Source organism: Furipterus horrens, unplaced genomic scaffold (assembly GCF_987537825.1).
Source record: "Furipterus horrens unplaced genomic scaffold, mFurHor1.1.pri manual_scaffold_7, whole genome shotgun sequence".
NCBI lineage: Eukaryota > Metazoa > Chordata > Mammalia > Chiroptera > Furipteridae > Furipterus > Furipterus horrens.
In genome coordinates, this window is record NW_028327177.1 from 110,299,805 (window position 1) to 110,876,520 (window position 576,716).

Genomic DNA, 576,716 nt, shown 5'->3' on the forward strand with positions numbered 1-576,716 from the left:
TAATATTTACTTTGTATCCAGCAACCTTGCTAAAAACTTTAATTCTAGCAATTCATCTTTAAGTTATTTGGGATTTTTTATGTTTGTGATCATATCATCTGCATGTAACAACAGTTTTGGTGACATATACTTTTTTGTTCTTACCTTACTATACGGGCTTCAATATAGTGCTGAGTAGAAGGGGTGATAGGAAGCAGCCCTTTCTTGTCCCCACTATCAAAAGGAAATCTTTTACTGTTTCACCATTCAATATGATGCTTGCTGCCATTGCTATACACAGAAATCTAAATTATCCTTTGGGGTGTGTGTGTGTATGTGTATTTTATCCTTTTATTTTTAATACTTTTATGTGTTTGAAGTGAATCTCTTATAAACAGCATATAACTATATATTTTTTATTTTAATGGACTAGTATTTTAGGTTTTAATAGTGGGTTAATTGTGATTACAAATATAGTTAGAAGTCTTTGGACCATCTTTTATATTTTTTACTTATCATATTTTTCTGTTTTTTTCCTTTTCTAATTTTTGGGGCATTGATTTTCTTTATTACCATTTCTTCTTCACTATTGATTTGGAAGTTTTATATTTCAGCTGTTGTTACTCTATTGTTTATTTTTTAAAATGTTTAAATATCTACTTTGTGAGTCAGTATCCAGTGAGGAAACAAAAACCACTTTGCTAGCTGCCATGGAAAACAGCACATCAGAGGAAGACAGAAAAGTCCCTCTTTTTACTCTGACCTTGCAGTCCCTCCAGTGCTCTCTGTTGGCAAGGTGTCCAGTCCCCTGGCAAAGGACAGGAGTTTGTGGTGTCTGCAGGGTCGAAGCTGGCCAAAGAAGGCTTGGGCGATTTGGAACTGTGAGGCGATAAACTAGTAACTGACACTTATTTATAATTTATTTTAAAAATATAAAACGATCTTTAGCTTTCTAAACAAGGACTTGAACACTTAAATTTTCCTCTGAACCAGCCTCATGTCCCTTTTTAGATGTTAATACTATCATTTTAAAAAAATATTTATTTTTAGAGAAGGGGAAGGGAGGAAGAAAAAGAAGGGGAGAAACATCGATGTGAGAGAAAAACATTGATCAGCTGCCTCTTGTTCGTGCTCCTGTTGGGGACTGAACCTGCAACCCAGGCACGTGCCCCAACTAGGAATCAAACCCATGACCTTTCACTTTGCAGGATGGCACAAGCTGAGGCATACCAGTCAGGGCTAGTTCTAGCATTTTAGTGCCATTGTTTATGAACCCAGTTTTTGCAAAAAATTTTGGTAGCTTGTGTGTGTGTGTGTGTATATATATATATATATATATACATATATATATTTTTTTTAATTTTAAATAATTTATTTGTTTATTTTATTTTTAGAGAGAGGGGAAAGGAGAAAGAGAGGGAGAGAAACATCACTGTGTGGTTGCCTCTCACTCGCGCTCCCAACTGGGGACCTGACGTGCAACCTAGTCATGTGCCCTGACTGGGAATCAAACCAGCGACACTTAGCTCGCAGGCCAATGCTCAGTCCACTGAGCCACAGCAGCCAGGGCTACTTGTGTATATTTTTTAAGTCATCAAGATTTACTTCGATTTACCAATATATTTTACAGATTTCTTAGCTCTTTACTGTTTTCCATACACCACTTCTGACTTAATGTTACATTTTTCTTCTTGCTGAAATACATCTACTGACCATTTTTGTTTGATCTCTCCATGTGCTTCATATTTTTAAAATTCTGCCTTTTATAATTTTTACTGGTGGGCTTCCTTTTAGTGGGAATTCTCTGCTGCAGTGGTCCCACACGTGCCCTAAATGGGAATGGCAACCCTAAAGGCCAGTGTCATGGTTGCCTGTTACAGGGCTTCACATGGTTCCAGGTTCTAAACCAATTTTCACATTAGTTTCAAGTTTTGGGGTTCCCACACCAAGTCAGTTGTATTTGACTTTAGATCCTGTACTCCTGTAGGGGAGATTAACTGATTGTTTTCACCCATTGCTGACAACCAATTCGTTATCTTTATTGGGCACCAAGGTGTTTTCTTGATGACACTAAACTTTCAGGTTCCTTGTTTCTCACATTGTGGCCTTGCCTCCTGTCTGGTGTGTGCTGAAAGTCTGGTTCCCTTCAACACTTAAACACCCCTTCAGCTCCTGTACATTGCTTTACCTTTCCTCTTTGGACCACGAGCAACCTTACCTGTGTTGCTTTTTAGTCAACCGTGTTTAAACTAAATGTTCATGCTACCCTGAACAGTGTGGCTCAGTTGGTTAGGCATCGTCCCGCAAAGTGAAAGGTCGCCAGTTGGATTCCTGGTCAGGGCACATGCCTGAGTTCCGGTTCAGTCCCCGGTTAGGGTGAGAGGCAACCAGCCAGTGTTTCTATTGCCTTGATGTTTCTCTTCCTCTCTTTCTCCTTCCCTTCCCCTATTTCTAATTAATCAATCAATAAATAAGTAAATAAATTATTTATATACACACATGGAAAAAAATCAAATAAATGTTCATGCTTTAACTAGGTTTTCTATGTGTTTGGAAGAGGAAAGACAGGTTTTCACATGTTTGCTTTGTCTGCTATCTTAATCAGCTGTTGCAGGGTTGCTGAATTTCAGGATGTGAAATAGGAAACATCCCTTTTAGTCCTTTTGTACTTTACCATTTTCGGGGCCCTTGAACATGACAATGCCTTGGTGAGGTAGATATGACAGGCATCAGTTGCCCCATTTTATTATGAGAATTTGTCATCCAAAATAGAAATCTCTGAAAAACAAATTTTATTACACATCCACCATGTATTCAGCATAATCTTGGATGATGAAGGTGAAAATCAGTTAAAAGTAGCTTATAGTTCAACTGGAGACAGTAAGCAGAAACATAAAATACCAAACATTACAAGTAGTTGCTTAGCATGTAGATACCTAATAAAGATGTTTTAAAAATTAAATAAGACAGGGAATTATTAAAGTGAAAAATGCACAGTATGGACAGTAATTCTATAGGTGGTGGGAAAAGGCCATTTTAGTGGAGATTGGCCTAATGGAGGAGGTGGATTTGAGGTAGGCCTTTAGGAGCTGAGTAGGATTTTAATAGGTAGGATGTAATATTTGGACTATTTTGGAATAGAGCACCTGCATATGAATAAAGTAGCAAAAAAAAACCCTGGAGACCAGATTATGTTAGGTTTAAAAGCCAAATTGAAGAATGGGCTTTAGTCTTTCAGAAAAGAGAAAATAATATCCACTCATCTATTGATAGTGCCCATCAGTAGATGAGTGGATAAAAAAGCTGTAGCACAATAGAATACGATGTGGCCTTAAACAAGAAGGAAATCTTCCTTTTGCAACAGCATGGATGGACCTGGAGATTATTATGCTAAGTGAAAGAAGCTGGTCAGAGAAAGGCAAATACCATATGAGCTCACTTAGATATGGAATCCAATGAACAAAATAGAAACAGAGACATGGATACATGGAACAGATTGATGGTTGTCAGAGGGGAGTAGGGAGAGGGGGACTGGGTGAAAGAAGGTGAAGGGATCAGCCAAAGAACATGTATGTATGGCCCATGGACATGGACAACAGTGTGGTGATGGCCAGAGGGAAGCAGGGGTGGAGGCTGAGTGGAGCTGGGCAAAGGGGATGGAGGAGGGATGGGAACTTACATAATAGTGTCATCAATAAAAATAAAGTAAAAAAGAAACAATAGGTCACTCGTAAGTGAGAGTAAGAGGGTAAAAGTTTAAGATGGTACTATTCTTCAGAAAAGCCGCAGCGAATACAGCGGTGGGGACAGGGAGCTGATGGCAAGCGGTTACTGCCTGAGTGGATAAGAGAGCATGTGACCTTGATATCAGCTCTAGGAACAAAAGAGAACAAGAATATTTGGTTTTACAAAGTTTGAAATGTGAAAGAGGCACTTGTTTAAATATACAAATTACGTGCTTTGCTTTTTACATGTTATTTATTAGGTGAACCAGCTTTCTCTTAGAAAAGTGGGGCCGAATTCCCCAACTGGTCTGAGAGGACAGGAAGCCTGTTTTGCCTTCTGGCACTGACTCTGCAGCAGCCCGCAGCGCTCTGCTAAGGGGGTGCAGGCGTATACCTACACTCCTGGGTCTAGAACTCTGCTTGCATTTTCCTATGGAAATAATGCCACATGCTGGAGTTTGGTCCCGGGCCATCCCACATGGGGTATTTAACTCAAGGTATTTCGGCATATCACTGTATCATTGTTGCTGTCAGAAAAACACATTTTAGTTCCAATTCAGATGCAGGAACAAATCCCCAGGCAGAAGAGTACCAGAGGTGACAGCCAAAGGGCTTAGGTTGGGTTAGCGCTTAGCAGTTTGGAGGTGGGTCACCTTTCAGTCCCATAAAAGAAGCCTTCTCCTTTGGTCAATCATTGCCCCAGGGACATCACTAGCTGCTCCAGGAACAGACCTTTCTCACCCACTATGTCTGAGACAGGACACTTAACACATACATTCAGGCAAGTCCTAAGTCAGATGGTCTATAATTACCTATCAAAAGTGAAAAATCACCACTGAGGTTCTGATCATTTATTAGCCACGAATGCCCCATTTCTTATGGGATTTGAACAATTAAATCCAATGAAGAGAGAATAGTTCTTGCTTTTACTAATACTCTGCAGTCATGCAGTTATATTTCACACACACAAAGAATGTATGTATATATAGATATTTTCAAATGGCTGTTCTGACTTAAATTACAAAATATACATATGTACACATTTTAATATAAAGGTGATAATGTTCAGCTCTTGCTGAGTTGCTCGGTTGGAGCATCATCCCATACACCAGAATGCTGAGAGTTTGATTCCTGGTCAGGACACATCTTGGTTGTGGGTCTGATGCCTTGTTGGGGCGCATATGGGAGGCAACCAGTTGGTGTTTCTTGCTCATATCAATGTCTCTCTCTCTCCCCTTCTTCCTCTCTCTCTCTCCTCCCCTCCCTTCTTCCTTTCCTTTCCCTCTCTCTTCCTCTCTAAAATCAATAAAAAGTATCCTCAGGTGAGGACTAAAAAATAAATAATAAATAAATAGAGGTGAATACTGTTGCTCATCATCTTCTGGGCTGTCCATCTAGAGTGAGTTCATACCTGTAAGACAATTGGGTTTGGACTTAAGTTTATTATTGACAGTGTGTTGTGGTGGTGTAAGGCCAGTCTAGCCAGCCTGGGCCTGTATGGGACCAGCAGAACCCATCCCTTTGTAAGCTGGCCAGCCAGGATTCAGGATGGAGCTGGCAGACATCCTCTAGGTAAGTGAGATCTGCAGACAGTAAAGGTGATAACCAGCCTCCCTCCTTGATAACCAAAAGGAGCTGAAATGCACTGAAAAGGGAAATACTTTGGAAAGAGAATATGGGCAACTAAGACAATGTCTTGACTAGCAGATTTCTGTGATAGAGTGAAAGGGCTCACTTACCATTGTGAGAAGCCCATAATCAGATCTTCTTTTGATAAATCAATCAGTACCTAAACAATCACAAATAATCAGTCCCCTTCCACACACAGAAAAAAATTGCATTAAATGGAAACATACTGGGATAAATGGAATTGATCATAAGAAGTGCCTCCTTGGCTTTCGTAGTTTTGAGCAGGGGTTCTTTTTCCTTTGGCTTTCAACATGGAACCTCTCCAGATGGACAGTACAGACCCTGACCTCAGTGTCCTGGAAAAAGGTCAACTGCTGTATATCTCAGGAATGTATTTATGAATGTTACAGAAGGAACAACTTGCATGTACTCATTAACTGATTATAATTTAAAGCAAGACACCATTATTGCCTCAACTGTAAAAATGGGGATATCACCTACTTCATAGACATGGGCTTTAAAAAGATGAGCATAAGGTGGTGTCTGTTAGAGAATCACTACTAAGTATTGTACAAATATTCTTCTTTTGTCTTTCTTTGGCATCTTGTTGAGGATTGTATTTCCTCTACTTCTAGTTTAAGTAAAATCCTATAACCACAAAAATATTGATGTAACGGGATCCAAGCTTCACAATACCATATATATCAGAACAATACTTAACACCATAGTAGATGTCCAACTTATGCAATGATGAATTTGTATATTCTCATGTTTGTTATATAGGGTTTATCATATTAATTTATACATCTACATTATTTAGTTTTAAGAATATTTTTGAAAACCTCCCAATCTGGCTGTACTCTCAAAGTCTGTTAAGTCTGTTTCAGTTACAGTCAAATGAGCCCATGAGAATTTCTCCAAGTGTGTGTTCCACTAATGAACTCCAGCTAGAGTACTAGGAGGAACAGCATACTAAGATTTGTTCTTGTACTTACTTTTCCTAGCTCCTTCCTTCTGTGTGAGCCAAGTGGCCTACTGTTTTTCACTGCGACATCTAGTGACCTCTTCTGTACTTCTTCCATGGGAACAAAAAATTCAAATCTTCAAGAAGCGAAAAGTCAGGAAATCAGATTTACATATTTTCATCATTTTTCTTTAAAATATAAAGTTTCATTCATTTTCCTATTTTTAAAACAGAAGCTATTGATGATTAAGAGTAGCATCTAGACAGTATTGGCTTATAGTAGATACTCAGTACATCATTATTATACATAATCACTGTCCTGTGTTATTCACACACCCAGGCAATGTCAAGAGCCCGTTTGCCTCTCTTAAGCGCCTTGGACTACTATGCTTTGTGGTTTGCTTCTTGTTTTCTCAGAGTCTACCTTGACTACCACTTTTTTTTTTAAACCCTCACCCAAGGATATGTTTAACTGATTTTAGAGAGAGAGTAAGGGGGCAAGAAGTGGGGGGAGAGAGAAAAACATAGATGTAAGAGAGAAACATTGATAAGTTGCCTCCCTGACCAGAAATCACACCCGCTACCTTTTGGTGTACAGGATGACACTCCAACCAGCTGACCCTCAGCCAGGGCTTGACTGCCACTCTTTCAGTTGTCTCTTCTCACTCTGATAAGTGCCTGCTCATAGGACTACCTCAAATGTTTCTAAGTTTTTCTGATGAGCTAAGGGCTAGGATGCTGAATAGTTATGTTTGCTGGAGTTGCATGGAAAATAGTGGCCTATTTCCACTTCTGCCTGTGGAGTAAGGCAGAGAAATCTTAGTGTACAAGCTCTGTCATGTACTCACAAGAGTATTCTGGACTCCATACTTCTAAGGTTTTTTAAAATATCTACTTACTGAGGTATAAGTGACATAACATATTAGTTTCAGGTGTACAACATAATGATTCAATATTTGTATATATTGAAAATGGTCACCGCAATAAGTCTAGTTAACATCATCACCACGCTTAGTTATAAAAATTATTTTCTTCTTATGATGAATGGTAAGATCCACTCTACTAGTTACATGCAAATATGTAATACAGTATTGTTAACTATAGTTGCTATGCTGTACATTGCAACCCCATGACTTACTCATATCTAGAAATTTGTACCTTTTGACTCTCTTCACCCATTTTTCCCACCCCCCACCTCAGGCAAACACCAGTCTGTTCTCTATACCCATGAGCTTAGTCTTTTTATTTTTGGCTTTTTTTTTTTTTTTTTTTACATTCCACATATCAGATCATATGGTAATTAAATGTTTCTGTCTCAATTATTTCACTTAGCATAATGCCCTTAAGGTTCATCCATGTTGTCACAGATGGCAGAATTTCCTTCTTTTTTTCCATGGCTAAATAACGTGCGACTCTGTGTGTGAGTGTGTGTGCACACCACATTCTATCCATTATCCAGCAATGGATAATTAGGTTGTTCACAATGAACAGTGGGGTGCATATATCTTTTTGAGTTAGTGTCTTTGTTTTCTTTGGGTAAGTAATCCAGAAGTAGAAATGCTTAATCATATAGTAGTTCTATTTTTAATTTTTTTTAAAGAACTTCCGTACTGTTTTCAGTAGTGGCTGCATCAATTTACATTCCCACCAGCTAATGCACAAGGGTTCCCAGGAGGTGATATCTCATGATTTTGATTTGCATTTCTCTGACTAGTGATGTTGAGCACCTTTTCATGACCTTTTCACCATTTGTATGACTTCTTTGGAAAAATGTCTATTCAGATCCTCTGCCCATTTTAATTGGATTGTTTGGTGTTTTGTTTTGTTTTTACTATTGAGTTGTATGAGTTCTTCATGTATTATGAATATTTACCTCATCAGAAATATGATTTTCAAATATTTTCTCCTGTTCCATAAAGTTGCCTTTTTATTTTGTTGATATTTTCCTTTGCTGTGCAGAAGCTTTTTAATTTGATATAGTCCCACTTTTTTATTTTTGCTTTTGTTCCATTACTTTTTGTATCATCACAAAATTATAACTGAGACCAATATCAAGAGCTCACCACCTATGTTTTTAAGCTTCCACCTATGTTTTCTCTTATGACTTTATGGTTTCAAATAATTCAAGTGTTTTATCCATTTTGAGTTATTTTTTATGTATGGTGTATGACAGTGGTCCAATTTTCCCAGCACTATTTACTGAAAAGCTGGTCCTTTCCTCATAGTATGTTCTTTGCTCCTTTGTTGTAAATTAATTGATCATACACTTGTGGGTTTATTTCTGGGTTCTATTCTGTTTCATTGCCAGTGCCATTCTGTTTTATTACGGTAGTTTTGTAATATAGTTTTAAATTGGGGAATGCAATGCCTCAGCTTTGTTCTTAAGATTGCTTTGGGTCTTTTATGGTTTCACACAAATTATAGGATTGTTAGTTTTAGTTATGTGAAATATACCATTGAAATTTTGATAGGGATATCTTTGAATCTGTAGATTGCTTTGGATAGTATGAATGTTTTAATAATATTAATTTTTTAAATTCATGAGCACAAACTATCCATTTATTTGTATTTTCCGTTTCTTTCATTAGTGTCTTGTAGTTTTCAATATACAGATCTTTCACATTTTTGGTTAAATTTATTCCTGGGCATTTTATTCTTTATAATGAAATTATAAATGTTTTACTTATATTTTCCTGTTAAGTCTCTATTTCATTTATTTCCACTCTGATCTTTGTTTTTTTCCTTCTGCTAACTTTGATCTTCTTTTTCTAGTTCCTTGAGGTATAAAATTAGGTTGAGATTTTTCTTGTTTATTGATTTAGAGATTTATTGCTATGAATTTCCCTCTTAGAATGGCTTTTGCAGCATCCCATAAGTTTTGGTCTGTTGTATTTTCATTTTAACTTCTCTCAAGATATTTTAATTTGTCTTTTGATTTCTTTGTTGACCCATTTGTTGTTCAATAGCAAGTTATTTAATCTCCACCTAAGAATTGATTTCTGAATTGCCAATATATGGAAGCAGCTCAAGTGTCCATTAGTAGATGAGTGGCTAAAACACCTATGGGACATTTACACAATCGGGTACTTACTCGACTATAAAAAAGAAAGTTTTACCCTTTGTGACAGTATGGCTGGACCTGGAGAATATTCTGTTAAATGAAATGACCCAGAGAATGACAAGTACATATGATTTCACTCATATGTGGAATCTAATGAACAAACTGAACTAATAAGCAAAACAGAGGCTCACAGAGAGCAGGATGACAGCTAAGGGTAGGGTATGGGGGAGGGATTGAGCAAAAAGGAAAAAGGACTCATGGACATGGAAAACAATGTAGTGATTGCAGGGGAGGGAGTATAACATGACTAGATGGTCATGGAAAAAATACAATAAAAGATAAAAACTTTAAAAAAATAATTGATTTCTGATTTCATGGTATTTGGTTGGAGAAGAGACTCAGTATGATTTATCTTTAATACTTGTTTTATGGTCTGACATGATCTGTCCTGAAGAATGTTCCAGTACACTTAAGAATGTATGTTTGGCTGCTTTTTGATGGAATGATTTGTATATATTTATTAAGCCTCATGTTTCCTTACTGACTTTCTGTCTCCATGATTTATCCATTGATGAAAATAGGATATTAAAGTTCCCTACTGTTATTGTATTGCTGTTTATTTCTTCCTTTTGGTCTATTAATATTTGCTTTATATATTTAGGTTCTCCTATATTGGGTTGACCCCTTTACTTCTTATTACAGTCTTTGTTTTAAAATTTATTTTGTCTGATATAAGTATAGCTACCCCAGCTTTCTTTGGTTTCTATTTGTGTGGAATATCTTTTTCCATCCCTTTGCCACTCTGTCTTTTGATTAAAGAATTTAGTTCATTTATATTTAATTATTGATACTTTGTTAATTTTTTCTGGCTGTCTTATAGTTCTTTGCTCCTTTCTTCACTTGCTGTGTTCCTTTGTGGTTTTATGATTAGCGGTATGCTTAGGTTCCCTTCTCTTTATTTTTTGTGTACTGACTAGGTTCTTGCTTTGTGGCCCCATTAGGCTTATGTATAACAACTTAAGTATGAATGCATTATAAAGCTCTATAGTTGTATTCTTTCACCCCACATTTTGGTTTGAATGCCATTTTTTTACATCTTGTGTATCCTTTAATTATTATAGTTATACTTACTTCTTTTGTCTCTTAACATTCCTAGTAGCTTTATGTGATTAATCCACTACCCTTATTATATGTTTACCTTTACTCATGAGATTTAAACTTATATTTATATATTTTCTTGAGATTTAAACTTATATATATTGTTACTAATCAGTGTCTTTTTTTTTTTCAGCTTAAAGAAGTCCCTTTACCATCTCTTGTAAGGCCAGTTTAGTGGTGATGACTTCCTTTAGCATTTGCTTATCTGGAAAACTTTTCTCTCCAATTCTGAACGCTGACTTTGCCAGGTAGCATATTCTTGGTTGGAAGTTTGTTGTTGTTGTTTTGTCCCCTTTCTGCACTTTCAATATATTGTGCCTCTTTCTTCTCAACTGCAAATTTTCTGCTGGAACTCACGGTGGTTCCATTGTATAAGTTTTTTTTTCCTTTTAAGATTCTCTCCTTTAACTTTTGACATTTTCATTATGCATGGTATGGGTTAGGTACTCACAAGAGGCCACTGGACTCCTTACTCCTATGCTTAGTTTTAGGATGGAGGTTGTCAGGGTCTGCCTTCCAGATAATCCGGACATATTTTGCTGATACAATTTTGAGAGCGAATACTAACAGATTAGGTTTATCACAAATGTCAAACCTCTCCTTCCTGTATTTCCACACAGCAATTTTGACATCTTTTTATAATTCTGTCAGAGATCTCTTTGATTGCAGTATCTTTCTTGTGTGGCTCTAGAATATAGGATGGTGCCTGGCATAAACTGTTCAATAAATATTGAACAAATAAATTCTCTCTTCCACACTTTCTTGATAATGATAAACAATGTGTAGCTTTTGAAGGAATATATTAGTTAACAGAGTTGGTCCAAAAGGGACCCAAGTATAGGTTTTTAAGACATAGTTATTTGAATGCACATCATAAAAAGGGATACTTCATGAAAAGGAAGACAAAAGGGGAGGTGGAAAAGAGGTGAACTTGCACAGGTAGATGAGGATAAAATACAATCAGAAGAAAAAGGACTATTGTAGGTATGGAGCTTTTCTTACATAAACCTAATGATAACCACAACTGTAAACCTTCTTTTGCTCCACCCTGTAAAAGGCATCCAAATTGTGAGTGAAGAAGTAAAACAGTCACTATTTGCAGATGACATGATTCTTTATATATAAGATAACCTTAGACTTCTGGCCAAGATGGAGGCCTAGACAGACACATTGCGTCTCCCTCCACAACTAAGAAGGAATACAACTACCTCAAAACTAGAGACAACCAGAAGTTCCAGAAAATCGAGCTGCATGGAAGTCCAACAAACAAAGATATAAAGAAGAAATACTCATCCAGACAGGTAGGAGGGGCGGAGCAGGGGCAGAAAAGACGTGCTGTGGTGGCAGCAGTGGCTGCGGCAGTGGCTGGCCAGCGGAAAGCGCAGTCATGCATTTTAAAAAGCAGGGAGGGACACAGGAGCGTTCCCAGCACCAGATCAGACTGCATAGCTCACAGTCCCAAGGCCATGGAAAATAAAACCTCATTGCTTCCGACTGTGCAAAGCAGTGGGGGTTGGGATGGAGGAAGAAACTGCCAGTCTCTCAGCAGAGTCCGCTTGTTTAAAGGGCCCCCACAGTCCTAGAACGTCCGCAGACCCACCCACTCTGGGAACGACAGCCAAGGCAACAGCTAGAGAGGGACCAGTCCCACATGGAAGTGGGAGAAGTGCCTGGAAAAGGGGCAAGTGCTGAGCAAGTGGCATTGTTCCCTCTCAGACCCCTCTCCCACATACAGTGCCACAACGTGGTGAATAGGTCGCCTGTACTGATGAATATCTAAAGCTCCGCCCCTTACCACATAACAGGTGTGACAGTTCTATCTGAGAGGCAAACACAGGAGCCTGTCAAGATGAGACAGAGAAATATGGCCCAAAAGAGGGAACAGATCAAGGTTCCAGTGGCAGAACTAAGTGACGAGGAAATAGCCAACCTAACAGACCCAGAGTTCAAAACACTGGTGATAAAGATGCTCAAGCCTTGACAGATATGCTTAAGTATGGCAAACACATAAGGGAAGAAGTGAAGGCTATGCTAAATTAATCGAAGGAAAATCCACTCAAAACCAGTGGTGAAGGGAAGGAAACTGGGTTCAAATCAATGATTTGGAACATAAGGAAGAAATAAACAGTCAAGCAGTACTGAATGAAGACACAAGAATTGAAAAGAAAATGAGAGGATTAGGAACCTCTGGGACAACTTTAAACATACCAACATCCAAATCAAAGGGGTGCCAGAAGGAGAAGGTAAGAGCAAGAAATTGAAAGCTTATGTGAAAAAATAATGAAAGAAAAGTTCCCAAATTTGGTAAAGGAAATAGACATACAAGTCCAGGAAGCACAGGGAGTCCCAAACAAGCTAGACCCAAAGAGGACCACACCAAGACACATCATCATTAAAATGCCAAAGGTCTAAGATAAAGAGAGAATCTTAAAAGAAGCAAGAGGAAAGTAGAGAGTTTCCTACAAAGGGGTGCCTATAAGACTATCAGCTGATTTCTCAAAAGAAACTTTGCAGGCAAGAAGGGACTGGCAACAAGTATTCAAGGTGATGAGAATCAAAGACTTACAACCAAGATTACTCTATCCAGCAAAGCTAACATTTAGAATGGAAGGGCAGATTAAGTGCTTCCCAGAGAAGGTAAAGCTAAAGGAGCTCATCATCACCAAGCCATTATTATATGAAATGTCAAAGGGACTTACTTAAGAAAAAGATTAAAACTATGAACTCTAAAATGACAACAAACAACTATCAACAACTGAATCTAAAAAATAAAAAAATCCAACTAAGCAAACCAGAATAGGAACAGAATCATAGGTATGGGGATCATTTGGAGGGTTAGCTGGGAGGGAGAAGTGGGAGGAAATGGGGAAATTGTGCAGGGATTAAGAAGTATAACTGGTTGGTACAAAATAGACAGGTAGAAGTTAACAATAATATAGAGAAAGGTGAAGCCAAAGGACTTATGCAACATCCCATGGACATGAACTAAGGGGGGTGGGATTGCTGGAGGGAAGGGGGGTACTGAGCAGAGGGGAGCGAAGGGGAAAAATTGGGACTTCTGTAACAACATAATCAATAAAATATACTTTAAAAAAATTAAAAAACAACAAAAAAGACCTGGAACGATAAAATACATAATAGAAAACATAGGCACTAAAGACCAAAGAGCTTGGAGCTTTGGGGGAAATTTTAGGTCCTTAGGTTCAAGGTATATTTATTAACTGCTGTTTTAAATCAGATTCAAAGAAAATATATTTGACCAGATTCAAATCCTTTTACTGCCTAACAGGATTCATTTAAAGAGAAACATTACAGAATCATGAACACTTTAGCCCCTATGAGCAAAGAAAAGTAGTTAGCTGTTTTGCTGAACTGCCCTGACAGTCCTTTTCTTCCACTAAAGTATACAGAAGCTTCATGAAGGCATAGACCATGTTGTCCTACTCCACTCTGGCCCTTCACTTGATCTGCCAGGCACACACCAGGTGCTTGGCAAGGGCTTGAATGGATGAGGCGCTCTAGGCAGGCCAGCTGGCCCACTTACGTCTCATCGAACAGGGGCTCCAGGGTCTTCCGTTTCACCGAGGTCTTCTTACGACTTGCCCACCTTCTTTCTGGCAACAAGTAGACACGAACATAAGGGTCAGCTCCACTGGTGGTACAAGGTGTCAGGTTTCTGAAGAAAAAAGGTCCTGGTTTTCAAACATTGAAAACACTCGGAGAAAGCGGTTTTAGTCATTCAGCTTTAGATGGCCTCGACAATAAAAGTGCCCAGTAGTCTAGATGACCAACAGAGCAAAGGTCTGTAGAATTTGGAGGACAAAACATCAGATGCGTGGTTTTGAAAACATGCGTTTTGTTAAGTTTGGAGCAGAGCCAAGCACTTTCCATCTAAAGGAAGTTGATTTCCACTTGAGGAAATGTACCGGCTCCCATGACCCCAACACAGTTCTGCAGAGCTTATGTCTGAGCAAAGCGCTTGGCCTTGGAGCCTATCAGTGCCATGGAGGACCTTGTCACACAGCATGACAGCCTTCAACCCTCACTCATTCTCATCGTACTACTTCTCTACCCCTGCCATTGCTCCAAGTGTCCCCACTCTGATTTTTGGTCACTGATGCTCCCAAAGGACCTTCCCTGACCCAGCATCCTTTTACCTGCAGCCGTTGACTAGCACGCTGAGGCAGCGCCGCAGACACACATAGCGCACAGTGAGCTGAATCTCGCCCAGCCTCCGCTGCCAGGAATCCCTGCCGCTGCAGAGAAAGGGCTTGTCACTTCTGTTACCCTTACAAGTGTTGGCCTCTCCCCCAACCCCTAAGACAGAGCATGTCCTGAGTTCAGAACATGTGGGTTAATTTTAAAATGCTTCAGTTGGAAGTCAGTTCCATCCAGCATTATCGTATAATTATCCTACTTTACCATAGGAAGAGCATGAAGCCTAGAGTGGGATCTGCCTTCATATCATGATATCTTGTGGGACCTTGGGTGAGTTATTTGACCTTTAGTAAGTTCTGTTTCATAAGGTTATTGTGAAGTGGAATTAAATCACAACACGCTAAGTGCATAGTAAACACTTAAGTGGCAGTCATTAATTATATAATGCCATATTCTAAACTTTCCAATTTACATCAGTATAACCCTTTAGAATTCAGGAAAGTTTTCTCCTGTAAGGAGACTTACCAGCCAAAGTCCAGGATCTCTTACAGTTGGTCTATAGCTTGAGCCACACCAGACTATTTGGTGCATGTGTGCTCACCCCTCCCCTGCCCCGTCCTGTGTTCTTTCTACCACACCCTGCTGCCTCTCATAAAGCCATTCTGTGAAAAAACAGAACTTGAACAGAAAATCGACTTCATATGTACTTTTCCATCCAGGGAGTTATTTTTCATGCAGGTGATTTTTAGAAAAGATTAAGCAGACAAGTGCATACTCAATGTTGAGGCTGATATCTGTCAGGTCAAAGCAGGAGTTGGCCAGGGAGCTGAGCGAGGACATGCTGGGAGCCAGCCTCGTGGGCGGCCATGCGAATGGGGAGGCAGGGCATTTCATGGGTCTGGGTGACTTGATGGGCCCTGGAGAGTGGGGGCCTGGGATAGTCAGGAAGATGGCGGGTTCACTCTTCTTCTCCCCCATGGGGTCACAGAAACCTTTGGCACTGTTCTTGCCTTTCGGCTCTGGGCCCCTCTCTCGGGCTGTGGGCTCGGTGGCAGCAGTGGTGGCACTGGTGGTTGTCATGGTGCTCTTGGAGGCTTCCTTGGTGTCAGAGGCGGGCGCTGGGGGGCGTGGCAAATCTGCAGGACCCTCTCCCTGAGGTGGGGCTTTGGGGCCGTGGTTGGTGGCCACCTTCTTAATGAACAGAGGGCCTTTCTTTAGGGCTTCAGGTCCTGTGTATGGGCTCCCCACCTCTCGTTCTTCCACACGCAGGAACTGCAAGCAGATGACACATTGTTTATGGGTGGGGCCCACCACTTCCATTTCCTCCTCTGTTCTCACCTTAACCTCTGGGAAGTGGGTCCTTCTCCCTTTCTTCTGGGAGGAAGAGTTTCCTCAGAACTCGCATTTCCTTCCTGACTACCAATCCAATGTAATTTTGCCCCTAGACTATAGTTTTCTTAACCTCTCTCTGCCCTGGGCCCCCTCTCACCAGTGCTTCTCTATCTTTTCCTTTCCTCCTACCTCACTAGCGGGTCTTCATGAGGATGCAGCCCCTGGTCCCTTCTCTCTATACTCATACTGGCCGCAGGAAGCCTGGCCCGCTCTCAGCACGTGCTTTCCTTCCATGCTGAGGACTCCCAGGTCTACACCTTCAGTCTTGCCCTCACCTCCACCTCCACGCATATCACCAGCTACCTTCTGGAAATGATCGTTTTCCAGCTGTCACCTTATTCACCACTGCTTTCCCTGAAATGTGTTTCCTATCCAGGCTCACCCTTGGGGTCCTAGCACCGAAGTTCCAAACCTCAGCCATTGCATTTCTCCTTTTTCCCCCTCATTCATTAATAATCAGGACCCCTCCCAGGGGCCTCCCTTGACTGCATGCAGTTTGGTGGTCAAAATATTCCGAAAAACATCTTGTTAGGAATGCCCCAATAAAATAAACATCCTTCTAAATGCACAGGCCAGTTCACAAGAAAGTACAATCCCTAGGGTTTAAAAAAAGGGATAAAACTAAAAAATAACGCTTAAGCTTCCTTAGGGTCATTTATCACCCTTGGAATCCAAGGAGTTTGGAGAAGAGGTCTTGATCAGTGCGAGGCTGGGAGCTGAGGTAGGTCCTGTGAAGGTGGAATCTCTTTATGGAAAGAGTCGTGCAGGATAAGCGTTCTACCCGCCAGCAAAGACTGGTGACCAGAGTGTCTGTCTCAGCCTGAACTCCGGTTGGGGGAAATGAAGTCTTTCCTGAGAATAGGGCACCTTATAGGTCTCTCTCATATGAATTTGAGTTGTCCCATATGAATTTACACTACTTGTGGAGTCTTGAAACCCCAAGTTAAAAATTAGCTTTAAAAACCGAGGTTTGTGGTGCCCCTGAAGTTCTTGGCTGCAGCAACAGCAGAGTCTCCTTGGACATGAACAACCTCAATCCAGGTTACAAAGGGACACTGACTACATGTTTGCAAGTCAAGTTGCCAAACACAGAAATGAGTCACCATGAAAAAGCATCAAGGGCAAAATTCAACTGCCAAGATCTTCAGATAATAGAATGAACAGACCTACATTATCTAAGTATTTTCAAATGCTCAAAGATGAAATAGAAACATGGAAAGATAATAAAATACAGTGCAAATACAAGGTATATGGAAAAAAACTAAATTAGAAATGAAAATAGCCTTTGAAATAAAGACCACGAACAAGTTAAACAGCAGATTAGGAGTAGCCGTAGTTAGTGGACTTGAAGCCAGAGCTGAGGAAATTAGAATGTAGCGCCAAGAGATAAAGAAATAGAAAATATAAAGATGAGGTCCCGTAGAGACATGGAGGAGATGATGAGAAGGTTCAGCATGGAAGAGGTTCTGGAAGGAAGGAGTAAAGAGTGGGAGAGGCACTATTTAAAGAGATAATGGATGACAATATTCCAAAACTAATTCCTAGCTTCTTCCCAACACAGAGCAGGTCCTCAGTGCTGGGGCAGTCTACCGCGCTCCAGAGCCAGAGCTCCAGCCCCTGCTTCCCCACGGGGCTGAGAGAAGAGCGTTACCCGAAGCACCAGTCTCATGGAGATGAGGCTGTCCAGGCCTGAGTGGTCCAGCTGAAAGCGCTGCTCGAGGGTCAGGTCTGCACAGGGGAGGATCCGGCACAGGGGCAGCTCCAGCACTCCCAGAGCGTACTCTTGGTCATCATCAAGCACCTGGGCAGTGGGCCAGTCACAAAACAAGAGAGTAACCAAGCCCCACCCTCACCACTGCCACTCTCTGGGCCCCAGCCAAGTCTAAATTCAGTTCAGCATGTCCTATACTTCTATTGGCCTCTGGTCCTGTTCTGAAAACTGGGAATGGGACCAGGCCTGGTCCCTGCCTTCAGTCAGGAAGAGGGAGACTCAGGGTAGAGGCAATTATGATCTATATATGGTAGGTCTGTCTAATGCCCAGGGCCATGGGGGCTTCAGGGACTGGTGAGCTGTGCTGCTCCATGATGAGGCATCCAGACAGGGCTGAGGACCCCCAAAGATCCCAGTTCTATCACTTGTTGCCATGAGGTCTTAGGCAAGTCATTGTTTAAGCCTCTGTTTGCTCATGTGTTTAATAAAGATATTTCTCTTCTACAGATTTTCTGTGAAGATTAAATATTTCTATTAAAAAAAGACATCATCATTGCCCTGGCTGGTGTGTCTCCGTTGGTTGGACCATCATCCCATGGACTGAAAGATTTCAGGTTCGTTTCACGATCGGGTCATATACCCAGGTTGTGGGTTTGATCCCCTGTCGGCACGTGAGAGAGGGCAGCCAGCAATCTGTCTCTCATATCTTCCTTCCTTCCTTCCTTCTTTCCTTCCTTCCTTCCTTCCTTCCTCCTTCCTTCCTTCCTTCCTTCCTTCCTTCCTTCCTTCCTTCCTTCCTTCCTTCCTATCCTATCTCTCTCGCTCTCTCTCTCTCCCTCCCACCACCCCCTTTAAAAGCAATGAAAAAAATGTCCCCGGTAAGGACTGAAACAAAGAAAATCATCATTAATGTCCTGAGATTTCAACACAGGCCACCCTGAGTGCTATGTAACAACCAGACTCTTACAGGGAGAGCCAGAGAACTTGAAGGTTTGTCCTTCCACAGCCTCTAACCCAATGACCTTGGGCACTAGCCTCATCAAGATGTGGGGGGTCCAGTATCCTCTCCCACACACAGGAGCTGACTTTACTGCCAGGAGAATCTGCTCAGGGTACACTTCGCGTTCCCACCCCTCCCAGCTTAGACACCTCTTAGCTCTGTTCCAAGAGCCCAACTTCAAGCAAACCTTGAGACGCAGCTGTTCAGATGCCACATTGTGCACAAAAAAGGAGAACGCCTGGCTCCACACAGGGTCCTTGCTGTGGGGACAGGTCTGGGGACAGAAGAGGGAGACAGCATTAAAGGGCCTGGTTGGCCAGAGCAGGAGACTGGCACCCTCTGCTCTCACTCTGCCCCCAGGTGGCCTCCCCTGTGTCTGCCCAGGGACCAGACCCGCAAACACCTCAGCTCGTGCATGGCACTAAGGTGGGGCAGCCAGACCCAAAAGCAAAGAGAGCTTTGCCAAGAAGTTTCACAGGGGCTGAAAATCATGCGAGCAGGAGCGCTCACTGGGAGGGGAGGACTTCTGCTGCTGGACGGGGAGTCCGGGTGGGGAGGAGGGAAAGACACAGGCTTAGAGCCATCCCTAAGCTTGAACCCTACTGCTTTCTAGCATGTGCCCTTCGGGAAGTCACTGATCTCTGACCCTCAGATTCTCGAACTAGAAACTATTTGTGAGGTTACTTTGAAGACTAAATAAAATAAAGTGCCTAGCATGGGTCCTGGCACCTACTTGGCATTCAGGGTAAACTAATTCTCGCCTTCCACTTCTCTCCCTGGAAGCGTTGGGGCCCCACTTCCTTACGGCAACACACCCAGCTGCCTTACCTTGCTCTTGTATGTCTTCTTGCCTACAGACAGCTTGACATAGGAAGAAGGGTCTCTGCTCACCTTATTCTGTGAGGGGGCAAATTCACAATAATGATGGTGGCACCATCAGTGTCAGCTCAAGACACCACGTGCTCCACGCCCACCTCCCAGCCATCGGGAGTATCTGGCCAGCCAGTTGCTCCCCTTTGAGAGGAGACTAGCTGGGTGCTCCCAGGACCCTGGGCCGCCATCACTGTGCTAGCACCTGCTCAGGGCTGACTGCAGGGCAAGGTTCAAGTAAAGACAGGTGGCCAGAGCTGGGTCTGGCCGGGCTTATGGAGACACCCACGGTGGATTCAAGTTCTGGCTCCTCCCTTAGGTGTGTGACCCAGGCACTCAGTTTCTGGGTCATAATTGTAAAACGGCAGTGAAAGTGGGCACAGTCATGATGGGACATGGTCACATGGAGGGGGGTTGAGCTGCCAAGCCCAGTGCGTGGCACACAGTAGACTCTCCGTGTCATCCCCAGGCTGTGTGCACAGACCAGAACACGAACTGTGGTTACTCTGGGGAAAAGGAGCCAGGACTCGTTCTCACTCAAGTTTTCAGCCACGCACACACTTACCTTGGCAAATCTGGAGAGTTTTTTGGCTCGATATTCACCATTCAGGTAGTCAAAAGGGTTTCTCTGCGGTACAAGAAGGGCAAGTGAACAACACATTGATGAGTTTCCATTTCAAGGGGGCATTAGAAAGGGATGGGCAAGAGGCAGGGTGTGTGTGACTCACCGGCAGGTTGCAGGCGCTCTCCAAAAAGACCATGAGGATGGCAGTGGAAGGGCCAGCATGATCCTGCAAGCAGACACAGACGCTCACTAGAAGCCCCCAGCACTGGGGGACAGACTGGTTTTAGGAAGAAGCCTGTTTGTGGCAGAAGGAAGCCAGCCAGCCCTCCAGACTGACCGACCATAAGATCCCTCACAACCTAGCTTTTTTGTTCAGGCTGAGACTCTACTGCAGCATGGCAGATTCAAGTCAGACACAAGGGTGGGTTTCTCCCTACAATCTGGGCTGACAGGCACTAACATGGAGCTTTTAAGGATCCCAGCTTCCCTGAAGGTAGCTGAGATGCTCAGAGGCCACCTCTTGAGAGAGATCAGGAGCTGCCCTCTGTGGACAGGGCTGAGGGACATGTCTCTCAAAGGTGGGTTGGCCTGAAGACCCAGCAAGATCTGGGGCTCAGCTCCCTCCCTCCCTCCACTCGCACAGCCCACACATGACCAGCCCGACTGCAGCGCCCCCTTTCTGCTAGGGAGCCCCACCCCCTCATACTCGCCTCAGTCAGAGCTTCCGGGTCCGCGATCAGTGAAAGCCACTCCAGCCGCAGGTGTAGACGCCCGCTGCTTGTGTCGTTCAAGACAAACCACTGCAGGAGACAGCAGGGAAAGAAGGCTCAGGGAAAGGCCAGTGACATGCTGCTGGCCCTCTGCAGGCGGCTGTTCCGGGACCCAGTGGGGCCCTAATCTCGGCTTTGGGGAAAGGGGAACCAGCTCAGGCAGGGTGGACTCTGGGCTTGGGGGGCGGGGAGGCATGGTTCCTGGACTGAAGTGCTGAACTTTGGGATGGGAAAACCCTCCTACCCAGCCCAGCGTGCCCTCCCCTGTCATGTAACCATCCCCTGCTGGAGGTCCTTGTTCTGTGGGCATTCCAAGGAAGCTTCGTCCAACCCAGGCCCTGGCAGGGGCCCCGGCCCCGTCTGTGTCTCGGCCAGCTCTCGCCCATGTGGCTCAGCATAGAAGGGGCCTATTTCATAGGTCTCGCTGGGCTGAAGCAACCTGCTAGCGCTGTCCATGGAGGGGGGTTGTAAGCACAACTCTACCTCATCCACCACTCTGTTCGCCATGACGTCCCCGAGGCAGATCTGCAGGCTGGGAGACCCAGGGAGAGAGAGGGTCAGCTCAGCTCCAAGGAGGCAAGCAGCAGACAGCGTGGAGGCCCACCCTGGAATCTATTTTCAAATATCTGAGTGGGGCCCTCAAGACAGAGATTGTATTCATGCCAAGAACCAGTGGGAGACCCCTTTCAGCTCATGCAGCCCCAGGAGGCAGGCGGCTGCCAGCCCAGAGGAGAATGAGCACATACCGCTGGACACACGGGCTCCGGATTCTCAGTGATGGTGCTACTGGCATTTGGGCGGAATGATCCTTCATTGTGCACAGCTGCGCATGCACTGCAGGCATCCAGCTTCCCTGGCTGGTGCCCTCTAAATGCCAGTGGCGCCACCTCCTGCAGTCATTGCAACAATCCCAAATGCCTCTCCATTTCCAAAACTGCCCCCGGTGCCTTCCACAGGATAAGAATAGTTGGCATGTGTGTGAAAGGAGGTAACCCCCATATTCACAGCCTGCCTCCCACCTACCCTGACTCAAGCCAGGGGGGAAATTAATTCTATTTAACTGTTAGAACTGTGCTTGAGCTCAAAACACACTTGAAATGAATTACAAAAAAAAATATCAATCACAGGCCACACTTTAAATCTGCAACATTACAAAAAATTGTAACTTTTTTTAAGATGGGGAAGGAGATAAGCAACATTAGCTTGTGAGCTATTTCTTAGGCTGTCAGAGTGTGCCCCTCTGGCCTTATTTTCTAAAATTCTGTGTTCATGAAAACAAGCTGCAGTATGCAAAGTTGTGTACAATTCTTTTTGCCTCCCCGTCCACCCTCTGAGACAAGCAATGTGAGCAGCCTGCTTCTTAGCTTCCACACCTTTTGTGCTCACACACATACACACACCAGGGTCCTCCGTGGAAAGATGAATCAAACTGCACAGGCCACTCCCAACTGCCTTCTCCCACTTCCTAATACATAACGGACGTCCTCCAGCTCAACACACGTGGATCCCTCTCTGTTTTAAAAGCCACAGAATATTCTCTAGCTTGGCAATGGCAAATTTATTCAAACATCCACCCAATGTCCTCTGAGGCAACATTCAAGTTGTTTCCAACTTTTAAAAAAATTCTCACTCAAGGATATATTTTATTGATTTTGAGAGAGAAAGGAAGGGGAGAAGAGAGAACCATCAGTGTGAGAGAACCATCAATTGGTTGCCTCCCGTACACACCCTGAATGGGGACCCAACCCAAGACCTTTTTGTGTATGGGACAATACACCAGCCAGCTGAGCCACCCAACTAGGGTTCTTTCCAGCTTTTTTGTGTTGCCACCTCAGACAGTTCTGCAATAAACGTTTCGGATATAATGCTGTTACAGGGTCTGGAAATGGGACTGCTGGACCAAAAGATACATAAATTTACAATTTGACAGGCAGCCCCCACCAAACCATACCAGTCCTCATGCAGCCGCGTTGCTGTGTTCTGCCCCAGAGTGAGCGGCCAGGGCTCCTTGACACTGGGAACCTGGCTGTCCATGCCAGCTCTGCCCCTGCCCACTGCTTCAAATGGGGACTCTGGGTACGTTATCAAGAGTACAGAAAGCAAAGCCTACCGTACACCAACCTTGGGGTCCCAAGCCCCAGCCCAGGGCTGGACACTCAGGAGACATCTAGGAGGGAGCTTTGGAAGGCCCAGCACCCCCATGCCCAGCTCAGCCCTCCTCACCTGCCCAGGAAGTCGTCCTTGTCAGGATCTTCATCATACAGGTCCACCTCCAGGTCCTGCCCAGGGACTTCGTACACTATGAACTAGAAGGAATGAGAGGCATGTTGACCTGCAGGCCACAACCACTGATGGAGCAGACCTCACACATGACCCAAGGGAGCCAATGCCAGTTCCTCCACTTGCCAACTTGGAGCTCTGGGCAGGTTCCTGCCCCTCTCAGTGCCTGGGAATGCCCTCTTGTGAGAAGGGAGGGATGCCCTCCCCTGCAGGGTGCAGACATTAGAGGCCACATGTGCAAGGCCATGGCAGGGTGGGTGCTCAGGGGACAGTGGCTGCTGTATGTTCTGCATGGGGCTTGTAGCATCCAGAGTGCTCACAGGCTGTGGGCCTACCCTTCATGTAGTAGGGGTTGTGGTTGAACTTAAGGAGGAACTTCAGGTTCCTGGTGTCTGGCTCTTGCTGAGAGGATCGGGGCAGAACTGCTTCTAGGTTTTCTCTTTCACTTTGATTTGAAAATTTCCAACAAAGCAGCCGACTCTGGTGGGAAAAGGACTTGGGAACTCATCTATAAGCTTCCCCTCCAGCGGGGCCACAGCAGCCCACCTTTGGGAACCTGGTGGATTTGGGAAGTGGGAATTACACAGAACATCCTGCCTGTACCCACTCCTGTCCAGTGTTGCCCCACTGGTATGTGAGGGCAAGGTCCCCCCATCTGTACCCAGCATGACCCAGAGTGGAGCCTGGAAGGCACTGAAGTAGCCAGTTGTGTCTGAGGAGACTCTCACCTCAAACACCTCATTCCAGGTAGGGTTCAGGTTCTTGTAGACGGTCTTGCTCCGGAAATGCTGCACGCCGATGCTCACCTTGGCATAGGGGTCTGACTTGCCTCGGATCCCTAGGAAGTGGTCCATCTGGGCCAACTTCTCTGCCTCCAGCAAGTGGATTCTGATCACCCCCTGGAAAATGCCCAGCCCAGGACTCACTACTGCTTCCTGGGCTGTACCAGCCCTCAGGCCCCACAAGATCAGAGCCAATGCCATCAGACATGACCCCAGCCCATCTCACCCTCTCCACAGTCTGGACGGGGAGACAGAAGCCAGAGACAGCAGTTCCCCTGGCCAAGGCACTCAGCAGTTGATAGCAGGGCCCAGGGCTCTGTCCACTGCATCTAGAAGGCCCACCCACACTCCTGGCCTTCCCAACCTGCCAAGTGAATGGCTAATTCAACTGCGGGCATTTCCTCCTGTGCCAACAACCATGCCAAACCCAGCTACCTGAGGTTTCCTCCTGTATTCAGCCCCTCTCTGTAACCTACATGGAGACTGACTTCCAGTGTCATCTCTCCCAGCACCCAGGTGTGTACGGGCCCTGTGGGCACTGCTTACTGCTGGCCGTGGGGCCCTCTGCTCACAGAGGCCCCAGCTCTGAGTCTCACCTGAGCTACACACACTCTGAGCTATGTCTTAGGCAGAACAGAGCCTACAATTGGGGAAAATGCAGTTTAGGGGCTGGTAGCCTTCCTGCCTAGAATTATTATATTATTATTTTTAAATATTAGTAAGTACATATGCATTTTCCCTTTGACCCAATAATCCCATTTCTAGCCCTAAAAGCTATAAAAAATATTTAAAAATGTACATGGCTGTTCATGACAGTATATTTGTCTGAGCAAAAGACCAGAGACAACTCAACTGTCTGCTAAGAGAGAGCCAGTGAGAGATCTGTGCAGCTGCCAGAACGAGGAAGGGCCCCGCGGACACGGTCATGGGCGAGCCTCAGGGCGCCTGGTGTGACATGAGCAAGGCGGGGAAACCGGAGTGTGCGGTGTCCACCAAAGCAAGGGGGAGCCTGAGTACAGCCAGATGTGCACACGCCACCACATGCACATACTGCTCATACTGGAAAACAAATAGTGAAAAACTGGAAGCATAAACCATCCCATACAGGGAGAAGGTGGAGATTAGGTGGAGGGGCAAGAGATAGAAGCAAACTCCTAAAATATAATTTATTTTATTCTATTGGATTTTGGAAGCATGCACATGTTTCTACGTGATTGTAAAATGAAGTTAAGGTAAAAATTAAACCCTAAAAGTAGAAAAGGGAATGATACAAATCAACGTAAATATTCATGGGAAGCTGGTGTCATTAGTGAGTTTAAATAGTAGCCACTTGACAATACATCCTGAGTGGGATATGCCCTAAGGACAATGTTTTCAGTAGTTACCACATGGGCGACGGTGTTGTACTGGTATTCTGAGACTGCCTAACCCGTGGTGTGGGATGGAGCCCAGGTGTCATTATGGGGAGGCCAAGGACATGTGTGTTCCCTCACTGGGCAGTGCCTCCTACCCTGCATGGCCTGAGTAGGCTGACAGTGAAATGGACACTTTTTCCTCTCCCTGACTCCCAGCCCTGAGGGCTCCAGCCCACAGCCAGGGTACCCTCTGTAGGAAGACCACATGACTGTCCTTGGCGGCCTCCCTAGCTGGACCCAGGATAGAGGCGGCAGTGGGGCTGGGCACCAAAGAAAGCCCCACGTTTTGGCTCTGCTGAACATTCTCCTTCCCAGTAGACGTAGACCCAAGGATGGAGCCAAGGAACTTCCTGTCCCTCAAGGAGGATGAGAGGCTCCTGGGGTTTCCCTGGGCAGGAGGTGACTGCCCACAGTCCCCAACCCAGACCACATGGGGTACCAGGATCTGGGAGGCAATGCCACCCTAGATGGGTGACTTTGAACAAGTCATTCCACCTTCCCGAGACTCAGTCTGTGCCCTATGAAAGGGAGATGCCATGCCCCGGCAGGGCAGAAATAAGGATTACCATGTGAAAATGCACGCTCCCTCCACACTCTGCCCTGTGCTCTGTAGCGGATGTGGGTACTCACACAGGGCAGAGGGAAGCGCAAACTGGTCACATCCAAGTCCTTCTTCACAGGCACAGTCACGCGGTTGGGCAGCACCAGGTGGGTGGCGATGAGGTCCTCCAGCAGGCTGTCTGACACGTCGCTGGGGACAGTGGGCATGACCAGCTGTGGAGGGGTGGCACTACCTCCCACCCCCAGGCCACCTGCCCCTCCTCCCACCCCCAGAGCTGGCACAGGAGCAGAGTGCCAGGGTAGGCCCAGCCGGGAAGAGCACAGCCCCGAGCCCAGGCTGTCTGAACGGGTCCTGTAGGGTGTTAGGTACTGACAGCCCCTGACCACTGCCACCTGCCATCCTGCTTTGTTCTCCCCTGAGGCTTCACATCATGGGAAGCTGCATGAGAAGCTCTGTGACCTTGGGTAACTTGCTAACCTCTCTGGACCTCAGTTTCCTCATCTCTAAACCAAGGAGCATTATACCTGCCTCCTAGCATATTTACGAGAATGAACTACATGTGTAACATGCTGAGAACAGTGCCTAGTGCACAGCAAATGCCAGGTGGGTGTTTGTTACCTTAGCCCCGACATCACATCCAAATTTTCTTAATCTACTGGTGACTCCATCTTTCCCATAGGGGGAGTAGGGACAGTTCCTAGAAAAGGACTGGTCACAGTAGGTGCTCAAAAAGAGTTTTTGGATAAAGATCTCTGTGACTGGATCCAGCGGGTTGAGATCAGTGGGAATATCCCCAGTGAGCAAGCCAAGGGTCCTGCCCGCAGGAGGGGGCAGCTGCCCAAGCCTGGCGAGCCAACAGGTGCGTGCCCTGGCTGGTCCAGCTGTCTCCCCTGCTGGGGGTGTGTGCACACAGGGCTGCAGCCCTTCTCTGCTGGGGGCCTGTGGCTCTGAGCACAGCACCGCCTCCCTGCCAGCCCCAGGAAGGTGGGATTTCCCAGACCAGCTCCTCCTCACTGGTGTCTGCTGTATAAGCCTCCTCCTCCCGCATCCCAGTCTGCGTTTGGATCACAGTTGGGGGTGGCCACATGGGCTTGTCACCACACACTTGGTGAGAAGGATGAGAGGAGGACATTCGTGTGTCCACACCCATTCTGCCACCACCACACACACCTAAGTGTTCTCCCAGGAACCCCAAGATAGAAGAACCAGACCCTACTTTTACTGAGGAACAGCTCAGAGAGGTGAAGTCGTTTGTTCAAAGTCATGCAGCTGCTAACCAACAGAGCCCAGAGCCTCATTAGCCCACACAGCTGTCCCCTCGAGGACATCTCATCTGACCAGAGCCCCTCTCCCCTGCTCACCTACAATATGTGTGGTGTGCACGTGCATGTATGTGTGTATGTGTTCCGGGCATAGTGCCTGCCCATGGAGACCAAACAACACTGTCAGCCCCCCACACCCACTCCCACACCCCAACACATCTCCCTCCAGAAGGGGGAGACCTCGGTGCCTACCCCTACTCCTCACACACGGAGCCAGGAAGGAGGGCAGCCACTGTGCTGCACCAGTCACTGCCTGACAGCCCCCGAGGACCCCACGCTGGGGCTCTGCCTGGTGGCTCTCACAGGCACTTACTTGATTCCTGGCGCGTCCAGCAGGTTGGTCAGGCCCGTCCAGTTGATCTGCAGGTGCTGCAGGGCAGAGGGAGGCTGTGAGGCCGCAAGGAGCCAGAAGCCCAGGACTGAGAACCCTCTGTCAGGTGCCTCACAGCCACCACATGGAGAACCCAGCCTGCTGGGGGGGGGCCCACCGCAGGGCTGTCAGGCAGGTGAGGGCACCACCCTGTCCTGCTCAGGCTCTGGCCCAGGATGGGCCAGGGCTGTCAGTCCTGCTGCTCTCCTGCCAGGGTGACTGCAGGAGTGGCCAGTGCATGTGGACCCTGTGGGACCCTGTGGGACCCTGGCAAGCCACCTCCCTGAGCTGTTTCTGCTCTTGAGGAGAGCAGAGTCGGGGCCCTCAGGCGGCCTCAGAGTGCACAGGACAGGTGTGTGGAGTGCCCTGGTCTTGGTGGGCTTGGCAGCCTCCATCCTTGGCTCAGGCCAGGGCCAGGGGTCCAGCAGGCCTGCTCGCACCCCCAGGGAGTGGCTTCTATGGGCCTCACCGGCTTTTGAAGAAAGAACACGGTCACGGCTCCCACGAATGGCTTGTCCAGCAGGAGGGGGTCCAGGATGATCCGCAGCGTGCCCTGCAACTGGATGGCACAGGGGCCCCTCAGCCTCCACCTTCCTGCACCTGCTGCTCTCAGCTGAGGCCACTGCTGTCTCCTTCATGCCTGTGCCAGCCCCAAATGCCAGCACTGCCTGCTGTCACAGCAGGGGCCACACCCAGAAACAGAAACCTGCCATTTCTTCGCCGGCTCCCCAGCACTGGCCCCCACTGCTGCCCCGTGGTGCTCTGGACTGAGGGGCGTGCAGCCTTGCCCACATTTCAGGCCAGCCCAGCCAGTGGGGGCCCAGGAGTGGGTCCCACTCAGCTCCTCTACTCCTGCTACAAGATATTTCCATCTTCTCGATCCATCTTAGTTTCTAAGCATGGGGTCTGCATCACCCCAGAAACAGTACTTCTCTCCTCCCTGGGTCACTGAAGTCTCTCTGGGGAACTTTACAAACAGAGACCAGCCTGGGGCTGTGAGGCTGAGCAGCAGGCTTTTGAGGCCCAGCAAGCACTTCCTGGCCATGCGACCCTGGCCTGCGGCCCCTCGATCATTACCAGCCTGTGTTTGGTGTCCTCACCCACTTCTGCAGCCTGCTCCAGCCTAAGCCTGCTCCTCCCTGCTCTGATCCCCTACCCCAGGGACAGGAATGAGGGGCAGCCCTGTCGGGCTCCACTCACCTGGATCCCATTCACACCAGCCTGTATCTTCTGCAGCTCCACACTGATCTCACAGTCCCCAATGTAGCTGAAAGTGGGGAGGGAGAAGGAGGGGGGGGAAGAGGGCAAGTCCACCACTCAGAGAGGTTGGGAAACTTGCCCACCACCACCCAGCCCAAGCACAGGTCTGGTCTCTCTCACAGCCTCAGCTTTTCTTGCTTATGTACAGACACCGATGTAGGCCCAGGCCTTGGGAGGCAGAGCCCCAGGTCCCTGGACCCAGGAGTCCCAAGCATATCCCCACCTCTGCCCATGATGATAGTGACTCTGGGCACCACTTTGTCCCAGACACCCCATGGATGCAAAGGAGGGGCTCTTGGTGAACACAGGGCCCACCCCTCTGCCACCACTATGCTCCTGCCCCCTCTCTGCCCAGGTCTCTTCCCCGAGCACAGAGCAGCCACACTGCTTACATCCACCTTCACCCAGGGTGTTGCCAGGGGTGGTGGAGGAGGAAAAGGTAACGTGCTCAGGAGCTTGAGTCCTGCTGGCAGCTCTTGCCAAGTGATGGGCACAGGGAGCCCAGAATGAGTGCGTTTGAGGCTACAGATCAGGAGACCCTGTGAAAGGACTAAAGTCGACTAAGAGGAGGGAGAAGGCAGCCATCAAATATCTGCAGGACACAGGCAGGGGAGCTGATGTCACAGAAATGCTGAGTGCTGCCTGAAAGGGTCAGGGGAAAACCTGGGGACTCCGGGAGCTGCCTGAACTGACTGGGAGGCTGGGTAGGTGGGCCAGATGACCTTGATAGGTCCCAAGGATTCATACAAGGATCTGTGGCAGTACCTTGGGGCCAGGATGCCCAATAGCCATCACCATTCCAACACATTTGAGAACAGCCCTCAAATGGGGAGGGTGTTCCCAGAGCTGACTCCTGTCTCCTAGTGTGCCCTCAGTGCCAGTGTCTGGGCTAAGGACAGGAAATATGAGACACTGGAAAGGAACGGCAACATTCTGGAACCTCAGGAGTTGATCCTTGTTCCTTTAAAACACAATTTAAATCTCACCACCTCCAGGAAGACTTCCTGGGTTCAATCTCCCTTCTTACCAACTCGAGCCTATTACAACCCTCATTTAAAAAAGGTGCTCTTGCCCAACCCACTGAACTAGTCACTCATGTGTCTTTGCATCCTTTAGTTTTCCTGAGGTGACATGGAGCCCAGTTCTCTGGCTGGCCTCTCCCTGCCTGTACTTGGAGCTCCCTGACCCCCACTACAAGTCCCGGCTTCTCCTTGTCATCCTTGCTCCCTCTTGCTACATCCTCTCTGAGGCAGCTGGTCTGAACCTCCAGGTGACTTGGCCCTGGCATCTAAGAAAGCTCTGCTACCTGGACCTTGGTACCCAGAGCCTGCCCAGTGCCTGGTCTGATGGGAGAAGCCAGGCCTGGGCTGAGGGGTCATATGGGGGTAGCTCCCCTGGGACCATCCATTCTCCTGACACTTCTCCATCCCAAGCAGGGAACTTGTGCTCCAGTCCAGGGCAGGTGAGGGGGGTGTGCTCTGAGGAGCTTCCACAATCCCAAATTAGAGTGCATATATGCTACTCCAGCTTCAAGCTGGCCATTCCCACAGAGTGTGCCCCTGGCCCCCACACCTGGCCCCATGGGCAAGAGGGCTCACCATATCTGCAGGTCCAGGACCACCTGTCTCCGGTTGTGCTTGTTAGTGTGTGCCTTGACACCGTTGATCCTGGGGCACTGGAAGAGATGCCAGGGGCCAGGTCAGCAAAGGTCGTGCAGCAGGATGGCTGCTGCCCACTCCCAGCTCTGGGTTTTGTCCACTACAACCCACATGACTCTGTGCTCCTGGGGTGAAACACAAACACAGAAATCCAACCCATAGCCCCTGTCTGCCTTTGTCACCCTGATACTTCCCTTCCTAGGATGTGTACCCTTATACTGCCCTTTCCTACTACCCACTCTGCACCAGGTGCCTGGGAGCAGGCAAGGAGCAAGGGGACCAAGCCTGCCCTCATGGGCTCACACTCCAGCAAAGGAGACAGTAGGGTGTGTGTGTGGGAAGCCTATGCTATCACATGGGCATCTAGGGACTTTGGGAGCAACTTCCAACCCAGCTTGGGGTGGGCAGAGGTTAGTGAAGGCCTCTTGGAGGAGGAATAGGCATTTAAACAGTTTGGGCAGATGAGTAGGACCTGGCCCCCTAAGGGTAAAGGAAGAGGGCAGAGCCCCTGGCTGGGCGATCTGACCCTAGGAATTCAAGTGCCCCACCCCAGGACCACAGTCCTCAGCTACTAGGGCTGAGGCTGAGTTCCTAGATCATTTTTCCCCCCTCTGCCCAGATGCCTCCTCCTGTCAGGTGGCATTGGAGTAGGGCCTGGTTACTATTTATCAAGAATAAAATAAATTTCATTTGAATTTGAGTGAGTGATACACATGCTGAAGTGGTTAGGGGTGAAACTCACTCATGTTTGGAATTTAGTTTGAAATGCGTTTAAAAAAAGATGACAAGAGGGACAGAGGCATGAAAATGTACTAAGGCAAATATAGAAAAGGTTACTTGTATGATTCAGATGATTCACTGCATACTTCTCTCAATCCTTTTTTAAAAATTTTAAAATAAAAAATTAAAGAAAAAGTTCAATCAACCATACTAGAGGAAAGATTCCATTATCTGTCTATTCTCCCCATAGAAAGTGATATTTACATATACATTGTCACATGAAAAGGTTATCAAAGAACACAGAGCCAAAAATGCAGGGAGAAAAGGTATTATAGGGACTTGCTGAGCAGTTAATTAAAATTATTATGTAGTTTTCCCAGAATTTTGGATATGTGTGATATATTAAATGTATTCAATGTATAAGTTGTTGTGATTCATTTTCATATTCTTATACTTATTTAATATTCATTTTTGTCCTAATTTTATATTTTACATTCTTTTTCTTTAAGAGGGTTGCCATAATCAAAAACCTTTAGGCCAACAGCACCTGCCCTACCCTGGCCTCCAAGGCCTTGATGTTAAAGACCCAGAAAAGCCAGTGGAAGTGTAGCGGGGGAGTGTAGCTGACTTCCCACAGCCTGGAGCCTGCTGCTCCCCTGGCAGGGGTCAGTTTGTGGGCACCTGTGACCGCTCAGCCAGCCCCAAGACCCCATCTGTGGAGACCAGTCCTGGGGAAGGCTGCCCACCTGGAGACCCTACCACAAAGTTTGAGTATCTGCTCTGGGGCTTGTGGGACAGTCCCAGCCCAGGGCCCACAGCCAGGTGAGGGGCTCAAGGCTGGAATTGGCCTCCATTGGAGCTCTTGGCCAGGTGCCTACGTAAGCACTCCTGTTCACACAGCCACGCAGAGCGGCCCTGAGGCCAAGCCTGTTAGTGATGCCTCACAACTACCCTTAGAGGTGAGTCCTTTCCTCTGATGGATGAGAAACTGGAAGCTCAGAGGGGTTATGTCACTGGGCCTAGGTCATCATTACACAGAGTGGAGTTGGCCACGGACACCGGAATTGGAGGGAGCCTGTAAACACTCATGGGAATGAAGGAAGGGGGTATGGTGAATGCAGCGAGTCCTGGCCAACCCCAGGAAGGTCACTGAGGAGTTCTTTGTGACCCCCACAATGGAGAGGAGTCAGGGTAAAGCCTAGGTGGGAGAGGAGACAGAATGGAAGAGCTTTGAATGCCAAGAGTCAGGTAATTTCTCCTGCAGGCCTGGGCTGTCTAGTCAGCCTGTAGGTCCCTGGCCAGGTCCTCCTGGGGTGATAAAAATCATCCCTCAGGACCAGCCACCTTGAGGTCTGCTTCTGCTGCCAGCAAGGGACCACTTTCCAGCAGTGCCACACCCCGTGGGCACCACCAGACTACCAGCCCGGGTGAGCAGGCTCTGCTACAAATCCAGCCGTGTACAGGCTGCCTGACTCTCAGTCTGCTGAATTCTTCAAATGCCAACTCAGATATCACCCCCTCTGAGAAGCCCTCCCTGGCTACCATAGCACTCACTCCACTCCACTTCTAAATTCAGGCATTCCTCCACCACCTTGCCTACACGGCCATGTTGTCACCCACCTGTAATGCATCTGCCTCCACAACAGGATAGTGACCTTACACTTCCTGAGGGCAGGGGCACAGCCATGCCCATCTCTGTCTATGGTGCCTCACACACGGCCATGCTCAATAAGTCACACATGACTAAAACCGGAAATGAACAAATGAACCTGCAGATGTTGGGAACAGCCAGTCCTGGTAGAATCTGAGTGACATGAACCAGAATGTCCAGGGCTCAGGCAAGTCTGATCCACACCCAACTTGGGGGGCTGGTGGTTTAGAGCTGGGCCTACGCCCTGGAGCTGGCAGACACCTGTGTATTCCAGAGCAGATCAGAGGCCAGCGCCTCCAGTTTACCAGGTGAGGGACATTGCAGTGGCTGTCTGCCTGGGCGTGCATTTTCAGATGACCAAAGTAAGACTCACATCAAGAAGGCACTGTGGGGCAAGAGGAGTGGGGCAGGAGGGTGGATCAGACGCAGTCTAGAATAGGGATATGATGCTAGGTATGTTAAATTGACTTCTTTTACCCTGGGTTGCCTATTATCTGCATAGAACTAGCCTGGGCTCGTGAGACTGACCACCAGAATCCATCCATTAGCAGAGAGGTACACATTGTTCTGGGGCCTGAGGGTCTGTTTTCCCACCTGAAGCATGAAGGAAGCAAGTGTGACTTGTGCATCTTGTATGTGGCTGGCTTCCACCCCACGTGGCATCTTTTCAAACTGTGGCTTATCACATTGTGTACCAGGGTATTTAAATGCCTTTTAGAAATGACAAGAATTCTCGCCACCCGTACGCAATGTGTTAAGAAACATGTAACTGTTTCCCACCCTCCTCTGTTCTGAGCACGGCTTCCTTAGGGTCTGCAGAGATCGTGGGGCTGGGACCTGACACCGAGGGTGTAGACAGAGGCCCAGGGCTGTGGGCCAGGCCTCCTGTGAAGCCCAGTGGGATCTTTTCAGAGAGCCGAGTGACCTAGGGCAGCGGTTGGAGACAGAGAAGACTGCCCAGCAGGCCCAGGATGCCTTGTGCGACAGCACTGACCTTCTGTCCAAAGTAGAGTTTGGTGAAGGTGAAGGTCCTCAGGTGGGCGCTCTTCTCCCGGATCTTGGGCTCGAGTTTCTCCCGGAACTTGTTTTCCATAATTATGCTCAGGTAGGGCCAGATCTGGGAGATGATCTGCAAGGTTGGGAAGAGACCGCTGATTGTCAGACCTGTGCCCCCCACCCCAGACCCACAGCTGTCTGAAGCCTTTAGGCCTCAGGGCATGGCCATCTTTGCTGTAGTCACAGCCCTTGCTAAAAACCTCACTTGAAATTTCACTTCAAAAATGTAACATTAAAATTTTATATTTAAAAAACCTATTCTAAATACTCATGTTTGCCTATGAGGGTCATGGGATCCTTATTCTTCACTGCCCCCCCCCTTCCCGTCTGCCCACCCATCTGTCTGTCCTTCACACACTGGATAACTATGGCAGTGGTTCTCACGCATATGCAGGCGACCGACCCCGAGACCTGGTGCTATGCTGTAGAGCACCGTGAAATAGTCATTCACTAAACCTAATGTCAAGGAGCCCTTCAGTTCTGTGCTAAAACATAAATTATCTGAATCTTCTTTGTGGGATAAATAAGTAGCAGCTCTCTAGAGGTTTAAGAAAAAAAAAAAATACCACAGAAGAGAAACTTAAATTGTTTCCTATGGATTTAGTTTTTTTTTCTAGCAATCAGAAAAGGCTGCCTTCTACAGCAGATTTCTACAACAGAATGTTTCATGGTGCTGGTCTGGGAACCAAGTGCAGGGCCTGGGGAGAGGCAGGTGACAGAGATGGTGACTAGAGAGGGGTGTGGCGGAGGGTGAGAGAGCTGATAGGCTCTGTTAGGAGCAAAGGCTTCTTCCTCTTCCTTCTCTCAGGCTTGGACCTCAGTTTAAAGATGTATCTCCCCCTTTCCAAACCTGTGATTGGAGGAGCCTGGAGGCACGAGGTTTGTCCCCATCTCTCTCAGGGGCCTCTCTAGGGCTGGTCCCCTCTTCCCATCCCACATCCCACTGCTTCATCACTTGCCAAGTGCCTCTTAAGTACTAAGCTCTTTGGGACGTATCTGGTGCCCTAGTGTGTGGCTCGTCTACACAGCTGCTTCCCACGTGGGAGCCTTATCCCACTGGTCTCTGTGTGTTGGTACAAGAAAGATACCACGCATGTGGGGCCTAGGAACTGCATTCACCACAAAAACATGTTCACTCCTCTTAAAGCAGCAAACTACCTCCTCCAAAGTTTATCTAGAGGCTGAGGAGAGTTTTTGATCCACTTGCAATGACATTTGGGGGTAACTTGAGAATAGCAACCTTAGATCAAAATCCATCAGGAAGTCCTTTTTATTTCTAACCTAAGTCATTCCTGCTCTGGGCTAAGCCCTATCCAGAACAGAGGCAAGGTTAGTGTTAGATAAAGTCAGGAGACTCAAGGTGGGCTGTGTGAGCCTTCACATTTAGGGACAGGTTTGGGCAGATCAGATAGGAACCAGATTCTGATTTCTCACTGTAGGGGATGGGGGTGGGGCAGACCTGGAGTCTCAGAGCCCAACCTGGGGGCGTCTGGCAGCAGAGCCCACAGGGAGTCCCTGGTGTGATCCAACAGCAGTCACACCTGTGATGTCAGCTGTCCCAGCACCCACCATGCGCCAGGTACTGTGGTACATTAATCACCTTATTAATCCTCACAACAACCCCATGGGCAGGGACTGTAATTATTCTCACTGCACAGAGGAGGGACCCAGCTCTGAGATGTCAGACAGCCTGCCCAAGGTCACCTGGCCAGTGCTGGCAGATCTGGGCTGGGAACCAGGCCAGTGCCAGAGGCAGTTCTGGAATCAGCCCCCTCGTCTTGCGAGGAGGCGCTCATATGGGCCTGGAGGCCACTGGAGGCTGCACTTTTCTCTCTAGTATTTTCTGACTTTTCTGCTGCACCCATGCATTAATTGCACAGTTAAAAAAGGTTTTTTCAAAGGAAGTCATGGACTGGTGTAGGAGGGTGGTAAGGGCTAAGGGGAGAGACTGGCAGAAGGCCACTCCACCCACATCCCTGCAGGTGACCCGGCAGCGGGCAGCAGGGCAGGCCCTGGCCTGGAGTGAGGCCATCCCCAGGGCCCTGCTGGCCTTACCTTGTTGGCCCACTCGACCCGCTCCACATCTGGGAAGTGGATCTAGGAAACAGAAGCCCAAGGGGAAGTTAGACTTGAGGCCTGCACGCCCCTGGGAACCAGACAGGCTGCCAGTGTGAGCCAGGCAGTGCTGCAGGGCAGGTCCCCATTCCTGCTGGCACTGAGCACCCATCTGACACCCAGCTAGCGACTCAGAGCCAGACCTGCCCTCAAGGATCACACCGCCCAGTGGGGAAGTTTGCAAATAACTGGACAGCACCCACACACGGCTGTAATGCTGGCACATCAGGGGACGCCAGCCCTGGCTTGGGGTGTCCTCATGGGTGGCTCTGGGGAGACTTCTCCCCCTCCCCCCAAACTGGGCCCACGGTCCAGAAGAGGGGCTGGGACCCTCTCATTCACTTGTGCAAATAAGGCCTGCCTTCCTGGTGGAAGCTAGGGACCCCTCCTTGAGCCTCGTCCAGGGTAACACTGAGCTTGCTTCTGGCAAATTCCATCCTCTTTATTCCTTTTAAGAACACAAGTAATACTCAGGAGAAAAATGAGAAAATGTAGCTAAGCAAAAGGGAAAATATTTTATCAGAGAATGCCCCCCAGTGGTAAAGGTGGTTAGCAGGTTGATGCATTTCCTTCCAGTCTTTTCCAGAAACAAGTATGTGTAGTTTTCAGAGAAATTGAGGTCACGGTGCTTTTCTTGAGGCATGCTTTTTGCTGGCTCCCAAGGTACCTGTTGTCAATTTGAAAAGCCAAAAAGGACATCATGTGGTTTACACTGGCTCCTGGGGAGTGGGGTTGCTAGGGGGACCCTGCTCAGGGTCCCGCCCAAGCCTCACCTCTCCACCAGCAGGCAGCCCCTCAGGCCAGGTCCCGCAGCGGAGCTTCCTCCAGGTCACAGCCAGCGCCCGCCGGGTGAGCCCTGCCACATGTCTGGGAGGGGAGCTCCCCAAGACAGAGTGAAAATCACGGGAGCCAACCTTTGCCTGACATGATTGGAGGGAGCTTAACACCTTCCCCACAAGAGTCTCCATCTCCAAGAGGATTTGCTGAGCTTTTAAACCACCATCCACGCCCCAGGGTTTCTGGGATGGACAGAGGGCAAAGAGTGTACGTGCGGCTGGCACAAAACATGAATCAGTAAGATGTCAGCAACGTCCATCACTGCCGCTGTGCCCCGAGTCTCTGCCCACGAGGCCAGCTCCAGATGGGCCCGGGGCCTCCCCAGGTGGGGAAAGGGCCTGCCCTTCCCTCCGGGGGATCAGCACTCACTGTCCTGGGACTGACGGGAGGTGTCCATGCAGCTCACACAGTCAGTGCACACCCAGCAAGCCCCAGGATGCCCTGAAGGCCCAACGCCAACACTGGCTGAGACTCCTTGCCCAGGGGGAGAGCCATTCCCAAAGGAGGGCTCGAGCAACCAAATTCTGTTGAAACACAGTTTATAACAGCTTGAGAGGTCAGAGGGTCAGGGGATCCCAGCGCTTCTGAGACTCCTCGGACAACACGCCATTCTCCCAGCCTTTGTTTCCCCAGCTCTGGGCAGTGGTCCATGCTAACATGGAGAAGCATCTTATATTCTGGGTGCTAAAGGAATACCTGGTTCCCAGAGGGAGAGCTGGCCCAGCCTCCAGGAACAGAGGGGATGAGGGAGAAGTGGGCAGGAGCTGGGGTCACACCCCCCAGCCCAGTGGGGGGAAAAGTGGCTGCTCACTACATGTTCCCTGCAGTCAGACACCAAGCTCGGACTCTGGAGAGTGGAGACTGGGACCCCCTCACTGCCCACTACCACATGGCCTAGTACTAAAGTATAAACTCCTGCATGTGGGCCCTTCAAGGGGCCCCAGCTCACACCATGGCCTCATTCCCTCGCATCTTCAGTACTGTCACCTTGACCTTTTCAGTTCCCATCCAAGGCCTGCACATAGCATTCTGTGTGTCTGAAACACACTTCCCTATTCCTCTTTGATTGCTCTACTGATCACCATATTAGACTCCACTTCTTCCAGGAAGCCTTTCCAGATTTCTCAAGTGGGGGACCTATTGTGTGTCTCTGTCAGAGCATTTCACAACCTTATTAGAGCGGCTTGGTCTTACTTCTTCCCTTCTGACTAGACTGGAAGCTCTAGTGGGCTGACTCAGCCTTGATCCCTATTAGGGCCTGTCCCTGGCATATGAATGTCTTAATAAATATTTGTGGAATGAATGAATGTATGAATGAATGAATGCCAGGTCCTTGTCCTCAAGGAGCTCCCTGGCCAGTGAAGGAAGGAGGCAATTCACAGATCATTCCACTGCAGGATCAGAAACAAGAGGGGCAGGCAGAAGGGGCCATCACAGTTCCACCCTTCCTTCCCCCGGGGAAACTCAAATGCATGCCCCTTCCCCCAGGCAGTTCTGCACCTCTGGGAGCTGAGAAGTTCTGACCTGCTCGACCTGGAAAGGGGACCCAGCTTTGCCGGTCCATCCCTGGCCACACTTGGGGGCTAGTCAGACAAAGATTCCTGAGCTGCTCACACCTACTGAATCAGAGTGCATCAGGGTGGGGCTTTCCACTTTATTTTGAGCAAGCTCCTGGCAAGATTCCAGAGTTCAGTCAGCGGTGATTGGGAGCTATCACTGACCAGCGCATCTCTTGCTTCAGTGACCCACACTCACCCTGACAGTGAGGACAACAACAGAATGCCCAGGGCCTGCACTAATTAACTTTGCAGGCTGTATGTGAGGCTTCTTGCTGAGATTCCTCCAGACAGTGGGCCTGAACTCCCAGACAGAGCAGCAATTCAAACCAAGAAACTAAGAGAGCATCAAGTCACCTGTTCTGCCTCAGGTCCTCTGGAGGCCCTGCCTGGGCCTCACTCTCAGCACCTACCATCTCTCCCCAGGGAGCCAATACAAGAGCAAGGCCACCTCCTCTATGTCCCTGAATGAAATCAAGAGACTGACACTTATGGAGCAACTTCTCATACCCAATGCTCTGTCTGACATGGACAAATCAGTCTATTTTCCCATTATCATTGGTCTTTCCCTACTCCAAATTCTCAAAGTTATTCTGTTTTTATCTATTGGCTTCATATTTTAGCAGTCAGATTTAGGTCTACAGTCTGTCTGGAATATTTAATAGTGGGTGAAATAGGCTTATAATTCCATTTCTCTTACACTATAAGGCAATTTTCTAAGATCACATACTACTCCTTCCCCCACCCCTGAAAAAAGATGTCGTCCACTTCTCTTCTCTAACTTGTGAGGCTACTTTTTTCATAAATCAGCTTCCGTGTGTTTTGAACTTGGCATTGAACTCTATGGTCTGCTCCTGAGCTGGTATCATTGTTTCAATCAGTCTGGCTTTGCAACATTACCTGGGGTAGGAAGTCCCCTCTTGTTGCTTTTCTTTTTCAGGGTGATTTTTAGAAAGAAGTAGGTATTTATACTTCCATGTGACTCTTAGACTCATCTTGTCAATCTTCAAAAAAAAAAAAAAAACCCTCCTGGAATTTTGATTGCTCTATTTTTAAAAAAATTATAGATTAATTTGTGGGAGAATTGACATCTTTACAATATTAAGTGTGCATCCATGAACAGAATATTTCCCTTTAGTCATTTTTATTATATTCACATGAGATTATAAACTGCTCTCTATTAAAGTTCTGTATGTTTTTGTTTGTTTGTTTGTTTGTTGTTGTTAGATTACTTTGTGAGTTTTGTGGTTATTAGAAATTTCATTTTCTGCGCAACGTGGTTGAAATCTGTTACTAGTGGTAATTAATCATTCATTGATTCTCAGAGGTTATTTACTTACACTTATAATCTCCAAATAATAACCATTTTAGTCCTTTGCTCCCTGCCCTTATCCTGTTGTTTATCTTGTTGGGCTTCATTAGCTGGGCAGCAGTGGCAACAGCAAGTGCCTCAATCTTGTCCCGGACGCAAAGGCAAGCTCCTCCATTAGACGTGATTTTTGCTGTAGATTTTTAGAGGACAACCTCTGTCAGACTGAGGAAGTTCTTTTTAACTCCTAAGTTTCCAGGACCTTTCATTACTAATGGGTACTGAACTCTATTTAGTATTTTCTCATATCTATTGAGATAATCATGTTACTTTTTTTCCTTCTGTTCACTAATGTGGTTGACTTAACTGATATTTCTTTCTCAAGCAGAACCATCTCAAGTTCCTGGGTTAAAACTCCCCTTTTGTAATATATTTGTAATATATGTAGTCAACCTGACACTTTTTTTTAAAGTATATTTTATTGATTATGTTGTTAAGTAGTTCCAATTATTTTCCCCTTTGTCCCCCTCTGCCCAGTACTCACCTTCCCTCCAGCAATCCCACCCCCTCAGTTTATGTCCATGGGTCGTGCATACAAGTTCTTTGGCTTCACCCTTTCCTATATTATTCTTAACTTCCCCTTGTCTATTTTGAACCAATCGATTATGCTTCTTAATCCCTGCACCATATCCCCATTTCTCCCCCTCCCCCCTCCCAGCTGATAACCCTCCAAATGATCCCCATACCTATGATTCTGTTCCTATTCTGGTTTGCTTAGTTGGATTTTGTTTATTTTTTAGATTCAATTGTTGATAGTTGTGAGTTTGTTGTCATGTTAGTGTTCATAGTTTTGATCTTCTTTTTCTTAAGTAAGTCTCTGACATTTCATATAGTAATGGCTTGGTGATGATGAACTCCTTTAGCTTTCCCTTGTCTGGAAAGCACTTCATCTGCCCTTCCATTCTAAATGATAGCCTTGCTGGATAGAGTAGTCCTGGTTGCAGGTTGCCTTTCATCATATTGAATACTGCTTGCCAGTCCCTTCCTGCCTGCAAAGTGTCCTCTGAGAAATCAGCTGATAGTCCTATAGGTACCCCCTGTAGGCAACTCTCCACCTCTCTCTTGCTGCCCCTAGGACTCTCTATCTTTCACCTTTGGCATCTCAGTCATGATGCATCCTGGTGTGGTCCCCTCTGAGTCCAGCTTGCCCGGGACCCTCCGTGCTTCCCGGACCTGTATGTCCATCTCCTTTGCAAAATTTGAGAAGTTTTTCTCACTTTTTTCAATTCTTGCTTCCTCATTCTGCACTGGTTGACTGTGTTTTTCTTCCTTATGTTCCAAATCATTGATTTGAACCCTGGTTTCCTTCCCTTCACCATTGACTTGGTGTGGATTTTCCTTCGTTTCACTTAGCATAGCCTTCATGTCTTCTCAATCTTGTCCCGGCCGCAAAGGCAAGCTCCTCCATTAGACATGATTTGTGCATTTGCCATACTCAAGCATATCTGTCAAGCCTGTGAGCATCTTTATCACCAGTGTTTTGAATTCTGCATCTGTTAGGTTGTCTATCTCCTCATCTGTTAGGTTGGCTATCTCCTCGTCACTTAGTTCACCCACTGGAACCTTGATCTGTTCCCCCTTTTGGGCCATACTTCTCTGTCTCCTCATTCTGACAGACTCCTCTGTTTGTTTGCCTCCGAGTCCCAGGCAGAGCTGTTGCTCCTGTTACGTTGTAAGGGGCGGAGCCTTAGGGATTTGTCAGTAGAGGGCAACCTGTTTCATCAGGTTGTGGTACTGTATGTGAGGGAGGGGTCCGAGAGGGAAAAACGCTGCCTGCCCAGCACTCGCCCCTTTTCCAGGCACCTCTCCCACTTCCACACTGGACTGGCACCCCTCTAACTGTTGCCCTGGCCGTCGTTCCCAGAGTGGGTGGGTCTGCGGATGTTCTAGGACCGCGGGGGCCCTTTAAAGAAGCAGACTCTGCTGAAAGACCAGCAGTTTCTGCCTCCACCCCAACCCCCACTGGTCTGCACAGTCGGAAGCAATGAGGCCTGTTTTTCCCCGGTGCTGGCACTGTGAGCTGCGAGGTCCGATGAGGAGCTGGGAATGCTCCCAGGTGTCCCTCCTGACTTTAAAACATGTGACTGCGCTTTCTGCCAGCCTGCTGTTGCCACCGCTGCTGCTGCCACCACACCTCGTCCTCTCTGCTCCGGCTCCGCCCCTCCTACCTGTCTGGATTAGTATTTCTTCTTTATATCTTTGTTTGCTGGCCTTTCATGCAGTTTGATTTTCTGAAACTTCTGGTTGTTTCTAGTTTTGAGGTAGTTGTATTCCTTCTTAGCTGTGGAGGGAGACACAGTGTGTCTGTCTACGCCTCCATCTTGGCTGGAAGTCCAACCTGATATTTCACTTAGGTTTTATATGCACATGATTCAAAGTGATACCTATGATTTTTGTTCTTATATAGTTCGTATCTGGTTTTGGTATAGAGATTTTACAATAAATTGTAAAATGGGTAAGACAGCGTTCCTAAGTCTCCTCTTTTCTGGAACAACTTGTAAATACAGAAACTGTCTGATCCTTGAAGTTTAGTACACCTTACAAATAAAACCATCTTAGCCTGAAGATTTTAGGGGTGGTAAATTACCATTTTTCTTTTTAGTGGTTAGTGGTGTATTCAAGGTCTCCTTATCTCTTATTGTGGTAATTTTGGCAGTTATATTATTCTAGAAGTGTATTTCATCTACATTTTCAAATTATTGATATATAGTGTTTATATTTTATTATTTTAAATCTGTTTTATCTGTATTTATTCCTTTTCACTGCATATTTTATTTTCATCTTTTCTATTTTTTCATAATCAAACTTTAACAAAAATTTTGCCTATTATATTAACATTTTCAGAAAACTTTTGTTGATGATAATTTTCTGTCCCCTTCTCCTTTATTTTATAATTTCTATTTTCATCCTTATCTTTATTATTTCCTTCCTTCTTATTTCTTTGATCTAAATCTGTACTTTTGCTTTGTGAAGTGTATGACTGACTACTGCTGTACACCTGAAACTAATACAAAATAATATTGAATATAAAATGTATAATTAAGATAACAAATCTGTTGTTTTATGTTCTTAGAGTTGAACTGTATGAATTTATGAGTTGACTAATGTTATAAATTCCCCTACAATTTTAACCTAGTATTTTCATTGTTATTCTACTACACTTCTTTTATAATTTCCACAACTTCCTCTTAAACAACGGTTTTTTTAATACTAATGTTTTCAAATATCTAGACATGTGAGATTTCTATAGCTACTTATTTATTATTCTTTTATAATTCCATGTCTTTGTGCTCTAAACAGTCCATAGGGTGATAATTCATTGGAAAGTATTAATAATGCCTTTGTGACTTTAGTACATGATTAATTTCTATGACTGTTCCATGTATGATCAAGTAATTAATCATGTCCTTTTAATATACTTTATCCTTGCTTACTCTTTGTCTTCTTGATTTTTCATTTTCAGAAAGGACTATATTAAAACTTTCAAGCTCAACTATTGATTTAACTCCTTTTCCATGCTGTTTGTCAATTGTTGGTTTATGTTTCAGGTTTATATTATGCAGTATATATAAGGCTATGATTATTATATATTCATTCTTATGGCTACTGTTAAGAGAATGTAACATCTTCCTTTGCCTTTATAATATATTTGAGTTTTATTTTATTTTGTCTAATATAAAAATTGCTACTCCAGATTTCTTTGTTTCAAAGTTGCCCGGTTGTATCATTTTCCAATTCTATTTTCAACCCTTTTGAGCTCCTGTTATCTCATGTCGTTTAATACTCCCCTTAATCCCTTACTAGATTATAAAAAATAATAAATGGAGCCAGAGCTGCCATCCCAGAGGAACAAGCTTGCACACCTTATACCTCAAACCTTCAGAATGTTAAAACAGGGCAAAATCATCTTTGGACTGGACCCAAAGCAACATTGTACCCAAAACAACTGTTTGCAAAGATAACAAGAAGGGAGATATTATCAGTACCAGACTAAAAATTAAAAATATTGTTTGGAATTAGCATCACCATGTTAGCTTATCTCCATCAATAGAAATGCCTTCCTTCTATTTTTTTAAAAAGATTTTTAATTTATTTTTTAGAGAGAGGGGAAGGGAAGGAGAAAGAAGGGGCAAGAAACACCTTTGTGCGAGAGAAACATCGATAGGTTGCCTTTCGCATATGCCCCCAACCGGGGACCTGGCCTACAACCCAAGTATGTGCCCTGACCAGTAATGCAATCCACGACCTTTCAGTTTGCAGACCAGTGCTCAACCCACTGAGCCATACCAGCCAGGGTGACCTCCTTCTATTGATACAATTGTTTCCCTTCCCTTTCTCATAAATACCTGTAGCCTTGTATCTCTCCCACGTTGATGTTAACCTATTCCTTGTGCATTTAAAACTTAATCTCTGTTAACCTCAGTTTTCTCATCCACAAGATGGGTTCAGCACTGCCAACTACAGAGGTCCCGGCTCAGTACCCTTCCTGGCTCAGAGTAAATGCTTCAGAAGTGGTGACTTTTTGGAAGTTGTACAGACCCTCTGACACTCTTACACTTTTGAGTTTAGGTACATGCCAAGAACAAAGTCACCTGGGCTGTGTATCTACTTCTCCCTGACCCAAACAAAGCCCAGCAAATACTCCATTGAGTCAGTGCCTGTAGCTCTGTCCTTTGCGAGACCACTGAGACAGGAGAATAGAAATGGGGAAAGGATGACACAGTGAAGGTGGCTGAGGCTACAGAGGAAGGGCCATAATTGACTGTTGTATCCCTGGCATCTGCTGACTGGCCGGGGAACCTGTGCCCCCAGATAAAGGAAGCCACACACAGGTGGGGCCCAATGCCTGTGAAGTGTCCATGGGAAAGTCTGCCCAAGGGGGTGGCTCCATAGTGAGGAGCAGCTAAGGGACACAATCAGAGCCTTTCTGGCTTGTGTCTTTCACTAGGCAAACAAGAAGAAGGGAGAAAAAGAAGAGAGTGGCTCACTGTCAGACTGAGTCCTAAAGTCACTGAGCTTTTGTTCCCACGCCCCGCGATGCTGGGAGTATCTGGGACCAGCTTGGGGGAAATACCCGCTCCACCTGGCAGTGCAAATGGCTGGACTCAGGCAGTGGTTTTCAAACTTTTCTGCACAAAAACACCACCTGGGGAGCTCATAAAAATATGGATTCTTGGTTAAGACCCTCAGGAGTTTTGATTCAGGAGGACTGGGGCAGGGACCTGGAAACTTGCATCTTTAACAAGCTCCCAGGTTGTTCTGATGGTGGTGGATGGGGGTGTGAAGGAACACAGGGCTCTAGACTGGAGGACCTGCTCAGGTCCTGGAAGAAGGTGGCCCCTGTGCCCCCTGGGGTTCCTGACTAGGGCTCTAAAGCCACAGCATGATTCTCCAGCTATCACTCCTGGGAGAACACCCAATCCTTATCAGCAACGTATGGACCTCAATACTTTTACAAAAGGAGTAACATTTGTACCACTAAAAGCAAGGGGGTGGCATGAAGAGCTGGCAGGCAGAAAGAAAAATACACATCATCATGATTCTGCTGGACTCTGGGCACTGCCCTTCCCCCTAAAAGCTGAGCCACTCCCTCTTCCTCCTTGTGTGCCTTCTGCAGCCAGGCAGCAGGAGTATGCTGCCCTGCTGGGCCTGAGTACTAGGGTCTGGTCCTGACTCACTTCCTTCAGTCTCAGGTTTCCCACTGACTGTTAATTCCTGTGCTGCCCAGATCTACAATCAAGAGAGATAATGGATGCAAATCCACTTCCAAACAGAGACAAATTCAGCACTTTTAACAAGGTTCCTCCCCACAAAAACATGAACGCTATCCTGACTGATATATTACAGGTGTGAGCATGTCCCCAAAGAAAGCCTGGAAACTGCAAAGTTAGCAGGTCAAGTCACCAGGATCTCAGCTGCCTGCTAGTCCCCTGGCAGTGTCCCTCGGGGAAGTTTAAGTAGGCAGGGCTCAGCCCAAGCCTCCCACACAAAGTAGGCGCATATTTTAATGACAGCATTTTTAGGCATTGTCATGGGAGTGGCAGAAATCAGCGCTTAGAGACGAGAAGTAGACTTTAAAACAAACTCAAGTCTAAGTCAGAGTTCCAGGCCAGCAAAGGTCACCAGCCAGGCCCCCATCAATTTTTAGGTGGTCATATGCTTTCTTTCTTTTATTTATTTAGGAAAAATGATTCCACAGTGGAGCCAGAGTGATGGTGACATTCCATTGGGGCAGAGGCCCAGGCAGGGCCTGCAGGTGGCCTGGGTGCGGGAGGCCTGGCAGGAGCTCTGGCCTCCCAGCCCTCTCAGGAGGCAGAAGGTGGAGGGCTTCACTTAAAGGGCCTGTCACCAGGTGAATTCTGCCTTTTCTCTCACAGGAACGGTAGCTCCTCCTGGCCACATACAGACACACAGAAACAGGTACAGAGACATACAGACAGACATACAAAGACACATGTACACATACACACACAACTAGAGAGACCTTCACAGAATCACACATACACACAAAGTCACACTCCCTCTTTCTGGGGAAAAAGAAAAAGCCTCCTGACTCTTCCCTGCTGCAAAGGACATTCCTACATACCCACCTGCTGACTCAGACTGATGTTGCCCTCCTCGGGCTCAGAGAAGAGGGCTGAGCCCTCATTTGGGGCATCCTGCAGGAATGTCCCACACAGGGAGGCCACACTGGCCCCCAGGCTGGCTTCTGTCTTCTTGACACAGGGGTTCTTCTTCCACTAGAAGCAATTTCACTCACTTTTCTCCTGATGAAGCTCAGCCTTCTGTTCTTGAGAGGTAATCATTCAACTATAAAAACTGCTTTTAAACTGCCTGCTCTCCTGTTCGAAATTACCCTGCAACAGTGCTTCAAGGGGCAAGTATTGCTTTGCCAACTTGAAATTCTCTTCAGCGCTGTTCTGGAATCTATACTCCCTAACAACACACCCAGCCTGCAAACTGGCCTAAGTCAGTTTGACCCAGAAGAAGGACAACTAAGCAGATAAAACCCCAACAGTGGTCATCAGAGATAAGAACACTGGTGTCAGGAGCTTCCTGTCACCTCTGCTGAGGCCTAAGGGCTTGGAGCTGTCCACAGTCATTTTTGTCAAGGAGGCCTGAGTGTAACAGTAAGTTGCCAGACAGTTCAATGATTCTGTTAGCTTTGGTAAAGCCTAGAAGTTAGCAGACTTATCCTCTTGTATATCAAACTAGTAAAAGACCAAAAAGGAATAATACACAGTGAAGTGGGAACAAGAGTCTTTAAACTGTTCATAAGCATTGACATATCAGTTTAATGAGTAGGAATCTATAGTAAGGAACTTGAGAAACATGGACTAAGATTTATATAGGGACATGGACTGGAGCATTTTTACTGAGAGCCTACTAAGTACTGGGCACTGAGCTAGGAGCTGAAGGTACAACAATGAACAAGAATGTGCTTTGCCTTAAAAGAGCATTCAGTCAGGAGGCCAAAGTCAGACATGAAAACCGGCAGGTGGGAATCAGCACGGGAAGAAGAGTGATAAGAGACGTGCTCAGGGTACTGTGGGGACCTAAGAGGAAGGGTCCTTGAGCAAGTGTCTGAACTTGGACTTGAAGGAAGAAGCAAGGCAACCAGACTGGCAGATCAGAAAGAGAACTTCCAGACAGATATAGAAAATGCCACCCACCCCAGCTAGCCATGTGAATAGGGCAACCTTGGAAATACCTGAAATAATCAGTGTTAGAGAAATGGCTAAGCAACTTATGGTATATCCACATTAAGGGTATCATAATCCTTAAACATGTTTTTGGGAAATATTTGTAATATGTTAAGAACATAAAAATAATATGAAAAAAGGGTACAAGTGTTTGAAAACTGCTTTCATATATACCTTCTATATAATGGAAGCACACCCAAACATAATCTCTCTCTGGATGGAGGGATTGTAAATGCTTATTCTAATATTTACTTTTAGGCCATTTCTAAATATTCTACAATGGGAATATTTGTACTTTTAAAACCAGAAAGACCATATTTTTAACCAGTTTATATCGTTACTTTATTTTTATTTATTTATTTATAGAGAGAGCGGAAGGGAGGGAGAAAGAGAGGGAGATAAACATCAATGTGTAGTTGCCTCTCACGTGCCCCCGACTGGGGACCTGGCCCACAACCCAGTCATGTGCCCTGACTGAGAATCGAACCAGCAGCCCTTTAGTTCACAGGCCAGCGCTCAATCCACTGAGCCACACCAGCCAGTGCTATAACTAGTTACTTTAAAAAGTATACACAATATGGGCAAAGGAATGGAGTGGGCAATTCTGAGGTCTTGAAATATCCTACATCCTAGAGAAGTTCCTTGGCTTTTTACTCTGAGTGTTTTGAGGACTTGTGACTCCTGGCACACTGGGAAGGGACTTCTGAGGCAGGAGTGTGAACCCTGCACCCCTACAGAGAGTGGGCTTGCAGGAGCAGGCCCAGATTCCCAGTGTGGTGGGAGGGAGTCAGTCTCAGACCCTTGGCTTGAGATGACAGGGTATGTAAAGAGAATGGGTCTTTGTCCCCTTAATAGTTCCCATGGGGAAGACATCATAACTTCTCTTCACTGTTTGCAGTATGGGAGGCGGAGGAGAGGGGAAATCACTTTCTCTAAGCACATGCAAACACTCTGGGGCCATAAGCTCCAGGTTTCCTGAGATTTAAAAACCCTTAGAACTCTGCCATAAGTGACACTGAACGGAGGGCAATGGGACAGGAAGGAGGAAGGAAAGGCTAGGCCCCACTCCTCGGCCCCACTATGTAGCTGCATTGTGGCCCCACAACCATCAGGAGCCAGCTCACACCTCCCAGTGGCTACCCCTAAGTCACTAGGGACATTTCCACAGAGGGGCTATTGTAGCTCTGGGCCAGGAGGCCAGAGGCCAATGGAAGCTGGAGATCAGCTCTCTACACCTTTCTGCACACTGGACAGGGGGCCATGACAGAGGAGAAGGACAGGGGCTGTCCCACCATTGGCTCTGCTCCTCATCCACCAGGTGACCTCTCACTTACTCTGGTCCTCGGGCACTTGGCTTGTAGAAAAGGTTGCCATGGGCACCACTGTCCCAGAACAGTTCAGCCCCTTATAAATTAAGCATCAGGCATTACTGTCCAGAATCTGCTCACTCCAGGATGAGATGATGAGCTCAAGTGGCCAAACCTGTGGCAAACTTTGGGCCCCGAATTCCCCAACCCCTACTGCAGCCAGGAACACCAAAGTGCCCCTTCCTCGGAGGAGGCTACCTGGGCCACTTCCAGTTGGGTTAGATGCCCTCCCCCCAGCTTTCTCAGAGCCTTGCGCTGCTGCCTTGTAGGACTACTGACCCTGGGTCAGAAAAGGCTGTTCTTGAGGCTCTGAATCCCATCTAGCCCACAGGTTCCTCAAGGGCAGGGGCCTTGTGTCACTCGTGCTGTGGGCCAGCCTGTGGAGCTGTGCCTGACACACTACGAGCCCTCAGTAGATGTTTGACAACTGAGTAAAGGATGCCTAAGATCCCTGTGCTGGGCCTGGCGGGAGGAAGGCCCACATTCTGTCCCTCTCTTGCCCAATCCTGGCCCAGGATGTGATAAGTCCATGAAGCATCACCAAGACATGGGGCAGAGACCCAGAAGCATGACCAAAACCTTCCATGCCTCTTACTTCCTGAGGACAGGCCTGACTCCAAGCCACATAAATGACCTCAGAGGGCTTCAGAGACTTCATAGGTAGTAAGTCCCCCAGTCCCAAGTGGCCCCAACCAGCCCTGATATTTAAAACCAGGTTCCATACACTAGTGCCAAGAACTGAGCTTTGTAATCTAATTTAAGAGTGCCCAGCCTAGCTCAGAGTTGCCATTGCATTTACTTCCCCTAATTAATAAAAGGATCAGTGCAGGGCAGACCATGAGAGCCTGGGTGCTAGAAGATGGGGGCTCCACCCATGGAAGGAATGACAGACTTTCAGGAGAGGAAAGCATTCAACCCTGGCTGGCTGCTTGAATGGCTGGCACAGAGGCTTCAAGGGACCGTCCCAGGGATGCTACTATGAGCCGTCGAAGGCTAACCACTCTGGGGGATGGTTCACCCTTCCACCATCATCACTCTGATGCACCCAATCAGGTTGGGGGGAAGGTAGGCAGAAAGGTTGGGCAAACAGGGTCCTGTGGGCAGGGGGCACCAGAGAAAAGCCAACTGGGGACTGATTAATCATGGTAGACTCTTAGAGCTAAAAAGACTCTATAGGACACCTCCTAAATCCTCAGCATTTCCAGAGAGAAGTCAGGGACCCAGAGAAGACAGGGGACCTTGGCAAGGTCCCCAATGAATTAGCATACACTCTAAGTCCAGACCTGCCACCACATCACATCAGCCTACTCCACCCCAGCAGATATACAAGGGTTCATTTGTCCCTAACAAAGCTGCCAACTGATTGCTATCAGCTGGCACAAGAGCCAGCCTGGCCAGACCTGAGACCGCAGACAGTCAAAATGGCAAGTTTTCCGACGGCTTTTTCCTCTCTCCACCTGGTCTCAGGCCCTCACCCCCCCCCCCCGCCCCCCAACTACCTCCCTTCTGACTTGGAGCCAGGCCAGGCTCTCATCAAACTGCCCTTCTCACACCAGTCCACCAGGGCAGAGGCAAAATAAATATCTGATAAACAAACCAATCAGCACCTGAGTGCTGGTCAAGGGCTTGATGAATAACCATCACAGCATGCAGCAGTGAAAGGCCTCTGCTGCTGCCCCAGTACAGGAGGGCGGCCTGCAGAGCTTTCACTGGGGCCCTGCCATGGGAGGTAGGGGGCGGAGAGGCAGCCAATGTTACCCCAGAAGGGTCTTGAGGAGCACAGAGGAGTGGTGCTGAGGATCAGAAGGGAAATGGTTCCTGGAACACACAGCTGGAATCTGAGAACCTACAGGACAGTCCCAGCCAGAGCCAGGGCAGGAGGGAGTCTCTGCACCCCTGCTCCACCGTCTATGGTCAGCCAGCTCCAGAGACACATTTGCTGCTTGGACACTAGGGAAGGAGTTTCATAGCAGGAAAAGGTAGAGTTAGGAAGCCTGGGAAATTGAGAATATGTACAGCAACAGCACACACTGAGTCCTCACTTGTGCCTGGCTCTGAACAAGCAGCTTTTCAGACACTTAGCTCACGGCTGCACAGGGGAAGAGCTTCCCAGGCCTGCAGCGAGACACGGGGTGAGCCGGGTTTCACCCAGCTCGGCAGCACCAAGGCTCTACTCCTGTCACTATGCTGTCCCCACCACAGTCCCCAGCCCTGGCAGGGAGGGCTGACTGAGGCAGCTCTTAATTCCTTCAAGCATAGACCTAAAAACTGTGCGAGGTCCACTCACATGTAAACACAGCAGGCACTTCTCTGTCCAGAGGAGAGCAGTGGAGGAACCCCACCTTCTCGCTCCGTGTGCCCCGGCCACATTCATAAGACAAGGGGGGGCCACAGGTTCTTCACTCATGACCCCTTTTAAGCTGAAAAAAATTCTTTTTTTGAGCTGTATGTTCTATGGAAAGGAACCAGGGGAGGAGCAGGAGGGCTGTCTGAAGTTTGACTAGAAGCAGCCTCCTTGTACAGGTGGGGATGATGAGACCCAACAGGGAAAAACAATGTCTAAGATCACCTGGAGGCAGCAGCCAGGAACAACATGTTGCAGAGTCTAAAAGGGTGGGAAGGCCTGCTTGATTGAGAATTGACCGCCAGGTCCTGGCAGAGGAGAGTGAGGCACCTCTGCCCAGCTGGGCCTGGCCTTGGCCTTGGCCTCTGTCCCTCACAGGGGCTTGGTGTAAATCAGAAGGAGGTGTGCTTTCCAAACAGCGCGTGGGCTGGATACCCACCGCCGCCCCCTGGGTGTCACTCTACAGGGGATGACTCGTGGTAGCCACACCCAAGGCCCTGGAGACCCGCAGCTTTTCCTCAATCCCCCAACTATAGGTTTGCCATGTTAATTTGTAGAAATATTTCCTGATATCAAAGGAAGTCATAAGCCATCGACCCCACTTCTATGCAAGAAAATCAGTTCTCAAAATAGGCAAGGCGGCAAGCTGAGAAGTGGGCATGTAAGGATGAAGACTACTGCACTCCGAAATTGTTGGCAAGGGCCACGCTGCCCCCACCGTACCCAGAGCCATGACTCTCTTTCTCCTCATAAACAGAAGGTGTTCCTCAGGAGGCAGAGACAGGATGGAGACTACTCAGACAGGTAGGTCCCAGATTTTCCACATCATCTCCCGCTTGTAAACCTTCATGAGGCAGGTCAGAAAGCCCACATTTACACTGAGGTTACATGCTCTTTACAGGTGTTCACACAGACAACCATTCTCCCCAGACCTGCCTCTTGTTCTGAATTCCTAATCCCAGTAATGGGCACCCAACTCCCCAAATCAGAAGGTGCTTGCAAGACCCTTGGATCCCTCCTTCACCCTATGCTAGAGGCCACCAAACACCTAGAGTCCCACTCCACATATCTTTAATCTGCTCCTCTTAGGGCCACTACCAGCCTGTTGGCTCAAATTAACTTTTCAACTGGTCTCTCTCCTCCAGCTTCACTCCTCCCTTTGTACTGCATTTACAGGACCTTTCCAAAACCTTCCACAGGCTCCTTGCAGTCTTCAGAATCAGGCCCAGCCTCCATCAAGCCTGCCCCTGTCCTGAACACTTCAGTGAGACCAGACCACACCACACTCCCTCATATACTGGGCACGCCACCTCCAAGCTGTGCCCAAGTCTGCTTCTGCTCAGGTGCCCAGCGCAGCACTGCTGCCTCAATCCAAAGGCTATCCAGGCCCTGGCCCACCAAACTAGCCAGCCATGCCAGCCAGGAGAGTCTGGAGAATGCAGACTGAGGCCAGGCCCTTGCGGGACTCTGCCCAGCAAGTAGGAGGCTGTGCTCTGGGGACAATATGATATAGAAACCAGGCATGGTGTCCTTCACTCCAGGCCTGTGCCCCTTGACTGGACCCTGTTCAGACTCCTGTCTGGCTTCCCTGAGACCTTGATGGCAGTTACATATTATGTATCTGCCCCCTGCCCCAGACTGCCCTGTAGGTAGGAGAGACATCATCACCGTCCTTTTTGTGTCCCAGCACCCAACTGGGTCAGGCCTGCAGTACGGCTGATGGGGTGAAAACCCAGGAGGTACCTTCTTGTATCCTGTCTTACTTACCAGGCTGAGCACCCTGTTGGCTAGGAACATGTAGTCCTGGGGTCACATCCCACAGTAAAAGCCAGAATGATTTCTATGGTGTTTGTATGCATAGGGATGGGGGAGGATGGGTAGATGTCATGCCCCTACTAGATCTGATTCTTGCCCCAATTTCAGAAACATTGTCTCCCTAATAAAAGAAGGGGCAGAAGGTAGGCTGTCGCTTGGTGAGGTCTCACAGGTCTACCCTCATGGTCTGAGGCCACCATGGGAGTCTCAACAAAGGTCTGACAGGTGACCTGGGTTCCCTCAACAGTGAGCAAGAAGCGTGGGTAGATCTAGGCCTGCTCTCTGGGCCCACACCTTCCAGGACCACAAAGCCCTGTAGAACAACCAGGATGACCAAAGTCTGAAAGAGACAGGTCCCAAACATTGACCCTATGGTTGCTACCCTAGCGAAGTTGTCACTGTGTCTTTGTATTGCACACCCTTAGCAGTAAAAGCCTTTGGCCCTCTCATCCCCAATATACATAAGCCAATTTACAAAGGTTTACAGTCAATACATATAGTAAATACTAGTGAGTGTTATGGGTTGAATTGTGTCTCCCAAAATTCAGATGTGGAGGTCCTAACCCCTAGTACCTTAGAATGTGGCTATATTGGAAATAGGGTCTTTATAGGGGCTATTAAGTTAAAATGAAGCCATAAGGATGGGCCCTAATCTAATCTAATGACCTTGTAAGAGGAAATTTGGACACAGATATGTACACAGGGAAGACTAAATGAAGACACAGGGAAGACTAAATGAAGACACGGGGAAGACAGCCATCTACAAGCCAGGAGAGAGGCCTCAGAAGAAAAAAACCTTCCCAACATCTTGATTTTGATAAATTTCTGTTTTTAAGTCATCTTGTCTGTGGTATTTTATGTCAACACCAGCAAATGAATGCTATAAGTCTTACAGGACTTTCTAATATTTTCTCCTCACTCCTCTTTGGATGCTACCGCCCTGGGCAGTGTGAGGAACCAATGGCCTGGCTAGTTAGCATACTGGCTCCAAGCCAGAGGACATGAGGGGTCTGGCGGCCACTGGCCACCTCCCACTGTGGGCCTGAGTCTATCTGGAAGAAATTAGAGAAGCCCCAAGACCCCAGCACCCAGAGAGGTTGGTTTGCCACAGACCAAGCCTTGCAAGTGTTTCCCAAACTCACCTTGTCATAAGTTTCACCAGGGTGCCTCAATGCCACCTGGCGATTATAAGGTGAGCACAGAACTTAATTTTGTTAAGTGGGTCAGGTGATTCTCAGTACCAAAAGGATTTGAGAAACCATAGTCCAGGCCATTCCAATTCAGGAAATAGGTGTGTAGCTGTAGAGGGAGTGTGAGGGTGTGTGTGTGTGCGCAGCTGGGCATGTCTGAGCATCCCTGCCAGGCAGGGGGTGAGAGAGAAGCCCGCGTGATCCAGCTCTGCAGGCCTCTCCCCTGCCCCTTCTCAGCGACACCCCGCACTCCCCTCCCTCTGTCCCGATCTCAATAAGGCAATTATTCTACAGTTGCTGTCCCTGTATTTGTCAATCAGTGTTGCGCCCCGCGTTCCTTCTGTGAATCAACAGGCGGGTGGGGGAAAAAAAGCCCTCTGCTTCCCTCCCAGTAACTCTGCAGTTCCAGACGCCCTTGTTTTTCTCCTGGGTGTGGCCCGCCCTCTACTTTTCTCCTAGATTCTGGGCGCCTAAATGAAACGCAAGTTCGCTCTCCCAGAGCAGCTGAACCGGAGATGAGGATGAGGCTGAGGGACAGCGAAGGGCACGGTCACCTCCCCCAGGGCATGCGAGCTGGGTGCAGTGGGGGACCAGGTGAGCAGGTCACCGGGCTCCCTCCCTCCCTCGGGTACACGCGACCCAGCTCTCCGTGGATCGAGATTCCTTCCGAACCTCCAAGGGCATCCACCCCACCTCCGACACCCGCCCGGCTCTGCCCGGCTCACCCAGGCTGGCAGGTGCTGGCCCAGCAGCTCGCGGCTGATGAACTGGCGTTCGTTTTCTAGGAATTCGAAGGCGGCCGTGAGGCGCCCAAGCTTCCCGCGGCGGTTCCTGCGCCACCACATCCACAGCAGGGCTCCGAGCAGCAGCCAGACTATGCTGAGCCCCAGGTAGCCGGCTAGGTAGACGGGCGCCAGGTAGAACAGTACGCGAGCCACGAAGGTGTAGAGCTCAGGCAGCAGCTGGCCGGACAGGCGTGGCTCGGGGCCCGGCGCGTGCTGCTTTCTGTGAGCAGCCGGGGCACCAGGCGCACCAGGGGCAGAGGGATTCTCCGCTTGCATCTCGTCGCCGCAGTCTTGCCCCTTCCAAAAGCTTCACTTGGGTTCAGGTCCGCATGCCCGGATGTCCGGGCACATCTGTCCTTCAAGGGTAAGGACCAGACCGCGCCGTCCTGGAGCTCTGAGCCCCTGGTTCCCTGCAGGACGCAATCGCGCGCTGGGCCTGGGAAAGCACAGCTGGCAGTGCCTCTCAGCTCCCAGCCCGCGACTGGGGATGTCTCCGCCCCCAGGAGCAAGTCCAGGCAGAAGGGGGAGGGGTCAGGCCACCAGACGGGCGTTTGCCGAAGTCTAAAAATGATATAGTTGTCACGGGCGCCCTCGGACCTCAACGTCCCGCGCAGGCGTCAGTGGAGGATGCAGTTGCAACACCCAATTAGAACCCGGGGTGGACCAGGTGCTGCCCCAGGCGGTATATGACTCACCCAGGCATGTGGACAAATGTTTTGTCATAGATAAACATCACCTAAAACCTGTTTCCTACACCCAGTCTACAATGTACACTATTGTAGACTCTTAGCTGGGCATTCGAGGGCCTCCCAGCCCTACGTGGACCTGATCCTGTTTCTGAGCCCTCCAAGTGGCCCCTAGAGCCCTGCATCCCCTTTTCTAATATCTATGGAGCTTAGACCTAGACCCCAGCCCAACCTGACTGAACTCAGGGATGCTCTTGGGCCCGGAACAGCCTCTGCCTCGCACTCCCCACCCTCTGTGCATGTGTTATTTTGGACCTTCATTCCTTGGATCTTCATCAGACCAGGATTTAGCCAGGGCCAGGCCATTCCTGTTCATCTCTGAGGCACCCAACACTGCAAGTGATGGGTGAATGACAACAGAAATGTTGAGCAAGCCCCAAGGTTGTGAAGCCCGGACTTTCTATCTAATCCTTTGTGAATGGTCAGAGCAGGTGGAGGTCTGAACCTCCAAGTTCAGAGACAGTGAGTCTCTAAGACAGCAAAGAATAAGTTTCTGTTGTTTAAAGCCACCCAGTTTGTGGTACTTGGTTTTGGCAGCCTTTGGAAACTAATACAGCCACCAACTAAGTGTCGGGCACTATTCTAGGCACAGGAGATTCAGGGTGAACCAAATAGGATTTCTGTTCTCACAGAGCTGACATTACTAGGGGGAGACAGACCACAAACAGTCTAAGAAAAAGAAAATAGCAGGTAAGGAAAAGTGCTATGAAGAAAATGCAGTAACTGATGTGAGAGTGACTGATGTGGTGTAGAGGGCTGTTTTAGCTAGCATGAGTTGGAAAGGGCTCTCTGAGAAGTCCCATTTCAGTTGAGACCTAAGTAAAAAAGAAGACTAAAAGTGCACCTGGAATTTCATCTTAAGAAAAAAAAACAAACACAACTTAATGTCCCATAAAAGCATCTCTCCTTTGGAATAGTATGATAAAAAACCTCTGCTATGTAGATGTCACTAACTTTACTCTTACATTTCCTTGTGGGTCAACAGTAATTTGCTTTGTGTCTGCCCTCTCCATCAGACTGGGAATTCCTCAAGGGCAGCAGCTCTATCTGATACATCTTATGTTCTCAGTGCCTGGCACAGAGTTTGACATGCAGGAGGAGGTGAGAGGGCACTGGTAAGAGCAGGGTCTTTGTAGTTAATTTGCTTGAGTTTAAATCTAGACCCAAGCACTTACTGACTCCAGGAAAGGTCCTTAGCTTCTCAGAAGTTCGATTTCCTCACCTGTAAAACAGAGATCAAAGTAATACTTCAATCATAGGGTAGTTATGAGGATTAAGTAAGACATTGTCTGTATAAAGTTGCATGGCCAGATGGGGAAGTTGTCAAGGAAGACTTTAGTTTTTTGTCTGTATTGTTTGAGTTTTTACAGAAAGAATGTATTTGTGCATTATCTGTATAACTAAAATTTTTTATTGTGATAAAATACACATGTTCCTTACTATCTTAGCCATTTTAAGTGTACATTTCAGTGGTATTAAATACATGCATATTGTTGTGCAACCATCATACCATCCATCTCTATTCATCTTGCAAAACTGTAACTCTTTACCCATTAAATACTAACTCCCCAAACCTCCCTCCCTCCTTCTCCCCACCATTCTACTTTCTGTCCCTATGAATCCAGCTGCTCTAGGGACCACCTATCAGTGGAATTGTACAGTATTTAATTTTTGTAACTGGTTTATTTCACTTAGCATGATGTCCTCAAGGTTTATCTGCATTGTAATATGTGTAAGACTTTCCTTCCTTTTCAGAGTTGAATAATATTCCATTGTACGTACAGACCACATTTTGCTTATGCATTTATCTATCAGTGGACCTTTTGACCATTGTGAATAATGTGGTTATAAACATCAATGTACAAATATCTTTTTGAGATCCTGCTTTCAGTTTTTGGAGTTATATACCCAGAAGTGGAATTTCTGGATCATATGGTAATTCAGCATCTAATTTTTTGAGGAACCTTCATACTGTTTTCCACAGCAGATGTTCCATTTTACATTCCCACCAATAGTGCACGAGGGTTCCCAATTCTCCACCAATGCTTGTTATTTTCTGGGTGTGGTTTTGATTTACATTTTTATGATGATTAGTGATGTTGAACATCTTTTCATATGCTTTTTGGCCATTTGTATATCATCATTTATTTATATTTATTTATTTATTTTTAGAGAGAGGGGAAGGAAGGGAGGGAGAGAAACATGGATGTGCAAGAGATACATCGATCAGTTGCCTCTCATGCACCCTCAACCGGGGTCCTGACCTGCAACCCAGGCCTGTGCCCTGACTGGGAATTGAAACAGCAACCTTTTGGTTTGCAGGCTGGTGCTCAATCCACTGAGCCACACCAGCCAGGGCATGTACATCATTATTTAAAAAACACAGAAAACACTTCTGGGTATATAATGTGCAATGTGGTGACCATATTAAAAATATACTGTATTTTACTGAAGTCTGCTAAGAGATTAGATCTTAAAAGTTCTAAAAACCTGCCCCTCCACACACTCCCTCCTAGATTATTTTCAGGTTCCTGTTTAATTTTTAAATAGTTGGGGATTTTTTAGTTTGTTGTTGATTTCTTATTTACATTGTGGTTAGAGAATCGTCGGCAGCCGTCCGTCTCGAGAGACGATGGTGTAGCTTCTTAAGAGTCTATCTGCACCGCCGAGAATGGCTGTGCAGCCCGACTCGGGAGTGACATGGTATCTGTCTCCTCCCGTGTTGAATCGACATCTTGCGATGACGCTGGAGTGTCCTCTCCAGTGAAGCTGAAGCTACAGAGCCTGGGCAGGGTGATATGGAGGGTCTGCTGTTGCCCATGCAGCAGACCCCCCCTCTCTTCGCAGCTGAAGGGTCCAAGGGAAAGACGGAGTCAATACAGCTTGGCTTCAGGTGTGCCGCAGGAGTTGCCGGTGTTGACTACAACGTCAAACCGCCTTAGGGACTCCGGCTCTGGATTTTCTGTCGGGGTTTACTCCCTTAGCCTTTCCCCTGAAGAGGTATGCCGCAAGGCAGCGGAGGTTTTTTGGAGTCAGAGTTTTCCTTCTCTGATGTGCCCTGACTGGAAGATCGAACCAGCGGCACTTAGCTCGCAGGCCGACGCTCAATCCACTGAGCCAAACCAGCCAGGGCTTGGTTAGAGAATATACTTCATATAATTTAAATGCTCTGAAATGTGTTGACTCTTGGTTCCATTTATGTTTGAAAAAACAGTATTCCGTAGTTGTTGAGTATAATATTTTATGTGTCATTTAGATAAAGAGGATTGATAATATTGTTCAGAGTTTCCACATCATTACAACTTTCTTTTGTCTAGCTATTATATAAGTTACTAAGAAGAAGGTTAAAATCTTTAGCTGTGATTGTTGATTTGTCTATTTCTTTTAGATTTGTCAAATATTGATTCATGTATTTGGAAACTAATACTAGGCTCAGACACATTTATAGTTATGTCTTCCTAATGAATTCACCATTTCATTATTATAAAATGCCACTGTTTATCTCTGATAGTTCTACTTGTCTTGAAGTCTATTTTGACAGAAATAAATATAATCACTCCAACTTTCTTGTGCTTACTGCTGGTATGATAGTATCTCTTTCCATCCTTTTACATTCAACTTATGTGTACTTATATTTAAAGTGTCTCATATGTATAAAGTTGGGTCATTTTTAAAAACTAGTCAGACAATCTCTGTCTTTAATTGTAATGTTTAGTCCTTTTGTATTTATGTTAATAAGTGGTATATTTGGGTTTAATCTGCTGTACTACTCTGTTCCACCTGGTGTTTCTTTTTTCTCCTTCTACCACTAAAAAAATTAAGCAAAGGAAGAACAGACAATTCTTCAAACATAACTGGGGGTTTTAACTTCTTCCTCAGAAATTGACAGACCCAGACATAAAATCAGTAAAGACTTAGAAAATCTGAACAACACTATCACACTCTGACTTAAATAATATTTGTAAGATACTGAACCACAAAATGGCCAACTATAGAGTTTTCGAGTGTACATGATACACCATATGCTAAGCCATAAAACTGAAATTATATAGAGTATATCCTCCAGCCACAATGGAACTAAGTCAGAGCTCTATAATAAGATAACTAGAAGAACCTGAAATATTTGGAAATTAAACAAAACACTTCTATCTATTGTATGGGTAAAGAAAAAAAAAACACAAGAAAAACTGAAAAATATTTTAATCTAATGACAAAATAAAACACAACGTTTTGTGAAATGCAGCTAAAGTAAGGCTAAAAGAAAAGTCTAGCTTTAAATGCTTATATTAGAAAAAAGAAAAATTTAAAGCCAATGATCTCTGTCTCTGCTGCAAGAAATTGATAAAAGAAGTGCAAATTAAAACTAAAGTAGAAAGAAGGAAGGAAATCATAAAAATAAGTGAAGTAGTTAATGAAATAGAACATAGACTACCAACTGCAAAATCAATAAAACCAAAAACTGATTCTTTGAAATATTAATAATATTGATAAGCTTTTAACTAAACTGACCAAGCAAAATAGAAAACAGACATAAAATGTTAATATCAAGAATGAAAGAGGGGCCCTAACTGGGTGGCTCAGTTGGTTGTGGCGTCGTCTCTACACCAAAAGGTTGTGGGTTTGATTCCTGGTCAGGGCACATATTTAAGTTGCAGGTTCAATTTCCAGTTGCTTGCTGGGCATGTACAGGAAGCAACAAATTGATATCTCCCTCAAATTTATGTTTCTCTCTCTCTCCCTGCCTCTCTCTCTAAAATCAATAAACATATCCTCAGATGAGGATAAAAAAAGATAAGGTTAAGAATGAAAGAAGGGATATCACTGTAGTTTCTACAGATATGTTTTAACAATAACGAGAATAGAACATTATAAACAATTTTATGCCAAAAAAAAATGGACAACCTAAATGAAATGAATATACCCCTTCGAAGATAAAAACTACCACAAGTGTCCCAAGAAGAAACAGAAAATTTGTATAGCCCTCTATTATTTTAAAAATTGGATTTTTAATTTTAAACTCCCCACACAGGAAACTCCAGGCCCACAAGGCTTCACTCACTGATACTATGAAACATTAAAAAAAAAAAAATTAGACTTCCAGCCAAGATGGAGGCCTAGACTGACATGCTCCATCTCCCTTCACAACTAAGAAGGAATACATCTACCGCAAAACCAGAAATAACCAGAAGTTCCAGAAAATAAAGCTACATGGAAGTCCAATGTATGAAGTTATAGAGAAGTGGTGCTCATCTGGATGGGTAGGAGGGGCGAAGCCGGGGCGGAGAGGTCAAGCTGTGCTGGCAGCGGCAGCTGCAGCGACGGCAGCTGCGGCAATGGCGGTGGGACGGAAGTAAGCACAGACACCCATATTTAAAAAGAGGTGAGAAATACCTGGGAAGCACCCCTGGCTGCAGACCAGACCTGTCACCTCGCGATTCCAACACTGGGGAAGGCAGACCCCCATTGCCTCAGACAGTGAAGGCTGGAGCAGGTGGGGATGGAGGAAGAAGCTCTTGGTCTCTCAATATAAAGTAAACAGCAAGAATTCATCTTGGACCCCAGCCCCCACACAAAATGTCACAGCATGGTGAGAAGGGCTGCCTGGTAGTGACGAGTGCATGGGGCTCCGCCCCCATAGCATAGGAGGTGTGACAGCCCCACCCAGGAAGCAAAGGTAAACACAAAACTGTCAGGATGGCAAAGATCATGATAGAGATCCCAGTGACACAGCTGACCAGACAGCAAATATCTGATTTAATGGATCAGCAGATAGGAAATCTTTCTGAGGCACAGTTCAGAGCTTTGATTATAAGAATGTTTACAAACCTGACAACAGATCTTAAACTTGATGGGGAAGGAATGAAGGCTAGTCCTGCTGAAATGAACAAAAACTCATATGAAACTAGTGGTGACGGAAAGAAAACCAGGGATCAAATCAACAAATTGGAACATAGGGAAGGAACAAACAGTCAACCAATGCAGAAAGAGGAAACAAAAAGTGAGAAAAATGGGGAGGAGCTCAGAAACCTATGGGACAGCTATAAACAGGCCAACATCTGAATCATAGGGTTGCCAAAAGGTGAAGAAGAAGAACAAGAAATTGAAAAATTAAGTGAAAAAATAATGAAGCAGAACTTCCCTAACTTGGGGGAGGAAATAGACTTACAGGTCCAGGAAGCACAGAGAGCTAAAAAAAAAACTGGACCCAGGGAGAACCACACCAAGACACATTATAATCAAAATGTCAACAATTAAGGATAAAGAGAGAACCTTAAAAGCAGCAAGAGAGAAGAAGAGAATTACATACAAAGGGGTCCCAATAAGATTATCAGCTGAGTTCTCAAAAGAAACTCTGCAAGCAAGAAGGGACTGGCAAGAAATATTCAGAGTAATAAAAAGCAAAAACCTACAACCACGATTACTCTATTCAGCAAAGCTGTCATTCAGAGTAGGAAGGCAGAGAAAGTGTTTCCAGGACAAAGTAAAACTGAAGGAGTTCATCAGATCCAAACCACTATTATATGAAATGTTAAAGCGATTTGTTTAGGAGAAAGAGGATCAAAACTATGAACATTAAAATGAAACTGTATCACAACCACCAACAACAGAAGCTAGGGAACCAAAACAAAGGCAAAATAAGTAGGCAATGAGAGTGGGAAAAGAATTATAGGTATGGGGAACATATTGGGGGGAGGTCAGCTGGGAGGGGGAAGGGGAGAAAAGGAGGGAGATGGTACAGGAATTAAGAAGCATAGTAGGAGGGAGTGGAGTAGATAGGAAGATGTTGAGAAGAACTATATGCACAACCAATGGGCATGGACTAAGGGGGGAGGGACAACTGGAGGGAAGGGGTCACTGGGTGGAGGGGAACAAAGGGAAAAGAAATTGGGACAAATGTAACAGCATAATCAATAAAGCATATTAAAAAATTCAAATCCATACAAATTTTTTTTTTAAAAATAGGGAAGTATGAACACTTCTCAATTCATTTTACAAAGCCAGGATTATCTTCATACCACAACCAGATTAATACAGGAAAAGTGAACTACATACCATTACTTCTCATGAACATAGATGCAAATTTAAGTAAAATTGAATAACCATGTGTTTACATATGAATATATGTCTAACCTTCTATCTGTAAATATGTATTGGGTTGGCCAAAAAGTAGGTTTAAGTTCTTCATAAAATAAAAGACATGTTTTCATTTTCACCAACAACTTTATTGATATGAATATTTTGAGTATGTCAGCTGTTTCCTGCTATTGGCCTCTCTAGTGGGTAGAGGCCAGGGGTGCTTCTAAACACCTTCCAGTGCATAAGACAGTCCCACAGCAATAAGAATTATTTGACCAGAGTGTCAATAGTACCAAGAAACTTCACAAACTACTTTTGACATGTTTGGTCAGTCACAGCATCTTCTACGTACACTGCACAAATCTTTTTTTGCATTTCAGTTGCACATTATCTTTCTTGAAATAATAAAGCATAACACACCAAAATATTGTGTATTTTCTTCCATCTTCAATATTAAAGTGCCTGCATAAAAATTTACCAGTTTTAATAAGTTTTTTTTTAATGCACACTGATATGACAGCTGTCACAATACAATCTAACAAAATTGTTTCAAGTGAAGTTAAAGACAAACAAATACTACTATAGCCATCATATGGAAAAAATGTAATGGATGTTTTGGCCACCCCAAGATGGGTGGCCAATATGGAATGCTGTTTACATAATAATAATGATGATTGTTTCTGATTGGTTAAAAACCTTTATGGTTACACTTTTTTTCATTTTTAAATTCTTTTTAACAAAACATATATTGTGAAGAATAATTATTCTTTTAAAAAACAGTTAAGCAAATATGCTCACTTAATAGATCTAGGTGATGGGAATATGAATGATTTTTGTTTTTCTTCATACTTTTCTGAATTTTTATTTTTTAATTTTTTTTTTTTAATTTTTAGAGAGAAGGGAAGGGAGGGAGAATGAGAGGGAGAGAAACATCAATGTGTGGTTGCTTCTTGCACATCCCCATCTGGGGACCTGGTCCACAACCCAGGCATGGGCCCTGACTGGGAATCGAACCAGCGACCCTTTGGTTTGCAGGCCAGCACTCAATCCATTGAGCTATTCCAGCCGGGGCACTTTTCTAAATGTTTAAAATACAAGTAGATACTAGTTGTTCATTTTGAGTAGACGGTCTAAAATTTTAGCTGATTTCTTTCTATTCTTGGTTTATCCAGTGTTTTCTATTGGGAATATGTACAAAATTTTATCAAATGTCTTCTGGCATCTACAGATATAACCACATAAATTTTAAATTATCAACTACTGAGCCATACTTGCATTCCTGATGGAACGAGTTTATTGCACACGTCTCTACTCAGTAAGGTGCACGCAGAGAGCCCACTCATGCCACCACCCTTCAAGCCCACTCTCTGGGAATGCTCTTCCTCTGGATGAACTCATGGACAGCTTTCAGCTTTTCCAATTGTTTTTGGTCGAAAACAGTCTCATTTTAGTAATTAAAAAGCCCTGTTTAGGCCTGGCTGGTGTGGCTCAGTGGATTGATTGCCTGCCTGTGAACTGAAAGGTTGCTGGTACGATTCCCAGTCAGGGCACATGCCTGGGTTGCAGATCCCCAGTTGGGGGCGTGTGAGAGGCAACTGATGGATGTTTCACAAATTGATGTTCTCTCCCTCTCTTTCTCCTCCCTTCCTTCTCTCTCTAAATAAATAAATAAAATCTTTTTTTTAAAGCCCTATCCAATGCAACCCCAACCTTTTATCTAATTGAAATGTTCCCTCTTCTTTAGCTCTGCCTCACACTGGAAAATCTGTGGTGGGGACAGGGTATTAGCTCTTTCCTAAGTGATTTTGGGAGCTGTGTTAGTCAGGGTTCTTCAGAGGAACAGAACCAATAGGATTTGTTTGTTTGTTTACTATAGGGTATTGGCTCACATGATTATGAGAAGTCCCACTGTCTGGGTCTGCAAGCTGGAGACCCAGGAGAGCTGATGGGGTCATTCAGTCTGAGGCCAAAGGCTTGAGAACCATGGGAGCCCATGGTGTAATTCCTAATCTGAGGACAGAAGACCAATATCCCAGCCCAAGCAGCCAGGCAGAGAGTGAATTCTCCCCTCCTCTGCCTTTTGGTTCTAGTGAGATCCTCAGTGGGTTGGCTGATGCCCACCCACATTGGAGAAGGTGACCCTCTTGACTGAGTCCACTGATTCAAGAGCTCATCTCATCCAGAAGCACCTTCACAGACACACTCAGAATAATGTTTAACCAAGTATCTGGGCACTCCATAGCCCAGTCAAACTGATGCATAAAGTTAACCGTCAAAGGGTCCCTTGGGGAGAGAACAGAGATGAGAAGCAGGAAGGTCCACGAGTTTGGTACATGGTCACCTGGTGTTGGACCCTTGGGGTGTGCTGCACTCATAGTTACTGAGGGGAGCTTGCTCCCCCAATGCTGTGCTCTCTCACCTAGAGAACCTTTGACTCAGGTAATGTCTCCTCAAGGTGGCAGTTTGCACTCTTCTCTCTAGTCCCGTCTGTTCTGCCTAGTGCGGGAGTCTCCACTAAATACCACTCCCTGTCATGGGGTCTGCCTCCAGCCCACAGGAAATATGAACACGCCGTTGCTGAAGGTGGGAAGGCAGGCCTCCCTTAAGGCAGTCCTCACTCCTAATCTGCTACCAGACAAGGGCAGCTCCAGCCGCAGCCTCTGACCTTGAGTCTTTGTTGGTTCCTGTGTCCCTCAGGTTTCAGGAGCCCCTTCTTTGACTTGAGGTAGAAGACCAGGTGTGTGTGTGTGTGCATGTGTGCATGTGTGTGTGTGGCGGGGGAGGTAGCGGGGAGTAGATGCTCATTAACAACACTTTCCAAACACTTCCTCGCTCATACTTCTCAGCCTCTCAAGGAAACCTCACAGCCTGGAGAGTTCTAGTGAGCTGACCAAGGTCAGGTAGACCCCTCAAGAAAGGGTGGTGTTCAACCACTCCACTCTTGCTCTTCGCCTGTGGAGCTTCTGCCAAAAGACAGACCACAGGAAGTGCTACTTTAATAGCCCTTACACTGAATAGTCCTCCTGATCCTGGCATAGCATTCTTTTTATACACTGCCAGATATATTAGTATATTTTTAATGTTTGTATGTATTTTCATGTGTAAAATTTCTCACTTACTTTTCCTACTTGCTCTATCAGACTGATACAAAGGTATTTCTTTCCTTATGAAATGACTTAGGGACTTTTTCTCTATAGTTTGAATAACAAGAGGGTTGTTTATTTTGGAAAGTTATGTAAAACTTGGCGGTAAACAATCTTGGCATTGTGCTTTATAAAGTGATATATCTTTAACAATTTTTCAAGTTATTCTATTACTACTGAACTGTTTGAGTTTTCTATCTCTTTCTGGGTCATCGTATTTGGCAATAAAAACTGTCTCATAAAATCATCCATTTTCTTTCTAGGTATTCACATTCATTGTCAGAAAGTAGCAGGGAATGTTCTCGTCTTAGTTTCCTAGGGCTGCTGTAACAAATTCCCACAAACTGAGTGGCTTAAAACATCAGAAATTTATTTTCTCACAGTTCTGGAGGCTAGAGGTCAGAGATCAAGGTGTTGGGAGGGTTAGTTCCTTTGGAAAGCTCTGAGGGAGAGTCCACTCCCTGCCTCTGTCCCAGCCACGTGTGGCCAACCGCAGTCCCTGGTATTCCTTGGCCTGCAGATGCAACACTCCAACCCCTGCCTCTGCCATCACGTGCCTTCCCTTCTGTGTATCTCCAACCTTGTCTCCTTTCTCTTATAAGGACACCAGACGTAACCATGTCTGCGAAGACCCTAATTCCAAATAAAGTCACATTCATAGGCTCTGGAGTTTAGGACTTGGGCATATCTTTTGCAGGGGCTACTATACAACACACTTCACTTCAGTTCATACAATCATAAGAATTGGGTTGAGGGATTCTGAGAATAACCATATAAGGTTAATTGTAATTAGATTAAAATTTATTTTCTGGCAGCTTCTAGTACCATTGAGAGGGCCTTGTTTACATGATGCCACCAGCTCCATTTTTATGGGAAATAAGTCTGTCTTTCCTCTCTCACCATGTGTGTTGGGGTGATTTGGATGGCAATGCTGAGTTCTATGAAATTCCTGTCAGAGGTGATCAGGAGGGAAAGGAACAAACAGTTCCTACTTTCTGCCAACCATTTATAATCTATTTGAGACTGTGAGCTTCCAGAAGAATGAGTCAGTACCTCTCACTCTTCCAGGAGCCATGCTGCCCCCATCCCAAGCCTGGTCCTTCCCAGGGCAGGGGCTCTCAGTAACACTGGAGAAGGGCACGCATACAGAACAGGGGTCTGCATCTCCTCCCCCTTCATGCTAACCTCCCCTTGCCTTAGAGAAGAAAAATAGAATAGCCATCAGAAACAAGATTGATCATGAAATCTGATCACGTGAAGTCAGCTGTCACAAGTCAGGGTTCTGTTTGCTAAGCAACTGTAATGAAAACAGTACACATATTCATCGAGATAAAAACTAAAACCATGACAGAGCTTTGAGCACCATACTATGGGAAAATACCTGTCACAACCATGCCAGGCGGCATACCACACAACTCGCCAGCCACACCATTGACAAAATACTTCAACCCCTTAGAAATGATGAACTGGACCTACCAGACCTCTGGAGAGAGGCATTTGGCAATGTCTGTGGCATGGGATCCTGCAGCCACAGATGAGGCAGGAAGGAGTGCAGGCCAGCCTGTCTCAAACTTCCCAGTGTCACAGAATCCCCCAGAGGGCTTGTGAACCACTGATTGCTGGCTCCCACCCCACAGTGTCTGACTCAATAGGCCTGGAGTGGAGAGAATTTGCATTTTCTACAAGTTCCCAGGTGATGCCCCACAGATGCCCTGGGACCTCACCTTGAGAACTACTGGCCCACAGCGCGGCTTTGGAATCTGCCCGTTAATAAGCTCCATCTGTGGTTGGGGTCCTCATACCTTCTGTAAAACGTTGGTTGCCGCGTGAACCAGCCAGGGTCAGGGACTTGGGGTTTCTCTCCTAAGGTGGTGGTAGTGGTGGGACAGAGAATACGTGTGGAGCCTTGTGAGAATTGCATCAAGAAGAGCCTGTCTGAAACTCCTTGGGGCCCCACTTTTCCTGTATTCACCTGGGAAGCTTGAAGCAGATGAAGCAACGCATCCCCAGAAGGCATTTGAAATCAGCCAGGAGGGATTAGAGTTTGGCTGCTATTGTGAAGTCAGAAGGAGCCGGCCTTGCCTGGGGTACGAAAGTTGCTACTCAGAGGGCTGCATCCGTTTCTGAGAAGGCCTGACCCTGTGGGAACCATTGGCAAACCCGTACTGTGAATTTGGCGACGTTCCAGACCCTGAGTCCCCAGCGTGTACATTTATCTGGGTACAAGCAGCCCTAGCGGGCAGGAAGTTCCAGAGGGTAGGGCTAAGAGCTGGGGCAGGCGGTAGACGGGTCTGACCTTTGATATTGGGTTGGGGACGGGGCTCTGTGAGAAGCTGGAACCGGACCCACTCGCGCTGCGCTGCTGCCACCTGGTGGACCAAAATAACACTAGTCCGGCTTCACCAGTCTGCTCCCAGCCTGCTGGGGGACCTCAAATGGGATAATTACCAGCTGGAGTTACTTCAATAATAGTGCTAAAAATAGCAACTCTGGGCTATTGAGAACTCTCTATGTGTATGACAGGGAGTAGTCTAAGCTCTTTGAATGCACCAACTTATTTAATCCTCGCAACAACACAGAGGTAAGGACTCATATGAGCCCTGTTACTCAGACGAGGGAGTTCTGGCACGTAATGTTGGAATAACTGCCAAAGCCACATCGTTTGTGAGGAAGTGTCCTCTTATCCCAGTCTGGGGTTGGCATGGAGCGCACACTTAGAGTCCTGGCTTTGCCGCTCAGGCCTGCAAGTCCTCAGGAGAGTTATTTAGCATCTCTGAAGCTCAGTTTCCTCACCTGAGAGGAGTTGAATGCATCCTCATCAGACACAGTAAGAACCTGGTCGAAAGCTCTCAGCACTTGCCGTGGCTGCCCTGCGGGCTAGGGGGCGCCATTTACAGAAATACCGTGTCAAGAGTGCCATCTGGGTTGGGCAGCCCTCGAAAAGTGTCATTCAGCTTTTCAGCTAACCAAAAAGAAGCATCTTTGTCAATTAATCCCATCTCCTTCCCTAACCTCGGATACCATGCCCCTCAGAAAAAATGTGGGTCACTTCTGAAAAACTTCCTCACAGAGAAGGAAGAAGAATTAACATTTTGGAGCTTCAGATCATGGAGCTCTGACCCTCATTGGCTGCAGGAACCAGCAGTGGCCAGAGAGCCTGGCTGGGTGACCCCCAGCGGGTGGGGAACCAACCCATCACTCCCTCATTACCACCCAGTGCAAACAAAGGTCCTATTCTTCTCTTGGCTCCTCTTACCTGGTCATGCTGACTAGGTTGGGGGGCAGTTCGTGACCTTGGCCAAGAAAATTCAGTGGGCTGTGGGAGGAGTTGTAGTTAGAGAAAACAGGATCTCATGGGCTCCAGAGGCCAAAGAGAAGTGTTTGTAGAAAGACTGAGGCTACGAGGCACTGATCCTGGCCTGGGAATAGAGGTAGCAGTCAGCTGAGCATGTCTTGTTCTGCACCCTATCCTCAGGAAACCTGTTAGGACAAGCTCTTGAACTTGGCACTGGGAAGAGTACTGCATGAGAGGATGAGCAGGGAGTTTTGGAGTAGCCTCACCCCCAGCTCAGAGCTCTGTACATCGCAGCACAAGCTTTTTGATGAGGACAGGTTGTGTTATTGAATAATGAGACAACTGCCTTAACAGAAAGCTAAAGCCTATTTCGCACCTAACTCCAGAATAAATTTCTAATGGATTAATGTTTAAATTAATAATAAAGTACCTACTATGTGCCAGTGATTGTTTCTAGAGCTTTCAATGAATTAGCACATTTAATCTTCACTACAATGGTATGAGGTGTGAACAACTCCATTGTATTATTTAACGGATAGGAGGTCATCCAGAAAGAAGTGCAAATAAAAAGGTATAAAAAAATATATATGAATGAGAAAAGACCCCATTAGCATTACACCAAAGACAAAGCCATAAAGGATAAAATGAGAGCTTTGAACATTTAAAATAAAAATGTCTATAGCGTAAAAATAAATTATAAATAAAATTAAAGGAGAAATTACCTCCTAGGGAATTTTTTTTTTGCAATAAATATAACATATAAGTGGTGAGTAAACTTAATAAATAAAAACTTATAAATAAGAAAAATGAAATCTCCAATAGAAGTTGAAGAGAGGGTGGCCCTGGCTGGGTACCTCAGTTGGTTGGAGCATTGTCTGGATATGCCAGGGTTGTGGGGTTCAATGCCCAGTCAGGGAACATACAAGAATCAACCAATGAATGCATAAATAAGTGGAACAACAAATCTCTCTCTCTCTCTCAAATCATAAATAAAAAATCTTAAAACAGAGCTTGAAGAGAAGGCATAAACAGGCCATCTATAAGGAATAAAAATTGGCAAATCATAAAAAGTCCAATCTTATTGGTGGTCACATAAATGAAAATAAAATAGAAGTTAATATCATTTTTTGTATTGTTATTTTTAAAGTATATTTTATTTTTTTATTTATTTTTTTTTTTTTTATTTTTAAAGTATATTTTATTATGCTGTTACAGTAGTCCCATTTTTCCCCCTTTGCTCCCCTCTGCCCAGTACCCCCCTTCCTCCCAGCAACCCCACCGCCCTTTAGTTCATGTCCCTGGGTCATACATATAAGTTCTTTGGCTTCACTCTTTCCTATATTATTCTTAAACAGCCCCCCCCCCATCTATTTTGTACCAACCAATTATGCTTCTTAATCCCTGCACCGTTTCCCCATTTCTCCCCCTTTCCTTTCCCAGCTGATAATCCACCCAATGATCCCCATAACTACGATTCTGTTCCTATCCTGGTTTGCTTAGTAGGACTCAGTTTTAATTTTTAGAGTCAGTTGTTGATAGTTGTGAGTTTGTTGTCATTTTAGTGTTCATGGTTTTGATCTTCTTTTTCTTAAGTAAGTCCCTTTGACATTTCATATAATAATGGCTTGGTGATGAACTCCTTTAGCTTTACCTTGTCTGGGAAGCATTTTATCTGCCCTTCCATCCTAAATGATAGCTGTGCTGGATAGAGTATTCTTGGTTGTACATCCTTGCTTTTTCATCACCTTAAATACTTCTTTCCAGTCCCTTCTCACCTGCAAAGTGTCTTTTGAGAAATCAGCTGATAGTCTTATAGGTATCCCTTTGTAGGTAACTCTGCTTTTCTCTTCTTTTAAGATTCTCCCTTTATCTTGAATCCTTGGCATTTTAATTATTATGTGTCTTGGGGTGGTCCTCTTTGGGTCTAGCTTGTTTGGGACTCTCTGTGCTTCCTGGACTTGTATGTCTCTTTCCTTCACCAAATTTGGGAATTTTTCTTTTATTATTTTTTCACATAAGCTTCAATTTCTTGCTCTCCCTCTTCTCCTTCTGGCACCCCTATGATTTGAATGTTGGCATGTTTAAAGTTGTCCCAGAGGTTCCTAAGCCTCGCCTCCATTTTTTCAATTCTTGTTTCTTCATTCAGTACTGGTTGACTGTTTATTTCTTCCTTATGTTCCAAATCATTGATCTGAAACCTGGCTTCCTTCCCTTCACCATTGGTTTTGTGTGAATTTTTCTTAGTTTCATTAAGCATAGCCTTTACTTCTTCCCTTATGCATTTGCTGTACTTAAGCATATTTGTCAAGCCTGTGAGCATCTTTATCACCAGTGTTTTGAACTCATCTGTTAGGTTGGCTATCTCCTCATTTGTCAGGTTGACTATCTCCTCGTCGCTTAGTTCTCCCACTGGAACCTTGATCCGTTCCCCCTTTTGGGCCATACTTCTCTGTCTCCTCATTCTGACAGGCTCCTGTGTTTGTTTGTCTCTGCATCCCAGGTAGAGTTGTCGCTCCTGTTACGTTTAAGTGGCGGAGCCTTAGGAATTTGTCAGTATAGGGAGACCTGTTTCATCACGTTGTGGCACTGTATGTGGGGGAGGGGTCTGAGAGGGAACACTTGCCCCTCTCAGCACTTGCCCCTTTTCCAGGCACTTCTCCCATTTCCGTATGGAACTGGCGCCTCTCTAGCTATTGCCCTGGTTGTTGTTCCCAGAGTGGGTGGGTCTGTGGATGTTCTAGTATCATGGGGGCCCTTTAAACAAATGGACTCTGCTTAGAGACCAGCAGTTTCTTCTTCCACCCCAACACCCACTGGTTTGAATAGTCAGAAGCAATGAGGCTTTATTGTCCACAGTACTGGACTGTGAGCTGCGCGGACTGGTCTGGTGCTGGGAGCACTCCCCAGGTGTCCCTTCTGACTTTTTAAAATGTGTGACTGTGCTTTCCACCGGCCTGCTGCTGCCGTGGCTGCTGCTGCCACCACACCGCATCCTCTCCACCCTGGCTGTGCCCCTCCTACCTGTCTGGTTGAGTATTTCTTCTTTATATCTTTGTTTGCTGGACTTCCATGCAGCTCGATTTTCTGGAACTTCTGGTTGTCTCTAGTTTTGAGGTAGTTGTATTCCTTTTTAGTTGTGGAGGGAGACTCAGTGTGTCTCTTTAGGCCTCCATCTTGGCTGGAAGTCGATGTCATTTTCTTCATGCTTCCACTAAACAAAGATTTCAAGAAAGATAATAACATCCAGGACTGATGGAAGTGTAGGAAATGTATCATTCTTATGCTGGTTCACACATCTTCTCTTAACGGCTGGGCAATATTCCATTTATGAGCTTATTATTTGTTTAATTAGCCTTGAGTATCGTTTACTTATGTCATTCCCAAGAGTTTGTCTTATGAATGCGAAGATAAGCTTTGTTCATCATTCTTTGCATTTTTGATGATTTCTGTAGGAGAGTGGAATTTTTAAGGTAGAGAATTTTAAGTCTCTCGATGCCTGCTGCCAATTTGCCTGCCATGCAGGTTGACTCTGTTTTGACTGACCAGAGGAGCGTGGTGAAAGCAAAGCTCAGAGTAGCCCTGGGATCCAGGAGAAGAGAGGGCAACAGGCAGAGTGAGTGGAATGTGGAGGCTGCTTTTCAGGTGAAGACCATTGGGGCATGGGGTGAGGCAGACAGGGGAGAGGCTGGAGGGCAGGAGCTGTGGCCAGAGGATGGGGGTGCAGGGCAGAGACAGTGACCTAAGGGACAGTGGCGATGGGGTGAGGCTGAGACTCCTTGCTGATACCCAGCCCAAGGCCTGCCTGACGAAGGAGGCAGAGGGGACCCTAGAGGACAGGTTGGCCTGGATTGGGATCATAGCACCCCACTGACTGAGGTTGAGTGCTTGGGCAAGTCACCCAGCTCCTCCAAGCCTTAAGTGAGGTGACCAATGCAAAGCACAGTGACTGGTACTTGCTAAGTGTTCAGTAGGTGGTGGCTGTAGTTACTAGTAGGCACTCCAAAGGCATTCAATGGTTTGATTTTGGGATTTTGGCTAACATTTAAATAGAGATTCTATGTGCCAGCCATTCTTCTGAAAGTATATATCAAATTCAAACCTAAATAGCCCAATAACCCTAAAAGTACAATTATTATCATCAACTCCAAATGAGGAAGTTGAGCCATAGAGAGCTCAGGCAACTCACCTAAGGTCATCAACAAGCAGCAAAGCAGTGCTAGACCTGGGTACTGTGCTCTCACCGCCACACCCGCACAGCCTGGGTGCACCAAAAACATCAGAATCTCAGCAATGCCAACCACAAAGACACCCAAAAAACATCTGGACTTATTTTTTGGGGGATGAGGGGGGTAGTTGTTATATTAACAAAGAACAGTTGCAGTGCCCTGCATCAAAGACTTCTCTAGGCTGCCTACAAGGGAGTAGGGTCAAGTGGGGTCCCTATCTGTGGGGTGCTCCCCTGGGCTGGAGACCAGAGGCCTCTGGACTGCACATGAGGCCTCTGGGGTCTCGTCTAGTCTGCTAAGTGCTGGGCTGGCCAGGCCTGGTCTTGCTGAGAAAGGGCTGGAAGAAGGCAGCAGGAGGGACAAAGCTTGAGACTGTGTGCCAGGGTGGAAGCCCAGTGCAGAAGCTCAGGCAGATGACAGTGAACTAGGTTCAAAATGCTGCTGCTGAGTCACCAGGGGAAGTTGATCAGCATTCAGCTCACTCAGAGGAAGGTGGGGATGTGGGAGACGCATGGAAAGATTGTCTTCAGACAAGTTGAAGTGAGAAGGGGTGGGGTGGCTAGCTGGGGGTGAACTTGTGTTCATCACGGGGGGTGGGAGGGTAAACCCAGGAACTAGATAGAACTGGGTGTGATTTCAGGCTCAGTCACTCCAGACTATCCCTGGACCTCAGGTTTCCTCTCTATAAAACAAGCACTATCTTGCCTACCCCATAGTGTGCCTGCCTGTGGGGATTGAATGAGGTAATATGTATTAATAGCATAGCACCTGGCTTACAGTTAGGACTCAACAAAATGTTCGCTGGTCACTAGTATTTGCTATGCATTTACTCTGTGAATGTGTAACATAGATTATAAGTCAGGGTTTATAAAGTATGGTACCAGACCAACCCCTTCACATTCCCAAGAAGTTGTGACAAGTACAAATTCTCAGGCTCTGTCCCAGACCTACTGAATCAGGAAAGCCCGTGTTTTAACTAACCTCCTGGATTATTATGATGATTGTTAAAGTTTGAGAACTACTGCCTAGTAGGGTTTAGTACTGTTGTAGAACAAGGTAAAAAAATTTATTCTTGCTACTAAGGTAACCAGCTACTGGTTTGCCCAAGACTGTCCTGGTGTTAGCACTGAAGGTCCCATGTCCCAGAAGAGCCCTCAGTCCTGAGCAAACTGGAAACTTTGGTCACTCTATTAACAACTGGAACTGTACTTCATTCAGCCAGGAAGGGATTATCGGATCACAGCAAAAGAAAGCAAACCAGCAAGGGTAAAAGAATCTGAGGGATGGGGGGCTGATGGTGGGGGAGGAGAGGGATTGGTAGAGAGTCTCATGTAGCATGGGGTGAAGGCCAATTGAGAGGCCCAGAGAGCAGAGGGACCGTCCCTGGCACCCCTCCACCAAATCCTCAACAAAGCTCAGGGATATAACCGAGAGGGGGCTTCCTTTGTGGAAACCGAGGAAGGAGCTGAACTTCAGAGTAGGGAGTCTGTGGAACAGAGACAGAAGCAGAAGTCACTGAGATCCTGACCCTTGGGTACTATACTATTTGAAGTCTGCAGCTGGCGTTGGGGCTGCCATAGGCCATGGGGTTGGGAGTGAAGAACAGTAGTGGGAGCCTATATAACTTAGGTTTTAAGTCATAGAGGCCCCGCTGATATCTGTAATTATTAGTTCATTTAATAAACACTGTGTTAACTTTGTACCACCAGGCTTCCATAAAAAATGGAAGGGATGTGAAGGAATGGGATATCATGATAGACTGTGACCAGAGGAATCTACAGTCAAGCGAGGCTCTGAAAGGACCTGCTGGGATGAAGAGAGAAGATGCCTATGCTACGTGTTTATTTACAAAGGTCTGGGAAACGGGCATCCTTTGTAACTTCAGACATGGACTCCTCCAGGCAGTTGTTCTATTAACCAATCATCACTGAGAAGCCATAGTATCCAAGGGACCAGAATAACATGGAACCCTCTTGTGGTCTCTGCCCTGGCTATACAGCCGAATCATCTGGGAGCCTTAATGAGTCTTCATACTTGGGCCTCAACCCAGGCCAATTGCTCCAGATTCTCTGGGGTGTGGCCTAGGCCTCAAGATTTTCCCCCAACCTCCTGAAGTGACTCTAAACCTAATAGACAGCATAGGTGGTGGTGAGTCCAAGGTGGTGACATTGGACTTGAGGTGGCTTTGCTACCTGCCTCACATCCCTCCTCTGTCTCCGTGTCCCAGCTGGGCTCCCACCCACGTAGTCTCTGGGCTGTCAAAGTATTCGAATTTCCTCCCCCTGTTTGCCAGTTCTGGACCAGGTGCCAGGGCCTGAGTGGCAGGTGGTGCTAACCATGGTGGGGGAGGTAGTGAATCATGCGTGGGTCACACACTTAGTCATTCGGGGGAACTGGGAGAAGGGAGGCCGCCACCCCCCACACTAAGGATGTTGTGGGGGTGCGTGCAGGGATATGTCAACCAAATGAAGAATTTTGTCAGAGCTTCTTAGAAGGGTAGATCGATCTTTGCTCCTTTTATTTCCTTTTGCCACTCTCAGCAGCCGTGAAACTACCAGAAGGGCCTGAAGTCAGAAAAGGAGGGTCAAGGGGCCAGTTCATTTTCCTGCTGGGTACTCCTGGTGGGTGGCACAGTGAGACTCTGGTAAAATATTATTGTGTCCCCAGAAGACTGCACATATATACATAATTCTGCATGATTGTGACAGGGGTTGGGTGTCAGCCAGTCCTCCTGTTGCCCCGCAGAGCCAAGGTTAATTACCCCTGTCCTGGGGTCCCTTGGGTCCAGATGCAGGAAGGAGAGGGGAAGGACCTGGGCAACTTTGTCCAGCCAGCCAGCTGCTGTCTTGCAGGTGAGAACAAAACAAGCTGCTATTTACCTGCATGTGATGGGGTTTTTCATTTTTACCTACATGTATTAATTCAGGGGTTCTCAAACCTTAGGGAGCATCAGAATCTCTTGGAGGGCTTGTTAAGTCTGCCTCAACTCAGAATTTGACTCAGTGGGTCTGAGATGGGGCCAGATCATTTGCATTTCCTACAAGTTCTAGATGACAGTGAAGCTGCTAGTCTGGAGACCAAACCTCCAATGACTGTACCTCTGCTCATTGGCTCAGGCTCAGGTCCTATGACTGACCACGAAGCTGGGTTTGAGTCAGAGTTGATGGTTTACCACATTGTTGCCAGGATGTACATTCTGCTGAAAGCACCCATCAGTCCTTGGATCTGTGTAAACACAGCCTTCTCTTTTCGTTTGTTTGTTTAATTTTCCACATTAGCATGATAATGAGCTATTTGGCACTACTGGAGCCCAGAAGGGTGAAAGTCCTGGGGAAGGAGTATCTCCAGCTTGCACAGAGTAGCTCACCTTCAGTGTCTGAAGAAGAGAGCCTTTAAGTGTTCTCCACTAGGATTGTCACAGTGCTCTTGTTCTCTACATTGAACATAGTTAACCACATTTTATAAAAAATGCTGGAATGTTTGAGAAGCAAACTGGGAGCCCACTTGCCTTCGCGTACAAACTTCCCGTAGTTAAGGGAACCACGTGCTGACTGCGGGAATACTTCTGAGCTCATTGCCTGACCAGGCAGAATCCTGCAGCTGTTGCAGATGGAAGAGCAAACTAATTGCCAAGATGGATGCCCATGAGGCTTCTCCAGGTTGCACATGATTGAAGTGGGCCCTGAAGTACAGTGAGTCCAAGGCTGGATTTCATTCTGATACTGAGTTGGTGTTCTAGGGCAGTGATACTCAAACTTCACTTGTACTTGAATCATCCGGGCTTCTTGTTAAAATGCAGATTCTGGCTGAGAAGTTCAGGACAGGGCCCAAGAGTCTGAACTTCCAACAAGCTCCTCAGAGATGCTGACACTGCGATGCTGACATTGGTGACGCCTGGGAACTTTAGTCCACTGCATATTCAGAAATGTGTGAAGGTGGAGGTGGAGTTTACTTTAAGTAGTTCTGGTATAGACCTGGGAACCTTAGAAAGTGAAACCTATAATATTCAAAAATAGTGGAATTAGTGGGCCCAGTATATCCCTGAAATTTTCCCCTGGTCAGTGAACAACCTCCTCACCTACAAGGTTTATGATGACTCTCCCCTTTGGCTCCCCCAAGTCAAGGAATTCCTCCCAGTGTATAGATCATAGTGGTTCATCAACCCTGTTACACCGTGAACCCCTGTGGCACAGTGACTGGGTTTTAATGTCCTCCATTGTCCTGCTTTGTGGCTCAGAGCTCAAAGTATTTATTGTCTGAATAAACATATCTGACTTCCCTTCTCTGTGGGTAATGAACACAGCCAATTACTAGATGTTTAGGGGCAGAGCCCACTCTGGTATGTCTTTAAAATGAGATGGAGGAGCCATTGGGGTGAAGACATCCTTTGACTTTCATTTTACCAAAGCTTCTCTGGTTGTTGCGTTGAGGATAGAGTGCAGGAGGCCAAGAGTGAAACAGGTGTGAATGCTGGTGGCTTGGGCTAGAATGTTAACAATGGAGGTGATGAGGAATGAATGGGTGCATCCTACATATATTTTGCAGGTAGAGTCAGCAGGATTTGCTGACAGATTGGGTTGAGGAGTGAGAGAAAGAGAGGAATTAAGGATGACACAGGCATTTGGCCTGAGCAACTAGAAGCACTGAGCTGCCATCAGTTGAAGTGGGGAAAGATATGGGTGAAGCAGGCATGAGCGGGTGAGGATCAGGAACTGCTTTGGATGTATTAACTTTGAGAAACTCTACTTGAGACGTCCAAGTGGAGATATCAAGTAAGCAGCTGGTTATGTGTGTGGAGTTTGGGAGTCTCAGGCTGGAGCTATGCCTTTGGGAGTCACCAGCATATAAGTCATTTAAGTCTCAAGATTGGATGAGACCACCAAGACTGAGTTTGGCAGAGAAGAGGGCCAAGGATTGAGTTCTGGGATGCTCCAAAGGAGGAACCAGCAAAGGAGATTACGGAAGGAGAAAAACCAGGAGATGGCAGCAGCCTAGAAGCCAGTGGAAGAAAGCTTAGCCAGGAAGAGGGAGTATAATCCACTGTGTCAATGCTGCAAGAAGATCAGATATGAGAAGAATGAGAACCAGCCACTGAATTTAGCACGATGGGTGAAAGCCTCTTTGGAGCAGTGTAAAGAGAAACAAATGAGAGGAATTCATGACTGTAAGTATAGGTTACTCCTTTAAAATAGCTTCCTGCATAAGACAGCAGAGAAGCACAGGGTAGTATCTGGCAAAGGAGGTGGGTCAAAGGGAGGTTTTGTTATTTATTTTAACATAGAAAAGATCCAGTGGAGAGAGAACTGCTGATAGAGAAGAGACTCAGCTTGGTCAAATATCTGCAAGGTTCAATCAATAAAAAAATGAAATCATATCATAGAAAAGACTGTAATCTTGTGACTGGGGGCAGGGGCAGTTTCCATGAAAAGCAACCTCAGGCAACCCAATAGGTGTCCTTTATGGCCCTGACTGGGTTGGTTAGAGTGTCATCCCAGTACACCAAGGTTGTAGGTGTGATCCCTGGTCAGAATACACACAAGAATCAACCAATGAATTCATAAATATTGGGTTGGTCAAAAAGTCTGTTATGTTTTTTCCAAACAATGGCTTGGGTAGTGCGTATTTGCCTATAACTTCATTCAAAACAATTTTGTTAGATTGCATTGTGATAGCTGTCATATAAGCATGACATGACAATTGGTGATTTTTTGTACAACCATTTTAATACTGAAGATGAAAGAAAATATGCAACATTTTGGTGTATTATGCTTTATTATTTCAAGAGAGGTAAAAACGCAACTGAAATGCAAAGATTTATGCAGTGTATGGAGAAGGTGCTGTGGCTGATCGAATGTGTCAAAAGCAGTTTGTGAAGTTTCTTGGTACTATTGACATTTTGGCCAAATAATTCTTTGCTGTGGGGCTCTCTTACGCACTGGAAGATGTTTAGCAGCACCCCTGTCCTCTACCCACTAGAAGCCAATAGCAGGAGATAGCTGATGCACTCAAAATATCTAAATCAATAAAGTTATTGGTGAAAATGAAAGTGTCTTTTATTTTACAGAAAAAAACGGACTTTTAGGCCAACCCAATGGAGCAGCAAATCAATGTCTCTCTCTCTCTCTCTCTCTGTCCACCCCCTCTCAAAATCAATGAGTAAAAAAATCTTTACATTAAAAAAACCCTAACAGCACCATTTCTGGGCTCCTTATCATGAGCTCACATGCTTAGCTGTAGCCCTCTGTCTACTCAGGAGGTGCACACCTTTGCCCCATTCACAGGCAGGGCAGCTCAACAGCAAAGCAGGGAACTTGCTCAAAGGCACAGGAAGGTCAGTGGCCAAGCTCGAATCCAGGGCTGTCAGACACCAGGAGGCCAGGTCCCCACACACTGTGCTCACCTGCCTTCCTCCTCTGATTCCTTGCCAGGAGAAACCTCTCATGGCCCCCGGCGGTCTCCTGACTTCAGGTTTGTCTTTAAGAGATGGGTGTTCTGAGCCGGACACTGTCAACTCACCATGTTGTCAGCAAAACTAGAGGGTTTGAATAAGAGGAAATAAAACATACAGGTGTTCCTCTTCTTTTCTTTATTAATGAGCTGAGATACACAAAGACTTAATAAAAAGTTACATAAAAGACTTAAGCATCACTGAGATCTTCAGGCATCAATCTCATTTCACGACAATGGCCACCTGTTAATATTGTGTAACAGAAGCTGGGCGCTCACAGGCGCTCCATTATTCAAGTATCTTTCCTCCTAAGTAAACCCAACATGGAATTTCTAATCCTATGGGCTGCTAATGGAGGAAGCCTGTCTATGGCTCTGGATTTCCTGTAACACATGAAGGGCCTCTGAGTTAGAGGAGCCGTGTGTTAGTGGGTCACATCTGGCAAAGTGAGACAGACCACCCTGGGCTACCAGGCACTCTCCACAGCAAGCACCACAGGAAGGCGGGGGCCAAGTCCTAGAAACACCATATAAACTTTCCCCTGTGTGGCAAAGTGCAGAGGAAGTCAGTGGCCATACCCCCAGGCCGTGGGGGTGGGGAGGATGGCTAGGGTTACCCGCTGGGGGGGTGGAGAGGGTAGAAGCCCTTGAAGGCAGAGGGGTTCAGAATTGTAGAAGGGAATCTGAGAGCACACAGTACAAAGGCAAGGGGTGAGGGGGTTTCAGGAAGGGTGTGCTCTAGGGATGTACTATTCAAGCAGTCTGGAAAAACAGTGGGAACACTGGGAGGTCATGGAATGTCATGAAAAACACAAGTCTCGCTGGGATCCTCAGTCATGGTGTAGCATGGGCGGCTGGTTCCCAGACTGACCCTGCCAGGTGACCATGGAGAAACTGTAAAGGGGATGCCCCAGGGCACGCCCCACTCTGGCCTAACTGGAGGACTTCTCTAAAACACATAGCACTATCTTTTAAAAGTGTTCTTTACCCATTTCATCTATGAGGAAAATGAGCTCATGAGAGATGAAGGCTGACCACTGGTTCAACAGCAAAGGCTGCAGAAGGCCACCCCTTAATCAGTTTCTCTGTAGGGCACTGCAGAGCTCAGCTTTGGGCTGAGTGCAGGATGATGTTGTGGAAGACGTCCTGGGGAGGGGCAGGTGCGCTGCCCCTGTTGGGCAGGGATGGAGTGGGAGACTAGAAGCAGTTGGAACCCTTTGCTGGTTACCTTCATTGCTAAGGGCTTCGTTCTACAACAGCTGATCTGCTTCCAAGACTCACCATGTAGTGTTGAGGGAGTTGCGGGCTCCACAGTGGGCAGGGGTGTGCTGGAGGCGGTCTGTGTCCCAGAGACACTTCCCAGCAGTGGACACTGCCCTGTGTGCAGGACTTCTTGTCCCACTCCTCCACTGCCTGGATGCAAAGCACCCCCATCCTAACTCCTGACCTCCTGCCTCGCCTCTTCCTTACCTCCAGTTTGCAACTGCCATCAAGCTGTGTACAGGCTGCTGGCTCAGAGGAGCATAAGGGTGGGAAAGAGCCGCGTCCTGTTCATGTTTAAAATGTCCCTTGATTAACATTATAGAATCTTGGGAAGCTGTGAGGTGCCTGATCTGGAATGTTTCTTGTTATCCTTCCTTTATGGGTCTGAAAAAGGGCCATTTAGACAAATAAAGAAGTTTGGTTTCCAGCAAAAGTCTCAGCTGTTTCATGCTGCAGCAGGATTGCTCTTTGGCTGGCCCCTCGGTGCTGGCGATCTCGCCGAGTTAGAAACTCGGCACACTTTCAAAACCGGAGAAGGATCCAGGTGTCCTGACGTCCAGCTGGGCACTAACTTTCCCCGTGGTTCTCTCCAAACAGTGGCCAGGCCACCGGCTAGGGATGTTCTAGCCTGCCTAGTGACCTGATTTGTAACATTTAGAAAGTTAGGTCACTAGCTGTACCACCGCCTCTTCTGACCTCTTCACAGGGGTGCACTGCTGTTCCTGCTGCCCCTCCATTCCCACCGTGGCCCCCAAATCTGGTCTTTGGCTCTCACCAGCACCACCTGAGAGGGAGGTGGAACATCATCAGGGAGTTGGGTGACTGTCCCCTCATAGAAACAGGTGTATGAGAGTGATGTCGCCCCCTCAACCTTCCTTTCCCCTCCGATCACATATTACAGTTAAGATCTGAGGGGCTAATAAAAGTATGTGCCAAAAAGGCAACCAAATGCTAAGTTTGCAAAGGCTTAAAAGGGGGCTGTTATTTACTGGGTTTAAGAAGTGGTTGTCAGTTGATTCATAGGGAAAATGGTTTCAGGTCTTGGTGCTGTTTCAGAAATAACAGTATTGGATCACTTTTGGGTAAGATCCAGCACGAACCAGAATTTCCTGGATGGCGTCCACATTAGCTTACTCTGACGTAGAGCAGCGTGCAGGCCTGTGTCACGGGGTCTGTGTCTGAGAGGCACCAGGCAGCGCGGGCGAGGTGAGCAAGCCCTATCACCGGCCGGGAAGAACAGAACTGAACCCACACTGACTGAAAAAGAAAGGAATGTATGGGCAGTTCTGCTTCCTTTAGTTTCTACATTTCCAGGATAACAAAACCCCCTTTAGAACTGACATGCTTGTGTGAGCCTCTCCCCTTGGCAAAAGAAAATTATTTCCTAACATATGCAGTAAAACCCTCCGGGTAAACACATCTGTCTTATCTCTCCAGTTTATAGGCCATGAGAAGGGTCTGCTTCTCCTGAGGCCTCCAGCTTCAGTCCCCATTAACCTCCAGTCTCTCCACCACTGTATTTTCATACCGAGTTGAGTTTTGGCACTGTTGAGGAAAACTCAGTTTAAAAACAAAACAAAACAAAACAACCACAATATTCCAGACATGTTGTCAGAGAGATCTTCTGAAGACTTGAAAATTCACCAGGCAGTGGGCACAGAACCCCTTGATACAATAATTATCACTAAAATAATTTAAAAATCTACAAAAGACACCCAAGCTCAGACACCATGGACCGACGACAGGGAGGAGCTGGATCATGGCTTGTTTTGCACTCTGTGCATGGTGGGTAAGCACCTGCACATCAAACCAGCACTACGGAGTTCAAAGAAACAACACAGCCACCAAGAGGTGGGGAGGAATGAGCTGAGTCAGCACCGGGGACTTGCTGCTGTGTCTGTGTAGCGGTGCTTCCTTGTCACTTGTGAGACACGGGAAAGACTGTGCCCTTTTGAGGAAGCTGGACCCCATCTCCTCCCTGCCCGCTCTCCCTTTCTCCCTTCCTCTGCCAAGTCCTTGGGTCAAGGGTCATGGTTAGAAATGGTTTTCAGTGAGGTTAGATGAGTCCCAAGGGCTGGCCAGTTCACGGTCACTGTGCCCAGGGCCTCGGGCCCATCACAATATCACACACTGAAGTTTGTGGGTGCCAGTGGCCCGGTCTCCCCGCCATTTGGTCTTCTTCTTCTTCTTCTGGCTTTTTTCTGGAATCTGTTGCCTTTTGAGACAGTAAAGGGCAGAAAACCAAAGTCAGAACGGGCTTTGCTTCTCCCTGACCCGTTCCTCCCTTGCCCCTGGGTCTGTGGTGTTTGGGGCACACTGAGGGCAGGAGGGAGGGTGCTGCGTTATGGTGGCCAACCTGCAGGACCCAGGGGAAGCTGCAGAGGAGGCTGAGCTGCTGCCTCAGGTGGAAGGCACTTCCCTTTATTGAGGGATCGCTTTCCTCACAGGTAGTGTGGTGGGCAAAGTTAGGTGGGAAGAAGGGAGGGGTGAAGAAATAAATGGAGGTACAAGAAACTTAAAATTAGGCCCAGAAATGCCCAACCTCGGCCTTGGATCAAGAAGCCTTGTGCCTCCAGCCATCCTAGTGCCCACCTTGCTGCAGACAGAGGCCCCGTTTCCAGGGGGGCGTATAGTGCTCACCTAATTACTCTAACCAGGTCATGGAAGGCTTTGTCCACGTTGAGTGGTGGGTCCTTGGCACTGGTTTCTATGTATGAAATCTGGAAGGCAAAGTTCACTTTTGGTAAAAGTGGCACTTGAGATCCATAAAAACTTGTTCCCTAAAAATGCAAATTCTCAGATGTCTTGAGGAACCGTATACTTTTAAAGGCCCCACAGAGCCTTGGCTCCAACAACCTCAAGCCCCCTTTGTGGCTTCTCACCAAGGCCGAAACATTTTCCTGACAGTTTTTTCAATTTTCTCTTGTTCTCTAGCCAGAGATATTTAATAGCTCCCTAAAAATAGAATTAAAATGGTTTTTTAAAATATACTTGAGGACTAAAGACTTTCATTTATCACACTAAAACACGTTCTGATTCTACGCATTTTTCTTTCTGAGGTCTATTTCTCTGTCCTGGGGGGACTTCTGCCCCTCTTCCCAGGCCTCTGGAGAGGACTCTGGTGGGAAAAGCTTAGGTGAGGCTGCGCCATGGCTGAACGCTGAACCCCAGCAACCCCTGGCCTGTCTGAACTTCCCACCCCAACAAGGCTGCCCAACCCAGCCCTTGTTTGGTCTGTATCCATGAGCTCCGAGCTCAGCTATGTTTACAGAAGGCTTGTGTCTGCATGTTAAATGCACAGTGATCAGTACTGGGCTGAAAAGCAGCAGCACATTGGGACATGTGGCTGAGGTGACCCTGCAGGACGGGTTGTGAGGCCCATGTCCACACCAAGCCTGGCACAGGGATGAGAACAAAGGCCCCATGAGGTCAGGGCACAGTCCTGAATGCTCATCCTCTCCTATAACAGCGACCCCACAGAGTCAGGAAGGGCTCACTCCCGTGAGTGAAGAGCGGGCGGGGATCACACAACATGCTCAGGCCTCCCCAGATGAGATGGAGGTTACCCAATTGAGACTGGACTGAAGAACTTTGGCATATTCCTAAATTTTTCCTCATTACAAAATTAAGGCATTTCATTATAACACATTTGAAAAAAAAAAAAAAGCACAGTAAATAGAATTAAAATGATCAGCACTTTAAACACATGGTGGGGGCAGCAAACTATTATTCTGGAGGAGTATTTGCAAACATATCATAGAAGATCTTTCCATCCATTATCACAGTGAGAAAGCAGATGCCCACCTGCTGCTGCGGCATCAAGCAGGAGGAGGCTCTTGCTGTAGCTGATCAGACACAAGAGCAGAGCACAAAGGGCATGGACCAGGCCTTTGAAACACTCCTTTGACAAATACTTGAGCCTCTGATAACCCTGAAAGCAAACTGCCCTCCCTCACAGGCTATCAGATGTAAGGACGTTCATTGCAATGTCTGAGAGCTCTTTGGCCTCCCAGGTAGGTCTCAACACCCCTGACCTCCCTTCATTCTTACCTTAACCCTCTGAGCTAAGCAAGTATCTTCATTCTGCAACTGGGAAAATTAGCTAAAAGTAGTGACATACTTGCCTAAGGTCACACTGTGGAGATTCAAGGTTTGAACCAGGTTCATGCTCCACTTCCCGCCTGGCCTCCCCTGGACAGGTGGGGATACTGAGGTCACCTTTGGAGCTTCTTCCAGGTGTGGCAGGTGTGCCAGTACACCTGGTACCAGAGTTCTATGTGGCCTCATGAGGCCAGGACGACACACTTCCCTGTGCACACCCAGAGGGGAAATGGGAAGGCACCTGCAGCTGGGGCTGGGGCCTACCTGCAGCCCTTTCCTGTCCTATAGTTCTGCCAGGTCAGTAAGTCCCAGGTTCCAGAGCCTCAGACCACTGCTACCTGGTCCACCGCCTCACTCAGAAGTACATGAATCGTAGTATCCCCAGGTCCCCAGACACCCTCCACCTTCTTTCTGGGGGTCCTGCTTCTACCACTAAAGAAATGCTGATGTGTGTTATCTGGGTTCTTTGAATTCTAGGATTTTGGTAGCAACAAGACTTAAACCAAGGGATACCCTACAGTAAACAGTAGTCACATTTGACTCCCCTGAAGGGCTAGGAAATGCCACCTTCCGGCACTGGGTGGGGCCACCTGCCTTGGTCAGTTGAAGAGGAACTGGCTCTATGAGCTCTGAAGTTAGGATGTTGTCGATAGTAGCTTGCAGAGTATCTGGTCAAATGATAGATGAGGCGGCAACATCGGTTTTAAGAGAAGCATTGGCTGAGACACTGGAGACCTGGGGTCGTGGGTGGGAGGCACCACTCACCAGAGTGAGGCCCCTGGAAGCCCCTAACCTCCCGTGTCTCATTCACTTTGACTTGCAGAATGGGGCTGGTGCTGCCCCCACCCACTCACCCAGGGCTGCTGGGAGGAACACAGAAGGGGGTTGTGAAAGGCCTTAGCAGACCCTCTTCAGGTCACTGTATGAAGTTCAAGACTAAGAGTGGAAATGGCCCCTTAGGTCTCCCTCTGCCCAGGATGTTGGGCCTGTGTCTAATGCTAAGTCAGTGCTCAGCTCCCAGGCCTCATCTAGAGACTTCTGAGCAGCACCCTGCCTGGCTGATCATCTCTTTTTCTGAGGCATGTTCCTTGCCTGGCTCCGTGACATCGAATTCTGGTCCTCAGACATCACCGAGCGCTCAGTCCCCTCTGCTGCTTCCTCCTCAGCTTCCCACATCATGACAGAGTGTCCCAGCCCCAGTTTTGGGCTCCCCCGCTGTGTGTAGCCACTCCCATGGGGCTCATGGCTTTAAATTCTTTCCCCATGCCGCTGACTTCCCTGATTTCCCTCCAGCCTGGTATAGCTGACTGCTGTCTTGGCATCTCCCCTGGGTTATTACGTGGCTACTCAAACTCAAGAGACCTTAAACCAAGCTCCTGGTCTCCCCACACACTGGCTCCCAGAGGCTCCCCCTGCCCAGTCACTGTAGCTCCAGTTTCCTGAAAGTGACTCACGCCCGAAGCCTTGGAGTCATCCTCGATTCCTTTCCTCTTTCACCCCCACACACCCAATCTATGAACAAATTCTGTCGGCTTTCTCAGAAATACATCCAGAAGGCAACCCCTTCTCCCCACCTGCACGAGCGCCGCCACACGGGCCCACGCCAGCCTGCACTCAGGTTCTAGCAGCCCCTAACTGGTCTCCCTGCTGCCACCCGTGCCCCCCCCCCCCGAGGCTACTCTCAACTCGGCCACCAGAGCGAAGCTGTTCAGCCATGAGTCAGACCACATCACTCCGCACTCCAAACCCTTCAGAGGTTTCCCCTTTCACGCTGAGTAAAAGTCCGTAAGGCCTTAAATTATCTCCCTGACCACGTGCCTGCTGCTCACCCCCTCCTGTTCCTGCTCCAGCTACACAGGCCTCCTGCTGTTCCTCAGTCTCCCCGCTGCAGTGTGGCTCTGCTGGAACATTCCTTCCCCCGATACCCTCAGGGCTTATTCCCTCTCCTCCTCTGAGTCCTCACTGGCACACACCCTTCCCAGCAAGGCCTTCCCTGAGCACCCTAATAGGTGGAGCACCCTCTCCGCCCCGCAGTCCCAACCCTCTTCCCTGATTTACTCTTTTCCCACAGCACATGTCACCTCTGACACACTCTACCTTGCTTTGTTTATTGTCTGTTACTGTCACTAGAAGGAAAGGAGTTGTGTTTCCCAGGGCCTAGGAGTGTGGAGTGAGTATGTGAATGAACTCAGAAGGCAGAGACAAGCAGAACGACCTCTCAGTGAGCCCCCTTCCTCTACTCACAGAGCTGGGCCTGCTGGGCAGAGCGCAGAGGCCACCTTGCAGCCTTCCTAGCATGATGGACTTCTGCATGACTGACCAGTGAAGCCAGGGGCACAGGCTGTGCCGATGTGGGGAGAGGTGGGAAGTCCAGGGACCGCACCCAGTACCGTCCAGATGGCAAAGGGGCATATAGTGAACTAAAGACAGAGTCAATGTGTGAGGTGGAAATAATTGAATCTACCTCAATGTGTGGTTGAGAGGAGTGCCCCACCCCCTCCTCCCAGCACAATGCCCGGCACAGAGCAGGGCTCAGCGAATGGCAGCTGATCCAAGGATTCTGAGCATTATCAGGCAGCGGGCTCAGAGGTGGGACAGACCCAATCCTCTGCACGGCCCAGAGATAAATCTGCTGTGTCAGGGGCCAGGAGGGGGCTTATATGTCACACTTTGCAGTCCACTGTGAAGGTACCTGTGCCACATATTAGTCTCTAATCAAGAGGGCGCTTCCTCTCTGGTCTGTTGTTTTGTTTCACAAAGTATCCCACAGCGCACGTGCCTGCTAAGCCTCTCTGTGGAACCTAGCCCACCATGTACGAGGCTTGAGTTCCATTCACACAGACAAGACTGTAGGAGTGAGGGGTATTGACTTTTATACATGCCCTGGCACCCCCCAATACACACACACACACACACACACACACACACACAAAACCTACATTGTGTTTGGTCGCCATTTCTTTTCCTTGCTCCCTGGTGATTTTCCTCAAATGCATCAAATCGACCTTGTTGGCCACAAGGATCATCGGGAATGACTCCCTGGGAAACAAAGAAACAGCAGTCAGTCAGTCTTCGCTGTCCCCACCCCTAGTGAGGGTGGTGCAGCCAAACCTCAGGAAGAACACAGCTCACAGCAGTGGCCTCCCCAGTGGCCTGGGGCTGACTTGAGTCCTTGTTTCAATTCTCCAGGTGGGGAAAAAGGGGCCTGAAGGCTACTGGCTGTCTTGGTTTAAAGGCTGAGGCCTGTTGCAAGGTGAGCAAGCGGTCCTCCAGGGAACCCCCTGGCTCAGAACTGTCCATGAGTGCACCGAGGGGCTGCTGAGCCAGGGGTTGGGCTCCCAGACCTGCTTCCTTCCATCTCTCGGTCCTCCTGATGCACCAACCACGCAGGGCTGCTGTGGGCATCAGTAATGATGTGCGAAGAACACCAGGGCCAGGGTGTGTTACTCAGTTGGCACTCAATGAATGGCAGCTGCAAAGTAAGGAAGGCTCTCAGGAAAGGAAGGGCAGGATCAGGAGGCATGTCTGCCTTGAAGATTCCCACTGACATATGTGGCCAAACTGCTGTCCAAAAGTTAATAAAATGCCAGTTTCACGGAAGCATCGTCGGCGCTGGCTATTTTTATTAAGAAAATTATAACTGGACAAGTGAAAATGGTACTTTATTATTTTTTCTTGCACTTCTTTGATTAGCTAGAAGGTTAAATATTTATGTGCATCTGAGTCATTTATATTTCTCTTTTGAGATTCCTACAGTCAGGGGCTTAACCCACATTTCTCTTTTAGAGTTTGTGTATATGTGTGTGAGTGTGAGAGTGTGTGTGTGTGGATGTGTGAAAGAGAGAGAATTGTAATCCCTTTATCTTGTAAAGTTATTAACATTTTGCCTTTGGAGTAGGTGTTAACTGAATTTTTGGAATTTACTGAGATTTGCTCCAAGTTTTCCCTTCTTACTTTCTTTACATTGTCTCTTTAAGGTACCATTAACCGAAGGAAAAAAAAAATAGAACAAAAAAACAAAACTAGTCAGGCTTAAAACAGACTCCAAATTGTTTACCAGCTCCATATAATGCTAAGGAAAAAAAATGAGCCTTTAACTGGGGCTCACTTTCAAGTGCGATTTAACCAATTATAATGTATACTGGAGAAAAAAAAATTCCCTTTGTAATAAAAAATGGGTTAACTTGGAGCTGAGAAACACAGATGTTACTCATGACTCCTTAATTCATTGGCGGGGACAGTTTGGGAGAGATGGGAGGGGCTGACCCCTGGAAGCCTTGGAAGCTGTTGATCCTGTAGAATGAACAAGGATAGGAGGATAGGAGTCGGAGGGACCAAGGTTGAATTCAGCTCTGCCCCTCCATGTCTCACCTTTCACCTGAAAACCTGAGAGAGAGAGAGAGAGGGACAGAAAGAGACAGACAGACAGACAGACAGAGCCTGCTCTGAGCCGAGAGCTGGGGAGCCTGGCCCAGCTGTGCTCACCTGTCCTTGACGCGCAGGATGAGCTGGTGGAAGCGGTCCACGTGCTCAAAGCTGGCCTTGTCTGTGACGGAGTAGACGATGAGGAAGCCATCCCCGGTGCGCATGTACTGTTCCCGCATGGCGCTGAACTCCTCCTGCCCAGCTGTGTCCAGAACTGGGGTAGGAGGGGGCCGGTCAGGGCTGTCACCAGCCACCCTGTAGCCCCCTGTGTCTTCTCGGTGGCTCAATCCAAACTGTCCCCAGGAAAGCCACACAAGTTCCCTGGGCTATGCCGTGAGGGTCCTGGTGGGGCCTCACATAACTCAGTGTGAGGCTCTGATTGACTTATTCATGGACCCACTGATCCCAACCCATGGTGCTCCTGGGCCTTAGTTCTCTTGTCTACAGAAGAGCCTCATAAAGTCTGTGATTAGCTCTGCCTCCAAGTCCCTCTGGTGAGTGCCCGGGGCTCGGATCCCTGCTGCAGCCCTTCCAAAGGGGTTCCTGGGGAAGTTCCCTGACTTTGAGCCTCCTTTCCTCCTCTGTGCCTCTACTTGGCAGCCCAAGGGAGGACAGCTTGCTTGTGGATATGCCCAGGGAGAGGCCATCTGGGTTAGGAGGCTCCTCAGCCCCTGTGTGGACAGATACCAGGATGACTAAAGGGAGGGAGCGGCGCCTGGAGAACCTGGGTCACTTACCTCCTAGGACGAGGATGTTACAGGGATGGTGGGAAGGGGGAGCTGGGGCTGGAAGCTGGAGTGGGGAGCTGGGAGAACCGTCTCAGCATAGGGTCTCCCCACCATCCATCCCCTCTCACTGCCCGAGCCCATGGACTCCTAGCCCTGCTCTCCTTCTGAGATAAAATGCTTCTTCGCCTGGCCTGTAACCACAGCCACAGCTGGGGTGGGGCTGCCTCTCAGAAATGCATGCCTGAGCTCTGCAGACTGAAGCCCCATGGGTAGGTGAAGTCGTCCTCCAAGCCCCTGCCCACTGCCAGCCTCTTCCCGTCTCCTGGCTCACTCTCCTCTCTGACCAGACCCGACTTTCCCTCTCCCTGGAGGCAGTGCAGTGGCTGGTTACAGATTGGGAGCCAGATTCTAGGCTGAGTCTGGCTCCTCACTCCGAGTGTGACCCTGGGCAAGCTCGCTCCTCTGTGTCTCTGTTCCTAACATGGGGATTGCCAGGGCTGCTCTGAGTTAATGAACTAAGGCCCTTAGAGCCATGCCTGGCACCAAGAAGCCTTGCAAGAGTGTCTGCTGGAAGCCTGTTATACCCGCCTGGGGCCCTCTCCCCATATCTGGGCCTGGGACTCCTTCCCCCAAACCCTCCTTCTCCCCACTCCCCTTGCCTGGGCAGCTGACTCTGACCCACAGCATTTTGCTGTCTGAGCCCCGATGACTCTCCCTGCCTCTGTACAGACCCTTCTTGGCACTGCTCTTGCTACCTGTTTAACTGGCCCCCGGCTAGATGGTCAGCATCCAGAGGCAGGGACCTGGTCTGTGTGAGTCACCTGTCTACCCAGATGGAGCCTGGCACAAACGGTACCTGAACAGTAGTTGAATGAATAAATGAATGTGAAGTCTAACCAATTTTGATCATCTATTTATTCATTCATTTAAGAAATGTTTGAGAGCCTACTATGCGTTGGGCAACGTTGTAGGTGCCATCAATATGGGGTAAATGAAGCAAAATCCTTGCTCCTAGCTCACTCTACTCTCTGACCAGACTGAACTTTCTCCCTCCCTGGAGGCAGTGGAACAGCTGGTTACAGATCATAATTACTTATGATCTAGCAGGGAGACAGATAAACAAATGAATAAATAATACAATTTCTAATGGAGATGAGTACATACTATAAAGAACACTATGGCTAGTTGGTGGTAACTGGCAGAAGTTGGTGTCATTTTGGATAGGGAAGCAGGGTATCTTGCAGGAGATGATATTTGAGCAGTGACTACATGATGACAGGGAGAGAGCCATGTGGCCTAGGGGCAGAGCATTCCAGGCAGAGGGAGCACAGGGAGGGGAGGTGAGCAAGGGTGGGCCTGATGGCCTGGGGGAGTGGAGGGAGCAGGACTGGGGGCCTGCTGCACCAGGGTAAGGCTTACTTCATTCCAAGCAAGACAGAGGTCACTGGAGACTCTGGGTTAAAGAGTCACATGATATGAAAGACATTTGAAAAGTTTACCCTGCATTCTGGACAAGCACAGACAAGGAGTGGAAGCAGAGGCACGGGTTAGGAGGAAGTTAGTGCGTAATCCAGCAAGATATGACGGAGGGCTGGACAGGGTGGTAGGGGTGGTGGGCTGGATACTGTGGGAAGTGACCCGATTCAGGTCCTTTTCTAAGACAGAGCCAACAGGAGCAGGCCTTTCCAGAGGGAGCTGTGGGATGTAGGGGGTGAGAGAGAACGTCACCGAGGACAACGGCTGTTTGGGCAGAAGTCAAATAAATGGAGCTGTCATACACTACGATGGGGAGGATGGGTGAAAACAGGGTTTGAGAGGCTCAGTTCTCAACACAGGCTTGTACTCCTCACATAATAAATGAGGGGAAGGGCTCCTGAACCTCAGGTCCTTCGAGCTCTGACACCCTGGAGTTATTTGGTCTGGTTGTAAAATGAAGGGGCTCAGAAAACAGTATCTATGGCTGAGGACCAGTAGGGGAGACTGAGGCAGTTTCCTCAATACTTCCCAGGGAAGGGGAGGGAAGACTGCATGTTTGCCTGGAGGGAGTGAAGCCTTTTTTCCTAAATAAATCCCACTCAGAACTGCAGTCAACAGAACAGAGAAAATGGCACAGATTTGGCTGAAGTGGGAATGGGAAGGCCTGCATTGAACAGCAGAAGATATTAAGGTGATATTATAATTGAATGTTCATATATTTTAAATGTGTATTATCTAAAACAAAATCTAGAGACCTAGGATATTTAAAAAAGCCTTGGTAGGGAGCTGAAAATCAAAATAGACCCTCTGGAAAGAAAAAGTAGTCATTTCAGATATCGACGGCCTTAAAAATTATATTACACATGCTTTCTAAAAGAATTATTGGAGGATATACTTCAGCAAAGTGAAAATGAATCCATAAAAAAGGATGAGTATTGTAAATAATGGTAAGCAAACAGCAAAATGTAAGAGTTAAGTTTAAATAAATAGTTACACAATTTGAAGAGAATGAATGACAATTTAGAAATAAAATCTATGATGATCCATAGGTGAGGATGAGGGCTGAGGAAAAGTAAGTTACTATGAAAGTTCTTGCCTCATTTGGGATTACATCCAAATGCTGTTAGAAAAATATAAGTATACACCCACACATTTGTGTGTATATATGTGTGTGCGTATCTGTTTGTATGTGTTTATATGTATATATATATATATATATATATAACCACTAGAATAGAAATAAAACTCAGAACTTTCTAATAATTAGAAAGAAAAACAGAACAAAGTAAATGGGACCAATTCAACAAAACACACAAAAGTTAAATAGACGTGAAATAAGATGGCAGAAATAAATCTAACTATAATTAATGACTATAAATGCAAATGAATTAAATTCACCTCTGAAAATAGATATTTTGTACCTGAACTCAGGTTTTTGTAGGGGTTGTGTTTTTGCTCGTTTTTTTTCTTTTAGGGTCCACATATAAGTGAGGATCATGGTATCTGTCTTTCTCTCTCTGACTTATTTCACTTAGCATAATGCCCTCAAGATCCAACCATGTAGTTGCAAATGACAAGGTTTCATTCTTTTTTTTTTTTTTTTTATGGATAAATAATATATATATGGAATAAACACTTAGGCTGTTTCCATGCCTTGACTATCGTAAATAAAGCTGCAATGAACATGGCATATATATTTTTTAATTAGTGTTTTCGTTTTCTTCAGATACATTCCCAGAGGTGGAATTTCTGGATATAGTATTTCTATTGTTAATTTCTCGAGGAGCCTCCATACTGTTTTCCATAGTGGCTGCACCAGTTTACATTCCCACCAAGAGTGAACAAGTTTCCCCCTTTCTCTATGTCCTTGCCAACATCTGTGATTTGTCTTTATGATAATAGCCATTCTAACAGATAGGAGGTGATATCTTGTTGTAGTTTTGATTTTAATTCTGAAAGTTAGTGATGTGGAGCACCTTTTCATGTACCTGTTGGCCTTCTGTATGTCTTCTTTGGGAAAATGTCTGTTCAGATCCCCTGCCCATTTTATAATTGGGGTCTTATTCTTTTTCTTTTGCTATTGAGTTGTATGAGTCCTTTATACATTTGCAAATACTTTCTCCCATTCAGTAGGTTACTGTTTCATTTTGTTGTTGGTTTCCATTGCTGTGCAGAAGCTTTTTAGTTTGATGTAGTCCCACATGTTTATGGCTTTTTTTGCCTTTGCTTTTGGTGTCAAATCCAAAATCATCTCCAAGACCAAAGTCAGGAGCTCACAGATACACAGAACAAATCGGTGGTTGACAGAGGCAGGGATGAAAGGAATGTGAAGAGGGGAGGGCAAAAAGGATAAAGGGGGTTAAAAGATACAAATTTCTAGTTATAAATTAAATAAACCATGGATATAATTTACAGCATGGTGACTACAGTAAAAAAAAAATACTGTATTGTACCTTCAAAAGTTGTTAAGAGGGTAGATCTTACAAGTTCTCATCATAAGAAAAATTTTTTTCTTAGTAAGTATAATGACAAATGTCAACTAGATTTATTGTGGTGGTCATTTTGCAATATATATACAAATATTGAATCATTATGTTGTACACCTGAAACTAATATAATGTTATATGCCAACTATGCCTCAAAAAAGAAGATAATTAATAAAAAATCCATTTGTCTACTACTACAAAGATACACATAAAACAAAATGGCACAGAAAGATTAAAAAAATGAAAGAACATGCCAGCCACATGTATCCATAAACAGAATTCAGAGCCAAAGCAATAAACAGGACAAACCAGGGTATTTATAATGGGAAAATCAGGAAGTGCCAAAATCACAAATCTAAGCATCTAAGAATGTTGCCTAAAATATATATTATTTTTAAAAACAGGAACTGACAAATTCCATAATCATTGTGGGAAAACTGAACGGGCTTCCCTTTGAGATAGACAGACAATTGGATAAGAAACAGAGAGAACAAACTTTACATTCAAATAGGAAATAAGCATTTTTAAATACACATGAAACTATACAAAAATTGGTTTTATGTTAGGCTATAAATAAAAATTTCAACAAATTCCAGAAAGCAGAAATCATATAAGCCATCTTTTGCCTATAATGCAATAAGATTAGAAATTAGCCCTGGTTGGTGTGGCTCAGTGAATTGAATGGCAGCCTGGGAACTGAAAGGTCGCTGGATTGATTCCCAGCCAGGGCACATGCCTGGGTTGCAGGCCAGGTCCCCAGTTGGGGGCGTGCGAGAGGTAACCAATCTATGTTTCTGCCTTGCATCGATGTTTCTCTTCCTTTCTCCCTTCTCTCCCTCTTTCTAAGAATAAATAAACAAAAATCTTAAAAAAAAAAACAAAGAAAACTAATCAGAATCATGTTGCTCTAATTGGAACCAATTCATCTGGCTAGCTACTTGCTGCTCAGAAGTTTCTTGTTTGTCAGGTGGAAAAAAAAATCTGTATGGTTATGTTTATGCTAGTAGCAGCTTTAGAAAAAGAAAGAAAGGCCCAGGATGGTGTGGCTCAGTGGACTGAGTGCTGGCCTGCAAGCCCAAAGGTCGCCAGTTTGATTCCCAGTCAGGGCACATGCCTGGTTGCGGGCCAGGTCCCCAGTTGGGGACATGAGAGAGGCAACCACACATCGATGTTTCTCTCCTTCTCTTTCTCCCTCCCTTCTCTTCTCTCTCTGAAAATAAATAAAATATTTAAAGAAAAAGAAACTAGCAGAAATATGAGTATAGAAGACTTCTATCAACTTGAAAAATTTAAAATCTATACCTCTCTTTATAACTCTCCAGTTAAAGGGGAAAGCAAATTAGAAATGAACAACAATAAACATTAACAAAACCTCTGGTGCGAAGCCAAAGTGATACTCAGAGGAAAAATATAGCTTTAAATGTACTTTTGAAAACAAGAAAGACTGAAAATTAGGTAAGCATTTAAATCAAGAGGCTAGAACAGGAAAAATAAATAAAACCTAAGAAATAAGAAATCATCACTAAAGTTAGAAATTAAGAAAGTGGGCAGACATATTAGGCGAAGATGGCAGCTGAGAGGCAGGAGACGCTGAGGGAGTTCGTGGCCGTGACAGGCACCAAGGAGGACTGGGCTCGCTTCTTCCTTGAGTCAGCCAGCTGGGACCTGCAGATCGCCCTAGAGAGCTTTTATGAGGGTGGAGGGGACGAAGACATTGTGACCATTTCACAGGCAACCCCCAGTTCAGTGTCCAGAGGCACAGCCCCTAGTAATCCAAGAGATGTTGAAGAACTTCAGCGAATTCCATTAAAGTTCAGTGAAGAAAATGATAGACAAATGTGAAAAAGAAAATGATTTAGAAGATGAAAATTATGTGGAGAAGATTCAGATACTGAGCAAGGTCTTTCTAGTGAAAATGAATTAGACATGAATGAAAAGTATGTTTTTAGAAAGGATAAAGAATCAAAATGGAGGAAAAATCCAATACGAAGACAAATTAGAAAACAGCCACAGGATATATTGGGTCAACTTCTGTTAGTTTGGCCAAATGCAAAAAATTGCCAAGACAGAACTTGAAACTTGGAACTACTTTATCACAAATGATATTTTAGATCTAATCTTACTATATACAAATAAATGCATCGATTCTATCTAGAGCCGGTTTTCATGAGAGAGAGATGCTAAATGAAGAGACAAAACTGAATTGGAAGCACTTTTAGGTGTCTTATATTTAGCTGGTTTATATCACAGTGATCAGCCAAATTTACAGGATTTATGAGCTACAGATGGCAGCAGGACTAAATTTTTTAGACTTAAAATATCTTTACAGAGATTTAGATTTTTTCATAATAGTATCAAGTTTGATGACAAACAGCCACATAGAACACCTGAAAGTGGACAGATTAGCAGCTGTGAGAGACATTTTCTCAGCATTTGTAGAAAATTGTAAATTATGTTACTCTATGGGACAGAATATTACAGTAGGCAAAATGTTACCTGGATTTAGAGGCAAATGTGGGTTTAGACAATATATTCTGTCCAAGCTCAGTAAATATGGTGTAAAAAATTTTGCTATTGTCGATTCAAAAGTACTTTACACAGCAAACCTTGAAACATATGCCGGTAAGCAGCCCAAAGGTCCTTACTTGATTAGTAATGAACCAGCAGATGTAATCAAGAGACTTGCAGGACCCATTTACTCATCAGGATGTAACATCACAGTAGATAACTGGTTCACTGATATAAATCTTATCTCCAACTTTAAAAATACGAAACTTTCATATGGAGGTACTGTTTGTAAGAATAAACCCCAACAACCTGCTGAATTTGTGTCTTCTAAAACCAAGCTTGAAAAATCAACTTATTTGCTTTTGGTGCAGATTGTACACTTGTATCTCATATACCCAAAAAGGGAAAAATGTAATTTTAGTTTCGACTATGCATTTTGATGATGCCATAAATTTTGATTCACTAAAACCTGGCAAAATATATTATAACCAAACAAAGTCAGGAATTGACACTGGACCAATGATATGTACATATAATGTGGCCAAGAATACCAGAAGATGGCCTGTGGTTATATCCTACACAATTTTGAATAGTGCAGGAATAAGTGCTCAGACTATTCATATGCTGAACAGCAATGTGAAAATAGGACACAATATTAGAAATCTCAAAACGCAGTTAATGTCAGAACAAATAAAAAGGCGTTCAGAAATCTCCACATGTATGCATAAGTCTTTACAACTGAAAATTCACAAATTTCAAACACAAATTAAAGGCAGTTCTAACAATGACAGATACAGCTCCTTTGACAAGTAGGAAAAAAAAGATTTGTTAGGTTCTATGCATCTAAAATGAATTGCTTATCAAAATATTTTTGCAAGTATTGTAAAAAGTATTTATGCCTCAAGCATAGCAATATTGTTTGTGATGACCATTACAAACATTTTGCAAGTCAACTATTGAAAAGTCTGATTAATGTTAAAGCCTTTTTTGTTGTTGTATTTTTTAGCATTGTCTATGTTTCTCTTATTTGAAAACTTTTTATTCTGTTTTTATGTATCTTTGTTTAATAATTTCAAGATTGTAACTGAAAATAAACAAGAAATCATGTATTCTATTATATAAATTTTTAAAAAATGGATTCTTTGAAGGGACCAATAAAAAAAAATCCTCTACCAATTCTTATCAAAGAAAAAAAGGACAGCATTTGGAATGAGAAAAGGCCAATGATTATTAGTATAGATAGTGGAGGGGGGCAAAGGGGAAAAAGTAGGACAACTGTAATAGCATAATCAATAAAATATATTAAAAATTAAAAATAAAAAGAATAAAAAAGACTAGATGTATCTAGCTATTAAGGTACTTAGAGGCCAGTTGGACTGAAGAAAAACAATAATATGAAACAGAAAACGATACATACTACAAGAGATCTGGGGAAGGGTGGGAGGATGGTCTCTTTAGCTTGGAAGGATAATGGAAGGTTTTAGCGAAGAGGAGACATTTAATCCTGCCCTTAAAGGAAGAACGAATCTGACATGAAGAGATGGGGCCAGGGGTAAGGTCTTCCAGGCAGAGAAACAGCATGAGCAAGGGCCTGGAGGCTGGAAAGGAGAGCAGAGAGGAGGCTGGGGTGCTGGGGTAAAAGGTTTGGGATGGGGAATGGGAATAGAAAGAGGAGACAGGAACAACAGAGGCTGGGGACCCTGGCTGCTAAACTAATACGTTGGAGCTCTGTGGGCACTGGGGAGCTACTGAAGGTTCATAGAAGGGAGAGATGTAGTTAGAGTTTGGCAGCCAAAGAGGGACGGTTCTGGAGGCAGGGAGGCCCTGGAGGCAGACAGGTGTGTGTGAGATGGAGAGAAAAGGGCAATTGGGGCACACCAAGGACACAGGACACAGGGAAGGGCTGTGGGGGCCAAGGGGAGGGAGAAGAGTTGAGGGCACCTTGGAAATTCCAAACCTTGGGCCCCAGGAGGGCAGTTTCAACCAGGGAGGAGGAGGTGGGGGCTGAGCTGGGCCCAGGCCGGGGTGAGGTCCCATCCCCTTGTCCCCTCCACACACATACACCTGTAAATGCCTGGCCACAGGCCCCTTGTCAGCAGCTCTGCCTCCAGGACATCCTGGGCAAGGCTGACAATAATGGGCAGCTATGCTTTTAAGAAATTATGATTTTGCCTATATCCCCCCTGCCTGCTTCATGAAGGTAGGATGACTCCCAAAAATATTAGTCACTGTGGGAGAAGAGGTGTTCTGCCTGCGCGTGGTGGGGGTGGGGGTGGGAGGATAGAGAGAGAAAGAGAGAGGGAGAGAGAGAGAGAGAGGCAGCCAGGCTGGGGAAGGAGGGAGACGAGAGTAACAGAGATTCTGGAGTCAGCACTGTGCACCTCTGTCTGGCCTGCCCCAGTCCTCCCACCTGTAGGCTGATGGGGCAGCAGTGTGGCTGAGGAAGATTTAAGTAGAAACCCTGGGGCTGCTCTTGGATCTTGTGGATTTCAGAAGCCAAACTCCACATGCTGCTGTGGATGGGGCTTCAGGCAGGCAGGTGGCCAGCAAGGAGGAGTCATCAGCGTGTGTCTCTGCCTCACTTCTCCATCCTTCTTCCTCTCCCCTCCTTTCCTCCTCCACTCCCCTCCTTCTCCAGGGCTTCTAGAGAGAGGCAAACCCCAGCACGGGGTCTAGGGTATCGGACATCGGCCTGCAGCCCAGGGTATGGTCTGAGCTCTTTGGCTAAAAGTAGGGGTCCACCCACTGTGTTCCTACTGACAGCAAGCACAGTGCCAGGGGCTTCGGACACATGTGCCCTCGGTCCTCCTCACAGCCTTGGAAAGAAGGTGTTACTGGACCCTAGTCCAGATGAGGAAACTGAGGCTCAAGGAGTTAAAGGGATCTGCTCAAGGCCAAACATTGGGAAGGGGGACATTCCTGTGTCTGCAAGGCCTAGCTGCCCCAGATGGTTCGGCCTTTTTTCTCCCTCCAAAGTGTGTGGGTGTGGCCCCCAGAACCACCCAGGTTGTGTCCTGATTCCAAGTCTGTGCCCAAGCCATGACCTCCAACTAGAGTGTACTCTCCCAACTGGCCTCGAGCCGGCCCCAGTGTGCCTTCCCTCCTGAGGGCCCAGCCTTCTTACTGTGTGTGCCATTGCATCTCCCAAGTCTGTGCCTCCCGGCCTGGCTCAGCTCCCTACCATGGGGTGGAGGCCCAAAGGGAGGGTTCCTCAAAGCTTCAGCACCCAATGAGAGCTCAAAAAGTACCTGCAGGACAAATAGACAAATCATAGGCATGCTACACCAAAAGCGGTTATTGTGTTCAAATAGCCCAGGCCAGCTCTAAGGGAAATCACTGAAAACTGGTATTTTAACTTCTATAATGTACTCTTCAGGGTGAAGTACAATAGAGATCATTTCTAGAGGCATAATGCCTCCAAGGACCATGCCTGCTGTCTATGACTCTAATGCACAGATCCTCCATGGGAGGCAGAGGGACGTGTCCCTTTTACAGAAGTCAGGTGGGGAAGCCTGTGTCCTTCCTAGGAAAAGACTTCAATGAAGTAATGCCACCTAGTTGAGCATCAAAAGTCCTGAGGCCTCTTTATCACTGTAACTTGCACTCCCCTTTCTGGGTAAGGGCGTGGGTAGAGTAGGCTGGGTGCCGTGGGGAAGGGCTGGCTGCATTGATCATGTGCTGTTCCCAGAAAAAGAGCTGCTTTCTTCTTCTCCAAAGTGCTGGCAGGGCAGAGAGAGCCAAGCCACTGGGGACTCTCGGAGGGTGGGAGCTAAAATCCAGTGGCTGGTGAGGCTGGCTCCCTGGTGCTATGGGAAGATTCCTTCTGGTAATGGCCACAATCTGCCAACACTGACTTCAGATGATATCAAGGGAGAAGCGCTGACTACCTGCCCCTGGGGACGCAGCTGGGGGTGAGGTGAGGGGGTCTTGGGATATGTTTTCGTTAGGCCCATGAATCCCGAGTTGGTGGACAAACTGCATGTGTGGGTGCACATTCTTTCAGGGGATGGACCATGGCTTTGGGGGATTCTTAGAGGAGCCTGGGACATCACCCCCACCCCCATGTCACTCTCAGGGAAGAGGAGAAAGAGGGGAAAGGTCAGCAGGGGTTCTCAGTTGTGTAACCAGGAGCTCAGGAACATGCAGGGACAGATGGCAGCCTGATTGGGGGTGGGGGGCGGCATAGAAAGGAACAGGGAGGCAAAGTGTTGACCTATAATCTCATTTCTACCACACGACCACTCTAAGAGACCAGCCAGCATCTTACAGGTGAGGAAACTGAGGCAGGGCAAGGTTAGTGACCAGACCAGGTTCCTACCGCTACAGCAGAAGAGGCACAATTTAAACCCAAGCCTGTCTGGGTCTGAGCTTTACTGAGCTCCTGGCAGCCGCCTGTCTTAAACTGGGGAGCCAGCATTGCGGCTGGAGCCGGCGACATCATCCAACACAAGGTGAGATCTCAAACCTACTGGGCTGGAGCACTCAGCCCAAACTGGTCACATGATATTCTGAAGTTAGGGCAAAGCCCAAAGTGAACTGCAGGAATATAGGACCTGACTGTCAGTAATGTAAGAGGAAAACCACCCGGGCTGTTGGGTGCTGACAAGCTTCTAATGACCCCAGGCTGTGCTGTGACTTTGAAGGGGGAGGGCACATGTTGCATTCCACCTTCCTCACTCAGCCCTGCTGAGCTGACTCTAGGTCACTGCCTAATGGTGGCTCCCTCAGCTCCCAGGTTGCCTAGTGGGGCTAAGGTGAGCACAGAGGAAGATTAAGATCCTTGACTGTGGGGTCAGAGGAAACAGGACTCTAATCAGCCGTGTGACCTTGGACACGTTACTTCCCCACTCTGAGTCTTACTGCCCTCACCTGCAGCCCCAATCAAAGGACTGCTAGACAGGCACTGGGGCCCTTGGGGACACAAGACAGCAGTAGTGGCAGCAATTTTCCAATGGTATGGAAGTATTTCACCATTTTATTGACTGGTACAGTAGTACTGGTGCATATTGGCTAAAGAGCAGCTGTGCTCACCTGCAAAGTGGTACACTTCAATGTGGTGGAACTGTTACAAGGATGACAGAAAATAGTATTTGCAAAGCCCTTAGCACTGGGTCTGGCCTTCAAGAATAGTCTGACCACTGCTAACTGCTGACATTGCCGTGAGGGCAGAAGGAACAACAGTGGAAGACAGCCTGGGAGGCAGATATGGCCTCAATGTAAGGAAGGGCGTCCTACCAGCAAGCACTGCCCCAGGCACCTTTGAGATCAGTGAGCTCCAAATTCCTGGAAGCATTCAAGCAGTGACGGCTGATGGAACCAGAGTAAAAGGTCAGGCAGGGACCTGCAGGACTGGACGTCATGACCTCAGGCCAGCAGAAAAGAGGAAAATTCCTCTCACATCACTGTGAGCAGGAAAGGGGAGGATACACCCCACTCCTGCCTGGAGCCATGGAGAAGTGTCTACTCTGCAGTTGACTTGCAGGCTGCTGAGCATAGAAGCCCACCATGTAAAACCCTCCTCAGAAAAAACTCTCAATGAATGTTCCTTTTCCTCTCACTGTCCTTCCAACGTCCTCCCCTCCCTCTCCCCAGAAAGAATGTGGATTCTAGTGTTCGGGGAAGGCCAGGTCCAGGCTCCTCCGGGAAGACAACAGCACTTGTGTCTGAGGTTTGGGCAGAAGCCAGAGTGGAAACATCCCAGCTTCTGAGGGTGCAGGAGAAGAGCCAGGGTTTTTGCTCTTTGCAAAGACTGAGCCCCTGCTGTGGATATTGGGGACAGAGTGGCTGCAGAGCTGGGCCCAAAAGAGCCCCTAGGTGAGATGGGTGTCTGGAGTCTCTAGGCCCCCTGCTGTTTTCTGTGGATGGAAGAAAGCTGAAAGGTTCCAGAGGCTGGCTGGGCAGAGGGTGGAATTGGGGGGGGGGGGTATATGAATGTGAAGGCCCAGAAACACCTGCCCTTATTATAAGTGGGCAGGAGATTTGACCATCAACCTACCCTGCAAGCCCGAGACTTGGGCCAGCTTAGGAGGTAGCACGACAGGATGGGGGGTGTGCTTGGCAGAGTCAAGAGCCCCCAGGCTCGGCTCTGTCTCTAGTTAGGTCTGACCCTGGGCAAGTCCCTTCTCCACATGCACCACAGTTTCCTCAGTGGCAAGTGAGGGGGCTGACACCACAGAACTCAGGCACCTCCCAGCCCCAACCTAACAGAAAAAGTAGTCACACAGGACTCCAAGACAAAATAATTGAAAGCAGGCACTGTGACAGGTATTTGTACATCCATCTTTAGAGCAGCATTATTCACAATAGCCAAAAGGTGGAAACAACCCAAGTGTCCATTGCTGGATAAATGGATAAACAAAATGTGGCATATACGTACAATGAAATATTATTCAGTCTTAAAATGGAAGTAAGTTCTGGCACATATTAAAACATGGATGAACCTTCATGACATTGTGCTAAGTGAAATAAGCCAGTCACACATACATAAACCCCTCCAGGACTCTGCTAAGGCTCAGGTCTTTCTGATTTCATGAAGCCTGAGAACTGGGGTACAGCCAAAAGCTAGGGTAAAGGAGGGTCCAAAGTCAGCGCCCAGGAGAGAGGGCCAGAGAACTGGGAGATGGAGGAGCTAATGCAATTCCACAGCCGAGGTGGGGAGTTGACGGTGAGAAGATGTTCCCCAAGTTGGGCCCTTAATAGTAAGAGGTGAGACAAAGGTCCCAGACCCCTGTGGGAAAGAACTCAGAGCGGATTTGCTCTGAGGTCTGGGTGTCTCACAGGTGCTGGAGAGCCTGGCTGCTGGCCCCTGAAGTCAGCCATCTCCTATCTCTTGGATTCAGGGAGGACTAGGACAATGAGTCCCCTTGAAAGAAAACAAGAAACAGGTTTGTAATTCTCACAGGGAAGGCTTCCTGATCAAGCTCATGAGTCTCTGATCTGAGATACAGATCAGGACTGGAGCCCCTGGGCAAGGAGGAAGAAGGGCAGGTGAATCTGTCTATTGGTCCTGACAATGCAGGCCACACCCCAGCTCCTCTACCCTATTTCAACTCCCATTCCCAACGGCACAGGGATCAGCTGTGTGAGGTGGGAGACCGCCTGTATAGGAGGCAAAGGGGAGTTCAAACCATTGCTGGTCCTTTGAATCTCTGTGCTTTATTTTCTCCATCTACAAATGGAGATAACACCAGAAGCTACCAAACAGTGTTGTGCGGACTGAAAGAGAGCATATGGGAAGTGCTTAACTCTGACCTTCCACACAGTACTTGCCCAATAAATATCACTATTGTCATCATAATTATCATCCTCCCATCATCATCATCATCATCACCGCTATCATTAGCATTATCCTGCTACCATGTTTTTGCTCTTTCTAAGTTTGAAAGAAGAGAAACCCCAGAGTTCAGAGCACTTGGAAGGTGTCCCAGGCTTAGCCTCCCCACAGCCCCCTCCATGGTGTGGCCTCCAGGGAAATAAGACCACAGGGCTCTGGATGCCCATGGAAAGTCCTGTCCATCCCAGGGCTGCAAGCCACCAGAAGAGCTTAGACCCAGAAGGGGTCAGAGTTACACTCAGGCCTAACCAACCAGCTTTTGATTCAAGTTCCCAAAATATGGGGCATCCTTTTAAATGCTGGACTAATTAATACTTAGCTGCAATGTTTTAAGCCTCCCTTTTCTTAATAGAACAGTTAGTAGAGTGGAGCAGTGTGCTAACCTAAGAGTGGGAATCTCATCTCTCCTGAGGCAGGCCTGGGTGGCCAGTGCCCTAAGTCAGGCCTGACACTGGCGGTAGGAGTAGCAGTGTGGCACCTAAGGGGAGGCCAGGAGCTTCAGAACACAGGCTTTCCAAATTCATGCTTATACAGTGGTGTCTGGCCATGCTTTCCTCCCCCTTCCCCCGATGCTACTGCTAGAAATGTTATCACAAAACCTTGCCCAAAACCACCCTTGAGGAAAAATTTTCCCCTCGAAGTAAATCTAACACCATAAGTTAACTTTTTAAAAAGTTTTAAAAGTTTATGTAGGTGTAGAGAGAAATAATACTTATTGATCTTCAACTATATACTGTGCGTGGTGTTACTCTCTTACATCCATCATGCAATTTTTTTCAGGATGTTTTCTGTAGAAATAGCCTAACATTATGGACAGAAAATGGTCCCTTTAGGAAATCCTAAAGATAATATATTCCACCAATATGCTTGCAATGTATGTTCATATACAGAAAGTTAAGTCCTATAATCAAGAAACCTGTTTACATTCCTCTAATTCAGTCTATCCCAAGGTACAAGGTCTGTCCAGAAGGTCTCCAGCCACGTAATATGAAAAATAGAGACATTTATTAAAGAAGATTTAAGAACCACTGTACATAGTTCAATGACACCTCAGTCCCCTTCAAAGTGGGCACCTTGGGACTTCACACAGCTCTCCCAATCACCATCAGTTGCCCTGTCATATCTTCCTGAATCTCACTGACGGTCTGAAATCCCTTCCTTTTCAAAGGTGATTTTAGTTTTGGGAAAAGAAGTCTCAGGGCACCAAATCTGGGCTGTAGAGGGGCTGAGCCACCTGGGTGATTTGCTGTTTTACCAAAAACCTCAGCTCAAGATACGATGCATGAGTGGGCGCATTGTCATGATGAAGCTGCCAGTCATCAGTTGCCCATAACTGTCACCTTTTGAATTATTTGAATGACATTAGTCATTTTGAATGCGATGACCAAACAGTATACATGCTCACTCAATAGCATCTTCCACCCCCACTGACTGGTACAGTGAAGTTGTCATTGTTCACGCATGCACATTCCAGTCCACTCTCCTTGGCTGCCAGGTTATCTCAATGTCATACAAACCATTCTTGTTATATGAACAATGGCTGGACTTTTTCCAGACAGACCTCACATATATTCGAATTGGGTAATGTATGAGATAATTGTAGAAAGTTCATAAATGTAAGTTTTTAAATTTTTAAAAAAATTTTAATTGACATGAGAGAGAGAGAGAAGGAGAGAGAGAGAGAAACATCGATTTGTTGTTGCACTTATTTATGCATTCATTGGTTGCTTCTTGTATGTGCCCTGGCCAGGGATTGAGCCTATATCCTTGGTGTACTGGGATGATGCTCTAACTAACTGAGCTACCTGGCCAGAGCTGTAAGTTTTTAATTTTAATAAATATATATATTTATATGAATATGTGTTAGAAATAGTACAGCTAGCACATCAAACCTGTGACTGCACATATATTGTTCAGGATTCGTTCATTCATTCATTTCACATTTATTGAGGACTTACCATGAGCCAAGCAGTATTCTAGATGCTGAAGATATAGCAGTAAATAAAATGAAGTGCCTGCTCTCATAAATTTATACTTTAGCGGGGAATGATAAAAACTGAAGCAAACAAATAAACATATTAAACAAATATATGTTCAACAGTGAAAGGTAGAACAAGGAAAAAGAGTCAGGCAGAGGCACAGAAATGACAGGGGTAGGGTGGGTACTGGTGTCGATCATTTGCTCAGGGAAGACCTCTTAGATAAAGTGACATTTGAGTGGACACATGAATGAAGTAAAAATGTATTTCTATAGCAAGAATGTTCTAGGCAGAAGGAATACCAAGTGCAAAGTCCCTGAGGTGGTAACATGTGTGATACCATCAGGTACCTGACAGAATTGTACAAAGTTCCAGGGCTGCAGACAGGCCCATGAAGGATGGTGCTTTGTAAAATTAAGATATAATTCAAACAGCATAATATTCATCCTTTAAAAATGTTTTTCATTTTAAAATTCAATGGTTTTTAGTATATACACAAAGCTGTATGTTTTTTAAAGTGATGGTCTGGTTCTGGCTAAGATGGAGTAACAAAGATCAGATTTACCTTCTCACCTTAAACAACCAAAAAAAAAAAAAACCCAACAACAACAAAAAACAGGCAACAATATATTTAAAAAATGGTTTTCAAGACACTGAACACAAGGCAACAAAGGATGGTGACCTCTAAGAGAGGAGATATAAAAGAGGTGAGGGTACCTATAAATGCCCACCTCACTGCCTGGAGAGAATTTCCAGGCCATGGTGCAGGGAGGGAAAACCCAGAGTCAAAGAACGTCATTTTACAATAATAAAAGGGTCAGTTCATCAGTATCAGTCTCACACAGTTATGCACTGAATAATAGAATGTCCAAATACTGCAGCAAAAACTGATTAGAAAAAGTTGGCAAATTTACAATAGTACTCTGAAACTCAACACCTCTCTCTCTCAATAACTGACAGTACTACTAGACAGAAGATCAATAAGGATAGAGAAGATTTTGACAACACTATCAACTAACTTGATCTAATTGACATTGATCAAATACTTCATCCAATAACAGTAGAAAACATGTTGTTTTCGTGTGCATGTAAAACATTTACCAAGACAGACCATATCCTGGGCCATAAAACAAGCCTCAATGAGTTTTAAAGAATTCAAATAATATGCTGCACATTCTCTGATACAATGAAATAAAAATAGAAACAAATGACAGAAGGATCTCTGGAAATTTCCTAAATACTTGAGAACTAAATAATACATTTCTAAGTAACCAATGGGTCAAAGAAGAAATCAAAGGGGAAATTAGAAGGTATTTTGAACTGAATGAAAATAAAAACATAACTTATTACATTTTGTGGGATGCAGTTAAATGAGCAGTTAGGGGAGATTTATAGCACCAAATGAATACCTAGGAAAAAAACGAATGCTCAAATCAATGACATCAGTTTCCATTTTAAGAAGATAGGAAAAGAGAGCAAATTAAATCCAAAGTAGGCAGACAAAAAGGAATTAATAAAGATGAGAGTGGAAATCAGTGGAGCCAAATGGGGAAAAATCAATGGACTCAAAAAGTGGTTCTTTGAGAAAATCAATGATATTGATAAATCTCCAGTCAACAGATTCAGGACAAAAAGAAGAGACGCTATTTACCGATATCAGGAATGAGAGTGGTAGCATCACTACAGATTCTACAGATATTAAAAGGACTGTAAGAGAATATTATGGCCCTGGCTGCAATTAGTTGGAGCATCATCCCATACTAAAAAGGCTGTGGGTTTGATCCCTGGTCAGGGCACATACCTAAGTTGTGGGTTCAAATCCTGATTGGGGCATGTACAGGAGGCAACCGATCAATGTTTCTCTCTCACACTGATATTTCTCATTCTCTCTCTTTCTCTCTTTCTCCCTTTCTCTTGCTATCTCTCTTTCCCCCTTTCTCCCTTTCTCTCTCTCTCTCTCTCTTTCCCCCTCCCTCCCTCCCTTTCTCTAAAATCAATAACAATACCCTCGGGCAAGGACTTTAAAAAAGAGAGTATTATGAACAACTTTATGCCAATAAATTTGGTAACTTTGATGAACTAAACAAAATTTTGAGATACAAACTACAAAAGCTCATTGTAAAAAAAAAAAAAAAAAAAAAAAAGGATTACCTGAATAGTCCTGTATATATTAAAGAACTTGAACTTGTAGTTTAAAATCTTCCTAAAAAGAAAACCTTAGGCCAGATGTCCTCTTAGGTAAATTCTACCAAACATTTAAGAAAGAAATAATACCAATTTTGTCTAGCCTCATCCAGAAAATTGAATGGCGCATGCTTCCCCATTCAATAAAGCCACCGTTATTCAACATTACAAGAAAACTACAAACCAACATCTATAAAGAACATAGATGCAAAAATTCTAAACAAAATTTTAGCAAATCAAAGCCAAGAATGTATAAAAATACAATTCTTTATGATCAAGTAAAGTTTATCCCAGGGATGCAATGTTAATTTGACACACTAACAAACTAAAAAAGAAAAATCACATGATTATCTTAGTAGACACAGAAAAAGCATTTGACAAAATCCAACATCCAGGCCTGATAAAAACTCAGCAAACTAGGAATAAAAAGAAACTTTCTCAACGTGATAAAGGGCATCTATTTAAAAAACCTACAGCTAACATACTTAATGCAGACAGTGAAAGCTTTCCTCTAAGATCAAGAACAAGACTATTCTGTCTTACACAGTGAAATGAGGCAAGAAAAAACAGAAATAAGCCATCCAGACTGTAGAGAAGTAAAACTATCTTTACTCATAGACACGATCATCTCTGCAGAAAATGCTATGGAATCTACAAAAAAGCTAGAATAAGTGAGTTTAGCAAGGTTGCAAGTTATAAGATTAATATACAAAATTCTAGTGTTTCTAAATATTAGCAACAAAAAATTCAAAACTGAAATAAAAACAATATCATTTATAATAAAGATGTAGGTATAAATCTGACAAAATATATAAAAGACGTATGTACTCAAAACTATAAAACTATTGGTGAGAGAATTAAAGAAGACTTAAATAAATGGAGACAGATAATGTGCTCATAGGCAGGGAGCTCAATATTGTTAAGATGTCAATTCTCCCAAATTGATCTATAGATTAAATACAATCCCAATCAAAATCTAGAATTTTAGAATTTAACTGATTCTAAAATTCATATGGAAATGCAAAGGACCTAGGCTAGCCAAAACAACTTTGAAAAAGAACAAAGTTGGAGATTTAACAGTATCTGATTTCAAGACTCATTATAAATCTACAGTTTTCAAGACAGTATGATATTGGTGTTAATACAGACATATAGATCAAACAAATGGAATAATGGACAAACAATTTTCATCACAGGTACAAAGTCAGGAAAGGACAATCTTTTCAACAAATAGTGCTGGAACAATTGCATATTCATATACAAAAAAAAAAAAACTTTGTTCCATACTTCATACCATATAAAATATTAACTTGGGGTAGATGATAAGCCTAAAACCATTAAGCTTCTAGAAGAAAATATAGGAGAAAACCTTTGTGATATTGGTTTAGGTGATGAGTTTTTAAATACAACACCTAAAGCAAGATCCATAAAAGAACAAACTGATAAAGGGGACTTAATGAAAAATTTAAAATCTGGTCTTTGACAGGCACTGCTAAGAGAATGAAAAACAAGCCACAGACTGGGAGAAAATATTTGCAGATCACATATCTGACAGAAGACGTGTAACCCAGTGGTTTTCAAAGCTTCTCTCCTAGAATGACATCCTATGATTTATCGCTTTTTATTTAAGAGAGAGACTCAGAGTAAAGAGTAATAATCAGGAAGAATCTAGAGTAGGGGCCCTCTAACTTCAGCATTACCTGGAGGGCTTGTTAAGACACAGATTGCTGGGCCTCACACTCAGAACTTCTGAATCAGTAGGACTTGAGGGTTTTCATTACCAATAAGTTTCCTGAATGCTGATGCTGCTCGCCTCGCTACCACACTTTGACAACTGCTAATCTAGACCAATTTAGCCTAAACTAGAGACAATGTCAGATGCAAAAAAATTTTCCCCCACCAAGGGGCAATTACCAAATAAACTATGCTTATTAAAAAATTTATTCCCCCTCCTCTTATTTTTTATTAGCCAGAGACATCTGTGACTGTTAATCAGAGCTTCTGATCAGCAATAGCAAACATGACATCACTGAGTTGGTATGATTCTAGCCCTGCCTCTTTGTTAAATACACATTTTGGTTTTCACAAAGCTGTTCAGAATTCACTCTGGAAACCACACATGGCCATGTACCAACTGTCTCATAATATCAATTGTTTCCTAATGGCAACTTGCAGAAAACCACCATGCCCCATTGAAGCCTGTCAACCTTCCCTGACCCTGTACATAGAATGCCTCAGCCCCCTGCAGGGCTGCCAGCCAGGTCTCACCGTCCAAGATGGCCCATTGATTGTCAATCTCTGTGTGTTTCAGGTAGGAGTCTTCGATGGTGGGGTCATAGTCAGGCACAAAGATCTTCTGGAAAAACTGGATGGTGAGGGCGCTTTTGCCCACACCCCCATCCCCTACCACCACCAGCTTGTACGTGGGGAGGTTGTCACTGGGGACGGCGCTGGTTGCCATGTTCCTGGTGGATCAGACCTGGGAAAGCAAGACATGTGGAATGAGGCAGGGACCTTATCGTCTCTGACCTATGGAAAAATATATTCATGAGTTTTCTTGCCTTTCTATATAGTAATAACCACTCCCAATTACAGAAAGTTCTGAAAATAAAAAACTGCAAAAGAAAATTAAAATGTCACTCCTGATCCCACCACCCAGAGACAATCACTGTTAAAATTATTTATTCAATCATTTGCTAAATACCAACTTTGTGCCAGGCCTGGTCTTGAGGACATAGTGCTACTAGATGCCACGTGATCTTTAATAAGTACAACCAAAAGCCATGTCAAAACAGCTTTCCTGCCAGTAAACTTCGCCGTATGCCTATACAGGTAAACACGAGGGTGTTAGTCTGAGAAGGGATAGCATGGAGGTTCACTTTTCACATCAACTTCTGATCCACTGGACTGCGGGGCTAAGAAGGATTTGAAGTTGTCTTTGCTTAAATGGAAAGAGGGCCCCAATAGCATAGCACGCCCTTCCAAATCTCAGAATTCTGTGATCCTGGCTCCTGTCCCTCCATCTTCTTGACTTTTATTACACACAAAGTCATGCTAGAATCTCATGGCATCTGGTCAACCCTGTTCTAGTAGGGGAGGAGGAAGGGGAGGAGCTGGGCTCAGTTCTGTTTTAATGCTGCAGAGCCAGCTAAGACAATGGTTCTCGGCCTGGGGCAATTCTCTCCTTCCCTGGGGTATTAGCAATGCCTGGAGATATTTTTGGTTGTCAAAACCAAGTAGGTGTTACTGGCATCTAGTCCGCAGAGGCCAGGAATGCTGCTAAACATCCTATAAGGCACAGGGCAGCCCCCCACCACAAAGAATTGTCCATCCTAAAATGTCAATAGTGCCAACGCTGAAAAAACTTGAGTTAAGGTGACTAGGAGGGAGCTGGAAATATGGGACCAGCATGCTAAGAATAATGGGGCTTTAACAGATAAGGAATGATTGTGAAGAGGCAACAGAAGGAAGGAATGACCTTCGGAAATAGTGTCACAAAGTGACAAAGAGAGGCAGGCAGGGAGCATGGAAGGAGCACATTCAGAAAAACAGGAGGCAAATCAAGACCTGTTCTAGTCTCCAGGAGGAGGGGGTGACAGCACCAAATGTTAAACACTGGTGGGGGTGAGGGGAGAGTCTCCTAAAGAACAATCTGAGGGTTGCTGCTGGGGACCTACACTGCTAACTGGGGCCCTGCCAGGGAGACGCAATACCACCTCCTGGGTAGCATGAGAACTGACCCCGAGCCAAGGATGTGAAAGCTTGATCCTACCCCAGTGTATGTGCAAGTTGGAGGGGGAAAGACACGGTGTATGTGTGACCAGGAAACTTAAGGACTCACAGCAGAGTATAAGGAGGTAGCTGCCTGGGGGACACACTGGACTGGGTGTCCCACGTGCATTACTGTGGTCTGGGAATGACACTGGCCTCTCTGAGCCATGGTTTCCTTACCTGGTAGATTAAAGTGCTAGCTTTTTATGGTTATTTTCAGCTCCAAAAGAGTCCTCAAGTCTAGATTTCACCCAAAAGGGCGTTAGACACAAATATGGATTATGTGGCCATCATGATTTGCATGGGGCTCCAGGCAAGAGTCATTGCATAATCTTTTGCAGTTACTGAAGCTTGATGTTGACATTTAGGATTTCCCTGCAGTGTGGGGAAGTAAGGGTGCAAATCTGTCCACACCAGGCTGAGACTACACTTGCACAAATATATCAAAATTTCAAATGGACATACCCCTCTCTTGCAGCTATACCAACATGTGAAAATTTATTCTAAGGAGAGAGGCAGACAAGTGTAAAAGATGTTAAGAATCAGGAAAAAATATGACTATAACTTAAATGCTGGGAGGAGTAACTTTAAGAAAATGTTATGCACACAATGGAACACTATGTAAGTTCAGCACAGGAAATGGTCAATAATATTCTAATAACTATGTATGGTGTCAGATGGGTATGAGGTTTATCGGGATAATCACTTAGTAAGTTATATAATGTCTAATCATGGGGGTGTACCCCTGAAACTAACATACTACTGTATGGCAACTGTAATTGAAAAATAAAAAATGATTAAAAAAAGATGATTCGCTTACCTAGAGAAAGTTTGTATTATGTATTAAAAAAGAGCCTATAAAACATCAAGTATATATGATTACATGTCCATGAAGCTATCCATCTGTGAACCTACATATCTAGATGTGGATCCAGGCAGAGAGAGGATTGGCAGGTGACTGTCTCTAATGCAGGTTTCAGGGCACTTTCTCAATATTTCTATTTTCTATAAGAAAATATATTTGTATACCAAAAAAGCTTAACAATATTAAAATGTTCCTACCAAATCAAATGTTCAGGTCACCTTTAAAATGTGTGATTCCCCCTCTTTAAAGTGGGGATTTCAGCTCTTTTTGTGCAGGATACAGGGCCCAGGGCCCAGCTGCAGCTCCAGCATCTGGTTCCTATGGCTCCCTACAAAGGTGGGACAAGCTGAGGCTTCAGTGCACTGAGTTCCCCCATGACAGAGATGGTAGGGCAAGGGGCCACTGAGGAGTTGGAGGGAGGCAGATGTGGAGAAAGGTAGGAGAGAGCCAGCCCCACCTTTCCTTTGCCTCTCAGGGCAGGAGAGAGTGGTGTCATCTCCTCACTGGCCCTCGTTAACTGCTCTCTGGCTTGGGGTGAATGGTGACACTGGCCCAGGGCAAAGCGCGTCCCTGTGAAAGAGGTTGTTTTTAAAGCTCCCTTCCACTCTCCGCTAGCAGCGACATGAACAAAAAACACTAAATGGGTGGGAAGGTATTGGGAAGGAAAACTGTTTCTCTTGATTTTTCTTCTCAAAATAAAACAAGATAAGAAATACACGAGTAAACACAGTAGAGGACATGAACTGAACCTTTGAGTCAGCACTCACCACCCACAACAGAATCACCTGGGACTTGCTAAAAACTGTCCTCTGCTTGTCATGCAAGGCAGCCAGCAGAAAAGGGTCAGGTGACCCCCCCACCCCCACCCCCCAGTGGCCAGCACTAGGGGGTTGAGTTCCCGAGAGACCACGCATGGGGAGCCAATTCAGACTCAATGGAACAGGGCTGGAATGCACAGTTAACACCAAAATTGGACTGGATCCCTTGTGGTGAAAATCTCTTTAGTGTTGTCTACAGCTGATGGGTCAAGTCTGGGCTCCTTCACTAGACACTCAAGGCTGTCACCAGCTGCCAACAGTGACCTCTCCAGTAGCTGGTACCTGTGCTGCAGTCTCTCACACTCTACTCTCTCCCCCAACCAACTCTGTGTTCTTCCAGTGTGCCCTATGGTCACACTCAGTCCTCTGCACACCCCTGAGGCCCCAGAAAGAGCAAACACCTCTTCACAGGTCAGGCCTGAGGCCTGGAACCACACTCGCCTGAGAGACACTGCCTCTATCCTGGTATCGTGACCCACAGCGGCTGGTGCAGAGGCCACCGTCGCACCTAAAGTCTCCTACAAATTTATTTTGCACAAAAGGGCAGGGACTGTATATGGCCCCTGTCTGTAGCACAAAGCCTGGCGTAGCACCAACATGGAGCAGATGCTCACTGAAGGAACTGGAAGCTTAACCCTGGCGTTTCTGAACAACCGTCAGACCACCTGTGGCCACAGCACTGGCTTCACCATGCACAGGATTAAGAAGCAACTCTCCCAGTCAGGGGTTGGGACTGTCTCCCTTCCTCTACCAAGTTGAACCAATCACACCAATAAGACCTTTCAGGAACCAATCGGGAGCTCAAGAAGAATGTAATGGATTGCCAGGGCAGGAGGAGTACAGAAAACCCCCCAATTCATAAGGCTCTTGGCTGGATCTTCTCCTGATGGACATATTCTTCCAGTCCTCAACCTCCCCCCAAATAATCCCTGACTAAATAATGTTTTTGTAAATGGGGAGGGCAGTCAAAACGCCAAAGGGCATGCGCTACACTCCTACAAAATAGATTGGTCTCATGTGGTGAAGGGTAAGATTTTTTTTTTAAGTCACCACAGGCTATACCGAAAATCACCACAGAATAAAAAGTTCGTTGGTAGTTAAGGAGCAAAATGCTTATATTTACTGCCTATTCAACTAGAAGGCACCTAGGACATCCCTCTAGAATGTTGGTTCTTGACTTCCAGTCACGATGGCAGCATAGGTAAATGTGGTATTCAAATTCTCCCACAACCACATAAAATTACTACTAAACTACAGAAAAAAAACCATCATTCATAACCACCTGATATCTAGCTGCATGGACTTCCTACAACTAGTTATTTAAAGAAGAAGCCATAGGGAGACTGGTAAGAGGGGTGGAGATACGGAGTGGGCTGGGCCCACACCCATGAGAGGCAGATAAAAATCTGGAGGGGCGTCTCAGCTGCAAATGTCCCCCTTGAGGAGCAAGGAGTCCAATTTCCACACCAAGCCCCCCAGCCCAGGACTCTATGGCCAGGAAGAGAAGTCTCCATAATTTCTGGCTGTAGAAACCAGCGGGATTTGTGGATGAGTGAGATAGAGGACTTCTGGAGTCCCAGACATTCCCTTAAAGGGCCTATACAAGGACTTACTCAGACTCACTCCCTCTGAGTTCCAGCACTGGGGCAGCAGTTTGAAAGGAAACAGGGACATATGGGGAGGAACTGAATTGTCTGGCATCAAGGTGAGAGCTGGGAGGGCAGCTGTCTGCCAGAGAGAAGTGCTGGCAAAAGCCATTGTTCCTTTTCTGAGCTCTCCCTGACCCCACCAACTGAGCCAACAATAGGGAATCAACAGTAGCGTAAATGGAGCCAAGAATCAAATTGATGCTTTGGAATATAAGGAAGAAAAGAACACCCAATCAGAACAACAAGAAGAAAAAAGAATCCAAAAAAACGAGGATAGTGTAAGGAGCTCTGGGAGAACTTCAAGCATACCAATATTCACAACATGGGGATGCTGGAAGGAGATAAGGGAGAGCAAGAAATTGAAAACCTGTTTGAAAAAATAATGAGAGAAATACTACTCAGCCATAAAAAAGAAAAAAATTTTACTCTTTGGGACAGTATGGATGAACCTGGAGAACATTATGCTAAGTGAAATATGCCAGTCAGAGAAAGACACATACCATATGATTTCACTCATATGTGGAATCTAATGAACAAACTGAACTAAAAAGGAAAATGGGGACAGACTCATAGATGGAGAGCAGGGTGACAGCTGAGGAGGGAGGAGGTTAGGGTGTGAAGGAATAAAGCAAAAAGGAAAAAGAACCCATGGACATGGACACAGTGTGGTGATTTCTGGGAGAGGGGTAGAAGGGGACTAAATGGTAATGGAAAAAAAATACAATAAAGAATAAATTGAAAAAAAAAAAAAAAAGGGATATGACCAACAAAAAAAAGAAAACTTCCCTGACCTGGTAAATGAAACAAACATTAAGCCCAGGAACACAGAGAATCCCAAACAAGATAAACACAAAGAGGCCCACACCAAGACACACCATAATTAAAATTCAAAAGTTTAAAGGCAAAAAGAGAATCGTAAAGGCAGCAAAAGAAAAGCAGTTAGTTACCTACAAGGGCACTCCCATAAAACTTTCAGCTGATTTCTCAACAGAAACTTTGCAGGTCAGAAGGGAGTGGCAAGAAATATTCAAAGTAAGACACTACACCGGCAAATATATTACAGCTCACTTTACTGCAATACTCACTTTATTGTGGTGGTCTGGCACTGAAGCTGCAGTATCTCTGAGGTCTGTCTGTAGCAGCATGTTCTCATTTATCTTCCTAATTATTAAAATGCTAATAATAGATATCATAGACTTTTTATTATAAATTTAGCATAGACAGGGTAATTAATTTATCTGTCACTATCACATATTTTTGTTTGAAAATAGTTTTGAAAAAATTGTAGTGTCATTGAACATATTGATTTTCACTTGTTCACTGTCAGAAATGCTTACAATGATATACCTAGGAAAGAGAATTGAGGGGAATTTAGATAAATCTGTATAAATTGAATTTATTAAAATAATTTGCTGATGCTTTGGCTGGTTGGTTAGGCATCATCCCACAAACTGAAAGGTCACCGGTTCAATTCCCGTTCAGGGCACATGCCTGGGTTGTGGGCTTGGTCCCCATTCGGGGTGAGTGCAGAAGGCAACGGGTCAATGTTTCTCTCTCACATCAGTGCTTCTCTCCCTCTCTTTCTCCCTCTCTTCCCCTCTATAAAATCAAAAATAAAAATAAATGAAAAAAATAATTTGCTAATGGCAAATTGTGAACCAGGTGACAGTTTAAAGTAAGATTTATATACAAAGTAAGATTTAAATTATATTTGTATCACCTGAAGCATATATTTGCCTCAAATAACTTGAATGTTTATAAACTCAATACATTTTCTGGTGCTGCTCCATTTGTCAGAATTTTTCCCACAGAAGAACATATTAAATACTATATTTTTAGTTGATTTTTATTACTAAACCACTACCTAAGAAATAAAAAAAATTCAATAAAATATAGAATGCTGGTTCTTCACCATTTGGGGGTTTTGGATGGCCCCTTTGAGGTGGGAGGGTGATATAAGTTGGATCTAAGGTTCTCCTTCAAATTTCCCCACTGATTTTCTGTGCTTGATTCTCTCCACTGACCAACTGAATGATCTTGGGCATGTTCCCATTCACAACCTCGTTTCCTTATTTGTAAGATAAGATTGGTTAGAGAATCATATTTTGCAGAATTGCCCTAAGCATAAAATTAAAATGTATGAAATGTGCCCAGCTGAGAGAAGGAGCTTAAATCTTTGTTCTCTAGCCTCATTGTGTGTGTGTGTGTGTGTGTGTGTGTGTGTGTAAGAGAGAGAGGGAGAGAGAGAAGAGAGGCTTTTCCATGGTTCCTCTGCTCTGAGGCCCCCGCTTCCCAGTCTGCTGCCCCTCCCCCACTAGAAAGCACCCCTACACACACCATCTCACAGCTCCATTGCAGTCAGATTAAATAGGCCTGTGTGGGAACATCACCCGTTGTTTCCATGGGAAATGGCTCTGAGGTTCCAGGCAGCCCCCTCCACTCAGAAACCAACTTTTAGAACAGCCACCACTTGGCAGATGGGTGCTGGCTCCCATGGCAACCACCTCTTGAGAGTCCCTCCCAGCCCACAGGCAACTCAAACCCTTGCTTCCACTGGAAATGTCTTCCTAAAAGAGAGTATCACTGCCTCGACAATCCCGATAACGTGTATGCGAAAACTTTAAGCATCTTTAAGCTGAGAAATAAGCTTTCAAGGCTGCTGTCTGTCTTTTGCTCCTTTCTCTCCCCATGGTCAGCACCATCTTGCATAATTTGAAATTGTTTCCTGAATGACAGATTCACCTCCCCAAGCAGCTTGGAAGTTCTATGAAAATAAGAACCATGCCTCCTCCTTCCCTTGCCTCTCTCAGGACCAGGCAGGGTCCAGCACGTGGAAGGCTCAGGGTCTGTTTTGACTCCACACAGCCCTGAAGCAGCCTTCTTACCCACCCTTCGGCCGAGAAGCAGGGGGCGATGCCCGTTCTTCCAGTGGGCAGGTTCACACTCCTAGGAGGTGGGACTGGGACACTGATGACCCCAGAATAACTTTCTCACCCAGCAATTTCCAAGTGCGCTTGGAGGAGGGGATGGGGAGCAGTCTTGTACAAAGCCCCCTTGGTTCTTCGGGGGAGCAGACTTGGGGGGAGTAACAGCCTTCAATTCTGCCACTGGGAAGCTGGAGTTCACTGATACGGACCACTTGTGTGACCTAAAGCAAGTTTCTGAATTTCCAGAAGACTCAGTTCCCCATTTATAAAACAAGGAAAACAGGATGCTCAAGAATGTGTAAGGTCCCAGTTAAAACAAAACTGGAGGACTCCCCAGCAAGGGCATGTTTGCAGTGATACGCACAGCTGTTGGCCTCCCTCCAATCTGGCAGACACCAGTGATTTGGACCACTTACCTGCCCCATCCACAATCCTGAGAGTCCCTAGGGCTGCTGGGCGACCCGGTTCTGTATCAGATATAATGCCTAGGGGAGCAGTGGGCTCCCAGCAAATGGCAGTCCTCAGTGGTTTTATCACCAAATCCTCCCCCTTCTTCCCAGGTTCCCAGTTTCTAGGGCTTCTACAGAACTTACTTCCCAAAAGAATACCCCAAAACACTGCCCATTTTTCTAAGCGGGCATGTAAAAGGAATGGCTTCAGCTGTAGACATTGCCAAAGGGTCCATGGGCTTCCTGGCTTCTCCACGCATGTCATCTCCCCAGCCACCACCACTTCCTAAGGAGTGTCAGACTGTCCTGGCCAGAACACATGGTGCCGCCCAGGAGAGGCCACAGAGCAGTACCACCGCCACCATTTAGTGGATATCTGCTGTAGCTTGGTTGGACACCAAAGGTCATGCTTGGAACCATCACACCACACTGCCTTGAACTCTTTTTGGCAATTAATTTTGCAGCATCACAGGACTTTTCTGACTGTCATTGTGACTCACTAACCCATAGGGTTCATCGTTGTGGCTGCTTCCCTGGCCCTGACTCTAGAGCCACAGACTCTCAGGGCTGGGGCAGTGGCCAGCTCAGAGCCTCTCCCAAGGATGCTGCCACCTTCACTGAAGGTTTAGTTTTTATTGATTCTACTTCTCTATTTCTATATCAATTACTTTAAAGATTCTCCCAAACCCCATCAGTTGAACTACAAGTTATTTAGGTAAATAAGGCTGGAAGAGGGGACATATTCACTGTTAATGGAGGTCTTGGGAGAGTGAATGGACTTCTAGTCACATTACGCTGAATCAGCCCTGGGAAGCTAATCTCATCTCTCTGATATCTGGGTGTGCCCAGAGCAGGGGCATGAGGACACAGTGCGGGGGTGGGGGGGTGGGGGGGGTGACCCAATCCAAGTGGAGGAAATGGCTCTGAATTCCAAGAGCTGCCCTTCCCTTCTGTACAATTCCCAGAAATGGGCAGCTTCCCCAGGGCTGCTGATTTGCAGGCTGTGCCTAAATGGTGTGTGGCCCTGCCAGGGTCTAGGCCACTTAGTATCCCTTAGAATTCTACTCTCCTGTCCCCAAGACTTGGCTCCAGCCCTTTGCCTCACACCTCTGCTGATGCAAGCCCAGCACTGTATCTGCACCCCGCAGCCCTTTCAGGAAGCTACCAGTGCGTTCATCTCACTTCATTATTACGACAACCACCCATCCATCCATGTATGTTATTTTATGCTGTAAAGGACATTAAACATCACTGGCTCTAGATGGTGAGTCTGGGACATGGGTGCTGCCCCTCCCCCACTCCCAGAGCCATGGCAGACATCACTAATCAATCACAGTCCTCTTTCCTGCTCAGTCTTAGAACCCTTTTCATGCAGTACCCTTGGCAGCCATAACTGGGTGATTGATTGGTCCAGGGAGAAAACTTATTTGCCATCCCAGATTTAACCCACAACTCATCTGGGCCCCTTCAGAACATCCCACCTAGGGGCCATCCTGTTCCATGGGAAGAGCTCAGCCTCTAGGGGTAGACTGCCTGATTATCTCTGGAGATAACCTATAAGGTTTCCCTCTCCCCTCCCCAAGACTTAGCTCCAGCCCTCCTGCCTCTTTGCTGACACAAGCCCAGCATGTTACTGCACTACTCTGGAGATAACCAGGTCTTCTGTTGATTAATAGATTGTATTACCTAAGTCTTCTGTTAATACATTAGCCCTTGTTTTCTACCCCATCAAACCCAAACTCCCCTGCTGGGATCACACATCACTCCTGGACTGCTGGCAGAAGTGGTCAGACAGGGTCTGAAGATCCAGACAAAGCCAGTGCCTGAAGTCAGCCAGACGGGGGACACAATGCCCTTGGGCTTACTCACAACCTCCAAGTACCTTGTGCTTCCTTATATCACAACTGTTAACACTTAGCTCTTACTGCTAATGTGAAAGTGCCTCCTGGAGAGGGCTTGGAGCTTAGCCATCTATGACCCGGCACTGAGTCCCAGAGCAGGTGCGCAGAAACCATCTGGTGTAAGAATTATAATAGAGATCATGTTAAAAACAATACATACACTTCATTAATGTAAGCCATGTGCCTGATGCTGTTGGAAGATTTTACCAAATTCACTCATTTAATTCTCACAACCCTATGAGGTGAGACTTCGATTATCCCCATTTTACAGTTGAAGCAACTAAGACCCAAAGGAGTAAAATAACTTTTCGAAGGTCATCCAGGCAATGCCAGGATCTGGAACCATGTAGTGTGGCTCCAGAGCCCCGGGCCAGCCCGTCATGTGAGGCATCCTCGAGGCTGGCAGAGGCTGGGTTGGTGTGGAGTCAGTCCAGGGAGCAGACCCAGGAATTCCAGAGTGAGGTCAACAGTGATCCAGGGAGCTGGTGTCACAGTCAGAGAGGCCCCCAAGGACAGACTGCCGTCTCTGTGGGAGGAGCAGCTGAGGACATCAGTGCCCTAGAGGCACACAAGGCAAATACTAGTCACTAAAAGCAGACTCGTCCCTCTTTTCTACTGGGATAAAGGCCACAAACAGGATACAGGTATGGAACTGCCAGGTGGCCTCCTGCACTGAGGACCAGGGAGGAAGCTGCCTGCATTGTGGGAGCCCCAGATGGCCTTGACATACTCATTTTCTAGCACCTGCATTTGGGACCCTCTCCACTGTGCTAGTCCCTGCCCCAGCCCCCGCCTGTCTCTTTGTGGTCCTGCACAGAGGCTGTTCCCTCCCCAGCTTGGGGCTGGCCTCTCACCTGGAATCCCTTACTAAGGAGCTTAAGGTATGACTCAGACAGCCTGCAACCTTAGGCAAATTATCTGCCTCTGTACCTTGGTTGCCTCTTCTGTAAAAGTGGGGACAGTGGCAGCATTTGCCTTATGATGGTCGTGAAAAGCTACACATTGATTTGCTTGGCCCAGCATGTGGCCCACAATGAGTGCTCAATAAAGATTAGCGTCCTTCCAAGTCTATTCCAAGTCCCCCTTCCTCCAGGAAGCCCTCCCCCCTGTCCAGAGTCCTTCCTGAGTCCATACGTGCAAACTGGCAGGTTCCACAGGTGACAGCTCAACTCAGCCCATTGCCACACCCTCCCCTCTTGCCATCTGCAGGCTGCTCCCAGCTCCCCCATCCTGCCTTGGAGGGCAGCATCACGGCTCAGCCTGCCACTGTCCTCCCCACAGCAATGCCATAGGACACAAAGCCCCCAAATGCTTGCTGACTGAATGACGGATGAGACTTAAGCTTCTCAAAGACATTTCGCCAAGCATTCAGGAGATAACTGTTCACTGAATAGGCTCCGGAAGACATCAAAATACTCGTCGTCGGCAGCCGTCCGTCTCGAGAGACGATGGTGTAGCTTCTTAAGAGTCTATCTGCACTGCCAAGAATGGCTGTGCAGTCCGACTCGGGAGTGACATGGTATCTGTCTCCTCCCGTGTTGAATCGACATCTTGCGATGATGCTGAAGCTACAGAGCCTGGGCAGGGTAATATGGAGGGTCTGCTGTTGCCCATGCAGCAGACCCCCCCTCTCTTCGCAGCTGAAGGGTCCAAGGGAAAGACGGAGTCGATACAGCTTGGCTTCAGGTGCGCCGCAGGAGTTGCCGGTGTTGACTACAACGTCAAACCGCCTTAGGGACTCCAGCTCCGGATTTTCTGTCGGGGTTTACTCCCTTAGCCCTTCCCCTGAAGAGGTATGCCGCAAGGCAGCGGAGGTTTTTTGGAGTCAGAGTTTTCCTTCTCTGATGTACCCTGACTGGAAGATCGAACCAGCGACACTTAGCTCGCAGGCCGACGCTCAATCCACTGAGCTAAACCAGCCAGGGCAAATCATCAAAATACTGGGAACTCAGCATTAAATATGGCTTCTCTCTCTGATATTTAAATCCAGAAGTGCTCTCCATTGTAAAACCTAGCCCCTCTCTGGATGCCTCCTTGGAAAGAAAAAACAGGACACATGACACCAGAAAGGGCCCAGTTTTATTATCCAGAAAGAGTAAACCAGACAAGCCACCATATTTATAATATGCATGCTCAGACTGCAGAAGACTCGCACATCCTATAAATGCTCCCAGTGTGCCTGGTCCTGGGAGCTGGGGAGGCCAGGCTGAGTGAGTGCAGGCCCCTGGCTCATGGTGTGTGCGGTGTGAGATGGAACAGACAGACAGAGGGCTACAGCACACAGGGCTAAGTTATGTGGGAGCAGAAGAGGAGTGAGGAGCCTCTCACCCAGCCTGGAGGCATTGCAGAAGGCTTCCTGGTAGAGACAATGCCAAAATGGCATCTTGGAGGCCACACAGGTATTAGCTCATGTGAACAATAGAGAGGCGGTATGCTAGGTGAGGACCAGAAGCTGCTAAGATATAAAGCACGGACGTGTGAAAAACCCAGGGGCACCAGGTATAGCACGCTGGCGGTGGTAAGGGGAGTGGGAAGGAGGCTCCTCTCAGCTCCTAGACAACTAGGGATCTTTGTGGTTGCCTCCCTCGCAACCAAGTACAGTGCCTGGCACACCATGGCTGCTTCGTAGCACCAAATAATGCAGGAACCAGTGCCGGGCTGCAGGGCGAGGCAGGGGGAGCACAGGAGCCTCCGACCCTGCCCTCCACACAGGCCCAGAGGAGCACAACATCAGCCTGCTGGGCAGCTGCCTGATCCAAGAGCTCCGCAACCTTTCTGCTGACTATAGTGAGGTTACCCAGCGAGAAATGACCAGCAGAGACTGGGTAACTTGCACAGGACAAACTCTAAGTGTTCCAGAAGCTCGGAGGTGAGGGGAAGCAGATGGGAAAGGGCTACAGGGTCAGGCAGGAGCAGGAAGGTGACACAGATGGGGTGTGGCACAGCCACAAAGGCCTAAAGCCAGGAACACGTGTGGTGGCATTTAATGTCCCCATTTTGCCAACAGGGAGAGGGAGAGAAAGTCAGGCATTTGCCCAAGGGCACAGTTGGTAAAGGGCAAGCGAAGTTGAGATTTGGCACATAGACCTGGCAACTAAAACCTAAAACTCTGCCCCACTCACTACCCAGCTAGTTTGGGGCGCTGGTGGGTCTGAGAGGTTCTCAGAACCAAGGGTCCCACGAGGGCCCCAGTGTCTCAGGGTCCACAGAACCCTTCAGAACAACATGTCCCACTGGCAACGCTGAGTCACGTGGATGCTGCCACCTGGCCACTTGGCTCGTGGTCTCAGAGGTTCTGCCCCAGGCCCCTGAGATGTTCCCACACCCAACCACTGACAAGGAGTGTGGGAGTGGGCTCAGTCCAGGGGTGAGAGGCACGGCTCACCTCCTCCCCTCTGTTACAGCCTGGCTCACAGCTGCCTTGAGTGGCAGCTAGCGGCACAAAGGAGGAAGTAACTTTATGTTTAAATTCTAATTCTCAGTCCTGGGGGCCTATTAATATTTCCCTAGGGCTGGGCAGTCTCACCTGTAGTTAAGGAGAGCTTCTCAGTCTGAGACAGGAATCTGCATGCCCACCGGAAGGTCACGCTGGTGGTCACCCCACCAGCTTCAGGACGCTCTGGGATTCCCCAAAATGAGGGCACTCCCACTCCCTAAAGCCTGGCAGGCTGCTGTCCCACCCCCTCCAATTCGGATTCAGCTGCCCCCTTAGCCCCAACCCGGGGGGCTGGGGAGCTCCTTTGAGCCCCTGTGTCTTCACTGTACCTCTTTGGGCTGCTCAGGCCCAACCCGTCATACACTGGACTCAGTCAGCAGCGCCCACCGCCCCCTGGCCTCCAGGTCCCCTTTCCCGCCTTTTTGCCTGGCATTCTCTTCCTCTTTCTCCCTCAGCAGCTCGAGCATCCCTTTACGCAAATACATCTGAGGCCAAGACCTAGCAACTCCGTGGCACGTCCAGCTCAGAGGCAAGGCTCTGATCCCTGCCTGGGCCCCTCCCCCATCACTGCCCTCCCACCACACACTGCTCCTCCTGGAAAAGCCACCCACAGGGGCCTGGAGCTCTCCCCGCTGACAAGGCATGTGGGCACCCCTGCCCACCCGTGCAGCCTCTGTCCCTGCTTATTCCTCGGGCAGCATCCTTGAGGACCAGGGTGGCAGCTGGGTCGGGGCTCCAGCGCCTGCCAGGGCACCGTGAAGTCTGCCAGCAAATGTTCTCTGCCCGCACTGCATCTCCCCTGCCTGTGAAAACACTCCCTCTGTAAGGAGCAGCCTCCATGTTTTCCCCAGGAAGCTTCCCAAAGTGACCCCCCCTTCCTCCTGGGCCCTCTCCCACCTCTCCAGGCCTCTGCCCACAGAGCCACTTGTGTCTGCGGAGCACCACCGGGGAGCAGGTGGCAGCCAGAGTGCTCTGCAGCCATCATTCCATTTGACTCCTCACAGCCACCTCACCAGGAAGGCTTTGTTTAGCCCCTGTCAGTGGTGAGGGCCCCCGAGGTCACAGAGGTTCTGTGGCTTGTGCAAGGCCACACATCTCCATCTGCAAGTGACCACAAAGTTTCTGCCTCTTCTGGGAGCGTGCCCCTCTTCTTTCCCCTCAACTCTAGGAGCGGGAGTTGTTTTACTGTCATAGTTCCCCTGCTGGGCAGGGGAGAGAGGGACAGGGGGCTGGACCTCATCTTCTTTACCACAGGGTCCCCCTAGGGCCCTGGCACAGATTTCTGCACAGGGAGGGTCCATGTGGCTGCTGTCTGCATTTCCAAAACAAAGGGTTGACACTGGGAGCCGGGGAGAGTCTGGCTTGGGTGCAGGGTAGGGTGGAGGTGGTGTGGGTGCCATGCCCGTGGGCCACACAGAGGGCAGAGGAGTGAGGTGGTGGCCCTCCTAAGGGTCATGCCATGCGAGAAGTCCCACTAGACATACGTGGGCACCAACTCAGCAGGGGGAGTAGGTGACAATGACGGGCTCCCTTCCTGCTACCTGCGCTCCCAAACACTGAGCCCCGGGCAGCTCCTGGGGCCCAGCTTCCTGATCATCACTGCCTTCTGGGCTAGGGAACTCCCACCCCACCCCCAGAGTCTCCTGATGGCAGTAAGGCAAATCCTCTCACGCCACCTTTCTGCTGAGTGGGACTGTGTGGAGCTAACTGGAACACAACTCCATGGCTTATCCCTCAAGGCTGTCCAGCCCAGAGCTTCCTGTCTCATGGTTTCTACGGCCTCACACCAGCCACCTCTGGTAAACGGCCTGGGAGAAGGGCAGATGTAGCAACAGAGAACAGGGGGAAGGCCTGAATGCCAGAGGCAGGCATCCTTCAGCATCAGCAGCCCCTGCCTGCTGGGTGGATGCCTCTTGTCAGGAATGACTATGGCTAAACTCCAGCCCCCCAAGTCCTGGCTGACCACTTTCTCAACTGCTTTACCCCGCAGCAGCAGAAAGGGGGACTCAAATGAACATCCTGAACTCAAGTGTTGGCAGAGGCCAGGTCCATCAGTGAGAGGAGGGCAGGTATAGGCAATAGGGAAAGGTGGGGCCTGTGGCTAACAGGAGACCACTGCTACCCCTCCCCACCCCCAATCAGTTAACCACTGCAGCATGAGCACACCTGCAACAAGGTTGTCAGATAGTCTACATTTTGAAAGAGAAGCTAGAAATATGAATTTTTATGTGAGACTGATTTTTTAATGTTGGCTACCAATTAAAAAGTTTTACACACATTATATAAGCTAAACAAATCACTGCCCTGGGTGCCCCAGCCCACAAGAGCACCTGCCTCTCCCCTGGCTGCCTGGAGCATGCCTCAAGCATGCACACATTGAGTGGTGTGGCCATTCCAAGGCAGACCGCTCTCTGCACTGCCTTGGCCTGGCCTGGACTGGCTTTGGCCAAAAAGTGGTGTGAGATTAGAGGAAGTGGAAATGACACTGGGGACAAGCGGCAGGGTTACTCAGCACAAGGGAGACTTTCTGGTCCAGCAGTTGGCAGGGAACAGGCCCAGCCCTCCCCAGAGTGCCTCAAAACACGGAGAGGTAGGTGGAGGGCAGAAAGGCACATTCTGAAATGATTGTTTCTTTGATTTGTTTCCATCATTTACATTCAAATTGTTAAACACCATTAATGAAAAATGTGACAATTTTTATGTTTGACCCCAAAACGGGAGAAACAGGGTCTAGGCTCCTTCCTTAGGTTGGGACAGCTGATCTACTTTCCATTTTAAAAGAGTAATCAGACTTAGAGAATGAACAGGAGCAAAATAAGAGGGAAACTTCCTGAAAACGAGGTAGGCATGGCAATTAGCAGCCTGGGGCAGTGTGAAATTTTCCTCTGGGAAGACTGTGAAGCTGGCCTGGGAGGGAGGTGGGTCTGGCTGGCTGGCTTGGGAGGGTTGAACAGGGCTGAAGGTGGGAATGGGATGACTTCTCTGGGACCCTGCCAAACTCCAGATTTTAAGCCCATTCAGCTGGAAGGGCAGGAGGCCATTTTTCACATCTCTCTACCCAAGCTTTAAACAGCTGCTGCACTTCTCCTGCCCTCATAAGCGGCATGGCCAGGCTGGATGGCAAGCCCTGGATGGCAGAGAGGAGACAAACAGCAGAGCGGACAGGCCTGCTCCCTTCCCATGGGGTAGGACCCCTCCAAAAGTCACTACTGGTCGTGGGGCCAGCCTCCCATCCCTCTTTTTCCTACATACAGCACTTTAATAAAAGGTCATGAATCAAAGCAGTTGCCCCTCTGCTAGGTGTGAGACCTCAGGCACATTGCCCAACCAGTTTGTGCCTCAGTTTCCTCACCTGTTAGTGACAGCATCCACCTCATAGCATTGTTTTAAGGACAGAATGAGCTAATACATGCAAGTATTTAAAACAGTACCTGGCACATGAAGTGTTTGCTATTATTATCATCGGTATGTTGTAGGAACTCTTGCCAAAGACCCCATTTCACCAAACAGAAGGGTGCCTGGGGCTGCATGGAGTTCTCTTCTGGATCATCCCAAAATGCTCAGGAGAAGGGGAAGGGGGAAGGCAGGTGCTCCCTTTGAATCACCTCATACACAGCCTGCTCTGCAGAGAGATCCCCGCCGCTCAGCTGGACTGAAGTATTACTGCCGGGCCGCTCCAGGGTTCAACCAGGAAGCACATTGTATTTCTGATGACTGGAGGAATAATCACAACCCACAATCTGTGCTGGTTTGTTTCAGGGGTGCAGGTAAAGGGCAAAGCTGTGGAGCTACATCCCACCCTACAGCCCAACTGGTGGGGTCGGTCCACAGTGGGCAAAGCAGGGGGCAGAGCAAATGTTAGGAGCACGGAAATAGGTCCAAAAGGCCCAGTTTTGAATTCTGGTTATGTCATGTATTAGCTGTGTGACCTTGGAAAATTATAAACCTCTCTGTGTGTAACAGGGCGGGGTCATCCCCAGATTCCACACAGCCCATGGTTTGGGGGATGGGGAAGGAGATAATACAGCTTTTAAGGTAGTTTGCATATCTATGACAGGCTGGCAGCTAGGGTAGATGGTACTGTTTAAGATACTTCACATATCAATGACAAAGAGACAGCCAAGCCTTTCCTAAAGGGGAGAACCAGAGGAAAGGAGGCAGCCATAAGGAAGGAGGGCCATGCTGTTTGAAAGGATGTAGAAAGGCCCCGTCTGCCATGAGAAGAAGCACAGCGGAAAGAGCATGTTAGAGGAGTGTGATGGAGCAGCAGGCTGTAGCAGCCGTGTAAGGAGCAGCAAGCAGCTATGCAGTCCGTTGTCAGGACCCGGCCATGCGGCCTGGGCTCATAAGATAGCAGGCACGCTGCTGCTTTGATTGTGCCCGCTCCAGCTGACTCCGAAGCCACCAAGGACTCTGCCTTGCAGACCCGGACTCTTGGAACTCAGAACATATGGAGAGGACACTCTTAGGACTTGGGCCTTTCCTGGACTTCACCATGATCCAGGGGAACACAGCACATGCTTTCCTGAACTAATATATGGAGGCTGATGAAAATGTACCCCAGATCCTGAGGGAGAGAGCTGACAGATAAGGGATGGGGAACTTCTGGGCTTGGCTTTGGTTTACAGCCTTTTGGGGAGCAAGAGAAGTGCTGGGTCTCATGGGAGAAGTGCTCTCAGTCCCACCCCTCCACAGGTTGGAATATTGTAAATTAAGACCTGTTTATCTCAACACTAATTGTTGGGTCTTACACCAAGGTGCCAGGTGAACGAGCCCCCCCTTCCCTTGGGAACAAATGCAAAACTATTGTTGGTGAATGGTAACAGCAACTATCTGAAGGTAGAATCAAACTGAGCCCTGTGGCCAGGGTTGACAATTACAATGCCTGTTTATTAATTCCTGACCATGTGCTAAACACTTTACATGTATTTCCCTGACCATACTCACCAACCCCCACACCAGACTAGGTGAGATGACTGTTACACTCTTACAAAGCACCCAGCTGTCTTAACAGCACTTGTATGCTGGTACTCAATTGCTTAATTGTTTATGATGTAATGCGCCATTCCCACTAGACTGTCAGCTGCAGGAGGGCAGGGTTTGTCCCCTGTTTTATTCTCCACTGTATCTCTAATCTCCAGCACATGCCTGGAACAAAGAAGGTGCTCAATAAATAAATATTTGTTGACCTACATTAGCTCTAATAACCACAGCTACTCTGCAAAATGTCCTAACAGGAGAGGAAAAATGAACACTTGGGTTTGCTCTGGCCATTGGGAAAGAAGGCCCGACCTAAGAATTTGATCTGACCAGGATTGATGACAGTACTAATACCAGAGCTCCTGTTGGTCCTTCTGCAGGTAAATTAAAGGTGCAGGGCTGGGGTGTGTAACTCTTAGACAAGATCTTTAATCACTCTTTTCAGATGTGAAAGGGCAGGCCCACAGTCTAGTCTAGAATAGCTGTCATTGTTGTTCTGCAATCAAAAGTAATGGAAATTTGGAGTTTTCAGAAGTTCTGGGGAAAGTGTCCAGGAAAATTGGCCCCTGGAAAATGGCAGTAAATGAGGCCTGAGGAGACAGACGGCCAGGGAGAAATTCTCCAAGGGTGTGAGCAGACACGGAGAAGATGTCTGAAGAATTTTCACTTCTGCCCTGTTCTGAGAAACGGGTAACTCCTTTCTTATAAGCCTTTGGTGAAAGCCTGTTACACAGAACAGCCAATTGGCTTAGTGGGGCTGAGGAAATGAGGAAGCCAAGGACTATTGTACATGTGCGAAGTGTGGCAGCTGACCCTGCCAGAGGCCACACGGCCAGCGGGCACAGTCTCCACCCCGAAATCCCTAGAAATACTACAGATTTTGTCAATGTATTGCCCTGGCTGGTTTAGCTCAGTGGATTGAGCGTCGGCCTGCGAGCTAAGTGTCGCTGGTTCAATCTTCCAGTCAGGGTACATCAGAGAAGGAAAACTCTGACTCCAAAAAACCTCCGCTGCCTTGCGGCATACCTCTTCAGGGGAAAGGCTAAGGGAGTAAACCCCGACAGAAAATCCGGAGCCGGAGTCCCTAAGGCGGTTTGACGTTGTAGTCAACACCGGCAACTCCTGCGGCGCACCTGAACCCAAGCTGTATTGACTCCGTCTTTCCCTTGGATCCTTCAGCTGCGAAGAGAGGGGGGGTCTGCTGCATGGGCAACAGCAGACCCTCCATATTACCCTGCCCAGGCTCTGTAGCTTCAGCGTCATCGCAAGATGTCGATTCAACACGGGAGGAGACAGATACTACCATGTCACTCCCGAGTCGGACTGCACAGCCATTCTCGGCGGTGCAGATAGACTCTTAAGAAGCTACACCATCGTCTCTCGAGACGGACAGCTGCCGACGACGACGACGACTACAGATTTTGTCAATGTATAGGAAACAAGGACATAGTGACTCCCAAACCAGGAGAAAGTCATTAGTAACAAAGGGCAAATGTAATTAAAGGATCTCTGAGAAGTGAGCTGACAGCACTGGCATATTCACAAATCACAATAGGGGCATTTAGATGAACGCCTTAGATTGTAACTCTGGAGTATCCAGTCAGGGAGAAACAGGGAAGATGGAGAGGGGAGGGGAGAAGGGAGGGGAAGCTAATTGCGTTAGGGCGGGGAAGCTAATTGCTCTCACTTTAGGGTGGCAATTTTAGGGTGGAGAAGATAATCACTTTAGGGCGGTAATTTTAGGGTGGAGAAGATAATCACTTTAGGGTGGCAATTTTAGGGTGGAGAAGATAATCACTTTAGGGTGGCAATTTTAGGGTGGAGAAGATAATCACTTTAGGGTGGCAATTTTAGGATGGAGAAGATAATCACTTTAGGGTGGCAATTTCAGGGTGGGGAAGCCAAGACTATAAAACCAGTTTCCTTTGTCTACTTGGCGCGCACATTCTCCTGGCTGTGAGGGTGCACCCGGCTCTGCAGACCCGTGAGTAAAGGCCTTGCTTTACTGCACAAGTCCTGTGTCCCAGTTTTTATTGTGAGCGCTTATCACAAATGCATGGGTAATTTTTTAAAAAATGATATATTCAGAGAACCTCTACAGGGAGAAATCCTTTGGGAAGAATGAAGAAATATTGAGGGGAGCACCTCTCCAGTTCCACACACATGAGGTGAGGGCCTGACGTCATATAACCAAACTAGAGCAAAAAGAGGGACGGTGTGGCTGGGGCTCCAGCATTACTGCAGCATCATCCCCTATTATAAACATGACAAAGGAGGCTCACAAAAGTGGTGGACTCACCCAAGGTCACACTGACAACAGGGAGGGGGCAGAGGCTGCAGCCCATGCCTATGTCCCTGCCCACTCCCCCAAGGGTCTTCTGAGAAAGGGAGGGAGGGCTGAGAGTTCTCTGAGGCCCCTCTGGCTGCCAATGCTGCAGCCCTACCGGTGGATCCAGGCCCCTGCCAGAGACCCTCCCTGGGGCCCTCTCCTTCCACACACAGGCCCTCCCAACCTTCCACCCAGCTTTCCTACTCACTTGTACCAGCCCTAAATAGAAAAGTGTCCCTGTCAAATGCTTTATTAGAATGGTTATTTTGTTGAAACGCCAAATGACATGCTCCCCCTTTCCACCCCTCCAGCCGGACCCAGTTTCAGTCCAGAAGTAACACAAAGCCTTTGTTTCTTTATTTTGATTTCCTCAGTAAAATCTCAAACATGCAGGAAACACCCACCCAGTCCCAGAGAAGTGGACTCAGGCCACTGTCCACTTCAGGAGGGTGGGGCTTGGGGTCAGGGAGTCGGGGTAGGCAGGAAGGTTCTAATGCCAGCTGACCTTCACTCCAGGAGTGCCACCAGGGCACCTGGGGTCTGGCTTCCTTAGCAGAAAAAAAAGGACTTCGCTGTGAGAGGCACGAGGTCCTCCCAGCTCTGCTGCCCGAGGAGCTCAACCTGAGGAATGTGGGTGTGGAGGGATGGCCAAGAAGACAGATCTCATACAAGTTTTTTTTTTTTTTTCCATAGATGCCCCAAGGCTCTGGGACAGTGGCTCCACCCTTTTCCACCATCTCCAGTTCCAATAAAGCAGGCATTGAAAAAAGAACATGGCAGAGGCTATTTTGGGCTGCTGAATCTCCTTGTGAGAGAATGGTACTCGCCAGAAAGCTGGGTTTGCCTCTATCTCTTCCTTGGGACCTCATTTCCAGTGGAATGAAAATACAAAGGGGGAATTGGTGGGTTATCTAAAAGGAGGCATTTTCAAGAAGATATATTGAAAATCTAAAGGATAAAAAGAACAAGAAACCCTAAACTGAGTTAAAATTAATTTTGCTTTTGAAATGATTATGTAATGCTTTGGGGAGGCAAGAACCTGCGCCCAGAATCCCTCAAAAGGGTCAACTCCTACGGGGTCAGTGGGCCTCTCCAACCCGCCACACCTTCAGCAACCCCCACACAGCTTCCCTTTTCCTCTGGGTACTTGGTATATGAGGGGCAACCTAATACATAGTACGTCTAGTAGATTCTTTGAAAACCAGAGCTTTTCTTTAACAAATAAGCCTGTAGCCTCATTTTAAATAAAAAGATTTGGGAGGGGGTAGACTTTGGGGGAAGCACTCTTCTGTTTTATTGGCCTGTTTACTTCTATGTAAGAGCAACAGAACTTTAATTCCTCTAGTTCTGTAGTGTATTTTAATATCTGGTAGGACTAGTCCCTTCTTCTTACTTATAAAAAGTCTATAACTAAGGGAGTAAAACACTCAAATCTGATTTTGAGGTACTTCATTTTGGTCAACTTTAGGATGGATTTAGAGGGGGTAAAATCAGAAATAGAGAAACAGTTGCAATGTGAGCGCAGTAATCTAAGTGAGAGATGTTAAGGCTGGAGCCAAAGGAGATGGTTAGAAATAAAGGGAGGAATTTAAGAAAGAACCCAAATCATCAGGATTTGAGAAAAAATAAAGGTGGGTCTGTAAACATAACATGTACGTGTGTTTTTATGTAATCAAGTAGGAATTGGTTTTGTAATATGTTTAACTGCCTTCACTGGTACATTCTCTCTCTGCTCCCCTTATGGGAAGACAAACTCTAACAAAGAAGATTCTCCCAAGGTCTTCGGGTGCCCAGACCTCAATGGCTTTGCAGTGTCCCCATCAAAGTGAGGGAGAAGGACACTGGCTCAGGGACAGAAAACCTTTTAACTCATTCTCATCACTTAATAAAGAGAATTTCAGGGACACCTCAGGTCCCCAGTGTTCTTTACGAAACTAGTTCAAATCTTTGCCCCCAATGGTGTGTGACTCCCTGAAAATGGGATCTGCCTGAGTGTGGAAGGCTTTTCCAGACATGTCTGAATAATTTCTGCCCAGCTTTAAAAAGTGCTACTCTGCTAAGTGTTCCAACTCAAACCCAAGCTCCACACAAGCGGGATGGCATGGGGCTCCAGCTCATAGGCAGCCAGGGGGTGGAGAGGAGAAGGCTGTGAACAGCTGGGTGAGAAATGTCTCCTATTGTCGTGGGGAGCTTCCACCCTCCGCAGCTGCAGGGCTGCCTCTCCCTCCCGCCCCCTCCCAGGACCAGGAGCTAGGCATCTGGGCACCTTCCTTCTGGGCAAGCTGAGGAAAGAGAAAAATGGAAAGGTGACCTTAGGGGTTAGAAAGGTTCTATGTTGTACTGTAGTCTTCCTTCTTTAAAATAGTTCTATACTTTAGAACAGAAAGTGTATTTTGTTAAAGATCATTTAAGAAGAGCTACTCAACAAGGCATTGTCATCTAATTATAAAAAGGAAATCATGTTTATTCTTTCTCTTCTCCAAATATATACACCCATCCTTCAAACGACAGTTCAGTCTGGGCAGCTGTGACTTAATTACGCTCTGCAGCCTGGCCTGAGCCCACAAGGGTCAAGGCAGGTGTTTTCTGGGGGTGAATAAATTTTTTTGAGAAAGGCTAAGTCCAAAAATGCACATTCGTCCTGCTGCCTTGCGGTTTCTACCCAGTGTGGTCAGAGGCAACAAAAGGCTCGATCAACAACCTCGATGGACAGCCAGGCAGCATTTCCACAAGGCCACCACGGTTGAGGACAGGCCCACACTGAAGATGAGGGATATGTTTTAAGTCCTGCACTGTCATGAAAAGGATCAAGTGAGTAGTGGCTACATGGTGTTTGTTATATTATCCCTTATATTTTTCCATTCTTTTTTTTTTTTAATTCAAAAATATACCAAGTGCACAAATGACTTAGGGGTTTGTGGCTGACTATCATGCGGTTCTCTCTGCCTCTGCCAACCAGTCGTTTCTGTACCTCCGTGGCTTCTGCTGGCGGCACACGGACTGATCCGCCCCCTTTCCTCGTGAGGCCTGCGATCCCGTGCTGATTATGTAAGGTCAGGCCCCTATCGGACATGTCCCGTGAGCAGCAGGAGTGAAGAAACATGTCATTTTTGGTCTCCCAGGTCCAGGAGCAGTGCAGCGTGACAGAAGGAGCGTGTGCTTTGGAAGGCAGGCCTTGGTCAGACTCCTTCCCGGCTCTGCATCTCTGAATAGGACTGTGGGTGGCCTGCGTAAACTCCCTGAACCTCAGTTCCCTTATCTGTAAAGGGCTAACAGCAGAACTGTGAGGCTTAGAGATGGCAAATACAGTGTCCGGCCCACAATTTTTGGTGAAAGAAAGATGGGAGGGAGGGAGAGGCGAGCGGGCACACACAGAGGCTGTCCTTAAACCACGCCATGTGAGGAGCAAGTTGAAGCAAGCATGATTGTCAAAGGTTCATGTGGAACAGACCCAGTGGGACAGCGGAAGGGGAGAAAGGAAAGAACTCTGCAAGGATGGGAGCATCCCTCAATGGAGTGAACTGACTTGAGGGGCAACAAGCTCCCTGTCTCTAGAAGGATCCAGCTGAGGCCTCACAGGCTGCATGGGAGGGACTCCCCTGTTGAAAGTTTCCCAGCCTTTACTCGAGGGATCACTTAAAAATCTTTCTTTAGCCCTAGTTTGAGCTAAATACTCATTTAAAAAAAAAGATTTGATGTGATGCCTGCATTTTTAATAGTAAGTATAAACAAGTATATAACTAATAAAAGCTGTTTGTGTCCCACCTAAAATCATCACCCTCACCACTATGAGAAATATGCTCTACTGGGTCTACATAGGCTCCAGGGGCCCCCTCTGGGACTATGATTCTGTTATCTGAAGGTTGCTTGCATGCTGATAATGCTCTTCAGTTTTATAACCCTTTCTGCTTTCTCAAGCATGTTCTTATCTGTGTATTTCATATAATCCCCTTGACAACCCTGAGGGCTCAGTAGAGAAGTCACAGGTGGTGCCTGCGCCCCCACAGAATGGGATCCTCTCAAGGCCCTATAGATAGTCACAGAGAACCGGAACCAGAGCTCAGAGCTCCCCACTCTCCACGCCACCCTCCTTCGCTCTACATGCCACACAGCCAAATCCTTTCCTGGTGCTCTTCAAAATCTCATTAGCAATACAACCCAGATGCAAATTTAGATAGACAGATGCCAGGCTCTCTTGATGAGAATATGCCCCTCTGAGACCCAGAATGTCACCTCAGCAACCAGTAATGATCCACATTGTCATTTGGCCATTGGCCATCAACAAGCCCCTAGTGAAGCTACCAAGAATACTAAAGGGCAGTGCTGCTTTATGACCCCTACAAGGGAGGTGGCTGCAGGAAGCTGCCTTGGATCACGCTAACTGGTCAAAGTGCCAAGGGGCTCAGTGGTGGGGCTAGGCCAAGGAGGGCCATAGGGTGGAGTTTCTGAGAATAGGCAGGAAAATCTCATCCTAGGCAGCAGGAATGCTACCCAGAAGGCTGGAGATGGGCACCAAGAATACATGGCAGGCACCAAGGAGCACAACCTTGGTTTGAAGAACGAGGCGGCGGCAGCATTGCCTTCTTGGTCAGAGTTCCACAAGACAGACTTGCTGGCTGACTGCACAGACTTCAGCTCAGGCTGAGAACTGACAACCATCCCACTCTATTTGCACTCTTGACACTGTCTCTACCATGAAGGCCTGCTGGCCTGGTGGGAAGGCAGAGTAACACAGTAAGTCCTAGGTCAACAGTAGTGAAGCAACTGGGCTTAGACCAGGGGATCTAACTGGGATCCAGGACTTGTTTTCAGAGATCCCTGAATCCCGTGAATTGTATGTACAATTTTGTACACTCAGGTGATTTTTCTCTGGGCTTTTCACTGGCATATTCAAGAGGCTGCCTGTCTCATGCAAGAACTTGCTGGAAGTGACACTATTATCCCATCACTGTGTACACAGACCTCAAATGAGCTCAGAGCATCTTTGGAAGATCTAAACTCTGCTTAATCCACTATTACCTGGGTTTTGTTATTTGCAGCCAAAAGCATCCCCACTGACCCAATGCCATACATAGGGCCCAGTGGCATCACCAAGACTATGAGGGTTGGCAAGTCCCCCAGAAGCTACAAATAAAATTCCTCTCAAAACTGGAATTCTCTGCTCAGCCTCTAGAGAATGTGTACCTGCCAGATGCCCCAAGCCACAGGGAGCTCCCCCATCTCCCTCCTCTTTCTCATCACCAGACAAAGGTAACTGTACCTTATGGCCAGCCAGATGCCTGCCCTGGGTCTGGCAGGTACAGAGCTTTGGAACTCAATGTACACCCTCTGGACGCTTGAGAACATTCCAGCTTCGCCCAAGAACGTGTTCCCACTTAGTTCACATGAGTATGGTTTGTATAAATGACACAATGCTCATGAGCAGGTATGCTTTCAATCACTTGCAGGGAGGCAAACTCCATTTGGGGGCATTTCATGGGTAGAACAAGGATCACACCAGATGTGAAACATAAAATAGAGGTCATATTTCCCTGAGAACGCACTCAATCTCACAGGCTCGTCAACATGCGATTCTGACGGACTGATATTAGGGCCAGTCACTCTGGAAGCTAGTTCAAGTCATCAGAGCCCAGTGGTCTTCCCTGGTTCAAAGATCACTCAAGCTTAGGAACCAACCCCAGCGATAACTAACTTGTCACTTTATAAGCAGCTCAGATAACTAAAGGTGTGAAATACTTGTGGTTAGCGCTAACAATAAAAGTTATACCTGCCACAAAATGTCTTATGTAGATGAAAACATGAGTAGTGGAAAAATACAAACTGCTTTATGCAGAGACAAAGCTTGCAACTCTGGAAGACTGTCGCTTGTCTCACCAGGGCTCAGCAGAGGGCCTTGACGCCCCCTTCTCCATAAGGAAATGTTGAGGCCACAGTGGGGGGGGGGGGCAGTTTCCATCAGAGCACCAGGTTTACTCAACACCCACTTCTCCCCAGAAAGAGGCTGGCAGACCTTGCAGCCTTGAAAACCCCAGAGCATCAAAAGCCCCGAGCCGCCTGCCCTGGCAGAAGAAGGACAAAGGACACCATAAACCACAGACAGAGAAGCTAAGTGGCCGCTGGGCAATGAGAACAGACCCAAGGATGAAAACCACGACCTGAAACATTTTCAACCCCAGTCAGCAGGGACACGCGATTTACAGGAAATTAGGAGATTTACAAAACGTTAGCCAGCTCAAGTTTCTTCTCTCAGAAGAGGAACAGGAGAAACCCTAAGAACTGTCTCAGTGAAAGTGCTTTGTTCAGAGCAAAGCCCCTGGCACGTGTCAGTTATTAATACTTACTAACAGCTCACCACCCTACACTTAAACCCACCAGAGAATATGAACAGAGCAAAAGTACAACACAGGCTACACCTTGAGCCTTCAAGCCCAGAAGAGCCCAACCCTCTCAGGAGTGTCCTGAACAGCTGCATGGTCTAAAGCATGATCTCAAGAGAGGCTCTTGGGCCCGTTATGGATCCTTTTAGCCCCAGTTCACCACCTGCATATGGGGATAATAAAATCTTTCTGAAGGAGTCTTGTCAAATGATGATCAAGCACATCCATGTCTGGTCTGCGTGAGCCTTGTTGGCTGCTGTTATTTCAGTACAGCTGCAGGGTTTTCGAAGTCAGATCTCCTTATTACTCCTGCTGCCAGGGAGGTCACGCTTTTGGGGCCACAACTCTGGGCCTTGTCAGTCCCCTTCTCTGGTCAGGTCTAGGACAGACTTGAGTCCTAGAACCAGAGCTATTCTAGCCCAAGCAGGGGCCCACGACGGGAAGGGGGGCAAGCCCAGAGCTCTGTGATCAGGACCATGATGAAGTGGCCCTTGTCCACCTTTCCAGGATCGGCTTTGTCCCCAGACAGCACAGACCTCGGTCTCAGCCACAGAATCTAAAAGGGTGTTCGATGCTTCTACCAGGTATCACCTCCTCAAGGAGGCCTTCCCTGACCTTCCACATTGTCTGCTCCCAGAACGCCTGAGCTTCCCTGATCCGAGAACCCAGGACCCAGGACTCACGACGCTGGGCTGCAGCTTGGTTTGCACCCCTACCTTCTACAGCTGGCACTGTGCCCCACACACGTTGGGCGCTCCAGCCAGGTCTAGTCAATGAATGAGCTCGGCCCTCGTTGTGACCAGAGCCCCAAGTGCAGTGAAGAGTTGTTTTTGAAGAAGTCTGCTTTTTGTTATTCAGCTGAATTTGACAACTCCACCCGCGGATCCCCGAGCCTGTTAACGCCATTTTAAAAGGGGAGAAAGCGCCCCCGACCCAGCCGCGTTGCGCACTTCCCTGCGGGTTCTCGCCCGGGCAGACAAGGAACCCAAGGGCAGTTATCATAACAGAGGCATTTTGGGAGGTGGGCAGGCCCTCCCCACTGGAGTCTCACTCGTGGCCGATTTCTCAATTCACACCATTATTCGGGAGCCTACCAAGAGGGCCAAAGGCCACTCACCGCCAGTCCCAAAGCGCATTCAGCTAGGAGAGCTCGGCCCGGCCAGGGGCGGCCACACCTCCGCCCCGGAACAAAGCGCCAGCCCGGGCAGGGGGCTGTGCAGCCGGTGGGCGCCCTCCCTTCTTCTTCCCTCCTGTCCCAGGCCGCCCGGACCACTCACCGCACGCTCCAGCCCCAGCTGCGCTCTGGCCCTCAGGTTGCCTCCTCCATGCTCCAGCCGGACTGACCACTGAAGGCTCCAAGCCCGCCAGCCCGCCAGCCTCTCTGGCCCGTCCCCACCCTGGCGCCTCCTTAAAGCGACCGCGCAGCCCGCAGCGCCCGGAGCGCCTGCCGCGCAGCGCATTCCTTATATTGCAACAGCGCCTGCTAAAAATAGAGCTCTGCCGGGACGCCGGGGTAGCCTGGCCCCCGCTATCCTGCCGCCCCCGCCTGCACCCGCTGCCTGCGGAGTGCGCCGCAGAGTCGCCCGACCATGGAACGGGGTTGGCGCCGGTGCCTCCCTCGAGGCCCCGCACACTTACCAGGGTCCCAACCATGGCGCCGCGTGGAGCTGGCTTTAAGGTGGATGCAGAACGGGAATTTGTCCAGGTCCCTTTAAGAGCATCTTGCGCTCCAACCTTTAAATCTCCGCTTGGCTAGGCCAACTTCTGAGCCTCCCCAATCCTAAATGATTCCGGATCACCACCTTAACCCCGTTCCCTTAGAATCTCGGGGAGCGTGTCTTTCTAGATCCTGCCTCCAGGGTCGCTTTTCCAGGTCCTCTTGGTGCACCATTCCTGGGCCCAAAGTTCGTTCAGATGGATGCGACAGGGACAGACGACACTCACGCTCTCTTTCCTGTTTTCAGTTCCGCTAACTCCTCCACTGGTGTCATTTTCCCCTCTTTAAAAAATATACGATTCTCATACTATAAATTCCACCTTTTAAAGTATTCAGTTTAGTGGTTTGTAGTTTATTCGCCAAGTTATGCAACCCTCACCATCACAGTTTCCAGATCATTTTCATAATCCGTCCCCTCCCCCAAAATTGTACCCATTTACAGTCACTCCTCCTTCCCGCCTCCCCCAACCCCTGAAAACCACTAACCTCGTTCTGGATTTCCCTCTTCAGGACATTTCGTATAAATGGAATCATACAACACGTGGTCTTTTGTGACCAGCTTTTTACACTGCACAACGTTTTCAAGGTTTATGCATGTTGCAGCATATAGGAGCACTTCATTCCTTCTCACCACTGAATAATATTGCATTGTTCGGGTACACCACGTTTTGTTTACCCACTCATCAGCTGATGGACAGTCAGGTTACTTGTGCTTTGGGGGTTTTATGAATAAAGCTGCTATAAACAAGTCTTTGTAAGAACACATTTGCATTTCTCTTAGATATATATATAGGAGTAGAATTGTGGGTCATATGCTAACTATGTTTAACATTTTGAGGACTCCTCAAACTGTTTTCCAAGGCAGCTACACTGTTTGATATTCCTGTCAACCATGTATGAGAGTTTCAGCATCTCCATGTCCTCACCAACACTTCTTATTGTTTGTCATTTTTCATTATAGCCGTCCTCATGGGGGAGGGGTGGTGGTGGTGAAGTGATATCTCATTGTAGTTTTGATTACCAGAGTCATTTATGCGGATGTTCTTTTTGTGGGTGGACTTTGATGATGACTTGGAACCAGATTTCCACATGCAGGGAACCCTCACCATTTTGAGAGCTTCACCCTCTACCCTAGGCCTACAGGGACCTTACTTCCCTGAGTCTTCATGCCATGCTGGGGCTCCCAATTGGATGCAGGTTTCGATTGGCATCCAGGTAGCCCTGCAGCAATTTGGTGAGGGCTATGGTGCCCCTGCATCCCCACTTCCACCTGCTGTTCTGAAGGTACCATGGACCCCAAGAGTCCCTATATCAGGGGGGCATGGATTGGGTGCAGTCAAGATTATGTCACCTTGATGACATACTGATGGAGGAGGGGCTTGAGGCACAGATGTTCATCTTGACTGGCTAGGTCTTGCCCTGGAACCTGCCTCTTCCTCCCCCTTCCATTTACCACAGGCCTTGGGGGAGGGGGGCAGGGGTCTGCGTGTTTTGGTTTTCTGTCAGCCCCTCATGGGCTCTTCGGTGAAGAGATCTTCTCTCCTGGGCCTTGACTGGCACAGTGACCAGACTGTTGCCCTCGGCTTGAGCTGAGACATCTGCTCAAGAGTCAAAGATTTGCCTTTACAGCACTTTCATACCCAAATCTCTAATAATTTATCTCTTCAGAAATGGAATTGAAATAGTAATCACACACAGGTACCTGATATTCGTTAATGATGAGATTAAACCCTGCAGGCTGTGGCTGGGGTCTTACAACAGGGTGCCTGTCCCACTTGAGTTGTTTCCTCTGCTCTTCGAACCCTGAAATAAAACATGGCTCAGTTGCTGGCAAATAGGATTTTCAGAGAAGAGGGTCACTGAGCAGAAAAGTGAGACCTAGGTTTGATAGTTCGTTCACTCAGTAAACACTGCCAGAGCACTTACTGTGTACCAGGTGCTGTGGCAGAACCTACCTCTAAGCAAACTCAGAGTGCCATCAAGGCATAAGTGGTATGGAAAAGAAAGGCACTGGGGGTCCTGACCAGTGTGGCTCAGTGGGTTGGGAGTCATCCCACAAACCTAAAGATCGCTAGTTCGATTCCACATCAGAGCACATGTCCGGATTGCAGGTCAGGTCCCAGGATGGGGGCATGTGAGAGGATTGATGTTTCTTTCTCTTCCCCCCCCCCTAAAAATAAACTAATAAAAAAATTAAAAAGGCACAGAGTGGGGATGGCGCAGGAGCCCAGAGAAAGGGTACCTAAACCAATGTAGGAATGCAGGTATAGGAGAGTGAGAAGTGATGACTGAACCAGGGATTGAAAGACAAATAACAATCAGCTAAACCACTAGAGAGACAGAAAACCTTATATGCTGAGGCATGAGTGAGCTGAAGTCTGTCCAAAATCTCCAGCAGATCCGCATGGCTGAGCAGGTGTGTTTGGGGCATGCTAGAAGGCCAGACTCCTGGCCAAAAATCCCAGGCAAGACTCAGACCCAAATTTCAGCGCCTGAGGTCGAAGGCCTGACATAGGATGTTTGCTCCTGGAATGGGGCCAACATCAGAGCCTCTGAGCTGACCCAGAGTAGAACTTTCCTGCTCAACGATATGAGCAAATGTGTCTCATCCACTGTGAGGATCCTGTGCTTGCCTCCCTGTACTGAGTGCCATGCTTAAGAGCAGACCTAAGCTGGTGCCTGGGGGTTCAGTGGGCAAACCTAGAAGGCTGGGGCACTTCAGGGCCATGCTGAATTCCAGAATTCCCTGCCCCACTGTGGTCCTTGGGGGTAAATGCCACTCTGGGCTCCTGACCACTCATGGTGTGCCAGACATGGGCATAGTGATAGGTCTGCATGCCTCCCAATGACCTGTGCAGAAGGTCTTACCCACTCTGTTTCAGATGTAAGGGGACCCCAAGCCCAATCCCACCCAGCCAGTAGACTGAGGTCCAGTCTACTGTGTCTTTGGCCTTGATGGACAGGTCAGTGGCATATGTGTTTGGTGTTGGGAAAGCAGGGAGAAGGTGAAGAGGATACTAGCATTCATTCTGTCACAGTCTTTCCAGGACTGTGGCTGAAATTGGATCCTTTTGCTGACCTCGAAACACCAATTATGGGTTAGCAGAAGAGCCTCACCCTACCCCATGTCTGCTCATCCCCTTAGCTGACCTTTGTTCTGTGCCAAGTACAGGCCTTTCTTCCCTCGGTTTCCCATGATATGGCGCCAAGAACTGCATAGTCTCTTCTCAGGGTTTTCATGGCCTTTACTAATCCATGTTCAGTCAGTTTTCATCTTTAGCTCCCCTTGTGACCCCCTCCGTGCCCCACTCCCGCTCCATTTGGAGTTAGGCCTAGATTTCCTTCTTAGATGCTTATGGTTCCTGATGCTCATGGTTCATCCCTCACATGGGCTTCTCTTTCTCTCTAGAGACTAGAAGAATAGTTTACAATCAGTCTACTTCCCACCCATGGCCAAACTTTTCCAAAAAGTTGTCCATACTCAACTGATATACTTGGTTTTACCCTCATGGTTCTTCCTTTGTTTAAATTAAAGTCCAGTGACTTTTAAACATTTTGGGCTGCAACTCATAGGAAAGAAATAGGCTTACATTACAAACTCCAACATATACAGACACAGAAAAGTTTCATGAAACAATACTTAACTATGTGTGTGCACGCTGATCTATTCTATTCTGTTTCACTAAAAAATTGATTTCATGGGTTATGACCTACAGTCTGAAAAACATTCATTTGTATTTTGACAATCCAGAGTCTCAAGGTAGTGACATTATAGCAGAAATTTATTAAGGAAAAAAAGTCAACTCTAAGATTTTAAAATACATGCTAGGACAATAATTTGAAAAGAGAAAAGGGTTTGGATTTTCAAAAGCCCAGGAAATTTTCTCTTCTAGGCAGGATGTAGTAGGTTGTGGCAGACCAGTGCTTCTACTGCAATGAAATGAAATGAGGCTCTCCAGCTGTTCCCTTTTCCCTCCCCCAGGACATTAGCCAGTTTCAGGCTCTGGCTAATGATCCAACTTTGCCCAGAAGGCAGACCTCTTATGGAGGAAAGAGAAACCAGCAAAGCTTTTAGTGGCCACATGGTACTTGAATGACAAATTAGAACACAGGTGGCCTTAAAAATACAACCAATTTTCTTCACATGGCATCTGCTGAGTTCTGGGCCTGAGAATGCTTCTCATACGCAGAGTGAAAGCTTCTACAGGCCTATCATGCTTAAAAACAAAGGCTCCCCAAGAAGAAAGGGACTGCCTCAAACACAAGGCCAGCTCCTCCCTCATGATATTTGCCAGAGTTTAAATCTCCATGGGGACAGAGCCAGAAAAGCTGGAATGGGAACCTCTGAAGAGCAGAGATGAATCTCCACAGTCTTTCATGGCTGAAGATATGGAGACCTGAAAGTTCTCAGTCAAAATCCACACATAAGGAATAGGTATAAACCAGGGATAGATTGTCTAGCAAAAATTGAAACTCAGCCCCAACCCAGTTCAATTCTTCACTGGATTGAGATAATCATCCCTCACCCACATCTGCTTAATAGAAGAAAGAAGGAACACTTTGTTTGGCAAATTACATCATCTGAAGTTTCTATACCTCCTATATACAATGTCTGCATATTATATAAATTGAATAGGCCAGTGAAGAGGCACAAAAATATAGTTGATAAGCAAAAAAAAAAAAAAAAGGTAGATAGAAGCAGATCCACAAATCATTCAGATGTTTGAGTTAGTAGACAAGACTTTAAAATAACTGATGGTAGAGGAACTGGAACTCTCATACAATTGCTGGAAGAAGCATAAAATGGTACATCCACAGTGATTTGGACAAGAATATTTTAATGTACAGACTTACTGAGTATTAGAGGGGACTACCTACTAAGCAGAAAGATAACTAAAGAATTATAGTTAAAGCAGATAGAGAGGACATTCCCTAGGGCTAAGGCAAAGCACCCAAGGAAGGAACAAACCTGTGAGAGGTCCTGACACTCACCTTCTACCATCAGGCTAAGATCCATACCTTGTTGGAGCCAGTGTAACTGTGCCTCACTGGATGAGGAAGTTCACTGAAGTTCCATGCAGATGGAATTCACTGGAAAGCATTCCTCTTTGGTGCTGAGGGAAGCCTTCCATGGAAAGTCGCCACACTGTAGAAGTTGCTGGAAGACTTCCTGCAGGAGTGATGCATTGGAAAGTCGACTCCTGGGGGATTGGAGGAAGCTGCTCGTCAAGATGAGCTGAGTGTTTCTGTGTAGCCACAAGTGCAGGAACCATGTGCTGCAGGACCCTGCCAAGTGAGCACATCAGAACCAGGAAAAGAAGCTTTTCTCCTGCAGTGGCTGTCAAAGCTTAACATTATGCCAGATGAGAAAGGAGAAATTTTTGCAGGGTTCAGCTCCATTAACACAGGATGGGTAGTTAAGGTTGGGTGTGGAGCTGAGAGGCAATAAACTGGTAACTGGCACAACTGGCTTTGAAAAATTGTTTAGTAAAATCTACTAAAGCTAAATATATACCTACTTTCTGACTCAACATTTCTACTTCTTGGTACATACCTAAAAGAGATTAGTAAATATATTCACCAAAAAACATTTATAAGAATACTTATAGCAGCTTTAGTTATAATAGCTAAAAACTGGGGACAACCCAAATGTTTATTAGCTAAAAAATAAATTAATAAATTTTGGTTGATTTGTACAAAGAAATACTATACTGCAATAAATAATAATGAAGTACTGATACATAAACAGCACAAAGGCATCTCATAAACATTATATTAAGTGAAAGGAGACAGATGCAAAAGACAACATATATGAAGTCCAATAAAAAACTAATTGATAGTGTTAGAAGTCAGAATAGTGATTATCTCTTAGGCAGAGGGGAGTGATAACCAAGTGGGAAAGATGTGCCTGGAAATGTTGTTATCTTGATCTGGGTAGTGGTTATATGGATATATACAAATGTGAAAATTCATCAGCTCTACATTAATCATTAGCACACTTTAGACATTTCACTATATGTGTTATACTTAAAAATTCAAATTATTCCCACCTACATTAATATGTTGAATGCAATAAAGGAAAATATATAGATAAAATAGATGGAAAGAGAAAAAAATGTCACCAGATAATTGGAATCTACAAATAAAATAAATGAACATTCTAGAACTTAAAAAGTACCATAACTGAAATTATAAGCTCATTGGATAAGTGTAATAGCAGATTGGACATAGCTGAGCATAGGGTTAATAAGTTAGAAGACAAATTAAGAATATATTGAAACTAAATTATAGAAAAAAGATGAATATAAAAGGAGATAATAGTATAAACCGCATGTACATAATTCAAATGTTTATCACTGGAGTCCCAGAGGTAGAGGAGAGAGTGGGACAGAAACAATATTCTAAGAAATAATGGCAGAAAAATGTCCAAAACAGCTTAAAGACATATATGCATAGATTCAAGGAAGCTGATGGATTCCAAAACTACTACATGCAGTCATATCATATTAACCTGCTGAAAACTGGGTAAAGGCTCAGACATCTTTCTTCATTGAAAAAAAAGCCCTTTGATGAGCGTTTCCTGGAGCTGATAAGAAGCAGAGCTTGGCTGAGAGCCATCCTCTGCCACTTGAGCATGTGACTTGGCCTCTCCACAGGATACACCCTAAATGACATTCTGCAACTCGGAGCCTGAAAACCACATCCTGAGCATATCTTCTTGATAATTACCCAGCCCCAGCTTGCAAAACAGAGGGAGAGTCAATGTCATTTGTGGCTACATGTTTTCATGAGTCTTAGTATTTGAAATACTGTATTAACAAGTCAGAGAAAAAAATTGCCTGGATTTTGAGCCTAAAATGCCAGGTTTGCTCATTTCAATTTAGCCCAGTTTTTTGAAATCCAATAGTATCATCCTATTGACAATAAGACAGAAAACATTTTTTAAATTCCTGATGGTTCATATTTTAAAACATTATGTTTACAATAAAACAAATATGGACTGACATCTGGCCAAGATGGGGGCATAGGTAGACGTGCTGCATCTCCCTCCACAATCGAGAAGGAATACGACTACCTCAAAACTGGAGACAACCAGAAGTTTCAGGGAATTGAGCTGCATGGAAATTCAACAAACAAAGATATAAAGAAGAAATACTCATCCAGACAGGTAGGAGGGGTGAAGCCAGGGCAGAGAGGACTCAGTGTGGTGGCAGCAGTGGCAGCAGCAGCAGTGGCTGTGGCCAGCCAGCAGAAAATACAGTCACATGTTTTTAAAAAAGTGTGGAGGGACACCTGGGGAGCTCTCCCAGCACCAGACCAGACTGCACAGCTCATGGTTCCAGTGCTGGGGAAAATAAAGCCTCATTGCTTCTGACTGTGCAAACCAGTGGGGGTTGGGACAGCAGAGGAAACTGCAGGTTTCTCAGCAAAGTCTGTTTGTTTAGAGGGCCCTCCACGGTACTAGAATGACTGCAGACCCACCCACTCTGGGAACCATGGCCAGGGCAACATCTAGAGAGATGCCAGTCCCATACAGGAAGTGGGAGAAGTGCCTGGAAACTGGAAAAGGGGCGAGCACTAAGCAAGCAACATTGTTCTCTCTCGGACCCCTCCTACACACACAGTGCCACAACATGGTAAAACAGGTAGCCCCATACTGATGAATACCTAAAACTCCACCCCTTAAATGTAACAGGTGCAACAGCTCTACCTAAGACACAGAGGAAAACACAGGAGCCTGACAAGTTGAAGAGACAGAAAAGTGTGGCCCCAAAAGGGAAATAGATCAAGGTTCCAGTGGGAGAACTAAGCGATGAGGAGCTAGCCAACCTAACAGATGCAGAGTTCAAAACAGTGCTGATAAAGATGCTCACAGACTTTACAGATATGCCTGAGTATGGCAAATGCATAAGGGAAGACATGAAGGCTAAGCTAAGAGAAATGAAAGAAAATCCATGTGAAACCAGTGGTGGGGGGAAGGAAACCAGGGTTCAAATCAATGATTTGGAACATAAAAAAGAAATAAACAGTCAACCAGTACAGAATGAAGAAGTAAGAATTGAAAAAAATAAGGACAGGCTTAGGAACCTCTGGGACAACTTTAAACGTGACAACATCTGAATCATAGAAGTGCCAGAAGGAGAAGAGGAAGAGCAAGAAATTGAAAACTTATGTGAAAAAAAAATAACGAAGGAAAACTTTTTTAATTTGGTGAAGGAAATAGACATACAAGTCCAGGAAGCACAGAGAGTCCCAAACAAGCTAGACCCATAGAGGATCACACCAAGCAAGACACATCATAATTAAAATGTCAAAGGTTGGGTACAGGATCTGACACCACCAGGGGCAGATCCAGGAAGTGCAGATCATTCTAAGAAGCACCAACAAACGATAGGAGTCACAAAAATGGGGAGACAGAGAAACAACCCCCCATCGAAAGGAAAGGTAGAGTCCCCAGAAAGAGTGTTAAATGAAATAGAGGGGAGCAAACTATCAGATATGGAATTGAAAGCATGGATTATGGAGAAGCTCAATGAGCTCAGCGGAAACTACAAAGAACTCCAGAAAAACTACAGTGAACTCCAGAAGAACTATAAGGAACTTACTGAGAATTATACCAGCATCAAAAAGGACATGGAAGCTATCAATAAGAGCCAGGAGGAAATGAAGAATACGCTCTCTGAATTGAAGAACACAGTAGAAGGAATTAAAAACAGGCTAGAGGAAGCAGAAGATCGGATCAGCGAGCTGGAGGACAATGTAGACAAAAACTCACAGACAGTGCAACGAAACGAGAAAAGACTGAACAAGACTGAAGAGGCTCTAAGACAGCTGCAGGACAACATGAAACGTAATAATATCCGTATCATAGGAATTCCAGAAGGAGAAGAAGAAGAGCAAGAAATAGAAAACGTCTTTGAAAAACTAATGACAGAAAACTTCCCTAACATGAAGAGAGAAAGAATCATGCAAGTCCAGGAAGCACAGAGGGTCCCAATGAAGATGAACCCCAACAGGCCCACTTCAAGACACATCATAATTAAAATGCCAACATTCAAAGACAAAGAGAGAATCCTAAAAGCAGCAAGAGAGAAACAACTAATAACATACAAGGGAGCTCCAATAAGGCTATCATCAGATTTCTCAGCAGAAACACTACAAGCCAGAAGGGAATGGCAAAATATATTCCAAGCAATGAAAAACAAAGGTCTACAACCAAGAATACTCTACCCAGCAAGGCTCTCATTCAAAATGGAAGGTGAAATAAGGAGTTTCCAAGACAAAAGAAGGTTAAAAGAATACATCTCCACCAAACCAGTATTGCAAGAGATGCTAAAGGGTCTGCTTTAAGAAGATGAAGAAACAGAGAGAGACAGAGAGGAACACGAGGACAAAGGGGGAAAATGACAATGAATAAGTACTGAAAGAAAGAAGGAACTTCTACCATTTGCAACAACATGATTGGAACTAGAGAGAATTATGCTTAGCGAAATAAGCCAGGCAACAAAAGAAAATTACCTTATGCTATCACCTGTTACAGGAAACTAATGAACAACACAAACAAATGAGCAAAATTGAACCAGAGGTATGTAAACAAGGAATAAACTAACAGTAACAAAGGGGGAGATGGGAGGGAGAGAAGTGGTAAGAAAGGGAAGGGTCTAGTCAAAGAACATGTATAAATGCCCCATGGACATGGACAACTGGGTGGAGACTGAATGTGGAAGAAGGGGGGGCAGGGTGCAGGGAAGCAAGAGGGGGAAAAAAGTGAGACAACTGTAATGGAAAAACAAACAGAAAAATTTTTAGTGGGGGGGGAAAATAAAAATATAAAGAATAGAAATGCAAGTTCAGTGAATATTAGAAGGACAAGGATTTTCCTTCACACTGTATATATTTTCTCCCTATCTGATCCCTCCAGAATTTGGCATTCTAAAGAAGTAAGTAATGACCTAAGTTTCTTTGCATAAAACTAATAAGACCAGTTGTTAATAGAGGTTTTTTTTTTTTTTTTTTTTTTTTTAACTAAGACTTTGAATGGAATGTCATGCCTAAAGGAGACATGCTTGGGCTTTGGTTGTTACCAAAAAGCCCTGAGCAACTGGGACTGACTTTCAAAGGTAATAAAAGTCCATGAGATAAAAGGCCTGGTACCTTGGATGGATGAGCGGTCCATAGCAATCTTTCCAGGGAAGGAATGAAGGTTGTTTTCCTGAAAGATGGCTAGAAGGGACCTTAAGGCACAGTGGAAAACCAGGAGGACCTGGAAAAGACAGGTGTGTACAGGCAAGGCTGAATGCCAGGTATGTGGCTCAGCTTCTGTGCCCTGAAGGGCAGACTGAAGGTCACCCTAAATGTTCCTTGTGTAAGTTCCAGCAAAGCAGAACTAAAGATCATAAGTGATCGTTTGCTACTCTTGTTGTGTTTATGCAAATGAACAGGATAAATTAAAAATGAACTTAATGCAGTCCCTTTAATGACAAGGAGGGTAATCTTAGGGAGAAAAATCAAGATTCAAGGAAGATCACAATGCCCAGTGGTAGACTATAAAGTAGTGCAGCTAACCGTCTTTAAAGTTTCTTTTCATTTAAATTTTGTTTTCATTTGAAAGTTAAACTATGTCTGTGGCATTATCAAAGATGTTTAATTTACAGGCAAGAAGAATGTCAAATGCCTTGCAACTGGATGTCTTTCCGATAAGACAGTCCTACAGATTTAGAGACTTGTATGTGGGTTATGTTACATAAATTAACATGTGTTTTCTGTTTTCAAAGGGCATAAGCCTATGATCTCATTACCTGAGTGATCATCTGTATGTATAGGCCTAACTTAATCCTGTCTGCATTGCTGCCTCCTGAGACTCAATGGTTTGGCTGAACTAAGTGGCTGGGTTGGTGAAGAACGGGGTGGTCTGTGGGCTTCACTTTAAAACTGGTTTCTCTTTTCTATCCTAATGGCTTGGACAGAAAGAGCCCAGAGGCCTGAGAGAGGGGAAACCTAAAATATTTCCCTCAGTCCAAACTAAGTATAATGGGCAAAAGGGTTTTGGACAGGTGAGATGTACCTGGCATACCTTCCTCCAAAGAAGCCCTTCTTTTCCCTAATGTGGGACATTGAAAAATTAATACCTGTCTTTTGTCATCTAGTGGTTACGGATTGAATGCTGTCCTTTAACCCTGTTGCCCCCAGAATACAACAAGGATGCCAGCCTGTTAAACCAAGCATGCCGTTGTCCAGAGACAGCCAACCAACCTGGAGTCTGCACGATCCTTCCCCTTGTGGGAAGGCCACCCTCCCCTCCACACCCCCACTCTTATTAGGGATTTCTTGACCCAAGGGTAGGTAGGACGACGACCATGTCCAGCTTGAAGCAGCTAGAGGAGCTCGAGACCTTCGTCCATTGTCCTTTATAAGATTGTAAAGGGTCTTAAGTCTGAGAGGGAGGGATTGTTATTTTTTATTGTTAAAATATTTAACTAATTAATTAATTATTTTTAAAAAAAGAAGAAGAATATATGAAAGGGTGAGGCAGGAGAGCTTGTATGTACAACCCATGGGCATGGACTTGGGGAGGGGATTGTTGGTGAAGGGGGGTGCTGGGCGGAGGGGAGCAAAGGGGGAAAAATTGGAACTATTGTAACAATATAATCAATAAAATATACTTAAAAAAAAAAAGAAAGTGAGCAGTTATTTGGGTGAGAATGGAAAGAAAAGACAATATTGTAGGCAAAAGGGATAGCAGAATCTAAGTCAGGACTGAAATGAATGGTATGGTGTGTGTAGCTTTGCTGTTAACTCAGGTGAAAACATTTCTTCTTTGAAATTTTCTGTGATTACTTGATTTGATTTCATGCCACATCTCTTCTCTACCACAAATATCTTCTAAAATAATCTAAAAATAATTTTTGCTTCATAGACCTACTTTCCCAATAGACATTAAGTTCTTTGAGGACAACAGAGCATAAACTAAAAATTAGAAATTAATATACACTGATACATTGAGCTTCATTGCTCTGAATATTTAATTTCTTCCTCACTCCTGCTTTTTTGGTTTATGAAACATTTGAAGAATGACTCAAAAGTGATCAATAAATCTAGTACTAAGAATATAATAATCAGTGAGGAGAAACTGAGTATATGATATTTTTGACTTACTCAACTATCAAGATGCTGACATTCTGCAGGATTATTTAGAAAACTCCAAAATTACTATAAAATTATTATAATTCAGGCAAAACTTCTCTTCAATTTATCTTTTATTTGGTAAGCTTTAATAACTATTTTAACCAGGGAAATATAATTTCTTTGGAATGAAATAGAAGGCCAGAATGCTTTCAGTTCTCAACACTGATATAACTGCAATTTATTAAGAAAACATCAATAATTTATATGCTCCTACTAACAATTTCAGAACAAAGTAGTATATTCAAGAACATACTTTCACCTTGTTTTCCATTCACTTTTCCCTTAGAATTCATAGATAAAGCATAACATGTCTATTACACATAAGTAGGAATCACTGTACCTTTGGAACTTCTTGAAATAGGTGACAGCTAAAGACTACTCAGTTTCATTTTTTCAGATGCTCTACAGTGGTTGCTTGAGAAGCTCAATCCCTATGACCTTGCTGTGGCTGGTTTCCCTGTGCTTTGAGGGTCTCTGTGCCCTTTATGTGGGCAGAATCCAATGCACTCAAAATAGACATCTTTCTATCCTCCCTTATCTGCCAGATGCTCTCTTTCCACCAAACCATTTTATTCAGACCCTTGATTGTTGGTTCCAAAGGGAACAATGGAAGTTACACATTTAATCAGAAAGAGAATGATCTATGTCAAATGCATAGCTAGCTAAATACATTATGCCTCTTAGGTAACACATTTCTTTGGCCCACTTAAAATACAAAATCTTCTCAATAAGTGCCCTAAGGTATGATATTAATGGTGAAGAATTTCAACATAAGGGCAAAATAGCAGAATAACATAGAGTAGATGTTTGTAGGCATGTTTTTGGAGTCACTTTATTCATCTAAGAGAAATAACAGACTGTTTCCATGTGAAGATAGACCTCCCTTGAAGTCAAAATTAAGCAGCAGTAGAGTGAACATAAAAAGTATTAATTTAATAATTCATTCAATTAATTAAAGATTGATTTTGAAAAAAAAATTTGACTCATATTTTTTGTACAAATGTTTTTTTTAAATAGTTGCTCATTTCAACTATTATTGCAAAAATTCAAAAATAAATAAATAAATAAATAAAATGCCAAAGGTTAAAAATAAAGAGAGAATCTCAAAAACAGCAAGAAGAGAGTTACCTACAAAGGAATTCCCATAAGACTATCAGCTGATTTCTCAAAAGAAACTTTGAAGGCAAGAGGGTACTGGCAAGAAGTATTCAAAGTGATGAAAAGCAAGGACCTACAATCAAGATTACACTATCCAGCAAAGCTATCATTTAGAATGGAAGGGCAGGTAAAGTGCTTTCCAGACAAGGTAAAGCTAAAGGAGTTCATCATCACCAAGTCCTTAATATATGAAATGTTAAACGGACTTATTTAAGAAAAAGAAGATCAAAACTATGAATATTCAAATGACAACAAACCCACAACTATCAATAACAGAACCTAAAAAAAAAAAAAAAAAAAAACTAAACAAACAACAAAAACAGGAACAGTATCATAAGTATGGGAATCATTTGGAAGGTTATCAGCTGGGAGGGGGCAGGGGGAGAAATTGGGAAATGGTGCAGGGATTAAGAAGCATAATTGGCTGGTACAAAATAGCCTGGGGGGTGTTAAGAATAATATAGGAAAGGGTGAAGCCAAAAAACTTATATACATGACCCATGGATATGAACTAACGGGGTGCATTACCAGAGGGAAGGGGGAGTACTGGGTGGAGGGGATCAAAGGGAAAAGAAATTGGGACATCTGTAAAAGCATAATCAATAAAATATACTTAAAAATAAAACAAAACAAGAAAAAACAAATATGAATATGGCATATAGTATTCCAAACTGCACATAATCTTTGGGATAAATATTAGCAATCTTAGAGAATTCAGAAGACCATTTAGCATTAAGTCTTCAATCTTTGGGGCAGTCATTCAAAAAGCTTCAGGGGATTCATTGGAGGTGCAGAGTCTTTGATAATGAGGTCTTTGTGAGTTGACTGGGATCTAGATCTGCTTCAAAAGCTTCTTTTGTTGGACCAAATAGATGGGCAAGGAGTTGTGTTCTAATAGGAAGTTGTAAGGGAAATAGGACCTGCTCTCCAATCTCCCAGAGGAGCCTGAACAATAAAGGGGAAAGCTCATTACCTCTCTAGAGGTATCAGGAACTGTGAAGGTCTGAGGTTTCATCCTATTTGCAAGCTAACAAGTTATGTTCTCATAGTTTGATGGATACTGGCAGAAGGCATGAAACTCATTGGAGGTGAAAAATAGGTTATTACTCACAGCAACAGTAGTAGCCAGGGTATTAGCATTTTTGCATACGGTTCCTCAACCTCAGTTCCCATAGGACAATGAAAAGAGGGCCGAGTAGACCTGTACATGCAATGGGTTGTGTCATAGAAGAACCTCAAGCCTCAGAAAACCAAAGCTTTTATACCTGGAGTGAGTATGCTTTCTATAGAGGGAGATATTACCTCTGTCTTCCAAGGCTATAAGCAAACTTGCCCTGGGTTTTAGAAGCTACTACCTTTATCTTTCAAGGCTGTTCACTCTATAAATATTTCTGAAAAGATAGTTGGGAATAAAGGCAGTTAGCACCTCTGCTCACGAATGTGCAGAAACATGAGAGACTGATGGAGAAAGGTCTGCCAATGGGAGAACCTGAGATCAGATTACCCTACAATGTGCAGAATGTCTCCTTGCCATCTCTTCTCACCAGTCAATAAGCCTGAGTGGTGGGTGTGCAGGGCTTATTAGTCTCCACTCATGATGGAAACCTGATGCTGCATGATCAAAGCCTCTAGAAATTAGTTGGTACAACCTGTCCTACATGGACTCACAATACAAATCAGCAGTTCGATGGGTACTCTCAATGATTTCTGTGACATAAAGAAAATGCGACATAGTCCAATGCAAGCTGGTAGGCTCAGAGAGATAGGCTGCTCCAGTTTATGGCTCACTAGTTTATATTTGCAAAGTCAGCCTCACCACAAAAAATCTATTAGAATAATAGGTGAGTTTGGTGATATCTCAGAATACCAAGTCAATATATACAAATCAGTGTATGTATTGGCAGCACACAATTTAGTTGAAGTAAAAAACATACAAGCAATTTCATTAATATTAGCATTCATAAACAAAATACAGATGATTTGCAACAATTACAAAATGTTGCTGAAATGAAAGAATAAATAAATGGAAAGATATGTCGTATTTATGGATTGTAAGATTCAATCTTATTTAAATGTCATTAATCTCCTACGGATGCCATATTACTTATCTTGGCAGTGTGAGTGTGGGTGTTTGACATAAAACTGCTGACATTAGAAAAATCAACTAGAGATGGAAACAGGCAGGAACCATGACACCCCGCCCCCCCAAAGAAACACTGGTTGGAAAGACCCAGGGTCCCCAGCTGCAAATGCCCTGTGATGGCTCTGCCAGACAGGGGGTGAGGCCTCCTCAGGGCCAGAGTCTCCAGCTCCCTGGGCTTCAGCTGCTCAGCACTGGCAGGCAGGACACGGCAGACAGGACATCCAGAGGGGTTCAAACCTGGCCTGCTGCTCCTGAAAGGCACCTGAGTCCTCACCACTAGCTCTCCCCTCTGCCACCACCCTGCTGGCTCCCAGGTGGCCTCTCTGTTCTCTCCCTGAACTCGGCCCTGCTGGTGGGTTCAGGGCAGAGTCTACCCTTCCTTCACTCTAGAGCCAGAGGGCAGGCCCAAGGCTCCTTTACCCCCTCCCCTTCCCCCCCCCCCCCCCCGCCCCAGAACTGCCTGGTGGTCAGTGCTAACTGCATCTCCTGTTTTGAAAAGCCTACCTGAGCTTATCTTCTGCAGTAAGGGAATGGCCCAACTCATCCTTCCAGAACCATCCCACCCAAGCCTGATTTGCAAAACCAGGCTAAGATCCTGGGGGTCCCAACTGCTGAAGAAACCAGAACACAACTGTGTGAGAGACAGTGGGCACATCCCCTACTTGGATCATGCCCAGAGGCCTTGAGCACATCCCAGCACACACAATGATGGCATATGAACTTGAGTAGTGTTCTCCAGACTCCAAGACATCAGTTTCTTGCAAGAAATCTCAGCTGCTCAGGAAGGTGTGCCCCTCACCCAGGGCACAGGCTCCAGGGCCCAGAGTGGGAACCTACACTCCAGGGGCTCTGGGTGGAGCATGAAGAGGAAGCTGGGGAAGCAAGGGAAACAGGAGGGCAGGCTCCCACACGAGTGGCCCCTGAAGGCACCATGAGAGGTGAGCGACTGAATATATGTCAGAGACAAAAATAAAAACACACTAGAAGGGAGAGGTGAAAGCATTCTTTGTACATTCTTCCTAAAAAGTAAAATAAAGACTACTGAGAGCAAAAAAAAAAAGAAAAGAAAATGTTCCTGGTGTCCAATCTGGATCACGGAAAAGTTTCCCTTGAGTAAATCACCACCTTGTGGCAATGAGTGTGACTTGCAGGATAAAGAATAAGGTTTTGGACTTCTGTCCAAGATGGAGGTGTAGACAAAACACTCTGCATCTCCCTCCACAACTAAGAAGGAATACAACTACCTCAAAACTAGAAACAACCAGAAGTTCCAGAAAATCAAAGTGCATGGAAGTCCAACAAACAAAGATATAAGGAAGAAATACTCATCCAGACAGGTAGGAGGGGCGGAGCTGGGGCAGAAAGGACAGGTGTAGTGTTGGCAGCAGCGGCAACCGCAGCAGGCCAGCAGAAAGCGCAGTTACATGTTTTAAAAAGTCAGGCGGGACACCTGGGGAGCGTTCCCAGCTCCTCACCAGACTGCGCAGCTCACTGTCCCAGCACCAGGGAAAATTAAGCCTCATTGCTTCTGACTGTGCAAACCAGTGGGGGTTGGGGCAGAGGCAGAAACTGCCAGTCTCTCAGCAGAGTCCGCTTGTTTAAAGGGCCCCCATGGACCTGGAACATCCACAGACCCACCCACTCTGGGAACGACGGCCAGGGTAGCAGCTAGAGGGGCGCCAGTCTGGTGCAGAAGTGGGAGAAGTGCCTAGAAAAGGGGCGAGTGCTGGGCAAGCAGCATTGTTCCTTCTCAAACCCCTCCCCCGCATACAGCGCCACAACGTGGTGACACAGGTGGCGCATTACTGATGAATCCCTAAGGCTCCGCCCCTTACAATGTAACAGAAACAACAGCTCTCTCTGGGACACAGAAGCAAACAAACATAGGAGACTTCCAGCCAAGATGGAGGCCTAGACTCACACGCTCCCTCTTCCTCCACAACTAAGAAGGAATAAAACTACCACAAAACCAGAAATTCCAGAAAATAAATGGAAGTCCATCATATGAAGTTATAAAGAAGTGGTGCTCATCCGGACAGGTAGGAGGGGCAAAGCTAGAGAGGAGAGTTCAAGCTGTGCTGTCCGTGGCAGCAGCAGTGATGGAGGCGGGACAGCGGTAAGCACAGACACCCGTATTTAGGGGGAGGCGAGAAGCACCTGGGAAGCACCCTCAGCTGCAGACCAGACCCGTCAGCTTGTGATTCCAAAGTCGGGGAAGGCAGACCTCCATTGCCTTGGACTGTGAGGCCCAGAGGGGGTGGGGATGGAAGAGGAGGCTCCCGGTCTCTCAGCAGAGAGTGAACGGCAGGAATCCATCTTGGACCCCCACCCCTGCAGAAAACACCACAGCGTGGTGAGATGGGTCGCCCGGTTGTGACGAGTGCATGGGTTCCGCCCCCTATAGCGTAGGAGGTGTGACAGCCCTGCCCAGGAAGCAAAGGTAAACACAAAATGGTCAGGATGGCACAGATCATGATAGAGATCCCCGTGACGCAGCTGACCAGATAGCAAATATCTAATCTAACAAAGCAGCAGATAGGAAATCTTTCTGAGGCTCAGTTCAGAGCTTTGGTTATAAGAATGCTTACAGACCTGACAGCAAATCTTAAACAAGATGGGGAAGGAATGAAGGCTAGTCCTGCTAAAACGAACAAAAACACATATGAAACAAGTGATGAGGGAGAGAAAACCAGGGATCAAATCAACAAATTGGAACATAGGGAAGGAACAGTCAACCAGCGCAGAAAGAGGAAACGAAAAGTGAGGAAAATGAGGAGAGGCTCAGAAACTTATCGAACAGCTATAAGTGGGCCAACATCCAAATCATAGGGCTGCCAGAAGATGAAGAAGAACTAGAAATTGAAAATTTATGTGAAAAAATAATGAAGCAGAACTTCTGTAACTTGGGGAAGGCAATAGACTTACATGTCCAGGAAGCACAGAGAGTTAAAAAAAAACTGGACCCGGGAGAACCACACCAAGACACATTAGAATCAAAATGTCAAAAATTAAGGATAAAGAGAGACTGTTAAAAGCAGCAAGAGAGAAGAAGAGAATTACATACAAAGGGGTCCCAATTAGACTATCAGCTGATTTCTCAAAAGAAACTCTGCAGGCAAGAAGGCACTGGCAAGAAATATTCAAAGTAATGAAAAGCAAAAACCTGCAACCACAATTACTCTATCCAGCGAAGCTGTCATTCATAACAGAAGGGCAGAGAAAGTGCTTCCAGGACAAAGTAAAACTAAAGGAGTTCATCAGATCCAAACCACTGTTACATGAAATGTTAAAGGGACTTGTTTAGGAGAAGGAGGATCAAAACTATGAACATTGAAATGAAAACTGTATCACGACAACCAACAACAGAAGCTAGTGAATTAAAACAAAGGCAGACTAAGTAGGCAATGAGAGTGGGAAAAGAATTATAGGTGTGGGGAACATTTTGGGGGAAGGTCAAGGGGGAAGGGGAAGGGGAAAAGGGAGGGAAATGGTACAGGAATTAGGAAGCATAGTAGGAGGGAACGGTGTAGACAAGAAGATGTTGAGAAGAACTATATGCACAAGCAATGAGCATGGGTGGAGGACAACTGGAGGGAGGAGGGTCACTGGGTGGAGGGGAACAAAGGGAAAAGAAATTGGGACAACTTTAACAGCATAAACAATAAAGCATATTAAAAAAAAGAATAAGGTTTTGGTTTTCAAATCTTTTAGAGTCTAAAACACAGTAATAATCCTTAAAGTTAGAAGTTTTTGCATCAAACAAAGCAAAACTAACAACAAAAAAAGGAACTCCTTTAGGGAAGGCCTAATTAAAGCAGATGTTTTTGAAAAGACATCTGACTTTTGGGCAAAGCAATGAACTCACTGACCCATATCATAAAATATGTAAAAGATGGAAATTTCATTAAATCGAGTTGTAGAAAGTTGGGGTGATCCATCTGGGGAAAAACTGAAGAGGTGCTACATTATATAAACTGTACATACTGGAAGTAAAGAGGATACCCTGACTGGTGTGGCTCAGTTGGGTGGGCATCATCCTGCAAAGCGAAAGGTTGACTGTTTGATTCCCCGTCAGGGCACTTGTCTGGGCTGCTGGTTCGGTCCCTGGCTGGGGCACATATGAGAGGCAACAGATTGACATTTCTCTCTCACATAGATGTTTCTCTCCCTCTCTTTTTCCCTCCTTTCCCCATCTCTAAAAATAAATTACTAAAATATTTTTTTAAATGAAAGTAAAAAAGATTACTATTAATAATTGCAGAGGGCAACAGGTGCAAACTTGGGTTGTCCCAGGCAAAGTGGGGACATAGGGCTCCCCTAAATTTGTTTCTGTGGTATAGTCTGGCAAAGATGTGGCTACATTTTATAGTAGAGACTATGTGGTAAGAAATTAAACCCTTTCAAAAAGAATAAAAAGTTTCTATCTTTTAGTGTACTGGCAGGAGGAGTTTAGTATCGGGTTTAAATTTTATTTGGAGAAATGAGTTCAAAGAGAGATGTCATGCCATTCAAGAGCTTGAGTAACCACCACCATGTGGCAACAAACACCACTTGCATCTAGTGGACCCACTTGGCAATGCTGTGTCTTGTAGACATTATTATATGGATGTGCTGCAGTTCGATTATTCATTGACTTATTGAAGGACATTTTGATTACTTCCGATTTTTGGTGATTATGAATAAAACTCCTATAAATATTCACATGCAGGTTTCTGTGTACATGTAAGTTTTCAGATCAACTAGGTAAAGATGTAGGAGCATGGCCACTGGATCATATGGTAAGGCCAGATTTAGCTTTGTAAGAAACTGCCAAACTGTCTTCTGTTGTGGCTGTACCATTTTGCATTCTCACCAGCTATGCCATATCTTTACCAGCATTTAACATTGTCAGTTTGGGGGATATTAGACATTCTAATAGGTATGTAGAAGTATCTCATTATTGTTTTAATTTCTAATTCCCTAGTGACAAATGAGATTGAGCATCTTTTCCATTCGTTTACTTCTCATCTATATATCTTCTTTGGGGAAGTATCTGTTGAGATCTTTAGATCATTTTTAAATTGAGTTGTTTGTTTTCTTTTTGCTGAGTTTTGTATATTTTGGATAGAAGTCCTTTATCTGATGTGTTTTGCAAATATTGCTCCCAGTCTATGGCTTATCTTTTCATTCTTTTAAGCCTTTTGTAAAGCACAGTTTTTAATTTTAATAAAATCTAACTTATAATTTGTTTTATTTCATGGATCATGCTTTTGGTATTGTGTCTAAAAAGTCATTGCCAAACCCAAGGATTGCCTAGATTTTCTCCTATGTTTTTTCCTAGAACTTTTATACTCTGGCATATTACATTTATATCTATGATCCATTTTGAGTTAATTTTTGTGAAAGGTGTAAGGTCTGTGTCTAGATATTTTTATTTGTTTATTTTTGGTAAATCGATGTTCAATTATTCCAGCACCATTTTTTGAAAAGACTTTCCTTTCTTCATTGACTTTTCTCTGTCCCTTTGTCAAAGATGAGTTAACTATTTGTATAGGTCTATTTCTGGACTCTCTATTCTGTTCAGTTGATCTATGTATCTATTCTTTCACTCATATCATACTCTCTTGCTCATTGCAGCTTTATAGTAAGTCTTGAAGTCCACCAGTGTGAGTTTTCCAACTTTGTTATCGTTCTTCAGTATCATGTTGGTTATTCTGCATCTCTTACCATTTTATATGAACTCTAGAATCAGTTTGTTGATTTCCACAAAGTAGCTTGTTGAGATTTTGATTGAAATTGTGTTTAATCTATAATCCCAGTGGGAAGAATTAACATCTTAACAATATTGATTCTTCTTATCCACAAACTTGGAATCTTTCTCCATTTATTTAAATCTTTTGAGTTTCTTTCATCAACTGTTGTTGGTTTCTAGTTTAATTCTATTGTCTGAGAACATACTCTGTATTATTTTTATTCTTTTAAATTTGTTAAGATATGTTTTATGACCTAGAATGTGGTCTGACTTGGTAAATGCTCCATGTGACTTATGAAGAATCTGTAATCTGCTGTTGTTGGGTAAAGTATTTCTTAAATGTGAATTAAGTCAAGTTTCTTGATGTTGTTGCTCAGTTCAGCTATATCCTTGCTCATTATCTGCCTGCTGGATCTATTCATTACTAAAAAAAGTGGTGTGAAGTCTTCAATTATAATAGTGGATTTATCTGTTTTTCCTTGTAATTCTATCGGGTTTTGCCTCGTATGTATTTTGATGCTCTGTTAAGTGCATACACATTAAGTACTGTTATGTCTTCCTGGAAAACTGACCCCTTTAATATTATGTAATGCATTCTCTTCATCCCTGATACATTTTCTGCTTTGCCTAAATTAATGTAGCAATTCTAGTTTTATTTTTGATTAATGTTTGCATGGCTGAGCTTTCCCCACCCCTTCACTTTTCACTTATCTGTGTCTCTAGATCTAAAGTGAATTTCTTACGGACAACACACAGTTGGGACTAGTTTTTATTCACTGACAATCTCTATCTTTTAATTTGTGTAGACTCTTCATAGCATGTTGTAACTGTTTTCTATTTGTTTCACTTGACTTTCATAACTGATTTTGAATTTGTAATTTTGTATTTTCGGTCTTAAAAGGAACCCCTTAAAAACTGAAACCACACTGCCTGGCATACATTAAGTAGCTAAAAAAGATAGTGCACAGTAGCCCTGGTGGGTGAGGAGGAATGCAAGGATTCAGGGACGCAACTGTGTTAGACCTTTGTGCACTGCGTCTCCTCTTGGTGGGTCCAAATCCCCCAGCAACTGACAAACACTTCAGCCAATGAGAATGTTCCTTTAGTCCAATTCTGAGGGCAGGGGGTGGGACACCCATCTGCCATTCCACTGGGCCCAGAGTGGGCGTGGCTTACATGTACAAATGTTTATTACCTGGCTCACTTCACTTTGGGCTGTGTTACCATGACGACCGTGGCTGGGTCGCTGAAGACTGGGATGGAAACTCCCGCTGCACATTGAAGACTTCGTACCTGTCGAGAGATTGTTCGTAGTGGTTCAACTGCCCAGGAATACATTTAATAGTAGGAATAACAGTGTCCTGTGGCTTTTTTTCGCCTGAATTCTTCGGCTGGTGCCCCAACTCGGGCCTCTGCGCACGCTCCTCGGTGGGCTCTGCGGCTAGGATGGATTTCATAAATCTGCAGTAAACGCCCCCCCACTCCCGCAAGCCCCGTGAGCCCCGCGGGCTACAGGCTCCGCTTCCACTGTGGGGTGTTCATTTTGCATGGGTGCATTTATTTGCTGCCACTCATATTTACCTTAAAGGGTGCGGGGGGCGGGGCGGGGGTCTTTGTCTAAAGTAGGCTTGCTGATCCGACCACTGTTTGTTGTGAATCTGCGTAGGGGGCAGGCCCAAGCCAGCAGTAACAGAGCTTCTGTCTTTCAGAGCCATGGGCAGCAAGAAGAAGGAAATCGCCCTGCAGGTGAGCCTCAAGGGGCGCATGCTTCCAGCACTCGGTTGGGGTTTGAGGATGAGGAGGATGGTATGGAGCAGGAAGTGTAGTATGGAAGTGATATTCTGTTTGCTGGCAGTATCTGACACTTGTGTTCTCAAACGTGAATATAGAACTCGGACTCCAAGTGATGACATTTTTTTTGTGCACTTAAATGCAAACATAATATTCAGTTTAAGCTCTTTATGTTTATAGTGCTTATGCAGCCTTGAAACTCTTACATGAATTAGAAGTACAAAACCAAGAAAATGTTGATTAATATAATTCGATGTGATGTATTTTTTTGTTGAAATATAATTTCAACTTGCTGCAAGAATATGATATAGATTCTTTTGAGTTTGGGCATGCCTCTGTAACTGTGTGGTCTCTGGAGACCCAGTTCTCCCATGACTGATCTATTCAATCATTTGCTTAGTCAACAGTATGTTTTGATATTTTTGTGCTGTGCATTTGTCATATAAAGTGCTTCACTTCATTTGCCCCTAGGACAAGTGAATCCATAGCCAGAATCTACTCTTTTTTTCTGGTCCTGGACAGTAAATTGTGGGTGATTCTAAGATGATGGTAAAAACATGCAGGCACGGGCCATGGAATTAGGGGGCAGGGTGCTTTGTCATATGGAGATCATCTGGATGATCTGTAATATAGTTACATGTTAAAGCGAAGTTTAAAATGTCTCTAGTCAGCTCTGCCCATCAGGATAAAAGCTTAGGCTACAGGCACCCCCTGGAGAGTAGAGAGGCAGGGTATTGAGACATGTAACTTCACTTTCATTGTTCTCAGTGGTACCAGCACTTTGTGTGTGAACTTCAAAAGCCTAGTGATTTAAAAAAGGGAGAAAGCAGTGTCAGTCTAAGGATAGTACATGGGGTGGGGATGGGGGAGGGAAGAGCTTTAGACTGGAAGCCTAAAGACTTGATGTAGTTCTTGACTCTTAGCCAATTCTGGGACTTTGGATAAACCCCATAATTGCCTATCTGTAGAATGAGGATGTTGGGGGAATTATCCCTTAGGGCCTTCCAGCCTTAATGTTCTAATAGTCTAGAGTTATAAAGTTGCCATCTGTGTAGTATATTCTGTCTGGAAATAAATCCCAAGCCCCTGGTCCTAGGACTTACTGCTGCACAGACGATTTCCCCAACCTCTCTGTGCCTCTATATCCTTTATGTAAATGTGAAGGGGGGAATAATCTATAATTGCCGAGAGAGCTGTTGTGACAAAACTTTAGACACTTCCAGGCTGGTCTGAATACTGCCTGTTGTGGCTCTAAGATTTTTGCCTCATATGATTATCTCTTCATGTGTCTATGTCCCTATATCCCTTTGGGGCTAGTAACATTTTTTTAGCAATTTTTTTTTCACATGTTTCCCGGAGCTCTTGAGTTGAATGCAGTACTCAGAGTAAGTGCTCCATCTGCTGAGGAAGGGAGAGGGCTGTGTGCACTGAGGCATCTGCACAGGTGTTGCCTCTCCACCTGGTCATCACCTTGAAAGCAATGCTGTCGGGTCTGCCAACCCAGGAACCCTGTTCTCTCTCTGGGCAAGACTGTTTTGGGTTCCTCCTGTGGCTGAGATGGAAATGACAGCACACCCAGATACAGTGTAGTTGAAAGGTGCCACACATTCCCCGTTTATTCCCTACCAAATGTAAGGGCGGGTGGCTTAGAGGAGTCTGGATGTTCCCCATACTGTTCTGCTCCTGCTCTGCTCCTAGGAGGGAGATTCTGCAACTGTCTGAAGGGTCCTGGCTGCACTACTGTGTGGCTCACTCCCTCACAGAGGTGCTCCATAGAGAGTTGCCACTGACTGATAGCTGAACCTCTGGAAGTGCCTGTTAGGAGAGACAGGGTGGGGGCTCTTCAGAACCCTTCTATCACTTTCCTCAGGACTGCAGTTGTGGGCCCAGGATAAAACTTACTAATTACAAAGGGAAAGAGAATAATCTCACAGTGGAGGAGCCTGACAGGCCACCTTAACCAAGTGATCAAAGTGAACATCAGCATTAATGAGGCAGATGGAAATTGTATGTCACCTGAAAGGATGCTATGAGAGGAAAGCTCTTCTGCTTCTCTGAAACTCCAGCCAGTTTCAACCAATTTCACCCAGTTCTAACCAATCCTGACCAGCTCCAACCACTCCAACCAGCTCCAACTAATTCCAAGAAATCCTACCAGCTCCAATCAATTTCAACCAATCCAACTAATTTAACCAATTCTAACCAGCACCAACCAATCTAAAGATGCACAGCCTGACCGTAATTAGGAGGAAACACCAGACACACCCAAACTGAGGGACATTCTATGAAATAACCAGTATGCAGTCTTTAAAAGTGTCAAGGTCATGAAAATTAAAGAAAGACTAAAGAACGATTTATTCCAGACTAAAGGAGACTGAAGAGACCCAACAAATCTGGCACATCATTCTGATTAGAGCTTTTGCTCTCAGGGCTTGATTGGAGGATTGGTAATACTTGAATGGAGTCTAGGGATTAGATAGTAATAATACACATGTTTATTTTCTAATTTTTATGGTTGTATTGTGGTTATGTAGAATAATGTATTCAGGAATAATGGAATATTAGATTACTTTCAAATAATTCAAGAGAAAAGGTTTTTTATATTGTACTTGCAAATATTCTGTAAGTTTGAAATTGTTTCTAAATAAATATACAAACTGTATACTAATTATAAAGAAGGATAATATGTATTTCTCCTTGCATTTAATTATTGATGTAAACCAGAATACTTTGTAGATAAGAGAAACATGTGAAGAAATGGCAATACGTTCAACTGTCAATTATTTCTGATGTGGATGCTTGAATATAGTTTTAAAAAGATGTGCAGAATGTATCAATCCAACCAATTTCAAACAATCCAAGCTGCTCTAAATAATTCCAACCATCTGCTGAGAAAATTAAGGAAGATTTAATAAATGATGAGAAACACCACGTTCATGGACTGGAAGACTCAAGATTGTTAATATTTCAATTGTTTCCTAAATTGATCTGTAGAATCAATGCAATCTCAATTAAAATCTTTGCGGGAGTTTTCGCAGAAATTGCCAAGCTGGTTCTAAACTGTTTATGGAAAAACAAAGGACCTAGAATAGCCAATACAATCTTGAAAAAGAAAAAATATGGAGGCCTCACACTGCTTGATTTCAAGACTTATTGTAAAGCTACAGTAATCGGAATAGTATGGTATTGGCATAAGAACAGACAAATAGGTCAATGAAATAGGACTGATTCCAAAATAAACCCATACTTATGCAGTTAATTGGTTTTCAGTGAAGGTGCCAAAGCAATGTAGTTAGGAAATAAGTCTTCTCAACAAATTTTGCAGAAACAATTGTATGTTTACATGGAAAAAAGTTAACCACAATCCTTCCCTTGAGACATACACAGAAATTAATTTCAGATGGATCACAGACTTAAATGTGAAAGTTTACATTATAAAGCTTTTAAAAACAAATAGGAGAGCATCTTTGTGACTTTGAGGAAAGGTTTTATTTTTTCTTGAAGGCCAAAGAAAGCACTAACTATAAAACTAAAATTTCATAAATTAGACTTCAATATTAAAAATTTCTGTTCAACAAAAGACACTATTAAGGAAATGAATAGGCAAACCACAGACTTAAGAGAAAATATTTACAATGCTTATATCTGACAGAGAACTTTTACCTAAAATATATTAAGGAACCCTCTATAATAAAAAGGCCAATGATCCAACAAAGAAAATAAACAGACTGATGGGCACATCTCAAAGAAGATATACAAATGGCTGATCAGTACATTAAATAGTGTTCAACAACACTATTAGTCACCAGGAAGATGAAATTAAAGCCACAATGTGGCTAAAATTAAAAAGACTTACACCACCAAATTTTGCTGTGAATGTGGAACATCTGGAACTCAACCTTTGCTGGTGGAAGTTTACAATGGTCCAATCACTTAGGGAAAAGCACTAGAAGTTTCTTATTAAACTGAACATACATTTACCCCATGTTCCAGCAATTCCACTCCTAGGTATTTACTTACTAAAGAGAAAGAAAAAATGAACACAGTAAGATTTAACAAGAATGTTCAAAAGACTTTATTCATAATAGTTCAAACTGGAAGTAACCTAAATATCTATCAAGCAAATTATGATACAGCCATACAATGGAATATGCTCAGGAATAAAAATGAACAAACTACTTACACACAGCTACATCAGTGAATCCCCAAAATATGCTGATGAAAATAGCCAGCACAAAATAATATATGTGTATTATTTCACTTATATGAAGTTTTAGAGTAGTCAGAATGAATCTACTGTGACAGAAAGCCGATCAGTGTTTACCTGGGGTGCGGAGTTACTGGGAGGAGACATGAGGAGACATTCTGGGGTGATGGAAATGTTCTGTTTTGTGATAGGGGTGTGGTCACACATGTGTGTGCATTTGCCCAAGCTCATTGAACTATAACACTTTAGTTCTGTGTATTTCACTGTGCATAATTTATATCTCAATTAAATGTATAAGAAGACAAAGAAAAAAACAAATGAGTACCATTGTGCATAAATATAGATAAATGTCAAAACTTGAGTAAAAATACAGATTGCAAGGCATATCTACAGTATGCTATTTATTTACACTTACAGTCACAAACAGTGTTAAATATTGCTTTTGAACAAGTAACAAGTAAAAATTATTTTCTTAAAGATGCCTGAGATTTTCTTAGGATATTAGTCATTCCTGGAGGAGGACGCAAAAAGAGAGGTAAGGAAAAAGGAGATTGGGGAAAGAGGACAGCTTGAGTTGTATTTATAACTATTTCATTGACAGAAAGAGAGAAAATATGAATCTCAAGCAAATATACCAAAGCATATCCCCATCGGTGCCTTCAGTAATACAGTATTTGTTCCTCTTTGATGTTAGGTCAACATCAGCACCCAGGAGCTTTGGGAGGAAATGCTCAGTTCCAAAGGACTAACTGGTAATTTAAGATAATTGTTGAGATCCCTCCTTTTCAAAATTGCTAAATGACAGATTTACCATGAAGAGAAAACCTATAATGACCACCATTTTCCTATAACCTTGAGTTTCTTGAATAACAAGCCAGGTGATTTCTTTGTATATATATAGATCTGGCTTGGACATCTGTTGGTAAGTTCTGATCAGGAAGCTAGTCAGTACTGTTGGATAACAGGCTGCGTGGTAGAGTGCAGTAGAAGATAGGTTCTCTCACACTGAACCCTGGCACATGCCATGCCCTGGACCAAAGGGGACAATGGCATCCAAGTTCCACTTAGGTCTCTATCAGATTCACTTTCCAGGAAGACAATGTTGATTTTATAAAGTAAATAAAACTCTCCTTTACCCAAAGCAAGTCACTTTTAATTCACAGGGGAAAAGGTCAAAGCTGTGTTTATTATCAAAGTAGCTAAGGATTGTGTGCTGACTTCTTCCTTTTAGAATAGGTGGTTTCAGAACACTTCACATATTTATTGAGGACTACTCATTATGGTAAAGGGACCATGGTAAGTAAAATGATTTCCCACTCTACTTACTTCGTTATGTTTAGAATTCAGACCAGGGAGTTGCTAAGAAGGGGGGATTACTGTGTTCCCATGCTTGCTCATAACCTGATGGGATAATAAATCCCTATAACCATCAATATGCCTGCAAACAGACAGCCAGCTGAGGGAGGTAGAACATGCAGGTATAAATGTTGCCTGACATGGCAGACGCTGGCGCTCACTGAACCCGCCTGCTTCTTGCTTCTGTGCAGTTGTCGATGTCTATCAAGGCTGGTGTGGCCCCTGCAAACCTGTGGTGAGCCTCTTCCAGAAGATAAGGATCGAAGTTGGCCTGGACCTTCTGCACTTTGCATTGGTAAGATCCTCTCTTAGCAGAATGTTATACATCATTATAATAAGATTTAAAAACAGGAACAGGAAGGGTGAGCTCCCTTTTTCAGATCATTGGAAGGCATCAGCTGTGGATTTTTATGGTCAGGATGCTTCACAGTTTGGGGATGAAGACTGGTCCCTGCCCCCACCTCACCGACAGGCAGTCTGGGCTCAGGCAGTCTGGATGCCGCATGCAGGGACAGAAGACATACCGTTCCAACGTGCATGCTCCTGCTTGGCTCACAAACACTGTGAACTCTGAAGTTTTACTTTCAGAGTGCAGGGTTTCAAGATTTCTATTCTATGCTCCATAAAGGGGAACTTTTACTTGGATTCATGTATGGAAATGGGAGCAAATTCCAGAGAAGTGTGCAAGAGACACTCCATGGGTTTGAGGTTCATAGACTGAACACAGGAGAAAATACATCTTATGCCGATTTCTCAACAAGTTTGACTTCAAGGACTTTGCCCTCCTTCCCTCCCTGGAAAGTCAGTTTTGACACTTCTGCAGGGTATGTGGAGGAATTGCCTGGACCGAACTGTTATGTCCACACACAGGGTTTCTTGGGCACTGGAGGCAGCTGGAGGGCCTTCCACCTCTGAGGTTGCCAGTCATGGCAGCAGCAGGATTTAGACAGTGAGCTTCCTTGTGCTGGAGGGAAGGTTGGGTGGGAAGCAGGAGAAACCATTGTTTCCTGTCCTTTTGTTCCTCGGAAAACTATATTGTCAACAATTTTTGCCAATATGTTGACAGGACAGTTGTGATTCTGATGGAAAAGCAACTGGAGAAGCATGAAAGCAAGTCAGGGCTTCACGTGGGGAGTGCAGTTATGGTGTGTGTGATGTATGTGTGTGGTGCACGTGCATGTGATATGTGGTATGGTGGTGTGTGTGCAATGTGTGGTGTGTGTAGTATGTGGTGTGATATGTGTAATGTGTGTGAGGGCAATGTGTGGTATGGTGTGCGGTGTATGTATGTGATATGTGGTGTGGTATGTGTGTGTGTGATGTGGTGTGTGATGCCTGGTGTGTATATGTGATATGCCGTGTGTGAGCATGTAAGTGTGTGATATGTGGTATGGTTTGTGTGCATGTGTGTGTGAGATGCATGGTGTGAGCGTGGGGATTGTGCTGTGCGGTTCTCCCGCCATCATGGCCCTGTTCCTGCTGTGCCCAGGCTCCTGCTGACCACTGGTTTTGTTTAGGCGGAGGCAGACTCTCTTGACACCCTGGAAAAATACCGCGGGAAGTGTGAGCCAACCTTTCTGTTTTATGCGGTAAGTGCATTTTCAGAACCAGGACTATTTGATGGTTGTGTATTATTTGCGTTCAGATAAATGAGTCTTACTGGTATCAGTTCTCGCTGGGAGTTGCCAAGGGGCCACACCGATACGCCAAGTTTTCTCCTTGACTGTGTTCATTATTTTGGCTAAGGACAAAGTCCTTAAGTCATGGTAATGCAGGCCCCAAATGGCATGGTGGCCCGAGGGCATGGCCCACTGACCTGGCAGGGTGGGGCCCCTCTGAGCTGGGCAGCCTTCCTGACTGGTGGTAGAGGAAAAAGGACAGGCATCACTAAAATGCTCCTTCTGGCTCATGAACACTCTTGGCTGAGGTTTCACCCTCTGAGCACAGAGTGTCAAGTGTTCTGTCTTCTGTTCCATAGAGGGGATCTTACAGCAAACACAAATATTCCTTTACAGGGTAGACAAGCTCTGCATTCACCATATTTAATCATAAAATGTGAAGGTCAGTTACAGAAAGTCAGAAATGGAAAAGACTATCAGTATTTTGAAGATAATTTAGATGCCTTTTGGTGGGACATCCCTGCTCCATAGCCTTAGGGCCCATGGTCACACCTGGCTTCCTAGGTTTAGGTCACCTGCCAGGCCCTGAAGGCAACTGATTGATCTTCCTCCTGACTCACTCCAGCCCTGTCATTATACATCAGGGAAACTGAGGTCTATCTCCCCAGGTCTCCTGACAGCCAGGCCAGGGTTGTTTAATTTGGAAACCTTTGGGCCCCTGCTCAGCACTGCAAGTATTACAGACCGAGAGCTTCTGATCAAACATTATTTGAGCCTTGACTTTTAGTAGGGAAACTGAAGTTACATGATGAAACATGGTGGGGTGGGAGGGAGCAGTGGGAAGGAGCTGAGATGAACATGCCCCCCAGACAAACTGACGTCAGTGTGCCTCCACAGAAAAGGGATCATCAGTCACACAGTGATCTGCTTGCTTGAGCTCATAGTGATGAAAACAGCACTATAATCGGCTTTGTTGCAACCTGTGCCTAGCTGGCAGGCAACATTGCAGGCTCTCACCCTCTGGTGGTCCACTGGAGGGGGATGAAATGGAGGAGGACCCACTCTACATGAACTTCTTCCTCCCCAAATCACCTCTTCGAGAGCAATATGTTTAGAGACTGCTGAACAAGAGAAAGTGGAAACTCAGCTTCACCCCAAACATTGCCTCCAATGTGAAGTGTCCCCTGACCACCCAGATGGTGTTGGGAATCAAATCTTGCCCCAAATTCCAAGCGTCCTGTACATCCCCTATTAAAGCAATGATCTTATTTTATTATAATTGTTTCTTGGCATGATCATCTCTCTGCCTCCACTTGGCTCCCCGTTCACTGAGGGCACAACTGTGTCTTTTCATGTATAAGGTTCATATTCTTTGCCTCGGTCTCGGTGCTGGACAGAGAAAGTGCTTAATAGATATTCATTGAGTGAATGGGCCATATGCAGGCAACTCATATCCTATGTGGCCTTGTCCCTTCCTTAGCTACCTCCCCATTGCCCTGAAGGAAGTTTTGAAAGGAGGAGAATTGGGTAGAAGGCAGAGAAGTGGATGGAGACTGTGAGCCTGGGGTCCATGCCCTTGACCTTGGGCACACTCCTAAACAAAGCATGGGACACTGTCGCTAGCTCTTGAAAGAGATTAGTACCGGGGAATAGGGTTTCATGTGGTTTGAGCAGCACATTTGTCCTATTCCAGGGAGGACAACTGGTGGCTGTAGTTAGAGGAGCAAACGCCCCACTGCTGCAGAAAACCATCCTAGACCAGCTGGAGGCTGAAAAGAAGGTGTTGACTGAAGGCAGGGAACGGAAAGTGGTAAGGAGGCCACTTCGGCAAACAGCAAACTCATGGGTGTGCTCGAGGCCTCCCCTTCCCTGCTAAGTTTCCTGGAGCTGTCAGCTGGAAGCTTCATTAAATGCCCACCCAAGTCCTTGTCGAGAGTTCAGGGGAGAGCACCATGCCTGCTCTGATGTGTGCATTTTGAAGCCTTCTTTAAAAAGTCATCCCCTTCATCCATAATGCGTCAGCTTCTTTTATCCATTTCCCTTTCCTCCCCCACTTCAGCTTGTCACAGGGGTTTCTGGATCACTGACAATGAATTCAGAAATGAAAATAAAGTTATGAAACCGAGAAGTAGGTAGGTGGGGTCCAGCGTCAGGGGGAAATCTATCCTGGTGACCTGCTGTCCTCACCTCACATTCCTGGAAGTTTTACTTGTGATCCCTGAGGGCTCATGCCTTGAATTTAGACATTAACTCTGTCAGGACCATGAGAAACAGGGTGGTTATAACTTGTGGTTTCAATACATTATTTCCATGGTAGCATAGACTGAGTTTTTCATATAATCGGCTGCCTCTGAATAACAACACACCTTAGGTAGAGAGAGAGGTATTTCCTGGTGCTTTGAGCATCTGCCAAAGGAGCTTTAATGTTCACTGTTCACTGTTCAAGGTCTCGTATTCAATTCCAAATAGCAAAGCCCTGTTTTTTTTAGAATGGATTAGAATCAAATCATACTTTCCCCCCCAAAAAACTGGCAATTTTCCTCCAAGAAAGACAATAACAAATGCTGGTGCCTCCTCTAGGGAAAACGAGCTCCCTCTGCACCACTTCCCTGCACTGTGTAGCTAATCGCTTAATATTTACTTGCATTTCAATTCTTCCTTTGTCTTCTTGCCAACTCTGTATTTGTATTTGTGCTTGTGAAAACAGGCAGCGTCCAAACCTTAATATCAGCACAGATTTCCTTGTCTTCAAACACTCTCACCGCACCCCCACCCCCTAGAAAAGGATCTGGTAGTTTCCAGGACTAATAATCTTGACCCCCTCTTTTGGCTCTGTATTGTGAACTTTCATTTTTTTTAGTTTCTGCAGGAAGTTTTATGGTGATTTTAATTAGTGCTAACTACCTTTTGTTCATGACCAATTTGTGTTAGATTAAAGATGAAGCTCTTTCTGAGGAAGAGGAACATTTTTCCCACGGAAAGGACGATGGTGAAGACGAGGATGTGGGTGAGTGCAGAATCAGCGGGCAAAGGCAGAAAGGCAAAGCAGACTCAGATTTGATGTTCTTTAAAAAAACATGAGTATGTAGTCAGGTTATCAAGCAACCGGAACTCTGGGAAGATTAACCATAAAACATTTTATCTCCAGTCACCTGACTTCCAACATCATGTCAGATCTTCCTTCTGTCCTTTAATAGCATCTTGGGCACTATTCACAGCTTTCTGATCATGATTAAATATAACAAGTGTGACTTTCATGGCAATTACTCGGCATCAGGAAAAGCGTCATTTGATAAAATGGAGGCTAGTGACACTAATATCATAAATTAATGATGCTGGTGTTTCATTAGTCCTTATTTGAGCTGAAGAGCTCAAGTTCCTTTTCTTCACCTTTTTTTCTGAAGTGTCAGAAGGTCAGCTGACCTGAACACCTTCCCTCCCCCAGCCCTGTGCCGTCTCCCTCTTATTCCCCACATATCAGCTTGTGATTCCACACTGCTGGGCATGCAGTTCCTCCTGAGCCTCCACTATGGAGTGCGAAGAGAAGCCAGAAGTTAGCAAGGCTGGGGAAGAGGGAAAGTCAGTGAGGCTCCAGGGGAAACCAGAAGTAAGTTCAGGAACCGAGCTGGAAAGAGAAGGAAGATTTTCATCATTGCATGAAGTAGAAAGGCTGTTTATCGGTGTGTGGATAATGGAGACTGTTTGAGTTGCGTTCTAACGAGGAAAGAGGCCCAGATTAGGAGAGCAAGAAAGTTCAAGTGTGAAAAGAAAAATCATTGATTTGGCCTTTGTAGGAAATATTTGTTGCCTTCTTTTTGAATTATCTCCTGTTTCTGCTCCTCATTATTTCCTCTCAAATCAAGTCTCTCCACCTAGAAAACAACACAAAACCCTGCCCTTGCTCTTAGCCTTCCTCTCTGCCATGCTGAGCTTCCTGATCTCTGTCCACACTCCTTGGGCCATCCCACCCGCTGCTGCTGCTTCGACCTGCTGATCTGGCCTCTGAGCCCACTCCGCCCTGAACTGGTCCTCACCAGAGCACCATGGACCTTCTTTATGCCAAATCCAAGGGACAGTTTCCAGTCACGTTTTTTTTTTTTTTTTCAAAAGATTTTATTCATTTATTTTTAGAGAAAGGGGAAGGGAGGGAGAAAGAGAGGGTGAGGAACATCGATGTGTGAGAGAAACATCAAATGGTTGCCTCTCACGTTCCCCCAACCAGGGACTTGGCCAGCAACCCAGGCATGTGCCCTAAGAATTGAACCGGCAACCTTTTGGTTTGTGGGATGATGCCCAACCAACTGAGCTATGCCAGTCAGGGCCCAGTCTCATGTTCTACTGCATCTCTCTGTATACTTGGATGACATTCACCATGTCTTCCTTCTCAGAACCCTCTTCTCTCTTGGTTTCTGAGATTGTCATGAGTTCTCTTGTTTTATTCCTACGTCTCTGCCTCTCCTCAGCCTCCCTTTTATGCTGGCTTCTTTTCTTCTGCTTCTGTTTTAAGCTGGAGTTCTCCAGGCCCCTGCTCCAGCCACTTCTCTTCTCACCATATACCTCCAAGCTGATTTCACTCATTGGTCAATTTATAAGGACATTTATTGTAAGAGTCCCTTAAAGTCTGAGTGCTCATAGGCTGTAATAAATAGTACTCACAGAAAAATGAAGTTGTTGCTTAAAATAACTCATACCTTGTCAGTACACGTTTTTGAGATTTTCAGATATTGTCAAGTTTCATTGCAACACGACCGATGTAAAAGTTGAGAACAGAATAGATAAGGGGATACAGAGTCTGTGGAGAGTGGAGGTTGCTCACCAAGGCCAAGTTCATACGAACAGGAGTACAACAGGGATAGACTCACAGACTGACGTGGGCTCCCTCCAGCTTGTGTGTGCCTGAGCAGTGGACTGTGATTACGTGGCATCTCTCTCAGCACCACAGACGACAGGACCTGTGGACACTGACTAAAGGACAGCCACCCAGGAGACTGGTCAGAGAGCTATGATTGGTGTCTTGGCTCCAAACAACGAGCTGGCCAATATGGCCTTCTCTCAGGGGAATTTGAACTGAGACAGAGGAGACTGGAGTTGTAATTTGGTCAAATGTGCTGGCACTGAAAATTCACGTCGACTCAGGGCCTAGGGCAGCCATCATTGGCCACAGGCCAAAGAAGCTTTGGCACAGGAGCCAGTAGAGTGAGAGGAAAACAGTAGTAAGCAGTTAGAGGTCAAGAATCATGAGAGGGTGACAGGAAGGAACAGAGTAGCCAGGCCTGCCTTGCTTTGGCTCCAGCTCCCCTCTCCCCACCCTGCAGACCTAGTCTCTCAGCTTTTTCTGGGTTTCTGTTCCTGGGGAATTTTTGATCTCTTCGCCACCCCTCTGTGCTCACACCTACGTCCAGGTCTGCAGGGGCACATCCAGGAGGCCCAGCCAGGGAATCCCAGGAGCTGTGTGCAGAGGCTGTGTGGCCCCGGCAGATGGCCTCCTGAGAGCCTCAAAGATGGATACTGTGAGCCCAGCATCTGAAACACCATCCTTGTCTTATTACAGTTTCATTAGAGAAGACCTGCACCTTGGCAATCATTAAACCAGATGCAGTGGTCCACGGAAAGACTGATGAGATTATGATGAAGGTAAGGGAGACAACACTTACCCTGTAGACTGTCCTCATATCTTCTCTGGTGGAAAAACGGTGCTGGGGCATCATACACCAGTGTCCTTCCTAGCAGGAAAAGAAAGCTTTTAAGGAGCTTAAACCAAAATTTCATTTAATTAAATTAAAATTAAAAAATCTAACCTGGAAAGATGCTGAAGACAAAGGTTTCCACTGCTTTTATTTATTTTTTAAGGTTTTATTTATTTATTTTTAGAGGGGAAGGGAGGGAGAAAGAGAGCGAGAGAAGTATCAATGTGTGGTAGCCTCTCACACACCCGCAACTGGGGTCCTGGCCTGCAACCCAGGCACGTGCCCTTTCTGGGAATCAAACCAGTGACCTTTTGGTTTGCAGGCCAGTGCTCAGTCCACTGAACCACACCAGCCAGGACTTCGCTGCTTTTAATGTTGCCTTTTCCAATATCTTTTTTTCCTTTCAACACAGTTAAATGTGAATTTGAGCTTAATTTACCGTTTCAGAATTTGTGTATATATATCCTACAGATCCAGGAAGCTGGGTTTGACATTGTAACAAGTGAAGAGAAAACCATGACAGAGGCAGAAATGAGACTCTTCTACCAACACAGAGCTGGAGAGGTCAGCTCACCTGCTTCCACGTGTCCAATACACTCTCGTTCCTTCCTCTTTCGAGGATGTTTATAGGTTGGTATTAGTTTGGGAGAAGATAGAGTATTGAGAAGAACAAGAATATGAACAGCTGTGACCTGGCTCGCAGAATAATGATTATAGGCCATATCAGGTAAAGGTTCTTTGGTTTCAGGAAGAGATTTTGATTCTACCTTAAGTAATGAAATAAGGAATTTATTGAAATGATACTCCATGACTCCCAGAATTGAAGGAGGAGTTTAGCAAGGAGGTTGTGTAACAGAACCCCTGGGCTGCTCCAATTGAAACAGAACCCACAGGCTATTTAGTTAGGGGCCCGATTGCCCGCCGCCAGAATTATAACTCTCAATACCAGAGTTTGGTGAAAAGAAAAAGAATTGTTTATTTGCACATAGTTCTGCCTCCCCCTCCCAGACCTGGCCAGTCTTAGGAAAGTCAGAAACACCGTTTCCCTACTTCCTAGGCACAGTTCAGCTTTACCAGTAGCTGCCAATCACTCAATTCTGATTGGGAGGTCCTTTCTGTGCTGTGGTGCCCTCCAGCTTTCAATGCAGAACCACCTGGATTCTCAGCCTCCTTGTAAACTGCCTTCTTCCTGCAAACCCCGTGGTGAGAGCCTCCCTTAAAGCAGCCTGGAGACCCCCTCCTCCAAGCCACATGGAGGTAGCATGCCCGCTAAAATGTCTGCAGCTGCTTATATATCCCTGACTGCGTCCTCTGACGCAGTGGGTGTTGCAAGCAATTCTGACCATTCACAGAACCCTACGCAGGCTCTGTAGGCTCCTTTCATGCCATCCCACCGTCCAAGACCCCTCCCATCTTCCTGAGCCGTGGGAGTTTGTGCAACAAAATTTCCAGCCACTAGCCCCAGGCATGCAAGGCATCCTGAAAGCTGCTTCCTTTTCCCTATCTCCCAGCCGCAAACTCTGGGGTTTGTTTTTGGACACCCCTTTTTCTGTAACAGTTGTGGGGAGAAGAAAAATCAAGATAGTTGTAGGGGTCCCAGAAGTTAAACCTCATGGACAGTCACTTCAGGTGCGGCTGTCGGAGAACTCAGGTTCAGCCACTCTCTGTTTGTGTCTGCTTGACTTTGTGTCTGGTGGGCTTGGCTAGGTCATGGCCCCCTCTCAGGTGACGTGTATGCATATGGGAGGTGTGGGGGTGTGGGTAGACATCATAGTTGTCAGCCACACTAGGACCAGGTGATGGGTGAAGGGCTATTCCCCAAAGGAAAACCAGAGTGCTGATCCTTGAAGAAGGGGGAGGATTGCAAGTTCCTGCAAAATAAATAAATAAATAGTCTCAACTACACCCTGCCCCTTGGTTATTCAGCATCCACATGATTTTTATATATCTGGTCTTTTTTTAAAAAAATATGTTTTATTGATTATGATGTTACAGTTGTTCCAATTTCTTTTCCCTCTGCTCCCCTGCACCCAGTAGCCCCCCTCCCTCCAGTTGTTCCTACTGGGCTTAGTCCATGCCCATTGGTTGTGCATATAGTTCTTTTCAACGTCTTCCTGTCTACTCCACTCCCTCCTACTGTGCTTTTTAATTCCTGTACCATCTCCCTCCCTTTTCTCCCTTCCCCCTCCCAACTGACCTCCCCTCAATATATTCTCCATACCTACAGTTCTTTTTCCACTCTCATTGCCTACTTAGTTTGCTTTTGTTTCTATTCCCTAGCTTCTGTTGTTGGTTGTTGTGATGCAGTTTTCATTTTAATGTTTATAGTTTTGATCCTCCTTCTTCTAAACAAGTCCCTTTAACATCTCATATAACAGTGGTTTGGATCTGATGAACTCCTTCAGTTTTACTTTGTCCTGGAAGCTCTTTCTCTGCCCTTCTATTATGAACGACAGCTTCGCAGGATAGAGTAATGTGTCTGTAGGTTTTTGCTTTTCATTACTTTAAGTATTTCTTGCCAGTTTCTTCTTGCCTGCAGAGTCTCCTTTGAGAAATCAGCTGATAGTCTAATTGGGACCCCTTTATATGTAATCCTCTTCTTCTCTCTTGCTGCTTTTAACAGTCTCTCTTTATCCTTAATTGTTGACATTTTGATTATAATGTGTCTTGGTGTGGTTCTCCCTGGGTCCAGTTTTTCTGGAACTCTCTGTGCTTCCTGAACCTGTAAAGTCTATTTCCTTCCCCAAGTTACAGAAGTTTTGCTTCATTATTTTTTCACATAATTTTTCAATTTCTAGTTCTTCTTCATCGCCTTCTGGCAACCCTATAATTCGGATGTTTGTTCGCTTATAGCTGTCCCAGAGGTTTCTGAGCCTCTCCTCATATTCCTCTCTTTTTGTTTCCTCTTTCTGCACTGGTTGACTGTTTGTTCCTTCCCTGTGGTCTGATTTGTTGATTTGATCCCTGGCTTTCCTTTCCTTGCCACTTGTTTTGTATGTGTTTTCGTTCATTTCAGCAGGACTAGCCTTCATTCCTTCCCTGTCTTGTTCAACATCTTTTGTTACTTCTGTAAGGTGCCTTATGACTATAGCTCTGAACTGAACCTCAGAAAGATTATCTATTTGTTCATGGGATAATTCATGTTTTTGCTTTATGGTCAGCTGCGTGATTGGTATTTCAATCTTCGTTCCTGCCATCCTGACCGTTTCCATTTATCTTTCCTTCTTGGGCGGGGCTATCACACCCCTATGATATCGGGGGCAGAGCCTTGTGCACTTGTCACTACTGGGCGACCCTTCTCACCACACTGTGGCGCTTTGTGTGGGGGCAGAGGTCCAACATGGATTCCTGCTGTTACTCTCCGCTGAGAGACTGGTAGCCTCCTCCTCTGTCTCCATGCCCTCTGGGCCTCACAGTCTGAGGCAATGGGGGTCTGCCTTTCCCGGCGTTGGAATCGCGAGCTGACGGGTCTGGACTGCAGCCAGGGGTGCTCCCCTTGCGCTTCTCACCTCCCTTTAAATACGGGTGTCTGTGTTTATCGCAGTCCCACTGCTCGTCACTATGGCTGCCACCGCCAGCACAGCTTGATCTCTCTGTCCCGGCTTTGCCCCTCCTACCCGTCCAGACGAGCACCATTGGTTTATAACTTCATACATTGGACTTCAATGTAGCTTTATTTTCTGGAACTTCTCGTTATTTATGGTTTTGCGGTAATTGTAGTCCTTCTTAGTTGTGGAGGGAGACAGAGCATGTCAGTCTAAGCCTACATCTTGGCTGGAAGTCCCTGTGTGGTCTTTTTAATGCCCCTGCCTAATTTATTATAATCTCATGTTCAACCCCAAATGAGTCCACTCAAAGTCTCATCTTTCTGCCTTTAGCTTATATCTGGTTTCTCTGGGTGTGGTGAGGTGTCAAGAGCACTCTTCCCAGCCTCTCTCCACAGGCAAGCTGGCTGGTGGCAGGGCTACTCACTGACCCCTCCCCTATCCTGTGGGTGGTATGGGCCCTGCTGACCCTCTGCAGGCCCAGGATCCCTGCTCTGGGTCCCTGTTTCCCCTCCCTGTTTCCAGGAGGCATTTGAAAAGCTGGTACATCACATGTGCAGTGGACCGAGCCACCTCCTGATCCTCACCAGGACTGAGGGCACCGGGGATGTTGTCACCGCCTGGAGAACCCTCATGGGACCCTGTGACCCTGATGTGGCAAGGAGGGAGCAACCTGACAGGTGATATCACTAGCTGGGGTCCTTTCATTCATCTCAGAACCAGCATCCAAGGAAGCTGAGAGCCCTACTTGGTGCTCAGCCCAGAATCACGGGCAACACAGGGGACTCTCTGATGGCCACAAACTCCCTCTTTCTTATACATTTCGGGTCCCCTGACATTCTCACTCTCTGACCTGGTCCCCAGCCCATTACCAAGTCCCTCCTCTGGTCTGCCTCCTCACTGCCTCCTCTGCCCTGTTCCAAAGGCAGCTGCTGGATGCAGTCCTCACTGTTCTCTCTCTAGCCAGAGGGTCCCATAGTGTGGTCTTGGGAGCCCCTGCAACACTCACTCAGGAAATGCAGATTCCAGGACCCTGTCCAGGCCTGCCAAGTCAGACTCTGGGTGGGGCCTAGGAATATGCATTGGACTTAGCCACCTCCACCCCCACTCCCCACCCTGGGTGTCCTGAGCATAAGCACTCTGTTCTGTATGCTGTGCTAGGCTGCCTTGGGCTGTGCCTTTCCCCTGTGCATCTGCAGCCTGGCACCGCCAATGCCAAAGCCACCTTGTCTCCCCCTTAAAGCTGAGAGAGGGAGGCCCAGCCAACAGGAAAGAAATTAGCAGAGTAACCGAAGTTGTACTTTGTAGTTGAAGGGGCCAGGAACATTCATATATAAGGGAGCCTGGGCTAGTGAAAGGCAGTCTAGTGCTCAGATCCTAGGTTACCACACACTTAGGCCATCTCTTCTCTGAGCCTCAGTTCTCTCATCTATAAAATGGGGATGTGAGCATCTATCATGGGAGGCCATAGAGTGTCACGGCTAAGGACCAGATTTCAGAATCTCCTTCCTCTTCCTGTGTGACCTTGGGCCATGCTTTAGTCTCTGCCTCAACTTTCTCATCTGAAAAAAATTGGTACTGTGGTGGGACCTGCCTCAGATGTTGATGGAGGATTAAATGAGCATATGTATATGTAAGAAGCACTTAGGACAGTGCTTGACACACAGGAAGTCCTAGAATATTAGCATTAGCTGATGGGGTTACTGGGGGATTAACTATGCAAACCTATATGAAGCCTTAGCAGGGTGCCAGCCTGTGGTTGTAATATCAACAAAATGGCAGTTCCTGGCCTTACACCACGACTCACACCATTTTTAAACTGGGGCTCATAACAGCCTCCCTCCCAGGGCTGTGGTACAAATGAAACGAGAGCATGTATGTGAAGCACCCGGCACTGTGCCCAGAATGCCGCCGTGATGGGATAGATGTCAGCTACTATCGTCCTGGCTGTTGTTCTTGGCATTTCCAACAGAGAGAAAGCCATTCCACAGAAATGCAGGGTGCTGATTGGTAGCTGGTGACCATGTTGCCAGAGAGCAAAATATTTCTTTTCAAATGAAACAATTGTGTCTTGTACATTTTGCCAATGCCCCCAGTCTCCGCGCTCAGTATGGCACAGAAATGCCCTTCAATGCGGTCCATGGAAGCGGGGACGGAGAAGACGCCCGCCGAGAACTGGCTTTGCTTTTCCCCCGTTTTAGGTTCTCAGATCAAGTTCCAGAAGCCCCTCTGGGTAAGTCATCGAGGCAGGTTTGGTCTTTATTAAATCTTTAGTGAATATGGGGTGGGAGGGGGCTGATAATAATTATGTAATTACCGAGTCTTCAATCTAATAAGGTCCTGTTCAGAGAACAGGAGCCATTATATAACTTCAGTAGCAGTCCTGACCAGTTTTGTATTTTCAGAGTAACAGTGCTGTTTTTATCTCATTACATTTTTTTCCTGCTACATTCTTACTTTGAAGCCATATTTTCGTTGGAAAGTTCTTTGCATTTTCCTGTGGAAATCACTGGGAAAATTTAACTTACTGGGAGCCTTCATCAAAGCAAGTCAGAGGCCAGATACCACTCCCTCCTCCCCTCCCTCTGTGCTCTGCAGGCCCCATGCTGAGCCCTTGGTGGGGTCACTGAGCAGAGGGTCACACAGAAGGGCCTGCTGCCTGGAGCCTGGTGTCACCCTCTTATCCCTCAGCCCCCGCATTCTGGGAAAATCGTGCTGGGTCATTACCTCCCAATGTAGGTGAGAAACCTAGGGAGTCCAGAGTACATGTGACTTACCCCCTTCCACAAGTGGGAGAACCAGGCCTGGCCCTGCTCCTGCTGCAGAGGTCTGCATTTCTGGTTTGAGCCTGAGGTGAAGCGGAAGGGGCCAGAGGGTAAATATCCTGGGTGAAGCAAAGGATGTGAGGTGGGGGTTCTTGGGAGAAGGCTACATGTGGCTCTGAAATAGTAATCAGCTGTGTGTGGCAAATGTTTGGGTTTTAACCAATCTATTTACTTACATGTTTGATACGCTTATGGTTTTTCAAGATCTGAACACAGCCAAGGAAGACTAGGTGTTCTGAGGGCAAGGTAGGGCTGGACAGGTGCTGGTCCTCATATCAGCCTTGCCACTGCCAGTTGAGGAACCAGCTGGGAATGCAATGGATTTTAAGGAATTGAGAAATCATGGGAAGTACGAAGTCTACACATCCAAGTGCGTGCTGTGGTTCTTCAAAGCCATGCCCCTGCCGGGAGGAGCTCTCCCTTTGGTGGTGGTGGCACTGCCAGGGCTAGCTTTCCTCTGAGCACATGCTCTCAGAGAGCCCACGATGCATTTCCTTATGTACCCAGGGTTGCGAGACATGTTCATCCTTTTTGGAGGGGTGATTGGAAACACATAGGTCTAACCCAGATCCAAGACTAAGGAATGAGCAGTGAATTGGTTGGGGAATACTCATTGGGGCTATTGGGGAGTGTTGGGAGATCATGAGGCTGACTTTTGGGCCTCAGGTGATAATGAGCACAGGGGACAATTTCAGAAGGGTCTGAGCCCAGATCACATCTGGGGAGTAAGTGCACAGCCTCCTGTGGGCATGACTTTGAAGCAGCCTCACAGAGGTGCCTGTTTGATGTCTGATGCCTCTCAGTTGTCAGGAACAGTGAGTGCTTTCAACTTACCCAGCACTTTTTCTGCTAAGGGGCAGGGGTCAAGGACACTGCAGACAGATAGTCCTGGGTTTGGATCTTGGCTCCACTATTTATCAGCTGAATAGCCGCTAGAAAGTTATTTACGTTTTGGGGCCTCCGTTTCCTCATCTGTGACACGGAGATAATGACAGAGCTATTATAGCCCCTTAATATTATACCTCTGTGATAATAATCCTCCTCACAGGGCTGTTGTGAAGACAAAAAGAGACAAAAGATGTCAAATTAATAGACTGGTGCCTGATACATATTATGTGCTCAACAAACGTTACTCTTTCTCCTAATTCCTTAATTTCTAGTCCCTGACACATAAATCAGGACCTCTCTTTGCTGTCCCTTCGACCCTGACTTCTAAGTTTATTGTCTGTGTTGTAGTTAGACCCCCCTTTCCTGTTTCTTTGTGGATGTTGAGTCGGACAGAGGACAGGGACAGGGCTGTGTTTCAGAAACCCTACACAGCATCTGTCATCCCACAGAACACGAGGAAGAATGAGCAGTGGGCCCCGCCCAGGTGCTTCCCTTCCCTGAGGATGTGGGTTGAGATGGATGTGCTGCCTCCGGAGCATGTGACCCAGGGCGAGGCCAAAAAAATGAAATGTCAGTGCATTTGCATCTGCTGCGCACAAGGAAACCTCTGGATTGGATCTTACTCTTTTGAGCACCAAAACTTTTAGTTTAGCTATTTTTCATGAACAATAAAATATATAGTTTCCTGCCTTATTAAACAGTATACAGAACATATACTTTATTTTTTATTTTTGGCTATTTCTGGGATTTTACAAAATAAGTGGGTATCAGTTATTATATTCTGCTGTCATCTCAGGGGACACTGAGTTACACAGGACAGTGTTTCCCCAATAAATCTACTTCATGAATTAAGCAATTTTAGAGCTTAAATTGGTAACTATGAACTTGAAAACAGTGCAAAAGGATCGGATGTGACATTTCCAGGCATATCTACTTGGAGGCAGATAAAGATCGACACTAAATCCAAGCCACTCAGACAGTCCCATGATACTGCCAGATCTGCCCTCTGTGTCTTTAGAAGTCAAGGTGTGTTCATGAAGCAATGCTTGGGGTTAATTCGGAACCAAGGTTCATCTAATTTTGATACTCCCCCCATTCTTTTAGTTTCTGATTTTGGCTAAAGCCTAATTTTAAAAACCTGAGAGCTCCTCATGGACCCAGGTTGCCTCCAGCTTCCACCAAATTGCCTGGCTTTGCCTCTCCTCCATGGTTGTGTCCTTGAGGGATACAGGTTTTCAGTAAAAACTATTATTACCCCATGAACATTAACACGCACAGCCATCCCCTCTTACCAGTTTGCTCTTTGGCTTATTTGTAAATTCATAACCTTTCCTCTCTGACTGAGCAAAAGGCCTTGTTCTTTTCCATCACGAGGCAAACGCTAGTGATTTCTTTCTAATTTGCTGGCTTTCTCCAGAGAACGTCACTCCTTGAAGTTCTTTAAATGGGCATGAGCTCCCAGGAGACTGCCCTTCTCAGGTGCATGCCTCTTCCCACAGCCTGCAGCGTAAGGCACTCTGAGCTGGCGCTGGAGATACGGGGTGAGGCGGTGTGCAAGGAAGTGGAGACCAGAGCCTCCTTGTGATGGGAACCCACATGCCCATTATGTGCAGCTTCCCACCATGTGAAACAATGGAGCCCGCCCCCATCCCCCCACCAAGAATGCTAGGAAAGTTGAATCCACTGTTCCTGGCCCCTGGACTCCAGCCCACCATGAGACTATGCTCTCCCCTTTGTGAGAGGGCTCAAGAGGGGGACTCAATTGCTCTGTGCCCACCTCAGAGCTGGCACATGTGAGAATCACTAGAGCCCTACACCTGGTCTTCCACAACACGGGTGCTGTGTGGCTCTGCATGAGCTGCGTGGGGGCATACCCAGCTGACAGCTATCTCGTCTTCCCAGAAGCTGGGAAGCCAAGGATCATCCATCACTGGGAAGATGAGAAATGGAGGGACGAAAGCCTGTAAAAGCAGGGAGAGGAAGGGGAGGTGAGAGAACTGAGCCTGAGATAGGGGGATGCCGCGTGTTGGTACGTGTGTAAGGGTGGGAGGGAGAAAGTGGGGGTGGGGGGCACTGGGTGACAGGGCTGGAGTGGGAGTGTTGACACACCCTTCCTTCCTTTACATAGTAGGGCATCTTTCTCAGAATCTAGAAAGTTCATGACAGAAGGAACGGAGATGGAGGGGGCTGGGGGAGGGATTGCTTTAGAGTGGCTAAAACATCAGCCCAGTCTCTGAGGACGGAACTCCCTGGCAGAGACCCTGGGTCTGGCTTCCTGCAACAGAAGCCAGGGGCTGCAGGATGGCCACTACTTGGAGTGTTACAGCCTCTCAGCTCCTGGTGTGAGTGCCTGACAGGGTGGAGGGCAGGCCCCGCCCCATAGAGTCAAAAACAGGGAAGAGCTCTGGCCCTCCACTCAGCGAGAGGGCTGACTGCCTGGCAGACAAGGGGCTGCAGAGACAGAGGGGGAAAGAAAGGCAGGCAGCTCAAGTAGGCTACACATGGCCCTTGATAGGAGGTGGGGTGGGGGATGTCCCTCAGCTTCCTCTCAAGTGAGGTATGGACCACAACTTCCTTCATGCTGGGAACTGACATGTGTCTCCTTGCCCCACAACGAGGGAAAGTCAGTGCAAAAGGGCAGGGCTGGGGTCGCTCCCTGTCGGCTTTCCATCAGGATCTGGGATCAGTCCCCCTTTCCTCTCCTCCTTTCTCAGGCCTCAATTCCAAGTGTCCCGTGACAGGGAAATCCCCTCTCCTGCCAATCACCCTCAACATCCTCACCCCATGCTCTGGGGCAGGTGTCCTTGGCTTTCTCTCTATTTTTAGTGAGACCAAGCAGAGCCAGCAGGTACGTCTCTGTGTTTTAGAGATGGGGACAGAAGGCAGCATGGCTAGTGAAGTCCCTGCAGGTCCCTGAGAGAGGCAGCAGCTGTTCATGCAGGTGCAGTGGGCCAGTTGCCGAACTCGGGCCTGGGTCCAGGTGGCAGTGGAGGTGTGGCATACAGAGGGAGAGGAGAGGACAGAGGGGGCAGACACAACATTGGGGAGATTCTGGTGCCTGGTGGTCACCTGTAAAGGAGGGCAGGAAGAGAGGGGCCCCAGACCGCTGCGGAGGCCCCTGGAAACTGCAGTGACTCTCGGGCACCAGCCGTCCCGTCTGAAATGCAAAGTCATTTCCTGGTTTCTTATTCACCAAACATCACAGGTTGCAGAAGCCAGTACACATTACCTTCTAATATTTCCTAGTGTTCTAGACATCTGGAAAACAGACTCCTTTATAGAAGTTGCCATGATCTTTCTTGGCTTTTATTAGCATGTGTTAAAATCATATTATCCAAACACTACCAGAAGAACATGTATTGTTCTGCATAAAGTGCTCAAGGAAAAAAATGCAACTTATTAAATTGGACATTCTTTTCTAGTTCATAAATTCTGGGTTACAATCAGGGCACAAGAGGAGAAACAGAATGCAGTATTAGAGAGAGTGAGAAGCTTAGTTAAGAACTTGAGTAAAGACACAAGATCACACCCCATTCCTCCCACTTCCTTGCTGACTGAACACTGCACCTGTGTAGAGCAGCAAACAACTGTTTTAATAAATACATTTTCCTTCATTCAAATCGGAAAATTATAATAAAGCACTTTTTCTTTGATCATCTGTTATAGCCACAGGCAAGATTTATCCACAGAGTTTAAGTGTGAAAGTATTATTTCATTGGGCCTTTAGCTTTCTAATGCTATCTGGGTTCAAGATTGTCTCAGCAATTCATTATTGGTTTCTTTATATTAACCTGGTACTTTGAAATACCAACTGTATAGTGTTTTGTGTTTCAAATGCCAACCAAGGATGTTCTCACGTTTAGCACACTGATAGCTGCACAAAACCCAAGTGCCAGTTGTGATAGATTTTTAAATCAACAATGGTCTGAAAAAATAACAACTTGGAAATCTCTGTGTTTGAATCTTGGGTGGTCATGTTGAGAACAGAAAGAATTGCATTAAATACATTTAAAAACATTCATTTGCAACCAAACATATTTGAATCTTCCAAGGAAGGAACAGGCTGGTGACGGGGCGGCCGTGACACGAGCAACCTCATCAGGAGTGGCTGTGGGCTCGGGAACCGGTCAGGGCACACACTCACGGCAAGCTCCTGGGCTGCAGACCGTGCTTCCTGGCCACAATGCCTTTGACCTTCTTTTAATAAAGGGAAAAGAAGGCTGGTTCTACCTTTAAACAGTCAAGAGCAACCTCTGTTGAGTTCACCTTGAAGCTGACCCAGCAGCTGGGGCAGGCGCCAAGCTGAGGGGTGCAGAAGGGCTAAGCAGTACTCGCCGTGAAAAGAGCTCATCTCCAGTCCTCCTGAGGAGAGTCCCTGTCCTTCTTTCAAACTTCAGTGCTTTTGGCTTCTTGCAGGAAAAAAAATCTTAGCCACATCTCTCACTAAAATTTCTATATCATTTTACAAAAGGACACTCAACAGCAGTCCTGAGTGACTAGTATGGAATTTGCTGTGCATCGCTAAGAGAAAAACTGTTTTCTAAACTATCCTGCTTTTTGCTTCTTTCCACAGAAAGGTCTGTAGAACATTCTTTAGTTTCATAGTGATAATTATGCTGCTTCATGAAGCACAAGATGACCAGACTTTGTTTCCAGGAAGTGATAAGCTATTTTAGTTTGAGTATAAGGTTCTGTGACTGGTTCTACATCTTGCCAGATACTGCTACACCAAAGACAGGATTGAGGGCAGCTGGGAGGCTCTGGGTGCCCAGCTCCTGCCAGCGGCAGCCCACCAGTTATGGCTGGGCTTTCACTATCAGTAGTTATATTCCCCTTTGATGCTTCAAAAGATCTAAGGTGAGTCTGCCCCCTCACTCCACTCCACCCTGTCCGTCCGACTTGGAAGCCGAGAGCGCACTGAAGTGGACTGATATTGACGGCAGTTAGGATGCTAGCTTACTATTTTGCACAGCACCATATATCGTGCCTGTTATTCAGGCCAACTATAGCCAACCTTTTCTTTTTCTTTTTCTTTTTTGTTCTTTTATAAAGAAAATCTATGTAAATTGAGGTTCAGAAATGCATATATTTTTTACTTACAAATATTCATCTGACCAAAATTCAACATAACCTTTATGGAACACTTAACAATTGTTTTGTTTTTAAAATAACATTTCATTCAAACTGTATATAATTCAGTAAAGTTTTTTTTATACAGCAAGCAATGCTTAAACCCTGGAAAATCTGTAGAAAAGCGATTTTCACACAAAATAAGAAAAGAAAAATTTAAGGTATCCCCCCCACACGTCCATTCATCCTGACCCACATGCACACACGCATACACATACACACACATCTGTGTATGCACAGACACATTCATTCTTACTCACAAAGTGGCTGCAGCATAGGCAAAAAATTGTAGGTCCAAAGGAAAACGATTGATTGTTCTAATAAAGAGTCCAGGTAGCTCAGGAAAACAAAACTAAACAAAACACAATAGTCCTCTGAGGATATTACTACCTCAAAAATATGTTCTCAAGATGAATTTGAGATCTAAGCCTACCAAATTGCTTTTGCAAAACAGCTCCCTGCAGTCCAAGGTGACTTGTGCAAATAGAAGGAATCAAATGAGGCTAGTTCCTGTACTTCCTTTAACAAGGACGTGGGAGGCTCCCAGGTGCCCCTGGTGCTCTTGTCACGCCAGGTACTGCTGCAGTGCCGTCTTGGCCCTGAAATCACAAAGTTCCTTTAGACACCATCTCAGAAGTATAAACGAGGGAAAAAACTGGTGGGTCGAAGACAGTAGGGCGGGAAGTCTAAAACGTTAGGTTCCCCAAAGTGAACCGGGGTGAACCCAGCTGGACACCTACCCTACAGGGCAGAAATTAGCAGTCAGAAGACACTTCCCGCCCAGGCTGCCTACATTCCTCTTCCTGTGGGGGCTACTCTTGCTCCCACACCTGCTGCAGCCCAGTGACATTCTATAGTTTTCCTTTGTCACTGGCATACAGTTGTCACGGATCCAGGATTATGGTTAATTGCCATGCAGCTTTTATTTTGTGCTACAGGACACTTAGGATTTGTGAAACTAAAACTGACCCAGCAAGGTGTTTAGGTGCTGATTAGAAGGGGCATGGTAGGGGTCAAGAGCTCATGGGATGACGCTGTGTCATGGTTCCAATGCCTCAGAACTGGTTACAATCTCATCTCGTTCTTCTCCTGATGACACTGACCAATGTGGGGTGTGTGTTTATTAAGGTGACTATGAAAGAAGCTAACTAGTTGGAGAGGAACAGATATAATGTGGGCAGTGACTGGAGCTAGGACTGAGGAGGCCTCCTTTACTACTCCTGTTATGGACTTAGTGAAGTTTTCTAAAGACATGGCAATTGTGGGAATGAAGAAGTCAGGTTTTAGCAATGGTCTTTCTTGCCTTCTATGTTAACAAAGAAAAGGCTAGTATTTTCAGTTACTATTAGCTGTTGAAAGTACACCAAGTAGACTGGGCCTGCAGTAAACTGGACTCAAGTGCAGTTTCTATATTGCAAAGTAATAATACTATTTACAGTTTTAAAAGTGGTCTGCTAAGGGATATTCTTGCAATTACCTAAGGCTCTATAAAAGTAATAGTTACAATAGTCCAACCATTAGAATAGAGACTGTCTCTGAGTTATGAGTGAGCGGGGTTCTACAAGGAACTTTTCCTACAGAAACAAGTTTATGACTGATGTTATATGCTACCCCTGTATGACCATCCACCTCACCCCAAAACCTGATGCCCTTTGAGCCTGAGGTGGAGAGAGCTAGCAACAGTTCCTCACCTGTAAGTGTTTGAAAGCCAAAGGCTCACAAAGCCTGACGACAGAAGGAACCTAAGAGATGCCTGCTTTGGGTAGCAGACTTTACTGCCTGCTTCATTGGGTGCTTCTTCCTTTCCTTCGCTGATCTTCCTCATCTTCTACTAAATGTTCGAGGGCCCCAGAGCACAGTCCTTAGTCCTCCTCTCTTCTCCCCTCTCTCATTCCCCCTAGGTGACTTCATCAAGCTCCATGACTTTATATACCACCCAAATATATATGCACAGCCCCACTCTTCCAAGCCCCTTGTTTATCTAATAGGCATCCCAAGGTTGGCATGCCCAAACGAGAATTCTTGATTCTCCCTACCCCTACCTATTTCTCACATATTCTTTACCATCCTCGTAAATGACAACTCCCTGTGCAACTGTTCAGGCTAAAACTCTAGGCATTCTTCTTTCCTCTCTTTCTAACATCCTATATCAATCCCCGAGCAAAACCTGTTGGCTCTACCTTTAGATTAAATCCTGAATCTGACCACTTCTCAACATTCTACCACGACCACCCTCATCGCTTACATACATGACATTAGCCTTTAACTGTTCTCCCTTTTTCCATTCTTGCCCTATTATAGATGATTCTCTACACAGTCCGAGTGATCTTCTAAAAATTCAAATCATATGTCTCTTCTGCTCAAAACTCTCCAATGACTTCCTATTAAACCCTGAATAAAATCCAAAGTCCTTACTATTGGCTACAAGGCTCTTCACTTGCTCCCCACCACCTCCCTGAACCCACTTCTATCACTCTCCCTCTTGCTGCTTCTTCTCCAGCCCCAGTGGTCTTCCTGCTATGCCTTGAACATGCCAAGTTCATGACTGCCTCAGGGCCTTGAACTCATCACTGTCCCTCTGCCTGTTCTTCCTCTAAACATCTGCCTGGCAGACTCTCATTTCATCCAGGTCTTTGATCAAATGTCATGCCCTCAGAGAGGCTTTTACTGACTAATCTATATGAAAAGAAATTTTCTTACTCTCCAGTCCCTCAACTTGCTTTTTACTAATAGTACATCTCATTGCCTGCTATCATATTACACATTTCTTTGCTCATTGTCTATCTTCTGTACTAGAATGTAAGTTCCATGAGGGCAAGGACTTCATTAATTTTATTCTCCATTATATCACCGATCCCTAAAACAGTGCCTGGTAGAGGTTAGTATTAAAAGACAAGCAAATGTCTGCTGAATGAATAGGGAATTCAGAGGAGAGGGGACTGACATAGCAAATTAAGATGGAACCTGAAAGTATGATACTGGAAGAGGGCAGGTAGGGTGGGCACGGGGCTGAAGGAGGAACACAGCGGACGAGAAAGGCATAGCCAGACCATGAGGGGCTTCGGAGCCATGCTTAAGAGTAGAAGAATGAAAGAATTGATGTTCCTTGCTATTGTTATTGTAATGCACAGAAATGAGCTGAAAAGTGAAGGCTGTGTTATAAGGAAGTGTACCCAGCGAGGAAAAACATTTTGGCTACTTGGAGGTTAGAGGGAATCTCTGATTATGACTCTTGCCTCTTCTAGTAAAGGGTGAGTTCTTTGACAGAAGGGACTCCTTAGCTGTCACTGCCGTATCCCTAGCAGCCAGGCCAGGCTGGCACAAGGCAGCTGCACAGTGAGGTTTTGAGCCAGTGTTTTATTAATGAATTCCTTCCTTTCTGCTTTCCCAAAGGCCACATGCCTTTCTATTTGAATGATTAAGGGGATATAAAGGAGTAGCCTCTGGATCCTCTCCAGGAACCTACTAAGCTGTCCCAGGCTCATGTTAATTCAGAGTAAGATGAGGATCTTTATTAATTTGCTAATTATTAGTTTATCTCTTACTCAAATGGCACACAGTTGGTTCACAGAAAACTACAAAGGGAATCCAAGAATCTAAAAGATTTTAGGTTTGGCCATGTTAATTACTAAACAATTCAAATTCTTCATAAAAGAATCCAGTGTACCCCAAAGTAAGGCCCTTTTGATACTCACTTGTCACAAAGGTTTGAATCTGGTGACTGACTCAGTTTGTGTAGAATATCTACAATGCCCATGTCTCGTAATTTATCCTGGCGTTCTTGTGAACCTAAGAGATTAAAGCTAACAGGTTACAGGGCACATGACCCAGGCAGTTGCTCTCCTTGGTGTACAATCAACAATCTAGAGCCTAGCCAGTGCCCTTCACTCTCCAGCCTCCCACCCTCCTTGGCCTCCGCTCTCCCTGTGTAGCTGGAACCCCTCCTGCTTGGATACTCCAACAGCGTTCTAACTGGTCTCTGCCTCTCGACCTTCCCTCCTGCAGTCCATCCTGAGTTCTGCTCCTCAACTGATTTCTCTATGGACTGTCGGGGTCAGGTCAGATTCTCCAGCCTGGCACAAGGTCCTCTGTCGTCGGGCTTCAGCTTTCTCACTTCTTTCTGGGCACACCATGCCAGGCTCCTCCTAACCCAGACAGGTCATGCTCAACTCTTCCTTTTCCCTTCCGCCCTCCACTGACCTCCTAGCACTTCATGGTACCTCTTAGCATGGAGCAGTTCCAACTTCATACAGCTCTGGTCTATCTTCGAACGAGACTAGGACCTCCCGAGGGTGGCCTTGCTGCCCTGGCACCCTGACGATATTGGGGCTCTAGGGTCTGTACTTAGAATCCAGTGTCTCCTCCTCCTCCTTTGATCTGGATACAGCTGCTTAGCAGAATAATCCTCCTGGAGTCTTTCCTCCCCACTGAAGAGCTACAGTGACTCACTCATGCACTGACCTCTTCCAGACCCAGTGAATCAGAATCTCTAGGGTGGAGCCCAGAAATCTTCATTTTAAGAAGTTCCCCAAGTGATTTTTTGTGCAGCCAACCCAGCACTGAGACCCAGTGCCCTCCTGTCTGGGAAGTTTTAAAAAACATTTATACCCAGAACCCACTCCTACAGATTCTGATCTAATTGGTCTGGTGCAAAAATCCCCAGGAGATCCTAATAAACAGTCAAGGTGGAGAACCTCTGATCAACAGAAGCCTCCTGACAGAATGACTGCTTCTCAGTCACACTGGGTTTCACTTCTCACCAGTGCACCCTCTTCTCCACTCAGCTTATTTGCCTCTAGTCCTAATGTGTGTTCCTCTGCATTCAGTGAAAGGCCTATCCTCCCACGTACTCTCTCTCACCTCTCATCTTCTTCAAGTGCATCTCACTATCCTCCTTCTCAGCTCTCTCAAGGGCAGGGACTGTCACTTACTTCTACAGGGTTGACTCCAAGGCGATGTTGTTGGGTGCTTGGGACCTGGTGAGTGGTGCCTGTACCCAGGATCTCAGGGGCAGCTGCTGCCTTCCCTGAGCGGGACTTTCTTCCCATAATTTTCTTCAGAACAAATCTCACCAATCTCTTACCTTCCTCTTCATTCCATATGAGGTTCGATATACAAAACATAGCGGCAAGCTGCAGTTTGACATGCGAATGACCCTATTTGATGCAGAAAACAAAAATAAAAAAGGAGGTAATCTTTTTGGATAATTTTTTTGTGTGTGTGTGTAACATACTATAAATAATTTCAACAGCTTAAAAGTTTAAAGCAGGGGATTCAAACTCAAATGGCTGAATGGCCACAAAGTTAGCACTGATGGGTGAATGGATTAGACTAGAGATGATAGGAAATGGTGGAGAATCTGAAAAACTGGGGAGTGAAGCCTTGCCAAAACATTCACCTTCAAATTTTAGACACACTCTGGCTGGCCACACAGAACACCTCTAGGACCACAGGTGCCGTTTGTAATTTATCATTCAGCCCACATTGACATAAGGCAATTCTATGCTTGTGACTGAAGCTATGCTTTATTTCTATCAGGAAACTTTCAGCTTACTAGCAGCCAATAAATTAGATGGGTATGCATTTTGTATTTCCCTCTTCAGCTATTGATTATCTAATTAAAATTACTCTTATTTCTATAGGAACATCTCCAAGAACTTGACTAAGTCTCCTATTGTTAAGGAGCCTCCTATTTGTCTGAAACACAATTATATCATGTTTCTCTATGTACTGAAAGTACAACCATTTGGATCATTTACCATTTATGCTTTCTCCTAAATGAAAGAGGACCCAATGGTTAAACAATCTTTAAAGAAGGTTCTCCTACTGGTGTAAAAAAAAAAAAAAAAAAAAAAAAAAAAATTACCCAGTATATTTAAATAATATATGGATAGCTAAGGAATACCAGTGGTATATGCTCAACAGTTTCTTAAAAGCTAGGACAGACTTATCTGACCATGTAGGACTATATCTGAACTAAGTGGAGACAAAGAAATGGATGTGGCTTCCTCTGTCAGAATTCTATGGTTGGTTTAAAAAAAAAAAAAAGAAGAAGAAGAAGAAAGAATTCTATGATTGGTGATTCTTTTTTTCCTTTTACAAGCCAAGACTTTTTAAGGTGTCCAGCTTGGGCTCCATTAAGACAAACAAAACTTTTGCTCCTAGCCTCAGGCCATCAATGGATATTTGTTGAATAGATGAACTTGGATACAATACAGCAATAAGCATTTACTATCTATAAGTTCATCATTCCAATAAGTATCTTTTAAGAAACAAATTGCTGTGAATGAGAAAACTGGAAGACGGAGGAGTAGAAACCTAATTTGGGTGGAGTGCACCAGAGGTAGGGCTAGGGGTTGTGTGAGGAAGGGAGAGCTCCTGGAAAGATCTGCAGTAAGGAGGAGCTGTGTGGCTTGTGTGTACTGAGAAAGAAAAGTGGAGTAACACTGGTTCAGAGAAGTGGGCATGGTGAAACTGTGGGTGCCTGAAGGCCAGATAAGGACTCTGAATTTTATTCTGAGTTGATAGAAAGCCCGTGAAGGATTTAAGCAGTGAAGGGGCAAGATGTGATTTATGATTTCAGACGATTACTTGGGCTGAAGGGATTGGAGGGACAGTGCAGAGGTGTCCGGGAGGCCAGGAGAGTCAACCAGGCAGGAGACGCTGCAGCGTAGCCTAGGGCGAGGGCAGCGGTGATACAGAGTAATAAACAGACTGGCAAAGAAGCGCTGATAAATTAGATTAAGGAGGTGAAAAAGCTGGAAGAATCAAGATTGACTCCCAGGGTTGAGAAACAGGGTGGATGACAGGCACTAAATTGAGACAGAAAAGCCCAGGTGAGGAGAAATTTAGGTTTAGGGGAGATATTTAAAAATTCACTTTTACAAATCACCTTTAAGAGGCTTCAGACAGCCACATGGAGATGCTGAGTAGGCAGGAGGATACACAGGTCCACAGATCAGAAGAGGGGGCCTAGGCTGGAGGCATACATGTGGAAGTCACCAGCATAGAGATGGTACTAAAAACCACAGGAGGGTGTGGAATTCCCCTAAACCAGTAGTTCTCAACTCTGGCTGTAGCTAAGAACCACCTGAGGAACTTTAAAACCCCTGATGTCTAGGCTCTACCCTAGACCTAGTAAATCAGAATCTCGGGAGGAAGGGACAAGGCAGTGGTCTTCGAAAGCTCCCTAGGAGATTCCAGTGTGCAACCAAGCTGTGAAGCACTGACTCACAGAGAGCACATCCGGGAGAGAAGAAGGTCCAGGGCTAAGTAGGGAAGAAGACTGGTGTCATGGAAGCAAGAGGAAAGACTGTTCCTAGGAGAAGGGAACAGTCAGCTGTGTTGAAGTCAGCTGTAACTGAGGTAAGATGAGTAAGCTATATTTTGAATCGGGCATCGTGAAGGGCATTGGTGAAACTATAGGGATGGAGGCCATGAAGTGGGTTAGACAGTGAAGTTAGGGGTGAGAAAGAGGATAGCATGTGCACAAGACCCTTTTAAGAAGTCTGGCTCTGAATAGCAGCAGTGAAATAAGCATACCTTGATGGGTATGGGAAATCAAGAGAATCTTTTAAAAGATTAGAGATATTATGCGGATTTGATAGTGGAAAGATAAGGGTTGAAGCAGGAAGGTTGTCATATATATTTACTGAGCACTTACTAAGTGCCAGACATTGTATGAAGTAATAGACAGATTGTGCACAAAACTGATCCAGTCCTTGTCCTCGTGTTGCTTACACTCGGTAGGCACACAAATATGGATCACTATAATTGAGCTAAGTGCTCTGAAGGGAACAGAATGGAGTAACAAAGAATAACCCACACAGATAAGAGCCCACAAGAAGTGTCAGTAGAGCCGAAATCTGACAGGTAAGGAGTGGGGAGAAAAGTGTTCCAGGCAGAGGAGCCAAGATGTGCAAAGGTCTTGAGGCAGGAAAAAACATGGCCTTCATGAGACTGAAAAGGGTCCGTGTAGTGAAGGGAAGAAGGGAATGAGATGAGTTGGGGAAAGAGATGAATCAGGTCATGCAGGACTTCACAGGCCATCACAAGGGGGATGTAGATTTTATTCAAGGTTAACAGGGAGTCACTGAGGATTCTGGCTTCTTCTCTTAATAAAACAAAGAGTGATGAGGGATAGAAGAGGTGAGGTTTAAAGAATGGAAGGTCTAAGTCCTGACCGGTGTGGTCCAGTTGGTTGGGCGCCACCCCACAAAGTGAATGGTCACCTGTTTGATTCCTGGTCAGGGCACATGCCTGGGTTGTGGGTTCTGTCCCCGGTTGAAGCTCATACAAGAGGCAACTGATCGATATTTCTCTCCCTCTCTTTTTCCCTCCCTTCCCCTCTCTCTAAAAATAAATAAATAAAATCTTAAAAAACAAGAATGGAAGGTAAGAACCTATTCTTGTGGCAAATGTGGGTGCCCGCTTGCTGGAGAATCACAGGAAGATACTAGGATGTCAGCCTGCTCCTGTGCCATTCTCTACAGCTGTTAGCTCTTATATGGCAGGAAAAATAAAACACGGATTCACCCACGTCAGGGTTTTGCTAGGCAACATCAACAGAGTGAAAAGAGGATGAGTGTTTGTTATCCAAATTTTGGCGCTTGGCAGTTTCTGGTGATAAGATTGAGGGTATTGTCATGAGAGCTGGTGGCTAAAATGTTTGGAAGTAGGTGGCAAAGTGTGTTTGAAAGTAAACAGGTCAAAGAACAGATGCCAGAGGGCTAGAGAGTTCACCAACATAGGATAATAGCCTTGAGGGAAGACAGGGGCTGGGGAGGCTGTGAGAAAGCCAAATGGCCCAGTCTTCACTGAATAAGAGGGAGGCCATCAGATGACAAGGGTGGGGAGTGGGGTGGTGGGTGGTAATACTGCCAAACGGCACAAGCTTCAAGGACTTGCTGTTGCTTCTTTTTCTTCAGGATGGAAGAGAGTTGCTTGAATCTGTTAGAAGCCCCTGCCTTCTAATGTGCAGCTAGTGTAGAGCAGTGAAAGGAAACCAAGGCCTACCATGTAATACTTGATTTTCTGCAGGATGTCATCGTTGGTCATAATGAGTTCTTTTGCTGTTGTGCCATCTGCTATGTTGGCCAGGATGCACAGTGTCTGGAAAAGAACAAAGGCCAGTGATCAGGAAAACTCTGAAATCCCAACACTCAGCTCTCTCAAGAACTTGGGCAATTTCCCAGATTGGATTCTCATAGGTTCCACTCTGAACATCTTGATTTCTCACCCCCTGGCCTCACTGCCAACAAGAGTAACAATGCCTAAGGAACCCAAACACTTCAGTAGTTTATTTCTGGGCATAAGACAGCGCTGGGCAAACACAAGCATGTCTTCAAGTTCATGCCATCATGTAAATAAAAGGGAAAACATAATTTTATATTATTTTCTTGAAAACTCCATTTCTAAGAGAAGCTCTTGTTACTACCCCACAAGGTTTCTTTGAAGAGGTAATCTCTTTAGTGCAAGCTTCATAAGTGTTGCAAGTCCCCTCCCTCTCTCTCCAAATGCTACTTGCTCACAACCACATGGCCCTCTGGGTGAAGGCTGAAGAATCCTGCCCACTAGCCATGTGCAATTAGGACCTTGACTTTTTGGAAACCTATTAGAGGAATGAGCAGAAGGGAAACAAAATGTGGATTCAAGTTGGAGAAAATTATTTGAATGTAGACCCCCCCCCCCCCCCCCCCCCGCCCCACCTCTCATCGCCTCCTTTGAGGGATTCCTGACTGCCAGTGTTCCTGGACTCAGTGTCACTCCCTCCAAGCAGCATTCCCTGACTTGCAAGTGTGGTTACTTCATGCTTTCTTGGGTCTCTCTTTATCTCAGTCACACCACGGTAAAATGGTGAAATGTAACTGTGTGAAGGCTTCAAAGTCAGAGGGTGTGTCTTGTTCCTGTCTCGTCCTGATGCCCTGGGGCATGCATGCACATCACAGATGCTCAGTAAAGTTTGTCGAATTGCTAAGGCTGGCTCCGTACACTTACCAGTCCTTTCACCTTTACTTTAATCCCACCTCCCACTAGTCTGGCTGTGAGAATGTCAGCACAGCTAATGTGGACAGTGTCTTCTTCCAAGAGTGGGCGTAATGTAGAGACTGGAGGGACAATCACCACATTGGTACTAGAGGAAGAGTCTCTCAGAGGCACGTAAATCATAACAAAGAGACCTCAATATGCCCCATGGGAGAGAGATGACCTGGGGAATATGCTAGGTTTCCAAGTGATCTGGTACCTGTTGAGCCCTCAAAAAAAGGGGAACACATACCTGTTCTTTGACTTCAATGTTATGCTCCCCTTCCAGAATAAGAGTGACGGCTTGCATAATCTGCTTTCCATGAGTACTCATTATTTTATCTATATGCTGCAAAACAATGGGAAACCCACAATTATCACCTGGGGAACAAAGGAAAAACACCACAGGAAATAACAGAAGGCTTCTAAATACACAACTACTCCAAAGAGAACACCACAGCATATAGAGCTAGATGTCAAAGAACAGTGTGTATTACATTATGAAGCTGTATTTTGCCTTCAACATTCTTTTTTTTTTATGACTTGAAGATAAAGAGAGAACATACTTGGCTTGATAGAACATAGAATTAGAATCACATGGGATCCTCAAGCCCAAAAATATTCAAGAAAATAAAGCACATAAAAATGGGTGAGGGAGATGAGGGAAGCCAGAGACATGGACAGTATGGTATAGATATATTTGCTATCTGGGCATAAATGTACAAGTGATGTATAAATAATAATACATAATAAATAACATAAAATATTTTTATGGAAATTAGAAAATTAAGCTCATGGATATAGAGATAGTTTTGTGGTTGTCAGAGATGAGGGGGTGGGTGGGTGGGGTGAGAGAAATGGGTGAACTGGTTTTTTTCTTTTCCTTTTTAGTTTAAATAAATTGACTAAAAACAATACCAACAAGTGAGGCACAGAGAAGAGACCACTTATGTTTTTTCATCTACATGAAAGGCCACTGACAATGTTGCTCAGGGACCATTAGAGAACAACGAGAAGGACCTCAGAGCAAGGCTCATACTCTCCTGCTCTGCCATATATCCACTGTTCTCCGCACTGACATCTTCAGAGGTCAGTCCAGTACATGTGAGCTGGGATATGTGTATGGGGGGTGAAGGGGAGTGGATGTATGTTTAGGGAATGGCACAGAGATAACTGATTAGGCCCGTAAGAAAACCCTCCCTGGCCAGCAAACCAGGTTAAGAATAAATAATAAATTAAGACAGGCTCAAATGCAGCTAGGAGGAAGGAGAAGGAGACAGGACAGGCAGTGCAGGAATGAAGGGTCAGGTGGCTATGTGCTGAAGAAGTTCCCAGAACATTTATGAAGGTGACAGGTCTAGACATCAACCCCTTGTTTCTCTGGAAAGGAGCAGTTTTTCAATCTAACTTGGAGAGGAAAGGTAGGTAGGGGTAGCTAATCTGAAAACCTTGGTTATTTTACTTACAGGCCGAGTAGAGAGGAGATTTCTAAGAAGTCCCAATGTCTTCATCAGCACATTCAAGTCTGAATCTGATAATAACCGGAATAGCTGTTCAGTACTCAAGCTTCGTAAAATATCTGCTTTTATTTTTTGTTCAGCCTGAAATGCCATATTCTGAAAGGGTTAAAGAAATTTCAAGAATCATTTCTACATTTACTTTATATTTTAATAGTAACTGATTATTTTTCAAAGTGCTAATAGAATCTGCAAGAAATCCTTAAGTATAAGTCACATTATTTTTCTGATTCCTGTTAATTACCCATAATTCTATCTGTTAAGGAAAAGATAACTGTTACTTCTGTATATACTCCTTTATTAGGAATATGATTACTTCCTGACACAGGCATTTGAGTGTCTTAAGAGTTCTCAAATAAATACAAAGTCCATTAGTACTTTTGAAAATATCCTTATGGTTATCAAGTTGCCTTCTGTGTCCTTTAACAACAAAATGATTATTAACAAATACATATACTGTCCCATGCGTTTAGAGAATGAGTGAAAATTAATGGTTATTATAGATGAAAGTAAATAGTGGGTTTCTTGACTTCACTATTACGAAACTCCTGTTGTGTTCATAATACTATGCTGGGTATTGATACAGCTAGGCCATATCATACAGGAAGTTCTCCAGGGGGTAGGAGCTGTATGTATCCAAGCAACCCACCAGCAACCCCAGAAGGCCAGTAGCTATTTTCTCCCTTTTCTTCTTTCTGGACACATTATGGATTATCTTAGGTTCACCTGAAGTTATAATAGCATGTTTGAAGGAAGAAAATAGTGAATTCCAAATAAGTCATAAATCAACTTTGGGTACAAAAATCTCTTGTAAACTAGAGACTTATTATAATATATGGTTATTGACCTCCAGGAACTTATTTTTAATTAAGGAGTTATGACGTATGGAAAGATCAAGATACCCAATGATGCAAGGTGACATGGAAGAGTAAGAAGAGGACTGGGCCAGATGTCAAGAGACCCAGGTCAAAGATGATTCCAAGGCTTTATATTTTGTGGAGAGAGAACTCAGCATCTGGTAATATGGAAATTGATGAGAATAAGATAGTCAATGTAGATTTGAGGAATGGGATGATAAATTGGATTTTCAACACTGAAACTGTACATGTCAGGGAACCCTCAAATGTAGTCTCATAGGCTGTTAAAGTGACAGAACTGGGGAATAGGGGAGTTATGCCTGGCTATGTATATTTCAAAGTAGCCTCATCGATTAGTGGAAGTTTAAACCATGAGAGTGGATGAAGTCCAGGAAACTGAAGTGTAAAGGGAATTGGACACCAGGAATTCAAACTTCGGGGAATGTACCCTGAGAAGGTTGTTAAAAAGGAGGCTAGGTAGAAAGTGAGGCAGAAAAGAAATTAAGTTCTGGGAAGGAGTTTCAAAAAAGAGAAGTGCTAGAAGCTGGTGCAAAGTTAAGGAGAAAAATAAGCATGAAGCTATTGGATTCGGTACTTTCTTAGAAGATGATGTTTGCCATCCCAAAGTTCATGTGAAAAGACAGGAGATAGAGGCTGGAACATGGAGAAGAGCATGGGCCTGGGACAGGTCCAAACCCACTTCCATCCCTGATTAGCTCTGAGGCTTTGGACAAGTCACTTACCTCCCTATGTGGCAGTGTCCCAGCTGTAAGGTGGACACATACCAGTATAACTTAAAGAATTAGACATAAATACAAAACACCCACCTAGTATCTGGTACATGGTAATTACATTATAACTACTATAATTATGTTTTTTTAAAAAATCTATGTAGGATTACTCTATTTTCAATTTCAATGGATTTTACTTTAATAAATCTTAAGGATAAATGGTTCTTTGGCTTCATAGTTATAAATTTTTAAAATTTAATTATAAATCATTTACTAGAAACAGTTTAGAAATTAAGTATTTCTGCACCAATTCTGTTATCATGGACAAGTTATTTAATCACTCTGTGCCTTAGTTTACTCTTTGAAAAACAGAAATACTCCCTAGCTTATTTCACAAAGTTGCTATAAAAAGTAAAGAAGACACACACACAATAGTCATGGGGATGTAAAGTACAGCACAGACATATAGTCAATAATATTGTAGTAACTGTATGGGGCCAGGTGGGTACTTGAAATTTCGGTGGGAGGGGAATCACTACGTAAAGTATATGATTATCTAACCACTATTCTATATACCTGAAACTAATACAAAATAATATTAAATGTAAACTGTAAAAAAATAAACACTTAAAAAAAGCAAATAAACAAAGGGCTTTGTAAAGTAGGTAGCTTTATACAAATATCAGTATGTCCATGATGAGGAAAATTTGTTCTCCAAAATTAGCTAAGTCAAATTTAAACATCTGTCCACTCTTCTTAATAATAAATAGGAGGACAGAGCCACACAGTGGCCAAACAACTTGCTTATATTTGAATCTGAAAGCTGAATATGGAGTCTTCTAGGTCCTAGGTCATTAGAAAACTCGGCTAAAATAGCAAGAATAAAAATCCAGATGTCTCAAATAACACATCCTTTAGTTTTAACTTTGAAAATAGCTCTATTCTCTTTGTAAGTGATGACATACATAAAAGAGTGAAACATACCATAAGAGCCCAAATTCCATTCACTCGTAAAGCAGGATTTTCACTTTGGGTTAATCCACAAAGTAGCTCCACAGCTCCTGATTCTAAAATTGGCTGCCATTGGAAAGGGGGAGAAAAAGAACAGCTTTAATTCAAGTTTGTAAACTAAATGTGCATATACCCTGGCATTCTGTTTATGATTTTGTTCTGACTCTTACCCAATTCCAAGCAATTTTCACAGAGCAGGAAGTGAGGTGGCCATAAAAATCACCTTGACAAGGGCAAAGACAATTATTTTCTCAAATCTAAAAATACAAATAACCCCTGTCATTTCCTGTTTTTCTGGTGGTCCGAAAAGACTCAGGAGATATCCTAATAATCTGTACATTCTTCACATACTCCTTGTGATTCCACAATCTAGTTCCGTGCTCTCATTTCCACCATCTTCTGAGAGTCCATCACTCCTGCTTTGTGGAGGCAGGTATCCCACTGGGTCACGTGTGGGCTACAAGCTGCGACTATGAAGCAACAGGCTGATTTAGAATGGAACTTAACCCGTCTTCCTTCCAAACAGTCAATCTTATTCCAAACAGAATTCATACTTCAGAACTACTTTTAGGACTACTTCTCAATGATACAGGCAGGACAGTCTTATAGTCATACCATGTTCTACACCTAAAATAGCATGCTTCAGCCTGATTACTTAGTTCATGACACTTAGCTGAAAATGAGTTTTGTTAATTTTATAAAAGTTCAAATCCTAGAGGGCTGATTTACCCCCACCAAAAAATGCTTAAAAGGCCATCTGTCAAGTGGATTCTAGAAAGTGTCTTAAACAATTGAGACTTATACACCAAGAAACAGAGAAGTGCTTTACACGATGACATTTTCGAAGGATACAATACATTCTTCTACTTGTACAAGTTGTGGGTTTTTGGGTTTTTTTTTTTTTTTTTTTTACTTTTTATTTTCAACTAAGTTCAAACCTACAAAATAGCAAAATTAATACATGGAACTTATTATATTCTTTTCCCAGATTAACCAATTTCTAACATTTTGTCTTATCACTTTGCTTAATCATTAACTCTTTCATTCTATGAAGCCATATTTGCACTGTTCTTTTAAAAATATTTTATTGTTTATCCTATTACAGTTGTCCCACTTTTTTCTCCTTCACCCCTTCTCTCCCCAGCCCTCTCCCCACTCCCATAATCAGTCCCCTCACAGTTGTACATGTCCACGGGTCCTTCATATATGTTCTTTGACTAATCCCTTTCCCTTCTTTCAATCAGTCCCCACCTCCTTCTCCCCTCTTACAGCTGTCAGTATATTTGCATTTTTACCTTTTAGGAACCATTTGAGAGTAGAGTGTACACATCATGCCCCTTTACCCTTACTACTCAATGTGTATTTCCTAAGAACAAGAATATTCTCTTAGATAACCACAGAACAGTTACCAGATTCAGAGAGGTTAACATTGAAACAAGACTTTTATTGAATCTATCTATAGTCCATATTCCAATTTAGTCACCTGGCTCAATAATGCTTTATAGCACTTCCTTACCTTCCAGTTCAAAATCCAGCTTATTATTTATTTATTGAAATATAATTGACATAAAACATTATATTAGTTTCAGGAGTAAAACATTATTCAATATAAGTATGTATGACAAAGTGATCATCACAGTAAGTCTAGTTAAAACTCATCATCACACATAGCTACAATTTGTGATAAGAACTTTTAAGATCTACCAACTTTCAAATATATAATACAGTATTGCTAACTATAACCCAGCTTACTTTTAATATGAAAAACCACTTGTATTAATGATCCTGTGCCTAAGCTCATCTGCCTTACTTTATAACTAGACCCTAACTATTCTGAAGGTAGATCTGAGGCATCACCACAGCTCTGCAGGATGATTGATGGTGTCACACTGGCTGCAACCCGACTGTCATCAAACCAAGATGCCCACCAGCAGGGCAGAGAAGAACTGATGGAAGCTCTAGCATCTTATCTTGCCTTTGTCTCCTTCAGAATAACAATCAGTCTCTCCCCTTTTGTTCCAAGATTATTACTGCTTGTTGAATAACTGTCTCTGAACCTCCACCTGTTACTAATACCTTCCTAACTACCCGTCAGAGGTCTGTAGGTATTACAATGCAGAAAAGAAGTTCAATAAAAATGGGACTACTAGATGCACAATAAAGGACAGTGTCTAAACCTCAGCTCATGATTGGGCAGACCAAAGACACTTCAACATGATAAAATTAACTCTATAAGGTTTCCTCCTTCCTTTATTAAAGTTGATTTAAATTTTCCCTAGAAGAATAATACATGCTCAAATAATTTATAAAATGCATAAAACAAGGGAAAAAAATATCTCCACATTTAATCCCTCCCCAAACAACTACCATTAACACTACACAGGAAAAAGATTATTTTCTGATGCCAGCAGTTATCTCCCGCTTATAACCCTGATTTATAAAATTGAGTCTTCCTGTATTCTTAGTAAATGTAGTTTGAAAATAGTCTATTATTTTTGCAATTATTTCTTACATTTGCAGTTACAGGCAGTTCAGTTATTGTAAACTATAATATTTTTTTAAATAATCTGAATATGCCAGGCAGAATAAAAGGGATAACAGAAAATTATATTAACCACATTTAAAAATGATTTATTTTGCTGCCTGTCCCCCCTGCAGCATCAAACAATTAAGAAGAAGTTTTTAAAACCAATCTTCAAATTTCAATGTCAACTACTGTGAAAAGTATTTGACTAAGCTCTTGGTAGGACCAGGCGAAGTCTAGGAAGACTAACTAATCAATACTAACCTCTTTACTTGGAGAAAATTCAAGAAGAAGATTACATAGCATGGAAGATGCTACGACTAGGATTTCATCTGGTGCATTTTGTAAAACCTAGAGAATTAAAAAAAGGGATACTATTAATGGTTTGGAAATACAGAGGTGAGGTCATAAGAACAAATGAGGGAAAAAGCCCAATTTATCTTGGAACCTGATTTCCCATATTAGAGAGCTGGTTTGGAAGGATCCACTTGATACTATGTGAGCCTTTACCTAGAGCTATAATTATGACCAAGGCCCTCACGTCTATCTTGCTGCAGAAGCTACAGCTCCACTGCCGGGGTGGGGGTTGCTGCACAGAAAAGCACACAGACACAAGTCAGGGGGCGGGCACCCTATGTAAAAAGTCTGAAAACCACGTGACTGCTTTGGGGAAAGTTAGCTCATTCTATTTCAACAAATCAGGGCCATTATAAAACCACAAAATTGTCCTAGCGGCTAACACTTTTTGACGTGACCCCAGAAGGGCTTGTTTGACCAGGAGCATGGATGCATCAAGCTCCTGCACAGGGAGGCAATGTGGGGAACTGGTCCTTGAGACTGGAATCACACAGCCTGGTTCCAGCCCTTACTCCTCCACTTACGAGATGTGTGCACTTAAGTACATTCCTAACCTCTCTAAGCTTTCGAGTTGAGGAATTAAAGAAAGAAAAACCCTTCCTTGATAGAACTATTAGAATAAAAAGTGATAGAGTGAATAATAAAGGAAGCATGATGGCACAAAAGCTAAGAACACAGACCGCCCAAGTGCCAATTCAGTTCAACCACTGAATACGTATATAAATTCCTTGGCTGTCAAATGGGGATAATGATCCTACCTGCTTCATAAGGTTGTTATGAAAATTAATAAATGAAAAGATTTTAGAATAGTAACTGGCACATAGTGCTGGCTATATAAGTAAGGTTTTTAAAAGGTAATTTGTTGCCACAGTTTATGCTGTCATCAGGCACAGTATCAGGCATGTGGTCCGCATCAAGTAAACTAAATGCCACACTCTCACTGAACCCAGAAGATAACGAACGCAGCATGATGACAAACGTTAGTCACCGTTAGCTTTAATCAGAACCTGTTTATTCTAGATTTTAAAAGAGAAGGCTTCATAAACACTGCCACTTATATGCAACAGCCTTTGCATTTGGGATCAGATCTGGATAAGGCTTATGATCCCAAAAGGAGTCCTAGAAGCTCTAGCTATGCAAATTGGAAATGGAGAATCACACACAAAAAATTAGAGTTAAATACATTATCTGCTTTCTTCAGCTAAATCAAATCTGAAGTTCCGAAGTTAAGAATAAACAAGAATAACAAAATAGAAGCAGTTCTCCTAAGATACTGCGTTTTAACCTTTCTGTGACTTGTTAGCTAGTTGATAAAGATTAAATCTCTTATGTTATGCTGATCTCTGTGTCTGCCATAAGCCCCTCTAAAGACCCTGTTCACCCATCCCTTGCCTTTCCATGCCCTTCCCACATCTCTCTGGTGCACCCCGTCCCAGAAGCCTCGTTGGGGCCCTTCCAGTCAGAAGTCATTCTACACTCTTCTGAGCAACCACTGCCATTGTTTGTGGCCTCTCTTAGGACCCTTATTACTGTCCACACTGTTCAAATTCTATGTGTAGCCATGCCAATCCCTTTTTCTATAAACACATTTAAGCTTCTGAAGGAATAATCTATATATCTATGGCCTAATTTATCCTGGACTGTATCAACCAACTGGCACAGCACAAAATGGGTGCTCAATGAATGTTTGTAAAATAAGAGTAATAATCATTTTCCAAAATCACACTATTCAGCATCGCTGGTTTAAATAAGTGAGTGTGTACCAAGGTTTTAAAAAGTTGCTTTGCAAAAAAGAAAAATAAATAAAAAGCCGCTGCTTGATATGATTCACTTTTTAAAATATTTAGTTTTATAGATTAATTGTGCTTTTATCAAGTTTTATTTTCAAATGAGATAACACTGAATGATAACTCCAATAGAAGAGAGTCTATGAAATTCTTAAAAGCATTTCCTCAGTGTAGGATAAGATACAACATGTGAAATTCAGAAGTTGACACCTAACACCAACCAAATAGTTTCACCAAAATATTAACAAAAAAAAAAATCACAAATACAAATTTTAATTAAAATCAAATGCCTCCTCCCCTGTGGTTTGTTAACCAACAGTTAAAAACATGGAAAAGCAAAAGAGGAAAAATCAATAGACATTCAAACATTCTTTGAAGTAAGAGGAATGGAAATATCTAAAATTACTGATCTACTTCTGAGCTTTTAATACTATCTATACTTTAAATGTGCAACAAAGTAGTAGTTTGATAGTAATTATACACACATGTACCCAAGTGCACAAAACCCTTCCAGATTGCTCACCAAACCTTCCAGGTTGCTCACCAAACCTTTCCCAAGTAAAACTAGTTAGAAACCACATGTTACTGCACTTCTGATTCATACGATAGAGGGGTACTTAGCTGAGCAATCAGGGAAGAAATATTTAAGTTATTTTGGAAAACAGGAAACACTTAAAAAAATCTTGAATGGACAGAATCAATAAATCAAGATTAACCTGCTATGAGAAAGGTGCAATTTAAGGACAAGAAAGAGGGGCAACAGGAAAATCACTCAGCTGAAGACAGCACTGGTCTCTTCTCCGGGAGCTCCCATCCCAGCCCTCTACTACAGGCCTCCTTACACTTCCGGCACAAACCACGATGTAATGTTTCTGTTCATGCTGTTCCTCTCTCTTTCCATAGTCTTCCTGCCTGAGGCTGCCTCTGTCTATTTCTACCACATTGATGCTTCTAACTGTAACCTGGCGCTTTAAGCTGAAGGCAAGAGCTCCACAGTAAAAAATTTTGGTAGCCTTACTGTGCCCGGAGGCTTCCTTAGCAGGTACTAAAAAACAAAACAAAAAAATCAAAAACATAAACAAAAGTATATTTCGATTAAATGCAAGATGTCTGTTCACTTTAAGAAAAAAGGATGGAGCAGAGGTCAAGTTGATCTGTGGTGCTGTAATATATCAGGAATAATATTATTAGCAGCAACTTGATGCATATGCTAAGTTTCAATTCAGATTTAATTGACATGAATGACCCCCCTCTGCAACACCCTGCGCGCTTCAAGGAAAAACCTAAGACTAAAAGAAGTTATTTTCCAGTAGAGAAGCAGGAGGTAACAGTTGTGTTAAAAAATATCAAGGAAGTTCCAAAAGACTAAGAACAGATTATATCTATAAATGGCTGATTTCTCTCCTTTTATAACTAAAAATTACAAAGACGACTCTGGATATGTCCAAAGTGTAATACTCAATACACAGGGAGATCAGATAAGTAACTAATGTTTTATTTAATGAAAGAAGACCAGGCAGGTACTTCCCTGTCACACATGAGCTGCTGACCTCAGAAATACATTCTGCAGGTCTAAAGATGCTTCGAACATGAAATTTGAGGAGAAAACTATTCAAAATGGTGTACACAAAAATCACACATACTCCTAGAGCACGGAATGCTGTCAGCATTCTGTGGGAACTGTCAAAATCTGTGGGAATGGGGGTTACTTGCTGACCCTTTCTTTCCTTACCTTCATTAAGGGTTTCCACACGGCATGATCCTGGAAACTGGTTCGAAGCTGTTGCACAGATCTAGATAAACTGTGCAAACATCTACAAAGAATAATCAAAATTAGCTTCACAAGAAGCTGAAACTTATACTTTTCAAACACACTGCTTGGCATTTCACAATTACTAAGATACACTTCAAGTATATCCACAGACATGAATTCAACTACTTCAGAACACTTCTTGGGCTTTTTAGACTACCTTCTGTTTAAAATGTTACACACCGAATTCACCTGAGCAGAGTTTCAAGCAACACCTGGATTCTGTGCTTACTTGGTGAAGGTCCAGAAAGGAAACAGGTTAAACACATGGCAAGGGATTTTTATTCAGACCATTTAAAGCTCATACCTGACAGCAGCTAACCGCACCTTGACACTAGACTCAGACAAGCCAGTCACAATTCGGTCCATCATATTTTCAGTCTCAATGATCTGGAGAAAAAGGTTAATGCTGCATAAATAACAACACAAAGATGACAAACTTCACTGCTTGTAAATGCAAGTATGGTAACGTCATTAAAAGTTTAATGTTGTTTTGAGCAAGAGTTTTTACCTCTGGAACCATCACTTTGTGGTGAGGGCAGCCATCTCATTAGAAAGATGGGCTACCCCTAAGGACCTACCAGGCTGAATGGCAGGCGTAAGGGGCAGATTATGTTTGTTTATTTTAAAAAACACTTAAAACAATAACTACATGGCACGAATAGTGCAGAGGTGTTGCATAAACAGTCTTGAGAAAGAGTGAAAGCTATAACTGAACTACCACCGAACACATTCCTGTCAAGAGTGAGATTCTAGAAAAATCACTGTTGAAATGATGTCTGTGGATTTCTGACAGACTCACCCTCTGGCTAGGTTCTTACCAAGCGAATTGAACCTAAATTAAATATTTAGAAAAGTAATACTTGCCATTTTTCACTGTAGCACCAAGCCCTGCTGCAATCATGAAACTTTTTCAAAAATTTAAAAACAAGATAGGCTACAATTTTCGTTCATTAAGCAATGTGTAGATACAAAATAAATAGTGTGGTAAAGAACTTAAGTTTCACTTGTGTGGTCCTATGCAAAAACAAAATATTATTAAAAATGCTAATGCAATCGTAACACAAATATTAACAAGACTACTATATCCGTTGAGTACTTCTTTGTGCCAGGTGTGGTGTGAATATGTATGTTACATGATCTGATTTAACCTTTTGGTGAGCATGATTATGATTCTTCCCATCAGCATATTAAGAAACCGAGGACTTAGATAATATAGAGCTCGCCTGGAATCACAGAGCTAAGACTGGGACCCAGGCAGCTGACCCCAGAGTCCTCATGCTTAGCCATGCTTGTAATATGGCTCTGGTTGGACAAGCTGTCCTGTGCTCATCAGGTAGTTCCCAATATGGACAACATATTAATGGGAGTCATTGATCCCATGGGAAGATCATCTGGGGAGCTTTAAAAAAATCCCAGGCCAATTGAATCAGATTCTCTGGGATGGGGTCCAGGTATGTTTATTTTTAAAAAGCTCGGCAGGTAGAGTCCAGGGTGTGGTCCAGGTCGAGGATCACTGACCTAGACTAAAATGAAAGGAGTTAGAACGCTGACCTCAGAGGAAGAGGGGGTAGGACATCTCAGGAAGTTCAAACCAAATGGGAAGCGGAAAAAAAAGCTGAAATTGAGAGCGACGGGGAGAGGAACATCAACGACTAAGTACAGGGAACCACACTGCAGCTGTAGGGTAGTAATGGTAATTTTTATAGTGATTTGCAGGTTCCTGAAGTGGCCGAAGAAAACAGACTATATTGATCTACTTCTCACCCAAGACCAAAGGTAATCTCATCCTTACCTTTACGCACATCCACCCTTTGTCCTCATTATCACTTCTAGCCCTCAACTCCTCCCTTTCCCACAGCCTACTTTTCCTGACCCTCATATAGCTTTCTCCCTGACCTGGGTTTCTTGCTCGGATACTCCAGTAAATAGACAAGCACCTTTTCTCTGTCCTCCCACTACTCACTCCTGTTTCACAACCCAAACTGCAGACATTACAGTAGAAAAACCACCAAATCTGGCTGCCTGGTCTTAGTGTACACTACCCCACCTCGGCAGGACCCTTTCTCTGCTCCACCAGCCTTGCACTCCCCTGCAGGAGATTCTGACATTTCCTAGGATGTTTACTTCCTATCTCAAATTCTTCCTACCTCCCTCATGCCCTCAGTCCCCCTGTGTCCACCTCATTTTTGCAGGGACATAGTTTTCTGTGTCTGAGATGCAAGTTGCCTCAACTTTCTTCTCCTCATTAAAATGACTCCACACTTTTCTTCTTACTCTGCCCCACCCTACTGGGTCCTCTCCATTGGCCTGTGTCCCCTCTCACTTTCACCCTTATTTAAGACATAAATGTTCCAACTTTAACCTCTTTAAGTTACAGTCCTCTTTCCCCTGCCCTTCCTCAAATGGATGTGTTTCAAGGCTCCATTCATCTGTCACTCTATACATGTGACAATGTTGTGACTTCAACATCAGCTTGATATGGATAGTTCTCTGCATTTTAATCTGAAATTCGGCCCGAGTTCTTTCCTGACCTCTAGCTCCATGTTTCCAAATGCCTGTTAAACACAATCTGGATGTTTGATGCTAATTCACTGTGTCCCATGCTGAGTTTACCTTCTCTCTCTAAACCTGTACTTTTGCTACAGGTCTGTTTCTCTCTGCTAATAGTGTTATTATTCTGCCAGTCATCCAGGTACTAATATGAAGTTAATTCTGATTCCACCTCTTCCTGAATACCCAATCAAGTAACTTTGCACTATACCTTGTATTCATTCCATCACCATTCTCACCCCAATAAACTGGTTAGGACCTACTGCTATTTCCTTGGGGTAACAGTAACGTATTGTCCAAGTTATCTAATCTTCTGTGCCACAGCAACTGTCAAAGGCTGGCTGGCAGAGAGCTAAATTCAATCAAGCACTAGTCACTGTTCTTGAAACAATCAAGGCCCAATCAGGACCTTTAGCATGGAAAGGAAACTAACATCTGGGGCAAAAGTCTCAGACACTGGGTGGCCAGATACTGAAGCCTGAAAGCTCCTTCCTTGTGGCTTGAGAAATTATTTTTACTTAGGAATGAGAAGCGATAACTTGGGGGAAAACAACTGCCTGTACTGAGTATAATTATATTATCAAAGAATAAAATGGTGGTGGTGGTGGGGCCGGGGACACATGGTTACTCTCCAACTGGCTCTAGGGGCTTAGGACATAGGCAAGATTAGAAAGAAGCTTCTGGATAACATTTACTGGCCACATTCAACCAAAGATGTAAATCTGCTAAGGGACAGGGTAGGTGTAGCAATGATGTAGGCATATAAGATGTGCTCTATAATCTTGAGCAACTTACATTACCTCCCTGGGCCTTCAGTAAAATGAAAAGGATACAGCCAGGATTATTTTACCTCCAATTCTCTGCAATCAGTGGATAAATAAAAATGATAATCTGAGCCAAATTTTGTTTTTCAGAAACAACATGGAAAGAAAGGTATTAGAAGACATGAGGTAATACAGGTCTAGTTAGACAGGGGGTCAAAACCAGGGAGAGGGCAGGGAAGGGCAAACAGGGCACAGCTCCCACCTGCATGCCCATTTACTTATCCAGCTGATATATGAGCACCCACTGACTGCAAGGCATGGTTTCAACACCTGAAGATACAACGGTGAAGAGGAGGGAGACTGCGCTCCCACCGAACTTCCGGTATTGAATAAGCACGTGCCGTTACTCGTTCAGTGAGTGCTGTAGTGCTTCGTGCTATGTCAGCAAGAGCACTATAGGAGTGACAGGTGCCATGGGGCTTACGGCAGACAGAGTGAAATAAGTATCTAGAAAGGGTAAGTAGGAAAAACATCCATTCTCAAGAATAGGAGTTTTATTAGCAGTTGGTAAAAAGCCATTAATGGCCTTACCAAAGACTATTCCAGCTCAGGCCAGAGGAGAGTGGAGAACTATGTTAGTAATCAATCATAAAAACTTTAGAGCAGAGCTCTGTGCTTTGAAATTTTGGGGCGGTGTGGTGGCTGATACTTTGAGGATAAAGTATAGCTGTAAGGTGGCTGGTAACTCTTTCCTGAATTAGGCTGTGAAAGAGTAGGACTGTCTGGAAGTATGATTCCTTCAGGCACTAGGTAACCCTTCTTAGGTCACAAGTCTATCAAAATGTCTACAGCAGGAGGTCTGGATCTGTAACCGAACTTGGGGGGAGGGACTCCAGTAGCCCTGCTAGGGTTCCAGAAAGCACACTACTTGCGTGTCTAGTTCACTTCTCTACTGAGATATCAGTCGAGAATAAATATATGGAAAATCAGAATGTGAACCTAGGGTTTCGATCCAAAAAGATCTGAGAGGCCATGTGAATAAGCAACACGATCTAACAGTGGTTTTATATTCTTGAGGGCATTGAGACCATCTGAGCAGGGCTAAAAGGAGCATTGTGAGGAGTATACATTGACCAAAATGAGAATAAAAAAGGGAAAAGTTTGGAATTGAATCCAGAGAGAGATTTTTCAGGTCAGCCGAGAAGCAGGTGGCAGTGGCTGCTATCACAGCCCTTTGAATCACATGAAGGCGTAACAGAGCATCAGGTAAGTGTGTCAGATTTGAGGTTGGAAAACCAAGAGCAATATAACAGGGTCTCCATGGTACCTTTCAATGACCCCAGTACTGTGATAATGATAGAAAGTCAAGTTCTAGTGCCTGCGAAGGATCTTAGGTCTTTCTAGGATGTAAGAGCAATGCCAAAAGGAGCCAGAAGTTGTTCTGCCTCATTCATGATTCTTGTTGGAGACTTCTCAGCCACAGCTCAACATATATGCCCTGTGGTACAGCTTTCTGGATCTTGCTGTGTGTGTGTGTGTGTGTGTGTGTGTGTGTGTGTGTGTGTCTGTGTGTGAGAGAGAGAGACAGACAGACAGACAGACAGACATGGGCTGAACCCTCAGAGTGGAGGAGCCTATCTCTTTTTCTGCTTTTCTAGGGACCTGGCTATAAATTTCAGTATAGAATTAAATCACATTGAAAACAAAAGCTATATCCTAAACTGAGCAAGTTTTAAGTTAATGGACCAGATGTTTGTACCTCCCTGCAGGTGTCTTTAGTCTTCATGCCTACATGCTTTTGCTAAGCGTTTTGTCTCTGACATTGAAGCTTTTGCAGGGGTAGATGAGGATCTATTGGGACAGAATCAAAGACCCCTGTCATTGGGACAGGGGATCCCTATGGCCTGTGGGAGAGAAGTGAAGTCAGCTTGGAGGGTAATGGAGAAAATGCAAAACTTAGATAATCCTAAGGCAGAGTGATTCATTGCATACATGGGAATATTAGCAAGATGGCCTTGGCTCATAAGGGAATTCCCCAACACTCCATGAGCTCTAGTAGACCCACAACTTAGTTGTGACCAAATCAGGCACCATCTTTTCCTCAGAGCATATGAAGAATTAAGAGAATCAGAGGTGAGGTCTTTGAAAAACTAAACACAACTATTCTTCCAGCATGACCTGTGATCAAGTATTTTCCAGGTACCAGAACCACCAGCTTAGACTTTGAACCATGACCAAACCAGGTCAAGGAGAGGATGTGAAAACTGAAACCAGATTCCTGGTGGTGCCACCAAACTTCTCAGAAAATTCAAAGTGGGTGAACACGGTGAAGGGCACTGGACAGCAGAGCTGGCATTCTCCTAGCATCAATTATTTATGCTAACATATATAATGGCCAGGCAAATACAATTTATTCCAAATGGGCTTTTGCAAAATGTTCTTAGAAAGGGGATGACAATTAGGTAGAGGATAATAATTCAGAACTAGTCAGAAATAATGAAGACTTAGAATAAAGCTGTGTAAGTTAGAAGAGGCAGTCAAGTAAAGTTGAAGAGAATGAGGTATCAAATTCAGAAGGTCTAGTTAAAGTAAGAGGGACTAAGCAGTCAAGAAGGATGCAGCACAAAGAGGTCAGGAAGAAAGACCAGGTCTGGCAAGAACAAAGGATCTACAATAGAGACTAAACCTGGAGTGGGTGGGTAGCAATGCTTTAGTCTCATTACTGCCAATGTAGATGAGTCCCAGGGCACACTGAGTCTTCCCTTGGAGGGCTCATTTATTTAAGGTCCAGCTCTTCATCTTAACTTTTTTTTTTTTAAAGGAAATGAGCCCTATGAACATAGTTCTGATGTCAATGCAGTCAAGAAACTGGTTTTGGAAATAGAGTAGAGCTGAGGAAGAAGAGGAGAAATAACGAGATAGCATGACAGACATGAGAGCGAGATAAGCATGTACAACCAACTTATCTGGTGGACTGAGTAGAATCAGTAGAGGTCTGGGAAGGGTCCATTCCTAATAATGGAAAACCAAACCTTCCCTAGCTTTCAGGAAGCTTCTGCCACAGAATACTTAACTTAAGGACATGATGCTGTGCATATATGTCACAGAAATGAGTGAGAACCTAATATTTATAATTCCTGAATATAATCTACACCATTTCCCCTTTAGTAAAACGAACACAAACAAACAACAACAACAAAACCCCATCAGCACAGGGCCTTCCATGCATCAAGCAAGGGCTGCTGCAGAGCTTGCTCTTAAACAGGTTCAAATGAGAAACCAATTCTCTTACTGCATTCTTCTGCACGGTATTAATGGCAGCAGACATAACTATATGAAAGAACCAAACACACTTATGGCTGTTAATTTGCTTGAATAATGCTAAAATCTGAAGGAGTCTTAGAAATAAACTCATCCAACTTCTTTAGGTATTCAATGAAGCCTCTGAAGTTTAGAAAGATCAAGTCACCGGTGCAGGTTCTCATAAGCAAACTGGGGCAGAGCTGGGGCTGCACTGGATTTTCTTACTTTTAGTGTGAGGTCCTTCCTACTCACTATGCTGTAAGAATGAGATTTTTGCTTAGCCTTAATAACTAAACTGAGATCTGACTTTTAAAACTGGGAAAGTAGAGAAGAACTTAAAAATCCTAGGCCAATAAAGATAAGCTGCTATAAGAAGCCGAAAGAGGTTATCATTAATAAACTGAACCAACAAGAAAAAGAAAAAAGAAAAAAGATACTTATCACAGGACCTCTAAGAAAGAAAGTGACAAATCAATAATTCAGCCTGGGTTATGGGTACATATGCCAAAAGTCAGAGAGGATACAAGCCAACAATGAAAATATAAGCCAAGAAAAACACTGTGAAGAAACTAAGAGTACGTTCCACTCACTTTTCCATTTAAATCCTTGATGATATCCATTCGAAAATCAGGATCTAGCTTTAACAGATCCTACTAAATGGAACTAACATTCTACTACTCTCAGGTCACAAGCCAAATCTGTTCTAGGTGAGAACAGCAGACTTGCCCAACTATGGTTTCCTCTACATAATACCTTGGTCAATATTCCAATGTAAGATTTTTTTGACAGTTTCCTTATTTATTTTTTAAATAAAGCATAATTTTTACCAAAGGCTCTTTTTTCCTAAAAGATACAGAGCTTCTCTTGAAACAGATGACTGACTGACAGGTTATATTCTGGAGTTTAAGTAAACATTTTACAAAGTATTTCTTCCCCTTTGCTCACTCTTCTGTTGCTATCTATGTCCACATTTAAACAAAATTTCTCTAACTCCACAATCTTGGGAGGCAGGAGGTAGGAGAAATAGTGTATCTCTTCATAGCCAGAGAACTAAAAGACAAAATCTCCTAAGAGTTGATCTGCAGGGCTTCTTTGGTCCTTTCTCTTGAAGGCACTGAATTAAATTAACATGAGGTCTCTCCTGGGCCTGACTGAGCCTGGGAGCAGTGTTATTTTACTTTAGAGTGAAGAACGAAGAGGAGGGGGTTCTTATGGTGTGACCATTCTTAAATTTCTATGCTTTTCTTGCTTTTAAGCCTTGTTAGGTGGTAATTTGTAATTTCTACATCAGGACCTGTTCATTAATAGCTGGGAAACTTTTACTTAATGTTAACTGTGTAGAAGAAACACTTCAAGTTCTAAACTTTTCTACACTTTGGGAAAAAAAAAATGGGAGCTCTCTCTTGGCCTAACTGTTCCTTCCCCTAAAACCAAACATATAAACACACTGTGTCAGAAATACTCACAATGTCTAAAAATAGATCAATACTTCCTCTATTAAAAAAAAAAGATTTCTCTACATATAAAAGTTTAATTTTTAGAGTTCAATCATTAATTTAATGGCAGAACACAACCCTGTCACTGAATTATACTTTTATTTTTAGCATAGAAATAAAAACGTTATAAATTACCACTCAAACAATAGAACTAGAAACTTTCCCTCCATCTCTTACTGTTCTCCAGGGATCTGAATGATGCACCCTGCAAGAACTGTGCAACACAATGGCCCTGCTCAGTCTCTCTCCTCTACCATACAAGTTGTCTAGTTGAATTTTAACATCCAGACATACACAATTTACTCAATAAATACAAGCTACTGCATGCCAGATACTGTTTCTATGGAGCTTAACTTCTAGTTATGAACATTATATAGTTTGACAAGGAAAGGATAACTGTTAAAAGAAGTTCCAAGGATATAAAAATGCTGCCTCACGTCCAACCGATTGTTCTCTCCCTTATACCCTCCCTTTCCCTCTAAAAATAAAAGATAAAAATGTTGCCTCACGTTTAAATCATATAGAAGCTGTCTACAGAATAAAATGCTGAAATAGCACCTCTGTGACATCATTAACTCTGGAAGCCTCCTTCCTTTCTAAAATGCTGAAATAGCACCTCTGTGACATCATTAACTCTGGAAGCCTCCTTCCTTTCTAAAATATTTACAATTAATCACACTTATAGGTCCCTTAGAAAAATATTTTCAATTGATGCAGAAGTAACAGATTCTGTGGGTCAAAACTTTTGAAACGACTGATTTTCATATTTTGGAAGAAGAAAGTAAGAATGCTTTCAAATAAACATCTTTATAGGAGATGGACTCTCCCAGACTTGTTCATATGGGCTATTAGAACTATAATCATATCTTAACCATATCTGGATGTATCAATCATAGCAAAACTGGCTTTTAGTGTAGCCATACATGAATCCCTGGAATAACTATATAACAATTTAGTGTCTCATCTCCTTAGCTACTTTACTGTAAGCCCCTACAAGGTACACACCAGTCTTCTGCTTCATTCCTAGGCACACAGGAAAAAGTATATCATAAATGCCAGATGAATATATAGATGTACTTAAAGCATCTCATTACCCACTTTGAACCAAAAAGTATGTGAGATAAACAATGTATTTTTTCTGAATCTGATGCTTTGTAACCAGATAACGAAAGAACCAACTTGTACTTCATACTTTAAAAAAAGAAACAGGGATTGTAATCAAATGGTTTATGCAACTACAATATCACAATTAATAGTGTAATGCTCAATGTTATATCTCCATTTACTGAAACTCTGAAATCGATATTCATTACTTGATTTTATAAATGTCTCTGTTATGTATCTAGCATTATTACTCTCCAGGTTTGCTTCTTTCAGTATGCAGAAGGCCAAAGGTCTCAATACTGTGGGCAAGTGGCAAAACCTAGTCCTGCCATGATTAACTCTTTAAAAATACTTACCATCATGAACGAATGCTGTAGAGCTCATTTAGAATTCCTTGGTAGATTAGCTTTAAGACAAGAACTAACAATTTTACCACAGATTAAGTCAATGGATTCTGAATTCTGAATGAATTAGTTGTTACTCAGTAACAGAGCCAAGTCCTGAAGGGTGCTACTTCGGCGGTACCGTCGAAACCTTCAAAATGTTCAAGGTGTTTGTTTCAACTTGCAGGCTAAGGCTCAGAAATAATTCCTTGCCTCTGCCTGATTTCATGGCAGAGACAAATGCAAAATGTTGACACTGTGTGCCTTTAAATGACCATTCAGAATTACTAAACTTTGCAAAATGTTTAAAAATATAAATTCATGGTATAATTGTACTGTAACCCAAAAGACCAATTAGTAATTAAATCAAGGTATCATTTGTTATACAAATGACAAAAATGTTGAAAATGAAATGCTTAGCAAGTTTCTGAGATGGCAGAAACATTTTTAAAAATTGAACTAAATTTTAAAATATACTTAAAAATCTTATAACTTAAAAATATAAAGAAGAATTTACATTTGTTCAAAATTTGAACATATGTATTTAAGGGAGAGTTTCATATGAATAATGACACTTTGAAGAAATAACATCTATGACAATTAAAAGTTAGATAACCAATACTCAGATAATCAAAGTCAGAATTTAGCTTCCATACTTTCCTAACACATCTATTACCTATGAATTAAACCAATTATTAATTTATATTGTATATTCTATTTAACTTCAAGAAGAAAAAAAAACAAATTTTATTCAGTGCTTTGAAGGGTATGCCATAAGCAAACAAAAAGTCTGAAAACTAGAATTTTAAATATTCTAAATTATAAGATTAAGAAGACATTTTGGCATTAATAAGATATAAGCTAAAGGAACAGCCTCTATGCTTCTGAAGTACAAATATTCTTTTTGCTATAAAGAATAAATAACCAACAGAACTGGAAATTTATAGCATAAAGTCACTGTCTTCATTGCAAACCATTTGTATTTATGTACATTGTTCAGCTTTTCTAATAAACTTTAAAATATATATTTAAATAAAATACATATTTATTTTTAATCTTCCAATGAAGTAATTTAAGACAGTCTAATAAATGCTTCCATTTATTGGGCACTTACAGGCACCATATTAAATATTTTAAATACATTGTATCATCATCCTCACAATGACCTTGCAGATATAATTTCTTTGCTAGGAAAAAGAAGGTAGAAGACAAATTCTCATTCTTATTTGTTTTCTTTTCCCTTTTATTTTTCTCTGCCAAAACTTATTTTAAAAATTGCTCAGTTTAAAATAAAAAAAAAAAAATTCCATCCTTGGCTACCTTCTTGACAAGTCATATAAAACCTGTGTGATTGGATGATCCCCCACAAGGAACAAGAATTTAAATTTTCACTTTTTAATTCTTAAAAATATAAAAGGCAGTTAAAAACATTTAAAATGAAAATTATATTAAATTACTGATTTCCATATTGATTCAAGGATAGCCCCATTGATATCACCATGTCCATTTTAATTGTTTCCAAATAATTCCTTGAGCCCCTAGCAAATTCTTACTGGCCATTCCTTACTCTTCTCTGACTTACAGGTTTTATTATAAATACTGAGTTTTAAAGCTGTCTTACTGCTCTTCACCTCACCACACTGCTTCTTCTCCCTTCACCCACCAGATGATGTTTACACAATGTAGGCAGTTCTATCAATCTATGTAGAACTGAATTAAATTAAAAATCTGACATTCATTACTTGGGAAGATAATTATTTTACACAGGTGTATATTACAGAATAGGTTGATTTCTGAGTCAGGCTAATTTCTCTAAACCAAATCATACTTTTATCTCTAGGGAAAAAATGGGTCCAAATTCACACTTGTGAATAACACACATGATTTTAAAATCACACATTTAGAAAGGAAAAAAAAACTAAGAAATAGTAAAAATTATTTCAAAATTAAACAAGTATCATAACATAAAACATGTTCTCTTTTATCTATATCAAAGTGAGAAGGCACGCCCTTGGGATTGTCTGCCTCTTGAAAAATAAGAATTTCCTGCATTTTTGTCATGCTAAGTATAGTGAAATTCCTTGCTTATAAGATCAGATTTTGTTTCCCCTATTTTAAAATTTTTCTTTACATACCCATAGAATTGCTAGTAAAATGACAAAAGTCCTTAATGTAAGGAGGCCCATATATAATTTGACTAAAGGTGTTTAATAATGTAATTTTGCAATAAAATCCATTCATCTATTGATTCATTCATTCATTCTTCAAATATTTATTAAGTGCTAACTATGCACCTGGCAGCATTGTAGATGCTGGGAATACAGTAATGAACAAAACATAAAAAATCCCTGCCCTCATGGACCTTATATCCTAGTTCCTCAAAAGGGATCTCCAGCTAAAATATAAGTATTCAAACTCTAAGAGGAAAGCTTTCTGAAAGGCTCCATTAGTCAGATACCACAAAGGAGCAGAGGTGACACTACATAAGATTTGTAATGTATTTTATTTTTATCAAAAAGTAAAAATAACATCCTGTTATGTTTATTAATTTCCTTGAATTTTAATTTATATTTATTATTTCTAATGTTTCTCAATTTACACTTTCTAACTAATAAATTCCACTAGTTCCTTAAAGAGAGTAAAGAAAAGGCAAGCTTTTCACATTTCCAGCCTACTTTATGATGAACAGGCATCAACGAAGTGATGTTCTTCATAAGAGCAACTTTTTGTTATAAAAGAATCAGCTTCATAATTACAGGACTGTTTGCCTCTGCTGCCTCTGCATGACTTAACCACGACTGGGGTTTAACTGGAAATGCCAGTACTTGAAATAATGTTAGGTATCTTAACTTCTTTCTTTTTTACTGTCCCATTAACTGAACATATGCTTCCTAGTCAGCATTAATATGTAGTAAAAGGCTGTTATTAAAAATGACTTTCCCCATGGAGATCACAGTGAATTTTGACCTTGCATTGTTGTCAGTGTAGTTACTGCTAATGTGCTCTGGACCCTTCTTCCGCTAAGCTCTCAATTCTGCCCTTGCTTACCTTAACCTAAACTCTTGAATTATTCTATTGTCAAAGTCAGGGGCCCATCTTTTCTTGGGCTTCTCCCTCTTCATGTCACAGCCAATGGCAATGTTTTCTACTCTCACTTGCAGAATTCTTCACCCTCCTTCACTCTGACAGGACACCACAGGAAATCAGGTATTTGTAACCGTACCACAGAGTGATAAAGGATGCAAAGCTAGGAATCGGAATACCAACTTTGCTCTGCACAGAGAGATCAGGCATGTTGAAGGAAATGTCAATCTGTGTATTATTTCTGCATTTTTGTTTCTATATTTATTCAACAAATATTTACTGGGTGCTTATTAGGTTCCAGGAATTGTTATATACTTGATATCTATTAATGGGAATACACAAACACTGCTATATAAGTCATATCTCAGTCTTCAGCTTAATTTTGTCTGGCCCAGAGAAAAGGTGTCAAGAAATGAAATCACAGTAGGCCTTCAGCAGTCTTTAGAAGCAGTAAGATAGACATAATTCTACGAAGAGAGAAGACCTGTATCTTTCTCCCTTACAGCTGTGTCTAGTTCTCATTGTCTCTACCTCTTAGCTTTAGTTTCTCTTCTTCATCCTGCCTCAATTCCTGATCTGATCATAACAGGGCAATGAAATATATGTTACTTCCTGTATTAATTGAATTAATAGTCTGGTTTTTAACTTAAAAGGCAGAACAACAGAACATTTCATATTTTTATCCTGCAACAAAGTGTTTTTTGTAGTCTTTGTGTTTTTGTATTTTTTGGGGGGGTGGGGGGGACGTGGTAGTGGTAGATAGGTCTATAGCCCTTGAAATTTCTTTTAGAGATTCTCCATTCATTAACTCAGTAAACTGAAATTCTATCTTGACAAGCATAAATACTGTATTAAAGATAAAACAATAATACATTGTACTTCAAGAAAATAAATATAATCAAAGTTAATAAGGTACACATGTAAAAGGTAAATAAAAATCTACCCAAATAATTACATTAACAAAAAAAGGAATAGAAATAAAGGCATTCAAAGGAAAAGGGTTAGCATCATTTTTTATGCACTGAAAATAAGGATTCCCCACTCCTAAGAAACATTTTCATGTAGATTTTATCATAAAATTATTTATATTCTCCATTTTATAATTTCTCTTCAGTAGTTGCTATAAACTATAAATTATTCAAATACTTTACTTTCCAGAAATTAAATATCTTCCTAAAAACTCTATATAATCCCCAATATAAAAATATCACAGTATCTTTTCTTCATCACACAAAAAACTATAATAATGATAACTTATTCTTTATTTGTCATCTTTCTACAGAAATTATCAGGATTTAGACTTACCAGGAAATTATACACATTATAAATACAACTTTTAATAGACTACTGACCATCAGACTGTTATGGTGTAAATATTTCTAGAACATGATATCACAAATTAAGTCATTAATTCCAAAACAATAGTTTATTAACAAAAAAGTACAAAGAAGTACAATGGACATCCTGTTCCCCCCCATTATGGTCCATCTATCTATCTCCCTTTCAGTCCATGGCATGACCTTCTGGAGCTAAAAGAATGGGTAAAACACTTCTCCTCTTTCTAATGAGCCCTAATAACTATCAGAAACAAATCATTATGTATATAAGTTATACAGTCCATGTCAATTTTTAAAAATGTTTTGTCTGTATGAGTTGCCATAAAAGCCTTTTCCTTTGCAATACACCATATACCTAAACTGAACGAAACATATCAGAATCAACATCCAAAAATCATGTTTGTCAGACATAGAGAATACCATATCACTAGTATGTTTGCCTTTAAGTAACAGTTTACAGATGAAAGCTTAGAGGTGTCAAGAAGGATTTTCATAGATATTTACTAAAAAACACTTCAAGTCAAAAACATCTTGTTAACTGAACTAAGTTGAGGTACATAGAAAACATTCAGCTCAGTTGTTTTTTTACACTGATTTTAAATCAAAGCTATTGACATATCTAATCTTACTGCTTATTTCAATTTTCTTCCAGAACGGTTCCTTTTCAATTTATTTAATTAAACCTATAGTTATTCCATACTTCTCTCTCTACAAGACTGAGAACTTCTCTGAATCATGGTAAATTCCAAATACTTTGTGATTTCTCTCACAAATATCAATATAGATGGAAAGACTTAGTAAGCTGCCATATTTGATAAATAATGTTCAATTTACTTTTTCTTCTACGGTTCGTTAAGACAGAACATGTGGGATTACTTTACTGGTGTTCCTAAAAGCCTTGTATAAAATTTATTAGATTATATATATTTTTGAGTGGTAGCCAGGTCAGAGCTTACCACTATATTTTATTTTCTGCTTAAAACTATTCTCATAAAGAACATAAGTTCAGTGTTGGACTAGGCTGTAATAACATAAGGTGCTATACCAGTGATACATTTATTGGGACCTGGAAATTCACATGACCACTCACTAAACATAAAATCATCATTCCACAAAGATTTTATTCACATCAAACTTGCACAGTAGCAAAAAAATTAAAACATAACTAAGCCACATATCAAAGAACAATATACAATATATTTAAATTTCTCAATGGCATTGGAAAGTATTTCCATAAATAACATTTACAATTCTAGTGTTAGGTCTTTCAAGGTGTCTGAAGCTTCACAGTGCTAGAATTGATTTTTATCAGAACACATGCAAAAATGTGCAACACAATAATCCATATTAATGACACAAAAAAGCACACCAGTTATTTGTCATTCCAGCACGGCCATGCCACTCTGTTCTAAAAACAAACAACCCCCCAAATCCGGGTCCCATTCATTCTTCAATTATGCCTTTAGTCACTCTGCTTTATTATATTCAAACAGTCACTGTTAGTGCTCTTCACCACGACTTTCAGGTTGACGTCACTCCCTGCCTGCTGGCTGTCAGGACTGGGGGACGCCCCTCTCCCAGACTCACCTTCTTCCGGATGTCTTCATCATTTGCTCCGAGAGAGGCATAGAGTTTGAATGCAGCCTGGCGGAGTTCATGAGCATGTTTTAAGTCATGATCAAGCTGTGGGAGGGGAGAAAAAGACATGTTCCAAATCAATCCATAAATTAAATTTTCAATAAAGTCAACAGAGTAGAGTTGAAGAAAAAAATGTTTAACAACTGTTAGCATACAAGTGCTCTCAGTGAATTCCTGATTATTTTGGGGTTGTGCTCACATACCTGAGACCTAGCTGTGTTTGTGTCAGCATGACCTGTACCCATGCAGTCTGCTTCTGTCTAAAAGTGAACGCCACAATACTTGAAACTAGTACATGCAAAACCTTTGAGAACATTTGACCCCTAAAAATTCAGTGATCCTAGATGGTAGCTTGCTTGCACCGGCTTGCTGACATGCCTCCTCAAAAACAAGGCACCCCCCCAGCCTTGCGAGCCTCAGAAGACAGCAGAGAACTTGAGCGCTGCTGCAACAACGTCTTTAGCAGGTCTCCCAAACATTAAGGGCAGTGCTAGCCTAATTCTACTACTTAAAGAACTTAGAAACAGGAAAAACTTGTGAAAATCCTTAATAAACAATATACTGTGGTAATCATTACTATCTCTTACAGTTATCTACAATTTATGTTCAGGGGACTTTTTTGATAAACATTTTAAAATTACTTAGTGGTATGAAACAATTAATGCTATCTTTCAACATGCATAACTGATTTCTAAGTTATCAATTTTCCACACACCTGATCACCAAACTACCATTAATAAGAAAATAGAAGCATTGTCTCAGGACAATTTCAGTGACTAAGAACCAGTAAATATATAAAGCATATTAATAATGTAAATGATTTTATAACTAAGACATGTAACTTCTTCATCCAAGCGACTACCACTTTCTCCAAATGATTTGCCTTCAAAAGGTTCACCATTATGAAAAGATATAGATATTATTAAAAAATTCTGAGACCCTCTTTTAAAACCGCCTAAAGAACTAACTGGCATATTAGTTACAAAACTCTGACTGCAATATATCTATGAACTAAGAGAGTTTGAAATTAATTGTCACTGACTGTGGTGTGTGAAGATGGGGAAATCCAGCTGGGTGATATTTACAGTAACAAACAAAACAAAACAAAATAAAACCCCTGAAATTCATTTAGGGTGGTTCTGAAGGAAATTCTTAAAAGTTAGTTCTAAAGACACTCTGATCAAAGCAGGCACTGACGGATGATGGGAGGAACCTCCTGATACATAATTAGAAACACTCATTTTGATGTGTAAGTCCTAAAATATTTATTCTTAAAGTTTTAACTACTTTCTAGTCATAACATATTAGAATACTGACTTGGACTAATACACCATGAAAATCACACATTTATTAATATGTAAGAATTTCTCTCTATGGGTCAACTATCCTTTCACAGTCAAAAACCACTAGATAATCCATCATTAAAAATAAAGATGACAATATTCAAGTTTGGCATCAGGAGATCATTTTTAAAAATTATTATTATTCTAGTTTTACTGTAATGAAAATAAAATGGAAAAACCTTAATAGAGGGATAATCTACACACTAGTCCAATGATTTGCACAGGCATAGGCTAGAAGTTTTTGTAACTATGTTCCCTCACTCTCATGTCCAACAAGGTGTACTATTTGCCTTGCTGGGATGGTCAACTAAGGCTGTTCATGAGGCCATAATTAGGACCTGCCCATGTATCTATGTACCAGTGAGATACTATCAGTGTGAACAAATAACCAGAGAGAAAACAGACAAGACAAATAGTTCAATATAACCCATCAACTCTACTGGAAAAACAATCATACTCAAGAATGAGCAGACATATAACTTTAACACATAGAGGGCAGTATACATTAATACAAGTATTAGTGAAGGTATGTTAGGCCCTTCCTGAGACAGGTAAAAGATAAACTCTTAATAGTTTATTTTATTTTCAATATTAAATGCCAAAGGAACAGTTGCTTACCAAATGAATTTTTTTTGGAGTTCAGGAGCATGGGAGAGGTCAAGAAAATAGTTTTTAAAAATTTACCAATGGGACCACTGGTGTCAAAAATACAGCCACATTCATGAAACATTACTGGTTACTAATTAGGAGGCAATGCTTTCTCTACCGTGACCTTCTTGAATAAATGTTCTCAATATAATATTTATCTCTTTTGCCTAGAGAAACAGATATGACAAACAGGCTCAAAAAAACAAAGTCAAAGAAATATCTACTTATCCTAAGGAACTTATATCTTGAGAAAAAGTTAGCACAATTTGGTCCTTGATGGTCTCAGTCTATAAAGATTAAATGATGCATTAGCTGTCACTAGCAGACCTAAAGGACAGTATGAAATTGCAAAAAGGAAAGAGAAGAAGATGGCAAAAGTTAGAAGAGGCAGCAAAAGAGAAAGGCAGTGGTGGAGAGTAAAATAAGGCCACTCGGTCACACATAACGAGATCGCCCTTGACCTACAGAACGAGAACAATGCAGCAGAGATGACTCTGAAACTTGAATGGGATGAGATAATATTGATATAATGTCAGTAACCAGCTTGGAGACCAGACCCCACTATATTGAGGTTTTAGTTGGGAATTAGGGATGCAATGTTCTTAATAAAAATTTTCTGACAATGAACATGAAAAAAACTGGACTCAAAAACTCATAAGGCAACATCATTTATGTTACCAAAGGAAAAAGATTCCTTCATTTAAAAGGGCTTTGAACTATAATTATCAATTGGTTAAAAGTAGTGAACAGCAAGTAAAATTTTTAAAAATCCCTTTCTTAAGCTGCTGAAAAGGAAAAGAAAACATACCCTTTTAATATCAGTGATGGCACTCACTGAGCTGGGATACTTGAAATAATCAGCAAGCATGGCAATGAGGTGATCAGTGATGCTAGCAATTCTCTGTAGTTCAACGTCTGGTTCAATCAGATAGGCGAGTGTCTCGGCTCCTTCAACTCTCTCCTCTAGTAATCTCTCCTTACTGCACATTCGAACCAAACAAGGCAATGTCTGAAATGGAGTGAAATTAATTATTTGCTTTTTGGTAAAGACAAAAGATTGATGGAGAGCATATACTGACTGAATCAACTCAATGGTTTTTATTGGGAGTCATGCTCATGATCAAATTTTCAATAAAGACTCAGAGAATAAGAGGTTTTTCATGTAAAAATACATAAAATTCAGTGCAATTGAATAATTTATGCTGGCACACTAAACTCTAATCATACAAATTACAATAATACAACTCTCTAATTAGGCTTTGTGATCAATTAAGACTAAACTGTTATTGTACAACCATATAAAAGACATTTCAGAATCCCTTATAAATCATGCCTGATGCTTCTGCACCATGTATGTATTTATCTACCTAATTGTCATGAAGCAATTTAATCAGGAACAACTTTGTCTTAGAAAAAGTATGCTATTTTTTCCTCAGTGATTAATACAGCTGGGCTGACTTTCATTTTTTCTTTGGGGATTAATATCTAGTTGTAAAAAAAATACAGCTTTAATAATTCAGTGATCTTACCATTATTCAGATTCCATCAGTCCTCCTATAATGCAAGTGAAATGTATTAATTATAGTTCCTAGGTTTTCCAAAGAGGTCCTTGGAAAGACTAATATCTAGTCGTCAAATCTTACTTCTGAGGCCTTTCAAAAATCTTGATACTGGTCTTGGTTGGTTATTTACCTACATTAGATTCCCAATAAAAATATCCCATGTGGAAGTAAAAACTGAAATGTTACAATTATAGGAAGCCTTCCTTAATTACCATAGTCAATTGGGCTTTGATCTTTTCTAAGTCTCCATCACATCTTTACCACAGTTTAGCACTTCATTGTTTACTACTGATTTCAGGCTCATTCAGTCTTATTCTTATTTTCCTTTGAACAGTTCCTAACATTAACCAATACCATATATTCACGGATTACTGAATTCCATCTCACAACTACTACGCAAAGAAGATATTAACCCAGTAGACCAATGAGGAAGAAAAAGAGCGGTAAAGCAGTTAAGAAAATAAACCAATGTCCTTGCACCCTATGCAGAATTGTTTACTCAAGCAAACATTAATCTTCTTTTATCCTTGGGTTAATTTAGAACGCCAATACTAGTGAGAGATCTCACATTTATAAAAATGACACATAATCAATTTATTTATATTGTTTTCTTCTTTCTAGCTAGTAAGACTTTCAATGTATTTAAAATATCGTTATTCTCACAATAACCCTGTGGGATAGATGAGCAGGAATTATTGCCTCCATTTTCACAATTAGGACTCTAAAGCACCAAAAGAATGAGGGGTGCACCCAGGGTTACCAAGCAAGGTGGTGGTGGCAGTGCTAAAATCAGATTCCAGGTCTTGGAACTTTGGGGGCTAGTCCCTTGCCTAGGTTTTTCTGACTTCTAGTTGATTTGGACATCAATAATATCGATTATATTCGTGTGCTATTTACTTATTCTTTTTCATTATGCCTTCTGATCATCTATCTGCCAAGAGGGTGATATAAAGTCTTCTATCTATAGGGCTAGTGAACCGCTCCCTACAAAACAATGAAAATTAAGAGTTAAGTATATTTTCTATTTCACCTGAATTTTACATATTTTTACAATTTCTACATCCTCCTTATTATCATAAAAATGAAAAAGGTATGACAAGGAAATAATTGTTTTACTTTGACCTTCAAAACACATCTAAAACTAATTTTTAAAAACTACATGGCATCCTATTGGGAAGAAAAGCATGGTGTTTACTATTATTTTATTCTATAAAGACATAGCATAGTGACAACTGTGTAAAAAAAAATAGGAATACTGAAATTTATTTTCAACACTTACATGGTTGGATAATTTTCACATGCTTTCAGAGAATTAATTAACTCACCTTTAATACAATACAGTTGTCATCTGTCCGAATTGCTCCAGCTCTACACATGTAAGTTAAACTGGAATAAGATGGCAGAAAGTAAGCTTTCTCTTGTGTTTTAAAGCTTTAAAAGGAAAATTACTTGCCTTTAAGATTTTATGAGCCAAAAAAGGGACAGTTACTCTCATTTATTTTGAGGTAGGTTTTTACATATCCTTATCTGAGGTTCTGTTAATTTAAATAGTCAAAGAAAACTACTGATATATAGATAGTAAGCCAGATATTTCAAAAAAAAAGAATCCTACAAAATTGATTTTAAAACAAATGGCTTAATAGGTAGATCAATTTTGAAGCTAGGTGCTGGCACATAAAGAGTTCTTCATATTTTTCTCTATATCTTTTAATTTTTCCATAATAAAAAGGAAAAACATTAAAATATAAACTTAACAAAGTCAGTTTAAATGAAGTTGAGATATTCCAACTTCAAGAGCAGAAGTATCAGAGAAGAAGCATTTAACTTCTAACACATATAGATACCCATAAGAAATTAACTATTCAGCAGTTACTGTAGTGGTTTTAAGAATTAGGCAATGATTTGGTTCTATTGAAAAGCAATTTACTTTCACAATTATATCTGGCTTTGAATAAGCATGCAATTACTTTGCACTCTTTAAGTAGGTAATGGACATTAAGCACCTCAAAAACTTAATGAATTTCCTTTTTTAATTAGATTCCTTTAGTAAGCTGGGTGAAAAAAATAAACAAAACAAAACAGGTTCTGGTTCCTAGGGAATGCAATCAACAAATCAGTAAAAATACTTTACTTATATTGTAAAGGGTTGAATTCTTTATAGATGTTACCATTATCTTAAGGTTTGTTACCCCATTGTTTTTTTAAAATTAGTTCCATGACAGGACTACCTTACTAACAAAGAATCAAATACTCAAGAGAATCCAAACAAAAAATAAACAATTCATGATTCACGAGTAATTCATGGAAAACTCCTCATTCTCACCAAAATATTAGCGAACCAGAGCTTCTTAAATGCTGAAACTAAACAATTTATTTAGCACAGAACCCTATATAACAGATGTCCAGCTTATCTGTTAATTGATAATTGCAGAATTAGCATGTATTGAAGGCTTATATGAGCCAGGAGTTATGCTAGTAAGAACTTTATGTAACTATCTTATAAGCTGTTACACTTCTATGAGGATTTTTGTTTTGTTTCTTCTAAAATGAGGAAACCACATTCTCTGAAATCGTGCCTTGGTTATCAATATCAACTAATTCTCACTCCACATTTCTATATCTTTATATTCTCATGGCTTAATGCTTTTAATATTTAGCATAATATGTATTGGTTAATTCTCATCTAATTCTGTATTATTTCAACTGAAATACAGGAAGGGAATATAAATCAAGTAATTTTCTGTAAATAGTCTTAAGATGTTATATGAGAGTCCCTGTTCTGCATCCATTTAAGAAAATGTGAGACAACCCCATGACTTTCAAATTTCAAAATTTCAAAACAAGATGGGGATAGAGACTGAAATAATCAATTGTCCAAAAATTCTCTAAGGTATTGATCAAGCCCTTTCTTCCCACACTGTCTTGACTTTTACCATTTTGCTGATGTGAGTTGCATCTCAATAGGCTTATCCCTCTGTAACATCTTCACAAAAATTTGTGGTAACAATTCTCCATCAACCAAAACTAGAAATAAAACAAACAACAAGAATTAAGGAATTACTTAAATGAACAAAGTTTATAAATTAAATCACGTAGGTGCCACTGAAAGTACCAGCCTACCATTTACCAGCGTCATCGATACCTGGGGGTTTTCAAAAGCTAAAACTGAGAAGCATTTCAGTGCTTGCATTCGAACCTGTAAAAATAAATGAACAAAGAATTTAAATTTTGTAAATATGGATTTCAACATCTCATAATCTAAATTCTTCTGAAGAAATAACTATTTAAATCTGCTGGAGAACTAAAGGAAGGACTGAAAGAAATAGAAATAAAACCTGTTTATCTAAAGAGTGCAGTAAGTTAAAATTAATTTTGAAGCAATGGGAAAGCAAAAACAGCAACGTAGAAACTAAAATTGAACTAGATAAATCCCTAATCAAATTTAAAAGAACACTGTACGAAATACAATGTTGGTAAGACAAAGGGAACTTCATAACAATTGCAAACTGCTGTTTAAGTGGGACATTTCTTTCCAAACAGAAAAAACAGAGAACTGAAGGAGGGGAAAAAAAAAAAGAACACTCTTGTAGTTGTATATGGGATGGGGATGGGGAAGAAAGGAAACAACGTTACAATAAAAGTTTGAAAAGGACTAATCTAATTTAACTTTTAAAACATCTATAAATTGTGCTACCGTTCCTTAAAACCAGGTAACCTGTCTGGGATGATACCAAAGGCCCAAATACTTGGCCACATAAAACATATTTTACAATATGCAGGTGCTCCTATAAGGAGCTGTTATTTTTTTAGTCTTTCTGTTCAGTTTTCACCAGATGATCTAATTCTCACTTCCAAGCCTGAGTCCATATCTGATATCCTTATGTGGAACCTGGGACTGGCAGGATAGGTAGATGAGGTGTGAAGAAACATGTCCCTCACTTGGGCAATACTCCTACCCTTGTGAGCTCTTCACCAACAGTGAACTTTGGGCACCTGAGGGAGGGACAACATACACAGTAGCAGGCTGTGATAAAGCTAAGGACCAAAAGAGCAAACCAGAATCAATACAAATGGGTAGAAGACAAAAGGATGACTTCTCTGCTCTACAGGAAACTCCTCGTATACCCAGCTCTAACATGACACAATAAGGAGAATGCCCCAATATTTGCTATAATTTGCTAGTTGAATAACAATAAAATGTCCAAAGTTTTAGCTAAAAGCCTGATAATATATTATGGTGTCACTTACCTATATATAAGACAGTGAAGAAAATTTAATTAACAAATCTGAGAACTCTTGACTTTTTAACTCAAAATACAAAACAAAATACATTTTATATGTTGATGTATATGATGTGTATGTGCTGTAAGACTGAGTGAGTCACTGTGGCTAAATACAGGTCTCAAATATGAAATCCAAAGTCTTTCCTGATATAGCAAGCCATTGCTCCAATATACTTCAAGGCATCAGCTTTGGCACAGACACCTAACTGGAAAAAATTATTAATGGTCACAGGTGAAAATCAATAGCAACTCATGCCACAACCACATCCTGAAAAAAAAAAGGGGGGGAAGGCAATACTGATCACAGTACCTACTGAAGAATAAAATATGTAGGTCTCTTTCTAGAGCAAGATTCTAGAAATCAAAATAAAATATAAAAATCTGGACATAATTTTTAACATCTTACTTTGTAAGATACTGAGGTTAGTAGGTGAGCAATATTCTGAACTGCACCATGGTTAAATAAAATTGTTTGATGATCTGGACCCTGTAAGAAAAGAAAATACAGTTATACATTAAAAAGAGCAGTGATTCATTCCAGTAAAATATTTACTTAAATGTAGAAAACCATACTCAATTCAATGCAGAATTCTCAGTTAGCCTTCTCTTGCATAAAAACATTCCCCCCAAAGCAAGGTAGACACTATTTTTAGTCTTGCAAGGGGCTGTCATATCTTACCTCATCCCAGTTCTGTGAAATTACTGACTCCTTACTTTCTCCAAACAAGAAAGGGGACACAGAAGTTATCCTGGCACAGGCCCCTTGTAATTCTTAAATAGACACTATCATAGCAACAGAACTACTATGAATTTTGCATTTCATTTGCACACCCTCGCCCACAATGGTAGTCATTCTTACAACTCAAGACTGACAAACTAGTGAGATTTCTAAAACTAAATAACTGCAAGAGGAACTGGAACAGAGACTAACCAATCTCAACACATCAGGAAGTTTGAGCATGGATGGTGGGAAACACAATACTCCATAACTGAGAAGTAAACAATGTGTTTTTGGTTTGTTTCTATCTCATTTCTCTTAAAAGTAGCACTTCTTAGTAGAAAGGTGAAGAAATAGAAAAATTTAGGTTTTATATTTTTCATCAACTGTTTTCTACTAATCAATTTTACTGAAGGTATTTAAAGTAGCAGAAGCTAAAGATTAAAGCAAGGCTTCAAATTTGCCACAGTTTTTATTCACTCATCTTATGTTCCACCCACTCACCCACTAACATAATGAAAAGCCAATTAAAGCCAGGACAAGGGTGGTATGTCATGCTTATCATTATCCAGAAGAGAAAAGTGTAGCACTGAAAAGTAGACTATCTGTCTGGGTTTACACAGGAAACCTGATACCAGTCTGGAAAAAGAGCTCTCAGACCAATTTCTTCAACACACTCTTCAGCCAAGTAACAACTATCATAAGGTACTCAATTATTTTTTAAACCAAAATATCCATCATCTGAAGTGGGGAGATTAGTGTTCATACTTCTGAATAACAAAACAGCTGTATTCTATTTTATGAATAATAATCCTCTAAATATTTTATATACTATTAAAAGGGCCCTTAAAAAAAACTTCAGCAATCTGTCTCTTAATTTCTATACATTTTCTAACTTCTAATTTCCTATTTTTAATCAGTATATGATATTCCACAGTTTACTCAGACAAACCCTTGCCAAATATACATTTTAGGTAGTTTCTAATGTCTCACTATTACAAACAATGTTTTGTTATATGTTATTACAGCTGTGTCTCAGTGAATGAGGACAACTTCCCAGAGTACAACTGCTTGATCCATTTATCACTATATATCCATCCAGAATAGTGCAAACTTGCCCTTTTAATTGAAAATACTGACATTCTGAGAACACAGGCTGAAAGTGGGCTCTGTCTTCCTTTCACTCTCATCCATGCCTCTAATTATAGGTACTACTTTTTTACTTGCTAGGTGCTGGGCACTGCTCTAAGTGCTTTACTTTGAACCGTCTCATTTGAAACACTGGGGACTCTGGCTGATTCATTATCAAAAGAGTGGTGGAAGCAAAAGAGAGACAAACTCACAGATAGAGAGCAGGCTGACAGCTGTGGGAGGGGGACACCAGTGGGGAGGCAAGGATCACATCAACCAAAAAAAAAAGGAAGAACTCATGAACACAGAAAACAGTGTGGTAATTATGGAAGGGGAGGGATAGAAGTGGAAGAGGGTATGCGGGGGGTAATGGAAAAAATACAATAAAAATACAATAAAACATAAAGGTAGTGGTGGAGACCGTAATGGGGAGCCAAGGAAAAGAAGGGTCTCCTAAGAATCAACCTTTTTTTTTTTCTTACCTAGTAACAAGTAAGTAACTAGAATTAACTGCGAAAATAAACCTAAATTAGTCTTGGCTGACATGTTTGAATACTAACATTTTTTTGGCCTTCCTTATGAATTTTAACATCCTAATTTAAATACTGGCATCACCTGTAGAATAGCCAAGTAGGCAGGGTGCTGCCTCCACCCCTTGCACCTCACTAGTTCTGTATTCAGACAATCTGTTCCCCTGCTTTGAGGTGACCTAATACTAACAGATTTTTTCTATTTGTCAAGACATTTTATATATATATAAACAAATACATAAGTATATTCTTTCCCATTTTAACACAAATGGTAGAATAATATATGCAGAATACTATATGTTTATATATACTATAAAGTACTATACATATTTATATACAGTACTATATAAATTTTATATATTGCCTTAAATCTTTTTTTTTTAAATAATATATCTCACGAGATCATTCATATCACTACATTAAGCGCTTTTTCACTTTTTTTTTTTTTTTTTGGCCTTATTCCATTGTATGAATGCCCTATACTTTAGTACTCTGTAGTTAAGACATTTAGATTGTCTTCAGTCTTTTACTATTACAAACATCATGCCAGTGAATATCCATGTGCAAGCATCTTCCCTTCCCCTCAAGAGCTGGATCACTTAAGGAATATCTTTACTGATGGAGTTGAGTTATGTTTATAAATGATGACAAGATCAAGCACAATACAATTCTCTGAACACAACTGTTTCCCACTGCGAACAAGATAAACTGTACTTTTTAATCCTTCAAATTCTTTGCCCCAAAGATTGTAGCAAATGTTTGTTACAAAAGCTCTTCCTCTTCTCTGTGGCCCTACACAGGATTGTGTAAAAACAACTGCAAGAAAGGAATTAAGAGGCTGCACCAACTAGAGAGGAGGAGCTACTGTTTGATTCTTACCAAGTCTCTCTAGTCTCTCCAAATCAATCTGTATGAACCTAGGATTATGAAGGCAGCATTAAAAGGGTATGAGCCACATAAGCCCTCGTGATCTTAAACTCCAAAAGACAGGTGTCAGAAATTTGAGTAACTGTTTAAGAAGTGACAACAATTTAGAAATTAGAGCTCCAATTAAAATTATACTGGTCTTCTTTGCTTCTCAATAAATCAAAAAGAGAAAATTTTGAAGATATAATTATGATTAGCTTATTACACAAACACTTTAGCAATCTTTCCTTTTTCTGTCTCTTCTTCCCAAACTATGTAAATTTATTTAATATTGATACCAGTAAATGTATATTTGTGAATGGGTCTTAAAATTATATTACAAATCTTATATGAAAACAAAAATAAAGATAACATTTTTATAATTAATGACAATACAGAAATCAGTTGTTTTCAAAGACACATTATTAGTATATCAGTAGAGAAATTAATATTGTATTTTAGGCTATTTCTATTGTCATTGTGTTTATAAATGCTATACTGTTTCGTGAGGTCTAGTTATATCTCAGAACACTTGAACTTGTTCATTTAACTACAGTGGCAAATGCTCCTATCAAGCTAAAAGAAAGTTGAGTTAAGATGAATCTCTCCATTATCTTCAGTTCTATTAGTGGCATTAGGGTGCTTATAAATTCCTGCTCAGATAAGTTTCTCTCCAGCACAAGAACTAGTGATTTGATGGTATTCCTTTATCTATAATTTCAGCTAAAACAGCACTGAGAAGTTTCAGATGAGCAAGCCTAAAAGTTGTGAGACATTTCTAAGGAATAACTCCAAAAGCTATTTAGGTAACTTCAGGAATAGGATGTTTCAAACTCTCATAATTTAGCATAGTTTGAAATGTAGTAGTTATTACATCGAAGTCCAATTTTCAGTGCCCTTTTGGGATTGCTGTTGTTATAACTAGTAGATGCTGTGTTCTTGAGCACTCAGGTATAAATAGATGCTCCAAGATTTTTAAAGATGCAGAGAGTTCTGGAGTATCATTTTCTACCTGCCAGGGCTGGCTACAAGACATTATTTCAGTGTTGGAAGATTCTAGACCTTGTTTGGTTAGCTCATTTTTAGTAAATGAATTGCAAAAAAAAAAAAAAAAAAAAACCCCAAAAACGCTGTTTTCTCAAAGCCTTTCTTCATCCACCTCAAAAGATTATGGGACCATTTGACATCCCTGGTCCTGTGAGCCAGTTTACATACTGTCAGAGTAAACTGGGAAAAGAAACTTAAAAGATTTTTGACAAAATTCTTAAATTCTAAGTGTTTTAAATAGAATTATATAGACTGTGATACTCCTCTAAGATTTGAGATGGGGTTTAATCATTTATATTATAATCAATAGATAATTTTTCTGGAACAAAATTATTTAATTTTCATTTATCTGGGAAACTGTTCTAAAATGTGATCTGTGATCTTCCTAGTTTAGTATATAGGTATTCACTTCTCTTTCTCTTCTTTTTTATACTTCTTCAAACTCCTCATTTTATATTTGTATTATAAATGATAGGTGAGTAATGTCCTGAAAAACTTACAGAATCTTCAGATGATAAACAATTATTTGGCTTGAAGTTAGCAAACGTGTAGACATTATGAAAGATCTTAAATAATCACCCACTGTTATCAAAATAATAATAATGTGTAAACTATGAAGCAGAATACGTGTTAATGCTTCATAGCACTCTTTAAGTTAGGTTCAGGCCATTTTAATAACAGAAATTTATCTCAACAAAGAACAGAAGAACTTCTCAATTCTCCTTGTATGAGACCACTTAAAACAATTTCCAACAATGTGGAAACTGGGGGTGTGGGGAGAAAGGATCACATGCTGCTGAAAGGAGTATAAAATGGTACAACCTCTATACAAGACACACGTGCTGAAGTTACAAATGTATACACTCTTTGATTCCACAATTCCACTTCCTATAAAATACTTATATACAAGGTAGTCACTGCAGCATTGTGTTGTAATAATATATGACAGGAAACAAGCTAAACATCCAACAATAGAAGATTGGTTAAATAAATTACTGTACACCTATACAATAAAATACTACATGCCTCTTTATGAAAATGAATGAGAGAGCTCTTTATGTACTGATATAGAATAGCCTTCAAAATATGTTAAGTAAAAATGCAAGTTGCAGAAAGTATGTATGGTATACTTTCATTTATGTCAAAAAAGGGAGAAGGGGACATATACATAGGTCTGCTTATACATATAGATTATCTTTGAAAGGATATACAAAGAAAGCACATCTCCTGAAGGCATATAAGGTTTTACATTACAGAGAATATTTATTCTGGTTCTTACTTTACAGCAGTGCGAGAAGATCTGACAGATGTACTCCTGGGTGTAGCGGGACCTGCTAAGCAATGCCATGAGGTGTGGAATCACTGTAGCATCCTGGAGTTGAAGGGAAGGAGAGCACAGTAACAAGGAACTTAGACACTGTGGAGTATGTCTAACATGCTATTTCCACAAACAGGTACTTATGTAAGCTTCTAATGACAGCAAATCAAGTCTGCCTAAGGAACACAGGAAAACAAAAGCAACATGGCCATCAAAACTGTCTGGGCAAAGATAAGGAGAAGGGCTTTAATATTCAACCTTGACAAGAACAGAAAATTCTCAATTTCCTTCCCATTAATAGCCTACATCCCCACAATAACACAAAATCATTTTAGTAAGACTTGAAAAATATGTTCTGAAACCCAAATATGAGTAACTAGTAAGATATATAATAATAAGTAGCTTCTAGGAAGGAATTAGTGTACAAAAATAAATTTCAAAATTATGATTTCTGAGACGTTATGGTATCAGTACGCAGTAACAATCTCTCATAATGACTATAGTTAGCTAATTCCAATCTTCACATTAGCAACTTCTCACTTATAGCATACTCTCTACCTACTGTTGACACTTAACAACATACATTATGGTATAGAAGAGAGAAGAATCCACCCAACCTGCTGCAAGTCTCTCAAGAATCTTTTCTTTCTCTCAGAATGAGAAAGGAATTACAAGTTTGAAAGGGGATCTGAAAAAAACCACAGGTGGAAAGGAAACTATGCTCAAGCATCCTTGCCAATGCTGTCAAGTGTCCTAGAGCTATGCTTCTCAAGTATGAATGTGCATGCAAATTCCAAGAAAATATTTTTGTGAGCACATTGTGACTCCGTAGGTTTGGAGCAGGACCTAAGACCCTGCATTCTTATTAGCTCCCAAATGAGGCCAACGCTGCTGTTCCATAGATCACACTTTGACAAAAAGAAAACAGAAGGCAAGGAAGAAACTTAAAAGAATAACACTGTTGGAATGAACAAGATTTGAGGTTTCTCTAAGAAAAGGATGCCCAAGGTATATAAAAACTAAGTAGAAAAAGAGAAGGCTGTTGATTCCCAAGTAGAATATTTCCCCCTTGTTTGTTAGTATAATCCTCTGTGTTGTCACAGGCAGTTTAAAAACAAAATGAAAAACAGAAAACCTCAGAGAAATTCAAGTACTAAATGCATAGAAAGAAAGGAATGAGTGCCTTGACTTGTGTGGCCCAATAGGTTGGGCACCATCCTGCAAACTGAAAAGTCAGTGGTTCGATTCCCAGTCAGGGCCCATGCCTGGGTTACGGGCCAAGTCCCTGGTTTGGGCTTGTAAGGGAGGCTACCAATCAATATTTCTCTCTCTCACTCATTCTCTCTCCTCAACCCTTCCTCTTGCTTTAAAATCAATAAACATACCCTTGGGTGAAGATTAAAATAAAAAAAAAACTAGAAAAAAGAAATGAAGGAAAAAATTGAGATGCTTCGTAATTTACATGTTTTACTGTGAAAGTCACTCGATGTCCCGAGTCTTAATTTTTCTTATGTAAAAAAGTTAAGTTGGCCCTGGCTGGTGTGGCTCAGTGGATTGAGCACCAGCCTGTGAACCAAAGGGTCACCGGTTCGATTCCCAGTCAAAGCACGTACCTGGGTTGCAGGCCAGGTCCCTGGTTCGGGGCACACAAGAGGCAACCACACATTGATGTTTTCTCCTCTCTTTCTCCCTCCCTCCTTTCCCCTCTCTAAAACTAAATAAATAAAATCTTTAAAAAAAAAAGTTAGGCTGGTGTCGACCAGAGTCTTCCAAATTACACACCATGATTCATTAGTGAGTTATGAAATCAGTTTAGAGTGTGAGGAGGAAGAAGTTAAAGTGGCTGACCAGGATAAATTTCTCCATTACTGGGTTGTAGGTTTAGAAGAAACTTCCAGGAGAGTGATTTTCAACCTTTTTCATCTCATGGCACACATAAACGAATTACTAAAATTCTGTAGCACACCAAAAATATATATTTCTGCCAATCTGATAAAAAAAAATTGGTATAATTTTGATTCATTCACACCAGATGGCTATTGCTGTGTTGGCTATCATTTTTTTATTTGACAATCTAAGGAAGAAGAGGTCAGTGCCCCTGATGAAACAGTCAGATATTGCTTGTTTTAAAAATTCCTGAGGCACCTCAATGTTCCTCTTGAGGCATACTTGCTGAAAATCCCTGCTGTAGGGTAAAGACTAGTGACTGTTTAACCTCTTTGTAAACAAGACAACAGGAACTTAGGAAAACGAACAGGTATTTACTAGGAGGAGAGTCCTGTGGAATGCTTGAGGAGAATGGGACCAGTTTATGACTGCTTATAGTACCAGTGGTTCTCAAAGAGTGATCTAAGGACCAGCAGCACCTAAGCTACCTGAAAACTTGTTAGAAATGCAAATTCTCAGGCCCCGTCCCAGACTCTGAATCAGAAAAGCTACAGGTAAGGTCCAGCAATCTGTGTCTAACAAGCCGTCCAGACAATTCTGGTACATGCTCAAGTTTGAGAACCGCTGTAGTAAACAATTTACAGATTAATGAGGTGTGGCTCCCTGAAGAAAGCCAAACAAATCCCTGAGGTATGAAATTGAGATGTTTCATCCTTCAGAGCTTCCCTGCTATATGAGGTGACTCACAAACCTCCCTTACAATACTTATGTATCAATACCAGCCAGACGAACATGTGTCTGATGTGGGAATGACAGATTACAAAGCCAGGTGACATGTCCCCTCTCCCTGATTGTTTGGCCTATGCCTCTTGATCCCTCATGTTCTTAAAATATTCATAAAGCATGATTCTGGGCAAGATCTCTGATTCATATGTGTCTGATTTGATATTCTAATTCTTTTGTGTTAGCTCAGAAAATCACAATGAGAATTTTTTTTTCAAATGAAAAAGGATATAATAGAAATCAGAGGGCATCACATTTATGGAATTGTTTTATGAAGACTGCCTCAGAATTCTCTCTCTCATTCTCACTATCTCTCACACACAAATTCACACATATGCACAGTGTGGCAATGGAAAATATATTTACTGTGGATTGTGGATAAGAGTATTTGAAAAATATTGGCATGGATTTGGCCTAGAGTGTACAGAACTCCCTATCATTCATTTAGCAACAAATATATTGCCTTAATTTGTATATATCAAGAGAGCAAAATGGGTCTTTTAAAAAAAAGCTTATAAATTCCTCAAGTTCTGAGACTATCTTTCACTTCTTTACAAAGCCTAGACCACTTGACATTTGCAAATTAGCAAGAACTCAAGTACTTCTTGAGATTTTTAAAAAACATAACACAGTTTGAGTCTTGAGATGCTAAGTAAATTAGAAGTAAGATGTTACTGAAATGTAACAGATGATGAAAAACATTTAAAACTCACTGTATACAACAACTCCTCGGGAGTGACGGGACTGGTGAAGATGGTGCGCAGGCATCGGAGGCAAGCTTCAATGAACTTCAGGTCTGGGGACAACAGTCCTATTAATAGAAAACAGATTTGAAACTCATCTTTTCAACCCGTATTTTAAACTGCAAACTGATTCTAATTTTTACTTTTATAAAAATGACTTCCCTACATACCTTGCAGTAAGGCAGGGATAATATGGCAATCTAGTAGAGACTTGACATTGTTTTCAGTACCCATAGCAAGACTTCCCAATACTACTGCACATTCAGTTTTCAGCTCTGTACTTGAGGTTTCTTGCTGAAGCAAGTACAACAATCTAAAAAGAATGAACTTGATAAACAGAAGAGACTAAAAAACTTAAAAGTAAATTAGCTAAAAGTACTATGACAGAAAAAGGCTACCAATACATTTTTGCACATATACTAAAAATATGGTTGGGAAGCTTATAAAAGATAGGAAATGGTCATTTGTTTTATCAGCTGCTAATTTTAATAAAGAAATACCTGGGAAAAATATAAGAGATTTTTCTTCATTTTGAGCAAAAGAACTATCATATAATCTCAAGAGTTTATCAGAACTATAAATCTGAAAGTTGCGCGAAGTGGCCTCTGTAGAAACAGCAGCATCACAAGTCCATGTTACCTGCCACTTTAGAATATGAAGGCAACCAATGCCAAGTACTGCTGGGTCTTACATTCAGAGATGTAATTCAGAGATCACAGAGGGAATAGTCAGAGTCCTTGTGCTGCTGTTCAAGCAAGGGAAGCTCTCTTCTTTCTCCAATTCTCCCGTTTGGGGAATCAGGGGATCCTCCCATTTCCATTCCAGCCCAGCCTGCCAAGTAACTACTCTCCAAATTCTAATCATCCACCACTTATAACTGCCTCCCTTATTCTGAGACAGAACTCTCATGTTCCCTAAAGCATATTTATATACTGAACACTAATTCCTTAAAAAAGGCTACCGAGTGCTGCATGGTAACCAAAGTATATATTTGAAGTCCATTATGATAAAAACAATACAACCATTAATCCCATATCAAAACATAAAAGAACAAAAAAAAAAAAAAAAAACCAAAATATTTTAAAATTCTAAATGAAAAGCTTACAGAAATTGCACATAAAACTTAGTTCTGAGTAGCAAAGGCAAACAAAGTTATACAACTGTTATTACCCACCAAAGGGAAGCTTACTAGGTCATCAGAAGAAGTCAAACTTTCTATTAACTTAAGAAACAGCAAATTTAAAAAATAAGAAATTAAATAAAGAAAAGCAGAATTAAAGACCATCCAAGTCTCTCTTTTTTTTTCAATTCACAAAAAGATTTTGAGAATCCTGAGAAATTGTTATCTAATCATGCTAGGGCTCTGCGTAGACAGGGAAGAATGAATCAGGCTGGTGGAGCACATTCTTTTATTATAGGGTCAACAATCTTCTTGAATTTCTAAAAATATTCCTACATTCATTTCATAGTCCATTCTCTGGTAGTTTGATTTGTTTTGTTTCTTACAGATGCTTCATATAACTCATGGAATTTATTTTAAAAATTAAGAGGCTTTTCAAAAATAGGACAGGCAATCCAGGAAAAAGATAAGTCTTATGGATGAGAATGAGAAGTACATTAGAATGAATAGCAGAAAAGGAAATGACAGCAAACATACCTTGGAACAGCTCCTAAAACAATGAGGTTGGCTTTCTGCTTGTTGTTTCCAATGACAGCATTTTTCATGTCTCTGAATTCAGGGGAAAAGAAAAGGGCAAGATATGTTGAGATGTTTCTCTCTCTCTCTCTCTCTCTCTCTCTCACACACACACACACACACACACACACACGTCAAAGATCAATTCATTCCACTTTATCTTTATTATGTAACATCTTGGATTGGTAAGTACAGAAGTCAATGAAAGTCAAAGCATTGATCCTTTTGCCCCTAGAATGCCAGAGAAGGGAGGGAACCTGGGGGCTATAAAACAGGAGAGTCATGGAGTGGGGGAAGTGGAGGATATCCTGAGTACTGGCAAAAGACTCCCAATGCAAACAAACAAACAGACAACAAAAAAGAGTTCTTTAAAAAAACAAAAACAAAAACACTGAACTTTTGAATATAAAAAAATTCAGACCACCTTCTCAATTACACATCTGGGAGTAGAAAGTAAAAGCAACCAGCCCTCAGAACATATCTAACTTTGTTTCAGAGAGAATGACTTTGTTCACTCTTTTTTCTGACTCTTTATGGGCTGAATATTTCTTATGATTCTATCTTATCTCCTTTATTGTTTTATTAGTTGTGCCTCTTTCAGTTTTCCTCTGTTGCTTTTTAGTAGCTGCCTTACAATCTATAATGAGCATGTTTCAACAACCTTCAAGGGATATTATCCCCATTTCATGTGTGTTGTAAGAGCATTGTAAGTATAATACTTCCATTTCCCATCCAGTCTTTGTACTGCTACTGTTACATATTTTATTTTAAAATTAATCAGAAACAACATAACATATTGTTACTATATTTGCTTAAGCAGCCAATTATCTTTTAAGGAGATTTAAAAAATTTTTTTTAATCTTTGATATTTCTTACATATTCACCAGTAATTTTTATTCTAGTTACACTCAGATCTTTACTTCTCCAGGAATAAAACTGTATTGATAGAATATCTCTATCAATAACCCTTTGGTTCACGAACACATGGTTGGTCGGTCTCAAAGGACAGACAGGGGAAAAAACAGCTCAAAATAAACCCAGTACTGTACTACTAATAAAATACTTATTAAAAAACAATACATTTAATAAATTTTTTAAAATGCCCTCATTGGTCAGTAGTTCTATGTTAATATAGAACACTGGAACACTATGTGATGTACATAGCAGTGGTTCTCAAAGTGGGAAAGAGGGCATTACAACCCCATAGGGACATTTCAACAGTTTATGAGGTATCTGGATATTTTTTGTCATAGTTTTAAAAATAGAAAGCATTTTTTGCAGTTTTTTAAAAAACTGTAATTTTCAATATTGTACCTGCCCTGTAAATAAAAGGGAGTATATAGTTTTTGTTAAGAGTTATTTCATTTTGGAAAATCAGATCAGTAGCACAGTGGGACTCGTGGCTCATGATCAATACCATTCATCTATATCATCGCACATTTGTTGCCCTTGCATTTATGCTACATTAAGTTTTCTAACATAGTCACACCTAAGCAGTTACATATTGAAACATTATAAATACCTTCTTTATTTCTCCTTTATATTATATGGAGGGAAGGCATTGTTTTTAGAGTTATGTATGTGAGTAGGTTATATTACTGTGGATTTAATTTCACATATTACAGGAGAAGTTACAAAATATTTATAAGGGGAAGTCAGGTCTGATAGCGTTAAGGCCATTGCTATAGAGTCTCAAAGTTCTTAGCTCACCCACTTCTTTCTAACGCAAAATAAGTTCCCCTAGATACTCAACCAACATCTCTTTTGACTTCCCCTCTTTTAGGTGGCAGAACTCTACAATATAAGAATTTTTTGCCAACACTAAACATTACAATCCTGAAAAAGTTCTATAGTTGGCAAACTACGATCCTGAAGAAACTCAGGATAGGAAATAGAAGGGGGGAAAGTTACTTAAAAAGAGTCTAGTCGAGAAACATGTATACAGGACTCATGGACAGGGACAAGGGGGGGGAGGACTGTCTGGGAGCAAGACTGATGATGGGCAGGGTAGGGGAGAGTAACAGGGGAAAACCTGGAAAAATAAAAATTAAAAAAATCAACAACTAATTGTTACAATCACCATGTATTTCCAAAACCAATGAAATTCACTGGCATTAAAAACCCTGATAATAATTATAGTCTTCTCCTCAATTACCTTCTTAGGTTATTGCAGAAAAACACTATTATGGCATAGTGCTCTGCTGAAAGCTGACTCTCCCTACAGATTTTGAATAGCATTTGCACAAGTCTTGAGCCAAACACCACACCCCTGCCTAGTCTTCTTCTGTGAGCTCTGTGCCTGAGGATAGATTTTTCAGGGCCTGATCTCTCTCTCTCTCTGTAAACTATTTGTCAGATCTTCCATATGGTTCACAGGAGCATTTTTTGTTTATGGGTACTAAATAGAATGAAACTTACTAAAGGTTTTTTACTAAGTTCTGATATATGATTTTAAAATTATGTGATATCAAAGCCTCATTTAGCAAAGCATAGTTGTGAGAGATGGTACATGTAGGCTCCTGCCTCCTTACATATAGACTTACTTTGTAATCATCAGCTTATAGACCCTAACCTAGCAGTCTGCCATTTACTCTCATTTCATGTGTTCCTCCTGTACCAATGCAGCACATTCATTTGTCCAGCAGTTATCTATTAAGGGTCGTTCTTGTGCCAGGTGCTACTCTGGACGCTCTCTCTATTGTGGAACTCCCAACCATATCATTTTCCCCATTCTTGCTAAACTAAGCAGAAATGAGGTATTCCCACATTACCATATAAACGCATCTTAAATATCTGAAACCATGCCAAAGTAAGTGTTTTTATAGATAAAAGCAAACAAAAACCCTTCCAAAACCAATTGTCCAGTTCTCTCAATATAAGTTTGCAAAAGGGACATGAAGGAGCCAGCTGGTCGTTACAGAGTCGTCGGCAGCCGTCCGTCTCGAGAGACGATGGTGTAGCTTCTTAAGAGTCCATCTGCACCGCCGAGAATGGCTGTGCAGCCCGACTCGGGAGTGACACGGTATCTGTCTCCGTCCGTGTTGAATCGACATCTTGCGATGACGCTGGAGTGTCCTCTCCAGTGAAGCTGAAGCTACAGAGCCTGGGCAGGGTGATATGGAGGGTCTGCTGTTGCCCATGCAGCAGACCCCCCCTCTCTTCGCAGCTGAAGGGTCCAAGGGAAAGACGGAGTCAATACAGCTTGGCTTCAGGTGCGCCGCAGGAGTTGCCGGTGTTGACTACAACGTCAAACCGCCTTAGGGACTCCGGCTCCGGATTTTCTGTCGGGGTTTACTCCCTTAGCCTTTCCCCTGAAGAGGTATGCCGCAAGGCAGCGGAGGTTTTTTGGAGTCAGAGTTTTCCTTCTCTGATGTGCCCTGACTGGAAGATCGAACCAGCGACACTTAGCTCGCAGGCCGACGCTCAATCCACTGAGCCAAACCAGCCAGGGCTACGTTACAGAGTAAATCTAGACTAAAGAGAACACAATGAATAAGATGGACCAATGTCTTATGAAAGCAATTCTTGCTCTGGCTCTAAGATATGTCTATGTTAGATAAGGGAGAAGAGATGGTAATGCCCAGCAAATAGATTCTATTCAGCTATTACTATAAAGGGGTATTAGAAGATCATTTCTATAAAACAGTTAAACCAAAAAAAGATGATAATTACCACATATACCCATCTTTAGCAGATCTAAATGCAGCGTAGGATTCCATTTCAGAGCCAACCAGATAAAAGTTCTTGTTACCAGATTATAGCTATTCACTCATCTCCTTATGCCCTCCCTCATACCTTACACTCTTCCCAGGCTAACTACTCATTTTTCAGGTCTGAACTTTGATGTCAATGTCACTTCTTCCTAGAAGCTTGCCTCGACAACTCCCAGGGTTAGATGTCCCTCTCAGATACCCTTTATCATAACATATGCATTACTTTGTTAGGATAGAAATCTGTCTTGAGAGGCAACAAAGCCAGCCTGACCTGGAATTATCAGAGAAGTAACTGTCAGTGTGGATCATAAAATGTGCCATACAGAAATCTGTATTTTTATAAAATGCGAACTCACAACTATCACTCAAGATAGAAACACAGCAAAACTATGCAAGATTTATATGTTGCTTTCAAGTTTTAAAAGCATTCCATATCTATTCCAAATAAAATAAATTATTTTATTTAATCTTTATCACAATCTTGAGTAAGATTAACTTCACTTTAGACATGAGGAAGCTAGACTCAGCTTTGGCGCTTTCTTCGGAGCTCCACATTAAATGAGAGAGCTAGTCTCAACCCTATTTTTTGTGCCAAGTGTTATTTCCATTACCTCTGGCATATGAGGCGTTCAGAACAATCTAATTTAAAAAAAGCAAAGAATTCAGGAAATATGTTTCCCTTTTTCCTCCTGTGTTTCAATTTTACATTTTTATACAAAGTAAAAGTATTTCTAACTTTTAGCCAAAGACATCCTTTTCCCACTAAATCAAAGGAATATAAACTCAAACCTACCAACTTTAAATGTTGGGGGAGGGAGGGATGCCCTACTTATATCCGACTGAAATTCAACAATTAGTTTTGAGCTCAGCACGTGCTAAACTCTATGAAGGATACAAAAGCATCATATAATGGGATGTCTGATCGAAAGAGTTTACAATTTCCTTGGAGAAACCAAAATAATACTAACAATGTAAGGCTGTATTATAAATTGAGTGCTTATAAGGCTGAGAAAAGTAGATGAAAAGCACAAGCTTAACGGGTTTTGAGACAATGGTGAGAATTAAGATGAACCTAAGAAAATGGCCAGCTTTGGACAGATGAATGGGGAGGGCAAAAAGAAAAGTCATTCATAGAAGATCATACTGGGAAAAAAAAAAAAAAAAAGGCTTATTTCTGCAGCAGTACCAGGGGTCTGGATTGAAAAGAATGTCCCCTTTAAGATGGCATGGGACATAAAACTAGAAAAGTCACAGGGAGAACTGACAAACTAAAGGGAGGTAAATTAAGAAGCAATCATGTTTTTTTATCAGAAAACAAACATGAAGAAAGCAATAACAAAAGGAAGATAAGCTGAATGTAAAATGGATTGGAATGCAGATAATACTAAAGTCCAGAGAGACAACTAAACGGCTAATGCCCTTCCTTTGTGGTCCCAAGAGCTCTTGCACTTATCATTATCATAACATTCACCAATCAAACTACAGGGGACTGTCTCTTTAGTTATCTGTCTCCTCCTCAAAACTTTTCGATCCGCCACAGCAGTGACTACGTTATTAATCGTTATATATTCCCACACTAGCACAATGCCTAGCACCTGGTAGGCACTCAACAAATGTCTGTTGAAGGAATCAGTCTATCTAGGTATCCGGTTCTGTGACACTGATTAGGGTGGCAACCATAGGAATGATTAATACAAAGGACTTTTGAGGAAGCATTTAACAAGGTGAGTTGATAGATGCAGGAAATGTGATATGTGACATATGTTGAGTGACAGCTTCAAGTCTCGGTGCCTGGGTACAGAGAACACTACAAAGTTTGGACAACAAATCCCTTAGCAAAACAAAGATCTCTCTTAATTATCTCTGAGGTGAGATAAGAATATCCAGATAGAAATGCTAAAAAGTAAGCCTTGGGGATATCCCATTCTTTGAGGATTGGAAAAGAGGACACATGTACTTGCCAGGGAACATTTTTTAGCTAAAATCTAGCTAAAATCTTAAATTTGCACACTAATATGAGGGGGGACCCCACCAAAAAAACAGAATTATCTTCTGGAGGGCAGGCCCCTTATAGCACAGGCTTCCCTCACTAGGTGAATAATTTAGGAACGTATCTGTATCAGTGTACCAGCAGGCATTGTTATGAGAGGCTGCATTCGGCTTCAGTGAAATTTTTTTTGAAGGTTTTCAACGAAGTTGTCCTTTTTACGATGGGTGATTTATAAGTGCAGCTGCCCACATCATGCTGAGTGTTCAGCACTTTTTGACCAAAAAACAGCATGACTCCTGTGCTGTACCCTCCCTATTCACCCAATCTTGCCCTGAGTGACTTTCTTTGCTCCCCCTGATGAAAAGTCCTCAAAGGGAAACGTTTTGCCACTGTGGAAATGGTGAAACAAAAAATGGAGTAATACTAAAAGGCATCAAAATCAAGGAGTTCAAAAACTGTTCTGAACAGAGGAAAAAAATCTCTTGATAGATGCGCTGCATCAAATGGAGAGTACGTTGAAGGTGAATGAAGTTTAAACATGTAAGAATACATACACAATTTTTTATAAATAAATTCTGTTTTTGGGGGGTCCCCGCTTGCATATGAACTCAAGAGGCATCAAATTTTACATGGAAGCAAACCTTTCTGCTCCTTTTCTTTGGTCTGAGAGAGATTAAGTTTAAGCATGGTAAAGAGAAAGGGCTCAGGCATCAAAACAATATATACAGTGCCTATAAGAGCATATGTCTAAATTAAGAGAATTATGATGGTGATCAAAACCAAGAGAGAAAGTAGACATTGCTCAGTGCCATCAAAACAGCAGGAAAAGAAAGAAGATTTAAGATCTAGATCTGTGGGAGAAACAAAGTTTCACTCCATCAGGTATAATCATATTTATTCCTAAACAATTAAAATAGTGTAAGTTTTACATGAAAACATACTATTATCGAAAAACAGAAAATTATCTTTAAAATTACTGAGGGTGGGAGCCTGCAGCTAAAAGATCCATTATGTCATTTTCACTTTGAATCAGCATTACTTCTTGCTTACCTGAAGAAGCTCCTATTTGGAATACTGTACATTCATTCTTGGTCTAATAGGTATAAAGTAGCCAAAAAATATGTTGGATACTGAAAACTACCATCTGAGTATAAACTCTGACTACTGATGAAGACTCACTGTTCATTAGGCCACCCATAAAACAGGACAAAATACACACTTGTGACTAGCTAGGATAAGGTAACATGGTAAATAAACAACTTACTAAATTATTAGGACTTGACAAATTATAAACATAGTCACTGCTCTGTCCCTATAAGTATAATTATTATGATATATTTTCTGGAGAATGTAATATCCAAACATCCAAGTACAGTAAGTTTTCTATTATCTAAAATGGTTAGAAAACTAAATATAGTCATATTCCAATTAAAGGTACCATTGCCATATGTGAACTGCCAATTTTAAAAGAACTTGATAATGATGATCAATATATCATCAAAAATAACAAAAACAGATGATCAAAAGTAACTAAAGTTATGTTTAACATAAGGCTTTGATTCAGAAGGCACTTGAGAAATTTATAGTGAACTTCAAGTCAACTCGGCTATTTACTGTGCACCTACTATACATATACATTGAACAGAACTGAGAATTGGCAGTAATTTAGTTCATTCTTACGACAAACTACCGCATGGTGTAGATTTTTTGAATGTATGTAGTGTCAGATACAGTTGCAATTTGTATAAATACCTGCTCAGAAATTAGGAGTTATTGTATTTCACTCTTTATTTTACCAATATATGATTATAAATCACCTGGTAGTCTCCAATAATGATATTTAATAGTTGCATTAAAAGTGCCAAAATAATAATAAATATAATAATTCCAAAGAATATCAAATATGTGTTAGAGCACTGTGGAATAATATGGCAGCATATATATATTATTTTATATACATATAGAACTATATGTTATATATCGTTAATTGGTTTAGAAATATGAAAAGATGTACAGTATTTTTCACTCCATAAGACGCACTTTTTCCCCCTCAAAAGTGGGGGGAAAATGTCTGTGCATCTCATGGAGCGAATATTGCGTCACAAACCATGATGTGTATTACCTGACCTGTCAGCGGTGGCGACAGCTGTTAGAAGATGAAGCGGTGGGCCCACGTGAAACCCCTGGGGACGCTTAAATGTCCCACTTTACTGCTGAATCTCAGGGCGTCTGGTCAGTATGAAGATAGCGAAGAAAGTGATATCAGTGATTGTGAGCAACTGAGCTTCATAAATTCTGACACTAGCGATGATGAGTTCTTGGGGTTCCCACAAAACTAGAAGAGTACTTGAAACTTAGAGTCTCTCCTCATTTGTTAATGACAGTGATGATGGTTCTTAATACCGCTGTTGACTGCTGTTCAATTTACATGGTTGAAATATTATTCTGTTATATTTTATTAAACATTTTAGTACACCATTTGGTTCAGAATATTTTTTTTCTTGTTTTCCTCCTCTAAACCTAGGTGCGTCTTATGGTCAGGTGCATCTTATAGTGTGAAAAATACAGTATGTATATACACAAATATTCTTGATATCAAAGTTAATACCACATATACAAACAACTTATATGTAAAAACTATGTCAATCTGATCTAGCAATTTCTGATGAATCTTGCCAGCCTTTAAATCATAATTCTCTACTGAATTGTCTCAGAATACACAGTTTTAAACAAGTAAGACCCAGAATCACTCTATTTCATTTGGTATTAAAGTCATCTTTGTTTATGTTTACCTATAACACTTTTAAAAGTAACTGATTAAAAAGTATTAAGGGAATAAATATATGTAAATACATATATAGATATATTTCTTTTTTATTAGAATATTTCTTTTCAATTATTCTAAAAGTTACCCTTTAATTTAAAATTTCTTAAAAACCAAAGGCTTAATTTTATGGGAGCTCATATCTTCAGTTCATGTAAGAAAATGGAACCTCTCTATATCATCCTGAAACCAGAGGTACATAATTTCCTGGAAAGTCAAATAATCATTACTATAAAATAAGCTTATTTTATCAGTACATTAAAATATACTTCAGAAGTCACTTTTCAGAAATGGCCACTTGGTGAAAACTACACAATAATTCTATAGTATCCACAACTGTCTGCCTGAGTTTATCTGAGAGATCTGGTCTAATTTTCCATTTCTATTCAACTTGGAAATTACAAAACCAGCCATATTTGCTTATATCATCTTTTGCCTTTCAGTGTAGGGAATATCCACATCGGACCACACAGGGATATTTACTGATTTTTTTATTTTTTTATTTTTTATTTTAAAGACAGGGGGAGGAAAGAAGAAACTGAGGGAGAGAAACATTGCTGTGAGAAACGTCAACTGGCTGCCCTCCATACGCGCCTCAGCTGGGGATCAAACCAGCAACCCAGGCATGTGCCCTGACTGGGAATTGAACTGGAGACCTTTTGGCTTGTGAGAGGATACCCAACCAACTAGCCACACCGATTGGGGCAATATCTGCAGAATTGTTAATGTAAAAGCCAGATTAGGAGTTTTAATTTATATATATTTTAAAATATATGTGTGTTTTAAAATTTATATAATATATATAAATATGCCTATTATATATATATATAATTATTATTTTTTTTTAAACACACACTGTTTAAGCAGCTTTGGTTTAAAATTTACAAAAATATTTGAAGTTATTCTTCAACTATAAGATTTAACATGATTGAGTTGATATTATAGTAACCATCAAAAAATAAACTGCAATTATTTTCTTTTAAGTCATATGCAGCTCTCCACATTAGCGGAAACTCAGAATTTGCTATGCAGTATAATTTATCCGGTACACCTACTACTCTCTGTTGTAGTTGCAGAGGCAACATAGTTTCTAACCTATACAACTGAGGCCCCTGTTCTCTGCTCATATCTTACTCCGTATATAAAGATCTTACATTCAGTTACGCATTTGAAACTTTTCTTTTTCAGGGCTTGATTCTGTATTCAAACCTTTGATACAACAGGGCCATTCAAATCTATGCTAAATATTGTACTACTAACAAAAACATTATCTCTAGAAAACTCACTCTTCAACAACTGAAATCAAGCAGTTCTTTTAACAAGGGCATGCTTGCTGAGTAGATAAAATGGTCCTTTTATGATGTTATCTACAAAGAAGTTCCCTACATTTATGGATAAGGCTATATGTCTGTAACTCAAGTTCAGTAGATTAATTATAGACCATGATGAAAACTTACTATTCACCTTTAACTTCTTCAATTTCTGTTTTTCCTGCTAGTATGTTTTATATGTTCATAATCTCATTGGGAAAATAAGTTTAATATAGCTATGAAAATAACAAAAATTCTTGTTATCTTGTGGCTAAAACTAATTGTCAATTCTTTTATATCTTTCCCATGGGATATTTTGGATTCAAAGCCTATTACTTCAGTCTTTTTTCCTTCCCCTGTGGTTGTTTACACTCTGTAGCCACCACCCATCTACCTACCTGCTTTGGTCTAGTAACGAATGGTCCCTGGCTGACTCAACAGTGGCTGTGTAATGTGTATAAAAAGGAAAAAACTGGTCAACTCTCTTTTCCTAAACTTCATTTTGGGCCCCCTTTCCTCTATCAACATTGTATTATTCCAATATTAGATAAGGTTACTTAAAAATAAAAACATATTCACTTATTCTCTTGACTATATATTAATTAATTTTCAGACAGTTTCAAAATTCAGGAAAGAATTAAGTCAGAAAGAATAAATATTTCTCAGGGGAAAAGGAAGCTTTACCAAATCACACACACACAGCCCTATAAAGCCATAAAGTGGAATGATTCTGGGTGATCTGTCTCTTTAAATCTATAAACCGATTTTAGTATTATAAGTAGCAATGCTATTTACTGCCATGTGTTATCACTCTCATTCTGTTCTCTGAATCAAGAATTCTAGTCCCTCTCCCTCTTCTCCTTCAGTTTAAATTGTTTTAGCTGTTTGATATTTTTGTTTGCATTTTTCTTTCTCTTATTTGAGGAGAATCATCTTATTTTTGAAGCTGTTTTAAACTGGGGCCAAAACTGATTAATCACTGAAGTGCTGATTTGTAGTATCTACAACATACCAGGTACTGAATTTTGTATGACTGGCTTAATTCTCAGAACAACTTGGCAAGGTGGGCAGTATTACTCTCCTTTTACAGATGACGAAGGTGAGGTTGGAGGAAATTAAGTAACTTACCTAAGCATACAGCTAGCAAATGACTCCACTACAAAACATCAGAACCAGGAATTCAACATACTGTTGTCCAACTTCATATTCTTTCCACTCCACCACCCCTTCACAAAAACCTCTTATCTCTCTTAGCTCACAGCTAAGTGTCTGAGACTTGATATGTATTTAAGAGGTACTAAGGCTAGAAAACTACACTTGAAGTGGTTGTTATAATTAGCCCTCTTTCCAATTTTATATGCTTTACTTGGTATTTTATCAACTTTTACGAAGGTACAGTGTTCTTTGGTAAATAAAGTTTCTGAAACAGACAAGTAACATTCAAATTAGCCACTCATATCAGCACAACCCAAGATACAATTCTTTTACACAAAATCCCCGAGAGATTTAGCTATTCTCCTAAATGCTACTATGGTTATAGTAGCAGTGATGAAAATAGTAACATCATCTTCTACTATCAATCACTGAGCACTGAATGAGTCTGACATTTTCAAGTAAACTATTTATTGAGGAATCTTAAGTGATTCTTAATCTAGGTGATTAGATTAAAATACCTAGTGATTTCTACAGTTACCAAGATACAGGGTCTGCTTTTGTGTGTACAGTGTCTGCCTGTTTAAGAAGTTTTAAATTAAACCTGTGTACGTAAGTACAACCCAAACTGCCTTAACAGATTCATTTAATAACACATTTCCTGCTAATAATAAAACTAGTCTCAAAGAAGCCGATTAAATTGTTATAAAGTCTCCTAGTAAAGGGGACAAAAGCAAAGTTAACATAATGAGAAAAAATGAAGTACTATCTCCTGATTCTGTAGTGAGCAGATGTGAAGATAAGGTGCTAAGTATCCCAGGTGGGTGTCCATCCAGCTTCTAACTTTTCATTCTACTCAATTTGAATAAACAGCTTTATTCACTTTTATTCAATATCTGGCCTCCACTTTACAAATCCACATCCCCAAGGTATGTCTTCTACAATGCCTTGGGGGCTGGCAGTAACAGAAGGGAGGCTGGGGTTTGAATAAGAGCTGCAGTCAGGAGAAACTTCTATATCATGGCTTGAGCAAGAGTGAACCTGATGGTACTACTGGCTAACACTAGCAGGGTAAGAGAAGAAGGGACTCATTTGTGCCTTTGCTGCTATCCCAAATGGATCTCATCCTGAACCTTTTTTGTCTCCTCCTTCCCCTGGATAGAGTTCAGGCCTGCAGGTGCTATGTGGTTCCCAACCCTATGAGGAGTCTCAGGCTAAACCTTATCCCCTAGAACTAAGGTGTTAAGAGCTCTTTGGAGAATTCATCTTTCAATCAATTGCAGTCTTATCATACTTGACCCACTTAATTTTTTAAAGCATAATCTCCTCAAGTATGTTGCTTAAAAGTTTCCTCTCATTAAACATGGGAAATTTGGAGAAAAGAAGGGCATTTATGTTATCAAGAGTTTATTTAAATTCTGTAATTACCACTTTCTAAATTCTGATATTAAAACATCATCATGATATTCAAACCTTAGAGATAGTAAATGAGTTAACCAAAATCAAAACAAACAAAAAATCCTCTGCCCTATTTTCTTAATCTTTTCCAATTATAAAAGAGCATAAATTTTATTCTCTTGCTTTTGTTGGATATTAAAGTCACAAAAGCATTCGCCAAAGAAAACATTCTTTAAAATGTAAAACAAGTATTCTACAAAAAAAAAAAAAAGTGAAGCTAACCATAGTTGTCAGTTAACAACTATACAAAAGACAATTCTTTAACAGTACAATATTAAAGTCGTGACTATTAAGGGGTCTTTCCAAAACGGCACAAGAAAAGTTATACCCCTGTATTTTCAGAATTATAATATTTGGCAGATTCAAACATGAAAACAAACAAGACTTTTGATAGACTCTTAAATACATACTACTTACATGACACCTTGTAGAACTTTCTGGGGATCAGGGTCAAATAGCCTGTCAACATAGTGGCGACTGCTAGCTGTTACTTCCTAGAAAGTGGGGGGAAAAATTATGACATCTGAAGCCATGCAAATCACAAATTAACAGCATCACCCACAATACCAAATAGCTATAAAACCTAACTTAAGATAGATGCACTAGAATTTCTATAAAATACTTATATTAAATCATTCCGAGAAAAGCTTGTGACAAGATAAATGATAAGGAAACAAGAAGATACCTGGTTCTCAGTGAAGGTATAACTGGACAGACAGTAGGACCTTTGTGGTGAGCCCTGAAAGCTTTGCCAATGAAAGAACGGGGCATAAATGTTAAGAAGCAGTTAAGTTTCTTAACTAGCTGATGGATGTCACCTATATATGAATAAGAGATAGGAATGTTGCTTCTGTTTAGTACTCACTAAAGGGAAAGAAAATCTGGTTTTCAGCAAGGAAAAAGGACAAGAACTTCATGAAAAGTCTACGAGGGGTAGTCTACATGCAAAAGGAAAACTCTCAGACTGATGCACAGTAGTTGCACTGCTAGGACACAGACGTAAAAACTAAAATAAAAGAGTTGCTACACTGTCTGTAGGGGAAAACAATTAAGAATTAGAGTGAATTTTCAGGTCCGAGACAGTAAGCTAGTCTGAAATGACTAACGCTGGATAGAAGAGGGAGATTAGAGCATAAAGAGCAAGGGGAGACACTTACCTCCTTTTATTTGTATCATGGGGCTTGCTCTATTATGTTATTTCTTGTAATACTTATTTCTGGGAGGTAACTGGTGTTTTTACATTTCATTTTCAATAGTTAGCGTTATTTAAAACAAAGAACGTTATTAGTTTAAAAACCAGAGAAACAGCATTTTATCCCTTGCTTTTTCTTTCTGATGCCTGCTGGAATAAGCTCACGTACCTATTAGCGATAAATTATTATAGTGTGGAGGAACTATTTTTCCAGTTTACCCAGAATCCCATCAGTAAAAAGTTAATTACCAACACATAGTTCCAGCTTAAGCTTCTGAGTCACCAAAAACAACTCTGAAGAAAAACTACATAAATTCTAATTTCCTGACAATATAGTTAATCCAAAATCAAAGCATATTTTCATGTTATGAGCTTGCAACCAAAATATACTCCATACGTTACTCAAATATCCACTTTAAAATGCACTCCATTTATAAAGAACAAAGCCAGAGGAATCACACTAACTGACTTCAAATTATATATACTACAGAGCTACAATAATCAAAACAGCATGCCAGTGGCAGAACAGACACATAGACCAATGGAAGAGAATTTAGAGTCCAGAAATAAAACCATAACTATATGGGCAAATAATTTTTGACAAAGGAGCCCAAAATACACAATGAAGAAAAGAAAGCCTCTTCAATAAATGGTGCTGGGAGAATTGGAAATCGACATGCAAAAGAATGCAACTGGATTACAGTTGGTCATCTTGTACAAAAATTAATTCAAATTGGATCAAAGATCTAAATATAAGAACTGAAACAATGAAGTACACAGACAAAAACAGAGGTACTAAACTTATAGACCTGGGTTGTAGAAAACATACTCTGAATTTGACCACAGAGGCAAGGGAAGTAAAAGCAAAAATAAATGAACGGGACTCTATCAAACTAAAAAGGTTCTTCAGAGCCAAAGAAACCGACAACAACAACAACAACAAAAGTCAAGCAACCAACTGAATGGGAGATGATATTTGCAAACAGCTCCAACAAGGGATTAATATTCAAGATCCTTAAGAACTCATACAACTCAACACCAAACAAACAAATAATTCAATTACAAAATGTGCAAAGGACCTGACACACATCTCCCCCAAAAAGTCATACAAATGGCCAACAGATATATGAAACAATGTTCAGTTTCACTAGCTATTAGAGAAATGCAAATCAAAAATACAATGAGATACCACCTCACACCTGTTTAGAATGGTTATTATCAAGACAGGTAATAAGGGTTGGAGAGGTTATGGAGAAAAAGGAACCCTCATTCACTGCTGGTGGGAATGTAAACTGGTACAACCACTATGGAAAACAGTATGGTGGTTCCTCAAAAAACTAACAATAGAGTAATCATATGACTCAGCAATCCTTTTCTGGGTGTCTACCCAAAAAATTCAAAATCATTTATTTGCAAACATTTATGCACCCCTACATTCACTGTAGCATTATTCATGGTGGCCAAGACATAGAGACAACCAAAGTGTCCTTCAACAGAGGATTGTATAAAGAAGATATGGTACGTTTATACTATGGAATATTAGTCATGAAAAAAGAGGAAATACTGCCATTTGTGACAACATGGATGGGCCTTAAGAATACTATGCTAAGTGAAATAAGTTCGTCAGAAAAAACTAAGAACCATATGATTTCACTCAAATGTGGGATATAAACTCATAGATACACAAAGATAACAGTATGGTGGTGACTAGAGAGAAGGGGTTGGCAGGAGGTAGTAAAGGGTAAAAGGGGCCAAATATATGATGACAGAAGATGGTTTGTTTAACTTTGGTTGGTGGGCACAAAATGCAATCTACAGATCATGTATCACAGAAATGTCCACTTGAGCCCTGACCAGTGTAGCTCAGTCGGTTGGGCGTCATTTTGCAAAGTGAAAGGTCACTGGTTCGATTCCTGGCCCAAGCACATGCCTGGCTGTGGACCCAGTCCCCAGTTGGGGTGTGTGTGAGAGGCAACCAACAGATGTTTCTTTCCCTCTTTTTCTCCTTCCCTTCCCCTCTAAGAATAAATAAAATCTTTTAAAAAAAGAAAGAAATGTACACTTGAAACCTATATGTCCTTATTAACCAACGTAACCTCAATTAAAAAAAAAAAAAAAGGAAGTGGCAACAAAAGCAAGACTGATGAAAATTCTTGTGCCTAACAGGTCATGAAAGTACCTGCTAACAAGGTCTGGTTTCCTCAAATTAACAGAATCACAGAGTTAGAAGGACTAATCCCTTGGTTAACAAATGAGGGATGATCTTTCTCTATGTCGGTTTGTCAAATGTTAAGTAGGAATGCAAGCAACTACACAAATATATCAAGAAATAATATAAAGAACAAAATCCAGAATTAAAATGAAAATAGTATTCCTGTAATAAAAACAGGTAAGTTTTGTCACACCATTTTAGCACATTTGGCTTTCTAACATGGTAAGTTCTTCTGAGCCTTAGCCTCCCTCCCTTCTGCTTGGGTTTAATCTTTAATTTTACTGCCCTTCTCAATATATTCTCCCGCAGCTTCTACATCTCTTGCCTCTCAATGTGGTTTCTAGAAAGGTAGTTAGTTGAATTTATTAAAACCTGTATCTTAAACAAAACAAATTTTGCCCATTAATAGCTATTTTCTTATTGTTCTGTGCCAGGTTCATTTAATTTAATATGCACCTAATACCTACTATATGTAAGGCACTGAGGAAGTCATTAAAGATTTAAAAAATATTTAGTAAGGCTTGGTCTCTGCCCTCAGTAATGCATATTCTATTCTAATTGTGTTTACATATTTATATTCCCTACTTGAATACAAAACACATGTATATAAACATAAAAGCAGCACCGAGGAGGGAGTTAATAAACCAGGACAATCAGTGAAGCCTTCTTAGAGGAGTTGGTTTTGGAAAATGAGTAAGAGTACACAAGAATGGGCAAGGAAAGAAAAGACCAGTGTCATAAATCACAGCCACAGGACATGTGAAGCCAACACTCATATAACATCAGCAAGTATACCAGGAGCTGGCACTGAAAAAGGAGGGAGGGTTGAGAGGTGACCACAGAATGTAAAACACAAAAAGCTAACAGGTGACCCATCATTGCAGAGTTCAGAGACTTTTGGTTTAAGTTCTACAGTAGGTGCCAAAGAAGGTAGAAGAGAATGCTATGGCAGAGCTTTGCATTTAAGGAGCTTAAAATCTATAAGGTCAGTCAGTACACAAAAAATAATTCTCTGTGCACCTAGGTATTAGCAAGCCTAGGCAATACAGTCACGCACTTTTACTTTACTCTGTGCTTTCGCCTAATATTTTCATTTATTTGTCTGTATGGGACAATTCCTATTATTTCACTGCTTTCTTTTGTAGATCACATCACCTCTCCCCTCTCAGCCCTCTTTTCTCTTCTTTCAAAAAAAGGCAGCCTGGAAATGTGAGAATTTGAGAGAGAAGGCAATTGATACAGATATTAAATAGGTTGGTCAGGAAAAGCAGCCCCCTCCCCCCAAGGATCCTTCTTTTGCCTCTGTAATTTGTTTCCTTAGCCCTTTTCTTCCAGGCTCACTTTTAACTGCCTCTGTAACTTTATCTAAATAAGCTTTCTCTTATAATTTGGGGTAGAACAAAAAAGGAAGTAACATCTGAACAAAGACCAGAAGAAAGTAGAGGAGTAAGTCTGGCAGCTATTTGCGAGCAAAGCTTTTTAGGCAAAGAGAATGGCAAATGCAAAGGCTCTGAAACGGGAAGTGTCAGCTGTGCTCAAACAACAGGAGGCCATTACAGCTGGAGCAGAATGAGCAAAGGAGAAAGCAGGAAACAGGTTAAAGATGGGCCAGATGGTAAAGAGCTGTGTTGTCCAATATAATTACCACTAGCCTCATATGGCTATTGAGCATTTGAAATGTGGCTAGGAACTGAACTTAAAAAAAAATTAACTTTAATTAAAATTAAAATCTATAAACCAACACTGGCTCTTTCCAGGTGGCAGCGAGCCATGAGCATCTCTTGAGACAATGGGCACAAGTGCCACATGACTGGAGGCAAGAAAAAGCCCTACCACAAGAAGAAAAAAATATGAGCTGTGATGCCCTGCTGCCAACACTAAGATTGGCTCACACCATATACACACAGTCTATGTGCAAGGCGGTAACAAGAAGTACTGTGCCTTGAGGCTGAACTCGGACAACTTCTCCTGGAGCTTGGAGTGTTGTAAATCCAAATTAAGGATTACTGATGTTGTCTACAATGTATCCAATAACGAACTGGTCCACACCAAGATCCTAGTAAAGAACTGCATGGTGGTTCTGGCTGGTGTGGCTCAGTGGATTGAGCACCGGCCTGTGAACTGAAAAATTGCTGGTTCAATTCCCTGTTAGGGCACATGCCTGGGTTGCAGGCCAGGTCCCCAGTTGGTGGCGTGAAAGAGGGAACCAATCAATGTCTCTCTCCTTTTCTCCCTCCGTTTCCCTCTTTCTCTAAAAATAAATTAAAATCTTAAAAAAAAAAACAAACTGCATCGTGCTCAATGACAGGGGCCAAGCTGACTCCATCACTTCAAGATCAGGCCAATGTATGTACTGGAGGGCAAGTAGCTGGAGTTCTATTTGAGGAAAATCAAAGCTCCGAAAGGCAAATAAATTCTCCTCCCTCATATCTTAGCTCATGTAAAAAAAGGTGTTTGTTGTCTGAAAAACAAACAAGCACTGGATTCAGTTATTAGAAAACTTTTAAGAGTGTTGTAAATCTACTTTTTCAACTGTAAACTTAATGAAACCTAAATACCAAACACCAAACAAGTACTGCCAATCAAAATTCAATATCCAAATCGTGTAAGTGACACACCAGATTTTGAAGACCTGCCATAAAAAAGCAAAACAATTTCATCAATAATTCTTTACATCAATTACATGTTGAAATACTATTTTGATATATTGGTTTAAATAAGATATACAGCAGTCCCTGTCTATATCGTGGTTCACTTATCGCGGGATTTTAAAAAATATTATACTTATTTATCGCGGATTTTTCGCTATATCGTGGGATTTTGCAGTACTGTATATGTATGTTGTTAAAGTTACGTAGGTTTAAGAGTGTAGAATATGTTTAAGAACATAAGTAGTGTTTATAAAATGTGGAAAAGGTTAATAAGGGACTGGGAATGGTTTATAAGTGCGTGGGAAGGGTTATAAAGCCTTAATATATATATAAGTACTAAAATAAATGTAAGGTTCCTACTTCGCAGATTTTCACCTATTGCGCGGGGGTGGGGGGGGCGGAGTCTAGAACATACTACCCGCTATAAGTGAGGGAATACTGTATTAAAATTAATTCCTTCTACTTTCTTTTTACTTTTACAGCACAGCTACTAGAAAATTTAAAATTACATGTGTAGCTTGCATTGTTTTTCCACTGCACAGCATTGGTATAGAGCCTTGTTGATCAATGCAAGGATTTTGATTTTTATGGCATGAATTGGAAAGCAATTAGTTTTGGGAAAATAGACATGATCTGACTTGTTTTAAAAGGATCTCTTTGACTGCAATTTTAGGAACAGAAAAATGTGTGGAGGGAGTTAGAGGACAAAAAGCAGGGAGACTAGGCAGGAGGCTATTTCAATAATCAGAAATGCAATTATTTCAGAGATGACAGTAGCCTGGCCTAGAGCAAGAGTTTTGGAGGTAGTAAGATTCGCTCAGATTCCAGATAAATGTTGAAGCTGAAATGACTGTCAAATTAGATATGCTGTCAGAGATATGCCATCAGACTAGATGTGGGATGTAAAAGAAGAGAGAAACCAAGGATAACACCTAAGGTGCTTTCTTGCCTGAGCACCTGGAAAGTTTGAGTTGCCAGTTAATGAGATGAGGAAGATTGTGGGTGGTGCAGGTTTGAGTGAGAAGATCAAAAGTTCAGTTTGGGACATGTTAAGATTAAGAATTTTATTAGACATGCAAATGAGAATGTCAATTTGGCAGTTGGATATATAAGTCTAGAGTTTAGGAGATAAAAATCAGGGAGTTGTCAGCATATAAATGGGGTGAGTTCAATAAGGGAGTGACCATGAATAAAGTAATGCCTAAAGACTGAATTCTGGAGCACTTGAAGCAGCAGCCAGTGTGGTGGAAAGAAATCCAAGAAGCCAAAAGAGAGAATGTTTCAAGGAGGGAGTAATTACATACACCAAATACTACCGATGTGTAGCTTAAGATGATAACTGAAACCTGACCGTTGGATTTAGGAACATGGAGGCCATAAGTGATCTTGACAATAGCAGTATGGGTACAGTGGTAGGGCCAAAGCATGCTTTGAGAAGGTTTAAGAGAGAATGGGAAAAGAGGAATTAGAAAAAGGATATACAAGCAGCTCTTTAAAGGAGTTCCATTATAAAGGGAACTGAGGAAATAGAAGAGTAGCTAGAAGGAGAAGTGGAGTCAGGGGAGCATTTTATTTTAAAATATTTTACTTATTTATTTTTAGAGAGAAGGGAAGGAAGGGAGAAAGAGAGGGAGAGAAACATCGATGTGCAAGAGAAGCACTGATCGGTTGCCTCTCGCACGGCCCCAACTGGGGACCTGGCCTGCAACCCAGGCATGGAGACCTTTGGGTTTGCAAGCTGGCACTCATTCCACTGAGCCACGCCAGCCAGGTCCTTTTGTTTTTTAAAGGTGGAATAAATTAGAGCATGCTTATTCATTGATGGGAAAAAATATTTTTAATAGAGAAGAAAAATTGATGATACAATGGGGCAGGGAGAACTTCTGGAACAACATTCATGTATAATTCAGAGGGAATTGACTTTACTGAACAAATATAGCATGGAAAGTACAAAAACCAGAGGAAATTAATTAGGTGATTATGGTAGTTGAGAGCTTATAGACATTCTTTCTGATTACTTCTACTTTTTAGAGTAAAAATGGTGGGGGTGGAGGTGGGGTAGAATAGGGAGGTTGCTGGTTTGAAGAAGGAGAAGGAATACTGAACAGGCCAGGAATATGTACCAGACTGCAAGGCAGCACTACCCTCTTGAGGGTCATGCTTATAAATTTAAAGTGAGACCAAATAAGCATGACTAAGTTTATCTCCAGTTACATTAAAATGTACAGAAGTAGGCATGAGTAAGAGAGTTAAATTTCACACTAGGGTTCCTTCTTCCTTCCTGCCCATAGCAAGTTTAGGAGGGTTTCTGATATTCTGATCTTTCAAGATGTGGCTTTTTTCTCACTTAAAAACACTAATGCTCTTTTAAATTATTTTGTGTAGCTTCCAGTAACTGGAAAGGGTTGTATACATGGTGATTCCTCCATCTTCCCAACCAAGAGAGATGTGTCAAATAACCAGCTAAAAGCTCAGGGTACACTCTGTGCCCATAAAAAAAAAAAAGCAAAGCTAGCCAGGGTAAGACTATGACCTCTGCCTTTTGACAGAAGCCTTCAAAACCTGAATGCATTTTACACATTCAGCTGCAATAGAGCCACCACAAATGTATAGAGGGATGGGCAAAAGTAGGTTTCCAATTGTGAGTATGCAAAATAGTGTTTATTTTTATATTACTATTTATCTATTAATCATTGTATTATTTGTATTATCTGTCTTATTATTATTATTTCGTATCCTTACTTCCAATTTATCTTTTAGGTAACAATAGCTGGTAATTTAACTAACCACCAATGAAAGTGGATACTTAACCCTTTGAGTGCCATGCATAATTCAAAATTTGGATAAACATGAGAAAAAGTTATATCAATATATAACCCGAGGAACAAAAAAAGAGAACAAAACATAAAATATGAATTATTCCATTGTTATTTACATTTATAGCCATTGAAAAAAGAGTCGTTGGGAGCGACACTGGCACTTTTGGGAAAATTTGTCAGTGTCGCTCACAGCGACAATGGCACTCAAAGGGTTAAACTTACTTTTGCCTACCCTTTTATACTAAAAACCTGTTACATTTTATGCTTAATAGCAGCTCCCATGTGAAAAACTACATTAAGTTTGTAGACACTAAATTTCTGAATTAGAGTTACTTCTAAGAAGAGTTCAATCTGCTGTGTTTACAAACTGGTACTGGCATTAAAAAAAGAAGAGAAGAAGCTTGAAGCAACTTTCTTCTTGCAGGAAAAAGCACAAACGGATAATGAGTTGCATTATATTGTGTGGAAGCAATTTCCCTTTTCTTAGAATGACCATCTGTGACAGGCAGCCTCTGAGACAGTCCCCAACGATCCCTACCTCCTGGTATTTAAGCCCTGTGCAATGTCTCACCTTGAGTGAAGATTGGATGTAGTGACTTGATTCTAGCAAATGTGGAGAATGCAGCAGATGTAATGGAATGTCATTTCAGTTCTCTCTCTGACAAAAGTCAGCTGCCATGCTGTGAGTTGCCCTATGAAGAGGCTGACATTGAACTGAGAGAAGTCTCTCTCTGGCCAAGAGCCAGCAAGGTGCTGAGGCCCTCAGTTCAACAGCCCACATGGAACTAAACCCTGCCAATAACTTGGAATTGGACTCTACCTCAATTGAGCCTTCAAGTGAGATGCAGCTTCTGATGACACCCTGACTGCAATCTCACGAGGGACTTTGGGACAGAGGCACCAGCTTAAGCCACACCTGAATTCCTGACCTACAGAAACTGTGAGATAATAAATGTTGTTTTAAGGCAGCTAAGTTTGGGGGTAATTTGTTATACAACAATACAACAGATAACAGACCTTCAAGTTTATGGCAGTGAAAGGGCACTAGAATAAATGTCAGGGAATAATACATATAAACCAAGAGTATTGGGCTGAATGATAACCCTACCTGTTATTCTTCTTTAATTCTACAAAAGAAAAGAGGAGAAACGTAGATAGTCAGAAAACTGGTCAGACATCCTGAAAAAGGCAAACTAGAAGAGTCTCTATTTGCCCTTCTAAATAAACTAGCCATGACTGGGGTAAATTAAAACACTGCATTTTGCAAAACAAATTCTTCAGGAAGGGTTTTTAACTAAAAGTCCCAGATTTGCCATGAATGGGCTTTAACTGAAAAATAGAAGAAATAAATGTGTCCAACTGAAATTTGGGAGTGAAACAATGAGTTTATTAGGCAATGAAAAATGACAGTTTAAAGGTTAATAAGAAAATATAAACCTACTTTTTATTTCACTAAAGTCTTGCTCTATGTATATTTCATTAAAATACAATGTTCTTTATTTATAACATGCTCAGGCATCATGTGGTAGAAAGAACAAATGATTTGGCATTTAAGACTTAGGTTTGAGTCCTACTCCTATCACTTAACAAGCTTATGACTTAGGGCAAAAATAAAATTCTGAGACTGTTTCTTCAGTTATAAAATGGTGATATTACCACATAGCTCAGAGTGTGGATCAGATGAGATAACATAAGGAAAACTCCTTGTAAACTGTCAAAATACCATATAAACACTGATTTCATGAAAATTCTACTTTTGTACAAAAAAGATAAATTGCTTTAACAAGTGTGCTAATGCTCCTCTTGTTATTCATATTCATGATTAAATCCTATTCAGACAAAAATATCTTTTCTCACCTACTAGCAACTTTCTCAAAGAGAAAGCTAAGTACTTAACAAGAAATTAATTTGCATTTGAGTGCTAAACTTAAAAACCTAAACTTTTCATTACCTGAGATTTCTAAAAACCACTAAAAATGAATAAAGTAATAATCTGTGCAGTTTTTATCATTATCTTTAGATGTTACACCATGGACATAGAGAAAATATAAGATCACAGTTAAGAATACCAATGAATAGTTTAAGGAGTAACAATTTTATATATAGTGTTCTCTCTCCCATGTAACCAACACCCCAAAAAGACAGATATTTTTGTAATACCTGACACTTGTTTATTGTTTAGTATGTTAGTTTGCAAAGTATTATTCTATCCATTTCCTCATCTAATTCGTATCAGTCTGTAGTGTAGAAATTAAAATATTACAATTCTCAAGGGGGAATTGTGACCCCTAAGAAATTAAAGTTTAAACTCGTGATTGCCAATAAAAATTTAATGTCAATTATTCCACAAACTAATAGGAACTTCAAGAAAAAACTGTTTATAATGTTCATCATTCAGTACTGTCAGGGAATATCTTGGTTGGGGGAGAAATGAAAGAAATACAACCAAAAAAAAAAAAGGATGTTTAAGACCTATTTCAGACTGAAATTCAACATGTGAATATCTTTAACTTACCAGGTGTTATGCTAGGTTCTGGTAATAGATAAGACAGAGTTCCTTACCCTCAAGGCATTCACAGCACAGAAAAGAAGCAGGTACGTAAGCAAGTTACAAATTTAACTTATAATAAATGATTAGTGTAACCATAAAATTAGATACAAGATAGAAACTCAAAGGTACAACCAACAGAAGTACTGAAATTCGGGGTGGAATGGAAGATGATGTCTAAGCAGTGAGGATGGGTAATCTGAAAGATTAGTATTAATTTGCCAGGTGAAAAGGGAGAGGGAAAAAAAAGAGAAGGACTCTAGGTGGGGAGCACAACACATGCAACAAAGAATTCTGAAGCAATAAGGTGTGTTTGAGAAATGCTATTTGGTATTATAATGACATAGAAAGCACTTAGAAATACAAAACAAAGTTGAAGTTGGACTCTTTAATTCAGTCAGTCAACAAATATATAAACAGCTATGTAGGCACCGTTCTAGGTAATTAACAAAGACCCTGCCACTTAAGGAAAAAAGAAAAGCCCACATTTGCAGAGTTTACCTTTTAGCATGGGCAGAAAAATAAAAAGCAATAAACGTAATTTAAAAGAATAATATAGAACATTAGAGGACTATACATGCTAATGGGAAAAATGTTTAATAGAATCATTTTATTTTCATGTCCTTTTACTATATACACTGTCACAAACTAGGGAAAGGGAGACGTGCAGGAGAGGGAGAGGGAGGTGCACTAAGATACACACACCATTCAGAAAGCCACACGCTCTCAGCATCTCAGCAGTCATAAATATAGACAGCACCACTCTCTAACATACATTCTGTAAATCCACAGCAATGGTTTGGCTGTTAAAATGACAACAGATACTACTGACATATAGAGGGCAAGGACTAAGGGTACTAGGTGTTCTGTAATGCATGGAACAGGCCCATGTCCCCCAAAAACTTTCCACTATGCAGCCATGTAGGAAAGAAAAACATTTTAAATTATCTGAGCTTAGAATTTAACTCCATTTTACATATAAATGCAAAACACGTGCTGTATCATTTTACTATACAATTTTCCAAGAATGCAAATCCCATACAAATAATGAAAAGGTTGTACTTTGTCTTAGTAGGAACTTTACCAAAAGTTGATCATTCCAGAAAGTCACATTAAAAAACAAACACGTATTGTATATAAGTAACCATTACATCACACCTATATCAGTCTGTAGTGTAGCAGTCATATTCATGGCCAAATTATATATATTTGCAAATATATCACTACTTTATTATTTCTTTCTAGAATAGTAGTACCTGCTCTTTCTTTCTTAATACAGCTGGGGCATTATACCTATTCTTAAAAAATTACATATAAGAATAGTTACCTTATCTATGAATTTCACTTCAAGATAGACAAGCCCATGCCACAAAATATGTTTTAAGAAGAGAGTGTTAAGTCTGGTACAGTTGGGACCCACTACCTAAAACAGCTAATGTTCCAGCTGGGAGCCCCAGAAACCAGAAACCCTTCTCCATCTCCTAAACAATTTGAAACCAAAATTCGATTTCCCACATGTCTCCAAAACTCACATTCCAAAAAACAAACAAACAAAAAGCTTCCTTGGATTACTGTGACAATTTTCTGAAATGTCCAATTCACAATTTTTCATTTTAAAGCCCAGGGACACCTGATGTGTTCTTATTTGCCCTGAAAGAAATTAGGGCTGCCATAATCTAGCATATCAGAAATCAATACTTTGATATCAGCATTTAACTAAATCTTGTCTTAATTTCAAATCATATGTCCTCCTCTTTGGTCTGATGAGATAATTAAACACACAAAATCCTATATACTGCTGCCTAAATACTGTTGCTTTGAAGAGTTCTGGCGCTACACAGTATTTCTCGGCTAGAGGGTTTATTTCACTATAAAACCAAAATAATTGCTACGTAATTCTTTCCTAATTTTAAAAGAAAATATCTGCCTCCCTCTGGAACAATACAATAAGGTTAATATAGTCAACAAAGAATGACTTTTTCCTTGAAGACAGCTATTATGGCCTCTAGCAACTTTGAAAAGTTTATAAAATGGCACTTCACAGTCGGATGGGTCCCATCAGTATAGATGTAATACACTTATGACAACCAAGATGCCTAGAGTATAATCTGCTTTAATTTCACAAATAGAACCATGAAAATACTTAAATACATAATTTGAAACTTATTCTTGGAAAAGAGGCAACCCTGACCTCTCAATAAATAACTGACTTAAATTCAGGCTTTACATGTTAAGAGAACATATTTTAAAATAAATAGTACATAAATCAGTGCTCATAAAGTTTGAAAATAAAATTCTAAAATGTAAGGCCAGGCACACAATTTTCCTTTTAATTTAGATGTTTGAAAATCTGACTCTGAGACTTCATATAATGGCATATGACAGTGGGCAAGTCAAGCTCTTTGGTTCTATTTTCCCCAATTAAAAAACAAACGACATGAATGAACTAGAGATTACCTGCAGGTTTCTTCCAGGTAAAGATTCCATAATTTTACACTCATACAATAAAGGACTTTTTAAAATAACAGAATATCCAGGCACAATTAGATTAAAAGGGATATGAAGAGTAGCCTTTACTTTTCCTGTAGTAAGTTTTTAAAGTAATGAAATGCTAATACAGTCCCTGTGTAATACCAACAATCATTATAAACGTGCTTTGGGTGGTCATGAGACCTGGAAGCAATTTAGCATTCATGCTTCTTTCTAATCAGGTACTGCAGTGTTTATCCTTTTAAAGTAAGCATACAAACTACAAAGAGCTGTAAGTATCAAGATAACCTCTAAGGCTCCCTCTCATTATTAAATTCTATTTGTTCACTCTTTAATATAGACAGGAATGTCTAAAGAATGAGGACCAAGAAGACATCCCTCCAGATAGAGTAAATGAACTATGTAAAGATGTATGGTGCAAAACAGCACAATCTGGAGGTCTAAGAAAGCAAGAACCATCTCTGGGGCATAGGAGTGACAATGGCTGTGAGGAGTTTTACAAAGACTGAGACATTCTCTTGGTTAGCCGGGGTTCACTTAAATGCCCCCCAAAACAATAAGCTACTTCAGGAAATCCACTAGGATGCATTCAAATGCCTCTGTTTCAATCCTAAATGACAGAGTGAGGCTACTCAGGTGAGTGTGGTGTTGTCCTGAACTGTAAGAATAGTTATTATTCAAGATTGCAATCATGTAATGACTTAAGAGATTCTGGGTACCATCTCTCACGGTATATCTCAGAAGTAGTATTGTCCAGACAGGTTAGCTGTCTGCCTCCTGATTTTAAAAAAGGCCTTACTTATTTGCTTCAGATTCTTAGAGGCATTAAACATCCTTGCCTCGGAGCTATCCATGGTGCTTGCTCAGAATCAGCCCACCACTTCCAGCAATTGGTGCATTAGCTTTCCTATTGTAATACCATTCAGAAGCTGTCTGATTCATCACACACCCTGTGGCCTATGACAATCATGTCAGTATCATGAGTCACTTGCAGTCTCCATCTAATCCACTCTGGCTGTGCCCAGACCCAAGTGCCTTACTTTGTCCTAGCTTTGATCTGCAGCTAACCTAGCTCTACCTCCCAAGCCTGCTACACCATCTGCTACACAAAGCCTTCTCTGTAGATATACTGCACCTTATGGAAGATCACTAACATACTCTGGACAACAGATTATGGTTCTTCAGAGCCAAAAATCCACATGATACCTTACATGAGTTTAAAAGCTATTGTTACAATTTTTACCATTCCAAAATGATTTAAAATGACTAACATTTTGCTATATGTGATTCTGTGATTGACTTTGGGCTGAGTAAAGAATAGGAATTGTTAACTCAAAAGTGATGTGTGGGTTTCAGGGAATCCATGAACCTCTTGAAAATTATGTGAGTCTTTAGGCAGATGCATGTTTTTCTGGGAAAGAGGGTGTTGAGACTGTTATCCTTAAAAGTTTAAGCACCACTGATAAATATGCCAATGACTTCCAAATAATGATCACCCCAGTTTTAAGCCCTAGATCTTTGTATCAGTGGTATAATAAATATATTGGATCTTTGTCCCAGTTCCTGGCACAGATCTCATAAAATGATTGGAATTTCCTGACTGGTATGAGTGTCTTTGGTTATTCAGAAGGAGCCCCTTTTGAGCACATGAGCTAATGCTAATGAATGATTAAGCTGAGGGCCCTAGATAGTGGCAGGATGGAACTCCTTACCAGAAAGACTAAGTGATTAGAGGGCTGGAACTTTCAATCCTACCCACCAACATCTGGGAAGGGAAGAGTAAGGGGCTGGAGATTAAGGCTCTGTATAAATTCCTGAATAAAATTTGATGAGCTTTCAGGTTGGTGAAAGCATCCACATGCCAGGAGAGTGGCAGACCCCAGTTTCACAGGGATGGGAGTTCCTGCACTTGGGACCCTTCTAGATCTTGTCCTATGTATTTGGCTGCTCATTTGTATCCTTTATAATAAACAGAAGTAAATGTTTTCCTGAGCTTTGTGAACTGTTCTAACAAATGATCAAATCTGAGGAGGGATTTGGGGAACCTCTGATTTATAGCTGGTCAGTCAGAGGTACAGATGAACAACCTGCACTTACAACTGGTATCTGAAACAGGAGCAGTTTTGTAGAGCTGAACCTTTAACCTGTGGGATATGACATGACCTCCAGGTAGACCATGTCAGAATTGAGTTAAACTGTAGAACACCCAGCTGGTATCCACAGAGAATTGAAGAATTACTTGGTGGTATTGAAAACACTCCAGAATATGCAACTGTTTATTGGACAACTCTAAATGGATGCCCAGAAAACACTTCAAATTCAGCATGTCTAAAATAAAATTCATTTTTCCTCCTTACTACCCTAACACATTCTTCTCCTAATCCTCAACATCTCAGTAGATTATGCCACCTAGTTGTAAAGGTAAAAATCCTGTGATCATGCTTGATCATGATCATGATGCTTTCCTTTTCCTCATTCCACTTATCTAGTCAGACATCACTTACAACTTTTTGAAAGCCTAATTAAGTTCTTAAAATATTCCTGAAACAAAAGAATCATGTGTTCTATAGTCCTTTTCCAGGTGGTAAAGACCTCCAAATATTAATAGATCCTAGAGGCTAGAAACTCTTCCCAGTAGACCACAACTTTGCATTTTTAATAGAAAGCATGCCGATCTCATCACTCCCTCCTCTCCCAGTAACTATATTATGAATATACTACAGAAAAAAGCAAACTCTTGAATCTTCTGATTTTATGGAATGAGGTCAAAACAGTTTTCCTTTATCAAAGAGACAAGTGGGGGCTGTTTCTGCATGACAGCTCGTAAGTTGAGATACCTTTCATTCTATGTAAATGGTTCCAAGGATCACAGTAACACTGTTCAATGAAGGCAGCTATTCTCCAACTTCCAGAAAGTAACAGAAATTTTCCTTTGTCAGTAATGCCATATCTTTACCTAGAAGCCAACACGACAGATGGCACTGCAAAACAACTGCCAACTCAGACATCAAAAAGATACAAGTCAAAATCACTGAAATTCCTGGCCCATGACACTCTTCTAAAATTCTTAAAAGAGAATGAGGAGACAGGAAGGTTAGATCTCCAAGTGAAATCGAAGGGACCCAATTCAAAGATGTTTCTAATTCTTGGTAAAGCTTAAAGAACGTCTTGAGCACTCATTGTCTGAGTTCAGGTGGCAATCTTTCCTTAATGAGACAGCAAGATGTCTGGAAACACTGTACATTGAGCATCTCCCATTCTTCACACATTGCTAGTAAGTTCATATTAAGCTCATATCACCTCCAGACATACCCTGTGCTTACTGGTGCTTTGTAGAGTGAACTAATGGCAAATTTTAAAATATGCTGACCAGAGTTTAGTTTGCATTTATTACTAAAAACCAAGAGAGGCCAAATTTGTGCTTATAGGATAGGTAGGCTTAAAACTTCATAGACAAATGTTTTCTAACTATTGTCAATTGTCCGTGTAAGAGAGCAAATCAATATGCAGCATGATGAGGCTAACAAAATACTTATAGTCAGCAAGAACAGAACAAAATCAAGGAATATCCAGACTTGGAACACACTATTCAGTTCTAACAGCTGCTTGTCAAAGATTCATAATGGTAATGGGAAAAGACTGTAAAGAAGACAATTAAAATTAATAAGTGCCTCAGCTGTCTGCATCAGCTACATTGTGGTTCGAAAACATTTTATTACCTTGTCTCTTTCAAATAATTACAAAGTGATCAAAATAAAATGCAATCATCCTTTTAACAGTCTTTCACAAGACATACATTTTCATTTTAAGTCCAATTATCGATTTTTTAAATTAAAAATAGACCATGCTTTTGATGTTATGTCTAAGGATTCTTCACCAAATGCCAAGGTTCTGCAGATTTTGTTTGTTTTTTTTCCCTTAAAGTTGTATTTATTTTTACAATTAAATCTATGATACATTTTGAATTAGTTTTTGTATGAGGTGTGAAGTTCAGAGCAAAGTTAGTTTTTTAACCTACGGTTAAGCAGAGAAAAAGATAAGCTACAGACTGGGAGAAAATAGTTGCAAAGCACTTGACAAAGGACACTTACCTAAGATAGACAGAGAGCTTTCAAAACTTAACAGGCAAAAAAAAAAAAAAAAAAAAAAAGTCCAGTTAGAAAATGGACAAAAGGACACTGAAACATTTCATTCATATTTCAATAAAATATGGATTGCAAATAATGAAAATATGTTTTACACTACTGATTATGGAAATGTAAATTAAGACCATGATAAAATATCACTACACATCTATCAAAACAGTTAAAATAAAAAGTAATGACAGTATCAAATGCTGGTGAGGGTGCAGAGAAACTGGATCTCTTATATATTACTGGTGGGAATATAAAATGATATAGCAGCCCCCAAAAGAAAATGTATTGGTTTCTTTAAGAACTAAGCCATACAACAAAGCAATTGCACTGCTGGACATTTATCTCAGAGATACCAAAAGTTATGTCCACACAAAAACCTGTGCATCATCGTTCATAACTGGTTATAATAGCCAAAAACTGTAAACAACTGAAATGCTGTGTGCTGGTCTCATTCTATCAATAAACAACGTTGTGGTTGACCAGGCCCTTGTGGTTCTTATTATGGCTGCAAGACGCCCTTCAGCAATAACCATCAGAAAGCTAAATAAGAGTTTATTACTTGCAATATCATGCGGTGAGGGAATGGGAAGTACACATGCACATGGGTCTGGGGTTTTGCTTTTATTGAGGTTGAGGCTGGGAGCCTAAGGTTTCATTGGCTCACTCTATATTGGTGAATTTAAAATACAAAAACCAGAATTTAAAGCTTGAGAAGAGTAAAAACAAATGACCCAAAGGATCAGTTATTGAAATCAGCCAAAATCTCTAAAACAAAGGCACCTCAATGGAGGGAGGTGGCCTGGCTCCCTATCTAATCCAATGGCTGGCGATGTTTTTTGGAGACAACCATCCTCGATGCCTCAGCAATCAAAGCCTAAGTCAGGCACTCAATTACCAAAAGAAAAATAAAATGTCAAAGTTTACACTACAAAGGTCTAATAGGTGAATGGTTAAACAACTCATGGGACAGTCATACTATGAAATACTACTTAGCAATAAAGAGGAACTATTCATACACAAAACAACTTGGGTGAATCTCAAGGGTATTATATAGAGTGACAAAGCCAATCTCAAAAGGTCACATACTGTATAATTCCATTTATGTCACTTTATAAAAAGTGACAAAGTGATAGACATAAAGAAGAGGTTAGGTTAGTGGTTGCCAGGGGTTAGACAGTAGGGGAGGAGGATTAGGAAGCTGTGTCTACAACAAGATTGCATGGTCTTTGTGAAGACAGACTAGTTCTGTATCTTGACTTGTAGTGGTGGTTATGCAAATATACACGTGGTAAAATGATACACACCAATACACATACCAATATCTATCTCCTGGCTTCAATTTGTACTACAGTTATATAAAATGTAAACGATGGGGGAAACTGGGTGAAGTGTACACAAGAATCTCTGTATACCATCTTTGCAACTTCCTACGAATCTATAATTATTTCAAAATTAAAAAGTTTTAAAAAATGCAATCAATGTTAAATCATCCAAAAGTTTGGGAACTATAAGAGAACTTATACATTTGTTGAAAAGGCTGATATAATGCTAAGTGAACCCAAAGAGCAATATGGATGATCATGGTGCAGCCTAGAAAGAGCTGAAGAGTTTGTTCAATTCCCCAAAACAGATAGTTTAAACATTTAAGTACCTAGAATATGCAACCTGGTGCCAGAAATAGTTGTGGGATTAAGAAAGATAAGTTAATTAACTAAGAAGATAAGACAGAATAACTATTAAAGGCACAAGGGCCTCTGCAAAAGCAGTTCCCCTTGCCTGGAATACTCTATTTTTCTAGTTTGTTCTTACTCATCTTTGAACTCTCAGCTCATTGTCACTTCTTCAGGAAAACCTCCCTAACTCTCCTCATTGCCCTTCACATTAGATCAGATTCCCCTACTACACACTTGTAACAGCCTGCTGCATTTTTCATTCATAACCCTAACCTCCATTCACAAAGAAAGAACTGTGTGACAATTTGATATTTATTTCCCTCCATTAGGCTAAAATCTCCAAAAGGGTCCGTGTAGCTCACTACTGTAATCCCATACCCAACTCCATGTCTGGCAAATGACAAAAGCTCAAAGTATATCACATGAATAAATCTATATAAAGCTATAATTCATGTGTACAAATGATCAGGCAGACAATAAGTTACTGGGGTTTAGAAGAACTCTAGATCCTTCACCTTCAGAAAGCCAGTTAATATGAGATAGAAGGTTAATGGAGAAGGATAAACAATCTTAAAAATGAAATGTCAGCACTTTGGCAATGAAAAGCCACTACAAAACTGAAGCAGGGACGTGACATGTTCAGTGTGCTCTACAAAAAAATTTATGTGCATAATGAACTTGAACTGAGAGAGTAAGACACTAGAGGCAGTAAAAATACTTGAGAGAACACTGTACTAATGCAGGCACAAAATGATGATGTCCTGAATAAGAGAGCGACCATGGGAACAGACAGATGTGAAAAACACTAAAAATAAAGAGCCAAAAGAAGTTAAGAACTAATCAGATACAGGAGCATAAAAGGGGAAAGAGTATATGATAAGCCAAGGGGTTTACAATGAGTAATCAGTTAAAGAGAGTACCATTAATAAAAAATGGGACCCTGGCTCTTGTGTCTCAGTGGATTGAGAACCAGCCTGCAAACCAAAGGGTTGCTGGTTCGATTCCCAGTCAGGGCACATGCCTGGGCTGCAGGCCAGGTCCCCAGCTGGGGGTGTGCAAGAGGCAGCCACATATTGGTGTTTCTCTCCCTCTCTTTCAAAAATAAATAAATAAATAAATAAATAAATGGGAAGTCGTGACCAAGTTCTCTTAGAGGGTGGAATGTGCTTTGTTGGAAGTAATGGATAACATCCACACAATTGAAGATGTGAGATTAGGTTGAGAACAGTCAAGGCTGGCAATGTACATGTGTGAGCTGATCACAGTTAAGGTTACAAGAGTAAGATCTCTCTCAGAGGGGAGAAGGGAAAAAGGGCCTTGCATAAAAATCTTTTAAAACCATTTGATTTGCCCCTGCTTGAATTTCCTGTATCAAGCTATAGAGTCATTCAGACTGTGAGTTCCCGGAGGGCATATCCAATCTCATCCTTGCAGTCTCTAAAGTATACATTACAGGGTGTTGTATATAACTGGTGCACAGTAAGTAGCCTATTAAAGGAATCGCTTATTTTAAAGATACTTGATTAATATTTCCTGTTCCACCTCACTTTGTATTTCAAAAAGTAGCGAGGTGGGTAGTAATTCGAAAGGAACAAGCTTCACTTTAAATTAGTACAATCAGTGAGTTTAGACAGCTGAAGTCATTTATCCAAAGATCTGATTTCCCAAGACTGCAGGACTGAAGAGCTGAGAAACCAGACTTGGGGGCTGTGAAAATATTAAAAAAAAAAAAAAAAAAAAAAAAGAGGCCCCCAACGAGACTAGGGCTAAAGCAAATCTCCACTAGAAGTAGGGAATACTCTTTCAGAAGTTTTTCAATAAAGGTGCCAGGGAATATTATTTACTGAGGCAGTGAAACAAATCAAAATTTTCAATTGTATGCACTTCTATACAAGCTGACAATGCACAAAAAGTAAAGAAGCTTCAGGTGAAATGAAAGGTAAACAAGATAATAAAAGGGAATGGAGAACAGTGGCGACGCATACTTCCCTAAAAATTTCTTTACAAACGAGGGAAAAGTCAACATATGAGGGAAAAGTCATTGGCCTACTCTCCTGCAAAACATTCCTGGATATTGCAGTCAAAGGTGGAGTAATGGGTTAATCTGATTCAATATTTAGGTGAACAGTATTTCCCAGTTGCAGTTTAAAAATAAGACAAAAGGCCTACTGAAATGGATTAGCGGAGAAATTTGTTAACACCTCCCCCCTCAAAAGTAAATCAGCAAGGTTGCAGTATGCCATAATGCTCTAACCCCAAATCACAGGCAAACATCTAGGTGCTTCCTGATAGCTGAGTGTATTTGTGGGAGAAGTCGGGTTAAGAGAAACCTGGAGTCACAGACTCTAGGAACCTGACAAGTTATCTATAAGCCAACTACCCTCTCAATATCAGAGTGACTACAAAACCTAAAAGATGCTCAACCAGTGTATGCCTGCTTGTTTCCAGCAATAGCAAATGGACTACGGTTAAACTGACCATTCAAAATTAGACGGATCTAATTTGTTGCAAAACCCTTTGAAGTTATCACAAAGGAAGTTTCACCTCTGGTCCTGGATCTCTCTCTAGAGCAACATAATGAAAGCCGTGTTTTGTTTTGTTTTTTAAGCTTAAAAACAACAACTAGGTATTACTTCCTGGCATGTCAATATGTTCCCTTCTTTCAATAATAGGAAAATTTGATCTTTTTTCACCCCCAAGGGCTGACTCCCCTTAAAGGAAGAAGGAATGCCAGTCACAAGTTCTTGTGATTCAGGGCTGCAAACCCTCAAGAGTAGAGTAAAGGGTCTTAACTAACTAGACACACTAGACGTTGCAACTGATACGAAATCCCCGTTGCAAGAAGCAAGCTGCTCCAGCCAGTGCCCGGGTCCTGGGACGCGATAGAAGCCACACAGACCTGGCTCGGCAGCTCTGAGGCTGGGAAAACAAGCCCGCACCTCTTCTTGCCAAAGCTGCGAGGGGCAGGGTGGGCGCTCCTTCCCAGGCCACCGGCAAGCCCCGCACCTGACAGCACGGAGCCCTCGGTCCCGTAGAACCCGTATCGCTAAGAGGAAAGCTCACTGAAGCGCCTGGCAAATCCCAAGCCGCGCAGCCAAGCCCATACGCCCAACCACTCTGCCCGCTGGGTGCCGTACTGAGAACTGAGAACCGGCACCGGTGGGAGCTCCGAGGGCAGGAGACGTCTCTGGCTCGGCCCGCGTTACGTCTATCACACTCCCCAACCGTCTCTCACTCCCCCGCCCAAAGCTGAGTCGGAGGTGACCCTGAGGGGTGACGCCTCAGAAGCGCACCCCGTTTGAGGTGAATGCTGCAGGCCGGGCCCCAACTCCTGGGCTGGCGGCTGCAGCAGGTCACTCACCGAGAGGACGCTCATGCGGATTGGGGTCTCCAACAGGCACGCCATCTTGAGCCTTCCCACCCGGCTGCAGCGGACGCCGGCGCGGGGGGCCCGCACTTTCGACAACAAACTATTGGGCTAACGACAGGCACCTGTGAAGAAAGTCAGGCAGGTAGACGAGAAGGGGTCACGCTCTAGACACCGCTGAAGTGCAGCCAGAGTCCGCAGAAGGGAGAACAAAGGGATCCCACGCCAGGGGCCTCCTTACGAATCGTCGGCTAATAAACAGCAACTACTCCCAGCCTGGGTTAGAGGTGGGAGCGGACAGCAGTTTGCGCATGCGCACAGAATATCTGCCAGCCCCACCTGCCGCTCGCTGTGGGCGGAGCCTCGGGGGCGGAGTCTCGCTCCGCCGCTACTAGCTTCAGTACTGGTTTGTAGCAATTTTAGTTCGCGTATTCATATTCCGAGACTCTAGTATGTGAAGCCACATATATAATTTGAAATTCACATTCACTTACACATTTATCTCACTCCTTCTTTGCATCAAATTCTCCATTTTACAGATGGAGAAACCGTGATCTCAGTAGTTTTCTACCACGAATAAGAGTGTTTCACAATCCAACGCTGAAGTGTGACCTGCTTTAGCGTTGTCTGCCTTACCTATTTATTCTGGTGTTCGGTTTAGAATAGATAACTCTAGAGTCAGAACACCTGGGTTGAATCTTTGCTACTTCATTTACCAGCTGCAGTACCTCTAGTAAGTAACTTAACGTCCTTTAAGTCAGTTTTTTCCCTTCTGTTAAATGAGGGTTATAAGCATAGAGAATTTAAAGCTCTTAGAACATGCCTGGAACGTAGAAAGTGTTACATATGTGTTAGCATTTCTCCAGCCTCTGGGTCAAGGGGGGGAGGGAAATGGAGGCAAATATCTGAATAATTCAAACTGAAACGCTCTGATAACTGAAGCCAAGTAAAAAATATACTTCTAATTACAATATTTCTGATTGATTAACTCACCTCTCCCACAGTGTGTGTGTGTGTGTGTGTGCGTGTGTGTGTGTGTGTACGTACCTTCAAAACTACCTTGGACTTGGCCAGACAGGTTTTAACTTTGTGCTGCTCTTAACCAGTAAGGTTTTTACAGGATGGTTGTAACTGACCTGTTAATGTTACTTATTCTTCCATTTCTATAGCCACTCTCTAACTCACGCTGTTACTACTTCTCCCCTGGACTACAGCAGTAGCCTTCCAACTGATCTTGTAGCCTCTAGCCTCTCCTTCACTTTGCTCCTTACTGTTTTCTTATCTTCTCCCATACTTGATTTCTAAATTTATTGCAGCATTAATAACCCTTGCTTATGGGTCTGTGTGTTCCTAACAAACTGTTGAGTTTCTGGAAAGCAGGAATTTCATTTTAGATTTTCCTTCCACTACAAGACTATTTCTCAAACTTGAGTAATCTGCATATCATCCCCACAATCTTTGCCAATCTGTACCCAGGTATAACTATTCACTCAATATTTTTCTAAAACCAATTTCAACTTATTAAATAATTTTAGTTTCATCCTAAACCATAATACTTTGTAAAATCAAGTTTATTGCATTCTTTATTCTTATTCTAGTATGCATTAAAAAATGTTTAAATGTCCATCCATATATCACTTAAAATCATGTCACATACTGCATACTGCAACAGTGCAGAGCATAACCATTACACAGAGCATACAGAGGTATCAATGAAATGTTCAGTTGATATTTGTATGATGTAGAGTTGTTATAGTTGTCTTCATCTATCAGCTCACGTCAAACATTCTCCAGGGAGCCCCTCCCCCAAGGTTAGTTTAGGTGAGCCCTCCCTCATGTCTTCCTTGATCACTCTGTTCTTGCCAATAACACAACATCTCTATCAATATATTGTATTTTTTGATAATTGTTTACTTGTTTGTCTTCCCTCTATACACTTCATGGAAGGCACTAGGAATTTTATCTTCTAGGTCTTCTATCTCACTGCCTACTATAGAACAGTCACTTACTAAATGTTTGTTGAATGAATTTTTTTAAATAATTTATTTATTTGCTTGTTTGCTTATTTATTTTATTTTTAGAGAGAGGGGAAAGGAGAAAGAGAGGGAGAGAAACATCGCTGTGTGGTTGCCTCTCACTCGCGCCCCCAACTGGGGACCTGACATGCAACCTAGTCATGTGCCCTGACTGGGAATCGAACCAGCGACACTTGGCTCGCAGGCCGACGCTCAATGTTGAATGAATTTTTGGCTTAGTTTAGATACCCCAAAAGGCAGATCCTGGGGTAATGATTTTGGTACTGATAATTTATTTGAGAAGTTTCCAGGGAACAGAATTGATGGGTCAAGGAGAGTGAGAAAAGAAAGAATAAAAGTCAACATAAGCATCCATTATTGAAGTCACTGCTTATTTCTTGAGGACCTCTGAGAAACATGCAGAATGCCCCATATGCATCTTCAGGTTGGAGCATTTACCACTTTCACCCTGTAAAACATGGTTGAGGTTTCCTCTGGGGCTGTTAACTCCCCATCCTCCTGAATTGTACTTGCGCACAGAATAGGGAGGACTTCCTTACCTGATATAGAAAAGCAGAATCTGTAGGCAGATGTCTGTCATAATGGGGAAGCGAGGATAACTTATGCAGCGTAAATCTGATCTTTTCGCCATTTTCGATTCATGAATTGAATCTTGAAGTTAATAAAACCTATAAAGGAGATATTGTATGTGTGTGTGTGTGTGTGTTTTCTGATGAAATTAGAAAGTCGAATTAAATGTTTGACAATAAGATTCAGAGGCTAGAGACACCACACAGAACTCATACCCTTCTGTGAGTTTTGACTGTTTAGTTTGATAACCAACCTCAGACGTCCTCTCGCCTCAGTTTTCTTAAGTGTGCTGCCATCTAGTGCTGATAGGTGTCATAATCACCTTGTTCAATCATAGGATGCAGATAGCAAGGACAGATGTTTTTCCTGATATTTTTAACCTTTTACAAACTGATTGAAAACTCAGAAATCTCCATAGGTCATTCCTTTATTCATTAAGGTTTCTTCTCAATATGTCACCATACCGGCATGGCCTTCCAGAACCATCCTATAATTTATTCATTAAGTACCCTACTACGCTCACCATGGAATTTCCTAACCTCCTTACTCTCTGTTTCCAATCTTCCATCTTTTAAACACAGTTCTTCCTTTTTGTGTCCTTTATTTTTCTTCCGCTATTGTATGGCTGGATTTTATTGTCAAGCCATTGTTTTCTTTAAAAAACAAACAAAAAAAAGCCATGGATATTTTCTTCCTGGAGGTTTTTGTTGATGTTGTTGTTTTTTATTAGTATTATTTTAATGGTTGAAAACACCTGCTTGTTGCCTTTTCCTTGAACAACATCTTGCCTAATACAACATACAGGAAAATAAAACATATTCTAGGTATTTTAAGCAAAAAGTTTGCAAAATTGCTGGAAAGACTAAAGATGCAAACAGGAAAGGAGAATTTTACTTGAGATCAGGAACAGCAGGAAGTTCACCACCACTGGAGCCACTGCCATTGTCAAAACCAGATGGGAAGCCTTTCTTCTACCTTCTGATCTCTGACAAGAAAAAAAATTCTGAGATGTTCTAAATTAAAAAAAAAAAAGAGAGTTGCCTGAGAATGAGAGAAAGAGACAGAAGAGTTAGCCTGTTGACAGCTGTGGACCAGTCTGACAATTCCTGTAATCCCAGGAGCCTTCATTTCTTATTCACACATGAATTTTCCATCTGCTGCCCATGGCTAATCCACTATTTTGAGGACCCTGATGCTCCTATCCCAGAACTAGCCCCACTTCACCTTCTCCTATCCCCTTTGTCTGTAGCTAATCTAAATCCTTTCAGAAAGGCTAACATCTTTCTGCCCTCTATTTGATGTATAAAAACACTTGCAAAATTCTGAGATAAAGGACATATCTTCCCTGCTTAACCATGCTGTGGGTAGTTTAGACCTTACACCCCAAGGGCAATCTTTTCTTCTTTACTAGCAGTGACCTAGTAAAATCTTTCTTTTAGAACAACTTTTCACCTTAGAAGTTAATTTTTGTTTGTTTGTTTAATAACTCACGAAGTGTTTCTCATTTGAAAAACCGAATTCAGACCTCAGCTGGCAAAGGGCGTTTAGAAAATTAAAAAATGTAGTTCTTTTTAACTTCTAGCCCTCGAAATATATAGATGGGCCAAGAACTCTACGAGGTCTGTCCAAAAGGTATTCAGCCATGTAATATGAAAAATAGAGACATTTATTGAAGAAGATACAAATACAAGGAACACTGGACATGGGACAGTGATGCCTCAGTCCCCTTCAAAGTTGACACCTTAGGACCTGACACAGTTCTCCCAATTGCCATCAGCTGCCCCATCATATTTTCCTGAATGTCATCAACAGTCTGAAATCTCCCCTTTCAAAGGTGATTTGAGTTTTGAGAAAAGCCATAAGTAGCAGATGCCAAATCTGGGCTGTAGGGGGGCTGAGTCACCTGGGTGATTTGATGTTTCACCAAAAAACTCTGCATGAGACATGATGTGTGGGTGGGTGCCGTGTCATGATGAAGCTGCCGACCACCAGTTACCCATAACTGTAGCCTTCTGAGTCATCCAAATAGTTTCCACAGAGGAATGTTCAAGCTTAATGCAAAAGCTGATGCAGATTTATTGCTCTAGTCCTCAGTCATTTTGAATGTATTGGCCACACAATACACATGCTCACTCAATGACATCTACTGCCCCCCACTGACTAGTACAGTGAAGCCATCATTGTTCATGCATGTGCATTCCAATCTACTCTCCTTGGCTGCCAGCATACGTCAATGTTGTGCAAACCGTCCTCATTATATTAACAATGGCTGGACTTTTTCTGGACAGACCTCGTATATATGATATATATTTATATTTATACTTATAATTTCAGTATTTCCTTAAAAAAGAATTCCCTTATATAACCACAATAAAATGGTCAAAATCAGAAAATTAATACTGGTAAAATACTATGGAATTTACAGAGCTCATTCAGATTTTGTCAATTGACTTAATAATGTCTTTTACAGCATCACATTGCATTCACTTATCATAAATCTTCAGTCTCCTTTAATTTTTAATATTTCTCAGTCTCTTCTTATACTTCATGATTTTTGTGAAAAAACAGGCAAGTTATTTTTTAAAATCTTCCTCAATTTTAATTTGCTGCTTTTCAAGATTAGATTTAGATTATTTATTTTTGGTAGAAGTACCATAGACATAATATATGCTATATCAGAATGTACATGATGTGGTTTGTTTATTCCTAGTGCGATTACCTTTGAACACTGTTAATGTGGCATGGCCTGGTATCTCTAGTGTAAAATCTCTGTCCTTATCTTTGTTGCAATAAGTATCCATTAGAAAGATATTTTGAGATTATGTAAGTAGTTTCAAATAATAGATATATTGATACTATGTAAATATCCTACTACTGTTCAAAGTTTTACCCAGTAGTGTTAGCATTTATTAAAGATTCTTGCTTGAAACAATTATGATGAAGATAATGATTGTCATGATGTTTGAACAGTGATTTCTAACTCTGAATGTCTTTCTATATTTATCAATCAGCTGAAGGGGGCCAAAGTTTTGCCACCCTAAAGCTGCCTTTTGGGATATTGATTTTTACTGTTATTAAGAAGCAAAAGATTTGGAAAGAACTTTTGGTCCCACCCCTTACATGCCTAAGAGATTGGAAAAGCCTGCTTCAGAAAGGAAACTTTAGGATGTTCCCCTTAGACAAATTTGAGTAGCATAGATAGAAAGGGTCCAGGCAGGGGCCTGGTAGCTAGATCACCCCTTGTCCCATTAAAGCAAGAATTCACTTGTCATATATGCCCCACACTTCATCAACTACCTCAAAACTGCTTATTTCCTTTAAAATCTCAGGCCCCCAGCCTCTCTTTCTCCTTTGGCCAAAATGACATACATACCCAGTATTACCTCACTGTCTTTGAAATTTTCATGCTTATGTGGATTTTCCATGTGCACATATTCAAATCTTATTTTTTCTTGTTAATCTGTATCTATTAATTTGATTATTAGCCCAGCTAGAAGAACTTACAATGTGAGAACAAATATATTATCATTTTTTAAATCCATACACAGCATTCTTGTGTAATAACAGCTCTCTCTTTTCCCTATTATTTATTTACTCCAGTATGGGAAAATAAATTCCTACTTTATTCAACAGGCTACAGTCTGTTACCATGATTGTGCATTTTGATGCTGAAATTGTTTGAGATTTGGTGAGCAGAAAACCTTCCATTGTTATCCTTTGATATCCCAGACTCTTTGAACACTTCCTTGCTTTCTGGCACAAGGTGCTCCAGGCTCATTTTGTATTTTTTTTTTTTTTTTTTTTGCCCTGGAATCAACCACTTCAATAAGCACACTTGATTTCTTTTAGAGGAGGAATAGTATTTACAAACCAAAGTCTGGCTGTACCTACGAAGTTTTAAATAACAGCTCTGCTCAGCTCACCCCAGCTTATACTCTTTTCAACGTTTCCATAGTTGACATGTGATTCCTTTTTTATCTTGCTTATTGTTGGGTGCCTGTATTTACATATTGTGTTCACTCTGATAGAATCAAGGAATTTCTTTCACATCAGATCTAAGACCTGTTTATTTTTGCCATGGAACCATACACACGGTTTGAGAGCACCTGCCTATTCAGTGAGTAGCCCTTCACATTCATCTCAAAGAACTACCTTCACTGTTTGTTCTCTCCCATTTTTCTCCAACAACCAACCCATTTCTTCTCATTCAGAATAGAAAGGGGGTGAGGCTCTATATTTAGTTTGATTCTCTCCAGATCTGAGAAAGTCAGTGAGAATTCTCAAGTTTGTTGATTCCCACAGCTATTCTCTGAAAGGTGTAGGTTGGGAAGAGCAGGGGCTGAGCCATTATGCACTTCTTCATTCCTATTTATAACCTTCTGTTTCCTTCTTTGATGTCAAGATTTTGAATGTTATGGTATTAAGTTATTGTTTTTTATCCATCACAAAAGAAAAATTCAAATTGACTTGTATATTAAAATTTTGTTGTAAAATCTACATGGAAACTACAAGGAGATACCATTGCACACATAACAAAATGGCTAAAATTTAACAGATAATACCAAGTGCTGTGGAGCATATAAAATAATTGGAATGGCCTTATATTAGATAGGAAAGTGTAAACTAGTACAGCCACTTTGAAAACGGACACTATCTATTAAAGCTAAACATATACCTTACTCTATTACCCAGATTCCATTCCTGGGCATAATCCAAGGGAATTAAGTGCAATATCCACCAAAAATTTTTATAATTATATGCACAGTGGCTTTATTCATAATAGCCCCAAATTAGAAACAATTCAAATGTCCTTAAAACAGGAAAATAAATAAATCGTGGTATCTTCACACAATACAATAGTACACAGCTATCAGAAACAGCACACCATGCCTATACCTATTTACAGTATAGATTCAAGGTTGAATCTCACAGATATTATGTTAAGTGAAAAAAGGCAGACACAAAAGAGTATATAATACATGCAGTCAAGCACCCCCCCCACCCCAATGACATTTTGGTCAATGAGGGACTGCATATATGACTGTAGTCCCATAAGATTATAATGGAACTGAAAAATTCCTATCACCTAGTGACACCATAGCTGTTACAATATCATTGAAAAACACGTTACTCACATGTTTGTGTGTGGTGCTGCTGGTATAAACAAAATACTGCATTGCTATATATAAAAGTATATGTGCTATAAAAGTGTAACACAAAATTATGCACAGTACATAATACTTGATAATGACAATAAATGTCATAATTTTTTATCATTGTTTAAGAGTGCATTCCTTTTTTTAATTAAAGATTTTATTTATTTATTTATTTATTTATTTATTTATTTATAGAGAGAGAAAATGGGAGGGATAGACACATTGATCAGTTTTCTCTCTTACACCCCCAACTGGGGACCTGGCCCACAGCCCAGGTATGTTCCCTGACCAGGAACCAAAGCAGTGTCCTCTTGGTTCACAGGCTGGAGCTCAATCCACTGACCCATACCAGCCAGGACTTGTATTCCTTCTACTTATAAAAATAGTTTGCTCTGAAACAATATGCAGTGTTACACCGGGAGAAGCTTCATACATCTTTATCAAATTCCTTCCTGGCAACCACTTTATCTTGTGTTTGATTTAATATCATGCTGTTTTGTACAATAACAGGCTGCACAGGTTTGTAGCCTATGAGCAACAGACTGTACCATATAGCTTAGTGTGCACATAATAGGCTTTACCAGCAATTTTCAACTGGTGTACTATGGTATACTAGTGTTTTGCAAGAATTTTTAAAACATGCAACACCTGACTGTTTCATCAGGGGCACTGACCTCTTTTTCCTTTGATTGTCAAATTAGAAAATGACAAGAGCCAACACAACAATAGCCATCCGGTGTGAATGAATCAAAATTATACCAATTTTTTTGTCAGATTGGCAAAAAAAATTTTTTTTGTTTTGGTGTGCCACAGATTTTAGTAATTAGTTTATGTGTGCCAGGAGATGAAAAAGATTGAAAAAGCACTGGGCTATGCCATGTAGGTTTGTGAAATATCTATGAAGTTCACACAGACAAAATCATTTAATAACACATTTCTCAGAACATATCCCTCCCTGTTAAGAAGTTCATAGCTGTACTGACATTTATATGAAGTTTAGAAACAAGCAAAACTGATCTATGGTGATAAAGATTAGAAAAATACTTTACTTTTGTAGTAAGGGGCTTGGAAGGAAGCACAAAAGAATCTTTCAGAATGCTGGAAATATTTTATATTTTGAGATGGGTGGTGGTTATGTGCAAAATTAGTCAAAATGCGCACGTGAGAATAGGTTTGTTCATGTTACTTGAACTATGTTAGCCCTTAATTAAAGTTTTTTACGTGGAGGAAAAAATGATTAATACAAAAAGACAATTCTTGCAGACTAAAAATTAAATGGAAAAAGTTAAATTTAGCAATGTCATAGAAAACATCGATTCTGATATATTATAAAAATCTCATATAAAAGGAAAATAAAATATTAAAATAACTAAAAATGTTACTGTTCCATCTCTTTAACCTTCTTGATCAATTTAAATATCATGAAAGTTATATCTTCCTTATAAATTTGAAAGAAATTGCCCACGAATCACTCTGGATACAGTGTCATTTAATGGATTTGTCTTGACAACTTTTCCAGTGTCTTCTTATTGCCATTGTTCTGCATACATCTGCTTCATTTTGAATTAATTTTGGTGTCTTTGTTTCTAGAATATTGTTGATTTTATTGGTTTTTAAAAATGCTTGACTTTGGGACTATGATCAAGAGGGTTGATATTGAATTATGATTGGCATTGGTGGCGGCTTACTGATCGCCTCGTTTTTGCTCCTGTGCTCTTTCCTCTGTGTTGACTGCAAAAGTTGCCCAGCGTCTTGAGGAAACTGACGATCAGTGGCATTGACACCAGAGGCAGGTGACTCGGTGCAGAAAGAAAGCCACCTGAGATGCTGCCTTCTCCGCACTGCCCACTGTCATCTCCCCACGACCTAGCCCCAGACAGCGACGCTACGGAGACTGTCCCCCAGAGAGAGGGCATCCCGCGTGTCTCTGGGTCACAGGCCTGTTGTGTGAAGTACAGACGTCCTTGCGGGGGGGGGGGGGGGCGGTAGGGGGGGCGGGTGATACAGACACTAATTAACTATCCTCTGTATTCTCGTGACTAGATTACTTTTCTGATTAGACTTGTCAGAGGTGTTTTATTTTATTTTTGCTTGTTTCTGTCTTGGCCACTCATTTGGCAATTGACAGTTTGGTCCTTTTTCCTCCTGGATGTTTTTCAGACACTCATCTGCTTTTAATAGAGCTTGTTGCATAGTTACGCAAACAACTATTTGCTAGGAAAATGAAGAATCACTGGCCGCTAAAAACAAACAAACAAGCAAACAAACAAAAGACCTGATAATTTTAGAAAATCTTTGGAGGGATAATACTAAAATCATCAGTGAGTTTTTACGTTTTATTTTAAAATTATTTTTATTTTGTTGGTTCTTTAATTTTTTGTTTGTTTGTTTGCTTTTAAGTTCTAATTTACTTTCAGGCCTTTATCTTTTCCCTGAGAGCTGCATCCTAGGGAATTAGCTAATCTCGCCTGCTCAGTTATTTAGCTTAGTTTAATTTTAACTAACTAAATTCCTATTTCTAGGGACTTATATTTTTATTTTTTTACTATTATCGTGATTTTTTATTACCTGTCAAATTGCTAAGACTTAAAGACCTGCGAAAACAGGCACAGCTGAATCCATCTGAAAGCTCTTTGGAACCCCAGAGTTATTCCTGCCTGCCCATCTCTCTCTCGCGAGATTTGAAACCGGAAGTCAATTTTAGTGCAGGCGTCTCAACAAGGCAGCAGCCTTGCTGAGGTTGGCGGGAGCTGAACGAGCAGACTGGTGTCTTCCCTCCGAACTGGGCTTGCTTTGCTCTAGGGGGTTGCGGACAGTGCTCCCCGCCTCAGGCCGGCAGGATGCGGGTGGCTGTGGCCGGCTGCTGCCACGGAGAGTTGGACAAGATCTATGAGACGCTGGCGCTGGCGGAAAAGCGCGGCCCGGGGCCGATAGACTTTCTGCTGTGTTGCGGCGACTTCCAGGCTGTGCGCAACGAGGCGGACTTGCGCTGCATGGCTGTGCCCCCCAAGTACCGCCACATGCAGACTTTCTACAGGTGAGGTCCGCGGCGCGGCCCTGGGACCCGGCGCTGCTAGGTGTGACTAGCTAGCAGTAGGGAGAGAACCCGGAGTGGGTTCGACTCCCCTCTGCCACTGACTAGCTGTCTCTCTTAGTTCGCGTCTTTGTTCACGCTCTGCGTCTCTAGCAGCGTTTAGTAAATGACACTTTTCTTCTCTCTATTCACCTCGCCTGTCTTATTTGTTTCGGAAGGCGTCTCAGCCTGAGGCCAAAAACGTGAAGGAAGAAGCTGACGGGTTAACCAACTACTTGATAGGACTCTGGGACGAATTCATTTAATGACCCTGGAGCTTTCATTGGGCGCCTGCTATGTGCTAGTCCCGGTTCTAGAAGCTAAGGTTACAGCAGTGAACTAACAAAGTTCTTGACCTCACTGGCTTGAAACCCAAGGTGGCAGCCCTTCAGTCTTAAGGCCAGAGATAGGCAACTTTGAAAATTGTTTATTTTATTTTTCAATTACAGTTTACATTAAGTATTATTTTGTATTAGTTTCAGGTGTGTGTTCATAGTGGCTGAACAGTCATATACCTTTGAGAGTGATCCCCTCATATGGAAACTTCATTTAAAAAGAGATTTTAAAACTTTTCATGATGAGCTCAGATTTTTTTCCTTAAGACCTTATTTTGCTTTTCTGCTACGTCGAATTGTATTAGGCACACCTAATTCCTTTTCTCTGTGTCTCATTTCTGCTATGACAATGGGAAACTTTACTCCTATGTTCCAGGTATTATTCTGGAGAGAAGAAGGCCCCAGTTCTCACAATCTTCATTGGGGGAAATCATGAAGCCTCAAATCATTTGCAAGAGTTACCCTATGGTGGCTGGGTGGCACCAAACATTTATTATTTAGGTATGTGTTTCTGGGTAAGTTCTTGGTTTGATGGGATGGAAGAGTCTGTTAAGATTTGTATTCCAGTTGGGCAACATCTTGAGATGCATGGTGTTTTGGGTATGTCTCTTGACATGGCAATTTAATTAAAATAATTTATGTAGGTAATCATGAAAGTATGTCCATGCTTCATCTAGTGTTTTAAGCAATAGTTACTGTAACTGCAAAGACTTTACACAGTTTTCACTTTCTTTATTTTTTCCCCACTCTTTTTATTAAATTAAAAAAACTAAGTTTTTATAAGGGAAATTGTTAAACATACACAAAAATAGAAAATAGTTCACTATCTGAAAGTAGAGTGTTCCTATGAATACTTCCATTAATTTACATGCAAAAATTTTGAGTGTTCTCCGACCCAGAAAATAACCTACCAAATCCTACGAATACACTTAATCACATCTAGTTTTATGCTAAGTATACCTTTCTTAGAAGCTCTCTTTAGACTTTTGTGCTACCATAGAACACGACTTGCTAATGGATGCAGAAAATAAGCCGAGATGAAGCGCGGATGCTTAGGCACAGGTCAAAACTATGGTGGCTTGGAAGGAAGGACCGCTCTCCCTGCTCTGCATGCACGCTGCAAAACAAATTCTGAGTGCTGTTTTGGCTTTTCACCTTTTTTTTTGGTGCAAGCAAAACTCCTCTTCACATTTCTTTCAGTTAGTGAAAACAGGTACTATGTAGGTCTCTCATAAAAGTGAAGTGGTATAATGTAAATTTTTGAAAAACTGGGAATTTCTAGCTTCAACCACTGTTATCATCCTGCCATCCTTATTTCAACCCATTCTCCCCTAAATTACTTTGTGGGAGAAAGCAACTGGATATTTTAAAGCAAATCTCAGCCATGAGATTATTTCACTCAGTACATATTTTTTAAGTGATAAGGATTTTTAAAAATACCATAACTACAGTGCCATTATTATACCTAACTAAAATAACAGAGTAATTTGTTATTTTCTGTTGCCTAGTTCATGTTCAGATTTCTCTAATTATCACAAAGATGTGTTTTTTATAGTTGATTTGTTCAAATAGGATCCAAACAAGTCCTGCAGATTTCATTGGATTGTCATGATTCTGAAGTCTCCTAGGCTCTAACTGTTCCTTTTCTCCCTCTCCTTCCTTCCCCCATACCATTTATTTGTTGAAGAAAAATGCATATTTTCTTGTAGAATTTCCTACATTCTGGATTTAGCTGTTGGAATTCACTGAGTTGTTTAACATGTTCCTTTTATCCTCTGCATTGCCTATAATTTGCATTTAGATTTACAGACCTGATCAGATTTGGGTTCAATTTTAGTCCCTTTAAACTACACAGTCCTTTTCTCTCTTTACTAAAATGTTTATAGGTGTTTCTGAAAACTACAGAAATTTAATTTCTCTACTTCACTATTGATCAGCTTTTGACAGCTGCAACATAATGAAAAGGTGAAATTGTCTGAAGCTTATTCAGAAATGAAATATAGAAACTGCAGGTTCCTTATATGTTACACTTGTTGACTTTCAGATATATAACATATAAATCCATCATAGGACACTTATTATCTATTCCCATACTCCACCCTCATATTCCATTAGGTACCTTTTAACGCATCCTTGTATTTGTTTTTTTCTTTCTGCTTAGTCTCTTGACTGATCTGCTTCTAGGCCACTCCTCCCTAGACTGCCTTATATATTGTTGGCATGTTACTACATAAAAGAGTAAAGTCATCACGCTACTTTATTTTCAAATAATTTTAGGACTGCATTGAATTCTAGGCCTCTAAACTGTTCAGTTAGTAAAGAGATTGCTTTTGCCTGTAGTAATCTTACCTAACAGTGTAATTTTTCAGGTTTGGCAGGCGTCGTAAAATACCGAGGTGTAAGGATTGGTGGAATCTCCGGTATCTTCAAATCTCATGACTATCGAAAAGGTATTGTTGTTCTGAATTGTTTTCAAACTTTAAAACTTACATGCCCCAGAGTTTCTTAAGCATAATATATAGTTTGACTTTTTCATTGGATTTCTTCTATACACTGACTGATTTAGTCTCATAATTTATATTATGAAATATTTTATGCATATGGAAATATAGAGGACACTAGAATGTGTTATCTGTATCCACCGTCAAGCGTTTATCAATTCTTAGTATTTTTGCCATTTTTAGTTTTGATTTTTAAGAACTAAAACAGTATAGATAAAATTGAAACTCATTATCAGTGCTCAATCTTATTCTTCTTTTATCCCTCCTTTTCCTCATGAATCACTATTCTGAATCATTTTATATCATTACCATATTTGTAACAGCTTTAAACAGTATATTATATGTCATATTTTAAACTTCATGTAAATGTATCATTTTGTATGTATCTTCCTTCAGCTTTCTTCTTTCTTTAATATATTCTTGAAATCTATATTGATATATGTAACTCTAATATATTCATTTTAATTTGTGAATAGTATTCTGTTGTATAAGTATAGTTGATCCTTTAACAACACAGGAGTTAGAGGCATTGACCCCTGTGTGGTTAAAAGTCCACATGTAAATTTGACTTCCCCAAAACTTCAGTTGCTCCTTGATATTCATGAGGGATTGGTTCCAGGACAGCCCATCACCACCACCGATGTGGATACCCAAATCCATGGATGCAGAAGGCCTTTGTGTAAAATGCTATAGATCAATACACACAGTTGGCCTTCCACATCTGTGTACTCTCAACTGCAGATCAAAATAGTACAGGTATCTGTTGAAAAAAAAAAATCATCTCTAAGTGGACCTGTATAGTTCAAACCCATGTTGTTCAATGGTTATCTGTTTACCACTTTATACTCATCCTACAATATCTGAATGAATTATACCTTGATATGAAAATTAAAGGAATAGCTTGGAGTCACATTTGATTAAAAAATTTCTAGAATTAAATTACAAAGGTAAAACTTACATCCTCAATGTAACTGTTAAGTTACAAGTCCTTTCCCAGTGCCCTGCTCTCCATGATTCTAAACTGTTGGCATGGGCGTACAAAAATAAGCTGTCTCCTACGTGGCAGGCATGTGTGCAAGTGGCACTCACTCTTTGGAGGGACCATTGGGAATATCTGTGGAAATTATAAAAGTCCTCTAACCCAGGAGTTCTACTTCCAGGAATGTAGCTGTAGGTATATTTCACATGTGCAAAATGGTGTATGCAAATTTGTTTATTTCGGTTTTTCTTGTAATAGCAAAAGGTAGGAACTAATTAAATATATCTTGTATATACAGTATCATGCTATGAAGCCATTAAAAATATAAAGGGAAAAAAAAGCAGATCTGTGTGTAACTAATATGAAAAGAACCCCAACATATGTTAAGTGAAAAAAACAAGGCCCAGAACATGTATAAAGTATACTGCCATTTGTATAAAAAGGGTGAGGATAAAGACAGGTATATTATATGCATAGATGATATTCCCAGAGTAAAATAACTAAAACCTGATTAATACTAGCTGCGTCTAGGTAGTGTTGCTGATGGCTGGGGGGACGGGAATAGAAGGACCCCTCCCATTGTTTGGCAGTTTTATTTTGGTAAAATTTATATACCATTTTAAGTATACAAGTCAGTGGTTTTAGCAAATATACTGAGTTGTACCTCTAGATTTTACCAACATCTAGATTTAGACCATGCCTGTCACACCTTAAAAGTTTTGTGCCTATTTGCAATTCATCCCCACTCCCACCCAGCCCTAGTGATCTACTTATATATTTTCTAGGAGGAACACTTTTTACTCTAGACCTTTCTGAAGGTATTTTTTTTTTTTTAAGTATGTGAATGAACAGTAAATTAAATATAATTTCATTTAAAAAATCACAAGCCCTGAAATATCTGGATTCATAGCTTGTGATTACTTAGTAGTTGAAAATATCAGCATATAAAGAGCAGTGTTTTTTGGAAATTTTTAAGAATCAAAAGCATTGGTAACAGACATTAGTTTTAGGGAAGTGAATGTATCTATTTATATTTGCAGTATTTAAAGGTGTTGAATACAGCTTACTTCTCTTCTTCAATTTAAGGTCATTTTGAATGCCCACCTTATAATTCAGCTACAATAAGGAGTATATATCATGTGAGAAATATTGAAGTCTATAAATTAAAACAGGTATGTAAAAAGTACATTATGGCAGACTTGAAAAAATGTTAGTGTATTTGATCATTTTGGTATATTACTTTCATGAAGAGCTTAATTCAATATTTCTGAAATTTGGATTTTGAGTTGTTTTTAGGAGATTCACAGGTGAACATTAAAATACTTTTATGGTTTTAAATTTATTTTAGTGAGCACAAATAAAGCATTTAATCCATGATTTTAGATATTATTACTTAGGGTAAGGCTAAAGAATATATATTGAAATAAAGTGACACTTTTAGGAAAATATTAAAATATTTTAAAGAATGGTATTAAGTAGGAAATAAATAATAGTAAATGTGACAGAAAACATGGGAAAATCGTGAAGGTGGTGTCGAAACACTGGCTTAAGTGGAGAGGTAAAGCTAGGTGTTTGTTTGAGGACCCGTTCAACACCTGACTCTGGGCTAAGCAGTTTGCACACATGATGTTTCGTATTATTGCCACTCAGATTCTGTCACATTAAGTATGAGAGGCCAGTGCTCAGAGAGATAAGCAACCTGCCCAAGATTTCCCTAGTAGTTAAGTGGCAGAGCCAGTCTGAGTGGACTCAGGCTCTTCCCACCATACCACACAGCCTCTGGGGGAGCATAAGGATGCTCCCGGGCATTTCTTTAATGCCCTAGGCATAGCAGTTCCTTACGTGGAGTGCATTTTCCCTTTCGCCCGTCTAAGTCCTACCAGTCCTTGAAGACCCAGCTTAGATATCACTTTGCATCCAGTGTTCTAGTTTAAAGTTATCACACTTCACTGAATTTTCATTGCACTTATTGCCCATATTAGTTATTCAGTGGTTATCATATCTTTTTTATATTTTATGTTGTCTTAAACAATTATGTAAGTTATTTAAATTTAGTTTCCCAAGTATTTGTTTCAGATTACTTGGAGGTGCTAGGATGAATACGGTATGGAGTATATTTTGTATCCATCGTGCAGACACCAGCTACCTTAAATACCTCTAATATGATTTATGTAGTAAACAGTTTTTTTGTGTATACTATGTGAATCCATTAGATAGAAGAAAAGTAGACTATATCTTTGGGTTTACTGTATCTTTTATATTAGACGTCTTATGAAATCTGGTGACTCTGGATCTTAAAAGAGTAGTTTCTTTACCAAAAAGGGTTAATACATATTTTAGAAACCCAATGCTAAAGACCATAGCTGATTGGCAGTTTAATTGAAGTGTGCCTTTGTTGACCTGCCTTCCTGGAAAATAAGGATAATTTGTGAGGCAGAGAGAAAACTTTCCTTTTGCCTCTGTGAGTGAGTAGGTTAGTATTTCTGTGACTTCCTTACAATAAGATCCTTAGAAAGAATTACACAAAAATCCAGAGATCTACGTGGTAAATGGTTGCATGGTGGTAGAGAGAAGAAAGGGGGATTGCTTGTGGTCCATCTGTTTTCAAGAGGTGTTTGTTTGTTTTTTCTGTTAAAGCTGAAGCAGCCTATGGACATATTCTTATCTCATGATTGGCCAAGAAGCATATACCATTATGGAAATAAGAAGCAACTCCTTAAGACTAAATCTTTTTTCCGACAAGAAGTAGAAAATAACACCTTAGGAAGTCCTGCTGCCTCAGAGCTTTTAGAGCACTTAAAGCCTACTTACTGGTTTTCTGCCCACCTTCATGTGAAGTTTGCAGCCTTGATGCAGCATCAGGTAGAAAACACAATATTTATTCTTTCGCTTAACAAACACTTATTGAACATCTATGGGCTATGCACTGTTGACATAGTTGTAAAGTTAGAGAAAGAAATGGAAGATAACTTTCCTTTTGTGAATAACTCGGTATCCAGTGAGGGGAAGAGACAAGCGAGCAATGATAAATTCGTGTAATAAGTTGGTGATAAAGAGTCCTAGGGTGCTGTGGGAGCAGCTGAACTGGGAAATGGTGAGACGGGGATGTGGACAGAGAGCTTGAAGTGAGAGAAACTTTTCCGAAGGAATGGATGGTGCCAGGAAGAAGTAGATTATGAGGGTAATCGAGGAAGAGGGACCAATGTGTGCGAAGTCTGAGTACATGGTGCCTTTGAGGAACTGCAGCTAGTCCCCATGGCTGAGGCGCAGACCCTGGGGCAAGATCACAGGTGCCGTCTGCGCGTGCTCCGGAGTGTGGGGTTTAACCAGAGGGAACAGGTAAAGTTGGAGATTGATGAAGTCACATTTTCATTTTCAAAAGATGAGTTAGGCAGCAGTTTTGCAGATGGATTGGAGTGCTATAAAATAGGAGGTAGAGGAGGCTATTTAAGCAAAGGATGAGATTTTAACCTAAGGCCAAAGGAACACAGAGTGAAGCAGAGTCTAGAGAGATTTTGGAAGTAGAACCATTAGGATTTGGTGAGGGAGGGAGAAGGAAATCTACGATAACATAAATTTTCCTTGTGTAGCTGTATGGCCGACATGTTTTATGGAAGGTAGAGAATAAATACATGTCCATAATGAGGCTTTTATGGAAATATGTGGTTCTTTCTCTCATCTCCCATTTCTACTGCACTCTGACTTGCCCATAAAGTATTTCAAAGGGAAAACATTTAGAAAATTACTGGGTTAACAAAGTTAGAGATTTCTTCTCAGGGTCTCTATAGGATTTCAGAGTCTTTACTGGACTCGTGGGCATTGCCTTACTCCAAGAGTGGGATGTGATTTCCAGTGCTTCCCAAACTTACTTGACCAAACACTTCTCAGTGGTAGAGGTACACTTTAACTCTGTCCCCCAGACACACTTTGGAAGGTTCCATCTCAAAACATTCCTGTAGGCCCTTTCTGTTGTGGGCTTATTCTCCCTGGTTTCACTGGGAGGAGGCGAGCTTACTCCTTTCATTTTCCAAACTCCGAGTCCAAGTCATCTCTTTACATGAGTTGCCTTTTCCATGTGTGTCACTCTCTTCTGTCTCTTAAACTCCTGACAGGCTTGGACTTGCTTTCCCACCCTCCTCCATCTCCTGTTATCAACCAGGGACTTGTATCTGCATTGACGACATATTTGCTCCCCTTTTCTTGGCTTCTCAACCTCCTCTGACTTTGCCAGTGTTCTCTTTTAGCCCCTTCACTAAAACCAAAGATTACCTTCCTTCAGAACTGCCCTGCAGCCAGCATCTGCCTGTGATCTCTGTGCCTTCCACCTCTTTGTCCCTCATCAGAACTGAATTTTGATAACTGGTCCTCAGCAGGACATCCCAGAGCTTGTTTCTTTGAATATTTTCCTCTATGTGCCTTACTATTTTTAGTGAGTTATTTTTTTACCAATTCCAATATGACCTTTATGTTTGTGACCCCTTCCATGTTTCTTTCTGACAATTCACTTTTCAAAAAATACCTTTATTGGTATATAATTTACATAAAATTTATTAGTTTAAATGTATTCAGGATTTTTTTGTGTGTGTACAAACATGACATAATCCAGTTTTAGAATATTTCCATCATCCCAAAAGATCCTTTGTGTCTGGTTGCTGTCAGTTCTTGTTCTTATCCTCTGCCCCAGACAAACACTAATCTGCCTTGTGTTTCTGGGGTTTGCCCTTCCTGAACCTTTCATGTAAATGTAATCATAACATATATAGTCTTTGGCACCTGCTTTCCTTTATTTGCTTGTTTTGAGGCTTCATTTATGTTGTAGCATGTATCAGTCTTTCATTCTTTTTATTATTGAATAGTATTTCATTCTATGGCTATTTTGCATGTATCTTTGGTGTTGTGTCTAAGAAATCTTTGCCTAACCCAAGGTAACAACAGTTTTCTTCTATGATTTCTTCAAAGTTATACTTTGAGCTCTGCCAATTTACTTCTAAGGTCTTCTGTGATATTTAATCCTTTTGTTATATACTTCTATTTATGTGTTAAATGCTTTGATTTCACATTATTATTAATATTCTCTACTTTGACTTCTGTAAGGAGATTGAAGCCCAGAGAGCTTAAGTGCTATTGTTGCACAAGTGATTATAGAACTAACTTGCTTTGGAAGAGTAACAGTTGTTCCTTTGACACACAACTTTGTGTAACAAAGATTATTTCCATCCTATTCAATGTATGAATTATCTGTGATGTTTTAACATTCTTACCTAAATCATGGTTCGTATTGTTTAGGCCAAGGATAAAGGACAGACTGCCAAAGCAACCAAATTTTTAGCCTTGGACAAATGCTTACCACATAGAGACTTTCTTCAGGTAAAAAGAAAATGAAATAACTTTGCAATATAGTTTTACTCTTCCAGTAATTAAAAAAATTTAATTTTTGTTTTCTAAGTTATTAATTTGTGCTTTTGTAACTTATGTAATTAAGAATTCTTTGGGAATATTTACATTATATTAATATTTTTAGGCTACTGAATTCAATTCCTTTGAACGTTTATTGTTATATTGAAATCCTTAGAGTATTAAAAATAGATGTGTATTTCTTAAAATTACCAATTTCTTCCTGTAGGTAATAGAAATAGATCATGACCCCAGTGCTCCTGATTACTTGGAGTATGATATTGAATGGCTCACTATTCTCAGGGCTACAAAAAATCTTATTAATGTGACTGGGCGCTCATGGAATATGCCTGAAAATAATGGCCTGCATACAAGGTAAGTCCATTCTCTCCATGTTTGTAAGGTTTTTGTGTTCCCACCCACCCCCACCCCCTTTTTTTTTATTAAGGGGAAAACTGTTAAATGAGTGTAAGAATAATTCAGGTTTTACAAGAAAATGGATTGCTGAACACCAACCCAAATAAGTGTATAAGTGATTAAGTGTACATAAAATTATAATATGGTGGAGAGTTGGTTTACACTTTAAAATAATTTATACTTGCTTTAGAATGTAAGGACAGCTTTTTCTATGAATTATTTTTATTTCAAAGTGGTCCTTCACTAAATTAACTATAACTTTACTAAATGAAATGTAGCTATATGGTTTATTTTTTTATTCTTGCAGCTGAAGTTCGTAGTTAGATTTATCATTTATTATCTGACTCCAATAAAATATAAAAGACCATTGTTTTGTACTTTTATAGGTGGGATTATAGTGCAACAGAAGAAGCAATGAATGAAGTATTGGAAAAATTGAATCATGACCTCAAAGTTCCACTTAACTTTAGTGTGACAGCTGCTTGCTATGACCCAAGCAAGCCACAGACACAGATGCAGTTGCTTCATAGGATCAATCCACAGACTACTGAGTTTTGTGCCAAACTTGGCATCACAGACATTAATATCAGTCTTCAGAAGAGCAAAGAAGAACATAACTTGTGTGGTGAATATGAAGAACAGGATGAAGCAGGGAGCAATGACTCTGGAGAAGATCCTAGTGAGTATAACACAGACACATCTGCCCTGTCCTCTGTTAATCCTGATGAAATAATGTTAGATGAAGAAGAGGAAGAGGAAGAGGAAGACAGTTTTGTAAGTGCACATAGTGACATAAATACAACATCCCTAGAACTTTCCTCGGATCAAGCTTCTGACTTTTCTGCGAGCTTTTCTGATGTCAGGATCTTGCCAGGTTCCATGTTTGTCTCTTCTGATGATACACTGAGTTCCCCAATGGGCAGAGAGGGGAAACCTGGCGAGGCTGTGGAGTCTGGAGATGGGAAGGACTTAAGTGAAGTGCCATTGAAGAGGCTGAGTGATGAGCATGAACCTGAACAAAGAAAGAAAATTAAGAGGAGGAATCAAGCCATCTATGCTGCAGTGGATGATGATGATGCAGCATAAGAGTTTATTTGTCTTAGTATATATGTAGATATGTGATTTTTAAGACTATATTTTTAGAATTGGGTTTTTGACTCAAGACTTAACTTTGTAATAATGAAGTTACATGGAGAATTGACTTTGCCTTTAGGCCTGTATATGTTTCAGATACAGACATTAAAATGTCATCTATTTACTTGAGCACCCTTTTTTTAAAGACAGATATTACTCACTTTCATTTTTTTCAGCAAGACTTATTAAATACCTGCTTCATGCCAGGCCCTCTTCTATAAGATGGCACTATAATGATGACTAACATGGATTTCTTTTTGCCTTCCAGGAATTACTACTACTGTGAATATTTTGGTGAATAAAATATGGCATATTTCTATTTTATTTTACAAAGTGAAGTCATTATTGTATATATAATTATGTATGGTTTATTTTCATTTATTATAAATATTCTCCCTGGTTCACTCTTAATGTCTGTCAAATGTAATTGAAATTGAAGATGGGAAGTAAGATTTCAGGGAATTAATTACTTTAAATACTAGGCATTGGTAAACATAAAATTTTACGCTGAATTGCTGTGATTAATATAATTCTCTTGACTTTCGCATATTACATTTCAGCCTTAGCCTCAGTTTTAAAGTGACTGTAGTAGCCAAGTACAGGTCACAATGTATAGGTTATTTTTGGAATAGTTCAGCTTCGTGCTAATTAGGAGCTCATTGAGTTGCACAAATGCTGCCCTTCATGCTGCATAGTGGTTGCTGGTATTAAAGTATTTTTAAAGAACCATGTGGATCAAGTCCACCTCTGTCCTGTCTCTGGTTAAACTGCCTGAGCCACCTCAAAAGATTGTGGCCCTGCACATTGGATCAAGAGCAGTAGAATCCAAAGACTGTTCCAGGCTGTCACAATCCCATAGCAGTGCAAGTCCAGGGGCCAATCTAGAACGATGGGACAGATGGCTGCCATCTTGTCAGCTTTTGACTCAAAAAAGGTCTAGGACTTTGGGATTTTTATCTTTATTACCTTCCATTTTTGTTTCTTTTTTGAGTTGAGTACTTAATTTGCCTATTTTAATTTTCTTTCTTTACATAAAGTATTCAAAAGCTATGGATTTCCTCATCACTGATTTAACTGAGTCTCATAAGTCTGACATTTACTGTTTTCCCCCCAGAAACTCTTAATATAGATACAAGAAGAAAGTACGTGATTAGATATAAAATAAGTAATAGCTAATAAATGGTGGTTCTCAAAAGAAATGGACAATTCCTGTAGCTTATGAATTAAAATGAAAGCACAAATACTAAAAAATAAATAGCCACTGAAACAGGATATTCACATAAATGTAAGATTACTCTACATAACTTGATACTACATATATATTTGATAAGTGATTAATTTCCTATAAAAATACAATTTTCTCAAATTTATCCTATTAGAGATAGAAAATTAAAAAAAAATTTCGTAGAAGGAATAGACAAAGTTTTTGAAAGATTACTCCTGCAAAAGTACTCAGCCCAGGTGGTTTCAGAAGGAAACTACCAAATCTTCTAAAGGCCAGATAATCCCTAATGCTATGTAAACTGTTCCAAAATACAGAAAATGAAGGAAACTTTTATTGTGTGTGTGTGTGTGTTTATTTTTTATGAAGCAAGTACAACATATAAGATGGCACATAAAACAAACCAATTTCACACACCAATATTAACATAAAAGTCCTAAATAAAAATAAATAAAATTAAAATATTAGCAAACAATCTATCCCACATTTCCAGATGATACAGCACGACTGACAACTTTGACAAAGTTTATGGGCCAATTCTGATTTTTTTTTTTAAATAGTAAAATCTAGTATCCTGTTTAACAAGGAAATATTGTCCATATCAAGGAACAAGATGAGGACACCTGCTACTTATATTACATTTTAACATTGTGTTGATGGAAAGTGCAAAACAATCAAAAGAAAACAAGGAGGGGAGTCAGAATTGCAAAGGGGACACATTCATGTATGAAAAATCTTTAACTCCATAGCTGAAAGTCTTTTTAAAAGAAAGGGTTTATCAGGCTACTGCTAGCAAAAATGACCAGTCTTGGGGAATGGCGTTGTGAAGGGCTGACAAAAATAATACTTTTCCTCTCACTTTCTAAGTTCTAGCTGGGCTAATTATCAAGTTAACAGATTAAGAGGAGAAAATGAAATTTTAATACAGGTGCATGGGAAAGCCACATAAGCCTGAAAATTCCAAAGCTGGGCAAAATAGGGCATTTATGTCATTTTGGACAAGGGAGAAAGGGGGTGGGGCAGTGATGGGATTTCCAAGGAAGCTGGCAATTTGCAGGTGGTTGAGAAAGAACAGAACACGCAAGGGCAGGTAAGTTTTTGTTGGCAATCCAGAAACGAAGACATGAGGAGAATGGTCATCAACAGGCTGCAGCTTAAGAGTCTTCCCAAAAGGCAAAACTTGGTCACCTGCAGACTAAACTACCAGCGGCATGGCTAGATAGGAAATACCTGTCCATTGTCCTGGAATTTTGCAAGCATTTTTATGATAGCCTTTCCGAGAGGATTGACGTTAGCTATAGACAACGGAATGGGAGAAAGTGAAGCGGGGCTAGTCCTGGGATAGGTCCAATAGGGTCCTCAAAGAAGTGTCACTCCTGTGGATTAGCTGTGGGCAGCAGACTGGAAAGTCCATGTGTAAATAAGAAACGGAAGCGGAGGCTCCTAGGCTTATGGGAATTGTCAGAGCTGGTCCACGGCTATTATTAAGAAGCTAACTGTTTCTTTCCCTCATTCTTGGGGAGCTGGGTTTTTTGTTTTTAAATTTAGAACATCTCATAATCGTTTTTTCTTATCATATATACAGAAGACCTGATGGTTTAGGTAGAAAGCACAAGGAAATCAAAACTGAAAGTAATACATTAAAATAAGTATACAAAGTAAGGCACTAAATAGTAAAATCTAAAATTAACATAAAACCAGACAGTTTTCACATGCACAATTACTAGTGAGTGACATGATATAAACTACAACAAAACACTTAGCACAAAATGTGCAAAACTTACAATGAGGAAAACCTTAAAGTACACCTGAAAAATACAGAAGGTGACTTGAACAAATGAAAAAACATCTCTTATTCTTGGATAGATAGATTCAACATTTTAAAGATACCAATTCTTCCCAAGTTAGTACATAATTTTAGCATGATTCCCAATCAAAATATCAATGCATGCTTTTTAAGTTTGCTTTTTGTTTGTTTTCTGGAGCTAGATGAGTTGATTTTAAAGTTCCTATGGGGAAAGAAGTTTAAAGAGGAAGAGGGAAAACGACAGCTAACTTATATGTGAAGAGATGCTCAAACTCTAACTCAGTTATCAGAAGTGCAAATTAAAGCAGCAGTGAGAACCTCACAGGAACGTTGGTGTACTGCTAACAATCTAATCTGTCACCAGCCCAGAACTGGATGATGGCCACATGAATGTAATGGCTGTAGTGGCAAGAGAGAGGCCACGCACCGGTCCAACAGCATAGGCTTCTCCATCCTAAGACTGATCTAGCTACTCCGCCTCTGTCCAACTTGTCAGCGACACTGAGTCCTTCATATGATGCTAATCCTTAAGGACACTGACTGGTTACTTGGTGCCCAGCAGGTTGGCTACCTTAGGCCTCTTTCAATGGTTCACCTCCACAGGAATGAATATTCCAGGTATGAATTTGCCTTTCCTGTCTGCAATGCCTCAGCACCACACTCCCTGGGCTTATGGAATACTTCACTCACTGACATGGAATTTCATGTAGCCCAGTATTTGACTACAGGGGGACTCACTTTACAGTGAGGGTGCAGGATTGGGCTCATGACCATGGGCTCTACTGGCTGTTTCACATAGGCCACCATTCAGAGGCAGCTGTCTGGAATGGCTGAAGTGCTAGGTTGGAGAAAACACTCTGAGAAATGTGATGCCATCCCTCAAAACACAGTATGTTTATATCAATGCTGGGACCTGTATATGGTGCTCCATTCCCAAAAGGAACAATGCATGGATCCAGGAATCAAGGGGTATTAATAAGAGTGGTCCCACTGATCACTACTAATGAAAATCTGAATTCTTTAGTCTTGGAAGTTCTGATCCCAAATAGCATAGTTGTTTGCCAGTAATACTGCAGGGGACTCACTGAATTACAAACTATGCAGGGCACGTTGTACTTCTCGTGCCCAGGGATGGGCAAACATATGACCCTTTTATGTCATAGCAGGTGCGAGGAATATAGGTGATCCACCTTGGGGTCTCCTGGTACTCCCTGTCCCCCTATAACTATGAACAGACTTGTGCAGCAACCCTGAACTGAGAAAGGGCTCAGGCACTTCAGGGAGGTGAGCGGCACAGACCACCAGCTAAGCTATGGACACATGCTGAGGTGGCTTCTGAGGGTGACAGGAATTCACAATGCATATTGGAGGAGGGAGCAGGCTGAGTTGCAGCCCTGAGATCAACTACAGTGGCAGGGGCTATATAGTTCATTCCTCTAAGCTCCTTTATTAGTTTCCCCTCAGGAAGAAGGGCCTGTGGGAACCATGAAAGATGGATCCAAAAGCTACCTGGAGAAGTAGATCTGTGTAGCCCAAGGGGTGCACTGTGGCAGCTGTGAGCCCGTGCCTCCCGGACCTGCGACTGGGGGGAGCGTAACTAACCCAAGGTCCCAGCTGCTGCCCTATGAAATGCACTCCTGAGCTATGCACCACCCCTCCCGCAGGCTTCTCCCAGTCTTGACTGTCAGCAAGGACTCCGAGGTAGACCCGCTCCTGAGAGACACAGGCCTCCACTAGTGGCTGACTGGTTTGAGGACTCCCAGGTGGCTTCGCTGAACCTTCCTTAGGTAAGGACAGCCTTGGACAAGGCAGCCTAGGACACTTCCACCCAAGCTTCTCTCAGACTCGCCCTGTGATTTGACAACTGCCCCAGCCTCACACAGCTCCCTCCATGTTTTCTCTCACACAGGCATTTCCCTGAATAAAATCCTCTCACCGTTCATCTCTTCCTGGTGTCTGCTTCCTGCAGGACCTGAACTAGCATAGCTCGTGCCAGAGGGAGAAGGAGAGAAGAGCCAAGCACAGCTCCCTGATTTCCGACGTGGGAACAAGAGGCATGTGATTGTCCGGCGCTGAGATGAGGGAGACCAGGGTTCTCTGAAGAGAAAAGGCACAACAAGAGGACAGATTGAGGGGTGTGTGGAAGGACAAAAGGAAGGGAAGACAGGTCTCGGGCAGGGAGGACAGTCCATCTGCCACAGGTTTCTGTTACAGATGAAGTTTTCCTTTCCCCACTAGAAGCCTGGTCTCAATTCTCCAAATCATAAGAGCAGCTCCAGCCTCCTCCATGGCTCAAAAACAAATTCTCATGAAAACATCTAGGAGATTACAGAGAAGAAGCTTACTGTGGGGCTTCTGTCTTAGCTAGGGCTGCTCTAACGAAACACCACAGACTGATGGCTTAACCAACAGACATTTATTGCTCACAGTTCTGGAAATGGGAAGTCCAAGATCAAGGTGAAGATTAGATTCCTGAAGAGGATCCTCTTCTGGCTTTGTAGACAGCTGCCTTCCTACTGTGTCCTCACGTGGACTTTCCTTGGTGAATGCTCAGAGAGAGAGACAGATAGAGAAAGAGAGAGACAGAGAGAGAATCTCTGTCTTCCCCTCCTTGGAAGAATCCCACCTTCATGACCTCATTCAAACATAATGACCTCCAAAAGGTTACACCTCCAAATACCATTACATTGGGGGTTATGCCTTTATCATAGGAATTTCGGTGGTGGCGGCAGTGGGGGGCACAGGCATTCAGTTTACAATAGTTTCTTTCAGCCATGTCGGGTAGTGCTCATTCTGACAGCCCTGCCATGTGGACGCTTGGCATGGGTGACTCTAAGATGTTCCCAATTTCTTATGGAAAAAGGAAACGAAGCAATGACTTACGGAATCTGAAAGCAGATCTTGTTCACGCGGCCCTCCACTCTCACCGGAGCCACTGTTCTCCTTCGGCTTCTGGCAGACCCTGTTCTCTGGCCTGAAGGCGGTGTCTCCCGCACAACTGCTTCCATGAGAACAACTTTTCCCTTATCTCCTTGCCCTTGTCCCCCATCTCTTCTTTTAACTGCAAGTAAATTTTAAAAGGGGAAATGACATGCGTGAGCAGAGTAATTTCCAGAACAAACCCAGAAATACATTCTTCATAGGTAGGCATAGTTTTGCAAACAGGAGCAGGTTTGACTGGTAAGGCTGAGTGGAGAACAAAAAAGCATTATTGCCAGAAGTGCGAGGCTAGAACCATTTTCTTAGAAATACAAAACAGTTTAAAATAGTGTCTTGGGACCAGGAGATTTTGTGCTGACAGGAATTCACTGATTCTCAGTAAAATTCTCTTTTCAGGATTTAATGCTGATGTTGTCACTCATCTATGTCCCTCAGTTATTCTCATACAGGTTCCCAAGTGTTAGGCTACGGATTCTAACCGCACGAACTGCCTCTGTTCATTCATGTCTCCAGTCTTTGTTCCAGCTTCAGAATAGCGGTGAAAGGAATTGGCAATGTCGATAAGATACCACTCTGTGTATTGGTTTTGCACTGTTAATAGCTGAGTTCTTTAACAAGTTTATCAGTCCCACTTGCTAAACAAATATGTTAAAAACCGGAACTGTGGTTCCAAGCGCTGCAAGGTAAATAGGACAAGTATTGTTGGCTTGAATATTTCCTTCTTGCAATAAATTGGAGTTCAAAGAAACTAAGAATTAAGAGGTGTGCTTTTCACGTGTAATTCAGTTTAACAAACATTTACTGTTAAAAATTCCTTTAACTTTTCCTTCTTAATACAGTGAGTCCTTTATAGCAGAGGGAGTGTAGGCCCAAACATTGAAGCTGTCCCAGCTGAGATTATCAGAGGTTATCTGTAGGGCAGGAGAGTTGCAGAAATCTCTGTTCTGGTTCCATGGTTTTCCTCTCTATACTGCCTTTTCAGACAAGCTCCAAACATACAAATAGCAGTATTGAAAAATAAAAATAATACTGGAATAATGTTGAATTCAAAAAAACCCCACTGGATTCACAGGTTTTCCCCCATCTTGTCCATTTATTTGGGGCTACATTGATGCACATTTCCTAAGGTCTCATCAGTCAGTAGCAATTAACCCAGGCTCCAGTGTCCACTTACATTATAATGGAGGAAGCAGAACTCTCTCACAGGAGGCAAAACCTTTTAGGACAGTAGACAATACCAGGACGCATATGTGGCTTTTGCCAGCATATTCAGACCCACCAACTGTTTGAAGATAAATAACTCTTTGCTGATCTCTACTCAGATATCTATTCCTAGCGGTTTCTTGGCTGGTTGGAGGAATCCTGCCAATGTGTGGTGAAGATATTTGGAGGAATTTTGAACAGAATTAATGTCATGGAGGATCAAAGAGCAGGGACCTCCCTTTGAGCAGGCAGTATGTAGGAGCAGTGTGGCATCAATGGCACTCAGGGTAAAGGGACTAAAGCAAGCTACAGACCCAGGGTTCTCCAAAGCTCATGCTGGGAGCCTCTAGGGATCTGTGGCATCTAGGTTAGGAGCTGTTGCTGGGGCACCTGCCTGCACAGACAGAAAGATTGTGTGATATGGGCCAGGTAAGGCAGAGAGGGGGGCAGAAGGAAGGCAAGGCAGTTCAGTTCACACCAGAGGGAAGGCTGAGGGGATGGAGCTGGGGCTCTGGGAACTTCCTGGCAGAGTGGCTCAGATGACAGGAGGCCTCTTCAGAAAGACCCAGGAAGGACATCTGGCTGTGATCCTAAAAAGGCCCTGGGTATCAGTGACTGACTGCGGGCTTCTGTGCACATCTTGTCAACTCTCACACAGGGCTGAGGATTTCCTTAAAGGTTCTCAGGGAAACTCATTTCACTTATCTGAAAACAAAAATAACAATCTAATGTTTGTCATCAGAAAGACCAAATACCATCTACGGTAACAGGGTTCTACTTTTCTCTTCTCGTCCTTGGTAGAAGTGAGAGTTGTTCTTTGGTTTGCAGAGCCCTCCCACCCTGACAGGGAGCTGAAGTCAGTCACTCCCCACCTGGTTGAAGGAGCCGAGGCTCTCTCTGAGCAGTTCTGGGCCTTGTCCCGGTGCGCTCAGCCTGTGGCAGGTGGAGGCATGACTCTGAGCTCAGGGCTCTTCCCATACTGCCCTCGACTTGGTTCCCGGTCAGACAAGTCCTACTTTTTGTGTTTGGGATTTCACTGCATCACTAATACTCACTTTCACCGATGTGACAGATCGCCAACTACTTCTCTGCTCTCTGCCACGACCATTTGTTCAATGGTTTTGGCCATTTGCAGGCAGTTCGGAGGCATTGGATACGTGGTCCACCTGAAACGCGGGTCCTAGGGACACATCACTCCTCAAACGGAGCCCTCGAGTTATCCCAGAGCGAGGACCCAGAGCTCTGCTCGCCCTCCCGCCTCCCACCCCACCAAAGGCACAAACAACCCATCCATCCAATGCCAGGGAACTCTGGAAAGATGCCAAGCTACCCAGAGCCTAGAAGTGTTGAGGTCTAGGGAAAAATTCAGCTCCAAAAGAAAAAGTGGGATGTGCAGACCCAAAGAGCTGTTCCTGGAGAGCCTTGGGCACACAGAAAAGAAGGAGCCATCTGTGAGTGAGTGGGACAGATTTACCTCCTTTGATGCAGGACCTGCTATGTCAGGATCCAAAGTCTGCTCAGGACGGGACCTCCCTGTTCACACCAGAGCACCCGGGGGAGCTGTGGGTACCTGTTGATGGCTGAGAGATGGCTCAGAATTGAAGACAGGTGACGCCCTGTGGGAGGATGGCTTCACAGGGGATCACTACGCACTCATGACCAAAGCACTGGGGAGCAGAACCCAGGAGACTGACACTACCTTTGGACATGTGGAGACTGCCACATCAGTGGAGGGCGATGAACCTGACCTTGTGAGACCTCACAAGGGGAAGCTTAGGGCCAAAGGACCCTTCTTGAAGCCTGTGTGACTGAAACTGGAGAATGAATTTTTGCTCCAAATCATCAGGACTTTGGACGACTGGGGTTGTCCATTGCTTATTTGTGGGGAGGGGTTTTCTTTTTTTCTTCTTTTTTTCTACTCAAATTTTGTGTTTGCACAGTTTGGACCAAATTATTGGGTTGTCTAGCGATGAAACTTTCCCCAATCTCCGCCCATGATTTTGGTTGAAATCGAAGTGCTCAGGTGCACTGTCCTTCGGTTCCAGGGTTATGTGCAGTTTTCTCCAGGTGGAATTGCCACCCTATAACCCTCCTGACAGGTGCACAAATAGGCAGCATTTAGTGTGTGGGTCACCCGAAAAGTCATGTGAACCTCTTATTGTTTTTAAGTCTCTGTGTTTGGGGGAATTTATTAAAGGGAGGAGCTTCCTGAGAAGTTCTTGAGTTTAGTGTTAATCTTCCACCAATGATTTACTTCCCCAGCTGTTGAATTGGAAGATTAGGTGGTAATTTATCAAAAAGTACAGCAGAAAAAACTTTTCATTGCTAAGACCTCAGATATTGGCTCGCTCCAATTCAGGCTAGAAGGTAATCTCTGATTTATTGGTTTTGTATTTTCTAAAAGAGTCACATGGAATGTGAAAATAGACCACCAAAAAAGTGAGACTCTGCTCTCCTGAAGTTAGAGTGAGCGCTAACATTACGGAGAGGGAGGCACACAGGGGACAGGTAGACCCAGGTTAGAAGAGCGGCTCTGCTAACTGTGATCTGGGCAAGTGATTTCGCTCCAGCCTCCAGTTCGCTTCCTTGGCTAATTTCCTCCTTAGTTCTATTAGTTCTTAGTAAACTATCTTGGATTTTTAAGGTGAGTTAAACATATTTTCTACAACTAGTGATGTTTCTATCTCTTCTTTTCTAGTATTCATAGCAGACATTCTTTTCTCTGGTTTCGTTGTCTTGGTTTGACTTAGGAGAAGTAAGTTGAATGGAATCAGTGATAATAGACATATCCATATCATATTCTTGGTCTTAACGGGGATGTCTTAAATGATTCCTATTAAGTGTGATGATTGATGTATGTTCTAGTAGACATTGTCAGCTTAAGAAAATTTCCTTGTGCTTTTTAGAAAGTATGGGTGGATGTCAAATTTTATCCTGTTCTTGGCTTCTAGTCCCCAAAATGATCCCACAGCTTTTCTTCTTTAAGCTATAAGATAATGAATGTGATTAATAGTTTTCCTATTAATGAATTATTTTACTGTTTTGAATTACCTTTAAAATTAAACTCTAGTTCAGTGGTTCTCAACCTTCCTAATGCCATGACCCTTTAATATAGTTCCTCATGTTGTGGTGACCCCCAACCATAAAATTATTTTCGTTGCTACTTCATAACTGTAATTTTGCTACTATTATGAATCGTAATGTAAATATCTGATACGTAGGATGTATTTTCATTTTTACAAATTGAACATAATTAGAGCATAGCGATTAATCACAAAACAATATGTAATTATATATGTGTTTTCTGATGGTCTTAGGTGACCCCTGTGAAAGGGTCATTCGACCCCCAAAGGGGTTGCGACCCACAGGTTGAGAACCGCTGCTCTAGTTAATGCACTTTTCTCTTTAATATTGTGGGACTTGATTTAATTATATTTTATTTGGAATTTTTTAAAATGTGAGCTTAGAAGTGATATTCTTGTATTGTTTTCTGTGTGCTATCTTGATCCGGCTTTGTGAATGCGATTTGTAATTAATCGTGCTGATTTAAAGGAGCAGGCCAGGAGAGAGAAGTGGACATGCTGAAGGAGCTCCAGCTCTTCCTGCTGGTCGTCCTGCTGCTTTCCTGCGGCTTCCTCTACCAGCTCCCCCTGAAGTCCAGCTGCCTCTTCTCCTGTCTGCCCCCCAACAAGTCCCAGCAGGGGCTGGGAGCCCTCCTGGGCAAGGGGCACAGCATCGTGTTCCTAGAGACCTCTGAGAGAATGGAGCCGCCCCCGCTGGTCTCCTGCGCTGTGGAGTCGGCCGCCAAGGTTTACCCTGAGCAGTCGGTGGTGTTGTTCCTGAAGGGCCTCAGCAATTCCATGCAGCTGCCTCCAAACTCCACTCACCCAGCCTTTTCCCTCCTCTCAGCCATAGACAATGTTTTCCTCTTCCCTTTGGATATGAAAACGCTGTTTGAAGACACACCATTGTTTTCATGGTACACTCAAGTAAGTGCTCAGAGAAGCTTACAATTGCTCATGTTGGGAGGAACCACAGAAAATGAGTCCAACCTGCTCATTTTACAGATGCGTAAACTGAGGGTAAGGACTCAGTGTCAGAGATGGGGCTAGAACCTGATCCTCTAACCCTTGCCTGGCCTTTTTTCCACAGTGTCGATCCCTGATTCAAGTAATCGGGAGAGACCTAAGTTAGACTTACCTTTAGCTTGCTGTCTTTTGTTTGCAGCTAGATAGATCTTAGTGTCTGGGTTATTTTTAGGACTATTCTTAACTGAATGAGTTTCTATATCTTTTCTACTGTCAGTTTTAAACTTTTCCATGTTAAACTTTTTGTTTTTGCATCTGAAGGGGAAACTAGGTAATATTTCACTTGAAAATTATGTAGATAGAAAACACACAAAGGATCACATGTAGTGCTGCTGTGTGAGATTGGGTATATTAAGATATAATCAAGAAACTCCTGGAACTCTCAGGAATTTTGTAATCTTTATCTTGGTAACATAACATAATAAGAAAATGATATTTAAATTAAATATTTCTTTCATGAAGACCCAGAATCAGGTAATGTTTAAGGAAGTTATAGGATAACCATTCAATGATTCCATTATGCAGCTTTTAACTGTGACATCTTATGAAGATGACAACATGGAATTAAATCTTCTTACGTTGTAGTGTAATCATAATTATTTTAGTTATGCTGTGCCCCTCCCCAATCTATTCAGAAGAAAAAGATCTGAAGAACACGCAGTAATAGTAGGTGTTTTAGTATGAATTGGGAGGGAGTTCAGTGATGAGAATGTTAATTTTATAAATAAAATTTTTTTTTTAAGTAACTAAAAATTGACATAAAAATAATAACATTTGTTTGCCATATAAAGTCCTATTTAAGTTCTAATCATAGGCTAGATCAAATGTCAGAAAGTTTTTTCTCTGTAAAGATCCAGAAAGTCAATACTTTAGGTATTGCAGGCCAAGAGGCACAATTGAGGCCATTTATGCAGGTACTTGTATTAGTTTGCTATGACTGTGTAACAAAATGCCACAAACTTGGTGACTTAAGAGAAAAAAATGAATTCCCTCACAGTCATGGAGACCAGAAGTTCCAAGTCAGTTCCACCGGGTGGATAGCAAGGAGCCAGCAGGACCCATTCCCCTGGGTGTCAGGGGTTCTCTAGGAAAGTTTCCTTCCTGTGGGGCCCTCACTGCAGTCTCAGCTCCATCTTCAGACCCCTTGTCCCGTGTGTGTGTGAACTCTCCCTCTACCTCACTATGTAAAGACACTTGTGATTGCATTTAGGACCCATTGGGATAATCACCCCATCCCAACATCTTCAGTTTATCACATCTGCAAAGACCCTTTTGCACGAGGTTCCAGAACTCAGGACCTAAGGCTTTTGCGTGGTCATTTTTCAGCCTACTACAGCATTTATTTATAAAAAAGGAAGACTCCTGCCTTGCCTCATTTGCCTGGGTGGCTTTCCTGGGTTGAGGACACACTTGCCCCTAGTTGCTGTAGCTGGAGACATTTTCCAGACTAAGTGACAGGACTGTGTGTACGACTGCATGTGTGTGAGGGAGGGAGTGTTAGGGGAATTGATCAGTTTCACACTGCAAGATGTGACTTCAGATCCCAGCTTGCCCATCTCCTCTTCTGAAGAGTCCAAAATTTCAAAGAGGGACCCATCAGGAAGAGGTGGAGCAACTCATGAGATTGAGATTTCACCTTACAGTTGTGAGCTCCAGGTTCCTAACAAATAGGTGGCGACTAGTGCATCTCTGGGCAGAGTCAGGACAGACAGCAGTCAGATACTGGTAATGAAACAGGACCCAGTGCAGGGCACATGCCTGCTGGGTCTCTGCGGTCTCAGTGCCCTCCCACTAGAGGGCGCTCCAGGACTATACAAGACCAGGCAGCGAGCTGGCTCAGGGCACTACTTCCCTACACCTGGGCTCAACTAATACGACCAAAACTGTGTCTGCTCCTTGGGAAAAGAAATCTCTATTTAAATTGTTTTGGTAGATGCTACATACCACATTCATTTCTCACAAACTAATCATGCACACGAGGAGATTAAAGGCTCTGCATAGTTCTGAACTAAAGAGACTATTTGATTCATAACAGCATTTTCCAAGCTTTCTTGAGCATGAAACCCACTTTTAGGATGATGTAAATGTTTTCTTAGAGCTAACGTTTCATGGAACACAGTTTGGGTTTCTCTAAGCAGCACCTCAACTTTGCTATGTTGCGTATTAGGGACAAGGTGGACCTTGGGACACAGCTCTTAAGCATCTACACCATCTAAACCTGTTGGGCACTATACCAGGGTGAATGTCACTACCCTTGGTGAGTGCTGAGTGTGGCATATTCTGGCCCAGGGAGGCTACCTCAGGGTAGCTGGGGGCCAGCTGTTAGGGATGACCCAGTGTGTCATCAGCTGCTGGTGACCACCAGGTTTGCTGCACTGACTTGGCAACTGCAGCCCTTGAGGATGCCCAGGGTTGAGTGCTGTGGGGGGTGGACAGGTGAGTAACCAGAACCCTAATCCCCTTTCTGGTGCTCACCCTTGGGGGAGCTATTGGGTGTTAGGCTGATATTAGTTCAATGTCCTCATTCTCTGGTTCTGGGCCACTTTTGATACCCTGTGTCTTTGGGTGTGTTCACTAGCAATCACCAATTTACCAAATAATCAACACATTTTTTTACCAAAACAATTTTTAAAAATTAAGTAGATAAATGGAGTCAGATTGCCTGGGTTCAAATTCAACTTCTGTCTCTCTGACTTTGGACAAATTACTGAACTTCTTGACTCTTTTAAGAAGTTTTTCACTTGAAAAATGGGGATAATCATACCAATCTTTGATAATTTGTGTAGATTATTAAAAAACTTAGGATAGTTTTTGGTAAATTTTAGCTATTATTATTTACAAGGTCTTTAGCAATTATATATAATATGATGACATGAACAACTGTTGAAGATTTCTGCAAAGTCTTAATCTGCTTCATTTGGATATTTAACAAATTAAATGTATTGGGGTGACATTGGTAAAGAGGTTCCAAGCATACATCTCTATGATACTAGATCTGTACGTTGCACTGTGTGCCCACCACCTACAGTCAAACCCTCTTCCATCACCGTATACCAGGCCCCCTCCCCCCTCCCCCCTCCCTCTGCCTACTCCCTCGTTGTTTGTCAAAGCCAATTGTTCTCTATCCTGCCCCCTTCGTAGCCCCCCCCACCCAGTTTTTTTCCTTCATAGTCCTTACGAACACCCAACATACATGGTTCTTAGTTTATTGTCTGTCCCCCAGTGGAGTTTTTTGTCTTCGTTCATTGGTGAATCTTTAGCAGCTGTCACAGAGCTTGGCACATAGTAAGCAGGCCCTCATTAAATATTAAAGGAATTAATTGGTGAATGAAAACATAGACACATACATGCATTTTATGGTTCTTTTGCCAATTTTTCAAATAGCACACATATTGATTTTTTCTATAGCTTTGTACTTCATCTTTTCCTGTGTCGGTTTTTAGCATTTTTAGGACTTAAAAAAACTCTTCCTTCATGGTTTCATATTTGTAGATACAATGACTCATAGAATTTTTTGTGACATCCTTTCGGGGTTCTACTTTGCCTTTCCATTGCTTTAGTTTTTTAAAAAACAATGTCATGAAATCTTTAAAAGCCACTGAAGTCTTCCCATGGATACTGACTGCTGTCAACTGTTTACTTAAAGGCAACTTTGGAGGTGGAGGAGGTAAGTTTGGTAAATTGAAAAAACTGGGCTTCTGGCAAATAGAGTTTTGGGAAGCTGGCTTGCGGGTCCCTCCCCAGCTGCCCCGGGCCTGGCCTCCTGCTGTGACGCCCCGCCCTCCTTCGCTGCTGCTGGGACCTGATTCTCACCTGCTCCTGCAGATCAATGCCAGTGCAGAGAGCAACTGGCTGCACGTCAGCTCGGATGCGTCCCGCCTGGCCATCATCTGGAAGTACGGGGGCATCTACATGGACACTGACGTCATCTCCATCAGGCCCATCCCCGAGGAGAACTTTCTGGCTGCACAGGCTTCTCAGTACGCTAGTAATGGGGTGTTTGGGTTCCTTCCCCGGCACGCCTTCCTGTGGGAGTGCATGGAAAACTTCGTTGAACATTACAACTCACACGTTTGGGGCAACCAGGGACCAGATTTGATGACGAGGATGTTGAGACTGTGGTGCAAACTTGAAGACTTTCAGGAGGTGAGCGACTTCAGGTGTTTGAACTTGTCCTTTCTACACCCCCAAAGATTTTACCCCATCTCCTATCCAGAGTGGAGGCAATACTATGAAGTCTGGGCCACAGACCCAAGCTTCAGTGACTCCTATGCCCTGCATCTGTGGAACCACATGAACCAGGAAGGGAGGGTTGTGGTTAGAGGCAGCAACACGCTGGTGGAGAATCTCTACCGCAAGCACTGTCCCAGGACCTACAGGGACCTGATTCAAGGCCCAGAGGGGCTGGCGACTGGAGAGCTGGGTCCAGGGAACAAATAGAGCCAACGCTGGTTGGCTACATCCTCCAACTAAGCATGGCCTGGAGCACCACACTTTCCCTTGATCACCACTTTCCCCAGGGGAATGGGGTCTCACCCACATGTTAGTTACGATTAGTTTCCTCTGTCTGAAATGGTGCAGTCCCAAAGACCTCTGGACTGATTCTGTGTGAGGAACTGACCCTTGTGCCACCAAATCTTGTGTTTGCTGTGGCAGAGGTGGCACCATAGAGGATGACAGCTTTCCAGGGCAAATTGATCAAGTCCTCTATCAACTCTTGGTCTCCTCGGGACCTGGAACAGAGCCTGGCACACAGCAGCACTCCAGAAGCCCTGGGCTTAGTGCACGGCAGGTCTGCATCAGCTGAGGCTGGAGTCGTTCGTTAGCTTTTGTCCTTACCGACCAGGTAGATTGGGGTGCGTGTCAAATCCACTTTCTCACGGCAGCCCTGCGAAAGGAGGGCACCCCATTTACACACGGGGAAGTTGAGCCTGGTGGAAATGCAAACACAAACAGGTACCTCACAGCTACTTTCCACACACTTCAGGGACACACTGGGAAGAGAGCTGTGAAGCAAATGCTCCCCACAGATTTCACACTGGACTGAACATGGAGGACACTCGCTGACTGCCCGACCCTGGGCTGAGCCGAGAGATGCTTTAGCTAAGTTTGTTCTCATAATGACCCTGCACAGTAGAATTTCTTTTTCCCACTTTACAGAGAGGTTAAGTGACTTTCCTAGGGTTACACAGCTTGGGAATGTGGAATGTAAATGAATCTTTGAGTCCAAAGCCCAGGCTCTTCCCTCCCCTGCAGTGCACAGTAGGAATCCCTGGAGAAAAAAGCGTGCCCTGACCAGGGGAAGAGGAGGAACTGGACTCCCCATCAGAGAAGATGCTCACAGACTTTCCTACTTGGTCCTGGTCCCTGTCCCAATAACATTTTGAACAAAAACATTTAAAAAAATTGTGATAAAATATACACACTATAATATTTGCCATGTTAACCATTTTAAAGTGTGTAATTCAGTGACATTAAATACATTCACACTGTTGTGCCACCAACACCACTACCCACCTCTAGCAATTTTTCATCATCCCAAAGTGAAATTCTGTACCCACTAAACACTAACTCCCCACTCCCTACCCACCTGTCTCTCAGCCCTGGTAACTGCTATTGTAGTTTCTGGAATATATCTATGAATTTGACTATTTTAAGTATGATGTATAAGTGAAACCATGTTATATTTTCCTTTTGTGACTGGCTTATTTCACTTAGCATAATATTTTTAAGGTTCATGGAGCATGTATCAGAATTCCCTTCCCTTTTAAAGCTAAATGATATTCTTTTGTATGTATGTACCACATTTTTTAATCCATTCATAGGTTGACGGACACTCGGGTTGCTTTCACGTTTTGACGATTGTGAATAATGCTGCTATAAACTTGTATGTGCAAATACTTGAGTTTCTGCTCTCAATTCTTTTGAATATATACCCAGAAGTGGACCTGCTAGAGCACATAGCAATTCTATGTTTAATTTTTTGAGGAATCACCATTCTCTGTTCCACAGCAGCTGTACCATTTTTTAGTCCCATCAGCAATGCACAGGCTTCCAATTTCTCCACATCCTTGCCAACTTCTGTTCCCACAGGATTTTGCTCTGGCACCCCAAGATACACAGCTTGGCAGATGGAGGCTGGGTGAAAGAAAGGTCTTCACAATTTTCCCAAAAATGTCTCCGTGAAGCCAGGGCTGGCTATGGGGCGGGATCAGGGACTGGCATCAGGAGAGAAAGCATTCTTTGGTTCTGACTTCACAGCGAGATGCACAGGACAAGCCAGCAGGTTGAGGGGTTGGGGGTGGGGGGAGTAGTTGACAACTGACCAAGCCTGAGACTCACCCAAAGGACTAGAGTGGGGCCAGATCAGAAACCAGGAGGGTCCCTTTAGTTTAGGGGTGATGGGTGGGCTGTCTGCCCAAGAGGCTGCAGGTGTCCCTGCTTTTGTGCCACTCACATGGATCCTGGATTTTCCTAAGAGATTAAACTTGGCATTCCCCCCCTCCCCTCTCCTAACAGATGTAAAAATCGCTCATCCCAGAGAGGCTCCAGTTCTCCTCATCGTTGGGTGGGGCACCTGTCTGGAAAGCTGGATCCCTTGGAGACCCTGGGCCTCAAGCTACTGATGCTGAGAGGTTCTCTTGCCCCTCTCCAGTTGGCAGCAATGATGTGGCTAGGTGGCTCTGTTCCCGCCCTCGAGGGTGCGGGGTTCCCGAGGCTGGGGAAGCATCCCACCCCGAGCAGGCAGGTGGATTCTGACAACGGCCTGGGGCATTTGGAGGCCATTGGGTGCTGCTGAGTGTGGTTGAGTGAGCCTGGAGGCGGGGCCGGGCTGAGAAGGGAAGCCAGTACGTCGGCGAACTCCGCCTACTCTCTTGGGTCTGAGAACACTTAGGTGAAGCAGGCAGGCAGTTTAGGAAAACTGCCAGGAATTAGGCCCGGGATCGGCGTGGGTGGAGAGCGTCCTTGCAGTTCCGGTGATTGGTGCTGCGGGTGGCTAAACACTAACTGCTCCAGATGCCCCCGCGGGGGGTACCGATATATATTTTAAAATCAGCCAGAATTTCATTTAAAAATCGGCTCTTTGGGGCATAAGCCTACAATCTCATTACCTGAGTGATTATCTGTATGCATAGGCCTCACTTAATCCTGTCTGCATTGCTGCCTCCTGACACTCAATGGTTTGGCTGAACTAAGTGGCTGGGTTGGTGAAGAACGGGGTGGTCTGTGGGCTTCACTTTAAAACTGGTTTCTCTTTTCTATCCTAATGGCTTGGACAGAAAAAGCCCAGAGGCCTGAGATGGGGGAAACCTAAAATATTTCCCTCAGTCCAAAATAAGTATAATGGGCAAAAGGGTTTTGGACAGGTGAGATGTACCTGGCACACCTTCCTCCAAAGAAGCCCTTCTTTTCCCTAATGTGGGACATTGAAAAATTAATACCTGTCTTTTGTCATCTAGTGGTTACGGATTAAATGATGTCCTTTAACCCTGTTGCCCCCAGAATACAACAAGGATGCCAGCCTGTCAAACCAAGCATGCCGTTGTCCAGAGACAGCCAACCAACCTGGAGTCTGCACGATCCTTCCCCTTGTGGGAAGGCCACCCTCCCCTCCACATCCCCACTCTTATTAGGGATTTCTTGACCCAAGGGTAGGTAGGACGACGACCATGTCCAGCTTGAAGCAGCTAGAGGAGCTCGAGACCTTCATCCATTGTCCTTTATAAGATTGTAAAGGGTCTTAAGTCTGAGAGGGAGGAATTGTTATTTTTTATTGTTAAAATATTTAACTAATTAATTAATTAATTCAAAAAAAAGAAGAAGAAGAATATATGAAAGGGTGAGGCGGGAGAGCTTGTATGTACGACCCATGGGCATGGACTTGGAGAGGGGATTGTTGGGGAAGGGGGGTGCTGGGCGGAGGGGAGCAAAGGGGAAAAAAAAAATTGGAACTATTGTAACAATATAATCAATAAAATATACTTAAAAAAAAATCGGCTCTTTGATCAGTTTTGTGGAAGTTGGTGGGTGGGTTTCAGAAAAACTATAAAGCCTCCCGGAATTGTTTCCCAGTGGGATTGCTGCTGCCTTGTACAGTGGAGCACCCCACCACCTCCCCATCGCTGGGAATGTGCGAAGCAAGGGCTCCCTTCCTTGGCTGTGGGATTGGCCCAGGTAGAAACAATCTTTTAAACAAGGAAGCGAGTTTTGAAATGCTAGCATAAATACCATTCTTTTGGGTCCCACTAATTCATGACATGGGTCTCGGATTGGGATGTTTCCTGGGGTCCCATCAAAACATCTAGAGATGCTTAAGAAAGCTTCAGCTTTTCTGACAGTCATTTCTGCCTGTGCTCCTATTCCTAGATGTGGGAGAAAGAATCCCTTGCTGATTCCATCTGGAGAGACTAGGTGTTCCACCCCTCCCCCACAGGGGATGTGGTTTCCAGGTAACAGGAAACATTCTCCTTTACTTTGTCTTCAGGACTCAAGCTGTGGAGTTGAGTCTGTGGAGACCCAGGGAGAATTTAAGGTCTCCGGCGTTTACTGTGTTGTGATTCGCTGTAAGCTTTCAGTCCTTGCAGAAATATCAGGTACTGTAACTTCCATAATGAGAAATAACTTATATATCACCACCATCGTCATTGGGAGGTAGTATGGCATACTCCAAAAGCTTTGGAGTCGGACAGAACTTGATTTGAAGCTTCGCTTCATTACTTAGTAGCTGAGTGATTTGGGGAAGGTCCCTTAGCTTTTTGAGTCTCAGTTTTTCCATTTTTCAGTTGAGGCAAATCACAGCTACTTACAAAGCTGTATGATGGCTAGAAATAGTACTCATAATGGCTGGCACAGTGCCCGGCACATAGATACATAACAAATGATGGCTCCTGTCATCATCACAAGCCCCAATCCCTCAGATTCTGCTCACCCTTTGATTTCAGAGCTTTAGGACTACTGAGAGTTGGACTCTTGGGATTTCAGTGGAAGACAAGAGTGATACTTTGGGGGCTGTATAACTGGGAGTGGGGCTGCTGCCATCAGTTTTAGGGAGTGCCCAGAGTGTCAACGTGAGGGATTTAGGGCTGCTCAGGAGGCAAGCTAGATCACTGAGGTCACATTGTGACAGTCAGGGTGGGCATGGGGTTTCTCACTGGTGAGCCTGAGCCCACCCACAAAGGCTCCTGAGCTTTCATTAGTGGCCGGTTGGATTAAGCTATGGACATATATGGTCAACAAATCAGTCGTTTTGCTAAGTGTGAGTAGCCTTTGACTCGGAGGAGCCCAAATTAAGGACTCCTAGCTCCACTCTTACTCTTTATCCTAATTCTTGTTGGTCCATAGCCTCATTTCCCCGAGGCCCCAAGAATATACAATTTTAAGGCAGACAGTCTAAGATTTTGATAATTTTGTTCTAGTTTAATAGCAGTCTGGGCTGCAGGTAATGTGCCAGGGGCTGGAACCCAGCAGGTGTATATGAGCTAAGGTCTCAGCCCTTGTGGAGCTCTCAGCTGGAGCAGTCAGAGGTGCGGTGGGGGAAGAAATGGGGCAGAAATGCCAGGTATGGCCCCTCTTGGTTTTTCCACAGCACCCTGTCCTATCTCCTACCTTGGCACCACTTTGTGTGGTAATCTTTATGTATTTTTCCACCTTCCTGGAGAACAAACTCTGTAGCCAGACACCACTTACTAGTGGTGTGATTGTGGAAAAGTAATTTATCTCCTTTGTTTGCCTTTCAGTTTCTCCCTCAGTGTACTTGTTACAGAACCCCTGGGCTGCTCTAATTGAAAACAAACCCACGGGCGCTTTAGTTAGGGGTCCGATTGCCCGCCGCCAGAATTACAACTCTTAATACTTCAGTTGAGTGAAAAGAAAATTGTTTATTTAACAGTTAAACATATCCTTGCCTCCCCCCTACCAAACCTAGCCAGTTTGAGGAAGGTCAGAAACACCGTTTCCCTACTTCCCAAACACAGTTCAGCTTTACCAGCGGCTGCCAATCATTCAATCTGATTGGGGAGGTCCTTTCTGTGCTGTGGTGCCCTTCAGCTCTCAATACAAAACCACCGGGATTCTCAGCCTTCTTGCAAACTGTCTTCTTTCTGTAAACCGTGTGGCTCTCCTCTCCTTCTCCAGAGCACCCCTGCAAACACCCGCCAGCGAGGGAGACAGCCCCAGAGCGCGCCCTCCCCCTAAAGTGTTCGCAGTTGCCTATATATCCCTGACTGCGTCCTCTGACGCAGTGGGTGCTGCCAACAGTTCTGACCACTCACAGAACCCCACGTAGGCTCTGTGTGCTTTCCATACTGTCCCCTGGCTCAAGACTCCTCCCATCCACCTGAGGCCTTGGAAGCATCCAAGCAATTTTGCATAATGAAAGACACCAGCCACCAGCCTCAGGCGTGTGGAGGCATTCTGAAAGCTGCTTCCTCCTCCCCATCCCCCAGCTGCAAACTCCAGGGATTTTTGGACTCCCCTGTTTCTGTAACATACTTAGGGTTGGTGCGCCGATTAAATGGGATAATACCTGTAAAGCTTTGTATCTCTCTGTGTGGAGCACACAGTTCTAGAACTGCTAACTAATTATTTCTGTTAACAATGGCAGGGACTGTTGCCTAGGTCACCATCAATCCTGAGTATCCATCACGGTATCTGGCAGTCAGTCGGGGCTCAGGAATCATTTGTTGATGGGATGGATGGGTGAACGCGGTACAGCCACCTCAGCGCAGACACAAATGTGATGAGGGCGACCAAGGAGTGTATCTGCTGCGCTCTGGCAGCCCAGGCGAGGGGCAGGACATGCTGACCGTGGGTCTGGGAGGGACCTATGATGGCGATCACGTATAAGCAAGGCCTTGAAGCATGCGCTCACCTTAGTGGGAGCAGAAGGATGTGGCAAAGGGCTATCTATACCAAGAGGCGGCGTGGCTTAGTGGCCAGGAGCTCAAATTCTGTAACCAGGCTCCCCGGGCTTGGATCCTGCCTTCTGTCCCTGGGGCAAGTTCTTTCCTTCTGTGTGGCTTAGAAAATAACAGTCCCTCCTCGATGGGTGTTGGGCAGATTACATGAATTTTCTTAATAAAGCACTTAAAAACAGTGTCTATAAACAAATATCCGAGAGATATGGAAGTGTAGACAGCGACGCAAAACCCAGACGTGGAGGAAATGGCAGCAGGGCTCCAAGCCCCAAATGGAAGCGGGGCGCGGCGCGCCTGGTGCTGCTGAGCCAACGGGGCTGCCGCCGGAAAGACGAAACAAGGAGGCACGCTGAGCTCCTGGTGCGGGGCAGGTGTGTGGTTAATATACCTCAATAGCTTGGCACTGGGATTGGCCTAAGAAGGCATGCTATAATAAATGCAGGGAGAGTGAGTGACTGAATGAACGAGTTTGAGGGCTAAGGAGTGGCGATGTTATCAAACAAATTTTTAGAACAAATGGTTTCAAGAATCGTGTTGAGTGTTTCAAAGTCCACAAGCTTTGGATGCAGATGTATCTCTTAACTTCCTTCAATTCTGGTTTTACTACCTGGGGAGAACCACTTAACCTCTCTAGAAATCTATTTCCTTATCTGTAAAATGGGAATAGTAATAGCTGTTCGTAGGTTGGCATTTAGGGTTGGTATCTGGCACAGAAGCTGGCACTCCCCGCCTGCAGCTGGTATTAGTACTGAGTGCATTCGCTTTGCCTGTCCTCAGTCCCCACAGCACCCTGGGGACAGGTAGGGCAGGCTTATCATCCCCTTTCCCAAATGGAGACAGAAGCTTAGGGAGGTCAGGACATTTCCTGGAGGGCCTTCCCCTCTTTGCAAACTCACCTCTACTATTTCTTCAAGGCCTTTCTGCCTCATGATATCAGTGATCTTTCTCTTCTCTTTATATTGCACTTAAAAGTCTAAATCACATAATCTGGAAAGCACTTAAGGATAATCAGAGGTACTTCTTCTTGCTCCAGATTCTAAGTTCCTCAACGGCAGAAAAAATTTTTTTCCCTTAAAAACTAGAAAAGTAATAGATGATGCATACAACTTTAAAAAGTATAGAGAGATAGAAAGTGGAAAATAAAAGTCCCCTAACTTCCATTCTTGTGTCCAGAGGTAATGATTTGTCTGTTTTTCTAGAAATAGTTTATGCTTATAAGATAATATATATGAATCATAACTTCATATATTTAACTTAATTTTGATTATATATGAATGGTAAATATGAATCATTTATATATATAATCATCATTGGTCTGTGTAAGGCTTGTCTATCTATCTCTGTATCTGTTTATTTGTCTAATTATTTACCCATCTCCTATCTATGGGCCATCCATCTATTCATTTATTTATCCTCATTTCACATTTCCACTCACTGCTTCCCAAATAGACAACCATTCTTTTGTGATATCTATATTTACATCTAATTCAAATATATCTCTATATATTCATATAGAGATATAAGTGAGATATACATCTCTTATTTTTGTAAGTTGTGAAATATAATTACATTAATGTATCATTTAAACAGAAACAAGTATATATATATGTATATACACATATACACACACATATATAAGCACATACATACATACTACTGTTAGTCCCTGTCAGTACATGTAGAGCTGCCTTACTCTCATCAAGAGAGGCATAGTATTTCATTGTATAGAGATACCGTTTGTGTTCTCTATCATACTTTGTACTTGGCTTTTGTGTACTTTTTATTATATTTTGTTATCACAAACAACACTAGAATAACAATTTTTGCACAAGCACCTTTACACACAAGTTTATCTGTAGTAAAATGTTGAGTTAAAATTCCTGTTGCTCTTGCCAAATTACTTTTCAAAGAGAGAGAACAATTTCCATGTCTACCAAGAAAGCAGAGATTAGAATCGGCGTCTTTGACAAAAAATGAAAGGAGCTCTTTTCACCAAACCATTGGGTTTGAGAAAAAAGAGACCACTGTGGATCGAGGACAGTCTGAGTGCAGAGACACGACCACTGTCTTAAGCACCCCCTCCTTCCCTATTCTAGCAGTGGTGGACATCATTTCACTTACACCCGCCCTAGAGAGAACATAGTCATATGATCACACCTCACAGCCAGGGAAACTGGGAAATGCAGCCTAGTCCTGTCCACTATGATCTTGTAATTAGAGGAGAGGTGGGGTGGGGGTTGGGGGAGAGAGTGGTAGACATTAGGTGATTCTGCCATCCATAACAAGTTGTAGAACTTTATCCTGAGGTCTGTGTAGGCTTGCAAAAGGCCAACTTATACAATTAACAGTTTTCCCCAGTGAAGACCTCTGGCAGTGGACTTGGGCAGGGGGAATTTACAGAGGACCTACTATGTGCCAGGCACTAGGCTGAGTGCTTCACCTACCTCATTCTTAACCACAAATCTGCAAAATGAACCCCATAAGTCCCAATATACCTAGAAGTCTTAAAAATGTGAAGGGACTTACTCAGGGCTGAAGATCTGACTCTGTGGATGAGAGAATGTAAAACCCACATCCATGCTTTTCATGGCTCTGGCCATGTGAGTGCATAGCATGCACACTGCAGCTGTTGCTCAGATCCCTTACCTCACTTCACTTAAGCTCTGATGGCCAGGTGTCTGGTACATGCAGCCCACGTACCTTGCCCAACTTGGACTCTTTTCATTTTTCAGGCCCTAACTTAGCTCCTTTGCTGGCTGCTGTGGCCTCGGCGGCAGCCCCGCTAGGTGGTCAGCCCAGGGATTCTCTCAATATGGAAAATATTGCTGTTACTGCTCAGCACAACTTTCGTCCCATCTTTGGGACCCACACAGTCCCTCCCCTCAAGTTCCAGCCACGCAACAGGCAAATCAACTGGAGGCGCATGAGTGTCCTGGATGTGGACCGTGTGGCACGGGAGCTGGATGTGGCCACCTTGCAGGAGAACCTCGCTGACATCACCTTTGGGAACCTGGACGAGCAGGTATGCACCCAGTGTAGCCAGCCTTTGGACAAGGCACTGCTCAATGTACTGCGCCTGGCGCAGCTCAGCATTGAGTACCTGCTGAATGGCCAGGAATGTCTGGCTACCAGAGTTTCCGAGCTGGAGGCACAGCTGCAGGCCAAACGGAGCCAGCAGGAGCATGATCAGCAGAAGCTGGCCGGCCTGGCTGAAGAGCTCAAGAGTGTGCGGGAGGAAAGTCACCGGCGTCGCAAGATGATCAGCGACTTGCAGAAGATGCTCCAGCGGACAGGTGGCGAGACCCTCTACTTGGTAAGGCATATCAACATGACAAGTGGAGTGGGAGGCCTGGGTGAGCAGCCACTGTGCGATCTGGGCAACACCATCCTCTGGGTCCTGAGGCTGCTGTGGGCCACAGTCATTGGTTAGGAGCAGATTTTAGAGATGCTGCTCATGGCCAGAGGGTCTGAGTGTCGAATCAGGTTCTATCTATTCTGTGTGTGTGTAGATTATATAGGTGTGGAAGATATATGTATGAAGTATGTGTGTGCACACTGTGTGTGTTTATGGAGAGGCTGTGTCTAGTGCATGTCTGAATGTATTGAGGGTGTGTACATGCTTATGGAAGGTGTAAATATGTGTGTCTAATATGTGTATGTGAATGTTTGGAGGGTATATTTGTGTGTGGTATGTATGTGTAGTGTGTGGTGTGTAATGTGTGCTTGTGAATATATAGAAGTGTGCATATAAAGATATATTTATGGTGTGTGTGAATGAGTGAGGGTGCATATATATGTAAGGGTGCGTGTATTTGTGGAGGGTGTGTATGTATATGTGTATGCATGAGGGCTTTGCGTGTGCATGTAGAGTGCTGTGTAATGGTGTATGTAAGAAGTGTGTGTGTGTGTGTGTGTGTGAGTGTGTGTGTGAGATCAGTGTGTGGCAAGAGACTGGTAGAGTCAGGCCCATTCTGGGAAAGGATCGCCATTATTTAACCAAATGACAGTTTATTAGACAGAGTGGCATTTGAGCATTTGCATGTATTTTCAAGGAAAGTGTGGTTTGGGGACAGTTGCCCTGTAATAAATTATCACGGTGGCCAGGTCTGGTGCCAGCACTGAGGATATATTCACAAATCGTGGTGGAACAGATTTCAAGAAATTCATAGTTTGAAGGCAGGTGGGACAGAAAGAATCATTTCAGTAGAATGGTAATTGATATAATTGATGTAATGTTAATTATGATACAAGGGTGAGAACCATTTCAGTAGTGACAGAACAACACTCTAACCTGGGTTAGGCCAATAAGGACTTTATTGGTTGATTTAACTGAAAAGTCCAGGGTACGGTGGCACAAAAGTGTGGCTTTGCCCCAGGAACAAGATGGCACCAGAATCTAGTTTCTTTCTCTGAAGCACCTGGCAATTCTTCCTCATGTGGATTCCGTTCTGAGGAAGATCCTGTTCCTGTGGTATCAAGCTGGGTCATAATAATGCCAATTTCTCATTTTTCAAGATTTAAGGCTGGCATGACAGACAGCCTACACTGGTCCCAGCACCCCGGCTAGTATTTCACTGTCTCCTGTGTCTGAACCAGTCACAGGGCCCTGGGAAAGCAGGACTCTGACTGGCTTTGGTTTAGGTTACATGTTTCATGGGGCTGGGGTAGACTGAAGCCCATGGCTTGAGAGTAAAGGAAGGGTAATTCCCCAGAAGAAAGCTGAGGTGCTCTTATCAGAGGAAGAAGGGATGGCTACTGTACTGACAGAAATGAATAGATGTCCTTTGTAAGCGGAGAAAGTGTTAAGATAAATGGCTGAAAAGCTGTGGGAGCACAGAGTGTGGAGAGAAGTCTTCCTGAGGTGGTGCTTAAACAAGCCTTGAATGTTGAGCACAATTCTGTAAAGGAATGTTACAGGCAGAGGCACTGATGTGAGAAGGGTGCTCAGGGTAATGACTTTGGACTGCCTGAGGTGGGGCCTGGGCAGGAGACTGGTGAAAGATGTGGCAGGAGAGGCTAGCAGAGCCAGGTCACGATGGCCTTAAACATTGTAGAAGAGTGTGGATTTTAGTCAAAGGCAGTGGCAGCTGTCCAACTTCAGGTGCTGGTTTTTGTGTCTGCTGCTTAATGTGGGAATGGGGAAGCAGGTAAGGGTGAGGTGAGGGGAAGGACTTGCAATTTGGCATAAGATACTTTATAAAATATTCCCCTCCCCACCCACCTCATATTGCTTTTGACAACTAGAAACTCATTTGTGTTATTTTAGGACTCCAGAGTGGGCAGTCTGTCAGTCCAGGTGGTGTGTGTTGGCTAAGTTTGACTTGGGTGACAGAAAACCTCAAATCGTAATTGCATGAAACAGATCTAAGTTTGTTTTCCCCTCCTGTGAACACAGTCTAGAGGTGAGCACTGTGGTGCTGGTATGTAAGGCCACTACCACCATGTACCCAGTTCTGTCTGTGTTTCTCTGCCAGCCTCGTCATGTGACTTCTGCCTCGTGATTCAGGATAGCTGCCTAAACTCCAACTCTCAAGCCCACATTCAGTTCAGCAGGAGGGGGCAAAGGGAAGGAATGTCATGTCTCTTCCTTTAATGACCCCTCCTAGAAGCTGCATATAGCAGTTCTGCTTACATATCATTGAACTAGATTTAGTCCCATGGCCGCACCTGGTTGCAAGGGAGGAAGGGGACATACAGTGTTTACTCTCGTCAGATTGATGACCAGCTAGAAACCAAGCTTTCCATCGCTAAGGAGAAAGGAAAATGGGTTCTGGGAGACAACTGGCCATTTCAGTCACATCTGCCCTCGTGTAAAGACTCCAAACAATCTTTCCCCGACTCTGTTGCATGGTAACGGCAGCCTGCAAAGCAGTGTTGGAAGAATTTTGAAGTTTTAAAGTGAAAAGATGGGACAGTAGATTGGCAGTGTCTGAAATACTTGAGGAAAGTGAGGTGGAATTAGAGATGCTATTATTAGCTATCCTTGCTCCGGTGGTTATCAACCCTGGGGTGGGACCTACCTGGTCATTGCTATCTTTTCAAAAACTTTGGATTATGGAAAATTTCAAACATATACAACAATAGAGAGCAGCATAATGAACCTTAATCTGCACTCTGCTGAGCCCAACATCAACTCAGGGCCAATGTTGTTGCATTTATTGCCCTACTCACTTTCCCCCCCCTGAAATGTTTTTGAAGTATAGCAGTTACATGATTTTATCTGTAAACATCTCAGTATATATCTCTAAAAGGCAAGGATCCCCACTTTTAAACATACACACAATATCATCATCATCATACCATAAAAAAACCAACACAAATTTCTTAGTATCTGCAAATACCTACACAGTGTTCACAGTGCTCTAGAATATTGGCAGTGGTTTAAAACTCAGTATATATATTTGGGGGGTTGACATCAGTTCCTTACTCAGCAAATGAATTTTTTTTGTGTGTCTGATGCAGCCCAGGAATTCCAAGGTAATGGGAATTTTGATATAGAGAGAATACAAGGCAGACTCAGATGACTTAATCCTGCATTTCCCACTACTTCTTCTCTGTGTAGTGCCATCTGTGTGAGAAGACATTCGTGGGTGCTTCTTTTCTCTGGAGACACCTTCAACGCAGGCATGACGGCACAGCAGAAGGTGGTGAGTCCAGGTGGCCCTTCTGGGACAGTGGAAGGACCTTGACTGGAATTCAGTGGGTGGGAGCATATACATGACCTAAGCTGCCCTCAGAACCTCATTATATACTAGAAAATGAGATGATCCCACCGTCCATCACGGGAGACCACACATGGGGTTGGGAGGGTTTCTGACCATGTGTGTAGAGAAAAAGAGCTGGAAGTCACACGGGTAGGTTCCAGTCTTAGTTTTGTCCCTTTCAATTATATGACTATGGTCAGTGCTTCCCTCTCTGAATCTCAGTGGCTTTCCTTATGAATGGGGCAGTTAGACTGAATGAATTTGAAGGGTCCTTCCCTCCCAGCCTTCTGCAAATCTGCTGTTCTCTGATGCTAAGTATGAATGAGCTTAAATGGGGTTAATGAGCTGTCAGACCAGTTCTTTGACTTTATTATGTACATAAGCTTATTATGACATAATCACTTTTAATTTTGCCATTTCAAATTCCAAAATGAATGGCAAAGCTATATGTTTTCCCCTTGGAGAGATTTGCATGCTTTATATCCAGTTTTTTAGGTTTAATAAGAAATAGCTGTTAAAACATAAAATATGGACATAAAAAATATAAATATAAAAATCCCACAATAAAACTTTAAAAAGTTTTCCCTTGTTTTAATTTCCTTTTCAAAGTATAGACTTAGAATTTTAAAACAGCAGCATTTACGGAGTTATTATGCATTGGTTATATATGTAATTCCTGGTTTTGCATTGGAGGCTGCTAAAGAAAAACATTTTCCACTTCTTAAATATTTTTTTCTGATAGAAATATTTTTTAAAGAATATTTGTGTAACCCATCTTTATAGCAACATTGTATACAGTAGCTAAGAAATGGAAGCAACCCACATGTCAATTGAAAGATGAATGGATCAACAAAATGGTGTATATACACAGTGAAATATTATTCAGCCTAAGAAAGAAAGAAAATTCTGACATATGCTACAACATGGATGACCCTTGAGGACACTATGCTAAGTGAACCAAGTCAGTCACAAAAGGACAAATACTGTAATGATTTTACTTACATGAGGTATTAGTGTAGTCAAATTCATAGGGACAGAAATTAAAACGGTGGTTGTCATGGGCTGGTGGGAGGGAGAACAAGAAGTCATTGTTAAATCTGTATAGAGTTTCTGTTTTAGAAGATGAACTGAGTAATGGGGACGGATGGTGTGATGGTAGCACTGCATTGTGAATATGTAATACCACTGAGCTGTACACTTAAAATGGTTTTGATAGTAAATTTTATGTTACATGTATTTTATCACAGTCAGGAAATTGAACAAAATGCCATAAATATAGAAAATTTAAACATATGAAGGTAGAAAAGAGAAAATAAAAATCATGGACACTATATCTACAGTTAATATTTTGGTATATTCTCTATTATTTTTCTGTCCACATATATAATTATACAGTATGTAGTATTTACTATTGCTTATTTTCAATTAAGAATGTATCACATTTTTCAATGTCATTACATCATCTTTGTAAACATGATTGTTAATGGCTGAATAATATCTCATCAAATGGCTATCATGATTTATTTCACAACTGAAGTATTTCATAATTCATATGGGTTTCTCAAAAATATCCCTGTTACAAATCACATGATAATTAGCATTCTTGTATGTACATCTTTGTGCATATTCCTTGTAATTTCCTTAATGTAAAGTGCTGTAAGGGGAGGGAAAATATATTCCTAAGGCAAGTTGCTACATTAACGTCGATGAGCTTTTTATTGGTTTCTCAGTTCTTCTATTCTACACTCACCTCAGATCACTTATTAAGCCAAGTCAATTTCTATTGCATCTAAAAATTGCTTGTTTCCAAAAAGTTCAGTCTGAGAAAAGCCATATCTCTCTTCAAAGAAAAACTTAGAGTTTTAATAATAGTGTCATCTATTGAATAATTACTTAATATACTTTAAAAAGCAACAAATGTACAATTGATGACTGTTTCCTTAACCCTTAACCCCTACTGCTTTACAGGATGTGGTTTAGTTCCTTTATAATTCATTCTGAATCTCTTTTTTAACTTAAAAAATTTCAAGTATACGCTTAAAGCCACCTTGGCTAAAATGTTCATTCATAATGCATGGTTTCTTTTCTTCACTTGAAATTTAAAACTGTATGTTTATATTATATTGAAAAAAGTGAACTCAAAATTACAATTATTTATATTACTTTAAATTCCTCTCTGATTGCTGTCAGGATACATGGATATGTTCTTTGTATTAATAACCAGTGTGTACACACTATTTGGTATTCTGCTTCTATTACTCTAGTAATTTTGCCTTCGCATCTCCCTTTGTCAGTACTGTCAAAAGAGTAACTTTAAATGACAATAATAGTTCACATTCATTAAGCATCATGCCAGGCACTATGTTAAGAACTTTGCATGATCACATTTCATCACAACAACCCTCTGAGTTAGGTGTGTTTATTAAGTCCATTTTCCAGTGTGGGGAAACTGAGGGTCAGAGAGGGTAAGTAATTTGCCCAAAGTCAACATACAATGTGAGTGGCAAAGCTGGTCTCAGACTGAAGTGTGTGATTGATGACCTAGGCGAGGAACTACACTCCACTGTCTTTTTCACCTAAGCTGGTCATCCTCTGTTTGCACAGACCCCACAGACAAAAAGAAGATACAGTCTATGGAGGAGGTGGTAAGAGACCTGCAGGCCCAGCTAGCATCAACTCAAGAGGAGCTGGCAGCCCTCTTGGAGAAGCAGCGGCAGCAGCAGGTGGGCACGGAGAAGAGCTGTCAGGGGCCTCAGTCACAGACCACCCTGGAGACCCAAGATGCATGTGAATCTCACAGGGCCAAAATTTCAACTGCTTTCCTGGAGCTGGGAGTTAGAGCTAGGGTGGTATCTTCCCAGTGTGGCAAATGATTTTAGGTAATCTGGAAAGATAATTCAATTATTTTGCTAGAACTGTCTGTCCAAAAGTAGAGCAGGGAATGGAGGTTTCCTGCATTATTCAGCACCCTGGGAAGGCATTTGAACCTGAATTTCAACTTTTTACACTGCATTCTTAGTTATATTTTTGCAGACAAAGCATGGATCTTGTTCTGAATGTTCCAGAACCAGCCCAGAGGAGGTTCTCAGTAAATATTTGTAAAATGAAAATACATAAATTGTCCTACTCATTCTTTCATTTATTCATTCACCATTCATTCTCTCAGCACATATTCATTGAGCATCAGCTATGCCAGGCATTCTGAGGACTATAAAGACAGAAAAGACATAATTCTGTCCTCAAGGGACTTTGAAGTTAAGATAAAACTTGGCCCACTCCAAGTCCAAGCAGTGGGGACCGTGGCACAAATATTCTTTGGGTCTCCATTGTGACTTGCAGGACAAGGGGACCTAGCAGTTGCTCAGTAAATATTTGCCATAATGCAGAATTAATGATTCTGTCGCTCTTGCTTTTCTTTGTAGGAAGAAAAAGAATCACCTGACAGTGAAAGAGATGTTAAAACAAGGTTTGAGGAGTGGAAAAAAAGAGAATCTGAGGCAATGGACCAGAAAATAAAAGCATTTTGGGATGAGATAAACAGTTTTCTCCGTGATAATTCTCCACAACAAGAGGTACCTTGTGTACAAGACTTTTCAAATTTCTTTTGTCGAAAAACTGATTCTCTGTTCTGTAAATTCATTTTCTTGGTTTGTACTAGTTTTATTGCCTCTGCCTCTGTGGGAGCTAATACACTGTGAGGCTGGATGCCAGAGGCTAGTGCCTGGTATTGAATCTTTGCTCTATCCCATACTGGCTGTGTGACATTAGGCGAGTTACTTAATCTTCCTGTGCCGCAGTTTCTTTTCTGTAAGATGGGTTGCTGAAAGGTTAAATTAGTACACAGCACTTATCATTATCTGGTGTGTAGTAAGAACTCCCTAGATATTATCCTTATTTTTGCAAGGGGCTTTCATCAATGGATAAGAAATGAGAAAAATTTAAACAAATGTATTTTTAATTACATCAAATATTTGACGAATGCTGGCTACATGACAGGAAATCTGAGGGGTCTGTGGAAGTCATACATGATAGCTGACATTTATTGACTGTATTTACCATTTTCTAGCCCCTTTGCAGAGCACTTTCTATACATTAACTTTTAATTCTCATAACTATCAAACACTATAACTTTCTCAAAGGAAGTACATCATGAGCTTCTTAATTTCTTTTTTAAAGTTTTTAAAAAAGCTATAAGCATTCCTCCTTTACAGATCAAGACATTGAGGCCACACAACTTGCCCAAGGCCACATAGCTATTAAGAGATGGAGCTGCGTTGGCATTTGAACCTTGCTCTTTGAACTTCAAAGCTCCTGATTTTCTAATGGATATAGTATCAAGTTTATTCAGGAAAACTGTATTAAAGTTATCCTTGGACTGTATCTTAGCTTATAAACCTGTATGACTAAACTGTATCAAGATAAAAGTTTTAAGGAGAAATCTTTTCAGAATATTTTTAGCACCTATGGGTCCTCCTACCATCAAGGAGAATCTAGTTTTTAAAAATGAACTAATAGTGTTCCTCAGACTTCTGGTAAAGATGGAGGCATACGTAGACACACTTTGCCTCCTGTGCGACCACAAGAAGAATTACAACTAACCTCAAAACAAAATTCTCCCAGAATGGCCAGAAAATAAAACTGTATGGAAGTCCGACAACCAATGGTTTTAAAGAACCATATTCATCCAGATGGATAGGAAGGGTGGAGATGCAGAGTCAGGACAGAGAGGTGGTGGTGGGATGGAGAGGTGGTGGTGGTGGAACAGGTGGTTTCACATTCACGTGTGGTGGATAAAAATTGGGAGAGATACCTTGGGAGTGAGTGATCCCAGCCCCAGGCCAGACTGTACAGCCCAGGGTGCCAGTATTGGGAAGATAAAGCCCCATAACCTCTGGCTGTACAAATCAGTGGGGGTTGGGGTGGCGGAAGGCTGTCAGTTTAAAGGGCTTGCATGGACTCAGAACATACACAAACGCACCCATTCTGGCATTCACCACCAAGACTATAGCTGGAAGGGTACCAGTCGAATACGGGAAGTGGGTGAAGTGACTGGAAATGGAGCTAGTGCCAGGAAAACCTCCAGAAGCCAGGCAGCAGCATTGTCCCCTCTCCAAGCCCTCCCCCAACACAGAACCACTAAGTGGTAAAGAGGGTTTCCCCATCCTAACGAATACCTAAGGTGTGCTAAGACAATCAAAGCCGCTATACTACTTAATACAAAGAAACAAATACAGAGAAGCTGCCAGAGAAATATGGCCCAAATGAAGGAACAGAACAAAACCCCAGAAAAAGAGCTAAACAAAATAAAGAAAGCCAACTTAGCAGATGCAGAGTTCAAAACACTGGTGATCAGGATGTTCAGCGAACTCATTGAGTACAGCAACAACATAAAAAAAATGAAGTCTACGCTAAGTGAAATAAAGAAAAATATACAGGGAACCATCAGTAGAAGGGAGGAAGCTGGATTCAAATCAGTTATTTGGAACATAAGGCACAAATAAACATTCAACCAGAAGAGCAAGAAGAAACAAGAATTCAAAAAACAACAAAAAAAGAATAAGAAGACTATGGGACATCTCCAAAAGTGACAGTATCCGAATCATAGCGGTGTCAGAAGGAGAAGAGGAAGAGCAAGAAATTGAAAACTTATGTGAAAAAATAATGAAAGTAAACTTCCCTAATCTGGTGAAGTAAATAGACATACAAGTCCAGGAAGCACAGAGAGTCCCAAGCAAATTGGACCCAAAGAGGACCACACCAAGACACATCATAATAAAATGCCAAAGGTTAAAGATAAAGAGAGAATCTTAAAAGCAGCAAGAAACTGGATCCAGCAACACATTCAAAAGATCATACACCACAATCAAGTGGGATTCATTCCAGGGATGCAAGGATGGTTTAATATTTGCAAATCAATAAACATAATACACCACATAAACAAAATGAAAGACAAAAATCACACAATCATATCAATAGATGCTGAAAAAGCATGTGATAAAGTATAACACCCATTTATGATGAAAACATCAAGCAAAATGGGAATAGAGGGAGCATACCTCAACATAATAAAGGTCATATATGAGAAACAGGAAGCCAACATCATACACAGTGGACAAAAACTGAAAGTATTCCCCCTGAGGTCAGGAACAAGACAAGGATGTCCAGTCTCTCCACTCCTGTTTAACATACTGCTGGAAATTCTAGCCACAGCAAATGGACAAGAAAAATAAAAAGCATCCACAGGAGACTTCCAGCCAAGATGGAGGCCTAGACCGACACACTCCATCTCCCTCCACAACTAAGAATGAATACAACTACCGCAAAACCAGAAATAACCAGAAGTTCCAGAAAATAAATGGAAGTCTAATCTATGAAGTTATAAAGAAGTGGTGCTCGTCCAGACAGGTAGGAGGAGCCAAGCCGAGGTGGAGAGTTCAAGCTGTGCTGTCCGTGGCAGCAGCAGTGATGGAGGCAGGACAGTAGTAAGCACAGACACTCGTATTTAGGGGGAGATGAGAAGCGCCTGGGGAGCACCCTCAGCTGCAGACCAGACCCATCAGCTCGCGATTCCAAAGCCAGGGAAGGCAGACCCCCATTGCCTTGGACTGCGAGGCCTGGAGAAGGTGGGGATGGAGGAAGAGGCTCCCGGTCTCTCAGCGGAGAGTGAACAGCAGGAGTCCATCTTGGACCCCCACGCCCACAGAAAATGCCACAGTGTGGTGAGATGGGCCACCCGGTTGTGATGAGTCCACGGGGCTGCACCCCCTATAGCGTAGGAGGTGTGACAGCCCTGCCCAAGAAGGAAAGGTAAGCACAAAACTGTCAGGGTGGCACAGATCATGATAGAGATCCCGGTGATGCAGCTGACCGGACAGCAAATATCTAATCTAACGAAGCAACAGATAGGAGATCTTTCTGAGGCTCAGCTCAGAGCTTTGGTTATAAAAATGCTTACAGACCTAACAGCAGATATTAAACAAGACAGGAAAGGAATGAAGGCTAGTCCTGCTGAAATGAAGAAAAACACACACGAAACTAGTGGTGAGGCAAAGAAAACCAGGGATTAAATCAACAAATTGGAACATAGGGAAGGAACAGACAGTCCACCAGTGCAGAAAGAGGAAACGAGAAGTGAGGAAAATGAGGACAGGCTCAGAAACTTATGGGACAGCTAAAAGCGGGCCAACATCCAAATCACAGGGTTGCCAAAAGGTGATGAAGAACTAGAAATTGAAAAATGATGTGAAAAAATAATGAAGCAGAACTTCTGTAACTTGGGGAAGGAAATAGACTTACAACAGGTCCAGGAAGCACAGAGTTCCAGAAAACCTGGACCCAGGGAGAACCACACCAAGACACATTATAATCAAAATGTCAAAAGAATCAACATCATTAAAATGTCCATACTATCCAAAGCAAATTTATAGATTCAACACAATCCCTATTAAAATACCAGTGACATATTTCACAGACCTAGAACAAATACCTCAAAAATTTATATGGAACCAAAAAAGACCCTGAATAGACACAGCAATCTTGAGACAGAAGAAGACAGTAGGAGGAATCACAATACCTAACATCAGACTATACTACAAAGCCACTGTAATCAAAAGAGGCTGGTACTGGCATAAGAACAGATATATAGATCAGTGGAACAGAATAGAGAGCCCCGAAATAAATTCTGGTCTATATGGTCAACTAATATTCAACAAAGGGGGAAGAAACATAAAATGGAGTGAGAAGTGCCCCTTCAACAAATGGTGCTGGGAGAACTGGACAGGGACATGCAAAAAAATGAAATGACCACCAGCTTACACCACACACCAGAATAAACTCAGGATGGATCAAAGCCTTAAATGTAAGACGTGACACCATAAAAGTTCTAGAGGAAAACAGGCAGGAAAATTTCAGATACCCCATGTAGCAATCTTTTCACCAATACACCTTCTAAGAGAAGGGAAATAAAGGAACGAATAAACAAATAGGACTACATCAAACTAGAGTTTCTGCTCAGCAAAAGAAAACATCAGCAAGATGAAATGGGAAACAACCATATGGGAAAACATATTTGCCAATGACACCTCAGACAAGGGATTGATCTCCAAAATATATAAAGAACTTACATGTCTCAATACCTAGAACACAGACAGCCCAAATAAAAAATGGGCAAAGGACCTGAACAAACACTTCTCCATGGAGGATATACAGAGGGTCCATAGGCATATGAAAGAATGTTCAACATCACTAGCCATCAGACAGATGCAAATAAAAATCACAATGAGATACCACTTTACACCAGTCAGAATGGCCATCATCAACAAATCAACAAACAACAAGTGCTGGTGAGGATGTGGAGAAACGGGAACCCTAGTGCACTGTTGGTGGGAATGCAGACTGGTGCAGCCACTATAGAAAACAGTACGGAATTTCCTCAAAAAACTAAAAATGGAACTGCCTTTTGAACCAGCAGTGCCACTGCTAGGCTTATACCCGAAGACTCCCGAAACTCCAATTCAAAAGAAGCTATGCGCCCCTATGTTCATAGCAGTGCTGTTTACAATAGCCAAGTGCTGGAAACAACCTAAGTGCCCATCTGTACATGAGTGGAAAAGAAGGGAGTTACATACAAAGGGATTCTCATAAAACTATCAGCTGATTTCTCAGAAGAAATTTTGAAGGGAAGGAGGGACCAGCAAGAAGTATTCGAAGTGATGAAAAGCAAGGACCTACAACCAAGATTACTCTATCCAGCAAAGCTAACATTTAGAATGGAAGGGCAGATAAAGTGCTTCCCAGACAAGGTAAAGCTAAAGGAGTTCACCACCAAACCATTATTACATGAAATGTTAAAGGGACTTACTTAAGAAAAAGAAGAAGATCAAAACTATGAACATTAAAATGGCAACAAATTCACAACTACCAGCAACTGAACCTTAAGAAAACAAAAACAAAACAAAACCTAAGTAAACAGCCAGAATATGAACAGAATCATAGATATGGAGATCATCTGGAGAGTTATCAGCTGGAAGGTGGAAGAGGAAGAAATGGGGAAATGGTGCAGGGATTAGGAAGCATAATTGGTAGGTACAAAATAGCCAGGGGGATGTTAAGAATAGTATAGGGAAGGGAGAAGCCAAAGAACTTGTATATATGACCCACGGACAAGAACTAAGTGGGGAGACTGCTGGAGAGAAGCAGGGTACTGGGAGGAGGGGTGCCAAGCAGTAAAATTAGCACAACTGTAGTAGCATAATCAATAAAATATATTTTAAAAAAGAAAATGAACTAATGGTGTGTCTCACAATCATTCTATGTTGTATCTAAAACGTAGAAGGGAATTTTCTAGAAGGGAATTGTCATGGAATATACCTGGAATCGTGGGTGACCCATCATCTCAATCTGAGATGGAAAGTGGAGGATGGCAGGCAGTCAGGTTGAAATTAGAGCTGCGTGTGTGTGTGTGTGTGTGTGTGTGTGTACTATAGTGACCCGAACCCTTCTGTCCTAAATGTTTTCCCAGTGTGGTCAGGGATGATTTGTTGAAAATAAGATGCTGCTTCACCATATGGCCCTCATGCATCCAACCCCAGCTCCCCAATCCTCATTCCAGAGCGCATCTAAAACTCCTCTGAAACTGACACTTCCCCTGGCATGGTACTGGCTGACCAGAGACATTTGATAGATACGTATTGATTTGAATTTTGAGTTGTTCAGAAACTACTTCATCAAAGGTCAAATGGTTGCTTCCAATTAGGAAATGAGAATATGATTTTTATATCTGTAGTTTTCTTTGAACTTGAATCACTTTCTCCTAAACTGTAATTTTATTAAAGTATAGGAGCCAAACTGGATACAAAATTCTGAGAAGTTGGATAACCATTACATATATTTAATTGAGGGGGAAATAAAAACCAGAAAGATACCTTTTAGAGTGATTGTGAAAAACACTGTAAGACATTTTATGCTCTTCAATGGGAACTTCCTTCTCCCGAGCAAGTCCTGAGCTTTCAGAACACTGGAGAAGGAGAACCCGGACTTGTGTGAATGTTCACAGGTGCGCAGATATCTGATGAGGACAGGTTGGTTTTTTTTTTTTTTGTTGTTGGGGTAAGGTGTGCCCGTCTGACACTGCTCAGATGTAACAGACAAAACCAAGATTAGATCTTCATCTAAATAAAATTATGCCCTGGCCTTTTCAGAGACCAATGGCCCCACGGCCCCGCAGTGGGATGTGTTCCAACCTCGGGTCTCTGAAGGATGAGGAGCCATTTATGTCCTACGAACTCTGGCAGATACTGGAGCTTCAGGACCTGAAGGAAAAGCAAACACAGGTGAACAGATCCTCAATGTCTTTCTTCCCAGAACCAGCCAACAGCCATGTTGTCTTCTAACAAAGATTCTCATTTTTGCTCTATGGTTTTAGGAAAGTTGAAAGACATCAAAGTTCTGTATTTTCAGACCTTCTGCCAATACAAGAAAGTATAGAATAGGGTTCTTGGGTTGCTCAGGAGATGCTGGTGCTATGTCTGTGTGCAATATCAGATTTGCCTGGGATCTCTTTCAAAATACACACAGCTGTGTCTCTTATTGAATACCCTTGCCCCCATTTGGACTCCCAGTTGGAAACAACTCTTAGAAGATGTGACAAGCTGCTGGATTTGAAAATATTTGGGATGGATCTAGTGTGTGGTGATATTTCACAACTGGCTATAGGGAACTAGAGAATCTTTGATTTGTAGCATTTGCAATTTCCTGTGGTGTAAATATTCCCACCACAGCTGATGTCATGCTACCAATGAGAGGTGAACAAATACGGACCCTGACCGGTGTGGCTCAGTTGGTTGGGTGTCATTCCATGAATTGAAAAGTTGCTGGTTTGAATCCTGGTCCGGGCACATATCTGGGTTGTTGATTCAGTCCCAGTATTAGTGCATACAAGAGGCAATCAGTTGATGTTGCTCTCTCCCTTCAATGTTTCTCTCCCTCTCTTTCACCTTCTCCTCCCCTCTCTCTAAAAATAAATAAAAAACCTTTAAACAAATAAACAAACAAACAATCACTTATGGACTTAGGAAGACTTGAGTCTAATCTGCTCTCCTGAGCTGGTTGGAGGTAGCTCTGACCACCAGTGGATGAATCTTACAATAGTCCAATTATGTCTGGCCTATATTACTGATAATTAATTCCATGTCAAGGAAGGGCCATTGGCAGTCAATAATCCTGCTGTTCTTGTGTTTCTGCTCTGCAAGTTTATTGAGAAAGAGCTTCAGGTCTAATAGTGGTCAGTAAAGTGTTTCCACTGCTTGATGTTTCACAAGTTTTCCATTGAAAAAAGCCATTTTTTTCCCTACAAACTCTTTTTATATTCTTTGCCTACTTTTCTGTTGAGTTCCTTACCAATCTGTGAACTTATATAATGCATGGAAACTAACCCAACCTTCTGTTGTTCTTTTTAAAAATATATATTTTATTGATTATGCTATTACAGTTGTCCCAATTTTTCCCTCTTTGTCCCCTCTCCAGCCAGTAAACTCCTTTCCTCCAGCAATCACTCTCCCCCTTAGGGTCATACATAGAAGTTCTTTGAATTCTCCATTTCCTAGTAATCCCTTACTATTATTGCATTACTGTCTATTTCTCCCTTATTCCTGTTAATATTTGCTTTATATATAAAGGTGCTTTGATGTAGGGTGCTTATATATTTACAGTTGTTACATCCTCTTGATGAATTGATCCCTTATTTTATAATGATCTTCTTGGTCTCTTAGGACAGTTTTTGACTTAAAGTCTTCTGTCTAATATGATTTTAGCCACCCCTGTTCTCTTTTGACTATCATTTGCATTAAATATGTTTTCCACCTTTTCAGTTTCTGCCTATGCGTGTCCTGGAGGCTAAAGTGAGTCTCTGTAGGCAGCATATTCATTTGACCTTGTTTTTCTTTGTTAAAGATTTAATTATTTATTTATTTATTTATTTATTTGAGAGAGAGGGGAAGGAATGGAGAAAAAGAGGGAGAGGAACATTGATTGCATGGCCCCATCTGGGGACCTGGCCCGTAACCCAGTCATGAGCCCTGACCAGGAATTGAACCAGTGACCTTTCGGTTCACAGGCTGGTGCTCAATCCACTGAGCCACACCAACCAGGGCTTGACCTTGTTTTTCTAAAAAACAGTTTTTCATCTAGCCACTCTATGTCTGCTGATTGGAAAATTTAATGCATTTCAATTTAAAGTTATTATTGATAACAAATCAACAGCAAATGTTGTCAAGGGTGGGAAGAACAGGAAACCCTTGCACAGTGCTGGTGGGATTGTAAATTGGTGCACTACCATGTAAAGTGGTACAGGATCTCCTCGAAAAATTAAAAATCGAACTACCATGTGACCCAGCAGGTCCATTTCTGTTTATTTAAGTAAAGAAATCCAAAACACTAATTTAAAAAGATAAATTCCTCCCTCTGTTCATAGAGGCATTATTTATAATAGCCAAGATAAGGAAGCAACTTAAGTGTTCACTGGTAGATGAATGGATAAAGAAAATGTGGTACATATATACAGTGAAATGCTATTCTGTCTGAAAAAGAATGAAATCTTTCCATTTGGGACAACATGGATGGACTAAGAGGATATTATGCTAAGTAAGTAGAGAAAGACAAATATTACATGATTTCACTTACATGTGAAATCTAAAAAACAAAATAAATGAACAAACAAAACAGAAACAAACTCATAGATACAGAACAAGTTGATGGTTGCCAGATTGAAAGGGGGTTGGGAGGGTCAGTGAAAAAGGTGAGGGGTTTAAATGTACAAATTGTCAGTTATAAAAGCAGTCACAGTAAAGTATAGCATAGGAAATACAGTGAAAAATATTGCAGTAACTATGTATGGTGTCAGATAAGTACTAGACTTATTGGGGTGATGGCTTTGTAAGGTATATAAATGTGTAATTACTATGTTGTATGTACACTGAAACTAATATAATAGTGTATGTCAACTAATTGAAAAATAAAAAATAATTATTGATAGATAAGTACTTACTATTGCTATTTTGTTGTTTTAAGACTGTTTTTTTGAAGTTACTTTGTTATTTTCTCTCTTTCTTTCTTGCTGTCTGTAGTGATTTGATGCCCTTTTTTCTAGTGGCGTGTTCTGATTCTTTTATCTTTTTTGTATCTGCTATAGGTGTTACTTTTGGTGATTAGTATGAGGCTTACATAAAACATTTTATAGTTAGAGCAGTCTGGTTTACACTGATAACAACTTAACTTCGACTGCATGCAAATACGCTACCCTTCTACCATCTCTCCTCCCACACCTCCTGGTGTTCACAACCAGCCAGTAGCATCTGTGGCTGGTTGCTGAGATCTGTGTGTCAGAGCCACACACTGATTTCAGCCATACCAATGCCTCCGTTCTGGGGGGTGGTGAGACAGAAATGGGCTCCCTGGGCAGCATCCCTCAAGGCTGAGGTAGTTGTGGTATGCTTTTCCCCTTATGGGAAAGTTTGCAAACACTGAGCTGTGCTTCCTTGGGGGAGGGGTGACACAGTAATGAGAAATTGTTCTTCTCCTCTTCAGTGCATCTATTCTCTGGTGTTGCTCCATTGAGGTACTGGAACCTGTCAGCTGGATTCCTGGGTTCCCATAAAGGTCATCTCATCTGTGGGTGGTGTGAGAGCTGGAACCTTCTATCCCACCCTCTTGCTGACAGTCACTTGTATTTTTATGTTTAAATCTTTGACCCACTTAAATTTTATTTTGGTTTAAGATATGAAATGAGGATCTAAGTTCATAGCTTCTTTTTTTTTTTCCAGGCACTTAGCTACTTGTGTGAACGCTATTAGTCAGCAATCCATCCTCTCCTAGACTAAGATTCCACCCTCCCCAAGACTAAGATTCCCTCTTTGTCTAAACTTTCTATTCTTCTCACTGATCTGTTTCCTAATCAAGAGCCAGTATTTTAAAATTCCTATAGTTTTATAATATATTTTATTATGTGAGGGGGCCCGGTTTGTAAACCTGTCATTTTTTTCAGGAGAGAGAACACAAGAGGATGGTTGATGACATGAAAAGACAGTTTGGAGCTGATAGCAGAGAGGTAGTTCTTACTGGGCAGTCGGGGGGCTTGGTTCTCACGATCTCCTCCCAGCCTTCAGCACACCGATTCCCCCCTAACCTTGAACTGGTTGGCAGGCATTTTTTTGCTGATATTGTTCCTGGCTGCTGACTCTTTCCAATGCATGGAAGAGTCAGCTGCCCAGACAGCAGCTTCCTGGCCAGGAACAGGGGACTCCAGGCTCCAGGCTCCAGGCCTTCTCTTCCGAACCACCACAACCTTCACTCTGTGGTCCCCTGGGTGGTGACACCACGAGGTCCTCCAAGGAGGCTTCTGCTATAAAACTCAGATGAATTGCCTAGTTATTTTGTGTTCAGGTCCTCCTTTGAAATCCCATCCAGGAGAGAATTGGGTGGCTGTGGACCTCAGTGATAGTTCAGGGGGAGCCACAATGGGAGGGCTCAGATACAGGGACCAGTGAATTGAGAGCAGCAGGCTTCAGGGCAGGGAAAATAGCTTCTATAAAAATTCCCATGAGGAGAAGGAAGTCGAAGAGGAAGCCCATTAACAACAGCATCAGGTTCTGCCTACAGAGCTCAGGTGGTCAAAGTGCATGATCCAGAGTGGGGCACATAGTAGCCACCCGACTCCAGTAATCCCATTTGATGAATTTATTGCATTTGAAACAGTTTAAAATGGGAAATGCATTCAAATTTATTCCTTAAGCAGAAGACATATTTTAAGATGCACTAAGTTAAGTCTCCCTTCCATCCTGTCATTTTCTCCCTATACCCTACACCCACTGTCAACAGGTGATGACTTCCATTATTTTCTTGCATACTATTCCAGAGTTTCTTTACGCAAATATAAGTAGTCTCATGTTCTCTCTGCTCTTACACCAGAGGTAGCATGTTACCACATTTTCTTCACCTTTTGTTTTCATCTAAAAACATCCATTTGATGATTTTTGAATGACCTCAACTTCCCTGACTGCCCTTCAATGGGTGGCCACACCTGACAGAGAGCCCCTGTGCCCTGATCTTTGCAGCCTCCATTCAATTCTTCCTTCTCCTCAGGCACAGCTTGAAAATGTTCCCAAACTGGAAGCTAGTCAGTCTTGTTAGAAAGTCACCTTCCCAGGTCTGGAAACCCTCTACTCTGCACCTGGTGAAACCCTGACCAGCGTCTGCCTACAGGTGCCAGTCCCACAGACACTGGGCGCTCAGAGATCCCTGTGATAATGACTGACTAACCATCCTGTGTCCACCAGATGCAGGAAGAAATTCAGGGGCTGCAGATGGAAAAAAGTAAGTGGCAGGAAGAAAAGAAGAAGCTGCAAAGAGAAAAGAAGAAGCTGCAGAGAGAAAAACAGAAGCTGCAGAGAGAGAATCAGAAGCTGCGGGAGAACGAGAGGCTGCATACCACCCCTTGTCAAATAAGTACAGCTTCTGCCAGATCCAAGAACAACAGCATACCTCTTTGCAGCCATATAGAAGAACAAGCCAGGCACACTGCCTCACAGAACGAGAGGGTAGGTCTGTCCTTCCTCCCAGCCAGCCCTCCGGTGCTCTAGGCCTCTTCTCCACAAGTGTCTCCTTAGATTCTTCTGGACACACCACTATTTGCCTCATTAATCAGGTTCTTTAAGGAGAGAGGAATCTTCATGCTTGAGGGGCACGGAGTGACTAGGATGCAGCTTGCCTCCCTCCAGGCCGAAGATGTGTCCCTTGTCCTTAGGGGCTGCGGGCTGATAGGTTCACAATAATACCAGAGACCACGTTACTTGGTACTTGGCTTATTGTTTCATTTTAGCCTCAGAATTGCCCTTCAAGGTAGACCTTACCTTCTCCTCATTGTCATTTGACCCATAACGAAAGAGGCTGGAGAAGCCAAGTGCCTCACTGGAGTCCACACAGGGCATTCTGCAGTGACAGGGGTGAGACTCAGTCCCAGCCAGGTGGTGGGCTGCAAAGCTTGTGCTCTTCTCACTGTGCTCTCAGACACAGCTTCCTAACCAACAGCCTTCTGCTAAATCAACAGCCTCGTCTGTGGTGCTCAGATAAACCAGTGTGATGAAAATGCACTTACTAAGCACGCCTCTCCTAGACCTGGCCCCGTGACTTCGCCTATCACTGATAATTCTCTGCCCAACCTGGGCTCACCTCTCCGACCTGAGCCCCAGGTTTGCAGAGAAGTGTATCCTTCCCCAGCTGAGCCCCTTCTGTGTCCTCAGGTCCTTGCCCTGGTTCTGGTAGCACCCTCCACACAACTTCCTGGGTTGAGCACCGGCTGTCACTGTCTAATCCGCTCTTTCTGTACTTGTGCCCCTTGCTATTGGTGCTTTCCTGTTCTCCCAGCTGCTTTTCACTCAGTCATGTACATGACCCGGTTCCCTGCTGTTTCTTTCTTTTTTTTTTTTTTCACCGTCACCCCCCCCATACTACTTACTAAGCTTCAGTGCTATGGCTGCTCAGGTCCCAGTCTGGAGGTTTCTTTCTCATGTTACTCAGAATCCTTGTTTATAAATGTTTCAGTTAGGAATGCATTGGCTAAACAGAACAGAGTAAGGTGCTTTTTTAGAAAAAACTGCAAAAGAAATGACTGTTTCTGGCCTTGTTTTAGCAGCACAGCTACACCATTGGAAACCCAGACTGAGTCTCTTCTTGCCATCTCCCATATGTTTAGTTTTTGTTTTCGTGCTGGGCTCTCATAGTTGCAAGATGGCTGCCACAGCCCCAGCTACTACAGCCATAGTCAATGGAAGACGTTGGTAAAAAGGTCTTTTTCCAAGACTTCTGCTAATATTTCACTGATAACAGTTATATCTCATGCATAGATATAGCTGCAAGGAAGCCCAGAAAGTGAATAATTTGTTTTATAGTGTCTGGAGTAGATGTAGGCAAAGGAAGAAATAATTGGATGAAACATTAGCCAATAGGTAACAAAAACAACTTAACTTAAGCAGAAGAGGGCATTTGTTATAAGGATAAATAGGGTGTCTCTCAGAGCTCAAGGTAGAAGAGCAGTTGAGTGTGGGAATAAACTAGAATCAGGGACATGAATATGGCCAGGAGTTTTCTTCTGCTGTGTGTCTTGTTTCTTCCTCTATGTCTGCTTCAGTTTTTATGTTATTCTGAAGATCAACTTTCATTCCGTATCTGTTCCACATGACAAAAGAAACCAAACATACAAGCAAATAAACCAAAAAACCCAAACCAAAACCGGTTGGCTGCCGTCATCTCTTGGCTTTACATTGACCTGGACAGTCAATTTTGGCTGTGGTGTGGAATCATGTTGTCACCTGTGGCTGCCCTATCCACATGGAAGTGTAGCTGAAAGCAGGTCTGGCTGCTTGCTGCTATGAAAGCCAATACTGAAGAGGCAGGTGCTGATGTAAAGGAATGTGGTTTATTTTCAGATGCTGGAACTCTTTAAGATGGGAAAGTCACGTCGTGAAGGTCATCTCCTGAGAAGATGGGGGTCTGCCATCTCAAAGTTCTTTTCCAAATCTTGGTAGAGAGAGGTAAAGATTTTTACAAGGAGGGAGAGGGGAAGCAGAACAAAGAGATCAAGGGAGAGGGCTGAAAGTTCTCTACGTGCAGATTTGTACAATCCTTTAGTATCCTTTCCATGGATCTTTCTGAAGATGTAACATTTGCAAATGCATTGGAATAAAATGATGACTGTCTGTAAATAAGAAAAAAATACTTAAAATAACAGATAGAGACTTGATACAATACAATTGACAAAGGAATTTGCCTATCCTGCAACAACATTTTAAGATAACAATCAGAATTACAAATGAAAATATATCAGAGCAAGAAATCAATTCATTTGTTCCCCACTGTCTAAGAGTAGCTGGGGTTTCTGTTGGGAAATAACAATTGGTTTTGGAAAATCAAAGGGAGATTTTGGCTTTTTCACTTGTCATTAAAATTATCCTTCTGCCCTACTATTTATGTGCCTTTCCTTTTCTTTCTTAATTTTTTGCCATTTCCGTTTCCCTTCTTGAGAATTCCTATTTCAATGTCCTTTCTTCCTGTAATATGTATATCTTTTTCATGTATCCTTTCGCACTTTTTTTACTTCCTCATTTACTCTCTTTTTGCTCCTTCCCTCTACACCATCCTCCTTCAACTTACGCAGACCCTCTTCGACTTACATGAATCCTGTATGACTTACACAGACCCACTGCAACTGTCCTAGTCCCTTTCAGTTTGCCCTTTTAACTCATCCAGCTGCCTTAGCTGGGAAACAGTCAGGACTCAGTGATGTGATGGAGCCAAGCACAGGGTGGTGGAAGCTCAGACGAGAGAGAGGAGACAGGCAGTTAGGAAAGATGAATGGAAACCCACATGAGTCCCCTCTTTTAAGAGAAGAGACAGATGTCTTGCTCTTCCAGGTGTCACTTCCCCCTCCAGCCCAAGGTCCTGTAGCCCTAAAGCCAGGAGTGAGAGTCCTGCCTCTTTCTCTGCCCTATTTCCCTTCATGGCCTTGAGCTCCTCTGAACGGGAGTGGGCAGAGTTCACCTGAAGTACTGGCTCCCCTTCTCAGTCTGGTTGTGCCTCCAAGATTTCCTCCTGGGAGCTCAACCCCTCCCAAACTACCCACAACAGCCCACAGCCACCTCCAACCAGCTGTGACTTAGGGATCTATTTTATTATTTTCTAGTTAGTCTGTTGTTCAACATTATTACTTGACCATTCTTTCTTCACCTTTAGAACTATCCCCTTTTATCCAATATAAATTATTATATGTGCTTGGGTCTGTATTTGGACTTCTGTGTATTAATCTGACTATACTGGCACTAGTATTACAGTGTTTTTAATCAGTTAAATGTTATCATCTTGCAAGACACAAATGTCCTGATTATTTTTATCTTTCAGAATCTTTATATTGGCTTATTTTGAAGTGGAAATCATATCATATTTTTATGAAGGCATATCAATTCCCCTGTGTGGATAAAGATGAATGGCTTTGGAAAAACATATTTGCCAATGACACCTCAGACGAACGATTCATCTCCAAAATATATAAAGATCTGTATAACTCAATACCAAGAAGACAGGCAATCCAATTAAAAAATGGACAAAGGGTGTTTTGCCAAGTGTTGGAAATAGCCTAAATGCCTATCTGTAGACAGGTGAATCAAAAAACTGGTACACATTGGGACAACTATAACAGCAAACTCAATAAAACATATTAAAAAAAAAAGACTTATGCCTGAGTGTTTTCAATATTTAAATTTGAAAATAAAAGAAAAAAAATAGAGGCTCCTACATGACTGTAAGAGCTAATATTATTTTGAGATAGATGATATAATTTTCTAATACTTTAAAATTAAATTTATAAAGGTGACATTGGTTATTAAGATTATATAGATTTTAAATGTGTATTTTTATGATACATGATCTATGTATTGCATAAAAAGAAAGAAAAACAAAACTGGTACACAATGCAATACTATGCAGCAGAAAGAAAGAAGAAACTCCTACCATTTGTGACAACATGGATGTCACTAGAGAGAATTATGCTTAGTGAAATAAGCCAGGTAACAAAAGACAAATTCCATACGATGTCACCAAATACAGGAAACTAATGGACAATGCAAATAAATGAGCAAAATTGACCCAGAGGCATGTGAACAAGGAGCAGATTGACAGTGACCAGGGAGAGGAGGGAGAGGGAGGGAGAGAAGGGAGGTAAGAAGGGGGGGGGGGTCTAGTCAAGGAAATAGTATAAATGATTCATGGACATGGACAATGGGGTGGGGATTGACTGTGGGAGAAGGAGTGGGCAGGGGGTGAGCAATGGGGGAAAAAGTGGGACAGCCATAATAGAAAAACAATAATAAAATAAAATAAAAAAGATGAATGGTTTTGGCATGTGTCTTTACATATCCTAATTAGAACTCTTATTTGAAGTTGGGTCTTGGCAAAGCTCTATCTTGAACCTTTATTTTGTGTGTGTGGGGAGGTTGAATACTTCTAAGTAGACTGTCCCATTCCTCACAATTCTTTCCATTCTGGATTCTCTTTAGGATGGTTCTTTGTAATGTGGAAGTATATATTCCCAGTAGTGTGGGGTGGCAGTGTGCTGTAGACTTTGTTAACAAAAAGTTTCACAGGTGATCCAAGGTTACAGACTTGTTTTGCCAAGTAAGGACATAAAAGAATGTATGTGACGGTCACCACCTACTAACACTATTATCTTATAAGATATTTTAATGCCAGAAAAGTAAGGTTAAGTTAATCTTAGAATACAAGATAGAACTTCCCAAGAATAGACAATTGGCCCCTCGCAATGACACCCCCCCCCCCATTTTTCTCATTTCTCCTTGGACAAATGAGAACTCGGTAAGTACTAGCTTTGATCCATAGCCTGCCACTTGGGAACTGCTGAATTTGTTTGTGTCTATGGACCATAATGGCTCTTACATTCCATGACTGCACGATTCAATATGAAAAAGAAATTTTAATTAGTTGTATTTTCTGAGGTAACTTCAATAATGAACTTAACTTATATACATTAGGAAGTTTGTAACAGGTTTATGGTTACAATCTGAAAAAGGTTTTTCACCATCTAAAAATCTGAACCCACAATTTATGGAGGAGAAGATGCTTTGGTCTCATGGTTGGAACTTGGTAGGGGTGTGCGACTGAGATAAAGATTAAAATCATTTTCAGCTCAGTAAAATCTAAAGTGGAATATATTTTATAATCAGTTGATTTAGATACTATACTCAAACTCTAAGTTTACCAGGAATCTAAGTAAAGCAACCTCTAGAGTCAGCGGAACCTCAAGTGTGATTCTGCACTTTTATTTCTTCCCTGTGTCTGAGGGGAGCTACAAAGATCCATTAAGTTCTCTCTCTGGAGGAAAGGAATCATCCAGCCCTTGTCTGTTTTCATGCCTGTGGCTGTTATAAGCCTGTATCCCTGCTGGAGGTAATGTTGCAGGCACAATGTTTAGAAAACAGAGTTGCCAGGCATTAACATTTGCTAAGTTCTGTAGGGAGGAGGATGTGTTACTGACCATTGTATTATTCGTGTTTGCACAGAGCAGACATTTGCCACCTGATAAGCTGAACAGGGCCAATTCCTAGTCAGTTACTGTGCCAGGAGTGTCTTTGTACATTATTCCCCCTAATGACAAGACAAGAGAGAAGAGTTAACCTAAGCAAGGAGCTAGACAGAAAAAAATATTTCCAAGGGGTAGAGGATGGTGAATGGATGAAACTGATCCCAGAGTAAGATAATGATCTAAACTGTTCTGCCACTACCATTAGCTGGTCATTGTTAGGCTCTTGTGGAAGATGAAGTTGTATTTCACACTCAACAGAGACCATCAGCAGAATAGAGTAAATGGGTGGTCTGAAGGAGTGGGTAGCTGCCCCATTGCTCATTGATTCCATGATTCTGACCACACTCAGAGATTTTACAGAGGAGATGAGTGAGAACTCGGGCATGATAGCCGATTACTAAGGGCCCATTGCACCATAAAATTCAACAGCTTTTTCTTTGCATTGGTTCAGCACAATATCTGTACAAAGTGCTTTGAGTTCCTGGACCAGAAGTGATACGTTGGCTTAAAGGCTGCTACTGCTTCAGTTGTATTTTGTGCACCGTCAGTCAACTGGTGCCTACCACACGGTGGCGCCATGGGCCACAGAGTGAGTGGGTTTTTAATGACGTGGACTTCTCTGCAAAAAATAACCAGGGTGAACGTGATTAACTACTTATCTCAGGGTGTGATTACATAAGAGTAATCTAGGTATAGGTCTCTCTCTGACTTATTTGCAAAGTTATCTACCTACATCTTCCCATTTCTCTGTGTTTGGTAATAACAATCTTCCTCCTTTTGATCAAGAGATATCTGTGAGGAGCTGCAGAATGTCATTTCCTCATCCCTTTTCCATGATTCATCTGTTAATTATCTCCTACTGGTTTGAGAGTCACTGGCTTCTTTATTCCTAACAGGTCACCTAAGTTCAATTTCTGCCTCCATCCCTACTAGCTGTGGAGCCTTGGCCAGTAGCTGAACTTCTTTGTGCTTCTATTTCCTCATGTGTGAATAGCAATAAGAGCAATATTTACGTTATAAACCTAGAGGGAGAATGAAATGGATGAATACATTATGTCAGTGCCTTACTCAAAATAAGCACTACAGACATGTTAGCTTATATTTTTGTTCATGTGGTATGGTATTTATTCAGTCTCCAAGATGGTCCACAGTGATCCCTGACTCCTGATATTCTCACCGCAGTGCAGCCACCCCCCCCCCCCCCCAAAAGAAAGAAATAACCAGGGTTCTTCCAGCCTGCGTTCCAGGACAGGTGGGCAGAAATTGGCAAATGGTCTTATTTAGCCAGGGAACTCGCTTATGATTAAAAAAACCCAAAAGATAAAAACCTTTCAAGATAGGGTATAGAACAGGAACTTATCTTGCTGTCCTGCTTACCTTTGTGTTGCCCAGGCCTCGCTCAGAGCCTTGCAGGGAAAGGCAATCAACAAGTATGGATATGTTTCCAGAAACTGTGCTCTCAAGAAGCCTCATTTTTAGGTTTTCCCCATCCTGGGAATAGCCAACATGCATAGTAATTCCAGACTGATAAATCCTATGACCTTGTTGCTTCCTCAATTGCTGTATTATTTCTCTCATTTATAGATACATCTAATTGATTTGTTTATACCTGTTGAATCTCGTTACCCATTCCAAAAATTTCTTAGATACGCCCAGTCTTAACTGAATCTCAGCTTTGGCTGATGTGACCCTGAGTTGCTCTTGAATCGCCCTTGAATTGTCCTCTACTCCATAACTTTCCAGAACATACACATAACACCATCACTTCTTCCACAACCAACACCGTCATATATTTATCCATGTAAATCTGGGGACTTTTGCCCATTTGTGAAAGCAACTTCTATCAGAAAATAGGCGGGAAAGACCTGAAGAAGGGAGGGGCTCTGATTCGAATCTTGACAGCTATAAAACTGTTTTGTGACCTTGGGAAAGTCATGTAAACTTCTGTTTTCTCACCTGTGAAGTGAGGCTGGCAGTGATGATCTCCTAGACTGAGAGTATTCTAGAATCCCATGAATGTCTTAGGCTTTAGAAATTCACTTTTACTTTTTAAAATGTTAGTCAATTTACTAATTATAACCTGAAAGTCCTTTTGATATTTAAAAAATCCTCTCGCTTGTTCTCTATTCTTTGAAAATTTAGAGCTGCCTCATTTCATAATGCCTAAAGCCTATTTATACTCAGCATCTATTTCATGGTTCTGAACCATTTGTCGCATATTTGTCTTTTTTTTTTCTTTAGAATTACAGTATTCCCTCACTTATCGCAGGTATTAAGTTCCAGAACCCTGTGAAGTCGGAAACTTACATTTATTCTACACTCTGAAACCTACATAACTTTAACAATATACGTATACAGTACTGAAAAATCCCACGATATAGCAAAAAATCCATGATAAATAATTAAATATAATATTTTAAAAAATCCCGCGCTACAGTGAGGCCGTGGTAAGTGAACCGCAATATAGCGAGGGACTACTGTAGTTCTTTCGTGGTTAATGTATAGTAGAAACAAAATGATTTTCGAAAAAACCCTTTAGGAATTATGGAGTTCCTACCACCAGGGGTTCACACAGCTCTGTGAGAGAACTGGCTTTCAGAAGGGAAGCAGCCACTTTTTGAGAACTGATCAACTGACGTCAGAGGGAGATCTGGAGTGGTGTAGACAGTCGTTTGAGGGTGGCCTCGTATAAGCCAGAAAAAGGTAGCCTGGACTCCAGGTCAGAGGAGATGAGGAGCATCCACGAGATGGGCAGGAAGTAGCAGGACACACGGTGGGTGAGAGCTGAAGGTGGATGCAAGCGAAGGTTCTGTGTATATGTAGGCACTTTGGGCCTTCCGGGGAAGAATATGACCTTACCCAGGACCCATCAATGGGTGTATCTAGGTACATTTTGGTTTCAACATGTGAATTATGAGATATCTGAAAAGTCTGGGGAAGGTACTGCAGCAAAGAATGTAACTTCCTGTTCCAGGGTATAGGAGCTTGGAACATTAATATCTGGAATGTGGCAATATATAACCAATCACATAATTTTATTCACTAGCTGCTGCAGGCTACGTGGCAAATATACTTAGGTTTAATAACCCACAAACTTGTATAGTTTTCTCATTCTAGATTGTGGATTTAGGCATTCTCAATATAGTCTTTAGTCATAGGTAGTTGCTAATTTCCATATAGAAAGGGTTTAGGGTGACAATCTGATTGAGGCATAAGGCACTAGAGGACCATGAACTCAGAAAAATTTTATGCTTTTACTTGGATTGTATGCCATTAGACTTTAAAAATATAATATTTAACTCTCATTCTTAAATGATAGGATATTTAGGTATAAAACGCTAGCATGGTAATTGCTACCTATCATTACATTAAAGATATGACACACTATGTTCTGAAAAAGTCTGTTATCACCCCAAATGCTGTTTCTTTGTAGTCAATCTGCCTTTTTTTCTTGATTTAATTTTAAGATGTTTTCTTTGTTTCTGCAACATTATTTGTATATTGTATTGTGCATTCACCACCCCAAATCAAGTCTCTATGTATCACCATTTATCCCCTCTTTACACTCTTCACCTGCCCTCAACCCCTGTCCCTCTGGTAATCACCATAGTGTTATCTGTGCCTATGAGGTTTCTTTCTGCTTATTCCTTTCACCTATTTCACCCAACTCCCTAATTCCCCTTTTGACAGCTGCCAGACTGTTCTCTGTATCTATAAATCAATTTCTATTTTATTTTGTTCTTTTTAAAAAAGATTTTATTTATTTATTTTAGAGAAAAGGAAGGCAGGAGAAACAAAGGGAGAGAAACATTAATGTATAGTTTCCTCCCATGCATGCCCCCAACTGGGGACCTGCCCCACAACCCAGGCATGTGCCCTGACTGGGAACTGAACTGGCGACCCTTTGGTTCACCCACTGGTGCTCGATCTGCTGAGCCACACTAGCCAGGGCTATTTTGTTCATTTTGTTTATTAGATTCCACATATAAGTGAAATCATAGAGTATTTGTCTTTCTCTGGTATTTCTAGGTCCATCCACGCTGTCACAAAAGGTAAAATTTCCTTATTTTTTACAGCTGAGTAGTAGTCCATTGTGTAAATGTACCACTGCTTTTTAATTCACCCATCTACTGATGAGCACTTGGACTGCTTCCAAGTCTCAGCTATTATAAACAGTGCTGCAATGAACATAGAAATGCATATATTCTTTTGAATCAAATGTTTTAGATTTCTTTGGATGTATTTATTCCCAGAAGTGGAATTTCTGGGTCATAGGCAGTTCCATTTTCAATTTTTTGAGGTAACTCCATACTGTTTTCCACAGTGGCTTCACCAATCTGCATTCCTGCCAATAGTGCACAAGGGTTCCCCTTTCTCCACATCCTCGTCAACACTTGCTGTTTGCTGACTTATTGATGACAGCCATTCTGACAGGTGTGAGGTGCTATCGCATTGTGGTTTTAATTAGCATTTCCCTGATGATTAGTGACATTGAACATCTTTTCGTGTCTATTGGCCATCTATATATCCTCTTTGAAGATGTTTCTACTCAGTTCCTTTGTCCATTTTTCAATTGGGCCATCTTTTTTTTTTTTTGGTTGAGTTATTTCAGTTCTTTATAAAGTTTGAATATTAATCCCTTATCAGATGTATCACTTGCAAAAATGTTCTCTTATTCAGTGGGTTGCCTCTTCATTTTCTTGATAGTTTCCTTTGCTGTGCAAAAACTTTTTAGTTTGATGTAGCCCTGTTTATTTATTTGTTTGTTTGTTTATTTTTGCCTCTCTTGTTCAAGAAGGTAGATCAGAAAAAATGTTGGTCCAAGAACTATCTAAGATTTCACTGCCTATGTTTTCTTCTAGGATTTTTATGGTTTTGAGTCTTACATTTAAGTCTTTAATCCATTTTGAGTTTATTCTTGTATATGATGTAAGGAGGTGATCTAGTTTCATTTTTTTTTTTTTTTTTTTTTTTGGATGCATCTTTAATTTTCCCAGCCTCATTTACTGAATAGACTGTCTTTACCATTTGGAATTTTCTATAAAGGTAGAATGACACATCTTCTGACCATATCTTCTCTTGAATTTTAAGGCTTTCATCATTGCATTTTTAGCATATATATGTCTTTCAATGTTGACCAACACCTTCACCTGCAGAGAAGATAAGCATGGGGCCTGTAGGTAGAGTGAGAAGAGCAAGGCTTAGCCATTGTGCCAGCCATGTCTGTATGTTTTCCATTGTAGTTTAAGAATGACCTGGGGGAGCACAATGTCACCACAATGATTGCTGGCAGGAGAGGGAATTGATTGAAAGGGCCTATTTGTGTTGTAGAGCAAGAATATCCAAAGCCCTGTGAGAATACAGATAAGCCTGGTGAGATGGCTGTCTTCTCATGCATCTCAAACCCAGAAGCCAGTAGTGCTGCCACCAGTTCTCCAAATCCCCGGAAACTAAGGTACATCTTTCTGGGGTTTTAATTTAGTTAAATAAGAGAAGACAACAGTTAAGCATTTTAACTGGTATATAACTTTAACTAGAAAAATTACAACACATATGGATATACTATGCAGCAGAATGCAAGAAGCACAAGAGTCTCCCTACTATTTTTCTGTTTTTAAGAGGTTCTTTCATGAAAAATTTGGGAAGGCTCAGAATTCACAGTATCAGTAACAGGAGATAAGAAAACTTATTTGAGGGGAGAGCTTTGGGTGTGATGGGGATGAGTTTTTAGTTCCTATTCAAGTCCTTCCACTTAGGCAATGATTGTTCTCTCTACAAGGGAAACATCCTGCTCTTGAGCATTCTTGCTGCACTGTGGGTGGATTATCACTAGAAGAACCAAGAATGGAGTCTTCCTGCCATTGAAATGACTGAATCACAAAGGAATAAACAGCTTAGAAATGTGAAGACTCCTGAGAGGAGAGAAGGCAGTGGACTCACTTTTAATCAGCTTTCAATGCAGAGACAAATGTCCTGTCAATTCCCTCATTCAGGGACACATTTGTCCTGGCATAAACAAAGTCAGCATTCTGGGAGGTTAATCAAAGCCTGATCCAATGTGAGTTTGTGCCTGTCTGTAAAGATTTGCAGTGGGATTCCAGGCAGTGTAGATAACGGCCTTCCTCTCACTGTAGATGCCTGGCTATTCCAGAGGGCCAGACCTGGTGGTCATATTGTTTATCAATTTTCATGCAAATTCATGAGCAGACTCAACAGTGGTGAGTCCTCCTGTCATTCCTGGCCAGTAGCTCTGCTGAATGAGGACTTGGGAGGAGGAATGCAAATCTCTGAACTTCCCTTTGATTTAGGATTTTCTTTTCTTATAAGCCCTCCTGAGATCCTTCAAATAACCATATTCTTTCTCAAAGCCATAGAGCAAAAATCTTGTTAATTTAGATTCTAGATTTCATACTTCATATGAGAATCCAGTGTATAGAAAAACAGCTCCTGCCCCTTAGAGAAATGGTAATTTACAAAGCTGTGAATAATAATAGCTGTTCTTTATAGAATACTTACCATGTGCTAGGTGCCTTACACATATTATCTTTAATCCTCTCCACAACCTTGCAAGGTAGGTATTGGCCCATGTTGACTGGGCTGCTGAGGCTAAGAGAAGTTAGTAAATGGCTCACTTTTTTCCTCAGTGGAAGCCTTTATTTTTATTTATTTATTTATTTAAAATGTAATTTTTTTCAAATACAATTGACAATCGATATTATTTTATATTAGTTTCAGGTGTACAGCACAGTGGTTAGACAAACAACTTACAAAGTGATACCTGGCCCACTTTTATACAGCTCACTAGGAAACGTTATGACTTCAATTTCTCTGGATGCCTCCTCCCACTTCCTTATGAGTCATATTTGTCACTTGGTCCCATGTTGTGGTGCGCTGAAACACCGTGGGCTTTGAGCCAAATCCCAGCTCCACTAATCAATCACTAGGTGAGTGGCTGGGCAGGTTATGTAACCCTCCTAAGCCTCAGTTTCCTCAGCTGTAATTGTGATAATGATGCTTTGGGAGGTTCTTATGGGAATAAAATGAGCCGAAACACTTCAAAGTCACTAGTGTGGTATTGGCACATTGCATAGCACAGCAGAATCTCAACAAATGACACTTTCTCTTTCTTCTTTATTCATCTCCGTATCTGTCATGACACCTGGTACAAAGTAGGTACTCAAGAAATATTTGTGGAAGTAAATTCAAAGGATTGTCTCTGGCCTTGTTTCACAGAGACACGGTGCATTTGGACCCTCTCCAAAAGCTCCCTGAAAGAACAAAAGAAGTTTTGAAGCATGTCAAAGCTACTTATGGTTAAAATCTTCAGGACGAAGCAGGAAGACAAGAATAATACTAAAAACAACAAAAGTAATAAAATTTTGAAGTTAAATTCACTAGGTGGAGAGCTGTTGTTTTTCAAGAAATAGTACTAGTTGAGGTTGTCAAGTACTCTGAAATGTAAGGGACAATAAATATGATAAGAATGACTCTTGGGCTTGGTGGATTGTTTAACAGTGGTGAGTTTGGTTGGAGACAGTGCACTTCTGTAAGTGTATCTTTGCTTAAGAATAAGTAAAAAATATAAGATTTCTGAATGTATAACATGGGGTACTGAAAGGAGGGCGTTCTCACTGTGATGCAGGGAGTGGTTGGCTGAGGTCCATCTCAGAAGGGATTCAAGGGGGTGAGTAGGTGGAATGTGCGCCACCATTCCCCAGCCAAGTCCACAACAGACATTGTTTATCGATCACAGCATTCCCTCATGCCTGAGTCCCAACTACAGTCAGTTGAAATCACTCTGACTTGGCATTTAAGATCCAAAGTTGGGGGGAGGGAGGTAGGGACATCTGTAGTAGTGTAAACAATAAAAACAAAGTAAAAAAAAAAAAAAAAAACCAACATGAAAAATCCAACCATTTGTTGTCCCTGGTTCCAAAAAGCAACTTTTGTGCCCATTTAGTGCCCAAAATTCAAAGACTCCTCCACTTTCCCAGGAAATTTCAGTTTAGTCTCCTGACACAGACCATGGCACCGAAGCTACCAATACCTCTCAGCATGCAACGGAGCTTTTACTTAAGTAGTTGTGTAGCATAAGTAGCTAAATATTGGTGGAAAGGGGGGAGCAAAGAGAATTGGACTTTGTTGAGCCTGATGAACTGGATTGCTGAATTGGATGGTGGGTCTGCTTCACTAGAAGCTGCAGCATTCACAGGCATACCAGATTATCACAGCGTTGCCCTACCAAAGGCATTAACACCCCTCCCCCACCCCCCATGTAGGGAGGAAGGAACAGTTTTTCAATCTCTCCAGGGTACCAATGGTCCACTCACCTGGACTATGGGGTGGGGTGAGGAATAAACAATAAAGGGCAAATTCCTCTACTGGGAACAGGCAAAATAGAAGCCAAGATAGCACAGGGGGAGCTGACCACAAAGGCTTGTCTGTCTAGCCTGAGAAAAGTGTCGGATTGGATAAGGGACACAGAGCCCCAGGAAGATCTAGGAAATGGATTGGTTAGGGAAAGGACCCAACACAAACTTGTGAAGAATTGGGAATTTGACTGGTTATTTTGAAAGAGTGCTGGTCCATTCCTAACAAAGCTGTCTCTCTCTCCCTCTCTCTCTCTCTCTCTGCAATGTGCTCACCTGTGTGCTTGGAAATTCTCTCTCCATAGCAGCCACATGGGCCTATCAGCCACCTGGGGTATGGCAGCCACATAGACTCCAAGCAGGCTCCAAGCGCAGCACTAGATGAAACACTGCCAGGAACAGACTAAACTAGCCAGATGGGGACAGACTAAACTGGACTAAACCTTGGCATGGCACAGAATTTCTGGACACTGGCCCTATTTCTAGGCCAGATGAAGACAAGCCTGGATATTTTCACAGCAGGACAGAGCTAAACCTGGAACAGTGCTTTGTGTTGGTTCCAGCTTTAAAAAAAAAAAGATTTTATTTTTATTTTTAGAGAGAGAGAAATGTAGGGAAAAAGAGAGGAGGAGAAACATGTGCTCACCTGTGTGCTTGCCTCTTGTGTGCTCCCAACTGGGGACCTGACCCACAACCCAGGTACGTGCCCTGATTGGGAATCAAACCCACAACCCTTTGGTTTGCAGGCCAGCGCTCAATCCACTAAGCCACACCAGCCAGAGCTGTTTCAGCTTTACTAATGGTTTGTTTCAATTAGGATGCACTGGCTTTAAGTAATAAACACTTCAACCTCCCATAAGTGGGTCCCCAGAAATGCTTTAAGTAATAAGCACTTCAACCTCTCATATGTGGGTCCTCAGAAATGCTTTTCTTGTGACACTGCAATGATCCCATTTCCACCTGTAACAGTTATTAGTATTTTTCACTTTTTTTTTGCAATGCACTTGCTCTAGAACTCATATACAAACAAATCTATGCACACTAGATTAGAGGACAATCAAAACAACAACCATCACGCTGCATCTAGAATCATCCCTACACATCCTTGAAGTAAACTTGTTCTTTATTACTCTTCTTCCCTTGAGATGGCATATCCTAGGATGTTCTTCAGTCTTCATGCTCCTCAAGTCCATCAAACCCATGTCGCACAGTAGATATTTGTGTGGGAGTTGTAACCGCCCATGGTCTCTGATGAAAGCCTGGCCTGGGTATCTATGTTTGTTTTGATTAGGATGCATTGGCTTTAAGTAATAGCAAATCACAACTGAAATTGGGTTAAGCAATAGAGAAGTTAATTATCATTCATTACAAAAAGTTTATAGATGGGATGCATGCAGATGAGGAGCATAAATTAGAACTCTGGCTCCACTTTCCTAGGCTTCTCTTGTTCTCCCCACTTCCAAGAGTTGGCTTCATCTTCAGTCTGGTATCAACCAGGCTTTAGTACTTTCTATTTATTAAAAAATTGTTGTTCTATTACAGTTGTTCATATTTCCCCCCTTTGCTCTCCCCTGCCCTGCCCACTGCCCAACTTCCACAGTCAATCTCCACCCTGTTGTTTATGTCCATGGGTCACAGACATATAAAAGGGTGCTTAACATCACTAGTTATCAGAGAGATGCAAATAAAAACCACAATGAGATACCACTTTAATGGTCAGAATGACCATCATTAACAAATAAACGAACAACAAGTGCTGGTGAGGATGTGGAGAAAAGGGAACCCTAGTGCACTGCTGGTGGGAATGCAGACTGCTGCAGCCACTATGGAAAACAGTATGGAATTTCCTCAAAAAAACTAAAAGTAGAACTGCCTTTTGATCCAGCAATTCCACTGCTGGGATTATACCCTAAGAATCCTGAAACACCAATCTAAAAGAACCTATGCATCTCTATGTTCACAGCAGCATTACTTATAATAACCAAGTTTTGGGAACAGCCTAAGAGCTTAAACGCCCTTCAGTAGGTGAGTGGATTAAAAAACTGTGGTACATTTACACAACGGAATACTATGTGGCAGAAAGAGAGAAGGAAACTGGCTTTAGTACTTTAAATCATCACATTTAATCACAATTATGCTTAGACGGAGGAAGGAGGGGTGTGTGTGTGTGTGTGTGTGTGTGTGTAATGTGTATTTTGGGGGATGGGTATTATTTTTTCCTGTATTCTCATCAAGAGTGAAGAAATCTAAGAATTCTCTTACAAACTTTCTTTTTGAATTACTAGTTAAAAGTGGATCATATGTTTTTCCTCTATATTAATCACTGGAAAGGAGATTTAGTCACTATTATTGACTTACACCAACAAAATATATCCCTTGAGCTGGGAATAGGGTCATAGAACTAAGAGATACATACACTTCTTTATCAAGAAAAAATGTTAGTAGCAGAATGTTTGAGTAGGCAGACCAATAGTTTCTGCTATACCAGGACAGATCTGATATGATCAGAGATGGACTCTTCATAGAGGAATGACAAATTTTCTTTGGCTAATGGTCGATCAGTCTCTCTTGAGAATTTAAACTAAGAGGAACATAGATTATGCTTTGTTGGTAGTGGACATTGAATTAAAAATTCATACACAACTAGGTCTGGGTGGGAAACCCATTTTTAGTTGATGAGGAAGCAGAAGGTAGAGAGAGACGGAATTGTGGAATGGGTTTTTTGCCCTTTGCATACAAAAAGACTTGACCAGTGTGCTCCTATATGTTTGCACTCCAGGGTAAGCACAGTGTAGGCTTACACTAGGCCCTCTGCATGCTTCGTATGTGTATCTTTGCAGTTCTCAAACTACTGAGGAAATTCCAGATGGATGAAGAGCACTAATGCTAAGCTGATGATTGCTCTTCAAGGTCCACCTGTTCTTGACTGTCTAGATAAAATCCTCACTGGTGTTTGCCTGGGATTCCCCACTGAATAAGATCAATGGGATCTCCAGTTCCTCAGACCTGACTTTTTTCCACTGGGAGAATCCTGAGTGGCTCACATAATCTCTTGAGAACAATGACAGCTAAAACTGTCGATATCTTTTATGTTGGTTTCTTCAAAACCTTGGTCATAATTGCTACTCTTTGTCTTGTCCTTAAATTGTAATAATAGTTTAGTTGGGTGTAAAATTCTAGTTTGACAGCTGTTTTCCTTCTGAACTTTGAAGATATAATTACAGAGTTTTCTGGCATTTGTTGGTGTTAATGTCAGTCTCATTACCATTGTTTGTAATAAATAATTTTCTTCTTTGCTTATATTAAGTTGTTCTTTAAATTGCTGATATTCTTCATTTTTACAACAATGTATTGTAGCTAAGTATAGCTAAATTCTGCTCAGGAAACAGTGTGTTTTCAACATCAAAACATATGTCTTTCTTCAGTTCTAGTGGTATTTCCTCTCCCCCATTCTGACTATTCTTCTTTTTTAAAATTGAATTAAATGCACAGTAAAGCTCCCCATCCTGTGTGTCACGGAGCTAATCTTTTGGGGGCATTCCATCTCTTTCTCTTTTTATGTTGGGTCATTTTTACTTGCTGTTCTTAGTCTCCATTGCTGTGTCCAGTCCACTATTTAACTTAACTATGATCTTCTATCAATGACTATATTTTACATTTTCAGCATTTCATTTGGTTCATTTAAAAATACCACCTGTTCTTTCTTTCCCAATTCCTTTTCTGAAACATTTAAAGTATACTGATTTATAGTCTCTTGTGTTTTTCTATTAGCTACAGATTCTGAGATGTGATTTCTCTTGGTTGTTGCATCTGGTGACTTTCTTATCATGATTTGTTTTCTCACATGCTTTATGGCTTTTACATTTACAAAATCTCTCCACATGATAACGGTTGAGAACCTCTGCTCTTGGCCTTGCTCCCACATAGCTTTCTCCAACACTTTTTATAGTCTCAACAACCGTCAGCTTCTGGCGTTGGTTCAGCACCCGACAGTGTTCCAACCAGCATCTTTGGTTCTTTTGGCCTTTCCAGTTTGGTTCCCAGACGCCTGTTGCAGCCCCTATCACTCACTGTATTTGCAATCTAGACTAGAGGGAGGAAGAATAAAGGCCAGGGGATCAGACTTCTGCTTATATCTCATCGGCTGGAATTGTGCCATGTGCCTTTGATTAAAAAAAAATATATATATATATATGGTGGCTGGGAAAGTGGCCATTTAAGCTTTTCCAGATTCTACAGTAGAAGATGGCAGGAGCAAGGAGGCTTGGGAGTGCCTATGAGGTAAGAAAACATGTACTGGGTCTTTCAAAAAGTTTGTTATTGTAAAAATAAAAATTACATGCCCATTATAGAAAACAGACTAGAAGAAAATAAACTTAGCTCAGTCTCAGCATTTAAAGCCAAGAACTCTTAACGATTTGATGCATTTCCTTCCAGACTATTATGTGTTTTCTCCATGACTTATATCATACGGTATTTACAATAATAGATTTGACCTTTATTTGTAGCATGAAATGATGACAGATTCTCAATCTGTTATGAAAAATTTTTAAACATTAATTGCCTGCAGTATATTTCATTATGCTGCTGTACCGTACTGTAACTTCTCTCCTGCTGCTAGCATTAAGTTTCTTTCCTTTTCCAGTTTTACAGAATTAAAAACAACCCTGTGCTGAATTTCTTTGTGCCCACAGCCTTTCCCCCTTTTGTTGTATTTATTCATTTGTTCACTTGGTGAAGGAAGGAGATTTAAAAAAAAGTTTGATTTCTGTTTATAAGAGCTTTCCCAAAGAGTGGTGATTCATTTACATTACATAGCATCATGGATGAACACTTTTCCTGTCTTTCACTACAGTTTGAATTCAAGGTAATGTGTGAAATGTGTTTTTCTGAAATCCAGCAAATTCATTTGGACCTCTGTGGGGTGTTCCTTGTGTTCTTGTTCTCGTATAAAATGTATTGGCATTTTGGCTTCAAAAACAAATGAAAAATCACAAATACAACTTGTGTTTGATTTGGGTCTGAGCTAATTACGTAGGAAACAGTCAGTGATAATGGTCTCGGATAAATACTCTGTGAAACTACAATTCATCAACGGACTGCTCATTCTAACAACTATGCAACCAATAAGGGATGGAGGCAAGAATTTTAAGTCTAAATGCCAAGTTCAATGCAAAATATCAATAATCTCCTTCTCACATTTGCAAAATCTATAAGTAAAGTTGAGGGAGAGGATAATAAAAATTATATATAATGTTAAATAAAAAGTTAAATTTTCCACTTACTCCAGGTCAATTAAATGATCGTAAGGAAAAGAATAACTTCAGGCAGAAGACTAGTTACACTGTGCTGTTCAGAATTTCTTAAGGGCAAAAGAATAAATACCCATCAGCTTCATAGGTTTAAAGTTAATTGTTTTTCTTAAAACATGTTACTCTGTAACTTGAACACCTATGTTACACCTTGAAAAGCCCAGACAGAAATTAAAATTATACAGAAAGCCAGAACCTTCACTGATGCAATATGTTTGCTGCAAGTTTTTGCTATCTAAAACCTTTTATCCACACTTTGCACACATACCCTTTTTGTAGGCACAGACCTGGCAGTAATGAGATCCTGGCCAGTGCAAAGAACTTTTACAAATTCTGCAAGTGGAGAACTTATTCATTCCATATGGATTAATTTTTGCTTTTTAGAAGTAAAGTTTTATCTTTTTCAGCTTTCGTGTATTACTTTCTCTAGTATTCCTTGCACCTGGGAAAACATGTATCTGGAGTGATAACAGTGCCCAGTGCCTTTTCACATTTTCCATGTGCCATCCTTCCGCGGACAGTCTCCTTAGCCATGGAACAACAGCAATTTTTTTTTTAAAGAGTCAGAATGATTTCCTTTGGGCTGATTCCCAGGAATGGGACTCCGGGGTTACAGAGAGAATGAACATGTAGAGTCCTGGGGTATGTTGCCAAAGAGGCCACAAGGGTCATTGCGACACCAACTTTTTGGTGACTGCTTCATTGAGTTCTGCCTGCTCCATTGGTTGTGCCTCTTTCCAGAGGGATGGGACTGGTCTGTCTGCACAAAAGCTAGTGGTGGAGGGTTCTGCCAGCCCTCAGGAAAAGATAAAGTCATGTACACTCACTGTTGACTTTCAAAACATCTTCACCCACATTCTGACCACTACTCCCATCCCTCAACATGTTTGTTTGCAGTGGGACATTTTTGTTTCTCTCACTCTCTCTTAATTATGACTTAACTCCTAATACTTGGGTAAACACTCCAAGCATCATAAGGGGCTGAATGACCGGTTGGCCTGTGCTCCATTATGGTATTTAATTCACTCTTCAGCCAAACTCCGTTCTCCTTGCAGAGCCATTGCCATGGCAACAGTCCTCCTTGGGGCAATAAGTATGGGTGGCAAAGTCCCACATGCTCAATATGTTTGATGTTTTACTTCTCAAAAAATTCTTTGGGGAAATTCAAGTTGGTTTGTTGAACAAAATAAATAAGTTTTTCATTGTCAACAAAGGCTAAGGGCAGCAGCTTTGATAACAGGGAAAGCCTGGACTGGTCAACAACTTGAGACCAGAGTAAGCAGGTCATATTCAGCTCCACTTGAGACAAGAAAGGAATGGGAAAACTCTTAATGGCAGTTGATACTGACTCAGATCCCAGACAGTGCTGGGGAGCTCCAATCTAAGATTAGTGCTGAGATAAAATGAACCTCAGCCCAAAACCAATCTCAGTGAAATTTGGGTGGCTTTTGGCTGCCACTGCCAGTGGAATCAGGGATTTCACCTGCAGACAGTGCACTTTGGGGGCCCTGGTCCCTTCCCTACCCTTCCAGATGGCATCATACCACAGTATTCTTTAGCCTGGAAATCCTTAAATGTACACACATGTTGCACAGCACACTGAGAGCTTTGCAGAGGCTGAACGTTTCAGCTCAGCAGGACCAGCTAGCCTGATGTCCTTCCTCATCCCTGCCTTCTGTCTGTTCATCATTTACAATAGATTTGCTCTTGTTTGACATTTTTCTTAAACTTGAGAATTAAAGATTGAAATTTTACAGTATTATGTTGTTTTAACTATTACGTTTCTTGGCTTAATAAGCAAAATTTTTTTGTTTAAAGTAAATTCCTTCCTTCCTCCCTTCCTTTTTTCCTTCCTTCTTCCCTTCCTTTTTTCCTTCCTTCCTTCCTTTCTTCCTCTTTTCCCACCTCCTTCTTTCCTTCATATGTATGTGTGTATTTTGCCTGTTTAGTGGGATTCATTCCCACTAAGAGTGAGGTATGGAGCAGGCCCACCTTTGTTGGGACGTTTTCCTGTTAGCTGTGTAGCCTTGGCATAGGGTGACTAGATCTCTCAGATTGCTGGGGGCTGAGGGGTTTCCTGGAATGCAAGACTTTCAGAGCCAGCAGATGCACTCCAGGAAGATGCACTCAGCTTTGAGACTCCCACCTTCACTTCTCAAAGCTTAGAAAAAAACAACAGAAGCTATTTAAATGTGAAATAACTTTTTAAAATTTTAAGTAACAAAACATGCAGGTCAATATTCAATGCATATACAATAAGAGAGGAACAAAAAATAATTGCAAAGCACAATTTAACTACATGGAGACTTTTAAACAGTTAAGTGTTGGATGGAGAACGTGCTAATTATAAATCCAATCAAGCTACACCTTAGTGCCTCAGACCTGACCAAGGACTTTCTGGTGGTAGGAGGAAGAGAGAGCATTGTACCTCAAGCCCTTCAATTCAAATGCTGAGGACCCTTAAAAATCTCTATGCTTTAGATTGTTCAGCTTCCTCTCCTCCCACCCCAACTTTTTCTTCTTGAGTTGATTTATGAGTTCTTCATTTACCCCATCTTAGACAGTGAGGTCCATGAGTACTCTATTTGATTGGGCCTAAAACCACTGCTGTCTCAGTGAGAAGGGTTTCTGAGTTTACTGTTTCCTCTCCAGGTGAACACAATTTCTTTCTGCTTAATGGCCCATGATCTGGTCTTTCCCCAGATATAGTCTGTCCAGCCTAAAGATTCCTATGAATATTTATCCATCTCCTTGGGGGTGACTTTTACATGCACTATTGGTATTAGGACATTTCCCCCACCAAATAATAATCCAATGGTCAGATCCCCCATCACATTCCCCCAAATACCTCAGTTTCCCATAGGACCTATTCTGGCTCTGGTGCTGGGATGGAATTCTGGTGGCCTGGAAGGAATTTAGGCTTTCTATAGCAGTGATATAAACACAGGGGAGGTGTGTGGCTACAAAGAGCTTTCAGTTCTTAAACACTCCGTGGTCTAATCACTCCAGGTGAATTTAGTGATGAGAACTGCTCTCAGAGTGACCAAGCTCACCACAGTGCCACGTAAGTCTACTGTCAACTAACAGTGGCCTGTAGCCATGCGAGTGCGGACATGTAGCACTTGGAAACATAACATTATTATTTTTAAAAGTAGTTTCAACTCACTTCCTAGGACCTGCTATGTTCCATTATTTGGGTTTTACATGGGTTACATTGACTCTATCATTATAGTCCAAGTCCTGGAGACTTCAAAGGGAATTAGGATAGTGAGCATCTTATGAATTTTGGACTTAAATGTGATTTTTACACTGTAAAATATAGACAACATCAAAGCAATTCGTTTTTCATTTTCTTTTATCTATGTGTAGGAGTGAGGCTAATTCACAGTGTATCATTTTACTAATACATTGTTTATTCTAACTATATGTAGAATACAAAATACATTTAGAGTACCAAAAACAAAATCCTCTTCTCATTCTTCAAGGGACACTTTCTGGCCTGTGACAAAAAGGGGACCCACAGTGGAGAGCTCTGGAAACCCTTGGAGAGTCTTGCTGGAATTAGCAGACGCCTCCTCTCCCCCCGATGGAAAGACTTGGTTTTCTCAAACTGAAATCACTTTGGTCCAGGTGACATTTAAGATCACAGCATAAGAAAACTCAAATAATGAGCTAGAGACATTACAAATATATTTCCCCTTTCACCTCTTCTTCAATCAGTGTTTATTAGTAGCCAATTTGTGGGGAGGGAAGGCAAAAATCAAATAGCAGGATATGATGTCTTTGGACAGACTTTCTCTTTTTCTTTTCAGAATTGTTCTGAGGGATGAGTTGAGAAATCGATCATCAATGGGCTATTGGATAGAAGGAGGAGGGAGAGTCTATCTAAATCATTCAAGTGTCTGATAGGAATTCAAGTCATATTCTATCATCAGATTAGGAAGGTTATATTTAAAAAAAAAGAAATAGAGAATTGCAAATATGAGCAATAGCCTCTAAAGCATATCTGATAACTCAGCTGTATTGTGATAGAACATTTAGAGACAGACATTTCACTAAAACCATCTAGCCTCACCACAGGTGAAATCAAGGCTTTTCTATCTTCATCAGAGTCAAAAACAATCAGGAATCAAGGTAAAGTGTCCTTTTTGGGGGGTGGGCTCTAATTGGGATTTTCTTCTGCCCATGCCAAGATGTCTTGGAGTGTTACACATAGTCATACTTTGAAGGATGAGATTGTGCCTCATCCTCTGTGTGGGCACCCCCATCATATATCTTCTTGTTTTTGGTGTTGGACCCAAAGCCAGTGCTAGCCTTGAAGCCTCCAGTCTTGTAGGCGACATTGTGGCCTGAGGTATGGTAAGACACGGCTTTGTAGCTGAAAGAAAAAGAAAGATTCCATGACCATAGATTTATTTGGTAAGAGGACAAAGCACCTCATTTACCCTGGAGTGTCTCAGGTTTAGCACTGAAAGTTCAGTATGCCAAGAAACCCTTAAGCCGAGGCAAACTGAGAGGACTGGTCACTGTAGATTTTGGAACACCGGTTTTTATGGCTTTGCAGTGGAGCAGAATTTTTTGCTTTGATGGGAGCTGGTAGTTACTGATTAGTGAGTCCCCTCTGTTAATCAATTAACATGAAGCAGAACCAGAAACAATGTCCAGGGGAACATGGTTATGCCAAGGAATCATAGAATTTGTGAGCTGGAAAGTACCTACATGCAACCCATCTCCTCTAATCTGCTCAGTTTATGGATGAGGTATCAGAGGTCCAGAAAGGGCAAATGATTTGCTAGTGGTTGTAGGGTTAATTAGCAGTAGAACCAGACTGTGAGTCAGGTCTTCCATTTCTGGGTTCATTCATGGAGTTACAGCAAGGTTTCTCAACAGCAGTACTATTGGCATTTAGGATGTATGCTTCTTTGTTGTGGGGGCCTGCCAGTGCACTGTAGGATGTTTAACAACATCCCTGGCCTCCACCCACTAGATGCTAGTATCACCTATCCCTTCACACCAAAGATGTAACAATCAAAGTGTCTTCAGATGTTGCCAAACATCCCCTAGGGGAAAAATTGCTCCCAGTTGAGAGCCATTGAGTTACAGAATACTGAAGCCAGAGGGAAGCCAGGGATGGTGTTTTCCTCTTCAAATAGGATCACACCTAACTCTGCTCAGGTGGAAGTATTCCTGTTCTGTTTTTTCTGTTCCTCATAAAAGAGAAGGTTCATCCTCAACAATGTTATGCCATACGCCCAGGCTGATTATTCTAGCTGCAAGTTATATGTTAAAATGGACTCAGATCAAATGTCTGATTGCATTGGGATGGGGAAACTCACTTGCTTTCCTCAGGCACCAGGCCCCGGCAGGCGATACACATCATCACACCCCCAATGAGTGTGAGGCCTCCAGCAACCCAGCCCACGAACAGAGCTGAACCAAAGGTGTACCTGAGTGGGAAAATGATGACTATGAATTTGATTGACTGAACTCTCCAGGTTCCACCCACTGTACTTGGCTATGCCTGTCCTCTCTACTTCCCCTTTGGATTCCACACCTACCCTGCCCACATGCCTTTGGGTCACAGCCAAATGAATAGGTGCCTGGAGAAGAGTGCTGGGACCAAAGCTATGTAGCAAAACAGCAGGAGGATTCTTGGACCTCTTAGATCACTGAGGCATAAAATTAATTATAAATCTCTAATCTGAGAGAAACATCTCAAGAAATCTCCTTTCTCTTTCTGTCACCAAAGGGGAGTGTCTTGACTGTTTAACCAGAGAAGTTTGAGAGAATCAGTCTCAAGTAATTATTTCTGAAGGAATTTTGGTCCCTTGAGTTCTTACTGTGGGCCAAGAAGCATTCATCCCACCTACCTCAAGTAATCTCGGCAACCAACCATGCAGGTAGAGTATCATCTTCATAAAGAACTAAATCGATGCAGCCATCATACAGATGAGGAAATGGAGGCTCTGAGAGGTTCATTAACTTTTCCAAAGACCCAGGAAGAACATGGCATTGCCAGGATTCAAATGCAGGTCACTCTGCCTCTAAAGCCCCCACTGTTAATCATTAAACTATACTATCCTATATGCATTGTATGAGGAATGAGCTCCTCTTCCTCAACTTAAACACTCTTGATCAAGGTCAACAAACTTATATACCTACCTGGGACAGGCAAGAAACTTAAATGAGTAAAGTGGGCTGGATGTAAGGCAATATTTCACTTTCTTAACTCTATTATATGGGGGAGGGGGGCACAAACATGATGCTAAATGACCTCAGAGCTGAGCACCTGAGAGGCATGGAAACTGTGGCAAACTAGAGAGTGTGAATCCTTAGTTAAAGGGTAGCTGCCTCTCAGCTGTAGAGATTCTTGCCATATGAGAAGGAGGGCTCTGTGCTGCCAGATCTGAATTTTCTTTTTGTTAGAAAGTGAAAAAAACCCAGGTGTGTGTGTGTATTATGAAGTCTCTGTCTAGCAGGTACAATGGTACTCTGCCCAGGTCCCCTCTGTCCCTTTAACCACTTCTGTGTCTCTCCCCCTACCCTGTGTTCTTTTGCCTTTATTAGCTGGTCCCTGGGACTCTCAATGGAGTTCTGGCTTTGGTTCAGCCACTGGAGTCACTTTCCCCACCTGCACAGAGGTTGACTTGTGCCGAAGCATGAAAGACCTCAATAATTTCCTAGAATCAGTCTGAGTCCAAGACTTCATCTGAGATCACCCGCCTTCCCCGTCCTGCTTGCCCCACTCCCTAACCTGTCTCCCGTCCTTAATAAATAACTCATATATGGATCCTCAGGATCTGTTTCTCAGTAACCCAACTGAAACACTTAATTTTTAAAAGTTTGTGATTAATTCAGGTTATAAAATGAGATGTTTAGGCTAATACAAAACACCCTGCAAGATGTGTGCAGGGTAGGGGTAGAGAGTTTGTAGCTCTGGTCCACAAAGTGGTAATGGCAGAGTTGGGGGACAGAAAGAGGGGATACTGGGACTAAATAAGCCACCAGAACCACAGTCCCATCAATTGACTGCCAAGATCTTTCTTGGCAGCTGTGCTATCTGTGTAGAGAAGATAAAAAGACAGAAAGAGAAAAAATGCTGCCCATCCATGTAGGAAAAAGTTCAGGGGCTAGTCAGAATCCTCCGGTATCAATTTCAGGACTGAAGTTGGCTGCCCAAGTGACAGGGGCGGGTTCTAGGGAGATGGTGTGAGAGGGTGATGGCATGAAGTAGCACCGAGTGTCAGGTGGGTGGTGGGTGGCTCCTCTGGGTAGAGACAGTGACAGTAGGCCAGTAGGCACATAAAAACTTTGGACAAGGTGGGCTCTTCCATTTTGCCTGTGACAGAGGAGCTTTGTAGGACATTGGACTTTTCATGCTAAAACTGAGCAAGTCCAAGCTTACTTCTAAGTTGCTTTTGTAACCAAGAGAACATGAGAGGAGTATGGAGGTGAATAAGGGCAGCTATAGAGATCACTTCCTTCCCATTCTTGGAGCAAAGCAGGGACATGGGTGAGGATAGGAGTTCCAAGGAGCCACAGAGTAATGGGTTTATCTTGTCCTTATACCTGCTTTTATTCCATGATGGTGTGGCTGGAGAAATACCAAGTGTATCTACTCCAGAGATGATGAGTCACTTAGCTATAATATTTACATTGCTCTCTCAGAACAAGATCTTTCTCCTTCAGGAATTTGTTGCTGTTTCTTGCTATGAGAAATGTCCCTTTAAAGTGGCTAAATGAATACACATGCTAGAATTGCTTTTCCATCTTTTAAAAGTTCTGCCCTTCTTCAGACACAAAATTATAGTGAAGTTTCATCTCCTTCTGCTACTCCATAACCTCCATGAGAACAAGGGACCTTGTCTTTATCCCCAGCACTCAGAACAGTTTCTGACCCACAGTAGGTGCTCAATACATTTGTAGAAAGAATAAATTAATGAATGAGAGAAAGAGTCAAGCTGAATAAGGATGAAACATTACTTTTCTCACCTATACTGTATCTTGCTACTTTTTAGTCAAGCTTTTACCTGTCCCTAGCCAGGTTCCCATCATAGACTGAAGATGTGGGTTGATGCTCATTTACATGCCTTGGTTAATAGTGCCTGTTCCAATGCTACCACAATGGGGCCTGTGTACAAGTGTTAGATAAATACCGTGAACTGTCACTATATTTCAATGAAATGTCAGATCAGCCTTAACTCACATCACCAAGGATATTTCACTGAAGTGAAGGTTATGAATTTACAGATCATTGTTGATTTACAATATGGCATGGTTGCTTCTGATAACTTTTTACTGTTTCAGACACTGACAGTCACACTAGGCATATGTGTTTAATCAGATTTTTACAACAATATTCACCATGGAATCCTGAGACTTAAATTAGGAGGTTACCTGGTTTGAACAGTCTGCACCATCCCACCCATGCCAGTGTACATGTTAGCTGTAGACATCCAGAAGTTAGTAACCAGCATGTTGGCAAACACAGATACTCCAGCGATTGCACAAAGACCTGTAGACCAAAAAAAAAGAAAGCCCCAGAGTTGGCTTTTAAGGGATCACAATGTTTCTGGAGCAATGTATATTTAAAGGAGTTTAGATGAGCAGGCTACAGAACCTTCCATTCCTATAAGCATTAATTATTGAATTTCCACTATGTTCTGGACGTTGTTCCAGGTGCTTAGACTCTCTTATTTCTCTAAATGTGGAAGGACTTGTATATGTGTGGAAAGAGATTTTTCATGCATTTTGGGGCCAATGCTTAATAGTACAAATAGTTGGGGTTTGGTTCTTTGACAATGTCAAGAGTTCATCCCTTAAAATCATTTTCTAGAATCTTACCAAAATAATGCCTTTAAGAGTTGAGTCACATGACTATCTTAGGGTTATAATGGGACTGTGTGGCAGCTAATGATAATTCTGTCGAGTGTTACTGGGCCTTAATCTCAGATCTTGAATCCTGGTCAGAAAAGCTCTGAACTATGTCCAAACCATCTTCAGTAGGGAGAAGCTGTGTTTCCTTTGCCAGAATAATTTTGCTTTGACATTCCCAGAAGTACGTTTGACCAGCAGAAACCCCAGGTTTCTAGTTTACCTGTGATAATAAACATGATTCCTGAGGTCAGTGTCATGTTGGCTTTGGCAGAATCCTCCATGCTGCCAATGCGGATGCACTTCAGGGCAAAGATGGACACCAGGAGGCCAATGGCACCCAGGACAATGCCCACAATCATCAGGGCTCGCACTGCCTGCAGCATGGCTGTGGGACAAGGGGCAAGGCACAAGCAGATAGATAAGATTATCTCAACGTGATTGATCAGGCCCTGGTTTAATAAAACCAAGTAACCACAACCAACCAGCATGGAACTTCTGAGAAACAGCAAGTCTATAAACTGTGATGTGAACTTTATTATTGTCAATGGATGTAGAATTGTGGGAATTGCAAAACCATAACCTACAATCCTCTGATAGATGAAGGACTTGCATATGAATGCCTGTAGAATGAGAAAATTATGGATAGATGGACCTGGGAGAGCCAATGGAATTTATCTATTTCATTTCCTCATTTTAAACCTTGATATTCTGGGAACTATGAAGGGGTAATGAAGCCACTAAGGTGATATTAAAAATTATTAAAACTGGGTTGCTTTGACTTCTAACCCAAACATCTGTCTTCTCTAGTCTTTCCATGTGGGTTCAATGTTTTATATAGTTGTGTCCACTTTAGGAAAACCAAGTATTCATTTATAGCGTATAATGAAGCAAGGTCACTAAGTGATTTAACAAGGCACTATATTTTTGCCTACTTCCAAAGGGACTCCTAAGGTCATGATGAGCTGTAGGTTTTGGGTACATATGAAAAGATATTATATAAATCTCAGGCCTTTCAATATGACCATGGTTTACTAGCAGTTTCCTTCTCAGGAATCAGTAGAAGATGTAGGGCTTGCTGGGACTCTCCTGAAGTGACCTTCCCTCCAAATGTATCCAAAGTGGTTTCTAGGGTATCCTTAAAGTGCATTTACTGATCTCCACAGTTTTCTACTGAGCCCCATGAGTAGGCATGAGGGAGCAGTAATTAACAGGACAGACACGATCTTTGCCCTCATGGAGCTTCTACTGAAGTGGGGAAAGATAGTCAGTAAACCTGTCCACTGCAAACATAATGAATCTTAAAAAAGGAAGACGAATGAGCCCTTGATGTCTTCCAGATGGAAAGGCCCCTAGCATGGGGAGTTGTAGTAGAGTGGGACTGAAGAACTCTGTGACAAAGCAGAAAGCTCCATCATATTCTAGTTGTCATAGCAATTGCTACTTTTGATTGAAAGTTGTTAAGAGCCTTTTCAGACATTAAAAAATCTAATCACGCTAAAATCCCTGCAGTGTAAGTAATATTACTTTCATTTTATAATTGAAGAAATTGAGACTCAGAGTTTAAATAACCTGCCCAAGGACACAGAACAAGGGAAAAGCAGAGCTGGGGCCAAACCCCAAACTGTCTCAAAACGATTATTTTCTCATCACCATGCACTGCTTTGAGGTACCTTGTCGGGAAAACTCAGCAGAGGTCTGGCTGCCATCAAGGTACAGGGATCTGTATGCTCCTAACAGAATCTATCTCCAAACTTGGAGACTTGGCTATAAAATATCATCCTCTGAAATGGATGGTAAGAATGTATAAAGGAATATTCTCCCAAAATTATCTCGAGAAATAACCTGTCTCAGGAGATTGTTTATAAATGTGATTCTGGAGACAAGGGAGTTTTGGGAGGGAATTCTCTCCAATCTCTTTGGGAAGATTTCCATAGCAAATATAGCCAATGTTCACTCTAAGGTATGTATCACAAAGCAATTTGTCATGAAAGAATTGGCAATCAATGAAATATATTGAGAAAAGATAGGTAGATCCTGTAAAATTTATTAATGAGCCTGATGCAGTGCCTGAGGAATGGATGTTCTTTTCCCCCAGGTATCTGCCTGTGTAGAGATAATGGGATCCAGCTACTCTAGTTCTGTGTCCCCAACCTCCATTCACTGGGTTCTGATTCTCTTCTCTCTAAAGAAATTTCTGGTTTTAACTTTGCTTCTCTCCAAGCAGTCGTTGTCAATCTTGGTCCTATTAGCAACTATATTTCTAGAGTAGATGTTTTGGTTTATGGTGTAGGTCAATCCTCTGGGATCTGTGTCATCTTGGACTTGCAGCTGAGTTCTGATGCTTAGAGCCACTAAGGCAAAGAGAACTCACAAGGGCCTTGGAGTGGCCCTTGAACCCATTTGTAATATAGGAGGGCTCTTGTGTGTCAGCTGTGACATCTCAAGCCTTGCCTAATGGCTTTGCTGGGCCATAGGATACTGGGAACAAACACCCTGTTCGTTCCCTCATTGGCAAATGCAAGCATGTGTCATTTACTTGTGTATTCATTTACATCTTTCTGTATTCACTTAGCACATGTTGGTGTACTCTCATAGTCAAACAGCACAGTCATATGCTCATCCATGAAGTCATTCATTCATTCATCAGTATTTTAAAGCTCAAATTCTCTGCAAAACCCTTCTCTTGATACTGTAGGAGGTATAAAGTTTCATAGGAAATAGTCTCTGCCTTCAAGCAGCTTACCACCTGAGAAGATTACATTTTTATTGGAAATTCTGAGCCTAAAATTTCTTTTAATCTTGGGAGTACCTTGGCTATATAATCAAAATAGAACCACTTTCTAACAGTAGTTTGTGGTGTGGCCCTAATATTCTTTAACACACATAGTTAAGCCATAAACCTGTGGCTTAGGACAGCTATATAGAAGACATTTGTGGGGTAGCCCCAGACTTCAAGAAATATCTTCAAGGTTGTTCTGTTTTTGGATGTTACTACCAGAAAGCAGGACATTTGAGAAGAGGAAGGGTCTTTGACTTTCCCTCCACCTTGTCCCCATGGGCCATTTATGGACTTCAAATCTACCCAGGGACCTGTTAGAGGTCTTAAAAACTGCTCTTGTTCTGATATTTTAACCCTTAAACTATTCAGAGAATCAAATAATTTATCCCTTTTAAGAAGCACTTGGCAAGGCATCTGGTTAACACAACCAAAAAGCAATCAATGAATTTACCACCCAACTAGTTAAGCCACCTAACAAATAATAATTAACCAAGTAGGATAAAGAATGTTTCTTCCTCATTCTATGAAAAATTATACTTATCCCAGATTCTTAGCAAAGACAGGGTCATTGAGTCTCTTGTAATTAAGGGGGATCTAATATTTGTTCCTAAAAACATATTACATGTGTGCTGTGGCTATAGCTGAGGTATGTGACCTTCCCTGACACTGTTGGATGAGAAGGGATGGTAATGCGGGCAGGCGGGAGGTGAAAGCATTGTGGGCTTGCCTGATGTGGAGGGTTGCTGCTGGTGTGTCATAGGAGCCTCTAGGTACTGGAACTCTGGCCAGCTTGTCCCAGTCAGCCTTTGCCTTAGGCTCTCAGATACCCTCTTGCCTCTGCCAGATCAGGTTTGCATGAAAAGTCCTCATGTCCTCCCTGCTCTTTCTTGACCCCGGGATTTCTGATGAACAGTGACACCTTCTTTGATCCAGGGTCCCACCCTGACATTGAGCTCATTTTCATATCCGGAATCTCCTTCTAGCTTATTCCTACCTCTTTCTTTTAGCCTGTAGTTGGAAAAGACATAACATTGTTTTATACCTTATGGGGCCACTGTCAGACCCACAATTAAGCCTGGAAGACCAATGTCTTCCATGCTTCGGAGACCCCTTGGCAGGTTCTTCTGAGAGCAGGAGCTGTGATGGGGCAGATGCCAGGATGTAGGAGAAAATGTTCTCCACCACTCATTGCTATGATCCCCCTATGTCTAATAATGACCTTGGAGATACATGGCAGTGACATGAACTTCCTTCCAGTTAGAAAATTTTATGCTCTGTGGTTCTAATCCTTTCTCATAGCTAGGAAACCAGAGAAACTGCTAATGAAGTAGGTTTCTCTTTTAGGTACTCTGCATCTTATTTAATATTCTGAGCAAGAGGCAAAAGCTTATCAGCTGATAACAGGTGAGTCAACGGGTTCTAAAGACTGATTCCCTGCACCAGAGGTGTGACTACAGCATTCTTTCCAATGAACAATGAGGCATTATCAGACATGAAGGTTGGGCAGGATTCAGGGCTGATAAAAACAAATAGAAAAATGGAAACTCAGTGTTCTTTCCCTGTTGCAAAAGTTCTTATTCTCCTGAAATGAAGTAACAGGTGAGGTGCTCTCAGGTGTGGTTTCCAACCCAGGCTGCATCTTAACATCTCCTGGGGAAACTTTTAAAGAAATATTAATGTTTTGGCCCCACCCCTAGAGATTTTTATTTAATTAATTTTATTTTTTAAGATTTAAAAAATTGTTATTCTATTACAGTTGTCCCAGTTTCCCTGTCTTTGCCCTCCTCTGCCCACCCCTCCCGCCACTCCCACAGTCAATTCCTACACATAAAATTTCAAGGACCTATTTGGGAAAACAGACCTCAAGAGGGCTCCAGAGGAGGTGCTCAGAGTGGGGAGTTGAGAGCGAAGAGTTTGCAGTGGCTGACATCACTGAGCTGGCTGCGGGGATGTGGGTGGGGCTGATGAGAAAGCAAATCACCAGGAACCAAAGGCCTGGACCTGGGGCCTTTGATAGTGGTGGGGTGGGGAGGGGAGATGACCCATACTGTCAGGTAGAGCTTGGCCTCAGATTGGAGGCAGGAAGAGCTAGCGGAGGAGTCCAAAGGAGGGAAGTCCAGAAGAGGCAAGTCTGAGATCAGACCTCAGAGGCAAGACCCTTCAGAACAAGGTGGAAAGCCTAGATTTTCCACAGATCCCAGGAAACCAATATGGAGGTCCTTAGTATCTTGTGAAATCCTACAGAATGATATGATGCTAGGTAAGCTGTTAGGGAAGTCATTTAACCTCACTGAAGCCTAGTTTCCTCAACTTTGGAGTGGGATAGAGCTGTTGTGAGGATTGGATGCTACTCAACACCAGTACAGAACTAAGCCACGCTCAGTAAATATCAGTTCCCTTCCCTTCTCTAAAAAGAAATTACCTCTCTCCAATCCTGAATTCTTTCACATGGTAATGGTTGAGGATTTGAAAAAGCCATGGGTGAGGGAGTGTGAAGGACAATAGTGAAAGAAGATTTGAGAAAAAAAGGAAGAGAAAGACCTGGACCAAAGTGGTGGGAATGGACTCAGGAATGAACAGCAGAGGTAGGTGGTGGGTGAGGCAGTGTAGGTGGCTTTTGTCCTCATCGTCCTTCTTTTACACCTCTAAGATGAGGTCCAACTATATAATTCTGACACTGGTTGTCCTTGCCATGAAATGATGCTCCTCCAGTGACTAGTCCATGCTAGGGAATGATGTTTTGTAAGTGGCTGCCCTGCTGTCAAAGTAACAACTTTCACAACCACAAGCTGAGGAGGCATTCTGATTCCTAAGTCTACATAGCTTTGATCATTGAGAAATCATGGCATGCAGCCTCATTTTTATACCTAAGACACAGGTTATCTTGGGCTTTGTAGATGTGCTCTCAGTTCTCCATGGGATTTCCTTCAGTGTACAATAGTGCGTACACATTTAGATGTTTGTCCACATACTTAAAAAGCCCAAAACATCTTTTGATTTTTTGGTGGAGGGAAGATTCAGCTTGACTAAGAACCAAGAGGCTCACCCAGATCTAATATCAACTTTATAACTCATTTAGAATTCCTTCATCTCATAGGGCCAATTTCTTCCAGCAGACACTGGAAAAAGACACGTTGATTTCACAGGATCATGAGCATTAGACTTTATGTGAAAAAGTCAGCCAATAGTAAAAAGAAGCAAACAAGGCAGCGCCTTTGGAAAGGATACTTAAGAGCAGTTTCATTTTTTTTCATATTTTTCCCTTAATAATTTTTGCTTTACATTTTATGGAATTGTTCTCAGGGTTAAATGTGGTTTTGTTAAAATCCATTCCTGTGTGTATAAATACTATTGACAGGTTGATGGGAAACTCCCTAGCTCTCCAGTGCCTGTTTTTTTTTTTTTTTGTTTTTTTTTTTCACATTGAGGTAGAGAGGGGAAGATGTAGGCAGTTGTATAAAAATCAAGACCTTCAGAGTCTGTAAAGGGGCTGAGAACCTGTGAAGTGGAACACAGGTGGAAGAGGGGATGGAAAGGAGAAAAAAGGGCCCTAAATAATCTTTACTTTGGCTATTTGGATTCATAAAAGGTGTTTGACTTTGGAGAAGAAATCTAACAGATAGAGTGTTTGAGAGCTTTGGGTTGTGTAGACACAACAGCAATGATTTAATGACACCAAGAGCTAGAGTTTGTAAATTGGTTACAGAGCAGTTTCATGCCAATGCCTAAGTGTGAGACCATGAGGCATTTCCCAGATGGGGAAAGTGAGGTCAAGAGATGGAGGTGATAAAGCGGCACCCTTAATTCCAACTCACTTGTCTCTAGACATTGGGCCTGCCACTGTACCGAATTCAGTCCAAATATTTGTGAACACATTAGAAAAAATCATTACTTGACTATGACATCATCATGGAGCCACAGGCATGAGTTTTCCAGGTCTCTTAACCTTCTCTCCACCTGCTCATTGACTGACTTTGCTTTTTCCTTTCACTCTCTCCAGGGAGGGGAAATGAGAATGACACACAAGTCCTCCATTCTTTAAATTTAGAACTCCTAATTGTGCATTGTTAATGATATTGTTATAAATGGGCCAAAGCTACCAATATAACCCCTATTCTTATTATGTTCAAGCACATATCAATCTCTTCAATGCTAAAGGCAGCCCTTCCTGCCTGGAGCATAGAAACAGAGTCTGAGCATATGGCAGGGAAAGACACAGGTTTGGAAGTTTTTCAGCCTTGGGTTCATATCCTGCTTTTGCATCTTTTATCCATGGAACTTGGGCATGTTTATTATCTTGCCCCACTTTCTGAGCCTCAGTTTCCACTTTTGTAAAAATAAAGCTAATACATATTTCCCTGTATTGTCATGAAGATTAAATTGGAAAGTCAATGTGTAGTCTACTAACCAATAGCTGTTTTTATTTCTAGGCACTGTCCTTAGAGAATTACATGCTACATTGACTGTTTAGAATATATTGAGGGAATCTTGGGATATAAATTATATAGAGCTAGTAATATACAAGTAAACAGTCCTGCTACCAATGCCATTTACCTCATTAATCTGTGTGTAGGTTATACAGTATAGCTAGTTGAATGGAATGAACTTATTCAATGACTGTAAGTTCCAATGAATGAAAAGTTTAGTGAGATTCTGCAAGAAAAGAGCTTATAGTTAGGAGAAATTAAATACTTGGTAATTATCATTATGATTATTAACTAAAGTATTATAATGATATTTGCCTTAGGGCTTTATAGTGCTTTAAGGCCTACGTCTCCGCTGAAGGGTGGTACGCCTGTGGGGTTGAGGTAAAAAACTCCCCGAAACCTTCTATTTCCATCTCCAGGCATTTCACCTGGCTCCTCTGCTTCAGGTCTCTCTTCCCTATGCCCCATGTCATTCTCAAGAAGACACTTCCAACAGCTGTTTCTGATGGCTGAGTCCCCTCTGGGTGCTAGGTCCTGAACTGTTAATGTTACTTCTTTCAGCTCCCTGAGGAGCCCCACACGTATCCAGAAGACCTCCTTGGTCTCCTCCCTGGTTGCTTCAACTCCTTACATTCCTACCTTCAGCTTTTTGAGTTTCTTTTTAATCTGTTCTTCCTGATAATATTTCTAGCCACATCTTACTTCAGCCAGCCAAATCTTAAGACATCTAACAAGTATTTGCATTTTGGGATGCCAATTTACATTGTAGTCACTCCTGCTGCATGAGCACTGGCTATTTTACATCCACACTGTTCTCTGTGGCCACAAATTATTAAATATTTAAAGTATCTCCTTTTCTGCCAACTAAGTTCCAAGAAATATCTTCCCTGGATTTTGGTGGAATCCTGTTTCTCTGACCCAGATGGGCAAGGCTGGAGTATACCTTTGTGATGGCTGCCTGGAGCCCTTCAACTTTTCAGAGTTGTGAGCAGAGTCATGAAGGGGGAATATGCTCAATGCTATCAGAGTACTCTGGGTTTGGTACAGAGGTTTGTGGGATCCTATTCAACACAGAAATGTGAGAAGGCTTCAGGGAAAGGGTGGTATTTGAGCTGGACCTCACAATGGAGAGGGGTGGAAATGACAGTTGGGGTGGTAGAGGGAGGAATTTGGGGAGTGGGAGCAATGGGTATCCAGAACCGAGCCCAGAGTGTGGTAAATGGACAGGGAGAAGCATAGGCTGGAGGCAGGGGAATTAGAAAAGAGATGGGTCAGGGAATGTAGGTGAGGGAGGTAGGAGGGCCTGACTGTCAGGCTGTCATATATGCACCTGATTAAGCTGGGAATGGGGAACCATGAGAGTTGTCTGGGTTTTGAAATATCTAGAACCAGAAGTTGTTGATTGGAAGATTCTGCCACAGTCAAAGGAGCAAACACTCTAAAGAGATGAAGGATAGAAACCAGATTGAGAAAGGCTGAGAGTGAGAGGTGGTAGAAAAATTTAGTCTTTTAATTTGGTAGTCAGTGATCCAGGGAGAAACAGATCTTGACAATGACCAGAATCAAGAGAAGATTTTCAAGGAAAGGGGGCTATAAGCATAAGGAGGAAGAGAAATGAAAGAGGCAAGAAGGAGAGGGGCTGATCAGCTGGATGATCAGCTGGATGGTGTGGGGCCTACAGGGCCTTGGTGGAGAGGTTGGCCTTGGACAGGAGAGAAGGAGGGGATTTGTTCTGCAGAGAGTAGAAATATCAAGGGGGGAGAGGAGGAGAGTTTCCCTTGGTAAAATAGGAAAGACAAATTAGATTGGCAGCAATGAGGCTGGGCCATTTAGGAGAGTGGCAATGTTTGGGAGCTCCACACATGGGAAGATAAAGAATAAGCAACACATTGATAACGTGTGGTGAGGCTCTGTGAAGACATTATTGAGCATGAAGTCACAGGATGCAATGCCTTAATTTTGAATATGAGGTCAATCTTTTTTTTCATTTAAATGTTAAAATTAGGTGTAGCCAGCAATTCAACAATCAACAGTCTTGCATCTCCTCCTCCCTTCTGACCTGTCCCCTCATACTACAGCACAATCCCTCCTTCATTGGATTTGTTTTTTCCCTCTGGCCAGGTTGTACCTCCCGTGCTTCCTTAAGTACATGTTTCATGTAGTCTGTGGCCCTGCTGGTCCTGCACTACAAGTGGTTTCCAAAACATGGAGTAAATAACCCATTTTTTAAATTCTGTCACCATCTTCTATTTTTTTCTGAAAATAAAGACGAATTAATTAAATTGCTTTTCACAATTCAATTTCAAGGAATTCACAGGCTCTTAACAGTTTCATGCAAATTTGTTTCCTTCTACCTATTCAAGATGCTTATTTCAGAGAGGTGAAACCCAGCACCATTTTCCTTTCCTTACCAAACTCACATCCTGGACACTCCTTGGAGCCACTGTTTAGCCTGACCTTGCTTTTTTTCTTTTTTCTTTTCCTTTCCTTCCTTTCCTTTCCTTTCCTTTCCTTTCCTTTCCTTTCCTTTCCTCTCCTTTTTCTTAACACAAGTAGAGCTCCCATAATAACCAGAATGCAAAGTTCCTGTCATGCATATTTAGTTTATCTTCAGGAGTGGAAAAATGTCACTTTTATAACTATATTTATATTCTGACATTATTATAATATAATTATTATTCTATAATTATATTCTGACATATATTGTTTTTTAGGAGTGCATACCAGAATTTCTCATCACAAATGCAGCCCTGGCTGCTGTGGCTCAGTGGATTGAGTGCCAGCCTGCAAATCAAAGGGTCACTGGTTCGATTTCCAGTCAGAACATATTCCTGGGTTGCAGGCCGGGTCCCCAGTTGGGGGTGTGTAAGAGGCAACCACATATTGATGTTTCTCTCCCTCTCTTTCTCCCTCCCTTCCCCTCTCTTTAAAAATAAATAAATAAAATATTTTTTTTAAATGCAGAAAAAAATATAATTTCATGGCAATATTTTTTAGCACCTAAGAGATTCAACTTTTCAAAGAAAAACTTAATTGAATTGAAAATGAAATAAAACTAGCTTTCAATAAACTTTCTCAGCTCCAAGAAAATATTCATCATTCTACTTCTTTACTTCCATATGTGTGCTGGCAGGAGCAAGTTACATGCACATACATGCAAACAATAAATTTTCTCTTTGAGGAATACTAGTCTATTCTAGAATCATAAGGATACTTTTATAATAGATCCATTCTTTTCATGACCTGCTTCTTCATTACCAATTCCTTTGACTTGATAAGAATTCTCTGATTTTCTCCCCTATGTCTATTGCCCTCTTCAACTTGAGGCCAACTCTTCTTATTCACACCTTTTATTCCGAGCCAACCATGCAAGGGTCATACCCAGAGGTGGGAGCATGGCTCAGTCCCTGCAGTGATTTCTGAGGTCCCTCCTGGTTGCAGTGAGAGCTCATAGCTCCTTCTTGCCCTCACCTGGTGGGGCCCCTGGGTCTTGCCCGGCGCCTACCTGGAAGGCCCAAGATGGTGAAGTAGGGTCGGCATTCGGTGAACCCTGAGCTCTGCCTCACGCAGCTCTGCCAGAGCCCCTCATACTGGAACACGGAGGTGACCGGGTTGTCGTACAGGTCTTGGGTGCTCCACGTGTCCATCCCCGTGGCAGCAATGCAGCCCACCAGACCCAGGATGGACAGGAGGAAGCCCACCACTTGGTATGTTGTGGTGGACATGGCTTTCGCCTCTGGCACCCTGGTTGCCGCCTTGGGACCAGCTGCCACCTTCCTCCTGTGGAAGGTGTAGGCCTACCGTGCTCCTGAGGGGAGCTGCTCTAATCAGATGGTTTCTCTCAGCTCTTGGTGTTTGCTCACAGTGTTTTCCTTAGATAGTTCAGTTTCACTCTTGGTTCAAGGGCATTATTTTTTCATTTGTTAGAGAAGCGGCTCCAAGAGGCACTTGTCCTGCTGATCTGCACAGGCCCAGCTGGTTTGATAGCAGAGCGAGCTGAGTGGACACTCTCTGGCTCTGGCCAGAGCACGCCACCATCTGGGGAAAAGCTGATGTGTCCAGCACCGAGGAGAACCCCATAAGCCCTTCATTAGGCTCTGTTCCTCTCAGGAAACCACTTAGGCTGACCTCACTTTTAAAAAATGGCCCCAGGAACCTCCATCTTAAACCAGACTTTCACATTTCCTCCTCACAACTCATAACCACTTTTCACTTATATCTTCCTATTTTAATCTTACAGAAATGAGTATAGTGAGTGTTGTTCCCTCCAAATATTTTGGGAGGGAGGATTGAGTCAAGTGAGGTACAAATAGATTAAGGAACTTGTCCAAATGCTTTGAACCACAGATACTTTAAATCAGCAAAGGTGGAGCTCCTACCCCAACTTCCTCCCTTTCTTTGTTTCCATATGGAAAGCCAGGGGCAGACTAAGTTGTCCCCAATTTTGAGAACAGGAAACCAAATCCTAGAGATAGGCTCCTGGTCCACAGGTATTGGAACTGGGATGAAAAGGTGTGAGGCATCCTGGCGACCTCCATCTCTCCCTTTCACTGGTGCCACAGAACCATATGAAGACCATGTGGCACTCACAGAAGTTTTCACAAAGGCCAGAGGAGGGACCCCGGCTGGCTGGGCCAAAGACCCTGACCTGGTCCTGAGAGACCTAGGATCTGCTCCTGACACTGTCAAAAACATGTGATATGCTGGGTAATTTGGGGCAAACTGCTCAGCTCCTGCAGGTCACAGTGTCTTCATTTGTAGTGTGCGGACTAAAGTAGGATACTTTAGATCTCTTTCAGATCTCACATACTTGTCTTCTATATTTTGCAGAAAAATTTTCACTGCAATTGATAACTGTATCAGGAATGATATAATCATGCAAAAGAAAGACTTGGTGAGAGATTAGTCATTGCATTTTGTCTACATCATTTGATTTTGTTAGAGAATTAATCAACCTGCTGCTTCCTATGGATCATGTGTGTCTTGCCTCTGAATTCAGATACATTTTAATTAGAATTTCTGTAAATCTGAATTTCAAGACCCTGAAAACGCATGTGCATGCATGTACACACACACACACACACACACACCAAGAACCTGTACAAGTTCTCCAGGAAACAAGGCTGAGCATCTGGACATTTCAATGCTATCTTAGGTGCAGCCAGCCACTGTTCTCATGACTTTATTCCCAGCAAACACAGAAAGCAAATATGGAAGGTCTCCTTTCTAATTTAAATGGAGGCAACATTTCCCTCAACCATATACTTTGCTTTAGGTTCTGTGGTCTGGGTTAGTAGAGAATGAAGCATGAGCCAGAAAACCCAAAAGAAGAGAGTAAGCCAGAGTCATATAAGACTTAGGTGATAAGTAGTGTTAATGCCTCTGTATCCCCTGAACTGAGCTACAAGGTCACGTCTAAAAGGTGGGGAGGGGCAACTAGAAAAAGTGACTGTGGTCTCTCTTGGTGGACAGAATTTGACCAATTAGTTTGGGAAACATTGGAATAATTCAACAATGTTTTTGGACAAAGTCCATTTTATTCTTATTTCAGCCAAGACATAGATTTTTTTTGTTCATAAAGAGAACTATAAGAGTTTGGTTTTAAGTTGTTCATTTTATGACATTTGTCTAACAATCCCGCCAATACATTGAATATAATATCACCAAAATAATAAATTGATAATAGAAAAAAATTTTAAATAGATTATTACAAGTTATCCAGTCTCACTCCCATTTCCCTATGCAAATGTTTTTATGCAAAACTTAAATATTCAGGTATACTGAATTAAGTTTTCTTTCTCATTTGCAATGGTGACAGTTACTTTATATTTTTGGAGGAAGGGAAAGTTAATTTTAGAGTAGGCTAAAGCCACCTCTACCTAGGCAGAATATTAAATGAGTAGAGAGAAACTGTAAGTCTACACACTTTTTTAATGTGAAATAAATATTGACATGCTTTAAAATATCTGGAAGATGGGATTTTTCACTTCCTGATGAGTTTCTGTGCTCTGAAGTGAGTGGATCACTGCCCTACCTGTCACTGCCAAAGAGTGAATAGGGTCCACAGGGGAACAGTGGGCTTCCTCACTCATGGCAATAGATTTTGTTAAAATATATTAAATGTATCTCTAAAATACCAATAATTCATGGCCTGATTTTATTTACGAATACTGTAATAATGTTGCTACACCTTTGTTTAATCATCTTTAAAATGGAGCAAAAATGTTTTGCTGACTTCTTAAGGAAAATCATCCCTATATTTAGGGCTAAATACGGTTCTGGCAGTGCCATTTCAAGTTATAAATTTCCAGGAGCTTATATTAGTTCATTGGTAATGGAGAAGACATTTCCCCCACCTCTGTTTTACTATGTTTTAGGAATATAAATATAAAATCATATATGGTAGTTAAGCAAAATTGGTGGTCAAATGGCATTGTAAAATAAAATTTGAGAGGCATCAAATTAGTATACTAGTAAGAAAAATAATTAATACATCTATTAATTTAAAAAGTATATTACCACATTGTACAAAGTGGGGCAAAAGTAGGTTTACAGTTGTTTGTTAAATAACACAATAATAAATAAATAATAATAATAGAAGAATAAACTGTTTCCCACACTCACAACTGTAAACCTACTTTTGCCCCATTCTGTATATCCCTAATTTCTGATTCCACCTTTTGGTACTTAGAAAATTTGAAAGTAGAGATGATTTTGACAAATCACTCATAATCTTAAATCCTAGACAAAATATTTGGAATATTTCTATTTTATCTATTCTCCATATATAATTTTTACCTGATTAAGATATTATACCATTTGATGATTTGCTCTTTTCACTTAATTGCATACATGTGCGGGTAAAGCTTTTTGTAAACATCATTTAATATATTTAATATTAATAATTTAATTTAATATTTTGATATGCACATAATAGCATTTCATTACATAGAAGTGCTATTATTCATCTAAACATCACCTATTCCTTTTAAAATTTATTTTATTTTTTATGTTTTAAAATTAAAGTTGGCAGTCAATATTATATTAATTTCAGGAATAAGCATAATGGTTAGACATTTATATAACTTATGAAGTGATTCCTCCCCATAAATCTAGTACTCCTCTGACACCATACAGTATTATAATACAGTTGACTATTCCCTGTGCTGTACTTTATATCCCCATGATTATTTTGTAACTGCCAATTTGTACTTCTTAATCCCTTCACCTTTTTTCACCCACCCCCTTGCCCCATGTAAACAAACAAAATAAATGAACAAAAGCATCTGTTCTTATACCTCACCCCAGGTTTTTTTTTGTATGAAAAACAATATTATGCTGAACATAATACATGCAACTCTTTGCCAGAATTTCTGATTATTCTTATGAAATAGATTCCTAAGAGAAGAATTAAATAAATTTAAAAATGTCAGATGGTGTGAAGTTAAAAAAAAACTAATGTAGAACTATAAATTTTATTCTTAGCAGCAGTATTTCAAGGGTTTTATTAATTTTTTTTCTCTACACCCAATGTGGGTGGGTTGTAGTCCTACAGAATCCTGAGGCTGTAGTGAGCTTTCCATCAGGAAGTGCAGACTATCCAGAAAAACGAATCACTGTGTGACTGATGCCTTCACTTGTTACCTTCTGTGCATGTCTAAGTCTTGACCTTATGGTCAAATGGCAAGTGTCTGGAGGAGAAAGCTCAATTTTCCATTTCTAATCCTCCTTACCGTGCCACCTTAGATCAATGTTTCTCTCAAGACTTTGATATATATATTTATGGAAGGAACAAAGAACTAAAAAATAAAAATGACAACTTTATTCTTTGCCTTACTCTTACCTGAGTGAAGCATTTTATACGTTTGAGACTTGAATTTTTCTTCAAGTAAAAATGACTATATGCAAACAGGAATATTATCATTGTGTGGCTGATATACCAGTCTGGGGAGGTGTATTACAGTCCATACACCTTTACCTGCCTGGCAGTTCACTTGCTGCAGAGGTCTCTATGCAGAGGGTGCCCTGGGTCCTGTTCCATGTGGCCAATATTTTCTGGAAGTCAGGAGCCAGGAGCCACACAGGAGGACCCCATCTAGCTTACTCCAGAGAGACACAGCATTCCTTTCTTCTCTGGCCCTTCCCTCTGCCCCATTTCTACTGTTGCTACGTGCTTAGGCTTTGATGGAAGCTGGGACCAGGTACAAGGGGCCTGGAGGTGGATTCACAGTCCTCAATTTAAGAAAGAAAATCTTAGGGCTTAAAAAGGAAGCAGCTAAAATCTGGGCCTCCTGGGTCTTGTTACTGTGGGTGATTGAGACTCAATGCCATGGATCACAAAGAAGTTACCGAACTTTAAAATTGTGCCTCTTGGGAAGAATTGGGCACCATCCAGTTAGGGGAATGGGAGACCACACAGCTCCAGAACGGTCCTCTCCCTATGGTTCCTGCAGGCCTGTCCTTAACCTGGTGGTGGGGGCTGTCGGTCCTCCCTCCCCAGCAGTCCTTCTGTGGTGCCCCAGGCAGAGGCCCAGTGTCCCTCACCAGCCTGCCAGTCACCAGCTCTTACCTGGCAGCCCCAGCAGGGTGAAGTAGCCCCGGCACTCAGTGAAGCCAGAGCTCTCTCGGACACAGGAACGCCACAGCCCTTGGTAGTTGAATACAGCTGTCACTGGGTTGTTGTACAAATCCTGGGTGCTCCACTGGTCCATGCAGGTGGCAGCAATGACGCCCGCAATCCCGATCAGTGAAACTACAAACCCCAAGCCCTGGCAAGCGGTCACGGCCATGATGGGGTGCAGCGTTGACACAGAGCACCACACGAGAGAGACAACCCAGTTCTGAGAGTGTTGAGTGTAGGGTTAGGGTTTTCTCTCAAAGGCTGGTGCATACGTCACAAATGGGCCGTGAAATGGAGGCAGGGACTCAACAGTGCCACCTGGGCTCACCCTGCTTCTTTATCTACTTATGCGAGATAATTTCCACAACATGGTACCAAGACCCATTTGTTTTCCATCATGTGTACACTCTCCTCACTGTTTACCTTTCGAGGGAGTTTCTTTCCTGATTAGCCAGGTTCCCTTCTGTAGAGGGTAAAGCAAGTGCAGAGGGTGCTACCTGGAAGGCCTGGCAGGTTGGCCGGACAGGGCCTCTAGGAGCTAAGTCACAAAATACTTGAAGATAAAAGGGCTTCATCCTGTGGTCCTTCCAAGGTGCCACTGCCGCTTCAATTTAGAAACTTTGATAACACTGGTTATGAAGCAGGATAAAGTACAGTGATTCTTGTTAATCACAGTAGTTATGTTCTATAGAGTTACCGGGAACACTGAATTAGCAAATACTGAATCATTGCCCCTAGGGAAAATACAGGGTTAGGTTCCTGTGAGCCTCTGGTCACATTTCCATCAACCAATCAATAAATAATCTTGTTTTGTGTATGATTCTGTTTAAAGATACCCTACTTAATATTTAGTGTTGATTCATTAACGTTGAACTAGTGACCAATGTAACTATAACTCATGCCTGAAAGAAGCTTATCCAATACATGATTTTCTCTGTAAGGTGCATGCATAGTAGCTTTTTTGTGCTTGAAAACACTAGATTGCACTTCAGCACTTTTAACAGAGCAATTTATTTCCCAAAAAATGTAAAAAACATAGCACTAAGTATACTTTGAGAAGGACACCTGATTACAGTAGGAGAGCTGAAACAAGAAGGTGGAGCTTCACCTTGTCCCACTTCAGGTGAGAACCTGCACCTCCAGCAGTTCAAATTCTCTGCTCTCTGTGCATGCACATGTCCAATAATGACTGAGGAAGTGTTTTGAGTGTTGATTTTGGGGTTAAAATAAGTTTTAGTGCAGAGGTACATTTGCAAATTTGAATCTGCAAATAATCAACTGCACTTATTTGATAGAACTGAATATTTAATGTATTTGAGCTGTCTGCAGCTTGATGACTCTGCCTTCAGCAGAGAAACCATGGAGGAAGGAAGGTAGCAGAAGTAAGCAGCAGGAAGGCTGCTGGGCTCTGGAGCTATACGCCTTGGGTTTAATACTCACTCCACTGCTGACTGGCTGTGTGGGACAACAGCTAAATCACTTAACCTCTCTGAGCCTCATTGTCTTCATCTGTAAAATGAGATGATAACTGTTTTATCTTTCTGGATTGTTTTTTAAATCAAATGTGATTATACATGTGAAATGCTAAGCATTGCATGTGCAGCAATATACTCAGAAAATAATAGCAAATATAGTCAGCCTTCTATATCTGCGGGTCCCAAATCTACAGAGTCAATCAACCTTGGATGAAAAATATTCAGAAAAAATAGTTACATTGTTGGTCTGTACTATGTAATTAGGCTATGATGGCAGTGTCTGTATTAAACATGTACAGACTTTTTCTTGTCATTATTCCCTAAACAATACAGTATAACAACTATTTACATAGCACTTACATTACATTAGGTATTATAAATAATCTAGAGATGATTCAACAGTGTGGTGATTGCTGGGGGAGGGGGGTATAAGGGGACTAAATGATAATGGAAAAAAATACAATAAAAACACTGAGAGAAAAAAAGTAAATAAATAAATCAGTGGAAGTTAGCATTCACAAACTAAAAGAATTGGGAAAATTATGCAAAATGTAGACAGAAATAAAGAAATCGAACACATGAAACAGCAGTAAGATACATGGGGGATAGAATGGAGTACTGAAAGAAAAGAACAAAGAGAATGAAAGAAAGACAGTATTTGATAAGATATTGGTTAAGAATTTTCTAGAATTAAGAAAACAATCCCATATTAGGGATTTACAATAGTTCTATGAAAGGTAAATAAAAATTCAACATCTGGGTGTATTGAAGTATTGCAAAACAACAAAGATAAAGACAAAAACATTTAAAAACCTGAAAGAAATAATTACAGCCATTATATTAATTGCAACAATAGATATCAGATAACAGAATTAAATCTTTAAAAGCTGAGGGTAAAAATAACTATAAACCTCAAGTCAATGAAAAGACAAACCACAGATGGAAAGGAAATAGTTGCAAAAGAAAAATATTTGCAAAAGTATTTTTATCCATAAAAATTTTGGACAAAGGATTCTTATACAAAATATGCAAAGCACTGTTAAAAATCAAGCATAAGTAAATGAATAACCTGATTTAAATTTGAGCAAAATATCTGAAGAGTACTACATCAAAGAAAATATCAGATATCAAACAAACATCTGAAAAGATGCTCAACATCATATGCCATTAGGAAATTATAATGTAAAATAACAAAATATTACTACATAGAATATTACTATTTGAAAGGCTAAAATTCAGAACACTAGCACAAATTCTGACAAAGATGTGAAGCAATAGAAACTCTTATTCATTACTGGTGAGAATGCAAAATGGTATAGCCACCTGAGATAACAGTTAGGCAGTTTCTTACAAAACTAAACATACTTTTACCATATCATCCAGCAATTGTGCGGTTTGATATCTACTCAAATGAGTTGAAAACTATGTCTACACAAAAATATGTACACAGATGTTTATATAAGCTTTATCCATAACTGCTAAAACTTGGAATTAACCAAGATGCTCTTCAATAGGTGGCTGGATAAGTAAACTGCGGTACATGCAGACAATGGAATATTAGTTAACGTTAAAAAGAAATGAGCTATCAAACCATTGAAAGATATAGAGGAAGCTTAAATGCATATTACTAAGTGAAAGGATCCCATCTGAGAAGGCTACATACTCTATGATTCCAACCATACGGCATTCTGGAAAAAGCAAATCTATGGAGGGAGTAAGAAAGATCAGTGGCTGCCAGGAGGTTGGGGCTCTGGAGGGATGAATGGGAGGAGCACAGAGATTTTTAGTGCAGTGAAACTGTTCTGTATGGTGCTATAATGGGTGAACACACGTCATTATACATTTATTAAAACCTATAAAACGTACAACACCAAGAGTGAACCCTAATGTAAACTATAAACTTTGAGTGATAATGATGTCTCAATATAAGTTCATTGACTGTAACAGATGTATCACTCTGGTTCTGGATGTTGATGGTGGGGGAGTCTATGCTTGGGGGAGGGGAGTGTATGGAAACTGTACTTTTCATTCAATGTTTGTGTAAATCTAAAACTGCTTTAAATAATAAAATCTTTTTTTTTTTTTTTAAAGAAAGGTTGAATTCCATATTTGGGTTGAAACCTGAGTGGAGAAAGAACAGCTCTGGAAAGGGCCAAGCAGAGAACAAGACTTCTAGGGGCAGGGAGTTAGAGTCAGAGGCAGCCATGAAAATGTAAAATTCTGGGGAATTCTGAGAAATCTTGGAGTAGGCAGTAGACTTTTCCAAGGTGTGGAAGGAAGGCTCAAAACAGTTTCATTTAGATCTTCAGGGACAGGGAAACTCTTAGGGGAAATTTCAGTTATGTGATAAGCAGGAGCAGGGGTCATATCTTGGTGATGTGTTCAGTTGTGAGGAGGACTAAAGTCAGAACACACGTTCAAACTCCTAGCAATGGGGTAATTGTGAAGCCTGAAATGGGGAAGAGAGAGTTTCGACTCAAAATGCCCTTCAGAGACTGCGAGGCTTGCTCCTTGTGGCTCTGCCCTTCTGGTTGCCAGATGTACACCTTAGCTCTGTGGTCAAGAAAATACTACTTATATCTGACCTTCTGTCCAGATGGTCAGTAATCAAGGATTCTTGGGAAACTCATAGAAATTTTATTTTATTTTATTTTTATTGTACCAATCTGAGAATCAGAAGCAAAGCAATCTCAGTATGTATGATAAGAAGTTCATGTCCTAACTCTGGCATTGTTGTGAGATTTTACTTACACAATTTTATCAAAATAAAATAGAGAATATTTATTATTCAAAGTATAGAAAATATTTTAAAAAATAACAGACTGAATATCACTATGTCTAGAGGTCTTCAAGCACTGAGTGTGAGCTCTGAAAAAAAAATTTAAATTTCTGGAAGTGAGAGAGCCAACCTGTTCCTTCCAGGTAAAAATTCCATCCTGAATTCTGTAGGAGAAACTCAGCATGTTCTTGACATGAGCTCATGCTGCCAAGTCAGATATGACTCACAAAAATGACCATTGAACCCTGAATTTCAGCCTAATGTGGAGGTTCCAGGGACAGGATTCAGCCATGTAATGACTCATTTCCATTTGGTTTGGTTTGTGGGAGGAACAAGATAACACTCCCTTGGCTGTGGACTGGGGATATAAATGATTCAAGTTCCCCACCCCATTTTAGTCTCAGGAGTGCATTAAAAAGCCAGTAAGCATGATGAACCAAAATACCACCCAGCATTAATTGGCTTTTTAGATCTGGCTATGTTTTCAAGTCTCAGTTTGAGTGTCTAGCAGTGTATGGAGTTTTAATAAAAAAATATGTCTTGCATATTTGGAAAAGGATTTGCATATTATGCCTCCTCTCAAGTAAGACAAGAATTAGGTCCCTACTTGTTTGCCAAGCAGAATTTTAGTTGGGAAACCCAAACATTGTTCCCCTTGGTGATAGAGCAAGGTGCAGCAGAAATATGGACGCTATCTACTTTGTCCATGTTTCTCCTGTTGCCAGCATATGCCAATATCAAGGTATACTCTAAATATAGAATGCCCTTGGAGGACGAAAATTCTGAGACAGAATCAGCCCTTGACATGTGTGTGATGACATCTCAGATGATCCTCAGACTCCTCTGATAACACCTACCCACCTTTCTCTGAGATGTCCCTTCCTCATTGATGCTCAGTGTCCCAGGCTCCTCACACTCCCTCTCAGATTGAAAATCTGCTATTGCTATTAGGAAAGAGATGTTCTAAGGCATGATGATTGAATGGCAAGGCTTAGTTTGTACTTCTTATGGACCATTTGTATTTTACCCCATGAATCAATGTCTCCTTGCTCCACCTTAAAAACAAATCAAACTTTCTGTTTTTTGATGATTTGGTGATCCCAGACTTTTGGATTTTATGAATGAGTAAATTTTCACATAAAATATTTCAGGACCTAAAAACAACTGCTAACTTTTGATTTTGTCTAGAGGGGATAATGACTAATTAGCATAACCACCATCATTTATAAGAGAAAGAGTATTTTAATATAAACTATAGAAAACTACAATCTCAGAATAAAGAACAGCTGTGGACAGCTCGAACATACATATATGTATTTATGTTCTGCATTGTCTTCCATTTTTTCCTTGTTTTTTTTTTTTCAGATGAGAAAACCATTAATCATGGACCAGCTCCGTAGGTGGATCAGCATGAGTGCAGAAGCCAGGAGCTGGAGGATTAGGAGCTATCCTATAGCCAGTGAGATGCTCACTGCTAAGGTTTGTTGAGGGGGAGCAATGCCAGGATATAGGCACCAGAAACATGACTCTTGAGGTATAGGTAGGGGCGAAAATTTTGGTGAGTCTGAAGGGAGGGGCTGACTTTGGGAGAAGGTATAGATGGACAAAGATCGAGATCTTGAGGACTCAGGATGATCTGGTTGAATGGGCAGGGAAAGAGGTGGGTGAAAGTGGATATGGTATGTCTGGTGAAAAATCTTTCACATCAGGCATGGAAAAGCAAGCAAGCAATGATAGGTCCCTAAGGACAGTGACTATGACCTTATAGGGAATTCCAGATTGATTGATGGATTGATTGATCAAGTGATTGATTTCATGTGATTGATTTGATTCATTTCACAGATGCATTTGTTTAAAAAGTAACTGTTGAGCCAGGCAGTATATTAAGTACTGGAATATGGAAATGAATAAACTACAGTCCTTACCCCCAGGTACACAAAGTTATTTATACATGATATATGTGTGCTACTATGTTTTTGTATTTCATTATAAAACATAGTCTAACATGGAAATTAAAGGAAGATAATACAAAAGTAATTGTAAATAGAAATTCTGAAACTATCTTCCTGTGCACCAGTGGATTGTTTTGTCTGTCCCCGGGCTGTGTGTATTTCTTATACAGAAATTATTGGCCCAAACATTTGTAAGCATGTTGAGGGGGACTGGCAACTAGGAATGATGATGGCTTTGGAGAGGAGTATCACTATAAGGCTGGTGAACAGACAAGGGCTCAAAGAGAAAGTGGCCTATGGTTTTGTTTCAAAAGACACCATAAAGACATGAGAAAGACAACCATCATAATGGGATGCTATGAGAAATCATCTTATTTAAGAATTTAAAATCAAAATTTCCCTTGGAAGAATGGAGGTATGCTAAAGGAAAATATACTGCTAGTCCTTGGGGGAAGATCTCTGTGTATTGGGCTGGTAAAAAGGAGCTTCAGAACACTCCTGAAAGTTCCTGTGTAGTGATGGTGTTTTACAAACTAAAGAGTTTTTGTACACGAGCTGAAGAGGGGTTTTTCCTTCTGGCTTTTGAGTAGTTAAAATAAAATTAAATGTAAAATCACATCACGTTTAGTTAATATATGCAATTAGAAGAGATGAAGCCCACTGTATGGGCAGTGGTTGAGGTGATGGTCATTGAAGTTTTCATTTACCCACCAGCACACACCTTATCTGAGCCGAATCTCAGAACCAGGAAGCAGTGGTTCTCTGTGCTTTCCGCTCTCAGGAAGTGAATGAGACAAGAGAGCAAACAGGGTGGGAGGGCTGGTTTCTGTTTGACTAGCTGTAGGTGCACACAGCTCCCTGCCTTGTCCTGCTACTCAATACACAGCCTGCACGTTCACCTTCAGGTGCTTTTATTCAGGGGAGCTGAAAATATACTCGAGGAGTTTCTCAGTGACAGGGAAAATGAAAACTCCAACTTGCATTTTTCTTCACAAAAGGTTTTATTTTTTTTTTTCTTAAACAACAATATTTTTTTCTTTATTATAAAAGTAATGTGAAATGGTAGACAATGTTAAAGAATAAACAAATTGGAAAATTCAAAACAGGAATAAATAGGTGCAGCATAGGATTTCCAGGGCAATGAAACTACTCTTTATGATACTATGGTAATAGATGTCATTATATAGTTGTCTAAACCTATAGAATATAGAACACTAAGAGTGACCCGTAGTGTAAACTATGGATTTTGGGTGATAATGATGTGTTAACATAGTTCATCAATTGTAAGAAATGTACCACTCCATGGAGGATGTTGATAATAAGAGAGTCTCTGTGTGTGCGTGGTGAGGGGGGCAGTGGATATATGAGAAATCTCTGTGTCTTCCATTCAGTTTGCTGTGACTCTAAATCTGTTCCAAAAAATAAAGACTAATAAAAATTGAAAAAATAAAATAAAAGGAAAAGTTACAAAAAATAAGACAGGCATAGAGAATAAAACAATAATCTGTGATTCTATTTCTAATATTTTGTTAATAATTTGGCTTTATTTTCTTCTAGTCTTCTCTCCTTGAATACAATATTTTTAACATAGTTGGGATCATACTATACATACAGTTTTTATCATGCTTTTTCATTTATATTTATCACAAATATTTTCTTCATCCAAAGTTCATTGTAAGCATAATTTTTAATATTCTATTTTGTAGATATACCATGTTTGTTTAACCTTTCCCCTATTGTTGAATGTTTACTTTTTATGTGTACCATAATTTTGATAAACCAGACCCTCTGATTTTTGAAATCTTGATGAGTATAAGTTGAAAATACTGGCATTTAAAGTGTAAGTGATGTTCTATTTCACTAGAGACAGAAGCTCTAATACTCCTTCAAGATAGACCATATGTTGTTCTGTGTACCACTGGAATTAACACTATAATTTCACAAATGTATATTGCTTACTATTCTTGGGTAAAGTGTGGTATTGCCATCAATCAAAATATAAGTGTTTGTAGACTGAGAATTCAAGTATACTGATGGCTAAGGCACATTTTTAGGGGGGGGGTGTATGCTTGAGTCAGAATTGTGTCTCTGCATAATTTCCCCCCTCTTCGGTAAGGGGAAGTGAATGGAATAATTTTAGATAAACAATAAATTTTATTTTTAGTATAAGGATGTCCCAAGTATTGCATAGGACATATGTATCCTAAAACTGTGCTAAATATACTAAAAAATTTACTTGTGTTTATCTAAAACACAAATTTAACTGGGCATCCAGTATTTTTATTTGCTAAATCTTACCACATAGTAATTTTAAATTTTCTAGTAGCTACCTTTTAAAAAGTAAAAAGATAAACAGGTAAATTGATTAAATAACATACAGTATTTAGTCCAATATACCCAAAATACCACTTCAAAATATAATTAATACAAAATTATTAATGAGATATTTCACAGTCTTTTTTTGTACTATGTCTTTGAAATCCAGTGTGTACTTTACACTTGCATCTCAATTTGAATTAGCCACATTTCAAGCGCTCAATAACCTCATATAGTTAGTGACTATTGTTTTGGACAGTGAAGGTCTAGATCTCCTCAAATATTTTTATTTCTCTGGCCTTAGCCGTGCGTGCCTTTTAATAGCTCCCAGGTGATCCCAAAGTGCAGCCAGGTTGCCACCACGGCTCCACAAGGCTGCCTGGTCTTAGATCATTCAGGGATGAGCAGCAGCCACAAGAGGGAGCCAGGCCCCTGGAATAAGGGCTTCTCAAAGCCACCTGGTCTTCCCTAGACCCCGGACTAAAGAAATAATGTGCGAATCCACAAACACAGCGCTTGGACCTGCTCTTCAGTTTTCCTTCCACTGGCTTTCCCAGCTAAGATTTCCTACAGTGTGGGCCACCACTGCAGACCTTTCTGTTAAGTTGCTCCAGAATGATCCCTTTCAACTGCAGTATCTTCATCTCCCCTCCCTCCCGCCTTCATAAGGTCTTCCCCTCTCCCGCCCCCTACAGTGTGGAAAGGGACAAACACTAGGAACCCGGGCTCCTACAGATTGGAGTCTGAATCCCAGCTCTACTACTTACTGGCTAAGGGTCCTTTTAATGCATCACATACACGCTCTTAGCTTCCTTACTGGTGTGGAGATAATACCAATCTCATTAGCATGTTGAGGCGGGACAACCTCTGGCGTTATATTCAGAGCCGTGTCCAGCATATGCTCGTAATAGAGTAAAAGCTAAGTAGGTGCCAGGGAAATAACAGTTCATTTGTCCCCTGCCCTACGGATATGTTGGCAGTAATGTGGTACATCTAATATATTAGCTCCCAAACTCTCTGTACCACAGGATTAATTACCTAAAAAGCTAATGAACATGTCTTATATCCTGATCCTCTCTCCTAGAGATTCTGATTCAGTGGGTCTGGGGTGAGACCAGGGATTATGGATTATGAATTTTAAGGTTTTCCAGGTGATGCTGAGCAGCCAGCCTGATACTGGTTTTGTGTGTTGTTTGGGAACCACTGACTTCTGAAACAAATGGGATTGAACAGGGGTCCTGGGTATAGCGTTTTGCTTCGCTGCTTTCTCAGCTTCTCTGAGCCTCAGGTATGCCAATTTCAAAGGGAACTAGTAAGACACCCTGCTCAAGAGGTGGTAATACACACACACACACACACACACACACACACACACACACACAGCAGAGTAAGTGCTGGGTAGCCAGGGCCCCTCCCTTCCCCTGCCCTCTCACTGTGTTCCCTGTTTCCTAATTCCCTGGACTACCTATCGTTTCTTGTACAGACCATTCTTTCTCTGCCACTTGGGATGTACTCCCCTTCTTTATCTCTTTCTTATCAGAGCTAGTCAATTAAACCAACAGCCCCACCCACTTCCTCTGGACTTCAGATTAGATTCTATCTTTGGTGTCTTATTGTTCTGCTTTGGTTTTTTATTCAATTTCTCTGACCAGAGAACAAGTTTACCATTGGACTAGTTCAGATAAGACCTTTCCTACCCCCTTATTGCTCCTCCCATCTCACCCCAACCCCACCCAACCTTAAGAAACCAGACATAGGCAACAGGTCTTCCTAGGATTGGAAGGGTGCCATAGGAGAGGGGAGGAGGAGAAATTCTATGTGCAGAAAACAACTTCACCCTCCCTTTTAATTATAGGCTTCTGGCCCGAAACAGGTTTGCTCTACAGTAAAACATATCACAAACAAAGCTAAAGGACAAATGGCAAAGGGTTAATATCTTAACAGGTCTCATATTAAATGCTATTAAATCAAATGTGGAGTTTTGATTAGCATCATGGGCCAACCATTCTGATTTTTAATTTGAGACAGTAATTGTAAGTTAAAGTGACTGTGGGATTGTCTAACCAAGAGTGAGTGGAAAATAATGGGTCTGCTGGAGTATTCATCTCATTGAAGAATGAATTTATACCCATTGACCAAATTTTAAAGTGACAATGAAAGACCCAAAATAAAATTGCACTATTATTGTGTTAACAGTGGTATATATTCAATGCACTGGTCACACTCAGTATTCTGTAACCTCTTTATTTTTAATTTACTATATCATGGAATAATTTTTTATACCATTACATCAAAATTTACCTCAATCTTTTAAAAGGCTGCATAGTATTCCATCATGTGACTATATTATAATTCATTTAATCAGTTCCTTATTAATGTATATTTAGTTGTTTCTATTTTTTATTATAAAGAACAATGATATTGATATCTCAGAACATTAATCTTTTCCTACTTGTTTTATTATTTCCTTAGGATAAGCTAACTAAATTGAAATATCTGGTATGAACCTAAAAAAGAATTCACATTTAAAATTTTGATAATTTTTTTTCTCTCAGAAAGTTACATCAGCTTACACTCCTAAAAAAGAATGCTTAAATGACAATTTTCCATATCTTTAAAAACTAAGGATTATCAGTACTTTTATTACTTTCAAAAAAGAATACATGGAAATGATGTTGATTTTAACCTGCAATTTTTTGATTATTATTGACCAGTAAGTACATTTTCCTGTATTTGTGGACACTTTAATTTCTCCTCTTTTGATTTTATTGTTTGTGTTGATGAAAAAAGTTTTAATCAGATTAATAATTCCATTACAAGATTGTGTTTTAATATCTTCTTTTAGTGAAATTAATGTCAAATTGATGGGCAGAGGTCTCTACCCTCCAATTATATATAAATTAATGCCTCCAATTACTATTTTAGATTAGAGTGCTTTTCTGATTCTTATCTTTTGTATAACTCAAAGTTTTATAGTGTTTATATATATGTTTTTTTAGAAGAATGGGAGTATAGCATGAAACTCGCTCAGATAGAAATAAGGTTGTTAATATGGCCTTTGGTTGGTAAGGAAGCTGCTTTCTTAGTTTACCTCTCTGTAGGATCCACTTATTGGTTCTAAAATGTAGGCAGTCCAAATCTATTTGAAACAATTTTTGGGGATGTTTATAAAATGTAAAAGTGGGTTTGTTAATGAGATTGAATTCAATTTTTTTTTTTTACTGGACAGTTAACTTAAATATAAAGCATATACACATGGGTTCTGTTGGAAGTCTCTATCTGGGATGATAAATAGAATGGCCATTTCTGGCCCATTGATAGTGACCAGGTTTCTGGGGCCTCTCTCTGCCTGTCTCAGCAGCTCAGGCTGTGCCCAGGCACATGTTTACACAAAATGTAATGTTCTCAGACATTTCCTCCTCTTTTTGTCATGTTTCAGTTCAGTGTAGGAGTCCAGTGTAATCATGAGAGTCAAGCTTCCCTCCAGTATGCTTTGCAAAATACAATGAAGAAGCTAAATCCATAAATTGCAAGCCTAACACAACTTTCCTTTCCCAGTGTCCTCTCAAACCAAGTCTTGGAATAGCTCTTCCCCGATCATAGATGACTTCCCAAGCAGATCCCATAGCTTTCCCAATTACACATACATAGTAAAAGATCCACAAATTGGAGTGACCATAAAACAGTCACATTTCAATAATCAATATGTTGACTCTAACAATAGTGTGCCCAGTACATCTGACATCCACAGAAGATCATTTGTTAATATTTTCTCCTTCTATATGACCAAATTATTTTCAATAATAATCATGAAAGGAAACAATAATAATAATTGCCAAAGAAGAAGCATGGACCATGAAATTTTTAAAATCAAACTTCCATATATATAATCATTCTCATAAGCAAAAAATAAATAAAAATATTACAAAAAATTACAATAAAGAAAAGGGGGAACATCACGAATTGATATTTTCTACTGGCATTAGGTTTTTTTTTTTTTAAGAAGGGAAGAAATTACACTGTAGTTTGTACTCTGTTTTAAATTTTAAACACCAGAAACTCCAAGTGCAGTTATAGAATGGCAGAATTGAAAAAAACACACATTCTTTGTTTTTATAATAAATGTGCTATCACAGCTTATTTTAAATCTACTGATCAATTTCAAGAATATGTTATAGCACAGGAGTTGGAGATATTAAACTGTGCATGAAGCAAAAACAATGATACTGAACCCCTAAGAATTTTGAAACATGTGTATTTAGCTAAGTTCCAGTGTGTTGGGCCAACTGGATATCAGGGAACTTTCTGAATTAACTTCTATGCAGAAAATGTTTATTAAAGAAGTAAAAGAAATACTGTATGCCAATTTGAAGACTACATATGTATTAGTATTAATAAACAAGAATACCTACAGTAATTATTAAGATATTAGACCAATGAAAGATATTTTGGAGGAGAATTTTATCATTGACATTACATGAATTGTCACATGATGGTACTAAAAAGCAGACCGACTATGAGTACATTTTATTATTGTTTTTAAATTTTCTACAGACGATGCATCCCTCATGCCTTGGTACCACACAAGCTCCTGAGTTTGGATTCAACCTTCAGGAAAGCATAGAAGAAGATCCAAGTTTCTGTCATTGAGTGAAATGGGCCCAAAGTAAAAATTATGCTCAGTTATTAAAGACTGGTCAATTTTTTTTCTTAAACATTTGTGTCTATAGATGGAAATTTGTACTCAGAAACTAGTTATTCCAGACACTGCTTCCTGGTGCTGTGGTGTCCTCTCTCTCTCTCATCTGAGCCCTGGAACTTCTTCCACATGGTAGTTTTTATCACATGGGTAGAAAAGATTTAAAACTTTTATTTTGGACAGAAGAATTACCGTACTTCTCAAATGGGACCCAAACTCAACACAGATATCCCTCTGGGCAGAAGCACAAATATGTAACCTCAGTACACAATCTGCACAGAATTCAAGGGATGTCCATGCTCAATGTCAAGACAGTCACAGAAGACCCTTCCATCTTCACGCCCCTCCCCCTGTTAGAAACATTTCATGCCCTCATCTGCTTTGGCAATTTCTGGTTTGAAGCTGTTCTAGGGAGCTAAAATGGCAGGTAGGCCATTGATTCCCAATGTCTTCCTTCTGAAAAGCATTGATCTACATTTCTGTGGCAGAGAGGGATGGTCCTGCAGTTACAGAAGAGGGGCTCTCTCATAGAGCAATGGAAATTTTTCTGAATAATAAAATCTAATGTGGCTTTGTAAATGACCACTGGTGAGTGAGTCTTCAATCAGAATGTCTCTTCAGTGGTGTTTCAGCTTGCAATTATCTCCGAAGTCCCCTCAAGGGGAGGCACAATCAATATGGTCCCCCATCGGGCCTGATAACTCTCCAAGGCCTCCCTGGGGATGCAGTGCTCATGCCAAGGAGGCGCTGCAGCAATTAAAGAAGGTTTTCTCCCTGTGCTCTGGGGTATATTTATCTTCAAGCTAATGTTACAGTTGGTGCTTGCCTTTGCCAAGCTTCATAACAATTGGCCTCCTATTTCTTCATAGCCTCATAACGGAGTGAGAGAGGGATCAAAACAAAAAGAAACCTAGAAACCTTCCTTCTGGTGACAGGGGAAGAATGCTAGTTGAATATCATTAAACTCAGTAAGTCAGCCCTATTTCAAAGGCATCTGGTTGACCTATCTCAGGTCCTGCTGAAGCTGTTACCTAGAAGAGACACTGTGCCTTTTGTCCTCAAGGGCTGGTGGGAGGGAGGCTGAGTGGCCAGCATGATGCCCTGCTGGACAATGGGGAACATTGACGAAGTGCTCCCATTTATTGGCTGAGCGACTGCATCAGTCATTCATTCACAGGCACAAGGTCTAAATTGCAGAACCAATTAACAGCACTAATAGCCCTTGCCTGAATTAATCTTTGAGACAAAAGGGAGGAGAAGTGGAAGTGCTATTAGCAAATCAAGCTGTACCATCCCTGCTTTATTGCAGAAATCTCGGTGTCTGTATGTGGCTATTGTGAGCTGACTGCAATTACAGCCCTCATTTAAAAATGATTAAGTGGTTATAATTATTTTTCAATTAAAACTTATATCTTCCATTTATGCAACATTTCAGACTTCAATTAAACTTCTTTTTAAAAGTGCCACTGAACCAAAAGATTTCTGTTTCCTCTTTTACCAGGAAACCCTAAACTCAACCCAGATAGGATTTTGATTTCTAATCTTCGGAATTAGTTTAATTGAATTTAGACATTGTGATGAGTGTTACCAAGCGACACAAAAATTTTGTGGTGCCTGCTAGAAGTGACCACCACCACCACCACCACCATGGGTGTTGGAGGAGAGAGAGACAGTTCCAGGATTTTTCTGGAAATTTGTGACTGCTGAAGAGAGAAGAGTGTTCTTGCCATTGAAACATAGTGTCCCTATAATAGCTGACACCTGAGGCTAAGTATTTTTAAGAATAAAATTTATTTTTATTTTTGATTTTAGAGAAAGGGGAAGGGAGGGAGAAGGAGGTGGAGAGAAACATTGGTGAGGTAGGAAAACATTGATTGGTTGCCTTCTGTACGCCCCCTGACTGGGGACCAAATGTGCAATCCAGGCATGTGTCCTGACTGGGAATCAAACCAGTGACCTTGCAGTTTGCAAGATGATACCCAACCCACACCAGCCAGGGCTGAGGTTAAGTATTTAGAGCAGTACTCTCAGCTGTGCTGTTGTGACAGTTATGATTACTGTAAGAAAGGTGTGAAGATTTGAGTGATTTAATTCATTAAAAAATTAGGGCATTTTCAGGGTTGTCCCCTTAACACCCCTCCTATCTTCTTTTAATGTACTTTCATGAGGAGAGAAAGAAATTGGTGGGAATTACACATAAACCATAGCTTATTTAACATAGCTTATTTAACCTTGCTGCTGCCCATAATCACAGCACATATTTGGAGTATAATCCTCATGGGAACATCATGGGTCATGTGTACGGTGACAGAAAAAGGCATCAAGAACTTCTGGGGTATAGATGTTTCAATCAGGACGTTTCATAGAGCCCTGTTCACCAACTTCAGTGAAAACCAGAGCTGTAAAAAGTAATTCTTGGCCTCAGAGAAGCAGTGTAAGGTGTTTGTTGTTATCCTAACACAAGCTAAACTTGGCCTCCTATTTTAATGGGACATGCTGAGTTAATAACCTCAGTTTTATTCTGTGCCATTAAAGACCCACATACCACGTGTAATACATTTTAAAGTCACACGATTAAAAGGAGTTATTTATAATTCTTATTCCTTAGTAACTAAGTCCTGGTTTCTCTGACCTAATTCTGGTTCTGAGGAGGAAAATTATGTTGCAAGCCAAGGAATGCATTGTCGGTGACGAAATCTGGAGCCTGTACCATGAACTGGACCCTGCCCAAGAGGTGTACTAATGCAATATATTTTTTTCCTTAAAAATTAAATAAAATATATTATCTGATATTGTTTGTACCTCCAATGCACAGTTATTTATGCTTACAAAATAATAAGTTAATTGTAGAAGAAGAGATAATTTTGGAAACAAATCTAGGCAAAAATAATTCGTCGGCAGCCGTCCGTCTCGAGAGACGATGGCGTAGCTTCCTGAGAGTCTATCTGCACCGCCGAGAATGGCTGTGCAGTCCGATTCGGGAGTGACAATCCCTGCCGCACTTGGTACAGGTGAAGGCAGATGGCCGTTGTTGCTGCTGTTGATGCTGCTTCCGCCTCGATCTTTTCTGGACCGCCTCCTCGTTGCGCGCAGCCTCTGCACGTGACGTACCTGGCCTGACCACGAGCCTCCAGGCTAGGCGGTCGTCTGCTTGAACTTCCCATGTGTTGAGATTGATGGAGCATTGTGTCATGTCCTTTTTGCAGATGTCTTTGAACCGCAGTTTTGGGCGCCCTGTCATCCTCTGGCCTTCTGCTAGCTCGCCGTAGAGGAGGTCTTTGGGGATACGGCCTGCATCCATTCTTTTGACATGGCCGAGCCACCTGAGGCGTCTCTCACTAAGAACTGCATGCAAACTGCTCATATTGGCTCGCTTCAGCACCTCGGTGTTGGGGACCTTATCCTGCCAGGCGACATGCAGGACGCGTCGCAGGCACCTCATGTGGAAGCTGTTGAGTTTCCTTTCGTGCCTTGCGTAGGTGGTCCACGTCTCGCTGCCATAGAGGAGAGTGCTGAGTACGCAGGCTTGGTAGATGCGCAGTCTGGTTTTCTCAGTGAGGCTGGAATTGTTCCACGCTCGCCGGTTCAGTCTGGCCATAACTGTGGCTGCCCTGGCGATTCTCCGGTTGACCTCCAAGTCGACTGACAGAGAACTCGAGATGGTGGACCCGAGGTAAGTGAAGTCGTTGACAACCTCCAGGGTGTATCCGTCGATGGTGATGCATGGGGGAGTCCCCGTGCCTTGAGCCATAACATTCGTCTTCATCAGGCTGATGGCTAGTCCGAACTCCTTGCATGCGTGGGAAAGGCAAGTGACTAGCTGCTGGAGTCTCTCTTCGGAGTGTGATGTCAAAGCTGCGTCGTCGGTGAAGAGCATCTCACGGATGAGCACCTCTTTGACTTTGGTCTTGGCTCGTAGACGGGCCAGGTTGTAGAGCTTGCCATCGGATCTGGTGTGAATGAAGACACCCTCGCTGCAGTCCTTAAAGGCGTATTGGAGGAGCATGGAGAAGAAGATTCCGAACAGCGTAGGCGCGAGGACGCAGCCCTGCTTTACTCCGCTGCTGACTGGGAAGGCCTCAGAGGTTGCGCCGTTGTAGGACACCATGCTGTGCATGTTGTCGTGAAAGGACATGACCACAGCAAGCAGATGTGGTGGACAGCCAATCTTCCGTAGCAAGCTGAAGAGTCCGCTTCGACTGACCAGATCAAACGCCTTCGTGAGGTCAATAAAGGTGAGGTAGAGTGGTTTATGCTGCTCGTGACACTTCTCCTGCAGCTGGCGTAGGGAGAAGATCATGTCCACTGTTGAGCGGCCAGCTCTGAAGCCACACTGGGACTCTGGGTAGACGCGGGAAGCAAGGGTCTGCAGGTGGGCAAGAGCGACCCGGGTGAATACTTTGCCGACGACGCTGAGGAGAGAGATGCCCCGGTAGTTGTTGCAGTCACTGCGGTCTCCTTTGTTCTTGTACATGGTGATAATGTTGGCGTCTCTCATATCCTGGGGGATGTAACCCTCCTTCCAGCAGCGACAGAGTAGATGGTGGAGCGGCTGTAGCAGGACTGGTTTCCCGCTCTTTAGGATTTCTGGAGGGATTCCGTCGCTTCCTGGTGCTTTCCCGCAAGCGAGGCGGTCGATGGCTTTGCCGAGCTCTGCCGCAGTAGGTGGGGTGTCTAGCTCCTCCATGACTGGTAGGTCTGGGATGGCTTTAAGAGCAGTGTCTGTTACGGTGTTCTTCGTTGCGTACAGCTCGAGGTAGTGCTCGGTCCACCGCCGCATTTGCTGTTCCTGGTCAGTGATGACCTCACCTGTCTTGGACTTAAGGGGGGCGATCTTGGAGGGGATTGGGCCTGTTGCCTTCTTGATACCCTCATACATTCCTTGTGCGTTGCCTATATCGGCGGCTTCCTGAATGCTTCTGCACAGGTTTAGCCAATAGGTGTTGGCACAGTGGCGGGCGGTCTTCTGGACTTTGTTCCTGGCAGCCCGTAGAGCTTGAAGTGTACTGGGAGTGGGCGTGGCCTTGTAAGCCAGTAGGGCCTTCCTCTTAGCCTCGATCACGGGTTCCATTTCTTCCCAGTGAGCCTCGTTCCAGTCAGCGTTCTTCCGCTCTTTCTTCCCGTAAGCAATAATGGCGGAGTTGTATATGGCGTCGCGGAGACATGGCCAATTGGATTCGATAATGTCATCTGCCGCCACTCCCTCGCCGAGTGCATCTTCCATCTTGTTGATGAATTGCTGGGTCTTAACTGGGTTGCTGGCACAACTGGTGTTGATGCGTGGGCGACCCTTCATCTTGGAGTGGTGCAACCTCTTCGGCATTATGCGCACCTTGCTTACCACGAGGGCATGGTCCGTGTCGCAGTCTGCACTGTGGTAGCTGCGGGTGAGGAGGGTGCTGCCAATATCCGTTCTTCTGGTGATGACGAGGTCAAGCTGGTGCCAATGGCGGGAGCGGGGGTGCCTCCATGACACCTGGTGGATCTCTTTGCACTTGAAGAATGTGTTTGTCACGCACAGGCTGTGGTGACACAAGAGCTCAAGCAGTCGCTGACCATTCTCATTGATCTTTCCTCTCCCAAAGTTTCCAAGGCAGGTGGGCCAGGCCATGTGGTCGGCTCCTACTCTTGCGTTGAAGTCTCCAAGGAGATAGAGAGCGTTACTTCTGGGAATCTTGGATAACGCTTCGTCCAGTGCATGGTAGAACTGTTCTTTCTCTTCGGTGGTGGCGCAGAGGGTTGGGGCATACGCGCTAAGAATGCTGACTGGGCCGAAAGTTGTTGACAATCGGAGGGTAAGTAATCTCTCTGTGCCTCCTGTGGGTGGCTCTATGGAGTTAACAAGCGTGTTCTTCACAGCGAACCCAACACCGTGCTGTCTTGGTTGGTCCGGAGACTTCCCTTGCCAGTAGAAGGTGTAGTTGGTTTCTCTGATAGTTCCGTTGTCGGCCAACCGGGTCTCCTGTAGAGCCGCAATGTCGATGTTTAGTCGTGCCAGTTCCCTATCGATGACAGCGGCTTTCCTGGCACCCTTGATCCACGGAAGGTCTGCAGTAAGTCCGGGGCACATGGTCCTGATGTTCCAGCTAGCGAGGCGAAGAGCCGGAGGCTTCTTTCTTGTTGTTTGATTGGAATTAACTGGTGCGGGTGTTTTGTGGCCCACTTTTCGAGAGGCGCCTCTCTGATCCCCACGCACCCAGTGGGGCAGGCGAGCCATGGCGAGACGGTAGCTGTCCAGTGAGGTGCGATGACCATGCCCATTGGTTGTGCGTATAGTTCTTCTCAACATCTTCTTGTCTACTCCACCCCCTCCTACTATGCTTCTTAATTCCTGTACCATTTCCCTCCCTTTCCCCCATCCCCCCTCCCCACTGACCTCCCCCCATAATGTTCCCCATACCTATAATTCTTTTTCCACTCTCATTGCCTACTTATTCTGCCTTTGTTTTAATTCCCTAGCTTCTGTTGTTGGTTATTGTGATACAGTTTTCATTTTAATGTTTGTAGTTTTGATCCTCCTTCTAAACAAGTCTCTTTAACGTTTCATATAACAGTAGTTTGGATCTGATGAACTCCTTCAGTTTTACTTTGTCCTGGAAGCACTTTCTCTTCTCTTCAATTCTGAATGACAGCTTCGCTGGATAGAGTAATCACGGTTGTAGGTTTTTGCTTTTCATTACTTCGAATATTACTTGCCAGTACCTTCTTGCTTGCAGAATTTCTTTTGAGAAATCAGCTGATAGTCTTATTGGGACGCCTTTGTATGTAATTCTCTTCTACTCTCTTGCTGCTTTTAAGATTTTCTCTTTATGCTTAATTTTTGACATTTTGATTCTAATGTGTTTTGATGTGGTTCTCCCTCGGTCCAGTTGTTTTGGAACTCTCTGTGCTTCTTGGACCTGTAAGTCTATTTCCTTCCCCAAGTTAGGGAAGTTTTGCTTCATTATTTTTTTCACATAATTTTTCAATTTCTAGTTCTTCTTCTTCACCTTTTGGCAACCCTATGATTTGGATGTTGGTCCGCTTATAGCTGTCCGATAAGTTTCTGAGCCTCTCCTTATTTTCCTCACTTTCGGTTTCCTCTTTCAGCACTGGTTGACTGTCTGTTCCTTCCCTATGTTCCGATTTGTTGATTTGATTCCTGGTTTTCTTGCCCTCACCACTAGTTTCATATGTGTTTTTGTTCATTTCAGTAGGGCTAGCCTTCATTCCTTCCACATCTTGTTTAAGATCTGCTGTTAGGTCTGTAAGCATTTTTATAAGCAAAGCTCTGAACTGTGCCTCAGAAAGATTTCCTACCTGCTGCTTCATTAGATTAGATATTTTCTGTCTGGTCAGCTGTGTCACCGGGATCTCTATCATGATCTGTGCCATCCTGACAGTTTTATGTTTACCTTTGCTTCCTGAGCAGGGCTGCCACACCTCCTACGCTATATGCGGCAGAGCCCCATGCACTTGTCACAACCGGGCAACCATTCTCGCCACGCTGTGGCATTTTCTGTGGGCATGGGGACCCAAGATGGATTCCTGTCATCCACTCTCTGCTGACAGACTGGGAGCCTTCTCCTCTGTCCCCACGCTCTCTGAGGCTCACAGTCCAAGGAAATAGGGGTCTGCTTTCCCTGGCATTGGAATCGCAAGCTGATGGGTTTGGTCTGCAGCTGGGGGTGCTCCCCAGGCGCTTCTCATCTCCCATTAAATACAGGTGTCTGTGCTTACCACTGTTCTGCTGCCATCATCGCTGCTGCTGCTAGCACAGCTTGACCTCTCCACCCCAGCTTCATCCCTCCTACCCATTCATGAGCATCACTTCTTTATAACTTCATATGTTGGACTTCCATTTATTTTCTGGAACTTCTGGTTATTTCTGGTTTTGCAGTAGTTGTATTCCTTCTTAGTTGTGGAGGCAAACAGAGTGTGTCAGTCTAGGCCTCCATCTTGGCTGGAAGTCTCCTGTGTCGCCTTTTAAATTTTTTCCTAGGAATTTTTCTAATATATTTATTTACCAATGTATTGGGATATGATTATTTCTAATATTAATTAATAATTTTTAATCTCATTGTAGATGTAATGTTCTTTTCTTTTTTCCTCCAAAAATATTGTTTATTTTTGCCTTTTTTTCTTGCTCAGATTGGTTAAAAGTTTGTTTACTTTATTATTATGAAACTAATTAAAGTAATTTTATTAGTTTTTCTAAGGGACCATCTTTTAGTTTCTAATTTTCCTCTTAGCTTTAATATTTTCTTCCACCTTTTTTTAAAGAAATTTTTGCATCTAGCTTTTTGAAACAATCACAGTACTAATTTATTTTCAGTCTGTCATTAAAATGCATTTCTCTAAATATCATTCCCACTGAAAGAAATTGGGGTTTCTTGAAGAAAAAAGGAATCCAGATCTGGAACAGAAACTGTATAAAATGATCCTAAAACATCAGTCACAATAGATAACAAAGAAGCTATCAAAGACTGCCGGGGTCATAACAATAGGACCCTGAAGCTTAATTAAATGGGTTCATTCTCATTGGCCAAAAATGGGACAATATGACTATCAAAAATATTATCAGATGTGCACTAAGATATGTCATATATATACATATTAAAATCCATGAACTCATAATGATAATAAAATATTTCTCATGGTAACCTTTTCTATTATATTTTATTGATTATGTTATTACAGTTGTCTCTATTTTCCCCCTTTGCCTCCCTCCACCTGCATCCCCCACTTTCTCAGGCAACCACCACACCATTGTTCATGTCCATGGATCTTGTGTATAACTTCTTTGGCTACTCCATTTCCTGTACTGTACTTTACACCACCATGGTTATTCTGTAACTATTTATTTGTACTTCTTAATCCTGTCACTTCTTCACCCATTCCCCCACTCCCTCCTCCTATCTGGTAACCATCAAAATGCTCTCCATTTTTGTGATTCTGTCTCTGTTCTTCTTGCCTGCTTAGTTTGTTTTTTGGATTTAATTTTTGGTATTGTTCATATTTTTGAGCTTTTTTTTTCTTAAACAAGTCCTTTTAACACTTCATATAATAATGGTTTGGTGATGATGAACTCCTTTAGTTTTTTCTTGTCTGTAAAGCTCTTTATCTGCCTTTTGATTCCAAATGATATTTTTGCTGGGTAGAGCAATCTTGGCTGTAGGTCCCTGCTTTTCATGACTTTGAATATTTCTTACCAATTCCATCTAGTCTGCAAAGTTTCTTTTGAGAAATCTGTTGACAGGCTTATGGAAACTCCTGTAGGTAACTAATTTCTTTTCTCTTGCTGCTTTTAAGATTCTCTCTTTATCTTTAACGTTTGGCATTTTAATTATGTGTCTTGGAGTGGGACTCTCTGTGCTTCCTAGATTTGCATGTCTATTTCCTTCACCAAATTAGGGAAGTTTTCTTTCATTATTTTTTTTGAAATAGATTTCTAATTTCTTGCTCTTTCTCTTCTCCTTCTGGCACCCCTATGATGCAAATGTTGAAATGCCTAAAGTTGTCTCATTGTTTTGGATTATTTTTTCTTATTGTTCTGATTGGTTGTTTTTTGCTTCCTTATGTTCCAAATCATTGATTTGATTCTCAGCTTCATCCACTCTGCTGTTGTTTCCCTGTAAATTATTCATTTCAATTAGTGTATTCTTCATTTCTGACTGGATCTTTTGTATACTGTTGAGGTCCTCGCTAAGTTCTTTGAGGATCCTAATGAGCAGTGTTTTGAACTCTGCATCTGATATATTGCTTATCTCCATTTTTAAAGTTCTTTTTTGGGGGTTTTGATGTGCTCTTTCATTGGTGCCATGTTTCTTTGTCTCCTCATTTTGGCAGCCTCCCCATGTTTCTTTCTATGTATTAGGTAGAACTGCTATGGCTCCCTGTCTTGGTAGCATGGCCTAATATAGCAGGTGTCCTGTAGGATCCAGTGGCACAACCTTCCCTATCACCCAAGCTGAGCACTCAAGGTGCACCTTTCATGTGGGCTGAGTATACCCTCCTCTTGTAGTTGATCCTAGACTGCTTTTTTTTTTTTTTAGATTTTATTTATTTATTTTTAGAGAGAAGGGGAGGAAGGGAGAGAGAGAGAGAGAGAGACAGCAATGTGCAAGAGATACATGGATCAGTTGCCTCTTACATGCCTCCAGCTGGGAACCTGTCTAATAGCCCAGGCATGTGGAAATCAAACCAGCAACCTTTGGGTTCTCAGGCTGGCACTTAATCCACTAAGTCACACTAGCCGGGCTCATGCTAATCTTTGATGTTAGGATATCAACTCATTATTCTGAAAACCCTTTAGAAATGGAAATTTCAGCATTTATTCTGCTTTCCTTATGCCAACTATACCTCAGGATAACTAAATAGTTGAAGGAAAGTTTTTTAGGATAATTTTAGTTAGTAAATAAAGAATAATATACTTATAAAATCAGCACTTTGCAGCCCTTAATATCCAAATGGAGACGGGCAATGATCTTCAATGGCTTCTGAGTTGATGAGTTGGTAGTACACCTCACCACCTATGAGGTATTTTTGCCCAAAATCCAAACCTTGATTGAATTAGCTGTCAACACCTAACTACTGAGAACCAAAGAACGTGTTAAATGACTCCATGGGAATGGAATCAATAAAATACAGACTGGAAAATTCTTCACAGAAAGCACCAAGCTTCTTCAACAAATAATTAGTAATAAGAAAGAGAAAGTGGAACTTAAAGATTCAAAATATGTTAAAAAACATATAAGCCAAATACAGTATATGGACCTTGTTTAGAATCCTGATTCTAACTAGCAAACTAACTAAAATATTATTAAGGAATTATTATTAGTTCTTTTTTGGTATGATGATAGAGTTATGGTTTGCTTAAAAGAAAAAGATGCTTACCTTGTAGAGATACACATTGAAAAATTTATAGGTGGAATGGAATGATATGATATATTTTGCTCCCAAGTAATCCAAAATGGTCAAATGTTAATAAAGATTGAAGCTGAATAATGAGTGCAGAGAGGTTCATTATACTCCTCTCTACTTTTGTTTGAATTTTTCCATAATTAAAAAGAAGACATATAAAGTTTTAATTTTGCTTCTAAGTAGTACTTCAGCTTCATCCTACAAGTTTTCCAGGGAACACTTTTATTGTTTTTTAGTTCTAAATATTTTTCTGTTTCCATTGTGATCTTCTCTTTAAATAATGAATTGTGTATGGATGCATTTATATACATATGTCATGTACATATACACACATAAATATTTGCTTTTCTTTATATACTTTAATATTTGTTTTATATATTACAAACTTGTTATTATTCATTTCTAATTTAATTATGTTATACCAGGAAACATCTTTGTATTGTATTAATTTTATTCTTGAAATTATTTGAGACTTCTCTTATGAAATTATTTGAGACTTCTCTTATGACCTAATACAAAGTCATTAAATTTTTTTTAAAGTGTTTTATTGACTACAGTGTTACATTTGTTCCAATTTCCCATCCCTCGCTCCCCTCCACCCGGTGGCCCCCCTCCCTCCCCTTGACCCCCCCTTTTAGTCCATGTCCATTGGTTATACATATAGTTCTTCTCAAACTCTCTCTGTCTATTCCATTCCCTCCTACGATGTTTCTTAATTCCTATACCATCTCCCTCCCTCTTTCCCTTCCCCTTCCCTGCTGACCTCCCCCCCAATATGCTCCCAATATCTATAGTTCTCCTTCCACTCTCATTGCCTATTCAGTTTGCCTTTGCTTCAATTCCCTAGCTTCTGTTGTTGTTTCTTGTGATGCAGTTTTCATTTTAGTGTTCATAGTTTCGATCCTCCTTTTTCTAAACCAGTCCCTTTAACATCTCATATAACAGTGGTTTGGATCTAATGAACTCTTTCAGTTTTATTTTGTCCTGGAAACACTTTCTCTGCCCTTCTATTCTGAATGACAGCTTCGCTGGATAAAGTATTCATTGTTGTAGGTTTTTGCTTTTCATTGCTTTGAATATTTCTTGCCAGTCCCTTCTTGCCTGCAGGGTCTCCCTTGAGAAGTCAGCTGATAGTCTAATTGGGACCCCTTTGTACATGATTCTTTTCTTCTCTCTTGCTGCTTTTAAGATTCTCTCTTTATCTTTAACTTTTGACATTTCAATTATAATGTGTCTTGGTGTGGTTCCCCCTGGGTCCAGTTGCTTTGGAACTCCCTGTGCTTCCTGGACCTGTAAGTCTATTTCCTTCCCCAAGTTTGGGAAGTTCTGCTTTATTATATTTTCACTTAATTTTTCAATTTCTAGTTCTTCTTCTTCACCCTCTGGCAAACCAATGATTCTTATGTTGGGCCTTTTATAGCTGTCCCAGAGGTTTCTGATCCTCTCATCCTTGCTTCCCGTTTTTTCTCTCTGCACTGGTTGACTGTTTGTTCCTTCTCTATGTTCCGGTTTGTTGATTTTAACTCTGGATTTTATTTTCTCACCATCTGTCTCATATGAGGTTTTGTTCCTTTCAGTATAAGTGTTTTTCGATTCTTTCTCATCTTTTTCCAGATCTTTTGTTAATTCTGTAAGCCACCTGATAACAATGGCCCTGAACTGAGCCTCTGACAGGTTTCTTATTTGTTCATCTGTCAGGTTCTTCATCTGTTGCCTGGTGAGCTGCGCCACCGGGATTTCTATAGTTGTCTGCCTCATTTTGACAGATGCGTTTTGCTTTCTTGGGCTGGCTGTAGGGGGCTGTGCCTGTGTACTCGTCACAACCCAGCGACCGGCGGCGATCCGCAACCTTTTTCGCCGCACGGTGGCCCTTTGTCGTCACAACCCAGCGACCAGCGGTGGTCCAGCAACCTTTCTCGCCATGCTGTGGCCCTTTGTCGTCACTGCCCAGCAACCAGTGGCTACCCGCAACCTATTTCGCAACGCTGTGGCACTTTGTGTGGGGGCGGGGGTCCAAGATGGATTCCCGCAGTTATTCTGCTAGGAGACTGGGATCCGTCCTCCCGCCCTCTGAGCCTCACTGTTCGGGGTGATGTGGTGGTTGCTTTTCCGAGCGTTGGGGTCGCAAGCTGCCGGGGTTAGACTGCAGCTGAGACTGCTCTCCCTGCCGCTGTCCCTGGTGCTACCGCAAACAGCTCCGCCCCCTTTCGCTCTTACCTGCCCAAAGGGCACCGCTGGTTTATAACTTTGTACGTTGGGCTTCCGTGTAGTTTTATTTTCTGGAATTTCTAGTTATCTTCTGTTTTGAAGTAGTTGTATTCCTCTCTAGTTGTAGAGGGAGACCGAGCGTGTCCGTCTAAGCCTCCATCTTGGCTGGAAGTTCAAATTTTAAAAAATAATAAAAATAAATGTTGCATTTAAATTTGGAAAGGACAGCATTACTTATTTTGTGGCTTCAGAATTTTTCTTATATGTATTATTGTGTTATTCTTTGTTCTTACAGGTTTTTGTTTGCTTCATCTATATTTTGATAGAGATGTGTTAACATTTCTCACTGTGATTATAAATTATTTAATTTTCTCTGCAATTTTATAACCTATTATTTTACATATATTGAGCCTATGTAGTTTGTTTTTATTTGATTTGTTTTTGAACCTATTCTGGTTGTCTATCACTGTAAAACAGAGCATACTTAGCGGTATAACACAACACCATTTTTATTATGCTAATGGATTCTGAGTCAGTAATCTGAGGAGGGAACATCTAAAATGGCTTTTCTCTGCTCCACAACCTATGGGGCCTCAGTAGTGGAGATGCAAATAGGTAAGAGTGATGATAGTGGCTGGGTGCTGGGCTCACCTGGAGACTTCTTCACTCAAATGTTAAGGGCCTGAGCAGGGTGACTCAAAGGCTGGACTTAATGCCCAGGACACCTACACATGGCCCCTCCATGGGCTTGACCTTCTCAGAGAATGGTGTTCAGCTGGGTTCTGAGAGGGAGCACCCCAAGGGGGATTGTTTGGAAAGCAATCACTCCAAAAAACCAAGGTGGAAACTGCAAGGCTTCTGCTGACCTTTCCCCTCAGAAGTCTTCACTTCTGTTGTGTTTATTGGTTTCAACCTGGTGGCTAAAGTCAAGTTAAATTAAAGGGCAGAAAAATCAGACTCAGTCTTTGGATGGGGAGTGGCAAGGTCACATTGCAGAAGAGCATGTGTAATGGGAGATATTTTTGCAATCAGCTTTGGAAAATACAATCTGCCTCAGAACCCATGTTGTTAGGTGCATATTTATAAGCTTTATTATTACATATTTTTGTCTGAATATTAATATTTTGGATGTAATTAATATTTTTTGCCCAGTTTTCTGTTTGGTAATGTTTGCATGACATATCTTTTTTGATTCTTTTATTTTCCATTTTTCTTGTGATTTTATTTTAGGTTGGTTTTAAAAAATCTTTATAATCATCACCATTTAATTGGTAAATGTAATAATGTAATCTGTTTACATATATTGTGATTCCTGATGTGCTGCAGTTAATTTCACTGTCTTAAAGGAATGCCTGGCATATAATTGGTCCTCAATGTTAGTTACTACTGCTATTACTACTGCTACTACAATTATTACTCCCAAGTTCTATTTTAAAGCCCTCAGTCATGAAACCAGAGAGAACTTCTTCATAGTCTACTTATTCATTTTCCAAACTTCTCTACTGAAAAATGTTCTTTCTGCATCTCTGTAAGTTAAGAATATTCTTCAGAGACTTTCAGTGCTTCCTTATATCTGGATGGGGAAAGACAATTTCTTCCTGGACCCATAACCATGGGGAATTTTTAGCACAGGCACAATTTCAGATACTATGATTAAGAATATAAGTTTAGAATTACTTTACCACATACTAGCTGTTTGATTCTGGCCAAGTTACTTAAACTTTCAGAACCCCAGTTTTCACATACACAAGATTAATATGCCAGCTGCAATGAGAATTAAATGAAGTAATGTAAAGTGCTTAGCACAGTAATTTTAAGTGGAAAATATGGTTATTAGTATCAATTCCAGAAACACTTTCTGAAGGTCAACTCCAAGATAGGTGCTCAGCTGAGCCCTGAGTACTACATCCAAGAACCCACCAGTGGGCAGGGGAGTAAGCCTTCAGTCCCATCTCTCTCATGGGGACACACACCTTGTTAAGGTTCCCATATTTTACCCAAAGTCTGCATTTTTTTGGTTTTCCTTTTGTTGTGGCATCCTAACAAAATGTGAAAATAAAACTCACTTTTTACATGGTTGAGAGACATGAAGCTGTATTTCCATGTACCCTGTAAGTAACCAGACCAGGGGCTACTCTCTCTGGAAAGAAAGCAAAACATCTTATAACCACTAGAGGGGAGTAACAACTCATTGCTGCAATAGGACAATCATACTGTAATCAGGTAGGATTTATCCCTGGGATACAAGGATAGTTCACATTTGCAAATCAGTAACTGTGATATACCGCATTAGTGGAATGAAGGGTAAAAATTAAATGATCATCTCAATACATGTTAAAAATGCTTTTGACAAAATACAACATCTTTTATGATTAAAAAAACTCTCAACACATTAGGTATATATTGAAGGAATGTACCTCAATGTAACATAGGCCATATTTGATAAGTCCACAGCTCAAATTATACTCAATGGTGAAAAGCTAAAGGCTTTCATCTAAGTGAGAAACAAGAAAAAGATGTCCACTCTCACTAATCCTATTCATCATAGTAGGAAGTCCTAGCCAAGGTAACTAGGCAAGAAAAAGACATGAAAAACATCTAAATTAAAAATAAAGCACTAAAATTGTCTCTGTTGGCAAATGACATAATGATATATATAAAAACCCTAAAGACTTCTCCAAAGAAATAATAAATTTATTGCAGTTGCAGGATACATAACCAATATACAGTATCGGTTGCACTTGTATACTCTAACAACAAGTTACCTGAAAAAGAAATTAAGAAAGAAGCCCTGGCTGCTGTGGCTCAGTGGACTGAGTGTCGGCCTGCGAGCCAAGTATTGCTGGTTCGATTCCCAGTCAGGGCACATTACTAGGTTGCACGTCAGGTCCCCAGCTGGGGGCACAAGTGAGAGGCAACCACACAGTGATGTTTCTCTCCCTCTCTCTCTCCTTTCCCCTCTCTCTAAAAATAAAATAAACAAATAAATTATTAATAAATAAATAAAATTATTAAAAAAAAGAAGTTAAGAAACAATTCCATTTATAATAGCATAAAAAACAATAACATACTAGGACTAAATTTAACCAAGGGAGTGAAAGGATTGTACACTAAAAACTATAAAACATAGATTAAAGAAGTTGTAGAAGACACAAATAAATGTAATAACCTCCTTGGCATTGCTCTTAGTAATGATTTTTTTTTTTTTTTGGATTGATAACAAAAGCACAACCAACAAAAGCAAAGATAAAGAAGTGGGACTACATCAAACTAAAAGGTTTCTGCACAGCAAAGGAAACAATCAACAAAACAAAAAGGCAATCTTTTAAGTAAGAAAAAAATATTTGCAAACTATATATCTGATAAGGGGTTAATATCCCAAATATGTGAGGAACTAATACAACTCAATAGCAAAAAACAAACAAACAAAAAACAAATACCTGATTTAGAAATGAGTAAAGGACCTGAGAAGATATTTCTAAAGAAGACATAAAAGTGGCCAACAGGTATATGAAAAGGTAGTGAACACAGCTAATTATCAGGGAAATGCAATTCAAAACCACAATGAAATATCACCTCACCCTTGTTGGGATGGCTATTATCAAATACTAAAGAAATAGCAAGTGTTGATGAGGATGTGAGGAAAAGGAAACCCTCTACGCTGATGATGGGAATGCAAACTGGTACAGCAATTATGGAAAACTGTATGGAGGTCTCTCAAAAAATTAAAAATAAAACTACCAACACTCCCATTTCTGAGTATATATCCAAAGGAAATAAAGTTTCTCAAAGTGCTGTCTGTACTCCCATGTTCATTACAATATTGTTCACAATAGTCATGATATGAAAGCAACCTAAGTGTCCATTGGTGGATCAAGAAAATGTGACATATATAGTGGAACATTATTACTCATTTTTTAAAGGAAAAAATCCTGACATTTGCAACAGTATGCGTGAACCTGGAGGACATCATGCTAAGTTAAATAAACCAGATACAGAAAGGGAAATACTGCATGATCTCACTTCTATGTAGACTCTAAAAACATTGAATTAATGGAGCTTACAGTAGAGAGTAATTATTGGGGTTAGGGGTGGGGGAAATGAAGAGATTTTGGTCAGTTATCAAATGAGTAAGTTCTGAGATCTAATGTACAGCATGGTGACTATAGTAATACCGTGTACTTAAAATTTGCTTGACAGGGAGTAGATAGTAAGTGTTCTCATCACTCTACTCCACCCCCCACCCCCCGCCAGAGAGTTCAGAGATAGGTAATTCAGGGATGGTATGAAGTTCTTCTTCACAAAGTCCTCAGAGACCTGGTGTTTATTTTCTGTTGGTCACATCCATGCCCTTCTTCCCTTCAATCATCTCATGTTCCAAGGGGGCTGCAGTGTGTTCCAAGATTCTGTCTACAATAAGGAGAAAGGAACGAAATGTTGATCTCATCCAGAAACACTCTCACAGACACACTCAGGAAAAATTGTTTAGCCAAATATTTGGGCACCTTGTCATCCAGACAAGTTGACATGTAAAATTAACTATCACAAGATCTTTGTATCATGTTATCACCCACTAGATAGTGTTTACCATTGAGGAGGCACTAAACAACCCAGGTAGACAAAACATCTCAGTGCACTGACATCAGCTAGCTTCTGTAGTTGTCAGACATGATGAGCACATGAATGAAATGGCAATGGTGGCCAAAGTGGAGACTATGCATTGGTCCAACAGTATGGACTCTCGTTTACAAGCCTGATCTACTTACTGCACAAGCATATGTCCACCTACCACCAACATAAACTAATGCTGGGCTCCTGACATGACATATTCCATCAAGAAGACCAACTAAGCACTTAAAGGCAAGTGGAGTACATTAGGTTTCTTCTATCCTGGAAGAGCCAGAGGTTGGTTGGTTTTCACAAAAATAAACACCTATTTTATATATGAGTTTACCTTTCCTGTCAATAAAGCTTCAACCTGTACCATTATCTGAGGGATTATGGATTTTGATTCACTGACTGGGTCTCCATATAATGTTTCATACCAGAGGACTCATTTTACAGCAAAGTAGGTGCAATAGTGGGCCTATGACCATGGCATACACTGGTCAAAACACATATTGTGTCATACAGATGCTGATAGAGCATTGAAGCAACCTATTGAAGGCATAGCTGAATCTCTAGCCTGGAGGCAATACCCTTTGAGGATGGGATACCATCCTTCAGGACATAGTGTATACATTGAATTAAAGGCTTTTATATGGTGCTCTGTCCCCAGTAGGATGAACACATGGGTGTGGAAACAAAGAGGTAGAAGCAGGAGTGACTCCACTAACCATCACTCCCCAAGACCTGCTGAAGAACTTTGTGGTTCCTGTCTTTGCAGCTCTCAGCTCTGCAAGGTTAAAAGTCCTATCTTCCAAAGAATCCACTTTACCCACAGGGCACAGCAAGAGTCGTATTTAATTATAAGCTGCTATGTTATGACTGCTCCTGTGGGTAGGGACTAGCAGTAAAGAAAAGGGGCCACTGTTCTGACAGGAGTAATTGACAATGATTATCAAGAGGAGGTAGTCTGTTGTCACACTATGGGGCCAGAAATTATGTGGAACTCAGGTGATTCATCTGGGTTCCTCATGGTACTCCTTTGATCAATTGTAATTTTAAGTGAACAGATACAACAACCCCAGTGTGAGAAAGGCATGGTACCCAGGAGCTTAGAAGACTTGAACATTAGCATCTTGGTTGTGCCACCAGGCAAGCCACTGAAGGCTGCAGAGGTGCTACTGAGGATGAGAGAATCTAAGATGGAAAGTGGAGGAGGAAGACAATGAGGATCAGTTATGGCCCTGAGACCAATCACAGCAGAAAGGGCTGTATTTCATCTTTATTAGTTTTCTCAGGCTGCCATAACAAAATACCATTCACTGTGTGGCTTAAACAACAAAAGTTTATTATCTTGTGGTTCTGGAGGTTGGAAGTCCAAGGTCAAGGTATTAGCAAGTTTGGTTCTTTCTGAAGCCTTGTTCCTCAGCCTGTAGATGACTGTGTTCTTGCTGTGTCCTCTCTGTGCACATGCACGTCTATGTCCAAATTTAATCTTATAAGAACACCAGTCATACTAGGCCCACTTTAAAGACCCCATTTTAATTTAATTACCTCTTTCGAAATCTTATGTAGAAATATTGTTACACTCTGAGATACTGAGGGTTAGGGATTTGAATGTTTTGGGGTGGGAGTACACAATTCAGCCCATAAAAGCCTCTTATGAGCTTCTCCTCAAGAAGAGAGACCTAACAGAATCTCTCAGTAGCTATCCCCTAAATATACAAAAAGTGGATTTGAGCAGTGTAGGGGGCAAACTGAGGTAGACATGAAGATACATCATTTAGATTCCTTTTCATTTGTGGAGAGTACAGTCAGCAGAAGCTTCCAGCTGTCAGCTCCTTCACGTTCAGCTCAGCTCTAGAGAGCCATATTGTCTGAGGTCAAGCCTTTATTGAGCAGCTCGCATCTAGCAACTGAGCAAAGCAGGGGATATAGGGCTTGGCCACTTCGACCTGACATGGGCAGTTATAGCAAGCAATGTTTGCTCTAGATCTCCTGGTTGGGTTGGCTAAGCCTTATCAGGGCTGCATTTGAGTTTGACTTCTCCCTTGACCTAATCTTACTTCTTCCCTTTGAATCTCAGTAAACATTTTGTACTTCAAACTGTATCTCAAGTGTCTGGTTTTGGAGGACCTAGCAGGTGACATTTTGCCTCCCATTTTTAAATATACTAGCTGTATTACAATTCCAGGCCTTTCTACCATTTCAAGAAAAATTAGTTTAGGCAAATATCAAAATAGAATATTTACATAGAGTAAAAGTAAGTACAGTGACCTTCTTGGCTTGTTGCTCCTTTTCTTCTTTAAGCCTGTCAAACTTGAAACATTAATTTGATCTCAGGTAGGATTTTGGGTCCAGTACTCCCATAAGCAAGTTATCATACTCCAGATCTAAGTAACTAGGTTCTCATATTCACGTATGAGTAAGCCCCACCTAGTATTTTATCTCTAGTAACTACTCAAGTCTTGTGCCCCCTATAGGTTGTTTATCCCACATTTCCTTCCGGCTTTTGAGTACATACATGCAAATTTGCTCTACATTTTAAAAAAGTAATGATATTTTTTCAGAGCACAGTTCACCAGAACTTCCATTTTTAAAATCTGAGATTTAATGGCTTGAGGCTTATTCTGAGGATCCCTAGTACAGACAGTCTTTCCTCACTAAAAACACTGGAAATCTCTGGGTTATGGTAATACCAGACTTTTGTTATACACCAGATATCTAGCTTAATTTCCCCATTTTTTTCAGGAGAAATAAGAAAAAACACTACATAGATTACAAACATGTTCCAAGCTTTTTAAATAAATGACTGATACAGTAACACTTGAATGATTGATTCCTTCATAATGTATGTTTAAGTCACTTTTAAAGCCATATTATTACTTATTTATCATTTTCATGAACAGGTTTGTCAATGCAAATTAAGTCTTTACTGTTTAGAGCTAAGTAGAATTTATAAGTAGTAATAACAAATTCTATCACAGTGAATGTGCTACAATTAAGTAGCTTTCATACTTAACATCATCAATGGAAAAATATCTAAACAGCAAACAGCATCTGAAAAACTAGTGCTAGCAGACTTAGAAGATGGCAGAACAGTTTAGATGTGTTCAAAATTTTGCATCTTCCACTCCTCACATTAAAACCAAATCAGGTTAATGTTAGCTTTTGAAAAATATACCATTTAAAGTTTAATCAGCATATCAGATATCATTGAGCCCTGAATATTTATCTTGATTAGTACTAAGTCCATTCTGGTTATTGGCATTACCCTTAAATGAGAACTTTATCATCCTGAATCTTATGCAGAGAAATGAATGGAATTTGGTCAGCACCTGGCCAGCACATGGGCCATTTCTCAATCTGCAATAGAATGATGCTCTGAAACAATATTTTTGTTGAAACCACCAGATAAAGTGCTCTCCACAGAAAGACCACCAGGCCACTCCTGCCTGCCTCACAGACACAATGGGGTCAAAGCATTTGGCCCAAAGGTTTGGCTTGAACCATCTCAGGACTGACCAACTGCTGTCTACACATTCAGGGAAATTTTGAAGAATAAAGAGATGTCCTCAAAAACAGCACATTCCCCATGGCTTCTTGATGATCTGGAGTGCCTCTGACAGAAGATGCCCCCAGGTGTCTCCCTGGAGAAGTTTATCTTCCTTAAATGCATGAAGACCCCACAAATGACCCTCCCAGTGAATGTTCCTACTTATTAGTTTTGCTTAGTCACAAAGACATATCCAAATCCTTGAGAAGTTATGCTATTTGCCCACAACAAAACAAATCAAATACTCATCACATCCTCTTTTAATGTATTTGACATAAATTGCATTTAAGTGGAATAAGGGTGTGATCACATAGCAGTTTGATAGCAGCCATTTGTGCACACTGCTCACTTACGCTCTGAGTTTATTACTGATTTTATTCTGTACAAAAAATGAATCTTCCCATGTTGAGATATTAACTGGGTCTAAATGGAGAAAGTCTAGAGGTCACAAAAATGGTACAACTAATTCAGAGCTTCTGCCTCCAAGTGACTGTTCTGCAACAAATTATGAAGTGTAATTATAGTTACAGAACATCAGAGCATTTGGCAAATTCAGTTAATTCTGTCAAGATAAATTATTCAGAATTGGCTTTGGCTTTAGATTGAACTATTTGTATTTTCATTTGGTGCTTCGCCATCACATATACACATGTGAGGAAGCTTCAGGGGCAGTTTTCAGTGGAGGGCCAAATCCTAGAAAGAAAATGGAATGCCTGTAGATATAGGCTCAGTTTCTTGAATACTTCTTTGGAGATAACTCTGCTAAATCCAAGTATTTTGTATCTCTGCTTCAGTTTATAACTCAGATTAGCATATGTGGCTGCTTTGAGGATTAGGAATGAACAATATGAAACATTGATGCACAAGGGATCCAGCATTGGGGAAGGAACAGGAATGCTAAGAAAACCTGTCCTGATCCCCGAATCTGACTAAAAGTTAGCTTTATTTCTTTCTATGTCATTTTTTTCTGCCGGATAGAGCTGGCTGTAGAAATCACAAAACACAATTGTCCAGATCAGATAAAATACCTTGGGAAAGAACACTCAGTACTTACTGGAAGTGTGTCAAACAATTGATCTGCTCCCTGGCTGTGGAAAGGAAAAATGCAAAATGCATGCCAGGAGGAATTAGCTCACTGAGAAAACGTTATTCCCCTTTTTCTTTCTTCTATCTACTCTCCCTCTCTACCACCTTGTCCTTTGTCTCTCTCCCTTACTCCTCTTTCCTTTCTTCCTTGTCTAAATGGTGGGGACAGTCTAATCAAAGATAAAGAGGAAGAAAGAAGCAATTTTGGAGCAGAGGCTAGTCAGGCGACAGGTTTGGCTGAAACAGAAGAATGAGGTAGGAAGTACAATAACTTGGGTGTGCACACATGGAGATGGCATTGAAAATTGGGTTACTTTAATCCAGAATGACACTAGTAAGCCTGGTAAATTCTTGAGCAGAAAATTGATGTTATAAGAATATTATCAAGAAGGACACTGTAATAGTGAGTCGAGATAACTGGAGCATAAGCTAATATTTATTAATCAGGGAACAGAGCCATTCTTTGTCTCAGTTCTAGGTCATAGGATCTGCATGTACCCCAGTTCAGTAAAGAATTGACTAGTGAAAGCAGAAATTGATTATGGAAGACTTGAAGATGTTTCTAAGATACACATGGCCATTTCCTCTCTGTATTGAGGTTTAAGGTGTCTGTCCAGATGACCTTAACCCTTCTTCTGGGCTCAGCTGGAGCACCTCCTTCTTGGGAAGTCTTCTGTGCCCTGCTTCATTCAGGTGCTTTCCTCTGTCATTGTATCACACTATTCTTTTCATCTGCCCACACTGAATCCTGGTCTCTCAGTACCTATAATCTTCCATTCTATGGCCCCTTAAAGGAAAGATTTGAGCCTCTAACTCTCCAACCAATGGTCCTAGAGTGCAGTGCACAGCAGGTGACTATGGACTGCCTGAGCTTTCATAACTCTGGGCAGTGAGATGGGACGTGCAGATATCATACCATCACCTTACTGGAGAACATTGTATTTCAAATGTCCTTTCAAATATGTCTTGTCTTAAGAAGAGGCCAGACTGTGAAAAGTCACATTCAGAAGAACTGGATTAGGGTGTCTGCAGCTCTGACCTCCTATGATCTAAGTGCTAAGCTTCCTGGAAGGAAGATGAAGAAAGGTCAATGAGGCTGTTTGCCAGGGTTATCTAGGTGAGTTAAGAGGTGAAGGAAACTTCCTATGCCAGTCTTCCCTAAACCACATACATGACCTAATCTGATCAAGCACTTTTAATATTATAAATTTTAAACAAAACCAAACCAAAATGAGCCCTCTTTGTTGGTGCAGTAAATAAAGAAACAAAGACATTGACTTGAACTCTTCCTAATCTCCTGGACCTTGTCCAGGATGAATTTGTCTGTTGATAGACAGGATGGTGAATGGGTCATGACAACTGCTTGACTCCTCACCTTCAGAGACTTCAGCACATGTTCCAATCAAGCAGGATGCAGGATACAGGGTGCACGGATGCTGCTTTGGAACCAGGGCTCATTTCTTTTACAGCATTTTCCTTCCCAGTGTAGTTATTCCAGAACCTGATACTAATTTCTCATTATTTAATGCCCATCTAGTAGAGGCAGAGGTCTAAATCACATTGGCCCTACTGCTTTATCTTTCCTACTAGATTTGGTAAAACACTGGAACTAAAATATTCCTATGTAAGCAGTTGTGCCCTGTATAGAGTTGCTACTATTGGTTCACAATACCTGACCCACATAAACAAAACACCCCCTTATTCTCTTTCTTTATCTACTAAGGCATAATGATAACTACAAACAATATTTTATAATATTTATTTTATTCTTTGGCAAGAAATCAGAGGGGAGACCTATTTTTGAATTGCTCAGTCCATGTATTTCAGGTATGAAGTGACTAGAAAAAGGAGATTTTCATAAGGCTAGAAAATGTGTGGATAAAAGGGCTGTTACAGGAAACAGGATAGAGTTTAATTGTTTGGAGGATTAGCTGTCTAGGAAATAAAGCTGGAAAGACAGGTTGAGGTCATACTATGTAAGGCCCTGAGTTGGGTGAGCAGTGGGTGAATCATTGGATGACACAATGAGTGCTATGATTCAGAGAGGTTAACTTGATGGTCGTATGTAGAGTTATTTAATGTTACCACTTAAGCTCCAACAGCAGAATGCTGAACTCTGTTGGAGAAGTTTCTATAACTCTGCAGATAGCATTAAAAATGTATTGCCACTTCCATCCAAGATGGAGGTGTAGACAGACATGCTGCGTCTCCCACCACAACTAAAAAGGAATACAACTACCTCAAAACTAGAAACAACCAGAAGTTCCAGAAAATCAAAGTGCATGGAAGTCCAGCAAACAAGGATATAAAGAAGAAATACTCATCCAGACAGGTAGGAGGGGCGGAGCCCAGGCAGAGAGGACATGTTGTGGTAGTGGCAGCAGTGGCAACAGCAGCAGGCCAGCGGAAATTGCAGTTACACATTTAAAAAATTCAGGAAGGACATCTGGGGAGCATTCCCAGCTCCTCACCAGAATAGCTCACTGTCCCAGCTCTGGAGAAAAGCAAGCCTCATTGCTTTTGACTGTGCAAACCAATGAGGGTTGAGGTGGAGGCAGAAACTGCCAGTCTCTCAGCAGAGTCCACTTGTTTAAAAGGCCTCCACAGTCCTAGAATGTCTGTAGACTCATCCACTCTGGGAACGACAGCCAGGGCAACAGCTAGAGAGGCACCAGTCCCACATGGAAATGGGAGAAGTGCCTGGAAAAGGAGCAAGTGCTGGGCAAGTGGCATTGTTCCTTCTCAGACCCCTCCCCCACATATAGTGCCACAATGTGGTGAAACAGGTTGCCGGTTACTGATGAGATGAATACATAAGACTCCATCCCTTACAATGTAGTAGGAGCGACAGCTCTGCCTGGGACACAGAAGTAAACACATACAGGAGACTTCTGGCCAAGATGGAGGCCTAGACTGACACGCTCCATCTCCCTCCACAGCTAAGAAGGAATACAACTACTGCAAAACCAGAAATAACCAGAAGTTCCAGAAAATAAATGGAAGTCCAACGTATGAAGTTATAAAGAAGTAGTGCTCATCTGGACAGGTAGGGGAGGCAAAGCCGGGGAGGAGGGTCAGCTGTGCTGTCCGTGGCAGCAGCAGTGATGGTGGCAGGACAGCGGTAAGCACAGACACCTGTATTTAAGGGGAGGCGAGAAGCACCTGGGGAGCACCCCCAGCTGCAGACCAGACCTGTCAGCTTGCGATTCCAAAGCTGGGGAAGGCAGACCCCCATTGTCTTGAACTGTGAGGCCCGGAGTGGGTGGGGATGGAGGAGGATGCTCCTGATCTCTCAGCAGAGATTGAACAGCAGAAATCCATCTTAGACCCCCACCCCTGCAGAAAACTCCCAGTTGTGATGAGCACAGGGCTCCGCTCCCTATAGCATAGGAGGTGTGATAGCCCTGCCCTAGAAGCAAAGGTAAACACAAAACTGTTCAGGATGGCACAGATCGTGATAGAGATCGCAGTGACACAGCTGACCAGACAGCAAATTTCTAATCTAACTAAGCAGCAGATAGGAAATCTTTCTGAGGCACAGTTCAGAGCTTTGCTTATAAAAATGCTTACAGACCTAACAGCAGATCTTAAACAAGATAGGGATAGAATGAAGGCTAGTCCTGCTGAAATGAACAAAAACACATATGAAACTAGTGGTGATGGCAAGAAAACCAGGGATCAAACCAACAAATCGGAACATAGGGAAGGAACAGACAGTCAACCAGTACTGAAAGAGGAAACGAGAAATAAGGAAAATGAAGAGAGGCTCAGAAACTTATCAGACAGCTATAAGAGGGCCAACATCTGAATCATAGGGATGCCAGAAGGTGAAGAAGAAGAACTAGAAATTGAAAAATTATGTGAAAATATAATGAAGCAGAACTTCCTGAACTTGGGGAAGGAAATAGACTTACAGGTCCAGGAAGCACAGAGAGTTTCAAAACAACTGGACCCAGGGAGAACCATACCAAAACACATTCAAATCAAAATGTCAAAAATTAAGGATAAAGAGAGAATCTTAAAAGCAGCAAGAGAGAAGAGGACAATTAGATACAAAGGGGTTCCAATAAGACTGTCAGCTGATTTCTCAAAAGAAATTCTGCAGGCAAGAAGAGACTGGCAAGAAATATTCAAAGTAATGAAAAGCAAATACCTACAACCATGATTACTCTATCCAGCAAAGCTGTCATTCAGAATAGAAGAGAGGAGAAAGTGCTTCCAGGACAAAGTAAAACTGAAGGAGTTCATCAGATCCAAACTACTGTTATATGAAAGGTTAAAGGGACTTGTTTAGGAGAAAGAGGATCAAAACTACAAACATTAAAATGAAAACTGTATCACAATGACCAACAACAGAAGCTAGGGAATTGAAACAAAGGCAAACTAAGTAGGCAACGAGAGTGTGAAAAGAATTATAGGTATGGGGAACATTATGGGGGAAGGTCAGCAGGAAGTGGGGAGGGGGGAAAGGGAGGGAGATAGTACAGCAATTAAGAAGCATAGTAGGAGGGAGTGGAGTAGACAAGAAGATGTTGAGAAGAACTATATGCACAACCAATGGGCATGGACCAAGGGAGTGGGGACAACTGGAGGGAGAGATGTCACTGGGTGGAGGGGAACAAAGGGAAAAGAAATTGGGACAACTGTAACAGCATAATCAATAAAGCATATTAAAAAAAATAAAAAAAAACATGTATTGTCTTCCATCCAGCAGGTTTGTCATCCAGTTTAGCGGTCTGTTTATGTGCCATCAATCTCTCTTTCACCTGTTTCCAATAGTAAACTATCTGTATCTCTATTAGAAACCATTTTCTTATATGCTTGGACATTTCTTATTTAGGAGGTCTTATTAAAGGCTTTTAATCAGTGAGAAAATATTTGAAAATCATATGCCAAGGACTGCCTCTATTTTCACTTGAGAATGTTCACTTAAGGTGTAGAATGAAGAAGTGAATGAAGAATGATAAGGGTGAGGGGCAATACCTGAGGCAGGGAGAAGGTGGGCATCTAGTCACACATTGCCAGTGAAGATGGAGAGAGAATAAATGTTAAATGTTTAGAATGTAAAATTCACAAGACTTGGATTACAGGTCAAATGTGAAGGTTGAGAGAGCAGGAACAATCTCCCAGGTTTTTGATTTGAGTGACTAGAGGATGATCATACCATTAAGGAAACCAAGATGAGGAACAGTTTGGAGAAAGATCATAAATTATGTCTGTAATCTTTAGAAAGATAGAATTCTCTTCAGACTCTATTTATTTAATATATTTTAAAAATCCTTAATCTTAAAGACAATCTGCTACGGTTGCCAAAGGTGTTTTTTGTTGTTGTTGTTGTTTGTTTGTTTGTTTGTTTGTTAGTACATATGAAAATTGCTTGTTTCATTGAGTTGTCTCCGCTTAGGCAGTTCTTGTGGTGAAAATGTTCCATTTCAATTGTTCTTTCTCAAAGTGGTTATACCTTGACTTTGTAATTTTAAAAGCTTCTAAACACATCACCTCAACTTTGAAGCCTTCTGGATTGATTTGGAAAGAGATCAGTCTTTCTCTTTATCATATTTTTTTGTGTTATCACTTTCCATATCCAAAATATATATACCTTTTTTTAGTGTAGATGCTTCATTTCTGACTCTAATGCTTGCTAAATGGTTTGACTCTACTGAACTGTAGACTGTATTTACATTATGAAACTAGGGGGAACATATAGTCCCATGTAATTCTTTATCCTTAAAGCTGGAAAATGAAACAATAGCTCTTCCATCCCTGCCTTAGCAAAGGTGGGGCCCACCTTCTTATCTGCCTGTTATTTTGTGAGAACCTGAAATTTAATGGGTTACATTTCTAGTTAAATTGGCACCCAAGTTCAAAACTCTACCTTGGCCTCATTTTATAGCACTCAGTCCTTTGGACTAACCCTAGTTTCAGGAATGCTTTCTGATTCATGTACGTGAATCCAGCAAGGCGAATGATGCCTGGATTTGCTCTTGTGATTAGAAAGTGGGCCTCCCCTGACCCCCTCACCTGGGCATCTTCATAGACTATGTTTGAGTCCTGTTTACAACATACATGACTAGTTGTGGCTACCAAAGGGTGACTTCAGTCTTCTATAGAAGAGGCCACTCTGGCCCTAAAGAAAGAGACACTGAATTGATTTTATTGGCTTTAAGAGCTAGGATAAAGAGATTTAGAACTGGGATAAGAAAGAATTTTTAGTCGTCAGTTGTTCACTCATAAAACATTTACTAAACATGGGTTTTTGTCAGCTATTATATGTGTTGTCCCTGGCTGGTTTGGCTCAGTGGATTGAGCGTCGGCCTGCGAGCTAAGTGTCGCTGGTTCGATCTCCCAGTCAGGGCACATCAGAGAAGGAAAACTCTGACTCCAAAAAACCTCCGCTGCCTTGCGGCATACCTCTTCAGGGGAAAGGCTAAGGGAGTAAACCCCGACAGAAAATCCGGAGCCGGAGTCCCTAAGGCGGTTTGACGTTGTAGTCAACACCGGCAACTCCTGCGGCGCACCTGAAGCCAAGCTGTATTGACTCCGTCTTTCCCTTGGACCCTTCAGCTGCGAAGAGAGGGGGGGTCTGCTGCATGGGCAACAGCAGATCCTCCATATCACCCTGCCCAGGCTCTGTAGCTTCAGCTTCACTGGAGAGGACACTCCAGCGTCATCACAAGATGTTGATTCAACACGGGAGGAGACAGATACCGTGTCACTCCCGAGTCGGACTGCACAGCCATTCTCGGCGGTGCAGATAGACTCTTAAGAAGCTACACCATCGTCTCTCGAGACGGACGGCTGCCGACGACGACGATATGTGTTGTTAGATCTATAGAGGTAAAATGAGGCCATAGTTCTCAAAGGAGTAGGGAAGACCTTCAATACAGCCTGTTAGGTTCTCTAATAGGACTAAGGCAGAAACCTCTTGGAAAGAGGACCCCTCATTCAGCCTTGGAGTTGGAGGGCATGGTGTTGGTTAAAAGTTATGAAGCTAGATAAGGTAAGAGCTGGGTAAGTGAAGGGAGGAAACAAGGTATATCAGTCAGAAGGGACAGCATGAGCAAAACAATGGAGGTGAGTTTGGGACAAGAATAGATAATTGGGGGGATGTTTTGAGATGTTTTGTCCTGGACAACTTTAAGAAAAGCCACATCTAAAATGCCTGGGATGTGTGTGTAGAACAGGTGATGCCTAAAGCAAGGGTACGCCTCAGATAATTGCACAAGGTTGATTCAGACCTAAGAAGCATGCTGAGCATCCCCCGCCCCACACACATAAATTTTCAAAGCACCATGGGCTTCTCAGAAAGTTAGGTGATAAATCCAAACACATCAGTCACTTTGTAGTATCTTCAGCATCTTTAGTGCACACTGAATTACACTCAATCAAAACAAAACTCCATTTGCTTTCTGTTACTTCTCTCCTAAAAGAGAAGGCCTGTACATAAATGCTCTGGTTGTATACTTCTTTTGTACAAAGGCATCAAGCACATTGTATTCCCTTCCTGCCATTTCTCAGTAAAAAACACCTTTCCTCCATCCCTTCTCTGGATTGGAGCCTATTAATTAGAACAAGCTTTATCTAGCAAGCTTAGAATTCATTTTTTTCTGTCCCTTTTCCCCAGCTACACCTCTCTTGGCTTCTGAAAGCAAGGACAGGTCACTTTTTTTGTCATGAACATTTGGATGAAATGTTCTGATGAATACACACATGTGTGTACACAAAGGCATGAAAGCCCATTTTTAATCGGAAGTGTTTTGTTTTCTGTGGGTTTTTAACTTTAAATAGAGCTCACATGCCCCCTCTCAGTCTAGCTTTTCAGGCTGTTTTATTTCTGAGTCCATGTTTTCATGGTGCAGCATAATAGCTTTTGTTTCAGAAGTACAGGACAAGGGGACCCCAAATGTCAGAGGTCCACATTATATCCATAACGGTAGATTTGGACAGCAAAGCAGAGATTGGGGGAAGGGGAGAGTGAGCATTTTCCATTGGTGAGCGTAAGTCCTTCTAGCAACGCAGGCACAATGGACACCATTCTGAGCAGAACAGGCTCTGGCGGTGGAGGGGCTGACACTTATTCCCGTCCCACACAAGAGGCCCTGTGCTACACCTTCCCCAGCATGATGGCACCCCCATCTCCAGGTGATTGTTGCAGAGCAGAGCTTTTTGTGTTAACATTTCTTTCTCTTAAAAAATTGTTTTATTTTATCCTTTTTTCCCCCCTTTGTTTCTCTCTCCAAAGTGAATAGACTAAAGTGAATTTCAGCCTTGGTTCCAGAGACAGGAAATCCAATGGAGAACTTGAAAAAGTTAGTAGGAAAAGAAGATTATGGATGGAGGTAACAAATCAAAGAAGCTCTTAGTTTCAACATCTCTTTAACCATTTTATTAGTAAGGAGGAGGGAAATGTAGGCAAGGTGGCTGTCTTAAGCTTGGAACCTCTGAAGAGTGATGACCAGTAAGAGCTTGTGCTTCTAGGTCAACACTAATGAATTGTTAATGGCTCAAGGCAGGACCCAGCCAGAAGAGTTGCTCCTCTACTCATTCAGCATCTATAACCCCAAATCCTCATATTTCACTGCTGTGGAGACAAATCTGAATCTGTGTAAATATCAATATTTGTGGAAATTTCAATGCCTTCAGGCTTACTTAAATTTATTATTTCAAATCTTAATTGTTTACTTTAAATTTTGTACTCACTTACAATCTGTTTTCTTTAGTTTGTATCCAGTCAGGCAGCAGGGCAAAACCTCGTGCAACATTTTCAAACTAGTTTTTTTCTGGAAGTTGAATCACTTGGGGTAGTTCTTGGTCCACTGGGCACAACTGATCTATGGTCATATAACCAACATCAAGAAAACATCTACAATGGTGCTGCCTTCCCGGCGCTCGCCCCTTTTCTGGGCACTTCTCCCACGTCCACGCCGGACCAGTGCCCCTCTGGCTGCTGCTCTGGACTTCTGTTCCCAGAGGGGGTGGGTCTGTGGAAGCTCTGGGACCATGAAGGCCCCCGGGCAAGCAGACTCTGCTGAGAGACCCGCGGTCTCTGCCTCCGCCCTAGCCCCCGCTGGTTTGCACAGTCAGGGGCAGTGGGGCTTGATTTTCCCAGGTGCTGGGACTGTGGTCTGTGGGGTCTGGTGGGGGACTGGGAGCGCTCCCCAGGTGTCCCTCCGGACTTTAAGACATGTGACTGTGCTTTCTGCCAGCCTGCAGCTGCTGCTGCCACCACACCTCGTCCTCTCTTCCCCAGCTCCGCCCCTCCTACCTATATGCTCCTGGTGTCCTAAAAGCCTTCTGACTTTCACGTTTGTTGTCATGGAGTAGTTGTTGTGGAGAGCTTGGATGATGGTGAACAATTGCTGGCTATGGATCCTTTGAAATGTATCAGCTCTGGAATAAAGTCGGGAGAATATATGGAATCCCAGAAATAAGCAACCCATCAGATATGGAGCTATTTTTGCCATAACCATGAAAAGAAAAATAATTTACCTCCTATAGCCAGTCAATGATCAATTGCTGGAACGGAGTGGAGGGACATGGTATCAAGAAAAAAATTTTAAACTACAGGAAATTAAATAAGCCAAGTCTGGTGTCTTCCTAATTCTCTTCTTAAGGGATAAATAGATGTGGGCGACCAAGTGCCAACAGGGCTGATTTGCATTGCTTTGCATGGAGCTGTCACACCACGGGGCTACAGCGATCTGTCTCCTTCCCTTCTGGAGTCCACGCCCATGGAGAGTGTAGGGAACTGTGACACATGGGGGTAGGGAGGAGGTGCTACCACAGGCATCAGGCAAATGAAGACACGGCCATCTGTCTGTGTCTCCAGCAAGCCATGGACATCCTGGGTTTTCTTCCTGAAGAGAAGTATGGAGCCTATAAACTCATGGAGCCATGATGCATTTTGAAAACATGAAATTTAAACAGACACCCAGAGAAGAACAAGTGGAAGCAGATGATACAGAAAATAAGAATTAATTTGAAGACATGACATACATTCTCTTCAGATCTGTGACTCCACCTCTTCCCTTACAGTTGACCAACCCTCTTGGTTTTTGAAAAAAATGTTGAAATCAATCAGAAATCTCCCTTTGTTGCTATTTCTCAAAATTATTCTCTTAGTTACCATTCTGATTTAGAATCCCTGCATCTCAGAATAAATAGCATTTCTTAATTAATTATTGAGGATGCTAGTAAACTTGCTAAACTTGAGTAACACAGGACCAATTAGGACATCATCTGCCTTCAGCATGTAGACTATTGAGAAAAACACAGAAAAGAAGGAACAGACAAATCACCATAAAATGTAGTAAGAGACATGACAGAGGTGTGACCAGATTTTTAGGATTTCGAAGGCTAAGTTTTCACTGGACAGAGACTACAATGGCTTCATTTCTCTCTGTTTTTTATTCACATCTGAAAAATCTATAGTCTTGCCAATTTATCAAAAAGATTTGAGGTATTTTACAATGCATGATCTGTCAAGAAACATCATTAAAATAGAAAATCACAATTATGAAAAGAAAAAGGAAAAGAAAAGAAAACACTCTGTCTGGAGCTAATCATTGCAACAAGACCTTGGGAACTGGTCTAATGAACATTATGATTAATTATGGATCAATTAGTAGGTCTCCCCATCTTTCAAGTTCCTATCTTAGCTTTTTAAAGGAAAGTTCTTAACTTCTCCAGCCTATGTTGTGCGGATATCTTCTTTAGGATACAACTCATAGGTAATAAAAATATGGCACTTATTAATCCCTTGAAGTGAAGAAAGATGGAATAATGAAAAAAGAAATTGAAGTACATAAAAGCGGTTTAGTCAGTATCAGAATGCTTCATTCTCCTCATTGCCCCAAAGAGATTTTGCCAAAGCCTCAGATCTTTATTGACAAAACTCTTAGATACAATCTGATTAATTCTGGTCACAGACAGGCCAACTTGTCCAAATGTAGCTGCTCAGAAGGGTGTTAACTCAAGAGCCTGTTATTTTCTCCCCAATGTTGTACTGAGAAGTGGGAAGTTATGTGATAGGGGCTCTATTAGAGTCTCCAGGGCCTAAAAGGACTGGCTTGAGCCATAGCCATGATTAACTGGGAGATTATCATGGTTTTCTCTTCAATTATCTTTTAAAAAAGGAAATATATAATTTATTAAAACAGATAATCACAACAACTACATTTAGTATATTAAAACAGGCTTTCTTTCTGGGATTATTCTGTGACCATTAAAAAAGGAATAGAGTGTTGCAGTGAAGAGGGAACTTCTGGAGTCAGACTGTCTGGGTTCTAATCCCAGTTCCTTCTCTCAGTAGCTGTGTGACCTTAGGCAAGTTAGTTATCATGTCAAGGGCTTACTTTTCCTGTTTGTAAAATGAGGATAATGATAGTGTCCATTTAAGGAATAGTTGTGGTATCAAGTGTGAAGCACTTAAAGGAGTGCCCTGAATGCAATAAGCCTCAATACACTCTAACTGCTGCTAATGCAGATCAGCTAGACATCGAAGACCCTAAACGAGTCTTTTCAGTGTTTCTTATTGAGGTTGACAATTTCTTTCACCCAAATCACTGGTTAACTACATCAAGAATCAATCCAGTTGCTCTTGAAGCCACCCTGTAGCCAGGAAGGCAGGCTGTACATTTTTATGTTCTTGCTTTGCATCCCAAGTGGATCAGTCTAGTCCACCAATACCTAAACTACTTATTTCCATGATCACATTTTTCCAAACAGAGGAGGATTTTTCAGTCACTTTACTAATGAGTTTCCTTTCTCACTCTTGGTCAATACATTATTTTAATAATGAAACTTATGTTTTCATGTTAAATATTTTACTGCAGTTCTTAAACACAGATTTGGCTCAGAAGTAAAAAAAAAACTCAAATCAAATATCTGGCATCATAATGATTTATAAACATTTTTATTATGATGTTATTTTAGTTAACGCAAATAATTTCTTTTATTGGTTCAGTTTGAACAGGAGAACTCTGGTCTACGATAGAATTCCTGCCCATTCTCCTCCCAAAGTGAATGTGTAATATTCATATAAAAAAGTGGATGTAAATGCATATCAATAAGAAATATAAAGAACTAAGCATTACTTTTAATGAAACATCAAAGCAAAACATGAATTGTAGCAAAGGCTTTATATAAAGTAAAGGGCAAATACATTTAAGGGGCGGGGGTAAGGGAGAGTGATAGAATGAATCAGAGAGAGGTGGTGTCTGGGGGAGAGACTGAATTTGTGAAGCTTTGTCATAACAGAAAAGAGGCTGCTTAAAGGACAGAAGGGAATAATGTGCAGAAAAACATCTCAGATTGAAGAAAGTTTAGAACTGTTCCAGTTCTTCCATAAGCCTGATTCAGGCTGTGATTATTGGTGATGTCATCAAAGTAAATCACCTGAAAATTCCTGGCTATTGAAATCCTTTTTACCCCCACTACAAAAGCAGAATAAAAAGGGTCTTAAATATCTATTTTTAAAAAGAACTTTATTTAATTATTTTTAGAGAGAAGGGAAGGATGGGAGAAAGAGAAGGAGAGAAGCATCGATGTGAGAGAGAAACATGCACTCCAACTGGGGGCCAAACCTGCAACCCAGGCAAGTGTCTTGAATGGGAATCTAACTGGTGACTTTTTGCTTTGCAGAATGATGCCCAACCAAGCCATAAAAGTCAGGGCAGGTCTTATATATCTAAATAAAAGGTTTCAGTCATTTTTAGGACCATTCTTGGGGTATCCTGATGGATCTGACAGCTAACAGCACAGTGATAAAGAGGCAAATAGACCTATCATCCTGTGTAGCAGTTAAACCTTTCACAAACTATTTACCCCTTTGTTCCCTTCAGTTCTCTTATCTATAAGTTGAGAATAACAGTAACAACTACCTCTCAGAGTTGTTGAGAGGATGGCTGCTGAGCTCATAGGTAAGCATCTGATGTGTAAGGACTCAATAAGTAGTTATCATCATCATCATCTTCATCACAATTATTATTAAACAGAATAACTGAACTGATTGTGACTATCTCCATAACATAATACATTGCAAAACATTTAGCACTCTTTGCCTCTCACCTGGTACTTTGCCATTCCTATACCCTGCCAAACAAGAACCACCTCCTTGTGGTAAATATTTCCACCAAAAACATTTCAAAATACTTTTCCTTTTAAAACCAATGAATTAGACTCATATTTGAAACTAAACTAAATTCTGAAAAAACTTTAGGCACAATTGTTGGTCAAAAATGGACCTGTGTGTAAGTTCTAGCCAGCTGAACCATCCTTTATTTAAGCAGGGTTGATTCGTCGATAAGATATACATCATCTTGGCTTCCAAGTCTTAGAAGCCATCAAAGATATCCTGATGTTAAAGATATCACTATTTTAATGATCCCTGCTGAAGAGTATTAAAAAAAAAAAAAAAAAAAAAAAAAGCTGCGCTTTCAGGCCTTAAGACTTATTGCTTGTATTTTCACAGTTTTCTTAAAGCAAAAAGGGGTGTTGTGGAAAATGATAAAATTTATCATTTATAGCGAAATATTAATGTAGCAGCAGGAGATTCGATGAGGCCATCTATCTATGAGCATTCAGACTTCAAAGGAAGCATAAACACGAAATTAATGGTTTGTCTAGTGTAAGAGACAAATAAATGCAAATGTGGGCTCATTAATATCAAGTGGATGACTTTTTGGTTTATGGGGTTTGGATTGATTTTGTCAAAGGCCAATAGATTTATTTTTAAAAGTCTTTGAAATTTAGCATCCATACACCCATTATTGAGAGAAATAAAACTCCCAGCACTCCTGGATGGCCTCTCTTCCTCCTCCTCCTCTCCCCCTTCCTAGATGTTGCTTTACTGAGATAAAGTTCTTACATTAGGACCTACTTTCACACTGAAATATGTCCCTTGTAGGAACTGCTATAAACGTCAGCATTTTCCACAGCATTAGTTTATGGGCAGAGTGAATTTTAATGGCATCATAATCTCATGGCAATCAATTGCAGTGCATGGGAAAAAAAGCTCTGGGGGTGCCCATTAAATGGGCTTTGCATCACTTTTAATGCTCCAGAATCTTGAAGTCTCTCCCATCTTCCCTGTTTGTCTACAAGAAGAATAGTTTTTCTTTTTCTCCCCCCATTTTAAGCTGAAGTAGAGTTAAACACTTTTATTTATCATTTAATTATCAGACAAGGAGAGAAAAAATATCACATTTTCTCTTTCATTTGAAAAAGATCATGAGTCTACTGGCTCTGATACAAGATAGAAAGTGAAAGCAGGAGTTTGGTGGGTTCTTTTTCACCTCTTTCAAGAGTCTCAAGAGCTTCTGCTGTGGTAAAAATCTAGCTTTTATGGTTGTCAAGTTATTCTGAATGGAGTGATCCAGGTACTGTAATAGGAACTGGCACAGAGTGACTTGCTCCTACTCCTTCTGAGCTAGTGCTTTATGTCTATGTCCAGTTCTACCTCCAATTCCAGTGTGATTTCCATGCCTATTTCTATATATCACATACCTGAATTTTGAGCATAGATAGCATATGGGTGATCATAATTATTTAAAGTGGATTTTCCATTTCTATTCTCCTCCTCTTTCTTCTCCTTCTGCTTGTTTGCCTACTTTTGTACCTTCAAGAGATGACATGGGTTTTTTTTTCAGGTTAACTGTATTAGTTTCTTATCCATTTTGTGACACTTTATTACTTTAATATCTCTGACCCTTCATGAGGATTTACATACACAGTGAATTTGAAAATGAGGAACTAATATGACCTTTTGAAAATTAAATTGTAAAGTCAACACATGATGGACAAGAAAAAATATCTACAAGGTAACCATAAAAAGGAGGAGTCTCTGAGGCTAGCAGAATTAACAACAACCTGTTTTAGTGCACTCACCAATTAATGATGAATAAATTTGTCAATTAGGTGAGCACATACAGAAGTGGAGATAAAGGAAAATCACAGAAACAAATTTTTGTGTTTCCATTCTAGTCAAAGAATGGAAGAGACAATTCCTACAATGAAATGACTACATCAGAATACATGAGCTAGGGCCGTTTGTGAAAGCCACTTTTTAGAAAATCTTTCCATGCCCAGATCCTCTCCTCTGAGAATATTTCTCACCCACCTGTAAGCATGGGCTTGGCCAAAGTTGATTGCAACAGGATAGGGCCTCTGACCCAAGTTCAGCTGTTTGGAATTTGGCTCTTGCAAATGTGGATGGTGATTCTAGATAGTCTCAGCTAACACCTTGAATTGAGGACATAAAATTAAGTAGTCTTGAGGTGACCAGTTTGCTCATGAACAGTAAAAACAAAGCAGAAAGATAAAGAAGAGAAGAAGACATGGAATGAGGAATGAGACAATGAGGTGAAACCAGGTTGTACTATCTGCTTTAGTGATATCCCAATTCCTTAATCCCCCTGATTTAAGAGAAAGTATAGAAATTAGAGGGTGAGCATTACTCATTACTTCACTTTCAGGCTACCGCATCCCATACAGTGTAAGAATCTCTGCAGTTAACTAACATAAAGATAATACTGTATGATTTTAATTAAATAAGAAATATTGGTTGAAGATGTCATTACAATGGAAGCATAAAAGAACAAGAAAATGGCTGAGCCAACCCTTCTCCTATTTCCTTGAATGAGTGCTTCATCAGTCACTATATGAGGTAAAAAGAATGAAACTTTTATCAAGTATAAAAAGAAGGGAAGCAAATACAGGTTCCAAACGTTAAAGACTATTAGAAACATGAATTACAACCACTGTCATTAGCAAAAACCTTTACCCATGTTATACATTGACCGTGAGATATTAACCAGAACTAAAAATTAACAAGATGTAAAATCCAGATATTTTGGGCATGAGGGAAAAACCTCTATACTTTTTCCCCAAAAATGTTTTAAATAATTTTCAACAATGTTTAAAGTTTACAGTATTCTATCGACCCTCTAAACTTTAAAAATTAAACTTAATAATAATAATGATTAGGAGAGTCTTAATTTTCTAACTTAGGAGTGAACACAAAAAGCCAAATACTATTGGTAAAACACCTAATTCTCCCTGCTATTGTAAAAAAAAAAAGTTAATACAATAGGGTACAACTAAAACATACCCCTTTTCTTTGTCAACAAATATGATTGAAGACATGGGAAACATTGCTGAATATTTGATTAGATAGATAGATGCTGGAAAAAAACCATGCAGTGGGGGTAATTTTCTATATAATTGAATAAAAATACAGATGCTCTGGATATGACCCCAGCTGATAGCATTTGCGGACAAGTACATGAATGTTCACAGTATTTATCATAATAATCCCAAACTGCAAATAACCCAAAAGAATAAGTAAATTGTAGAATATTTTTGTTCATAGAAATACCATAGAGCAGTAAAAATGAGTGAACCACTCATACTATATTTTCAATTGATTTTTAACAAATCGGTCAAGATAATTAAATGAAGAAAAGATAGGCTTTCCAAAAAATAGTACTGGAACAATTAGATATCCATATGCAAAAATATAAACTTCAACCCATACCTTACACCATATATAGAAATTAACTCTAATTAGATTACAGAAATAAAGGTAAAACCCAAAATATGCCACTTTTTTTAGAAAATACAGGAGAAACTCATGGTGATTTTTGGCTAGGAAAAAATTTTTAGGTAGAACACAAAAAGCAGAAACCATCAAAGATTCCACTTCCTCCCACCCTTCAGTTATTGTTCCAGTAAAGAATGAGAAGGCCTGTTTCCTCACAACTTTGACAACTAAGAATATTCCCAAACTCTTTTCCCTCTGTGCCACTCTAGTAGGTGAGAGGAGTAGCTCAATGTTGCCTTTCATTGCATTTCTTTGAGTGAAATTGATTTCCTTTCTTATGGTTAATATTTCTTTTTCAGTGAAGCATCTATTCAACTTCTGTACTTACTTTTCTTCTGGACTGCTATTTCTTCTAATTTTTCTAGAACTTCTTTATGTATTTGGGAAATTAACTCTTCATCTGAACTATAAATTATAACTATTTCTTTTAGAGATCTTTTTACTTACCTCATGAAAAACTGTTTTATGTTATATAATCAAGTTAATAAAATTTTAAAATGGCTTCTGAATTTTGAGTTAATTCTGAATTTTGAGTTAAAAAAAATCTCCACCCCAGGTTTATAAAGGAATTCATGTCTTTTGTCCATTTGGGTTTATTCTAGTGGTATCCTTCCCTTCTGAAAGGGAATATTTGCTGGAGATTTCCAAGGTCTATGAGCCCTCGTGCCCCCTCCATACCCTGTTTTGCCTTATGACACCTCTGAAACTCCCAGTACAACTTATGGTTCACCTCTGCCTTCTGTTCTGCTTACATGTCATTGGAATTTTCAGGGGTTTTTTGTCTCTTACTTTCTCTAAAAATGTGTTTTGTGAGGCTTTTCTCCCCCATTTTTCTTGTTGCTCCTTTTGGTCTCTAGGAGGAGTGAGAAGATTCAGAACTAAACCACTACCACATTTATATCATACACAAAAATGTGCAGAACATGACCTTGATGATTGTATCCATACAAAAAAAAATTAAAAAGAAAGATAATCTAGGGTAGATACATAGAGATTCTACAGTATACCTGCTGAGGATAAAGCAGTGAACAAAAAAGTTTGCCTCTCCTTCTTAAGACTGGAGTCAGATCATATACAACTAGATGTGTAATTTAATAGTACATATGTAATTCAAAATCTCTGTTACTAGACATCTAAGCTATATCTCATATTTTGCTATTATATATAAGGCTGATACAAACATTCTCATGTTCACTTTGTGAGCATTTCTGATTCTAGCGATCATCTCTCTCATACCCTTACCAGTCCCCAGGACAAAAGATTAGAAATGAGTCATTAGATAAAATGGCAACTGATTATTTTAATATTCACACAGGAAGCCAGTTGAGACACACTTATGGAGTGACCTACTACCAATCATGAAATAATTCAATAAAATTAAAATAAGTTCTGATGAAATAAGAATTGAATGTGTAGTCAGGATGGTGTGTGGTAGCTATCTTCCTTTAAGAGATAAAATTTGAGCTCAGATTTTGAGGAGTTAATTGTTTTAAAATACTATAATTTTTATAGTGGATAGACCATACAAGTTTTGGGTGAAATAATATTCCATCCTCAGGGAAAATTAAAATTTACTTTGCTTTGCTTAAAAAATATATAGGGATAAGAAGACTATCACATTAAATATCTTTTATTTTGCCCATATGAAGTTAGCCCTGAATGAGTGGTTCTTTCAACACAACTTTGTCTGCTATTTTCCCATCTCCCTTAGAGTTAGGTGGTATTTCCAACCAAGATATATATTTTTGTCTTTCCTATAGGCACAACTAGTTTTCAGGTGAGCTCATCTTGCAGTCAGCTTCACCTGCTTTTGCATATTTGTATGAAAGAATGTTAAAGAGAGAACTTGAGAAGTTCAAGTCCTGATGAAGTTTTTGTTCAATTTGCTCTTTATTATAAAATTTTCTTTATTTATTTGTGTACCTGTATGCCTCTTATTTATGTATCAGCCTTTAAGGTACTGCAGTTGTACAGGATGGAGCAGAACTGAACTTAGGAGCTATGCTGAGTCAAACATCCACAAGATGGGGGAGGTTTCATTTAGTCTAAGACAGTGATTTTCAACTGGTGTGCCACAAGAATTTTAAAAACATGCAGTACCTGACAATTTAGTCAGGGGCACTGACCCCCTTTCCCTTAGATTGTCAAACAAAAAAAATGACAACAGCCAACACAACAATAGCCATCTGGTATAAATGAATCAAAATTATACCTATATGTTTTTAGATAGGCAAAAAATATAGGTTTTGGAGTGCCGCAGAATTTTAGTAATTAGTTTATGTTTGCATGAGATGAAAAAGGTTGGAAATCGCTGATCTAAGACACACATCTTTAGACAGTTAACGTCTCTGAATTCAGGATGGCAGTCTCGTCTAGAAGGAGATAGAGCTCATCCAGAGAGAACCTGGGGCATTCCAACCTGAGAACACTTTAAATTCTCTGCTTGAGATTTTTGGGGCCCTCACTGAGGGAGAATTTAGACTGCAAACTTCCTTGGGTACTAGTTTTTGGTTCAGAGTCCCAGAAATTTTTTTTCCTTCCTTCATCCAGGGCCACGATTAAGAAAGGCGAGTGTATTTTTTATTTAGTCCTGCATTTAGGACTTAGCCCTTTCATATCTCAATATTTCACCCCATCTGAAGCACTTTTTTCTCTCTTCATGTTACATAAAATAAAGGTGTATGTGATGGAAATTGTGGAGCCCACAGAAGATGCAGACATAAATGTGGGAATTTCCATAAGAATGAACCAAATAATCCTGTCTTTCTCATGAAGGGTGATTTTTGATTATTTAAAAAGTGATTTTAAGGAGCCATTCTTATGTACAGAGGTTTTGGCCCCATGATACCTTAAATGTGGACTTGGCCCCAGAACTACGGTAAGAGTTGTTTAACTCTTGATGAAATATAAAAAGAAACAAATTTGATTTTGGAAAAACAGTGCTTCCAATTTTTAAAGAAGTTTTAACATTTTTTTTTCTGGGATTGACTGTTTTATGAGTTTTATTACTTCTTTTAGTTACATTCAAAAACTAAAATCACATTGACCCTCAATTTGCTAGCATATTAACTGGTTTTATCCCTTTCACTTAGACAGCAGCATGATTCTGAGCTCTCAGTTCCTGATTGAGATGCAAAGTCTAACAGCAATGGAAATAGATTTGTTGTACTTAAACTGAAGAAGTGAAAGCAGAAAAAAGTGGTCAGTTTTAGAATAGAACCAACAGGATTTGCTGGTAGATATGATGAGAGGTGAGAAGCAGAAGATGACCTTAAAGATTTTGAGATGAATAGCAATGGAGAAGAATCAAGTCTTTGGGGAGAGATAAAGGATTCTGCTGCATGGCTTCATTAATTTTCATTACCATTTTGGAAAACTCAATCAAATCACCGCAAAAAAGATTTCTAAAATGTGATCCTGCTTCCAGCAATGGGAGAGTCAGGTTTGTCAGACAATATGCCTCCCAAGTCACTGGAAATAACTGAAGAGCTAAATAGAAATGCAGGCTCATTAGGGCTATCAATGGGACAGGGGCCTTTTTGATCTCCGTCTGCATGCTAAGGAAAGGGTAAGTGAGCCTCCTTTTCATCTTTCCCATCACACTTTAAAGGGCAGTTGTAATGTTCCCACCAACTGAATAATTTTCATTTCCAACTCTAATCAATTTGTGAATAAATATCCTTTGGAGATGTGAGCTACTTTAAATAATGGCTGCCTTTCCACCTTTAATCTATGACATTACAGTTCTCTTGAGAGAAAATAGCTCCTTGTGTCTTTATTCCCTATCTGAGTTCATATATGAAGCACACCTCCTTTTTTTTATTATTACATAATAAGGGCTTTAGTAGGTGAATAAAAGGTTTCACAAGTTTTGCAAAAATGAGAGGCTATTCACCCTTGCTTACCTTTAATCTCCTGCATTCTCCTGTTAATGAGTGCAAATTATCAAAGCTATTTCTCAAAGTCTTTATATAGTACAATACCAGTGGCAGATCATTTTCAGGAAGGACTCTTTTTAAATATCATAATTAGTGGTATTATCTTTAATCTTTTGTGGTATGAAAATCAAGGACAACATGAAACTTGATACAAGGCATGAGTCCACTTACTTTGGTGAGTTTTTGGAGATGAAGATGAATGTTTGAACCAGCTCTTTTTTTCTTTGAGAGTTCTTAAAGATTCCAAAACTATGAGAGATATTGACAAATTTTTTGAGTGTATTTTTTTTTCCTAAGAATTGATGAACTGCTTTGATCAGATAAGATCCAATTTCATCCTTTTTCCGCCCTTAAAAGGACCAAGAGCCAAGCATTTTCTGGAAAGGTCTGAACATAACAAACTAATTGCTCCTAATAGAGCATTTTTTTGGGGGGGGGCCCTATTAGATAAGTTTTGAAATATATTCATGTCAAACTTCCAGGTTCAAGTTTGTAAATTGAATTACTATATTTAACCTCACATTTCTATCAAGATGCTAAGTATATTAAAATGTAAAACAAAGAAAACAAAAAAACAAACAAAAATGTCTGTGGCAAGAAATGGTGCAGGGTACCATCTATAGGCTAAAAACTTTGAAGAAATTCTGAAAACTAGAAAACAGATTGGACAAAACTAATAGAAAAGTCGATCTATTCTTACAAAGTCTGTAAATCAGTACCAGTAAAAAAGAAGTCAATTGATGAATTTCCCCAACTCAATTCCAGAAAAACTAAAAGCTTGGAGCAAGAGGAACACTGTTTGGAGGGGGTTGCTAAGAAAATGAACATCTACCCTTTCTCTTCACACACTACACGCACACACACACAGATTGGCTGCCTCTAGCCGTCAACCTTTGGCCTCATTTAGCAGGAGTCTTGCTAAGAGAATCTGGGATTTTTTTCTTATAGCCATTTAACATTGTCAATAGGTTCAAAGAAAGAAGGGTAGGGGTATAGTTTATTTTAAATGTTACAACATAATGGCAAAATGAAGAGAACAAAACTGGATAGCACAGTGAAATACCTGAAGACCATTTTATTCTGTATACTGCCTTTGATACTTTCTATGATCAATTAGGTCTGTCATAAGACCTAGGCATATTTTAGATGCCCAGCAGAAGTTAGAGGAATCTTCAAGAAGGGAACACAGGAAGTGACCTTTGGAACTGCATCAAAGCCACTGTGAAGCTGCCAGCTTCCATTGGGTCTGAGAGAACCCAGGGGAAGTTAGGGCTTTTTTATAGGTGAACAGTGATCTTGTTGGAGGGATGGGCTATAACCTTCTAGCTTACTCCAGGGCATGGAATCATGAAGGAAAGCCTGTACGAATGTTTGCCTTTCCCCACCATTCAAAATGATAGCAAAATCCTGACAAATTATCCATGATTATAGAAGTTCTGAAAATTTGGTTATATCCCAGGAAGTGGGGGACTATTGACTGAAAAGCCTATTGATTTTTTGGAATGATAGAAACATTCATCTTGATCTAGTTGTTAGTTATGAAGGTATATACACACACAGATATATTTATTGAGCTATACACTTAAAATGTGTTTATTTTATAAATTAAAAAACAAATAATACATAAAATAGAACATCATATTGATAATGTAAATGTTATTTTAGAAAAATGTAAATTACCAAAATTCACCCAATAACATATGAAATACCCTGAAAGAACACAAATAGAAGAAATTAAAGAGGGGATAAAAGATGGATCTCTATTTTAGACTCATTCCAGATTTATTATTAGCTGGGTCTCAATAAAAAACTTCAAAATCTGGAAAATTCTGATATTGTTAAATTTTCATTTTTTCTGTTGCTATAAGTAGAGGGAGAGGCATTGATCTGAGTGTAGCTTTCAAGCCATACCAGCTAAGCCACCAGGCATGTGAGTTAAGCTGACATCATATGCAGCAGAAGAATGACCCAGAGATGGCCTGCTTGAATTCCTTACCCACAAAATTATAAAATAGTTGTTGTTGTAACTTATTGAATTTGGGATAGTTTCTCACACAGCAATAGAAAACCAGAACAGCCACTATCAGTGGTTGTTGAAGCTGTGTCTGGAGATACCTTTTCCAAGAGCAAACTTAAACAATAACAGTTTTATTCCTAAAAGCCATCTGGAACATGGGGTGTGTCTTACCCACAGGATAACCCTTCATACACTGGAAGATAAAAATTATAATCTCCCTCCTGACATACAACTCCAGTCCCTTCTTTTGAAGGAACAATCTCCTTAATATTATCCGGTTAGTGGTATTCTTCTTCTTGGTTTTCCAAGATGTCTTCTTAAAATTCTATTTACAATATGTTTTCATCATTCCTCTGAATTTCATGTCATTCATATATGAAAACTCAAGCATGCATTTATTACCTTTTTAAAAAGTTAAGCTACTTCTTTTTTTGTTTGTTCTTGTTTTTATTTTTTAGATTCAGTTGTTGATAGTTGTTTGTTGTCATTTTAATGTTTATAGTTTTGATCTTCTTTTTCTCAAATAAGTCCCTTTAACATTTCATATAATAATGGCTTGGTGATAATGAACTCATTTAGCTTTACCTTGTCTGGGAAGCACTTTATCTGCCCTTTCATTCTAAATGTTAGCTTTGCTGGATAGAGTAATCTTGATTGTGGGTCCTTGCTTTTCATCATTGGAACATTTCCTGTGAGCCCCTTCTTGCCTGCAAAGTTCCTTTTGAAAAATCAGCTGATAGTCTAATGGGGACTCCTTTGTAGTAACTTTCTTCTTTTCTCTTGCTGCTTTTTTCTTCTTCTTCTTTTTAGTATATTTTATTGATTATGCTGCTACAGTTGTCCCAATTTCTTTTCCCTTTGTTCCCCTTCACCCAGTGACCCCCCTCGTTTCAGTTGTCCCCCCTGCTTAGTCCATGCCCATTGGTTGTGCATATAGTTCTTCACAGCATCTTCTTGTGTACTCCACTCCCTCCTACTATGCTTCTTAATTCCTGTACCATCTCCCTCCCTTTCCCCTTCCCCCTTCCAGCTGACCTCCTCCCATAATGTTCCTCATACCTATAATTCTTTTCACACTCTTGTTGCCTACTTAGTTTGCCTTTGTTTTGATTCCATACTTCTGTTGTTGGTTGTTGTGATACAGTTTTCATTTTAATGTTCATAGTTTTGATCCTCTTTCTCCTAAACAAGTCCCTTTAACATTTCATATAACAGTGGTTTGGATCTGATGAACTCCTTCAGTTTTACTTTGTCCTGGAAGCACTTTCTCCTCTCTTCTATTCTGAATGACAGCTTCGCTGGATAGAGTAATCATGGTTGTAGGTTTTTGCTTTGTATTACTTTGAATATTTCTTGCCAGTCCCTTCTTGCCGACAGAGTTTCTTTTGAGAAATCAGCTGGCAGTCTTATTGGGACCCCTTTGTATGTAATTCTTTTCGTCTCTCTTGCTGCTTTTAAGATTCTCTCTTTATCCTTAATTGTTGACATTTTGATTCTAATGTGTCTTGGTGTGGTTCTCCCTGGGTCCAGTTGTTTTGAAACTCTCTGTGCTTCCTGGACCTGTAAGTCTATTTCCTTCCCCAAGTTTGGGAAGTTCTGCTTCATTTTTTTTTCACATAATTTTTCCATTTCTAGTTCTTCTTCACCTTCTGCCAACCCTATGATTTAGTTGTTGGCCTGCTTATAACTGTCCGGCAGGTTTCAGAACCTCTCCTCATTTTCCTCACTTTTCATTTCCTCTTTTTGCATTGGTTGACTGTTTGTTCTTTCCCTATGTTCTGATTTGCTGATTTGATCCCTGGTTTTCTTTCCCTTACCACTAGTTTTGTATGTGTTTTTGTTCATTTCAGCAGGACTAGCCTTCATTCCTTCCCCATCTTGTTTAAGATCTGCTGTTAGGTCTGTAAGCCTTTTTATAAGCAAAGCTCTGAACTGTGCCTCAGAAAGATTTCCTATCTGCTGCTTCGTTAGATTAGATATTTTCTGTCTAGTCATCTGCGTCACCAGGATCCCTATCATGATCCGTGCTATCCTGACAGTTTAGTGTTTAGCTTTGCTTCTTGGGCAGAGCTGTCACACCTCCTATGCTATAGGGGGCAGAACCCTGTGTACCCATTACAACCGAGAGACTCTTCTCACCACGCTGTGGCGTTTTCTGTGGGGGTTCAAGATGGATTCCTGCCATTCGATCTCTGCTGAGAGACCAGGAGCCTCCTCCTCCATCCCCACCCACTCTGGACCTCACAGTCCAAGGCAATGGGGCTCTGCCTTTCCCGGCATTGAAATCGCAAGTTGACGGGTCTGGTCCAGAGAGGGGGGTGCTCCCCAGGCACTTCTCGCCTCCCCTTAAATACAGGTTTCTGTGCTTACTGCAATCCCACTACCATCTCCACTGCTGCCGCCGCCAGCACAGCTTGACTTCTCCACCAAGGCTTCACCCCTCCTACCTGTCCAGATGAGCACCACTTTTTTATAACTTTATACGTTGGACTTCCATTTATTTTCTGGAACTTCTGGTTATTTCTGGTTTTGTGGTAGTTGTATTCCTTTAATTGTGGTGGGAGATAAAGCATGTCAGTCTAGTCCTCCATCTTGGCTGGAAGTCTCCTGTGTGTGTTTGCCTCTGTGTCTTAGGTAGAGCTGTTGCTTCTGTTACATTGCAAGGGGCAAAGCCTTAGGGACTCATCAGTACAGGGCAACCCGTTTCACCACGTTGTGGTGCTGTGTGGGGGAGGGGTCTGAGAAGGAACAATGCCGCTTGCCCAGCACTCGCCCCTTTTTCAGGCACATCTCCCACTTCCATGTGGGACTGGTGCCTCTCTAGCTGTTGCCCTGGCTGTTGTTTCCAGAGTGGATCAGTCTACAGATGTTCTAGGACTGTGGAGGCCCTTTAAACAAGCAGACTCTGCTGAGAGACCGGCAGTTTCTGCCTTTGCCCCAACCTCCACTGGTTTGCACAGTCAAAAGTAATGAGGCTTGATTTTCCCTGGTGCAAGGACTGTAAGCTGCATGGTCTGGTGAGGAGCTGGAAATGCTCCCCAGGTGTCCCTCCTCACTTTTTAAAACGTGTAACTCTGCTTTCCGCTAGCCAGCCACTGCTGCCACTACCACATCGTGTCCTCTCTGCCCCGGCTCCTCCCCTCCTACCTGTCTGGATGAGTATTTCTTCTTTATATACTTGCTTGCTGGACTTCCATGCACTTTGATTTTCTGGAACTTCTGGTTGTTTCTAGTTTTGAGGTAGTTGTATTCCTTCTTAGTTGTGGAGGGAGATGCAGCGTGTCTGTCTATGCCTCCAACTTGGCTGGAAGTCCCTCTCTTGCTCTACTTCTTTTTTTAAAAGAAAACTCATTAGACAAAACTTCCAGTAATATTTTCCAACAACAATGACAACAAAAACTAAACTTTTCTTATAGCAACCACTTTCTTGAAGGTAGTGACCAGTAGAAACAAACAAATTCCCATCACCTACAATTCAGAAAAGTGAGGAGAGCAGGGAACCATTGCATGGAATCTTTCCCTGGCAATCTTGCCAGCTCCTGTGTAAAGGGCAGAGGAACTTCCCTAAAGGAAGAGATGGGTACCCAGAAGAATGACAGAGTGCCCCAAATGAGGGGCAGTATATTGGGTAGACAGAAATGGGAAAGTCCGCTATAGCTTCCCAAGCTATAGTTAAATAGAGGCCTACACAATCTTTTTTTTTTTTCCTGATACCACTTAATGTTTATCTTTTTATTTTTTTACCATCAAACCCTGTAATATCTCCAGTTAAATTGCTCTTGCCTGAAATTAGATAAAAACTACTTTATTAATCAGGGAAAAATGTTACAAAGTCTATGAAAGGTGGGAGAACAAGGTGTTTTTATTTTAAAGAGCAAACAACTCAACATCTTATTGGTGTAATTAGATGTGTGTTGGCTTTGGTTTTTGCATATTCATTAGATTTCATTGTTCACAGTGATCTTGTAAGAATCTGGCCAAGCTTTGTAAGAGGATGTCATACTGGCCTCATTCCAAGGAAATTAATAATCTTATTTCAAGCTGCTCTCCCTTCTCTTAGCCATGGGCTTCTAGGCAAGGCCACTGGTGTTCCCAGCTCTATGAATTACAAGGTGGTTCAGGCCCCCAATATTTCTATTATAGAACATTCTGTCTTTCATTTAAAAATTGCCTCTTATGAGTATTATTCTCTGTTCTAAAAAGATTTCATTGTTTCACTCCTATTCTACACTCCTTCTGTGTTCAAGGTCGCTAGTTACTCCATTATTCAGGCAGACAATCTTTTCATAAATTTTTTTTCCCAATCATTCTCAGTTCAAGGACTTATATTCTCAGTATCCCCCATAAGTTTTGCCATTTCTTCTCATGAAAACATTTGCGTAGCTTCCTTTTCTTCAGCACCTCCCATGCATTCAGTTCCTCCTAATGCATTGCTGTTTGGAATGTAGGCAAGCCTTGTTTATGGTGGGTTTTGTTTGGGGAAATAATGTTTTCTTATTTCCTTAGAATTAGCAACAGTTAACTAAAGTTTATTAACTGATTTTGGAAACCAGCTGTTCCCATCTAGCTTACATGGAGCAAGAGGCAAGTTTTAAGGGTAGCAGGAACAGAGCATGGATCAAAAGCGCAATGCTAATCAAAGCAAAATGGTCTTTTGGATCAAAATTCCAAAATAAAGTCCAGGGTTATCAGAAGTCCTATTCAAACTAAAAATGTATGTATTATATTGTTTTATTGAGAGACCATCCTTTAATGCTTATAGTAACTACTAATTAATGTCAGCCTATCATATGCCACTTATAACCATAAAAAACTGCAATTAAAGCCTTCATTTTACAAAACCCAATATCAGAGAGCTGGTAAGAGATGGGTATGTTTAGGTTCAAAGTCAGTCACCTTTGGAATTAACCAGTATGGACTGTGCTGGCTCAATACAGTGCACAATGTGTGCAATGCTGATCTTTAGATCAGAAAGTAATCTTGATTAGAGGCACTGTTTTTAGTGAAATAGACTAAATGTTCTATTAAAAATATTGGAGGCTTGTATGTTGTTATATGTGCGTAAAAGCCATATGTAATTTTTCTTGGACTGAAAATCTGAAAGACCCAATAGTTTGAAATTATGGAGGTCTATAGAGTAAGTAAATAAAACAAGAACTTCTCCTCTTCTGTGCTATCATCATTATCATGCCAATCCTAACGGATATTTATTACTGTCATGATACCAACCAGTCCCACTGCACTTCTTAGCTGTGTGAACCTGAAAAGAAACTTAGCCTCTTTGAACCTCATTTGCTGCATCTATAAAATGGAAAAAAAGAGCTTGGATCAAAATGACACACTAAACACATGTTTCAGCCTTCTTTTATCTTGCTCAGACCCTAGAAATGACTAAAAAATATTTTGAAAAGTCATAATGGTCTGGAAAACAAGAAAGGTGATATAAATTGACCAGAAATTGTAAGGAATTGTCCTGAAATTACAGCCCAAAATGTTCTCAGACACAGATGGCTGGAGGAGGTAGGAGGCTTTAGAGGGCTCAGAGGAAGCAGACAGAAGAGAAGGGAGTTGGGACAACACTGATGTCATAGGAGGGAGTCTCTACAGGAAGAGCAGTTGGGATGTCTGGCTCCTCCGCCCTCCCCCCTTTCCTGTGCCATGCACCCAATAGAAGGATCTGATGCTAGGGCAGGGGCAGAGAGTTTCATACCAAGGGCCAGGGATGTATTGGAGGTGGCTGGGTACACCCAGAAAAACCCAGAGCCTGCTGCCTAGAAGAGCAACTCATGACTATTCCATCTAGAATACTTCCAGCATCCCCCAACCCAACCTCCAAGACAAGAATGTAGCTATGAGCAGAATGCAGTATCCACAGACAGGCTGACAGTTTCTGCAAATATAAAGACAAGAGTCACCAAACTTTGACAAAAACTAACACCATAGAGAAAACTAAAAATTAGTGGATAATAGAACTAATATCCAAGGAACATTCAGTGGTAGAAACAATAAAGTATATTAAAAGAAATATAATTATCTTTAGACAGGTCTTAAAAGATATCACATTAATTCCTTTAATTTATTCAACAAGTACTTTTTGAGCACTGTTATGTGCCAAGTGCTATGTTACGCCTTGAGAATATAGCAATGAACAAAAGAGTTATTACTCTTTTAGAATTTAAATTCTAGTGGAAGAAGCAAAAGAATAACTAACAAAACAAACAAATATGTTAGTTGGTAATAAGTGGCATGAAGAAGAATAAAACAATAACAATTTTTTATGTAAAAAACCAGTAAGAAATTCCTGAAATAAAAATATGATTGTTGAAATGAAAGTTTCAATAAGTGGTCTGAATAGTAGAGTGACCATAACTGAAGGGAAAATATGCAATTTGAAAATTGGACCAGTGCAGAAGGACAAAGACCCAGGAAATATGAAGGAAAAATAAGAAAAATACAACAGACTTACAAGGTCCAGTGGGAATTCCAGGAGGAGAGAACAGAGAAGAGAGAATGCAGGGGATTACTCAAATAAGTTGCATTAGAACATCTTTCTAGAACTAGAGATAAGCATCTTGAGATTCCAAGACACCACATAAATCTGAGCTGAATTCCTTAAAGACACTCACCTAGGACATGCCTTGGTAGATTTTTAGGACATCAAGGATAGAGACCATCCTAAAAGCTTCATTTCTTCTTTCAATATTCATCTAATGATCATTTATCAGGTGCCACTATGTATGTTACAAGTAGTGTTTGAGGGTCTGAGGATCGTGGTGAACAACACAGATGAGGCTTCTGACCTCATGGGGTCAGGGCAGGAGTTCAGACTGACACCAGCTTATTGAATACCTAAATACATAACTACCAGTAAGTTTACAGGTGGAAATAATCAGAGTGAAGAAATTGGAAACAAGCAAGGATGAGGGGCTACATTAGGTAAAGAGATCACAAAGGGTTTTCTGAGAAGCCCTGAGACTGGAGAGATAAGAAATGATGAGCAATGGGGATACTAGGGGAAAAATTATCCCAGGCAGAGGACCAGCAAGTGCACAGGCTACAAGGGTAGGAGAGAAGGAGTGTGTATGTTCTAGGGCAGCGTAGGTAGAGTAAGGTGATGAGAGGGCAGAAGGAACAGGCAGCCTTGGGCACTGAGAGAGAAGGATTGAGCCCAGGCCCTGAGCTGTTAGGTGAGAGGTGATCAGCATGCCAACATGAATGAAATGGCCACTCAACCCCTGTCCACCATTGGCTAACCCCAGCTGGTTTGGAGGGTTGGTGGGTTGTTGTGGGTAGAAGGTCGCACCAAGAGAACTGCAGAGAGCAGAAACCTCCTGCATTCTTTGATAGTAAGGCCTGATACTTCACTCACATCCCAATTCATATTTGCGGTTTCTATAGCTGAAGTGAGCTATTGAGAATACATTTAAGAAGTAAATATGGAGTAGCATTTTGAGTGTGGACTGATAACTGCTCCTCACTTATCAGCAGTGAATTGCATGTTGCAGGGCAGCATTGGATGGGAGGTCTTATGGACAATAAATTTCACATTCTTTATCAGTGGATCTTAGCTACAGAGAGGGAGTGAGAATCAGGAAAGTCAAGAGCCTGGGGACTGGCCAGCTCCAGGGAGGGGTTGAGGCTTATGAGAAAGTTCAGTGGGAAGATTTCAAGAAACTAAGAGCCATGGAAGGGAAAATTCATGAGCTCTACTGCAAAATGGCCTCAACAGTGACTAATTGTAGAGCAATATATCTGTATCACAGAGCTATAGACTAATGAAAATTGTTATAGAGAAATTCCACCATAACTTGTTAAGCAGGATTCTAAGTTTTCAATCCTGTAAAACACAGGGAGTCATAATATTAGGAGCTTAATAAAAAACTATTTTCCAGTGATCCAACATTGTCAGAAAAACACAAAAGTAAAACTGGCAGATGATGTATACTGTGCACAAGTGGGCATTTATGAAAAATGGAATGTCTTAAATGACCACAAGCTGTCACTTCCTTTTTATCTATCCTCCCTCAACTTCTGCCCGAGATAAGAGCTTCAGCTGATCCTACTTAAGAAAAGGACATTATATCCAGGTTTGCATCCTTGGGTGTGCATCTAGGTATGGGTGTGGGTGGAGACGTAGGTTTACTATCCTGAGAAAACCACCCTATAGTGTTGAGTGGGGCATGGTGACCTCAGACATAGGGGAAGCAGAAGATACTGTAAGTAAATGTGGGTCCATTCCTATGGGCCAGGGAACATTTGGAAGAATTATGACATCCCCACTCAATGTATGTACAGTATAAAACTACTCTCAAAACAGGAAGGAGTCCTGACTAGTGTGGCTCAGTTGGTTGGGTGTCATCCCTTGAAGTGAAAGGTTGCTGGTTGAATTTCTGGTCATGGCATGTGTCTAGGATGTGGGTTTGGTCCCTGGTCAGGGCATGTGCAAGAGGCAACTGATCAATATTTCTCTCTCACATTGATGTTTCACTCCCTCTCTTTCTCCTTCCCTTCCCCTCTCTCTAAAAATAAATAAATAAAATCTTAAAACAAAACAGGAGAGAGAGTCAGAAAGGGGGGGGGGAGGAGGAGGAAGAGGTGGAAGAGGAGATTGAAAACTCAGAGTGGTGAAGGATGACAACTAGTATGCATCAACCTTTTGTTTCCACAGGCTGAGAGTCAAAACCTCAGGTTTTGTGGTAATAAGCTACATTTGTCATGAATCCTACACATATTCCATCAGGAATAAGAAGTTTCCATTACGGCATAGATATTAGGAGAAAAATTCTTCTCTGATCAGATTCATTCCAATCAAAGGAGAGACTTGGGGACTTGGCAATTATGGAAAGAGTTTTAGTTAATGAAGATCAAACAGTATAATTATTCTCTATCACCCTGAAGAAATGTATTATCCTATGAAGGCATTATGTGGGTCCACAAATAGGAATTTCACCACTCCCTTCCTCCTAATTCTTGCTCCTCAGACCAGAGCCAAGGTGACTCTCGGCCTGTCTTTGTCTAGAACCTTTGGAGAGAGCATGGCCCTGCTGACACCTTGAATTCGGACTTCTCAGTTTCCAGATTTGTGATAGAATAAATTTCTGTTGTTTTAAGCCACCCAGTTTGTGGGACTTTGTTACAATGGCCCTAGGAAACTAACACAAGATCTGTGTTCTGGTCACTGTTGATTGCAAGTTTCTAAAACAGGGTCTGGAATGGAGAGGCAGACTGTTAATGTTTGCCAAGGGTGAATTGTGTGTGGACATAGGAGACAAGAGAAATTTGATGGAAGAGAAAGCAGACACAAAAATAAAAAGCTTGCCTCTCTTGAACTGGAAACCAATGTATGCAGTATGTGCCCAGTAAGCGGTCATTCAATGAGAAGACGAATAAATCAATGACTGAATTTGCTGGATTTCCCTCATTTTCACACTGTGTCTAAAAGAATGAGCAATTGACATGCTTGGTAGCAGCAAAGGTGAAACTCTCTGTGTACAAAATAGCAACATGGCAGAAGTATGTCAAGATACATACAGGTACAAGTGACTTTTAGAAAGTGTGACAGTTCAATATGCCCAAACTATCAGGGGTCAAGGCCCGAGGATCAGACCGGCCTCAGTCTTGGAGAGAAGAAGTGATGCCTAGTGTCATGCGGCACCTTCCACTGTGCCTGCAGTGACTTGGTTTCCTAGTGAATTACACTCAAGTCTTTCTTCCCCATCTTAGCTCTGCCACCTGGTTCCTCCAGACCCCACCCTTGCCCTGTTGGAGCCTCCAGCTGCTTCCCCCTTTCCTCCCTGTTCTTCATTGGCCAGCCTTGTTTGCAGCACAAGGACATGAAGAAGATATTCTTCCCATTCTCCAGTCATTGTCACTAATTGAAATGGGAAGCAAGACAAGGCTCCAGAAGAAAAGCTTATTATGGGCTGCCTTGTTAGAAGAAAATGAATCACCTAAACAGATAGGTTTCTGTGATCTCAGGCAAACCTCACTCTTTATTCTATACAACCCTGTCTAATTGTTCAAGAAAATGTTCATCTGCTTCATAATGGAACAGCCATAATGGAAGTGTTGTGAAACCACTGAAAAGTTTATTCAAGGCTCGCTCCTGAAAGCCAAGCCATAATGCACAGGCTTTGGAGGAGTTAATAGAATTGGCTCTTATTGAAATTGCATGGATAACAAATTTCCCTAACATGTATCCTTTTAAATATGCCTGTTGATGGAAGTCTGAATTGGCATTTGGCAGATGCAAAGCACTAACAAAAGGGGTGAATTTTCCAGCTCTGTTGTTAGTTATTCCCCCTGTGGCTGTGTCAGCAGAGCCCCTGTCCAGCCTCTCACAACTGAATGAGGCCTAGAAACCCCCACAGTCCCCAGGAAACCAAGTCTTATAAACAAGAGATATTGAACCCCTTTCCTTAAAGTGTAAAACATAGAGAGAAAAGAAAAATCCATCTGTCTTAGTTCATTTTGCTGCCATAACAAAATACCAAACTGTGTGACTTCTAAACAACGGAAATTTATTTCTACAGGTTGCAAGCTGGGAAGCCCAAGATCAAGGTGCTGGAAGATTCAGTATCTGATGAGGGCTGTCTTCCTTGTTCATAGATGGCAAACTTTGTGATGTGTGCTCACATGGTGGAAGGGACAAGGGAACCTTTTAGGGTCTCTTTTATAAGGTCGCTAATCCCATTCATGAGAGATTCAACATGAATTTTGGGAGGCAAAAACATTCAAACCATAGCACCATCCTATGAAGTGGAAGAAAAACATCTGAAAGAATGGAGAGGTAAAATGATTTTTCAGAAGACAAGCCACCTTGTAGTGAAATATCCTACCTATAACTTATGTCAGGATGGAGGAGAATCAACTGAAGGACAATAAGCAAATAAGCAAGAACAACAAAACACAATAAGGCCAATGCACTATGTAACTCTTGGTAAATACAAAGAAAACATTTAAGACAAATTTCTACCTTCATGAAGCCAAATTAAATTCATTCATTTACCAAAGAACTAAATCCTATGAAGCCTGTACTGATTGAAAAATGATCATTGAGGTAAAGAACTAGAGGAAGTTGACCATGAGCTGAAGAGAAGTACAGAAAAGGAGAAAAACATTTGCATTGGAGATTTAGGAAACTTAATTGGAGACCTCTCCTTCTACCCCACACACATATCCCACATCTTCTCTGAGCCTCACCCAGGCCTGCCCTAAGGAAAACATGACTTGAGTTGTTGGGCAGTAAACATAAGGGTGATTTTTTTTTCTGTTTCCTTTAACGTTCTCAAATGCCACATACCACACTGGAAGCCATCTGATATCTAATGTTTCTCTTTCTTCTCTTTCTTCTCCCCACAGTAAAGAAAATGTGGTGGATTAAGATGATTGCATATTCATTAGTACTCTTCCAATTGAGTGGTGAGGTCTATGTCCCCTCCTCAAGAAGTTCTAATAAAATATGGTGGAAGGGATGCTATACCAGTGTCCAGACCCAGGCCCTCTGGGAACATTCTCTCCAGAGCCACCATGCTGGAGAGGTGACAGGTAGAAGCTCTAATAGCCGCAGCTGATTCAGCCTTCTAGACATCCCTTCCTAGGCACAAGATAAAAAAGCAAAGCCATCTTGGACCCTCAGACAAGCTCAGAGGCCAGCTAAATGCCATCAAGTTGCCCCAACTGGTACTACATGGGACCAATGAATCATCCAACTGCACCTGTCCAAAACTCGGACTCAAAAACTATAAACATATATATGATGTTGTTCAAGCTACTACATTTGGGGGATGGTTTATTACACAGTAACAGATAAACTGAAGAGAAGGCTAAAAGCAATGGCAGGGGTGTTTCATTTCCTCTCTCTGTGGTAAAATGTTTTTGTTTTCTTCTATTGGTACCTGGCATTAATCTCATGTCCCTCACATTCTTTTTGGTGACCCATACCAGAGCTACAAGGTCATATAGTCAGGTCTCTTCTATTTGAGGCATTTTTTTTTCCCCCGCAGAGACACATCCCTAGGCCAGAAGGAACTTGCCCACACAATGGCCTGCGTGAGAGAGAGAGAGAGAGAGAGAGAGAGAGAGTATGTGTGTGTGTGTGTGTGCGCGTGCGCGCAGGCTTCTTGTTTATGTGAGAAATATATTTTTCATTACCAGACTTTATCTTCTGTCCTCAGTGGAGCCTTTTTCCTTTTCTTTTCTCTTTTGGTGGGGACTATAGAAACCATTTCAAGGCAAAGCCCTGTCTATTGCTTTTGTTTTTCTTATCCTTGTTTGGAGGGAGCCTTGCGCATTCAGCGCTGGCGTTCCTCGGGTGGTCGGCATTGTTCCTCTCTCCTGGGCCTGGCAGAACGCTTGGAGGGTCAGTTGGAAATGAAGCTTCTATTATCTACGATCTGCCTCACCCTCTAAGCCGGTCCGTCCCTACACTAAGACTCAGCCAAGCATGAAGAAAACTAATTGTCCCCACTCTCTGCTCTACTGCACACTAAACCTCAGTGTGTGCTTCCCCAGTTTCACGGAGCCGGAAAAAACCTAACCTAACGGTGACAGACGGACGCGCGCTCCCAGGTACCCTCTGTCCAGGATGCGCGACCTCAGCAGCCAGGGACTCAAATCCAGCAGCTTGTTTCTCAGGGCGCTGCCAGGGCCAGGGACCCAGCGGAAGGAGGGCGAGAAAGCTGATGATTCCGCGAGTTCGCAGTAATTGCAATGGGCATAGGAAGGAGACCTGATTAATTTGCCTGATGAATTATGCATCACCTCTGAGTGCCGCCCTCCCAGCCTCAAAGCTTTATTATTTACACTGCTTGAATCTGACCACCTCTCCCCTTCCTGCCTTGAAAACTGCCGTCCGACAAGTATCAGCGAAGCCTTTGGCGCTTGCTTGGTTGCTAGAACCATATAACAGAGTGCTTCTGGGAAGTTGGCAGAATGACTGAAATAGAAGCTGTGTTTAAAACACACACGGAGTAATTCATCAACAGCAAGCCCAAGATTTATGATGTGAGGGGAAACTCAGCTGTCTTTTGTAGTCTAGGACAAAAAAAATTTAAATACAACAGTGGCAATTACTTTGTTAGTGGCGTTTTAAGTTACCACCACATGAAAGAAAGTCTCCTTTAATAAAGAAAGCAAGTAAAAAGGAATGCCACAGCAGTGAGATTAACTTTGGGTGTTTTCAAGGCCCGTGGATGGCAGATTTGATCGCCCAATTTTTCATCTCTCTGGTCTCTGCAATCTTAGGTTTAACCGGGGGCCCTTTTCAATCCCTCCTAAGTGGTTAGTAACAATCTGGCCTTTCATTAAGGGTCCTCACAGCCCCTAAATGATGCAGTCTCCCATGTTATCGCCCATCTCTCCAGGTGAAAACAGAACTCGTTGTGTTATTAATCAGAGTAAAATAAAGGCAATACTTTCCTAGTGAAGTTGGGATTGAAGAATTGGGGCAGGGCCCAGTTGTTTTGTCAAACTGCTTCTGTTAAAGCTCAGCCCGAGGGTCAAAGCTAACCAGAGAAACAAATTCAGTTAATAGAATAAGACTATGATTTTTTTGTTTTGTTTTTTGATAACAGCTTTATTGAGCTATAATTCACAGATAATTCATCCACTTACAGAATACAATTTAATGATTCTTAGTAGATTCATAGAGTATCTTTAGTATATTAATAGAGTTGTACAACTAACACTACAACAAAACTTAGAACATTTTCATTATCCCCCCCCCAAAAACTATATGTACAGTATTCCCTCACTTATTGTGGGTATTATGTTCCAGATACCCCCGCAAAGTAGGAACCTTACATTTATTCTACACTCTTAAACCTACTTAACTTTAACAACATACGTATACAGTACCGCAAAATCCACGATATAGCAAAAAATCCGCGATAAATAATTAAATATAATATTTAAAAAAATCCCATGATATAGTGAGGCCGCCAAAAGTGAACCGTGATATAGAGAGGGACTGCTGTACTCTTTAGCTATGACCCACCCAATCTCATTCACCCCACCAAAGTAGCTGCTAATCTGTTTTCTGTCACTATAGATTTGCTAATTATGGACATTTCATATAAATGGAATCATAAACTATGTGGCCTTTTGTTGTCTGACTTATTTTACTTAGTATAATGTTTTTTTTTTTTTCAGATTTAATGTGTTTTATTGATTAAATTATTACATTTGTGCCAATTTCCCTTCCCTCTGCTCCCCTCCACCCGGTGGCCCCCCTCCCTCCAGTTGTCCCCCCCTTTTAGATTATGTCCATTAGTTGTGCAAACAGTTCCTCCCAACCTCTCTCCGTCTATTCCATTCCCTCCTACCTTGATCCCCAATTCCTATATCATCTCCCTCCCTTTCCCCATTCCCCCTCCCTGTTGACCTCCCCCCAATATGCTTCCCGTACCCACAGTTCCTCTTCCACTCTCGTTGCCTATTTAGTTTGCCTTTGTTTCATCTCCCTAGCTTCTGTTTTTTTTTTAAACCAGTCCCTTTAACATCTCATATAACAGTGGTTTGGATCTAATGAACTCTTTCAGTTTTATTTTGTCCTGGAAACACTTTCTCTGTCCTTCTATTCTGAATGACATTTTCGCTGGATAGAGTATTCGTGGTTGTAGGTTTTGGATTTTCATTACTTTGAATATTTCTTGCCAGTCCCTTCTTGCCAGTAGGGTCTCTCTTGAGAAGTCAGCTGATAGTCTAATTGGGGCCCCTTTGTACATAATTCTTTTCTTCTCTCTTGCTGCTTTTAAGATTCTCTCTTTATCTTTAATTTTTGACATTTTGATTATAATGTGTCTTGGAGTGGTTCTCCCTGGGTCCAGTCTCTTGGGAACTCTCCTTGCTTCCTGGACCTGCAGGTCTATTCCCTTCCCCAAGTCTGGGAAGTTCTCCTTTATTATATTTTCACTCAATTTTTCAAGTTCTAGTTCATCTTCCTCATTCTCTGGCAAACCAATGATTCTTATGTTGGTCCTTTTATAGCTGTCCCAGAGGTTTCTGATCCTTTCATTGTTGCTTCCCATTTCCTCTCGCTGCATTGGTTGACTGCTTGTTCCTTCTCCATATTCCAGTTTGTTGAAATGAACTCTGGATTTTATTTCCTTTCCTTCTGTCTCGTATGTGGTTTTGTTCCTTTCGTTATGAAAGTTTTTCGCTTCTTTCATATCTTTTTCCTGCTCTTTTGTGAATTCTGTAAGCCACCTGATAACAATGGCCCAGAACTGAGCCTCTGACAGGTTTCTTATCTGTTCATCTGTCAGGTTCTCTATCTGCTGCCTGGTGAGTTGTGTTACCGGTATTTCTAAAGTTGCCTGCCTCATTTTGACAGATGCGTTTTGTTTTCTTGGGCTGGCTGTCGGGGGCAGTGCCTGTGTACGCGTCACAAATCAGCGACCGGCCGGCGCCTGCCTGTCCGCGACCTATTTCGCAGCCCTGTGGTGCTTTCTTTGGGGGCGGGGGTCCAAGATGGATTCACACAGTTATTCAGCTAGGAGATCGGGATCCGTCCTCCCGCCCCCCTTGGCCTCACTGTTCAAGGCGATGCAGCGGCCGCTCTCCCCAGCTCCAGAGTCGTGCACCGCCAGGGGCTTGCGTAGCCGGGACTCCTCGCCGGGGTCGCGCACCGCCAAGGGCTTGCAGCTGCAGCCGGGATTCCTCGTCGCCCGCCGCTCCGGGTGCGACCACAAACAGCACTGCCCTCTTTAACTCTTACCTGCCCAAATGGTACCGCTGGCTTATAACTTCATATGTTGAACTTCCGTGTAGTTTTATTTTCTGGAATTTCTAGTTATCCTTTGTTTTGAAGTAGTTGTATTCCTCTATAGTTGTAGAGGGAGACCTAGCGTGTCCGTCTAAGCCTCCATCTTGGCCGGAAGTCCAGTATAATGTTTTAAAGGTTTATCCATGGTATAGCATGAATCAGTACTTCTTTCTCGGTGGTGAAATAATATTCTATTATCTGGTTACACCAAATTTTGTTTAACCATTCACTAGTTGATGGAGTAATAAGATGATATTGCTGTCTTTTTATTTGAAGTTTTTATGCTTTCTGTCTTCACAGTAAGAATCTCATATCAAGTTGATATGAAAACTTTTGGGTAATGCTCTAGACTTTAAGAAGACCAATGGAAAACTTTAAGCAAGAAATAGGTTTTAGATCCTCCCAAGCTGAGGTTAGAACAAATAGTGAGGTCCTAATACATTTCCTATAGCATTTGTAGAAAGCCTTACAAAATGGATTCTATTGTAAAGTACTAATAAAAAAGTGACTTGCATCTTTTCAAAACAACAAGAATCCTATTCAACAAACATATATTGGACACATTGGGAACACTCATTTGATTAGAGTCGCTGACCTCAATGACTTAAAAGCCTAATGAAGGAACAACAGTCACAGATGATGGATGAAAGCAAATGCCAAATAGATGTAGAGACAACACCTGAAGGCACAAGAAATTATTTGTTCTGATGGGCAAGTTGAGAGCTGGGTAAACCAGAAGGGTAAATGAGCCAGATAAAACAAAAGCCTGGCTGAAGTCAGGCATACTTCAGTTTCACCAACTGTAGACTGAGTTTTTACCCTGGCTGGTTTGGCTCAGTGGATTGAGCATCGGCCTGTGAGCTAAGTGTCGCTGGTTCGATCTTCCAGTCAGGGCACATCAGAGAAGGAAAACTCTGACTCCAAAAAACCTCTGCTGCCTTGCGGCATACCTCTTCAGGGGAAAGGCTAAGGGAGTAAACCCCGACAGAAAATCCGGAGCCGGAGTCCGACGTTGTAGTCAACACCGGCAACTCCTGCGGCGCACCTGAAGCCAAGCTGTATTGACTCCGTCTTTCCCTTGGACCCTTCAGCTGCGAAGAGAGGGGGGGTCTGCTGCATGGGCAACAGCAGACCCTCCATATCACCCTGCCCAGACTCTGTAGCTTCAGCTTCACTGGAGAGGACACTCCAGCGTCATCGTAAGATGTCGATTCAACACGGGAGGAGACAGATACCGTGTCACTCCCGAGTCGGACTGCACAGCCATTCTCGGCGGTGCAGATAGACTCTTAAGAAGCTACACCATCGTCTCTCGAGGCGGACGGCTGCCGAGACTGAGTTTTTAAACCAGGATCATAATAATGTCTCTTTTCCTCAGAAAAGGCAGCTGCAGTTTCAGGACTGGTCTTTGCCTCTGTACCCCATCTGGGAAATTGAATCAGCCCATCTGGGGAACTTAGTTTCCCTGGCAACAGGAAAAATGAAGAGTTGGACCCAATATTCTGCAATATCTCCCAAGAAGCAGAGAGTAGAATGGGAAGACTTCAGTATTTGCCTTTGAATCCAAACTATACCGTTTACTAGCTGTGTGGTCATGGGCAGGTCACCTTATCTTTTCCAAAAGATAGTTCTCTTATCTGTAAAATGAGAGGAATACAACTTATGCATAGACATAGTGTAAGGATGTAATGAGGTAACGTCCACAAAGTACCTTTGATTAGCAGGCAATAAATAGATGGTAGTTACTTGAGGGTCTACTTAATGCTAGCAATCTTTAATGTGGTGATGGGTCAGCTACTTGGGCAATACAGTATTTACTGAGCACTTACTATGTGCCCCCAAATAGGAAAGAATAAAAAAGAATGTGATGAAAAACCCAACCTAGATATATGAAACAAATAATGACCAGGACCCGATATTATCCCCCAGCTGGAAGTGGCTGCTGTCAACTCCCTCTCTCAGTATTCTCAGCACTTTTTCCTTTCAGTTTGAATTATTAGGTTAAGAGTCTTATCTTCTCCCTCAGACTGTAATGTCCTTGAGGGTGGGTACCATGTTCTTTTATATTAAAAATCTGAGCTTATTAGGGAGTTCCCAATGAAACCACACTTCTCTACTTATCTTTTTCTCCCTCTTTGTAGTTATATGTGATCTTATAGTTAAAATTTCATTCTTTAAAGCCTCTTGAGCCACATTTCCTTGTATAGCATAGTTTTACAGTTGTAGCCATCTTTCCTCAGAAAGTTCAATGTTTAATTTAATAAAGTTTGGGCACTGTTTTGGTTCACAGGATTGACATGATAGTAATTTTTTTTCTCATGCTGATTAGCAAACTCTACTTTTAAAACCTAACAGTTGTCAAAAAGGCAAGCCAAATGTTCTCTCTTTAGTAGAACAAGCCTTCCCTTTAGTTCTAGACAGCTGAAGACTCTATTGCTTCCCTATCTTGCCCAGGTGCCAGGAATTCTTTGTAACAGATGACCATTGACCAATCCAGCTGAGATCCCCTCCATATCTATGTCAGGCTGAGACTCATCTCCCTTCAGAAAGAATGAGAGAACATTTGAGCAATGAAATCCTAATTTTAACCTGGAACAGGTAGATGAGTTTATGGATAGATGATTGTATCCAGAAAGATAGTGTTTTGAAAAGATCCTAAGCCCTGGCTGCTGTGGCTCAGTGGACTGAGCGTCAGCCTGTGAGCCAAGTGTTGCTGGTTTGATTCCCAGTCAGGGCACATTACCAGGTTGCACGTCAGGTCCCCAGTTGGGGGCGTGAATGAGAGGCAACCACACAGTGATGTTTCTCTCCTTCTCTTTCCCTTTCCCCTCTCTCTAAAAAATAAAATAAATAAACAAACAAATAAATAAATTATTTAAAAAAAATAAAAAAAGAAAAGATCCTGGGTTGGCTCACAGGATCAAGGAAAGAATGGATTCAGATCTCAGGAAGGGCAAGAGCCATGACAGGACCTTCAGGAGACCTCAGCAGCAGGATCTAGGGGCCACCATTTTGTTAACTACACTTCATGACTCCAGTCTCTGGTTATTCAGAGCTTTAAGTTTCAAATTCCAGAAGAGAGACCAATTGGCCTCACTTCAGTCAGGGGTCTATCCTTCAACCAATCCTTCTCACATAGTGCATATGTAGTCACTGATTGCCCACCCCTTTGTTTGGGGACATTCCTAGAGAAGGGAGATTTGTTGTGAACTGGGGAGCCACCACCCTAGTTGGTGTCTACTACAGTGGGTGCTTGCCTCCTTGCCCTAAACAGATTAGCAATGAGCGAGGCAAAGAAAAACTCTACTCAGGACTCTGAGGCAATCACTGTTTCATCTGGTAGAATGTTATAAGATCAAAGGGAAGAAAAATCACCAACACGTAATTTTCTGGTATTTATGATGCTATCTTCTTTTACATGCTTACCTAAGCATTTTAAGTTCTGTTATTTAACAGGCTAGAAATTCATGAGGCCAAGTATTTATTGCAATACGCAAATTTTATGTACCTGAACCGTGTAGCTGAGAATAAGCATTTTCTTAAAACATAGTGCAGCCCTCAAGGAAAAGACTCTAAATCAGAAACCCCCAGGGATTCTTATCCAACAAAAGAGTTCAGGGAGAACTTGTCCGGGAAGGCACTGTAAGGTCAGGGTCAGGGAAGGCACTCTTTCATTTATTTCTTCATTGACTATTTTGTGAGCACATACTCCACATCAGGCACATAAGGTCTCTGTCCTTGGAGATCTTATGGTGTACTATTTAACTAGCAACAACACTCATTGGGCTCCACTTAGCTGGGAAGGATTGTTTGAGAGGGGCCGAGACCTGAGAAGAGACACATGAAGCCATGTGAATAGAAGGGCAAGCGTGTTCCAGGCAGAAGGAATTGTTTGGGGGGTTGGGGGGAGGCAAGAGAGAACATGAGGCATCCAAAGAAACTTGTGAGTCTAGAGTTGTTGAAGTGTGGACAACCAGGAAGCCAGTGTGGCAAGATGAGACAGGAACCAGCTCAGGGACAGGTGGAGTTAGAACTTTATCTTGGGAGAACCAGGGGCTCACTGAAAATTTTAAACAGGGGCTACCTTCTGGATGTAGTGAGGAGAAGGATTGGGGCCAGACAGCTCTGAAGGCACATGGGAACCTAGTAGAAGAAGACTTCTAAAAACTTAATTAACCCTTTTTAGAAAGCTCTTCTGAGAGCTATTGCTTGCCTCCCTGAGATGTAGGAGACATTCTCTTGGAGCTAGGGTGGAGTACTGGAGACCCTGGAACAGGGAGGGCTGGCTGAGACCAAGGCAGGGCTGAGAGAAGGGTGTAAGGAGCTTCTCAAAGTCACAGTGAGATTCCATATACTGTTATAGGACAGACCAACAGGACCTCAGTCTAGACATTCTCTTTTTAAGTGTCTTTGTAACCCACACTGCTGGCCTTGAGCTGGTCTTATTCTGGTTTCCTCCCCTGAATTTTTTTTTTTTTCTTTTGCTTAGTTATACCAAAAAGTGACTAATTGTCCGATTCACTTCTCATTTATTTCTCTGAAGAGAATGATTCTTTGTTTGAAATGGTCAGATTGGCTTGTCATTTTGTCACTCACTGAATATTTATTGAGTACATGTAGGTAAAACCCCATGTAAAATCTCTTAGAAAGTATCAAATGAATCAGATGCAAATATTGACTTCAAGGGACTTGAAGTCATATATGAGAAGCAAGACACATTTATTCAGCACATTTACTGAGAACCCACCACGTATAAGGCTCTGTGTGGGGTTCCTGAGACACAGCAATGAATGGCCACTCTCATAGCACTCATGCTAAAACACAAAAGTGTGTACCAGCTGCTAAATGTGTTGTTATTTTAAAACTCAGCACTGTGGTTCCTTGGAGAGTGAGAGAGAGAGGGAGAGAGAGAGAGAGCAAGTTGCGCTTGCCATGTTGCAAGCTGAGCCTCCAGGGCTTTAGCCATCAGATGCCAGGGCTTTCGAGGAAGGAGCAGTTACTCAACAGGACAGCTGGGAGGAGTTTGGATGCCAGTCTTCCTGGTACTGTGAATTGAAGGAGTGGTGATAGAGGAGGGAAGGGATACTCAATTCAGGATGGGGGTCAGAAAAGACATTATTGTGGAAGCAATACCTGGATGTTGGTTAGATGGGCCTGCAGGTGGGATAATATCCCAGGCAGAGGGAACAGAATGCCCCAAATAGAGGATAAGCTAAATAAAATGTGAAGTGCTGTTATATGATGAAATCTCATAGAGTACTGAAAAGTCAATCTCTAAATATTATACACACACACACACATATCTCAATGTGGGCTGATCTCAAAAAACAATGCTGTGTTAAAAAGACAAGTTTATATATAATTGTATAATATATATGCTTATGTTTATTTATATTTGTATATAGATATGTAGGTATAGATATAAACCTAGAAGGAAAACACACCAAACACATCAGAATGATTATCTCTGGGGAACAAAGAAGGGATTGAGGATGGCAGTGAAGAAGTCTTAAGCTTTATTTGTAGTGTTTTAGTATCTTAAAAGGAGCATATATTCACGAGTGATTTAGGGATTAGAAATCTATACTACAAAGTAAAAATTGGTCAGTGCTATAGACAGATAGAGCTGGGTCCGTGGGATACAAAGGGTAGAAGGGAACACTTCCAGCTGGGAGTGGTAGAGGAAACTTTGTGAAGTAGGCAGTCCCCAGCTGAAGAATGGGCCAGATCTGGCCTTGCCAAGGTGGACTAGGCAGAGGCAAAAGCACAGAGATAGGAAAATGCAGGATGGATGAGGGAAGAACAATAGTTTGCCTAGAATGACTCTGTGAAGGTGAAGATTGGGAGTCAGGGAGAAAAATTAGATTAGGACCCAGTCATTGGGGGCCACACTGAGGGCTCTGGAGGCTCTGGAGCAAATGAGGGGCACAGTAGGGCTGGTAGTCACAGGCAATGTAGTAGGTGAGAGTCAAGCTAGGAGGTTGGTACAATGGCCCAGGGGGCTGGGATGGGCCTGAACTGGGGCAGCGGTTACAAGCAGAAGGGAACGGGAGAGTAAGTCCCTGAGTGTGCAGAATGCTGGTATAAATGTGACCTTTGGCAGGTTATACAATTCAAGCTAAAACCCTTACCCAGCTTCTCAGAAAAGTTCTCACCTCAGCCTTAAACACTGTAGGGCAAGACAGGCTCTGAAAAATGCCATGCTCTTTAAACTGCCACTCAAAAAGAGCCTTATTTCCTTGAAAAATTTGTTATTAATTTAAACACCACAGCTTTCTGCTAATGCTATGAAGAGATTATAATATTCCAGTGGGAATTCCTTTGCTTAACATGAAAATAAACCTGACAGAAGGATTACAAAACTAAACATGGATATTACAGGAAACACTAATCATCTCCCATTCTTTCTTCTCACTCACTAAAACAACCATTGAGGCAAACAAAGAAGTGGAGAGAAGGAGGGAGCAGAACTGAAGGGTGTGTGGCTCTGCTAATCCCTGCTGCTTTGATAAACCTGAAATAGGATCATTTGACATCTGAGGAGCAGGAGGTGTCATTCAGGGAGTGCTTTGTGTAGGGTTACCTCAGGTAACTCTGATTTGCCTTTTGAATTAAACAGCTTTGGATGAAACGTGTAATTTTTCCTCTGTGAAGTCACCGTGGAATCCTCCCTCTTCCTTCTCTGGCTGAGGTAATTACCCCTCCTCTGGGCCCGGAGCCCCCTGCTCCCTTAGCGCATCTGGGAAGAGATGGCTGCCTGCAAGCGGTAAGCCCAGTGGGCCCAGGATCCACAGAGAAAACATATGCAGTGCCCATCCTGACTTGCCCAGTTCCTGTGCTTGTAAAAATGTCCCGAATGAGAAGTTGAGGGGACAGAGGAAGAGAGAGGAAGAGAGAATATTCTAGACCCTGGATTTTAATGTGACAGTTAATTGCTATCCTCACCCCTACCTCTCCCCTTCCATGAGCTCCTTTTCTAAAGCATCCTTTGGAAGGGTCCTTATGATGCAGGAATTCTAACTAAAAACTCAGGAAGGCCTGAGAGTGCAGCATGAAATGAATGAGATGCTGTTTCCTAAACAATGAACCTGAACACGCACATGCTCACATCGGTTGAATACATAAATACTGACATTACTGGGTTCTCCAATGTGACCTACCCACCCTCCCTGTCACCCCTTTCTCTCTTTCTCTGTGACAGGTTTGGAGCTTCCAGTTCCACCACAGTCCTCATTTTGCCTCAGTTGCTACCTTGTTCCTGCATCTTCTGTCATCAATCTCATCGTGACCAATGCTGTCTGGACGACTGGCTTCTTGGTCAAAGGGCTGATGTTGTCAATGCAGGAAATCTCAAACCCTGTTTGCATTTCTTATCCTATTTATTGCTGCTGCCGAAACCCTGCAAATCCTAGATGCATGACTCCCCTCTCATCAGTCCCCACCTGTGTGTACCTGCACTGCCTTCTCTCAGAGCTGTGTGTTAAGACTACTAGGACTTTTGGGGGAAAAAGAGAAGTTTTCAGTCTGTGTCACCTCAAACAGTTTGCTGTATTTTCATAAAGGCCCTGATTTCATTCAGTTCTTGGCTGCATTATCATTTGCCCACCTTGCGTGTAGTGACTTCATGTTCATCTGAGCATTTTATGTTTACTTACACACCTGTCACAAATGTTCCTCAAATATGTATCCCTAGAGTTAAGTGAAAAGTAAAATAACCCAGAAACATAGAACAAAATGTGTATGTTTTTAAGCTTTTTACCATCAAAACCCAAAGAAGCAAAAATAAAAAGCCAAAAAACAAAAAACAAAAACCTTTTCTGGTTTCTGGAAAAAATACAAGCAGCTTCATCAAGAGTAATTATTAATTCACAAAATGCTCACTTTCAGGAGTGCAATTCTGAAAAAATATGGGCTTGAAGGAAATAATCAAGAAAATTAGAGAGAGAGGGGAGGACTTCCAGCCAAGATGGAGGCTTAGACTGACACTCTGTCTCCCTCCACAACTAAGAAGGAATACAACTACCGCAAAACAAAAAATAACCAGAAATTCCAGAAAATAAAACTACATGGAAGTCCAACATATGAAGTTATAAACCAGTGGTGCTCGTCCAGAGGGTAGGAGGGGCGAAACCAGGATGGAAAGGTCGGGCTGTGCTGTCTGAGGTAGAAATGGGGATAGCGGCAGGACTGCCAGAAACACCAGGGGAGCGGTCCTGGTGGCAGTCAAGACCCATCAGCTCACGATCCTAAAGCCAAGGAAGGCAGTCGCTGAAAGCCTTGGACTGTGAGGCTTGGAGGGCATGGGGATGGAGGAAGAGGCTTCCGGTCTCTCAGCGGAGAGTAACTGCAGGAATCCATCTTGGACCCCCGCCTCTACACAAAGCACCACAGTGTGGTGAAAAAGGTCACCGGGTTGTGACTAGTGCTCAGGGCATTGTACCGGATAGCGTAGGAGGTGTGACAGCCCCGCCCAAGAAGGAAAGATAAACGAAAATGATCAGAATGACAGAAATAATGATTGAAATACCAGTCATGAAGATAACCAAAAAGCAGATAAAGGAATTAATTGATTAAGAAATAGAAAAACTTTCTGAGGTTCAGTTCAGAGCTATAGTCATAAGGCAGCTTACAAAATTAACAAAAGATATTGAACACGATGGGGGAAGGAATGAAGGCTAGTCTTGCTGAAATGAACAAAAACACATATGAAACAAGTGGTTAGGAAACAAAAACCAGAGATCAAATCAACAAATCGAAAGATAGGGAAAGAACAAACAGTCAACCAGTGCAGAAAGAGGAAACAAAAAGTGAGGAATATGAGGAGAGGCTCAGTGATTTCTTATCCTATTTGTTTTAAACTGAGTGTGGGTCTCTATGGGATCCTCAGAACGCATTGTGAACTTATTTTGGGTGAGTGTAGTAAGGCTTATAGAAAGCAAATAACAATTGAACTCCTCCATCTCCTTTTGTGCCTCATCTCCTCTGTAAAGATTGAATAGCCCCAAAGTATCCCTGAGCTCTGAGCCTGGAAAAAGTGGGAGGACTGTGAGTTACTCCAAGTGAGTGCAGGTTTTCTGTCCCACCTATGTCATGTTCATCCCTGGAAGAAAGCCTGATACGGTCTGATTTGTTTCTGTTCCTCCCACCCCCCAATTCATATATTGAAGGCACAACCTCCAATGTGATTATAATTTGGAGTTGGAGATAGGTCCTTTAAAAGGGTCATTAAGGTTAAATGGGGCACTCCAAGCTGAGAACCATGGCTCTGTGTCAGAACCTGAAATAATTCTTATCCTGAATCCTAATGGTAACATGCATTGAGGAATGCTGGCAGAGGCAGGTGTGAATTGGGTATGGGACTACAAAGTGCATCCCTATTGGAGCACTGGGAATATTTGGGCCTAAGTTCGATTGATTATAGGAACTTGAAGTTGTTTCCATAGCATTACTAGCACTAAGTTGAGTGACAAATCCATACCAAGGCTGGGGTGGCCAGGGTGAAGTGAGGGGTTGACAAATAGTGCTCCCCAGTGAGGAAAATTTTTATCACTGACATTGTTTAGAATGAAGGTGCATAGTGATAATAGAGGGTAGGCCCATATTTAATCATCTCTATTATTGCTCTTTAAAAATAATGTTTTAAAATTTTAGAACAGTTGTAGATTTACAGTAAAGTTGGGAAGATAATAGAGAGGGGTCCTATCTATCCGGCACCCATTTCTCCTATTAATAACATCTTACATGAGTATGATACATTTGTTACAACTGATGAATCAATATTGACACATCATTATTAACTAAAGTTCATATTTTATTCAGATTTTTTAAATTTTTACCTTATGTCCTTTTTCTGTCCCAGAATCCCATCCAGGATACCATATAGAGTTAGTGCTTACATGTCTTTAGGCTCCTCTAGAGTGTAAGTTTCTTAGGTTTTTCTTGTTTTTGAGGACTTAACAGTTTTGAGAAGTAGTGGTCAAATATTTTGTAGAATGTCACTCAATTTAGGCAATGATCCCTGAGAGAAGAGACACAAATGAGTTAAGTCCTACAATTGTCCCAGCTTACTGGTTGGAGTTTCCAGCAGAGGAAGGGGAAACCTAGAGTTCATTGGTCTCCCTGAGTTGAGAAAACCATTCAGAATTCAGGGAGAGCAAGATTGCAAAAATTCTCAGGGCAGAGTACCAGGGAAGAGAGCACTGCACAAAAGGAGAGCTTGAGAGACCTGCAGAGGATTCCTTGAATCTTCAACAGAGTACTAATCGGGGCACCTGCATGAGAACATAGTCCAAAACCAGGAAAAGAACCACTGGAAAGGACTGGGCAAAATAATCTCTACAACTCACACAGGGTATGAATAGTTGTGTTTCTGTTACAGAAACAGGGGTGTTCCAAAAAACCCCAGAGTTTGTGGCTAGGGGATGGGGAGAAGGAAGCAGCTTTTAGAATGCCTCCACATGCCTGAGGCTGGTGGCTAGTGTCTTTCTTATGCAAAATGGCTTTAATGCATCCAGGGCCTCAGGTAGATGGGAGGAGTCTTGAACCAGAGGACGGTATGGAAAAGGCACACATAGTCTATGTAAGGTTCTGTGAATGGTCAGAACTGGTTACCACACCCACTGCATCAGAGGACACAGTCAGGGATTTAAAAATAAGTGGCAGACATTTTAGGCAGGCTGACTGTGTGGATTTGACTGAGGCTGAGGCGGACTGTGCGGATTACAAAAGGACTAACTGCAGTTTACAAGGAGGCTGAGATTCCACGAGGTTCTGGATTAAAAGCTGGTGGACCCCATAACACAGACAAGGTCTCCCCAATCAGGATGGGATGATTGGGAGCTACTGGTAAAGCTGAACTGTGTTTGGAAAGTAGGGAAAGGGTTTCTCTTAACTTTTCTAAAACTAGCCTGGTTTGGTAGGAGGAGGCAAGGATATGTGTTTATGGGTGTTTTAAAGAACATAAGACTTAACAACAGAAATCCGCAAATAACTAAATCTATATAACTGTTAAATAAACTATTCTTTTTCTTTTCACTAAACTCTGGTATTGAGAGTTATAATTTTGGCAGTGGGCAATCAGGCCCCTGACTGAAGAGTCTGTGGGTTTGTTTTCAATTGGAGCAGCCCAAGGGTTCTGTAACATTTCTATCAGCCAGAAGGGGGAAAATAAACCTCCTAACACAGTGGTCATTGAGCAGAGTCCTCTAATAGTATTGCCATAGTAGTTGGGTCAAGTTATTCCTAGGTTAATGTGTATTGGGCTCCCTGAATAAAGCTTGAAAGCAAGCCTTAAAAAAAATTAAATTTCTTCCAAGTAATTTAACTGTATCTCTGAATAAGAACCAGAAATATAAAAAGAAATACAAAAAATTCCTATGTATATCATAAAAGATTATCAGGCATACAAAGAAGCAGGAAACTATAACCCATAATAAGGTGAAACACCAATCAATAAATACAGATCCAGAAATGGCTCAGATGACAGAATTAATAAACAAAGACATACCTATGTTCAAGAAAGTAGTAGAAAATGTTGATAAGGACAGCCATGGCAGTTTTTTTAAAAAACCCAAATTGAATTCTAGAGCTGAAAAATAGAATGTGTGGGATGCAAAATATACTGTATGGGATTAACAGCTGGATATACAATGCAGAAAAAAAGATTAGTGAACTTAAAGACAGTAGTAGAAAGTATCCCAAGTGAAGCATACAGAAAGAAAAAAGATTGAAAAAAAGAACAGTGTATTAAATTGAGGGTCAAAATCAAGTGGCCTAGCAGATGTGTAATTAGGGTCCCAGAAAAATAAGGTTGGGGAGGGCATAAAAATAATTGAAAAAGTAATGTCTGAAAATTTTCTAAATGTGATGAAAACTATAAAAAAGCAGTCCAAGATGCTTAAGTATGGAGGTGGTATCATACAAAGATGAAGATTCTGGACTTGGGAATAGTCAGATCCAGGTTCCAAACCTATTTGTCAATGTCCTATGTGACTTAAATGATTTACTTAAGCTCTCTAAGCTTCTGTTTTCTCATATACAAAATAGAAATAAAAATTATACAAAAATATTCATTGTGATTTTTTTAAAGTATATTTTATCGATTATGTTACTACAGTAGTCCCAATTTTTTTCCCCTTTTCTCGCCTCTGCCCAGTACCCCACTTCCCTTCAGCAATCCCATACCTCTTAGTTCATATCTATGGGTCGTGCATATAAGTTCTTTGGCTTCACCCTTTCCTATGTTATTCTTAACTTCCCCCCTGTCTATTTCATACCTAACGATTATGTTAATCCCTGCACCATTTCCCCATTTCTTCTCCTTCCCCCTTCCAGCTAATAACCTTCCAAATGATTCCCATACCTATGATTCTGTTCCTATTCTGGTTTGCTTAGTTGGATTTTTGAGAGAGACTCTGGGTCCCTCGGAGTGGATGAAGAAACTACTCAGACACCCTCCATTTGAGGAAGGAAGGGAGGGGTTTTCTCTAGTGGAAAATTGCCCTAATTTCTTTATTAGCCAGGGTTTTTATCCACTTTCCACATGTGGAAGTACATAAGGAAAGTATGTAGCCCTTCCCCAAATGATAGGGAGTGAAAGGGAAATGAAGATCAATACAGGGTTGAAACATCCAGGTATTTTACACAAGGTCAAAAGCATTTCCTCTTACTTAATCATTCTGTTCTTCACATTTTACTGACAAGTATTTGAGGCTTTACAGAGAAAAACAGAGCAGGTTCCCTTTTCCTTAAAAGCCACTTTGTATTTCTATTCTACCTTTAACATCCCCTGGAGGGTGGGATTCAGAGCAGACCTGGAAGACAACCGGCTGGCTAAGGGCCCAGCGGGGGGTGGCTCTGCACAGCAGTTATAGTCTTTTAAACCAAGCCTGTCTGCTTCCCACATCTCATGCCTGTCTGTCCCCCACAGATTTTGTTTTTATTTTTTAGATTCAGTTGTTGATAGTTGTGAGTTTGTTGTCATTTTAATGTTCATAGTTTTGATCTTCTTTTTCTTAAGTCCCTTTGACATTTCATATAATATTGGCTTGGTGATGATGAGCTCCTTTAGCTTTACCTTGTCTGGGTAGCACTTTATCTGCCCTTCCATTCTAAATGATAGCTTTGCTGGATAGAGTAATCTTCGTTGTAGGTCCTTGCTTTTCATCACCTTGAATACTTCTTGCCATTCCATTCTTGTCTACAAAGTTTCTTTTGAGAAATCAGCTGATAGTCTTATAGGTACCCCTTTGTAGGTAACTCTCTGCTTTTCTCTTGTTGCTTTTAAAATTCTCTCTTTATCTTGAAACTTAGGCATTTTAATGATGATGTGTCTTGGTGTGGTCCTTTGGCCCTAGCTTGTTGGGGACTCTCTGTGCTTCCTGGACTTGTATGTCTAGTTCCTTACCAAATTTGGGGAGTTTTCCTTCATTATTTTGTCACATTGTTACAGAAACAGGGGAGTCCAAAAATCCCCAGAGTTTGCGGCTGGGGGATGGGGAGAAGGAAGCATCTTTTCAGAATGCCTCCACATGCCTGAGGCTGGTGGCTAGTGTCTTTCTTATGCAAAATGGCTTTAATGCATCCAAAGCCTCAGGTAGATGGGAGAAGTCTTGAACCAGAGGACGGTATGGAAAAAGTACACAGAGCCTACATAAGGTTCTGTGAATGGTCAGAACTGTTTGCAACACCCACTGCATCAGAGGACGCAGTCAGGGATATATAAGCAGCTGTGGACATTTTAGCTCTCGCTCTCTCACTCTCTCGCCCCCTCCATGCGGCTTGGTGAAGGGGCCTTCTCCATGTGGAATAAAGAAGCCCAGTACTCCATGTGGCTTGGAGAAGGGGTCTCCAGGCTGCTTTAAGGGGCTCTTGCCATGCAGTTTTGAGGAGAGGAGATCCATGCGGTTTACAGGAAGGAGGCAGTTTGCAAGGAGGCTGAGAATCCAGGCGGTTCTGCATTGAGAGCTGGAGGGCACCACAGCACAGAAAGGACCTCCCCAATCAGATTTGAGTGGTTGGCAGCTGCTGGTAAAGCTGAACTGTGTTTGGAAAGTAGGGAAATGGTTTCTCTAACTTTTCTAAAACTAGCCTGGTTTGGTAGGGGGGAGGCAAGGATATGTGTTTATGGGTGTTTTAAAGAACATAAGACCTAACAACAGAAATCCGCAAATAATTAAATCTATATAACTGTTAAACTATTCTTTTTCTTTTCACTAAACTCTGGTATTGAGAGTTATAATTTTGGCGGCAGGCAATCGGGTCCCTAACTAAAGAGTTCATGGGTTTATTTTCAATTGGAGCAGCCCAGGGGTTTTGTAACAACATAAGCTTTCAATTTTTTGCTCTTCCTCTTCTTCTGGCTCTCCTATGGTTCAGATGTTGGTACATTTAGAGTTTTCCCAGAAGTTCCTAAGCCTCTCCTCATTTTTTTCAATTCTTGTTTCCTCATTCTCTACTGGTTGACTGTTTATTTCTTCCTTATGTTCCAAATCATTGATTTGAACCCTGGTTTTCTACCCTTCACCACTGGTTTTGTATGGATTTTCCTTCTTTTCATTTAGCATAGCCTTCACTTCTTCCCTCATGTGTTTGCCATACTTAAGCATATCTGTCAAGCCTGTGAGCATCTTTATCACCAGTGTTTTGAACTCTTCATCTGTTAGGTTGGCTATCTACTCATCACTTAGTTCTCCCACTGGAACCTTAATCCATTTTTCCTCTTGGGCTGTTCTTCTCTGTCTCCTCATCTTGACAGGCTCCTGTGTTTGTTTGCCTCTATGTTTTACGTAGAGCTGTCACACCTGTTATGTTGTAAGGGGCGGAGCCTTACATAATTGTCAGTACAGGGCGACCTATTTCATCAACTTGTGGCACTGTATATGGGGAGGGGCTCTGAAAGGGAACAATGCTGATTATTCAGCACTTTCCCCCTCTCCAGGCACTTCTCCCACTTCCGTATGGGACTGGCACCTCTCTAGCTGTTTCCCTGGCTGTCATTCCCAGAGTGGGTGAGTCTGTGGACATCCTAGGACTGTGGGGTCCCTTTAAACAAGTGGACTCTGCTGAGAGACTGGCAGTTTCTTCAACACCCCAACACCCATTGGTTTGCACAGTCAGGAGCAATGAGGCTTGATTTTCCCCAGCACTGGAACAGTGAGTTGCACAGTCTGGTGTGGTGCTGAGAGCACTCCGCAGGTGTCCCTCCCTAGTTTTTAAGATGTGTGACTGTGCTTTTTGCTGGCCTGCTGCTGCCACCGCACTGCATCCTCTCCACCCCAGATCCACTCCTCCTACCTGTCTTGATGAGTATTTCTTCTTTATATCTTTGTTTGTTGGACTTCCATGCAGCTCAATTTTTTGGAACTTCTGGTTGTCTCTAGTTTTGAGGTAGTTGTATTCTTTCTTAGTTGTGGAGGGATATACAGCGTGTCTTGTTTGTGATTTTTAACAGAAAAATATTAGCAACAAGTTAAATATGTCTAAGGCATGGCTAAATTAATTAACTATAGCTACAGTATGAAATATTATGTGACTAACAAAAAAAAGAATGTAAGAATTAGTGTGGAAAGTTCTCCAAGAATGAATGCTGCTATGTGAAAAAGCCAGTGACATGGTATCATTTCATTGAGGTATTAAAAAATCTTGTATATATATATACACATACAAAGGGGACTGGAAGGATGCTCAGCAAATTGCCTCCGAAAAAAGAATGAAGCATGAGAGAGGGAAAATTAAAAAAATATTTTCTCATTAACCATTATATTATTTAAAATTTTTACAATAACTTTGAATTAATTTTTAAGTAGAAGTGATATTGTTGTGGGAGTATGCCCCAGCCTACCTATACTGATGGAGAAAGAATAAGATGCTTAAAAGTCATGTGAACTGGCAATAATGTAAATTTTAACAAATCACTCCCTCTACTGAATATCTTTCCATGGTCCTCTGGCACTGGGGAATCAAACCCAATCTCCTGAGCAGAAATCATAGAAGCCAGCATGATCTGGCCCTACCTGATTTTTCTGAGTTTATTTTCTACCATACACACACACAACAGCTTTTCCCTCTCTTGGTTGCCTCTTAGTCATTTTTCTGTAGTTAGATCACTTAGTACACTAACTCTCTGTGCTCTCCATCTCTGCCCAAGAAGGAGAAACCACAGATTTGTATGCTACCTCTTACCAACACATACCCCCAGACTGGCATTTTTAAAACTGCAGTGCTCTGTGTAATCATGTGTAAGTTTAGAGAAAAGGAACTAATAATATTCATTTTTGACTTTCAATGCCTAAATGTGTGGGACCTGGTCTATAGCAGGTACTGAAAAGTATTTGTTGAATAAATGAATGAATGAACAAATAGAGGCTTCAACTTTATGTACATCTATTAGAAATTGCACTCATAATGAAAGTCTCATCATATTGGAAATATGAACTGATAACTTTTTAATTGTTATAAATAATTTATGTCTAATACAAAGAGAGCAACAAAAAGAACTTTTGGTTTTGATTAACTTTGACTTGGAAGCTGTGTTAGTTTTCTAGGGCTGCTATAACTAAGTATCACAGACTGGGTGACTTAAACAATAGAAATTAATTTTCTACAGTTCTGGAGGCTGGAAATCTAAGATGAAGAGGTCTCTTTTGAGAACTCTTTCTCTGGCTTGCAGATGGCTGCATTTTCACTGTGTTCCTCTGTGCACCCCTGGTGTCTCTTGGTGTACCCACATTTCCTCTTCTTTTTAGGGCACCAGTCAGATTGGATTATAGTCCCCTTAATACCTTCATTTTAATGTAATTACTTTGTTAAAGGCCTTACCTCCAAATATAGTCACACCCTGAGGTACTGGGAGTTATGACTTCAGCATATTGAATTTGTGGGGGGTTGGGGAGGACACAATTCAGCCCATAACAGAAGTGTTGAAAACAATCATGTTATTTTGGAACTGGTAATAATAATAGTATCAGAGGTATTAAATGGGTAAAATTGTAAGAAGACATATTTAAGATAAGGACAATTCAAATAAAACCACACAGCTAGAAACTCTACATAGGAAGATACTGTTCAACAACTTATTTTGTGAGACCATCATTATCACATGTATTCAAGAAGAATGATTTTTGCATTGGGTGGAATTATGCTCAACAATCTCTCAAGTCCTTTCGAATTCTCAGCTTTTTAACTCTACATTACCTAGGTCCCAGACTTCAAGACAGGGAGAGAAAATAGAATCCAAATCCAATCTCTCCTAAATAAAATAAGAAGTGAAAAGGAGGTTTTCTGAAAACTGGGAAGAGAAGTGGGAGGCACTGGAGGGGACCTCCCACACAGATGGTGAAAATACCAGTAGTGAGGAGGCTCTCTTTGACTCTTGGCACACTCCTGGAAATATTGCTAACCACTGTAGTTGTACCTAAGAAAGAAGGTTAGGTGTAGATTTTTGAGGCTTTTGTTTTTGTGCCAGGGAGGACTGAGGCCTTACTGAGATCTTTCTCTGTTGCTTCTGCATTGCCTGGTTAACTCAGTTCCTGGAGGTAGGTGCCTTTAACTATCTGAAAAGGTACACCCTTGCTTGCTCCTATTCAGACCCATGATTTGAATTGGGGTGAAATATCAGCTGCCCATAATGCTTAATCTCTCTGTATTAAGAATCTGTACTTCAAAAGGAATATTGGAACTGTTGGGATAGTGTCTGCAGTAACCAGGGCTGCTTTATTATACAATCCACACTGGTTTCCCACCCCATCTTTTATTTTTTTTATTGAACTGGTTACTCAGTCATACTAAACATGGAATAAAGTGAAATAAATAAATATATAAAACTCAGAGTGTACTGAGTCTTTTCACTGTCAGGCTGGCTCAAATGTTCTCAAAGTTTATCGGAGAGCTTTGTTGCCCTGGTGAAAATAGCATTGTGCAGTGAAACAGAAAATAAGATGTCATGGCAAACTAAACATCTTCACTTTCTGGACAAATATCTGAGTTGACTGAACCATGGAGAGGGGTTGGGGAATGACCAGAGGAAGGACGCTCGGCTTTTCTGTCCTATGTTTTGGGCATCCCTGGGGTTCAAGTGGGCAGGTAGGTGAAATTCACCAACACCTGGGCCCTGCTAAAGGTTCTGGCAGCTTCTGGCCAGCTCAAGTCTACACTTAGGCAGCTCCTTTGTATGTTGTGAAAGTGAAGATGTTTAGTTTGCCGTGACATCTTATTTTCTGTTCTACTGCACAGTGTTATTTTAACCAAGGCAGCTTACTCTCTCCCTGATAAACTGACTGGGACTTGATATCTGCAAATGACTCCCATTAAAATGAATGGTATCAAAATCACTCTGTGTGTGTGTGTAGAAAAGGGAGGGTGAGAAGTAAAAGGGAAGAGGAGGGAAAAGTCAGATAGATCCACATTCACTTATTAGCATGTTATTAATCTGTGCCTAACCCCAATTAAAAGTGGAGACAACAATACTACTAATCTCAGGAAGACTATTATAAGGATTAAATGAAATACGCGGATCACACCAAGGACCTCATAAACAAAATCAAATAAGTACCTAGTCAGATTAAGTACTTTATAAATGTTAACAATTGTTTTATTATTTATAAAAATATAAGGAAGAAAAGAAGAAAAGAAGAAGGGAAAGAAATTTTAAATTAAAGAACACACAGGAGACAAAAGATAGTCTTATTTCTTTACAAAGATTATATCTCTGAAGCGAAATTCACTTACTCATTTATTCAATAAACAAGAGCAAACACCCATGAAACACTAACAAGAAGGCAGGCAGGTAACATACACTCTCAGTGCTCCACTAATGTTCCCTCAAGCTATTTACCATTTTTCTACCCTAGTTCCTTGAATGCTTTTATCCCCAGCAGCTAGAAGTTGTGCTTTTTTATCAGAGAGCTTCCCTCGGGCTATTTATCCCCACTTTGCCTAAAGCTGTGGACAGCCCACTGGAGCTTGAGGATTTTCATCCCCCTGCTAGTAGCCCTTGACTGGGGGGTGATACCCCTGTTTTCCCTCCTTTTCCTTGGTCTCCTTTCCCTCCTCCATTACTGGTTTTTCCTGACAACACATCCTAATGAGTCATTTTAGTATAAATTCTTCATCTCTGAGGTTTACAAATCAGTTTGTAAATTTAAAAAATATTCTTTGTAGAAAATGTATTAGAAATATTGTTAGAATACACAAAGCTCATTTAACCCACCATGTAACTAAAATGATGAGCATTGTAAGAAAAACATTGCACAGAACTTGACTGTTTCCCCACTAGCAACAAAATGTAATGAAAAACAAAAACAAACAAACATAAAAAAACCCCACAGAAACAACAACAAAAAGCAGAATTTTCCTTAAGCCTCAATACTTAGGTTGTGAGGGAATTTCGAGAAATTTCCAGGAATATGAAATGTTGCCAAAACAGGATCTTTTTTTGTTTAGTCTTTCTTTTCTTTCCTTCATGCAAATGCACCGCAGATAAGCATCACACTTCCTTCTCAAAGTAATGCAGGGGCCTTTTTTGTAAATAGTATAAGGAGCAGGGAGCAAGTTGGAGGACCCTGCAGAGAGGAAGGAAGGAGGGAGGAAAGAAGGAAAAGTATATTCTTTAAGGTGAGAGTAGGGGTTTAAAAAAGACAGAAATCTCCATGCTGTTTTCCATAGTGTCTGCACCAATTTATACTCAAAAAAAAAGAAAGAGGTAGAGAGAGAGAGAGAGAAGGAGATTGAAGAGAATGACTGTAAATGTAGGGGAAAGAGATGTATGTAGAGGGAGGAACTCCAGCAGTGCACATAAACAGACAAAAAAGGGACAGGTGTATGTACCCAATGTGGTCACCATAGGATGTTATGAGGAACTCAGGAACAAGGAATTGAGAGTGGAGAGAAATGAACATGAGGTTATAGAGTTATTTTTTTCTCTCATTTTTACTTTATTTTTATTATCGACACTATTATAGTTGTCCCCACTGCCCCCTGCCACTGGCCGCCTCTACTCAGCCCTCATCCCATCCTCCCTCTGTCCATAACCACACTGTTGTCTGTGTCCATGGGTTATGCATATATGTTCTTTGATGAACCCCTCCTTCTCCTTTCATTCACTCACCCTCGCCCTGACAGCTGTCAGCTTGTTCCATGTATCCATGCCCCTGTTTCTATTTTGTTCATCAGTCTATTTTATTTATTAGACTCAGCATATAAGTGACATCATATGATATCTGTCTTTCTCTGACTGGCTTACTTCACTTAGCATAATAATCTCCAGGTCCATCCATGCTGTCACAAAAGGTAAAAGTTCCTTATTTTTTATGGTTGTATAGTATTCCATTGTGTAAATGTAGCACAGCCTTTTTGTCCTGATTTCTAAAACACTGTTATTTATTTTTATTTTTTAATTAAACAGTTTTAATCACTTTTTATTGTTATTCTATTGCAGTTGTCCTAATTTTCCCCCCTGTGGCCTCTTCTGTCCACCCACCCCTCCTCCCACAGTCAATTTCCACTCCTTTGTGTCAGATGCTATATTGGACACCTTCTGTGTTCATCTTCTTTAATACAACAACCATATGAGGAAGAAGATATTATCTCTCTCTTTATGTCAGTCAGTGTCCAGTCAGAAAAACAGAAATCCACCTAGATATTTCAAATAGAGGGAATTTAATACAGAAACTGGGTTACAAAAGTTACAAGGTTTGGAGAAACAAGAGGGAAAGGTGACGCTATCCAGAGCTCACTGGTGTGTGCTCACTACTGAGACTGACAGCTCTGCTGCTGCTGAGCAGAAAGCTTGGGTGCCTCTCCCTCCACTATTGCTACAGCCATTGCTTCAGCTATAGTAATCACTGCCCCTGTTGCAGGAACCTGTTGCTGTGGCTGTAGCAATCACCCCGATTCCAGGAAACTGGTAACCTGCAGTGTCCTTAGTCCCAATGTGGTCAATGGCTAGATCTGGAAGCAGAAAAACAGTTTCTGCCTTCCACCTGTCTTCTGATCTCTGATCAATGCCTCCTGTTGGCCAACGTTAAGAGAAGTCAGCTGGCAAGGAAATTTGGGAAATGTAGTTTTCAAGCTTCCAGCTCTGGTGGTATATAGAAAAATCTAGTAGAACAAATGTAAGGCTGAGAGCCAAAGATCACACCCAGAACAGATAGCCCCTTTGGCTAGTCAGTATCCGTATATACTTTTCTACTCTTAAACTTTCAGCAACAGTATCAACAATTCATGCTTCCATTTAATACTTACAAACCAATATACCTTTACCCTATTTCTAAAAGGAAAAGCAAAATTTCAAGTGATTATCCATCTCTGGTATGCATCTCCATTGGCTCAACCCAATATTTTGTTCATTTTCCTTAATCTAACAGCCTTTTAATAAATTTCCATGTTAGGGTTCTGCCAATAATTGCAAGAACAAAATCTTGTAATTATTTTTAGGTGTATAAAGCTGTATCCTTCAAGGCCAGAATTTCTGGAATCTGATACTGGTTATGAGTCTGGAGGCCATGAAAGGTGGAAAGAATAAATCTTGAGAAGAATCTGCATCCTCATGTGAGGCAACTGCCTTGGGTGAGATGATTAAGAGGGTGTTCATGCAAAGGAAGACTAGTCTTCTCAGCTGGGGGAGGAGGGACTGCTCCTGTTGGCAAGGAGACTTAGGAGATCAGGAGTGTCATGTTTGCACAAGTCTATCCAAATGGACCCGTTCCAATTCTCAAGGCTGCACCCACTCTTTCCAAACCAACCTCAAACTCTCACATGAAAGGTCTGATGAGTTCATGAATTCAAATGATTAAATACATTACAAATCTATAACCTGTGGCGTAAAATTTTAGTTCTGTGGCAAAAAATAAAATAAAAATAAATAAAAATAAGGGATTCTTTTAGTACTATCACAGAAGCTCTCTAGTTCTTGAACCAGACTGTAAACTGAGAGATTAAAGCACCAAACCTGTCATTTTCTTTCTGTAATGTCTCCAGGAAAGTCAGAAGCAAACATCCCACCCATAGTCTTGTAGTCATCATTCCCAACATCACCCCCATTCTATGGTTACAGTAACCATTGCCATTATTGCAGCAAACCATAATTACCCTTGGGAACAATTTTTGCTATGCTGTTGCTCCCAATTCTGGGGTCAGAAGTAAAAAAATGACTCTCTTCTGCTATTGCTTTTAATTTCCCTTTGGTGTCTTCCATTGGCAGAGACTAACCTGCATCCAGCTGGCATCATAGTCTGAAAAAATGTCATTTTCAGGTTTCCTGGTTTGGTCATACAGAATAGGACTAAAAGGCCCATTGTTGGACTAAGAACCAATGAATTGTTATTATTATCCCCATTTTAAAGATGAGTAAATGGAGGCAAGAGAGCTTAAATAACCTGCCCCAGAACATAATTAACAGAGGTCACAACAAGAAATAAGATGTCTAGAGCCCTGTCTTTCCACTACACAATACATTTCCAGAAGCTAATTGTCAGAGAGTCTGAAAAATAACAAGGTGCTGGAATTTTGAGCATTTTTTGCCTCCTCATTTTATTTTAGAGTCACCAATCATTGCTCCCAACTGATTTGGATATGTCAATAGGCTTCTTTGTCATCACTAAAGGTTCAAATTATGCAGAAATGGAGAAGAAGCTGCAGCACATTAAGAGGCAACCACAGTATAGTAGTTAAAATCACAAATGGCCTTGGTATGTAACCCTGTGCCCTAATAGCTCTATGACTGTTTCCTTGTCTAACCTCGAGCAAGTTATGTAACACCTCAGTGCCTTAGTTTCCTCACCTGTATAATGGTGATAATATTCTCTGCCTTATATATTTGGTGTAAGGAATAAATTACTCTACATAGAACTCATAGAATAGTTAAATCTAGTTGTTGTTATTATGAAATTTAGTTGCATTTGACTACTAAGAGGTTCCTAAATCAGAGCGCTACCTTCAATGTCTGTCTCAAAACAATTTGTAACTAGTAAGAGCTCTAAAGAGGTATGGATCCAAAAACTCTCCCAAAGTGAAATGGAGGCAAGAGAGGACACAGGTGTTCCCAAGAGAGGAGATGCCTGAGGGAGAAGAAGACTGGAGTGAAGGTGAGTGTCCAGCATAGAGAAAGAGAGCCCAGGAGGCCAGGTATAGCTATGGTCTAAGGCCATACTTTGCATTGTACTTTAAGGGGAAGGAGAAGCAAAAAAGCCACCTGCCTCCTGGAGACCAAACGGGACTCTGGCATTGGGTACTGCAAAAAAATAGGGGAGAACCAGGAAGAAAGCTGTATGTATCCCTCAGATGTCCTGGCCAATGTATGATCTGGAATAAGAGACTGGGTGAACTGTCAGACTTTGTAAAACTTATCCCCACCTGTGCCAGACTGAGCCCTGTGATTCTAGGTTACGGCTGGCATTGTTTATCTCTTATCTCTTATTCCTTCCTTTCATTTAATGGCTATTTATTGAGCAACAACTATATACATCAAACTGAATTGGACTCCTAACATTCTCCCCATTTTACAGTTGAAGTAACTGATATGGAGAGAGATTAGACAAGTTGCTCCATCACACAGGAAGATTTGAAGGAGAATTCTTATTTTTCCTAAGAGATGCAAAAGAAAAAGCTTTGTTTTCTCAAGCTGTACTCTCTAAGGCATCCTCAAGTCTTCAATAGGGTAGCAGAGAAACTAGGAGTGAGGTCAGGTAGCTAAAAAGTGTGTCATAGTTACTCAGGCAATTGACTGATGGAGAAAACATTAGATAACACTCCTCTTTATTAAGTGGAGCTCTTGCTACCTTTGAGTGGTTTGGTCTGAATTGTTTTTGTCTGTTTGTTTTGTTTTATTGGTGAAGAACAAGGAAATATTTGATGATAATGTAATTGGGTTCCACTGGAAAGTCTGATGGCCACTGATTCTGACCCAGTAGAAAGCCTGAAATGCACCAGACTTGCTGGGAAGGGGCAGGCCAAAGCAGAGTTTGGCTCAAACCTTAGTCCCAGGTAGAGGAAGGGATGCTACTTTCTGCTGGTCCTACATCTGTTGTATTATTCATGGTACCTGGCCGATTGCACAAGATAGGGTTAGGAAGGTCAGTGCAGCATTAGTATGTTGAATTGGAAGAAGGCATGGGCTGAAGATGGAACCTGTCACACCAGAGTGATTCCTATTGAGAAGGCTTGATTTGATATTAATATTAATTTCATGTTTCTTCCCATCTTCAGGAAATTTGTCCTAGCTAAGAAGGAGAAAGCCTGAATGCTAACCCCATGCAAAGCAATAATGCATGTTGGGTTTTATGGTGGGGTAGGAAGTTGGGGGTGTGAGGAGGAAGGTTCAGGTTATCTACAGTCTTTAGTGTGAAGCTCTACCATGTATGTTTGTGAAGGTACAAGTAGACCCTTTAGTGGGAATTAAACAGTTTCCACATTTCTGCCCAAATGTAGAGTTCCTAAGGATGTCTACTGAAAAAGCATAGGGGCCAACACCGAGGAAGGGAAATGCCAGGAGAGTTATCATCCCCAATTCCCAGCCTCACTCCAGTTTAAGCAAGTGGTCCTCATCCTGGCTGCACACTAGAATCACCTGCAAAGCTTTTAACTGATTGGGCATGCTTAGGCCCTTGCCCACAATCTCTGAATCAGAATCTCTGAAGTTGGGTCTGGGCAAAGGTGTGTTCAGATGCTTCCCAAATGATTCTAATCTACATCCAGTAATGCAAATCTCTAGGATACACTATCTTTGAAATCTCTTCAAATACAGTAAAGGAGATGAAACCTCAAGGACCAACAACCCTTTAATGTCCCAAGGCTACAGTGATGGCCTCCTCTGAGCAGGTATGAAAATTTGACTGCCAGCCTCAGGCCTGGTTCTGAGTGGCTTCTCTACTTCATACACCACTGAGTTTCCAACCTGAACACACATCAGAATCATCTTGAGAGTTTGTTTAAAACAGAGTGCTGGGCCCCACCCACTAGTTTCTAAACTCAGTGGGTCTAGGGTGGGGCCTGAGAATTTGCATTTCTAGCTAGTTTCCAGGTGATGCTGACAGTGGGGCTCACACTATGAGAACCATTGACAAAACACAGATGAAAGTTCCAGGCAGCTCAGTTATGAGATCTGTGTGAATCTGAATAGTGGCTCTAACTGGCTTTTTAATGAAGAAATTTGGTCCTCACTGGGCTGTTGCTGCAGCTAAGTTAGGGCAGCACCACTTGGGCTTGCACAGTGAATGGGCTTGTGCCTTGAAACTGGTGGTCAGCAGTGGATGCCACTGTTTGCCACAGTAGACACAGCCCAGTGTCCTGGTTTGAGTTAAATTTGCCCAGATTGTACTAGGAAATGGTAGTTCCAAGAACCTGGAGGTTCCTTGCCTAATGGAAAGCATGCTTTGGTGCTGAACTGATCAACCAAGACCTTATGCTTGGACTCAAAGTTGCTTCTGGAGTGAGTGTGTGATCCCTCAAAGCAGGACTGTGTCCCTTCACATCTGTAAGCCTCGTGCAGAGACTGGGAAGGACTGGGCATTAAGTAAAGTTTCGCTGAAGAAGGTTACCCCATGGGAGCCAAAGCCTAGCCCTGTCCACACTGCTGGGCCCTGCTGATACTCAACAGAGCTGACCTCAATTGGAATTGGAAAGTCAACAAGTCCCTCATCTGCCCCTCCCATGTCTGGTTGTCTTTTCATTTCAGCAATTCCAGGCATTTCTGCCTCCCACGACCCCCAAAAGTTACACTATACCATGTATCTGTTTGTGGCCAATGTTCTGTTAGGAGAAGTGACATGGAGTAGGGGTATCACTTCCAGGCTGAGACAGTGAAGAGCCCAGCATGTCTTCCCATGCTCTCTTCTCTCCTCCTGGCCAGTGTAGAAGTCTTGCATTGAGAGGGCTGAAGCTCAGGTGGAAGCAATCTGGACTGCTAGCTCACAGCACAGAGGACAGCTGCCCTGGATAGTTAGTTGTCTGACTCACATGAGTGAGAAAAAATGTGTTGAAATTTGCTCTAGGATTTGAGATTTATAGTTCTTGGTGCCTTGTTTTAAACTTCTGCATTCAAGGCAGGCACTGTCTTCTGGATTTAAGATTCAGCACACTTTGTGTGCTCTAATGAAACTAGGAAACAATGTGAGGTCATTGTTTGTCCTGCTGTGTAATGACTGCTGGCAGTTGAAGGAGAACGGAACTCAATGTGTTGCTTCTCCCCTCTGATGTTTGCATATTTATTTATTTATTTACTTATTTAATTCTTACCCAAAGACATTTTTTCATTGCTTTTTTTGGAGAAAGAGAGAAAGAAAAAGAGAAACATTGATTGGTTGCCTCTTGTAATCTCCTGGCCCAGGGATTGAACCCACAACCTAGGCATGTGCCCTGACTGGGGATCAAACATGCCACCTCTCAGTGTATGGGATGACATTCCAAACAACTGAGCCACACAGGTGGGAATCATTTGCATAGTTATTATATTTTATCCCTGCAATTAGGGGGAGGAGAATGGGAGAGAGGGAGGAAGGGTAGAGGGGGAGAGAAGGGAACTTTCTGACTAGTGAAGAAGTTCTAGGAAATGGCGATCATATGGACATGTGGGGAGATTTGGAGGGATTAAGGAGCCTTCTTAGTACCCCTGAAATTTGACATACTTACTTGTAAGGGTTGCCTTGGAGGCAGCATTGCTATAAAAATAAAAGAGGATGCCATGTTAGAAGCAAAACCGACACACATTTGTTTCCTTATCCCCAGTCTTGCAAGATAGTTACTAACCTGATTTTACAAATGAGGTCACTTTGCCTAGAGATGTGAAGTAACTTGTCCCATGTCACCTAGCTAGAAAGTGGCACTGGCCAAGTCCCACCTCAGTCTGTCCACCTTCATGTTTACCACTTTCCAGTGCTCTATGTTGGTAGTGGTTGCTCATCTTCAGACAAAACCTAGAAGACCCCATGTGTATCCACCTGTCTGCAGTTCCTGAATAGGATAAAGCTGGTATCTCTTCCCAAGGTCCAGAACCTGCCCAACCCGAGCACAAGCCCCCTGACCCTTCAACTCCTCCTTTGATGGCTGCCCTAACCCCCACATTCCCTCCACCCACAACCCAGAATGTGTCAGAATAAGATCCCCATTTCTTCCTCCTCCCAGGCCAGTCCCTTTTGTCTGCAACTCAGGGCTCTTGAGGAAATGGACCTACATGGTGTACTAGCACATTGGGAAAGGGCTATAGGTACATAGAGGTGCTGATCACTGCTCCCCTCCACCCAGCAGCACCCCAGAGCTCCCCCACCACCAGGTTGCCTCTGGCATAGCAACCTCTTCTAACTCCTCTCAGCATGCCACACACACACTATCAGTTCTCTGTGCCATGTCACCAAAATGGCTGGGGAGTTCTGCTCTGCAACGCATTTTACCCGCTGAGGGAAAAACTAGTTGAGAAAGAGGCTGTGATCTGGGAGAAAGGAGATATAATTAATGGATCATGGGTATAATGTTTTTGTAAATTACAAAGTACTGCAAATAAAACCTGGTTATAAATAAAACCTGGTCTCTATTTCACTCCTTACTATAAATTGAATTCCAGATAGAGCAAAGATTTAAACATTAAAAAAATAAAACCATAAAAGAAAGCACTAGAAGGAAATTGTTATAATGAGTGTATATAATAACCATTTTGTAATTTGCATTTTTCTTTTTCCAGTTAATAGCATTTTGGATTGCTTTCCATTACAGCATTTAAGGACTTACTGTGTTCTTTTTAATAGTTACGTGTGGTTCATCCTATGCTTGTACTATATTTTATTTAACTAGTCCACTACTGACGGATATTTAGGTTGCTGCAGGCTTGTTTTTTATTTTTGTTTTTGTTTTGTTATTGTAAATAATCTTGCAATAAATGTCCTTACACATATGGGATGCTTTCTTTCTTTTTCTTTTTCATTTTTTCCACATTTTTTTTAGTACAGTTAGAAATGTAATTGTTAGGTCAAGGTGTATTTTGTTTTTAATTTTAATAGCTATTGCTAAATTTAGAGGCTTTAAAATGGATATAGTCAACTTTATTAATCTTTTCTATTATGGTTTATGGGTTTTGTGCCATGCTTAGAAAGGTCTTCTCTTTATAAAAAATTTCCTTCTGGTGTTTTTATGGTTTTATCTTTTTAATGTTTAAATCTTTGCTCCATCTGGAATTCAGTTAATGTAAAGAATGAAATAGAGATCCAGTTTTACTTTTTCCCAAATGGCTAGCTAGTTGTCCCAACACTGTTTATTGAATAATCCATCTCTTTTTCTTGCTGATTTGAAATGCTACTTTTATAATGTACAAAAGTCCCATCTGTATGGGATCTGTTTTTTTTCCAATTCTGCTCTCTGTTCCATTAAATCTTTTATCTAGTCCTAAGCAATGTTTAATTACTGTAGCTTGTTTATATATTTTAATATGTACTTGGGTTAGCCCCCCCCCCCCATTACTCTTCCTTTTCAGAGATTTTCTGGTTATTCTTACTTATTTAATTTTATACTTATACTTAAATATAATTTTGTTGAATAAAAAGTACTGCAGGTATTTTGATTGGAATAACACAGAATGTAGAAATCCACTTAGGAAGAATTAACTTCATTCATTAATCTTCCCATTCAAGAGGAAGGCAGTCCTCTCTATTTATTAAAATTTTTGTTTGTTTGTTTTTCTTCCGAAGTTAGTAGAAATTTTTTCTCATCTTGGCCTTTCACATTTATTTCAAGGTTTATTTTTTTCAGGGGGTGGGTGATGGGAGTGGAAGGGTGATTTTAGTTGCAATGTTAAATGAAATATTTTCATTTTAATATATCTTATAATTGGTTATTAGTTGAATAGAGGAATAATACTTTTTACATTAACTTTGCAGGTATTTATTTTACTAAATTCTCCTGCTGTTCCTAATAGTTTTCAGATAATTCTCTTGGGTTTTTCATAGATACAATCATAGATCCTAAAAATAGTGATACTGTATTCCACTAGGAAGTCGGCTAGTGCTTTGACATTAAGCATAACTCTGGCTTTTGAAGTATGTAGTTATTATGCACATATATATCAGCAAACATCCATATATACACATTCACATATATCGTCGTCGTCGTCGTCGGCAGCCGTCCGTCTCGAGAGACGATGGTGTAGCTTCTTAAGAGTCTATCTGCACCGCCGAGAATGGCTGTGCAGTCCGACTCGGGAGTGACATGGTATCTGTCTCCTCCTGTGTTGAATCGACATCTTGCGATGACGCTGAAGCTACAGAGCCTGGGCAGGGTAATATGGAGGGTCTGCTGTTGCCCATGCAGCAGACCCCCCCTCTCTTCGCAGCTGAAGGGTCCAAGGGAAAGACGGAGTCGATACAGCTTGGGTTCAGGTGCGCCGCAGGAGTTGCCGGTGTTGACTACAACGTCAAACCGCCTTAGGGACTCCGGCTCCGGATTTTCTGTCGGGGTTTACTCCCTTAGCCTTTCCCCTGAAGAGGTATGCCGCAAGGCAGCGGAGGTTTTTTGGAGTCAGAGTTTTCCTTCTCTGATGTACCCTGACTGGAAGATCGAACCAGCGACACTTAGCTCGCAGGCCAACGCTCAATCCACTGAGCTAAACCAGCCAGGGCAAATTCACATATATATACACAGACATATCTGCACATTAATCAAGTTAAAGTTTCTATTTATATTTTACTAAGAATTTTTATTTTAATTCACATTGAATTTTACCAAATGTCTTCTTTATATCTATAGAGATGATCAATTGCTTTTTCTCTTTTGATCTATTAATACAATGAATTATATGAAAAGATTTTCTAATATTTAACTCTCCTTGCATTCTTAAGTGACTTCTACTGTTTAATGGGTTGTTCATTTAAAGAATTGCTGTATTGTATTTGCTAATACTTTATTTAGAATTTGTGTACCACCATCCTTAGAATGATGAGTCTGTATTTTGTTTTTTTATGCTGTCTTAGGCAGGTTTTGATAAATACTTTGCTAGCTCCTTTATTATAAGAGTTTGGAAACAGAACTAGTCTTGAAATAAAAGTACAGGCCAGGGGTAAAGAAAGTGGTGTATATTCAAGTTTAAAGAGAAATAAATGTGTTTAGGGAACAGGAGCCATACAATAGCTTGGGGTGTGTGTGTGTGTGTGTGTGTGAGAGAGAGAGAGAGAGAGAGAGAGAGAGAGAGAGAAAGAGAGAAGGTATGTGTAACTTAGGAGGGACAAGACTGCCATAAGTAGATCAATATCAGGTGAGAGAGGACATATATTTCTTAAGGATCTAGGCTCTATTCCAGGTGTGCTGAGACATCCAAACTTCCCTTTAATTGACCCTTCCATTAGTTAATAAAAAATATTGAGCTTGCAACCTTAAATGTTTGTTCATTTACTTATATCTGTGGTTATATGTTGAGAAACCTCAAAATAAGTCTTTGAATATTTATATAGTTCCATTAAATTTTATAAAGTATGGTATCATGTCTCCCATAACTTTAAACACCACAGAAGAAATTATAGGTGATTTGTTTGCTAACATGATAGCTTTAATATTAGGCACCAGATAAAGTTATAACATATTCCTGGGTTCAGATTCAATTTAAATGATAGTTAATATAAAATTATTTGTATAGTCTTTTTCACAATTTCAACTTTATTTTTAACACCAACTTCTTGTCAGATCTGATTAATTTGCCACTTAGCATGGCTCCTATTGAGCTCGTTCTAGATATACAGTGTCCCTTCACTCTGTCATTTCTCATTCCTCACATGTGCTTACACTGTTAATAACCATGATCCAGTCTATATTGCTGTTCAGCTGGCACATGTGGACACATAATACACTTGGCTGAGGTGATGAGTAAGGGAGGACGCCACTGCAGAGCACTGTGGGGCACTCACTCAACTCACATCAGGGGACTAGAAGAACACTGTGTGAGAAGTGACTCTGTGACAAGCGGACCAGCAAGCAAGTCTGTGTCAACCTATACATTAAAAGGTTAATTTCTTCTTATGTTTTTAGATGAAAGTTAAATATATGTTATCAGTAATTGATTTAAAACCTATGGAGACAATCTAGTTAAAGATTCTAATATTTTCTTCCATTGACCGTAGAGGTGGTGTAAGGGGTGGCTGGCCCTCTCTCTAGACTTTGGAAAAGTTTGTCACTTGCACATTGGCCAGCACAGCCCTGAAGTAGCCAGCTCCTCACTGGCCCCACAGGTCCTAGCACAAGAGTCTGAGGCTGACTGACCCAGATCAGCAGCCCAAGCACACATGAGCACATGCCACGACCCTGCAGCAGCTCTGTTCTCACAGGGCCAGGGAGGGCCACCCCATGAAGAGCACCAGGCCACTGCCATTGTGGAGGTCCTGCTACCTGCTGAGTTCTGCTCTGCTACACCTGGGCTCCCCCCTCCGCCCTTTGACAATTCTATCTTGTTGGCACCGTGCTTAAGAGTGACAGTACAAGAAAAATTGGGGTCTTCTGACAACTACTCCTCCAGAGGTTTTATGTGGGTTTTTTAGCATTTGTTAATTTTACAGTGACCAAAGGGCCCCAATGGGAGAATTCTAACTTGCAAAAGGGGGAGATGTTATCTAGTGGCTACAAGACTAGACATTAGAGCCAAGTTGCCTGGGTTTGCCTTCAGGAACTGTCACTTACTGCCTATAAAGCTTTTGGGAAAATTACTAAACCTCTCCAAGACCTCAGTTTTCTCATTTGTCAAATGGACACAATAATGTTGTTGTAAGTATTCAAAAAGACAGTCCATCATCAACAAATCAACAAGCAACAAGTGCTGGCGAGGATGTGGAGAAACGGGAACCCTACTGCACTGTTGGTGGGAATGCAGATTGGTGCAGCCACTATGGAGAACAGTATGGAATTACCTCAAAAGATTAAAAATGGAACTGCCTTTTGAACCAGCGACTCCACTACTAGGATTATACCCGAAGAATCTTGAAACACCAATTCAAAAGAACTTATGCACTCCTATGTTCATTGCAGCACTATTTACAATAGATAAGTGCTGGAAACAACCTAAGTGCCCATCTGTAGATGAGTGGATCAAAAAACTGTGGTACATTTACACAATGGAATACTATGCAGCAGAAAGAAAGAAGGAACTCCTGCCATTTGCAACAACATGGATGGAACTAGAGAGAATTATGCTTAGTGAAATAAGCCAGGCAAAGAAAGAAAAATACCATATGATATCACCTAATACAGGAAACTAAAGAACAACACAAACAAAGGAACTAAATAGAACAAAGAGCAGAATAGCAGTCAATAGGGGGGAGGGGAGAGGGAGAGAAGGGGGATAAGTAAGGGAAGGGATTAGTCAAAGAACCCGTATAAAAGACTCATGGACATGGACAACGGGGAGGGATATGATTGCGGGAGAGGGATTGGTTGGGTGGGGGAGAGAAATTGGGGGAAAAGGGGACAACTGTAATTGAAAAACCAAAAAAAAAAAAGACAGTCCATGTAAAGCTCTTAGCATGGTAAGTGCTCAGTCAAAGCCAATGTCAACTGGTTTTAAGCCAGTGTGAGGAGGACCTAAAGACAGATTGGAGGGACCACCAGAAAGGGGATTTGGTTTCTGGTCAAGACCAGAGAGTCCTCCTCATCCCAGGATGCCTAGAGTGACCAAGTCTGGGAAATCTGACCGCCTTTGCTTAGTGAACTTTTACTTAACCTCTGTGGGCCTGTTTCTTCCAAAGAGCCAAGGCTACTCTGTAACTAAGATGGTATTTGCATTTTCTGATCCATCTAGGGAAGTAGTTCATTGTTTTACAATAATTCTTCATACAAAGCTACTATTTTACTTACTCATTTGGCTAACAACTTAGTATTATATTTTCTAAGCAATTTTAAAAAGGGAAATTTAGGGATAGCTTAAACTCTGTGGAACCAGAAGAGATACTGATATTTTCAATTTGAAATAATTCCATATATCTATTTTTGCAGTAAATAAGAGAACAACTTTTTGGGGCTTCAGGATAGATGAGTCATCAGGTGTCAGAAATTGAAGAAAAATGTGTGAGGATAAAATTCAAAATTGAGAAAATTCTACACATGAATTGATTTTTGCAAATATGAATAGGGAAAGCTGCTATTATTCAATTTTCATGTTTACACTGATTGCAGAACACCAGGATCCTATGGGAACATAGTTTGAATACACTCTTTGTGAAAATCTTTCCTAAGTTCTTCATGGTCACTACATACTTCTTACTATGTACTTTTTATTATGATAAAATACATATAACGTAAATTCTTCATTTTAGCAAGTTTAAAACATATAATTTAGTGGCATTAGATACATTCACAATGTTGTGAGATTATCACCACTATCCATTTTCAGAACTTTTTATCACCTCAAAAGTAAGCTCCATGCCCAATGAAAAGTCACTCCTTATTCTGCTCTCCCTCTGCCCCCGGCAACCACTAATCTGGTTTTCATCTCTATGGTTTTGCTTATTTTGTATATTTTATATAAATAGAATTATATAATGACCATGTATTTTTAAAACATTAATAACTCAAGCTGCCTTTTGTTAAAAGCTGGAAAATTCTGTGCTCCTCCTTCTACGACACCCCCTTCTCCACGCACAAACACAGAGGAATATAATACATAAACCCACAGGGACGAAGAGATTGGTGGAGAAGACACCAGTGACAAGAGATTAATACACTTTTAGATACTGGATGGTAAACAGAGGAGATACAGCCTGAAGTATACTTCAACCAGAGGTCCAATTTGTCCTCAGAACCCCAGAGACCTGAAGGTGCCATATATGGGGTGAGGTATGAGGCCAAAGAAAAGGAATTATCCCCAAAGATGAGCACATACCAGTCAACCTCAAACATCCATCATTCACCACCTCACTTGCAGAATTCCAGTAATCAGATGTCTACCCCATTATGAAGACCAGAGGTTTCTTTCTTGATGTCCTTGAGTAGTGATACTTAGGGATGTCCCAGCAGTTTTGCTTATTCAGCCTAAAAAATAAATAAATTAGCAAGCCCTGCCCTAGTGACCATCAGCTTCCACTTATCCTTTAATTGTCACACAAGAGACGATGAAGTCACAAGGCACTTGAAAAAGGCTTCTGGTAAGAAAAAGAAAAGAACTAATGTATCTACAAAATTAAGACTAAATCTGAGCAAGAAGGATAACTCAGGAGTTAAAAAATAAAACTCAAATTTGAACAAAAATAATTTGGTATCCAAATTGACATTCTTATAGGTATCCTCAAAAAAAAAGTAGAGGAAAATAGCCATAAATAAAAGGAACTCTAAGAGAACAAGAATGAGTTCTTGGAAATTAAAAACATTATTGCCAAAATAAAAAATTCAATAAGAGTTAGAAGACAAAATGAAGAAAATATCTTGGAAAGGAGAGGAGATAGTGAAATTGAAAATAAGAATATATAGAGGATCTAATCCGGAAGGCCCACCATTTGATTCATAGTTGTTCTGAAAGGGAACTCAGAGAGAGTAGAGGGGATAAAGTTATTTTGAAAATACAAGAAAAAAAAAAAAAAGAAAGAAAGAAAATGTTCCGAAGCTGAAGAATGGAAGTAGAGACTCTTATCTAAATGCCATTAAGTACCACCAAATAGTGAATTTAAAAATGGCTTATGTGAAGGCCAATTATGAAATTTCAGAGCCCCCAGAATAAAAATAAATCTTAAAAGCTTCTAGAGCAGAAAGAAAAAGAACCTTATAAATGAATGAGAATCAGAATGACATCAAACTTTTCAATAATGGTACTCAATATTAGAAGATAGTGGTTCAGTGTCTTTGTAATGGAGAGGCAAGTTAATTTTCTACCTAGAATTCTACATTCACCAAAACAATTAATAAAATATGAGGAGAAAACAAAAACATTTTTTAAAGATTTTATTTATTTATTTTTTAGAGAGGGCAAGGGAGGGAGATAGAGAGGGAGAGAAACAGATCATTTGCCTCAACCAAAGACCAAACCAGCAACCCAGACATGTGCCCTGACCCAGAATCAAATCAGTAACCTTTTGCTTTGCAGGATGATGTTCAATCAATTGAGCTGCACCAGTCAGGGCAAAACAAAGACATTGTTTTTATGTGCAAAGATACAGACAACTTCTTGTCTTAGGCCGTGCTTATGTAGAACTGGGCATGAAATAAGAGGGAAGACATATCTAGATGCAGAAAGCAGTAGAGTCAGTGCAGTGGAGCAGTGGAGAAGCCATTCAAGAGAGCACAGGCAGCAGGACCAGACAGTAACTGGTGCAAATGAAAGGGAAGGCCCTGGGTAGGGCACCTACAAGAAAAAATGGACTCAATATAATGCCCGATAAGATGAAGCATTTGGAGATCATTGGGGTATGATAATGCCTGAAAGACAGCAGGAAAGGCAATTAAAGACATCAGATAAAACAAAAAAATTATGAAGAGAGAAAATGTAGTCATGGTGCACTCCTTTGCTTTGCAGAAGACATATACTATGTCAATGATGTAAACTGCTGGTTATGTTACAGAAACAGGGGAGTCCAAAAATCCCCAGAGTTTGCTGCTGGGGGATGGGGAGAAGTAAGCAGCTTTTCAAATGCTTCCACATGCCTGAGGCTGGTGGCTACTGTCTTTCTTATGCAAATGGCTTTAATGCATCCAAAGCCTCAGGCAGATGGGAGGAGTCTTGAACCAGGGGATGGTATGGAAAGCACACAGAGCCTAGGTAAGGTTCTGTGAATGGTCAGAACTGTTTGCAACGCCCACTGAGTCAGATGACGCAGTCAGGGATATATAAGCAGCTGCAGACATTTTAGCTCAGATTCTCTCAAGCTCTCGTTCGGGCTCTGGCTCTCACTGGCGCTCTGACTCTCGCTCTCTGACTCGGGCTCTCACTTGCGCTCTGGCTCTGGCGCTCAGACTCTCTCTGGCTCTCGCTCGCGCTCTCACTCTGAGACTCTCTCGCTCTCTGGCTCGGGCTCTCGCTCGCGCTCTGGCTCTGGCGCTCTGACTCTCTCTCTGGCATGCTCGCGCTCCCGGGCTCTCGCTCTCAGGGTCTCGCTCTCTCGCTCCCTCCACATGGCTTGGTGAAGGGGCCTTCTCCATGTGGCTTGGAGAAGGGGTCTCCAGGCTGCTTTAAGAGGCTCTCGCCATGCGGTTTTGAGGAGGAGAGGAGATCTGCGCGGTTTGCAGGAAGAAGGCAGTTTGCAAGGAGGCTGAGAATCCAGGTGGTTCTGCTTTGAGAGCTGGAGGGCACCACAGCACAGAAAGGACCTCCCCAATCAGATTGAATGATTGGCAGCTGCTGGTAAAGCTGAACTGTGTTTGGAAAGTAGGGAAACGGTTTCTCTGACTTTCCTAAAACTAGCCTGGTTTGGAAGGGGGGGAGGCAAGGATATGTGTTTGTGGGTATTTTAAAGAGCATAAGACTTAACAACAGAAATCTGCAAATAACTAAATCTATATAACTGTTAAATAAACAATTCTTTTTCTTTTCACCAAACTCTGGTATTGAGAGTTATAATTTTGGCGGCGGGCAATCGGGCCCCTAACTAAAGAGCCCGTGGGTTTGTTTTCAACTGGAGCAGCCCAGGGGTTCTGTAACAGTTATAGATTTAACAAAAAAAGTGAAATAACTACATTAGGAGGATGTAGACAGGTGAGGAGGGGACAGCCCAAGTGAGTTAAATATCCATTTATCTTAACACCATAATCAATAGATAATGTCAACAGTGGACAAATAAGGAAATAGTAGTAGAATCACATTATCTGTAACTGTAGAAGTGCTAGTACAAGAAACAGCTTTTAAGAGTTAAATGCTGGCATCTGGGGAGCAGGAATGAGGATGGGAAGGACTGGGATAAAAAAACATTGCTTTCCCTTAAAAAAAAAATACAATTTAAAAAATCATGTGCATATATTACATAGATTAAAAATAAAGAAAATAATCAAAATCAACTCAAGGTAGGGTATGAGAAAAACAATATGTAAATAGCATTCAGAAGCCAATTAATGTGTTATTAAGACTGCTATGCTACACAAATATAGACAATTAAAAATTATTTAATCCTATGACAAATGAAAAATGGCTTCCTTAGAAAAGAAGATAAACCTACACCTGGCAGAAATGAGCTTCTATCCATTTTCAGAAGAAAATTCATGTACATATTCTCATTATGAGAAAACATATTGGATGTCTATCAACTTACAACCTGAGTTGTTAAAGTTGAAATTTAACAATTTTAAAACTTTACAGAGACCATAAAAACTTTTAGTATGCTGTAAACTCCAACCTGGGTGGCGGCATGAAGTCCGCATAAATTCTGGCTTCCTTCAACTTCAAGTGACTCAGCATGTAAATCCTTAGAAATCAAGATGAACAGTTGTGCAAATAAATAATACAATAATTAATAATAATAATATAAAAATAAACTGTTTTACATACTCACAACTGTAAAGCTACTTTTGCCCACCCCTGTATATGTGACTGTCTAACTACTAATGCTGTACACCTGAAACTAATACAAATAATATTAAATGTGATTGAAAATATTTTAAAAGTTAAGAAAGAAGGGAAAAAAAAGGCAGCAGCTACAGATGCAACAGTGGTAATAGTGATAGCAATAACACCAAGATAGCATTGGTCAGCTAATACTTTGTTGAGAAATTTCATTCATTCAATAAGCACTTACAGAGCACCGACCATGTGCCAGGCCATAGTAGTCATGGTAGTCAAGGTTTCTGCTCTCACAGATTTTATATTCTAGTGGGGTAAATAGAAAAACATGTAAACAATCAAATAAATAAGATTTTTTATAATGTTGAGTGCACTGAGGCAAGTAAAGGATAATGAGGTAGAGAGTAACTGGGAGAATAGAACAATTATTTAGACTGTATTCAGAGAAGACACTTTTAAAGAAGTGAGGATAGAACTAAGACATGAGCAATGAAAAGGCAGAAATATCAGGATGTGGAAAGGTGCTGAGGGAGACTAAAGTTGATGTGTTTGAGGAATAGTCAGGAGGTCAGTGTGACTAGATTGTAACAGGCAAGAGAGAGGGAGCATGTGATAAGATATATGCAATAAGGTAGAGAGATGAGGTAAATTTTATTTTGAGTTTGATAGGAAGTCACTGGAAAGTTTTCAGGAGAGTAATGACAGGATCTGATTCACACTTTAAAAAAATCAGTCTGGTAGTGGGATGAAGGCTAGATTGGGACAAGGGATCGAAAGGGAGGCAAATATGGGACAAAATGTTTAGTTTGGAGACTTGCAGAATTTGGGATGGGGTGGAGGCTCTGGAGATAGAAAACAATGAATAGATGTGGGTTGGGAATCTTAATTTTAGTGGCACTCTAAAGGGCAACAAAGAGGCTGATGGGGGAACCCCAGACAGAGTGAGGCCAAAGGAAAAACTTCTGCTTCTGCAGCAGGTCTCCTCAAATTCCCAGGCTCCCTTTGACATATGTGAACAGGAAGCTCTGGTCAGGAGCGCCTGAGGGACCTGAGTGATTATGTAGGGAATAAAGACTTGCCAAATTGCTTTAAACTCAGCCCATCTCCATCCCAGCTTTTACCACACTTGACGTGAATGTGTAACTGAGCTTGTAAATAACTGTGCTTGGAGGCAGAGCTGGGAATTACACCCCTCTAGACAGCTATTCAGAGGCTGAGAGAATAGGGCCCACTTGCTGTAATGCTATGCATTAAAAAGCACTTATGCTGCTAAAACCAGCATTAGAATTGCACATAAACATTGCTGTCATGCTCTCAATGGGACTCTGGAGTCCAAGTGGGAATCTCAGAGTCTTCAGAGAGGAGAAAAACCATCTCAGGCAGTGCAATGATCTCTCCCCCGTAGCCCATGAACAACACCACCTCTCTCTGTGAAGAATCTTCTCCATAAATGGGGAGAAAAATTAACTTATTCCCAAGCCAAGATTAAACTGGGTCCACACTGCATGGAGATGATGGGTCTCTGAGAGAAGAGAAATGAAACCAAGCCAAGAAAGTACATTCATTCAGAAGTGGCAGGCAGAAATAGTCCAGGTGTTCTGGGAGTTACATGCACCTTAGTGTCGAACACATGGCAACACATGGCAAGCTGTCAGTGAATGAATGAACAAATGGATGGTTGGGTAGATGGGTGGACAGACGGATGAACAAACATGAGATCCATACACTTCCAAAGGTCTAGTCTCAGTAACCCTTTTTCATTCAGTTTTGTCTAAGAATCTACTGGCCTTGGAGGGGTTGGTACCCACTCATGAATTTATACTGCATACAGAATACATTCACCTTGCTTTAGTAATTCGTTCTCTAATGTGATCTGAAGTCTAGAATTATCCATGACCAAACAGAAGGAAGTGAGTCAAGATCAAGCAGTCATCAGGAATGTCTCTACTGCACCACAGTCCACCCTAAAGAAATAATTGCTGGGATTAGCTGGCTGTTCAGATAATTGTCAACTCTCAAGTTTACTTGGTTCCCAAAGAAGTGAAAAGTGGTATTTCTGAAATTTCAAGTGCCCAGCTGGGAAGATTAAGACCTTGGACTAAGAATGCTGCCCTGGTGTGAGACCAGCTTTTATTCACTGTGCCTCATTTCTCATCTATCAGAAGGAATCAAATTACTACCATTCTTGAAAGGATGCTACAAGGGTAAATAAATCAATATGTAAGAATACTATGTTTCAGGTCCAAAGTAGGTGAAACTTAAAGGAAAGTATTGCCGAGAAAAAACAAAATCCCTTTTAATCATTAAAAACAGCTGTACTAAGGTCTTTTCACTAAAAAAAACCTTTTAAAGTGGGCTTTATTTGCCTTTAGTGTCAAGATGATTCTTATTTAACATATAGTTATCAGTAACTTTTTTAAAATTTATTTCTTATTGTTTTTCTATTACAGTTGTCTCATTTCCCCCCCTTTGTTCTACCCTGCCCCGCTCACCTCCCCCCCTCCCACAGTCAGTCCCCATTTAGTTGTCCAGGTCCATGGGTCATTTATACTAGTTCCTTGACTAGACCCTTCCTCTTCTTTCCCCCCTTTTCCCCCTCCCCACTACCCTCTGGTCACTGTCAGTCTATTCCCTGTTTACATGTCTCTGGTTCTATTTTGCTCATTTGTTTGTTTTGTTCATTAGTTTCCTGTATTAGGTGAGATAATATGATATTTATCTTTATATATGTCTTTACAACAGATTAAAAACATACATTAAATATGTGTGGACCTTTAAGAAAAAGGCCTAATATTAGCTATAAAAAAGATGGAAATCTCAACCAAAAATCAGACATAAACTTATTCAAACTCATGTAATATTTGTGTATCTAAAAGATGGAGAAGAAAAAGGAAGAAAAGGAGACAGAAAATTACATTACTCCTTGACAATAACCAGCAAAATATGGTTGAGTTATATTTCTTTCCTCCTTTACTGAAGACAAAAAGGCATGTCAAGCTTTTCAGAAATTTAACTATAAAAATATCTAAAATCAAAAAGTTCTGAGTATTTCTGCTTTCTATCTTGATCTAGATGGTAGTTATATAGATATATAGGAAGGCAGCCGTCCGTCTCGAGAGACGATGGTGTAGCTTCTTAAGAGTCTATCTGCACTGCCGAGAATGGTTGTGCAGTCCGACTCGGGAGTGACACGGTATCTGTCTCCTCCCGTGTTGAATCGACATCTTGCGATGACGCTGGAGTGTCCTCTCCAGTGAAGCTGAAGCTACAGAGCCTGGGCAGGTGATATGGAGGGTCTGCTGTTGCCCATGCAGCAGACCCCCCCTCTCTTCGCAGCTGAAGGATCCAAGGGAAAGACAAGTCAATACAGCTTGGCTTCAGGTGCGCCGCAGGAGTTGCCGGTGTTGACTACAACGTCAAACCGCCTTAGGGACTCCAGCTCCGGATTTTCTGTCAGGGTTTACTCCCTTAGCCTTTCCCCTGAAGAGGTATGCCGCCAGGCAGCGGAGGTTTTTTGGAATCAAAGTTTTCCTTCTCTGATGTACCCTGACTGGAAGATCGAACCAGCGACACTTAACTCGCAGGCCGACGCTCAATCCACTGAGCCAAACCAGATATATATATACTCATATAAAAATTATTAAGCCATTAATTTAAGATTTGTGCACTTACTATATGCATGTTATACCTCAGTTTTTAAAAAAATCTTAGAGAATAAGAGATCAAGTTCTAGAAAAATTTATTTACAGGGAACAGATAAATAAAAGATCTTTTTGCTTTTCATACATATTAATTGTAAAAGTAGCCACCACTGATTGGAACATTTACCAAGTACTATACCCTATGCTAATTGCTATGCAATTAATTTATTTAATCTTCACGATTTCTATGTTTTCAGTAAGAACTGAGGTTCAGAGAAGCTAACATGTAAGATGTAGAACAACAGAAAACTATCTGTGACTCTGGTCCATCTGCCTTCTGAATCATTGTATACCCAGTATAGACTGATATTTGGAATATGGTAGGTACTTAAGAAATAATTATGAAATAAAAAAACCCCAAAACTTTGTACAATGTCACATAACTAATATTGGAAGATTTAATAGCCCTAGTTCTTAACCATTTCATGATATCCTTATTAAATAAAACACTTGAGTCTATATACTAGTCTCAACAATTGTAAACCAACTTTAGGAATACCCAGTTGAGGTATAGCATACAAAAAGTGCATAAAACATAGCTGTAAATTTAAAGAATAATAATAAAATAAACACGCATGTGCCTACCACAGTTATGAAATATAACATCATCAGTACCTTAGGGGCCCTGCAGGTGCCCTCTCTGACTGCATCTCCCTTCCTAGAAATGACCATAAAATCAATTCTCCTCCTTCCTAGACTGTTTTAATTAATATCTGTTGGTATCATTAAACTATATAGTACTTTGGCCTATTTTTAAACTATAAATGGCAGATAATCTTTTCACTATTTTTACCACACTGGCCTTTGATCTTAATGAGTCATCCAGCCCATTAGTTTCTACATTATTATAATCCATCAGCACCCTTATTTTTTATGTTTAAAAAAAAAAACTTTAAATTTAGTAATTGAATTCAGTAATTTAGTTATTCTCTTTCCAATATTATAATATTTTTTATTTTTTTATCCAGTAGGATGCTTGTAAATATTAAACAGGCAACTTGAGTAGGTGGCTGATTTGTAGTCTAGGCTGATTTTCTTGGTGTAAATCTTCCTACTGTGGCTAGATGATTTCATTGAAGAGGTACACACAATTGGTTCTTGTGAACTTGTACAAGCCAATTCCAATACATTCCTGAATCCACTATACAAAACCTCAACCCTGGATAAGCCCAACTAAACATTTCTCCCACGTTGTGCTTGAATATCACTATGCCCTATTATATGAGAGTACCTAATTGGTCTCAAGCTAACTGGAAATCATGGGGCAAAGGATTCTTTGTACAGTCCATGCAGGCCAGCATCTTCAGGGCACAGAACGGGGGCATCTAAGTTTTCTATTCCTTCTGTAACAAATTACCACAAAGTTGGTGCTTGACCAACAGTATTTTATTCTTTTATAGTTTGGAGGGTCAGAAGTCCAAAAGGAGTCTTGCAAGGCTACAATTAAGGTGTCAGCAGAGCTGCAGTCCCTTCAGAGTCTCTAGAGGACAATCAGTTCCTTGCTTTTCTAGAGTCTAGAGCTGCATTCTTCTGCTCATGGCTCTTCATAGTCAAAGCCAGTGATGTACATCTCTCTCTCTGATTCTGCTTCTCTTGGCATTTCCTCCTTCCCCCCATGGCCTTTTTATCTTCTGTGTCAAACTCCTCTGTCTCCCTCTGATTACATTTAGGGAACACTGAGATAATCTTGGATAATCACTTCATCTCAAAATCCTTAACTTTCTCACATCATCAAAGTTCCTTTTGCCATTCACGAGGTTCCAGAGATTATGACATGGATGTCTTTGAGAACCATCATTCAGTCTCTCCCAAGAGTAGATAGTGGATCTTGAAGAGCAAATGGAAGGTATCCAGCACAATCTGCCCCTTTTCCCCACAGCATTCATTCTCCTCCTTCATTCAGGTAAAAAGTTTATGTCTCTGACATAGGAAACACTCCAAGTCTCTTCGGGTACTATACTATTGGGCAGTGATGTCAGTTTGATCACACTCCCTCCTGTAACCTAAAATATTAGTCACTACTAATATTCTTCATATATGGTGACATTGGGGGGATGGAAGAGGAGAAACAATTAATTAAGTAGAGCATAGTTTTTACAGTCCCTGTTGTTATAGCTGGTCCTGAGGTCCATGTTTATAATCAGAGATACCAAGGAATCTAGGGTTCTTGCAGCTTTTGAGGTCCATTTAGCAGGGTTCCAGTTAGCATAATGCCATTAATGCAATGAAGCAAGACAATAAGTGAAATCTCTCCCATACACAGCTAGTGCACAAGGGTAGCATGGGTGACTATTCCAGGAGGTTTGGCCACCTCCTTTGGTCTCATCTTAGCATGAGACATAGCTCATCTTTTATCTCCCAACTAAAGAGGGTCTATCAGAGTCAGCCCATGGTGTGAGAAGGCTTGAATGCAGGTAAGGCAGCTCAGAAGGTCTTTCATCTTAGCCATGGGGGCGGTAGGATAAACTGGTTTTACAAGTATGCACCTGAGTCTTCTATCTTAACACCCAGACAAGTCATTTTTGAATGTTAAGAGCCATAATTTGCTGCCATTGTCTGTCTGGTTCATAGTGACTTCCTGTTCCAAAAGAGTGTATGATTCTTGTCTAAGTGGGTTGACTGGGTTAATGGAAAGTCCCTCAGGGTATGAGGGAAAATGTACTGAGTGCATGAAGGTGGGAGTGGCAGAGAGCAATCAATGAAGTCTTTGAAATATTATCCACACCACCACTCTCATTTGCACATCACCCTTTTGCAGTGGCTCTTTTCTCTTCCCCATTCTCAGCCAAACTTGTGAAAGCTCTTCTTTCTTCACTTGCCGTTCATTCTTCAACCCACTTTATTCTGACTTCTACAACATCTCTCCACCCATGAGCTCTCTCTAAGTTAACTAGGACCTCTATGTCTTCCAGTGGACACGTTTCAGTCTTCGTCTTACTTGCCCTCTCAGCAACAGACTTTCACTGCTTACTTGCATTGGGCAGTTTCGTTTTGCTCCTCCAGATCGTTCTTTATTCATTCCACCCTGCCCCAGTGTACTGACTTCTAAGGATGTTACCTTCTGGCTAACATAAAGGTCTAGGCAGGAAATCAGAAGAAGGGAAGAGAGAAAGGTCAGGATTTTATATCCCTGGCTTTTTCCCTACAAGGCTACAGTTTGGTAATTGTTCAGCAGCCCACTCAGACATTCACGGATCTCCTAGGTTCAGATAACCATTCTCTCCCCGTGCCCTTTCTGACCTGCTGCTGGCCCTGGGGTACTTCAACAGTCCTTGCTGGTTTTCCTTAACATTGCTCACCCCTTTGCAAATAATCTCTCCATTAAACTCTTTCATCAGCTCTTATTTACGTGTTAATATAAGGTCGGTGAAAAAATAATGTCCAATTTCGAGGTCTATTTTAAAAATGAAAAAGCCCATGTTATGAAAATATTTATTTGTTAACATAACCTCCTTTGCTTTCTAGAACCTCATTCCATCTTTCCTCTAGCTTATAAATGCCACACTTGTAAAATTCTTTAGGTTTTGAGGCAAAATATGAATCCAACTCATTTTCAACCTCTTCTCTTGATGTCAACCTATGACCATCAATATGGTTCTGTAGTCCCCGAAACAAGTGATAATCAGAAGGAGCAAGGTCAGGAGAATATGGAGGATGAGGCAATATTTCCCAACCAAGCTCTTTCAAGAAATTTTTGGTGAGTTGAGCTGTGTGAGGACGAGCATTATCGTGATGGAAGATGACACCCTTTCTGTTGACTAAGGAGGGTTGCTTTTGGTTCAAAGCTGCTTTCAAATGATGAAGTTGTTCACAGTAAAGATTAGCAGTAATTGTTTGATTGTTGTCTAACAGTTCCTAATGGACAATTCGTTCCATTTCCCACCATACACTCAACATGATCTTCTTTGGATGAAGTCCTCTTGGTTGTTGAACTCTTCTTCCTCCTCGACTGATCCATGATCAGTGGCATTTAACATTATGGTAAAGGATCCACTTCTCATCACCTGTAACAAGCCTACCTAAAAATGGTGCCTGAAGGTGTCACGAAAGCAATGATTCACAACAAGCAACACACTGTTGCAGATTCTCTGAAGACAGTTTGTGTGGGACCCATTTTCCAACTGTTGAAACCTTTTCGATCCTTTTCAGTTGGCGTAGCACATTAAATGTACGGGTTACGTTAAATTGTTCTTCAAGTTCCCTAGAGGTGATGGTGGGGTTTTCTGTGACAGCTTTCAACACTTTGGAATCAACTTTTTTTGGACAACCCTCTTTTGGCTTGTTTTTCAAACTGAAATCCCCACTTTGGAGATGGAAAAACCACCTCCTGCAACTTCTTTCAGTTACTGCATTGTCCCAATAAGCATTCTGAATAGACTGCTGCTGTACTTGCTTTGGCACCTTTATGAAACTCATATTGTAAAACATTTCTAATGTGGTCTTTAGATGGGATGCACATGGGTGCAAATATTGTGGACAATTATGAAAAATAGTTCAATAATCTGAAAAAATAAGGTATAAATTAGTCACTATGACATCAAAAAATGAGAAGAGGCACAAATGTAATAAATACTATCTAAAACTTTCTTTTAAAAAAGTTGGACACTACTTTTGAAATTATCCATTGGTTGCTTCCTGTACTCACCCTGAAACAACTCTGCAACCTAGGTATGTGCCCTGACTGGAACTAGAACTAGTAACTTTTTTTTTTTTTCTTTTGGTGTACTGGACAATGCTCCAACTAACTGAGCCACCACACTAAGGTTGTTTCCTCTTTCTTAAAACACATTTTTCACTTGGCTTCCATGATTCTTCACTCTACTGCTTTTATACAATCTTTCTGTTCATTCCTCTTTCTCCTTGGGAGGTTTCATCTATTTCACTGAACTATAAATTTTTGAATTCCTAAGTCCTCAGTTCTTTTCTCTTCCTACTATATTCCATTCCAATGCATTTTCTCCAATACCTACATCTTCATAAACAACCTGTGGGTCAATGACACATTAATTTGTATCTTTGGCCATGCCTATCTTTTGAGATCCAGACTCATATATCCAATTTTTTTTACTACACTTTCATTAATTAAATCAATAAATCGTTTTCAATAGCACATTATGGTCCACACCCTGTTCTAGATGTGCTCTTGGATGTTTAAAGGGGCTTCAAATTATATGTGTCCAAAGTGAATCCATGATTTCTCTCTCTTTTCTCCTACCTCCTTCTCTTCAAGCATATGTCATCCCAATGTGTAGTACCAACATGATCCATCAGATCCCACTATCAGGAACCAAGGAGAATCTAGGTTTCCTTTTTCTCCTTCTCCACAGCTAACTGACGAAGCCCTATCTAATTATTTCCTAAATATCTCTTGAATCTAGTCATTTTTTTCCATCTCTACCATCATCTTTTCTGACCTGTACAGTGTGAACTGCAGTAGTCTTCTTTTTTGTTCCCTTGCTCCAATAAATAGTGAACTTATTGATGAACAAATCTGATCATGCCAGATCCAGTCCCTACTTAGTATCTTCAATGCCTTCTGCTTCCTCTTATACATTGCCTCTTCCTCCTGCCCACCTCTTCTCAAACCACACCCTCTCCAGTACCCTCTTCATTTCCTGGAATTGATACATTTCCTCCTGCAACAGAAACTTGACCTTTGTTATTCCCTCTGTTTATTCTTTAATATATTTTATTGATTATGCTATTACAGTTGTCCCAATTTTTCCCCCTTTGGCCCTTTCCATGTGGTACCCCATTAACTCCAGCATTCTCCCTCCTTAGAAAATATCCATGGATCATGCATGTAATTTCTTTGACTACTTCATTTCCTATACTGTTCTTAACATCCTCTTACTATTTTGTACCTACCAATTTGTGCTTCTTAATCCCTGAACCTTCCCCCACCCAGCTGATAACCCTCTAAATGATCTCCATATCTATGATTCTGTTCCCATTCTGCTTGTTTGTTGAGTTTGTTATTTAGATTCAATTATTGATAGTTGTGAATTTATTGCCATCTTAATGTTCATCATTTTGATCTTCTTCTTTTTCTTATATAATTCCTTTTAGCATTTCATATAAAAATTTCTTGGAGATGATGAACTCCTTTAGTTTTACCTTGTCTGAGAAGCACTTTATCTGCCCTTCTATTCTAAATGATAGCTTTGCTAGATAGAATAATCTAGATTGTAGGTCCTTGCTTTTCATCACATTGAATACTTCTTGCCAGTCTCTTCTTGCCTACAAAGTTTCTTTTGAGAAATCAGCTGACAGTCTTATAAAAATTCTTTTCTAGGTAACTATTTGTTTTTCTCTTACTGCTTTTAAGATTCTCTCATTATCTTTACTCTTTGGCATTTTTTTAATGATGATGTGTCTTGGTGTGGTCCTGTTTGTGTCCATCTTGTTTGGGACTTTCTGTGCTTCCTGGACTTGTATGTCTACTTCCTTTACTAAATTAGGGGGTTTTTCTTTCATTATTTTTTCAAGTAAGTTTTCAATTTCTTACTCTTCCTCTCCTTCTGGCAGCCTTATGTTTTGAATGTTGATATGTATAAAGATGTCCCAGAGACTTCTTAGCCTATCCTCATTTTTCTAAATTCTTTTTTCTTGTTGATGTTCTGATAGAATGCATTTTCTTCCTTATGTTCCAAATCATTGATTTGTTTCTTGACTTCATTCCCTCCTGTAGATTTTTCTTTTTTCACTTAATGTAACCTTCATTTCTATCTGGGTCTTTTTTATGCTGCTGAAGTACCCAATGAATTCCTGGAGTTTCTTGATAACCAGTGTTTAAACTCTGAATCTGATAGGTTGCTTAGCTCCATTTTGTTTAGTTCTTTTTCTGGAGTTTTGTTCTGTTTTCTCATTTGGGCCATGTTCATTTGCCTCCTAATTTTGGTAGCCTCCCTGTGTGTTTGTTTCTGTGTATTAGGTAGAGCTGCTTTGACTCCCTGTCTTAGCAGAGTGGCCTATTGTAGAAAAGCACACCTGTAAGTTGTATGGGGTAGAGCCTTAGGCAATCATCAGAGTGGGACAACCTGTTTCACCACTCTGTGGCTCTCTGTTGGGGAGGGTTCAGAAAGGGGACAATGCTGCTGTCTGGCCTCTGAAGTTTTGCCTGGGAGTAAGCTGTCTCCCAGTACAAGCCCTGTTGCCTCCAAACCTTATAGCCAGTATTTATTGGAGCCAAAATCAAATCACAGAAACTCTGACTCTAGGGCCATTTACTCTGAGTTTTTGCATCCTTTGTGATGGAACCTGAAAGAACATTTCTCTCAATATATCTGCATGCATGCTCTCTAGCATAAAATCCTGTGGAATTGTTCTAATTGGAAAGATATAGTTTCCCACTCTTTTTGCTTTAACTAAACATGTTTTGAGGCTTTCCTAAACCTTATAAAAATGTGTTACTAAAATTCAGCCAATCAAGGGATGAATAAAAATAAAGAACTAAAAAATATAGTTGTGTTAAACTGATGTTACACATTAAATCCACTGAACATAAACTAAGACTAGACAACTGTGGGAACTATGGTTATACACCTTGATTAAGTGAATATAAGGAAGGATAGATTTGGAAGGTGGAGGAGGTGATAGGAAGAAAAGTAAGAAGGCTAATTTTCTCAACGCTTAGACCAATGAATCAATCAATGCTACCTAAAATGTAAGCATCTAGTTTATTTTAAAAGGTTATCACTCCAGCTTCTAAAAGTGCTTCATAATCTTTGCTATCAATCTTAGTGCTATACTTGAGGAAATCTCTTAGAGAAAAAAAGGATTTATCTAAACTTCAGGCATTTTTTTCAGTTTCTTTTTCTAGAATTTTTAAGTTAAATTTATTGGGGTGACATTGGCTAATTAAATTATATAGGTTTTAAGTGTACAATTAATTCCATAATGCATCATTCGTGTATTGGATAGTGTATTATTTCTTCATTTTGGTTTCTCTTCTTGAAATTTAATTAAATTTCAATGTTATATATTTTTTTTCAAAATTAATATATATATAATTATTTTGTCTTTTTAGAAATATCTCTAATGCTTTCTCTCTATTTCACTCATATAGAAAAGTGTGAAGTAAAGTTTATCTGTATTAACAATAGTTACTTCAGGGTGGTAGAGTTTGGAGACATTTTCCTACATCATTACAATTCCATGACCACAGCTAACACAATTAACAATGATACCTTAACATCATATAATGCCAAGTCCCCAACTGTCTCCAAAATGGTTTATTCAAACAAGATTCCAATTAAGGACCACACACTACATTTCACTGCCTAAGCCTCTCTAAATGTAGAACAATCTCCCCCCTTTGTTTTCCTTAACAATAATTTATTGAAATCAGGCCTGCTGTCCTCTAGAAATCTCACCTTATGGACTTTCACCTTATGGGCTTTTGGTCCCTTGTGATATTGTTTCACCTGTTCCCCTAGACACTGTATTTCTTGCAAATCGAAAGAACTTTTGTTGATGAGATTCAATCTAAATAGTTTTGGCAAGAACGTGTCACAGCTGCTGTTATGCTTCATCTTGCTTCAATATGGAAAACACATACTGTCTGGTTGTCACACGATTTCTGATGCTGAGGCAGAGCAATGAATCCTCCTTTGTGAAGTTACACGTTCCCCCTTGTTATCTAGGGAGTGACATTTTAGCATCAGACAGCTGTCTCTTATGGTTTTAGCATCCATCAATGATTCATGCCTGCATAATTTCTCTTAATTAATGGTTGCAAAATACTGATTTTTCTAATTCTATAAGTCCATATATTATTAGCTGGGGTTTTACAGTAAAGAAAAATGTTTTCTCATTATCTGGGACTGGTTGGTTACCCTGGAATACAACTCCAAACTTTACAAGTAAGGAGTTGCTGTAGTAGCCTCTTCTGATGATGATAAATCACTTTTTTTGGCTTTTTCCCTTTGAATATCATTCTAGACTTATAAATTTTTTATTTATTTAATTTTCAGTTGTGTATTTGATGATTAAATTGCCCCATCTTGAACTGTAGAAAACTCTTCAAGCTGATGCCTGTATCCTTTTGATAGAACCCTCTTTTTTCTTTGAAGGTTTCCTTGCTTTCTGGCTCAAGACACTTGGTTTTTTGGGGAGTAAATCTCACTTATTTCCCCAAGACATTGAGAGGAGAAATGTACTCAGATGTATCTGGTGCATGCCTTTTACATACTTAGCCCAAAGCTGGGTACTGTGAAAGAGCCAAAAGAAAAATGTGTTCCTTGCTAGCTGGTGAAAAGCTCATACTCTTGCTGCAGAGATGACGGGCACCAAGTACAGTTAGGGGAAAGTGGAGGAGAGCATTTGTTTTGGGTTGACTGTTAATCAAACCCATGGATCCAGGCATAATCAGGAGGGAGGGGGAGCTCTGACACTGGTCTCAGGCAGCTGGCCCAGGACAAAGAGGTATGAGCTGCCTCCTGCCTCAGTGAGACCCAGGCCAATGTCCACAGTTTACCTGGTTCCTAGAGTCTTCACCTTAAACCAGCATGGACAGATCTAGAGGTTAGTTGAGAGCTTGGCTTTGATTTCACAAAGGGGAATCTGAGTGAATGGTAGAACAATGAGCTGTTGTGCCATTTTACCTGAAATCTCACAGGATGGCAGAGGGCATGTTCTCAATTGGGCCCCTGATTTGTCCTGGTAATGCCTGTCTCTTCCTCTTCTCTCTACAGTCTGCTCCAAGGGGGCAGCAGCCTGCCTTGTTCACTTTCCTGTGCTCAGAGGCTGCCACCATACCCTGTATATAAACAACTATCTTATGCAAGTAAAAACTTTAAAAGCCATTGAGTTTAAAATTTGGAGGAGTCAAGAGAAGACACAGAGCTTATTTCAGACAGAAGGTTACAAACTTGAAATTGCAATAGGCTCAGGGTTAGGTATGAAAGAAGATGTAACATAAAATAATTAGAGGACTTCCGGCCAAGATGGAGGCTTAGACGGACACGCTAGGTCTCCCTCTACAACTATAGTGGAATACAACTACTTTAAAACAAAGGATAACTAGAAATTCCAGAAAATAAAGCTACACGGAAGCCCAACATATGAAGTTATAAACCAGCGGTGCCATTTGGGCAGGTAAGAGTTAAAGAAGGCAAAGCCGTTTGCGGAGCGGCGGGGCGGGGCGGCGAAAAATCCTGGAGATAATCAAGCCCCTGGCGTGCGCGACTCCAATCAAGCCCCTGGCTTGCGCGACTCCAGGCGCTGGGGAGCAGCCGCAGCATCGCCTTGAACAGTGAGGCCCAGGGGGGCGGGAGGACGGATCCCGGTCTCCTAGCTGAATAACTGTGTGAATCCATCTTGGACCCCCGCCCCCACAGAAAGCACCACAGAGCTGCAAAATAGGTCGCGGACAGGCAGGCGCCGGCGGTCGCTGATTTGTGACGCGTACGCAGGCACTGCCCCCTGCCCCCGACAGCCGGCCCAGGAAAACAAAACGCATCTGTCAAAATGAGGCAGGCAACTATAGAGATCCCGGTAACACAACTCACCAGGCAGCAGATAGAGAACCTGACAGATGAACAGATAAGAAACCTGTCAGAGGCTCAGTTCTGGGCCATTGTCATCAGGTGGCTTACAGAATTCACAAAAGAGCAGGAAAAAGATATGAAAGAAGCGAAAAACTTTCATAACGAAAGGAACAAAACCACATACGAGACAGATGGTGAGGAATCCAGAGTCCATTTCAACAAACTGGAATATGGAGAAGGAACAAGCAGTCAACCAATGCAGCGAGAGGAAATGGCAAGCAACAATGAGAGGATCAGAAACCTCTGGGACAGCTATAAAAGGCCCAACATAAGAATCATTGGTTTGCCAGAGAATGAGGAAGATGAACTAGAACTTGAAAAATTGAGTGAAAATATAATAAAGGAGAACTTCCCAGACTTGGGGAAGGGAATAGACTTGCAGATCCAGGAAGCAAGGAGAGTTCCCAAGAGACTGGACCCAGGGAGAACCACTCCAAGACACATTATAATCAAAATGTCAAAAATTAAAGATAAAGAGAGAATCTTAAAAGCAGCAAGAGAGAAGAAAAGAATTATGTACAAAGGGGTCCCAATTAGACTATCAGCTGACTTCTCAAGGGAAACCCTACAGACAAGAAGGGACTGGCAAGAAATATTCAAAGTAATGAAAATCCGAAACCTACAACCACGAATACTCTATCCAGCGAAATTGTCATTCAGAATAGAAGGACAGAGAAAGTGTTTCCAGGACAAAATAAAACTGAAAGAGTTCATTAGATCCAAACCACTGTTATATGAGATGTTAAAGGGACTGGTTTAAAAAACAGAAGCTAGGGAGATGAAACAAAGGCAAACGAAACAGGCAACGAGAATGGAAAAGGAACTGTGGGTAAGGGAAACATAGTGAGGGGAGGCCAACAGGGAGGGGGAGTGGGGAGAGGGAGGGAGATGATATAGGAATTGGGGATCATGGTAGGAGGGAATGGAATAGACGGAGAGAGGTTGGGAGGAACTGTAAGCACAACTAATGGACATAATCTAAAAGGGGGGGACAACTGGAGGGAGGGGGCCACCGGGTGGAGGGGAGCAGAGGGAAGGGAAAGGGGCACAAATGTAATATTTTAATCAATAAAACACATTAAATCTGAAAAAAAAAAAAGTGAAAAAAAAAAATAATTAGATAATAACTATAAAGAACTGAGCTTTGTGCCCAGCAGAGAGCAAGACTGGATAAATGTTGTTGAAGATAGCATAGCATCTGTCTTTACCCCGTACTTGATTGTGTAATATTGAACAAGTTACTTTGCCTCCCTGAGACTCAGTCTCCTGATCTGTAAAATGGAGATCCATAACAGGACCAACTTCATAGAGTTGTTATAAGGATTAAATGAGATAATGCACGCGAAGTGCTCAATCCAGAGCCTAGCACAAAGTCACTGTTCCACATGTGTCAGCTGCTAATATTTGTACTAGCAGGAAGTGATGTTGCATGTGGTCATCTGTAAGATGCTGCAGAGGGTTTTAGAAAGTCAGGAAGAGGGAAGAGTTCTTTGGAGTTGGAGCAGATGTCATGGGTAAGTCTGAGGAGAGCAGCTTTGTTACAGTGGTGGGAAATAAAAAGATACATTTGGTGCGAGAGTGAAAGAAAAACGGAAATGGGGAAATTAGGACACTCATCTGGTAAGTTTAGCTGGAATAAACAATAGAGATTTAGTGGTGGGTAGAAGAGAAAGCAAAAATGAGGGGGCTTTGGGTTGTTTTAAATAGAGGGGTGACCTTTGGAGGAAGAAAGGAAGACTCCAGAACAGAAGAAAAAAATTAAGATGCTGAGAGAGGAGCAACAATGTAGGTTCAGTTGGTATCTGACACAGATCCATCCATACTTCCTACTCTTTATCACTGAGTTAAAAACAGAAAAAAATAAACTTTCTTACACAAACACCTTCATAATTCTTCTATTAAAACCCAACAAGGCAATTTGTGCACAGAATGTTGTCTGTGCACAATTGGCTACATGACTTTACTCTGGTTACTCAGCCCCCTGAAACTGATTCCCTCCAGGACAGGGGAGATAACCCAACAAAGGAGCCTTAAAAATGAGAGATAATGCATACAGGACCTTTGCAGCTTAGTAGGTGATCAGTAAATGGTAGCTACAACATTATTAGTAGCTCGTATTTTCGCTACAGCTCCCAATAATAATATACAGTAGTCCCTCTCTATATTGCAGTTCACTTATCGCAGCCTCACTGTACCCCGGGAGTTTTAAAAATATTATATTTAATTATCTATCGTGAATTTTTTGCTATATCGTGGATTTTGCGGTACTATATATGTATGTTGTTAAAGTTATGTAGGTTTAAGAGTGTAGAATATGTTTAAAGACATAAGTAGTGTTTATAAAAGTGTGGAAAAGGTTAATAAGGGAGTGGGAAAGCTTAATAAGGGACTGGGAATGGTTTATAAGCATGTGGGAAGGGTTTATAAAGCCTTAAAAATATATAAATACTAAAATAAAAGTAAGATTCCTACTTCACAGATTTTCACCTATCACGGGGAGCGGGGGCGGGGGGATCTAGAATGTAATACCTGCGATAAGTGAGGGAATACTGTACTTGTTATAACATGTGTTTGAAAATTATTTTAAGGTGTCTTATAAAGGACAATTTCTATGTCAACACAATATTCCATACTGAAAGATTGAAGAAGGCAATCAGAAGTTCAGGCTGACAGCATCATCAAATCACTTTGGTGCTTAGTTGTCCTGCCAAAATGCAGGTACGCTGAACACAAGGTGGTTTATCAATGGAGTAGGGACAGGTTGAGAGGGAGCAAGAATAATTCTCCCCCTCCTCCTTCTTCTCCTCTTCCTCTTCTGTCTTATTCTTCATCATCATAATGAAATATTATCAGAACTAGGGTTCTATTTAATTCAAGTTTCTGAGGTGTATCAGCTGACCCTTGTCATTTCCACATTTGTCAAACATCATTCTGTATTGCCTAGGAAGTGTCATTGTGGAATATAATTTGATGTTTTTTTGGTTCAAAGGCCAGCACTCAATCCACAGAGCCACACCAGCCAGGGCTAATTTGATCTTTTTTTGATGAGTCAGGATCCTATAGTGCAGTGCCACAGGGCAGTCATGACAAACATTTTTTTTTTTTTTAAAGTACAGTTCTGTAGGGAAAATGAAGAAGGTTGAAAGAATTAGACTGAATTAATGTTGATCCCAGGATATAACCTCTTTATAAAGACTCATTTTCACATATTTCTTCTAAAAACAATTCTAGCTTGCAAATGCAGTTCGTTGGGTTCTGGTTAATCTCATTTAACCAGGGAATAAAGAGGGCTCCCTAATTAGTGTTTCTTTTTCTTGGGTGCCATGATGGTTCCCTGGAAGTCCATTCTTCTTTCTGCCAAATTCTGGGTTCAGGGGCATCCCCATTTGGTGCTATTAGCTACTTTCTTCCTTAACTTACCATTTTGTCCTATCCTGCCTCATTACTAAATATATATCATTGCAATGAAGCAAAGTTAAAATAGCAGCATAGCATTTCTGTTCAGACACTTAATTATGCAACAATTGTATTTTTTTCTGTGAGATGTTTTGCCATTTTTTATAAGCTTGTAGTGAGAAGAGCTTATTTGCATTTCAAAATAGAATTTTACTGGTGGGCAACCCGCATCAAGGAGACAGAATCAGAGATTATTTTCTGATAGTGACAGCACTGTAAGAATACATCTTAGTTGAAAAAACAGCTTTCTCAGGAGTAATTTAGATGCACACAGGTTTCTTTTCCCCAATGGATAACAGGCATTCTACTCTTTAGCTGAACCATACAAGAAGGAGATTCATAAAACAGAAAGTTTATATGCTTTTTTATAAAAGAAAACAGCATTAGCACAAGAAAATTATTTTTTATTACTAAAATATTTGCTAAACTACATAATTTCTGTGCTGATTCTGTTCTATTTTTCAGCATTACTAAAATCCTGTGTGCTTTATACCAAACTCTAATACATATGTCAGCTGGGAACACCTAATTCCACAAAGTGCAAAAGAATGTTGGTGAGTTTCTGTAGTAGAACTATTTCTCATATTTAGAAAGTTAAATCACAGAGCCTATGCTGTCTGGAGACCACATGTCCAGTAGAGTGGATTTTTTTGTTTTTTTTTTTACAGTGGTAAATTAAGTCAGACAATATGCCAGTTCACCTATGGTACAGTGTTGCCACATTAATAGCTTATTGGAAAATTTTTTCTATTAAATTTTATGTATGCATCTTGTAAACATAGTTTTCCAGGAACTCTTACACAGTAAGTTTCTAAAGTTTAGGCAAGGTCTCTAGATTCTGTAGTTTATTCAGTGACCACTAGGCATTACAAACTGTCTACCCCAAACGCTCCTGACACTTTCAGTCACCTGGGAGATGCATCAGCCTAGAAGTGCAAGAGCAGGAAGAAGACAACTATCATTGTGCCTGTAGTTGGGAAAATGCAATTTTGCTTTGGGATGACCTCATAGCATTCCAAGTGCCCACAAGATGGCACTATTGCCCTGGGATGCTAAGGCAACCACATAGGAGGGCATTGGCAGCTGCTGCAGAGTCTGAATTCAGGGAACAGGTTGGATAACTGGTGAAAAGTCAAAGGATGCAGAGCACAGGAGTGAAGAGGGTTGTATGGGGAATGGAGAAAGCTTAGGAAGTAGAAATCTGGACCAGTTCTAATTAAAGGCTAGAGTTTGCAGAAATACAATATTTTTATATATCTAGTTTCTGATCACTTCTTGAGAAAGAGGTAGGTGAAATTTATAAGGCCTTTAGATTGTGGAATTAACTTCTCTTGTGTCTTATCTTCTTATTTGCCAAAAAAAGCAAACTGGAATCAGGGATTTCTTTTAGGGAGAAGTTTTGGGGCAAACCCATACATAGAACAGTGCATCTTCTTTGACCAAAAGACTTAATCATTGGAAGACAATGTTTTCAAGAAAAGCATAAATTAGAAATACATAATCATATTTATCAAGATGAGTTTGTTTTCTTTTTAAGTGTTTAAATGTTTGGTGCATTAATAAATATTCATGTCCATTATCTATATTATTACTACTTTGGATAATTACAGTGTCTCTGGACATGGTGGCTTCTTTTTAATTTTTTAGTCTAATAGATCCCTGGCTGGTTGTAAGGATCTGGATGCAATGCTTCAACACTTGGGAGGCTCGGGCATGTGTATGCAGGTACCTGCATGTGCTTCTGTGTTATGCTGGGAAATTTGTTTTTAAAAGGCCAAGGTTGCCCTTGCTGCCTGCAACTCCTCTTTTCTCACCTTCTCCAGCCTTACTGCCCCTGGGTACCTCCAGAGCATGAGGATTTGTCAACAGGAAGATAGTTTTCAGCAACCTTAAATCAGGCCATACTGATTCCGTTTTTTACAGCAGGAGCCCTCCTTTTATCTTAGGGAGAATTCTGGGTCCTTTTGATTAAGTAGGGTGGATTATCAGGGAAAACCAGCAACTGTCTTCCAATGATGTGGGCTCTAATCCAGGTAGGAACAGAGGAGAGTTAGTTCAAATAACATGGCAGTGCATACCCTGCAGTCCAGGGCTGGAACTTTGAGAAGATCAAAATTAAAAAAGGAAGAAAATGCTTTTTAAGAAATGTATTATATAAAGTTAGCCAAAGCAAAATTTAAAACAACAACACTCATTACTAATAGTATACACTGGAATATCCTTTTCAAAAAAAAAAATCAAGCAAACTGCAAAAGACCTTAAAATGTTTCTAGACTTGAACCTGGAACACTAATGAGAATTATTCTTTTTAAAAAAATCATTCAACAGAAAAAAAAAGAGCCATAAATAGAATATTCTTTGTAGTATTATCTGTAAGTCTGAAAACCTGAAAAAATTAAATGTCAAACACTATATATGATTAGTTGGTAAGACAGATAAAGGTATATGTAGCTACTAGATGAGACATTAAGCAGCATTAAAAATAAGTATAACCATCATTTAATAATGCTTTAAAATGCTAGTTTCAGGAGATAGAGTGAAAAGCAATGGCCTTTTCCATAAGACAAGGAGCACAGACACCATGCTGCTAGGCCAGGGCTCTTCCAATTGGAGTAAAGGGATTCTCAAAACAATGCCCAGTGCCCAGTGCCCAGTGCCTAGTGCCCAGCAGGTTCAGGGCCAGCAAATAGATTTAGGGTATCTCTGTGTCTCTAGAGCAAGTCCTGTAACCATGGTCTGTGTGTACACTTTTATTTGCTGCAGAAGTTAAGTCTGGTCCGTGACAGTGGACTCGGCTTCCAAGTGAACAACGGCATGGTCTCATGGACTCTCCTGGTATGTAAGAATTTTGTCCTATTGCTGAACACAATCTACAAAATTGAAACAAAGAAATCACAACTGCTCCCCATCTCCCACCCCTACCTGCATTAGTGGAACAAAAGATACTGTAAACAAGCAAAGGAACTTCAACTCTCCCTTCATTACAAATTAGCATCCACTTTGCAGCCTATCAACCATGGAGGTTATTTAGGGTGAAATTTGATTTCCCCATGACTGACTGCCCTCCTCCCACCACTTAACAGATGTCTTCCCTTCCTCCCCTCGCTGCTTACAAAGACCACCACTGAAGCTTCGTATTAGTGGAAATCATACAAAATGAGGAAGGCAAATTGGTCAAAATAAAAATCACATTACATATTCCAAAGACAAATATTAATGATTTATGGATAAGGTCATAAGTTGTCTGGGAGGTTTTTTTTGTCAGTTCCTCTCTCCAGGAGTCCAAGTAATTGATAGTTAATTGTATATTGACTTTTGTGCAGATACAGTATAAATAAGCTGATAAAGTTCCAGGTTCCTTAACCACATAATGTCAGTATCAGAGCAGGACAGGAAGAACTTCCCCTGACTCAGCAAGCTCTTTTCAACGTTAGTTTTTCACCCGGAGACTGAAAAAGGTGCTTACAACTTTATTTACTAGAATCCCACTACTGCCGTGCCCCCTCCACTGGGTGAAGAGTTGGTATGAAGAAAATTCCAGTCCGGTGTTGTTGTCTGCAAATGGCAGTGAGAGAAGCCTTCTTTTGTGAGTTATTTCCTGCATAAATTAGAATAAATACTATAAATTATATGAAAAAGATTAATTCTGTCTTTGCAATCAATTTGGATTAAAGGAGAGTTAAAAGGGGGGCGTTGCTGATGAGTTATTAAAACAATTTTAAATCCAACTCACTTTTATGTTGAGACTTTTATTTTTCTTTCCACTCTCAATGTAAGAGATACTTACATTTTGAATTGTAAGATACTGGTCATATTTGATCCTTGTCAAGTTTTTGAGGTTTGAGAGAAAAGAGATAGACATGCAGTTTATAAATTAAGTGCTATTTCAACTAAAAGTAGCATGAAGGCTCCCTGCTTCTTACCTGTGCCAGGTTTACTCATGGGGGAGTTTTCTAGGTGGTACGTTAGAGGTGGGGGAATAGGGGCTGGAAGACAGAAGGATATTGAACTGACCCTGAAGTGTCACCTTCCAGGGACTATTATTAGTACCCTGTTGCTCCAGGCCTCAAATAGCAGTCAAGTTCCTAGTAACATGACCAGCATCTAGAAATAAAGGCAATTATTGTAAAAACAATAATAAAAACAAACATCACTTTCCTAGATTAACTTTCTTTTCCTTTTATTGCAATGGTTTTATACACAGATAGGCTACATCATGCTTCTGCAGCCAAAATAATTTCCATTTTATATTGTGCCTCTGGTGAATGAATTGGAACTCAAGCCTTCAGAGTTTACGAGCGATTACAGTCTGTGTGGGAGCCAAGACTCGGGCTGCATGCATCAGTGAATCACCATTGTGCTCTGGTCTGGTCCAAGGCCAAGAATGTAACCATCCTCCAGAAGGCAACAGAAAATTCCAAAAGTCTGACTTCTTATTAGCAAATTCAGGACATAAAAGTAACGGGCATTTAACAAAAAAAGTTGGTTTAAGAGAGTCAAAAACAAACAAACAACAACAACAACAAAAACCCAGCGTCACTCTGGAAATCAGATGCATGATGTGTCTTCCTGTGTCAGCTAGATGATTAGCTAATGGCCTGGGCATAACCTCTGCTCACAACCATAATGATAACTAAGTAGAATCATGTTTCAGCATCTTGTTCAAAGAAGCAGATGCCATTCTCACCAAATTTTCTTTTTCCTTTTTGGAAATTGCTTTTGGAATGTCAGGATAGTAGGGGACATGGCTGATGTATCTTGTTTAAATTAGAAGGATTTTTAAAAAATTAAACCAATATGGAGATCACTAAGAACAATATACCAAACCCATGTTTTCAGCACTCAATTTAATAAATTTAACATATTTTGTTTTTTTAAGAAATAAAATATTTAAAATAACTTCAAGGTCCTTCATTTTCTTCTTCATGGTCCCATTCTCTCTCACTCTTTCTAAATAAAATAACTGTAATGAATGTGGTGTGTGCCTGGTCAAAGTTTCTATACTCTCCATTTTTCTAATTAAAAAATGCATCCATAAGTAATGATTTTTGTGGGTGTTTTATAAAATTATATAAATGTATGCTCTCATACCTTATGGAATACTCTCTAGGTTTAACTTTTTCTTAATGTTGTTTTTGATCTCCACCCATGTATCTGTGGATTTGGTTAATTAACATGTTTATTCCATTTTATAAACTGTTCTATAATCTGTTTTCTGATTCCTAGACATTGAATTATTTCCATTAAAAAATCTTTACAAGTGTGCTAAAATGGACAGTCATGTTTGTGTTACCATCTGAAACTACACTGGCTATGTAACGAACTACAGCACTGCCCCAACCCCCCATTCAAAACATGGGGGCAAGGTGCAGTTAAAGGTACTGAAATACAAAGCTTTTTCCTTTCCTCCATGGTCTCTTTTCTCTCTCTCTCTCTCTTTCTCTTTCTTAACTTGTCACAGGTTTAATGTCATCCTAATGTTGTTCTAAGAAAAATTAAAAATTTAAATTATTATCATGAATTTTACCTTCTATTGTTATATTGTGCAATGTCAGTTTTAAATGCAAATATAAACATATTTTACTCATATGGGAAATCACTGAAATTATACAACTTGCATTTTGTAGCTCATATATGCATATGCATTTCATATTATTAGAAACGTGGAAACACCTCACAAAACAAACTCAGCTGTCTTTATTTCACTTCTTGATTCACGCACCTTCTACCCACACTCTGCCTTCAGCTTACTAATAAGGAAGGACTGAAAGAAAAAGGAACTGAGTTGCTCTTTCTTTCCCTTTCTTTCTGTGTCATCATTTTAGCCTGAGTGGTTAGCTAACATGGGGAAGTATGTGAATAAGAAAGAATGTGGTAGGCTGCCTGGGTTGCTCATGTGCCTTGATTGCTCCCTTCTTTCTGTGTTTGAAGCAAGTGCTGGTTCAGACTAAAAGCATGGCCCCTCAGGGCTGTCAGCTCCCCCCTTCTCAGTCCTAGGTGTCCCATGCTTACCTTGTTCTTGCTCTGAGTCCTGCTGAACTTCCATGCATCATGGGTCTACCAGAATTCTGCACTCATGGGGCATCTTGAATGTTATGTATGAATCCGGCAGCAAGGAACAGGGTTTTATGCATATTGTACCCATTTCCTCCCCTCATAACATGCTCTATGGTCCCATTGAATTCACTTAAAAGCACAATTTCAAAAATAAAATTAGTAAAAATTTCAAGGTGGTGAATGCATTAAATCAAACAAAGGGCCCTCCTGAGAACAGTGTCCTGTGAGACTGCACATGCCTGAGGAGCTGCACCTGCTCCTGCCTGTGAGTTTCTCTGGGACATATGCATGTCTTCAGGTGGGTTTCTGAGTGGCTATGCACATTGTTGATTTTTTTCTTTTTTAGAGAGAGGGGGGAAGGGAGGGAGAGAAACATCGACGTGCAAGAGAAGTATTAATCGACTATCTCTAGTCACACTCCAACCGGGGACCAAACCCACAACCTAAGCATGTGCCCGGACTGGGAATCCAACTGGGGAATCTTCTCTTTGTGGTATGATGCTATCAACTGAGCCTCACCAGTCAGGGCCACATTGTCTATTTTAACCTGATATTACCAAGGTTGCTATACAAATTTATGCTAATACCAGTAATATGTGAAAGTTTCCATTGGCCCAAGTTCTCACTCATACTTGTTAATAAAATATTAACTAATTTTTGCCAATCCTATTATTTTTGTTGTTATTTCCCTGTAAAGTTGAACATCTTTATTCTTCTGTGAAGTTTTTGTTCTAGAATCTTTGCCCATTTATTTACTAGGCTAAGTCTGTCTTGGCATATCGATTTGTAGGAGTTCTGTTTGTTTGGTCTTTTAAAACATTCTCAATACTAATCCTGACAGTTATACATCTTCCCAATATTTTCTCTCAGGCTGCTTCTCATCTTTTAGCTTTGTAAGTGAGGCTTTCTGGTCTGCAAAAGTATTAAACTTTTTGGTAGCCACACTATCAATCATTCCATTATAATTTCTATTTTGTGCGTCTTCCCTGCCCTAAGATCACACAGATATTCTCCTACATTTAAAAAATTCCTTTAAATATTTTTATTTTGTTTTAATCTTTAGATACTTAAGTCACCTGGAGTTTGTTTTTAATGTGCAAACTTTAGTAAAGATGATATAGAAATTTTACTTTATTTTAATGTGAAAACTCAATTGCTCCAAACACCATTCATTTATTCCATCACCTACCTTCCTGATTTCTCTTGGGTTGATTCTCAGATCCTTACATTATATTCCACTGATTTATTTATATTTTCCACTTACTAGCAGAGCTTTTAGTCAATATTGATATCTGGTTGAGTGAAAACCCAGTACTTTTAAACAACACATATTTTATTCATTGAAAAACACAGAAACGATAGAACAAATCAAACAAGTTTTCTTACTTTTCAAGGTGCATTAAGAAATTCTCCAACCCACATAGAGTAAAAACATGACTTTGAAATCAGACAGACTTGAATTTTTATCCCAGGTTTGTCATTTTCTGGCTGTTTGAACTTGGGGCATGGTTCTTAACCTCTGAGGCTAGACTCTCTAATCTGTAAAATGGGGATAATAAGATCTACGACCTAAAGCTATTGAGAGGATTAAGCGAGTTAAGTGCTTGGCACAACCTAAACACTCAGGAAATATTACTTTTCTTCTCCTTTGCTGTCCTTGAAAAGAGCTGTGTGTTTCTTGGTTATTCTCTTCACTTGTGGACTCTACAAAGGACTGGAGCTTGCTTAAAGGCAAAACAAAATCCATCCCAGGCTGATGCTCTGACTCAGTCACTTTTCTAAAACCCAAATAATTGCCTGGGCTTTGGAACAGTAGAAGCTATAAGGATGTCCTTAAGTGGTTTGGCTGCCGGCTGCTGCTTTTCTTAATAAGTAAATGACAAAAATAGGTCATAATAAAACTGGAGCCAACCAGCCCCCCTCCCCTCCAAATTATATAAACTTAGCTCACCTGACATGTTCTGAAAAGATCAAAAGGATGAGAAATCAATAGGATCGAGTTTGAAATTCTAACGTCTTACCCATAGTGAGTCTGGGACCTCCAACTCTCCAGCATTGCTCAGACCAATATTATTTCCTCAGATGGAGAGGAATTCTTTAAACTAATACACCTTGAAACCTGGGATGGAGTTGAGAACATGCTTGGAATTTCATCATGTCCAGGTAGAAACCTAAATTGAAGTGGTTGTTCTGGAAGATCAAAGGGGGAAAAAAAGTGCATCAAGAATAAATACATGACTAATCCCACTGTGGCAAAAAGGAGGAAACTAATGGACCTAATGAAGTGGGTAGTCAGGCCCTCTCCAGGAGCTTCCACTGTGCAGGTCACTCTCCTGGAGAGACAAAAGCCAGCAAATGAGTCACGCAGCAGGCTGGGTCTGTGCAGGTGAGCACAGCTGGCTGTGTGGCTGCAGCTGTAGAGGGCAGTGCCCAGGCCTCTTTTGGAGCCACCAAGTGCTTCAGAACCTTGCACATGAACAAGTGTCAGAGTGAGACATGCAGAGAAGAGGGTCTTTAGGAGCAGACCTGCCTCTAGGACTAGCATACTAGCTGGATGCCCTTAGGCAAGCTACTCAGCCTTTCTGAGCCTGGAGTTCTTCATCTACTAAATAGGGTAGACAGTTTCAAATGTAAAGCCTTGTTTGAGAATCAACAGAAATAAGATATAATATATAGATTTCTCAACACAAGAGGGGTTCAATAAGTGTACTCACTAGTATTTTCCACATTGAGAGAATGTGATTGTGTTTGAGAGCCTGAGGTGATAAGCAGCCCCTGACTTTTGCTCCTTCCCTGCAGGTGCTCCAAGTCTCTGATTTCCTGGTCCCTCCACTCCCACAGTAAGTTCTCCATCCACCTCAGCAAGCATCCCTTCCCCATCACACATCTCAGCAGGGCCACCTCATTCTTGGGTCATCTCTACTAAGTATTGTGAGTATGGAGTTGCATGTTTGTGTAAGAGCTAAACTTACAGAACGTCTCCTCAAAGTTTGTAGATGGGATGTTTGTGACTAAGAACACATGGTCCCTTAGTTACAACATTCTAAATTGATGTTTCCTTTGGACATTCTGATTCAGTAGGTTGAGGAAGGGTCTAGGAATATACATTTAACAAGTAGTTCTAGGTCCTTGTAATCAGTGCGTTTTGGCAGCTCTGAAATTCCCTGGGAGCTTGTTAAAAATGCAGAATCTCAGGCTTTACCTCAGACCTACTGAATCAGGCTGCAGTTTGAAAAGGTACTCAGGCAGAGTTGCCAGATAAAATACAGAAGGCCAAGTTGAACTTTAATTTCAGATAAACAATAAAAAGTTTTTTAGTATAAATATGTCCCATAAATATACTTTTTTTTTTTTGCTAAATCTGGCAACCCCATCTTCAGGTGATTTTCATGTACATTAAAGTTTGAAATGCGCTGGTCTAGATCAGTAGATCTCAAACTTTCACATGCTTCTGAGTAACCTGGAGGTCTTGTTAAAACCCAGATTGCTAGGCACTACTCCTGAGTTTCTGATTCAGTGAGTCTGGGCAGGGGCCTGAGAATTTGCATTTCTAACAAGCAGTGATCAAAGATCACAGATCCCTGTGATGATGACTAAATTCCCAGGTTAGCCCACAGTATCTCTGCAGTTCTCTCAGCTCTTTACAAACTTACTTCTTCCAGGAAGCCTTCTTGTACTAGTTCTCCGGAAATTCCTTATCCTCGCCCTCTGGTCCTTTTCCTTCACAATTTGTATCTTTTTTTTTTTTTTTAATCACTTTCCCAATAGAGACAATTCTGAGCACAAATCAAGCAGCATGACAAAGGGAAAAGCTCATGTTCCTTGAAAACACACAGATCTCAGTAGCAATCCGAGTCTTTTAGGACCACAGGAATATTTAGCTTCCTTGAGCCTTAATTTATTTGGGGCAGAATAACATCTACCTTGGAGGGTGGGCCTGAGGATGAAATGAGAGGATGAATACAAAGTCACTGGCACAGAGTAGGCAGCATGCAGGCAGTTATTTTATTCTGAGCTATGAGTAATAAGAGTGCTCATTATTATATGAGTTTACATCTGCTTGTCCATCATGAAATCTCATAGACCATTCCATCAGAGGCCTCCATAATATGTACAGGCACAAAATAGCTACACTATTTTTTCATTTTTCATCCATTGTCCTGGCAGCCTAGTGAAGTGGAGCTCACATAGAGGTAGGCATCAAAAGGCCTTGCTCTGCCAAGGCCTCCTTTTGTGACCTTGGTTGTGGCAGCTTGGCCTCCCTGGTCCTTGACTACTTTTATATAAAAATGTGAGGCTGGCCTCAAAGCTCTCACAGGTTTCTCTCAGCTCTGAACTCCTAAAACCCCAGGTCCACACAAACTACAGATTTAGAATTTACATTTGTTCCCCATTCTATCTGAGTTGAAATTCTGCTGACCCTGAAAATGTAGACTAACTCCTTTACTTTAGTTTATTATTCTGATTTTTTATTGGGTCTATATAGAAACATGGAGGGGTTATCAAGTGAATCTAGATTATATAAGCAATTACCAGATAGCTGACTTTAAATATATACAGGGCTTTCTTGCGTAAATATCACAGGAAAGGAAAAAGAGAGAAGAAAAAGTCTGAATTCACAAAGTAGTCCACCCTATTAGTTTCCGCCATGTCATACAGTTTAATAATAACACATGGCAATTGTTACATATCCTGTGCATTTCATATGTGCCAGGCATCTGGGTGAGCATCATGCATCTTATCTCATTTAATTCTTATGACACATCTGTGGCAAAGTGTTGGGACTACTAGTCTAATCCCCTTTTTAACCAAAGAGTAAACCAACCCTGAAAGATACAGTAAATAACCTATGATTATACAGGTAATGAGTGGCAGAAAACTAGACAGAGCAAAATTAAGTACAGCTGATTTCAAGTATTATATCCATTCAAATCACTAAAAGGAAAGAGTAGTCTCCAGAAGCTGGCCTCATCCCCCTCTGAATCCTTAGTTTCAAAAGTTCTTGAATATGGCTAGTATTCCATGACTATGGGTTGAATGAATAAAGGCATAGAGGGAAGAGAAGAGGAGGAAGCTGGACCAGGAGGGAGAGAGAAGGAGAGGAGACTACAGTGAGACAGAAAAAAGAGAAAGCATGGAGGGGTCAGATTCCTAGAGGCTGGCTCTGGAAGAAAGATTCAGAGCACAGAAAGAAGGCGTGGAACCTTCAGGAATGCAGTGACCTAAAAGGACTTTGATAAATTCAGGAGGCAGGGAAATGCTGGATGGAGAGCAGGAGATGGATAATGTTGTCTCTGACCTTGGATCTAAGAAACTCACTGAAATCCCCCCTGCCATTTCCAAATTCTGACCACCAAAGAGGCCAATGTTTATGAACAGGAGAGATTTTTTTTTTTTTTTGTCCTTTTCGATATAACTGGGAAAAAACAAACAAGATTTGTCAATTTAAAAATTCCTAAACTGTGCTTCCACACATCCCCACCCCCACCCACTGGGCTGTGAAATAAAAAGAAAATAACTTGTATAATAACAGGCAAACTATAGCCACATGGGAAGGGGGAAAAGGCTGAGGATGCTCTTTGTGATGTTTTAAAAATAAGTATGACATCCTGTAACAGAGATGGACAGAACAGAATCTCAACTGATATTCTCAGTCATTGTAAAAATATACGAATAAAAAGGATTTTTTAAAAGTGAAAGAAAATAAATAATAAATTCAAAATTATATCTAACACTCTTTAAGTGTGTGGCATAGTCCTAAGCACTTTACTACTATAATGTCCCCAAAGCAACTCTGTGAGGATGGTACTGCATCTACATCCATTTTGCAGATGAAGAAAGTAGGACACAGAGTCCACACAGCTAGCAAGCAACAGGGCTTGATTCAAATTCCAAAGTTCTGATTCTAACACTCAAGTGATTAACCAAAATGATAATCTGATGTCTAGAAAAGACCCAAAAAACAAAACAAACACAAGGCACAAGAGTCCTAGCGAGTGAACTACTGCTGCAGAGGTAAGACTGATGAAGGACCAAGGACCAAAGGACTCTGAAGAAAGCATGTGTTGACTTGAAGAAAGAAAGAGATACAGGATGCATTTGCAAGAGTCCCAAACTGGAAGGGAAAAGATCTGAGTTTTAGGTTCTCTTCCTATTGGCTCTGTGACAGTAAGCAAGTCTTCTAACTTCTCAAGGCTCCAGTTTCTTCTGTAAAATAGAGATAATACCTACATACAAGGTGTTGGAAGTCTACCTGGAGAGTGAGTTAACTGTACAAACTAGGGTAAGCTGGGAGGTTTTGTTAAACATACATTCATTACAGCAGAAGGTTTAAAGCTAAGAAGTAATTCCAAATGAGAAATGTGGTGGAAAGAAAAAAAGCAATATGTAAGAAGATGTCAGTCCCTCAAAAAAAGAAAAGAAAAAAAAGAAAACCAGTACCAGTCTGCAACAAAATGCTTGATTTGTTGGGTGCTTTTTTCTTCCATGGGGCTAAACTGCTTCACTGTTTTTGTTTGGTTTTGTTTTAACTTTTACTTTGGAATCTGTGCTGACAGAGACAAATACAAGACTACAAGGCCACATGATTTTGGAAACAACCACAGACTTTGAAGGCCACAGATTAAGAATTCAGTCATCTAGGACCACAAAGTGTTCCTAGTTAAAACATATACAGGGAAGTCAGGCTGTTGGGCGGTGCACAGCACTGGGACCCTGGCAGGAGACTGCATTCCATGACTTGCTGCATTTTACAAGGCACAGAGGCACTGGTGACTGTCCAAGGCTGGAATGCTTATGGTTAGAGACCTTTTCCTTCCATTTCTGCCATGTCCTGACCAGCTGAACTTCTTAGAGAATGGGCAGCCCCCAGCTCTCAAAGCCCATTCAGATCCCTCCTTCACATAGACCCAGACCTTCATCTTAACCCCTGCCCCACAATTCCTATAAAAATGTATTAGGTTTTGTACAATATAATTTTAAAAATGAAGACATTCTGAATAAGGATACTACCCAGAGAGCATTTAAACTTTATAAGAAAACCCGGTGAATCTTCATAATTTCCTCCCCCAAGAGAAAGTGTTAATTCAGCAAAACAAACCATCAACAAAATGAAAAGGGAACCCACTGAATGGGAGAACGTATTTGCCAATGATACATCTGATAAGAAGCTAATTTCCAAAATATACAAAGAACTCATTCTACTCAGCAACAGAAAGACAAACAACCCAGTTAAAAAATGGGCAAAGGACTCAAATACACACTTCTCCAAAGAGGACATACAAAGGGGGCCAATAGACATATTTAAAAAATGCTCAGCATCACTAATCATCAGAGAGATGTAAATTAAAACCACAATGAGATATCACCTCACACCTGTCAGAATAGTTATCATCAATAAATCGACAAACAACAAGTGCTGGAGAGGATGTGGAGAAATGGGAAACTTAGTGCACTGTTGGTGGGAATGTAGATTGGTTTAGTCACTGTGGAGAGCAGTATGGGGATACCTCAAAAAATTACGAATGGAACTGCCTTATGGCCCAGCCATTGCACTTCTGGGAGTATATCCAAAGAAACCCAAAACACTAATTTAAAAGAATATGTTCATTGCAGCGTTATTTACAGTAGCCAAGATCTGAAAATAGCCCAAGTGCCCATCAGTAGATGGGTAGGTTAAAAATAAGAAGCTTGGTACATTTACACAATGGAATATTACTTGGCTATAAAAAAAAAAAAAAAAAAAAAGGAAATCCTACCTTTTGCAACAGCAGGGATGGATCTAGAGATTGTTGTGCTAAGTGAAATAAGCCAGTCAGAGAAACGCAAATACTATATGATCTCACTTATATATTGAGTCTAATGAACAAAATAAACTGATAAACAAAATAGAAACAGGCTGATAGATACAAAGACCAGACTGACAGCTGTCAGAGGGCATGGCGTGGGTGGCTGGATGAAAGACGATGAAAAGATTAAACAAACACCCCCCGACACACACATATACAATATATCATATAGACACAGACAAAAGGATAGTGACAGTCAGAAGGAAAAGGGGTGAGGGGTAGGTGAAGGTGGGTGAAGCGTGGAATGGGATCAAAAAGAAAATTTGCTTGGGTCGCTGGGCTCACGATGCAGTGTGCAGACCGTGTTTTATTGAATTGTCCTCTTGAAACCTGTATGATCTTGTGAACCAGTGTCACCCCAATAAATTCAATTAAAAAAAGAGAAAGTGCTAATTGCCTACCCTTCCTTTTAGTATCTAAGAAAAATGAGAGAAATAGAAGGAAAGTTTGCTGGGCCAATGCCTGAAAGACTCAGGCTATAGACTAACCTTTTCTGTTGTCAGACCATGTGAATTTTGACAAATTACTTTACTCCTGTGATCCTTCTTCATTTTCCTCCATGCTAAAATGAGCACTTTAGATAAGTGTTTCCCAAACTGTGTGACTTGGGATGTTATGACTGTCACAGGGGAAATTTTTAAATTTCAATTAGTATTTAAAAACAAAACAAAACAAAACCCTACCACAACAGACTCATGATTCATATAAAATAAGGCTAAAGTGAAAGGAAATGAGTCAACTTAAAAATATATATAAAGTGTTTATGTCACATGCCCTTGAGTCAGCTCTGACTCCTGACAACCCTGTGAATGAGTAATGTCCCCAAAGTTCTGCTCTCAGCAGCCCTGCTCAGCTCCTGTAGACTCCTGCCTATGGTTTCTTTTATGGAATCAATCCATCTCATGCTTGGTTTTCTTTTTTTCCTCTTGCCTTCTATTTTCTCAGCATTATTGTCTTTTCTAAACAACCATGCCTTCTCAGATGTGACCAAAATTGTGAAGGTGATATTTGAAAGAAGAAAATTTGGCCAACTCTGACCTCTGACCTTCTGTCCCTTATCAAAGGACAGGGGCCAGGACCAGCACTCTCAGCCTTCGCCTTGGCACCCCTCTCTGTCCCCCAGCCTCCATCAGGGCTTCCCAGCAATGCTGAGAAACCTGCCCAACACAACATTCCACTGGTCTGCATCCCTTAGGTATATAAAACTGTAATTTGACTACTTGGTCATGTCATCAATTGCAGTTCACAAATAAAAGCCTTAGGGGGGAAACATAAACTATTTCCCTCAGCCCAAACTAAATATAATGGGCAAAAGGGTTTTGGACAGGCGAGATGTGCCTAGCGCACCTTCCTCCAAAGAAGCCCCCCCCACTTTTTTTTTCTCCTAATGTGGAACATTGAAAAATTAATCCCTGCCTTTTGTCACCTAGTAGTTATGGATTGAATGATGTCTTTTAACCCTTTTTGCCAAATCTGTTGCCCCCAGAACACAACAAGAATGCCAGCCTGCTAAACCAAGCACGCCGTTGTCCAGAGACAGCCAACTGACCTGGAGTCTGCACGATCCTTCCCCATGTGGGAAGGCCACCCGCCCCTCCACACCCCCACTATTATTAGGGATTTCTGGACCCAAGGGTAGGTAGGACGACGACCATGTCCAGCTTGAAGCAGCTAGAGGAGCTTGAGACCTTCGCCCATTGTCCTTTATAAGATTGCAAAGGGTCTTAATATCTGAGAGGGAGGGATAGTTATTTTTTACGAACCATGGGTATGGACTTGGTAGGGGGGATTGCTAGGGGAGGGAGATGCTGGGTGGAGGGGAGTAAAGGAGAGAAAATTGGAACTATTGTAACAATGTAATCAATAAAGAAAAGCTGGGAGAAAAAAAAAAAGTCCATAAAAATAAAACCATACACCTATGTAATAAAATAAAAAAATATTAGAGATAAACAGATTTTAAGATTTTAAAATAACCAAAGGAGGTGGTGGGGAGACAGATTGCCTACTAAGAACAAAATGTTAGAGTAAAAAAGGCTTTTCATTAATAAAAACTAAGTGACAAAACAAATAAAAGCCTTAGTTATGTCATTAGCATTTCAAATACCCTTTTAAAATTTTTATAAAATTATTAAATCTTGCTCACAAGTTTCTGCCCCTCAGTTCTGCATGGACTCTCGTCTGGCTTCATATCCTCTTCTTTTCCCTCCTTCTCCTTCTCCTCCTTCTCCTCCTCCTCCTCCCCCTTCTTCTTAAAGTGACTTAATAGGAATCATTTGCATTCCAACTGATGGTTGATCCTAAAGCTAAAAGAGGAAGGAGTAAAGGAGTATATCTTTGAGCAGTTCTGCAAAAGTTGTACCCAAAGTAGGGACTGGGAAAATGACAGGCTTTGGAATGTCCCAATATTGCCTTAGACATAAATATTATGATCAAACTTTGATGGTCCCATCTTAAGGCAAAGACACAGAGGCTGGCCAGATTTAAAGAATTTGACTAAAGAATGCAGGGGGGCAATAAGGGTAACAGATTTACTAAATCTGACCAGGGGCAGGAGAATGAGAAACAGAATTGGGGGAAATATTTCCTCTTTCCCTTCTCAACACATTATACCTTCAATTGCTAATCTCCCTGGCATAGAAGGCCCTGTGGATTAAGCATCATGGAATGAGTCTGGAAAGGGCTCATCTGGTTGGCTCTGTAGGAAATGTGCATCTGTGAATGTGTCCCTCCAAATCTGTGATAATTCAGGATTAGCTTGATGATGTCCTGATCCCTGGCTGTGTCTCTAAGACTTAGAAGCAGCTAGTGAAGCTTGGGCCAATAAGGCCGAACCAGTAGTATGCTCAACTAGCAAAAGGGCTCCATCCACAGTGACAGGAGATGCTGATTGGTTTAGATTCCAAATATTCTATGCATCCCCCTGAAAAAGGGAAGGTGCTGCAATCACTCCACCTTACCCTGATACTACCTTTTTCTCTTCTTCTTTGATCTTGTCCCAAGCTCTGAATTCTCTGGGTCCTCTGTTCTCTCTTTCACTTACCTCCCCCTGTAGTGGGCAGACAGTGAATGTGAGTATAGCAGTTCTATTATGAGGACTTTGGGCCCTTGGTTGAGTCAGTTAATGTCTCTGGGCCTCAGTTTTCTTCCATGTGAAATGGGGGATAACAGCAGTACCTACCTCCTGGTGCTTTGGGGAGAATTTAACAAGATGGAGTACCTAAGGCACTTTGTATGCTTCTTTGCACAGAGTGCTCAGTTAACATCCATCTAATTAACAATTGTGGCTTTCTCTTATTGCAAACAGAGTACATCTCTCCAGGGAAGATGGAGATAAATCTTTAGCATCCTGGAAAAAAAAATACATTCAATTAAAACATAACCTTAAAACACATTTACTAAAATAAAATGTAATGTAATTTAATTCACTTGCTGAAATGGTACCTAAACATGGCTTTCCTCTCAGATGCTGACTTCAAAGAAATAAAAATTTTACCCATTTGAATCCAATGGCCTCTTAACCATTTGCATTCATCAGTCCAGTCACAGTCAATGCCCCTTGGTGTAAAATAAGAGTTTTCTGACTTCTTTTTCTGCATGTAAACCAGTGACTTCAGTAGATGAATGGCCTGAGGCTTGCTGCTCAGACTTCAGTTTCCATGACAGGAAACAGCTCCACTGGGCTCTGGGAGTCTTTCAGGCTTATCTGATCACACTCCAGATTTTGTGTCTTTCAGTATCATGGATTTCTCCTAGCCAGACAGTCACAGCTTTTAAGGCTGCCAAGGGCAAGAGTATATGAATGAACTTGCTACCATTAGTAAAGGACTAAAGTCCAATTATGAAAGCTTTCATGATTAATCTGTATTGGTATGCCACTCCCTTCATTATCCCTTCCACCCTGTGTTTCACTGACAGTGGTTCAGAATCTTAGCATAAGGGGTCTGGGTTCCCTGGGTAGTGGCAATTAGCTGCCCATTCAGAAAAGTAAGTTCAACCATGAAGCTCAGAGGATAACCAGAAAACAGAAAGTAATACATATCCCTTTTGATCTCAGTCCAAATAATTTTTTTCTTTTGAGTTTGTGCTACTTTTGAATCCTCCTCAAGTAAAAAAGGTGACATCATAATAATATTTTTTTGGCAACAGTTTGTCACAAATCACATTTACCTGTTTGCCTCCAGATTATCTCATAACGGGACGAGGTCTCCTTTTCTCAGTGGACTTGGTGATTCAAATGTCCATTATAGTACATTGGTGATAGTGGAGATCATTTAATTTCTGTTTCCATTTTTAAAAAAGGAAGATAAGAACAAAATGTCCCTGTAGAATGTTCTCTGAGAGTTGACATGGGAGAGCAAGAGACAGTGTTGATTCACTAGAAGAGCTCCAGAAGAGGTCACCTGCACAAGGATGGGGCTGTGGCTGAGAGAGACCTAATCACAAGACTTGGCTTCAGATTTGCTTTTGGAATTTCTCTTCCTAAAATAAAAAATCCAAACCCACCTTCATAATCACTCATTTTACCTGTTTATTGTAAAACACGTTTTCAAGAAATGTTGGAGCATCTTCAATCATCTGCAAAGGAGGTAAGGTTGTTTGTTAATTTGACAGCAGAATGACCTGCTCTCTGGTTCCAATTATTTCTACCTTAGAAGCTGACCATGAATACTGCTATAGGTGTGTGATACACTTTGAGTTTCTCCAAGTCTATGATAACGCCTTGTTTGGGCTCACAGTAGCTCTAGGTGTAACCTTTTTATGCAAATTACATAAATGGCTCACTGAAAACCACAAGTATATTTGTACAAAGAAAAGTTCAGCTCACCTCTTCTACAGATGACACACCTTCAGGCCTTCAGCTTTTTTTTCTTCACAGTTCCATTCTCAAAGATAACTCAAAGCAAACAGATTCTTCTTATTAGGTGTAAGTGTCACAAATGCTCCAGAGAACCCAGAAGGGAAAAGGTAATGGTAAGGAGAAACTCTAAAATGTCTTCCAGGTGTCCTCTCATCCAGCTGATTTATCTCATAAGCACTCATTCCAAATAGTCTGTAGAGTTTGAGGTAAGAAATGTACATGAGACATTTCAACTTCTGACCAAACTGTTACTCCTTCAGCCTCATACTCAATTTGTTTAATATAAATTAGATGAGTGAGAAAATGCATTACCACAGCTAAAGGGAGACCAGGAAGAAACTGAAATGACAAAGAATGATGCTGATAATTTATGAAGACCTACACAGGAAATTTCTGATCTGACAGTAGTGTTCACATTTTGTAAAGGAAAACTAAACAGGCAGAGAGGAAAGAATAAGAAAGAAGAAAGACAGTCTTCAGTCTGGAGAAGCTCCATCCTATGGGAATACATTTCCTGCTTTTTCTACTTGTGGAAACTATTATCAGATATTGATGGTTGATCTTGTTCTTGCTTAGGCCTGTAGATCTCCAGTCATTCATTTGGATGACATTAAAACTGGGGCTGACACTACTTTACCCCTTTATCTGAATGAATATGGAAAAAGTGTCTGCTATTCTTGTCATCATCTTTTATTTCAAGAAAAGTAAAAACCTAATCCTAAGTAATCTCCATTTGGAAGTCCCCAAATGACAGCACCTATCATTTCTTTCTTGATATATGTAAATTTTACTACACAATTATTTAGACCTGGCAACTTTTAATACAAAGGAGTTGATATTGCTCATACCTTGACAGAAAATCCTCAAGGAAATGGGGACTTGTTCATACCCATAACAGCTATTTTAATGAAACAATGCATTATTGACCTGACATCTGACTATACATAAAGATTCCTCCTTTGGTATGTTTCTGTTTCTATGTTACAGAAAGGTTTTCAATTGATAAACATCTTTCTCTTGCATGTATATTTTATGGAAAAATAATTGCATATCTTCTGCACATAATATTTTAGGCATGCTGTGTGTTCTCAAACTGCCCTGAAATCATAATGTTAAATGATCAGGGATTCTTAAAAACAGCAAAACTTTCTTGCTTTACCTGTTTCATCTCAATCTCACATTATTTTAAGAAACAAAACTTCATTGCATATTCTAGCAAAGTGTATTGGTAGGAGAAGGTTTGACACAGCTAGAGAGAATGTGCAAGGAGTGAGAAAGTGAGTTGATGGATGGATGGTTAAATGAATATAAATGAACTGACACCTTTACAGGAAAATAACATTTCTTTTCTTTTTTTTATTCTATAGATCAGTGGGTTTTGTATCTGTAATTCTTTCATATCAGCAAAGAGGAAATAAACTCTCATGTAAATCATTTTCCCCCCATCTGGAGCATATTAAAACCATGCCTTTTTTTTCTTCTTTTAAGCAGACTCTCTTTTCCCTATTTGCTTATCAGTTCATCCACCATTACATTTTAAATGAAATTGCAAGACCCTTGTCCCTCCCCCAAATTTCAGCCTGATGTAGGAAAGTGGGAAGCAGACTTTAGAATAGTGACCTAGATTCAATTACAGATAGATCCAGAAGAGAGAAGTGACACCTCACAATTTTCTTAGGAGTCTTGCAAAAATTAGAAATCCCAAAACAATACTTAATGGAAAAGAATCTGTTTATTTCCCCCATTCTTTTGTCTTACCATCTTACCTTTTCTCTGTCTTAATTTCATTGTTTTGGTCCATCTAATTGTTCCTGCTATAACAACACAATAGGTTTTCCAAGGGATATTTACAATAATAAAAACAGGCATTTTAAGGAAATTTCTAAATTTGGTTTTTGAAAGTGGATGTCTACATGTGGAATGTGTGTAATCCTGCAAACCAAACCCAAACAGATGAAAAATAATGACATAAAAGACATATTTTTCCTTATGTCCTTTAAAAACAAGCAAACTACATTACAAAAGCACACCTATTACAATTGCATTGTGAACTGAGCGTTGAACAGAAAAAAACAGGGACACATATATTTTACTGTTTTCCTGATTACTGTGGGAAAATGTGGTCAAAAGAAATTAAATGAGGGGGAGAACCCTGTGATTCTGCTTATTGACTTTTATCACTAAATTAAGCATGCAAATGACCTGAACGGGAGGCTTGGTATATTAAATTAAAAAAAGAACAATGATTCTCTCTTCCTTTTTCCTCCCTCTCTGATCTCAGCCTGAAAAGGGTCTCAGAGAGATAAGAAAGATGAGATTCGGTCCGCACTGCCCCGGTGGGTACTGCTTATCCCAGAGCAGGGAGGCAATTGCCTTCCACACAGTATTTCTGTTCAGGGCTCACGTCTCCAGCGTGGGCACATCCCCCGCCACCTCCACTGCTCCCCAAACAAAGAAGCCAAAATTGGCTCTTCCAAGACCAATGAGCCTGGGAAACTTTGAGGTGCGTGAGGGCTTGGCAGGCTGCTGTGTGCAGGAGTGAACAAGTCAACCCTCGTGGCTGGTTTGGAGTCTCCCAGCGTAGGAAGAGGGCAGAAGTGGGCTCGCGTCTATGCGGGTATGCAAAATGATAAAGGAAGGCAAACCGCGCAGAAGTCGGGGTGAGGTGCTGAAAACAGAGCAGGGGTGCCGCCTTGGTTCTCGAACACTTCTGACGGATGGGTTTTACCCGATAGATTATTTCAGACCGTGGGAAATAGGGCTCCAAAGGCCGCTGGCCGCTGCCCTGGGGACGTGGGTGTGTGCCAGGTCCTACAACAAGGGTCCCCCGGGCCACGAGGGTAAGCACAGCAGGTTCCCGGCCCCGGGGGAGCTGGTGGAGGATTGTTTCATTTCAAAGTGAAAATCTGCAGGCTTTGGGAAACGATATTCAAAAAAGTATATAATCTCCATATGCCGCTCAATGGAGGATCCTCATAATTTACAGCGGCAGATAAGGCTAGAGGGTGTAATAAAAAATCTGAAGCCCTCCCCTCCCCCTCGCCGCCTCCTCGCAATTGCACCTTGGGCAGCGGAGCAGAATCCGGAATGTGAACTTCTCCCGACATATGTTTCCCGCAGATAAGTAAACAATCTGGACGTGAAATGGAAATGGTAATTAATGCAGTAATGCTGTTACACCTCGAGTGTGCAAATCCCATTGACTCGCGGCGCCACGGGGGGTGCTGGGCGAACGGGGACCGGCGGCTAGCGCCTGGGCTGCCGGCTCCCTCCCTCCCTTCTCCCACCTCCCTTGGTCCCGGGAGGGGCGTCCGGAGAGCCCGCGGGGGCTTGGCCCGGCTACAGCAAGTCAGGAGCGACTTAGCGGCTCTCGGGATTCCCGGCTCTCCGCACTCTGCCCGCTAAGCTAGTGCGCCGCGCCCGTCTCTCCCGCGGTACCCAGCGGTACCCAGCGTGTACCTTACACACTTTCCCTCAATTTCAACGCCTTTCCAGCGCCCGCGGGGCCTCGGGTCTCAGAGGTGCGGCCGGGCCAGAAAGTATCGAGGAGAGGCTGAGCTCTCGAGCAGGAAGCAGCTTTCAGGCAGCGCAGAAGAGGGTCTCCCGGTGGCCGAAGGCACAACCTAGTGTGGAGGGTCGCCGGGCACGCAATCAGTCGGGTCTGGTCTTCAGTTACCCCCCCTGGTCCCGGCCGAATGCGGCCTGGCCGGCTGGCAGTGTTTTTCTGAAATTCCTTCCATCCCTACCCCGAAGGCATGGATCCCATTTGAACTGCTGCTCTTCCAGACTCAAGAATGAAAAAGTTTGGAAGTGGCCACTGGCAGCCAGAGTAACCCAACTCCTTCACTTTGTAGGAAAAAGAAAACTTGGGGACTGCTTTCGGTCTCTCTCTGGCCTGGGCACCTGCTCCCTTCCCCACCTCCGACCCAACTCTTGAGGCCTTTTGGGGATCAGAGGGGATACTCAGCGCTGGAATTTGAGAGAGGAGGAAGGAGAATCTGGGGAGGCCTCCCAAGAATGTGCTGGGTTGTAGCCCTTCCTGCTTCCCGCGAGCACTGTTCCCACAACTTGGCCCCAGGGACTGGCCAGGAGTCCGAAGGTGATGGCTCAGCCGGACGCAGGACCGGGGGCTGGGCGAGGAGGAGGTGTCGAGGCTCCCTCTTTTCGCCTTCATTCCCCTTCCCAGTGCCAGGGCAGACACTACCAAGGGGTGGACCCCCGGCGCGCGCAGCTGGGTTAGGCGGGGGCGACTTCTAGCCTCCGATTGTGTCGATACCCCAGGATTTCTAGTGACCCCCATTCGCCCCCAGTTTCATTATTTTCTTAATTGATCTGTAGCTGCTCAATACCAACGCGTCTTGTTGCAGGACAAGGCTAATCTCCATAGCACCAAGAAATAAACTAACCTAAGTATCATTCCCAAAGCTGGGTCTGCGAGGGTCTGCGAGGGTCTCCGAGGCCGGGGCTGGGCCGGAAGCTAGGAGGGCCCGCCGGTGGCGGAGCCGGGAAGCACCCACTGTGAAATCTCCACTTAAATCTAATGGACCCCTTCTGCCCTGTCTTTCTTCCTCTCTCGCACTCACACACATACAATCCACTCCTCAAATAAAGAGATGAGAGTTCTTAACAGGAATCTTGTGAATTACGTGATATTCAAATTCAAATGATTTGAATTCATTGTCCGCTTGAACAATGGTAACGAGGCCTGAGCTGGGGAGGAGCCGAAGGAAACAAGAGTCCTCCGGGGCAGTGCTGGCACCTTCGCTTGCCAAGTTTTCCAGGTCCGGGCCGTCTCTGATCTCCAGAGAAGCTGCCGCACAGGAGGCGCCTCCCAAATAGTGCGGTGTGTAATGAAAATCCCTTAGGGGCTACCCTGACTGAAATATCAACCTGCTTTAGAAGACTGGAGATTCCTGGAAGTTATCTAGATCCTGTTTTAAAACTCAAATATTAAGGCGGTCTCAGATGTCAGTCACTCACACCTCAGTAGGATTTAGTCTAAGTAGCTGGTCTTTCCCGTCCATCAAGTTAGCGGTTCTAAGGAAACTGGAAGGAAATAAAAGGTTTATGGAGTCAAATCCAAAGTTGGGGAAGCGTTTGAAAGGCAGTAGAGGCTTTCTATAAAAGGCCGGGAGCCCAAGAGGGCCAACGACCCCTCATTACCAGAAGATGTGGCCATTTGTGCCTCTGAGCGAATGATTGCCAAAGTTTAAGAAAGAAAACCTAACTAAAAACTCAAGCAACTCTGCCCATGCCGCGCCAGCGCCGCGCGCTGCCATTCCAAGCAGCGTGTTGGACAGGTCTGGTGGTCCCAGAAAGTATTCAGGAAAGAGGAGACTGGGGTCAAGCGCGGCACGTATTTAAGTCTTTTTCTCTCTTTCTTTCTTTGTTTCTTTCTTTCTTTTTTTGTTCCCTTGAAGCAACTGCCCCCGTAGGCAAGAGGCCCGGGCCCTCCGAGGCAGGCCAAGGCTGCAGGCAGAAGTCCAGGGCCCCTGGCTGCGCGACGTGAGCCACGGGCAGAGGGGTGAACAGAGTCGCCTCCTGCAGGGTCCCCAGCACCCTGCGCGCAGCGGGAGTTCAAGTTCTCCCGACTACGCCGAGTCTGTCGAAGGGGACTCTTGGCTGCTCTGGGCTGAATTTCGCGCGCTGGGGAGAAGCGGCTCTCCTCGGTTCTGGGCGGGCGGGGCCTCCTCTCCCTACAGGTTTGCTTTAATGATTTTCTTGAAAGAAAGAGACAGTTGTGAGCAAACAGGTTTGACAGGGACTGCTTCCCTCCACCCCCCTGCACACACCCTCCAGGGGATTTCTTTTTGTCTGTGCCTGACTTCAAAGTCAGTAATAGGCCCATGTCATTGGCTTGACGACCAGGATTTGGGCTATTTGTTGGGGCGAGATGCCACCGCGCACCTTGGCGGAGGCTCTGCGGCCCCGGGGCACCGGAGGCTGGCCCTTCGGAGCCGAGGCGGGGGCCAGGCTTAACGAGGGTAGAAAGCAGGACAAAGCCCGACTGGGAAGGTAGGAGACAAGATGTGCTAGGCAGAAACAGCCCGAGTCAGGTCCGCAACATTAGGTCCCCTGCTCTCTCCTGGCTGGAAAGAAGTCTCAGTTGCCCAGTCGTGGGAACTCGTATGACTTCCCGCTACAGTGCACCCTAATTTCCTGCAGCTCCCTTCAGAGTCCCCAGGGCCAGGCACAAGCTAGAACCCTGGTTTCAGTTTTCCAGATTGCGCCGCTTCCCGAAGCCTTTCGCACTAGCACCCACCTGATCCCCTTCCCAGCCTAAGCCTGCCTCGGGGTCAGCTGGGTGCCCGGGTGGGGCCGAGCGCTCGGGGCCTGCCTCGGGGTCAGCTGGGTGCCCGGGTGGGGCCGAGCGCTCGGGATTCCTCCCGGGCTGGGGCACTCTGCATCCGGGGCGCCGGAGCACCGGGCTCTGCGGGGAGACAACCACACCCCTGTAAGCTTCATCTTAGAATATGTTAAGGGACACTGAGCTATGAGGGAGATCAGAGCTGTTGACAGCACTGTCAGTTGGGGTTATATCAGCAAAACCGCGGCACCTCCGCCATAGGTCTCATGGGCTTCCCAGAGGGCGGGAGGAGGGCCTTCCCTAAGCTCCCGGAGCCCCCAGAACCTTCGGCCACCAGAGGCAAGTCACTTCCTAATTGTTTCGATTTGTAAGAGGGTTTTGTGATGCTAACTAAGTGAGGCACAGCCAGCCCGGCCTCCCCCTTACAAGTCTCCCAGTCCGCCTTTGTTTACCTTCGCCTGATCGCTCATTTATTTATCTACCTATTATTTATAGGCGTCCCCTCCTATTCAGCGCCCATGTATGTTAATTTTGTTATACCATTTAATTCTAACATCGGTCTCAAAAGAGCTCTTAATGAGAAAAGCATATACAACACGGATCACTTTGCTATTCAGCTCAGCCAGATGGACAACTGCTAACTTTTTTTTTTTTATTTTAATAATGAAAATCCCCCTTTGACAAAGGGGCTCGGATGAATAGGCTCCAAATAACACCTCAAACACTTCTAATTGTTTTGAAGACAATATGCTAATCCGTGGGTTTCAGCTTTGGTGTCTGTTGACAACGTTTCCCTTGCACTTCCAGCCACTGGCTCCTTTGGAAACAGCAGAGGCAAGCGCACAAATCCCTCAGCAGCAGCAGAAAGCAGAGGCAGACTCGCCACTGGGATGCCCCCAACCCCCATCCCGTACCATATCAAAGCCAGTGGGAAAAGCACCGGACCTACAAAAAAAATCCTGCGTGAGCACGACTTTGGGAATGAGACTGGGGGAAGAAGGGGATTGCGGGGAGCACCCTTTGATTCGGAGAACAAGTTCCAAAGAGTTGGGCTGGAAGGCATCAGAGGTCTTTTTGCCCACGAAAAACAGCAATGTTCACGCTAACATTTACCCAGTGGGAAAAGAAAAATGTTCTTTTCCTTGTTGGTTAAACAATGAGGACTAAAAGTTATGATTTTTATATTGACTGTGTCACTATTGCCGTCCTCTTTTCCTTTGCTCTGGCAGAGTCTTGTAAAAAGGTTCCCCCTGCATTTCTTAGACTCTTCTTAAAAATTTTTTAATTTAGGAATCAATATCGAGTTCCAAATCCCCAGAAGAGCCAGCAGCAGCGTTTTCAAACACCTTTTTTAGAAAGTAGATTCCACCGGTCTTTCCCTAACCATTGAACTAAACACATCGCAGGACGCGGTGCTCTAGGCGCAACTGGTTCCCAGTAGACTCGCGATTCTCTCCATTCCTTTGGAGTTCGGTTTTAAAAAAGAAAATGCACCCAGATCTCAGAGGTCTGGATTGGCCTTTGTCTTAGCTCATTCGCTCCTTCAAGTGGTCTGACCACTTTGTGAAGAATGTTAGTGATGGAGTGACATCCCAGTGAGGGATACCTTTTGTCCATCTTCTAAAGGCAAATGGCGGATCCAGAGGACAGTATTGGGACAAATCAGACTCTAGTCCCCTTTGGACCCGCCTGGAGACCATCACACTCTCCAACACAGGACAACCGACAATTGCCACTGATAGAGTCGCTCTGTGCACTCTCAGCCTCCCAGCAACCCAACTCCCAGCCCAGACCTGGTCTCCTGACTTCAGATTTTATGCACATCAAAGGTTACTTTTTGCAATGACAGATTGTCTTTATTCAAAACATCTTTGTTCAACAAATGAACAGAATAAGGAGATAAAATCCATTTCCAAGTCATTGTCAAAACATTTATGACCATTTAGGATGTTTTTATTCTTTTAATTTTTGTTCACTTTCTACTTCCTGACTTTATAACCCGACATTCTGTCTAAAAGTAAACTTAGGTCTCTAGGAGCACTGCTTTATACAAAGTAAATAATGATATGGGTTCTTTTATCTTAAAAAAAAAAAACAAACACTATCATAACATGATTTTAAATAGAAATGTTTCCCTTTCTGAAGTTTTAAACTTTTAAGCCTTTTCCCCATACACGAAGAGCAAATGGCATCTAGTTGTGTTGTGTCTGATGGTAAAACACAGAGCTAACTCTTTTCTTCAGAGTGCAAAAGAAAAAATATATGCATATTCTAGATATAATATCAGGATCTGAGAGTTCTGGAGTCCAAAGCCCATCAAGAGGAGAGAGAAGGGGACATAAATAAAGCAAACTGCCTGGTTTTTTTTTTTTTTTTTTTTTTTTTTTTTGTCCAAAGGTACAGTTGGAGATTTGATTTGGGACAGTTGGTGTAGGGGCAACTGTATAGCGGTCATAATGTTCCCAAGTTTCTGGCACCTGTCTGCGCCTTGGGTCTGGTAGGACGCCCCTACCATCCCCTTGTAAGAAAGAGGCAGAGTCTAGGGTAGGGTAAAGGGCGCCGGGCAGGGACGGCCCCCAGGCGTCTGCAGGCCCCGGCTAGGCGCAGAGGGCGGGGCGCAAACACCGATTCCAGGCCGCCCTCCAGGTCTGGCGGGCCGGGCTGGGGGTTACATGGCCGTGGCGTGGGCTGACGAATAAGGGTCTATGCCAGTCTTGGTCATGCCGGGGAAGAGGATGTAGGCGACAGGGGGCTGCAGGGTGGAGGCAGACCAGGCGGTACAGTTACAGGGCACCACGTAGCCCGGGTTGGTGGGGGACGGGTGCGTGTGCGTGTGCTGGCTGGGGCAGCCGAGGCTGCCGAAGGCGCCGTTCTGGTAACCCAGGGTGGACGCGTAGGGCAGCGCGCCGGTGGCCAAGGTGTGGGGCACTTCACCCATCTTCTGGATGGCGCTCGAGCTAAACTGCGCGGGGTCCAGCAGGGAGTAGGGCGCTGAGGCGGGCGGCAAGAAGGCCCGGGCTTTCTCGGGCGCGCTCAGGAGGCCGTCGGAGGCCCCCACGGGCAGTCCGGCCGCCTTGAGCGGGTCCGTGTCGCCCAGGTAGGGCAAGGGGAAGACATACCTGTCCTTCTTGAGCAGGTTCTTGGGCTTGCGCCTCGGCCGGTATTTGTAGTCGGGATGCTCTTTCATGTGCTGCGCGCGGAGCCGCTTGGCTTCGTCGATATACGGTCGCTTCTCAGCCTCAGACAGGAGCTTCCATTCGGCGCCTAGGCGTTTGCTGATTTCTGAGTTGTGCATCTTGGGGTTTTCCTGGGCCATCTTGCGCCTCTGGCCTCGGGACCATACCATGAAGGCGTTCATGGGTCGCTTGATGTGGTCTGAAGGTTTGGACATGGTCCCGGAGGCTAGGCGGGTGGGGGTGGGGAGTGCAGGGGTTCTGCAGTCGAGCTGGCCGCAGTTGTCTGTCTGCCTGTCTGTCCGTCCTGAGCCGGGACTCTGCGCTCCCCTCGCCTCCGCACAGCTGAGGGGAAGCCAGAGAGAAGCGCTAACCTCGCAAAGTTCAGCTGATCATGCCAGTCTTCGCACCTAGGCAGGTCCCGGGGGGAAGAGTAGGGACAGGTAGGGCAGGAGAGGAGAGTCTGGAGGGCCGTGGGGGCTGCCGACACTTGCTGGGGCCCAAGTACAGGAGTCTTTGGACTCAAGTGGCTAGGTAATTTGCTGGAGAGGGCAGGAAGCTCCTCCTTCTCCCCTTTCCACCTTCGCCTTCTCTGGTTCTCCTCTCTCCTGTGTCTACGGCCGTGGGTCCCTCCCCCCTCCTGTGGCTTTCCCGGAGCTGCCTTGTCTGGCGCAGCACCTGGCTGAGAATGCGGGGAGGCTGGTGAACGACTGTCAAAAGCGGCGAAGTTCAAAGGCGAGGTGCGCCGGGACGGCACGCACTCTGACATAAGCGTGGGGCGGTGACTCCCCAACCTGGGCTCCAATCAGCAGTAGAGGAGGCGAGGGGGCTCACAGGGCAGCTTGCCCGCGTTGGCAGGAGGGAGCGCGACTGGTGGGGGCGGGGAGAGACTTCAGTGATGGGGAGGAAAAGAGAGCGGCCAGCTCAAGACTGGGGACTTGGACTCCACGTTGTTTCTGGCACTGTCAACAAATAAAACTCTTTGTGTCTGTTCTCTCCCATTTTGCAAAGGAGACTTAAGATTTGGAATACAAAACCCGGGGAAGGGGCAGCAAAAGGAGCTAGCCGAGAGCACACATGTTGGTAAATAGGACAGCCTCGTCATGAAATACCAGGACAGCACTTTACCCAATCCCCGCCCCGTGTCAAAGGTCTTTGGAACGGGGAAAGAATATATCAAACTCAGGTTAAAAAGCGAAATAAACTTTTCGCGCCATACCCTCTGCAGTTCTTGGGCTGCGGTCTCACGGGATGTCCCTACGGCGCTGCCTCCACCTCTGCCCCAGGATGCGGCGCCCTGGAGAGAAACTGGGCCCCGGGCTAGCTCCGAGGTGCGTTCCCAGACGATGTTTGAAGGCCTCGAGTCCCGTAGTGCAGAGGTTTCAGCCCGGGTTGGTGAGCACTGCGATCTGCTCTTCGCTTTCTTGGAGGGGGAGGGAATGAGATTTCCATCACGATTCCTATTTATGTTATTATTATTTGGTGTTTTTTAACCTCCAACTTTCCCTCCACGTCTCCCAACACCGGAAAGGCAGCCTGGAGGCGAGCAGGTGCCTAGCAGGGCGTGGGGCTTTCCCGTTGCCCCTTCTGAAGCGGCTTTAGAGCGGCGTCTCATGCTATATCCGTACCCAGGGTCGGTTTGTCCCTGCGTGCCTCTTCCCACCCAGCAAGAATGCGAGACTCATTTCTTGCGTCAGATGAGCATTTTCGGGTAAAAAGGACGAAATAACCCGCAGAGCAGACCTGCACGCCTGTTTCCTTTGAATAATTGCCTGCCCGATGTGAAATGCCCTTGGGGGAAATATTTATTAAATGGAAACCATTGTCCCAGGTCCAGCAGGACTTGCGTGTGTTCCAGGCTTATTGGCTTTTGCACCAGCCTCTCTCGGGAGGACCGACCAGAATCGTGCGCCGCACACAGCTCTGCTCGCTTGGAGGAGTTGGGAGTGGGGCGGTGGGGGGGGGGGGTCCAGGCAGAGAATGGGAAGGCAGGGACAGAGAGTCTTTCTTTAGCATATAGTGTTTCAAGTTTGAGGTGAAGACTTTGCTTTTCCTTCCTATAATTAGAAAAATGCGTGGCATTTCTCCAGAGAGGTGGACACTATGCCCATTTTATAGATTAGGAAACTAAGGTTGAGAAAGGCTAAGTGATTTGCAAAATGTGACTTCAGTAGGAAATGGTGAAGTCGGGTGTACAGAGTTTGAAAACCCTCATTTTTTTCTGCCTTACAGGGGCGCCACTTTGGGTTGGTAGTGCTGAAGCTAAAGGGCGAACACTGAACGAGACTATTGGAGCCATAGAAACCAGCCACGCAGATGAACCGCACTGGAAAGCTAATTGTCATGCCTGTTCTTGATTCACTTAGGCTCTGATCGGACCCTGGCCTCCTTGAGCATAGACCTCGTACACCCTGCGCCAAAGGCACCACCTCTGCGTGGGCTCACAAGCAGGTGCACTGTCTTTACCTTGCTCTCAGCCCCAGTCCTGGCCTCCATCCTGCCCTCCATCCTGCCCTCTACCCCTGTTTTCTCTGCAGGTTTCAGTCACCTTGGGGTACTAAAAAGTAGAAACACTTTTTAGCCCAGTCCCAGGAGAGTTTCCAAGAGTCGCACTTACTCAGGTGGAACTAGCCTGCAGACTGAGCCCTGCTCTCGGAGCCTGTAACAAAGGTCCAGGGGTCAGGTGATTTCAGTTCCAACCAGAGATCTCGACAGTTTTGGGAAGATATGACAGAAATGCTCATATCTGCAGAGACGTCTAGCATCCCAGAAGGATCCACCAAACTCACACACCGGAACCTTCAGGTGACACTTAACCCACATACAAAGGTTTGGGTTAATACAAACCAACCGCTTGAAAACTGCTCAAGTAGGGCATCTGGCACAGGAAAGGAATGAGACCCTTTCTTTCTTCCCAGCATCCAGCCCAACTCATTCGGATTGCCCTGAGGCAGCTCAAGCAGGCTTGCCCTCCTTCAGTTTCTCAATTCTTCCTCCTCCTGCTGCCTGGGTTTCTCTCTAAACATCTCACGCTCAACCCTAGTTCTCAGTTCAAGAGTCTGGAGCAGATTAGTAGCAAGAGCTTGAAATTGTGGGGTAGCAGTTATTGCACTGGGTGCCGCCTGACTTCCCAGGGTTCCAGAGCCCTAGGGAGCCTGGGTCAGGATGTATTGATCCTGACGGGCGCTACCATCACCCTGCCCTTCTTGGCCTTGAGACTTGAACTCAGCGCTGCAGGGGAACTCCGGGCGGGGCCCGGCTTCGTGGTGGCCCCTAAGCGAACAGCGCAGCTGTGTACACCCTTTACACAATGCTGGTTGGCCAAGGGTTTATTCCAGACTCCAGAGTTCCCGTTATACGCTGGGTCTAACCTGGTGCTGTCATCAGCTCATGCCTCTACCCACTTTTGCCATTGCGCATTTCTCTGAGCTCTGTCTCCCTGCCAAGCCTAGGCAAGGAAGCGCGCGCGTCCTGGAGAGGAGGCGCCTGGTGAGAAGCAGCAGCTTTCGTCACCGCTGGAACAAACCTTAGGACAAAGGTCGTGCACACTCATCTCCAACTTTATCACAGCCCGAAACTAGGGCCTTTGGCCACCAGACCACCCTCCAGGACTGAGACATCCTTGATATATGGCCTTTTAGCTTCCGCCCTTGCCTAGAGTGTTCCCGGACAGCCTCAGTTATTCAAGACTTGGAGCATGCTCATCTAAGCCTAATGTCTAGATCAGGGATTTTGACTGCGAACCCACGCGGTTCCTGTAGAAGTGAAGGAGTGGTCACAACCCTATCTACTTCCACTCTGCCCCGTACCCTAGTAAGGTCCAAGATGAGTGTTCTTTTTTGTCTCTGGGCCTTTGTAGGGAGACTTCCCCCTCTCCTTCCACCCAACTCCTGTGCAGACATCAAGTCTCTTTAAAGGCTTCACTTCTGCGGAGTTTTCTTTGATTTCCGGGCTGGGCTAAGACCGCTTCTATGTTCTCACTCATACACCCTCTCCTTCTCATGCAGTCTCCCCAGTCTCGTGTGGAGCCGTGTCGCAGCCCCTGCAGTCCACCAGATTTGGGAGCTCCTCGAAGGCGGTAGCTGCGTGTTATTCATCTTTGGGTGCAGGCAACTGGGAGAGCAGAGAAGACGGTCGGTAGTTTCCTTCCGCTCAGGCTTAAACTTTTCCTGCTGGGACAGTACCCCTGGCGCAGCCTGGTAGAGCCAGGCGTGGAAGTCTCGGGTTTCCAGGCCGGTACCCATCTGCCTGGCCTCAAAGCTCTGCCCTCCTTCTAACCACCACCCCCCTTTCTAGTGACAGGAGGTCTCTGCTCCCAGGCCTCCAGGAGTGAGCGACAGTCAAGCATGTAGAGGGAGGTGCGCAGACCTTGGCTTTGAGAACATGGTTGGGGGAAAGGGGGCGGAGGAGGGGACCTTGCCACGTGGGTCATGCCCAGTGGTTTTTCAGAAGAGATCAAGAGAGTGGTATGTGTCTTGAGGAGCCGAGGTGCTGGCCACCGTCCTGCAGGCTCACTGCTGTCCCTGTCCCTTCAGGATTCCGGAGGACCTGAGGGAAGTCCCAGATGCCGGTTTTGGGGCGTCTACACGCGCAGCCCTGGCTTCAGCTCTGCCCTGTGAGTGTGAGCTGGAGGCACACTGGTGTTCAGCTACAGGAGTGTTAATCCTCCCCATCTCTGACAGTTTACAACCCAGAAAACAACATTGAGAGTGACAGAATGCTCTTGGGAAATGACGCACTTTGGTTGAATCTAAACTTTTCATTTTATTATTAGCGAAAGTATTTTAATATTTGGCTACCCTCGTTTTTTCTTTTTCCTTTTTTTTTTTCAAAATCAGAGACCTCATGTATCCCTACTCTAGAGAGTACCTGAAAGGACCCAGGGTTCTGGTCCTATTAAGTCATTTCCTGGCAAATGCTTGAGGGTCTTCCCTCCAGAACCCAGCTCAGCCACACTAGGAGAGTTTTGAAATTTTGTAAAATTCCACAGGGCCATTGCAGGAAATACACAAAGGGGAACGGCTTCCAACTAGAAACAATGAGAAACAAAACAAACTTTGGTCCCAGGATAAATGCCTAAAGAGCCTGCAACAGAGTGCGTTTGCCTGCTCAGAGCTAGTAGAGTTCTTGCCTGGGCTGGAGGACGCTTCTGTCTCAACACCAGGAGTGAACCCATGTAAGGAAACCTTTTGATATCTAACTTGAGTAGCTGGAGTCTCTTTGTAGCAGAGATCATATGATCACAGACATGGTGCAAGTTAATAGATAATTACATAACACCTACACACATCTTCTAGAAAATAGAAGGGATGAAGCAGAGGCGGGGCTTTGAAATCTTCATATTTATTCACCAATTAGAACAGCAATATACTGAGCACCTACTGTGTGCCAGGGTGGGTACTAGCATACAGCTGAGAACAAAACCTGCAAAGGTCCTTCTCCCCTGGAGTTTACAGCCTAATTGGAAGACAGATAAAAACAAAACAAAACAAAACAAAAACAAAAGACAAGAAACAAATTTCTGTGATGATTCTTGGCTCTACCACCAAGTAGCTGCATCACTTCAGGTATTTAACTTGTCTGTGCTCTGGTTTCCCTGTCTGTAATGGGCATAATGAATTATTATCAGGACTAAATGAGTTACTATGAGGAAGACCCTTAGAACAGTGCTTGGCATGTGGAACTGGTCAATAAACGGTCAGGTTATATTATGTTTTCATTAAATAAATAAGTAGTTCATTTCTTTTTTTTAATGTATTTTATTGATTATATTGTTACAATAGTTCCAACTTTCTCCCCTTTACTCCCCTCCACCCAGCATCTCCCTCCCCCAGCAATCACCCCCCCCAAGTCCATACCCATGGTTCGTACATACAAGCTTTCCCACTTCACCCTTTCATATATTCTTCTTCTTCTTCTCACTCTCTCTCTCTTTTTAGTAAATATGTGATTAATTAATTATTTTAACAATAAAAAATAACTATCCCTCCCTCTCAGATATTAAGACCCTTTGTAATCTTGTAAAGGACAATGGGTGAAGGTCTCAAGCTCCTCTAGCTGCTTCAAGCTGCACATGGTCATTGTCCTACCTATCCTTGGGTCCAGAAATCCCTATTAATAGTGGGGGTGTGGAGGGGTGGGTGGCCTTCCCACATGTGGAAGGATTGTGCAGACTCCAGGTCAGTTGGCAGTCTCTGGACAACGGTGTGCTTGGTTTAACAGGCTGGCATCCTTGTTGTGTTCTGGGGGCAACAGATTTGGCAAAAAGGGTTAAAAGACATCATTCAATCCATAACTACAAGGTGACAAAAGGCAGGTAGGAGTTAATTTCTGATAGTGAGAAGTGGTCAACAGTGAGTCAGGATGAGACAGGGGCTGATATAAGGAGTGTGTTTACTTTATATTGGGTGGTCAGGGATCTGAATGCAGCAAATAAGGCAACCTTATGGAGGAAGGGGTGAGGGACAAAGCAGGAGAAGCAGGAAATACCACCGCCTTGAGAAGAGACTGAGGGGGCCCACTGTGGCTGAAACCTGTCCATGACCCTGGGTAGAGTATAAAGAAAAGTTTGAGTGATTTTGGCAAGGCTCAGATTACTCAGTCTTGTAGATTTCATCCATTTCTTTTAGTCACATGCACTGGAAAGTCAGTGGAATGAGACACACCAGAGTTATCTAACAACAATCCCAGCAACCACATACTATATGTTTTTGGACACTTTACTTATGCAGGACTCTCTCTTCCAGTTATGGGCCAGAAACTTTATAGATAAACAGACTTTTCTTGGTCCTGAGATCAGCTGCTTGACCATCCCTTAAAGAATAATGCTACTCTATTGAATGCTTTAGGCTCATTTCTCTCCTTTACCTTCAGGAAGCTGAGGAATAAAAGAAGAGATGGTCATTTATAGATGTTCATGATTCTGAAAACATGTCTACTGATAGTCAGTAGATATTAGCAGCCCAGTGGGTCCCTGACTTATTCATCTCACTTCCCACCAAGTGGAGTTCTCCCACTTCCCTGTGCAAGGCCCCAGTCCTCTAAGTTGGCCCTGTCTGGCAAAACTGAGTCCACATATAGCCATTTTGAATATCTCCACTTTAGAAATATAGAATTTGTTTATGAGCAAATGAGGTTTCTTAGGCTTAAAAAAAATGTCAGTGGTTATAAGAACAGGAAAGATGTATTTTGTTTGTAAGAATAAAAGCCAAAAGAATGTCAGCATTGTATGCCTCTGCCTTGGGTTTTATTGTGTTCAGGTTTTTCACATATGTTAAGGCTCTCCCACCCCCATTCATCTAATGTAAGAGTCCTTGGTCAGCTTTTATCATAAATAATACTCTTTAAGGCTCTGTGTTTGCTATTGCAATCGGCCAAGTTATTGGAGCATACATTCTCTTGCCAATTTTATCACAAATTATACACTGCAGAGCATAAGGCCAAACTCTGGCAACAAGCCCCAATCAAGGATCAGAATAACACTTCCTTTTCTTTGTGGCACCTGCCTCTGTCCGCAACCTAAATAGGAGAAAATATTAAGACACTCAGCAGTTGCAAAATGTGCTGCATTAATTGCTTATTTTCATGTACCTGGTGTTTCTTTAAAACTTTATTTTTATGTGTTCTAGAGCCCAACAACCCTTAACATTTTATTTAATATGAAAGTCATTGAAATGTTTGTTGAGTGAGTTGGTGATTAAATATAAAGAGCTATAAAAGTAGAATTCAAGACCTAGGGCTTGTAATTACTGTGAGACCTTGGGCAAATTACTTGACTTATCTTGGCCCAGTGTAACAAATTACCCCAAAACTTAGTGATTTAAAATTATAAACTTTTATTATCTCATATGGCTTCTGAGGACCAAGAATTCAGGAGCAGATGTATGGTTGGTTCTGATTTAGGGTCTCTTATGAGAGGGTAATCAAGATGTTGGGGCTACATTTATCTGAAGGCTTGATTGAGTGGGAGGAGAATCTGCTTACAACCTCACTCAGGTAGCTATTGGCAAGAGGCAATAGTTTGGCAATAGTTTCTCACCTCATGGGCCTTTCCCTGAAGACTGTTCACAATATGGTAGCTTGATTCTCCTTGTGCAAACAATCTGAGAGGGAGTGAGACAGAAGCCTGGTACAATGTGGGATGAGACTAAGCAAGAGTGGAAGGATCATTGGGGGCAGTACAGGGGGTTTCCTGCCATAGGCTCCAACTGGATAACAGAGGGGAAGAGCTTCGTAGGCAGCAAACATCATCACTCCAAGTTATCCTTACTGATGCTATTTCTCCCAGACACAATCAGAGTTAGCTAATTATTGGCAGAATTGTACAGAGAACCCCATTTTGTCCTAAATTCTACTTCCCTCTGCTAGCATACATTTGGCCCTGCTGGGGCTAGATCTTGACCTTTTTCAGTGCCTTCAATACCATTCTGTCCCTCACCATTCTCAATCCTAAACTGTATCCTATTAACTTCTATAAGTTGAATCCCAGCTAAGGTGCTCACTGATTAGTTTTGGTGCCAAAAGAAGACTCAGGAAGCTGAATTTTAAAAGAGGACTACTACTGAAGACCCAGGTCAGTATGACCATGAGGGAGAAATTACAGACAGTGTTGCCAATACTATGGAACAGGGAGGCCATCGCAGCACCTCTCAAATGACATCACTTCACCCTCTGTCTGCTCTTTAGCTAGTCCTGATATCTACAGTTATATAAAATGTGATAATAGGGGAAAGAACAATCTCTTCAACAAGTAGTGCTGGGAAAACTGGACAGCCACATGAAAAAGAACAAAACTGGACCACTATCTTGTATCATACACCAAAATTAACTCAAAATGGATTAGACTTGAATGTAAGATCAGAAACCATAAAACTCTCAGACAAAAACATAGATGATAAACTCCTTTACATAGATCTTAGTGATGATTTTTTGAATCTGGCATCAAAAGCAACAAAAGCAAAAATAAATTAGTGGAACAACATTATACTAAAAAGCTTCTGTATAGAAAAAAAAAACCATCAACAAAATGAAAATCCACTGAATGGGAGAAAATATTTGCAAACCATATATTTGATAAGGGACTGATATCCAAAATATAAAGGGGACCCCCAAAACTCATAATTTATTTATTGAAAAATTGTGTATTTATTCTTACATGTTTAAACTTCAGTCACCTTCAAAGTACTCTCCATTTGATGATTCAAGACTTTTTCTGACTGCTCAAAACAGTGTTTTAAAATATAGTTTATTGATTATGCTATTACAGTTGTCCCAACTTTTCCTCCTTTGCCCCCTCCACCTGATATCCCCCATTCCCTCTGGCAATCCCCTCCTTAGTTTCTGTCCCTGGATCATGCATATAAGTTCTTTGACTACTCCATTTCCTATACCCTTCTTAACATTCCACTGTCTATTCTATATCTACCAATTTGTACTTCTTAATCCATGCACATTTTTCCCTCACTTGCCTCTTTCCCCCTCACAGCTGATAATCCCCCAAATGATCTCCATATCTATAATTCTGTTTCTGTTCTGCTTGTTTGCTTAGTGTGTTTTTAGATTCAGTTGTTGACAGTTGTAAATTTATTGCCATTTTAATGTTCAGTTTTTACCTTTTTCTTAAGTCCCTTTAATATTTGATATAATAATGGCTTGGTGATGATAAACTTCTTTAGTTTTTCCTTGTCTGGGAAGCACTTCATCTGCCCCTCTATTCTAAATGATAGCTTTGTTGGATAGAGTCATCTTGGTTGTAGGTCCTTGTTTTTCATCCCTTTGAATACTTCTTGCCAGTCCCTTCTAGCCTGCAAGTTTCTTTTAAGAAATCAACTGACAGTCTTATGGGAACTCCTTTGTAGGTAATTCTCTGCTTTTCTCTTGCTACTTTTAAAATTCTCTCTTTCTCTTTAATCTTTGGCATTTTAATTATGATGTGTCGTGGAATGGGCCTCTTTGCATCTATCTTGTTTGGGACTCCGTGCTTCTTGGACTAGTATGTTTATTTCCTTCACCAAATTAGGGAGGTCTCTTTTGCTATTTTTTCAAGTAAGTTTTCAATTTCTTGCTCTTTCTCTTCTCTTTCCAGCACCGCTATTATACAAATGTTGATGCCTTTGAAGTTGTCCCAGAGGCTCCTTAATCTATCCTCATATTATTAGATTATTTTCTCTTCTTGCTGTTCTGATTGAATGCTTTTTTCTTCCTTATGTTCCAAATAATTGATTTGATTTTCAGCTTCGTCCACCCTACTGTTGTTTCCTTATAAATTTTTCTTTATTTCACTTAATGTAAGTTTCCTTTCTGCCTGGGTCTTTTTTATGCTGTTGAAGTACCCAATGAGTTCCTAGAGCATCCTGATAACTGGTGTTTTGAACTCTGCACCTGATGGATTGTTTATCTCCATTTTGTTTAGTTCTTTTTCTGGAGTTCTGTTCTTTCATTTGGGCCATATTTCTTTGTCTTCTTATTTTGGCAGCCTCACTGTGTTTGTTTTTATGTATTAGGTAGAGCTGCTTTGACTTATTATCTTAGTATCTTGACCTATTGTAGAAAAGGACACCATAGTTGGATGAGGTGGAGCCTTAGGTAATCACCAGGACTCGGCAACCCCTATGAACCAGGCTGATGGAAGCTCCAAAATGGGGTCACTGCTCTGTGGTTCTGTGTGGGGGAAGGCTCAGTAAAATGACAATGCTGCTGGCTGGCCTCTGGAGTTTTGTCCAGGAGGATGCTGTCCCTCAGCACTCACCCTGATGCCAGACACTTCAGTCTCTCCCCACATGCCACTGGTGACCTTTCATTTGCTGCCTTGGTGCTGGAGCCCAGAGGGAGTGAGTCTGCATAACTCTTAAGTTGCAGGCCATTTAAGGGGAGTTTCCTGAGAATCCAGCTGTTTCTTCCGCTGCCCCAACCCCCACTGGTTTTTATAGCCAGAAATTTTGGAGACTTATCTTCCTAGCATTGGAACCCTTGCTGAGTAGTCTGGTGTGGAACTGTGATCCCTTAATCTTGAGGCCTCCCTTACAATATTTGTCCACCACACATGGGTGTAGGACTGCTGTTTCACATCTCTGCACCTCTATGTCTCTGTGTGTCTCTGCCCTCCCACCCATCTGGCTGAATGTGACTTCTGTGATTCCTTGGTTGTCAGACTTCCATACAACTCGATTTTCTGATGATTCTGGGTCATAGTTGTTTTGTAGTTTAGTTGTAATTTTTATAATTTTTGCTGGGGTTGTGTGAGGAGGCAAGCCATGTATACCTATGCCTTTATCTTGACCTGAAGTCCCAGTACCTCAAAACAGTTTTTGAACTTGTTGATTTTGATGCCTTTTCCTGCTTTTGCCATTTTTTGTTTCACCTTTTCCACACCGGCAAAACATTTCCCTTTGAGGACTTTTTTTCATCTGGGGAAACAATAAATATCTCTTGGGGTGAGATTGGGTAAGTAGGGAGGGTGGGGCATGGGTGATCATGTCATTTTTGGTCAAAAACACCTGAAAATTCTGCGCAGTGTGGGCATATGTGCTCATAAATCACCCATCATGTAATGAGAAAATGTGTTAAAAGAGTCTTCAAAAAAGTTTCACTGAAGCTGAATGCAGCCTCTCACAACAATGCCAGCTGGTACACTGACACAGCTGGGTTCCTAGAACACTCACTTAGTGGAGGAAGCCTGTACTACAAGGGGCCTGCCTTCCAGAAGATAATTTCAGGGTTTTTTTTTTTTTATCCTTCTATATATAAATAACTCACATAACTTAATAGTAAAAAAATTAACAATCTGATTAAAAAACAGGCAAAGGATCTGAATAGATATTTTTCCTAAGAAGACATACAGAAGGCCAACAGAAACATGAAAAGATGTGCAACATAATTATGAGGGAAATGCAAATGAAACCACAATGAAATATCATCTTATACCTATTAGAATGGCTATTATCAAAAACACAAGAAATAAGTGTTGGCAGGATGTGGAGAAAAGGGCAGCCTTTATATTGTTGGTGGGAATGTAAATTGGTGCAGACACTATGGGAAATTTTTAAAAAATCAAAATAGAACTATTATATGACCCAACAACTCTACTTCTGGGTACTTAGCCAAGGAAAATGAAAACACTAACTTGAAATGATATATGTATACACCCCCATGCTTATTGTAGCATTGTTTACAATAGCCTAGTTATGAAAACAACCTAAGTGTGAATAGATGCATGAATGGATAAAGAAATTGTGTAGTGTGTGTGTGTGTGTGTGTATGTATAAAAATAATAAAATCCTGCCATTTATGACAACATAGATGGACCTTGAGGGCATTATGCCAAATCAGACAAAGACAAATACCATATAATCTATCTTATATGTGGAAGCTAAAAACTAAAACAAATTTTAAAAAGGCCAAACTGAGACAACAGATTGGTGGTCAAAAGGTAAAAAGAGAAACAGACAAAACCCTCACAGTTAAATAAAAAGAGTAAAAAAAAAAAAAAGAAGAAGAAGAAAGAAAGAAAAGGAAAAATAACTGTAAGTGAAACATTAATTAGCAGTCAATTAATGAGGAACCAGTGCATTGACTTAGAATATGCTGATCAATTTGACCTTTCTTTTTTGTTGTCATTTAAATTTTATTTTACTGAAATAATATATTCACACATTTAAAAAAGTTAGATAGTATTAAAGCCTGGCAAGTCTCTTGCCCCGGAACACTCCTGCTTTTCACTATCCCCCAAGAGCTTCTCTCCAGAGATAATAATTTTCCATTCTTTCAGAATCTCTTCACATCTCGATATTTCCAAAGAACGTGCAGATTGTTATTTATTGGCTCAATAGGTGAGAAGTTAGTACTCTGACCCTACCCTCACCTCCTCTGCTTCCCCTCTTCCACCCTCCAATGTAGTTCTATTATAGTTTATTTTTAGTTAAATTAGCAGTTTTCATTATTATGCCTGTGCAAATATTCACAGTTGAGCATGCCATGCATAATGACTGTTTCTATTTCTTACTTCTTATAAATTGCCCTATTCCCCGCTTACTTGGTTTGCTTTGTAACTGTCACTGATTCACAGAAGCTAAGCTATGTCAGGTAGTCTATCATTCTCATCTCTTTCTTGGAGACACCTTTTCTGGAGGTCTTTTCCTTCTGGGTTGCCATTCCTGTATTCTGTTTCTCATATCTTCTCCATTCTGTTCACTTCGTGTTTTGTTAGAGTGTAACTTCCAGTGTTTTTTATCAGGTTGAAGAGATGGCATAACAGTGGCTATCCTCAACCTGATTTTCTTTAAGTCCTACTGCTCCAATATGGAATGGTTGCTTCTCTACCTGGCACCTGGGGTCTCCCTTCAGCTTCACCCAGAACATTCACTTCACTCCTCTTGTATTGGAGCATTGGTTTTTGTGTCTTGTCTTTCTCCTCAGGTTTCATCTTTCATGGTTTTGAGTTGCAGAAATAAGTTGTCTTCATTTTTGCTCCTCTCGTTGGCTTTGTCTCCCTACCTTTAACTTTCTTAGCTCCTGTCTGTCTTAGCCCTTGGCATTCTTTTTCCCCTGCCTTCCAGGGGCCAGGACCCTCATGCTGCCCTGTGTAAGTCCTGCCCTCTGGGAAGTATTAGTAGCTCATGCTTCTCTACTCTTATTGTAACTGTTCCTAAACACATACAAGGGAACAGTTACATCTGGAACAGCTCTGACTCAGGGCTCTGGAAGAGCTGACATCTCTGATTCTTGTGTAAGTTAATGGCAAGAGGGAAAGTTCAGTCATGACCTGGACCTTAGCCTATGTGTTGAGAGCTCAACAAGACTTGATGGAGAAACTGGGTAGAGGGGGTCCTTCCAGGTCATTGTTCACAGGAATTTCAGTCACACCAGTGAAGCAAGATGTAGACTCAGAAAGTAATTTGAGAGCAGATAGTTGTAACACATAGTAACCAATGATTATTGACATTTTCTTTTCTTATACCATGTACCATGTGCTATACAAAAACTCTTTACATGTATTATTTTATTTGATACTCAATAAGCCTAGGTGGAGAAATCTGGTATTATCCCCATTTTGAAGATAAGGAAATTGAGGCCCTCCCAAAATTTAGACAGAACTGCCCCAAGTCAAAGAGCTGCTAATTATTGCAACCAGGATTTGAACTTAGATGTTGTCTGACTCAAGAGCCCTTATCTTGCTATCTCAATTCTCAGTATGACCCAGTGTGAACTTGAATGGAACTTAAGTATGGTAAGAAGCAGAAGAGGACAGCACAGATTGTTGAGGGCTGGATCTTAACAGGAGGCTATTTGAGCAAGGTTTTTGATTCTCTTGCTTTATGAAAAGATGGGAAGGGTTGTATAGGCTGAGGGGAGGAAAGGAGGAAGTTCAGGTTGGGAAGTGTGTGCATTGGGGCAGGTAAAAAGGTAGGATGAAGGACTCAGTGTGAACTAAGGAAAAGGTGAAAGGTAAGGTGAACCCAATATTGATGGTATTTGATGCCAGAATGTGGGCTGGCAATCTACTAGGTGGGCAACCAAACCAGTATGCTTTGGAGATGAGGATTGAGAGAATAAAAATGGGACTTCATAAAGTTCAGTATTAGAGTGTTATATAGATGTATGGAAGTGGGAAGAATTTAGAAATTAATAAGTCCAGTAAATATGTCTGTACTTATTTACTGCCCCTATTTCTTCTGGGTAAGTATTTGAAATGTCTCTGCTAATGCAACATTTATTTCAATAAATTCCCTTACATTCTTACTCATATCAGAAAGCAGAATGTCCAGTTTGCTGATGAGTACTTATTTTGGCCTGTTATTATGGTTTTAACCCAATATATCTTGCAGCAGTTCTTTGCTAAAAATAAAAATATATTTAGGTTTGTACTTACTATGCTAGAGTGGATTGATCCCCTTATCAACATATGTTCAACAGCTACATTCAGTAGGCTAATTTTAGCAATGATTAGTCTTCACTCTAAATCAGGGCAGTCCATTTATAATCCTTGGATTATCATTTAAAATAATAATCTCAATCCTTGTACTTTACAGTGCTTATTACACATTGAGATTCGTGTTTATTAATCTCCACAAAAGACACAGACTATGAGAAAAAGAAGCCACCTCAGAATGGTGTGGCATGGGTCATTTATGTACTTGCATGTCATGGGGCTAGGATTGGTACCTAGATCTGTCTGATCCTATTATACCAGACTGCCTCTTTGAAATGCTTGTTTAAAGATGTCTAAATGTAGGGCATGTTTACTGGCCATGTGAAGTTGGACTTGAGCTGAGTAACTAGGCCATATACCTTGAAGTTCTTTTGTGGTTCTGGCTGGTGACACAGAACCCCCTCCTCATCTGTGAACCATCCTACTGTGATTCTCTGACCTGTGATAGATGATGTTGACTGCCCAGCTAAGAGTCATTTCCTCTATTTTATTGTTAATTTTTTCAAAATTAAGTACTTGGGATTGGTGGATTAGACCTATAATAGACTCTCCATCTGCTTGCTAGTGATTGGCTTAAAAGTGGGCATGTGACCCAGTCTGGCCAATGAATGGAAGTCTGCTCTGGGGTGGGGTTCTGTGAAAAGTTTTCTTTGCTCTTCAACAGAATTGCACAGGAGGAAATAATCCCCAGTTTTCCTGTGTTATTTTCTGCATGTCACCACTTCATTTGAACTGTGATGGCTTCCTCTGGATCTTGAAGGGATGACTGAAGAGACCATGTCAAGAAGACGAGGATGGGGCATGGTAAAAGAGTTAGAATCTAGTCTGTGTATGACTTTGTCAAGTTGCTGAACAATCAGCTTTAGAACCCAACTTTGAAACTTCTTGATATGTGAGAGAATTCATTTTTCTTATTATGTAAGTCCTTTCTGGTTAGGTTTTCTGTTGGTGTAGTCAAAGCTCCCTATATGATTACAAAGCCTCCCTTCTTCATCATCTCAAGTTTTGTCTAGAATTGGACTTACCTGAATTTATACAACCATGGCTAAGCTTTTATGTGTAGAGGTTGAAGCTCTTTTGATATGCACATCTGAATCTTCTTTTTATGAATTTTCTGTTCAGTTATACTTTATATTCACATTCTTTAATGAAGTAAAATTGTGATTATTTTTACTGACTGGTTTATTTGAGTTGGCATCTGCTTGCTGTATAAATAACCTCTCAGTTTTGTAATCCAGGAGCAATAGAAATAATTGGGATGAATTTCTCCTTATAATAATCTTAGAACAGTAGGTGCTTTCTAATTTACTGCTGGAAAACATGATGTGGCTCCAATTACAGCTTCTCAGGTCCTATCCAGTGTCTTATGATTATACTAATTTTGCCAGTCTTGTTGAAGCTAAATGACTGCTTGGGAGTCCCTTTATTCATTTATTGTTGTGACTGCACTCTTCAGTAGGGATGCACTAAAGATCCATTACACTAGTCATTTCTCCTGTAAGGTCTCTTATTATCTCTTCTTGCCTATTTCTTTCCCATCTTTCCTTCCCTCCCAGTCTCAGAGGAAAATGTACCCTTTCTTTTCTCTAAAGTCCCTCTACCATTGCATCATTCCTCTATTCTCTTCCTACTCTAATGCCTGGGCCCTTTATATTAACAGGTCTTCTGCAAAAACATCATCCTTTCTGCCTAGAGATGGACTCTAGTTTCTCTTGTCTTGGGACAAAAGAAAAGCCAACTGTTCTGTCCCCTAAATGTAGCATCCTGTGGTCTCCCTTCTTTTCACAAAATCTTTGTTGCTTTCAGAATAGTAGGTACTGCTCCAGATTTCTAGAGTGGAAAGTTCATTCCTTTGGTTCCATGTCTTTCCTGCACCTCTGGTCCTTAATACCCTTCCTTCTGTTTCCTGATTCCACAAATAACCAAAAGTGAACTAGCAAAGGCAGGTAGGCTCTCCTAGTTGCAAATGCACAACCTTTGCTCAGCCCTGCTTTCCCTTAACCATTTGCAGCAGTTAGTGCTACTGTCCATCCTCTGAACTTTTCTGTCCAAAAGGTTCTGGCCTCAGCCCTTTGCCTCCTTCCTTTTCACTTTCTCATCCCTTCCTATTTCCTTCTTCCCCTGCCTTTCATCCCCTTCTCTCTGGTCTCTTTCCTATTGTTCTGTGGGTATAAAATCTGTGGAGCAACAGCAACCACCTTGTAACTATGAGGAGGAAGTCAAGAGAATCGCTGAGAAGCTGATCCAGAGTCCTCACATTGGTGAGTCACTGGACTAATCTTGGAATGATCTACCTCAGATACTTCTGTTATGTAAAAAAGTAAACTACGATTGTTTAAACCACTTATAGTAGAATATTATGGAACTTTCACTAGAAGTATTTTAGTAACACTGTTGTTTGTTTGTTCAATATGTATTCCTCTCTTCTTTAAGACATAACCCTGATTTCATCCTCTCCCCCGCAAGTATGTGAGAAGCCAGACACAGTCTTAGCTCTAAGAGTAAACCTGAGTTGTTTCACTTAATCCTACCTTTGTTTATGATTGGTGCAGAAATGGTTATGTATACATATTTAGGCCAATAAAACTTGGTAAAGTTTCCAGAAGGCTTCTGGGGACAATTTGCTTTCTATAAGAGATAACTAGGAGAAGAGATGGACTTCCTTACCTTTATGATGTGTGTCTGAATGTGACAGCTGGAGTGCCACAGCAGTTGTGCTGCCAGTCTGGGGACTAAACCCACAGTGGTGATACAGAGTGGTGGGATGGGAGGACACTTGGTCTATGATAATAAAGCTGATCTGGTGAATCAAACCTCTCTGAAGTCTTTCCTTGGACTTCCTGTGGTATGAAATTAAAAAAAACAAAAACAAAAAAACAAACAAAGAACACCCATATTGTTAAAGCCAGGCAAAGGTTGGATTTCTGCCTTCACATTGAAAAGTTCTAGCTTCAAACTGTTCCTAAATTTAGTATAACTTTTTGTTCCACATTTTCCCAGTTAACGGGTACTGAAAGCATATCCGCAATCATGCCAAGGTCTGTAAAATATTTGGATGTTACAAAGAGATCTGTAGCCTCTAAAGAGCTGGGAACAGCTATTCTAGAATATCTTTCAAGCCTATTGCACCTTTCCTCTTTTGATTCTTATTTGCTCCTCTCCCCTTTCTGTTCTTCCAAGGACTTGGAGAGTATCCAGGGTAAAGAAATAAGGAATTAGCAAGGGTATTATCAGGCTACTTTTGCCTATGGGAGGGAGAGGGCTTATCCAGAAGAGGGCAGAGGCGACACAACATAAAGCAGAGCTTGGCTCTTGATGGCCACTCAGTAATTGGTTGTTGAATTTAATGAGCTCTTATGGGCAGGACGTGAGGAAGCCTGTGTAATTGCTTGGTAGAGAACTAGCCCCCAAAATAAGGAGTGACTTGTTCATGGTGGAAAATTCAAGTCAGTTACACCCTAATTCAATAAATTTCTTCTGAGACCTAATATGTGCAAAACATCATGATTGGTGCTGCATGAGCTGCCATAGTATATAGTTCATCCTCCTGCCATCAAAGTCTAAGGGGAGTTATGTTTTGTACAAAATACCACATGATACATTCTATTAATCTGGTTGGTGAGTGAAACTGCAGGATCTGAAAAGCAATACAGTAGTGACTCTTCAGACTATACTGGAACCTTATAATACTACCTGCAGCATATTTTGCTCAGTTGCCACCATGTGGACTAATAGAACTAAGAAGATCTCCAGATCAGGTGAAAATGGAATGAATGGCAGATCTGGTCTTCAGCCCAGATTTTCCACAGTATGTAGATACTGGCATCCATTAGATGTTACTAAGTGATACTAAGTGTTAAAAGAAATAAGGGTCCTGAAGTCCAATTCTTTTAAGAAACTAGGTTAAAAGTAGATATAAGGTTTCTTTACTGCAGGTTTTCTATGGCCTTTAGTGTGACAATAAGCATTATGAATCTTAAGAGAAGAAGGCTGTATGGATAGATGATTTCTCAAACTTATTTGGCCAAAGAACTCTTTCTTCAGTGGTCTGGTCTAGTGAAATATATTTTGAGTGTAACTGCCCCAGCCTAATGGAATCTAATAATAAGATCCATTAAAAATGAAGCACTTGCAACTAGAAATGTTGGATTCTTTCTTGATAATGTAAAATTCCCATGTAAATGAAGTTATGATCAACCTACTCTGTCCCCCCACATTTCTGATATTGTGTGATGTTTAGAACTGACATCTCTCTTTTGTGAAAATAGCTAACAATGGGATCACTCTACTTTGGGAATAACACTTAAGTCAACACTCCCTCTGAGTATGGCCAGTGTGCTTTCTCCAGTATCACCCTACAATTGGAAACCTATTTGTGGTTTCCCAAACACAGTATCTGTTCACCCAGCAGGAGTGAATGCTTCTGTTAAGAAGGCCCAGACTCTTCTCCTTTAACTCTGTCTTCTTCCCGCTCGGGGTTAAGGAAAATCTTCCCTAGGTTCCCAGAGATTATGTTTCAAAGTGTGGGAAGACTGGATATTCTGTTGATAGCACTGAAACTTTGATTTATGTAGATGAAAAGCACATATGAAGGATGTATATACTTAAACTTACCAAGTCTTTGTGCTAAATGAGATTACTGATTACACAACACACCAATATAGGTGGCTTCTCCATGTTTTATGGGTGAGTGGAGTAAACAGGGCATTGCTTGGGGAGTGAGGCAAAGCTGTCCTGCAGTCAGTCACCATAGCAGATCCACTCAACAGGAAGACAACCTATAAGAGGATAGACCATGCAGAGGAGAAGGAACTGTGATATGCCAGCTCATATCTACTCACAACAATGGGTGACATTACACTGGAAGAAGAGAAGAAACAATCGTTCATGTTACCTAAAGTAATAGTTCCCAAATACAAACCAGTTTTTTTCTCTTGTGGGAAAATGAAAGAACTAAGCGGGAAAAAGGTTATGTGGTGAATTTTTCATGTTAAAAAATTGAAGTATGAGATTATGTTTTTCCTAATCTTTAAAAGTATACATGTCATTAGGAAGTGATAGTAGGTAGTCGCTGTTTTTACTTTTAATATACATGGCAAAATAAAAAGTTATTAAAATTATGACTGAAGTTTTGCATGATATTTTTCTTGTGCTTTGTTCACAACTATACTGCTCCACACATGGGAACCACTGCTCTGAATCATATTGAGAACTTAGTCAAGAGTTTCATGTTAAGTTGCAAGGGGATGACAATGAGGAAGGGAAAGAAATAGAAATGACTTGGAGGATATGAAAGTGAAGACGTGTCCAATAAGGATTCTCAATGTAAATTTGAAATGTAATTTGTGATTAAGACAGCGTGTTTTAGGTAAGTTAGTTATCCTAAAATAATAATAATAGAGCTATGATGCCTATTTCAGGTCAGCTAAGATGGTCCAGCTCCCTCATGGTTGGTTCTGGTGTACTATCTTGACCAAATCCATGCTTATTGGCTTCAGAGCAAGAAGCCAGCTCCTACAAGTGACTGGAGACCTCTGAAAAAAATATCCAGGAATATTATTAAGAAGACTATTACAAAGTTAATTGCTCCTGTTTTAAGCACACAATTTAGGTTTATTATAAAGTAATAATAATAAACTGTATCATCTGGAGATGACACAACAGGACAAAAATATCAGGATCTACATTTCTGTGGTTCTTTTGGTCTTTCTTTTCTTCCCATAGCTTCAAGGTCATAAAATGCCTGCTGCAGCCCCACATATCACTTTCATATTTAAGACATAAAATAATGTGAAATGGAGAAGACTTGCTAGGAATTTCTATACCTTTTAACAGTAAATTAAAAAGCAGTATTAACATTATTTAAATACTTCCAATGTTTATTGTCTTATTTAATAATATTTTTGGAGTATATCTTTTAGAAATTCTTTTGGTGAGGATCTGTGGTAGTAAAATTTCTGAGTTCCCATTGTCTAATAATTTGTCTATTGAACATGCACATGAGTTAAAGTTGGGCTGGGTATAAAAATAAGTTCACAATAATTTTCCATCAGTGTTTCAAAGATATTTCTCTGTTGCCTTCCTGAATTCATTGTTATTACATAGAAGTCTGGTGCCACTCAGATTGTAGTTAGTATGCATTTTGTAATTGTTATCTTTTAAATTTTCTGTTTTTCCTTAGTGTTCTGAAGTTTCACACAATATCTCTAAGAATGGGTTTGTTTTTATTTATCCTGTTCTGCACTTGATAAGCTATATAAATCTAAAAACTTATGACCATCTCAGGTGCTGGGAAATTTTAAATTATTTTTCTAAATATTGGCTTTCTTCCATTCTCTTTATTTCCCCCCCCCTGGAACTCCTATTAGGATGCTTTAATTTTCTTGTCTATTTTCATTTTTTCTCTACTTTTTTCATACTTTTTTTCAAATAATAAACACTCAGTTTAGTTCAAAGAACAGCTGATTGTACTTAAGTAAAAAGAACACTAAACATATATAGATTGAGTGTCAGAAAATAAAGATGAGATGGGATTTATGGAAGAAAATACACATTTTGTAGAAAAGTAATACATTTTTATGTCTTTGGTAGGTATTCGGCTAAAACTATGCTCTAGAGCATACAGATATAGTAATTATAGAGAAAGCTCAAGTAACTTATGGATTTTCCACAAAATCTTGTCCTCTGACTCACAGAATGCTTGTGGGATGTTCATTTATGGCCAATGGCTGCTGCTGTCCTGCTGTTGGCTTCTTCACCTCAGATAAGCTAGGACTGCACCATTCCCCTGATGGTTATTCCTTATTTTTCATCACTTGTTCTCTTTGTATAACATTCTGGAAGAATTGCTCAGTTCAACTTTTTGGCTCACTGATTCACTCTTCATCTAGGTCAATATACTATTCAGATCATAAATTGAGTATTTTTTTTTCAATAGTTATAAGTAGATAGATAGATAGATAGACAGACAGATTCATATGACTGACCAGTTGGTACAGTATTTGCAACCAGCTGGAAGCTTAGTCAGGGCTGAGAATCAAGAGCCATGGCTTCTCTTCACATGGACCTCAACAAGAAGTGCTTGGGCTTCCTTGTGATGTGGTTTTGTTTCAGAAGCAAATGTCTGAGAGACCCTTGTGGAAGCTGTATTCTATGACTTATCCTCAAAAGTCTTCATAACCACTCTGGCTATAGTCTTAAACTTGCTCAAATTTAAGGGATGAGAATACAGATTCCAGCTCTTAATGGAAGGTGTGTCAAAGTCACATTGTAAGTAGAGAATGTGGGATGAGAGATGTTTTTATGGTCAATTAAAAATACAACCTATTACATTGTCTCTCTTTTTCATGGTGACCTTCCTGAGTTATTTGGTCAGTTTATTTGTGGCTCACTCATATAGTTTGTCCCCTCTTGGTGGGTGGGGCAGTCTTATGATAGTGGCAGCCACTTCAGACTCACAGAGATATACAAAACCCAGAGGCCACCAGGGTCCTTAAGCAGCAGTATGGTGGCCTCTGTTTACTGATCTGGCTCATGTTCTGCAATTTTTCTGTTAAGGACTCTCCATTTCTAGTACACAGACAATTCACTGTGTTGTTTTAAAGCTTGTCTATGCATTTCATTTGGTTACTTGGTGTATGAGTGGAAGAGTTTAGTGTTTCCTCAACCCATCATATTGAACATCATTTCCTCAGGTTGGAAACTTTTATTGTCCATATTTTATGGTTAAAACATCTTTTTCTCACATAAGAAAAGAAATTTATATGTATTTTGGCCATCGTTGATTGGGCTCACTGCTACTTCACCCAATACATTCCTAAATGATTTACTTTCCAATTTTCTTATCTAAGTATGAGCTGTTAAGAGTAAATGAGAGATTAGGTTAAAATTTTTTAGTTTCTAATACATTCTTCAGTAAATATTAAGCCTCTTTTTAATCCAACAGATTGTAAGCCTAAGAGACTATATTATCTCCATAATATTTGCATTCTCATTGTTTAAGCAATTCAGTCCAGTTCACTGGATATTTATTGACTGTCAATTTATGGGCTGTGTACTTTGATAATCACTAACTCATAGTAGGATATCAACAAATACCCTACTATTGAATGGAAAGGTCAATAGGAATTAGTACTGATTGCTGCCTTAAATGTTGCCAAATCAACTACCTACCTTTTCTATTTTTTCCTACTGTGCTAACATAGCTTCTGCAATGTTCAAAAGAGTGCTTCTTACCATCTTTTGCCATCTTCCTACCTTATTTGACTCAACATTTGACACATAATTTTTAATTCATTCTGAAGAGAGCTATAAGTGCAGGGGAAGAGTGACTTTATTATTCTCTCTTTACTGACCCAGATTTTGTCAATTTAAACTTATTTCAAGAGTTGTGAATCCCTTGAATTCTCAAATAAATAACCTAAGGCGGCATATACAGAATGGAGGAGGGTTTTTTGTTGAAATAATTCATACATGGGGACACAAAATGTTATGAGCATTAGTCTTTGAAAAGGAATTGTCAGGGAAAAGGAAAAGGAAAGGATGAAGGCTGAGACCTATAAAACTACCCAAGAACATTATACACAAAGAAATGTCAAAGGAGAACCATACCCATAAAACAGAAATTGATGGAGGAGTAGATGAGTTTATTAAAAACGGTTTGTAGAGGGTGCAGAAAATAGAATAATTTGGTCAAGTAGAGAAGTCTTACAGACTATTTCACATTAAAAATATCTGGAAATATAAAACAGAACTAAACATCAGGTTTCATGTAAGAAAAGGACCATGTGCTTAAAGCAAAGGTATAGAGAAGAGAAAACATGTTAACACTCAGTCTGTGACTGGCATATAGCAAAAGATTTGGAAGTTGGCTACCCAATAATGTGAAAACAAAATTAGAGTTTATTGGAAAGGCAGAAGAGCAGAAGTTTATAATCCCACTCACAGGTGGATTATCTAAGAGAGCAGAAAAGCCAAAATACATACATCATAAGGACTCAGATGAGAAATGATTAGAGACACGTGGTGTGTGAGCTGTGTACTGGACTTGTGGTCAGCCCCAGACATGAAGCTCATAGATGTCTTTACTAGTTTTGTGACCTTGGGCAGGTCACTTATGCTCTCATAAACTGATCTATAAATTATGAATAAAACTGGGTATTGTGAGGATCTGGAAAGAATGAATGTAAAAGAGATTATTTAAATTATAAATGAAAGTAGACTTTGGCAAAGAGAAGCTAGGAGAATATAAAAAAGATAATCTATTTTGTTCATAAAATAATGCTCAGAGTTTCGTTAGTGCCAGGAAAAAGCTGTATATACCAAAAAACATTTTAAGAAACTTCTTGGAGTGCTTGCCACATATTAGAAACTATACTTAATGATTCTAATTTAAAAGAAAGTCACTTAGAATTTTACATTTGACATGGAAATTACTGCACAGGAGGTAAAGAATAACTTATTCACATATGTGTCAAATCTTGCCATATACATACACACACACACACACACACACACACACACACACACACATATATATAATGTATAGTATATGGACAGGTAACTGTAAATAATTTGGATAGAGATTCGGAAGGTAGTTAGATCTATTAGTCAACAATTGTTGAAATAATGTTGCATAACAAGCCATTCTCAGTCAGTGGCTTACAACAATTAGCATGTAATTTTCTCACTCATAAGTCTGCAATTGGCAGAGCCAAGGCTGGGTTCAGCTGAGATGAGCTGCAGTTAGCTTCAAAGGCTAGGAATTGGGTTCAGGTAGTTTCCACATGTCCTCTCATTTGGGAGCTCAAAGCTACTTGAGGGCATGTTCTTCTCATGGAAGATAGCAGAAAGTCAGAGGGGATGAGTGGACACTTGTCATACCACTTACTACCTCATCTTGGAACTGTCATACTGTCAGTTCTGCTAATAAATCATTGGTCAAAATAACTCATGGCCAAGCCCAAACATTAATGGGGAGGAAGTATACTCTGCTCACAGGGGAAGACCCTACAAGGTTACACAGCAAAGGATGCGAAAGTATTATCTTACTGTAAGTGAATGAAGAGTTAGGAGCAGTACTTTCAACCTGTCATATATGTCCACAAAAAGACACATATGCATCATTATTCACAATAGCAAACACTGGAAACAACCAAAATGTCTATCAACTAAGACTACATAAAATGCAGTATATCCATAGAATGGAATCTTATTCAGTGATAATAAGGAATAGAATTTGAATACATTCTCTAATATGTGTTAACCTCAATATATTAAGAGAAATAAACCAGACACAAAAAAATCACATAGTATATGATTCTATTTATATGAAGTGTCCAGAAAAAATAGAGATAGAAAATAAATTAATGGTTTCCAGGGGTTGAGTTTGGGAATAGAGAGTGATGGCAAATGATATAAAGTATCTTTTATTAGGGTGATGGAAATGTTTTATAATTATATTGCAATGATTGTTGTTGAATTCTGTAATTTTACTAATAGTCATTGAATTGCACATTTAAAATGAGTGAATTTCAGTCTGTAAATTATACCTAATAAAAGCATAAAGAAGAAAGAAAAACTATTCATTCTTGGGTTACAAGAAATAGCCCATTATTCTACTCAAGGGTTTTTCTGAGGCTGACATAGGGATTTGTGCATAGCAGATACACAATAAATGATAGTCATTATTGTTATCATTTTAGATAGATGGACCAACAATGAGTAAAGACTTATACGTGAGAGGAAGAAAAGCATGTTCAGGAAGCCAGTGATTTGGAATACCTGTAAGGTAGATCAGACCTGAAGAGTAATCATAGAGGAAGCTGATCCAGGTCACCAAGCTGGGAAGTGGTGGAGCCTTTAATGCTGATGTGGCTCAGTCTCACAGAAAAATAAATATTTGCCTTCTGAAGCATTTGTTATATGAATTGCAGTCTGGGAAGGATCCCTTGGTTGTAAATCTTAATTATTGATCACTTAGGGAAAACCAAAGAACCTTATTTGTGGCTGTTTGAATTTGTTTACATACAACAAAGAAACACTGTTTAACTCAGTAGAGAAATTGCAATGTCATCATGACATACCTAGAGAAAAGGAGTCAAAAGGACAAGCACAGACTATACACCCCCTGATCCTTGGATGGAAATATGAATGTGGACTTTCTTGGATGTGGCTAAAAGAAAGTCTAAGATATTATGGCCCTTCTGATTGCTATGGGCTGGGGCCTGAAGACAGAGGGTATACTGTCCATTGCCAGGTGCACACCCCTTCCTCCCAGGGAAAAACAAGCTGGGATATGGGAGAGACCAAGATGTGCTCTAGAAGTGGCTCATGATATCACCTGTGTTCAAAGTGGAGTCAAGCAATGGTGTGTAGTATGGAAACGGGGGCCTAAGCCTTCTGCCAAAAAGTGACACAATGAAGGTCACTTCTACATACTGCTCAAGGTCCCCTTGGAGGTCAAAAAAGATCACATAGATCACTATGTGCTGATGAGGAAAGATACCCTTAATATACAGCACAGTGAAAAAGAGCAAGTTACAGAATCATATATGGTATAATCTCATTTATGTACTAATGTGCACAGATATCTGTAAATGCATCACCTCCCGGCATATATCTTTATTTCTCCCCTTATTCTGTCCTCCCCAACTAGAATGTATTCTCCAAGAGAGCTGGGACTGTGTTTTGTTCCTAGAACAGTGCCTAGGACATGGTGGGCACTCAATAAATAATTGCTGATTGAACTATCAATATCTACAAGGACATAGAGCACACTATTGTGTGGTCTCTGGGGGGTGTGATTATGCATGTACACAAATATTTGTGTGTATGTGTGTTGGGGAAGACTTTGGGGATCAGCTGGCAGTGATTATGGAGAAGAGAGTTTCAGAGTCTATGTCAACATTGAGAATTCAGAGTTCAAAAGAATGAAGGCAGTGGAGGCAATACAGGGATCATGAGTAGGGCAACTTGGAGACAGTAGGAGAGGGGAATTGCATTAGGGAGGAATCAGGAAAAAGAAAACTTGTCCTGTTGGTTAAACACACTAGGATACAAAAGAGAAGAATGAGATTCAAGGAAGAAATTAAATCAGACTATATGAGAAAATCTGACTTTGTAACACAAGTTCAGAGAATTCTTCCTGGACACTCCTGCCTCTAGTCCCTGGAACATATTGTTTTCTTTTCCAGGACACTCTTCACCCTTTTCTTTACCATGCCAACATCTGCTCTTCTTTCTATTCTCAGCTTAGATGTTTTCTCCAAAATTTTTCTTCTTATGCCCTCTCACTTCCCTGATTGTAACCAGGCTAGGTGCTCCTTCTGTGTTCCTATAGAACCTCCCATGTCTTCTCTATAGTTCATATCACCAGGATTGTAACTGCCAGTTTTACTTCTCTATCATGTTCACCATACTGTGAGCTCATTGAGAATAGGACCATACTTTATTAATCTCGGAATTCTAGAATCTGCACAGTGACTGGTTTATAGGACAATGATGCCTCAGTCCCCTTCAGAATAGGCACCTCAGGAACCTCACACAGTTCTCCCAATTGCCATCAGCTGTACCATCAAACTTCCCTGAGTCTCACTGATGGTCTGATATCTCTTCCCTTTCAAAGGTAACTGTAGTTTTGGGAATAGTCAGAAGTTTCAGGGTGCCAAATCTTGGCTGTAGAGGGACTGGGCCACCTGGGTGATTTGATGTTTTGCCAAAAACAGTGCATGAGGGGTGATGCATGAGTGGGTGTATTGTTATGATGAAGCTGCTAATCACCAGTTGCCTATAGCTGTGGCCATCTGAATCACCCAAATAGTTTTCACAGAGGAATGTTCAAGCTTAATGCAAAATTTGATGCAGATTCATTGTTCTACTTGCTCAGGCATTTTGAATGCGATAACCACACAGTACACATGCTCACTCAATCGTGTCTACTACCCCTAGTGACTAGTACAGTGAAGTTGTCATTGTTCATGCATGTGCATTCCAGTCCACTCTCCTTGGCTTCCTGGTTACATCAATGTTGTGCAAACCATTGTTGTTATACTAACAATGGTTCAACTTTTTCTGGACAGACCTCATATTACTGGCCCCTCTAACTCTTGCTCCTAATCCAGACTACATGTCAGACCTCTGCCCTTACTAAATAATTAGAAAATTCTTAATAGATACATTATTCCCAGAAGGGTTATATAGTCTTGCTAGAGACTTCTGTCAAGTTGTAAATCAATAGCACTTCTTTAAGCTTAGCAAAACGAACCTCTGGTAACTTCACCCCATCCATCAAATGTCATACATGAGCTACTAGTGATGAAGACCTGCAGAGTCTCGGGGTCAAGCTCATTAGCCAGAGCTTCCTTCAGTTTAATTCTCTATGGACTTCCCTTAGCCTTTACCACAGGGCTCTGCAGCCCTGGAACCAGGAAAAGGAGATAGTATGTCCTGGGGAAGATTATCAACTGCAGGAGCAGTTCTCAGGAACCACAAAATGCAGAGATATTCCTGCTATAAGAAACACATTCATGCACACACACACACACACACAAACAAACAAAAAAAATCATGGGAAACATATTTAAAGAGAGAAGGTGAAGAATAAACTGGATGTGGATTTAGATAAACATTCTTTAAGGATTCAGAATTCACTTATACCAATAATTACAAAACGTAATCTTCAAACTAAAAAGAGATATGGCTTTTAAGAAATAAATGAGTTACTAGGTAACTATGAAAGGTTAAATGTTGAGCCATATTATTTTTTAAAAATTTCAGAAGACCCCCCAACCAAACAGGAGGATTCAGGTAAATATGTGAATAATTCTGAACTGGAAACAGAACAGATTTTAAAGTAGGAACAACAGAGAGGAGTTGGGAAGAGGGTGGAGAAGAAGAAACTGGAGATGGTGGTGCAGGGAAAGAAAGCAGAAACCTGATGAAGTTTTAGAGACTTGCAACTTTTATGAAAATTTAGAGTATTTAAGGACAGAGAAGATCCCCCCTCCCCAGCTTTATTGAGGTATATTTGACAAATAAAGTTGCATGTGGGCACATAATGCAATATACAGATCATGTACCATAGTAATATATACTTGAAACCCATATGGCCCTATTAACCAATGTCACCCTAATAAAGTTTAATTTTAAAAAGGTAAAAGATTGTATGTATTTAAAGTGCATAATGTGATGATTTGATATATGTATATATTATGAAATAATTACCACAATCAACTTAATTAACACATTCATCACCTCACATGGTTACTTTTTGTGTGTGTGCATACTTATCTACATTTAGCAAATTTCAAGTATACAATACAATATTGTTAACTATAGTCATCATGCTATATATTAGATTCACAAAGTACAACCCCTCCTTAACCTTTCTATATGGTAATATTACAAATTTTGCCTGAATGTATATTATTATGCCAGTACTAACATTATACATAGTTAAGAAATGTATTGTTGTTTCTTTCTTTTTACACAATCGGCTTTTTTTGTGTGTGTGCTTAGTTTACTATGTATCATTATTAATTCATCTTAATGGACTGGGACAGACCTAGAACTTCAGGAACACCTCTCCTTTCCATCTCTCCCGAAGTCCTCTGTGTCTTTGTCTAATTTGTGCTATTTGCTCTCTATACCTGCCACACATCCCTCATTGTGGGACCATCATTTTGAAAATTTCTTTCATTTCCCCTCCTAGGTTAACTCTCACTTTCCTGAAGCTCGTGTCTTCGACTTTCTTGGTCCTTTCTCTCATTTTGGAAGAGCCTATCCTCCAGTGGCTTCCTTGAAGCAGCACGTGAAAGGTATGTGGAACCCTGAATACCAAAAATGATTTTTGCTCTACTCTCACACTTTGGAAAATTTGGCTAAGTATAGGAATTTAGATTGGAAAACATTTTGTTCTATGTTTTTTAGCTTATATTGTTGGTATTGAGAAGTCTGCATCCTGCTGATATGTGATTCTTTCTACAGGACCCATTTATTGTTTCCCAAAGTTTTTAAGATACTTTGTCTCCAGGGTTTTGGAATTTTATGATAATGATAATACAATTTTGTATGAGCCTTGTACTTTCTTTTTTCCTTCACTAGACTGGGTTCTCAAAGGATCCTCTCAACCTAAGAACTTATGCCCTGTGGTCATAGGAAAATTTTCTGAATTATAAAATAGCAAAATGGCAGGCTTACATACAACCAATAATTATGTTAAGCACAAATGGACTAAATATCCCAATGAAAAGCCAGAGATTGTTATGTTAGATTAAAATAAGTAAAAGCCAAATATATTCTGTCTACAAAAGACATACTTTAAATACAAAGACACATATATATTAAAAGAAAAATATGAAAGATGATATACATGTAAACAATAAATAAAACTGGAATGGTATTTCGTCGTCGTCGTCGGCAGCCGTCCGTCTCGAGAGACGATGGTGTAGCTTCTTAAGAGTCTATCGGTTGCCGGGTAAGATGGCGGAGGAGTGAGGAGAGGTTGCGGTTTTAGGCTCCGGAGACCCGTCTACAGTTTGGTCTAATTGCAGACAGAACATCTCAGTGAGCAGCTGGACATTGGCGGGAGTTGAGCCAAGGCACGGCTGGATTAGAGAAAATCCATCTGGGAACAACCTGTTTAGAGAGGATAGCGGAGAAAAAGGGGACGAAACGGGATTCCTGACTGGGGCGGCTGCCCGAGCTGTGGCGGGAAGCACACAAAGGATTTTTGGCGACCACAGGCTACCCCAGAGAGGAGTCAGGCGGAGAGCGGATCTCTGCCCGCTGGCAGAGACGGGACTCGACCAAGTGGCATTGGCGCTGAAGGACAGGAGACAGCGTGCTGCCGGGCAAGTGAGAACATAATTCTCCTTTATATTTTTCTCTAGTGGATGGTGGAGACGGGAGGAAAGTTTGGGTGTGGTAGGCTGTTCTGGAGGAGCCCAGGCGCAGGGGCGCGCTAATCCACTCCTCAACCCTACCATTGGGTCGCGGGGGCGCACATAGGGAAGTGCTCTCATTCACTGGCCCAGGTGCGCGGGGCCGTGAGTCCAGGCGTCC

The 576,716-nt window shown here is 41.9% G+C and overlaps 7 protein-coding genes and 1 pseudogene across 19 annotated transcripts; 2 read left to right on the forward strand and 6 right to left on the reverse strand.

Annotated features, from left to right (window-relative positions):
* Positions 1 to 4,540: 4,540 nt before the first annotated feature.
* On the reverse strand, positions 4,541 to 55,622 carry ESYT3 (extended synaptotagmin 3). The gene is made up of 23 exons (XM_090284276.1): positions 55,080 to 55,622; positions 36,114 to 36,155; positions 33,997 to 34,131; positions 30,572 to 30,648; positions 28,914 to 28,980; positions 28,183 to 28,272; positions 27,657 to 27,712; positions 26,090 to 26,210; positions 23,991 to 24,161; positions 23,206 to 23,288; positions 21,466 to 21,514; positions 20,923 to 21,012; positions 20,376 to 20,438; positions 20,213 to 20,275; positions 19,606 to 19,674; positions 18,965 to 19,051; positions 17,718 to 17,867; positions 15,450 to 15,946; positions 14,674 to 14,772; positions 14,061 to 14,192; positions 6,329 to 6,434; positions 5,444 to 5,493; positions 4,541 to 5,115 (listed from the first exon to the last, which is right to left on the reverse strand). The coding sequence occupies exons 1-23, from the start codon at positions 55,413 to 55,415 to the stop codon at positions 5,079 to 5,081; spliced, it is 2,670 nt and encodes an 889-aa protein (XP_090140402.1). The 5' UTR covers positions 55,416 to 55,622; the 3' UTR covers positions 4,541 to 5,078.
* Positions 55,623 to 82,926: 27,304 nt separating this feature from the next.
* Positions 82,927 to 140,011, reverse strand: MRAS (muscle RAS oncogene homolog). 3 transcript variants are annotated; one of them, XM_090284278.1, is made up of 6 exons: positions 139,697 to 140,011; positions 110,825 to 111,035; positions 89,923 to 90,076; positions 88,377 to 88,476; positions 83,977 to 84,056; positions 82,927 to 83,551 (listed from the first exon to the last, which is right to left on the reverse strand). In XM_090284278.1, the coding sequence occupies exons 2-6, from the start codon at positions 111,015 to 111,017 to the stop codon at positions 83,452 to 83,454; spliced, it is 627 nt and encodes a 208-aa protein (XP_090140404.1). In that variant the 5' UTR covers positions 111,018 to 111,035; positions 139,697 to 140,011; the 3' UTR covers positions 82,927 to 83,451. The 3 variants fall into 3 exon arrangements, with proteins under 3 accessions (XP_090140404.1, XP_090140403.1, XP_090140405.1); XM_090284277.1 differs by lacking the exon at positions 139,697 to 140,011 and adding an exon at positions 139,336 to 139,391; XM_090284279.1 differs by lacking the exons at positions 110,825 to 111,035; positions 139,697 to 140,011 and adding an exon at positions 139,336 to 139,387.
* Positions 140,012 to 162,193: 22,182 nt separating this feature from the next.
* Positions 162,194 to 183,594, forward strand: NME9 (NME/NM23 family member 9). 4 transcript variants are annotated; one of them, XM_090282984.1, is made up of 12 exons: positions 162,194 to 162,421; positions 162,703 to 162,739; positions 167,686 to 167,743; positions 168,539 to 168,642; positions 169,865 to 169,936; positions 171,660 to 171,776; positions 172,898 to 172,973; positions 175,518 to 175,600; positions 176,125 to 176,217; positions 179,724 to 179,878; positions 181,295 to 181,431; positions 183,361 to 183,594. In XM_090282984.1, the coding sequence occupies exons 2-12, from the start codon at positions 162,707 to 162,709 to the stop codon at positions 183,375 to 183,377; spliced, it is 945 nt and encodes a 314-aa protein (XP_090139110.1). In that variant the 5' UTR covers positions 162,194 to 162,421; positions 162,703 to 162,706; the 3' UTR covers positions 183,378 to 183,594. The 4 variants fall into 4 exon arrangements, with proteins under 4 accessions (XP_090139110.1, XP_090139111.1, XP_090139112.1 ...); XM_090282985.1 differs by lacking the exon at positions 171,660 to 171,776; XM_090282986.1 differs by lacking the exons at positions 181,295 to 181,431; positions 183,361 to 183,594 and having other exon boundaries at positions 179,724 to 179,882.
* Positions 183,595 to 187,938: 4,344 nt separating this feature from the next.
* ARMC8 (armadillo repeat containing 8) lies at positions 187,939 to 278,736 on the reverse strand. 5 transcript variants are annotated; one of them, XM_090284281.1, is made up of 22 exons: positions 278,445 to 278,736; positions 255,780 to 255,856; positions 242,877 to 242,948; positions 241,390 to 241,532; positions 241,190 to 241,287; positions 237,768 to 237,860; positions 232,563 to 232,643; positions 230,994 to 231,069; positions 230,807 to 230,897; positions 229,199 to 229,259; positions 227,120 to 227,320; positions 224,270 to 224,365; positions 208,966 to 209,048; positions 208,581 to 208,662; positions 204,969 to 205,055; positions 202,154 to 202,246; positions 199,531 to 199,680; positions 198,318 to 198,413; positions 197,057 to 197,152; positions 193,125 to 193,197; positions 191,737 to 191,830; positions 188,549 to 188,640 (listed from the first exon to the last, which is right to left on the reverse strand). In XM_090284281.1, the coding sequence occupies exons 1-22, from the start codon at positions 278,487 to 278,489 to the stop codon at positions 188,607 to 188,609; spliced, it is 2,022 nt and encodes a 673-aa protein (XP_090140407.1). In that variant the 5' UTR covers positions 278,490 to 278,736; the 3' UTR covers positions 188,549 to 188,606. The 5 variants fall into 5 exon arrangements, with proteins under 5 accessions (XP_090140406.1, XP_090140410.1, XP_090140408.1 ...); XM_090284280.1 differs by lacking the exon at positions 191,737 to 191,830 and having other exon boundaries at positions 187,939 to 188,640; XM_090284284.1 differs by lacking the exons at positions 191,737 to 191,830; positions 278,445 to 278,736 and adding an exon at positions 250,746 to 250,847 and having other exon boundaries at positions 187,939 to 188,640; positions 255,780 to 255,839.
* A 10,190-nt stretch (positions 278,737 to 288,926) lies between these two features.
* Positions 288,927 to 316,091, forward strand: DBR1 (debranching RNA lariats 1). 3 transcript variants are annotated; one of them, XM_090282991.1, is made up of 10 exons: positions 288,927 to 289,249; positions 289,997 to 290,121; positions 291,990 to 292,070; positions 294,187 to 294,272; positions 295,738 to 295,962; positions 298,387 to 298,467; positions 298,724 to 298,869; positions 308,559 to 308,568; positions 310,781 to 311,206; positions 315,131 to 316,091. In XM_090282991.1, exons 1-10 carry the CDS (start codon positions 289,053 to 289,055, stop codon positions 315,743 to 315,745), a joined length of 1,992 nt encoding a protein of 663 aa, XP_090139117.1. In that variant the 5' UTR covers positions 288,927 to 289,052; the 3' UTR covers positions 315,746 to 316,091. The 3 variants fall into 3 exon arrangements, with proteins under 3 accessions (XP_090139117.1, XP_090139115.1, XP_090139116.1); XM_090282989.1 differs by lacking the exons at positions 308,559 to 308,568; positions 310,781 to 311,206; positions 315,131 to 316,091 and adding an exon at positions 299,298 to 301,601; XM_090282990.1 differs by lacking the exons at positions 295,738 to 295,962; positions 308,559 to 308,568; positions 310,781 to 311,206; positions 315,131 to 316,091 and adding an exon at positions 299,298 to 301,601.
* A 47,776-nt stretch (positions 316,092 to 363,867) lies between these two features.
* Positions 363,868 to 364,255, reverse strand: LOC150005055 (cysteine-rich PDZ-binding protein pseudogene; annotated as a pseudogene).
* Positions 364,256 to 365,933: 1,678 nt separating this feature from the next.
* CLDN18 (claudin 18) lies at positions 365,934 to 388,620 on the reverse strand. Of its 2 annotated transcripts, none has more exons than XM_090284286.1 (5): positions 388,401 to 388,620; positions 372,846 to 373,010; positions 372,146 to 372,263; positions 369,085 to 369,195; positions 365,934 to 368,126 (listed from the first exon to the last, which is right to left on the reverse strand). In XM_090284286.1, the coding sequence occupies exons 1-5, from the start codon at positions 388,618 to 388,620 to the stop codon at positions 367,955 to 367,957; spliced, it is 786 nt and encodes a 261-aa protein (XP_090140412.1). In that variant the 3' UTR covers positions 365,934 to 367,954. The 2 variants fall into 2 exon arrangements, with proteins under 2 accessions (XP_090140412.1, XP_090140411.1); XM_090284285.1 differs by lacking the exon at positions 388,401 to 388,620 and adding an exon at positions 383,337 to 383,700.
* A 155,887-nt stretch (positions 388,621 to 544,507) lies between these two features.
* On the reverse strand, positions 544,508 to 546,408 carry SOX14 (SRY-box transcription factor 14). The gene has a single exon (XM_090282992.1). It carries the CDS (start codon positions 545,944 to 545,946, stop codon positions 545,224 to 545,226), a length of 723 nt encoding a protein of 240 aa, XP_090139118.1. The 5' UTR covers positions 545,947 to 546,408; the 3' UTR covers positions 544,508 to 545,223.
* Between the last annotated feature and the right edge of the window lie 30,308 nt (positions 546,409 to 576,716).

Bases quoted from the DNA above. Each gene is read 5' to 3' on its own strand.
- ESYT3 (XM_090284276.1), bottom strand. From the start codon at position 55,415: ATGCAAGCGGAGAATCCCTCTGCCCCTGGTGCGCCTGGTGCCCCGGCT. The intron at 26,211-27,656 runs GTAAGTGCCTGT...CACTGTCCCCAG, and splicing joins CTGGACGCGCCAGGAATCAA to CGACGTGTCAGACAGCCTGC. The intron at 20,276-20,375 runs GTGAGTCACACA...CTTGTACCGCAG, and splicing joins AGAGCGCCTGCAACCTGCCG to AGAAACCCTTTTGACTACCT.
- MRAS (XM_090284278.1), bottom strand. From the start codon at position 111,017: ATGGCAACCAGCGCCGTCCCCAGTGACAACCTCCCCACGTACAAGCTG. The intron at 90,077-110,824 runs GTGAGACCTGGC...CTCCTACCCCAG, and splicing joins TCAATGGGCCATCTTGGACG to TTCTGGACACAGCTGGGCAG. The intron at 88,477-89,922 runs GTGAGCACAGCT...TTTGTTTCCCAG, and splicing joins ATCCTGCGCGTCAAGGACAG to GGAGTCATTCCCGATGATCC.
- NME9 (XM_090282984.1), top strand. From the start codon at position 162,707: ATGGGCAGCAAGAAGAAGGAAATCGCCCTGCAG. The intron at 167,744-168,538 runs GTAATTTAAGAT...GCTTCTGTGCAG, and splicing joins CAGTTCCAAAGGACTAACTG to TTGTCGATGTCTATCAAGGC. The intron at 179,879-181,294 runs GTGATATCACTA...CAATGCCCCCAG, and splicing joins AGGAGGGAGCAACCTGACAG to TCTCCGCGCTCAGTATGGCA.
- ARMC8 (XM_090284280.1), bottom strand. From the start codon at position 278,489: ATGGCGTGCCTGTTGGAGACCCCAATCCGCATGAGCGTCCTCTCG. The intron at 237,861-241,189 runs GTGAGTTTTAAA...CTTCAACTCCAG, and splicing joins CCGAGGAGTTGTTGTATACA to GATGCTACAGTGATTCCACA. The intron at 209,049-224,269 runs GTGAGTCTGGGA...CTTTTTCTCCAG, and splicing joins ATGAAGACATCCGGAAGAAG to ATCATTGAGACTGAAAATAT.
- DBR1 (XM_090282991.1), top strand. From the start codon at position 289,053: ATGCGGGTGGCTGTGGCCGGCTGCTGCCACGGAGAGTTGGACAAGATC. The intron at 290,122-291,989 runs GTATGTGTTTCT...GTAATTTTTCAG, and splicing joins ACCAAACATTTATTATTTAG to GTTTGGCAGGCGTCGTAAAA. The intron at 298,468-298,723 runs GTAAAAAGAAAA...TTCTTCCTGTAG, and splicing joins CACATAGAGACTTTCTTCAG to GTAATAGAAATAGATCATGA.
- CLDN18 (XM_090284286.1), bottom strand. From the start codon at position 388,620: ATGGCCGTGACCGCTTGCCAGGGCTTGGGGTTTGTAGTTTCACTGATC. The intron at 372,264-372,845 runs GTAAACTAGAAA...TTTGGTCTACAG, and splicing joins AATCATGTTTATTATCACAG to GTCTTTGTGCAATCGCTGGA. The intron at 369,196-372,145 runs GTAACCTCCTAA...TTTCCCACTCAG, and splicing joins GTGCAGACTGTTCAAACCAG to GTACACCTTTGGTTCAGCTC.
- SOX14 (XM_090282992.1), bottom strand. From the start codon at position 545,946: ATGTCCAAACCTTCAGACCACATCAAGCGACCCATGAACGCCTTCATG.